Source organism: Triturus cristatus, chromosome 2_2 (assembly GCF_964204655.1).
Source record: "Triturus cristatus chromosome 2_2, aTriCri1.1, whole genome shotgun sequence".
In the NCBI taxonomy this organism is placed as follows: domain Eukaryota; kingdom Metazoa; phylum Chordata; class Amphibia; order Caudata; family Salamandridae; genus Triturus; species Triturus cristatus.
Window position 1 is genome coordinate 781,546,058 of NC_140582.1, and position 576,716 is coordinate 782,122,773.

The window sequence follows — 576,716 nt, forward strand, 5'->3', positions numbered from 1 at the left end:
CGCGGTGCGGGATGCTTCTTTGTTTGGGTCGCTGCTCTGCCTAACATGACCCAGTGCTGGGGGTCGCTGACGCCATTGGGCTGCGCTTCAAAAGCGCAGGACTTATCCTGCAGCGCGGACGCTTCTTTGTTTGGCCCGCTACTGCTGCCACTGATCTGCCTAACATGACCCATGGCTTGGGGTCACCAACACTGACGCCATTGGACAGCGCTTGAAAAGCTCAGGACTTTTCCCGCAGCATGGGAGGCCGCAGGCCGTGCCTGGGCAAAGCCTGGGCCAAGGGCGGGCTCGTCCTTGCCCGTCACTGACCGGAGAAGGCCGGGCACCCCTTTGACATTTGAGGCCCAAAACTTATTAGAAACTACTGTTTTTACTTACATTGGCTTTAAGGACAACCTAGAGCTTTAAATGAGTTACTGGTTGAGTTGTTTCCTTCGTATTGGAACACCAAGTGATACATGCACTGATTCTGTTACAATCTTTTGGACTTTACTGCTAATTTGCGACACCAATGGGTTGCTGCCGCTTTATAATCTACCGTGTCGACCAGTGATAAATCTGATAAAGTGCCCTATTTTTCTTGTGTTATTTTATTTATTTATGTTTATTTAAGTAGATATATAAGTTGTCATGGGTAAGTGTAAGGCTTCAAATGTGCTGCCAGTATCTGATAATGCCCAGACAACGATTGACTCCTTTTTAGTACAGGCAGTGTTAGAAATGGGGGTCTCTAGTTGGCAGAGGTAGGTACCTTCTAGTCAGGGTAAGAGGGATACTAACCCCTGCTCACCCCCTTGGTAGCTTAGCACTTGCAGACAGGCTTATCTCAGAGGCAGTGTGCTAAGCATTTGTGAACAGATACAGTAATACAGTGAAAACACTACAAATGGACACACACCAGTTTAGAAAAATAAGTAATTTTTATCTAAACCAAACAAAACCAAAACAACAAAAATCCACAATACAATAATAAAAATATGACTTTCGAATGATAGAAATAGTTCAGTTCAAAGCAAATTGTAGATGCAACACCTTTTACACAAAGTACCTTGGATGCGTCGCGCACACAAACAAAAAGGGCCGCAGGGAAGGTGATGCGTCAGTTCCTTACAATCAGGGAAGGTGATGCGTCGGTTCCTTCCTCCGGGGAGGTGATGCGTCGGTTCCTTACTGCTGCACAGGGGAGTTGGTTGCGTCAGTTTCTTACTGCGGCCCTCAACAATGCGACAGAGCTGATGCCTCGATGCGATGCGACGGTCCTGGACGATGCGTGGGTTCTTGCAGCCGCTTGCGTCAGAATCAGTGCGGTGATCTCAGACTTCGGAGATCAGTGCACTCGAAGCGGCATGCAGCAATTTCTCGAGCCGTGGGCAGACGCTGTGACAATTTCTTCTGCGATGCATTGGAAACAGGTGCCGATGCGTCAGGCTTTTTGAAGTTGCGTTACTTTTCCAGCTCCCAGTGGCAAACAGCCTCCAGAGGTTCAAAACAACAGCAGGAACCTCTTAACAGGTTAGAACTCCCAGCAAGGAAGTTCAGGGGAGCTGGTGGTGAAGTCTTTGTGTTCCTGAGACTTCAGAACAAGAGGAAAGCTCAGTTCAAAGCCCTTGGGGATCTTCCTCAAGCAGGGGACACAGCAAACAGCAAAGTCCTTTTCCCTTTACTTAGCAGAAAGTAGCCACTGCAGGCCAACCCCAGACAGCAAACAATACAGGGCCAGTATTTCTCCTCAGTTTCTCCAGCTCTTCTCCTTGGCAAAGGTTCCTCTTGATTCCCAGAAGTGACCGAAAGTTCTGGGGTCTGGGCCCCAATATTTATACAGCAAAATCCTTTGTTCTCTGGTGGCTGGTGTGCTCAGTCAAAACCAGTACTGTCCTCTCTGGTGCAGCTTTCTGGCAAGAGGTGGAGACAGTATTGTGGAAGGCAGACCAGGCCCATTCCGGTGAAAGGAAATCTCTTCCCCTAAATGCAGTCCAGGTCTATTCAGCCCAGCCATGACTCATTCAGACTCTCACTCTCTGGAGCTGCCACTGCACATCCCCAGCCCCTGTCACTCCAAAGTCAGACAGTCAATACACATCCTAGAAGAGGCACCCTGGATGGCTAAGCAAGAAAATACCTACTTTCTAAAAGTGGTATTTTCAAACACAGAATTTAAAAATCACACTCACTAAAAGATGCATTTTAACATTCTGAGTTCAGGCATACTAAGCTCTGTTTTCCTACCTTGTTCCCAGGGGTAGTTATGCTTATAAGATGTTATAAGCAAACTCCCCATTCTATCCTATGGGAACAGGTAGCCTTGCAATAGTGAAAAACTAACATTTGGCAGGATTTCACTATCAGGACATTCCACACACCAGGGCATGTCCTACCTGTCACAGACACTGCACCCTGCCCACAGGGGTACCTTGGGCCTACCTTAGGGGTGACCTACATGTAAGCAAAGGGAAGGTTAGGGCCTTGCAAGTGGGTGCATTTGCCAGGTCGAAATGGCAGTACCGGACTGCACACAGGCTCTGCAATGGCAGGCCTGAGTTACATTTACAAGCTGCTTATGCGGGTGGCACAATCAGTGCTGCAGTCCACTAGCAGCATTTGATTTACAGTCCCTGGGCACACACAGTGCTCTGTACTAGGGACTGACTAGTAAATAAAATATGCCAATCATGGAATCACCAATCCATAGCAATATTTACAAAGGGAACACTTGAACTTTGGCACTGAACAACAGTGGCAAAGTGCCCAATGCATCTAGACCAGCAAAACTAAGTCCATAACACAGCAAAAACACAGAAATACAGGGGAAACCCATGTCAATGATGCCAGGTCTCACAGGTGGTTTATGTGATCTCCCAAGAAATAGATATAGTAGAACAATGTCTCTCAACAGGGGGTGGGATTGGGGGTGGGATTACTGGGCTCCATGTAGATGGATTAACTACACCATCAGTAACAGAGTTCCAGCCAAGGGAAACCCACGGCCCTAGTGTTGCTGACAATTTGACCATCCAATTAAACAACATGTTAATATTAACCCCTAGCTCGGATAATTGCACAACTGCCGATCACCCCCATCCTATGTGGAAAAGGAAATGTAAGAAGGTCCCCGTTATAACTGGCAGAACACATATCCCCCTGACTATAATTTCACCATGTTCAGAGGCAGTGACACGATCAAGTACCCTGAGGCACCTACAGCTGGCTTCATTATTTGCAGGTGTTACCTCTATAGTGGATGTCCTGCTAGCCCCAATTTGGGAGAAACTCGAGTCTTTGATTGCTGAAGGGAAACAGATTAGAACACATAATTTTATTCCATCTATGGGGCAATCGATGGCTGCGCCTGTTAAGTTATTAGTGCCAGCTATAACACCCGATTTACCGAGGGTTAATATAGTGGCATTTAAAGCTAACACCGAGAAGCCACAGCTTGCTGGTTTTACGACCCAGTCAAACTCTAGGGATTGCGAGTGACTACTTGCTTCTACATCCCAAGCACAGCAACAATTAGAGCAATCTCATGTAAATAATGTGCATCCCACTTATAGTGATACTCCACATCCAGAGTTACATTCACGAGATAATAAACTAGCAAAGGAAAGTAATGCCAATGGAACGGATGCTCAGGTCACCATTAACTTACCTCCAGAATGATGCCCTTCTGTGGCAGTCATAGTCAATACAGCCCCCTTGCGCCCAGGCCAAATAGAATCCCATGATTCATTAAAGAAGAGAGTGGTACATTGGCTTAACAGGAATACCCAGTAGGGAATGCCCACCAATTCTTGTTCACAAGGAGAGTGAGTTGGATTGGCCCTCTAAGAAAGCATTGTATCATAATCAATTTTAGGGAACTAAGGTGAGCAAAGGGAGTTTTAACGGTGGTGGCACATCATCAACAATCAGAACAGAATATATATAATTGCAGTGCTTGGGTTTTTTCTATAGGCATTTCTAGTTTCCTGTGCCCCAGATGAGTAGAATAGGATCAACATTCAACAACCATGTCCCAGACCATCCTTTATTCCAACCCCTGGAGGTTTCTAATAAATACTGAGTGACCGCCAGGATATTGACTGACATGAGATAGGGCACTGCACGATAAACGAGTTCTTACCTCATCAACGGCGGAAAGAGGATACAAACCCTGTTACAAAGGGCAACCAGAGTATTGCTGATATTCTACCTGTTGCCCCATTGCCACTTTGTAATAACATTTCGGATTCCATACCCCAAACAGTTGTTTCATCTAATTCATTACCTCCTAGTAGTATTGGCTCAAGGGTGGACAGCGGTTACAAAATTGTGACCTGGAATGTAGGAGGGCTAGCGAAAAAACAGGGTACATTAGGGTGGTTTAAGTTTACAAGTGACCTGGATATAATATGCATCCAGGAAACTTAGTGTATTGTATCTATTTATTTAGAGGGTTATTCAACACACTAGCTGGAGGGCGAGCCATCAACTGCAGGGAGGACAAAAGGGGGGCTTATGGCCTTTATATCGAATAGACTCCTGGTAAGCATTAAGAAAAAAACAATTATAGGCCCTCATTAATTAATTTTATGGCTAACATTTAGGGGAGGCAAGGAGATGGTTTTGGTTGATTTTTATAATAATGTTTTCAACAACCCCCAGGGTAAGGTGGTCTCACCTCTTGAAGGGGGACTGGAGACTTTACTCCAGTCCATTACTAATAGTTTCATATTAATTTGGGCCAGAGATTTTAATATTCACCCATGCTCACTTTCTGCTACACGGGTATGTGGGGTCTCTGATGAAGCTGGTACTGGTTATTTACACTTCCCTCACAATGATTATGGAGATTTATTGAACTCTCTGATTGCCAAGCTTCACCTACATTTATTAAAATGTGCTTGCGACAGCAAAGGAGACACCATATCAACTTTTATTGAACTCTCTGATTACCAAGCTTGAGCTACATTTGTTAAAATGTGCTTACGATAGCAAAGGAGACCCCATGCCAACTTTTATAGCTAGGAATTCTACATTTTGTTATTGATCACATCCTAATATCAGCTAATGCGTGCAAGTGGTGTCCTATACCTAAGGTTGCCAGTCTGGGCCAATAGGACCAATAGGGGTCCGCCTAAAATGGGATGGAGGGGACCCAACCCAAATTTTGCATGATATTTGCTTTAAGGGCTAGAACGACATTATTCATTGCCTGGAAGATGAAGTTACCCCAATCAGTTACTCCATAGTTTTACTGGTATTACTAACATAGGAGATGAACTTATGACCTGCCCGAATAAAATAGGTCATGTTAAACGTAGAGGATGGTTTGACCACACATGTATTATAGCCTCCAGGGATTTGAAATGGACCCTTTGTAGACCTCAAGATAATCTTTTTATTAAATCTCTAAGATTTTGTTTTAAAGAGGTGCTTCTAGCCAGTAAAAAAGAACTTCGAAATGGAGCCTGGTCTAAATTGTCACGGGCAGTGGTTACATTAGACAGTAAATTATTTTGGAATACTGTTAACTCCCCCTTTGTAAAGGATGACTCTTTCCCCAAATTGTAGTCACATGTCGCCTGTGATGCCTGGGTTGTTCATTTTATGGAAATCTTTATCCATCTGACTACACAAATGGTGACTCCTATTAATATGGAACAGCTGACCTGGTTCCCCTCACCCCTGGACATTACGATAGAGGAAGTATTATGGGCACTGAAGAAAAGTAAAGGGGTAAAGCCCCAGGCCCAGATGAGGTCCCAGTAGATGTGTTTAAGGTCGTTGTCGATTTATGGGGCCCCATTTTAACCAGAGATTTCCATATGGCAGCGACGACAATGATTCCGTCTTCATGGGGAATGTCTATTATAGTCTTAATTTTTAAGAAGGGTAATAAATCAGATCCTAAGAATTACCAGCCAATTTCATTGTAAGACTCATTGGCGAAAGTGATGAGAAAAGTCCAATCTAAGAGATTAGAAGAATGGGCCTGTGAATGCTCAATACTTTCACTGGCACAGTTTGGTTTTAGGAAAGGCGTGGAGGCTCTAGGGGGCATATGTATCAAAGGATTTTGTATTCGCAAACGCTGCGAATCGCAAAAAAACAGCGTTTGCGAATACAAAATCGCAAAAGGAGATGTATGAGGCATTTCAGCCTCACAATCTTAAGGAATCGCAAAATTTGCGATTTTTAAGTTTGCGTAAGCATTTAAGAAATCGCAAATTGCGATTTCTTAAATGCAATGTAACACGCACCCAAGTTGTGCGATTTCTCCTTAAGAAATCGCAAATTACCACCAACTTCAAGTTGGTGGTAAGTTGCGATTTCTTTGAAATATGCACTTTTTTGCATATTTCAAAGTGCCAAGTGGTGCACATACATGCCCTTAGGGCATGTATGTGCCTTATGTGCACACATGCTGATTTCAGGGGTGCATCAGGGTGTCATCATGACACCCTTGTACCTTAGAAAATATTCTCAATTTGCGATTAGCAAATAGCGATTCGCAAATTGAGAAGGACTTCCCATTCATTGCCATGGGCCTCCTGGCCCATAGGAATGAATGGGAAGGTATTCCTTAATTGGGATTTCGCAATTTTCTAATCGCAATTAAGGAATTTTAAGAAATCGCAAACTTTGTGCGATTTTTTAAATACATCCCGTTTTGCAATTCTCAAATAGCGATTCTCAAAAAATCGCTATTTGAGAATCGCAAATGGAGATGATGATTCATGTGCCCCTAGAACAATGCATGACTCTGGACCTACTAATAGGCAAATATATACGTCCCAAAGGCGGCAGACAATATCTCTGCTTTGCTGATCTGAGCAGCGCTTTCGATCTAGTAGACCACACCATCCTCTGGACAACACTGCTCGCTATGGGGGTACCTAGGTCTATTATTTGCTTTTTGACAAGGTTATATGAGAAACTTGCATGTAAGGTACACTATGGCCCACAGGTTGAATGTACCAATAACTTTGCAGTCAAACACAGTATTCGGCAAGGCTGTGTACTTGCCTGTAACATTCTGTTAGGTCTTTCTTCTCTGTCAATGTATTCCTTCCCTCTGTTTTCTAGAATCTTAGTCACTGTTCATTTCTCTACCTGTTATGCTGTTGAGCTTGCCGCTTCCTGCGGGTTCGCTTATTGGAGACTAATTGAATAAAGAAACATAAAAGACTATGCGCTTCAACTGTTATTTCCTGTGCGCTACATCTTGGTACCAGGAGTGGGGTTGAAAGAGAGATTTCTCGCCTTCGCATCTTTCACTCGGAAGCTTCGTTACTCCATAAAGAGCCTCATCGCATGGAAACTTTACCAGTGTTACTTTGTTTCCTTTATGGACCCGCAGGAGGACATGCTCCTTCAGGTCGGATTGCTTTATTTTATGCGCTGACTTTGTTTTGCTTGGAAATATTGTAGCGTGAGGCTAACGGTTACAGTAGCGCGAGGCACGATCGATCGCATGCTAATCTACATGCGCTGTGTACAGATGCGCTTCCTAGCAACCAACGCGAGCGGCCTTGCTCTAAATGCGCTTTGTTTACGCGCTTCTTGCACACTGCCTAGCAACAAAGCTGTTTCCTGCATTCCGGCGAATAGATTGATAATTACTTCACACGCTTTGGAACTCCTTGGTGAATACGCGTGCTGACTGCAAAAATGTTCTAAAAGACTGAATTCTTTGGAATTTTGCAACAGAAGTGTTCCACGAGTTGCTCTTTTGTATTGAATATTGAAGTGTTTGTTCCAACGTTCCAACCAGCATTCTTGATAACAGAGGCCTATATTCTAACCAGCATTATTGTTAACAAAGGCTTATTGGCAACAGAAGTATACCACATATTGTTTCCCTTGGAACTTTACTTGTGAACATTCTTTTGAGCCTTTGTTCCACTTTCTGTCTCTGGAATATATCTGAAAGTTTTAATACAAAGGTTTTGTTTTTCTCTACTTCATCATTTCTAGAGTTATATATATTTATTATAAAAAATATATATATAAAATATATATATATATATATATATATATGTAAAAGGAGATTTATTTAAAAGCAGCAGCATAAATATAGTCAACAATATTTTATTTGTATTTTCTATTAACAAGGATTCACAATATTACAGTCTTATTTTACTGAGAATCGCCATGTCTGCTTCAGATAGCGCGTTACATCTTCCTCCGTTTTTACAAAGACCTGGCAAACCGGAAATTGAATGGAAACAATGGATTCATATTTTTGAAAATTATCTGTTGGCTATTGATGGAAAGGAATTTTCTCCAGAAAGAAAACACACTCTTCTTTACAACCATTTGGGTGTTGCTGCTCAGAAGATTTTTGACAATTTACCTCCTTTTCCTAGACCCTCCGGTGATGGCACCTGGAATATGTACATTGAAGCTATAAGCAAGCTCAAGAAACAGTTTTCAGATGAACCAAATGTTCTTTTGGAGAGACATAGCTTTTTTAAAAGGAAACAAGCCAGCGACGAATCTGTTGAAGAATATGTAGCTGCTCTTCGGGTTCTTGCCTCTACTTGTGAATTTGACAATTATACTGACATCTCCATTAGAGATCAATTTGTTTTTTTTTTTAAATGCAAGAACGTCTCTTAACTTGTCGTAATCCTTCCTTATCGGAAGTTATTTATATAGGGAAAAGTATTGAGCGTTCTATTGTCTCTTCACAAGGATTGTCAGGCCAAGAGGGTCATTCTCCTATTTCCTATGTTTCTGAAAATTCTGAGTTTTCTAATGTTTCTGCCATCAAAATGAACAAAGAATTAAAAAAAACTTTTTGCTTTCGCTGTGGTAACAAAAATCACATTGCAAATTTTCCTTCATGTCCTGCCTTGAGTAGAAAATGTGGCAAATGTAAGAAAACTGGTCATTTTCAAGAGTTTTGTAAATCTCGCCGTTCTTTTCCAGTAGTCAAAATTCACAATGTTGAATTACAAAACTCATCTCTTTCACCTTCCGTATCTTATGTCTCTGATTGTACCAATACGTTTTCAAATCTCCTTTTATCTATTGATGAATCTCTTGATTCTATTGAGTGTGAACATCCCCTTTGCCAAGCCGTTATTAATGATAAACCTTTACAAGTCATGGCTGATTCAGGAGCCCCTATCACTGTGTTAGCTGATTCCACTTTTTATAACACCTGGGGTTATTCCATCACACTTCAAGCTCCGGACGTCTCTCCAAAGGCTTTTGGTGAAAAGGACATTGATTTACTGGGTTACTTCATTGGTTCCTTACAAATCCTTGGGAGATCTATTGACACTAAAGTATATGTTGCAGTCAGAGGCAGAAACCTAGTAGGTTGGAAGGACTTAGCCAAATTAGGTATTATTCTTAAAACTGGTCATAAAAATCCTATCGTTTTAGGAGATCTTCCAATACTGGCAATCGATACTAATGTTGGAGATTTGTGTACTATTGATACCCTAAAAAAAAAGTTTCCTTCTGTCTTTACTGACAAAATTGGTAACATAAAGGGATTTGAGCATGTCATTAGACTCAAGAATAATGCTACACCTGTTACCCACAAAGTTAGACCTGTTCCTATCATTGTCAGAAATGATCTTAAAAAACAGTTGCAGAATCTTTCCGCACAGGGCATTATCGCAACTACTGATTCCTCTGAATGGGTTTCTCCCATTGTTCTCGCAAAGAAAAAAAATGGAAATCTTGATCTTTGCCTGGACTTAAGATCATTGAACTACAACATTATAGTTGACTGTCATCCTCTACCTCACATCCAACAAATGCTTTCAAACATTGGTCATGCAAAGTACTTCTCTACAATCGAATTACATTCAGCATATCACCAAATACAATTACATTGAAGAACTAAGACTTTAGGGGCCTGGCAGCGCAGGGTACGCCTTAATCGCCTGAGTTCACCTGCTTTGTCGAACAGAGACACGAGACGCTCCGTTAGGAGTAGAAGATAAGGTTTATTAGCTGCAGCTAAGTACAGTTGTCCCAGAAGTACACTCGGTATGTTCTCAGGAGACTGCCACTTTACTTCGTGGCGCACAATCTTTTATAACATACAGATTCACAAAGAACACTCCCAATGCATACACGGTCAACCAATGAGCAGAATGTGAAAACAAGATATTAAGTAACTCAAATAAGCCCCTCTCCCAACTGTGTTTGTCACCCTTCCCCACAAGTTAATCAGTGGTAGTGTTTATAAGTCGACTTGCAGGTGGCAGGACACATTTGTATGGCCTAGAGGACAGAATAGCGAAGGCCAGAGGATAAGATAAAGTCAGGAAAGAATGGTGCGAACCAACAGATAGTTGAAACAGGGATCAGTCAGACCAGACGAGGATTAGTGGAGTCGGCCGGACCCTGACACCAGCTATAAACAGAGGCAGGAGGTTATTTGACACGTTGCAGTAGGATGAGGAAAACAACTCTTCGTTCACCATGCCGCCTGAGTGAGGGCAACACAAAATGGCAGAAAGACACAAAATGGTGGCTAAATACGAACGATATCGGAAACTGAATTACCTCAGACCCTCCTTTTGCCATTACTCAGGCAAGACACACAGACTCATTTTAATCTGAGTCGACGTCAATGGCCATGAGGTCATCAAGCTGTTACTGCAGCATCATTTTAATGCTCTCCGTCTTCCGTGGCACAGGCCTTGGGACACACATAGTGGCACAAAGACTACAGATGGCGGGCCCACACTGCATACTGAGACAACAGGAAAAAATTATGGCCAAAATCACTCCAAGGAATGTTAACACCTTCCATCCCCATTTGGACAGTAATCCCCAAAACCATTCCAACAAAGACCAATCTCCTTCGTCCTGATGAATCGACTCAGAGATCACATGTAATTTGGAGATGGCTTGGTATACCGTAGGGGCGTCGTCAGGTATATAAATGCAACAGCTAGATCCAATCAATTTACAAACTCCACCATGATCTGCAAGAATCACATCCAACGCAATCCGGTTCTGCAATGTCATGAGACGATCCGCCTGAAGTTCAGCTGTGAGATTGCTCAAGGCTTCCACAGTGACATCTATGGTAGTCTCAACAACACGAACCAATTGTCTCATGTTTCTACTGTTGGCCATTGGGCCCCAAAAAGGAAGAAATCCTTTAAGGAAATCACCTCCCTCTTGTCCTGCCGTGTCTTTAGAATCAATAATCCCTCTGCCATATCTGTTTCTGTGATGTCCCGAAGGAGCAGTATATGTAGGGGGGAGAAGAAAGGCTATATAGCATGTTCCTGAAAAATCCGTCGGTAGCCACGTGTAGGCTCTATCGCGGCAGACAAAATACGTGCCCTGGGATGGCACTAACGGTGGTGAATTCTGAGATGTGTGAATGTATGTATGGGAACAAACACTCTTTCCTTGTCCAGTGTCAGTAGTCTGGCCATTTATTTGTAAACAAAAGTTACCTCGATGAGGCACAGTCCAAATTGGTGGGAATTTTCCCTGTCTACTCCTATCTGTAAGGCTTGTGGCGTAACGAGTCACGTTCCAAGCGTCGTATGCCCGTTTGTCATCAACTGGAATCTTACCATTCTCCACAATTCTAGCCATAGCCACTATTCCTTTTATCAGAGAACTATGACTAAAATCTTGTCCATTACCATATGAACCAGCTGGACGCCTAAATCGGTTCTGATATGCATTTGAGAACATTACAAAATAGGCCCAAGCGGAACCTTCATAGGAAAATGGAAGGGCTAAATATGGCATCCCTTTTTCGGTGGTATGAGGCATAAGTCCACACACCCAACAGTCAGCTGTGTTGACTACCAATTGGTGTTGGTGCAATAACTGGACAAATGAATTGTTAAAATATTCTGTTCTCCTGATTAGTTCATGTTGGGGAAGCGTATATAATTGGTGTGGAGAGATAGTAGAATGAAAAGGCAAAGAGATAGAAGTAGGAACAGATTTGTGCTGCGTAATATGAACAATCCAACCTATACAAGCCAATAAGATACTGGAAAACATAAGAACACAGAATGTTATGCCACATTGACTGTACACTAATTTACAATATTTCTTTTTCATCTCTTCCTTCTTGTTATTCTTCTGCAATTTGACATCCATCCTCTAAAATTGTTGCTCACGGCAATCTTCCTTACTCATTTGTCTGTGATCGTTAGCCGTCCTATGACACTGCAAGTCCTGGGGGCCTAGCCACTATACAGGTCACAAACCAAGAGTCCTACCGTGACCCTGCAACCTGGGCAGATGATACGTGTCACGAAAGAGATGAAAATTTCAGGTGTCCTTGACTAGTCTAGGTCTTAAATTATATTGAGTTCTGTTCAGCACAGTTTGGTCCTGAAATAGTGTCTGTGGATCTGTAGTGTTCAATCGAAGATGTGGCGGTACTGCTTCTTGTAAAACGTCGTCATCTTCTTTTTCAGACCGAGCTCCATCTAGGTGTGCACTACTGAAAGGTACAAACCGAGGGACCCTTTCACCTTCAAAATCACCTACACCCTTACGGACCCACTGGTCAAAAGACAAGGGCAAGGGCACCTTTTTGCAGTGCACGCCATGGATCCAGTTCTTTTTCCCTTCGACCTTCACTGCTGTACGCGTGACCAAAAGAACCTGCCGAGGCGCCCTCCAACGAGGCTCCAAATTCCTTGTCCTTTGAAAGATTTTCACACAGACCCAGTCTCCCGGTTGGATAGAATGACCTGGGTCTGTGGAGGCCTCTGGTAAAGCGTCTCGAACCTCTTGGTGGAGAACACATAATTTAGTGGTGAGGTCATGCAAATAATCAATCAGCATTGGATACTGTATGTCAGAATACTTTTTAGGCCGAGGGACTCTCCAAACATTAGCCGGGCGCCCAAAAACAACCTCGTATGGGCTGAGTCCCAAACGAGAATGTACAGCTGTTCTAGTGGATAGGAGAGCCAAAGGTAAGTCATCGGGCCAGGCAAGTCCCGTGCTAGCCTGTACCTTTGCAAGCTTAAGTTTGAGAGTGCCATTATAGCACTCTACCAAACCTGCTGATTGGGGATGGTTCGCCGCATGGAATTTCTGGACGATCCCAAGACCGCCACACACCTTTCTCATAATTTGACCCACAAATTCACTTCCATTGTCACTCCAGACAATGCGCGGCAAACCAAACCTAGGGAAGAACTCTTTCAGAAGAACTTTGGCAGTGGACAAAGCAGTGTTGTCTTTCAGGGGGTAGGCCTCTATCCATCTGGAGAAGACACACACCACCACCAAAACATATTTGAGATTGTTGCATCGTTCCATGTGAATATAATCAATTTGTAACACCTCAAAAGGATATGTTGGGGGAGCAAAATGACCTGCTGGAGTTGGGGTTCCCTTTCCTGGATTATGCATCAAGCAAACGATACAATGCTTCACTAAATTATCTGCACATTTTGGAATCCCTTCGTTCAGCCACACTGGAGCCAGAAGCTTACATATTCCTTTCGCACTGATGTGGGCTGGACCATGTGCCATAGCAACTACAGGCAGTACATAGGCATCTGGTAACAGCCAACGCTGATGTTCTGACAATTCTATCCAACATCCCATCGCGTCTAACATTCCTGTACTCTCTTTCCACTTAGTCAACACTTTCTCTGTAGCCTCTCCTTGAATCGATCTCACACTTTCTATTGTATCCTCACACATTCCTTTTTCCTTGACCCAATTAGCAGGGCCCGCAACATACATGCGACTCATAGCATCTCTGGCTGTTTCTTTCGCTACCTCATCCGCAAAAGCATTCCCACGACCAACATCATCAGTAATCCTCTTATGTGCACTACACTTTATGATTGCTATCTGGGTAGGCAAAGCAAGTGACTCAAGAAGATCAGTTACCAACTGGCCATGCTGTATTTTGGCACCGTGGGAGGTAAAGAATCCTCTTTCCTTCCACAAACGGCCAAAGCTATGTGCCACACCAAACGCATACTGGCTGTCGGTATATACATTCACTCTGTTCCCCTTAGATAACACACATGCTCTGGTCAAAGCTATCAGTTCAGCCGCCTGAGCTGAATTATGTCTGATGCGTGCTGTCTCCACGATTGTATGCAAGGTGGTAACAGCATAAGCTGAAGTTGTTTCACCATTAGGGAGTTTAAAACAAGAACCATCCACCCTTAGGATCCCATCCGGGTCCATTAGTGGAGTATCTTTCAAATCAATCCTACCTTTCGTCTCCTCCTCAGTACGGAGAAAACAATCATGTTGTTCCTCAATACCTTTCTCTTCTGGAAGAGGTAACAATGTGGCTGGATTTAAAGTGTTACATCGTTTGATGTGCACATGACTAGCCAAGAGCGTCAGCTCATACCCAGACAAGCGAGCACTCGTAAGATGCTGCGTTTTTGTCCTATTTAGCAAGGTATCCACTGCATGTGGTACCATGACAATAAGAGTGTTATCAAGCACCACTCCAGCAGATTGACGAATAGAAATTGCTGCTGCTGCTGTATCTTTAAGACAACTAGGTAATGCCTTGGCTACTGGATCTAATGTAGCCGAAAAGTAGGCGCATGGCCGCTGCTTGTCTCCAAATCGCTGTGTTAAGACTGACAACGCACAACCCTCTCTTTCATGGACATAGAGCGTGAAGGGCTTACTGTATTCCGGAGTACCCAACACAGGGGCAGAGCACAGGGCAGCACGTAAATCCGAAAAACTCTTCTGACATTCATCAGTCCAAGGGAGGGGTTGGGGTGTGTCTTTTAAAGTGAGTGCCAACAAAGGTTTAGCCAACAAAGAAACATTTGGAATCCATTGTCTACAATAAGAGGTAATGCCCAGAAAGGCACGCACTTCTCTTTGTGTGGATGGCACAGACATTTGTGCAATTGCTTGAATACGTTCTGGGGTCAGTCGCCTTCCCTCCTTCGACAAGAGATGACCTAAATAGGTAACCTCTTGACGGGCATATTGTAATTTAGAAGGTGAAACCTTATGGTGAAGGTCAGACAAGTGACGCAATAGTGCAACAGTCACGTTTTTGCAAATATCCTCTGAATCAGCAGCAATCAATAAATCATCCACATACTGAATAAGGGTAGCACCTGGCGGCAAAGGAAAAGCATCAAGCTCGCACTTCAGAGCTTGGCTATAGATGGAGGGACTTTCACAATAGCCTTGGGGTGCGCGCTTGAACCGGAAACTTCGGCCTCCTAAAGAGAAGCCAAAAATATCCCTACTCTCTTTAGCAATGGGGATGCTGAAGAAAGCATTTTTCAGATCGATAACAGAAAACCAAGCTGCCGAGGCAGGTATCATAGTTAACAGGGCAGTGATATCTGGAACAACAGGAAACTGCGGTACAACAATTTTATTAACCTCCGGGAGATCAATAACAAAGCGATAAACAGGAGGCTGAGAAGGATCAGTTTGTTTAAAAAACGGAAGAACAGGACTATTGCATACATTTCCCCATGTCTCCTCGACCACACCTTTCTGAACCAAATCATAAATAATAGCAAAAAGTGCTCTTTCACCTTCATTGGGAATTTTGTATTGAGGGACGCGTGGCAATTTAGCATTGGGCTTGAGGGTAACAACATAGGGTGGGATCTCAAGACAACCAACATCATTTGGACCCGTAGCCCAAAGTGTTGCAGGGAGAGAGAGCAATTCAGGTGGAAATTGATCTTTAGACAAATACATTGGGGAAGTCAGTTTCTGCCCCAAAACGAGATGTACACCAGAAGGAGAACAATATATCGTTGCATGCAATCTTTTCAATAAATCCAAACCCAACAGATTTTCGCCGCAACCATTCATTAGAAGAAGCGGAGCTTCCAAATCATAAGAACCAAATGAAATGGGCAGAGGACAAGAGACCGGGCTATGAACTGGGGCGCCAGAAAATCCTACTGATATGTTTGTTAAGCCAGACAAAGGTGCCCCTGGGAGTTTAGAGTGAATAATAGAACTTTACTAATAGCACCAGTATCTAAAAGAAATGGCTCTGAAACACCCATTGTAGTGACATTAACATAAGGCCCATTCTGATCTACTGGAATCGATACAACTCCCTTACTTTGTCCATGGCTGTCCTAGTTAGCGTGAAGACCGTCATTCGCACCTTCAACATAGTAATCATCATTGTAATACTGTGTAGACTTCGTATTTTGCTGATCAAAGTAGTTCATAGAATGTGGAGGTGGAAGGGAACGCTGTGTCTGGGGCGACATACCTCGACTTCTACCCCTGGGCGCTAACTGGGAACCACCACGACCTCGTGGAGTAGATAGTCCTCCATTACGCTGCAATAAAACCGGGCAGCTATTCTTAAAATGACCTTCCTCCCTACAATAGGCGCATTGGTTGGGACCTAACAAAGGCCGCGGAATATAGGGCTCAGGTTTTTGAAACACCCTCTGAAACTGGGGAGGCTGTTGAAACTGGCGCTGAGCAGAGCGAGGAGGATAAGCTTGTTGTAGAAGAACCTTCGTTTTTTATTCTTTAGTCTTTTTCTCTTGCTTGTCTTTTTCCTCTTTGTCCCTGTTTTTGTAATATTGAGCAGTAGCCAATATCTGAGCAGAAGAAGAAACAGCCCATGAACTTTCAGAGTCTTTTAATTTATGTGACAACTCGGGGAGCAAATTGAATACGAATTTATCTACAAATAATCGCTGTCCACCCTCCGTAGTCATATCCTGACCACTGTGATCAATAAACGTTTCCTCTAAACGAGTGAAGAAATCGGAGACACTCTCATCTTTCTTCTGTTTACAAGCGGCTAATTTATCCCAATTAACTCGTAAGGCGGGCATCATTGTTTTCATTAAAGCAATAATCTTACCAGGGAGTTCTGTGATCAAAACATCAGGCTTAGCACCACCCACTTGTGCTCTATCCGAGGCAGTTATAGCATTCCATGTACCACCCAATTCTTGAGCGTGATCCTCTCTACGAATCCGAGCCCATAATGCTTGTGGGACTACATTTCCCATCAGCATGTCAATATCCGCTAAGTTCATAATGCAGGCATCAACAGTTTGAGACAATTCTTTATAGTACCCAGCAGGGTTTATACGGGGATCCGGTAAAGATTGTTTGAGGGCCAAAACATCAGATCTCTTCCAGGGCACATGTACCCATATACGCTGGAAGTGAGCGGGGACAGCTGGATTATTACCTGCTTGCGCAACTTCTTCCCTCCATATCGGAGGAACCTCTCTCATCGGGTAATGTTTCAATGTCTGCCGAACAGCAGGGTCAGAATCAAGAAAAGTTTGTGTATAAAATAAGGACCTAAAAGTAACAAGTGTCCTTACGGCGTCCTCAACCTTAGAACCCACAATGAGTCCTTTATCGAAATTAGCCTGAACATCCAACAAACCCTGGGGAAGTAAACCCAAATCCATATCCTCCCATTCTTTAGCGAGAGTGTCACACATAACATTAAATGCATATCTCTGGGTGGGCGCCTCCCACTGATGAAAGGTGGCCATGATATCTTTCACACTATACTGGGGACCCTTCTCAATCCATTTGCGAGCGAGGGAGTCCAGTACCACCCGTTCGTCGGAACCTGGAAGTTGACTACGAGACTGTCTTCGAGAGAAAGCCGGAGACATGTTCAGAGTCTCAAAGAAAGGGGACAAGAAACCAGATATTCGTTTGCGCACAGTAGGAGAATTAGACATAAGGACAGGGACAAGGTATTAGGCGATACAGGAGAGGAACTGGCAGTTATAAGGGGAGCCGAAGGCAAAGAAGATTGAGGTTCAGGAGATGGAGACAAAGGAATCGGTTGCACGAGAGCTGGGGGTGGCAATACCGGAAGAGGCAGATGTGGAAAAACCGGAACAGGTGGGGGAATAACAGGTAGCTGAACAGGTTGTAACAACGGAGGTGCATTAGCACCTTGTACATAGGGCAGAGGCAATCTCAATAGGTGAGACATCAAAGGGTCTTCCTCCAGATCCTTACCTTTATCAGAAGGGGAATTAGGCAACACCGGATAGCATCTATCTATTGCCATACGATGCTGTCTCTCTGAGATTTCCGTTGCATTATCAATCTCGTTATCTTTAAACTGCTGGGCAGCCTGTATAATCGTCATATTTTGTGCTTTCTTATCTCGTTTTGCCTGCTTAATTTCTTTCTGTTTGACTTCCTTACACCAGAGGCGGAAAGAGTCAAACATTGCCGGCCGGGCTTGTCTTTTGAACAATATCGCTTCCAAATTGTCTAATATGTCAGGCTCAAAACTACCATTTAGTGGCCACTGTAGAACGCCATCATTCTTCGTGTATCGGATCCATGCCTTATTAAAGGCAATGGGGCCGACACCATGTTTTGAATAAAGCTCATAGGTGGGAGTTCCAACTGGAGGAATTGGACAAGAGTCCTCCAGCCGGGAATCCCTATTACAACCAAGGCAACAGAACTTCCTAAACTTATTCAGACCAGGCATCGTTATTTCACTGGACTGTTCACAAACATCAAGGGGTTAGATCAAATAATACAGCACAAACGTACTCACCCCTCGGCTTCGGCTTTTGCAATAGCCGAATCAAAGACCCAAATCAAAACAAAAATAGTGGGAGCTACCCACCAATACTTAACTAAGTGTCTTCTTACGCCAACAGTGGCCCGTCTAATGTCTCGCGATACCAAACATCATCAAAGGGACCAAAGCAGGGCGGCAGTCAGGGCAGCAGTCATCAGCAGCCATCAGAAAGGAGAAACCGCGTTGCAAAAGACCTTCGGACCACTTCGACATACAGGGGTCGCTTGACGTGGTTCGCGATTCCTCCAGAATTTTCCTGCAGGGCTCCTCACGATCCTCAGGCAAGAACTGCTACCTCTGAAGCCGGCCCACGTTCGGGCGCCAATTGAAGAACCAAGGCTTTAGGGGCCTGGGGGCGCAGGGTACGCCTTAATCTCCTGAGTTCACCTGCTTTGTCGAAAAGAGACACGGGACACTCTGTTAGGCGTAGAAGATAAGGTTTATTAGCTGCAGCTAAGTACAGTTGTCCCAGAAGTACACTCGGTATGTTCTCAGGAGACTGCCACTTTACTTTGTGGCTCACAATCTTTTATAACATATAGATTCACAAAGAACACTCCCAATGCATACAGGGTCAACCAATGAGCAGAATGTGAAAGCAAGATATTAAGTAACTCAAATAAGCCCCTCTCCCAACTGTGTTTGTCACTCTTCCCCACAAGTTAGTGTTTATAAGTCGACTTGCAGGTGGCAGGACACATTTGTATGGCCTAGAGGACAGTTGTGAAATGAGAGAATACGAGTAAAGAATAGCGAAGGCCAGAGGATAAGATATAATTATAAAGGAACAGTGGTCCCATTCAATTCGAGTAGATTAAAGTGCCACAATTAGTACAATGAAAAATTGGGTTTTATGTTTGAAAACAATGCAGAAATAACTAGAAAATTACAGTAAATAGTGAGAAAAGTAAAACAGTGAGTGAGTTGGTGGCAGGGTAATAGGAAATCAGCCGATTTCCGGTACCCAGGCAAGTGATTTAAGAGGTGACTTTTTGGTGCTCAAAGGTAATTTGTTAACAAAAAGTCAGTAAAACATTTCATACTCCGACATTTCAATTTGCAATACACTGGAGTTTAGAAATGGTTGTCGACGACGTTTCGATCCCTTAACGAGTAGTGGGATCTCTTCAGGACAAAAGAATGACAATTAATTGCCTGGGAGGTAGCCTAGTGGGGACGGGGAGAAAAATAACAATATGCAAAGTTAGGAAGAGAGCATAGGAAGAGTAAAAGAAGGCGAAGGGAGAGTAGATTAAGAAAGTAATATGCGAGAAGAGAGAAGTGTCAAAAGGGTGGTGCAGAGAATAAATTCATCAAGGTGGAGGAGACTTACAGTGCCCGGAACGGGAAGAAGATGAAACAATAAGGCTAGTGTGTGATGCGCAGCCGCGTCAAAACCAACACTAGGTATTGTTAGTGTTGAAGTCCGGAATGCGTGGAAAGAGGTGTAGGCGGGAATTAGAGCCTGTGGGGGAGAGGGAGAGTCAAGGCGAGGGAGGAGTGCGGGAGCGCAGGGTGCAAGTGGAAGAGAGTCGGGCTAAGGCTTACCAGAATTAGGCGAGACACTGAATGGAAAAATCGGCCCGTCAGAAATTGTCTCAGACCGGGGCTCGAAGGATGTTGCAATTCCGTGTGGGCGGAAATTGAGCCTGCAGGGGAAAAGGAGGGTTAGGAGAGGGTGAGGAAGTACCTGAATGTATAGATAGGGGGAGACCGGCGGACTAGGTCTTACCAGGGTAAAGGTGAATCAAGGGGAGAGGTCAAAAGTGGTCCGTTAGTTGCGACCAGGTCTGTGATGAAAACCGAAGGGAGTTCCGAGGCAGCCCGACCGGGCTTTCCGATGCGTTCGGAAAAATACAGCCTGTGAGGAGAAGGGAGGGATAGTGAGCAAGGAGGGGGTGAGGGGATGAGTGATGGTAACGGGACACGAGGAAATAAATTCACCGTGGGGCGGTAGCCCGGGAAATGAGGATAAGATATAGTCAGGAAAGAATGGTGCGAATCAACGGATAGTTGAAACAGGGATCAGTCAGACCAGACGAGGATTAGTGGAGTCGGCCGGACCCTGACACCAGCTATAAACAGAGGCAGGAGGTTATTTGACACGTTGCAGTAGGATGAGGAAAACAACTCTTCGTTCACCGTGCCGCCTGAGTGAGGGCAACACAAAATGGCAGAAAGACACAAAATGGTGGCTAAATACGAATGAGATCGGAAACTGAATTACCTCAACATGTTGATTCTCAAGAGCTCACCACCTTTGTTACTCCTTTCGGTGCGTATAAATACTTGAGACTACCTTTCGGCTTAGCCTCAGCTGCCTCAGTAATCCAAAAAGTTATGGACGTCTTATTTAAAGATGTTGAAAATGTACAGGCCTTTCAGGATGATATTCCTGTTTTCACTGAGTCTAAAGAATCACACTTAGATACTTTAAACAAAGTTTTTTCCATTTTGTCTGCAAGAGGTATTACTGTTCAGCCTGATAAATGCAAAATTTTAGCTGAACAAATTGATTACTTAGGTCATAGCATCACACCCGAAGGCATCAATCCGAAATTTAGCAATGTGGAAGCCATCATTAAAGCTCCACCTCCATCTGACAAAGATGCGCTGAGATTGTATCTAGGTCTCTGCGAATATTACGCTTGTTTTGTATCAGATTATTCCTCATGTATACAACCACTGAGATATCTTCTAAAAAAGGTTCTGCATTTGTTTGGTCCGATGATGTCACTACAGCTTTTATCAACATCAAAAAGTTAGCCGTCAATGCTCCTGCTCTTAGTCCTTATATTCATGTTTTTGGTCAACAAAGTTTTGGTAAAGATCATACAGTTGCTTTTGCATCTAGATCTTTGTCTACTGCTGAATCGAGGTACAGTACAATTGAGAGGGAGGCATTAGCCTGTGTTTGGGCTGTTTCCAAATTTAAGACCTATCTCTGGGGTTGTCCTTTTTCTATTTTTACTGACCACAAACCTCTTGTCTACCTTTTACAAGGTGATGGACTTGGCAAAGCCTCTGCTCGTCTTGTACGTATTCTTTCTAAGTTGCAAGAATAGAATTTCACCATTAAATATATACAAGGCAGAAAAAATTTCAGAGCTGATTGCCTATCTCGCCTTCCTTTACCACAAGTTGATGATAATATTGATGAGTTTGATTGTGTAGTGGCATCAATTGATGCTTCTTCCATATCTAATGGTACTATTTCTGAAAAAGATTGGGTTGAAGCCTCTTCCACTGATCAAATTCTCAAAAAAATTGGTAATTCCATTGTCAAAGGGTGGCCTCCCATTCGCAATGTTCCCAATGATTTAAAATCCTATGCTCAGGTTGCTTCAGAATTATCATTGGAAAATGACATTTATACTAGAAATGGGTGTTTTATCCCTCCTTCATCTCTTAGGAATAGAATCATTTCTATCGCACATGCAGGTCACGTTGGGGTCACTGCCACTTGAAAAAAAATCAGAGAAAATTATTGGTGGCCTTCTCTAAATACTCAAGTATCCTCTTTTATAGATGTTTGTCCTCAATGTGTAATCTCGGACAAACATTGGAGAACTACTCAGAATCCCCTGCGTCCAGTTCCTCTCCCAGACAGTCCCTGGTCAAAAATTGCTTTAGATTTTGCTGGTCCATTCTACCTCTTACCGAGTTCTTCAAAGTTTTTATTGGTTTTGATTGACTATTTTTCTAAATGGATCTATTTTTCTTTCGTGGAGTCAGCTTCAACTCACTCTGTTTTTCAATTTCTCAAGTCTGTCATTTCATTTGAAGGTCCGCCCAAGGAATTAGTCACAGACAATGGAACCCATTTTGTTTCAAATGCCATGAGCTCCATGGATATCAAACATATTCAAGTAGCTTTTGCAGTCTGGATTTCGAGCGAACCACAGCACCGAGACCGCCCTCATCGCAGCCACCGACGACATCAGGACCCTGCTGGACAACGGCAAAACAGCCGCCCTCATCCTCCTCGACCTGTCGGCCGCATTCGACACCGTCTGCCACCGCACCCTGTCAACCCGACTCCACCGCGCCGGGATCCAAGGAAAGGCCCTGGAATGGCTCACCTCCTTCCTCTCCGACAGAACTCAGAGAGTCCGCCTCCCACCCTTCCGCGCAACGCCCACCAAGATCATCTGCGGCGTACCCCAAGGATCCTCGCTCAGCCCTACCCTCTTCAATGTCTACATGAGCCCCCTCGCAGCCATTGCACGCAAACTCAACTTCAACATCATCTCCTACACCGACGACACCCAACTGATCCTTTCCCTCACCAATGACCCCGCCACCGCCAGAGCCAGCTTCCAGGAAGGAATGAAAGACGTCGCAGAATGGATGAAGCTCAGCCGTCTGAAGCTGAACTCAGGCAAGACGGAAGTCCTCATCTTTGGACCATCCCCCTCCGCCTGGGATGACTCCTGGTGGCCCCCTGCTCTGGGCACCCCCCCCAAGCCCACGGACCACACACGCAACCTGGGGTTCATCCTTGACTCCTCCCTCACGATGACCAAGCAAGTCAACGCCGTTACTTCTTCCTGCTTCAACACCCTCTGCCCTCCGCATGCTCCGAAAGATCTTCCGATGGATCCCCACTGGAACCAAGCCCTCGTCACCAGCTGACTGGACTACGGGAACACCCTCTACGCCGGGAACCCCTGCCAAACTACAGAAAAAACTCTGCATACAGAACACATCTGCACGACTCATCCTGGACATTCCCAAACACAGCCACATCTCTGCACACCTGAGAGACCTGCACTGGCTCCCCGTCAGCAAGAGGATCACCTTCAGACTCCTCACCCATGCACACAAGGCTCTTCACGACATGGGCCCCGAATACCTCAAAACCCGCCTCACGTTCTACACACCTACCCGCCAGCTCCGCTCCGCCAGCCTCGCCCTCGCCACCGTCCCACGGATTCGCAGAACCACCACCGGAGGAAGATCTTTCTCCTACCTGGCGGCCAAGACGTGGAACTCCCTCCCCACCCACCTACGTCTGACCCAGGACCATCTCTCCTTCAGGAGGCACCTCAAGACCTGGCTCTTCGAGCAGTAGTGGCACCCCCCCTCAGCGCCTTGAGACCCTCGCGAGTGAGTAGCGCGCTCTATAAATGTTCCTGATTGTATAGTCCGGCAGCAAATGGTCTTGTTGAAAGAGCTAATCGCTTTCTTAAAGAAGGAATTCAAACTGCTCTTTCTTCTGGTTTAGACGTTAAACTTTTTCTTAAGGAAAAAGTCAATTCTTATCATGTTTCACCTCACTCGACAACTGGTTTCACTCCCTTTGAGTTATTGAGAGGGAGAAAATGTCATACTTTACTCTTACCTTCATGGTTGGAAAGATATTCTTCATTTTCTGACGGACTCAATGATTCAAGAAAAAATAATTTAAAACGTAAAACTTTACGTTACTTTAGCACAAAACAAGCAGAAGTCTCATTTTGACGTTCGCAAACATTCTCAAATCAAAGAGTTTATTCCTGAATCATGGGTTTTGATTAAAAAACCTTTTAGTATCAAAAAAGGAGAATCTTCCTTTACATCTCCTTACAAATTCGGAAGGTTGGTTTGAGTTCTTGTCTTCTTGAGGCTGGAAGATGGTGGAACAAGAGCAGACTTGTTCCCATTTCAGAAGAACAAGCCATGATTCATACTAAAACTGTTGTTACTTCTGATTCTGATGATTACATTTTGTTTGAATCCCCAGTTTTCCCTTCTCAACATGAAACTAATAACACGTCCTCTGCTCCTTCTCAACATGAAACTAATAACACGTCTACTTCTCTTTCTCAGAATGGTACTAGCAACCCCTGTTCTTCATATAGTTCTCCTTGTTTTAAACCTGCGTTAGCTTCTAGGAGAATTTGTAAGCTACCTGCTCACTTTAAGGATTTTGTCATGTCTTGATTTTAAAAAAAAAATGATGATACTGTGTTCATATGTTTAATATCTTAGGTATTGAAGATTCTTTTTGTTGATTTGTTTAAAAAAAAATAATAATAATTTGTTCTTTCTATAAGGGAAAGATGTGTAAAATTCTGTTAGGTCTCTCTTCTCTGTCAATGTATTCCTTCCCTCTGTATTCTAGAATCTTAGTCACTTCATTTCTCTACCTGTTATGCTGTTGAGCTTGCTGCTTCCTGCGGGTTCGCTTATTGGAGACTAATTGAATAAAGAAACATAAAAGACTACGCGTTTCAACTGTTGTTTCCTGTGCGCTACATTGCCCCTTTACTATTTTCTTTGTTTATTAATGGGGTGGACCAGACCTTACAGGCAGTGCAAGCTGACGCTCCCCAAGTTGCTGGGTGCCCTACACCAGGGCTTTTGTATGCAGATGATGCTTTCTTGTTGGCCAGGACTCCGGTGGGGCTACAGTGTTTAGTGAACACCTTTGGGGATTTTATTGCTGCCAGAAATTTGATTGTTAATAAAAACAAAACCTACACAATGATTTGTGGGTCAAGGGATAAGCAATGTAGAACATTCTTTATGGATAAGATGCCGGTGGTTACTGTTGATACCTTTTGCTATCTGGGTATCACTTTTTCAGGTAACGGCTCATGGTCCAGTGAAGTCACTAATGTTAGGGGCAAAACGACCAGATGTACTCCTGAAATTTTTAGATTGTCAGCCAAGTTGGGCTCCAGGCCAATCAAGAAGATGATAGCAATCTATAGGGCAAGGGTTTCATCGATTGCAAAATATGGGGCTGGTGTGTGGGGTCACCATAATAGTAAGGTGCTTCAGACAGAGGAAAATAGTATCCTCAAATGCCTACCCAGTCTGCCTACCTCAGCCTCTTCCAAGATTATTCATAGAGAAGTAGAGCTACAGTACCTCACAGATCTAGTTACACTCCGCCCCTTGTTGCTCTGGCGTTCCATATGGTCCAAAGATGATACTAGTTTTACCAAGTTAATTATTTTAAATTGTATGTCCCTGGACAATGTACTGGCGATTCCCTGGATAATTTATATGAATTCTTTGTACAGCAAATTAGTTAAGATTCCTGTTCAGACTAACCCTCTATCGGTAACATCACTTACAAAACTGTCTATCAGAGAAACTTTCCTGATTTACAAAAGGGAAGCCCGGTTGGATTGTGAGAGAAGGAAATCAACTGTCAAGTTTTATTTCTCACTTACATTAAAGGAGGGCTGTCAAGATTATTTAATTTACACTTTTAATCTAATGCACTGTTTTGTAATAGTCAGACTTAGATTGGGAATTGTTCACCACCTAGTTACCCTAATATGAAAACTTGCCACTCAGATTCAACCCCTTGCCGATGTGATGGCCAGAGCAAGCAAAGCACTATGTACTTTATACTGTTTTGTGTTTTTTTTTCAAGTTTTAGAAGTTATTACCTAAAGCCAGTTTTGCTTGCACAAGGTAATAGATCGCATATCGCTGCCTTAACCTCTTCTGTGCCCATGACGAGATAGTCTCGTCATGGAGCACGGTCGCGCTGTGCCCATGACGAGACTATCTTGTCATGAATCCCACCCACTAATGCAACGCCCGGCACAGGAGGGGGAAAGGGCGTGGCACTGAAGGGGTTAAAATACATGTCTGAGCTAAATGATGTCAAGGTCTGTTTTAATATAGCTCTTTTTATTATAAACGCAATCAATATACATAAAACTATCGTTGTACCAACATAGTGATGACCTTGCAGGAACCTAGATGGAAATTGTATATTTTTAAACATTTTTAAGCACCTTAGGCATAATTAATTATTGCATCATGTTTTATACTGGGTGTCGTCTTCTTTTATCTCTAAGAATCTTTCATATTATTTATGTGTAATGCGATTAGTTTTCTATTTTTTTATTATCTTCTCTTGAACGCTTTTATTGATGTTTTATACACACCGAATTCAGTTTTGAAGCTGAACTGTAAGGAGCTGAAGTCAATATAAAGCGTTATCAGTTTTCATTTCTTTTATTTCACCCCATAAAGAGAGTTAGTGTGAATTAAAAGGATTATATTTCATATCTTTCAGTTATTAATTCTTTTATTAAGGTTTTTTTTTCATGTCTCATCATCTAAAGTTATTATAATCAATCAATCCGTATTTCTTAAAAAAGTATATCAGTATATTAATCAATAAGCATCAATAAAATAATAATGTAACAAGCGTATTTCCTAGAGAAACTCCCCTGTTCTAAATAAATCACAATCAAATGTGAGAAGTCATAAAAAGGTGTCAGTTCAGATACCCAATTACAGTTCAGGTCTTCATGAGAGAATCAGGCATAAGCATGAAGCTGAGAAGTATTCTAAGCTCAAATAACAGCAGACCAAAAAAATAAGCTAAGACAGCTCCTAAAGAAATGTCCAAGCAAATTCAGTAAAGTGTCTCCTCTCTTTCTAGGGTAAGGAACTCATACTTACTGCTCTAACTAGTTTAATATAAATGCACATTTTCTATGTTGCAACACTAATAGTCTTTGTTCTTGAAGTTGGCCAATAATATTTCAGCATGCTCCAGGGAACTGGTTTACTCCCTATCTTCTCACCAAAGTACAATTGTCTTTTAACCAGATGTCTTTGAATGTTTCATTACATCCTTTTTTGTTTTTCCGTGAATCATCCTTCCTGTTGTCTGCATCTTTTGCAGTGAGAACGTTACAATCAGTCGTCTAATCCATACACGTATCTTTTCACTAGCTGATAAAAAGTAGCTTCCAAAATTGCAACGGCTGCTACAAAGTAAAGAAAAACATCTTGCACAACAGTTGTTTAATGTGAAAAAGGAGCCTTTCGGTATTACTATGTCTTCATATTCAGGCATGAAAACCTCTATTATGTCAAGTTAAGAATACATGCTTCATTTCTATGTTACAGGGCTTTGGTGTTTAGGTATGGTTCCCTGCTGCAATGTTTGCATCTAACACACTTCATTTTAAAGCGTAAGCTTTGCACATTATATTTCTAATAAAGCATTTTGCAAATAACTATATTCGCAGCAGCAGTTTTCCCCATCTGATGGTTGAAAAAAGACACAAATTACAATACAACTTCACAAATGAACCGTTAAAGCACACTCTCACTCACTTAAAAGAATCCTCTCTGTTTTCACTATGAGAAACGTGATCTCTCCTTTCCTCTAATGCCAAAATATATGTCTTTTCCAACGGTCTCATTAAACAAGTCACCTTCTTAACCCTGGGCGTAGTTCGCGAAGTAGCACTATGCGAAGCTACGCAAAGTACACTTTGCACTACACGAGCTACGCGTAGCACTTCGCGAACTGCGTAGTACCCTGTTCGCACTGTGCAAGATGTCGTTTTTTTCAATGATTGCACAGTGCGGACAAGCAACCGGCACTGTGCAATCATTGAAAACAGCATCTTGTAAAGTGTGAGCTGTAGTTTTCTGCCGCTCGAGTAGATTTTTACTCGAGCGGCAGCTTTCTCAACCCGGACTGGTAGTTTCTCATCGTGAGCGGTCGAGAGCATACGCGACCACTCGCAATGAGAAACCTGACCTCCTTGCGTTGAGAATCTCGCCGGGAGGTTTATTTTCCATGCTCGCGATCGCCAACTTGATGTTGCTGATCGCGAACGAGGAAAAAGTCTCGCCGGGATGTAATTTTGCTTGCTCGCGGTCGCTAACTTGACATTGAGGACCGCGAGCAAGCAAAAAATGACCGCTGCACTACGCAACACTACGCTACGCGTGTTCGCACTGTACTACGTGCAATTCGCGTAGTGCGAAGTAGCGCAAACTTCGCAAACTACGTGAGCGTAGCGCAGTGCTTTGCCCAGGCTTACTTTTCATATGACTTGATGGTGTCCATAACTGTGGGTGATTTAAAGAAATAACATGCAGTGTCTTGATCTTTTGCCTGTGGGTGAAGATTCATACTTTTCTAAAGAGGAACTTGTGAAATAATCATGTCGTAATTGGAAAAATTATATTCAAAGCTTTCCTGTCAATAAAATAAGATAAGCAGAATGCTACATGTAATTGCATATGATAGTGGGAGGTGGTTATAGGTCACCTCATCTGTAGCTGAAGAAGGCAAATAAGTGAAACATAACAATCCTTGGCATCGAAAACATGTGTTTATTCCTGAACTACTCTTGAATAAATGTTATTTGAAAACTCTTTTGTTCAAATTGTGTACAAATGGAGCTTTCAATTTTGTTTAATTTATTGTGTGTGTAGGTGATGTAGTTGCTGGTGTAGATACAGGCATTTCTATCTCTGGTGTAAAATTGAGTCCAGCTAAAAGTGTTATGATTACTATTATTAAAAACTATTAAAGTGGCATCTACAATGGTCCAACATCTAGCTTTAGCAAGGAAATATATGTTTGTCTCCAGTCAGACCTTCACTAGAATATAGCAGTAAGCAGATTCAGTTTTCTGCCTTAACGTCTACTTGTTCAAAAGTGCAAAACCTTTTTTAAAATTGATTTGCAGTTATTTCATTTAGGTTATATACACTAATCTTTGTTAGTCATCCCAGGCCCTACTTTTCTATTGCAGTCTTGGCCCTGGCAATTCTTCTTAATTCATTTTTTTATTCTTTTATTACTTTAATCTCTTTTACTTCTTGACCTTAACAGAGTTAATCACTTGTCAAGGACGTGCTTTCAGTCTCAAGTTCAAATAATAAAATTCACCCAGTTCTCAAATGTAATATTTGTTTTAAATATTTTGTTTTAATCAATACTAATTGTCGGTGTGGCATGTCATGGAGGTTCAAACAACTCACAGTTCAATTCATCTGGGCTTTTATTTTAACCATTTGGCACATTTTTTACAATGCAAGTCCATTCGGGTGCTGAATGACTTCGACAAGGTATTCTTGCTCTCTTAGGTCTCCTTAGTGTCTGCTAATCCTCTTCTGTTTCACATATACCACTGGAATTTGTTTTTTCTATGATTGTTGGCGATATATGTTTGATTGACAGACTTGATCTTCATTGCCTCCTATCACTTGGCCATTCAAATCTTCATATTGATCTTCCTCTTCTTACACTTGTTCCTTAATCTGGGTCATTCAATTGTTCTTGTGATTCAGTGGGTATTTCCACACCACTTTGGTATATTTCAGGAACTTGTACTGATGTGAGATCTTGCTGTTTTTCACCCTTCTCTTGTTCTTCTGGATGTTCTATCACAGGTTTATCTGATTTGGCTCAAAGAACACCTGGGCATATTAGCAAGACCGGCGATAAAATTATCGCCGTTTTAGCGGCAGGAAACTGACGCTAAAATGGCGATAATGGGCTTGCTAATATGCGTTATAGAATTCCAGTTTAAGCCCATGTTAGATGTCCTGCACATCTAACCTGGGCTTCTATTGGAATTCTATAACGCATATTAGCAAGCCCATTATTGCCGTTTTAGTGGCAGTTTCTTGCCGCTAAAACGGCGATAAGTTTATCGCCGGTCTTGCTAATATGCCCCACTGTTTCTTCATGCAGACACCTTACTCAATGAGTTTGTGACACATGCACTCAGTAGATATTCTAGCACATTTGACAAGAGTGTTTGTGATTAAGATGACGTGGTAGAGGCCTTTCCATCTTGGCTCCAAACAGGACTTCCACACATGTTTCTTCACCAATACAAAGTTACTGAGACTAAGGTCATGGCACTGCTCCTGATGTGGATTGGCAGTGACCCATCCATGCTGATGAGAAACAGAATGCACCACATCAGCCAGTCCTTTGCAGTAATTGAGTATCAAGTCAAATGTGATGTTCACAAGTGTATTTGTATGTGCGGTAGGCAGTCTCATAGCATGACCCATGCGGATTTCATGAGGTGATAATCCTGTTCTTCTGTCAGGAGTACTTCGAGGAATCATCAGAACCAATGTTAAAGCATCTGGCCATTTCAGAGAATTGGTAGCACAAACTTTGGCCAATGGTGACTTTAAGGTTCCATTTACTTTCTCCACTATCCACGAAGCCTCAGAACAGTAGGTACAATGCAATCTCTGTTCCACTTGAAGGGTCACACACAGCATTCCAAGAACCTCATTAATAAAATAAGTCCCTCAGTCTGACTCCAGAGAAACTGAAAATTCGTACCTTTTTATGAGTTTACTCAACAGCAGTTTAGTTACAGTAAGACTATAATTTCTCTGTGATGGATAAACTTTCATCCATTGAGGGAAAATGCACGCTATAACCGGGATGTATCTCAGCCCGTTACATACAGACATCCTGATAAAATCGAACTGCATCCTATTAAATGGCTCATCTAATCTTCCTGCGTGACTCATGGTTACTGGTGTTTTCCGTCCTACATTCATCTGTTGACATGTTACACATCTGTGTCACAATTCTTCTGTTACAACTCTGAATCAGGGATTAAACCATTGTTACCTAAACAACATAAGCATTGCGTCCCTTATGATTTGTGCAGGACCATGGAAATGAGATGCCATAGGAAAAAACAAACTGTCTGGCAATACTGGTCTTCCATCAGATAAAATCCAAATGTCATTTTCATCCTTAACACAAACTGCTCTGACCCAACTTTGTTATTCTGTTTCTGAAGCATCTTCTTGCAACTGACTGAAACATAGAAAAAGCAGTGCCCTCATCAGATTCATTTGCATACTCCCCATTGAATGTGTAAGCCACAAGTACACAATATTGCACAATTTCATCTGCATATATATTTTCAATTGAGACATAATCATTGCCTGTGACATAATCGCTGCACACTTGAACACTGCAATTTCCAAGGGTAACTGCAAAGCATTCAACAATTATTTCACATATTACCCATTTCTAATGGGTGATCCTGATGATGTAATGAACCCCCTTTGTGACCATAACTGTCCAAAGTCATAGACCACACCAAAGCCATGCTAACTATCTTTAAATATAGTCACTCTCATTTGTGCTGAAAGACAACATGATCTCGTAAGGGCAATCAATTGTGACACGTGTGCAAAGATAACACCTAAAAGCCATGAAGCTTCTCCCACTTCTTCAATTGCTCAGATTGCATAAGCTGCTCTCAAAGTTCTCTCCTAGTTTCTTAAACATGAGCCATCCACAAAGATTATATAATTGTGCTCATCGAGAGGTTCATCTCTTATGTCTGGTCTTGGCTTGGTGTGTAAGACTGTAACATCTAGACAGTCATGTTCAACCTCATCCCCATCAATTTAATTTTCAGGTAATGGCAGCAAGGTAGATGGATTTAGCATGCAATATCTCCTAAAAACCACATTTTCATCAGGAAGTATCCATTGTTGTTCAAACTTTATAAGTCTCCTGTTCGTTAAATATTGTGTTTTCGTTGGAGTAAGCAAAATTTCACCAGAGTAAGAAACCATCACTGTAAAGGATGTTGCATCATTATGCTCGCACAAATCTCAATATTGACACCAACTGTCACAACCGCTTTAAGGAAATCCTGTGGCAACAGGGTCAAGAGAAGTCAAAACAAATAAGCCATAGGTCTTAACGGCTAATAGTCTTCAAAAACCCCTTGATCGCTTTTACTGATTTTATGACGGATTTGGATCTTAAGGTCAATTTTAATAAGTCTTTTATTATGGTCTGTGGTCCTAAAAATACAAAAACAAGAACATTTGTGGTAAATGGTAGAACAATTGAAAAGGTCCTTTCTTTTACATATTTAGGGAATGTTTTTAACAATAAATTGAACTGGGACAACACGATTACGACTAGGGCCCAAAAGACCAGTAGAAGGGCCTGTTTCGCTTTGCGTGCAAATTAGGACATAAGCCAGTGGCAGAAATACTTATCTTATATAAATCAAAATGCCGGTCAGTTACAACTTATTGGAAAGGAGTATGGAGAAGTCAAAAAACAGCAAATTACAAATTTTTTAAAACAAATTTATAAAAAGATTGCTGATGGTTCCCATTAGCTCTCCCACCAAATTTTGTCATTCTGAGCTGGGATTGGACTTTGTTGAAGATAGAATTAAAATCGCGCCCCTGATCCTATGGGGGAAAGTGTGGTCATCGGAAGAATTATCATTTACCAGAGCAATCATAAGGGACTGTTTAAGCTTAGAAAACGCCTCATCTATTCCTTGGCTTTGTTATGTAAAAAATGCTTTAACTAAGATTGGCCTAGGAAATTATTTTGAAAATCCTGATGGCATACCATCCAACATAAAAACAATGATGCCTACTATAATGAGTTAGTCTCATCTTACCTGAATGATGAGACCACATCCCATGGGTCACTAAATCTTCAACAATTGTATTTATCTTTTAGTACTCATACACATTCTCGCTTCCTTCTGACAAGGTTTTGTCTCTGCACATTGCACTTTCTTGTGGCTTTTCACAATCAGGCGAGTTGGTGTGAGAGGCTGACTCCCTGTCCTTGTAATAGCTTAGCCGATCAAAGCACAATGCACCTTATGCTGTTTTGCACTATATATAAAGATATAAGGGCTCATTTTATTAGGCCCATCCTGAGGGAAATTGCCCATTGTTCATATCAGGATGGTTTTAATTATTTATGTTCTTTGTCCAATGCCGTCACATGTTGTGCTGTGCTAAATTTTATTAGAACTGTTTTGTGAATCAGGAAAAGATATGAAATGTGAGAGGGAAAATGGGAAATAGGGCCTCAAGCAATTTTTACTTATTTCTTTATTCTCACACCCTTGGATTGATATAAAGAAAATGGTAGTTTATAGAAAACCCTGTGATGAAATCTTATATGCTGTTCGGTTATATTTAGTATGTGTAAAATGTAATATGGATTAATTTTAAGCACAGTTTTATTATTGTAACCATGTACTTTTATGATTCACAAGAATCGAATTAAGTTTTTCAAACTAAACGAAGCCATAGGTCTTCTTGAATCTCCATGCATGTGAGTAATCACTGAGAGAGCACAGCCATCCCTCTCACTGCAAAACAAGGTGAACATTTTACTGTAATCAGGCATATGCTGGGGCACAACATATACTTTCTCTTAGGTCTGGGAACGCTTTCAAACAATTGTTGACCTATTGAAGCAGATCAGGCACATCTTTGTGCATCGGCCTCTGTAAAGGCTTGGCCATCAGGGAAAAGTTTGGTATCCACTGTCAACAGTAGCCAACCATCCCAGAAGCATCCCAGTTTCTCTCTGAGTTCTTGGTGGGCTCATTGTTAAAGACAGTTTAAACTCTTTCCTGTGACACCTTTCTCGTTCCCTTCTCAATTACGTGTCCCAAATATGAAATTTCTATTTGACAATATTGCAGTTTGCTTACAGACAATGTATGCCCATTCTCAGCAAAATGATTCAGCAGAGCAATTGTTTCCAAGCCTCTCACGTATATGATGCCACAAGTAGGTCATTAATGTACTGCACAAGAACTGATTTGCAAGGCATCTGCAGAGTCTCCAGATTTTTATTCAAAACCTGATTAAATATTGTTGAACTCTCAACATACCCTTGTGGAACTCTGCACCATGCAAAACTCTATCCCTAAACACAAATGAGAACAAGAATTGACTGTCCTCATGCAATGGAATAAAGAAGGAAGGCAGAGATCCACAGCTGTAAACAATTCTGCAGCACAAGGTATCTGTAAAAGTATTGTTACTGGATTTGGTGCCATGGGGCAACATGGACCAACTATGTTGTTTATTTTTTGAAGATCCTGTACAATTCGGTATTTCCCATTACGTTTCTGTAAATCCATATTAGGAGAATAGCATGGACTTCCAACAATCTCTTTTAAAATTACTTCTTTTAGCATGTTCTTGGTCACTGGTGTTATTTCTGCTACTCTCTCTGGTGTTTTATTATAAGATGGATTTCAAGGGAAAAGTTCATTCAGATTTACTGTAATTGGGACCGGTTCTACATATTTGATTAGTCCGTAGTCTTTTCCTGGTAAGTCCCATACCTTTGGGTTTACTGTATCCTCAAAATTTGGTGGGAAATCATTTACTGTCCTTATTGGGTACAACCTTACAGCTGTATACGGTCGTGCCATTTTAAATGTATCATCTCCTTGATGCATTTGGAATTCAACACTATCCTGTGTGCAAAAATAGTGCAATTTAACATGCACAAAAGATCCCTTCATAAAGATTTACAGGACTTGAATAACATACTACAAATTGATGATTCTCATCAAATGAACGTATTTTTACAGCCACTTTCTCTGAAACAGGTTAGTTATTTGTTTATTCATTGCATCTACAGCTTGGATCTTCTTCTTGGATTTACCTTGGCGTAGGTCTGGGACTCCGGCTGTTCTAACAGTGGATCAGGTAGCCCCAGTGTCAATAAGAAATGACACTTGGTGGCAATTAACTTCTCCTTCAACAAATGGTCCACTTTGGTCTACCTCTAAAACTGCACCAAATATGCAATATTCCTCCCCCTCAGACACCTTCATTGTGAATTGTCAGAGTCAAAACTCTAATTTCCAGCATGGGGAACTGTTGGAATGAGTTCTGGTTTTTAAATGGGTTTGGATCTGCCCTCTTTAATCCATAGAAATTGTTTAAACTTAGTACCGATTATATTTATTCAAATATAAAATACACTGAAAAGATCATTTAAAAGCAAACTTTCCAATAAGAGCTAAACATTTTGCCAATCTGTATACAAATAGGAGCGTATCATGCATTACAGTTTAAAAGACATAGGTATGCAAATAGCAATTATTATATTAATGTATAATAGGACGTCCCACTCAATAATTTCAGGTCATATAGAATCATATTGTTTACATATCCTAAAATGTTGTTAAGTTGTAAATGTGCAAACAGCAAATTCTACGTCAGTGCAAGTTACTTTCCAAATTTAAAAACTCATATCATGTACTCATTCTAAATTAGTGCAAAATAAATATACAGACAACATTTGAAAGCCTAGTCTTTAGCTATGTCTCTAATCTCTTTCATAGGCCATGCTATCAAACATTGCTAGTGACTTTCCTTTAAATGATAGCATACCTTGTGATAAATAATATCTGTCTCAAGATTACATAAAAAGTTAAAAGCTTCCTTATAATCTCTATGGTACGTAAAAAACACTTTTTGATGTCACCGTAACATTTGCAAAATAGAGTAAAGTGCATTGTGGATTGTACAGCTTTCCCATCACACAGGCATTTTGGAAATTTCTGAGTCAATGCCTCTCTTTTCGGGATTGCAACGGGATGGTGTAGAATACCCAACCATAATCTTGTAAGATAGAATCACTTCTATACATCTGTTACCATTACCAAGTAACCTTGAAAACCTTGTTGCACAGGCCCTTCCAGATACCTGAGTAAAGTTAGTTTTTTCATTTCTTTATTTTCTCTCTCTAGGTCTCATTTATTGGCAAAGATCAGCTTGAGTTATTTTTTGCTATACTGCAAGACAATAGCAGCCCATTCAATAACAAATGTTTTATCACTCTCCTTGAGTGGCTTACCCACATGTGCCAACCAAGGTATCTTATCATAGTATCTATGAGCAAGGCAGTCATTAATTACTTCCCTATTGAATTTTGTTCCTGCTTTACTGCAGATATTATACCAGTGTAACCAAATATTCCTGTTGATGAGTGCAAACAGGGACTAATATTAAAATCTCCTGCCCGGATGTATACGCATTCTGCTTGAAAGCCCTTTGTGAATATTTCCAATACTTTATCAATTTTCTCCACAACCTCATGTCGTTTACCATTGATGATGTTGAAGGGCCTCTTGTAGTTCCTTGTTTCCCTGTAGCTTGAACAGGATCTCAGCCTTGTGACCCCTGGAGTCCACTGCTCGTCCTGGATATAAGAGGGAGAGCTGGTACACTCCTTCAGAGCTCTTCTCAGGTTTCAGACAACAGGTTCAACCCTCTTCTGATCTTACACAGGTCCAGGACTGTTCAAAAGTGGATGCTATTGAGACAGTTGTTAAATACTAGAAAAGCATTTGCATTATTGAGCATTATTGCGCATTAATACAAATTTTACACGTATTGTAGCGCTGTATTTCTGTATATTGCATGTTTAGCCAGAATACCCCAGTAAGCATAGCTTTGTTTTGAAGTTGGCATAGACAAGCAAGTGTCAGCTTTCCATCATTCCTCACTGTATCTGTATTGCAGAGTCTACTCGCATTCTTTGCATGAGAATGGCTAGGTATGTGATCTTTAGCAGCATCTAGAGTTAGGTATTACATCACATATTCTTTCCTCCACTTGTTAGGTTATAGAAATTGTACAAAAGAAAGTTGAATTTAAAGTGACAGTAGCATTGTATTCTACAACGGCACAGATGGTGAAGCACTGGTCCATTGTATTGCAAAGGCACACTTGGAATATATTTGCTGCTTGCTTGAATATTCCATTGAACATTTATTAGGCTTCAGTGTCTTCTCAGAGCGTTGTGTTTTATTTCTACAGAGAGAAGAGACATAACTAGATTTTCTCTAACTCACCATATTTTTCGGCGTCAAACTGTAATATCGATCAAATGTGCATGATAAAAATGATGATGAGGGAATATTTGACTTGCAAACCCCCAAAAAACAGAGAAAAAGGAAGAGTGTGTTAGCAAAAAAAAAAGAATTTACAAACAAGTCATTCATTTATGAAGGACAACTTTTCAGTGGATAAATGGAAAAATCTAGTCCCAGCAATTTTGATTTCTCTCTTCAAATGTACCATGCTCACATCGTTATAGCACTCTGGAGGAGGCATGTCAAAAGTGCTAAAAACTGTTGGCTTTGCATCTGAAATGAAAACAGTCATAAGGCGCTATCCCATCAGTGATAATACGAAGTCTTACTGTCATTTGTGTTTTTAGAAAAGCATGAGTGAGAATCAAGAAACCTGGGGTTCGTAGGGTGCCCCGGACGGCGAATAAACCTGGACCCAAAGATGGAAGGCAGCCACCATTAAGAGCTATAGGTAATAAATAAGCTAGCCAGCTTGTAATCTTTTAATACTAGGGGGCTGATTTGGATCTTGGTGGTCCCTCCATGGCCGACACAATCTATTTAAACAGCAAATGAGTGGTGCCCTCGGTTCACAAAGGGTGTGGCTCCTTGCACTGCATGAGTAGAAATACCAAAGATGTTTTGCAGTAACTGCACAGAGTTCTATGGACCTGATCTCTCAGCCAGTGAGACCAGAACTGAAGTACTTCTGTTTGGAAATAGGTCAATAAGACGTGCAATAAACCAGAAGTGACGAAATGCATTACACATACGTCTGCCAAAATATATCATTTTTTTAAGCAGTTGACTTCAGCTGGGAACATACGTGTGACTCCTGTGAAATTTATAAATGTGCCGATGTTATGGTAGAAATTTTCTATTGCTATGGAGAATTTGTACGCCATGCAGCCATATGGTCAGTGGCTAATTTGGTTATAAATAAATAACTTCACTTCACAAATCCCAGGGAATCATCTTTTGGGAAGATAGCTATTCTTCTATGAAGGTTCATTAAATTTGGCAGCTTTTGTGAGTTTAAAAGTGACTTGAAGATGCAACGTGAACAGAGCACAAGCATGAAATGTCACAACAAGCAGCTCGTGTATGCGGTCCTAAACTTTATAATGATGGGCACCAAGGCGTAATGACTGCATTGGCAAAGCCACTAGGTCTCAGTCTTTTAGTCACCTCAAATGTGTGTTAGTCCGCAGCGGACATTTTGAATTCTTTTTAAAAAAAAATAATACACAATTCATTCAAATATGGCCAGTGCAGATATGAGTGTATCCGCAGAAGCCATTTTTGAAAGGATTTTATTTTATTTTCACAAATGCCATTCAAAGATGAGCAACATATTTGTGTGCACATAAAGTGGTATTTTAAAATATATTAAAAGTCATTCGAAAATAACCGACTCATAAGTGTGAGCCATGGTGGAATGGTTAAAAGAAAATATAAGATTGATCCAGCCAATAGTGCAGCAGGCAGCAAAAACTGAGAAAGAAGGGTGGGGAGTAAGAGGACTCTGAGTAGTAGGTGGGCGGGGGTGGAAGAGGGGGAAGGGGAAGGGCAGCAGGGAGAGAAGGAGGTAGAGAAAGCAGTCCCTCCCATGCAATGTAGAGCATGGTCTCCCATCAGATGTGATACCAAAATGTTCCTGGATGGGACAAACACAAAAATAGGGACAAAAGTAATGGACAAGGGGCCAGGCACATGTCCCAGGCACCTGAGACAGGTGCAAGCCGGATCGGACCGGTCGAGGGCAGTGGCCAATGGTGGCCACGCTTTCAAATTTCACAGTACCGCACAAGGAGCAACCATTGGTCACAAGGGCCTGGGAGTCGTCAACCATGACTCCTTTGGAGTATGTGCTAGTAAATTTCATGTATTAGTTATGGAGTATTGGCTAGGAAATTGAATGTATTAGTTAAGTCCATGTCATAATCACAAGCTGTTTTGTGCATATTGCAACTTTATATGGAAACAAAAATATTTGACGTATTTATGAGAAATAATAAATACGGCCAGAGAATAGTATATTCTCTAACGCAAGAATGGTGGCTTGCATTGGGTTCTTTCTAAGAATTAGATATGAGGGTATCGGTGTGTAATGTCGGTCTTGTTTGATATATGACTGGTCTTGCTGCGGTCCCTCTCCTGTTGATTTAGGTGGATGGAAGTGAGTTATGCATCAAAGCCATCCAGTCATGAGCAAGAGGCTGACCCAAATCCCACTGTAGGTATGTATATTGTATTGGCAGCTATGCGCCTCCAATAGAAAAGCAGTCCCTAGCTAAGGCACAAAAATGAGTTGAAGTAGCAAAATTAATTTTAAATGGAAAGTAAAAACCTACTATCAAATTATATAGAATATTTCACATGAGCTGCACAACCACGAAAAACTACTGTATAGCAGGCAAGACACCTCTGCAAATTATTAATGAAAGGATATTTTTGGCCAATCAGAAGAACATTTTTCTTTTGAGTCATAGTTTATAATATTTCATCTCATACTAAAAGACAAAGCATTTCACCAGTCATTATCACCGTCAACATATGTCTTAGCCACACTGCAGTCCAAAAAGTCCATAATATTTGACATTCGATTTGCAGAAATCCTCATTCTGTAACTGCTAAATAAAGATAACAAACATAAACATATTTTGGGTCTCCAGGTGCAGTGTGAAATGTTAATTATCACATGTAGATTACCTCCCCACTCCTTCCTTTCCAGGCAACAGGGCCAAGCACAGTTACCTGGCTTTATTATGTGGGGAGGCCTTTGATAAATTTGGCCTGGTGGAGGAAACAAAGTCCTGCAATCTGATTAGTACTGAGCCTCAGTCATTGTTAATTCTTCAAGTGCCACAAGGAGTACAGCTATCACAAAAGTGTCAGGGGATCTGCACTCAGTGCATCTGTATACCCTAAAATTTACACCTCACTGGTATCTCTAGGCCTGAATATGGCAAAACTGTGTAGTGGCACCGATTTGGCCCAGAGAGTATAATGCAATGAATACACCATCTTTCATATATAAAGCAACAGCACAAAGACGGGTCAAGGCACACAAGTCCTGCACTCGTCAATACTGAGTGATCATAGTCAAAATTTATCTAGGGCGCGGTGCAATAAACGACTCGTACAATGATTCACCGAGAAGATATCATTTTGTTTTCCCTATTTGTGGACTATGGATTACAATCTCTGTCACTTATTTATTTAATTGTTAAGTTGAGTGCTGAACCACGCTGTGTATCTTTCATATGAACACTGCAGATGTTCACAATATCTGCCCATTCACGTTAAAAGGCTTACACTAAGACAGCACTGTTAGACCTGTCAGCCTTAGGGTGGTCTTTCCCCAAACCTTTTGCATTCATACTCCTATTTACATGATTTTCTTTTTGTTGACTCTAAGACTCTGTGCACTTTAGCACTGCTAAGCAGTGCTAAACTGCTTGTGATCTCTCTTTTACACATGGTAAAATTGGTTTACAGCTGACTGCCATATTTAATTTACTTATAAGTCCCATGTAAAGTAGAACACCATGTACGAAGGGCCTCTAAAGCAACTGATATTAGTGGGCCTGCAGCTCTTATTGTGCCATCCACTTAAGTAGCCCCTTAAAAATTGTCCCGGGTCCGCTTGCATGTAGTATAAGTTGCCAATTCGAATTGGCAACATAACCCTTTGGCCAATCTATAAACTCCCCTTTATCACATATATGTCTCTCCTAAGGTAGACTCTAGGTAGCCGATAGGGCAGGGTACATTGTAAATGAAAGGTTGGACATGTACTTTAAAGTTTTATGTGTCATGGTAATGAAAAACTCTTAAGCTAATTTTTCGTTACTGTGAGGCCTACCTCTCCTATAGGATAGCATTGGATTACCTTATTACATTTGATAAGGGCTAACCTTTGATTGGGAACAGATAAGTATTTTATGTTTGGTGTCTGAGAAATTGTAATGAAAAATTAGGGGTGATGAGTGAACTCCCCTCCACCAGCGGAGTTCACAGAGCTTTTGGCACTTCGCGCTACGTTTAGAGTGTGTTGTTCTTCAAAAAAAAACTCAGCTGACTGTTGGCAGAGCGGAGTTTACAGGCGGCACGTGTTCACCCATATGAACTTCATTGTGCATTGCTGCTTGTGAGCTGAATGACCACATGGATATGCCAGTGCGACGTCAAACCTTTGCTGAACTAAATGGTGTCTGTGCATCTCTTCGTCACAAGGTTGCTGTTTTAATTAAACATAAATCCATATGACATCGCTTGCCGGCAGAGTCATAAATCAATGGAGACATAAACTTTCAGGTGTAATCCTTTATTTCTAAACAGCATGCTGCGCAAATGGATAAAATGCCACCTAGAAAAAACAAAAGATCAAGTATCGCAACTTAATTCATAACAGCACTGTCCAAAACACATCCATCCTGCAGAATACACCACCCAAAACATTGGAGGAATTGGTAAAGGTAAAAATGTGTGAAAATCTAATCACTCTTCTTATTTGCACAGCAACATACACTACAGCTCAATCACCACAGCCCCACTTTATGAGCCAAAGCGTACACCAGAGTATTTCTCAGCCCCTGAATCAGACTGTAACTTAGCAGAGAACCCTATCACTGCTGTTCCCAGCACAATTACACAAACACAACCTTCATCCACTTAACACTTTGACCTGTTTGCTAGCAATTACTTCAGAGCCAGATGATCGCTTGCTTGTTTTACCACCAGCAACACAGTCAATACCCACAACTCTTCTTATATACAGGCACCGGTGAAGGCAGCTCCGCTACACTCCTGGAGTGCTCCTGGGCGTGAAATCCTGGGCCGGGCACCGGGTCCCCCCGCTGGAGGCTGCAGGTAAACTGAAACACTTGGGCTGGGAGCTGGTCCTAGCTCACGAAGCCCAATGGCGTGTTGTATGTTGAGTGAAATAATAATCTAGAGCAGAAGATTATAGCCTTTCTGCCCTCCCCTTGCATCTCCCTCCCTTGCAATCCTGAGCTGAGCAACAAACCACAAGCAGCAAAGTCCTGCAGTCGGCTTAGATTTTCTGCTGCATTCAAGCAGTCTTCAACCCTGTCCAGCACTGCTCAGGAGCCTGGCATGGGAAGGTAGTTACGGGTGAAGTGGGAGCCACTGCCACGCAGAGAGGTAGGCACAGGGTAAAAGCTAGACAGTGCACGCAGCACAAGGTATATCCGGGGTAAAGTGGTGGATCAGGACAGTGTGTGGCCCTGCACATCGAGGCAGTCATGGAGTAAGTGACCTGACCAGGACAGGACTGGAGTCCCGACTCCTGAGTACTGTGCTTTCTGGATACCAAAGGTGCTATCCTGGGCCAGAACCTGCACTCCTTTCAGACACCAGCCTCCTCGTGGAAGAAGGCTAGCTGTTTGCAATACAGTCACAGGCAGCACACCTAGCATTTAGAAAAAGGCCTGAAAGTTCCCCCTCATTCATTAAAATGACAGGGATGGTCCTACATGTATGTTTTATAGGGAACTCTGCCCACCTGCAGAACTCTGTGGAGTTCCTCTGAGTTTTTTGATCACTCCGTGGATATCTGTGGAGAGAAACTCCGCAACTTCCACCCACCCCTATTAAAAATCCTCTTTAATGGTAAAGGCAGATTTTACGCAGACCTGGACGGAACTTGTAGAATTTCACTCCCAGGAAACAAACTCGCACTTCAAGCAGCACACAAGAAAATTGAGTAAAAGTATTTTAAACCGAGGCCCCCAGCCCTCCCAAAAATATGCAAATCTTTTCGCTTTGAAAAAAACAAAAAAGGTTAATGCAAAATAGGCTCCTACTGCAATTCCAGACAACCCACAATCAAATAAAAAAAAAGTTACAAAAACTACTGGTGCATGCCCTCCATCAAATAACAAACTTATCCAAATGTTCTTTAATTTACTTGGTTTAAAAAAAAAAACTTAAAATCCAGTGTCTCCAAATCGCAATGAAAAGTGACCAAAGGATGGACAAAGCAGTGGGAGGATCCTTCTGGACAAGAAAAGGAAGTCGGGGTGTCTGTGACACTTCTTTCTTGTTAACAAATAAAGTAAAATAAACAAAATGTGATTTGAGCTAAAAAAAAAGTACCTGAACCATCCATTCAGAGAGAATATCCATTCAAAAAACTATTTTCTGGATGATTTTGGTGCCGCTCAAGTAGAAAATCTACTCAGGAAAGAGCCCTCAGAACACGACCTTTCACATTAATAAAAACCTGCCAGAAGTCCTCTTAGTGACTAGAAATCGCATTAGGGGATACCAAAACTCACACGCCAGCTCGCATTCTGAAGCCCCACATTGTTCTCTTTTTCATTGTGTTGCTCAAATAGGAAAAATATTCCACCACGCGGCAGTTGGCATATTTTGCCAGAAACTCCACATTACATTTGTAATGTGAAGTTTCCAAATTCCTCCGTTTCCGCTTGCAGAAAAAATTCTGCCCTGCACTAATATTAATTTACCATTATTGAAAATGCCACTTTTAAAAAGTTGGCATTTTCGTGCACTAAACTATTTGGTGCCTGCACCCTATCCTAAGTCACATGACTGGGTGTAGTTGGCAGTTGTACTTTGTTTATTACTTCCAGACAGCTTAGAGGAAATAGGTGTGCCTGGATGGACCATCAATTGGCAGAATGGGCAGCAGAGCTGGGCACATCCCCATTTACAACTGAAAAGGCTGTGTGCTGCCTTCACACAAAGGGCTTGTCACCCCTGCATTGTTCAAGCAGCCAGCTTGGAGCCAGGGCAGGCAAGCAGGAAACTTCAAGCACTTCAAAGGGAATTCCCTATAAACTTCTCCTACTTCACAGAAGGCACCATATATAAAAAGGAGATCCTTAGACCCATTCTTTAGTTCACTTTCTGGGCCAGCCGAAGGACTTCGAGAGGACTGCCTGCTGCTGTGGCCTGCTGTGTACTCCAACAAGACTACTTTGCTGCATTTCGAAGGACTGCTTTGCTTCCTGGAGATGGCCTTGAACTTCCAGAGGCCTGCCCTGCTGCTTGAGCCCTGTTTCATCATATGAACCCAGGACTATCAAAGTGACTCTGAGGGCTAGTTTGCTGGCTTCCTGATCAGAGACTCAGAAACAGAAGAGGCCACATCTAGTTTGAAACCACACCTGGATGCAGCCTGAGTCCTAACTCCCAAGTGGTGCCCCTTCAGTTCTTGACCCTTGATGGTAGTACTAAAGGTGCTCCGATAGAGAAAATCTAAAACTTGGGACTTCGAACTTTTTTGGCTAAGAGCTGCTCTGAGAACCGAGAGAAGACTGGGACTAATTCACGCGTGAATCCACCCGAGGTGCATCGCCAGTCGGCCTGATTTCATGTCAATTCCTACTATGCGCTTTGCAGCAGCAAATCCTGGTCAGCGGTCCTTTGCCAAAGGGGTATCTGGCCCCGTGGAACTCGTGTCCACTACAATCTCTTACCATATCCCACAGGAGATTTTCAACTTCCAATAAAGAGATTAAGAGCCTGATTACGATCTTGGCAGACAGGGTATATCATCTATGCCAAATTACAATTCAATTATATCCTATGGAACTTGTAATGCGGTAGACAGGACATTCGTCACATTTATGACAGAGTATCTCATCCACCCAGATTGTACTCAGTCCCTAAGTCAGAATGAAAACATCTTCACTGCAATTTCATCCAGCAGCTCCCCAATGATGAAGCTCCCTCATTGGACATTGCCTCTATCCTTGCCCTGCCGAACTTTCTTCTCAGAACATTTTCTTCAATATTTCTTGTAAGTCCAAAGGTTAAGTTCGGACCATACCCAATTCACTCTTTGTATCCTGCCCGCGTTCTATCACAGTTTGCCATAGTTTTCAACTCTAAACCAGTCTTGTGTGACTAGATGTCCTGGGTTGGCACTTTGATCTTTTAGGTGCTAGTTTTTACCTTGTCATACATTTCTGCCAATTCTGGTTTAATAGATCTATAAATGCTGCATAAAACTCTACAGGCAGCTCCCAACAATGCCTTTTCCATCACTGCTTTCCGTATCCCCCTTCATAATCTCCCCATCCAAAAGCTCTGCATTTTTTCATGACCAGGATTGTAACTTTGCCTCAGCTACATATGTCTGTATTGAATGGAAATCTACATGCTCTGGGACCACAGATCTCATTTTGTAACATTGAACAAAGGGATTATCTCACTTTGGTAATAATCCACCCCCAGTGATCTGGAGTCTCAAATTGAGGAGCCTGTTCTTTCTCAACAAGGCCAAATGTGTACCTGTTTGTCTTTTTCTTAATGGACTCTAGCTAGGTAGTCTCCATATTCAAAGTTTCTGAACCTCTAAATGACACAGGTCATTTTGTTCCTCTCTTCGCCTTAGTATCTTAAAGTTCAGGATGTCCAGTCTCTCCTTTTCTATTTCCCTTAAGTTCTGTTCTTGCTTTTCTACTTTTCCAAGTAATGTGTGCATGATTACCACCCTGTTTGACGTGTTGGCCTAATATTATGACTTAAAAGGCCTCCCATTCTATTAATTTTGATGATGCCACATTTGTATTGTCCGATAGATAGTGTTGTATGTCTTTCCTTATGGTCTGTTAAATACTTGATTAGCTAAGGTTACCTCCCTCCATCTCCAGGCTGGTATTTCTAACTTCGCCGACTTCCATTGTAATGCCTTTATCAGAGAATTATGGTTGAGTGAGTTTTGGTTAAATACTCTGAGTAAGTCACCTCTGCATGTATCTGGGGAGAACAAGTAAATCTGTCAAACCGTATGTGTAGGACATTTATACTCCGTAAAAAGAGTAGTATCTAGTTTCAGGGTGGTGTATCTTTCAGGTATCCACTAAATTCTATTGTGCTTGCCAGTTATTCAGGTCCTTACTTGTTCTGAACACCGCTGATGTTGGCAGTGGAGATGGTGTGACCGATCGAGGGCTATGTTTGTGCTACAATTAAAGTTCCTGCCTACTGTTGATAGGTAGTGGGTTAAATGTGCCAGTGGCCTGGATACTTCATTAAGATACAATGGAACATCAATGTTTGGAGTATATATGTTAATCAAGGCAATATCTTTTCCACGTAATCTGCCGCTGACTATAAAATTGCTCTGCTTTGTATGTTTGATTTCAGGCTTTAATTGGAAAGGTACCCCTGGCATGACCTGGCGTAGACCGATATGTGAGTGCAATAGACTTATCCTTTCCATAATTTTTGTAGTGTGAGGCCACCTGCCTTCATCAGATGTGCCTCTTGCAAGAGCATAATCTGTGCTCCTCTTCTCTTTATACATGCATGAAAGTTGTACCTGAAAGTCATACTTATGAGCCACTCACATGCCATGTTAGAAACTTAATTTTACCTCTGTCCTATGCTATTGGGCCACTGTAAGTGAGTATTCCTCAGTATGGCCCTGATCCATAATGCCACTTAGGAGTGTGCAACCTAATGTCTTCCGCCATGTGTCACCTATCTTTGATCATCTTGATTGTTACCTGTTTTCCCCACTGAGTCCATTGCAACCATAACAGCAGTAACAATTCCCTCAACTCTTTTCTTGCCCGGACTGAAAGGCAACAATACCTTATCAAAATACAACAAATGATGACATTGCACCAAGTAGCTCCGAAACCTATATTTGGGTCGGTAACCTTTTGTGGAAACTCAAAAACGAAAGAAAAAAAGCGGGGTAGTTATAATACCACTAAAGCCTTTACACCCAGCCTCTTCAGCACACATTTTCAGTTGCTTTTCTTAAAATAAAAATGGAATGGAAACACCATGACTGAGGTTCTTAGCTTCCTCTCTGCCTGTTCCTTTGCTTATTTAATATCGCCCACTATGCCTGGATTGATTTTGAGTATAGATGGGCCTTAACCGCAATTGTGTCATTGTTCAGAGATAGACTTCGAGTTCATTTCATCCCCTATGATTGTAGCTGGGTATTAGTGGGTCGGTGATCTCTTTCATGGTGGCTGCTGCAGCCACTGCATGCTGAGTTTGTTGCTGCACCAGAGGGCACAGCTAAGGTTTTGTTTGCTTTTGACTTTTGTGTCATTGCGTGCATTCTTCCATCCGTTCTAGTTTGTGATGGCAGTCCTTGTCTGTTGTTCAGTCCATTCCTAGACTTCATGTGGATCTGTCAAAGAGCAGGTGAAAGAGTGGGTAGATAGACACAACAAAGCATTCTTGATCCTCATCTCTCTAAGTCACCTTTTGGTCTCTACAAATTAAGCCGTCTGATGTTGCACAGCTGCTGTTAAATCATCAAAAAGCATGACCTTGTTGTTTTCAACAGTGAGCTGCCCATTTAGTTGTGCTTATGGAAATATGTGACCTCCATCTCAAAAGTGCCTTCTCTTGGTGAGGCTTCTGATATAGGTGGGCTTGACGGTACCCTGTGGGCCCTTCCTAACGCATTAAGGGCCATATGTAGGTAATTTCTATTTACCGATTCCTAAATACCGAATTTTACCGATTCGGTATTTAAGAATCGGTAAATAGAATGTAGGTAAAAAAATCGGTAAATTTTACCGATTCAGTAATATTCGTGATTACCGATTCGGTATTTACCGAATCGGTAATAAGGCATACCTTCCCATTCATTCCTATGGGCCTAGAGGCCCATAGGAATGAATGGGAAGCTATTCACTATTACCGATTCGGTAAATACCGAATCGGTAATAGGGGGAGCATATTCAAGGGTGGCAGGGTGTCACATTGACACCCTGTTGCACCCCTGAATCGTGCATGTGGGAACATGTGGCGCACATACATGCCCTAAGGGCATGTATGTCTGCCACATGGCACTTTTAAAAAAGCACAAAATTGCTTTTGAAAAGGTATTCGGTATTTACCATCAACTTGCAGTTGGTGGTAAATAACGAATCCTTAAACCAAAAATGCACTCACTTGTGTGCTCTCTACATAGCATTTAAGGATTTGGTAATTTACCGATTCGGTATTTTACCGATTTCTTAAAATACCGATTCGGTAAATTACCGAATCCTTAAAACCTGCCTCCTACATTAGAAAGTGCTAAATACCGGTCGGTAACGGAAAAATTACCGATTTTCGGCCGTATTTAGCTATCTACATATGGCCCTAAATGCGGATATACCCTGCAGAGTCACCGCTTGCTTCAGCCATGATTCCTAATATGTCAAAATGAAGCTCCTTTCAATTGTGTCTAGAAAATGATCACCTTGATGTTGTTAAACTAAGCCCTTCCTTTTTAGTCTTAAGCCCTATATTCGAGGTAACAGACCCTTTCGGCCAGGTTTTGTCCTCTTTTTGAACTCTTCAGTGACTAGTTTCACCTCACTCAAGACTGTTCTGTTTTTTTAATCCTTTCAAGTGTTTTCCTCTGATCATCCTTTAATAGGTACAAGTCTATAGCTATGGCGGTTATGGTATCAATTTTATGGTAAGGCACGGAGGCCAATATTATGAACTATTCTCTTTGTTGCCACACACACAGAAGCAACAACTAGAACTTTCAACTTAAGAATTAGAACACTTTGTAACATTCTAAATAAGTATAAATGTCCCTAACAAGCAGCCGTCTCCCTTCTTTGTTGCTGCTCACGCATCCGATATGTTCTATGTTTAATCAACAAGATTCTTGTGTGAGATTGGCTTGAAATGTAAATTGTAAAGTGAGGAAGTGTATGTGTTGTTTATAAGATGATTAGTGAATTAACATTCGAAATGAAATGATTAATTTCTAATGTAAAGAAAATTATGAAATGTAGTTTAAAATTATACAAATATTTCAATAGTCAGTTTTTCAAGGAATGCGATAGTTTTATTGATAAAAGTAGGTATTTTAAGTTGTTTTACGCAAGTTGTAGCAGGTAACCAATTTGTAGGCCCTTGACAGTGTGCCTCCATGTTAGTTTTTGGTGATATGTTAAGAATAGCTGAATTTAAAGCCCTTGAGTTGAGCGCACGCGATTGAGCATATGGAGAAAGGATAAATTATTTTACTTGTTGGCTCATGGAAATATTTGCAAATAACAAATAGTTATTTCAAATAATAATGAATAATGAGCAATGAGTGGAGCTAATGGTGTCAGCGCATGCGAGCCATGTTGCAGAGTCGCATGAGTGGAACTTAGGCTTTGGGGCTGCGTGAGCGGATGTTGCCATAGCAGCACGTGCTGTTATTAGGAGCCGCATGCTGTGTGTGCGTGAGCAAGCCGGTCATAGCAAAGCCAAATGTAATAGTAAGAACAAGCAGACACTCGTAAAAATAGGAAATAGCTTAAAAAAAGGTTGAAAACATGCCTGCGTCAGTAAGTTCCTCTGTATATACCTGATTGGTAACTAGACATAATATCGAAAAAAAAATATCGAGTAGCCAGAATATCGAGTTTTTAATATCGAATGGACAGAATATCGACTTGCAAAAATATAGTGGTGAAGAATATCGAAAAACAGGTAAGAAATATCGATTGCAATAATATAGAAGTAAGTAATATCGACAGTCATAATATAGTTGTTAAAAATATCGAATTTTTTATAGTGTTTTAAGTGTTAGTATATGTGTTAAAAGTATGTATTAATATTGGAATGTATGTTAGAATATTTTTAAATTAATGAATTTTATGTTTTCTTTATTTTTTTGTAATTTAATTCCGTAGCGGGTTGTGGGTTTATAGGGGAGTAGGGTGGGAAGTAATTTAATTATAGTACATTAAATAATAAGTTATAGGAATTATTAATTATTTTTAATTTAATTTTGAGTTTTACTTCTGTAGCGGGTTGTGGGTTTATAGTGGAATAGGGTGGGAAGTAATTTAATTATAGATTATTAAATAATAATTTATAGGAATTATTAATTATTTTTAATTTAATTTTGCGTTTTACTTCTGTAGCGGGTTGTGGGTTTATAGGGGAATAGGGTGGGAAGTAATTTAATTGTTATTAGTTAATTATTAATTGGTATTGAAAATTAATTGGTTGTTGATGAATTATTAATTGGTAAATAATTAGTATTAATTGGTAATTAATTTGTATTAATTGTTTAATTGATAATTATGTTAATTGTATTCATTTAATATTTGTAGCGGGCAGTGTGTTTATAGGGGAATATGGTGGCAAGTAATATAATTCTAAATAAATAATTATTTAATTTATTTGTGTATATTGTTAATTAATATATCTTTAATTTAATTTTGCGTTTTACTTCTGCAGCGGGTTGTGGGTTTATAGGGGAATAGGGTGGGAAGTAATTAAATTGTTATTAGTTAATTATTAATTGGTATTGCAAATTAATTGGTTGTTGATTAATTATTAATTGGTAAATAATTAGTATTAATTGGTAATTAATTAGTATCAATAGTTTAATTGATAATGATGTTAATTGTATTTAATTAATATTTGTAGCGGGTATTGTGTTTATAGGGGAATATGGTGGGAAGTAATATAATTTGAAAAAAATAATTATTTAAATAATTTGTGTATATCCTTAATTATTATATTATAAATTAATTATTAATTGGTATTATTTGCATTTATTAATGTTTGTTATTGAAAAACAATTGTTTGTTAATTAATTATTAATAGTTAATTAATTAAACAAAAATTTATTGGTATTTATAAATAATCAATTCTTGTGTGATTGGTAATTAATTGTAATACTTGTTTTTGTATTAATAATTAATTAATTAAAAAAAAAAATACATTTATTATTTTCTCTACTATTGCACTTACTTGAGTGGGAATAGTAATTTTTACCCCTACGCTATCCAATACTTTCCCTATTATTGCACTCTCTGGAGTGTGAATATTAATTTTTACCCTCCCGCTATCCAACACTTTCCCTACTGTTGCATTCTCTGGAGTGGGAATATTAATTTTTACCCTACCACTATCCAACGCTTTCTCTAGTGTTGCACTCACTGGAGTGGGAATAGTAAATTTGACCCTCCCGCTATCCAACCCTTTCCCTACTGTTGCACTCTCTGGAGTGGGAATAGTAATTTTTACCCCTACGCTATCCAACGTTTTCCCTACTGTTGCACTCTCTGGAGTGGGAATAGTAATTTTTACCCTACCGCTATCCAACGCTTTCCCTACTGTTGCAGTCACTGGAGTGGGAATAGTAAATTTGACCCTCCCCCTATCCAACGCTTTCCCTACTGTTGCACTCTCTGGAGTGGGAATAGTAATTTTTACCCCTACGCTATGCAATGCTTTCCCTACTGTTGCACTCTCTGGAGTGGGAATAGTAATTCTTACCCTACCGCTATCCAACGCTTTCCCTACTGTTGCAGTCACTGGAGTGGGAATAGTAAATTTGACACTCCCGCTATCCAACGCTTTCCCTACTGTTGCAATCTCTGGAGTGGGAATAGTAATTTTTACCCCTACGCTATCCAACGCTTTCCCTACTGTTGCACTCACTGGAGTGGGAATAGTAAATGTTACCCTCCCGCTATCCAACGCTTTCCCTACTGTTGCACTCTCTGGAGTGGGAATAGTAATTTTTACCCCTATGCTATCCAACGCTTTCCCTACTGTTGCACTCACTGGAGTGGGAATAGTAAATGTTACCCTCCCGCTATCCAACGCTTTCCCTACTGTTGCACTCTCTGGAGTGGGAATAGTAATTTTTACCCTCCCGCTATCCAACGCTTTCTCTACTGTTGCACTCTCTGGAGTGGGAATAGTAATTTTTACCCCTACGCTATCCAACGCTTTCCCTACTGTTGCACTCACTGGAGTGGGAATAGTAAATGTTACCCTCTCGCTATCCAACGCTTTCCCTACTGTTGCACTCTCTGGAGTGGGAATAGTAATTATTACCCCTACGCTATCCAATGTTTTCCCTATTATTGCACTCTCTGGAGTGGGAATAGTAATTTTTACCCTCCCGCTATCCAACGCTTTCCCTACTATTGCACTTACTGGAGTGGTAATAGTAAATTTTATGCGCCCGCTATCCTACACAGAAAATATTGAATATTTTTAATTAATATTACGTTAAGATATATGTATTAATTTATTTTTTTTACTTACTCTAATTATTCATTAAGTTTACTGTTATTTAAGTATTTTTAAGTATGTGTCAGTTAATTATATGTATTATTTCATTAATTTAACATTACTTTTAAAACATTTAAAAAATTCGATATTTTAACTAACTATATTATTTACAACGATATTTTGGATTCGATATTTTTGTAATTTCCTGTTTGGAGATAGGACTTCGATATTTTGGTATTCTATATTTTTGCATCGATATTTTTGTAAGTCTATATTTTTGTAGTCGATATTATGTCAGTGATCCACCTGATTATGGTCTGAAATCATCTACAAAGACATGTGAAGTCTAAATATAACCTTGTGGCTTGCCGTAGTAGCATGTGAGACGCCTGCAGGGTAAACATCCCTTACACCGACTGCGTTACAACGCATGTCATTGCCCCGCATTTTTTACTCCACAGCAACATTTACAATGCCAGACCTTACACCGCAAGCCATTATAATGCATTCCCCATTACAACGCCCCGGTGGAGTTAGAATAGAAAATTGCGTTTTAATGGACAATGCGTTGTAATGACTTGCGGTGTAAAGCCCTGCGTTGTAAAAGTTGCTGCAGAGTTAAAAATGTGGGTTAATGGCACGCATTGTAAACACGTGCAGAGTAAAGGGTCATATTCTCCCTGCGGCCATTTTAGATAGGCATAACTGTATCTAATAAGCAATTTTCTTTGGTGTCCATATTTGAGGCTTAGAAAAACTTTGGTTTTCCAGTCAGAACCACCGTTTGAGAACAGATGTTCATGAGGTAGTGAGAAGAAGAGGTGTATATTGCGAAGTGTGGTTTTTGGGGAGAAAATGGATATTAATACAGTGTATTTTAGTTATTTAAAATAGTAAAATAGAGTTTGGGGCTGCAGAAGGACAGGGTTTAGATGAAAAGGTACAGGTTTGAGTAGATAAAGCTTTTGCCTGTTGTTATCTCAGTTAGGTAAGAGATTTGATTATTGTATGGAAAAGAAGTTACCCAAAATAGGAAAAAAGAAACTTTGTACTGAAAATGATGATTTTTGGTCGGTGGAGGAGGTTGAGGTTAAGGCATCTACCTCAAATAGTGCTCGTAAAGCCGGCACATAAAAGAAAAGATGTTATGGAGAACAAAAATGGAGCTCAAAAAATGGAAGGACAAGAAAGTCCTCAGGCAAAGAGGGAAAAGGGCAATTTATTTGGAGTTGGATGAGAAGGCAACTATAAAGGCAAAAAAAGGGAATCACAAAGTGGTGGCTTGTGATGCATCCTCAACTACTAGGGATGTTGAAATACGTTTCTCCTGTGATTGAGGAGATTGAGATACAGACGATATGGTATTAAAAACGAGTAGAAAGGAGCAGGTAAAAAATTATGAGGGATTATTAGAAATGTTGGGAAAAAAACATGTTTGATTCTCATCTCATACAACATCCCTTGTCTCCTCAATGGACACCAGTACATCACATAGCCATATATGTGCAATATTGATCAAGGTGAGAGATGCTTAAAGAGGTCCGAAACAGAATGTGATCAGTGTCCAAAGCCATCATTAGAGAATAAAATAGCTTACACCCCGGCATTGGATTCTAAGATGTTGGCATTCTTAAATAAATCTGGGATGGACCCAAGGAAAGGCTTGGATAAAGAATGACAGGATAGACTATTGGATGTCCTCGGTTCCTTGACCAAGATATTTAATTTATGTGAAGAGACATATGTGAAGAAAGCTAAGATAAATATTGAGGAGTTATTGCAATGAGTGCAGAGAGCAGTTTGCTTGTCGAGCAATTTTAATTTGGCCTGTTGTATTGAAAAGAGAAAAAGTAGTCTCATGAAGATTGACCCCAAACCTGCTGAATTGGCCACTAAGGATGCAGGGAGTGAGGCCAATGGTTTATTACTTGGTGAAGAATTTGTCAAAGACATGGCTATATATGTGGGTACAACGCCTCTATCTGGTGTGTTTCTTGGTGGAGTGACAATTATTTTTTGTCTTATAAGAACCTGATGATAAAATTAACTATGCTACTTTATTTAGTAATATTCAGAAGAATGTCAGATATACGGGTCTTGGAAGTATCTTCTAGCAGTTATGTGGTTTTACAATAAAAAGAGAACCAAAAGCATGTCCAAAACTATTTTTTATCCAAGGATGGAGGAAAATTAGAAATTGTCAGTAGTAAAATATTTGAAGGAGTATGAAAGAAGGACTGAAAATTTGAGAAGATCAAATGATTCTCAATTGTTGATTTCATTTAGGTATCCTTATAAGTCAGCTTCATGTCCAGCTCTGGCAAGGTGGGTTACATCGGTAGTGAAAAAGGAGAAATTGATAAATCTATATTTGGAGCACACTCAGCAAGAAATGCTATGGCTACAAAGCCATTTATGGTAGGTGGAAGTCTTACAAGCATTCTGAATTCAGCCGATTGATCAACAGACTCTGGGGGATATTCTCAAGAATGTGTGATAACCATTGCAAAATTAGCTTAACGCAACCCTTCACATTGCAGTCTATCACGGAAAAATAATTCTGTGTCAACGTGATATTCTCAAGCTGGCGGCACCATGCGATAGTCCCACAACAACCCGTCAAAAGACCGCGCTAAAATCAATGCGACTCCACAAAAATGCGAAACAATAACGCAAAAAAAGTTGCGATGCCCCAAATCGCAATACAAAAATCAGCGACAACCAGCAACAGGCCTGCAATTCCCACACGTCATGCGGGAAAATGCACCATAAAAGCAACAAACTAAAACACTCCAAATCAAACTGCGTAGCACCATGGATGCACCCGAACCGAACGCAGAGGACAACCCGAAACCCCACAAGCCCCAAGGAGGACCAGCCAGGAACCCCAGGGTCGGGGAAGGGCAAGGAGAAGAGGAAGAAGGGGTTCAGTCCGCAGCAAGACCGGATCATCGTCACGGAGGTGATAGAACACTACCAACAACTGTTCGTCACCTCCACTGTGTCATTGGCACACAAACGGAATTATGGTAGTCCATCGTCACCAACGTGAATGCAGTCAGAGTATCGAGGAGATCAATGGAGGAGGTCAAGAGGTGCTGGCATGAAGTGCACAGCCAAACCAAGGAGAAACTCGCTGCCAACAGGAAGGCAGCAAAGGCGACTGGAGGTGGGAGTCCTGCGCCACAGGAGGAGCTGGATGAACTGGAGGAAATGGTGGCCACAGTTATCAGTGTGGAGACTCTGGCAGGAGTTGGAGGTCTGGACACAGCTCAATATGACCTGACCCAACAGCAACAGGGTAAGTAGCGACCAGGGACTGGGGGGACGGAGGGAGATGGGCACAATGGCACACATGCACAATCATGTGCAGCACACTGCACACCCACAATGAGTGTGGAACATCTCCCTGATACACTTGGCACACTGCAGCACACATAGAAACACCAAGTAGGCCCCCGTCCACAATGTACACAAATGGGCCCCCTCCATATCACCAATGCCACAACCTAACCATGCACATGTGCTGAATCTAGAAAAGCAGCGGCTCTGTGAGCCACATGGACAATGCAAGTGACACTGCATGACAGATAGCTTGGCTGCAGTCACAATACATGCCATGGTGCACAAGATGACTTTGAGGTGGCTGAGTGTGGACCACATCCATAAAGGAGCAGGTCACACTCCGACTCATCCATGTGCACCTACAACCCATGATGTCAAAAAGACATCTGCAGACAAACAATGCACAAGAGTACAAAAACCGTCCAAGAGCACAAATGATCCAAGTCGCAAACATCCCAGCACCCGTAAAGCACACAAGTCAAAGGCACACCGACTCAAAGGGATAAGGGCCTGCCAAATCAAAGCTGCGTGGGAGACTCGCCAACAATGCAGCACACACACATAGCAATCACACAGTACATCAACATTGACGACAATGTTGTACAAAGTGAAACCCTTACACCACAGGACAGAGGACACAATTGGTGTCGCTCGTGCGTAGTAACTGGCCAATCACATCTGGCATTGCATGACACTGTGAGATGATAATGTACGAGTACAACCTCACATTCCGTGATGTAGTCGAAATGTCCACTGTCTCCAATCAAATAGCCAGCTTCACCAAAACAGCCAAAATGTACAGTCATGCAGCCTGAATGTAAACATCTCCAATGCATGAACATACATGGAACAGACTGTTAACCTGCATCTCCCTGTTACATTGCAGAGGGACAATCAACACCTCCTGCAGAGCAGACCACACATCTCTACAGTGATGATGAAGAGGACACCCTGCACATTTGCCCAGACACCCTCCAACGGCTTGTGGACAGCCTCCACACAGCACCCCCAAGAGCAGGGCACCCCACACCCTGCACAGACCACACAGCAGGAAGCACACACCACCGGCTGGCTGGCTCACAGGACTCCCACGACCAACACATGGAATTCCAATGGCGTGTGTTAGGGTGCCAGGAGAAGATGGCTGATCAGCTGCGGGTGGGGTTCAACCTCATGGCAGCCAAACTAGATGCCATACGTGGGGGTCCCATCAGGCACGACTTACAGTCCCTAACGGACACCCACTGTCCGCACCATGCTCACCAACAATCCTTGGCTGACCTCGCTGGGGTCATTACTCGGATACAAGAAATGTCTAGTGAGACAGGCTCCAGTGATGACTGCACAGAGTTGGCACAGATGCGGAGGACAATGGAGACCATGGAGTCGATGCAGGCTGGAAGTAGGGCTGCCGCGACTGAACACCAGCGAGACGTAGCTGGGATCTTCCATGCCTTGCAGATCTTCATCTTGCCATTGCTGCCACAGAGCCTGTCCCAGATAGCTGCTGCTGGAACTTCGACACACACATCTCCACCCCCTGATGTGTCTTGGCACATGGTGATGCAGCCTATCACCTTCGCACCCTGATGTGTCAGTGCCCCACAGTGATGCAGCCCTAACACCACCACACACACCAGATACAGAAGACGTCTCAGAGGAGTAAGATGTGGAGGGTAATGACTGTGTGAGGAAGGAGGCAGTAGCATGCATACCCGCCACATGGCCTGTCCCTGCCTGGTTGAGCCCTATGCATCATGCCCTGGAACAACACCTCCCACTGTCCCCCGGAACACTCAGCAACATTCACCTGGACCCCGACATGGCCTGCCATATCTGCTCTGGTACCAATGAGACAGCATGTGGCTACAGAACATCTCTTCGCATGACCTACTCACACACATCAGTGTGGACAGTGTCTGTTTTAATGGATCACATTGATTCACATGGCAAGAAGTTGGACACCATACTCACATTGCTGAAGACACGTAAGAGCACAGGTCTACCAGCAACTATCCCAAACACAATGTCTGGCTCACAGAGGTGGAGCTGCCAATAGGGATTCACCACCAATGTACATGCGGCAGTCTGTCCCTCCCTGTGTATGGACAATGCTCATTGAGGCACATGATTTGTCATACTAATCAACACTCATCACAGTTGTACACTGGTGAAGTTGCGTAGACTTTATTAGCATGTGCATGTCAGTACGGGCAAGGAATGGGCCACAACAGGCAGACAAATGCTTAAGACACTTACAGGCAGAATGGGAACGTGACGAGGTGCAAGAAATGGGGTGGCAAAAATGAACACACATCCTTACGGATGGCAACGGTCTCAGCCCACCTTGCCTTGCTGGTCGATACATGTGATGTTTGGCGTCTGCTCATTGCCTCGGGGACACGACTCACAGCCCATGGGATCTGCATGGAGCTGTACCACCGGACTGCGCTGACTGTGTGTTATGCTGACAGTGAGCAGGTGAAAGGGACCAACAAGGTCACATGTCGTGCTACATTGCCATTTGTGTAGTCTCCCTCCAGCAGTATGTCAGATTTATGAACGTTGCCTAACGACACTGTGCAGCTCCACCCATGGGGCTGCATCACCTTGCACAGGTGTGTGACAACACGCGTAGGTGCACGCACATGCATTCTGAGTACAGCATACATGTCCACTGTTGTCCTGGGATGTGTGACCATTCCTCCATGATGCAACACAGTGTTGGGACCTATGCTCTGGGTGTCAATCAGTTGTGGCTGCAGGAAGGTAGTTACTCATCCATGAATGCAAGCGCAGCTTCATAGTCAATCAGTTCCAGAAGTACACTGTTCTCGAGTTCAAAGAACACGAGGGACAGCAAACTGGTCCTGACAGATGTGCTCCGTCCATGACATTTCACCAATCCGCAACACAGCCCAATAGTGGAGCGCCTCGATGTGGTCACTGCACACGATGACTTGTGCAATCTCCCATGTACTACTGCCAGCACATACGCCACAGATCAGGTCGTCCCATGTACGGGTATCCCGGTTGCACTCCTGTTCGTGGGCCAACAGGGGGCGAATACACAAGTCATAATCCAGTTCAGCTACCGTTGTGTTGGATAGGCAGACCTCCATGGGCCACTCGAATGTGAATGATCGACAGTGGAACCAGGGCTGGATGCATGTGACGTACGCAAGTCGGAAACTCAGACGGTAACTGATTCTCAAAACTGCCATTGGCAGAGCTCCCAACAGATGCAGCATTCGTGCATGGTACAGTTCCACGTGACAGGGGTTGTGCATGTGCCCGGGATTGCCTGCCATTGCGTTTGTTGGTCTCGTACCACCGGCACTCCTCAGACCGGTGGCAGTTCTGTGAACGATATGCCACAGCTCGGAGCAATGAGTCGAATGAGCCGTTTTTCCGCTGCCTTGCCTTAGGCTTGTTTTCTTTTCCCGCTTGTTACTGCCGCTGCGTCCCTGCGGCCCGCCCCCATTGGCTCCCTCCCAGCTGCTCCTCCCTCCCACCTCCCCTTCTTATGGCAACCCTTGACCCTACCTTCAGGCAGGTCGCTCCCCACGCCGCGCAGCTCCACCAGACTGCGCCTGTGTTCCTGTTCCGCCCGCTGCTACTCGTTCTGTGCGTTCGAGGCCCGCCTCCACCCGCAGGCTTCCACCTGCGCCTCATCCCTGGTGGCCAATGGGCCTTAGGTTTGTTGTTGCCACTGTTTCTTGTGCCCCCAATCTCCTTGTGACCGATTGTATTTGTGCCCCCATTTGTACTGTGACCGTTTGCTTGTGACCTTATTGCCTAGAGCAGTTTTTTCCGCTGCCTTGCCTTAGGCTTGTTTTCTTTTCCCGCTCGTTACCGCCGCCACCTCCCTGCGGCCCCGCCCCCCCCACCCCATTGGCTCCCTCCCAGCTGCTCCTCCCTCCCACCTCCCCTTCTCATGGCGGCCAAAGGCAAGCCCGTCTGCACCCGTCCGCGCCTGGACTGCGCCCAGCGCCAGAACCCCTGGACCCCGAAGCCACCACAACACCAGACTGCACTACGACTCCAGCACCCTCCACGCACTCAACGCTGGACGATATCACGCCTGCTACCATGCCACCCCAAAGCGCACCCAAGGACCCTTCACCTGCCGGAACTGCAGCTACACCAGCATCCGGCCCGCTAAATTTGTAATTTGTAATTTGTAACTGGGTTTTGTATCGCGCCAACTCACCGACAGGTCTCAAAGCGCTACTGACCAAGTACAGCAACAAAGATGAAATAAGAATATAGAGGTGTCTGATCTAGTAACCGACTATTGAGATGGGAATGCGTCTTTAAAGAGTAAGGTTTTCAAGGACTTCCTAAAATGGAGAAGATTGGGTTCTCTGCGAAGTGCCTCCGGCAGCTTATTCCAGAAGGTAGGAGCCTGAACTGAAAAAGATCTGCCTCCTTTTGTTGTTAACTTGAAACGTGGACAGGATAGCAGAAAAGATCCGGACGATCGCAGGGCGCGCTTAGGTTCGTATATTTCGAGCCTTTCTTTTATGTAGGCTGGCGCCTGTCCGTGGATTGCTTTGTGGCAGATACACATACTCTTAAATTCGACTCTCTGCACCATAGGCAGCCAATGTAGCCTATAGAGCAGAGGGGAGGCATGAGTCCTCCTCGGCATTCCAAAAATCAGACGTGCTGCGTCATTTAGGATAATCTGAAGACGGTTGATGGAGTTCTTTGGAAGGCCGAGGTACAACGCATTGCCATAGTCTATTCTAGACACTATTGTGGCTGAGACAATGGTTCGTAGCATATTCCTCGAGAGCAGGGGGGCGAGTTTACGTAGTTGCCTGATCAGATTGGTGCAGGAACCAACTACAGCGGATACTTGGTTGGCCATCGAGAGTTCCTGATCGATTTTCATCCCAAGACTCTTGACACTAGGGCACGGTTTTGGAGTAGGTCCTAGTTCTTGTGGCCAAAACAAATCATTCCAGGGGGAAGTAGAGGTTGAGATTACGAGGACTTCCGTTTTGTCTGGATTGATTTTCAGCAAATTGGACGACATCCAGTTCACTGTAAATCGTAGTATGTCTTGGGCTATGGACTGAGTCGATGGTGTATTATCGATACTCAGCAACAGCTGAGTATCGTCGGCATAGTTAAAAACTTTACAATTCATGTTTGCCAGGGACTCTATCAATGGTTGTAGGTAAAGATTAAATAGGAGCGGAGAGAGCGCTGATCCCTGCGGGACTCCACAGGCTAACATGCCCACGTCTGAGACCTGGTCTGCCAACTGGATCTTCTGCGTCCTTCTTGTTAAGAAGGCTGTTAACCATTTGAGGGCTTGCTCTCCTATCCCAAACCTAGCCAGTCTGTCCAGGAGCAGTGCATGGCTGACAGTATCAAACGCCGCTGAAAGGTCTAATAATATCAGGGCGCTTGGCTTTTTACTGTCAGCCATGCATCTTAGCTCATCCAGTACCGACAGCATTACTAGTTCTGTGCTATGGTGGGCACGAAAACCAGCTTGCCGCTCCTGGAGAAGGTGGTGAGATTCCAGGAGGGATGACAGGGATTTTAGTACGTGCTGTTCTGGTACCTTTGACAGAAATGGCAGCTGGGAGATTGGCCTGTAGTTCTTCAGGCTAGTTGGATCAGCTCCAGGCTTTTTTATCAGGGGTCTGACGCGTGCCTCTTTGAAGGTAGATGGTAATGATCCAGTGGCTAGTGAGGTGTTTAAAAGATCTAAAATCTGGTCTTCTAGAATCGGTATTGCTAGCCGAAGGATGTCGGGCGGGCAGGGATCAGCGGGGGAACCTGATTTGGTGGATACTACAAGTTGTCTCAGAATGGTGGAATCAATTTCGGGGAAGCTGGTAAAGACAGGGATTGAAGAGTTTGAAAGAGGCAGTTGTTCGATGTAGGGGACTGGGTTATCCTTCTTGATATCAGACAAGATGGTCGCTACTTTTTCGAGGAAATATCCTTGAAAGGTATCGCAGTCAATCAAGATATCTGCCTTTTCCTCCTTCTTACTCAGCTCTTTCAGGATTTGGAAGGTCTCTCTCTGAATGTTAGTAGCGTTGTTAATGCATGTCTCATAATAATCCTTCTTGGCTGATATAATAAGCTTTTTGTATAATTGAAACGATGTTCTATATGATTCCCTGTCGGTATCCTTTTTGGATTTCCTCCAGCATCTTTCGAGGTAGCGAAGCTTTCTTTTTTGTTCACGTAGACCTTCGGTGAACCAGGGGGCTCCTTTCTCTGCACCTTTTATTTTTTGTGTCTTTTCAGGAGCTAGCTCATCGATTGATTGCCTGAGGGTGGTTATTATCATATCATACTTTGAGTCTAGGTCAGTACTATCAGAAGGGGTTGTAAAATTCTGTTTGTATTTGGGCAGGGCTTTGGCTAGGGTCTCAGAATTCACTTTTTTCCATTGGCGCACTTTTTTTGTTTTTAACGGTAGTTTGGCCTGGTAGATATTTTGCGGTAAGTCATACGAGATAAGATGGTGATCCGACCAAATACAGGGTGAAATACTTGTGATGACCGCTTTTGGTGTCGAGGACCAAATGAGATCTAAAATATGGCCTTTTATGTGGGTTGGAGCTTCCACAAGTTGTGTCAATCCAAGGGCGGTCATGGTGGTCTGTAATTTCTGGACTGACGGATCTTGATCACTTTTATCCCAGTGGACATTGAAGTCACCAGTTACCAGGATGTTTTTATAACGTGTGCATAGGTCTGATATAATGGGAAAAAAGAGATCATTGAACATGGGGGTACTTTGGGGTGGGCAATATACTGTTAAGATAGTAAGACAGGAGTTGTCCATGGTGATTTTTATCCCCAGTAGGTCAACGGTATTTATGGTCTCTGATAAGATTTTGGTTACCATACATTGCCTTTTAAAGATCGTTGCTACACCCCCACCTCGGGCCCCCTCTGGTCGATTATGCCAGATCATATCATACCCACTGGGAAGGGCGGCGATGATATCCGGGGAAGAGGCATCACTCAGCCAGGTTTCGGTGAGTGTCAGGATATCGATAGACTCGTCCTGTAGAAGGGTGAAGATGTCCAAGTGGTGTTTCTACAGTGACCTGGTGTTGAGGGTAGCTAGCTTTAAGGGGGTTGAACGGCTTACGTTCTTACAGCTAGAGATGTGCAAGATGTGATTTTCCTTGAGAGTGGCACATATAATAGGAGATAGGGTATACCTGTCAGATTTCAGGGCTAGGAGATCCGCTGAGGTATAGCAGGTGCGTGTGCCAGAGTCCCTAAGCCCCTAAACCACCAACCAGAGAACCTAACCACCTCCGATGCATCCTCCTCAACACCCGCTCCGCCCGCAGGCACGCCGTCGAACTCTGGGACCTCCTGGACTCAACCACCCCCGATGTCGCCTTCCTGACGGAGACCTGGCTGGACACCACCTCGGCACCAGACATCGCCACTGCCATCCCAGAGGGCTACAAAATCTCCCGCAGAGACCGCATCAACGGAGTGGGAGGGGGAATCGCCATCATCCACAAGGACACCCTCCGTGTCTCGACCAACACCGACGACACCATCACCACGCCGAGCACATGCACTTCCAGATCCACACCGACCCCAACACCACCCTCAGAGGAACACTCGTCTACAGACCACCCGGACCCCGACCACAGTTCTGCGACACCATCGCTGACCTCATCAGCACCCACACCATCGCCTCCACGGACTACATCCTCCTCGGGGACCTGAACTTCCACCTCGAGAACAACAACGACGCCAACTCCGCCGCCCTGATCGACAACCTCGCGAACCTCGGACTCAAACAGCGCATGACAACACCCACCCACGCCGCTGGTCACACACTGGACCCCATCTTCACCGCAAGCCCCCACGTCTCCTTCGACCACACCACCGAACCCACTGGACAGATCACAGATGCTTCCACTTCACCTTCAGGAAACCCACCACACACCACCGCACCCAACAGATGCCACGCCGCCACTGGGGCAAGGTCACCGAGGACCAACTGACCACCACCCTCGCCCTGGGACCTCCCGCCGATCCCACCGACCCCGACACCACCGCCACCAACCTCAGACAATGGATCATCGGCTGCGCCAACACCCTCGTCCCACTCAAGACCTCCACCACTAACCACTCCAGCAAGAAGGCCGCTTGGTTCACCGAAGACCTCCAGACCTCCAAGCGCAACTGCCGGAAACTGAAGAAGAGCTGGCTCCGCGACCGAACTCCAGACAGCCACACAGCCCACAAGAACGCCATCCACAGACACCACCAACTCATCAGGACCGCCAAGAAGACTGCCTTCAAGGACCGCCTAGACAGTAACGCACACAACAGCAAAGAGCTCTTCAACATCGTGAAAGAACTCTCCAACCCCAGCTCCAACACCAACGACATTCCACCATCACAAGACCTGTGCGACTCCCTGGCCACCTTCTTTCACTGCAAGATCCACTTCAACACCGCCACCCCAGCACCCGTCGTCGAGACCACCACCGTTGAGACCACCACCCGCACCAGCCAGCTGACCGCCTGGTCCAAGGTCAGCGACGAAGACACCATCAAGACTATGAACTACATCCATTCCGGATCCCCATCTGACCCATGCCCTCACCACGTCTTCAACAAAGCCTGCACAGCCATCGCTTCCCACCTCCGGAAAACTATCAACATCTCGCTCAAGACAGCAACCTTCCCAGAGAGCTGGAAGCACGCCAAGATCAACGCCCTACTGAAGAAACCCAAGGCGGACCCCAAGGACCTCAAGAACTTCCGGCCCATCTCCCTGCTCCCCTTCCAGGCGAAAGTTACTGAGAAGATCGTCAACAGACAGCTGACCCGCTACCTCGAAGACAACGACATCCGGGACCCATCCCAGTCCGGCTTCTGCAGCAACCACAGCACCGAGACTGCCCTCATCGCCGCCACCGACGACATCCGGATCCTCATGGACAAAGGAGAAACAGCCGCCCTCATCCTCCTGGACCTATCAGCAGCCTTCGACATGGTCTGCCACCGCACCCTAACAGCACGCCTCCATGACGCCGGAATCCAAGAGAAGGCCCTATCATGGACTATATCTTTCCTCAACGGCAGAACCCAGAGCGTCCGCCTCCCACCCTTCCACTCCAAGACCACCGAGATCATCTGCGGCGTTCCTCAGGGATCTTCCCTCAGCCCGACGCTGTTCAATATCTACATGGCACCACTCGCCCACGTCGCACGACAACACTGCCTCAACATCATCTTCTACGCTGACGACACCCAGCTGATCATATCCCTCACCGAAGACCCCCACACCGCCAAAGCCAACCTACACAGAGGAATGAAGGCCGTCGCAGAATGGATGAAACACAGCAGGCTGAAGCTGAACTCTGACAAAACGAAGGTCCTCATCCTCGGCCGCACCCCCTCAGCCTGGGACGACTCCTGGTGGCCAACATCGCTAGGAACAGCCCCAGAACCCAGCGACCACGCACACAACCTGGGGGTCATCCTCGACTCCGCCCTCTCCATGGCCAAGCAAGTCAACGCCGTCTCCGCGTCCTGCTTCAACACTCTCCGAATGCTCCGCAGGATCTTCAAATGGATCCCCTCCGACACAGAAAAACTTTCACCAGGCCATCGTCACCAGCAGACTGGACTACGGGAACGCCCTCTACGCAGGAAAAACAACCAAGCTCATGAGACGGCTGTAACGCATCCAGAATGCCTCAGCACGACTGATCCTTGACGTCCCCCGACGCAGTCACATCACACCCCACCTGAGAGGCCTGCACTGGCTCCCCATCAATGAGAGGATCACCTTCAAACTCCTCATCCATGCACACAAAGCCTTACACAACGCCGGACCAGCATACCTCAACGACCGACTCAGCTTCTACACCCCCACCCGCAGCCTCCGCTCTGTCAACCTCGCCCTCGCCACGGTCCCACGCATCCGGAAAACCACCGCCGGCGGCAGATCCTTCTCCCACCTCGCCGCCAAGACCTGGAACACTCTCCCCACCGACCTACGACAGACACAGGACCTGCTTGCCTTCAGAAGACTTCTCAAGACCTGGCTCTTCGATCAGTAGCAGTCCCCCCCCCCAGCGCCTTGAGACCTTCATGGGTATGATGCGCGCTTTACAAATGTTATGATTGATTGATTGATCATGTGTGTTCAACGTTTGGACGTATGTTTTACCAATATGTTGGGGGCATGCCATGCAGGTGTACCTCGAGCAGGGACAAGTGTGTGTGGGGTGTGGCTATGTTGGTCTTTCATTAGCGCAGTTCATGGTGTGGAAGTCGTCGGAGTCTGGTATGGTATCTTACTCAGGGAGTGCCGGGGGCATTGAAGACCAAGGTCGGAGGTTCGGATGTCCTTCCACCTTGTGTATTGAGACAAAGGAGCTTTCATGACTAATTTTAGTCTGACTACTGCTTGCATTTCTGAAATGTGATGTGGCCTTCACACTGAAATTGTTGCCAAGCCTTAGATTTAGGGTGCACCAATTGCGAAACACACGCAACAGTTGGCATGTATGAGCCAAGGGCCCGATTGTCCTTGCGCTCTTTGTTCCGTCTCTCTCTCTCTCTTTCTCTCTCTCTCTCTCTTTCTCTCTCTCTCTGTCTGTGGTCTGACACACCTTCTTATCTTGGATATTGTCTTACAGGCTGTCACTTACAGATTGTCCAGGGATGACCCGCCATGACTCTTCCAAATAGTTGTTTGGAGAGAAATTTGTTTGTGATATTTTGTTTGGACTTTTAATGGTGAATGATTCTGCTTTTTCTGCACTCACATGACTGTTAGTTGTTGTGATTCTGCGGCATCAGGCGAATGATTTTGTTCATGATTTCGTGGCGTTGATGTTCAATCTCTTGTTCTGGGGGTGGGTGGCGGTGGGTGTTGTGGGCCTCTTGAGGGTCCGAGCTGCATGATCAGTGGCTCCATGGCATCTGTTGGTCTTCAGGTGTGGCTCTGGGCTGGGCTCCCTTTTCTGGTGCCGGTTGTAGTCCAACTTTGCACCAGGTTAGAGCAGGTGTTAATTTCCTGCTGCTAACACGCCTTATTGCATGTTTTGTGTTCTTATCGCAGATCTGGCTGTTCGTTGAGAATGTTGAGGTGTGGTGTTGTCGCGGCTTTTTGCTTGGGAACGCCTACTCTGCATCTCATTAGCGATAGTTGCCGGGGTCATCCGTGGCGATGTTTTAGAGGATGCTATCACCGGAAAACTGGTGATATCGGCTGTTTGCACCAGCTTGTGAATGGGGCGATAAATATATTGCGACTTTGGCTGTGATAAAGTGCCGATAACTCGGCGATAGATGCTTGAGAATATACCCCTCTGTGTTTAAGGCATTTTATAAGAAAGGGCTTCTTTGAATGTTATAGCGAGGCTTTGAACGTGCACAATATTGGCCTCTGTGCTGTGCCATGAAATTCAGATTTTCCACAGCAGAGGAAGGAAGAAAATCATGATTATATTAAAGACACGGAAGCTAATATTATCCCTCCTAAATATTATACCGGCCCTTAATATGTTTTTAATGATAACAGGAAACGCTTGAAGAAGAATATAAGGATTGAGTTTTTCCAGGAAGTTGTCTGCAAGAAGATAAAGAAAAATATATCCATCCTGCTACATTCTGTCATAGCATTGGCCATTCGTGCTTTATTCTGCCTACATACCGAAGGATGAGTCTAAATCCGGGGTTTGAAGGAAGTTAAAATCACGCCCTAGAATTTCAAATCCAGGAATATTGAACAGTGCCTTATATAACTCTGTCAAATGTGCAGGTTTATCTAATATAAGAGCGTAAATTGTGCTATTGTTAGTCTATTATTGTTGAGAAGCTCGCTAACAAGGGCCCACCTACCTTCTGTGTCAGTTTGGGTGAAGGTAAATTGAAAGGGGAAATGTTTATTAACAAAATCTGCCACCCCCCATGGGAAGCACTTGATCAGGATATGTACTGATAGCCTACCCATTGCTTAAAAATGTTGTATACAGGTTCCTTTTTGTCAATAAAATGTGTTTCTTGGACAAGCACAATATATGGTTGTGCCCTCTCACCCAAGTATCTATTGCCCTTGCCTTTAATATTAAGGCCATTAGCATTCAATTTGTTGTCATTTCAGATTCACATCAACATAGTTAATTTGCAATCTTGTGCCAAAAATGCAACATACCTAAATTCACCTGTCACATAAAGACCAGAATGGCGTCCTGAAACAAAATATGTTGAAAAGATAAAAAGATAAGATTGCTTACCAGCATATCGGAACCTATGTAAGCAGGTAAACAGTGAAAGTACATAATCTAACTGAAATAAATAATGCATCACATACATTAAAAAAAAGATTTCCATAAAATTAAAGTAACTAGACAATGTTTGGTTGACTGTTGCCGGGTCAAGACCTTTCTGTATTTTTAGCCCCCGAATCTCTGTCAGAATCATTTCCAATAGTGGTCGCAGCATCTCCAAAGTAGAGTCTAAATGGAGTTCCACATTATCTGGTTTAGATGCTGTCACCTGCATTATTGTTCCCTACAATATGGATCTTGTTGCTTGTCATGAACCACATTTTTTTTGTTGCTTTGGTATAACCAGAGAGGGGGTGATTACCGGTTTGCTTGGCACACTGTTGTCGCATAACATTGGGACGCATGACCATAAGCACCCCCTGCCTTGCAGGTTAAGTCCACCCCATGATTCCTTGCACGCTGGGCCCACCTACCTCAGTTGACCTGCCCTATGGCCTCCGCAGTATACTGCCGTCCGGTCTACATGAAGCTGCTCTTAGGCCTTTGCCACTGCTTTTCCTTTATCCCCTTAATTCCAGTTGGGTACTGTAGTGCTCCCAAAAGTGCTCCCACAAGTCCTTGTATGTGGCAACGGGACCAAATAAGCTCAGTCCCTAACCCTGTAATGCGGGGGCCATCGTCACCATGTCACAAATCTGCTCCAGGGGACGACCATCCATCTCTCAGCAAACTTTTTAGACATCCGGGGTGGGAAACAACGCAGTGACTTCGCGTCTTCATTCCCGCTGCTACTACCGCTGCGTGAGCCATTCAGCAGCATCGCACAGAAGCACGTGATGTCAGTTGGTGGGAGGGATCGTGTCTCGGAGATCAGCAACAGAGCATGGGGATTCCGCTAAAGATTGTCAAAAATTGAGAATACCCTGGTACAATTGCCTAAGCATCTCTCTGAGGCTGAACAAAGAATGTATATGCTTGAAGATCGCTTTCAAAGAATGGACAAGAACAATATACAAGAATTAAAGAAAATGCAACAGATAGAATCCAAAATGGAGATGTTGGAAAATCACTAGCGATGCAGTAATTTAAGGTTTATTGGTATTCCAGAAGGAAGTGAGTCGCAGGGGGAAATTCAGAATGTTCCCCAGTTGATGAACTCTCTCATCAAGAAATTTATACTGCCAAAGGCCCCGAATGACCTATCTATCATGAGAGCACATAGGATTCCAGCCAAGCATTTTGTAGATGGCAAGTATCCACGGACAGTCTTAGTTAATTTTGTGAACTTCTGCATTAAAGAACAGGTTTTGGCCACTGCAATTCATCAAAAACCATTTTCCATCTCTGAGAGTGTTCATATGAGGGTGTTCTCAGACTTGGCTGCCATAACAGCCAAACGCCATAAGGCATTCCAAGGTTTGATTCAAGAATTTAAACATTTTGGAAGGCAAGCCTCTATGGTACAACAAATCAAACTAAAAGTGTTGGTAAAGGGCCAATTTCATGTTTTTCCCAGTAGAAGATGCAAATGTCTTTCTATCAAATATGTCTCAAGTATAATTACAAATGCAGGAGAGGTTACATAATCTTTGATTGTTGATGCAGGAGTTTTTTGTTTTTTTTGGTGGGAGGGCCGCATTCTTTGAGTATAGGTGCATCACCATGGCACCCATAGGTGGAGGGAGGGTCCAGAGCTGGCAGGTGGGGAGGTCCCAGTGCTGATTTTTGCACATCATATCAGGTGGAATAGGAAAAAAATTGAGAGGGAGCTGCAATACTACAGGAAAAGCCGATACAGGTCTATGTTTTTAGAGATCAAAAGGGATGTCACAGCATATTAAAATAATTTCTTGTAATGCAAATGGGCTCCTGAATCCACGTAAGGGTGGTGCTCTCATTAAATGGTTAGTATCTTTTGCCCCGGAAGTAATATTTTTGCAAGAAACCCATTTTAGCACTAATGCTCCTATGATTAGCCTTCCAAAGAAATACGCGCATGCATACTTCTCAAATTCAATTGATTGGTAGGTTAAGGAAGTAGTACGGGGTAGGAGGGGAAGGTGTTTATGGATCAAGGTTAAAATTGAGGAAGTGGGGCTACATTTGGTGAATTACTATGGCCCCATTGAGGATGATACATCAGCGCTAGAACAAATGTATGATATGGCGCTATAATAAGAAGGTGTCTTGATCATTGGGGGTAATTTTAATTTTATTCAAAGTTTGTCACTTGATAACTCTAACAAACTAAACTTCAATTGAAACCTAAAACAGTGAAGTTAATAAGTATGATAAAAACAGACTTGGCATTAATAGATCCATGGAGCCTGGGGCATCCGGGTTTCTCCCAGTTTACCTGCTATTCTTACAGATACAGAACAGCATCACGATTGGACCTTTTCTTGGTAGATAAATTGCTGGTTTGTGGGAAGACAGAGATATTGGCTAACTCCTTTTCAGATCACTCAGTAGTCTCTTTCACATGGCAGTTTGAGAATTCATTACTGGAGGATGCTACTTGGCTGAGTGAGACAAAGGTTTTTATTAAGAAATTTTTTCAGTTCAACGTAAACACAGCATCAAGTTTCATGGTTTGGGAGGCTTTTAAAGCTGCCTTTAGGGACAAGTTATTTCTTACAAAGCATGGATTACTAATCAGCGTAAGCAAAATGTTGAGGAGGTACAGGCCACAGTAGAGCTAGACAAAAAATAAATTTAACCTCAATAGAGGAACACTCTTTCTAAATACAGCAGCAGCAATTATCTAAAGCGCAGCAGGAGCTAAAAGATTTTTTTGTGCTATAAGAAGTCTCAGGAAGTAAAGCATATCAACAAAAGCTCTACAAAGAGAACCAGCATATCGGAACATTTCTGGCTTGGACAACAAAGAGCCAGAAAAGCAACCAAATCATAAATCACTTAAATAATCCAGTCTCCCACCAATTAGTAGAAGATAATCATACAGATTTTTTTAACACTTTTTTAAAAAAAATTATACAGAAACACAGACAATAACTTAACATGAAATAACGACTGCAAAAAGATCGACTCCAATACCGTAACAGGTAAGTACAAAAATATTGAGGTAAAAAATATAGATGTAAAAAATATTGATTTAAAAAAAGTATATATAATAAAATAATATATAGTAAATATATTAAATATTTATTATATTATTAACAATTCCAACTCCAGTGAGAGCAACAGTGGGGAAAGTGTTGGATAGCGGAGGGGTAAAAATTTCTATTCTCATTCCAGTGATAGCAACAGTAGGGAAAGTGCTGAATAGCGGAGAGGTAAAAATTACTATTCCCACTCCAGTGATTGCAACATTAGGGAAAGTGTTGGATAGCAGAGAAACAAAAATGACTAATAACACTTAAGCAATTGAACAAAAAAGATTACAAAAGTTTAAAAATCATAAAAACTAAATAATCAATATTTTAAAAGTATATCAAATTAAATATACTAAACCTATAAAAAGAACACATTATACTATTAATTACATATAACAAAAACCTACAAATAAGATATAAAATAAATTATTAAATACATTTTCAAACAATAATTATTTTAAAGTAGCAAATAGTTACAAACAAAAAATTGTGAGGGACGTGGCTTGGAGCGTCAAGATGGTGGTCGCACTCTAAGAGTGCTCTGGACCCCTCTGTCATCCGCGCCACAATCCAGCACCATCAGCTCACCAATTACCCTCTCTCCTGCTGCTGTGGCCTCCGCTCGACCCGCACTGCCCGGCGCTGTGCCTGATGTCATCCCGCCTTCCCGTAGAGTCAACTTTCCCGTCTTAGACATGAAGCACCTCTATCACAAAATGCGGGGGCGGTCCTCTGAGGCTTCTCTGTGCCCCGGTGCCTGGCTTTGCGGCCTACCTGCTGGGAATCGTGGGCCTTGGTGATCCGCCCTGGTCCCCCCTGCATATTTCCCACTGCTGTTGTGACAGATTGCCGGCTCCTCCGCTGTGGTCCTCTGGAGCAGACTCCCCCACCCCAACCGGGCATGCAAACACCGCCGGCTCACCTCACGGCGCCGGCGGTGTGATCTTGGGGGCACTGGCGGCTGAGCGGCACACACGGGCCACTAGATCGGGTGGCGGAGTCTGGATGCCTCAGCTCCCCTGGTGAATGGACTGCTGCCTATGCCCTGTAGTTCATCTGGCCACCGCCGGGGGTCCTGGATGCCTCTGACTCCCCTGGGCCACTGTGGCTGACCTCTAAGGCCTACCTGGAGGCCTGTTTTCCCTGTGATTGCTGCCCCGGCTGGCCTTGCTCCTAGCTGCTGTCTGGGCTGCCGCTGCAGCTTTGTCTCTCTCTCCCTCCAGAGGACAATTGGCGGATTTGGCCACCCGTGGTTGCTCGGGTCTGCTGCCAAACCCTGTGGCACCCCCTGGAAGGGTCCGGCTGGTGATTTGGGGCTTGACGGCCTGTTTGCCTGGATTGTGGGGGTGGCCCCCCTCTGCAGAGGCCCGCGGAGAGCCCTGTCACGCCTGCTGGGGCTGCTGCACCTCCGGTGCCCTTCCATCAGTGCCGGAGGTGTGCTGTTGAACTCACCTGAAGGACTCGGTCCAGACGTGAGGCAAGGGTGGCTGACTGCTCTCCTCACGCCTGGCCGCATCGCGGGTCTGCGACTCCACATGGAGGTGGGTGCCTGTTTGCTCCTGTGACTGGTGGCACGGAGGGGCTCTTAGTGCTATCCTTGTATCCACGCCCCCCCGCTCCACACTGTGACCATCGAGGGCTGGGGGTCCGGCCTGCTGCCTCGCTCTCCCCTTAAGCCGGGGGCACCTCCCTTCATCAGCCCTCGCTCCAGCTCTGCGCCCACAGGAGTTGACTGTCAGACGGCTTGAGGTCCCGGTGGTGAGTGACTCTCGGCCTGGTGCCCTGGCCCTGGAGCGCCCCACAGGCTTGTAATTACCACCCGCTATCGGCCACACCCATCAAGCAGCATGGGGTCCTCGGGTGCTGGCCCTTCCCTCCTCTGGCTACTGGCCGCCTTAGTGCCCCATCTGCAGAGCCCGGCCGGTTCTCCCCAGGATACGTTGAGTTTCTTTTAGTCTTTTTACGATGTCCATTGAGTAAGAGGACTTTGCTCTTTTGTCCTTTTGATTATGTTTAGTGCTGCTGTTCCGATCACGTGGGACTTCACATTACGTCAAGTAACTTCTCTATAATTCAGGGAACTCCGTTCAGTGCTTGTGGACCCAACGGAGACTGGTTACCACACGCGCAGAATCAAGTGCAGACAGGTATTGAAGCTGGGCCCCGATTTAGAGGTGGTAATTTGAAGGATGGGGGCATTTTGTCTTTGCTTGATGTTTATCTTTACCCTTACTTGTTTTTACAGCGGGGCACACCGCCATCAGTTTTCCGAGGCATTTTGCTTAATTAAGGAACGTTACTTTAAACATTTGAATACTCTCTAGAAGCAATTGAGGTAAGCGGTCTTTGGAGTTGGGTGTTTCCGCCTTATCACTGAGGTTTGAAGTTGTCTCTCACTTAGGATACAGGTTGACTTGGTTCCTGTTTGTTTCAGTGAGATTACAGGAAGAGTCTGGTCCGGTGTTCATTTGGCCCCGACTGCAGGGCTTTTTGATTTGCCCCTGAAGCAAGAGAATACACTGGCTTTTCAGTGAGCCCGGTATTTTGTATTGGAATCTTCCACTATGACTTTGGTGGTTTATAATGATTGAGCACATTGTCTTTTTTGGTAGTGGCCTTCTGAGTGGGGGCATTGCCCGGTGGTAGTATGCACAGAGTGATGGGACAGTGGTAGTTAAATTATGTTTATTGAGTTTGGGTGGCACTATATGTCATTTTATTTTTGTGTAGGTTTCTTTACCCTTGTCCTGAGGAGGCCAAGAAGGATTACAAGGCCGAAACGCGCATGCGTCAATAGTCTTTTGATTTGTATAATTTACACATTTTTTTGACGAGTGAATGCACATTTCTGAACTACGAACTGTAGAGGGATAATTTCCTTGTGTGCATAGCTGATGACCTCTAAGAGGATCTCCTTTATTTAATAGGCGAACACTGTTTTTCTATCTATAGGGGTAGAAGAAATTTATGAATGTGTCTGTGATGTGTATTTTTTCTGGATTTTATTTGTACTTGTTTGTATTTGTGTACATACGTTTGCTTGTTCTAAAGGTTGATACTCAAAAAGAAAAAAAGAATATCGAAAAATATTAATGACTGAATAATCATTATAATGATAATATAAAAACAAAAACAAAGAAATTAGTGGAATTGTGTCTGTGGGATGTGATTTTTGTTGAAATAAGATAAATAAAACAAAAAAACAGGATTTTGCACTGTTAATGGGGAAATATATACTAAACTATGTTTAAATAGACATACATATCTATTCCTCCTTGCCAACCGTTTTCTCTTTACCTACGTGTGACCCCGCTGACCAGTCGCCTGGTCTCGCCTGCCTTTAACCCGAGGGATCTGTCTCAAAGACCACCTCCGTCTCGCGAGCGACCCGGAGGGCGAAGCGGAACCGGCCGCATTCAACGAGCGGCGGAGAAGCCCCACCTCCCTCTGGACTGTCATTGTCCCCGCCGGGGTTGAGGAGGCGGTGTTTCCCCTGATTCGACCGTCAACTCAGGTGGCTGGAGACGAGGACCCCGGATTGATTAGACTGATCCCTCGGGCTGGGGGGCTGGTGCGTGGGTGGACTCGGTGCCCGGGCCTGAGCATTGACGGCCCGGGTGCTGGATCCCCCTGCCAGACACCATCGGCCTGAGCCTGAGCCTGCGCCCCCGCCCACTGGGATGCTTGGGTCCTGACCTCACAGCGGAGATGTGTTGAGATCGCGCCCCAAAGACACCTGCAAGAGACAGACCCAAACTAAAATGGATCAATACACCACTGTGGACCGGAATCCGGCGGAGGGGGCTACTGGTGGTTCCCCCCTCACCGGAGGAGACCTCTCAACCATCCTCCAGGCTATTAGCACCTCTCAGGCTTCGGTGGAGGGCAGGATCGGTGAGGTACGGGTAGACGTGGCACTTATCCGCCAGGACCTGGGCAATGCCACAGCGAGAATCTCGGTGGCTGAATCGCGCCTCACCACGGCTGAGTTCGAGCTGGGTCTGTTGAAAACCCAAGTGGCCCGCCTACAGACTCAAACCTCAGAGCTACACCGGCGGGCTGAGGATGCCGAAAACCATTCCCGACGGAACAACTTGCACCTCATAGGTTTCCCTGAGGGAGTTGAGCAGGGGCGGGCAGACACCTTTGTGGAGACTTGGGTGAAGTCATGGATACCCAAGGATGCGCTCTCTGCGTGGTTCACAATCAAACGCGCTCACCGCTCCCTGGTGCCTAGGCCTCCTCCCGGGGCGCCATCTCGTCCCCTCATCATCAGGATTCTTAATTTCCAGGACAGGGATGTGATCTTTCAAGAGGCGCAGGTCCACGGCCCCCTGAAGCACCAAAACAATACTATAATGGTTTTCCCAGACTACACAAGAGAAGTACAGGCCCAACGTTGTACCTACTCGGACGTCAAACAAAAGCTCTGCAACTTGGGACTGTGATATGGTCTTCTCTTTCTGGCCCGTCTCTTAGTCATCTTCCAAGGCAAATCAATCTTCTTTGATACCCCGCAGGTGGCTTGGACCTGGCTCACAGAGGAGCGTCCAATACGGACCCGACCCCCTCCCCCCGCCTTATCGACATCTCCACGGTCCCGCTCATCTCCTCCCAAACCGCAGTTGAGGTATAATCGGTCACGTAGGAGGGGAGACCGGAGGGGGGGACCTCACATTCACCGGGCGCTGGGTCCTAACTGCTGGTTTCCTCTGAGGTTCCTCCGGCTCTTGATGACCACAACCGAGCCAATTCTCTGATTGACTTAAGCCGTGGCCCCGACCCGTCTGCGACACTCCGCCCCGTCTTATCGGACTCTGACCTATCTAGAAGTCCTGCACTCCGTGGATCGATTGACGATACTGGAATCTGAAAAGTGGAGGCCCACGTGACTGGATTTGAGGCAGAATTCTTTGGTTATTTTTGCTATTAAGTAGCTGATGACACTATGACAACCCCCTAGATGGAGGGGTCACTCATTGCCACGAACTGCCCTGCTGAACGTTTTAGCTTAGCTCTTTGTTATTGTTGTTAATATTTTTTTACAAGGCGACAGATGCTTCAATTTCAGAAGTATAGGGTGGGGATGTTATTATTATTATTATTTAAACTAATAACGCGCAACAGCTACCCGCAGTGGGTTTCCCGGCGCAAGGGATAGACTCAAGGAGAAAACAAACCTCTCAGACAGCACCGTGAATCAACTAAGGCGGCATGAAGATCATTGGAAAAGTAAAGTTTTCAGTTTTTTTCTAAAAATTAGAAAATTGGTTTCCGTTTTCAGAGTGGTGGGTAACGTGTTCCAATATTTAGGACCTAGATGGGAAAAGGCCCGTCCCCCCATCCTTACAAGCTTGAATCGAGGGACAACAAAGTCGCAATTGGCAGAGGATCTAAGTGTGCGACTAGGCTTGTAGGGTTGGACCAGACTTTGCAAGTATTTTGGGGCCGAGCCCTGCTTGATTTTAAAAAGATAGCATATGGCTTTGAAATTGATGCGGCTGGGGATCCTGAGCCAATGTAGATCGCGCAGAGCCTGTGTGGCCGATGATCTCCTCGGGATATTGCAGAGAAGTCGGGCTGCCGAGTTATTGTTGGGAGGGAGAGGGGGCTGTTGCCCTCTGGACTCTTTTTCGGCTCTGTTTGAATCGTTGTTTTTCGTTCTTAATGACAGCTCACCACATGCGCACGCCATCACTATCGACAGGAGACATATCACGCTGTACAAGCCACATCTTCCCATCCTAGTTGCAATATGCCATCTCGCCTGGGACCCCGGTCCCCCAGTTCCTCTTACCCCCATGCCAGCTGGTCCTCAGATGCCCACTTGTGGTAGATCCCTCCACATCCTGTTGTGGAATGTAAATGGCTTGCTAGACCGTACCAAACGCGCAGCAGTCCTCAAGAGTGCCCAACGCCAAGTGCAGGATGTGCTCCTCCTTCAAGAGACACACCTCCTGGGAACCCACTGCTCCTTTCTTGCCCGATACGGGTTCGACAGGGTCTGGCACTCCGGTTTCACATGAGGCTCTCGGGAGTGGCTATACTGACCCAGAAAGGTCTTCTCTTTGCCCCACTACATGTGACAACTGACACGCACGGCTGCTATGTGGCCCTGTCCGGTAGGCTAGAAGGACAGGTCCTCAACCTGCTATCAACATACATCCCTCCAGCCACACTTCCCTCTACTCTTCACTATTTTACTAAGGTAATCTCCGCCCTGCCCCAGGGTTTGACGATAATTGGGGGCGACTTCAACGCGGTTATGCAGCCGTCCCTTGATACAATGGGTGACCCCTCCTCATCGCGCCGAGCCTGTTCTACAAGGCTGTCGGACTGGTCAATTGCTTTTGGTCTGTGTAACGCCTGGAGGATCTGGAATTCTCATAGGAAACAGTACACTCACACTTCCACAGTCCACCACACCCATTCCCGCATCGATTTGATCCTCCTCCCGGCCACCGACTGCCAACAGGTCTCTGGTGTCTCTATTCTTCCCCGTGGAATATCGGACCACTCTGCCATTTCCTTCCGCTTGGGAGTTCCCACTGATGGGGTGCGTACGGTTTGGCGGTTGAACGCGTGTTTCTTACAAGACACGGAGATCAAAGACGTGCTTGCAGTCGAATTGAGACATTACTTTCTTGCCAACAAGGGCTTGGTTCCTTTTCCAGGCACACTGTGGGAGGCCGGTAAGGCTACCTTACGTGGTGTGGCCAGGGGTCTGGTTCACGCGAAACAGACGGCGCAGACTGCTTGCCTGATCCAGCTTGAAGCTCAGGCCACACGGCTCGAGTTGACCCTTGGGGACATGAATGACGCCCATCCAGCTAGACAGCTTGCGATGATTCAGGACGAGATCCGTCAGATCTCCCTACACTCTGCTAAGATGCTGTGGCGCTCCTCCATGGCCTGTGCCTATGGGTGGGGCGACAAAAATGGAAAGCTGCTTCACAATTTCGTGTCCTACCCCAAGGCCAACAGAATTATCCCTGAAATCTGTGACGATGCGGGTAACCACCACTGTACTTCACGTGCTCTTGCCCAAGCCTTCGCAGGCTACTATACCCAGCTCTACTCAGTTCGGCCCCCTGGGGCCTCTTTGGTTGACTTGCTGGAGCGAGCGGAGGCCCAGCTCCCCTGCCTTGCTCAGGCCGAATCGGCAGACCTCGACCTTCCCTTTACCCCCAGGGCCAGACGGCTTCCCGAAGGGGTACTATGTAAACTACCGAGACTTACGGTCCCCCACCTGGTTGACCTCTTCCAACGTGAGATCGAGACGGGCTCCTTCTCCTCGGAGACTGATGTGGCCACTATCGTGGTCATTCCAAAGATCCAGCCACCTTCTCTCTCGTGTGGACTACTGCCCGATTTCTCTCATTAACACCAAAATGAAGATCTACGCCACTGTCCTGGCTCAACGTCTTCGTTCCTTGTTACATCAACTGATCCACCCGGATCAATCTGGCTTCAAGCCTGCCCGCGGCACTCGGCACTGCATACGGCGCCTCCACCTTGTCTTGGCCCATCGCCATCTACTCACCCCGTACCTGGCCCTGCTGCTCATCAATTTTGAGAAGGCCTTCGATACAGTTGACTGGAGTTACTTGGAGGACGTTCTTCCCACGATGACGTTCGGCCCCCATTTTAGACGCCTCCTCTATGTCCTGTACTCCAACCTCAAAGCAAAAGTCCTGACTAACGGTGCCTTCTCTGAGGCGTTTTCCACCTGAAGTGGCACCCGTCAGGTGTGCCATCTCTCACCGCTCTTATTCACGCTGGCGATGGGTAGCCCTTCTTCAAGAACTGTAGTGGGCTCTCAACCTGACACCCCTGGTCACGAAAGCCAAAGCCGACCTTAAGTGCTGGCAATCCCTCCCACTTAACCCCCTTGGAAGAGAGGCACTTTTTAAAATGATGATCCTTCCCCGTTTTTTATACATCCTTCAAAATATCTCCTTTTGTAGCTGGTTCTGTGAGTTTGATGGGGTACTTACCAGGTTCTTATGGGTGGCGGAAGACCGCGCATGGATACCTCCCTTTGACGGCATGGGTGTGACCAACCTCCACCTCTACTACTTGGCCACTAGACTCATTGTCGTCCAAGACTGGTTAGCTGGAGGCTGGTCCAACACAGCTTATCGAACTGAGCTAAGAACCATGAAATTCCCGCAAATCCAAGCCTACTTGTATGGTGCCCCCAAACTATTCCACTTATCACTAGGGCGGTCCTAACGGCTTGGCGCTCTGCCCTGCGCTATATGAGCTGGGATAAGAGGCTTACCCAACATACGCCTCTGTGGTACGGCACATGGCTGCATGAAGCATCGGCCCTTCAGCGTTTTTCGGCAATGGGATCGGATCGGGATTTCACTCCTTGGGGACATTTGGGTGGGAGATCACATCAGGGCCTTCTCCGACCTGCAGCAATGCCACTCCCTTCATGCTACCCAATTTTACAAGTACCTGCAGCTCCGTCACGCCCTCACTACGCATATCTCACCAGGCACTTCACTCAATGAGTTTAGTCCGCTAGAAGCCCAAGTCATGATTGGTAACCTGGGCAGAGGGGGAGTGTCGCAGATTTACCACTCCCTCGTGAACAATGGCCCTGCTACCTTAGACTCACTGCAAACCCACTGGGAGGGATGGCTGGGCCCTCTAGAGGAAGCACACTGGAAAGACGCCCCTATGGATCCCAAAACCCTGACGACCTCCTCTAAGCTGCGTCTCATCCAACTTTATTACCTTCACATGGCATACCTCACCCCCACGTGCTTACACAGGGCAGGACTACGCCCCTCCCCAGATTGTACATGATGTTGGCATGTCCCGGCCGATTTTTACCACATGGTCTGGCTGTGCCCTGGTCTCGCTCCATTCTGGTCGGGTGTGGAATCAGAGCTCACGCAGACGCTGGGGTGGCAAGTCCCTCATGATCCTTTACGCCTTCTCCTGGGAGTATTTGATGGCCTGGACAGCACTAGAGCCAATAAATGCGTCTTGGGCACTGCGGTGGCGGTGGCCAAGCCAGATATCGCAGCAGCTTGGACGCAAGCCAAACTCCCTACTGTGCGTAAGTGGCGGCAGGGAGTGGACTGGTGCGCGGCTCAGGAGGAACCCCTCTTCGAGGCACGAGGATGTCCTGGAAAATTTGAAAAGGTTTGGGGCAAGTGCCTCAACTTATTGTTTTGAGTTCATGTGCACTTTCATGCTGTCTGTGTACGTTTGTTATCTCAAAATGCGAATAAATTTGATTATAAAAAACCCCAAAAACCCCAAAAAAATGTATTAAAACCTAAATGTATTTATTTTATTTCCTACACTATAACACCACACCAATAACAAAACACTTCAACATTTTTAATTTATTTTCATAATTAACATAATTAATAATCAATTAAATAAATCTTATTATAAAAAAATGTATTGAGTACACATGCTTTAACACCATAATATCAAAAACACAAACCTAAATTAAACTATAAAAGAATAAAACACAATTCAATATTATTTTTCAAAGAATAACTATTACTATTAACAACTAATAATTAGATATTTAAAAATGTATTAAATACCCACCCTTTACCCCTTTAACCTCTTCTATGCCCATGACAAGATAGTCTCGTCATGGAGCACGGTTGCGCTGTGCCCATGACGAGACTATCTCGTCATGGATCCCGCCCGCTAATGTAACGCCCGGCACAGGAGGGGGAAAGGGCGGGGCACTGAAGGGGTTAAAAGTAAAAACAACACAGACAAAAATAAACAATTACACAAAATAAATTTCAAGTAATTAACCTCTTCAATGCCCGTGACGAGCTGGTCTCGTCATGGGCCGCGGTCGCGCTGTGCCCATGACGAGACCAGCTCGTCATAAACCCCGCCCGCTAATACAACGGCCGGCACAGGGCGGGGAAAGGGGCGGGCACTGAAGGGGTTAAAATCAATTAACATTAATTAACAACAATATAATATTTAATTAAACACAAAATGCGTATCACCCTTTACTCCTATAAACACCACAACACACACCTAAAATTAATTACACAATTACCATCATTAATTACTAATTAATTGATTAACAACTCATTTTTAATTCATCTATTAAAAATAAATTACTTCTCACCCTTTACATCTATAAACACCACAACACACACCAAAAATTAATAACGCTATTACCATAACAATTTACCAATTAACTAATTATAATTAATTAACAACCAATTATTAATTTATTAATAATAAATTACTCTACCCATTCAACACTATAACATCTCAATTAAACAAATAATAATCAATATAAAATATTCAATACATTTAACATAATTAAAGGACTTCCCACTTATTCCCCTATAAACGCACAACCCTCTACTGAACTAAAAATGTGAAATTCAAATAAAAAATATTAATAACTCAATTAATTTTATATAATTAAATTACTTTCCCCCCTTTTCCCCTATAAACCCACAACCCACTACGGAACTAAAAACACAAAAATTAAACAAAATTAATAACTACTGAAAATTTAACACATATATTAAAAATACAAACAAATCTTATACAAAAAAATACATAGAAAATATATACTAAAATAGATAACATAAAAAATTCGATATTTTAACAACTATATTTTTGCAAACTATATTTTACACTTCGATATCTTTAACATCGATATCACTTACCTAAATTCGATATTCGTGACCGCGAGAATTTGTCTGTCGATATTTTTAACTCAATATTTGTGTAAATCAATATTTTTTATTCGATATTCTGTCCCTGCACCTTATCACCTTATCAGGCCTCTTTGGTTAATCTGATGACACAAATAGGTGAGCCAAACTCAGTCTATGATAATTTTCTTTTGAATCATATGACAAAGTAGAGTGCAATTAAATTACCAACTTTTTTCTGAGTGGCAAAACTCCCCAAGAAACCCAGATATAAGGTTTTATTGGTATTATTTGAAGAATTCAGTTGTTTTTTAAAATCTCAAGATATTCCTGCTCACCATGCCTATACCCCTATTCAAGATTGTGCAGTAGGTTTAATGTTATCTAAAGGGTTTTTAGAGCTATGGCAAGAATTGGGTTTTGTCCGACTTGGGAATTTTTATAATTTGAATAGATTAATCACATGGGAAACCGTACAGATGCATTCTGGTAATCAAAGTATAGTGTTGTCAGTCAGTCAGAAAGCTTTATTTCGATAAAAAATGGTATCATAAAAGCATAAACATACAGACATAAAAGATACAATTCATCAGAAGAGCGACATTTATAACAAATAGCAATGATTGTAAAAGCGCTCTCAATCTAATAACTTAGTGACTTATCTAAAAAGGTTATAATATCAAAAAGTTAAAAATTTAAGATATAGTTAAAAGATCGTTTCACATGTGAGAAAAGACAGGAGAAAAACGTTGTACAGAATCATGTGATGGAACAAGGGAGTTTACTTCTAATAATCCATGACCACCCCAGAAATTTGGCCACGGCACAGACTAGCACTAGGCTGGTGTCTGATCGTAGTATGCGTAGTGCCACACGGTAGTTTGATATGCCCAGGAGACGGCAAGCAGGGCCTAGCCATCTTCTTCTAGGGTTTTTATACGCTGGGCATTCGAACATGATGTGGGCCGTGCTTTCAACCTTCCCCACGCAATTCAAACAAGTGTCCGGGGTCTGGTGGGGAGGCTTCCATTTGCTAGTAAACTCTCGAGTTGGGAGTGTCTCGAGTCTGAACTGTAGGTACAATGATCTATCCCTTGGTTTCTGCACAAATTCAAGATAGGGCTCAAAGCTAACAATCTGTTTATGAATGTAAAAGACTTCGGTTAGCCTGCCCATGTTAGGATTACTGAGATCCTGATGGTCAATCCACGCCCAGTAAGCTCTTTTGAGGTCTGCCTTGCTCACGGGGCTCCATGCTCCCAGGCTTCATTAAGACCGAGCTGGTTAAGAGACTTTTTGATGTTGCGGAGCCAGCTTACTTTGTGAGAGCCCAGGGAATTCATAATTTCTTTTAGGCCCTCGGTGTATTTAGCTAGCTCCGGAGTGCGCCAGAGGCGAGCCCAGAATAATAAAGGGCGTAGCCTTGCCATATCCTTGATCGAGCGCCTGCCCAGATCACTAAAGAGTGGTTTCAATGGAGTACCCCTTGGCAGAGAGACCAAATCTCTCAAAAATGTATTCTCGGACAAGGTAATTTCATCGAGATTATCGTATCCCCATAGTTCGGCTCCATACAGCGCCGAACCGACTACTTTAGCCTGATAGATCACTAATGCGGGAGTGATTGGCTTGCTCTTCGAGGAGCGATGTTCTTTAGCAATGGCCCCCCGTGGCTTGTTTGTGATTAAGCAGCATCTTGTTAATATGGGGTCTCCAGCTTAAGCTGTCAGAAATTCTAATTCCGAGATAGTCGAATAGTTTGACATATTCTAAAGGGGCTCCATCGAACATGATGGCGACGCTGGGTGATCTGTACAATTTAAAAGAAAGAAGCTTGGTCTTTAGTGTATTAATGGTCTGACCTCTCAATGTGCAGAACAAATGGAATCTATCCAGAAGCTTCTGTAGCCCTGCTGGTGTCTTGGAGATCAGGAGGGTATCATCCGCAAAGAGGAGGGTGGGGACTCTTTCGCCCGCCAGGGCAGGGGCATCAGCTGGTATATCTTGCAGAAACTTTACCACTCCGTTCACAAGTAGGGAAAAGAGGGTGGGTGCCAATACACAGCCCTGGCGGACTCCTCTATTAACTGAGATCTTTTCAGTTTTCTGGGCCTGGGATCCCCACCTCACCTGTGCAAAATTACCCTCATGAAGTCGGACCAAAAGGTCGAGGACGGGGGGTGGCACTCCCATGTCCTGCAGAACGGACCAAAGGCGATCACGAGGGACCAGGTCGAAGGCAGTCTTGAGGTCTATAAAGGCCAGATGGAGACTACCCCTACCGATCAAGACAACCTTCCAGTATAGCAATAACAACCTGAAGACCTGGTCGATCGTGCCCGTGTTTGATCTGAACCCAGCCTGATAGTGCGACAAAATATTGTTCTCATTGGCCCACAATAAGATACGCTCCAACAGGACTCTGCCAACCACCTTCTGGCTAACGTCAATAAGACTTATTGGTCGGTAGTTGGCGGGGTCCTCTCTGGAACCCTTTTTGAATATTGGTATTACCTCTGCTCCTTTCCATGACTCAGGGATGGGTGATCCCTTAAGAAATGCATTGAGCAAGATGGTAAAGTACGCTGCCCAGTGTTTGGAGTCGGAACGAAACAGATCGCCAGGAAGGCCATCAGGGCCTGGGGCTATAGCTGGGACTAGTTTGTTGATAGCAGTCATGGCTTCCACCTCCGTAAAAGGATCATAGCTCTCATAAATAGGGTCTGTCGTGATGATATGAGAAGAGGCCCTAGAGCTTTGGGTGTCCTCGCCAGAATAAAGATTTGAAAAATTAACCAACCATTCCTGGTTTGTAATATGATTCAAAATTGTGTCAGGGTAAGAATCTCCTGAATATCTGCAAAGATTCCAGAATACAGTCCCATCTCTGGCTAAACTAGCGGTTTTCAGGGCCAACCAGTGGGATTCCTCCCAGGCACACTTAGCTTTAATCACGGCCTTTCTATAATCCGATCTTGCAGATTGGATTAGGCAGCAATTCCTGGTTTTGACAGCGGTTACAAGCTTTTTCTTGCTTATCCTGCATTCAGAATTATACCAAGAACCAGGCGATTTGCGCTTGTTAGGTTTACCGATAGAAGATGATGCCATAAAGAGTGACCCCATCGACTCGGCTGTAGCTGTGTGGATGGTCCCGGCCCTTAAACTCCCATCGGGTTCATCGCAAGCTCTCTTGAGTTCTGCGGGTTTTGATAGCAATATCTCTTTTATGGATATAAGTTTTTGCTCATCTAATGCGATTTTGGGCCATTTAATGTATCTTTTACAGTTCGATGGAGTAACTTCTTTAGTAGACATGACAGGGCTGGGGTCAGAAGTTGGTCGATCGAGGGGCCAAAGTCTCTTCAGTATCAAGCACAGGGGATTGTGGTCGCTATCGATGGTGGGGGTTATGGCCAAATCCACTGCGTATCGCCATAATCTGCGATCAATCAAAATATAATCGATTCGAGATGGACTGGAAATTCTGTTTAAAGTAAATGCTCCATGAAGATCAGAGGGGAGCCGACCATTGGCAGCTCTCAGCCCAAATTCCAAAGTTAAAGCGTTCAATTGAATTGCCACCTGCGTCCACCTCTTGACTGGAGGGACCGTCAGAGGGGGTATACCCCATCTGGCATCTTCCTCTTCAACCTCTAGTATGTCTTCAGAGGCGAGAGGCTCATAGGTGCAATTCAAATCTCCGGCCACCAGAATAAATGAATTTGGAGGACAAGAAAGAAGCTCCTCTTCCAAGGTAGTAACAATGGATGACTTGGTTCCTCCTTTGGTGCCTCTAATATATACATTGAAAATCTCAATAGTGGGCCCCCCTTTTGGCCCTCTCAGAGTTACGTGCATCACATCTGGAGAGGGACATTGTAGATGACAGACTCTACAGGCAAGGGCAATATTTACCCATATCATGAGGCCTCCCGAGGGACGTCCACGGCCGGTAGATACTGCAGGGACACAATAGCAAGTAAAGCCAGATTTATATAAGGGTGTTAGACTCCAAGTCTCTTGGAATATACAGATATCATGAGTTGCGATGAAGTTGTTCCAATCCGGCAATGTAAGCTTAGCTTTCAGGCCGGCAATATTCCTTGAGATAATTTTAACATCAGTTTTTAAAACAGGAGGTACTAGAATATCAGGGTCCATAACAAGTGAGTTGGAAACTACGGGTTGAATCCCACCTTCCCCCTTTTCCTCACTAGGAATAACGATGATGGGTTGTGTTTCAGCTTCCATCAGGTAACAAGTTGAAAAAAAATAACTATGGCAACTTGAGTAAAACAGCATGTCAGATCGCTAGGCAGATGGCAATTAGGAGAATGGGTGCGGGTATATGGTATTGCCTGCTGCACCAGAGCATAAGAGGGGAAAAAGCTATTAAAGGTAGACTTTAGAAAATTAATTCCATTACAGGCTGTAAATTTAATATAAAAGATTGGGTGCAGCTTAGCAAGATGAGTCAAAAAAAGGGCTTCGGGGGGCCAATTTTAAGAGGATTCATTTTTTTTGCCCGGGCCGGCGGTAGCGATCCGCCCGCCATCCTAATGACCCCCTTAGTACTTAGATCACTGCTATATATTTTTGCACTTTAATGGTTCTTTTCTATATTTTATGTGTATGTATGGGTCAATATGTTGTAATATATATACATGCGCTTGTTGTGTTCCAAAAAAAAATTAATTAATAAAGTGTAAAAAAATGTAAGTAACTAAGTGCGTTTCATTGTTTCACACTGGAGAAACCATCTCCCCCCGAATTAACAAAAGTGCATTGTGCTTCTTGCTCCGTACGTATAGTTCTATTCCAAATAAAAAGCATTATCCTGATAATCTCACATTGAATAGTTACTAAACCATTGCGATGAAAAATAATAAGTGCCCCTTGCTTCGAATCCCTAATATGTGCAAAATCTATGAATACCTGTCTAAAAAAAGATTTTAGGATGTTTAAATACATATAGCCTACAGATGATTACTGACCTCTTTTCAACCCATCCTTTTGCCATGATTATAACATTTCAAATTTTAGTAGTAAATGACCAACTTCTAAATACTGTTTGTGAACTCCCCCCTTTTTTACCTGCTAAAGCCTGGTGCCCACCCCACAACCCTTGACCCTTGCCCAGTGAACACCCCAAAGTGAGATTTGTGCACATATCTTCCCTCTTACCCAAGAACACCCTGGGTGCCATAGCACTCATGGTTCCAGAAAAACTGAAGGGCCCCTGACCCCTGAGCCCCGGAATGTCAACCCATTCCCCTCTGACTGAGCCACAAACTACCCAGAAATACTTTGTAGAATTACAGAGTGAATCCAAGGTTTTTAAATTCACTCATTCAAATTACCCATTTTACACATATGTTATATTCTAAGCTTAGCTAGGCAAACTTTGAAGAAGCACCTGGACCTCTCCTACATCGGTTAAGAGATAAAATTCTCCCTTCGCTAAGACTTTAAGCTTGAACTGCTGTACAATGGACACTTGTGCACCCCTGGCTTTAAATAAGTCAATCATCCTGACAAAGTCTCTTTGCTTCCATGCCGTAACAGCGGAGATGTTGGTAAAGGCACCCGCTAGCTCTGGAATTGACTTCTTCATCAGGGTATTCACCCAGTCACGTACTTGTGAGCCTTTGCTTCCTTCTGGAACCCCTACTACTATTCAAAGATTGGAGTACCTATTCTAGTTTTCCAGATTTTGTAGTTTACTCTCCAAAAACCTTAATTTTTTCCAGTTGATTAACTGCCTGCTGCATGGTCAGGACTTTATCCTTTAGATTTGAAATGTGAAATTCGGCCTTTCTGGGATCTTGTCCATGGCTTCCTCAATCTTTGTGGAGCTTTCATGAAGTGCTGCTATTTTCTGGGTCTGTGTTGTTCTTAGTTCTCTGATCTCAGCAGAAATGATCTAGAAAATGCCTTTAATGAACTTGCCAGGTCCTCCCCCTGGTCTCCCCAGCTTTTGTTTGCAGTCCCTGGCAGCATGCAATATTCTCACTTTCTAACACCACTAGTGCCATCAGTAGCCTTCGACATTTAAGCCACAGCTGTCCCCAGAGACGCCCCAAAAGATATTTGCTGTCTAATATTCTCTATTGCTTGGGGTATTGCCTGGGCCTCCATCCGTACCTCTGTCTGTACCAAAGATTTAGTTTGTTTTGAAAACAAGGAATACTGCTTGTGACCTTTGGGACTCACGGCAGACTCCATGGTGCTTGCCATACAATTTCTCCTCAGTGCGGCATTACTATTACCACACCCTCCAAGCCTGGAAGAGAGTTGGATAAATGAAGGTCAGAGATCTCTCCTCCACTTTCAGTCGCTGACCCTTTCTCGCACTCAGTTTGATTACTGGAGCCCTAATTTTTTTCCGCCCCCAACAACTGCTGCACTTTTAAATCCATTTGTTGTTGTACGCTGCGCTGTGAGCGGGCAGTAGTGGATGGTTTTACTTGGCTTCCTTTTTGCCTCAGTTTGTGCTGGAGTGGATTGACTGACGTGGCAGCACTGGCATTTGCTGTCTTACTCCACAGTGTTCGCATACTTGACAGTCTATTTCCTTACTCCGGTTCCAAATAAAAGAAAAATTACTAAAATATCGCTTGGCTATAAATAGTGAATAGTGAATATAATGTCTATGTAGGTGACCCCTGTGACAAAGTCTACAGTTTCTATCCAATCAATACTTCCTTCAATTGAGGGCATTTAAGGCAGCTTTTTAAAAAAAGCATGTTAAATGTGCACAGGAACCACAGATTTTCCACAGATGAGCCGGGCCCCCTTGGTGAGATCCAATCCGCCCTGACTCCTTGTGGTTGCTCTCTCGCACCTAAACCTTTTGGGGAGGCATCTCTCTGTCTCTCCTGTCCAGCCTGCACCAACACACATAATGGGGCTGCGTACTTGACCGGCACGTAGCACACCTCATCACCAGAAAATGCCGAAGAGAAAGGCGGCCTCCTTCCGAATGCTGCTGTGACAACCACGGCCTTAACCTCAGGGCTGCATCATGAGCCGTGGTGCTCTTCTGCCACCATCAACCACCATCCTAGTCCATAACCCTCGCCAGGCGAGCGCTCTACCAGCAGCTCGCCTGGAAAGCATCTGCCGTCATTTCCCTCAGGGTACTCTAATTCGAAAACTAAAGTTCTAGTTGTTGCTGCTGTGTGCATGGCAATACAGAGGATAATGTATAATATTAGTCCCTGTGTCTTTAATAAATCATGATTTTCTTCCCACCCCTGCTGTGGAAAATCTGAATTTTGCTCTCTAATGAGTCTCTCATGGATGCAATAGCTACCACGATAGCATCTAGCTAATCCATTCCAATTACACCTACTTTGTATCCATGCCCAGCCTAAGGAGGAGGTCCAGTGTTTTGTATAGTCCTGGCTCTTCATTTTAGGTATGGCCTCCCATGACTGTTTCCACCCGTCTCCACCACAGTCTGCCCAAACACACGAAAAATTAACTAATAAGGTGATCACAGAGTCCCCTTTACAAGGTTAGTCGATGTAGGGTCTGTAGCCTCTACATCAATGAGAGAAGGTTCTTATTTGATAGTTTACCCCCTCACATTACCCCCTCACATCCTAAGACAAGGTTGTGTGTTTTGCTGCCAGTAAGAATGCCCATAGGTAGTGCTCAATAGTTATTTTTATGTGGCTGTGGTTGGAGATGAGTGGTCAGTCTGTATCCCAGTTCATGTTCAGCTCGCACCAATAAAGAGGCATGATCCATTATGCAAGTCACACTGAGCACTTCTACAGGAAAACTACATTTTGTTACTGACATTCTCTTTTCGGAGCCAATGATTAAGATGTACTTGTGAATGCACAAAGGCGAAGCTCCCATCTTACTTTCATTAAAGCACTCCCTCCTCATAACTGCTGTGCAAGATGTTTGCATTATTAGTGAATTTAGCCTTTCAAGGCAGCTGGACCAATACTTTCAATCCGTGACAATTTTGTTTTTTTTCTCGTTTGGATTGTGATCGATCTTTAATCAAAGTTGTTTTTTTAAGCAGGTGTTTAAATTAACAATTTCAATGGCTTTATCTTGGCAATATCCTGGGTCACTTCCAGCACAATATGTGATATGCAAATATGAGGCAGGTAACCCTTCTCCTTATTTTCTTGAAACTCCTGGAGAAACCATCATATTTTGTAAAGAATTATTCAGGACTTAGGAGCCAAAGATGGTTTAAGATACCATGCCAAAGAAAAATGATGCATTATTGAACATTGTCTTTGTCTGCAGAGTGAAAGAATTGTTGAGCACTTAACTGTGTGCACTCCAAAAGGGGTCAATAAATAGCTCTGTTTCAGGAAGCAATGTTTGAGGCCAAACAAGTATAGGAGTCAGGAAATGTAGTTTTTGTCTGGGGAACAACGTGCTAATAAAAGTATTAAAACGTGTGTCACTGCATTAAGCATATCAGAGGCATCCTGTGAACTTAAAACATTTTAGGGATCTGTTGATTTTTGACCAACTGGTTGTTTCAATAAGAAAATGAAAGAAAACTGATGTTCTATAATAACCTAATGGTCAGAGGATATTTACACGTCAAGCAGTTTTGACATGAACATTCTGCAGAAGACACATGAAGACTATCTGTGTCATATTAAGATATATAAATCCAACACCAAGAACAATTTTGAACACAAAAAAGACACTTTTCGAATACCACCACAAGGAGGGGCTGGTGTTAGCTATTTTTTTTTTAGTTTAAACATAGATTTTATTTGTGAGAAAAAGCAACCAAGTACAAACAATCAAATAGCTATCAAGTGATAAAAAAAACGTTAAGTGAATTGAGATTTACGTAATATGAAAACAGGAAATAATGAATTGAAAATAGTTGCATATAGAACTTTTTGTTATAAAACATTTGAAAGAAAAGAGAAGAAAGTAGGGGGGATGGGAGGGAGGAAAGGAGAAGCAAGGGTAAAGGAAACCCTAATACTGTAATTAAATAAATACATATGAAGGTAAAAAACAGTTTAATAGATCTTTAAAAGGTATCAAGGAATATAAGGAAGATATTGCTGTAAAACAGAGTATGATAGGAATTTAAAGCGAACGAAAGAAGAGAAAATATATCATTACAAATTATAAAACAACATTATATCATTATTAACAAGTCATGGTGGTTTGGGGACCTCTTCCGACGTAGGATGATGACGAGTAGATTTCTGTGCAGATGCATCTAAGAAACTAGTCACAGGAGACCATATGCGTTTTCTTTTCAGGAGTAAAGACATGGGAGAAACATAGGCACGATCTAATCGATGGTTATAACACACACTGTACCACCAGGATTGAAATGAAAGTTGTGTGGAATGTTTCAAATTTTTTGTTATTTGCTGGAAAGCAATAGCAATCAATAAATCCACAATGTCTATGTTGTGAGAGAGGGTTTGCCAATGATCAGATAATGTGCCTAGAAATACAGCTTCAGGGGAGAAAGGGAAACGGGTATGGCAAATGGTGTTAATTTGAGACCATACTTTCAACCAAAATTGATGTGTAGAGGGACAGGAAAAGTGCATACGAAATAAATCTGCGTGAGAAGCTTTACAAGACCAGCAATCTGAAGAAAGTGTGGCTTGAAATGTATGTAAGGATAATGGTGTAAACAGAAGTCGATTGTATATAAAGAAAAGTGTTTGAGTTGTGCTGGCTGATCTTGAGGTCTTGCGGAGTTTCAACCATAATTTATCCCAAAATATAACAGGCCATAAAGAGTGAAAATCAGATTCCCCTTGGAGCTCCGTGTGGGTCTTAGATCTGTGTACAGTGGGTGTACTAAGGAATTTGTAGATGGATGAGGCAGTAGTTTGGGAACTTAAAATGGAAAGAATGTTGTGTTGAGATAAAGAGGAATGTGGTATAGAGGATAGAAGTAGAGAATCTGTTAAATGTTTGCTCAATAAATTAAATTTGACAGAAGAAGATTTTGGTAATTGATAAAGTGATTGTGCATCGGAGAAAGTAAGAAAAGAATCATTTGAGTATAATTGATGAATCCAAAGTAGACCTCTGTTTCACCAAATCTTTCAATAAATGGGCTTATTGTTAAATTTAAGAAATGTATTATGCCAAATAGATGAATTAGGAAACTGATCTTTAGCTGAGAGGTGTGATAATATAAAGGACTGAAATAGTTTGTGAGTAGTGTTTTCTATAGGTGAAGATAGAAAACGAGATTTATGAGTGAAAGTGAGGGATTCATCAAGGGAAAAAGGGGATAAAAAGGAATGTTCTAAATCCTCCCACAATGGAGAGAGATTATGAGTAAAGTCCTTTAATGATTTAGAGAGTTGCTTAAGAAGGAAGGTATTATAATAAAGTTGAAAATCTGGAAAATTAACCCCACCTTGAGATTTGGGGCTCTTTAGTTTAATTAAAGACATGTGTGGTTTTTTCTTGCTCCATAAAAATATAGAAAGAATAGAGTTAATTTTTTTGAAAAAGTGCAGGAAAAATGAGAGGGATAGCTGAGATCATGTAAAAAATGATGGGAGAAAGCATCATTTTATTGGTACCATGTCTCCCCCACCAGAACAAGTATAAAGGATAAAGGATGCCATTTATCAGTAGAAGTAGAGAGAGTAGAGATGAGACGGGTCATATTTAGGGAAAGCGTTTTCTTAATAGAGGGAGCAAACAAGAGACCTAAGTATTTAATTTGTTGGGGATTCCATGAAAAATTAGTAGAAAGGAAATCTTGCTTAAAACAAAAGACATTCAAGATTTCACATTTATCGTGGTTTAGTTTGTAACCACAGAATAAAGAGAAAGCATTGACTTCTGGAATGGAAAGTTGCGGTTTAGATAGAAATAAGAGAATGTCATCTGCATAGACACTCATTTTAATATGAAGTTTATCATGCTGGAAACCATGTATTTCAGAGTTTTGCTTGATCTTAGCTAGAAATGGTTCTAAAGCTAGAATGAAAAGGAGAGGGGAAAGGGGACAGTCTTGGCGAACACCTCTCTGTAAAATAAAGGAGTCCGAAAAAGAACCATTAGTAAAAATGGTGGCTTTGGGTGAAGTGTATAATAAAGAAATTTAAGAAATTAATTTGGGACCAAAACCAAACCAGGATATGGTGTTAGCTATTGATGTGGATGCAATCAGCATATAACATGTTTTAGGTTTTGACTGGCTGTTAAGAGGATATTTTGGGACTCTTGGACATTTTGCCAGAGTATGCGGAAGCACAAACAAGATTGGATCAGAAAACACACATCTGGTATAGGATTCTGTCAAGTGGTTTTATTCCCTAACTTCTCAGAATTTGTGTGCCTTTGTCCTTCCTCATGGTGTCTTCATTACTTTACAAAAGGTTTGGTTTAGCAGTGGCAGTCTGTCAATACATTATGTTGCAGTTATTTTAGGGTTTTGAAGGCGTAGTGGCCTTCCAGGATGATAGTTTTGATTTTAGTAGTAATTTCGTAATTTAGAACACCACAATATAAGGCCAAATTTAAAATGTGCTTTTTATCGGTGGACCCAAATTGAATATTTAGGGCAATTCGCTTCTGACTGTGGATCAGACTAAGGCTGAGGTTAGTTAAGGCTGTAGAAGAGGGCATCCCTCCAAAAAAATGAGAACAAACCTCATCTTTTTTCCGACTTTTTGAATTTTGCTCTAAGTTTATTTCCAATTTCACTTCTACATACTAGTTCATTTTGCATTTACATAAGAAAATAGTCATTTTTAAATGAGAAAAAGACCAGGTCTGTGTTTTTTGTAGGATTACGGAGGAATTATTGCAGAGGAGATGTTACGAAATATAAGAAGGTCTGGGAGCTCTGGTGGGAGTCTGTCCAATTGATCCAGCCGGTTCTATGATGAGGAAGCTTAACTATTGAAATAATGTGTAAATCTTGTTGATTACAAGTGACATATGATAATTAACTTTGTAACCAATTGTATTATACCCTAAGTGCCTATAATTATAATGTTAGTAATATTTTGAATACAATATGAAGATTTATAAAGGAAAGGAGGAATGATTACATGCTCCTCTGCCTAAAACGTATTTGTTATCAGGTTACCTGTGTACCCCGATGCATGAGTAAGGATTGTGTGCTGTTTTAAGTGAAATGAGTGCTTCAAACAGTGTCATTTGCATTCAGGATATTGGCAGAAGCTGAGAAGCAATATTCAGTTATACAGAAAGAAATGCACACCATTAGGTGGCCTCACACAGATTCTGGCTAAACTTCCAAGTGGGCTGACATATGTAGGGGATGCCATTGTAGACCAAGCCGCTGATTTCATGGGTGCGATGTCAGAGCATAGCCGCAGCGGTGCCCGGCATATATCGGGTTGACTCAGAGCGACGCGCCTCTGTGATACATGGTGGCTGCTGAACCCATGGGAATGGCAATACACATGCTTCGGCTGCTCACAACACAAAACCGAATTGACATGATCCTTATGCCAGCTGCTGACGCTCGGTACAGCTCACAGGTGCAAATCTTACAAGTGGGATTTCATATCATGCCCCGGCAAATCTGTTGATAAAAACCAAGGCTGCTGGCCTGCGTCTGGTGTGGCGCCTTAACACGTGGTATCCACAGGATGAGGAGTACGCACAAGAAGTGGGAGCAGAGATTAAATCATATTTTCAGATTAATGAAGGGTTAGTGAAGTCTGCGGTCACCCTTTGGGCTACGTGCAAAGCCACAGGCAGCGGTCATGCCAAAACATTGGTGAGATGAAGGGAACAAGCCGCACACCGTGTCACCTGGCTTGAGGTCGAAGCCCTCTGACTGGAGACGAGGCCTCCCCCTAAACCCAGTAGAGACAATAAGAGCCATTTAGACTTGACCTGAGAAGAGATACTTAATGTGTCCCTCGAGGCAGCAAAATAGATCTGGCGAGAAACGACGGCCTGAGTTTATGGCTGGTGCAACAAAGACGGCACATTCCTGTACTGGCTTGCATCCCAACCACTGACGAGTAGGGTCATCCCCGAAATCATAGATAGCCATGGTAAAACACACCACAATTCCCAAGCTATAGCCCAGATATTTGCCACCTACTATACGCAATTGTACACAGGAGGTCCACGACCCCTAGATGAGGCGGCCTCCCCACTACTAAAGAAAATACCCCTTCCACAACTTATGCCAGCGGAACAAGGAGAACTAGATGAGCCCGTCACACTTGTAGAAATATCAAGTGCCATTGCAAAGATGGCATCTGGTAAAACTCCCATTCCGAACGGCTACCCCATAGAATTTTATGTTAAAAACAAGGATCCGTACTTATTAAAATTGTATGCAGAGGCATTGGAAAGTGGCTCCTTCTCAGAGGAAATCGATAAAGCCACTATAGTAGTGATCCCTAAAACCCAACCCCCATTGGTCTCCTGCGCAGAGTACTGTCCCATTTTGCTTCTCAAGGCAAGATCCTAGCTACCCTTTTGGCTATGCGATTGAAACGCGTCCTGCAGACCCTTATCTATGTGGACCAATTTCACACCACAGAAGAGCACTCAACACTGCCTGTGGAGGCTACATGTGGCCCTGGCACGCCAACACTTACTGTTCCCCCAGTAGCATTGCTTCTCATAGATTTTTAAGAAAGTTCTCAATACTTTGGACTGGGGATACCTCTCCCAGGTTCTGAGAAGATCAGGGATTGGATCCCGGTAATATAAACTAATCTAAATACTCTACTGTAACCCAACAGCGCGGGTCCAGGTAAATGGGGTAATGTCTGATGTTTTTTGCATAAGGAGGGGGACCAGGCAGGGTTGACCACTGTCCCCGCTTCTTTTTGCGCAGGTGATCAAGCGGTTAGCTCGCTTCATCGGATGCAGTGCTCAGATTCACGGTTGGACATGGGACATGGACCATGATGATCACAAAGCGCTCTATGCAGATGATGTCCTCCTATATCTTTCTGACCCTGTGCAGAGCGGCTCCCGCTGCCTTCGGATTCTACAGCTTTTTGCTGAGGCCTCGGGCTTGAATGTTAACCCTACCAAGTCCATCTTTGTGCAATTATTGCCCATATGGGACATTGGGAGAAGGCAAGCCGCCATCCCTATACGGAGGCTTAGTTTCCGATATTGAGGTATACTAGTGGCAATCGCTTCAGCACTCACATGGACCCTCAACATAACACAAATGACCAGGAAAGTCAAAACTAATCAACAAAAATGCCAGCCCCTCCCCCTGAATGTCATGGGCGGGATAGCCCCATATAAAATGATGGTCCTTCTGCGATTTTTATATCTTTTTCAAAATTTTCCATGTGTGATACCTCAACACTGGTTCCGGGAGATGGATTCCCTTGCCACACAGTTTTTATGACAAAACAAAAGACCCAGATTGGCCTACAACCAAATGTCAGCGTGATGCATACGATGGGGGTCTTGGCATGATGAAATTATGTTTGTATCATTTAGCAACCCAACTAATTGTCATAAAGGACTGGTTCACAGGCGGATGGTCAGACCTGGCATGTAGGCTGGAACTTGCTGCTATGAGCTTTCCAACCTTGATGGCTATGTGATAAGGAGCTACTATCCCCATCATCATGCTGGAAGTGACACGTACAGAACCTGAACAACATCGGCCTCACCAAACTGGTCACCAAACCCACACACAACGCCGGACACACATTCGAGCCCATTTTTATCTTCAGTGACAAAATTGAATTTAGCCACACCACAGAACTCACCTGGACTGACCACACCATCGTATACTTCACCATCACCCTCGCCCAGCACATCATCACCAGGCATCAGATCTCCTCCCCACGCAGTTGGAGCAAGGTCACTGAAACTCAGTGGGCACAAGCCCTCATCCCCTCCCAGCCCAAGGCCTCAACAGGCCTCGACAAGTCTGTCCAGAACTTCACCGCCTGGATCACTGACAGATCCGACAGAGCCGCCCTACTGAAACCTACACAATCCAACACAACTTTCAAACATGCCAGCTGGTACACCCCAGAACCCAGGACCACTAAGCGCAACTGCCACCAATGGGAGAAACGATGGCACGCCACCAAAATCCACACTGACGGCACTGAGACCTTGCTGATCACCGCCACAGACAACATCAGAAAACTCCTCGACCACGGAGAATCTGCGCCATGATCCTCCTCGACCTCTCTGCATTATTCAACACTGTATCTTACAATACCCTCATCATCAGACTCTACAACACAGGCATACAGCAAGACACCCTCAGGTGGATCACCTCATTCCTTCAAGGACACACACAGAGCATTCAACTGCCTACCTTCACTTGCGCACCCAAAGACATCATACGCTGCTTACCATAAGGATCATCTATCAGCCCCACCCTGTTCAACATCTACATGACCCCCCTTCAGAAGTTATCAGATCTCATGGACTCAACATAATCTCGTACGCAGACGACACTCAACTGATCCTCTAGCTCACGGAGGACCCCTCCAACGCCAAATCCAACTTCCGCGACGCCATGACCAACGTAGCCAAATGAATGAGAGACAACTGCCTCCAACACAATTTCAACAAAACCAAAGTACTGATCTTCGGGAACAACACCTCTGTTTGGGACCACAGCTGCTGGCCTGCAGAACTCAGACCTACACCCACACTGGCAGACCATGCATGCAACCTCAGCATCATCCTCGACAGCCAACTGACCATGAAACAACAAGTCAATTCAGTTGCCTCCTCCTGCATCCACACACTTCGCATGCATCGCAGAACCTTCAGATGGATCCTAACCAACACCAGAAATACTGTCACTCAATTCCTTGTCACCAGCTGCCTCGACTACGGCAACACACTCTATGCCAGCATCTCCATCCAGGCCCTCAGAAGACTCCAGACCATACAGAATGGTGCAGCCAGGTTTATCCTGGACCTCTCCAAATAAACCCACATCACACCCCACCTGAGAGACCTCCACTGGCTCCCCATGCAGAAGAGATTCCAGTTCAAGTTCCTCATGCATGCCTACAAAGCCCTCCATGCCCTAGGACCTGCCTACATTAACCATCGACTGAACTTCCACCAACACTCTAGACACCATTGATCCTCTTCACTCGCACTCGCACACCCCCCCACATCCGTCGCAGAGGTGGCTGCTCCTTCTCCTACGTCGATGCCAAGACCTGGAACAACCTTCCCCTCCCGCTCCTTACAGCTCCCTCGCTGGCAGACTTCAGAAAGAGACTCAAGACCTGGCTCTTCGACGCAGACAGAGCGCGTAGATACTCGTAAGGGTGTTAGTGTTGCGCTTTTCAAATGCTGTTTGATTGATTGATTGAAAAAAGGGTGTAAAAGTTGGCCACCCTTGGAACTATTTTGAAGAAATGTGACTGCAAGTTTGAGGTGAAACCTCAGACTGGTACAGAGTGGTTTGTGCAATGTTGAAGGGAAACAAGCCCGTCTGTATAAAAAGGAAGACAACATGGTTAAGAAACAATGTTTCATTTTTACCATTCTGTCCATGTATGTGCCTGTGTCTGTTCTTGAAACAGTTTTGCTCTTAGTTGTTCTATATAACGTAGATCATTTGTGCATATTTGTGCTGTGGCTCACACCTGTCTATGGAGTTATCATTGTTAAGTGTTTGGAAAAAAGGGGGGAAGTATTGCGTCTTAGTAAATTGAGTGTTTGTACCTCGTGCAAGCCAATCATCTCGTCATATGTCTCGAGCCCTGGGTTGTGTCGAATGTTTACAGAAGAATTCAGTGAGGTTTGAATAGATAGATGGGTCTGTAGGGACAGCTGGAGGGCCGTAGGGGGAATGCCGCAGATGGTCTTTGTCGGACGCAATGAAATAAGTTGACTTAAAGCATTGTATCTAGTGTCCTCCTTTCATCAGATGGCTAAACACTTGTCACACGGACACCTCTTGAGGCTTTGACTATGCAAGAAAAGCTAAGGTGAGCTCCGTCACCTGCACATCAACCGCACGGAGAATTTTAGCACCTCCTTTCCGAATTATAGTTTCTAACGTGAGCCGGCTACACTTACGGAGACTTTTGAACTGCTATGACTTACACTTCTGACAAGAAAGTGCCTCCAGCAACAGGAGCATCGTGCTGTAAAGCAGAATGCCCGAAATGGAGCTCTTCCCTTCATGAAGCAGAATTCTGGCTGCCTTACCCTGATACTAAAAATAGTCGAGAGTACACAGCGCAGCTTTGATGTGTTTATGGCGGTTTTCTGTCATTTGTGTCGTTATCTCAAACAGAGCAGCCCTCATCTGGAGACAACTCGGTGACCTACTTCCTCTGATGCGTTCTGTCTCTACTTTACCCTTGACGTTTCCCACTCACTCAGGAAGGTTTCCCAGTGCATCAATTTGATTCTAAAAATACAAGCAGTCTTTGCCTTGGCGAACAGACATTTGCACCCTGGCAGCCCCGGGGAAGGAACAGACGAGCAGCTGCATCGATGCGATTTCGAGTGCTCCAGTGAAACCTATTAATAATACCTTCTAATGGCTTACGTTCATTCTGTGGATGCTGTCGTTAGCTATTTGCAGTCTCCTGCGTTGCTTGAAAGGGCCTCTGAAAGGACAGACATTAGCAACTCTCTCACCTCCTTGTTTGTACCCAAGATGTTAATGATGTGACTGTCACCCACTGATGGCACCAGGGCACTGCCTGGCGACGAGCACCAGGGCTTTGGCAGCAGGCACGTGCAAGCCTTAATGAGAGAACGAGGGTGGTGGCAATTGATTTTTATAAACCAAACAGCAAAATACATTAGACATCTGTAGAAGCGTCTTTTACAAGTCCTGCCGTGTTATTATACAAAAACATTAAATTAAATGAATGAACAGAAACAGCATTCATTAGTGGCACGTCTTTCCAGCAGCAGGCACAATTGAGAAACACGCGGTCCATCTCTGCACCGGATATTTCGATCTGGCGTGGTCCGTGAGTAAATTCAGTCTGAATAGATTAAAATATGCAGCAGCTGCGGAAAGCGTGGTAATACTGTGCTGGCAGTCAGTAATCGGCCTCATTGTGTGCTCATCTTGCTTCAGTTATGCGAGAATAGCCGCAGACGAGAGCATTCAAGCTTAAATGTGTTGCAATTTATTTGAATGTTTTGGGGTTTTACTAAGACAGCTATGAACATACAACACATACAGAATTACACTTTGAATTTGCATAACATTTGTAGTATACGTTTATGATTATAACTTTCATAGTAATTTCCTCTATCCATTTTTTCAGTCGTTCTCCTCTTATTGTCCTTTGATTTATCTGTGTCCTTGTCCTCGCTTGAGAAGCTTTTGTCTCAAACCTGACCTCTCTAATTTTTCAATTTGTATAGGTTATCCATTTTGACAATGTAACCATGTTGAATATTGTTCATATCGAAAGATGTTTCTTCATATCCATTTAGTCTAAACAAGGGAAACCAATGGACCCTCTTCTTTTTTTCCAGTCTCCATTTATACAGATGTAAAATGGCCAACTGAGCTGGTAATACCAGAGTTTGGGGAATTAAATTTCCATTCTGTACTTGCCTACCCAAACCGTGTCATCCACACTGCAAAATATTCCTCTAATCAAGCAAAGATAGTGTCTATGTTTATATGGTCCTCCATTGATCTCCTGACCAAATTATAGGGTTTTTGCATTTCTGTTTATTCACCATGACAAGCCTGGAAACAAATCAGAGAGAACCACTAAAAGAATTTTGCACCTGCTTGATGTGCTCCAAATGTCCTTTTGAAATAAATTACACCAAATAATTCTCAGTCTGCAGATCAAATATAGTCTAATGCACTTATAATAAGGCAGACGTGATAGCCATCATGTTTGTGACAGAGTAGCCATCTGCCAATTCTAAATCAAGCTCTTAATCTTTAGTCATGGCATCTTTTACTGGTTATCTTGAAGAGATTGTTTTTTATGTCATTGCAGCATCTACATTTTCAGTCACACTGGAAACTCTGGTTTGAAAATATAACTCTCAGATAGACTGGTCTCAAGGAACTATCTACTCTGCCTCACAGCAGTGTCAAGAAACATGCCTCCCTACCGAATCCTGTGCTGTGATTAATACAAAGGAAGCAGAGTCATAAGTTTTACAAGGTGTTTGTGGCTCACGTCTGTAAAAAGGTGCTGATCAATTCCCTCCGCACAGACCATATGACTGTACAATTGACTTAGTGCCCAGGGCTATCGTCCCTCATGGTCAGATACACACACTTACACAAAAAAAGAAAATTAATTTAAGACGTTCATTGATGATAACCTAACTAAGGGTTTTATACTTATCATTCTAATTCTCTAGCAGGAGTCACAATATTCTTTGTATCACAACCCCATGGTGAGCTGAGACCATGCATTGACTATAGCAAACTTAATGCCATCATGGTAAGAAACCAACATCTTTTGCCACTCATCTCTGTCCGTCTAGGCGAGCTTCATAATGCGCAAGTGTAAATTAGACCTCTGTGAGGAGTACAATCTGGCTAGCATTCACCAACAGCATAAGCGAAAGACAGTATTTAATACAAAATATGAGCACTATGAATAATTGGTGATGCCATTTGGCCTTTGCAATGCCTTTTTCATGAAGATTGTCTGTCAGGCTGCTTTTTGCTGAGACTGAACAAAGTCAGCCAGACAGACACTATTTATGTTGAGGCTAAGCAGCCAGGCGCTATACACGTGCTAAATGCGCAGGTGCCTGGCTGCCTCAGCTTTGTCGGACTGAAGATGTTGCAGCCATGTGGGCGTGACCTTCCCACCCCAACAAAGAGCTTGGAGGACTTCCCCCTCATTGCCAGGGGGAGCATTACTGATAGTCTTGGATCTGGGTCGCTTCAGTTTTAAGCCCTGAGGTGCCCATGGCTGAGTGGCAATCAGTGGCGTCTCGTCACAGAGTAGGGTGGAATCGGCAACTCTCACTGACCCCATCCCACTCTGTGCCGAATAAGGGACTGCTGCCTCTTCTCATTGGCTGACCTAAGGCCAGTGAGCGATGGCAACAGTCGCAATCATCCAGAAACCTTGGAGGCTGAGATTACTGCTGTAGCAGCAAGTTTTAGTTTTTTTTTAATGTTTGATTTGTGTGTGCATGTGTGCACATTAAAATGGGTGTGTTTTGTAAGTGCATCCTGTGAATGGGTGTGTGTGAGTGTGTGTGCATGTGAATGGTAGGTGTATATGTGCAGACTTGTGAATGCAAGGGTGTACAAGTAAGTGTGCATGTAGATGGGTAAGTGTATGTGTGGCCTGCCTGTTCCCCACTTGAATTACCGCTGCCACTGAATACCCCAGCTGCTTTATAAAACTTGAGCAGTTATGCTTAGAGTGACTTATTCAGATATATAAGAAGTAGTCTACTTGGATGATATTTTGATCTTCTTCAACAACTTACCAGACCAGAGAGAGCAGACAACAAAGACGCCATCCTCCACCACCATCACCTCATCAGATCCGCCAAGAGGACCTCCTTCAAAGACCGCCTCGACAGCAATGCACACAACAGCAAGTAGCTCTTCACCATCGTGAAGGAACTCTCCAACCCCAGCTCCAACGTCAACGGCATCCCGCCGTCGCAAGCCCTGTGCGATTCCCTCACCACCTTCTTTCACCGCAAGATCACCGACATCCACGACAGCTTCGACTCCCGGACGTCCCCAACAGACCCCGACACACCAGACCCGCCGCACCCTATAAACCACGACCTCTTGACAGCTTGGGCCAACGTGAACATCGAGGACACCATCAAGACCATGAGCACAATCCACTCCGGCTCCCCATCAGATCCTTTTCCACACCACATCTTCAACAAAGACGGCAGCTCCATCGCACCCCACCTGCGCAACATCATCAACCTCTCCTTCGAGACCACGACCTTCCCAGAGAGCTGGAAACATGCCGAGATCAACGCCCTCCTCAAAAACCCAAGGCAGACCCGAAAGACCTCAAGAACTTCCAGCCCATCTCCCTGCTTCCATTCCTAGCAAAGGTCATCGAGAAGATCGTCAACAGACAACTCACCCGATTCCTCGAAGAAAATAGCATCCTGGACCCCTCCCAGTCAGGGTTCTGTAGCAACCACAGCACCGAGACCGCCCTCATCGCCGCCACCGACGACATCAGGATACTGCTGGACAACGGTGAGACGGCGGCCCACATCCTCCTAGACCTCTCCGCTGCCTTTGACACTGTCTGCCACCACACACTACGCACACGCCTCCACGTCGCAGGGATCCGAGACAAGGCCCTGGAATGGACCACCTCCTTCCACTCCGGCAGAACTCAGAGCGTCCGCATCCCCCATTACGATCCGAAGCCGCCGAGATCATCTGCGGCGTACCCCAGGGATCATCCCTCAGCCCAACACTGTTCAACATATACATGGCCCCACTCGTACGCATCACCCGACAGCATGACCTCAACATAATCTCCTATGCCGACGACACGCAACTGATCCTCTCCCTCACCAAGGACACCCTCACCGCCAAATCCAACCTCCACGAAGGAATGAAGGCCATCGCCGACTGGATGAAATGCAGCCGGCTAAAGCTGAACACGGACAAGACGGAGATCCTCATCCTCGGCTCCAACCCATCAGCCTGGGACGACTCCTGGTGGCCCTCGACCCATGGGGCACCCCCGACACCTACCGACCACGCACGCAACGTGGGAATCATCCTCGACTCAACGCTCTCCATGACCAAGCAAGTCAATGCAGTCTCCTCCTCCTGCTTCAACACCCTCCGAATGCTCCGCAAGATCTACAGGTGGATCCCCACGGACATGCGAAGAACAGTCACCCAGGCCCTGGTTAGCAGCAGACTCGACTACGGAAACGCCCTCTACGCTGGAGCCCTGGCCAAGCTCATCAAACGACTACAAAGAATCCAAAACGCCTCTGCACGCCTGATCCTCAACATTCCACGCCACAGCCACATCACCCCCCACCTGAGAGACCTGCACTGGCTCCCCGTCGACAAGAGAATCTCCTTCAGACTCCTCATCCACGCACACAAGGCACTCCACAAAACCGGCCCAGCCTACCTCAACAGTCGACTCTCCTTCTACGTTCCCAACCGCCAGCACAGCTCCAACGACCTCTCCTTGGCCACCGTCCTGCGCATTCGAAGAACCACCACCAGATCCTTCTCCCACCACGCCGTCAAGACCTGGAACACCCTTCCTCTGAACCTACGACAGACCCAAGACCTGCTGACCTTCTGGAGGTGACTCAAGACCTGGCTGTTCAACAAGTAGCGGCAACCCCCCCCACTCTTCCTCCTCAGCGCCTTGAGACCCTCGCGGGTGAGTGGTGCGCTTTATAAATTCTGTGATTGATTGATGTTAGAGAAGTTCTACTCTGTTTCCAACAGAACAGACTGTCTGCCAGGGTATCCAAATGTAGATTCCATGTTCCATCAGTCACCTCTCTAGGTTGCACTATTTCTGCTCAGAAAATCAGTATGGACCATGAAAAAGTGCAAGCAGTTCTTCAGTGGCTACAAAATACATCTGTTTAAGGAATCCAGAGCTTTGTAGGTATTGCCAACTTCTATAGCCAGTTCATTCCTTCCTTTTCTTCTTTAATTTCACTTGTTACTCAACTCACAGAGACAGGGGATGCCTTTTATTAGGGGCACTGAACATGAACAAATATTCTAAGCACTTAAAACTGCCTTCTGCAACGCATTTATTCTGAAACAACCTAATGTTGACTACCTTTCATAGTTGAAACGGATGCATCAGCTATAGCTATAGGGCTTTCTTTTCCCAGAGAGATAATATTACTACAGTGTTACATCTAGTGGTATTTTACTAAAGATTTTAATCAGAAACTGGAAGACGTTACAGAGGGTGTTATCACTCATTAAAGACTCATCTATCCATTGCAATCATCACTTGGAAGGAGCCAAAGACAAGGTATTAGTATAGACAGATCATTCAAATCTGAGGTGCTTGAAGTTTATGAGATGTGAACATCATTGTCATGTCTGCCTGATGTTATTCTTCACCCGTTTCAAATTTCAAATCTATTGCCATCCTGGGAGCCAGCATGGTAAGGTGGATGCATTATCGAGGAATAGTACCCACCATAAAAGACACGCAACCTCCTCTTTGACTTTCAGGTATTCAGCAAAGGGCTCCATCTCCTGACATCACCGTTCTGGATGACTTACAGATACCAGTAGATTTGATTGAAAAAAACACAATGGATACAAGAGCAACCTACAGAGAGAGAGATATAGAATGTGCTGTTAGTTCATCAAGACAAATTATACGTTCCTACAATAAAGCTACAGAATGTGTTATTTCAATGGCATCATGTCGCTCCAATAATCAGTTATTTGGGAATCCGACGCATAGAACAGTTATTAACCCGAATTTGGTAGCCTCATCTCCATGAAGCAGTCTATCAATATTTATCTACTTGAAACATTTTTCTACACGCCAAGAGCAGTCATAAAAAGCCTATAGCACTGTATGGCTTCTGCTGGTTCATATGGTGTACATAATGTGGTGCTCTGGTGGCAGTAGTCAACTCAACAATTTTTGCAGGCAGTGTAGGAAACAGTTCACTTATTCCCTATAACATGGATTTATTGGTACCCACATAGACTTATTTTATGTGCTACTGGGATGCCTAAAGATACATTTTTCTACAGTGAGCTGGGCCATCTTTTTGCTGAGGCCAAGCCCACAGTTCACCATGTCACCCATGGAAGAACATGGGTTTCCAACCCAACCCTCCTTGACAAAAGTTGCAAAATGGCCAAAAAGTAGCTTGATACTGCCGACCCCACCTTTCTGTGACACCTGCCATTCCATGTGGATGCACACAGGGGGCGCAACATGTGTCCCCATGTGTGCATGCACACCAGTTCCTGCACGGCATGGACATGCTGTGTAGGAACTGTTTTTGGCGTTTCCATTGCAGTGTCCATTTTTAGAGGTACCACCATGGGAATGCCAAAAGAAAGCCCGCCAGACAGTAGAAATCTCCTAATCTGGTGGATGGTCTGACCACGGATTTGGTGGTGTGGTGGCGGGACGGACCTGGTGCTGCACCGCCAAACTCATAATCAGGCCCCAAATGTCTACTGGTCTAGCATAGATGTGAACATGAGGAAATTCTATCACATCTGTCCAACCTGTCAAAAGTCTGGGAAGTCAAGAAGGTGAACCGGTGCTCCATTGTTCCCCTAATCAGAGTGCTTTTGAGAGGATAGGCATTGGCATTGGCATTCCATTAAATTTTCCTCGTACCTCAGGCAGCAAGTATATGCTGCTGCTTTATTAGAGTCCCTTTCACAGGCCATCTCTTGCAACTTAGGGTGGCCCTTTAGTGTAGACACTGAGTTTATAGCAGCTGCTTCAGAGCTTGCAGCGGTAGAGATAAGACTTCGGGGGCCTCTGTTGATGGCTCCACAGTTACAGGATGCAACTGAGGTGTAGCCTGTCTTTGTGGAAACGTAGGACCAAGCCTAGACCCATTAAACATGCCATGCGGTCTGAAATGCTATGAGCAACTCAGCAACCTAATAGTAATTAGGTAGTTGCCAAAGAGACAAGACATAGAGAGATCATGTATCACCTCAACTTGTGCAGTTTCCCTACTAACTTGTAAGGTTATAACAGCTAATGGGAGCATGATGAGCATATGCTTCTTATTTTAGTGCAGCAGTACCCAGTATCTTGCGGGAGTTTTCTGTAGGACCAACCACATATGGCCATCCCCGTTTTGCATGATCTTTGAATGATTAAGTGTGGTCTGACCCCTTTTATTAATATTTTTCCAAACATTTTTATATATGTTTTTAGAGGTATTTGCAAACCCCACTGTGACTTGTGGGCCTTTGTTGGAGCTACCACAGGGTGCAACAACCCAGTTGTGGGTATGAAAATCCATCAGGACCTCAAGAAGAGTTTGCAAGCCCTAACCCTTGGGATTTGTGACCCTTAAGGATGGGCTTATGAACTTCAGAACCTTTCTACAGACCATTAAACTAGTCTGAGGGTCTGAAAACCCTGCAGTAAAATGTATTTCTTTTATTTTGATTTCCAAAGGTTCTCTTTATGCCGCCTGGGGACATTTATACTCCGATAGCACCACATTATGGAACTGGAAACGCAACAAATTATAGATGAGACAAAAAAGGACAAGAAAAAGCATTCCACAACCTAATATTAAACTTATTACAAAATGTGAAAGGATAAGTTTATTCAATCAAAAGATGTAAAAACAAAACGAATTTCAGAAAGTCTTTTTTGATCTATGATAATGCAGAGCTAATGAAAGGAATCCTGGATGTGTGGATTTATCTGTGATATTTATATATGGTCACCCTGTATTTCCCTACAACAATATAGGAACAGTACGAGTATTCCAATATTTCTGGGGAGAACTGATCCATTTTACACTTAGGTTTCAATGTGACATTGCTGTAAAGAAATACACTAACTCTGATAAAGTCCTCTTGGGGGATGGAATGTGTTGGACGAGCTGTTTCTTTGATGTATTGAAGAATAATAAAGAGAATTGCTATTAGACTTGATACCACGGCTCTCATTTTATTTTGATATTGGAGAAGAGTACATTGGTATTGATACCATTGAACTAAGAGTACTTCATGAAAGGGGAAGAAAAGAAACAAACAGAACATATTCTACAGTACAATTGTTGGACTCTTGAGGCACTCTCCATCAAGTTTGTCACTGTGCAATTTCTGTGGACAAAGAGTTATTTTATGGATTTGACTCTTGTATCACCACAAGGTAATTAGCAAGCATTATTCTTCTGCAATTCCTATCACTGCAGCTCTGCTGGACAACAATAGAACTCTAATACCTTGTTTATTATCATATATTCATAGTATCAGCACAACATCAGCACAACATAGGGGCTGATTACAATGACTGTGAACTCGCCACCGACAGGCTGTCGGTGGCGGTTTACCACCATCGTGAGGCTATTTCCCACCCATTATAATGGTGCTGCCGAGGCCCTCACAATCCCATACATGGCGGCGGTGCCTACCAGGCACCTCGTTGGGATTATGATGGTCCATCCCCACCAGCCTTTCCATGGCGGTTCACCAGCCATGGAAAGGCTGGCAGGGATGGACTTTGCGGCCTCATTGCGGACACCCCTTTATCACAGGCACTTTTGTTTGGGGGTTAGGGGGCACCTATGCTGCCCCCTACATTTCACTGCACCAAGTGGCAGGCACCACATGGTGCCTGCCCCGTAGTGCAGGGAAATGTAAACAGTGCCTTTTTTGCATTGCAGTGGGTGCTGCAGCCAGCAGCACCTGCCGCAATGCAAAGTATGTTGAGTGCGACCGTCACGGTGGCAGTCGCATCCTAATAACCCCTATAGGACCGCCGCCTTGTAGGCAGGCGGCCCCACTCCCTGAGACGATGGCGGACGGACCACCATCGTAATGAGTCCCATAGTCCTGATTTAAGAATCCTTCCGGTTTTGTCACAGAATAAACCTTAAGTATAATGTAACAATCCTACAGCCTTTTAGAAAAGTTTATGATAAAAGTTCAAATATTGCAAAGGTTGTTTCCATCACACAGTTGTCCTTCAAAAATACATCACTGTATTTCCAGCATCCTTAAAACAACACCAAAGGAAGCAACTGCTCTATGCGAAGGAAAGGAAATCATAGATACATGTAGCAAGGTCCTCACTGCTGCAAAATAGTTCCAAGATTGCCTAACAAAGATGCTGTGGGTGCAGATGGAAGTTATACCAATAGAGCCAAAATGGCTGCCATTACTTTAAACTACCTGAGAGTTAATTGCATGAAATGTAGTTTTTCATCGGACACTGCTGTGTAGTTTGCTCTTCATGCACACAGAGCCATTCTCCAGCAATTGCCAACACTCTGCAAGGGCCACCAACCTTCCTTCCCTGAAATGGATATGAGCGCAGGTTTTCGATACGTGCAGTAATTGGAGTTTGTAGGAAGCTGGCTCTGTATATACTAAACCAAAGTATGGTATAGTGTGCACAGAGTCCAGGGAGTCCCCAGAGGTATAGCAGAGGCTAAATTAGGTAAGTACTAACAGCTCTCATTGTGGTAGTGTGGGAGAGCACTTAGGCATATCCAGAGGGCGTGTTAAGCATTTATTGTATTCACTCAATCAAGACTGATGGCACACACTCAGAGACTGAATCCAGACCAATTAGGTAAGTATAAAAAAGGTATACTTATGATTTATTTTTAGAACTAAGCAGGACTTGACACAGGTAAGTAACATATACTCTCAAATACAAGACCTTACATGGAAATGCAGCTGTGTTTGAATTTGCAATTGTTACAGGTTGGTATTGGTTCAAAAAGCAGTTCAAGTTACACAGTAATTACTTTTAGAATACTTTTGGATTGTTTTTAGATTACATCGACTACTCTGGGTGGTATGCTTAGATACCACACCGGTGATCTCACAATACAAGGTAAGTAAGACTTTTGAAGGTTTGCAGTGTAGTTACTTTTTCTCCATGCAAAACATCAGTTCAAAACTTTTGGAACAAAAACTAGTAACATAAGTTCCTATGAAAGAAAAATGTTTATAGGTTTTACATAAGTAATCGACTTACGAGTGGGAGTTTTGGGGATTAGGACCAAGGTTACCCAAGGTCTAGGTTGACACTCAAATTGCACCACCTGTGGCACTAGGCCCGCCGGGTGCAGAGTGCAGGGGCCCTTCGGTCAAGGGCTGCTTATGAGCAGGCCACTTGGCTGTGGGAACAAAGCTCCTGCGGTTAAGATCAGCACTGCAGGAGCCAACAATCAGGACAGGAGCTGCACCACCAGCTGCAGCGGTGCGGCTGAGTGCAGAGTGCCAAGGCGACGTCGAGGACCCTGTGGATGTCAATGGAGATCTTTGGTTTGGTAAAGATACTGCAGACTCAGCCAGGGTGGTTTCCTGGAGGCGACCACTGGGTGGAGAGGTAAGTTGGGACCTTGGAGGATGCCGGGATACCGTCGATTGGGCCACCCAAGGCCGTGGGGTGTCGGGCCAGGGTGTCTTTTGGAGTCTGCTTCTTCTTACTAGCTCCGTTCGCGGTCGGGGGGACCCTTCAGGTTGAGGCTGCTGGCGTCGTCTTGAAGTTTGAGGGAGGTTGGGGATTGATCACCAGATGGTCATCTCCAAGATGCCCTCTGTGTGCATTTTACATTAAATCCCACACTGGCATCAGCGTGGATTAAATATGCTGAGAAGTTTGCTACCAAACTTCCTAGGTTTTATTAAAGCCATTATGGAGCTGTGGAGTGCGTAATGACCGACTCCCAACCTATATACTCTTTACTACGCTTACAATGTCTAAGAATGGACTTAGACACTGTAGGGGTTCAAGGCACTGTACCCTCAACTGGGGGCGACAATATCACCATTGATTTTCATTTACTTCCATTGAAACAAAATTAACCGTCATTCAATATGTGTCAATGAAGATAAACGTTACTTCATGAAAATCCAATGCATTACACATATTACACATTTATGACATTATAGATTGTTAGAACATAAACAGTAGCGGCAGGTGTCCTTCGGCCGGATGCATTTCGGGACCTCGTGTACCTTCCTCAGGGGCGTCTGTAAATGAAAAAAGCACACAAATATACATATTCAAATGGAGCCTATACAGGAGTTTAAACATAGAATTCTCTGCGGAACAGACATAAGGTCTGTTCCCCAAAATACAGACTGGCCCAAATGTTTGGGCAATCCACACATTCCCTTCTCCGCTATCAAAAGCCTTGGGATGTGGCTGGACAAGTTCTTTTCCATGTATACACAGACCAAAAAACTTGTTTTGACTTGTTTTGGCACCCTCAGAACACTCCTTAAAACCCTAGAGATTATTCTGAGCGTTTTCAGAAGAATTGTAGTCCAATCCCTTGTTCTCTCTCAGTTGGACTACGGGAACTCTCTGTACATAGGCTTCCTCAAATATGTCATCAAAAGGCTCCGGTTGTTCAAAATGCAGCAACAAGGATCATATACAAGGTCCCAAAATTTGCTTCAGCAAGCTGTGCTCTAGCTTCTCTGTCCATTGAGGCAAGGATAAAATGTAAACACTCTTTCTGGCACAAAGAGGGCTTAACCCAAAGGTTCTATTATGATAAGGGCAGTCGTGACCCCCCTAGTCCCACAGTAGGACTTTTAAGATCCTCTACAGAACGATTCTTAAAGGTTGCTAGAATTCACAAGGCCAGATGGGGTGTTAGGTCCTTTTCATATCTCATCCCTAAACTTTGGAGCACACTACCCATCTAATTAAGGTGCCTAAACAACGAATTACAGTTCAGAAAAAGGCTAAAAGCATGGCTATATCCACATAAGTGCCCCCGTGTTTCTGCACTTGTCCCGCAGCAACGCTATGCCTTAGCCAGCGCTAGGAAGCCTATGGGCAGCCATGTGCTTTAGAAATGCACATAGCATAGCATAGCATAGATGACTGTATTGCTAGCTGAGGAGGCCTGCTATGTTCATGTTCCCCAGTAATATCTCAATAAGCATTCTTATATGCTTTCAACATTAAATTCTTTCCCTGCTGGGTCTGTATTTTCGTCTAACCATCTCATTGGTCACTATAATAGGACCACCTAGTAGTAATCATAATTGGGAGCGCCAAGTTTACCTTTATATAGTGGTTTATAGGTTTTATTTAAGGCCACCCTTTTAATTTCCATTTCCCTAAATCAAGTCAGAGAGCGCCTTACTGATTTCCTTAAAGAATAAAGCAGTACGGGTGTGGACGTTTAAACACTGTGGGCCCGATTCACAGAACTAACTTAAGACAAAATCCTAAACTTACTACCATTTTGGTATTCACAGAAGGCACTTACTCATTTTGGTATTCACAGAAGGCACTTACTCATTTCGGTATTCACAGAAGTTAGGACTCCTAACTTTAGGACTCCTAAATGCCTTCTGTGAATACCGAAAGTCTTAAAATTAGGATTTTTCTCAGTTTAGTAGTAGTATAGTTAGGACTCCTAACTTTAGGACTCCTAAATGCCTTCTGTGAATACCGAAAGTCTTAAAATTAGGATTTCTCTCAATTTAGTAGTCCTAAGTCTAAATTTAGGACTACTAAATTGAGAAAAATCCTAATTTTAAGACTTTCGGTATTCACAGAAGGCATTTAGGAGTCCTAAAGTTAGGAGTCCTAACTATACTACTACTAAACTGAGAAAAATCCTAATTTTAAGGCTTTCGGTATTCACAGAAGGCATTTAGGAGTCCTAAACTTAGGAGTCCTAAACTTAGGACTACTAAATTGAGAAAAATCCTAATTTTAAGACTTTCGGTATTCACAGAAGGCATTTAGGAGTCCTAAAGTTAGGAGTCCTAACTATACTACTACTAAACTGAGAAAAATCCTAATTTTAAGGCTTTCGGTATTCACAGAAGGCATTTAGGAGTCCTAAAGTTAGGAGTCCTAACTTCTGTGAATACCGAAATGAGTAAGTGCCTTCTGTGAATACCAAAATGAGTAAGTGCCTTCTGTGAATACCAAAATGGTAGTAAGTTTAGGATTTTGTCTTAAGTTAGTTCTGTGAATCGGGCCCTTTGGCACTAGCCACAATATCTAATGGTGACAGCGGTAGCCTACCCCAGAATTGAACTGCATGCCTAAATACATTAAAAGCTTTGTCCAGATTTCCTTACATTAAATTATCCTCTTCTCAATATACTTGTACCCCAAGATATTGAAATACATCTTTCTCCCACACCACTAGGGTATTTAATTGCATTTGTAGTTCAGTAGTTTCCGACTGACTACATGGAAAGAGGCAGGATGTGCCCAGTTCACTTCTAATCCAGAAGCATAGCGATATTCAGTGACGCTGTTCATTTTGCCTGCAAGGCTATGTTTGGCTTTACACAAATTTAATAGGGTATCATCTGCATATAGTGATATAGGGTGCCTTTTCATTACTCTACTGCATTCTTAACTTCTACTTCGAAATAAGCAGGTCAATGGTTCCATGGTAATGGCAAACAGAGTTGGAGACAGAGGGCATCCCTGTATTGTGCCTCTGCCTGTGGGCCATTCCGCTGATATCACACACCCCGCTCAGACCCCTGTCAATGGCTCAGTATACACATGTTTAATCCATTTTATGGAACCCTTTCCTAAGCCAACTTTCCTGAGGACATCAAAATTCAAAGCCACAGCAATGTGCCAAACACCTTCCCTATATCTAGAGAGGCAACCACCAGGATTGGCCCTTCTTTGGAGGCCCTATCTAATATATGAAAGAGCCGTCTCAGAATAATGTGTGTGTTCCTGGCAAGTATGAAATCACATTGATCATGGAGTACAATTCCATATATCAATAGAAGTTGTCCATTTGCTATGGTTTTGCAAAATATTCAGCATGACAAAGGCTGATGTGATTTTACATTTTAAGGGTCCTTCTCATGCATCAGCAAAACTACGATACCAGCCTCTCTGGTGGGTTGTGGCAGAATGTAGCAATTGTAGGATTGCTTGTAAAGTATTATTAATTTGGGGACAAACTCTTTATTTGTGGAGTTAACCTCCTGTGGCAAATCACCCATATCTGATGTTTTCTCTTGCTTGTCCTTTGACTGAAACCGACTTCTGCTGTCTGTTACTTTTTGTATTGCGTTTCTTGTTTTTGGACTTCCATTACCTCTGTCTGCTGAGATTCCTTTACTTTCAAGTCAGCTAGAGACCTAATTTGGGTTTGAGAAAAAATGCACCTCAAGGTCGCTACCACCCTGATTTGCAGGGTAGCTCAGTCCATATTTTACATCTAGGGCCTTATTCACATTTGTGTGAGTTTACAAGTTTTTTGGGTATTCACAAACTGCAAGTTTAATTTTACTAATAGCAATTTTACGACTGTGGAAACTCCTCAATCAGGGAGCAGAGCTCTGCACATTAAAAGATAGGACAGCCCTATACATAAAACTATAGCAATAACAATACCCATTTCAAACAATCAGTTATGATGAAAAAAATCCCTACTATCTAAAAACCTACTGCAAAGTTTTATATCTTCCTTAACACTAATCACAAACATAAACTTTTAATTCTAATATACGTAATTCCAAAATAAAGATGATAAAATCTGGCAACAACTAACAGGTGTAAACACAGTACAAAAATATTCCAATTCTTAATAGCACATAATCCCTTCAACCAAGATGAAAATATAAACATTATTTAACCAGCAAATTGATGCGATACAATATAAATGGCAATCAGAAAAACTTCAACAAGATGATTTAGAAGAAATGTATAATCTTTACACAATACCCATTACATTAAAATATGTTATTAGAGATGATATATATGTATATGAAATTAAGCAATTTCAAGAAAACCAATTACCGTTTGGGGAACAAGTATGGAAGCATGCTTTCAAAAGATCTCGGTGGTATAGGTAATAGGGTCTAGGCGCCACAAGTAATTCCACTCCAAGTATAAAAGATTAGTTACTAATTCTAGACGGTGCTATAGGGTAAGGGAGAACCACCAGCCTCCCCAAAAGATTGTGGCAAAAGCAACAAGATACACAGGTTAGGCACCCTAGCACACGTAATATTCAAACTGTGGTTATTTTCCCATGTTATTCACAACACAAAAATTAATCAATTCAGTCGAATTAGGTTCTATGTGTATAATTTCCTGTGTTTCTTACCCCTCACCCAGGAGAAAGAATCAAATTATATATAAATGTCTACAAAACCAATTTCAAAACACACTGTGACCAAAAGCCTGAGTGAAAAGCAACACCACTATAATCCGACTCTAGAAACATGCAGTCGAAGTCTAAAAAAGAAAATCCAGTGAACCAACCTGAACAATAATAATGAGAGTAATCTGAGGAGAGACACAAAGAAAACGCATATGCTATTGTCAGTATACGTCATAAATAAGGTGTGTAGAGTAACATTTAATCCGTAACTCTACAAGAGAAAGAGCGTGATACGTACTCCTATTGTGGTGATAATTCCAAGCCACAATAATCCTGTGGCGTGGGGTACGGGATATTTTCAAAATGAGGCAATATATATATGCTCCATATGGGCTGTCAGTCAACACCCCTCCTTTGTCAATAGGCTTCACGTCTAAGTTGAAACAGAAAAGAAAACAAGACAATTCTTGTTTACTAACTAACTCAATCATTGAGAAAAATATCCATAAATCTAGAGAAAAACGGTACATTCCGCCTTCAAAACGCATCCTATTCAGTTCCCATGTCAGTACTTACTTAGACTTGTAATCTGGTTCCTTCGTATCAAGAGTCTCCCCACGCCGGTCTCCTCGTGTGCGAGTGCCGGTATTTCCAAGCAAAGTGTCTTAATACGAGCGTCTTCGTGATCATGTGATCACGTAAACAGCGTGATCGCGTAGGTGTTTAAAATTCGCGCCATGTTTGTATGGGCTAATTATAAAGCAGTATGTGATTTAAAAGCAAAACCCGACCAAGGTCTAAATTACTGATTAGTTGTCCCTGGATTTACTATTAAAAGCTACCATTAAAGCGACAAGACCAGTGTATTGTAATAATCAATATCCTAACAGTTTTCAGATATCGTCACCCGCAGATGCCCATTCGTGGAGCTTAAAAGGAAGGCAGCTGAAATCGGCATGCCGAAAAGCACCATAGGCACCGGTAAGCATAGATGCAGACAGACTATAAATACGCATCTGTCTGCGTCAATGCCCACCGTAAACTGTCAAAAGCTTCTTACAACGTTCCCAGCGGTATAAGTTAAATAGAGAGTGGAGAGACTTAATCCCTGCACAACATAAGCAAATATTTATCTAAAAAGAAAAAACAGAAACCGGACTTTGAACATAAGAATCTGGGTGTCAATTTACATGGTATAAGCCGATCTGCTGTGATCGGTTGAGCGTCCGACCGGCCTGTATTTCAGTGTATAACGGGTATATTACTACCAATCCTACACGGATGAAATCCAACTACTTCAATTTTCCAAATATGTGTTTGTATTTACTCTAAAGTTGCTAAATCAATTTCAGTGACTATTTCGTGTGGGTGACATCGGTATATATATAGTTAAATACTTAAACACCATTCTACCTTTGTCACATGACAATACAAATTCTCTTTATGTCATAAATCATGGTTGCTTTGTTATAACAACAATTTCGTAGATTGACAGGCTCAAATCAGTAAACATGTCGTGTGTGTTTGTGCAGCAATAGAAAACCATGGTGGTTCAGCAAAAGCATATCTTTCAACTCTTAGATGTTAGTAGATGTGCATAGTTCTCACTTAACATTTTATTTTGGCTTGGAATTATCGCCACAATAGGAGTACGTATCACGCTCTTTCTCTTGTAGAGTTACGGGTTAAATGTTACTCTACACACCTTATTTATGACGTATACTGACAATAGCATATGCGTTTTCTTTGTGTCTCCCCTCAGATTACTCTCATTATTATTGTTCAGGTTGGTTCACTGGATTTTCTTTTTTAGACTTCGACTGCATGTTTCTAGAGTCGGATTATAGTGGTGTTGCTTTTCACTCAGGCTTTTGGTCACAGTGTGTTTTGGAATTGGTTTTGTAGACATTTATATATAATTTGATTCTTTCTCCTGGGTGAAAGGTAAGAAACACAGGAAATTATACACATACAGGCACATGCATCAATGTAAAAACCGGTCGCAAACGGGCAGATTCTCAGAATCTGCCCCTTTGCGACCGGTATTTTTGCATTTGGGATGCATCATCCCAAATGCAGAAAGCGCAATTTAAGGAATCTCTAAATTGTGATTCCTTAAATTGCGATTGCATTTAAGGATTCCCAAATTGAGATTCCTTAAATGCAATGCATCAAAGTGAAAAAAATAGCGATTTCGCTAATAGGGGGAGCAAATTACCATGAAGTTGAACTTCATGGTAATTTGAAAAAACTTTGAAAAATGTACTTTTGTGCATTTTTCAAAGTTTCATGTTGCGCACACACATGCCCTTAGAGCATGTGTGTGTGCAACATATGTGCACAGATCAATTTCAGGGGTGCAATAGGGTGTCATTTTGACACCCTTGCACCCTTGAAATTGCATGAGCAATTTGCGAGCACCTACTGGTACTCGCAAATTGCTCATGCAATCTCCAATTCATTCCTATGGGCCTGGAGGCCCATAGGAATGAATGGGACGGCATTCCTTAATTGCGAGTCGCAATTTGCGGGTCGCAATTAAGGAATTTGTAGGAATCGCTATTTTTATAGCGATTCCTACATGCATAGGCTTTTGCAATTCCTTATTTGCGATTCCTTAAAAATCGCAATTAAGGAATCGCAAAAGTCTTTGTTGATGCATGTGCCAGATAGAACCTAATTTAGTCACATACAATCTTCACTACTCATGTGTATTCTTTCCAATTATTTTTGAGTAAAGAGTAAAGGATATGAAATGTTAAAAATAACCTTCTTAATCTGGGTCCTAAATCAAGATTGTTATAATCACTGTGTCATGCGCATGCACAGACACCATCACATTTGTTTTGTTCTGATAAAATGAATATAAACACTGCCCCTAAAGTATGTAACCTAAGCCACCGTACTGTTTTTTTATTCAGTCGTGAACAAGTCGTGTGTATTAAATTACAGAAGCGACGAAACACGTGTTGGCAAATGAACATCCTACTGGATTAAAGGACATAAAGAAAAAAAAGAGGAAAAGACTTCGACTGAATTGATTAATTTTTGTTTTGTGAATAACATGGGAAAATAACCACAGTTTGAATATTACGTGTGCTAGGGTGCCTAACCTAAGTATGGAAGCATGTTGCTTCCCAATGTTTTTTCTAATGAATGAGAAGAAAAACTATATGACAGGCCCTTACAAATACATGTGTTAGAATACTGCACTTCTCAAGTACATTGTGAAGACCCTAGATTCTGTCAAAATACAATCGATTTTATATGCTTTATGAATAAGAAATTTGTTATGCTGTGGAACATACTTTAACATTTAGCAAACATACAAAAACATGACTGTCCGAAAGGTCATGGAAACATTAATGAATAAAGATCATGAACGGGAGGAAGACATCACTAGTATTTTAGTTAATTTGAGAATAAAAGAATACTGTTATCGAAAATTAGTAGAGTTTTATTGTATGCTCCAAAATGTAGGTGTTCCAACTTGGCTTGTCTCCTCATGTTAAGCAGAAAATGCCTAGGATAAGCTTCATTTTTTTAATGAGACGTCAATGTACACTTCTCACACAGTGAAACTATGACACCTGGTCAGTTATGTTCTACATACCTATTTAATGTTAGATAGTATAATAATAAAATGCCACTGATTAGTTGCCTTTGAAAATGCTCATGGATTTAACTGGTAATTAATCATCAGTTTTCTAACATAGTCTCTGCCCTAATAACATATAAAAATACTGCAAAGTGCTTATGTGTTCTTAGATCACAGGCATTTAAAGAGATAAACTATACAGTGCAATCAAAATGTAAGTTGCACAGAATGCCGTGAACTAAAAAAGTGACCTAAAAGAACATTTTTCCCAAGCTAATAATATATTAATTTTACTGTGATATACTGCAATAGCACAGCAGTAAATATTCCAATGACGGTTTTAAAATGTTGGCTACTTTCAATGGGTAAAACAAATTATACAATCAAAGGAATCATATATAATATCTGACAGGAAACTGCTTGTGGGCATTATATTGCATATATAACCAGATAACCTGTTGGCATAAAGTAAATGACAGTATCATAAATTACAAAAAAGATAATAATGGGATATGGAAATGTGTACCTAATGCTAGTGAAAAACTAAATATTCAGTGCAAGTTCAAAGTAAAAAAATAGAATATGTTTCAAATAAAAAAGCAAATTAACTACAAAATGCAATGAGATTTACTGTCCACTACGCACATCTTTATATTAGAGTTAAAACAATCCAAAATAAATTATTCTTTTCGAAAGTTAACTGCTAATATTTAAAGTGATCAAAATAACATAAAAAGAAATAATAAGCACATGTAATCGAAAACCACTTTCTAATTCAGCATTTTAATAAAAAAAAATACTTTCCAATAGCCACACATGGACATAAAGTACAAAGTTGGAAAACAAACAATTATCACTTAAAAAGTAACCAACAAGTAGCCCCTCTAGGAACAAAAAAATAGTCTCTTGGATATTATCTTACGTTTTTCCAATGGACTAAATACATTTATATTACTTTTTTCTGGTTGTAGAAAAACATATCACTTCATTATGATTTTTGAAAATGTTTTACTTTGACGTTTTACTTTTCCTAAATATGACCACATGATTACACCAACCTTAAAGTATCATATAATACATTTAGCTATTAGATATATTGATGAACAGAACACAAAAACGTAAAATATGTTAAAGTTTATGTTAAAAATATAATTTACTGTAAGTGCAGTGCTGCCATTAAGAGTAGATGGTGCTGGGAGTTTGTCATTACGAACTCCACAACACCATAATGGCTACACTGAAAACTGGGAAGTTTGATATCAAACTTCTCAGCACATTAAACCCACACTGATGTCAGTGTGGGATTTAATGTAAAATGCACAACAGAGGGCATCTTAGAGATGCCCCCTGAAACTCGACCAACTCCTAGTGACCTGACTGAGTGGCTGCTTAGGCTGCCACCAACAGACATGTTTCTGGACCCCTGGGCCGAGAGCTTGCTGCTCTCGGGGGCCTGAAACAATGCACATCCTGGGACGAGGTGTCAAACCTCCTACCCCAGGATGGGCATGGTTCACGAAGGGGAAGCTTCAAAGGCATGCCGCCTTTGTGAGCCTCCCCAGACCATTTGCTGATTTCAGCAACTGGTCCCCACTGGTTCTACCCTCCACCTTGGGCAAGAGAGCTGGTGGGAATAACAAGGGAGGGAAAGAGGTGTGCCCACCTCTGCCAACTCCACCCCTCAGGTGGGGGAAGCGAGGTGAAGCACAACTCTGAGTCCCCGCCATCTTGAGGATGGGGGAACCTAGCCAACCAGGAACAGTCTCCTGCCCCCCTCCCACTGTAGGGTGGCACGATAGTGGGTGTACCCACCCCAGGGAAGGGATGCATTGGTCCCTGCCCTTACCTACCTGTAACACCCTTAAATCTAGTATTTAGGGGGCACCCTGAACCTTGCTTCCTCAAATTCAGCCTGACAACAAGAGGAAAAGAAGAAGAAGGACCGAACCGCCGTGCAGCCAGTTAACTAGAGGAAGACACCCACTGACTTGGCCCCAGCCCTACCGGCATGTCTCCCCTCGAAACTGCTCCTGCGAAATCCCAGTGTGTCCTGCAGCCAGCAACCTCAAAAACCCCGGAGGACCTGCCTGCCTTCACTTCCGAAGACTGCTTCTCCCATGAACACCGGATGTGTTCATCTGCAACCTCTGACAGCAGCCAGGGACCGCGAATCCAGCCCACTCTGCACCCACCGAACCTGGCCCAGGCTCGAGTGGAAAAACACCACTCGGAGGTCACCGGGGTGATACTGACCCGAGATCCGGTGACCCCTGACCTGCCTCAAGCCTCTAGCCGACACCTGCAGCCTAAATCCAGAAGGTCCCCCAAACCGCGACCAGGAGCTGGTAAGAAGATCCGACTCCAAAAGGCACCTCTGCACCCGACGCCCCACGGCCTTGTGTGCCCAAACCAACGGTGCCTAACCAACCCTTAACTTCCCAACATACCTCTCCAAGTGGTGGTCGCACCCAGAAGTCCTTCGTCTCCCTGCCTGCAGTGCTTTTGCAAACCTGAGGTTCTCCATTGAAAACAACACGGCACCCAACCTCGAAACTGCACTCTGCACCCAGCCGCCCCAGTGCCGCTGAGGGTGCACCTTTTGTGCTACTTTGTTTCCCCCTTTGCCCTGACCTTAACCCTAGGAGCTTTGCTCTCACAACCCAGTGGCCAGCTTGCCAGCAGCCACCAACCGGAGGCACCCTATCCCCCATTGGATAACATTGGGCCTCAACACTCTGCACCCGGCCACCCTAGTTCCTCTGAGGGTGCAACAACAGTGCATCACTGACCCTGGGGGACCCCTGAGTCTAACCCCAGAACCTTAACTCCTACAGTCGATTACTTATCTGAGAACCGAAAACCTATTTTTCCTCCATAGGATCACATTGACAATTTTCTTCCAAAACGTTTGTGTGGAGTTTTGAAATCTAAAAATATTCTTTAAAAATCGCACAAATAACCAAAACATATTTGCTTACCTGTTTACAGGAAATGTCCCAGTGCTGAATCCAGGTATCCAGCACTGAGTAAGAATAGTAACGTACAAAGTAACTTACCTGTAATTTACTGAAAAAGCCTATTCATTTCAATGTATTATTTGCTAAGTGTTGCAACCTACTGCATCCCCGGTAAATCAAACAAAGTACAATTTGTATTGCATTTTCAAACTGTTCTATATCCAGTAAATTATTACTGAAAAGTATTCAATGCTTACCTGTGCCAGGCTTTGTATTGAGGATATGGACAAACCTGCGGGCATTGCTAAGTTAGCTTAAGTTAGATATGCTTAGCTGCCATTTTGCCACTTTTGCTCACGTTACTACACATTTTTAGTAAACACTTTGCCTGCTCGCTTTCACATGAGAACTGTCTGTATTTCACATATCTAGTTGAACACTCTTCTCTTCGTCTGTACAGCCTGTTCAAGGTCGAAAAACAATGAGCGTTGTTGATTTGCTTTGGTCAGTCTCACGTCCCTAGCCATAACATACAGCACAGCTGCAAACCTGGAAATATGGTGCTTTTAATATTGCATTGCATGCATGTTAACACACTTGGAGAAACGCTTTCCAGGATAGAAGAGCTGTGCTTGTCCGGAGATGTAAATTCCTGCATCTGAACTCGGAGGTATGGGGTCCCCCTGACAAAGCCTGGAGGTCTTCTACAATTATAATAAACTAGCTTCTAGCACGGGAAGGGTGGCGAGGCACTATAGTCCTGTTCCCACCATCATTATAATATGATTCCCCCTTTTCTTCTATATGGAATTGTAACAATGCTGCTTTGTTTGATCTTATGCATATTGTTGCTAGTATTGGCGCGTGTACTGCATTATAGAGCACATTAGTTAAAATAAACATTTTAAACTATTCCTTGGCTCTATTTACTCATGTTGTGGACAAGTATGAGAGTTTGAACGAAAGAGTGTTCTTGTTCCCACGTATCCTGAGAGGGACAGAGTAGCATGTTCTAGGATGTCTTATCATTGGTAGCTTCGCTGTAGTACGGAGAACGAATGAGACACTATAGCTAGTCGGATTGGAACACTGGGCACTGAGGTGGGTATTTTGGTACACCACTACACACTGAGGTCCTGGTTTCCTGTGCATAGTTCTGTATATGTGCAGAATCCCTGTAACATGGCGCACCTAACATTTGGTCTGGTTCTTATAAGCGAGACACTTTAGTAGTACTTGTGCTTGTCCATGATACCCTCGCTTCTGTTTACTGGTAAACAGCTGTGATGGCCTATACTGATGTTTTTATAGGTTAAATTTCAAGCTTGATACATTAAATGGTTTAATAGTTCTTTATGAATTACTACCCTATTGCGCTGCTATGCCATAAGTTCTTCTTCTTTTCTACTCGATATGGCTGAGGTAGATATTGCGGCACATAGTCGTGGGGTGCTCCATCATCATTTGGCTACTTTTGGAGTGCCCGACGCGGGTATCTCACTCATTTTTGTGGCAGGGGCTAATCCAGCTCACCACTTTGAAGTGTTTTATTCTTGGGTAATCTTTCCGGCAGTGAACGGAGATGATAATGTGTTCCATACACACACTCCCACTGCAATACCTATAGCGTATCGGCCATATACGATTCTCGAAGTTCCGATTTCAGCATGGCAACATCGTATTTGGTTTAATGGCGCCCTACCCCACACTGTGACCCCAGTCCGGTTAGGCCCTTTATCAATTCCAGGGGCCACATGGCCAGTTTTGGCCAGGTACTCACCACATCTAGCAGTCACTATAGACGAGTTGCGCATCTTACACACCTCCTTGATCGAGGTGCACAGGGCTCTAGTACAATACGTCTCACGCAATCTACCGGTGGGAGCACCTGGGGTTGCTGCGCAACCAGCTGGACCTGTGGAACTAACTATTAGTCCGGTAATGGTTAATTCGGTTATGTGCAAGCGTCCCCAGAATAAGGAAGATTTACCTTACTGGCTTGCAGATAAATTTGACCAGCTGAAAGCAGTATTTCCGAATACAACTCCTGTGGAGAAACACAGGATTCTTACTATTAGTTTGCAGAAAGACTTAATACCCGAAGTAACTGATTGTGAAAATTGGGGTAAAGTGTTCGCGGCAGTGTATGTGAAATGTTTTGGCTCACCATCTATGACTGTGCTCCGTAATTAAGTGTGTTCAGGATGAGCACGGACCGGAGGCGGCTGTGGAGTTGGGGATGAGGTGGGTTGGAGTGTTTGACGTAGTTGCTGATCTAATCCTTGCTAATGTCAAGGGAGATGCAGTTAACTTTCAAGTGTCTAATGCTTTGCGCCTTGTCCGAGAAGAGGAGAAACCCCGCAAATTACCAAAAATTATTGCAGAAGCTTATCGGACAATAGGGCGCAATAGTTTAGGTGTTAAGCCTTTTGCTAGAATACCAGCGCAACAGCAAACACAGACGGCGCAGTCTGCTAAAGACGAGCGTCCGAATTTTCCTAAAAAGAATTGGAAAAATAAGAAACAGGGGAAGCAACAACAAACACAAGGGTCGCGTGCAGTGTCACCAGTTCCCGAAACCTCTGAGCGCACTTATGATCTGCACGACCGCTTGAGAATTAGGTCTCCTGACAGGTTTCAGGCTCCTGATCAGCGTTCTCCTCGCTCTTCACAGGCAACATCAGGCTCACAAGCCGGTGGAGGGGAACGCCAGGATCGCGGAAGAGGTCGTTGTGCCCCGCAAAGTCGTGAGCCTCGTCAGACTGAAAGCAAAGGGAAACAGGACGATTTTTCTCATCCATGACCGCCTTTTCAGAAAAAGAAAGTAGCAGCTTTAACAGCGAGATATGCCTCAGACGGTGAGAACACGGCTACGGAACCTACCATTGGCAGTAACGCTGCTAGACAGTGCAGCGGAGGTTACAAAAGTGCGGCAAGCACTGCGTCCATTTCTGGAGGCGACAGCAACTGAAACATTCATCACAGTTGAAACGGCTGACACACGAGTGGCTCCCCCTGACACACTATATAATATAGTTCTTCTAATTGAAGGTGACATACAGTGTGTAATAAAAGGGATTTTTGGGGAAAATCTGACTTCTTTGTATGACATACTGTTGGCATAGAAAGATTGGCCGCTGCCTTTTGTTCTAGCCACTCCCAGGGGTGAGGAGGTTATACTCCCCAGTGTTTCACATAACGTGTCCAAGGAGCAAGCAAAGGCTTTTGCAGAAGAGTGGACTTTGGTGCTTGCACCGGCTCTGTATCGTACTCAGGTGGGCTGGGATAAAGACTCTCCCTCGCATGAGATACCATTACGGTCTATGCCACAGCCACAGCCCCAATATCCTCTCCGGCTGGAGGGAAATATTCTGGATCAACTAGAGTATCAAGGAGTAATTGAGTCATGTGTGTCAAAGTTGAATAGTCCTCTATTTACAGTAACAAAACCCGATGGGTGGTACCGCTTAGTTTTGGATTACCGACATTTGAACTCACATTGTCGGACTTGTGCAGAGCAGAATACCCATAGTTCTGCATTAGTCGACAGTCTTGTTCGTAAAAAATATAAAACTAAACTGGACATTTCGAATGGCTTTTTCACACACAATCTATCACCTGAAAGCAGTCAATGGACCGCCTTCACAGCGGGCGTAAAACAAAAAATATTTAATTTGCATGGACTCTACAGACTCTTAAGATGGGGAAAGGTCGTTGGGATTACTTGAACGCCTCATTGTTATTTTTGCCCTTTAACTTGACAACAAAACAGCAGTTTATGTCCATGAAAGATGCTTCTTATTCTCTTTTGCATATTGAAAAGTTAGATCCATTACCATTCTATGTGGCGGAAACAGACTCAGATGTCTGGCTTATCCATGGGGTAATAACTCTCCCATTTTCCTTGTTTAAATTTACCTTGTGTATGAAACACTATTCACTAGGCTGCTCCGAACCCTTAGGCAGTGCATTTCTACACGAAGTTTGGTCATTCCCATTTGCATACACATGCATACGGGATGACAAAGAAGTATACCTAACTGGCGAATCATGTGATATCACAATAGGTCACTCCATGGTCTGTAAGAATATCCAGTTGCATGGAGCCTGTAACTTAACAGCCCCAAATCTTGCATGTGTTTTAAACGGTATACCCGTGCCAGCTATTAACCCCACTTTCACTCTGCTTGCAAACGGTAGTTATTTGCTTTTAAATAATGAAGAATGCTGTGGCATGCTAGCCGGCATCCCTTACATTGTAATGGTTTCACAGAATGTGATTTGCTGTGAAAATGTGCTTTACCCACCCCCACACGGGAGGCTCGATAACTCAATTTGGCCTTCCATTCCGACCTTGAAGGCAGACTTCAACAAGTTGAGCAAAATAAGAGCATTGTTATCCCAAAAATAAGTTTCACTCACATCTGCCCGTGAGACATTCGTCCTTCACCCGTACAGAAGTACAAGCGCTTCTTAATACTGACCTCCCTTTACATTTCGGTGCGTTGATTCACACTATCTTCAATGCTTCTAACACTACAGGCATTGCCCATTTTTTTAAAGCTCTTTTCAGACTATATTTGGTGTGATACCAACATTTATCCATTCTTTTTTTTTTCAGCGTCTTCGGTGGCTTGCCACTATTACTTGCCCTAGCCGCTGGGATTTAGCTGTTAATTTGCGTGCTCCGAAATGGATGCTCTTCCTGTGGCCCTGCACAGCCAAGACCAGCTGTAGATGCTTCATAGCCACATGCTTGAATGCTACGGTACTCTGCCCCTGGCCATACTCAGCGTGGCTTATGGATTATCTTTTCGATTTACCTATTTCACTTGCGTGCAACCTGTCTTCAACTGCTTGGATTGCTCCTTTCAATGGGCATTGGACCTTTGCCTCTCCAATACGGCATTTCCTCCACCTGATTTTGAACTGCTAATGAGTCCCTTAGTGGGCCATGAGCAAGAATGTTCCGGTGTTGGAATTATGGCCTGGGCAGCAGCGTTTGGAGTTCAGGCTGAATGGGATATCTGTGCAGCGGCACACGATTTCCTACAATGGAGTTATATGGAGTATCACGCAAGTTGCCCATTGATGGAGCTGGAAGCGCCCCTTGTTGAGGAACATATATGTTCATTCCCTCTGCTTGATTGGGTGGCAACACTTTTTTCAGAAGAGACCAATGACTTCCTCTTGGAAGCTATTGCAAAATACTGTTCTTACACCTTGCTGGATTAACTCAGCCAGCATATCTTTCTGGATTTATTTTTTTGTGTGACTCTTTGGACATGATTTTTTTTTCTTTCTCTTCTCATATTCCCCGCAAATCCGAGGTACTATTGATACATATGCTCTTGATTCTTGCTCAGACTTGTTTGAAAGCTCTGTTCTCTGTGCGACCACTGTCCGTTCGACTGACCAAGGGGTGGGTGTAGTGAGGATATACATGATCAGTGAGGATATGGACACACCTTCGGACATTGCTAAGTTAGCATAAGCTAGATATGCTTGGCCGCCATTTTGCCGCTTTTGCTCACGTTACTACATGCTACATTTCTAGTAAACACTTTGCCTGCTCGCTTTCACATGAGGACTGTCTGCATTTCATTTTACATATCTAGTTGAACACTCTGCTCTTCGTCTGTACAGCGTGTTCAAGGTAAAAAAACAATGAGCTCTGTTGATTTGCTTTGGTCAGTCTCACGTCCCTAGCCATAACATACAGCACAGCTGCAAACCTGGAAATATGGTGCTTTTAATATTGCATTGCATGCATGTTAACACACTTGGAGAAACGCTTTCCAGGATAAAAGAGCTGTGCTTGTCCGGAGATGTAAATTCCTACATCTGAACTCAGAGGTATGGGGCCCCCCTGACAAAGCATGGAGGTCTTCTATAATTATAATAAACTAGCTTCTAGCACGGGGAGGGTGGCAAGGTGCTATAGTCCTGTTCCCACCATCATTATAATATGATTTCCCCTTTTGTTCTATATGGAATTGTAACAATGCTGATTGCTTTGATCTTATGCATATTGTTGCTAGTATTGGCGTGTGTACTGCATTATAGAGCACGTTATTTAAAATAAACATTTTAAACTATTCCTTGGCTCTATTTACTCATGTTGTGGACAAGTACGAGAGTTTGAACGAAAGAGTGTTCTTGTTCACACGTATCCTGAGAGGGACGGAGTAGCATGTTCTAGGATGTCTAATCATTGGTATCTTCGCTGTAGTACGGAGAACGAATGAGACACTATAGCTAGTCGGATTGGGACACTGGGCACTGAGGTGGGTATTTTGGTACACCACTACACACTGAGGTCCTGGTTTCCTGTGCATAGTTCTGTATATGTGCAGAATCCCTACAACAGCTTGCTTGGTTCTCAAAAAAATAAAACAAGAGTATATATTTTTATACAAACACAATTGGCCTAGAGTTCAGTTATTGAGTGTGTGAATTAATTTCCTGACTGAGTGTGTACATCAAATGCTTAAGTCTGTCTTCTGATTCTGCCTTACTGCTTGACCACTCTACCACAAATAGAGAGTACGGTTCTATCTAACTTTAACGTTTGCCTACCTCTGGGGTCACTTGGTCTCTATGCACACTATACCTCATTTTGGTGTAGTATATATAGAGCCAGTTTCCTACAAAGTGGTTTGTAGTCAACGGGCTGAAATGCCTCTTAGAACTCTCTTGAACTAGCCACAAACAGGTTGTGAGCCAGTCACAGTGACCACTCAGGTCAAGGGGTACAGTTAGTCCCCTTGGCAGTCTTAGAGCCCTCAGTGCACTTATCAACTTTTACACAGTCAAGCCAAGTTCTAGTCCTGACGCTGGCGACGTGGAATGCGAAGGATGATGAGATACTGAAGATGCTGAAGAGAAATGTGAATTTTCCTGGGGCCACCCTGGGGTACACAAAATTCAGGGGTCATCTCCAGTTTCGGGACTCAATGCCCCACAGTGCAGCAAGGGAGCCTTTTACAGGTCCAGTCACTACATGGCATATGGTCTCTTGGTTACAGTAGGTTCAGCTGTTGCTTACAGGTAAGCAAATAGTTTTCTTTGGGGGACCAGAGTCCACTTCAACATCGGCCACAGGTTCCAGGGGCTTGTGGACTCCGCAAGCAGGTCAGGACTCGGTCTCCCAGCAGGCACTTTGGCATTCAGCTGCGAGCCGAGCAGACGTTTCAGGACAGATGGGCCCTCAAGAGTGCAGGATTCCTTCAGCTTTTGTGTCTCGGGTGCTGAACAGAGAACAAGCCAACTAGCCCTTGGAGCCACTTTTCCTATCCTGGCACCAGTGGAGCTTTTTTCTACAGCTGGGCATGGGAGGCACAGTCTACTTTGTGGGTCCCTCGGGGGCAGCTGGTGAAGTCCAGTCTTTGATGCAGCCTGTCTTTGCTGAGTCCAGGGAGCAAAGAGCAGTCCTTCATCTGTATTTTTCCCAGTCCAGGAGTGATCTGAGGACTGTGGGGCTGGGGTGCCACTTTTATGCCATCTTCCCTATTGTGGGAGGTAGGACTTACTAGCCAATAAGGCAATAGTACCCACAAGACAACCCTTCCCATTTTGCATCCTGGTGGTAACAAAACAATCCCAGGATACCCCTCTCTACCCTAAAACAACATGGTGCAAGCCTTTTCCCCCTATGAGGAGCAATTGCACATCCCTGGGGTGTACCCAGCATAATGAACCACTCCTCCTGGAAAGCCGTTTTGGCACCAGGTTTTCACACTCTTGAAGAGATGCAGGCAGACAGGAGTCTGTCTGCCTGCACAAAGGAGCAGGCCGGCGAAGGTGTGATCACCATTTACTTTACTGAGGCGGTAGCCTCTGTAATACTGGACCATCTGGGGCTACCACCAAGTGATCATCCTGCTAGAGGAGGTCACACCTACAACCTTCAGCAATTCTCTGGATTCCCTGTTCCTGGGAGCACTTCACACTTCCTAGCAGGGAGGCAACATGTTGTCTTGGGTAATAACTGCTACAGACAGGAAAGGATACGAAATGTTTGGGCAACAACATGGTGTTTTTTTAAACTCATCTTTCTATTAAAAGTTACCTTAAATCCGATCTCAGCAATAAATTGGGTTTAATGTAACAATTAATTTGGTACTTGGAGAATTTCACACACATAGGTATTGGCAAAACCTATATTTTGTAGTACTTTTGTAGTATGTTGCACACTGGACAAGCTCTGCACCGAAACACAAGGATATGATGGTGGGCACAGGGCATGGTAGAAGGGCAGATCTTGCATTTAACCCCAGTTACACACTGCCAAAGGCTGTGTTCAGTGAGTTATGTCCAGATGATAAGGATGGCTTGGAACAGGATACGTTGTTGGGGGAAGAGCTGTCCAAAGTCAGGACCCTGCACTCAATGCCACAAAGTTGAGCGATGAGCCTGGCCAAAGGATAATTTTCCCTTTCTCTCTCTGATCTTTCATGGCACCCAGAGAGAGATTCAATTAAAAAAAGGTCTTTACTATCAACCACATCAGCATGCTCAGGACCAGGGATGGTTAAAACAAATAATCCTTGACATGTTGGCTTGGCTGGGTGTAAATGGGATCAAGGAGTTACAATAGGTTTTTTGATATTGTTGCTTACTACACCACTATGGTTGGTACAGGGGGCAGGTAGTTCTGAGTAAAACCACCTATAATAATTTGATGCTTTGAAGTAATATGGTGGATTGTAATGGAAGTTAGCACTTTGGGCTTGATTACGAGTTTGGCGGGGCAAGAGCTGGAGCACCATTAAACTCGACCACTGCCCGCCCGCCAGATTACTAGTTTTCTTATTGTCTAGCAGTTGGTTCTTTGGCGTTCCGATAGCGGTGCCTTTGAAAAAGGCACCGCAATGGGAAGGCCAAAGCAAGTTCCTGCACTGCATCGACTGTTAAGTCCATCCCGTGCAGGAACTGGGCGTGCATGCAGACAGGGGGGCACAACAAATGCCCCCTGCATGCATACCCTAGGTCTGAGGCACCAGGGGGCCCTGTAGGGTCCCCTTAGTTTCCTCACCACCAGCAGTTTCACAGCATGAACACCGCCATGGGATCGCTGGCAGTAAGGACATTCCTAATATGATTGGCGGGGCTGCCTCACATTACTGCTCCACCGATAGGGACTGCGGATCCCTGGCTGTGGCGGCCGTCTAATGGCAGTCTGACTGCCAAAATTGTAATTCAACGGTCGGACATCCGCACCAGTGTGGGTTTGGTGGTCTTATGGATCGACAAACTCGTAATCTAGCCCTTAGCACAGTTGCTGGAGAAATTCTGTTTCAGCCAATGGGACCACTGGACTTGCTACAGTGAAAATGGGGATTCGGGATTTCACTATCAGGGCATTGTTAAACATCAAAGAAACTTCCCCTTCTTTTTAAAACTAAGCATGCTGCCTGGTGGGCTACGAAGGCCTTCAATAGGGGTGGCTTATTATTGTTAAAAAGGCAGGTAATGACCTGGCAGATGAGTTTATTTTGCCATTTTGAGTTGGCAGGTTTAAAGCAGCCTGACTAGGCTGCAGTGGCATGCCTATAGTCACGTTTTCACCTTTTCACTGTATTGGTGGCAAAATCAAGTGTTGTATTCCACTAGTGTCATTTAACTTACTAGCCCTAGGTACCTCGTCTACCATATACTATGGACTTATAAGTAAGTTACATGATCCAATCCGGTGTCAGACAATCGTACACATACTTTGGGGATCAGAGCACATGCACTGGGGCCTGGACAGCAGGGCCCAGTGAACTACAGAGTTGAAAACCCAGTAGCATAAACTTGGGGGCGAGGGGCTGATCATACCAAAAAAAGTCATTTCCTACAGTGGCCTTCCCATAAAATCTGAAAAGTATGAATTCCACAAGATAAGGTGCTGCCTTTGTCTTGTTTCCCAACCCTGATGATTTTACAGATAGCATTTGAGATGACACCATTGCTGAATCACTGATTACACACCAAACGAGATTGTTGATGACATCAGTGCTGAGAAAAATGTGTGCTACAGAAGTACAGATTAACAAAGGAATCATGCAAAGCAGTGCAACAGGTTACGCTGCTGTGCAGCATTGTGTGAACGGGAAGAGCAGACCAACGCCATGTTTTCTAAGATATGGCACTGTTCATTTCTCTCCTTGCACTGACGCAGTTTAAGCTGCCATCCACCAGCACAGACACCTTTGTGTCACAGTGAAATGGTGTCTGTGTTGTGGTAATCATAGTTTTTATGAAGGAAGGGGTCTCTCCCTGTACAAAAACTATGCTTATAGGCACTTCCCTCTTTGTATGCGTCCTGTAGAATACTGCACGCATGCAAAGAGGGAAAAACAAGGAGTAATGAAAACATTTCTCATCATTACACCTGCAGGGAGGTGACAGATTTTGGCCCAAATCCCTGTCTACAAATGTTTGTAGATAGGTATTTGAGTCAAAACCCATCAGTAGTTGCACTGGAAGGCCAATGCACTACCCCTGGAATGCCCCCTTGATGCAAAGTAGAGCAAGGCAGCACATTTACTTTTGCTTACAACTCAACGCAAAACAAGATTTTCATTGCATTGTAAATGTTTTGTGTTACAGAAGTAATTGAAACACAACACAAAGTCTTTGTAAATATGGGCCAGAATGTGTACATGAGAAGAGAGCACAACAAAAATTACACAAACACAATGTGTACCCCCAATGTTCATTCAGAGGTGAGTTGCATCACTGAAGGACTGTGTTATGCAACTAAAGGAATTACACTAGAACCATACTTACAAACATGTCCAGTGTGTAATGGCAGTGCCCTTGTAAGTTTATTTCACAGTGAACCACACACTAAAGGCCTGATTCACAAAGATAAGTTACACTTTTGAGTATATTTCCAGTTTGTAGTAAGTTTACAATGAGTAATTGGCTTATTGATTGAAGGGGGTACAAACCCTACTCAAGTAACAACCAGAATTGTTGTCAGGGTGAAACACGAGCAAACCCCAAATTAACCTGTGCTTAACCGTCTGGTAGCTTGATACAAAGCAGTCAGGCTTAATTTGGAGGCAATGTGTAGTGTTAATGCAGCACTTCAAACAGTATTAAAATGAAAATACAACACAAGAAAAATGCCACACCAATCTAGAAAAATAGAATAAACTTTTCTAAATCATTTAAAACCTAAATGACCAAAACCCGAATGGTAGAAACAGATTTATGCAATTTAAAGGATTTGACGAAAAGTAGCACCAAATGTGGTTATCTAGTCAAGGTGGACCTGGTCCAAGTTCCAAGTCAGGCTGACCGCGATGGAGCGTGGGCCGGATACAGGACTGGGTACGCAGGCCGTATACAGGACTGAGTACCTTGTGTCCTGGGTATCGAGATGTGAAGTCCTTGTGTTGGCCTGTGCCGGTGCTGAAGAGCCATCGAAAGGAGCTGGTGGTTCGAAGCCTTCCATAGAGGCGAATTGCGCTGTGTCGAGGCCAATGAAGACGCTGGTGCATAGAGGAGTTGTGTCAAGATGCTTTGCTCTAAGTCGAGATGTGTCGACCTGTGATGGCTGTTGGCATCAAGATGCATTGTGCTGGGTTACTGCTTGTAAACCTGCCGAACCGAAGCTGCAATGCGCGGACCTGCGCAGAGACATGGCTAGTTGCATCATCACCAAGGAGCCTGGTTTTTTTAAATGTTTTTTTTTATTTGTTTTTATTATAGTTTATAAGCTTTTTCATAACATCTGGTAGATCTGCAATACAGCATAACTAACATAGTAAGATTATACAAATCAATGAAGTGCAACATGTTACATCTCAACCAATTACAGTAAGTTTTAAGTCCAGTGTGCAGTCGGCTGGCGTAATGCCTTAGCGTTCAGAACTTAACTATAACCAACATAACAGTAACGTTATATAAAATAACATTTACCCCATCTCTTCGGATCATCTGCATTATGTTTGGGCATCTCTATATTGCTATATATCTTCGAATTGTCCCAGCCGCTCAACTTTGCTCATATAGTATGTATGTGTAAACTCATATGTCTTTCAATGCCTGGGTTTGTTGACAATGTGTCCTCTAGGGTCTAATTGTGTGCAGGTTGGTCTACTGCCTGCTCCACATCACTCTCAGGTGTGTCCGCTAGTGTCTCCAGGTGCCTCTGCCAGGCCGTGCAGAAATCTGTTAAGATTGCATCTCATGCCGATGCCATCGTCTGCTTCCGTAGCCCCAACGCATCTTCACGGCGGAGTGCTATACTTTCCACTTGCGTACAGCACAGTAGGGACTGATACCAGGCCTTTTCTGCCGGGGTCAGGGGACTTCCAGCGGCGCGTGAGTAAATGCTTAGCCACTATTAGGCCCAAATCTATATATCTAGACGTCACCTTATATTTTTTGGGCCTTTGGTACAGTCCTAGTATGCGGAGTCTGTGTTGCTGTGTCTTCAAGGTGACGTGCACTGAGCCAACATGCCACCCACTGAAGCTGCACCACCAAATAATATTGCTCCATGTTGGGCAATGAAAGGCCTCCCTGCGCAGTTGGCGGGTACATTTTAGTCATCGCTACTCTACTTTTCGACCCGTGCCAGATGAGTTGTCGCATATCTGACTCTAAGTCTCTGAACAGTGGTGGCCTGAGGTGGAGTGGTAAGTTCGTGAAATGGTAAATTAATCTCACCAAGGAGCCTGTTGTGTTCCTGTTGCTAGAATAGCAGTGGCGGCTGGTGGGTTTTGGGAGTGGTGAGTTGTAAAAGTTGGGGTTGATTGTTAGGTTGCAAGCAAAGCAAGTGAGCCCCATGGGCGAAAGGTGGGGTTGAGAGAGTTCTACCCGCAAGAAATCTTTGAAAAGAGTGGCAAATGGTACATTTGAAAGCAAATATGACAAGGAAAGAAAGATTATAAAGCAATTGTAAACATGTGGGGCCATATGTAGGTAAAACGTGTTTTGCGATTCTCAAATTGCGATTTTTACGGAATCGCAATTAGAGAATCGCAAAATGCAATGTAGGTAGGATAAGCAAAATATTTTGCGAGACCCACCTATTCCTTATTTGCGAATCGCAAATTGAGATTCGCAAATAAGGAATACCTTGCCATTCATTCCTATGGGCTAGAAGGCCCATAGGAATGAATAGGAAGACATTCTCAATTTGCGATTCTCAATTAGAGAATCGCAAATTGAGAATGCAATTTCAAGGTTGCAAGGGTGTCAATAGGACACCCTTTTGCACCCCTGAAATAAACATGTGTGCACATGTGGCGCACATACATGCGCTAAGGGCATGTATGTGCGCCACATGGCACTTTGAAAAATGCAAAAAAGTGCATTTTTCAAAGAAATCGCAAATTACCACCAACCTGAAGTTGGTGGTATTTTGCGATTCCTTAAGCCAAAATCGCACAACTTGGGTGCTTCCTACATTGCATTTAAGGAATCGCAATTTGGGATTCCTTATTTTGCATGTGGGTTTTTGTGTGCTACATAGCACACTGCCCAAAATGCGATCGCAAACACTGAAATTCTGCGAATTTCAGCATTTGCGATCGCAATTTGGCTTCCTACATATGGCCCGTGGTGTTGAAATATTTAAAACATATTAAAACAAGCATTGGCATAGCCAATAGGTCTCGCCTTTGGGACCTTATAAGTGTTTAGCTATGCAACAGTTGCATAACTAAATACTTATAAGGTCCCAAAAGCGAGACCTATTGGCTATGCAAAGCGGCCGTGAAAGTGAAAGTGATCGCGATCGCGATCAAACATCAAAGCGGCCGCGAAAGTGAAAGTAATTGCGGTAAAGCGAGGCGCGCGCGCCCGTGCACATGCACTGTGGATCTAGGCTGGCCTGGTAGCACTTTTTGGAGCCCTCTCAATAAGTCTCGCCAGACCAGCGCATGCGCTGGGTCAGGCGAGACCTAAACAACCCCTTTTGTTCTTGCACTAAATATACTCCATGTCTCAGTCTGTCAATGGGTGGCAAATGATTCAGTTAGTCCCAGGAAATCTTACCATGTGATGGACTTGGTGGTAGACAGGTAGATAGGAACCGATCTGTTTGCAAGACATTTGAAGATGTTGGCTTGAGGGAGAACATTGTTTCCTCCTTTGGGACTTCACTGCTAATACCACCATCAAAGCTCCCTTGGAATTACCCATAGTCAAGTAGAATGTGAATATGTGGGTTTTGTTTTAATAACATAATTAGAATTTCCCTCTGGCTGTGTTTCGCAGCACAGTTCTGACCCAGGTGAAAGGGTATTTCAGAAGGGACAAGCTACAACAGCACCACCTTGACAAATGCACCCTTTATTCTACCCACTGTGCCAATCTACCAACAACAAGGAAACTGGCTGAATTAGGACAAAAGTGTTTTCATTTACAATTCCTGTCCCTCTCTGAAGCACTTGTCAGCCCATGACACAGGCAAATAAAGGCAGATTTGGTTAGCAAGTCTGCAGCTGTAAAATTTAAATTACATGTTTTCTTGAAGAGTGTCAAATTGCGAGACATATAAACACAGCTTTAAAAAGGAGATACGGTGCTTCCATTCATCAGCAACTTATGTCAAACGGTTTACATCGCTGCAGCAAATTGTTAGGGACGTTTAAGGAAAACAAAATTGATTCCGTGAGTTAAACTGCTTTTTTGACATTTGTGTGTCATTCACGGTCACTCTGACATGATCAAATCGGAAATTAGATTTCAGGCGACAAAAAATCGGGTAAAACATTGTAATGAAAGCATGAACAATAAACAAATCAGAGCAGGAGTAGGAAAGTAGATTAAGGGAAAACTGGAAAGGGTTAAGTTAAATAATGAAAAATAAAGAGGAACTTGTGGTGAAAATGTTAAGAAAAGCAGGCCTGGCTCTTTCACAATTACAGCTTAGAAACAACACAGTTCCCTGAAGCACTGTAGAGGCTTGATTACATTTTTAGTGTCCAGATTATGTGTATTATGGACTCTGCTGCAGTTAATGATTCTCTTTTTTAAAGAAAACGTTTAGACAAGCAGGTGTTTGTGAAGTCATAAATGTGCATGAAGGGGCAATTCATATTTTTGCATGGGATAATATGCCTGAACTGCAGAACTAGAGACGCCGAAACACAAAAAGCAGCTATGTGCACAATCACAAAAAGTGCACTTTTGTATAGAAAACAGCATATCTCTGCCCTTCAATGCACAGAAAACTAACGCTTTCATGTTATCTGCGTCAAATATAATATTTGGCTTCGGAGTAGATATCAATTCAGCCCCAGTCACACTCACTCTTCAATCTACTCTGGAATTTACAAAAAAGTGTGTGCAGTCATAACACTTCTGAAATAGTCGCCCCATTGCTTGTATTCAAGGTGCAATAACAACAACAAGCATTTACAATGCAATGGTCTCGGCATTGGTAAAGTTAGAGCTATTGGCATTGCTCATGACATTATTTTTGTTTATGTTTTTGTTTTTAAAACATTTAAAGAAACGGCATTGTCATGAGCAATGCCAATAGCTCTAACTTTGACAATGCCGAGACTGTTGCATTGTAAGTCGCTTCATGCAACGGCTGTGGCTTCCGATAGCTGGGCATTGGGGGCGTGGCTTAAACGGAAAAGGGGTTGGGCCTCATATTCAATGAACAATTTTAATTTCAAGTGGTAAGGAAGTCAGGAGTGTGTACGGATGACCCTGAGAAACCAAACTTCTTACAGTACACCAGGGATGTTAGTAAGAGTTTGGTTTAGTCCGAGGCCTTATTGTAGTGTCCACTGTCTTGTCTTCTACAGTCTCCTTCATGGGGGCGGGGCTTGTCGGTGCGCGCGACATTTCGGTGGGCGTGGCAGGCGGCAGGGCTCGCGCTCCGGCTGACAGCAGCTACCGGCTGAGAGTCGGCGGAGAGGTGGTGGAGCTCCCGGGGGTGGCAGCAGGGACCCAAGGGTACAAACGGCGAGAGGAAAGGGCCGCCCCCGGATGATGCCCCGTTGCACATAGCCACATGGCTCTGGTCACCGTGCAGAGGTCGCCTACCCCCAGCACCACCTCCAGCCCCTGCGTGTCGGTGAGTCTGATGGTAGTACGCATGCGTGGAGCTGTCACATACTGATCCATAGAGACCTCTGCTATATAATGATACTTCGGTTTGGGTTGGAGGTTATATGGAAAGCCAGGCTCCCAAATATTGATCCGTTCAAATACTCTGGGTCTCAGTAATCTAGACGCCAAGTCATTTCAATGTGTATAACCCACGCTGTCAGTTTTCAGCCATCCATAGATTTAGGCTTCACTATGTATAGTGATCATCCGGACGCATGTAGAACCCCTTATTCCTACAAGTTGGCACACCAACCTCTGCTCCCAAATATTGAATCATTAAACTGCTTGGATGACGAAGCGCGCGAGCAGCTGGAAGCAGACCTGTCACTCCTGGCAGGTAAGTGCACACCTCCTGCCTAAGCGTCGTTTTCGGATTCGGGGGCGTGTTTTGCTGTTGTCTCCTCCCTGAGACTTCTCGCAAAAAACACGCCCCCCGATCCGAAAAGGACGGGGCCTAATGGGAGTGACTGACCTCTTCTCCAGTGGCTGGCCAGCATTTACGAGGCCAGCCAATGGAGAACAGGGGAGAAGAGGGGCGGGTTCAAGCCCCTCTTCTCCAAGTCATTAAATCTCCGGACTTCCGGTCTGCCGACCGGATGGTCCCGAGACCTAAAAATGGCACCATAAGTATGTGATTTAAAAAGAGATAACTGTGAGAAGTTGGTCTAATATATGCTGTCCACTAGTTCTAGTGGGCATCTTGTATCAGTCCAAACAACTCCTTATGGTGATTGGTTAAAGACAACCTTTATTGAAAGCTATCCTTGTGGTAGCTATGGAGAGCAGCCTTCAGGATAAGTCTTGAAGGAATGTAAAGCAGCTTCTTTTACCAGTCTATAATCTCTTGAATTATCAAATGAAAGGACAACCACACCAGGTATATATTTAAAATATATGTATTTAAGATAAAATACACCCCTGTAGTCTCTTTACGAGACTGGAGTTCGAAGTACTTAATTTACAAGTTAGCAATCAACAGTAATAGCACAAATACACGTTTGGGCCCCAGGGGCGTACCAAACCATATGCCAAAAAAGTGGTATAAGAACCACTACTGAACTAGACACAAGGCCTAGAGCCTGTAGAATCGCTGGGACCCCACAGAACCACCCAAGGTAGTGACACAGGGGACCCACAGGGACTGTATGCAGTGTGTAAACACAACCGTGGGTTCCCGTTAGCTTCTATGGGCAATGTCGCGGTTGGAAATTTAAAGATTAGGGACACTTAGAATCGAGTCAGGACCAAACCCTTTTCGACTTAAGAAGTTCTAGGGCTAGCACCCACGGGAACACTGGAGTACCCGAGTTACCTCACCCAGGGAAGCCGGGTGCATAGGTGTCTTTTGGTGTCGGGCCGCGTCGTCGATTACAATGAAACCTGGCGAAGAACTGCTGCTACAGTGAAGAGGAGAAGTGTCCGAAGAGATCCAAGCCTTGATTTAGGATGGAAGGAATCTGAAAGCAGAGGGGACAGAGTCTGGGTCACTTGCCAGTGACCGAGGGCAGGATGGACCAATGCCCACAGATGTCGGGTTCTTCAGGTGAGTTGACGGGTGTCTTGACTCTTCAGCCATGAGGTCCAGGAGGCGTCGACGAAGTCCACAAGCCGGTTTCTAACTGTCATACAAAGTCTGTCGAGTGCTGTGGTGTCGGCAACCAGATTGGACCCAACAAGCCTTGGCAACGGCAAGTCTCGTGGAAAGAGAAGAAGGATGTCTGTGCAGACCAGCAAGGTCTGAGGGACCCACCCAACAAGGGTAAGTCAGGGCACATCTGGAGCAACCAGGGAAGCTCAAGTAGAAGAGGAGTTGCCTTCGTGGGGTCCCACTAGCCAACAGGCTAGCGATCGCAAAGGAGCCTCGAGCAGTCGAACTGGAACCCGGCCCACGGGTCACTCGTGGAGTGGAGGCCAGAGATCTTCAGTGCAGCCAGTGCTCAAGGCTGGGGATACTCGGAGCCCAAAGCAGAACTTCAAGGATGAACAGGAAGTCGATGTACCAGCAATAGTACGCGGTGTCCAGGGGTCGTGGTTCCTCGTCACCCACGATAGCCACGGGCCTCAGCTTTGCTGTGGACTCAGGGTAGCCTCGGGGAAGTCATGAAATCCACCTCTGGTGATGCAGAGACTTCAGCGTCCAGCGGGAGCTTCTGAATTGCAGACCGGACAGTTGCTTCTTTGGTGCCTGCCAAGCAGGGGAGTCACTCCTTGACTCCAAGGGAGATTTCTTCCGTCTTCTAGTCGAAATAGAAAGTCGAAGGTCCAGGATATATGTTACAGAGTTTCGTCCAGGGTAATCTAAAGTCTCAAGGACTGGGTTCCCATACTTATACTAAGTTTGGGTGTTGGACATACTCTAGGGTCCCACCTATGGGAGGGTTTGGAAAGAGGGGTGGTTACAACCATTTCCTTGGTCCAGTTTCGTGCCAGAGCAGGGGCAGGTAGCCCCTGCAACCGGTTTGAACTGGACTATGCACAGGGACACCAAGCGTGCCCACAGTGCAGGACTTCAAATCACCAGTGAGTGCTCCCGCCCAGCCCCAATATACATCTGCCTGTCTGGGGAGGTGGTTACACCTCCCTGCGACAGGGAACCTATTGTCCAGGCCTCCCCTGCCGGAGTTTCGGTCAGCAGCAGGAGGCCAGACCCGTGTCTGTGGCAGAGGCATCCATTTTGTGATGCCAGTGCTTTAGAAAATCCTACGGGTTAGACTAGTGTGAACATGTCTCTCCCTCTAGAAGGGTGGAATGCTACCCCCGCTGCCAGAACTGGCGGTGGGTTAGTATTCCAAAGCGTATGACACCAAACACAACATGTTTCCGTGCAGCCATCCCAAAGTTAGCATTTACCGCGAGGTTATAATGCACTTAAGAGTATATGGTCAGGCTGCACCACAAACAGCATCAGAGTAGATATTCCGAACGCTGCAGAGGGGCTCTGCTCATGCAGGGGCACCCTCTCACATAAAAACCAAGCACTCTGCCTTCAGGATTGTTAAGGCCTGCCATAGGAGTGACTTATAGGTTTTATATGTGTGTGCAATGGTAGTGATATAGGTAGCCTATACCACTGTAAGGGGTGCAAGTACCTCCCTTACCCAGGCTGCAGTAGCAGACCTGTGATGCCATTTTGGAGTGCTTCCCAGGGGTTGCATAATACATGCTTCAGCCCCTGGTAGGCCTCTGAGGTACATGGTATACCATATACTAGGGGCTTATAAGGCACTCCAGAATCCAATTAGATATGTACCTAATGTACATGGAAACCATTTTAGAGAGGAAGCAGCTAGGCTGTTGTCCTGATTAGCAGGGCCACAGCCAGACTAAGATCGAAAAACAGTGAAACACCAGCAAAAAGTGGGGGTACCCATGTGAAGCAGATCCTACTCTCCTACAATAACCTCAATGCAAAGACTGGTATTATTATCCACCACTGAATAACATATTTTATTTACTCGAAAGCTCTGTACTCATCATTTAATTTGACCTCTTCTTATTTATTTTCCACAACAACGAGTGCAGAAAGTGCTGACAGGGCGGTGCAGCAACGGCCAGCCAGATAATTCACTGCTGGAGATGGAAGACAACGGCTATGTGGAGTGCGAGGTCAGGAGGTAATATCTCATTTTGCTACTTTGTGCACAATGCCGTCAACGGCGCGGGGAAGGAAGAGAGAAGAGGGCACGGGACAGAAAATACCCAATCACTGCAGAGCTTTGTAATAAAGCCGAACAGTGACTGGTCATATTCTGTGAACTTAACCTGTGCCTCCCACCCACGATGCTTTGTGTTCAGTGCAGGACTAGAGGCCTGCCCACTACCCCTGGGCCAATTCAGCAGCTGCTGAGCATACCCAGAATTGGCTAGGTCAGGCATTAACAAAACTCCATAGGAGACCAAATGAGCAGCAGTTGTCATTCACCCGCCCTGGCTCACTAATTGCAGGGAGGAAGAGTCAGCCTTACAAGTGCTCATTTCGGTTTGGACGGTGAAAGGCACCCATCCAAACCAATATCCTTCCACAATGCTTTATTCTCTGACTTAAGTACATTGCTTCTCCGTCTGCAAGATGGCCTTTTGTTGATGTGAGGTGACTTTAACATCTCTCTCAGTGATGAGCTGGAACGTTTCCCCCCTAGATTGATGCCCACTACTCGTCATCCCCTGGGCCGACTAGCTTGCAGCATTTGGCCTCATGGGTTTGTGGTGTTCCCACAACCCTGCTGGGCAGCAAACTGGCCGACTTCCTTGCAGCATTTGGCCTCATGGATTTGTGGTGCTCCCAAACCCTACTGCGCACATTCTACTCCCAAAGGGCCTCATGTAGGTAGCCAAATACCGGTCGGTAAGGGCTGATTTTCGGTAATTATACCGTTACCGACCGGTATTTAGGCTTTTGGTATGTAGGGGGACAATTTCTGTATTCGGAATTTACCGATTCGTAAAATTACCGAATCGGTAAAATTACCGATTCGGTAATTTTACCGATTCGTTAAATTCCGAATACAGAAATGAGATGTAGGGAGAGTGTGTGGGTGATGTTTTGAGTCGGTATTTACCACCAACTAATAGTTGGTGGTAAATAATGTATGGATGTGTAAACGCATGTGATAGCGCTTAGAAGTGTGCAATGTGGCAGACATACATGCCCTTAGGGCATGTATGTGTGCCACATGTGCACACATGGCCGATTCAGGGGTGCAACAGGGTGTCAATGTGACACCCTGCCACCCGTGCATGTGTTCCCCCCATTACCGAATCGGTATTTACCGATTCGGTAATGAGGCATACCTTCCCATCAATGGGAAGGTATGCCTCATTACCGAATCGGTAAATACCGATTCGGTAATTACCGACTCACTCCGATTCGGTAACATTTACCGAATTTTTACCTACATACACTTTACCGATTCTAAAATACCGAATCGGTATGATTCGGTATTTTAGAATCGGTAAAGTGTATGCCACCTACATGAGGCCCAAAATGATTAAGTCTGAATATGGGAGCACTATATGGGAGCACTACACCCTCCATTTCCATGAAATCCGACACTTAGCAAGAGGCATCACTGACCACTGGCCAATATGAGCAGTGTATGGCATGCCTCCCCAACAACCCTCAACCACTGGTGTTTTAAGGTACCCCGCATTTGGGAGAATCTCCAAGAAACTACTGACAATTATTTTGCTGAAAATGAGTCCTCTGTGGACTCAGCGCAAAACCTCTGCAAGGCCTATAAAACAGTCATAAGAGGACAAGGCCTCTCACTCATCGCAGGGCACAGGAAAGACAAAAGGGCACAGTTGAGACAATAGAATGTGAAGTCACTGAATTGGAGGCCAAACTGGTCACCCAGCTATATCCTGACAGAGAACGCATGCTACATCTAAAGCAAAGGGACTACTGCAGCATGGCATATAATGCTGCCAGCAATAGTCACTGGGTGACTCTATAAATTCTCTATGAGATCGGAGATAAAGCCGGGAAGCTAATCACATGGCTTGATGGTGGTATGAAGGCTAACTGCTGGGTCATGGAAATATGGACCAGCAGCAATGTGTGGGTGAGAAGCAAATAGGAGGTAGCAAGAGCTTTCTCAGAGTAATATGCCTACATATGCTCTCAGGTGGCTACCGCCCCGGCGAAAGCTTCTTGTGAATTGCTGACTGATACTCGCCTCCCAAGCCTGTCATCTGCTGATAGGAACCTCTTAGAAGATGTAATAATTATAGATGAGATAGTACAAGCAATCCACGACATACTATCAGGTAAGACGCCAGGCCCTAACAGGATTCCCATAGAACTCTAAAAGTAACGGCAATAAAAGTAGCCCACTACCCGCTTTGAATGTTCAAAGAAAGTCGCCATACGGGTATACTTTGCCATGACAAAAGGCTGCCCAACATAGTTGTCAACCACAAAAACCGCAGACCCACTGAAGACTGTTCTTCCCACAGGTCGATTTCACTATTGAATGCCGAAGTCAAAATCCTGGCCAAAGTTTTGGCCTCTCGCCTAGTTAATGTTATTGCAACACTTGTGTACCCTGATCAATCTGTATTCATGTCATGTCTAAATACTGATTATAATCTGCACCATGACGTGTTGGGCTGCATTGCGGATCTGTGGGAAAGTGCTCTAGTGCTGTCAGTTGATGCGAGGATGGCCTTTGACAGGGTTGAGTGGCCATATATATTTGAGGTTCTACATAGAATGGGCTTCGGCCCTCAGTATCTGGGTTGGCTAAGACTTCTTTACTCTGACCCATTGGCCCAGGTGACGATTAATGACGGTGTGTCTCCTCCCTTCCGACTCCGTCGTGCACCTGAAAGGGATGTCCACTTTCGCCCTTAATATTTATGATCATTTGGGAGCCACTGGAGGCCTGGATCAGGCAGGATCCCATGGTTAGAGGGCTCCCGTGGACAGATGATTGGGAGGACATAATCTCCTTTTACGTCGATGACATCCTTCTTTATATCTCTGACCCAACATCCACATTTAGTAGGATCATGCACATACTTACCCTATTTGGTAACTACTCCAAATACGCTATTAACTGGAGTAAGTCCCTAATGAACGTCCTTACGGGAGGGATGCCGTGGTTGCCCCGGGATTGTGAGGTCAAGGTGGTCCAGGATGGATTGCAATATCTTGGAATATATGTGACGGACGATCCCAAACTATTTCACGCTAATAACCTTTTCCCGACTCTCACGCATCTTGGACGTGATATCCAGCACTGGAGGGTGCTGCCCCTATCCCTGGTTGACCGGGCAGCCCTCTTCAAATTGATGGCACTGCCCCACTTCCTTTACATACTACACAACATCCCTTATGCGGTCCGCCCACGTGCTTCAAGGATATTGAATACGAGGTGCTTGCATTGCTTTGGGATGGAGCTCCACCTTGGATAGCCCTCCAGAAGCTGACTAGATTTTGGTATGATGGTCGTGGCTCCCTTCCAGACAGCCAAATTATTGGGAGAGACAATTAACGGCGGTTGATCATTGGATACATCTCCCTACGTCTGAACCAGCATATTGTATGGACAGATATATAATGCAGCCGGGAGGCTGTCTTAGAGCTCTATATGGGAGAGCATGCCATAAGACGTATACAGGCCCAACTGCAGCTACATTGCATACCTAGCACACAACCCTGCAAGCCCTCAGATGGAGAAATAAAATAGCACAGGTGTGAGAAGTTGGCCTGGCATATGCTGGTCACTAGTTATAGTGGCCACCTTGCACCAGTCCAATTCGACTCTTATGGTAGATAGGTTTAAGACAACCTTTTAAAGAAAGCTATCCTAGTGGTAGCTGTGCAGAGCAGCCTCCAGGCTAAGTCTCTGAGGAATGTAAAGCAGCTTGTTTTACCTTATAATCTCTTGAATTACCAAATGAAAGGACACCACACAGGCATATATATCAAATATATATGTATTTATTTCTAGACACACTCTACTAATCTCTTAATGAGATTAGAAGCCAGGAACACATTCAAATATCAACGTTTCACAATAAGTTAAGCACAAATATGACTGTGGCCCTAGGGCCGTACCAGACCATATACTAAAAAAGAGGTTTAGGAAAGTCGGCTTGCAGAATGACAAGGCCTAGGGCCTGTAGAATCGCTGGGGCTTCACTACTGCAGTGAAAGCAGGTAAGTAACAGACCCACGGGAGACGCATGCAGTGTGTGAACACAGCCGCGGGTTCCCTATTGATTACAAAGTCGCGGTTTGGTTTTTAAAGTTTTAGGGTGCTTCGAGGAAGTCTACAAGCAAGCCACTTACAAGGTAAGTAATTCGAGGGCCAACACACACTAGGGCACCAGAGTGCACGAGTTACCTCACCCAGGGAAGCCGGGTGCATATATGTCTTTTGGTGTCGGGTCGCATCGCTGTTTTTTATGGAGACCAAAGAAGATTTGCTGCTTGCGAAGACTGAAGAAGTGTCCGGTGGAATCCAAGGGTGGATTCGAGATGCAGATGACCTGAAAATTGAAGGGACAGTGTTCACAGTCACTTGCCAGTGACCGGGGGCCAGGAAGCTGGTTGCCCACGGAAGTCGGGTGATTTCAGGTGATCAAGGGTGTTTTGACTCTTCGCTCACGAGGACCAAGAAACATCGACGATGACCAGCAGCTGGATTCGGAGTGTCCCACAACGTCTGCAGCTTACTGAGGTGGCAGCAACCGGATTGGAGCCAACAAGCCTTGGCAACAGCAAGTCTTGTAGACATTGAAGAAAGTCAGCGTTGCAGACCAGCAAAGTCTGAGGGACTCACCCAGCAAAGGTAAGTGAGGGCAGGCCTGGAGCAACCAGGGGAGCCCTTTGGTTTGTTCAGAAAGTCTTCGGGGGACCCATAAGCCAATGGGCAAGGGATCGCAAAGACGCCTCGTGAGGAAATGCTTTACAGGAGCCCACGGTCACTCTGGATGGGATAGGCCTCTGATTTTCGATGCACAACCTGCTGGAGGCTTGCGCCACAAATGTCCCAAAGCACAAGTTTGTAGAACGTTGTGAAGGGGTTGCACTCGACAATAGTGCACGGTTCCCAGGTATTGCAGTTCCTCGTCACTCGTGGGGTCCACTCGCCTCAGCTTTGCTGGGGACTCACAATGGCCATCAAAAAGTCAGGAAATCTACTTCCAAGGCTGCAGAGACTTCGAACTCTGGCGGGAGCGGGAAAGTTTGTGACTGTTGATTAGAGTTTCTGGTGCCTGCCAAGCAGGGGAGTCACACCTTGACTCCAAGGGAGATTCTTCTGTCTTCCAAAGGTAGTGGAACATCAAAGGGCCAGGATTCTTCTTTGTAGAGCGTCATCCAGGGTTATCTACTTTGCAATGGCAAGGTTTCCTATCTTATACTGAAGATAGGGGAGGGACTAGCTCTAGGACCACTCCTCTGGGAGGGTCAGGGCAGGGGGTGGTTACACCCACTTCCCTTTGTCCAGTTTCGTGCCAGAGCAGGGACAGGTAGCCCCTGAACCGGTTTGAGCTGGCATATGCACAGAGGAGCCTACTGCTCTCCCAGTGCAGGACTTCAAAGCACTCTAGGAGTGCACCCACCCAGCCCCAATACACTAAATCCTGCCTGGAAGGTGGTGACACCTCCCTGTGACAGGATGCCTATTGTTGGGCCTCCTCCACTGCGAGTTTCAGTCAGCAGCAGGAGGGCAGCCCAGTGTCTGTGCTGGTGGCATCCATTTTGTGATGCCGGGCTCTTTCAGATTTCTACTGTGTTTCCACAGTAGGCACATGTCGTCCCCTGTAGAAGGGTGGGATCACACTCCCACATCATGGACTGATGTGGGGGTATGATTCCAAGTTGTTTGACACCAAACACGACATGTTGTGATGCAGTCATTCCAAAGTTAGCATTATAATGCACTTAAGAGTATATGGTTTAACCGCATCCACAAACAGCCACAGAGAATAGACTCTGCCAGCGGCAGAGGGGCCCTGCTCATGCAGAGGCACCCCCTCACATTGTAAACCAAGCACCCTGCCCTTAGGATTGATAGGGCCTGCCATAGGGGTGGCTGATAGAGGTATATGTGTGTGTATGGTGAGATATAGGAACCTATACCTCAGGGAGGAGTGCTAACACTACCTCACCCAGGCTGCAGTAGCAGGTCTGTGGTGTCAGATTTAGTCTTCTTCCTAGGGGTGGCATAATACATGCTTCAGCCCCTGGTAGGCCTGTGAAGTGCCTATGTCCTAGGTAACTAAGGTACCATATACTAGGGGCTCATAAGGTAGCACAGTGTCCAATCACTAGTGCATCTAATATGCACACCAAGTTGTTTAGAGAGAACAGAGAGACTGGGGCCCTGATTAGCAGGGACCCAGCCAGACTATAGCCAGAAACCACTGTTAACATCAGAAAAAAAGTGGGGGCAACATAAGTGCAGATCCTACTCTCCTACAACAGGCCACCACCCCCCCCCCGTAGAACTCGGCTAGTCTAGGCACCTTGGGGACACAGCCTGGCTACGTCAAATGGGACCTTATCGGCTTGTCCAGGGTGGGAATCTCTGGGTACGGGGAAGCGTTGTTCCCTTTGCAGACCTACAAGCCAAGTATAAGCTAGCACCCGTTGAAACCTACCATTATATACAAATATGACATGCCCTGCAGAAGGACATCTCAGCAGGTGAGACACTCACATAGGTCTCTCCACTAGAGGACAGATTACTCGACACCGATATGTCCTGTAAAGCTATCTCACTCACTTATCAAAAACTCTAACAACTCACAAGATACCCTGCTACATCTAAGGGCCCAAAGGGAGAAAGGTCTTCAAAGTCTTGAGGACGATAAATGACCTGAGGCCTTGGCATCCCCCAGGTAAATAACTATTAACAAAAAAAATTACATAGATCCTGCACAACGCTAATAAAAAAAGATCACAGATCCACACTGTCGTAGAAATTTTGGGCAGATAGGCACATTTTGTCTTATGTTATGGGGGTTCCCGCAGTGCAATCCTACTGGGCAAATGTAGTTGTATGTATAAATGTTAGTGGGGTAATTTGGGGCCAAGTTGTGTCTTCTCAATAGCTGGGACACCTCAGATTTAACCTGAATGGAACGAATCAGGTTTACATTGGGGCTGACAGTGGCAAAGCATTGCATTACTTGTTCGTGGGTAGTGGAACAACTGCCACAATTAAGAGACTGGAAAAGCGATATGTACTGGTTTATGGTCTATGAGAAAGTAGTTTATGATGGGAGTTGCTGCCCTCAAAACTGGGCGAAAATGTGGGGAAGATAAAATTAATATAGAGGCAACCCTTGTACAACTATTACAATACCAAATGTCGATTCACTATTTGTTAATCAGCCTGTTGCACATGTAAACGTTGATTGGGTGGGAGAGGTAGTGGGAAGGGGCCCTTAGGAGGGAATGCTACGAAGATCTATTGTCCTTCCTGGACTGAACCATGGTATAGCAGTTTATTGTTTACTGTACTTCCTGTATGCTTTTTTTTATTTGATGTCTTTAACAATAAACAGTTTTGTAAAAGAAACATATCCATCTGTACGTTCTACATCTTCATGGGAAAGGATAGGTGATGCTTAATATCACATATTTATCTATGCACCCACATTCCTGTTATACTCAATTATTGACTGAGGATGTGAGGGAATCCGGTAGCGATATCTGAAATTCCCCTGTTGATCGCTAGATCAAGTTTGGCTGATCTGGTAAACTATTTTGGTCTCCCCTTCCTTCCACTCTGTGGCATTCTCTTGTGAAGCTTTGCGCTCAGGTGAGAGGATTACTGTCACAGTACTGTAGTGCTGCTTATTGACTGAGTTATCCTTTGTCATGGAACTAACCCTATGCCGTGCCATTGAAATGTCAGCACAATAATGATAACTTTATCCAAGCTGATAACCTCCAGGAGAGGAATCTGAATTGATGATGTACAGTATACCAAACACATATTACTGTCCCTTCATACAAATACCTCAAATTACAACAGGGGACATTCTAGCAGCAACAATTTGGCCCTCTAATATACACCAGTAAGGTATATGGTGACCATCTCACATCCACTAATGCATGTCTTAATTTATACTTTATCAGCATCATTTCACATTTTTTTAATAATGTATGCTCTTTACCCCTTAGACTCTTGTGAATGGAATATGGAACACATCTCATGCAACTCTGTTAGAACTGGGATTCCTGGTTGATTGAGGTATGCACCCAGGCCAGACAGGAACCACCAATTTTGGTGGGGAAAGCTAAGTACACACTGCACTGAAAGATAGCCTGTGCTCACCCTCTGGTAGCTTGGCACAGAGCAGTCAGGCGTATTCAAAGAGGCAATGTGTAAAGGATTTGTGCAGCACACACACACAGTAACAAAAGGAATACACCACAAAAAGACTCCACACAGGTCAGGTTCAGAAAAATAGATCATTATATTCTGAACAAAAAAAGACCAAAATAACAATAATCCAATATATAGCAGTTGAGATATAGAACTTAAAAAGAATACGTGAAAAATAGCACTTTGAAGCAAGTAGCGCTTTATGGGTTATTTGAGGTTGCGCTAGACCGGGGCAAAGCCAGAGTTCAGGCCAACCACTATGTAGCGCCAGACAGCTACGAGAACCACGCAGGACTCTGTGAACAAAGTACCTATTCCGGTCGCAACTGAAAGATGCATAGGGAGATGCAGCGATGTTGATCCCGCAGGTCAAAGATGCGTCGATTCTTCTCCACGCAGTGATGGCGAAGCATCGGGTCTGAAAGCAAAACCCCAGGCTGGGATGTGTTGGTTCTGGTGAGTGATCTGGTGGGTTTCTCCACACAGTCAAGGGATGCAACGATCCCTCCGAGCTGCTGGACGGCGATGCACAGTTCCAATGTGTCAGGCACCCAAGGCGCTGCATTGGTTCTGAGAGCGAAGTGCGAATTTCACTCTGGCAACCAGGCCAATGCGCCAGTTCTGATGCATGCTAACAGGAGATGGGTTGAAGTCCATGTTGCATATATCTGGGCCACTCTCACTGAACCACGCACAGGAGCAGGGATAGAGACTGATATCCCTGAGTCTCAAGCAACAGGAGGCAAGCCAATAAGAGCTCAGAGCACACTTGGAGAAAAGGCAGAGTCCAGCTCTCCATCAGCAAAGTCAATGAGCTGCAGGCAGCAAGGCAACAAACAGAAAAGTAGGCTTTCCATATCAGCAGTCCAGTTGAGTCCTTCACGCAGCACAGCAGTTCTTCTGGCAGAGTTTCAGTTACAAGTGCTGTAGTGCCCAATTTAAGGGGATCAGAGACCCAGTACTTATGCCAAAAAGTGACTTTGGGGTGGAAGTGACTTCAAAGAGTGGTCTTTGAAGTGCACAAGTATCCTTTCAATCCAGCCTAGTCTACCAGGCTCTCTATTTGGTTTGAAGGAGCCCTTTGTGTGGGGACAGAACATTCCTTATTCAGTGAAGTGTTATCCCCCTTCCTTACATGCTACCAAGGCAGGGCCATCAGAATGCAGATGTACGTAGATGGGTATTAATACACACCTAGCCTTCCTGTGTTTGTGGCTTTCTAGAGGAAATGCACACAGTGTAGCTGTCACCCACTCCAGGCGTGTCTTGGAGACAGGCTGCAAGGCACACAGAGCAGTAAACGCAGAGAATGTCCACAAGTAAAAGGAACAAATGATGGATGAAATGCTGAACAATGCAAATGTTCCCTTTCAGTCACAAAGATCTGGGTTTAATCCATCGTTCTTTTGCCTACCATGCCACCCCAGTTTGGGCCCAACTATTTGCAAATCAGTCTTGACCCTGCTACTCATAGGAACAGTCCAGCTCGAACTGCCAAGCCAGGTCCTCCATGGACCAGAAAAAAAGAATCCTGGGACCGGTTTTGGGGCATCACCCCTAATCAGCCAGGCTAGCTTGAATCCAGTGGTGCAGTGAGCACGGGACCCATGTATGGGCATACCCTTCCCAGTTAGGGCAACAAAAGCAAAAGGAAAAAAGATGGACGGAATGCTGAACAATGCAAACATTGATCCCCAATCCCAAAGATCTGGATTTAATCCATCGTTCTTTTGTTCACCACACCACCCCAGTTTGGACCCAGCTATATGCAAATCAGTCTTGACCATGCTCCTCATGGGAACAGTCTTGCCCGAATTGCCAAGCCAGGTACTCCCTGCAGGGCCGGCTTTAGAGCAGTGCGACCGGTGCAGCTGCACAGGTTGCTGACCTGTGGAGGGGGTGCTGATCTCAGGGGTGGGCGCTGTGTTTAGCAATAACATATGATTGGCCACCAGTGCTAAAGCCGGCCTTGACTATCTGGACCAGAAACAAGCATCCTTGGACCAGTTTTGGGATATCATCCCTTGTCAGCCAGACTAGCTTGAATCCAGTGGTGCAGTGAGCATGGGACCAACATCCGGACATACCCTTCCCACTAAGGGTGACAAAACCAAAAGGAACAAATGATGGACGGAATGCTGAACAATGCAAACATTCAGCCCCAGTCACAAAGATCTGGATTTAATCCATTATTCTTTTGCTCACCATGCCACCCCAGTTTGGACCCAGCAATATGCAAATCAGTCTTGACCCTGCTCCTCATGGGAACAGTCCAGCCCAAACTGCCTAGCCAGGTCCTCCCTGGACCAGAAACAAGCATCCTGGGACAGGTTTTCTGGGCAAAAAACCAATGGATTTAGGTCAGATCTTTGTATTGGGGTGAATGTTTGACATTGTTCAACATTCTGCCCATCAATTTCTTTTTTTATATTTGTCACCCCAAGTGGGACGGATGTGCCCAGACGTGGGTCCTGTGCTTTCCATGCCACTGGAGTCAGTCAAGCTAGCCTGGGTGATGAGGGGTGAAACCCTGAAACATGTCCCAGGATGCTTGTTTCCAATCCAGGGAGGACCTGGCCTGGCAGTTCAGGCTGGAAGGTTACCATGGGGAGCAGGGTCAAGACTGATTTGCTTGTGTCTGGTTTTACTGGAATGGCTTGAGAAGCAAAAAAACGATGGATTTATGCCCAGGTATCTGTACTGGGGAATGTTTGAAATTGTTCAACATTCTGTCCATCAAATGTTCTTTTGCACTTTCTAAAAGTGTCATTTCTGAAAAACGCAATGTTGAATCCAACTTTACCAGTAATGAGGATATATCATTACCGTTACAAAGATATAAAACATGATACAGCCACTCCTCTCTGATCAGGAATTAAGGCTTAAAAGTGTATTCAGGAATTCTCAATGTTAACCTGCGATATCCGTCCCTTTTATGGACGATAACTCTGGCGCTCACCCATTCTGACCCTTCCGCCTTCTTAATAATGCCATCAAGGACCATTTGATCAAGTAATCTTTTCAATTCAGATCTTACACTTAACAGTACTGGCAAAACTTTGTGTGGAACCGGTATAGCATTCTTTTTTAGTTTGATGGCATGTACATAATTTTTAGGCACCCAATTGATTTGTTGAATATTTCTGAAAAATCTTAACAAATGGGTATCTACCGACAATTCACTTTAAGCTTGCAAATGAGATATAGAAACATTGGAAATCCTCAAAGGAGGATTTGTGCCTGGGACTAGCATGATCTGTAACTTGGCAAATTCCTGTCAACCAACTATGTGCCTACCCTTCACCGTCACATATATTTGGTAAACACTTTCCTACCTAAACAGCTTACAAAATGTTCAAATCATATCAATATCTTGATCCCCATATCCTTTTGGGTGAACATCAGTTTCCTTCAGTTGCACAGTGCCTTTTCAGCGAGTGTCAAAAAGGGTATCAGAAATTATAGTTATTGGTGCACCTGAATCATACATCATATCAATAAGAAGTGATTCACAAAAATTACTTCGCATACAGGATCCTTGACTATGACTTCAGAAATGGTATCAACTTCTAAATTTAGGGCCAAGATAATTAAATTAAAAGACCCCACCTTATCTGGTACCTCAACACTATGCACCTTAGACACATTCTTGCCCATTCTGCATACACTGAAAAAATTACCTTGTTTCTTACCCTTAGTACAATGTTTACCTAGTGCTGGACACTGTAAAGAGTTACCTAAATGTGATTTTGAACCGCACCTGAAACAAAATGTGTTTGATTTATTACCAAATGTAACAGTTTTGCCCTTTAGCTTGCCCAAATCAATATGTTCTCAGTCAGTCCCCTCTTCCATCTTAGCATCTGTTGCTAGGAGCATGCCCACTTCGGACTTCTCCAAATGGGGCTTTAGGTGGTTCACGTCCAGGACCCGCAAAGGATTCCTTGGAGACTGCAAGTACACCAAGAAGGTGACATTACTCTTGTGCTCTACCACCTCAAATAGCTCAGTCCACTTATCCTGGAGCGCACAAGGCTCCACTGGGGCCATGACCCAAACCTCTTGTCCAGAATGAAACTCGATCAGAGTGGCATTCTGATCATACCAACGTTTCATGTCCTCCTTGCTGGCTTCCAGATTCGCCTGAGCGAGTTGACTGAAGTGCTAAGTGTGGTTCCTGAAGGCCAGCATGTAGCTTTATACATCCTGGGGAGGTTTACTGGGAGATATCTCCCGGCCTTCTTTCACCAGACTTAGAGGTCCTCTTACAGGATGCCCATACAGGTGCTCAAAGAGACCGAACCCTAATGAGTTCTGCGCTACCCATCTGTAAGCAAACAAAAGGCATGGCAAGAGGACGTTCCACTTACGCCTCATGGGTTCACCAAGACCCATAATCATGCCCTTCAGGGTCCGGTTGACTCTCTCAACCAGCCCATTACCATGGGGGTGGTGAGGAGTGGTGAACTTGTAGGTAACACCATACTCCTGCCACAGGGACTTCATATATTTAGATACGAAGTCGGACAGCATCTCACTGGGGAACCCCACATGGGACAAAATCCCCATCAATGCATGACCCACCACGGGGGCCATCACAGTCTGGAGAGGGATGGCTTCCGGGCACCGGGTGGCATGGTCCAGCAAGACCAGGATGAACCTGTTGCCCATGGCTGTCTTGGGATCCAGAAGGTCCACAATGTCAATGCCCATTCTGCCTACACTGTAAAAATGACCTTGTTTCTTACCCCTGTTACAATGTTTACCTAGTGCTAGACACTGCAAAGAGTTACCTAAATGTGATTTTGAACCGCACCTGAAACAAAATGTGTTTGATTTATTACCAAATGTAAAATTTTTGCCCTTTAGCTTGACCAAATCAATATGTTCTGAGTCATTAATAAAATTGACAGTTATGGGAGTGGACTTTGCATATTCCTACCACATTGCTTGTGTGGATTCTATTGAGTGTTCAATGGCCTTGGCCATATCCAGTATATCAGATAAAGAGGGATCCCAGCAGCTCAACAACTTATCTTGAATTTTGTTAGAAATGGGGGTCTCTAGTTGTCAGAGGTAGGTACCTTTGTCCAAATAGGGACCCTTGCTTCTAGTCAGGGTAAGGGGCATACACTCCTAAAATAAGCCTTGCTCGCCCCCTTTCTAACTTGGCACAAGCAGACAGGCTTATCTTAGCGGCAGTGTATAAAGCATGTGTAAACACATACAGTAATACAGTGAAAACACTACAAATGGACACCATGCCAGTTTAGAAAAATAGTACATTTTTATCTAAACCAACAAGACCAAATACGATAAAAATCCAACATACAATACTCTTGAAAAAAGGTACTTGTGCAAAATAACCTTTAAATTGCAGGAAGATCAATAAATCACAGTTCCTCCGATTCTGTAGCTCCTCCTGGGGCTCCCGCGATATTGAATACAACAGATTCTAACAATTGACCACGTCAATACGGGCCAGCTAAAGCGTCAACAGACTCGGACATAGTACTTTTCTCATTGCAACCAACATGTCAGTACGAGTCGGTCGGTGCAAAGATCACGGTCACGTTGTGAAACGGAGCATTGCTGCGGACGACGTCCTCACAACTCGTTTCAGGCAGCGGCTCATTGACGGAGTAGGTAAGACCAGGCCATGGGTTGAAGGGTAAGACGATGCTTGCTGCGGTGCTGGTAGGTCATGGTATGGCAACGGAGCTGGTCGATGTTCAGGTCGGGTAGCAACGGAGTCAGTGACATCCTAACAGCAGGTAGCGAAGCAGTGTGGAGTGAGGTGCCCACAGGACGCGGTGCAAGCAGCGGCTCGGTGAGACCAGGGTTGCGTTGCGAAGCAAGGCGTTGCTCTCGGCGGTGCTTTCAGGATATGGAATCTTGTTATGTACTCGATGACAGAGTCGGTTACCCTTTTCCTTCTGCGGAGATGATCAGAGCCGGTGCCCCCAGACACGGTGAGGTCTTTGCAGTTCCTGAGACCTCTACAACAGGGGCAAGCTCAGCTCAAGCCCTTGGAGATCTTTTCCTCAAGCATGGACAAAGCAAGCAGTGAAGTCCTTTTCTCCTTTCCTTGTCAGCAAGTAGCCACTGCAGGCCAACCCCAGACAGCAAACAGCACAGGGTCAGTATTCCTCCTCAGCTTCTCCGGCTCTTCTCCTTGGCAAAGGTCCCTCTTGATTTTCCAGGAGTGATCTAAAAGTCTGGGGTCCTGGCCCCTCTTTTAATACACAAAAATCTATTGTACCCAGTCAGAACCAGTTCTGTCCTCACTGGTGCAGCTTCCTGGCAGGAGGTGGGGACAGCATTGTTGAAGGTAGACCAGTAGCTGCTCCTCGAGGGAGTGTGGTGGGGCAGTGGGGGAGGGGCAGGGTGGGGGGATAGTAAACTCCGGAATTGGGCCGAACGGAGTTGAGTAAAGAAATAAATAAATAAAACAAATTACATTGGGAGCTGCATCGCCGATTTGGCGTTGCAGCGTGCGCAATGTAATTCATTTTATTTATTTCTTTACTCAACTCCGTTCAGGCCAATTCCGGAGTTTACTATCCCACACGTCATGCCCCTCCACCGCCCTGCCCCACCGCCCCGCAGCACTCCCTCGAGGAGCCACTACTGAGGTAGACCAGACCCATTCAGGTGAAAGGACATCTCCTCTCCTTACTCTAAATGCAGCCCAGGTCCATTCAGCCCGGCCCTGACTCGTCAGGCTCTCTGGAGCCACTGCCCCTCTCAAGCCCCTTTCATCCAAAAGCCAGACATGCAATGCACATACCTAGCAGAGGCACACTAAATGGTTAAGCAAGAAAATACCTACTTTCTAAAAGTGGTATTTTCAAACACAGAATATAAAATTCACCCTCACTAAAAGATGCAACTTGACATTCAAAGTTCAGGCATTCTAAACTTTATCTTCCTGCCTTGTTCCCAGGGTAGTTATGTTTATAAGATGTTATAAACAAATTCCTCATTCTGTCCAATGGGAATAGGTAGCCTTGCAATTGTGAAAAACGAAATTGACAGTAATTCACTATCAGGTCATGTCACACACACCAGGGCATGTCCTACCTTTTACATACACTTCATCCTGCCCACACGGGTACCTTGGGCCTACCTTAGGGGTGACTAATATGTAGAAAACTGAAGGTTTAGGGACTGGCAAGTGTGTGCACTTGCCAAGTCGACATTTCAGTACCAGACTGCACATAGGCTCTGCAATGGCAGGCCAGAGTTACATTTTACAGGCTGCAACGGTGGGTGGCACAATCAGTGCTATAGCCCACTAGCAGCATTTGATTTACAGGCCCTGGGCACACACAGTGCACTGTACTAGGGTCTGACTAGTAAATCAAATACGCCAATCATGGAATCACTGATCCATAGCAACAATTTACAAAGGAAGCACTTGCACTTTGGCACTGAACAGCAGTGGTAAAGTGCCCAAAGCATCTAGGCCAGCAAGATGGAGTCCAACACACAGCAATAACACAGGAGGCAAAAGCAAAAAATGCAGGGGAGACCCTCGCCAATGGTGCCAGATCCAACACATTTGTTTAGTGAAACATCCATAAACAAATTGATCCTGTAAAAAAATGTCTAATGATGCCCCACAATTACACCTAGTTGCCAGGTGCCTCACAGCAGATAACTATTCCTCCACAGACTCATCAGCAGGTTGCTTACATTTCAAAAAAATTAAACCTTTCCAATAATACACTAGGCTCCGTGCTGAACTTCCTTTGAAGTCAAGTTATTGCTTCATAAAAGGCATCCCAATCACCTGCTTCACCTATTGGAGCCATAACCTTAGACAAAGTGTCAAACACCTGTTGACCTTCTTGGCCCAAATGACTGAATATAATGGCAGTTTTGCACTTAGGTTCAAAGGCATTGCACGCACAGCAACCAAATAATTCTCAAATGACCTCAACCGAATAGGCCATTCAACTGGAGGTTTACCAGGATGCTCCAAGAAAGGTTTAACATGCACCAAACTTGATGTTGTTGATGCTGCCATAATATAAACAACTTCCCAAAAACTGTCCCTTAATACAAATGCAAGGTGAAAGCTGCAAAAATAGAACTAAACAATAAATATCAATATGTATGTACCTTACACTTCAGAAACCAGGTGTGTCTGTGACCAATGTGCAGCCATGACAATTTAGCTAAAAATAAACAAAAAAACACAAATCCTTAATGTATTAGCCGACTCCTTATGAGTAGATTCCAAGAAGTAAAATGTGGCAGATTTGCTGACATGACAGCAAACCATAATGCACAGAAAATGCTGGTGTGTGCATCACTGTGACTAATGCGCTAAAATTAGAGCACCGAGAAGAAAATTACTGCTACTTTGCAAGTGGTGTGTGCATCACCATGACACAAGTTGATTTTGTTGCAGTGAGTGCTCCTGAAATAGTTACATGAACAACAAATTGCTCCCAAAACGTACTTTATTGCAGAACACTCGGGGTGACATCACACCCTTACCAGCTAGAGCAACAACGAGCTATGGGGGTGACCCATCCAACACAAGGTGGAAATGAGACCTCCACCCATGAGCACACATCCAACAAAGCAAATCCAGCAATATGAGGCTCCCAGTCCTGCCCTCACCGCAGCGTACCCCAATGAACTGAACTGGACACAGCCTCTCCTCCAATGAAGTGACTTTATATGACTTCCTATGAAACTTTGCCTTTGAAGCCGGTGGGTACAAATACAGAACCAAATCCAAGTAAATACGCTAATAAAGTGATGCTGAGAAGCTACCACCAGCTGTGAACTCCTTTACTTTACTCTGTCGAAAAGAAAATCCTTAAATATGAAGTTGCAACTCGTCACCAAATGTAACGGAAGTAGGTTTTCAACCAATATTTAAGCCAACAGCATGCCCTACCTGAGTCTCTGGCAGAGGGTAAAACTGATTTAACCAAAATGCAAGCAACACCCGACTAGACTAGCATATTCAAAATTTAACAAGGTAAGTTCACGAGAAGAACAACTTTAAAGTTAAACAATTCTATGCAGGAATGTTTTACATCAAACTGCTCTCGAGTGCCACACAGCAGCACGTGCGTAGACTCGAGAACAATGCTTCAACAATAGCTTACATTCATAGTACAACACCTGCATTGCATCACACTGGCTTTATGCAGCCACTTTGAGGTACACGTATTGGCCCTCTGTTGCTTAAATAATTTCACTTTAATTATTGCAATGCACATGAAGCAAGTTTCATGGTGCAATTTCAAACTAGAACATGTAAAAGTATGACTCTTTAATGTTTAGGTTTTGAATGACTGATATAGCAACATTACTACATGCAGCTGCTACATACATACATACCTATGGGGCCTCCGATCTCCAGGTTCACATGATCAGCCTCATGTGCTACCATGCCAGCCCACCAATGTTTTAGCTCGGAGACGGTGCCATCCCCTCCAAAGATTTGGCACACACACCCAACAATCCTTCATGTCCTTGGGAGTTGCCCTGGCGGACCATAGCTCCAGCAGCCACCATGTGGGGCAGGTAGTGAATTGTTAGCCATAGGAGGCCCCTGACCTCTCCCTCATCAAAATTCTTACCACTCCCCTTTCCTGACAAAATACTATCCCTCCCTGACCTACCACACCCCAAACAAACACCCCTTATAAACTAATGCCCACCATTAATATTTAATACCCTTAAATAGACCAACACCTAAAAATACAATGACAAATACTAATACAACATACTATAAAAAGACACAAAAGGTACACAATTGACAAAAGACAGGGGTCGACTAGATACTTACTAGACCAAAATTCTCTCAAAACCCCAAGACACTCTCAATACACCTCTAACACCCAGCACAAACTAACAGACTGTAAGAGAAAGTGAAACTATCTTTCAAACTACCTAGTATGCAGCCTGCCACAACCATGTTGTCATTTCCTGGATGTGTCCTGCACATTTCTGACATTTGCTTCAAGTGTTATGGAGCATCGCTACACAAATCTACATTGAGTGATGGATGCACTGTGCAGTAGCACTTCCACAGTGCAGTCAGTTCCATGCAATGGCGTTGGTGCACAAGGTTGCGACCAGCGCAACTGATGTGCAACAGGGCCAATGCGGTGGATCCACAGTAGAAGCCGAAATTCTGCTGGATCAAACACCTTAGGCCCACTTCCATTGGTCCAGGAATGGGGTGGCACCACTTGCAGGTCAGAGTGACAGATGGCAGTGTCCAGATGCTGAAGCAGGGTGGCTGGAAGTTTTTGTATGTCCCTGTTACTTTATGACAGGAGGCCAGGCAGATTGCCCTTGGAGACAGTTTTAGTTCAAGGAAAGCATGTCCAGTCCTTATCACCCAGACAGGGTAACATCAGTCAGCATGGCAGCACAGAAAGGCAGGAACCAAGAGCGGAATGATCGCACATCAGTTTTCACATGTATTACCAGGGTACACACCTGGATGTCCTCCACAGTTATATGTGCACATAAAGTTAGATCCTGGGGCCTATGCCCCACTCTATTGGATTCCCTAATCAGCCCAATACCTCTCTGTTAGACCTGGCACCTTGGTGTGGGTCTCACTTCCATGTTTTGCTGTTGCCTCATGTGTTTTTGCTGGTGTTAGATGTTTTGGGCACTGTGCCACTACTATCCAGTGCCACAGTGCAAGTGCTCCCTATGGTAAATTGATGTATGGATTAGTGATTCCATGACTGTCTAATTTGGTTTACTGGTCAGACCCTAGTACAGTGCACAAGGAGTGCCCAGGACTGGTAATCCAAATGCTGCTAGTGGGCTTGCAGCACTGGTTGTGCCACCCACAGAAGCAGCCTGTAAAAGTGTGTCTAAGGCTTGCCATTGCAGAGCCTGTCTGCAGTCTGGTACTGCCAGGCTGACTGGGCAAGTGCACCTACTTGCCACTCCCTAAACCTTCCCTTTTCTTCATATCAGACACCCCTATGGTAGGCCCAAGGGCAGGGTGCATTGTAAGTATAAGGTGGGACGTGCCCTGGTGGGTGATGCATGTCCTAAAAGTGAATTACAGCCATTTTCGTTTTTCACTATTGCAAGGCTACCTGTTCCCCATAGGCCAGAATTATTACATCCTATAATCCTAACTGACTCAGGGAACATGGTAGAAATTCGAGTTTAGTATGCCTGAACTCAGAATGATAAAATACATCTTTTAGGGAAGTTGGTTTTAACATTCTGTGTTTGAAAATACCACTTTTAGAAAGTAGGTATTTTCTTGCCTAACCATCTAAGCCTGCCTCTGCTAGGTTGTGTATTCCTTGTCTGGAGTTTGACTGACAGGGCCTGGGGATTCCAGTAGACAGGGTGAGTCAGCACAGGACTGAATAGAGAGATCTGCATGCAGATGGGTGGGAGGAGTTGCACCTTGGACCTGAATAGGGCTGTGCCTTCCCTCCACAATGCTGGCTCCACCTCCTGTGGTGCGTCTGATGTCTCTGCCTGCTCTCTGAAAGGAAAGGAGTCTTGTCAACAAAGTGCTCCAGGACTGACCAGAACTGGTTTGGACTGGCAAAGGCCTCTCTGCCTTCAGAGAACAAAGAGAAACTTAGTATAAATATTGGGACCCAAACCCAAGAACTTTAGATCACTGTGGGAAACAAGAAGAAACCTTTGTTGGCGAGCGGAACCAGAGAGACTGAGGAGAGACTATCCCTAAGCTTGAAGGATTGGCCTGCAGTGGTTGCCTGACTTCCAAAGAGAGGAGAAAGGAATTTTGTGTACTTTATTCAACTTGTGAAGGATCTCCAAGGGCTTGAGAAAAGAGCTTGCCTCCTGCTGAAGTCTCAGGGACAACAGACGTCACCCACCAGCTCCCCAAGAGTTCTTTAGAAGTGCCTGCTGTTTTGCAAGGCTTTCTGAGGGACTGCGTGTCGCAAGGAGGTGAAAGCGCGACTCACGAGCAAGAAGCGTGTCGCCGTACTGCCGCTGTCGCTTCACAGCGAGAAAGCGTCTCGCATCACCGGAGAAGAGGATCGATGTCGCAGCAGACGCCGCCACATCACCGGGAAGCGTGTCGCAGGGCCTGTCGCGCCCAGAAGAACCGTTGAGTCATCGCAGCGTCCTGAAGCGCCTCGCATCGCCGGAGAAGAGGATCGACGTCGCATGAGACACCGCCGCATCACTGGGAAGCGTGTCGCAGGGCCTGTCGCGGCTCGCATCGTTGCCAAAGTGTCTCGCATCGCCAGAGAAGAGGATCGACGTCGCATCAGATGCCGCCGCATCACCGGGAAGCGTGTCACAGGGCCTGTCGTGGCTCGCATCGTTGCCAAAGCGTCTCGCATCGCCGGAGAAGAGGATCGACATCGCATCAGATGCCGACGCATAACCGGGAAGCATGTCGCAGGGCCTGTCATGGTCCGCATCGTGTCGCATCAAGAAAAGATGCCATCTTTGTTTCATTTCATCCAGATCTTCATTGCTTTGCGGTGTTGTGTACCGCATCGCCACGGGAGCACAGTAAGAAACCGATGCATCACCTCTCCTCGCAGAGAAGAACCAATGCATCCCCTACGCAGCAGTAGGGACTCAACGCATCACCATTCTTGTGTGTAAGGAACCGACGCATCACTTTCTGTATTGCGTTACGCATCTTAAGGTACATTGAACTCAAAGTGTCATCACAGCGTCCCGAAGCGCCGCGCATCGCCGGAGACGAGGATCAACGTCGCATCAGACGCCGCCGCATCACCGGGAAGCGTGTCGCTGGGCCTGTCGCGGCTCGCATCATTCCCAAAGCACCTCGCATCGCCGGAGAAGAGGATCGACTTCGCATCAGACACCGCCGCATCACCGGGAAGCGGGTCGCAGGGCCTGTCGTGGCTCGCATCGTTGCCAAAGCATCTCGCATCGCCGGAGAAGAGGATCGACATCGCATCAGATGCCGCTGCATCACCGGGAAGCATGTCGCAGGGCCTGTCATGGTCTGCATCGTGTCACATCAAGAAAAGATGCCATCTTTGTTTCATTGCACCAGATCTTCATCGCATTGCGGTATTGCATGCCGCATCGCCACGGGAGCGCAGTAAGAAACCGATGCATCACCTCCCCTCGCAGAGAAGAACCAATGCATCCCCAATGCAGCAGTAGGGACTCAACGCATCACGTTCTTGTGTGTAAGGAACCGACGCATCACCTTCCCTGCAACACTTTTGTTGTATTACGTTACGCATCTTAAGGTACATTGAACTCAAAGTGTCGCTTTTTACATCTAAAGAGAACTAAGCTAATTCTACCATTTTAGGTACAGTATTGTGGATTTTTGTCGTTTGTGGTCTTGTGATAAGTCTATATAAAGAATACTTATTTTTTATATAAATCTTGTGTGGTGTCCATCTGTAGTGTTGTTACTTGGTTACTATATGTGTTCACAAATGCTTTACACACTGCCTCTGAGATAAGCCTGCCTGCTTGTGCCAAGCTACCAAGGGGGTGAGCAGGGGGTATTTTAGGAGTGTACCCCCTTACCCTGACTAGACGCAAGGGTCCCTATTTGTCAAAGGTACCTACCTCTGCCAACTAGAGACCCCCAAATCCAACACTCTCTTCCTGCAATGGGTCAAGATCCCTTTCTTATGATGTGCTACGGATCTAATAGACACTTAGTGAAACACAGAGACAGTATGACTCCCCCCTACTACACTGTATTTCTCACCCATTTAGCAGCTTTGCTGAACTGTTAAACTCTATCTGGTGTAATTCCAATAATCCTCATGTTTAGAACAGGCAGCCATGTTTTACGCACAAAGGTAGCCAAGGTCCTCCATGTAATCCAGCGGCGCAGCCACTTCTGCACTCAAACGTATATGTATGACCCCAGTTGTGTGGCGCTTGTACCATGCAACATGGTACATGCGCAATGATATTTGTGAAGCCACCCAAGGCCACCTTGCATAGCCCTGATTGGCATCATGAATTTAGAGTGAAGCAATGGATTACAAATTGCTGCATTGCCTTACACTGCACCAGTGAGATGTTCTATGGCCATTGCATGGGTGTACCCATGCAACTCCCATGGTTTTAGACATATTTCCAGACTTACCAAACCTGGTAAACCTGGAAATGTGCCAGATAGATATACCTTCCCAGGAAAGCATAACAAGGAGCAATACATTTAATTATCCTTGTTACTTCCTCTCTCAGTGTGTGCTACATTCTGAAACACACATAGATGAAGGAATATTCCTCTTCTGATTTGTTTTTTGCAGGAAGGTGCCCCTTCCTGCACAAAAACATTCATGCATGCAAAACAAACACCCTTGCAATATGTTGAAAGGGTGTCTGGGTTTGCTCTAGGTAGGCAAAACGGCACCAGCACATGGAAAATGCAGGAATGCATTGTATTCTATTAGATACAGCTCATTCCTGCCCTTCTGCTTTCATGCTTAGCAGTGCAGTAAGGTGACTTGCTGTGCTGCACTGTGTGACCATGCTCAAATTACGCCCGTCAGTGTACAGTCACAGGTCATTCGGTGACCAATTCTGTGATCCTCATATATCATGCTACCACCAGCATATTGACATGCAGGACACACACTCAGTCACTACACTCTGTTTGGTGCTGCACTTCCTTAGAACTGAACTAAAGTATGTCTCGTTTAACACACAATACCTGCACACACACATGAACCATGTGCACACTGTTCCACATTTCAATCTGCGTGTTGCGTTTGTCTTGCACAAGCACATGCATTCTGCACATGGTTTTATCATGCACACATTTCCTGATCATCCCGTTGTTGGGCAGGGGTTAGTGCAACACAAAACAACAGACCTTTTGAAGACATGTGCGAGCCAGTAGGCCTCACTGCAGTAAACCAGGGCCGAATGGTCATGTTCACTACTACTGTTCAATACATAGCATGCTTCCATTCTCACTTTAGCTCTGTCTTACACCTGACAAAGGCAGGAGCATACTATGAGTGCAAGTCTTTGTGTGGCCCTCCTATTCCAATTAGACTGCAATCCATGATACATGACCATGTCATGGCACAGACGCATATTCCATGTTCCTCTTTGGGATTATACAAGAATTAGTAAGCCACACAACAATGCAGTTGGGCACTCAAGGCAGCAGTAGACTACTTGTAGGAGGGATGGGCGGATATATGCATTCAGAGGCTGATTTAATTTACTAATTTATTTTATTGGTGTCACACAACAGAAGAGTATATGTCTGAATGGGTGTTGCTCATCCAGGCTGGTAGTTTTGTTTTCACCCCCACTCCACAGGTCATCCAAGGAAGTTGTCGCTGCCAGTACCCTCAGGAAAGGAGGCAGTCAGTATTGTATCCCTACTGCGCAGTTGTTTTTCCTTCAAGATAACACCCATGACACCATGATGTGGCACATATTTTCAGACACACATACCCGGGAGAAGGGGGTGTATAATCACCCACTTCCAGGGGTCTCTGGAATGTTCAGTGACTGGGAGCAATAGATATGCCCACTTTCCTTATTTATTGTAGTGCCATGTGTGTCCTTGTGATATATTTAGTATATAACACCTCTCCGCCAGCTGTGGGGCAAAACCCCCACTCTATGAGGTAACTACTGTAAGCAGTAAGGCAGGCTGTGGAAGACACAAAAGAAAAAGTAGAATAGGTCTTTGAGCCTCATATTGAAGAACAGCATACAACAGCACCATGAAAATAATACTCAGTAAAACAATAAGTAAGGCAACACCGAGCTCCCCACCACCTGTCAAAACAACACAGTGAACACACTTCCCACTGGTGTTTACAGGCTCCCCCTTAACAGGACAATGACCACGCTGCCACAACTCTCCTGATTTATGGCCAGCTTGTAGACATATGCTGGCGGTGTCCACCACTCCTTGGTCCATGTCTCCTGGGGATCCTCGAGGGGGTCAGCTTTGATCACCCTTGTTTCCAGCTCTCCTGCCATGCAATCCACAGACTTCCGTCTCACAGTTTCCTCTCCTTCTCCGGCGCTCTCTTAGCATGCCCCTTCAGCGTACTTCTTCTCTGGGAAGTGCCTCTACAAACACAGCTGCAAACCCTCATACTGATACATCTTCCATTTGAATGTCATTGCCCTGCCCCACGTGCACTAGGAGAGGGAAGTTGTTTCGTAGTATCAGTGGCGTGTCTGTCCTTCCCAGTCCATCCTCTATTCCTTTCGTTGTTTTTGTTCCTCCCAGGTCCAACAGCAGTTCCTGCTCCTGGATGATCAAGAAGCGATGGATTCCAAAGTTAAGTGCGGTGGTGGGGTTTGTGACACTAGGTTTACCATGCAAGGGAAAATTTCGACCAAACACCTTCATTGCACCATGTTTAATGAAATTGTGTATGCACACATACATTTGTGTATGGTTTTTGACATGGACGCTTCATACATTAACCATCTCTGTCTTCCTAATGTGATGTGATGGTTGGCAAACATTTTCATGGTCTTACTTCTCTGATTTATTCCATTCATCGCTAACTTATCAGTTTATTATGTTTTGTTACAGGCCTTTGAAACTACACTTACAGTGCATGACATCAATGTAATTTACAACTACTTCTTCCATTATTGCTCCTGATACTTAGGTCAACATGCAAGTTTACTAGCATGTGTGACACATTTACTTAGGAACACATCATTTGACCAACACCTATTATTTTAGAGTAACTTTCACAAATTACCGAGCCTAGATACACCACTACACAAACACACATCTCAAACTTAGCTAATATGTTCCCTTTCTACTCATATTGACTTCACTTGTAAACCACATGATTATTTTGCTGCTTTGGTGATTAGGGCAGAAAACATTATTCTGCCACTCACACAGTGTGAGTATGACACAATACCTCTCATAATTGATTGATTTTTCTGTCCTTCCAGTGCAGTATTAGTGAGGGAACGACACACTGGGACCTCACTGGCTACTTGTTGGAGTCAGATATTCTTAGTATGTGCATATGACATAAGATCCAAACACTAACACAGAGATGGAAATTATATCATATCTTGTTAGAAAGTCACTCACCTGAAATCAAGGCCGTTCCTTTGGGGAGACGACTGGGCCCCACACCCCCAAGACTCTGCCCCAGCAACAATGACATAACTGTACAATGTTCCTGAGAAGAATCCACGGGGAAGGGGGTTTGGAAGAGAGAGAGAAGATAAGACAATATACAGTTCATTGCACAACTGGTAGCAACTGGTTGTTCTTGGCGCAGTGTTCTCTTTAGCAGTCAAAACTACGTGTCTTACTTTTCTGGAAGGCACAAGAACTGATATCAGGAAAACCACTATACTTTTAGTAAAACACAAACTATTGTGTAACAGTATCTTGATAAATGTTTACTTAGCTTTCATTAGTACCTCTCAAACGTCAGGCATAGGTTCCGATATCTACATTGGAAAAATCCTAAGTATGACTGGAATTCGATTCTGCATTCCTTGATCAAATTGGATACACTGTTCAATATTCTTTAGTTATAACAGAAAAATACAAAATTGAAAGAAACAAATAAAAGCCTCTTTTCTATGGTACATATTAAGTATGTTCTTGAATAACAGATTTAATTAACTAACAGTGCTTACTTGTTTTTTGTGCAGTAGCCCTTTTGCGTGCTATTATCCATCGTTTAGAACAAACACTCTCACACACTTTTATACAGTCTTCAATTATCTATCTGTAGCAAAAGAAGTGCTAATTACTCTTTTTCAGTAGTCCTCTTTGTAAAATTCTCAGGTCACTGAATTTTTCAGTTCTTGATATTATGTGCTTTTATGTTTGCAATTTTTCAATGTTCGAGGCAGAAAGAAAAACAAATAGTTAAATAAAAAATAATTTTAAAAAACTGATACACTCCTAATCTAGCACTCGCAAGGCGCGTATGCCAAGAAATATCTCAAGAGTTGCCCTTTTTCTTTTTTTTAGGATCCGTAATCTGAGGGGGCTGTAAGAATAGGAGGACGCTTGAAAGAAAAGGAAAAACGAGGCCAAGCATCGCTGTTGGTTTTCTGTCTCCTTATATTGTGCTTGCTCAGTGTTACCTACGAGTGTTCCAACGACACCCGGTGGGAGTGCTGCCTTGGTGGTTGCTCAGTGTTCCAATGACACATGGTGAGTGTGCCTCCTTGCTGAGTACGAGGTTCCCATCCACCTCTCTCAGCAACTCGTGGAATAACTGTTATTCTACAAAATGTGCTACCAACTGTAAATCGAAAGTGCATTTACTGGTGTACCAATTGTTATTGTTTCAATGATGTTTAGAACACAATGACAACCATGAATCCTGAACAACATATACAGAGTAAACTCATGGATCTCTATGTCACTAGGAATGTACCAATATTGAATCAGAGGGAAAACATATAGGAACCATCCATATGGTGTCTGCAACATTCACAATGATATTCCTAACACATACATAACAACTTCTTAGTTGGCATTAAGCATATTTGTGGTTTCCCTTTCAATGAGCACGTCATTTCCATTCATTCTGAAGCCATTGATTGATGATACTGTGGCGGATGATGAAGGCATCATGTGCGCTCCCAAGATATTTAGCCCGCACATTGATGAAAATTCCCAGATGGTCCACTATGACCTGGATATTAATGGAGTATGTGTGCTTATTGTTGAAATGTTTTTTTCGAACAACACAGACACGTTAACCGCACTTCCCTGCTGTGTTCCCTTAGTATTTATCATCTCAACAGTATGTCCCAGCGAGTGTGCACATGCAATCCAGCACCTGCCGTCGTTGGGTGCCAGCTGCTAGGCAGAGGAAGAACAGAACCAAACTTGGAGTGGTGCACTACTCAGAAGCAATGGTTGTATATCAATAAGTCAATTGGTCTCGTCGTATTGCATCAGTAAATCCTTTATTTTCATAAACATCCAAAGTAAGAAATACCAGCCAACGCGTTTCGTTCATATGAAATAGTAGTGCACCACTCCAAGTTTGGGTCGGAGTATGTGTGATTGCAGTGGCATCAATTGCACGTGTGCAATCAATTGCACAAAAAACATGAGGAAATCAAACTATGGCGTTGAATCCTTGCTTGGTAGACAGTTGTTGTTGTGGAGTTTTGGGGAAGAGAAGGTACTGGAGTGTGAGTCTAATTATGGCATCCAAAACAGAGGGGAGAAATGCAGAAAATGCTCCCTGTGAGATTCCTGCCAATCTGGCTGTTGTGATTTGGAAGGAACCTGATGCCAGCATGTGGAGCGCAGCCATAGGTTTTACATATGGTGGGATGTTAGTGAGCCTTTCAGTCGGTGACTAGAAACTTGGCCCAATCTTTTCCAGTAATTCCATGATGGACTCCCTCTTGAGTCGGTAAAACTATATGACCTCCTTCTCCCTGAGGTCAATGAGAGATATACGCTGAAAGAAAACACGCTCCCTTCTCCTACACTGCCTACATGGTGGTGGTAGTGGTGGTGGTCTCCTAGCTACTCCGAGTTGCACTATGACAATCATCATAGCGTAGTTTAGCTTGCCAAAGTGGTTTGTGTTGTTCAGGTTTTTATACCACAGCCTCTGCATCATTTCCTATACTTGGTTTGACAAAGCACAGCAATTCTGGCCCATTTAATGCTTTGTGTTGCACTTCCACTTGATGCGTGACGCAGTGCTACAGCCATAAATATCCCTGCATTACAGTTGTTGCGTATTTTGCAGGGAACACCTACATTGCATATATTAACCCCTTCAGTGCCCATGACGAGCTGGACTCGTCATGGGCCGCGGTTGCGCTGTGCCCATGACGAGTCCAGCTCGTCATAGACTCCGCCCGCTAATGCAACGGCCGGCACAGGGTGGGGAAAGGGGCGGGCACTGAAGGGGTTAAGGGGCCGAATCCGATCCGTTAAAAATATTCCCCGTACGAATCGTATCCGGATTTTTTTCCGTACGAATCGTACAAGTCCCGTACAAACTGGCAAGTACGATTCATATGTTAAAAAATCCATACGAATCGCACTGGGAAAAGTCCCCGACACGTCCTCAGGTTGGAAACAGTGTCCGACACGTCCCCGGACAGTTTTACGTACGAATCGGTAAACTGAAGTCCGAGCGCGCAAGTACGATCCGTCCCGTCCGTCCGAATGCACGACCGTATGGAAAAAACACCGTACGGAGCGAACTCCCATGGCAACCATGGAGACGTCCAAACATGTGCCCGCATACGCACCAAACACCCCCCAGCCCACCCCCCCATGTATGCGCCATACCCCCAGCCCACCCCCCCACGTACGCACCGTACCCCCACCCCCTATGGGGGTGGAGGTATGCTCCGTACCTACGGGGGTGGGGGTACGCACCGTACCTACGGGGGGATGGTACGTTCCGTACCTATGGGGGTGGGGGTACAGCATGTACGTGGGGGGGTGGGGTTGGGGCTACGGCGCGTATGTGGGGGGGTGGGGCTGGGGGTACGGCACGTACGTGGGGGGCTGGGGGTACTGCGCATACTTGGGGGAGGGCTGGGGGTACGGCACGTACGTGGGGGGTGGGCTGGGGGTACGGCGCATACTTGGGGGTGGGGCTGGGGGTACGGCGTGGACATGGGGGGGTGCTGGGGTATGGCGCGGACGTGTAGGGATGGGGGTACGGTGCGTACCGGGCCCCCTTTTCGCCATGCATCGTGGCGTACTTAGCTTTTCCGGCACTTTTTGGGTCCCGTAAAAATATTGCCGTGCGAAGTGCTGTGGGTACGAATCGTACTTGCTGGTCCGTAAAACGCTGCCTGACTCCATGCGAATGTCGCGTACGCGGTGTCCCGGACCGGAATTGTGGGTATGTTTTAGCCGGTCGGTGTTTTTTATGATTCGTACGGAAATGGTGTTTCTGTACGAATCGTACTTGCGGGTTTGTAAGGTGTTTTTCCCGGGTACGAGTCGGACGGAGAAAACGCTCCGTCCGACGGTTCGTACCCGGGTTTTACAGGATCGGAATCGGCACCTAAATGTTGCATGATACAGCTACTTTCAGTGCAGCTTTTGCTCCATGCAACACTTGAAAAACAATGCTTTTTTGCAAACGCGTCATTTTTAAATATGACTTACTGCTTGCACCGCCATTGCTTCACAATTCGTGGCGCCTCACCAGGGCAAGTCTCTCACAAATATGCCCCTTAGTAGCCCAAAAAGTATCCAAAAAATGTGATCCTTTGCCTGTGCCTGTAAATCCTCTCTATCCTCCTCAAATAACTGTTCCTCAAAATGAAGGGTAAGCAAACAAAAATATTCTCCAATATGGTGAAAATCCTTTTTTGCTGTGCTGCTTTCTTACTTCGGCAGACTGTGTATGATTTGTTGATGTTGGAATGAACTTCAACTATTGATGGGTGTGATTTAGTCCTGAATGTTTGATTCCTCTGCTCTTGCGAATGCATATACATTGAATGTGAATGTTGCCTTGTTGGCAGTTTCTGGCTTATTTTATTTAAAAGCAGAGATTACAATTTATATTGTTTATTAAAATGTGGATGTTATTTCATAAGTCTACATACATCTCAGCATTTAAATTCTTTTGACAATGAAAAATTGTAATCTATTACCCAAGTTTTTTTCTATGATTGGTTGTAGTTAGTTTCTCCTCTTGATGGATGTGGCAGAATGCTGACTGTTTACTCCCTCCCCCCTTTGCAGTAGTAGGTGTATTGCATGTGATTGAACTGTTGCTGCAATGTGTGTTTCATATTAATTCTGGCTAAACCTAAATTTACCATATTACAATTTTAATAATATAAAAGATATATACATAAAAAATATTTTAGTTTTCTATATTTCATTATGTGACATTAGTGTCATTCCTTGGTTACATTGATTTCTATGAGAGTGAGTTGTAGTACCAGTGATTGGCCATGTATGGTGCTCGACTTACTTCAAGGCTAGGCTGGAGTAGATTTGGTCCTGTTTTGTCAGCAGTGCTACTGAAGTAGATGTAGATGTGTTTTTTGAGATTAGCAATTCTTATATATTTGCAGGTTTTTGTGTTTGCATGCTCCTCCCTATGCCCCTCCATAAATGTATCTAAACTTCCAACCACTTCTCTTACACCTCTCACATTTACTACAACACTGCAAACCCTCCTCTGCAGAGATATCCACATTTGTGGCAGAGATCTCTGCACACAATATATAGGAGAGGAGGAGGAGGAGATCCCTAGTGGAGATTTGTCAATGGTATTGATGAGTAGATAAAATAGTCATAGCAGATAAAATGACTCTGATAAACTTCATAAGTATTAGGGGAGTGTTTTTCTCTGTATAATTTTTGTAGCTTGCATTATGTGAGACAATAGGCACTCCACCAGTAAGCAATGAATGTATGCTGTGTTGATCAGTATGCTACATATCACACACACACTTAAATGGAACTAAAAATTGTTATAATTTCCATGATGGTTAAGAAGTCTAATAGATTGTGGGGCCCAGCATCCACTGGCAGTGTGAATTGCACTGAAGATGTCTGATAACAGCAGCCACACATATCTGCCTGTGAATCTCAACAGGACATGTTGACGTCCATCACTATCTCTAGACTTGAAAGATAGTGTTGGACCTGGCCCTCTCTGAATGGTCACCCCAAACCTTCTGCCCTTTACCTTCTACCTTTTCGTTGAAGTTGTTTTTGTTGGCCTTAGGACCCTGTGCACTTTATCACTGCTGATCAGTGCTAAAGAACTGTGCTCACTCCCCAAAACCTGGTTTAATTGTCTTTCACCTGATTGGCATATTTAATGTACTTACAAACCCCTTTTAAAGTGTTATATCATATACCCAGGGCCTATAAATTACATGCTACTAGTGGGACTGCAACACTTATTGTGCCACCCAGTTAAGTAGTACCTTAAATTATGTTCCAGGCCTGCCACTGTAGACTGAATGCAGTTTTAAGCAGCTAATTCCATTAAGCAATATAACACCTTTGCCAAGCCTTACACTCCACTTTTTTGCATACATGTCACCACTGAGATAGACCATAGATAGCTCATAGAGCAGAGTGCATTGTAATTAAATGGTTTGACATGTACTTTTAAGTTTTACATGTTCTAGGAGGGAAAAACTCCTAAACTCGGGGAAACAGCGTTTACAACACTGTCATCACATTGCGTAACTATTACAACACGGTTGTTAGAACGACCGTGTTGTTAGATCGCAATGCCTTTACACCGCAAGTCATTAGATCGACTTGCTGTAGAGGGCGCTCTAACCTAAGGAATAGTATAATTTACTATTCCAACACCTTCCCTACTGTTACGCAGGCTGGAGCTGGAATAGTAAATTATACTATTCCTTAGTCCAGCGCCCCCCCTACAGCAAATCGATCTAATGACTTGCGATGTAAAGGTATCGCGTTCTAACAACGCGGTCGCTGTAACGACCGTATTGTAAATGAACGCGATGTTATAGCATGCAAAGTAACATGCTATATTCCTAAACTCGTTTTTTACTACTTTATGGCCTACCTTTCCAACGGATGACATTAGGTTTCCTTATTGCATTTAAAAAGTGCTAACCTTTGATTGGGACCAGAGAGCCAGTTCATGTTTGGTATTTATAAAATTGTAATGAAAAATCAATTTTAATGGTAAAGTTGGACTTTTTATTACAATTTTGAAAATGCGGCTTTTAGAAAGTTGCCATTTTCCTGTCCTTAGCCCTTTCTGCCTGCACCTTGCCTTGGGTGACATGACTCGGTGTAACTGACAGTCTTTGTGAATTCCTGCCAATCAGTCACACAATAGAGGGATTGGGTGTGCCTGGATGGGACATCTGCTGGCAGGATGGGAGGGGCGGAGTAGCCTGTGTTCTGCCTTCACACAAAGGCTTAGCACCTTCACATTGTCTCTACAGCCATCTTGGAGCCAGGGCAGGGGAAGCAGGAAACTCCATGCCCTTCAAAGAAACTTTCTAGAAGCTTCTCCCACCTTCCAGATGAAGGGGCACCAGGGTATTAAAATAGGACCTTCAGGCCCACTCTTCAGTTCACTCCTGGACCTGTGGAAGGACTCTCACAGGACTGCCTTCTGCTCTGGCCTGCTGTGCACTCTTCAAGACTGCTTTGCACTACCTGGAAGTACTGCTTTATTGCCGGGAGCCTGCCTTAAACCCTCAGAGGAAAGCTTGGCTGTTTGAGCCCTGCATCTTTACCTGAACCCAGGACTACAAGTGACTCCAAGGGCTAGTTTGCTGGCCTCCTGTTCAGAGCCACAAGGACATGGTAGGCTCCCACCATCTTGAGCCCACACCTTGACCCAGCTTGCGGATGGTCTGTGTAGTATTGGCCACAGGGTCAGTTTGTTTTATGCTGTTATTTTACACGAGCTACTACTTCTATCTTTATTTTGCGCCTATCTTTAATTTTAAATTGTGCCGTTCGAGCTGATTGTCTCACCTCCACACACCTGCCCTTAAGTAGTCAGCCATAGTCCCCGGTCCGCTTGTGCCGATTGAGCGGAGGGACGACAGGCTTCACCCTACTTCCGGTAGCATACCCGGAAGCGCAGTCAGTGCTCCAGCCCCTGCACCACTTTCTCCTGGGCTACATAAGGCAGTGCAGGGAACGGAGGAATGCAGCGGTGCGCCAAAGGCAAGCCCGTCTGCGCCTGTCCGTGCCTGACCGCCGCTTGGAACCCCTCTCACTCCGCATTCACTACATGCTCCAGTGAGTTGTCCAGAAATGGCAAAAATACAATATTCTAGCCAAGAACTTAAACACCTTAACAAACTTTTTTGAGAACAACTAGCTTTCCAGGGCGATACAGTCGGAAGTAACACGAAAGAAAAACCATGGCATACCGAACCAACATCCCCTAGCACACCCCAAGCTCCATGTAATCTGACTCACACAAGAACCTCCAAATCACTAAAATTGCTAAAAGGGATGTACTTTAATGCTCACTCCATCCCAAAGCATACTATGGAGATATGGAGCCTTATGGACATGGAGATAACAGACATCTGCTTCATAACAGAATCCTGGTTACTTGAACACTCCTCCACAGATGTGGTAGCCGCCTTCCCACTACAATATAAAATAACCAGGGTGGACAGGAAGGGTAAAAGAGGAGGAGGCCTACGAATCGCCACAACTCCCTGTATGACCATCAGCACCTTAGAATTTACTAGTACAGATCAACTAGAAATATGTATTTTTAGAATCGATAGTCTTTCTCAGGTAACCTGGAGAGGAGCCCTGGTATACAGACCACCTAAAGTGAAAAATTATTTTACTTATAAGCTGTTGGAGAATATTGCTCCACATGTACTAGCCTCTGATTTTTTTTCTCCTAATAGGAGACTTTAATCTTCATGCAGAGATCTTATCTGACCCAGATACCAATCAGCTCATCACTAATATGAGCTCCCTCGGGCTTGTACAATTGGTGGATAGCCCCACCCACTCTGCAGGTCATACACTCGACCTAATATTTACAAACTCCCCGGGTATTATGGTGGAACCTCCACTCCCACTATTATGGTCAGACCACGATCTAATGAAATTTACTATCCCAGCCCATAAAAGTAAAAGTGAGTTAAAGAACGAAACTAAGTGGCGAAGGTCATGGCGGAAAGTCACTCCCATCTCCTTTTCAACCCACTTTAACCTTCCACCTAAATGCCAAGCAGACAATATCGATTCGATAGCAATTTCCCTTGAGGGAGCCATAACATCTGCACTTAATAAAATTGACCCCTCACTAAAGTTAAATTCAAACCCAGAACCGCAGCTTGGTTCACAGAACAACTGAAGGAAATAAAGCTCTCCTGTAGGACAGCGGAACGGAAATGGAGAAACAACAGTATTCACCGTAGTTATTTGGAGAACAGCAAACAAGCAAAAAAATTGTTTCTATTAAACCATATAGAAAAAGCAGCAAATTCCAACAAGGAGCTTTATAACATCTTAAAAGAGTTTATGTCGCCTCCAGCACAGTCATCTATTCCCGCCTCACAGAACTGGGTGGATTCCCTTTCTAAATATTTTGATGACAAAATTAACATAATTCATAGCTCCTTTCCACCTCAAGAAAACATTAATATCTCACAAAGTTATCTTTCCGTTTCCACTGGTTCCCCTCCCATTTTGGAAGAATTATCTCAATGTAATTTGGAAGATGTGATTAGAGCTATGGAAAAAATTTAATCTGTATCACCTGTATATCCCATACCACCGGGTTTTCTCCCAACCATTGCACCTGTATTTTTGGACTATCTCACCGACCTATTTAATAGCTCACTGTCACAAGCAGTTGTCCCTAAGATATGGAAGGCCGCCAGAGTTAGGCCCATCGTAAAAAAATCCACCGCTGACCCTAATCTCCCAAAAAACTATCGCCCTATTTCACTTCTCCCATATTTTGGGAAGATGCTTGAGTTATTGGTCAATAGACAGCTTGTCACTCATCTGGAAAGCCATGGTCTACTGGACTCGTCTCAGTCCGGTTTTAGGGCCGCACACAGTACTGAAACAGCACTGGTTGAAGTTACAGACAACATCAGGCTAGCATTGGACAGAGGACAATCTATTCTCGTCCTGCTAGACCTATCTGCAGCCTTTGACACCATCTCCCACAGCATTTTAGATCTAAGTGTCCGAGGGAAAGCCCTTAAAAGGCTGAGGAGCTACCTAACAGATCGAGTCACAGCTGTCCAGATCGATGACATCGTCTCCAGCAATAGGCCAGTAAGGATGGGAGTGCCACAAGGCTCTATTTTGAGCTCGACGCTTTTTAATCTTTATGTAACTCCGCTGGTCAAGGTGATCAGATCCTACGGCTTTGATGTAGTGTCATATGCCGATGATACTCAGGTTCTGATCACCCTTAGCCCAGATCCAACTGACACAAAATCACGTTTTCAAAACTGCATGACCCATATCGACAGGTGGATGAATCTAAATCATCTACAATTAAACGGAGGAAAAACTGAAATAGTCCTCTTTGGCAAAGCCCATGAACACTGGTCAAATGACTGGTGGCCTCAAACCCTTGGACCTTGCCGAGGGCCAAAACAATCAGTTCGGAACCTAGGCATCCAAATAGACAATCAACTGTCTATGAAAGATCAGGTCAACCACCTAATTGGCTCCTGTTTCGGCATTATGCCAAACCTACACAAAGTTTTTAAATGGCTCCCAATGGAAGCCAGGAAGCCACTAGTCCAGGGCTTGATCATCAACCGTATGGATTACGGTAATGCTCCACTGTCTTCAATAAATGAAGATCTTCTCACCAGGCTCCAAGTCCTGCAGAATACTGCTGCCAGATTGGTGCTGAATCTCTCTGAGAGCCCCGTCGGCTCCTAACTTGAGACTTCTTCACTGGCTTCCCGTCAGGCAACGGACCCGTTTCAAGATTCTCTGCCTAACCCACAAGAACTTACATGGCCATGGTCCCGGATACTGGAAAAAGAACCTCATTTGGTATCATCCATGCAGGACTTTAAGATCCAGCAACAAATTCCTTCTAACACCCATCAAAATCTGATCTTTTTCCTTCCTCGCACCTGCCCTCTGGAATAAATTACCTTCACATCTACGCATTATCTCAGATCATAATTGTTTCCACAGGGAACTAAAAAGCTGGTTGTTCGATTCCTAACTGGCTTCTGTCTAAACCAAACTCCTGAGTCTCCGCAAAGCGCCATGAGACTTTTGCGTGATATGTTCGCTAAATGAATATCCCTGATTTGATTTGATTTGTGTGAGTCTTGAACTCCCAAGTGGTGTCCCACCAGTCCTGGACCCTTGTTTGTGTTGCTAAAGGTGTCCAGATGGCCAAACCCCAAAACTGAGGACTGTGATATTTCCGGCTAAAAACTGTTCTGAGAACCAGGAGGAGACCAGCACCAACCTGCTCGCCTTTTCACCCGAGGTCTATTGCCAGTTGGATTGACTTTGCTGCATCTTACACTACGTTCTTTTCCTCAGCAGCAAATTCTGTTCAACAGTCCTTTGCCAAAGGGGAATTCAAGCCCCAGGAACTGTTCTTGGCTACAGCCATCTGCCTTGTCCTGCTGGAGATTTTCGACTAAGTCCAAATATGAAAATCTTCACCCCGGTTCCAACACAAGGTTCCCTGCATGCAACACTCCCCCCTCGGACACTGCCTACAGCCTTGCCCCACTGAACTTGACCTACTCAAACATTTTTCTCAAAATGTTTTCTAAGTCCAAAGGTAAGTGCTGACCAGGCCCAACCCAATTCTTGTATCCGAACCGAACTCCATCACAGTCAACCATATTTTTTTACGTTGATCCAGTCTTACGCAACTGGATGTCTGCAGTTGGCGCTTTGATCTTTTAGGCGCTAGTTTCTACTAAAAACTTTAAAATTCATGACTTTGGTTTCATTGATTGGATTTTGGTAATTTTGGTGTAAAATAATTTAACAAAAATACTTTGACTCCATTTTTCTAAATTGGTGTGGGATTTTTTTTTTTTCCTTTAAAAAAAAAATATATATATACCTGGGACAATCAATAATCAATACATTTTATACTTCCATCAATACAAAATACCAACTATAACCTAACTTTCTTTACAAAGATTAGGGGATATTTCATTGATATACAGAATATTATTGCATATCTGTCAAAGAAAAAATAAATAAAATGAAAAACAACTAAAAAAAATAAGGGGGCAAGAAATAAACACAACATAAATTTTGAATCTCCCGACAACCCCAGAACCTCTTAAATTCATTACAATCCAAAATATACAACCTTAGGTGAATTTATAAACGAGAATCTCTCCAGATCTTAAGGGGGGCCCAGATACTAATCCCCAGCTTACTCATCTTCCTTCCCTTCCGAGTATATAGGGAGGATTCGATATTGTGAATCCCCAGGAGTCTGGCCAGCCACATCTGGAAGGAAGGTACTACAATATCCTTCCAGCCTGCCGCTAATAATATCCGGAGAACAGCCACAGATATGAAAACAAAGGCTTCATCCTCCTTGCTGAGACCCAATTTGCTATCGATTCCTAATATCATAAGGGTTGGGGATAGATTAATCTTAATACCTAGCAGCCCCTCCCAAAACTTCTCTATCTCCCCCCGAATTCCACTTAATTTATCACATTGATAAAACATATGCAAAAGATTAGCAGGCCCTTCCACACACCTTGGGCATGTATCGTCGACTCTTTTATCCCAATCAGATAATTTGGCTGGTGTAAAATACAAATTAAAGAGGGTTTTATAGTGTTGGGCTCTCAAATTCGTGGAGCGGAACAGTTTCCCAGCTAATTGCAATGCTTTATCTAGATCAACCTCAGGGTTTTGTAATTTCGACATCCAGGAGGACTCAAATGTATCCAGATCCTCTGGTATTCTAGATAATAGAGTTCTGTATGTCATTTTGATTTTAGTTCCACCTCCTAATAGGAACTCAATTATATTAATTTTCCCCCCTGGAAATAGCCGAGATCTGATACCCTTCAAAGTTAGATATATCTGTACAAATTTAAAATCTTGATTGTCCGGGATTTCGAATCTCCGTTGGATATTATCAAAACTCAACAAATTGTTCCCTACAAATAAATCACCCATTCTTCTGACTCCTTGCTGTTCCCAAATTCTTCCCATCCTATCATTACTAAAATGCGGAAAAATACTGGAATTCCAAAGAGGTGTATAATAATGAATTCTAGGAATTGCCATTATTTTTTGGACTGATTTCCAGACTTCCCACACACATCTAAAATCTTATAACGCGTTTTATTGTAATAGCGTCTGTCAGTCTTACGCAGCAGGAGCCCAAGAGCTTCACTACCCAGAAGTAATTCAAAAATAGACGGCGGGTTTAAATTGCCAAAGGGGGTATCAGCCAGATTTGTGGCTGAATCAAATAATATTGCCATCTGGCTAATTAGACAAGCCCATTGATAGAATCTAATATTAGGGTCCTGAGGCAAGATGGCGGCCGCTTAGGAGGGCTGGCAGCGGCGCTAGCAGGCTATTGCGGGTTGAGTCCATAAATCGACACCCATGTAAAGACTGAAAGAAGGAAAGACGGAAAAACAACCCGATCTGATTACAGGAATCCCCCCTCCCTATCCCCCCATGCGATACCCTCGTAAAATAATTTGGTTATGTTGCTCAAGAATCGTGCTTCGTGCAGTCGGGTGAATTATTGAGGAGTACCTCACCTTGCTATTGCCTCAGAAACCGAGAAGCAGTCGTGTGATGGCTCCCAAGATAGCGGCAAGTTCCGCTACCATTAAAGCCGCGGCGGACGCTCGAAAAATTCGGGGCGAAACTCCGGCGGATTTAGTGGCTTCGGTTCATTCTCCCAGCCGCCCACAGCAGATCTTTTCTCCTGACCCACCGGCACCGAGGCGAGGAAGAGGTGGAGCCAACAACAAGAACCGCCCGGCTGGTCCGTCCGTGGTGGAGCTCTTCCTACGCACGAAGGAAGCGCAGGCTGGAGCAGCAGCTGGAGCGGCGGCTGTAAACAATGACGGCGTCTGGGGGCAGAATAAGGAGGTGAGTCGGGAGGACGCTCGGGAGGAGATTCAGGACACCCCCGAGGCAGATGGTATTATCTCTACATATGCACCGGAAGGGGAGGTCGAGAAAGAGATTCCCCTCCCTCCTCAGCTAATATCGGAGATGGGGAGAATGCCAGAGCAATATTACGAGAGGAGAACTTTGCTGTTGGAGCAGAAAATTCGCCTCTAGCTTCCCCTGAAGGGTTGGCGGTGTCAGAGGCTGTAGAGGTAGCATGCAAAATCAAAACAGGCAAAGGGGGGTACATGGACGCCAACGATGGCAACGATGGCAACGATGGCAGAGAGATTAAGATTAAGGTTAACAAAAAAGGTAAAGCAGGAATGGCACGGGAGCATGAGAGTCAAAAAAGAGGGCAACCGGTGACCTCTATTCTTGAACTGAATGAAGTGACTATGTCAACAGAATCATTAGATGAATCTAGAGGTGAACAAGATAAGAAACCCAGTGATTGTTTCTTTTCGGTCTCAGAGGGGGCGGAATGGTCGGATGATGCCCTAAGTACATCACCTGGGGCTAGTAGCCTAGAATCAGATTCTGTAGACAGTGATGTCGACTGCCCCTTGACAGCTAAAAAAAAATCTTCCATAAAAAATACTACACAAAGTCGGGGGAAGAAAGACTTGAAATGGGATTATTCAGCGGCTGCCCCTCTATCAGGCCCACTCCTGGGCACATCACCAGTAGAGTCTAATGGGATTAATGATACATCCCTCACATTGGATATAATTTACCAAGCTATCCTTGCGCACAGGGAGGAAACACGCCAAGATAGCTGGAAAACTCAGGCAACTATGAGGAAAATGCAGGGGGTTGTCAGAAAGCTCTCTAAAACCTGGTTCAATATAGGAGAAAGAGTCACGAATCTTGAAGACAGAATTGTGGCAACGGAATCGTAAACAGCAAGTGCTGCAGCCCTGGTGAAGGCCCAAGGATCACAAATTCAAGATATCCAGTGGAAGCTGGAAGAATTTGAAAATAGACAAAGAAGGAATAACCTTAGGGTGCTGGGGGTACAGGAGGGTATGGAGGAGTCCGACGCCAGTGCATATATAATTGACCTCTTTAAGGCTGCCTTCCCCAAATTGTCTGAGTGGAACTGGACAGTAGAAGTACAGAGAGCGCATCGCACTCCTTTTAAACCATGCGTGCCTGCAAAGGAGGGGGATAGACCCCGGGCCATATTAGTATTCTTTAGCAATTTCCTCCTCTGGCAAACAATCTCAGATAAAGCCAGACCAGATGCTAAAAGATCAAGCGGGGGGATTTCATTTTTCGTGCGGCCAGACTTCTGTCACTCAACGGTAGAAAGGTGCTGGAGGCTGAGACAGCTGATAAAACCTTTCCAGGAAAACAATATCCAGTCCTATCTCGTCAATCCTGCACAACTTAAGGTCATTAACCAGGGGCTCATGCGGTATTTCTCATCAGAAATAGAAGCTAAAGAATATTTGGACTCCCTGGACAAATAAAGTGGGCCTGGAATATCTAATAATGGGGGTGGCCGAGGGAAGAAGAAAAAAAATAGGGAAAGGAAAGGTATTGTAGGATATAAAAGGTAATTTAAAAAAAATGTGTAGGGGGAAGGAGCGGGCATGGGAGCTGTTATGTTGAATTCTTATAGTACTGCATAATAGGTGGTCTTGGTTTTATGATACCTAAAATATGTATGGGTGTAATGTTTAAAACAAATTGTTGCTGGGCTTTATAGGACCCTGGCCTCTAGCACGGCGCGCATCATATGCACAGACTAAGGTCTGAGCGCCTCAATTGGGTGGTGGGACGATTTCAGGTTAGGGAGGGAGGGATGGAGGGAGGGGCCCTTAGGGGGTGTCTGGTTGGGGGGAAACATGGTGAGGAAAAGAGGGAAAAAATTAAAAAGGAAAATACCTGGTGTTATGTTTTCTTATGGTTTAACCCCTTCGCTGCTGCGGACATTCCGCTGCAGCGCTGGGGGGGGCAGGGGGGCAGCGCGGTGGGCCTGTGCTCATGACGGAGCCGCTCTGTCATGAGCCACAGTTGAGCTGTGCTCATGACGGAACGGTTCCGTCATGACTCCGCCCATTTGCGTTGTCCCCTCGCACAGGCGGGGAAACAGCGCCGCGCAGGCGGAGCGGCCGCCAACAGGATTGTCATGACGGAACCGTTCCGTCATGAGCACACAGCAACCGTGGCTCATGACGGAACGGTTCCGTCATGAGCGGGGAAGGGGTTAAGTTTCTTAGTGTAAAATATTTGATTGGGCTAAGAAAAAGGAGACTGGTTAACTCAGCTAATATTAATGGGGAAGCTTAAGATCTGCTCAGTTAATATTGGGGGCCTGAATGATTGGAACAAGAGACAAAGACTCAGGCAATTCGTCAGATCAAACCAGATAGATTTAATTTGTTTACAAGAGACTCATCTACCTTGGGCTAGGAAGCATCTGCTAAGTATAAGAGATTTGATTTGTTGGCTTGTTCCGCACAGACATCTACCATTAGAGGTGTGGCAATATTGGCTAAATCAATGATGGGAGGGGCTAGACGGCAATGGGCAGATGTTTTAGGTAGGTGGGCATTGGTGGAACTCGAGCCGGGATTTACAGTATGTACAATTTATGGCTCTAACCAGGATGAGCCCGAGCTATTTGATCAATTGGAGATAGAACTGGCGAATTGGCCAGGCCCCTTGGTGGTGTGCGGAGACTTTAATATCTCTGTAGACTTTACAGATGTTGTCAATAATGCCGGCTATACAGGTCGTAAGCCTAAGGAATTTCGAGCACTGAGCTCTCTAATTACATCACATGGGTTGTCGGATGTTTGGGGGGATAAAGTACCGAATAACTCAGGATTTACATATTTTTCATGTCCTTTCAAGAGGTATACTAAATTGGATTCTTTTTTTATCTCATCAACGGAACTGAAGAGAGTCGGTATAAAAAAATTACCAAAATTGATTTCCGATCATAGTCCTCTAATTATGGAGTATGATATAGATATTTTAAATAAGGGTCATTCAAGATGGACGTTTGAGAGGAGATTATTAGCAGATCCTAAATTTGTAGAGCATATAAGGATTTGGTCTCAAAATTATTATGATATGAACCGGTATAGCAGATCTAGAAATATGGTCTGGGATTCCTTCAAAACTGCTCTGAGAGGGGAAACTATTAGTTATTCAGCTAGGTTAAGGAAAGAGGCTAGGGAAGAGAATGAGAGATTAGTGGGCAGATTGACAGAAGCAGAAGAATTACATATGATGGATATTGTTCATGGGAGGGAGGCCGTCGAAAGTCAGCAGAAGATTCTCATCATTAAAGCAGAATTACATAAGTGGATAGCTTTGAAAACTGCTGAGGAATATCAGATTTACAGGGGCAAGATGTATGAGACAGGAGAGCAGGCAGGCAAACTTCTAGCACTTAGGATCAGGCAGGGACGGAGTAGGAACGTGATAACTAAGATTCAAGAAGGGGACCAGGATTACACCGAGCCAGAGGATATTCTTAAGGTTTTTAAGAACTTTTATCAAAAATTATATAGCGAGGAGAGTAGAGCAGATATTTCTAGTTTACAGTTCGAGGACATAGGCCCACAGCTAGCTAATGAGGATATAGTAATGTTGGAGAATGATTTGGCAATAGGGGAAGTGGTGGAAGCATTGCAGGATTTATCAACAGGGAAAGCTGCGGGGCCAGATAGTATCCTGTTGGAGTTATATAAATGTTTACAGGATGTTATAGCACCTCTGCTGTTGGATTTATTTAATGGCATAATCTGTTCTCGGGAAATCCCAGAATCTTGGAAAGAAACCAATATTGTGGTGTTCCATACAAAAGGTAAGCCTAAAGAAAATACTGGGTCGTATCGACCAATATCCCTCATAAATGCGGAAACTAAGATCTACGCTAAGGTCCTGGCTAAAAGGCTGAGGAGGGTTATTGGCGGTCTGGCTTCCCCGTGGCAACATGGGTTTATCCCAGGCCGAGGAACAACAGATCATATCAGGTGGGCCATTACTTTGTTTGATGTGCAGGCTGTCACGGGGGGACGGATGGCCATGATCCTCCTGGACGCAGAAAAGGCCTTCGATCGCGTTACATGGAAGTATTTGTGGGGGGTATTGGAGCGAAGGGGCTTCTATCAAGCTTCTGTGCAAGCTATCAAAGCCATGTATTCAGACCCCAAGGCCAGAATTAAGATGATGGGAGGAAGCTCAGAAAAAGTTTGTATCTCACGGGGGACTCGGCAGGGATGCCCCTGCTCACCAATCCTTTTTGCCCTGTATATTGACCCACTTGTACGTAGAATACTACGATGTGAGGATGTGAAGCCAATAATCTGTAAGGGATATGAAACTAAACTGTGGGCTTATGCTGACGATATAGCTATAATTACCCCAGAACCAGAGGCGTCCCTGATTGCTATCACAGGGATAGCCCTGGAATTTGGACGATGTTCGGGGTACCTGCTTAATGAAAATAAGACCCAGATAATATGTACTAATAATATCAGAAGGCATGATCAAAGATATTCGGATTCTGTGGTTTATCTTGGGGTTAGGATAAGTTTCGCAATCGATACAATTATTAAAGATAATTTCGCTCCGCTAATTACATCAATTGCGGCAGATTTAAAAAGAATAGATGTTATACATTTGTCTTTAATAGGGAGAGCTAATGTGCTTAAAATGACTATGCTACCCAAATTATTGTATCTCTTTTGCTCTATCCCGTATATGATTGGGAGGATATGTTAAAATCTCTAGAAGGATTATTTATGAATTTTATGTGGCAATACGGCAAAACTAGGTGGTCTCTCAGATATTTGTCTCTCCCATATGGTGTGGGATATTTCTTGTGGTGTGTTTTTGCTTTATTACTGTTTGTGTACTGCATAAATACTTTACACGTTGCCTCTAAGTTAAGCCTGAGTTCTTTTTGTGCCAAGCTAGCCAGAATTAAGCACAAGTTAAGTTAGGGATTTTTCTGGTTCATCCTGCAAGGGATTGTGACTGCTGCTTCACCAGTGTTGATTTGTACATCAGACAGACCCTATTGTATACACACCCTCCCACAGAAAGCTGTGATTCCACACAACCCTTCATAACTCCAAAACTATGGCAAACACCATATTGGTAGCTAGTTACTGAATGCTCTAAGGTCTAAAGTAGAGTTTCTAATAGCGCTGTGAGAGTGCCCATTTTAAGAACGTTTCCGAAGACTCAATCTTAGGCATCAGGGGCTTTTGAAATATTACTGCAAACACAATGGGCTTTATAACATAAAGTGGGCGTTGAAAGTGCTGATCAAGGAGGAGCCTAGCGCGCATCCAAGATGGTCGCGTGAGCACAGGGCTCCCCGGACCCTTTCTGCTCCTCGGAATATATCCTGAGACTATCCTGATTTGGTTTATGGAATCTGGGAGATGAAGACCAGCTGATCTTATATCTCTTTTTAAAACTCTAATCGGACCTGGGAATCCTGAGTTGTCGTCGTCGGAACTTTTGGGACCCACCCGACGGAGGTGGCCGGGGTGAAGGTGACCCGTGGGGCCGGGCTGCAATTGAACAACAGCGGCCTCAGCGCGGTGCCAGTTGCCGATTCAGCACTTTCGGTTTCGGTTTTGGCCTTCAGGAGATCAGCTGGCGTGCGTGCTCAAGGTGGCGAGGTGCCTCCTGGGCCTCTGCCCGAGGCTTGCTTCCCTCTGCTATTGGTGGGCCTAACGCCTCCGACCCCTACACCGACAGTTAGTGGTCCTTTTGCTGGCGCCCGCACACCTCTTGATCGGAGGTCCCATTGAGAGACTGCGCTCACATGGCGGGCAAAGGGGGTCCGGAGGGGCGCAAGACCAAGGCTTCTCTGCGCGGGGGGCCGGTCCAGAGCAACAACATGGACCGCTACACCCAGGGCAGGGGGTCCCCTGGCGCTGCTGGCCTCTCCCCGGATGCTGCAGGGGGAGGCACGCCCGTCTCTGCGGAACCTTCCCTGCAGGACATTATGGGCGCCATCGAGGGCATCAGGGAAACCATCGCGACGCAATATGAGGCCCTGGCCCGTAAGATCGACACTGTCGCGATCGATGTCACCCTGATTCGGGCCGACCTCTCCAAAACTAACGAGAGGGTCCAGGCCCTTGATACACGGACCTCCACCCTGGGTGCGGAGGTGTCGGATCTGCGGGCCGCGCTTGGGGACATTAGAGTGGTCAACGACCATATGGCCCGGCGGCTTGAGGACTTCGAGGGACGGGCCCGACGCAACAACATCCGCATCATTGGTGTACCGGAGTCCTCCGACAGCCGCCCGGTGGACCTCGTGGTCGAGGAACTTATCATGCAACAGCTGTCCCCGGCTGGCCTAAGCAAATTCTTCGCCGTGGAGCGGGCCCATCGAGTGCCGGGCGGCCGGCCGCGGCCGGGGGCCCCCCGAGGCCTATCGTGGCTAAACTGTTCCACTACAGGGACCGCGACGCTATTCTGCAGGCTTCACGGACCCGTGGCCCGGTCCGCTACGAGAACTCGACCATCAATTTTTATCCGGACTTCACGCAACTGGTCCAGAAACAGCGGATGGGATTCCAAGGGGTGAAGCGCCGTCTCCGCGAGCTAGGCCTGAAGTATTCGATGATCTACCCGGCGAAACTACGAGTGGAGCATGGAGAGCGGACAGCCTTTTTTGACTCTCCTGTGGCCGCAAGTGACTGGCTGGACTCGCTGCCGGACGGGGGTGGCCGGCCCGGGCCCTCTGGGGGCACCGCAGGTGACGGGTCCCCTTAGACTGACATTTGGTCCTTGCTTTTGCGGTTTTGCACTGTACAGTTGGGTCTTACTCTTTTGCATACTGTGTCTTACCAGGACCCGTGAGGGGTGCGGGCGGGTTCGGGTCCCTTTCCTCCTCCGGGGTCTTTTTGTAGAATGGGGTTAGTGGGGCGACGGGCACACTGCAAGTTGGGGGGGGTCTTTGGCCCGCAGGGGTGCAGGGTGGGGGGAGTTGGACTTGGGGTGGGGTTGGGGGGGAAGAGGGGTTGTTTTGTTGTGTGTTTTTTGTTTACAGGGCGAGGTATTGATTTTTGTCCATATTTGGGAACTGTGCGGCGGGCTGGGGGCCTCTTGATCTATTGGAGGGGATGGGGGGAGACGGGTTGAGGCTTATGTCATGGAACGTCAATGGGTTGGGGGACCGTATTAAGCGGGGTGTTGTACTGCAATATTTGCGTCGTTTGACTCCTGATGTTGTGTTTCTCCAGGAGACGCATTTGGTCGGCAATGTCTGCCATGCGATGAACAGGGGGGGATACCGCCTCGTAGCCCATTCTGGTTTCACAACTGGCTCCAGGGGGGTGGGCATTCTCCTGCGAACCTCCCTTCCGGTGGAGATCACGAGGATAGTCTCGGATGACAGAGGGCGCTATGTGTGTTTGATTGGGAGGTGGGAGGGGCAGCCCCTTACCCTGGTTTCAGTCTACGTCCCCCCGGGCCTCCAGAACTCCACCTTTATTGACTTGGGTCGAATGCTGCTTGACCTTCCGGACGGCCTCCTGCTCATGGGCGGGGACTTTAATTCTGTGGTTTCGGGTGAACTGGATCGTCACCCACCAAGGACCCTCCCCGCTGCCCAGTCATGGCTGGGTGGGATGTTGGAGACCTTCGGCTTGGTGGATAGTTGGAGACTAATGCATCCGACCCAGTGTCAGTTCACCTTTCATTCGGGGGCGCATGGGAGTCTCTCCAGGTTAGACTACTTCCTTATGCCCGCGGCGCAGACTGGTAGGATTCGAGAGGTCAGACACCTGGCGCGTGGTATCTCCGACCATTCTCCGCTGTGGCTTCTCTTTGACACCGGGTCGCGGTCCGCAGGGCGGATAGCGCCCATTAACCCCTGGTACTTGCGGGACCCTGTGACTCGTGACAGCCTGGTTAAGGCCATGGACCAATACTTCAGTGAAAACGAGGGGTCGGTGTCGTCTGCGTTGTCCCTTTGGGAAGCCTTTAAAACTGTGATACGCGGACACGCCCTCGCCCAAATAGTGGTGGCCAAGAAGGTTAGGAGCGAGGCGGTGGTGAAGCTGGAGACTGACATCTCGGGGCTGGAGTCGGCCTTGGAGGCGAATGTTACTCCGGACGGGCTACATGCCCTTAGCCTGAAACAGTTCGAATATAGGTCCCTGGTCACTGACGCGGCCAAAACTATGTATAGGGAGCAGCAGGGCCGATTGTATGACGCGGGGGACAAGGCGGGAAAGTTGATTGCGTGGCTGGACAAAAAGGAGAGAGTGAATCGTGTGGTCCCCGAGTTGCGTGCTGCGGATGGTGTGTGTGTGACTGAGCCGGATGAGATTGTGGAATGTTTCGCTGACCACCTCCGGGCGGTGTACTCCCCGGTGACTGACAGGGATGAGGATGACTCTCGCCTCCTACTGAGAGATATTGCTCTGCCCGGCCTGTCCGTTGAGGACCGAGAGCGGCTGGACGCCCCCTTGTCGTCGGATGAAATAGCGACCGCGATTCGTTCCCTTCGCTCGGGCAAGGCTATGGGTCCTAACGGTCTGCCCATTGAACTATACAAATTGCGTCCTGATAAGCTTGCGCCCTTCCTCAGCCGCATGTTTCGCGACTCTCTTGCGGCGGGTTCCCTTCCGGCCGACCAGCGCTTGGCCACTATAGTCGTTATCCCCAAGGAGGGCAAGCCGCGAGACCGCTGTACTTCTTACCGGCCTATTTCACTGCTCAATGCGGAGCCTAAAATCCTGGCGAAAGTCCTGGCCAATCGATTGTTGAGTGTCGTGTGCGACCTTATACATCCGGACCAATGCGGCTTTATCCCGCACCGCAACACCGCTCTTAACTTGCGGCGTCTTCACGGTGCCCTTGCCAGGGCGGAGTTCCTCCCTGAACCGGCCGTGCTGGTTTCTTTGGATGCCACGATGGCCTTTGACACTATTGAGTGGCCATTCCTCTGGGCCGTCTTGGATAAATTCGGCTTTGGAGAGGGATTTATTGGCTGGGTGAGGCTCCTTTACACGGGACCCATGGCTCAAGTGGTGGTGAATGGGCGGGTCTCTCGGCCCTTTGCCCTTGGCAGGGGCACGAGGCAGGGGTGCCCGTTGTCCCCGTTGCTTTTTGCTCTCGCCCTGGAGCCACTCGCTGCCTGGCTCCGTTGGGAGCCCTCGCTTAGAGGGATCCGGTGGGGCCCGGGCTTTGAAGATCGGGTCTCGCTGTATGCGGACGACATTCTCCTGTATCTCACCTCACCACGGCAGTCGCTCAACGTCCTCTTTGACGTTCTGACCTCCTTTGGGAACAATTCGGGTCTCACGATCAATTGGTCTAAATCCTGCGTTTATCCCATCTCTGGTGGTCCTCCTCTCCTGCCGCCTCGGCTCCCGATTCAAATATCTCTGAGCGGCTTTAAGTACCTGGGGATATACGTTTCGCTGGACCCGGCGGCTCGCTATGAGCAGAATCTCCTGCGTCCACTTCGGCGACTGCGGGAGGACACGGCCCGGTGGTGCAGGCTGCCCCTGTCCCCGCTGGGTCGGGCCGCGCTGTTCAAAATGATGTCCCTTCCCAGGTTCCTCTATGCACTCCAGAACTCCTTCGACGTTATCCCAGTGGCCTACTTTCGGGAGGTGGAGAGCCTGCAGAGGAGACTGGTGTGGGACGGGCGGGCGCGTATTGCTCTTGCCAAGCTCACTCTCCCCTGGTACGACGGGGGCATCGCGCTTCCTGACATTCGCAGGTACTATTGGGCCTCGCAGCTATCTGCCATTAACCACGCCACGTATGCGCCCGGCTTGAATCCGGCGTATGAGATGGACAAGTTCCTGCTTCCCGGCGGGAACTACAACAGGGCACTTTATTCCCGCCTGGCTGGCCGGACCCTTACGGGTCCTACTAAGATTGCTGTGCGGACCTGGAGGGCTGCCACTGCGGCCATGGGCTGGAGTGAGCGATTAACATGTGCTACTCCCTTGTTTGCCTCCGACCGCCTGGGCAGCTTGTGGACCACGAAGGGGTTTGACCAGTGGGACACGATTGGTATCAGCAAAGTGGGAGACCTGTGGCACAAGGGTGCGGTCAAGACTTTCGCGGTGCTCCAGGCAGAATACGAGCTGACCGACAGGGAGTTCTTCCGCTACGCCCAGGTTCGACACGCCCTGCTCTCGGTCTTCGGGGAGGGGACCAAGATCCCTGTTTCCTCGCCCCTCGAGGACCGCATACTTGACGGACATGTCCCTGATAGTACTATTTCTTTAATTTATAAAAAATTAATTAATCACCGGGCGGACCTTTTTGTGCGCCTTCGGGAGGCTTGGACTGGGGATGGGGTGGAATTGGACGACGAAGATTGGCAGTCTGCACTTTCGTCCCCCAAGGAGGTTGCCATTCCGGCTCGTCTCCGGTTGGTACAGCTCAAGATTCTCCACCGGGTGTATGTGACGGGTCCGCGCTTGGTCTCGATGGGATTTTCCGACGACGGGCTCTGTAAGCGAGGCTGTGGGCTCAGCGCCACCTTTCTTCATATCCTTTGGGAGTGCCGCGAGGTGGCGGACTACTGGCGCCGGGTCCACACGGTAATGGGACAGGTTACTGGGGTTGTGCTGCTGCCGGAGGTGCGTCGCTGTGTCCTGAATGTGTGGGAGCCCAATGACTACAGCGCGGCTCAGACTCGGTGGGCGGCCCTAGGGAACATGATTGCCAAGAGGGACATAGCGCAACTTTGGGGCGCTCAACGGCCGCCCACCGTGTCAGTATGGAAGGAGAATATGGACTGGTGTATGTTTAGGGAGAAGACAGTGTATGTGGCCCGTGGCAAGCCGGGGGCATGGGGTAGCATTTGGGGGCAATGGAACGCGTATCGCGGAGGCATCTGTACGCCCCCCCTGGTAGACACTGATATCGCCATGTCCCCCTGACCCTTGATGGCTCCTGGCGCCTTTTGGAACAACTACATATGGACGTTCATCTCCCTTGACCCCCTCCCCCCCCCCCCTCCGACCCCGGCCTCCCGGTACTCCTCTCTTTAGCGGATTGCTCAATTGTCCTGACGGGAGTTTCCCGGGGGGAGCCTGATCCGCACTGGTTTCCCTCATAACTCGCCTTTTGTTTTTTATTGTTTTTCCTTTTGTTTTTGTGATTGTTGGACTTACGCTTCCTGTTCCTCGAGAACTATCTGGAGCCACTGCGGGGCAGCGCCCTGGGAACTGATTGTAGCCTTGATATGTGTAGATTTCCTTCTGTACCTAGCGGCCGGCCCGGGTGGTTGTAGGCCCGTACTTGTAACCGAATTATTGTTCAATAAAAACTTTTTCAAAAAAAAAAAAAAAAGAAAGTGCTGATCAAAAATAGTCCTATGAGCTGACTGGTATCTTAAATATTTGAAGCGTTTATAAAGTGGTATTTTGTCACCTTAGACTGTGGGAAATGGTTGTTTGTTCCAGGAACGTTAAAGAAATGTGATACTTTGTACTGGAACTGCAGCAGCATGTGCTGACATCTGTAAACTAACATTGTACAAATGACATAACACAAAGCAAAATGATACAACAATAGTGCAAAAGGGCACAATACAACAAAACAGTCCAATCCGAATAGAACATGCACAGTTCAAAACAACAGCAATACGATGCACGAAATCAGTACAAAAACGCAACAGCACAACACATCACCGCCGCAATAAAGTGCAACACAACAAATATGCACCAGCCTTCTGATCACACTTCACCATCTGGCAGATAAACTACCGAAAAAGGGTAGTGAAATGTTTGCATCAATAACTGCCTTATGTACCCCCAAGTACTTGTATTGTCGCCAGTCAACATTGTTTTGTGATCTGGCCCCAAATAATTGAAAGGACACCACTGCAAGTGCAATAAGCCAATGACCATCAAGGTGCTGTTTAAAAACAAACAGTCATTTCAGTATTATGAAATGCAGCTGATTAATACACATTTTGCAGAGCTGTCAATAAAAAAATGGTGAGAAGCTCAAAAACAGAGCTAGCTGAACAGGCTTATTTTCAGTAGCTCAGGTACCCCATGTTTTCGAAAATAACACCTTGAAAATCAAAGAGAAAACTGTGTTGCTAAGAGAATTTTCCATTTTCTCAGACACGGGATTATTCGGCTTGCTCGAAGATTGTTTCAAGGCCCACCTGTGCTTTTGCCTGAGAAAGTAAATCCTGCCGCCAGAGCGTTCTTCTTAAAAGCACATTAGTCCCAGGGGGCTGCTCGCGAGAAGGCTGTGCCGAGTGGCAGAGCACATACCGGTGCGTCACTGGGGAATGGCATCCCTGGGCGCTGAAGAGCGTCGCCGACAGCTTCCACCAGAGGACAGAAACACGCTGCTTATCGTCTCTCCAGGCAGGAGACCAGTTTGCCACTATAGCAACAGAAAAAAACATCGCGCGGCTGAGAAATATTGATGTGATTAGGTTAGGAACATTTGTGGTGCAAAAAGACTGACTATTTTCTCAGGCACGAATGATTTCCGTGAAGTATGCTGTTTTGTTTACACCTCTTGGACCTTAGTGGCATACAAATGAGTGAGGTAAGACACCCACACGCTTATAAGGTTAACCAGGCCTCATTAGTTTAATTGACAGAACCAATTCAAACGCATGAATGGTGATGGTGACTTCCCTGTATTTAAATTACCTCCAAACCACGTGTTTACAAGCTGTACAGTAGCCAATCTTGCAATTTGTAATTCATCCTCAGTGTAGTTTGACAGGATAAAAACAATAAAATCAGTAAAATGAGGTTATGAGACTGCTGCAATATCCTTAGCTGAGAAAATGTTGAAACATCAAATTGAAATTACTCCCACGGCTGAAGATAATGTATGTTATTGTCAGAAGTTTAGCTGGTTAACAGATGGGTTTGCGCAGAGTACACTGTGCCTCAATTAGGCTAACCACAGTAGGCTCTGCACATAATAATAACACCAAAAGAGAGAGCAAGATGAATTATAACAGTTTACTTTGCTCACTCCCAAACACTATGGGCTCGATTACGAGTCGGAAAACCAGGCTCGGGGGCTTCTGACCACCCTATTACAATTAGGGCTGTTGGACCGCCATTGCCCCACTGCAGCCGCCAGGGAATCGCAGCTCCTGCAGCGGCCTTGAGGCCGCAATCGTTTGGCGGGACCACCGTGGTCCCACCAAGCATATTACAAGTTTATCTCTGCCACAGTTTTCATGGCTGTACCTACTCCATGAAAACCGTGGCGGAGAGCAGACAAAGTGGGCCTTACAGGTTCCCCTTATGCCTCAGGGCAATGGGGTGCATTCTTGGGGTACAACATGTGGCCCCATGTGCATGCACCCCAGTTCCTGCGCGGCATGGACTTTACAGTCCATGACATGCAGGAACTGTTTATGGCGTTCCTATTGTGGTACCCATTTTCTGAGTCACCGCTGTGGGAATTTAACAAAAAGCCTGCCAGACTCAAGAAACACTTGTAATCTGGCGGGTGGCCTGACCACGGGTTTGGAAGTGCGGCGGCAGGAAGGACCCAGCGCCGCCGAACTTGTAATCAGGCCCGTAATATAGAATCAAAAGGTATTGTGATCCAGTAAAGGGTCTCTTATTGAGGCTGCAGGACCCTCAAACACGAAAGGCGGCATGCTTTACCATAGTGTCTGCCCCTCATTCACAGCAGGTGGCAGGCCTTTCTGGAAGGGCTCCTGGCAGAATTACCTCATACAGAGATCTTTTTAGGTCGAGCCTAGCGGCAGTGCACATGCGCTGCTCGCTCTGCGAGACTGCTGTAGTAGAGTATGGGAGAGAAGCTGTGGCCACTCTTCGGATTTGTTAATAGGCTTGTAAGTCCCTCCTTAGTATGGCCTTCTCTTCATTTGTAACCTTCCATGGCTATTGACCCCTTTACTTCGGTTGTTACACAGGACCTGTTATTTAGTCTGTAAGCACTATTTACTTTTGTGAGTTTCTCTTCCTGCAGGCCATACATGCGCTGCTTCAACTGAAACCGTTTGTGTTTTATTAAGCAGTTTGGTGCTGCCGTAACACGGGTGCCTGCTTTCAATCACTTTAAACTGCCATTATCTCGTGTCTCTTTCAACACCCCCAAGTAAAAGGTATTTAGAAATGATTAGCGAATCAAGGCATGTGAATTCCAGATAACACATAATCCTGTGCTAATGGGATGAAGCTGACAACAGCACATTTGTATTACATGTCATCTGTACTAAAGCCACCTGACGGGTTGATTTCTAAAGCCTGTTTTATTAACAACAACACCACCACCAATACCACCACCACCAATACCACTACCATCAATACCACCACCTCCACCAATACCACCACCAATACCACCAATACCTCCACAATCAATACCACCACCTCCACCAATACCACCACCACCAAAACCACCAATATCACCACCAGCGCCAATACCACCACCACCAACACCACCACCACCAATACAACCAACACCACCACCAATACCACCATCACCAATACCACCACTAATACCACCACCACCAATACCGCCACAAAATACCAACACCACCAATACCATCACCATTACTAACACCACCAATACCACCACCAATGCCAATACCACCACCACTAACACCACCAATACCACTAATACCACCACCAATACCACTAATACCACCACCAATACCATCACAATCACTACCACCACCTCCACCAATGCTACCACAACCAAGACCACCAATAGCACCACAACCAATACCACCACCACCACCAATACCACCACCAGAGCCAATAACACCACCCCCGCCACCACCAGCAATGCCACCACCAATACCACTACAACCATCATTAACACCACTACCAACAATTTCACCAATATCTCAACCACCAATACTACCACCAATACCAGTAGCTAAACCACCACCAATGCCACCACCACCACTATTACCACCAGCACCACCACCAATACCACCATCAATACCACCACCACCACCACCACAAATACCACCACCAATACCACCACCACCAACAATACAACCACCACCAATACCACCACAAAATACCAACATCGCCAATACCAACACCACCAATACCACCACCAATGCCACCATCAATGCCAATACCACCACCAATAACACCAATACCACCACCTCCAATACCACCACCACCAATACACCCAATACTACCACCACCACTAATACACCACCACCAATACTACCACCAATGCCACTAACACCAATGCCACCAAAACCAATACCACCACCCCCAATACCACCACCAATACCACAATCACCACCTATACCACCACCAAAACCCCCACCAACACCAACACCACCACCAATACCACCACTAATACCACCTCCACAATACCATTACCACCACCAATACCACCACACCACCACCATGAATAACAGCACCACCAATACCACCACCACCAATACCACAACCACCAATGCCAGCACCAACAATACCACTACAACCACCACCACAACCACTGACACCACAACCACCCATACCAATACCACGACCCCCACCAATACCACCACCACCATCAATACCACCACCTTCACCACCACCAATACCAACACCAATATTACCACCACCACCAATACCACCAATACCATTACCAATACCACCACCACCCCCAATACCACCACCCATACCAACACCACAAATAGCACCACAAATACCACCACCATCAATACCACCACCACCAATACCACCACCATCGACCCAATACCACCACCACCAATACCACCACCAACAATCCAATGCCACCACCACCAATGCCACCACCACCAACACCACCACCGATACCACCACTGCCAATACCACCACTACCACCACCAATACCACCACCACCAATACCAATATCACCACCACCAACACCACCACCAATACCACCTCCATCAATACCAGTACTGTTAGAATTGGGAATCTCTAGTTGGCACAGGTATGCACTTGCGACAAGCAGGGACTCTCAATTCTAAGTCAGAGTAAGGGGATCACCCTTTCAAATAACCCCTGCTCACCCTTTAGGTAGTGTGGCGCAAGCAGGCAAGACTATTCTCAGGGCGTCATAGGTTCAGCATTTGTGAACACATACAGTAATACAATGACACACCACAAATGGACACCAGTCAAGGTTGTATCAAAAATAGTTTTCTTTATATAAGGCTTAGCACAAGACCAGAATAACGAATAAAATGACCACAGTATTATTTTAAAGTTCAATGTTCTTGTAAAAAGGCTTAAAATGCTTCTTTTCAGGCTTTGTATGGTTCGTACCTGGATGTGCGACTCGTTGGGATTAAAGACAAGGAAAGTACGAGTCAAACCATCGGTGCGGACTCCGGGGTCCGTGACATGCACGCTGCGGTGCGAACAGAACAAAGTGCTTTGGTGTTGTAGGGTCCGCGACGGACAGTGCGGGACAAGTTGATGGGTCCGGGTCGTAGTTCGGCAGCGTATTCGGATGCTGGTCGGGTCGCGGCGTCGGGACGCAGCGTTGGTACGGGACCTTCAGGGATACGTGCGGATGGCCCGGATCAGCTTGCAGAGTCCGTGGCGTTCGGCGTTCGAGCCGTACCTTCGGTGCGGATAGGCGGCGACACTTCTCGGCGCCGTACAGCGAACGGGAAGGATCAGTGCGATGCAGCATCTCGGCTCCGAGCACGGCACGGTGCAGTACGTTAGCAGCGTACGGACCGTACCTGCGGGACAGCGAAGCTTGAGTCCGGCGTACAGGGTTCGGCAGCCGGGGTTGTACGTCTCGAATCGGCGGGGAAGGTTAGGTGCAATGCGGGAGGGATACGGTGCGTACTACCGCTTTTGGATCAGCGAAGACACACGGTGCCGGGCGGCAAAGACACGGCTTCGCGGCGGATGGGGTACGAGTCGTACTGGGGCCAAATCCAGCGGGAAACAAGCAAGAATTGTCCAGGCAACTCAGTTTTGGAAGGCAGATGAGTCCAATGGTCCTGGGACTCAGTTCAGGGGGCAAGCTCTCTTCCAAGCCCTTGGAGATTGTTGAAAAACAAAGTGCAAAGTCTCTCTTAGTCTTTTCCTCTCCTTTCTCAGCAAGGCACCAACTGCAGGCCAATCCCCCAGGTCAGGGAAAGTTACTCCTCCTTCAGCTTCTTCCAGGTCCTTCTGGTCAGGCAGAGTTTCTTTGTGGTTCAATCAGGATCTGATTTCTTGGGAGTAGGGCTCCTACATTTATACCAAGTTTCTTTTGTCTTTACAGGCCAGGGGGGCCTTTGCATAAGCCCAGTCCATTTCTTTTCAGTGAGGAGCACTTTGTTGTTGGCACTCTGGCTTCTTCTTTCAGCAGGCAGGGCAGAGACATCAGATGCTCCCCAGGGGGTGGAGCCAGCATTGTGGTGGCAGAGAACTGCCCTATTCAGAGTCAAGGTGCACTCCTCCCACCCATCCTGGTGTAATCTCTCTATTCACCACCTGGTAGCCCCAGCCTGTCTCCTGGAACTTCCCAGCCCTGTCCCTCAAGCTACACACAAAGAAGATAGCCCTCCCCTCCAGAGGCGGACTGAAATGGTTAGGCACGCAAAGGCTAACTTTCTAAAAGTGGTACAAAAGGGGGTGGTGATGGACAGAGCATCAGAACCAATCAAACACTCACACCCAGTCAACAGATCTGGGTTTAATCCATCACCGTTCTTTAGCCCACTCTGTCACCCCAGTTCAGACATGGCCATATGCAAATCAGTCTGACCCTGTGCCTCATGGGAACAGTCCAGCCCGAACTGCCAAGCCATGCATTCCCTGGACCGGAAACAAGCTTCCTAGGACCGGTTTCTGGCATTTCAGCCGTCTTCAGCCAGGCTTGCTTGAATCCAGTGGCAAAGTGAGCAAGGGACTCACGTCTGAGCATACCCTGCCAACTTATGGCGAACAAAGCGGTACAAAAGGGGGTGGTGATGGACGGAGCATCAGAACCAATCAAACACTCACACCCAGTCAACAGATCTGGGTTTAATCCATCACCGTTCTTTAGCCCACTCTGCCACCCCAGTTCAGACATGGCCATATGCAAATCAGTCTGACCCTGTGCCTCATGGGAACAGTCCAGCCCGAACTGCCAAGCCATGCCTTCCCTGGACCGGAAACAAGCTTACTAGGACCGGTTTCTGGCATTTCAGCCGTCTTCAGCCAGGCTTGCTTGAATCCAGTGGCAAAGTGAGCAAGGGACTCACGTCTGAGCATACCCTGCCAACTTATGGCGAACAAAGCGGTACAAAAGGGGGTGGTGATGGACGGAGCATCAGAACCAATCAAACACTCACACCCAGTCAACAGATCTGGGTTTAATCCATCATCGTTCTTTAGCCCACTCTGCCACCCCAGTTCAGACATGGCCATATGCAAATCAGTCTGACCCTGTGCCTCATGGGAACAGTCCAGCCCGAACTGCCAAGCCACGCCTTCCCTGGACCGGAAACAAGCTTCCTAGGACCGGTTTCTGGCATTTCAGCCGTCTTCAGCCAGGCTTGCTTGAATCCAGTGGCAAAGTGAGCAAGGGACTTACGTCTGAGCATACCCTGCCAACTTATGGCGAACAAAGCGGTACAAAAGGGGGTGGTGATGGACGGAGCATCAGAACCAATCAAACACTCACACCCAGTCAACAGATCTGGGTTTAATCCATCACCGTTCTTTAGCCCACTCTGCCACCCCAGTTCAGACATGGCCATATGCAAATCAGTCTGACCCTGTGCCTCATGGGAACAGTCCAGCCCGAACTGCCAAGCCATGCCTTCCCTGGACCGGAAACAAGCTTCCTAGGACTGGTTTCAGGCATTTCAGCCGTCTTCAGCCAGGCTTGCTTGAATCCAGTGGCAAAGTGAGCAAGGGACTCACGTCTGAGCATACCCTGCCAACTTATGGCGAACAAAGCGGTACAAAAGGGGGTGGTGATGGACGGAGCATGATGGCTGAAGACGGCTGAAATGCCAGAAACCGGTCATAGGAAGCTTGTTTCCGTTCCAGGGAAGGCATGGCTTGGCAGTTCGGCCTGGACTGTTCCCATGAGGCACAGGGTCAGACTGATTTGCATATGGCCATGTCTGAACTGGGGTGGCAGAGTGGGCTAAAGAACGGTGATGGATCAAACCCAGATCTGTTGACTGGGTGTGAGTGTTTGATTGGTTTTGATGCTCCGTCCATCACCACCCCCTTTTGTACCGCTTTGTTCGCCATAAGTTGGCAGGGTATGCTCAGACATGAGTCCCTTGCTCACTTTGCCACTGGATTCAAGCAAGCCTGGCTGAAGATGGCTGAAATGCCAGAAACCGGTCCTAGGAAGCTTGTTTCCGTTCCAGGAAAGGCATGGCTTGGCAGTTCGGGCTGGACTGTTCCCATGAGGCACAGGGTCAGACTGATTTGCATATGGCCATGTCTGAACTGGGGTGGCAGAGTGGGCTAAAGAACGGTGATGGATCAAACCCAGATCTGTTGACTGGGTGTGAGTGTTTGATTGGTTCTGATGCTCCGTCCATCACCACCCCCTTTTGTACCGCTTTGTTCGCCATAAGTTGGCAGGGTATGCTCAGACGTGAGTCCCTTGCTCACTTTGCACTGGATTCAAGCAAGCCTGGCTGAAGACGGCTGAAATGCCAGAAACCGGTCCTAGGAAGCTTGTTTCCGTTCCAGGGAAGGCATGCCTTGGCAGTTCGGGCTGGACTGTTCCCATGAGGCACAGGGTCAGACTGATTTGCATATGGCCATGTCTGAACTGGGGTGGCAGAGTGGGCTAAAGAACGGTGATGGATCAAATCCAGATCTGTTGACTGGGTGTGAGTGTTTGATTGGTTCTGATGCTCCGTCCATCACCACCCCCTTTTGTACCAACTTTCTAAAAGTAGCATTTGCAAACCCAGGATATTAAAATAACCTTTGCTAAAAGATGTATTTTATTATTCTGAGTTCAGACATACTAAACATGAATTTCTACCATGCTTCCGGAGCCTGCTAGGATTATAGAGTGTTATAATCTAGCAGCCCATTCTGGCCTATGGAGAGCAGGTAGCCTTACAATAGTGAAACACGAAAATGGCTGTAATTCACTATTAGGACATGCCACACACTTCAGGGCATGTCCTACCTTATCCTTACAATGCACCCTGCCCTAGGGCCTACCTTAGGGGTGACTAACATGAAGGTAAGGGAAGGTTTTAGGGACTGGCAAGTGGGGACACTTGCCCAGTCAGCATGACAGTACCAGACTGCATGCAGGTTCTGCAATGGCAGACCTTAGACACATTTTACCACGCTGCTTCTGTGGGTGGCACAACCAGTGCTGCAAGCCCACTAGCAGCATTTTGATATACAAGCCCTTGGCACCCCTGGTGCACTCTACTAGGGACTGATAGTAAACCAAATAAGCCAAACATGGACACCAATCAATGTATACATTTTACCATAGGGAGAGCATATGCACCTTAGCACTGGTCAGCAGTGGTAAGGGGCCCAGAGTCATAAAACAGCCAACACCAGCTCAGAAAAAAATACAGGAGGAAGGCAAAAAGTTTAGGGATGACCCTGCAAAAAGGGCCAGGTCCAACACAACCCCCTTCCAGCCAAAACGCAGGGTAGACCAATAACCACTGTGATGGTCTTCCCTGCTTGGGGCGATAGAACAAGGACCTGGCCCGCAACTGCAGGGGCAGACTCCCGTTCTACGCCAATCTGAACCTATTGGACTCCCTCTGTCCATACTCTCAGGGCCCACCAAGCCAATCCATGGGGAACCCTTCTCCTCACCTGTGGACACCACCTGTGCAACACCTAACCTTAACTGGCCCACAGGTGTGTCCCAACAGATAGGCAGCAAAATGTTACAGTGGCCACTGACAGTAGTCCGGGATGAGACCCAGGCCGTATGCCTCTCATGGCTCTCAAACCTATGTGGCGCCAGGGAGCGGGGGGCCGTAGCCCCAGGTGCTTGGCACCCTTTGTCCATTCTCCCTCCTGTCAGGTCAGGTATGACATCCTGGCACTGACCCACCAGCCCCAGGCCTGTTCCTGGCAGCTGGACCAAAGACTGGGGTGGCCTCTCCCACACTCGGTCCTCCCCCTTGGGGCTCTGTACCCTCCCACCTGGAGTGGTACCCCCTTCCAGAGTTGCCAGGGCACCTGGGGCAGGTGTCCTGCGCAATTGCCTACCAGTTCAGTGGTTCTATCCTGCAACTGGGCGTCCAGGTCAGGGGGGACACCCTGAACCTGGCCCTCCAACCTAGGGTCTACACCCTTCAGTTGAGCCGGGGTCAGAGGCGAGGACTCCCTCCCTCTGCACCCCCTTCCAGAGTACTGCCCACTCCCAACTGGTGTGGCACCCCTAGAAGTAACATGGGTCAGGACACTGATTACAGTTGTCCCACCCTCCAGGTCAGACAACACCTCAACCTGGCTTCCCAACCCTGGGACCAACCCATGCGGTTGAACGCTTGCCTGGCGCACCAGGACTTCCCGGGGAGCACGCATGCCCGCCCTGAGGGTGACACATACTTCATGTGTCGTGCGACAGTCTGCCTGGCGCAGATCTTCCGACCCCTGTCCATCTGACAGTGCATGAAGATCCCCCAGGACAGAAGTGGTGTCACCATGGTCATTCACTGGTGACGCAGCCCTTCTGGCTGGCCCCTGACCCACTGGTTTTTCCACTGGGGACTCTTTCCCCCTCTCACCCCTCAATCTGGACCTCTGCACCCTCCCAACTGGAGCGGTACTGCCAGACACTAGAACTGAGGGAGGCCTGTTTACAGACACTCCCTGTTCACCAGACACTAGGGGATCCCACACAATGGGCAGCCCCTCAGGACAGACTAGGCTCCCCACCTGGTGTTCCCTCAAAGAACCATCCAAGCTCTGAGACTGAGGTGGGGCACTACCGGGACATAACCCATTCTCACTCCTTCCCCTTAAAGACAGGACATGAGGCCCTACACCCCTCTCACTACTACAGGACCTAGCTGGGCTACTCTGAGCCACTCCCACCACACTGGGTTTGAAGATTCCTGAACCACTCCTCTCGGGATCACTCCCCAATGCCTTTCCAGACCCTCTGGACTCCCCCAAAAGGTCTGCCTCCAATGTGAGCCCTCTGCGGTCAGAGAACTCACCCTCACACAGGTGTTGGCATAGCTCTGGAAAACAGGGACTTACAATATGCTCTCCCACAATTGGATCACACAGCCCCCTAGCAGGGTTAACCAAACTATCCTTCACCTTACCATCCCGTGCCTCGCACAAGTACTCCACACCACTCTCCTGAGACTGGCAAGACAGTATCTGACTTTCTCTGTCACACAACCCACACTCTTCTGGGCGGTCTTCACACTCACCCACCAGGACTTCAATTTTGGGGGAACCCCTCTCCCTGTACCTCTCAGCTAGAGTCAGTAGAGTGTCCCTCCCTCCACTGGGACTATGAACCCCTGCGCCAGTTACCCTATTCCCTTCAGGGATACTGCGCACTACTGGAGCTACCTCATGCCCTTTAACCTCCTGGTGTATGTTAGCCCCCTCCTTCAAGTCAGGCGCCACATCTCTGGGTGTGCGTACTACTCTCTCAGCACTATAAAATTCAATATTGCTGCCACCAGAGGGAGAGCGGTCTAAACTCTTGGCCTTGAGATCCAACTCCCTCATTTTTACCTCATGCTCCATGGCCAGCCTTTGTCTTTCCATTTCCATTTGAAGTTTTGCCATCTCCACTTCATGTGCTCTTGCAGCCATCCTGTCGGCCATCTCCTCTGGCGACAGGCCTCTGCCAGGCTCAGAAGCACCTTCTGGGGGTATCACCTCCAGCGCATTCTCTGGGAACTTGGATTCGTACCAGGCTCTCAGCGCCTTTGTGTACTGCTCCTTGTTTTTCAATCTAGTTTGGTTAATTCTGTACTTGGAGAGGTATCCTTTCAAGACTTCACTTGTGCACTTCAGCAGTGCCCTCTCCTCCCAATCTATGTCATCAACTCCAGAGAATATAGAGGACGCCCTGCCTCTATTGACTGAGCTAGGCATGGTTTCTTAAAGTGGAGATTCTTCAGCAAAACAAAAATCAATACTGTGTGGCTACGTTGTCGGTCTGAACTCACTACGTGGCGTTCACTCAATCACTGTACATGAATCACAAATGCAAATTCAAATCCTCACCGCTGACTACCAATGTCAGAATTGGGAATCTCTAGTTGGCACAGGTATGCACTTGCGACAAGCAGGGACTCTCAATTCTAAGTCAGAGTAAGGGGATCACCCTTTCAAATAACCCCTGCTCACCCTTTAGGTAGTGTGGCGCAAGCAGTCAAGACTATTCTCAGGACGTCATAGGTTAAGCATTTGTGAGCACATACAGTAATACAATGACACACCACAAATGGACACCAGTCAAGGTTGGATCAAAAACAGTTTTCTTTATATAAGGCTTAGCACAAGACCAGAATAACGAATAAAATGACCACAGTATTATTTTAAAGTTCAATGTTCTTGTAAAAAGGCTTAAAATGCAAAAATAGGCTTCTTTTAGTTAAAATATGCTTCTTTTCAGGCTTTGTACAGTTTGTACCTGGATGTGCGACTCGTTGGCATTAAAAACAAGGAAAGTACGAGTCAAACCATCGGTGCGGACTCCGGGGTCCATGACATGCACGCTGCGGTGCGAACAGAACAAAGTACCTTGGTGTAGTAGGGTCCGCGACGGACAGTGCGGGACAAGTTGATGGGTCCGGGTCGTAGTTCGGCAGCGTATTCGGATGCTGGTCGGGTCGCGGCGTCGGGACGCGGCATTGGTACAGGACCTTCAGGGATACGTGCGGATGGCCCGGATCAGCTTGCAGAGTCCGTGGCGTTCGGCGTTCGAGCCGTACCTTCGGGGCGGATAGGCGGCGACACTTCTCGGTGCCGTACAGCGTACGGGGAGGATCGGTGCGATGCGGCGTCTCGGCTCTGAGCACGGCACGGTGCAGTACGTTAGCAGCGTACGGACCGTACCTGCAGGACAGCAAAGCTTGAGTCCGGCGTCCAGGGTTCAGCAGCCGGGGTTGTACGTCTCGAATCGGTGGGGAAGGTTAGCTGCGATGCGGCCGGGAGGGATACGGTGCGTACTACCGCTTTTGGATCAGCGTAGACACACGGTGCCGGGCGGCAAAGACACGGCTTCGCGGCGGATGGGGTACGAGTCGTACTGGGGCCAAATCCAGTTTCTCTTCCTGCAGGCCATACATGCGCTGCTTCAACTGAAACCGTTTGTGTTTTATTAAGCAGTTTGGTGCTGCCGTAACACGGGTGCCTGCTTTCAATCACTTTAAACTGCCATTATCTCGTGTCTCTTTCAACACCCCCAAGTAAAAGGTATTTAGAAATGATTAGCGAATCAAGGCATGTGAATTCCAGATAACACATAATCCTGTGCTAATGGGATGAAGCTGACAACAGCACATTTGTATTGCATGTCATCTGTACTAAAGCCACCTGACGGGTTGTTTTCAAAAGCCTGTTTTATTGACAACAACACCACCACCAATACCACCACCACCAATACCACTATCATCAATACCACCACCTCCACCAATACCACCACCAATACCACCAATACCACCACAATCAATACCACCACCTCCACCAATACCACCACCACCAAAACCACCAATACCACCACCAGCGCCAATACCACCACCACCAACACCACCACCACCAATACAACCAACACCACCACCAATACCACCATCACCAATACCACCACTAATACCACCAATACCGCCACAAAATACCAACACCACCAATACCATCACCATTACTAACACCACCAATACCACCACCAATGCCAATACCACCACCACTAACACCACCAATACCACTAATACCACCACCAATACCACTAATACCACCACCAATACCATCACAATCACTACCACCACCACCATCAATGCTACCACAACCAAACCCACCAATAGCACCACAACCAATACCACCACCACCACCAATACCACCACCAGAGCCAATAACACCACCCCCACCAGCACCAGCAATGCCACCACCAATACCACTACAACCATCAATAACACCACTACCAACAATTTCACCAATATCTCAACCACCAATACCACCACCAATACCAGTAGCTAAACCACCACCAATGCCACCACCACCACTATTACCACCAGCACCATCACCAATACCACCATCAATACCACCACCACAAATACCACCACCAATACCACCACCACCAACAATACAACCACCACCACAAAATACCAACATTGCCAATACCAACACCACCAATACCACCACCAATGCCACCATCAATGCCAATACCACCACCAATAACACCAATACCACCACCTCCAATACCACCACCACCAATACCACCACCACCACTAATACACCACCACCAATACTAACACCAATGCCACTAACACCAATACCACCAAAACCAATACCACCACCCCCAATACCACCACCAATACCACAACCACCACCTATACCACCACCAATACCACCACCAATACCAACACCACCACCAATACCACCGCTAATACCACCTCCACCAATCCCATTACCACCACCAATACCACCACACCACCACCATGAATAACAGCACCACCAATACCACCACCACCAATACCACAACCACCAATACCAGCATCAACAATACCACTACAACCACCACCACAACCACCGACACCACCACCACCCATACCAATACCACCACCCCCACCAATACCACCACCACCATCAATACCACCACCTTCACCACCACCAATACCAACACCAATATTACCACCACCACCAATACCACCAATACCATCACCAATACCACCACCATCCCCAATACCACTACCCATACCAACACCACCAATACCACCACAAATACCACCACCACCACCAATACCACCACCATCGACCCAATACCACCACCACCAATACCACCACCACCAATACCACCACCAACAATCCAATGCCACCACCATCAATGCCACCACCACCAATACCACCACCAATACCACCACTGCCAATACCACCACCACCACCACCAATAACACCATCACCACCAATACCAATATCACCACCACCAACACTACCACCAATACCACCTCCATCAATACCAGTACTGTTAGAATTGGGAATCTCTAGTTGGCACAGGTATGCACTTGCGACAAGCAGGGACTCTCAATTCTAAGTCAGAGTAAGGGTATCACCCTTTCAAATAACCCCTGCTCACCCTTTAGGTAGTGTGGCGCAAGCAGGCAAGACTATTCTCAGGGCGTCATAGGTTCAGCATTTGTGAACACATACAGTAATACAATGACACACCACAAATGGACACCAGTCAAGGTTGTATCAAAAATAGTTTTCTTTATATAAGGCTTAGCACAAGACCAGACTAACGAATAAAATGACCACAGTATTATTTTAAAGTTCAATGTTCTTGTAAAAAGGCTTAAAATGCAAAAATAGGCTTCTTTTAGTTACAATATGCTTCTTTTCAGGCTTTATACGGTTCGTACCTGGATGTGCGACTCGTTGGCATTAAAAACAAGGAAAGTACGAGTCAAACCATCGGTGCGGACTCCGGGGTCCGTGACATGCACGCTGCGGTGCGAACATAACAAAGTACCTTGGTGTTGTAGGGTCCGCGACGGACAGTGCAGGACAAGTTGATGGGCCCGGGTCGTAGTTCGGCAGCGTATTCGGATGCTGGTCGGGTCGCGGCGTCGGGACGCGGCGTTGGTACGGGACCTTCAGGGATACGTGCGGATGGCCCGGATCAGCTTGCAGAGTCCGTGGCGTTCGAGCCGTACCTTCGGTGCGGATAGGCGGCGACACTTCTCGGCGCCGTACAGTGTACGGGAAGGATCGTGCGATGCGGCGTCTCGGCTCTGAGCACGGCACGGTGCAGTACGTTAGCAGCGTACGGACCGTACCTGCGGGACAGCGCAGCTTGAGTCCGGCGTACAGGGTTCGGCAGCCGGGGTTGTATGTCTCAAATCGGCGGGGAAGGTTAGGTGCGATGCGGCCGGGAGGGATACGGTGCGTACTACCGCTTTTGGATCAGCGAAGACACACGGTGCCAGGCGGCAAAGACACGGCTTCGCGGCGGATGGGGTACGAGTCATACTGGGGCCAAATCCAGCGGGAAATAAGCAAGAATTGTCCAGGCAACTCAGTTTTGGAAGGCAGATGAGTCCAATGGTCCAGGGACTCAGTTCAGGGGGCAAGCTCTTCTTCCAAGCCCTTGGAGATTGTTGAAAAACAAAGTGCAAAGTCTCTCTTAGTCTTTTCCTCTCCTTTCTCAGCAAGGCACCAACTGCAGGCCAATTCCCCAGGTCAGGGAAAGTTACTCCTCCTTCAGCTTCTTCTAGGTCCTTCTGGTCAGGCAGAGTTTCTTCGTGGTTCAATCAGGATCTGATTTCTTAGGAGCAGGGCTCCTACATTTATACCAAGTTTCTTTTGTCTTTACAGGCCAGGGGGGCCTTTGCATAATCCCAGTCCAGTTCTTTTCAGTGAGGAGCACTTTGTTGTTGGGACTCTGGCTTCTTCTTTCAGCAGGCAGGGCAGAGACATCAGACGTTCCCCAGGGGGTGGAGCCAGCATTGTGGTGGCAGAGCACTGCCCTATTCAGAGTCAAGGTGCACTCCTCCCACCCATCCTGGTGTAATCTCTCTATTCACCACCTGGTAGCCCCAGCCTGTCTCCTGGAACTTCCTAGCCCTGTCACTCAAGCTACACACAAAGAAGATAGCCCTCCCCTCCAGAGGCGGACTGAAATGGTTAGGCACGCAAATGCTAACTTTCTAAAAGTAGCATTTGCAAACCCAGGATATTAAAATAACCTTTGCTAAAAGATGTATTTTATTATTCTGAGTTCAGGCATACTAAACATGAATATCTACCATGCTTCCGGAGCCTGCTAGGATTATAGTGTTATAATCTAGCAGCCCATTCTGGCCTATGGAGAGCAGGTAGCCTTACAATAGTGAAAAACGAAAATGGCTGTTATTCACTATTAGGACATGCCACACGCTTCAGGGCATATCCTACCTTATCCTTACAATGCACCCTGCCCTAGGGCCTACCTTAGGGGTTACTAACATGAAGGTAAGGGAAGGTTTTAGGGACTGGCAAGTGGGGACACTTGCCCAGTCAGCATGACAGTACCAGACTGCATGCAGGTTCTGCAACGGCAGACCTTAGACACATTTTACCACGCTGCTTCTGTGGGTGGCACAACCAGTGCTGCAAGCCCACTAGCAGCATTTGGATATACAAGCCCTTGGCACCCCTGGTGCACTCTACTAGGGACTGATAGTAAACCAAATAAGCCAAACATGGACACCAATCAGTGTATGCATTTTACCATAGGGAGAGCATATGCACCTTAGCACTGGTCAGCAGTGGTAAGGGGCCCAGAGTCATAAAACAGCCAACACCAGGTCAGAGAAAAATACAGGAGGAAGGCAAAAAGTTTAGGGATGACCCTGCAAAAAGGGCCAGGTCCAACAAGTACCACCACCAATACCAGTACCACTACTACCAATACCTCCAGCACCACCAATACCACCACCACCAATACACCACCCATTCCCCCACCAATATAACCACCAATACCACCATCACCACCAATACCACCAACACAAATACCACAACCACCACCAAACCAATATCATGACCACCAATACCAGCAATATCACCACCACCACAAATACCACCACCTCAACCAATACCACCACCAATACCATAACCACCAATACCACCACCACCAATACCACCCCAATGCAAATACCACCACCAATAACACCAACACTACCACCACCAATACTACCACCACGACCACCAATACCAATACCATCACCACCAATAGCAACAATACCACCCCCAATACCACCACCACCACTAATACCACCACCACCAATACCATCACCAATACCACCACCAATACCACCAACACCAATACCACCACCACTACCACCATTACCACCCCCAATACCACCACCAATACCACCAACACCAATACCAACACCAACACCGATATCACCACTAATACCACCCCCACCAATACTGCCACCACCACCAATAACACCAACACCAATACCACCACCCCCACCAATACAATCACCAATACCACCACCACTAGCACCACCAATACCACCACTAATACCACCACCACCATCAATACCACCACCAATACCAGTACCACCACCATTACCACCACCACCACCAATACCACCACCCATACCACCACCATCCATACCACCACCTCCACCACCACCAATATCAACAACAATACTACCACCACCACCAATACCACCACCACCACCAATACCACCACCCATCCCACCACCATCAATACCACCACCTCCACCACCACCAATATCAACACCAATACTACCACCACCACCAATATCACCACAACCTCCAATACAATCACCAATGCCACCACTACCACCAATACCACCACCAAAACCAACACCACTAATACCACCACCAATACCACTACCACCAATACCACCACCACCACCACCAACACCACCACCACAAATACCACCACCATCAATACCAATACTACCACTGCCAATACCACCACCACCAATACCACCACTGTCAATACCACCACCACCAATACCACCACCACCAATACCACCTCCACCAATACCAGTACCACCACCACCAATATCAATACCACCACCAACAATACCACCACCACCAATACCATAACAACCAATACCACCACCCCACCAATACCACCACTAATACCGCCATTACCACCAATACCACCACTAAAACCACCACCACCAACAATAGTACCACTAATACCACCACCAATAGCACCACCACCAATACCACCAATACCACCACCAATACCACTACCATCACTAATACCAACACCACCAATACACTAATATCAACACCACCAATACCACCACCAACACCTCCAACACCAATAACACCACCACCACAAATACCACAACCATCAATAACAATACTACCACTGCCAATGCCACCACCACCAATACCACCACCACCACCAAAATCAACTCCACTAATACCACCACCAATACCACTACCACCTATACCACCAAAACCAACAATACCACCACCAATACCACCACCAAAACCCAAACCAACACCACTAATACCACAACCAAGACCAATACACCACCCATTCCCCCACCAATATCACCACCAATACCACCATCACCACCAATACCACCAATACCACCAACACAAATACCACAACCACCACCAATACCACCAATATCATGACCACCAATACCAGCAATATCACCACCACCACAAATACGTCCACCTCAACCAATACCACCACCAATACCATAACCACCAATACCACCACCACCACCAATACCACCACCAATGCAATACCACCACCAATAACACCAACACCACCACCACCAATACTACCATCACGACCACCAATACCACCACCACCAATAGCAACAATACCACCCCCAATACCACCACTAATACCACCACCACCAATACCACCACCAATACCACCACCACCAATAACACCAATACCACCACCACTACCATTACCACCCCCAATACCACCAACACCAACACCAATAATACCACTAATCACCACTAATACCACCTCCATCAATACTGCCACCACCACCAATAACACCACCACCAATACCACCACCCCCACCAATACAATCACCAATACCACCACCACTAGCACCACCAATACCACCTTTAATACCACCACCACCATCAATACCACCACCAATACCACTACCACCAATACCACCACCACCACCAATACCACCACCACCAATACCACCTCCACCAATACCAGTACCACCACCACCAATATCAATACCACCACCAACAAGATGATCGCCTTGCCCCGATTGTTATATTACTTCAGGACACTCCCGGTTTGGGTGCCTGGAACGATTTTTAAGCAACTCAAGTCGCTGATAATATCCTTCCTGTGGGGCTCGGGCAGACGCAGAATAGCGTTACCGACGCTGACCCGTCCAAAAGACGAAGGGGGCCTGGCGGTCCCGAATTTCGAGCTCTATTATCTAGCAGCACAACTGCAGTCCTTCACGCAGGAGGTAGCGAGGGTATACCGCGGTCCGGAGCGGGAGAGAGACATTGGCACTCCCCGTCATGTGTTGGCTTACATCACCCTCCAACAGAGATTGGCACTCGGGGATCTGACCCAGGAGGAGCGCACGTTCCGCCTGTGCTGGAACAGTTCGCAGAGGCGAGCAGGAGTCAGACATCCATATGCGCCTGAAATCCCACTGGGCATGGTGACAGCGCTCCCTTATGGGGGTGATTGGTTGAGGCTGCAGCTGTGGGAGGAGGCGGGACTGCAGATGGTGGGGGACCTGTACGATGACGGCGTGCTTTCCCCGTTCCAGACTTTGCAAGATCGCTACGACCTCCCAAGAGGGGATTACCTATTGCACACGGCGGTAGTGAGAGCCATTCAGGCACATTGGGGGGAGGGATTAGTTGAGCCCGCGACGACGCTGGCGTGCCAATATGTAATGATGTCAGCTGGCACCTTCAGGGCAGTGACGTGTCTCTACTCACGGATGTTAAATGAAACCCTTCAGCCCCTGGCTGCGTTAAAAAACAAGTGGGAACTGGACCTGCAGGTGGAAATATCGGACACCACGTGAACGCAACTAGCGCGTAGAGCCAGAAAAAGCACAAGAAATGCACGATTTCAACTGATTCATTTTTATGTGCTCCACAGAGCATACCTTACCCCAGACAAAATAAGGAAATACTTTGGGGCTGAGGAGGCTGCTTGCCCTAGATGTAACAAGATAGGAGCAGACCTGATCCACATGTTGAGGGCTTGCCCACACCTGCAGGAGTACTGGGGGGAGATTGGCAGCACGTTGAATGAAGTAGCAGACAGGGACTTACAGTACGACGCGGCCGTTAGTATACTCCACTGGTTCCCGCACACACCCAAGAACAAAATATCCAGCAAATTTATAGACATGGGCCTAATACTGGCGAAGAGGGAGGTGACTAAGGGGTGGAAGTCGAAGGCAGGTCCAACACACCGGAGATGGCTGAACGAATTCCTAAAATGGGCGGCTAGCGAGAGCACACTTAGGTACCAGCTGGCTCACCGCAAACCGGATGAGCGGGCTCAGGCAGCGGCAATGGAATGGAAAATGTTAGTGCAGGCCCTGCGAGACAGCCTAACCAGGGGGGAGGAAGACGAGGACTCTGATGATGCAGCCGATGTAGTTGTGATACCGGCTCCCCTGCCAGTCACACACGCTTAGTGCTTAATGGATCTTTCCTGCTAACCACCACACATACTAACTCTCCCTGGCTAGGCGCTATGGGGGGGCACTGGGGGGGGAAGGCAGAGGGAGGGATTACAGGATCAAACTTAATGGAAGTAGAATGTGAGATTCATGGGAATTTGGGGGAGAGGGGGGCTAACATTAAAAGCGGGCAGCGGATCTCCCCACTAGCCGACCGTACTTGTACGTACTGTAACGATGTAACATATGGTTAAGTGGTGCCGCCCGGCCTCCGGGATGTGAGCAGAACGGCTGTGTATGCTGCACGGATAAATGGTTGCGGGGGGCGGGAAACCTGCATTAATGACAATTGTCCTGAGTGTAATACGGTATATATTTGGTCCTGCAATAAAAATGGTTTCAAATACAATAAAGAAATCCGAGGTCTATAACTAAGCAACTCTTGATGCAATTCAAGATGGTTGTCATTTAGCAATTGCTCCAACAAATAAAATAAGAGGTAAGCATGTAAGATATCAGATGCAAAAGGTGAAGAACAAAACAGGTGAGAGAAAAGAACTTGATAAGGATAATCAGCATCCCATCATTACACTCTCAAAGTGCCCAGTGTCATCATCTGGGGTACCAAACAACTCTTCTCAGCAACCTCTTATAACATAGAGGAGATATGAACGAGTTGAGTCCTCTTACCAAGTATAGATCAAAGAAAAGAGGAAAAGACTATTGGAGTGCAGTGCAAATTTTCTGGGAAAGAATTTTTGTGTTTTTAAAATAGAATAAGCAAAAGACAAACAACAAGTATATATTTCTTGCTTGTGTCTAATCAATCGCATTCCTGTCTAAAAGCTGTGTATGAAAGAAAATAAACAAGAAGGAACAGTTGAAAACGATTACTGCTCCTGTTTGCTGGTCGACATGTTTCAGCCTTCGGGAAGACTATCCCTGGCTTTCTTCAGGACATCATAACCAAAGCTTCTAGTAGTAGGCTTCGCAAGAAATAATGGGTTATTACTATACCCTCATAGCTGTTTCCAATTCCTCACTGTAAATATTGATGTATTATGACATCTAAAAGCAACAGAGAGACGTGTATTAAAATTTAAGTTGTGCAAATAATCACATGGCATTTTGTGCTTACACCTTTTGTCCCCATTAATCAAAGTATCTAAAAAGGATAATGATAATAATGCTTACCAATACATATTGAGGAAAAGACCTCACCTCGCTTGGCACCAGCTCAAGTCAAGAAAGAGGCCCCGCTCTGAAAATAAACGTGAGCCAATAAGGAGAAAAGAAAAAGAAAGATGCAGTCTCTTAACTCAAAAAACAGAATGCAAAACAAAACAAAACAAAAACGCTTGACCAGGTCCCTTACTATTTCAGTATTCGAATGTGAAGCCTGTCAGCGAAGCAACAAATGATATTTAAGGACCAAAGTCCGCGGTATGGCACGGAAGACAATGCAACAATTTTTCATAGTCAAAAGACACCCAAGGTAAAAAAGGTCATCTGGCTTATGATGTAAAGACAGTCCTAGCAAACTGGCAAAACACTGCTCAGGTCAGAGCTACATCTCTTAATCTTAGCAAAATACTGACATAGTTGACAATAATGTAATTTAGAGCAGTGATAGAAAAGTAACTAGGACAAAAAAAAATCAATACTACCACCAACAATACCACCCCCACCAATACAATAACAACCAATACCACCACCCCACCAATACCACCACTAATACCTCCATTACCACCTATACCACCACTAATACCACCACCACAAACCATAGTACCACTAATACCACCACCAATAGCACCACCACCAGTACCACTACCACCACTAATACCAACACCACAAATACACTAATATCAACACCACCAATACCACCACCAAAACCACCATCAATACAACCACCACCAATACCACCCCCACCCCCACCAATACCACCACCAACACCAATAACCCCACCACCACCTATATCACCACCACAATACCAACACCAACACCAATACCACCACTAATTCCAACTCCACCAATACCGCCATCACCAACACCACCACCACTACCAGTACCACCACCATCACCAATACCACCACCATCATCAATACCACAACCAATACCACCACCAAAACCAACACCACAAATACCACCACCAATACCACTACCACCAATACCACCACCACCAATCCAATACCACCACCAATACCAATAACACCACCACCACAAATACCACCACCATCAATACCAATTCCACCACTGCCAATACCACCACCACCAATATCACCACCACCAAAACCAACACAACTAATACGACCACCAATACTGCTACCACCAATACCACCACAACCACCAATACCACCACCAATACCACCACTACCACCAATACCACCACCAATACCACCACCAACACCACTAATAATACCACCAATACTACTACCACCAATACCACCACCACCACCACCAATCCAATACCACCACAATACCAATAACACCACCACCACAAATACCACCACCATCAATACCAATACCACCACTGCCAATACCACCACCACCAATACCACCACCACCACCACCAATACCACAACAACCAATACCACAACCAATACCACCACCAATACAACCACCAATACCACCACCACAAATACCACCTCCACCAGTACCAATACCAGCACCACCAATATCAATACCACCACCACCAATCCCATAACAACCAATACCCCCACCCCAACAATACCGCCGCCAATACCACCATTACCACCAATACCACCACTAATACCAAAACCACCAATAGTACCACTAATACCACCACTAATATCACCACCATCAATGCCCCCACCACCACCAATACCACTACCACCACTAATACCAACACCACCAATACACTAATATCAATACCACCAATACCACCACCAATACAACCACCAATACAACCACCAATGCCACGACGACAAATACCACCTCCACCATCACCAATACCACCACCACCACCCCCGCCCATACCACCACCAACACCACGACCACCAATAACACCACGACCACCAATATCTCCACCACCAATACCAACACCACCACCAATATCACCACTAATACCAACTCCATCAATACCTCCACTACCACCAATGCTACCACCACCACCAATACCATCAATACCACCATCGCCAATACCACCACCTCCACCACTACCAATACCACCACCACCTCCAATGCCACCACCAATACCACCACCACCATCAATACCACCACCACCAATACCACCACCAATACCACCACCAAAACCACCACCACTAATACCTCCACCAATACCACTACCACCAATACCACCACCACCACCAATACCACCACCACCAATCCACTACCACCGCCAATACCAATAACACCACCACCACAAATACCACCACCATCAATACCAATACCACCACTGCCAATGCCACCACCACCAATACCACCACCACCACCAAAATCAACTCCACTAATACCACCACCAATACCACTACCACCTATACCACCAAAACCAACAATACCACCACCAATACCACCACCAAAACCCAAACCAACACCACTAATACCACAACCAAGACCAATACACCACCCATTCCCCCACCAATATCACCACCAATACCACCATCACCACCAATACCACCAATACCACCAACACAAATACCACAACCACCACCAATACCACCAATATCATGACCACCAATACCAGCAATATCACCACCACCACAAATACGTCCACCTCAACCAATACCACCACCAATACCATAACCACCAATACCACCACCACCACCAATACCACCACCAATGCAATACCACCACCAATAACACCAACACCACCACCACCAATACTACCATCACGACCACCAATACCACCACCACCAATAGCAACAATACCACCCCCAATACCACCACTAATACCACCACCACCAATACCACCACCAATACCACCACCACCAATAACACCAATACCACCACCACTACCATTACCACCCCCAATACCACCAACACCAACACCAATAATACCACTAATCACCACTAATACCACCTCCATCAATACTGCCACCACCACCAATAACACCACCACCAATACCACCACCCCCACCAATACAATCACCAATACCACCACCACTAGCACCACCAATACCACCTTTAATACCACCACCACCATCAATACCACCACCAATACCACTACCACCACCATCACCAATACCACCACCAATACCACCACCCATACCACCACCATCCATACCACCACCATCCATACCACCACCTCCACCACCACCACTATCAACACCAATACTACCACCACCACCACCAATACCACCACCACCAATACCACCACCCATACCACCACCATCAATACCACCACCCATACCACCATCATCAATACCATCACCGCCACTAATACACCTTCACCAATACCACTATAACCAATTCCACCAATACCAATACCACCACCACCAATACCACCAATAAATACCCCCACTTATACCACCACCAATACCACCATCACCACCAATACCACCACCACCAATACCACCAATACTACCACCACCACCAATGCTCCCACTAATACCACCACCAATACCACCATCACCACCAATACCACCACCAACACAAATACCACCACCTATAACACCACCACCAGTCCACCAATACCACCAATACCCTCACCACTACTAATACTACAACCACCAATACCACCAATACCACCACCACCAATACCACCACCACCAATACCAACACCAACACCAATATCACCACTAATACCACCGTCTCCAATACCTCCATCACCTCAAATACCAACCAATACCAACACCACCACCAATACCACCACCCCCACCAACACCACCAGTACCACCACCACCAATACCACCACCACCACCAATACCAGCAATACCACCAACAATCCCACCACCATCAATACCACCACCTCCACCATCACCAATACCAACACCAATACCAAACCCACCAATACCAACACAACCACCAACACCACCACTACCAATACCACCACCAATACCACTACCACCAATACCACCACCACCAATCCAATCCCACCACCACCAATACCACCACCAAGACTAATACCACCACCACCAATACCACCACTGCCAATACCACCACCACCAATATCACCACCACTACCAATACCACCACCACCAATACCACCACCACCACTAATACCACCACCAATACCATCACCACCAATACCACCACAACCAACACCACCACCACCAATACCACTAACACCACCAATACCTCCACCAATACTACACCACCACCTATAAAACCACTAATACCACCACCACCAACAATAGTACATCTAATACCACCACCAATACCAACACTTATACCACCACCACCAATACCACCACCACCACTATTACCACCACCACCAATACCACCACTGCCAATGCCACCAATACCACCACCACTATCAATACCACCACTACCAATACAACCACCAATACCACGACCAATACCACCACCACCACCAATACCACCACTAATACCAATACCACCAATACACCAATACCAACATGACCAATACCACCACCACCACCACTAATACCAATACCACCAATACACCAATACCAACACTACCAATACCACCACCAATACCACCATCTATACCACCACCACCAATACCACCATCACCAATACCACCACCACCAATAACACCACCACCCCCACCAATACCATCATCACCAATACCACCACCACTACCATTACCACCACCACAATACCACCATCACCATTACCACCAATACCACCACCACCAATCCAATACCATCACCACCAATACCACTGCCACCAATGCCACCACCAATACCATCACCAACAATAACACCACCACCACAAATATCACCACCATCAATACCAATACCACCACTGCCAATACCACCACCACCAATACCACCACCACCAATACCGCAACCACCAATTTCACCTCTACCAATACCACATCCAATACCACCACTACCACCAATAACACCACCACCACCAATACCACTACCACAATACCAAACACCACCCCCAATATCACCACTAATATCAACTCTACCAATACCTCCACTACCACCAATGCTACCACCACCACCACCAATACCACAAATACCACCAATACTACCACCAACAATACCACCACCATCACCAATATCACCACCACCATCAATACCACCACCACCAATACCACCACCACCAATCCAAGACCACCACCACCAATACCAATACCACCGCCTCCACCACCACCCCCACTAATACCACCAATACCACCACCAATACCACCACTGCCAATACCACCACCACCAATACCAACACCACCATCAATACCAACACTACCAATACCACCACCAATACCACCACCACCACCAATCCATCACCACCAATAACAATAACACCACCACCAATAGCACCACCAATACCCCCAACAAACCACCACCAATACCACCATCACCACCAATATCACCACCAATACTACCACCACCAATACCAATACCACCACCACCAATATCATCAATACTACCACCACCACCAATACCACCATCACCACCAATACCACCACCATTACCACAACCACCAATACCACCACCAATACCACCACCAATACCACCACCAATAACACCACCAACACCACCAATACCACCACCACCACCCCACCAAGAACACAACCACCACTAATACCACCACCACCAATATGAACACCACCACCACCAACGTCAATGGCACCACCGCCAATACCACCACCAACACCTCCACCAATACCACCACTAACACCAACACCACCACCAAAATCACCACTAATACCACCTCCACCAATACCTCCACCAATACCACCACCACTACCACCACCCCCACCAATACCACCAGTACCACCATCACCAATTGCACCACCACCAATACCACCATCACCAATATCACTACCAATATAACCACCATCAATACCACCACCACCACCAATACCACTACCACCAATACTACAACCACCAATCTAATACCACCACCACCAATACTAATACCACGCCACCAATACCACCACCACCACTAATACCACCACCACCAATACCACCACTGCCAATACCACCAATACCACCACCACCATCAATACCACCACCACCAATCCACTACCACCGCTAATACCAATAACACCACCACCACAAATACCACCACCATCAATACCAATACCACCACTGCCAATGCCACCACCACCAATACCACCACCACCACCAAAATCAACTCCACTAATACCACCACCAATACCACTACCACCTATACCACCAAAACCAACAATACCACCACCAATACCACCACCAAAACCCAAACCAACACCACTAATACCACAACCAAGACCAATACACCACCCATTCCCCCACCAATATCACCACCAATACCACCATCACCACCAATACCACCAATACCACCAACACAAATACCACAACCACCACCAATACCACCAATATCATGACCACCAATACCAGCAATATCACCACCACCACAAATACGTCCACCTCAACCAATACCACCACCAATACCATAACCACCAATACCACCACCACCACCAATACCACCACCAATGCAATACCACCACCAATAACACCAACACCACCACCACCATACTACCATCACGACCACCAATACCACCACCACCAATAGCAACAATACCACCCCCAATACCACCACTAATACCACCACCACCAATACCACCACCAATACCACCACCACCAATAACACCAATACCACCACCACTACCATTACCACCCCCAATACCACCAACACCAACACCAATAATACCACTAATCACCACTAATACCACCTCCATCAATACTGCCACCACCACCAATAACACCACCACCAATACCACCACCCCCACCAATACAATCACCAATACCACCACCACTAGCACCACCAATACCACCTTTAATACCACCACCACCATCAATACCACCACCAATACCACTACCACCACCATCACCAATACCACCACCAATACCACCACCCATACCACCACCATCCATACCACCACCATCCATACCACCACCTCCACCACCACCACTATCAACACCAATACTACCACCACCACCACCAATACCACCACCACCAATACCACCACCCATACCACCACCATCAATACCACCACCCATACCACCATCATCAATACCATCACCGCCACTAATACACCTTCACCAATACCACTATAACCAATTCCACCAATACCAATACCACCACCACCAATACCACCAATAAATACCCCCACTTATACCACCACCAATACCACCATCACCACCAATACCACCACCACCAATACCACCAATACTACCACCACCACCAATGCTCCCACTAATACCACCACCAATACCACCATCACCACCAATACCACCACCAACACAAATACCACCACCTATAACACCACCACCAGTCCACCAATACCACCAATACCCTCACCACTACTAATACTACAACCACCAATACCACCAATACCACCACCACCAATACCACCACCACCAATACCAACACCAACACCAATATCACCACTAATACCACCGTCTCCAATACCTCCATCACCTCAAATACCAACCAATACCAACACCACCACCAATACCACCACCCCCACCAACACCACCAGTACCACCACCACCAATACCACCACCACCACCAATACCAGCAATACCACCAACAATCCCACCACCATCAATACCACCACCTCCACCATCACCAATACCAACACCAATACCAAACCCACCAATACCAACACAACCACCAACACCACCACTACCAATACCACCACCAATACCACTACCACCAATACCACCACCACCAATCCAATCCCACCACCACCAATACCACCACCAAGACTAATACCACCACCACCAATACCACCACTGCCAATACCACCACCACCAATATCACCACCACTACCAATACCACCACCACCAATACCACCACCACCACTAATACCACCACCAATACCATCACCACCAATACCACCACAACCAACACCACCACCACCAATACCACTAACACCACCAATACCTCCACCAATACTACACCACCACCTATAAAACCACTAATACCACCACCACCAACAATAGTACATCTAATACCACCACCAATACCAACACTTATACCACCACCACCAATACCACCACCACCACTATTACCACCACCACCAATACCACCACTGCCAATGCCACCAATACCACCACCACTATCAATACCACCACTACCAATACAACCACCAATACCACGACCAATACCACCACCACCACCAATACCACCACTAATACCAATACCACCAATACACCAATACCAACATGACCAATACCACCACCACCACCACTAATACCAATACCACCAATACACCAATACCAACACTACCAATACCACCACCAATACCACCATCTATACCACCACCACCAATAACACCACCACCCCCACCAATACCATCATCACCAATACCACCACCACTACCATTACCACCACCACAATACCACCATCACCATTACCACCAATACCACCACCACCAATCCAATACCATCACCACCAATACCACTGCCACCAATGCCACCACCAATACCATCACCAACAATAACACCACCACCACAAATATCACCACCATCAATACCAATACCACCACTGCCAATACCACCACCACCAATACCACCACCACCAATACCGCAACCACCAATTTCACCTCTACCAATACCACATCCAATACCACCACTACCACCAATAACACCACCACCACCAATACCACTACCACAATACCAAACACCACCCCCAATATCACCACTAATATCAACTCTACCAATACCTCCACTACCACCAATGCTACCACCACCACCACCAATACCACAAATACCACCAATACTACCACCAACAATACCACCACCATCACCAATATCACCACCACCATCAATACCACCACCACCAATACCACCACCACCAATCCAAGACCACCACCACCAATACCAATACCACCGCCTCCACCACCACCCCCACTAATACCACCAATACCACCACCAATACCACCACTGCCAATACCACCACCACCAATACCAACACCACCATCAATACCAACACTACCAATACCACCACCAATACCACCACCACCACCAATCCATCACCACCAATAACAATAACACCACCACCAATAGCACCACCAATACCCCCAACAAACCACCACCAATACCACCATCACCACCAATATCACCACCAATACTACCACCACCAATACCAATACCACCACCACCAATATCATCAATACTACCACCACCACCAATACCACCATCACCACCAATACCACCACCATTACCACAACCACCAATACCACCACCAATACCACCACCAATACCACCACCAATAACACCACCAACACCACCAATACCACCACCACCCCACCAAGAACACAACCACCACTAATACCACCACCACCAATATGAACACCACCACCACCAACGTCAATGGCACCACCGCCAATACCACCACCAACACCTCCACCAATACCACCACTAACACCAACACCACCACCAAAATCACCACTAATACCACCTCCACCAATACCTCCACCAATACCACCACCACTACCACCACCCCCACCAATACCACCAGTACCACCATCACCAATTGCACCACCACCAATACCACCATCACCAATATCACTACCAATATAACCACCATCAATACCACCACCACCACCAATACCACTACCACCAATACTACAACCACCAATCTAATACCACCACCACCAATACTAATACCACGCCACCAATACCACCACCACCACTAATACCACCACCACCAATACCACCACTGCCAATACCACCAATACCACCACCACCATCAATACCACCACTACCAATACAACCACCAATACCAGCACCACCAATACCAATATCACCACCACCGATACCACCACCAATACCACCTCCACCAATATCAGTACCGCCACCACCAATACCACCATCATCAATACCATCACCGCCACTAATACACCTTCAGCAATACCACTACCACCAATTCCACCACAACTAATACCAATACCACCACCACCAATACCACCAATAAATACCCCCACTTATACCACCACCAATACCACCATCACCACCAATACAACCACCACCAATACCACCAATACTACCACCACCACCAATGCTCCCACTAATACCACCACCAATACCACCATCACCACCAATACCACCACCAATATAAATACCACCACCTATAACACCACCACCAGACCACCAATACCACCAATACCCGTACCACTACTAATACTACCACCACCAATACCACCACTACCACCCGTACCACCACCAACGATGTCAATAGCACCACCACCAATACCACCACCACCAATACCACCACCACCAATACCAACACCACCACCAATATCACCACTAATACCACCGTCACCAATACCTCCACCACCAATACCACCACCCCCACCAACACCACCAGTACCACCACCAAAAATACCACCACCACCACCAATACCACCACCTCCACCACCACCAATACCAACACCAAACCGAACAATACCACCACAACCACCAACACCACCACTACCAATACCACCACCAATACCACTACCACCAATACCACCACCACCAATCCAATACCACCACCACCAATACCACCACCAAGACTAATACCACCACCACCAATACCACCACTGCCAATACCACCACCACCAATATCACCACCACTACCAATACCACCACCACCAATACTACCACCACCACTAATACCACCACCAATACCATCACCACCAATACCAGCACAACCAATACCACCACCACCAATACCACTAACACCACCAATACCACCACCAATACTACACCACCACCAATAAAACCACTAATACCACCACCACCAACAATAGCACATCTAATACCACCACCAATACCACCACCTATACCACCACCACCAATACCACCACCACCACTATTACCACCACCACCAATATCACCACTGCCAATGCCACCAATACCACCACCACTATCAATACCACCACTACCAATACAACCACCAATACCACGACCAATACCACCACCAACACCACCACCACCACTAATACCAATACCACCAATACCAACATGACCAATACCACCACCACCACCACTTATACCAATACCACCAATACACCAATACCAACACTACCAATACCACCACCAATACCACCATCTATACCACCACCACCAATAACACCACCACCCCCACCAATACCATCATCACCAATACCACCACCACTACCATTACCACCACCACAATTACACCATCACCATTACCACCAATACCACCACCACCAATTAAATACCATCATCACCAATACCACTGCCACCAATACCAATCCCAATACCACCACCAACAATACCACCACCAATACCACCACCAATACCAACACCACCACCAATATCACCACTAATACCACCTCCACCAATACCGCCACCACCAATACCACCACCAATGTCACCACCCCCACCAATACCACCAGTACCACCACCACCAATACCACCAACAATACCACCTCCATCAATACCACCACCACGATCAATACCACCACCTCCACCACCACCAATACCAACACCAATACCACCCCCACCAATAGCACCACAACCACCAACACCACCTAACAATACCACCACCAATACCACTACCACCAATACCACTACCACCAATACCACCACCACCAATCCAATACCACCACCATCAATACCACCACGAAGACGAATACCACCACCACCAACACCACCACTGCCAATACCACCACCACCAATATCACCACCACCACCAATATCACCACCACCACCAATACCAATACCACCTCCACCAATACCAGTACCACCAATACCACCACCACCAATACCACCACCACCACTAATACCACCACCACCACCACCAATACCATCACCACCAATACCACCACAACTGATTCCACCACCACCAATATCACTATTACCACCAATACCACCACCAATACTACACCACCACCAATAAAACCACTTATACACCCCCACCAACAATAGTACCTCTAATACCACCACCAATATCACCACCACCAATACCATCACCACCAATACCACCACCACCACCACTATCATGACCAATAGTACCACCACCACTAATACCAATTTCTACAATACACCAATACCACCACCAATACCACAATCTATACCACCACCACCAATACCACAACCACCCCCACCAACACCACCATCACCAATACCACCACCACTACCATTACCAACACTACCAATACCACCAATACCACCCTCACCAATACCATCACCACTAATACCACCACCACCAATACCACCACCAAGACCACCACTGCCAATAACACCACCACCATCAATACCACCACTACCAATACCATCACCACCAATACCAATATCACCACGACCAATACCACCAGCAATACCACCTCCACCAATGCCAGTACCACCACCACCAATACCACCAATTCCACCAATACCATCACCGCCACTAATACCACCTCCACCAATACCACTGCCACCAATTTCACCAATACCACCACCACCAATAACACCAACACCAATGCCACCACCCCCACCAATACCACCAGTACCACCATCACCAATTCCACCACTACCACGGTCACCAATACCACCACCACCAGTGTCACCAGTACCAACACCAATACCAACACCATCAATACCATCACCTCCATCAATCCACCTCCTCCACTACTACCAATGCCAACACCAATACCACCACCACCACCAATTCCACCAAAACAACCAACACCACTACTGCGAATACCACCACCAATACCACCATCACCAATATCAGTACCACCGATACCACCATCACCAATACCATCACCACCACTAATACACCTTCACTAATACCACTACCACCAATTCCACCACCACCAATACCAAGACCACCAATACTACCAATAAATATCCCCCACTAATACCACCACCAATACCACCATCACCACCAAAACCAATACCACCAATATAACCACCACCACAAATACCTCCACTAATACCACCAACAATACCACCATTACCAACATTACCACCAATACTACCACCATTACCACAACCAGCAATACCACCACCAATGCAAATACCACCACCAATAACACAACCACCACACCACCAATACCACCACTACCAAAACCACCAATACCCTCACGAATACCACCACCACTACTAATACCACCACCACCAATACCACTACTACCACCACCACCAACGTCAATAGCACCACCACCAAAACCACCACCACCAATACCACTACCACCAATGCCACCATCAATACCACCACCACCAATACCAAAACCAACACCAATATCACCACTAATACCACCTCCACCAATACCACCAGTACCACCACCACCAATACCAAAACCAACACCAATATCACCACTAATACCACAACCACCAACACCACCACTACCAATACCAACAAGAATGCCACTACCAATCCAATACCACCACCACCAATACCATTAACACCACCAAGACTAATACCACCACCACCAATACCACCACTGCCAATACTACCACCATCAAGATCACCACCACCACCAATACCAATACCACCACCACCAATACCACCTCCACCAATACCAGTACCACCACCACCAATACCACCACCACCACTAATACCACCACCAATAACATCACCACCAATACCACCACAACCAAAACCACCACCACCAATACCACTATTACCACCAATACCACCACCAATACTACACCACTACCAATAAAACCACTAATACCACCACCAACAATAGTACCTCTAATACCACCACCAATATCACCATGGGGCGTGGCCAAGCCGGCTATCATGGCGGCTGCATCTTGCTAGGGCTCCGCGATCGGGCCGGACAGGTGGCCACTTCCTGACGTTGCACCCCCTCGGAAAACGTACCGCTGGGCATCGGAGGGTCCCAGGCATCCACTGCTCCGTTGCGGTGCACCGCTGAGAGGGAGAAGCAGAGTGGCGGCATGAAACAGCTCCGGACCGGGACCCGGGAGCGCAAGATGGCGGCGAGCGGACCCTGAAGTCCGCGATCGAGGGACCGGAGGACCACTGGACAGCGGGTACAGTCGGCACACCTACCCTGTGACCCCCGTTGAGCCTCAACTGGTACCTGCATACCACGGTGGGATGGTGAAGCCCCGGAGACAGGCTGCAAGTATGGGCGTCCCCTTCCCTGCCCGGGCGCGAAGAGAGAGAGCGGCCATGACACCAGCGGAACGAGTCCCACGCAGCAATCGGCCCCGCAGCTAAGGGGACGAGGCACACCGGATGAGAACCGGCGCTTTCCCTGGAGGCGCCTGGAGACTACGACGCCGGCGGTGAGTGCGGTGCTGCGGGGGGGAGCCCTGGTGGATCTGGAGACAGGATCGGGACGCCTGACCCTAAGATGGCGCCCGACGAGACATCACCCCATTAAGGCCTGGAGCCCATCACTGAGAGCGGAGGGCGCCGGTACTGTGGGAGAGCGGCCTACATTCCTCCCGGACCCTACCCGGGATACCCCGCCCTGCGGGGCGGCATAAACCCGGACGGCACCCAGACCTTGAACATCGCCGATAGGGGTGGCCAGCCTGGGAACCTACCGAAGAGCGCCGAGCGGTGGAGTGCCTTGCGGGGGCCCGCTTTGAGGGAAGACACGAGTTGGGATGGCGCCTCTCATATGCTGTGAATAACGATCCCTGAGAACGCCGGACGGCGACCTCCTCATAGCGCACAGACAGGAGCAGAATAGCGGAGGATCTCGTGGAGCTGCGGATGCCTGTGGCGGAGCACGGAGAGCCCTGGTGGGGGCACTAATCCTCGGCGAGAGCGAGATCGGAGCAGAGGCGCGCCCCCCCCTGCCTCTTCGGGAGGAGAGGGAGCCCGCGTCCCCCAGCAGACGGGTGCGGAGGATCACGCGAAGCTGCGGAGGCCGGTGGCGGAGTGTGGGGGGCCCCGGTGGGGACATAAACCATTGGACTGAGCGAAACCAGCGACGAGACGACCCCCCTGCCTCCTTGGGGGGAGAGGGAACCCGTGTCCCCCAGCAGACGCACCTCGCCCGCAACCATGGGGAAGCCCCGGGGGACCCAACAGACGGCGGTCCCCGAGACGGCCCCGGAGAAGATGCCCAGAGCCCGGACATGGGTGGGCGCGACGGAGTCGCTGCCCGACTCCTCAGTATCTGTCAAGTTGGACCAGGTTCTGGCCGCCATAGAACACTCCAGGGTCTCCATGGAGGAGCGGCTCGGGACACTAGCGACGGACATTAGCCTTATCCGGGACGACCATCGGAAACTGGTGGATAGAGTGAAGGACGGAGAGAAGAAGATGGAAGAAGTACAGCCAATGCTCGATAAACACCAGCAGACGCTCCAAGAGGTGCTGCATCGCCTAACCATCATGGAGGAGCGGGCGGACGATTTAGAAGGGCGCTCACGACGCTGCAACATTCGCGTAATAGGGCTACCTGAAGGAATCGAAGGCACAGACCCCCTGCAATACCTAGAGACCTGGGTGAAATCCTTCACCCCGGATAAGGATCGCTCTGCATTCTTCTCTCTGGAACGAGCCCACAGGGTCCCGGCCCGCCGACCGCCCCCAGGGGCACCCCCGAGGCCGCTGCTAGCGAAATTCCTCCACTTCCGCGACAGGGATGCGGTGCTACGCGCGGCACGAGTGGCGGGCACCCTGCGAGTCGACAACCAACGTGTTATGGTGTTCCCCGACTATGCACGAGCAGTTCAACAACAACGTGCCTCCTTTCTGAATGTAAAGAGACGTCTGCGCGAGAACAATATCCACTACTCCTTGCTTTTTCCGGCCCGTCTCAGGGTGGTCTATGCTGACTCTACTGTGTTCTTCACGAACGCCACGGAAGCTCAAGATTGGGCAGACCAGCACTGTGCACGACAATCCAGGGCGGAGATCACAAGAGACCCACATCCTAAGCCTCCACGATCCGGAAGGCGGTCGCAACGATGCCCACGCAAGGGCGCGAGTGGCAGAGCACATGCCCGCACCCAAGACTCTCCTGACCTCGAGCAAATCGTGAAAGAACGGAGGGAGGCCTTGCAAGCGGTGATCGACCTGCAGGCGTCTCCTCTACCGGATGACATTGATCGGCCACCGCATATCTTTACCTCGGAGGAGGAGAATGACAGTGATGGAACAGGGACGGGGGAGAACTCCGTGACACCCCCCATGGTCACTCCGCAGACGGCGGACCTCATTCTAGATGGACAATCTGGCTCCCATGCGAAATGAAAAGGGGACTCTTGTACCTACCATTGCGCCAAATGTACTTTCTTCCCCACCTATTGAACTTTGGCCCTTCTATCGTAGCCTGCTGTAGCAGGTGCAACGTCCTTTTCTCCTACTACTGGCCCGAGTCGTTTCTGGCCCAGCACGCATGCACCGCCGCCCCCTTCATATATTGTTGTATTTCCCCTTAAGTGGGTGAACAGGTTTGGACGCACCGTCCTTGATGATGGGTCCCAGGTATTGGGGATGTTCCCCGACCCCTTTGGTACAGTTGTATACCCCAGTTGCACACCTTTCCCACCCCTCATATGGAATGAAACAGATCCAACCATCTCCCACATATGCTTATGCGGCGTCGGGGGCGCAGACACCCTTAGCCACCTGGAGCGACCGAGGTATACGCACCTCAATAGGCGTAGTCCCTGCGCTTGGCGAACAGACACAGACCATGGCGCATCACGCACCACACACTGATGTCACCATCCTTACCCTGAATGTTAGGGGGCTTCACACTCCGCGCAAACGATATGCGGTGTATTCCTACGCAAAGCGTCACAACACCCCGATAGTCTTTTTGCAAGAGACGCACCTCATTGCAAAAGAGGTCGGGAAACTGCAGTCGAAATGGCGGGGTCTCCTGTGTGCCACAACCTACTCTGCGTATGCGCGCGGGGCGCTGGTCTGGGTGCGACCGGGGACTCCCTTCTGGGAGCTTCGGAGAGTAGTCGACAAAGAAGGTAGATATGCACTACTGGAGGGTCTTTTAGACGGACAAGTAGTACTTCTCGGTAGCATTTACGCCCCTAATGTTGACCAAGACAAGTTTTGGGACCATCTCACCGGGGTCCTTGCCCCATTTGCTTCTATACCCTGGGTTCTGGGAGGAGACTATAATTGCTCACTTGACCTGCACCTTGACCGGTCGCACCCACCTCCACTGCACTCCCCGGCACATAAGCAAACCACTAGATTCCGGGCATGGATTTCACACTGGTCGCTAACTGATGCCTGGCGGCTGCGCCACCCCCAGGTCCGCTTGTATTCCTTTCATTCCATCCCACACAACTTGCGCGTCCGCCTTGACCGCTTCTTATGTACGGCGACTATCCTACCCAGGATCACCCACACAGACTACCTGGGCAGGATTATATCCGATCACGATGCTCACATTCTCCAGTTACGCTGGCGGCCCCCACACCCACCGGTCCCCACGTGGCGTTTGCCACGGGACTGCCTATCGGACCAGATCTTTCGTCACGATCAGGAGGGTAGCATCCAAGACTATTTCACGCGCAACTCGGGGACGGCGTCCTCTAGGTTGGTGGAATGGGATGCGTTTAAGGTGGTGGCCCGGGGAGAGTGCCTGCGGCAAATAACGGGTGTTAGACGCGTGTTGGAACAGGCCCTCACCACCACGGAACACCGCCTGGCGACCCTCACCAAGCGGGATGCTACGTCCGAAGAGGAGACGCGGCGTATAGCAGAAGCCAAAACAGCCTATCACTCGGCCTCCGCGGATCTGCGAAGGTGCAACTTCCGATCATATGCTACCCGGATGCATAACGAGAGGGACAAGACGGGCACTCTACTGGCGTGGTTAGCCAGGCAAGACACGGAAGTCAAACCCATTACCGAGATACTGGACCCTAGGGGGGTGTTAGTGCACTCCCAGGCGGAGATTCTGGGGGCCTTCCGCGACTACTATGCCGAGACGTATAGCGACCCCACCTCTACCCTGCAGGATGTAGTGGATCGCTTTCTCGATCCTTTACCTCTCCCAACAATCACGAGAACAGAGCAAGAGGCCCTAGATACCATACTAGTCTCGGCGGATGTGACGCGGGCCCTGCGTGCCCTGGCCCGCAATAAAGCTCCGGGGCTGGATGGGTTCCCCCTAGAATATTACACAACATTTTCAGTGCACCTAGTCCCTCGGTTAGTGGAGGTGTTTGCGGCGGCGCTGAAGAAAGGAGAACTGCCGAAATCCATGCGAGAATCCGTAATCGTGACATTCCTGAAACCACATAGGGACCCACAACGAATGGCCTCCTACCGTCCGATATCGCTATTGTCTGCCGATTGTAAACTCTTCAGGAAGACCTTGGCGGATAGATATGTCCAAATTATACGCTCTCTGGTTCACCCGGACCAGTGCGGATTTATACCAGGCAGATGTACGTCCCAGAACATACGTCGAGTCTTCCACATTCAGGATCAGGTACAGGGGATATACCCTCGAGCGGCCTGTCTCATCTTAGACCTCGAGAAGGCCTTCGATTCCCTCACATGGCAGTTTCTGTTCTCGGTGCTGCAGCGAGTAGGCATAGGGCCCACCCTCCTCGCCTATACGCGCTTATTGTACACCGGACTGACCTCGCGGGTGCGCCTAGGCCGATGCATATCGACGGAGTTTGCGGTTCAGAGAGGCACACGACAGGGCTGCCCGCTATCCCCTCTACTTTTTGCCCTGGCGGTGGAACCTCTGGCTGTGCGGCTCCGGCGGGAGGGAGAGGGCTGGGGCATCCCGATAGCAGGCACGGTGCATAGTGTTTCCTTATACGCAGATGACCTACTGATCTATGTGCGGGACATTGCGGATGATCTGACACCCCTCTGGGAAACCTTGCAGGAATTTACCATGGCCTCAGGACTACGAGTAAATTGGGATAAATCCACAATTTATCCGCTGCATCCGGGACTACCTCCACAGGTGGTTCACATAGGAACCCAGCGAGTACCCTGGAGCGCGGAGGCCCCCCGGTACCTTGGTATTCGTCTCTACCACTCCACAGCAGATATGTTCGAGGGTAATCATTGCAGGGCTCTAGCGAGCATTAGGGCTTCGGTCGGATTTTGGAAGAGCCTCCCATTGGCTCCCATTGGGAGAGTGGCATTGGCCAAAATGATCATGGTTCCGAGATTGCTGTACTTTTTTACCAACCTACCCGTAATCCCGCCCAGGACCTTTTTCCGGGACCTAGACTCCCTTCTTAGTGCGCTCATCTGGGGGTCCAACAGACACAGAATAGCCCTGACAAAACTACAACTGCCCACCACGCAGGGTGGCTTGGGAGCCCCATCATTCGAAGCCTACTTCTTAGCAGCACAACTGCAATGGCTGTCTCATTGGACAGCAGACAGGTACACTGTGGAAACTCATACCATCGCGGGACGGGTATCGGTTCCGGAGATCCGTCGCTTGCTCCTCCCTGGCACACGCCCAAAGCCCACGTACCCCTTACAGGTGTTGGTCGCACGTAAGTGCATGCTGCGGATACACCGCATGTCCCCGGGGACCCCGTTGTACTCCCCTTTACTCACTCTAGTAGGATGGCCCAATCGGGAACACTACTACACGAATAGCGCGCTTCGCACATGGACGGGATGTGACTTAACAGAGGCAGCGTCCCTTTTCGAGGACGGGCAACTAAGACGTTCCTTAGTTTGGTGGAGGAATACGGGCTTCCCCCAGGGCAGTTTCTGCTCCACCGCCAACTCCTAGACAGCTACCGGCCACATCAGGACCTAAGTAGCGGGGAACCACACCCACACCCAGTGCTACACACGATCCTACATATGGGAGCAGGACGCCATTTAACTACGTGGCTTTACAAAGCCATACGGGAATTGGCTAATAAACCATTGGCGACCCTCCGGGCCACCTGGGAGGCAGAAATCGGGCGGGTGCTTCATGACGGGGAGTGGGAGAAGGCTTTGAGATACCCTAAGAAAGTCTCCAGAAACGCACGATTTAAAAACATCCAATATTATATCCTACACAGGGCCTATCTCACACCTGCACGCCTCCAACGATTCTACCCTGACACTCAGTTCCTATGCCCCAGATGTCAAGAACAAAACGCAGACTTTCGACATATGTTCTGGAGCTGCTCCGTCATTCAAATCTTCTGGCATCACATTCACACCGCTTTGGGTACCCTTACTGGGTTAACCTGCATGAACACTTGGGAGGCCAGCGCCATAGGCATCTTTCGCATCAGTAAGCAACACAGGGTGCAGACTCGCTTCCTCTCCTTAGCGGTGCTCTTGGCCAAACGCAGCATAGCCATGCATTGGCGTTCCCCCATCGGCCCTCCGGTGGCAGCGTGGGTGGGAGCTACACTCAAATGGGCGGTGGCGGAGGAGGAGACATTACGGGAGGAGGAGGTGAAAGGGACCCGCAAGCACCCTATATCAATGGAATGGGCCATGTTACTATACCAGTTTAGGCAGCTCTCCCCGGGGGCGGACCCGCCAGATGACGCATCTACACAACTAATCCGGAATACACAATCACAGGCTCTGCCCACCTGAACCCGTAGGCTCCCAGCCGTGCGAGACCTTGACGGACCCTAGCTCCAGGCGCACTATTACGATTTTCGGTCGCAACGACCAGGATAGGCACACATGGTATTAGAGGTACCTCACCATCACGACGCTGCATTCCCCCCCTAGTGCAATTGGATATATTCTCCCATATTCCTCCCCTAGTTTACACCTCTGTTGAACCCCAGTTCCTTTGCCATATATGGAACCCGAGATTGTAGGCTGTGAACGTCACGATGATTGTATACACTGTTTAGGCCTCTTGGTAACGAATCATCAATCAATACAATTGTTGAGTAACCTTACAGGATGTATGATCGGATACGACCACTTGAAGAATATGTATGATGTACAATATATGAAATGTGAAAATGGCAATAAAAATAAGTTTTTAAAAACCAATATCACCATCACCTATACCAACACCACCAATACCACCACCACCACCATCAATACCATCACCACCAATACCACCACCACCACCACTACCAAGACCAATACCACCACCACCACCAATATTACCACCACCACCAATACCACTACCACCACTAATACCAATACCACCAATTCACCAATACCTCCACCACCAATACCACCACCAATACCATCATCTATACCACCACCAATAACACCACCCTCCCACCAATACCACCATCACCAATACCACCACCACTACTATTACCACCACCACCAATCCAACAACATCACCACCAATACCAATACCACTGCCACCAATACCACCACCACAACTAATACCATCAATACCACCAACACCACCACCATCAATACAACCACTACCAATACCACCACCACCAATACCAATATGACCACGACCGATACCACCACCAATACCACCTCCACCAATACCAGCACCACTACCACCAATACCATCACCACCACTAATACCACCAATACCACTACTACCAATTCCACCACCAATACCAACAGCACCAATACCACCACCAACTCCACCACCACCAATATCACCACCACCAATACCAACACCAATTCCCTCACCAATACCACCACCAATACCACCATCACCACCAATACCACAACCACCAAAACCACCACCACAGCCAATACCACCACCAATGCAAATACCACCACCAATAACACCACCACCAACAACACCACCACCACCAATACCACCACCACCACCAATACCACCAATACCCCCAACAATACCACCACCACCACTAATACCACCACCACCACCACCAATACCACCACCAATGCAAATACCACCACCAACAACACCATCACCACCACCAATACCACCACCAACATCAACAGCACCACCACCAATATCACCAATACCACCACCACCAATACCACCACCACCAATTCTACTACCAATACCACCACCACCAATACCAACACCACCACCAAGTTCACTACCAATACCACCTCCACCAATACCTCCACCACCACCAATACCACCACCAATACCACCCCACCCCATACCACCCCACCACCAATAACTCCAACACCAATACCACCACCCCCACCAATACCACCAGTACCACCATCACCAATTCCACCGTTACTACCACCACCAATACCACCACCACCAGTACCACCAATACCAACACCAATACCACCACCATCAATACCACCACCTCCATCAATACCTCCACTACTACCAATGCCAACACAAATACCACTACCACCACCAATACCACCACAACCACCAACACCACCACTACCAATACCACCACCAATACCACTACCACCAATACCACCACCATTACCACTACCGCCAATACCACCACCACCACCAATCCAATACAACCACCATCAAATACCAATACCACCACCAAGACTAATACCACCACCACCAATACCACCACTGCCAATTCCACCACCACAATACCACCACCACCAGCAATACCACAACCACCAGTACCAATACCACCACCACCAATACCACCTCCACCAATACCACTACCACCAACACCAATAGCAATACCAACACCACCACCAATACCACCACCACTACTAATACCACCACCAATAATACCATCACCACTAATACCACCACCAGCAAAACCACCACCACCAATACCACCACCACCAATACCAGTACCACCACCACCAATACCACCACTAATACCACCAATACCACCACCACCAATACCAATACCACCACCACCAATACCACCACCACCAATACCACCTCCACAATACCAGTACCACCACCACCAATGCCACCACCACCAATACCACCACTACCAACAATAGCACCACCACCACCAATACCACCACCACCAATCCAATACCAATACCACCACTACCACTAATACCAGCACCACCAATACTGCCACTGCCAATACCACCACCACCAATACCACCATTACCACCAATATGACAACCACCAATACCACCACCACCAATTCCACCACCACCAATAACACCAGCACCACCACAACCACCAACACCACCACTACCAATACCACCACCAATACCACTACCACCAATACCACCACCACCACTAATACCACCATCTCATTCCAATATGACCACCACCAAGACCAATACCACCACCAAGACTAATACCACCACCACCAATACCACCACTGTCAATACCACCACCACCACCAATACCACAACCACCAATACCAATACCACCACCACCAATACCACCTCCACCTATACCAGTACCACCACCACCAATACATACCACCACCACCAGTACCACCACCACTACTAATACCACCCCCCTTAATACCACCACCACTAATACCACCACCACCACCAATACCAGCACCACCACCAATACCACAACCATCACCAATACCACCATTAATACCACCACCACCAACAATATTACCTCTTGGGGAAACATGGCGGCCGCGGGTTAGCGCAGGTCACGCGTCTCCGAGCAGTACCTTCTTTCGTACCTCTCTTTCGAATGCTTTTCTGATTCCTCCTGACTCGTTTCCCCATCTACGCGGCGGACCCGGTGAGACACGACTGGCAGGGAGTCTCTCTGCTGAAAGTTTGATCCTCTCCGGTTTGCTTTCGGCGTTCGGCGGATGTGTGTCGGGGAGAAGCCACTCCTTTCCCCCTGTTTGCTAAGGTGGTGTCGGGCTGCCGTGGAACTAAGACGCGGCCGCGCGGTGGTGGCTCGTGGACTTTTAAGACGGAGCTTCGGCGGCCCCGCAGGAGGACTAAACCCTGTTAATCGTCGAAAGCGCTGCATGGATGTGGCCGGGGGGGGCAGCAATCAGGTCGAGGAGTTGGTGACATCAGCCCCAGTCAGCAAAGAAGTAAGTCAGCACGCCGATAGGGCTCCAGAAGCTACAGAAGGTAAGGCTCCGATATTTACGGAGGGTGCGGAGGAGGCTCACAATACCCACGATAACCCTGTTAAATGTAAACAAATAGATAAAGGGAAGAAAATACTTAAAGGGGACAGAAGCATACTGCGTAAGCAGGCCCTTAGCAAAAAAGAGAAAGTAGCAGTTTTGGTAAGGGCGGCTGAGAGGGATTGTGAACAACTTGAAGTGGGAAAGGCCAGAAGGTGCACTCCAATAGGCGAGGGGGAGTTAAAGAATAGAAGGGCAAGTCGGAGTCAGGAGGGAGAGGATAAGGAAGTACAGAAGCGCGTTAGAGGGAGAAACTCCTTACCGAAAGTGGAAAAGAAACAACAGAGTAACACAGTTCGAACAACCCCCTCTCTGCGCTCCTTCTTCAAGGTCCTACCTCAGGTTTTGGAGATCTGTGCTAGTAAGGACACCTTGCCACTTTTTGCTGACCCTTCTCCTGATCCTATGTCTGATATCTCCGACATAAGGCCTTTAGCCTGTGAACAAGTATCCACCCCCCAAGAAGTTAGGACCGGAGTGGTGATGGGGGAGGCTAGCAGTGGGGATGTGACATTAAAGGTTATGGAGACAGCCGGTGATCGGAGCACATTGGGGGAACTCGCACAAACACTAGCAGATATGAGGGAAGAGATTAGATCTGATTTCTCAACCTCTAAGCTCAATCAGGCGGAAATAAGAGCCACGTGTGAATCCCTTGAAAAGAAAGTTGATGATCTTGGAGGGCGGATTGAGAATTTGGAGACCTCTGTGGAGGTTTTGAAATTGGGCATGGAGAAAGCCGAGGATAAAATCCACTCCTTACAGAGAGAGGGGGCTGTTCTGAAAGAAAGGGTTGAGTCTCTTGAGAATTTTTCGCGTCGGAACAATCTCCGTCTTCTTAAAATTCCGGAGGGAAAGGAAGGAGCGGATATTAAGTCCTTTGTGATCAACTTGCTAAAAACCTCTTTGGTTTTCGACGAGGATGTGGAGACTTTAGAGAAAGATATACAGCGGATTCATCGAGACCCATTCCGGTTAAAACCCGGAAGAGACAAACCAAGGAAAATCTTGATTAATTTTCAGACTTATGCCCTGAAGGAGAAGCTATTAAACCTGGCGTTAAAAGAGAAGTCGGTTAAGGGTCCTGAGTTCTCCTTTGAGGTGCGATCAGACCTCTCCAAAACCACTCTGGACCGTCAGTGGGAGCTTGGCCAAAGAATGGAAAAATTCCGATCATTGGGTGCTACGGTACAGATGAGATTTCCTGCCTTTTTGCGGGTGATGTACAATAATAAAATGCTTAATTTTAGATCTCCCCAGGAGGCAGATGCATGGCTGAACGATACACTAAGGAGTTCTCAAGGGCGAAGCTAGGTGCTTGAATTTTTGAAGCTATCATCATTCTGAATTAAGGCCATAGTTCCTAGGTGGGATAATTGGGAATAATTATGTAGGGAAAGGTAAAAGGGGTAAAAAAAAATAAAAAAAAATTTTTTAAAAAAAATCTCAAGAAATTAACAGTATTTCTATTATGGTATCAGATACTTGGGTTAGGAAAATAAAATAAAATAAAAAATAAAAAAAGGGGGCTTTTGTGTAAGGGAGTGATGGGAAAAAAAAAAAAAAAAAATGTTGGAGGATATTATAAGTTTTTCTCATTCTACGCTCTTCCCCTGTGATGGTATGTTTCATGGGGAATCAGAAGGGTAGTTTTTTTTTTTTTTTGGGATCTTGTAGTTGTGTACGAGGGTACTGCTCAATGACGCAAATCTGACAGCCCAACAGGTCAGAGAAAGTAAGGGAGGGTTTTCCAGGGGGGGGGGGTGGTGGGAAGGGGGGGTTGGTGATGGGAGCAAATTAAAAATCCTCATTCGTCATTTCTTTTTAAGACTAAGATGTCCCCAAAATTGGCTGAAATCTCAAATAATCCTCAATCGTGCACACTAAGTTATATGGAATGGGATGGTTAGAGTGCTTGGGTGGTTGTGGGTAGTTACTAGGGATTATGACTGTTCTACAGTATTTATCCTGGAATGTTAATGGTCTGCGCGTGAGGAGCAGAAGAGATCGTATTTTCCAGTATTTGAGAGATTCCCCCGCGCAGATTATTGTCATTCAGGAATCACATCTTCTTAGGACTGAAGCCTCAGAAATTTTGGGAAAACAGAGATGGATCGATAAATTTATATCCACGGATCATAATGCAAACATACGAGGGATTATTATCATCTTTAAAAAATCAGTGAAAGTGCAAATTTTGGGTCATAAAGAAGATCAAAGTGGTAGGTGGATTATAGCTCGAATCTTGGTACATGGGCGGGTTTACATACTAGTAGGATATTATGGGCCCAATCAAGATGATCCCTATTATCTAGATTGTATAAGAAATCATCTGGTTACATATCAGGACCCCATAATATGGATGGGAGATTTCAATTTCGTCATTAACATCAAACTAGATAAATCAAGCAGTTCCAGAGCTCAAGTTTTGTCCAACTCTAGACAAACATTGATCTCAATTATGACACAGTTGGGGCTAGCTGATATTTGGAGAGAGCGATCGGGGAACAAACTGGGGGTCTCCTTTCGGAACTTTAAATATAAGCATAAATCCAGGATAGACTACGCATTATTTAGTTTTTCTCTTAATGATTCGTTGATTTCAATTGATTATCTCCCGTCTCACCTGTCTGATCATTCCGCTGTTTCATTTTCTTTAAGAGGCGATCAGCAGCCTAGATATGCTACGTGGTCCTTCGACCGTACGATATTATTAGATGATGATGAAATCAAGCATTTAGCAGATGAAAGTAAAAATTTTTGGGAGATAAATCTGGATTCTGCTGTAATAACTACGGTGTGGGAGGCACTGAAAGCATTTCTTAGAGGTGTCATTACTAACAGAGCCTCTTATAGGCGTAAGATATATAGGGAGAAGCTTACAGCCTTAGAATTTGAGATGAAGGTAATAGAACAAAATCTCGGCCTCTCTATGGGCTCAGTTGCTGAGCAAGATATGCTTATGGATCTTAAGAGTCAGATGGAATCTATCCTTCAAGAGAGAGTTACAAGGAGGTGGGAGGTGAGCAAACTTGCCCAGTTTGAGTTAGGGGAAGTTGCAGGAAAGTTGCTGGCCTGGAAAGTGAAAGCAGATCAGGCTAAAAACTATATTAGAGAGATAAAAGTGGTATTTATAAAGAGGACATCGTTGAGGACCAAGTTGCAAGAGATCTTTGCCTGGGGAAAATACCTCTGCCAAATTTCACCGAGATTCAAAGTAAATACTTGGAGAAGGAAATCTCAGAGGCTGAAGTCATCACAGCAATAAATTTACTTAAAAAGGGGAAGGCAGCAGGTCCCGATGGCTTACCTGGTGAGATTTTCCGGGTGCTTTCACCAACCTTGGTTTCAACGCTTACGGTCCTCTTTAATGAGATCTTGATCAAGGGCAAGATGCCTCCTAAATCATGGAACGAGGCAATCATTGTGCTGATACTTAAGCCAGGTAAAAATCCGTGTGAGTGTGGTTCATATCGGCCAATCTCACTCCTCAATAGTGATTACAAAATCTTTGCAACCATCTTGTCAGCAAGATTAGGGAGTGTAATTGGATCTGTTATACACCAAGATCAGAAGGGATTCATTAGGGGGCGACAATTGGCTGAGTTGACAAGGGAGCTGGTTGGCGCAATTGATATCGCTACCACTTTCTCCATCCCCTTGGCAACTCTTACGTTGGATGCTACTAAAGCGTTTGACAGGGTTAATTGGAGCTACCTGAATGCGGTCCTGAAGAAATTTAATTTTGGTGAACATTTTTGCCGTACTATCTCTCTGTTGTACGGAGCACCATCAGCTAGATTATTAATTCTGACAGAGCCTTTTACTATCATGAGAGGAACTAGGCAGGGTTGCCCTCTCTCTCCCTTACTCTTCGATCTGTATATAGAACCTTTTACGCAGGTGCTGAGAACTGACGAGAATATTCCATCATTTAGATTCGAGGGGTGGGAGAGGAGGGTTGCTTTGTACACAGATGATATTCTTATTTTAACATCTGACCCGGGTCTAGCATTTCCAACGGTTATTAAAAGGGCGGAGGAATTTGGCCGTTTTTCCGGGTATGAAATCAATCCTGGAAAAACAGAAATTATGGCATGGAACATCGCTAGTGAACATCTGAAGACGACTTCCTCTATGAGATACCTTGGTATTTGGATAACACAAGATATCGAAAATATTGCACAAAGCAACATAGACCGGGTATTTAAGGATTGTCGGAAGCTCTTAAAGTCATGGGCCCATCTCCAACTTTCTATCATTGGGAGGGTAAACCTCGTGAAAATGTCTATTCTGCCCAAATACATATTCCTCTTTAATACTATCCCTTTGGTTTTTGACTCTAAAATTTTGAACAGATGTCAGAAAGAGATAAATTCTTTTATTTGGAACTATAGAATCACTAGGCTTGCATGGAAAAAGTTGAGGAGAAGAAGAGAGAAGGGGGGGTTGGCACTCCCTGACCTAGAATATTACGCATGGGCCTTCATGTTTTCATATTCAAGGATGCTTTTAAAGTCTCCATCTAATACTTCATTGGGGTTAATGTACAACGCAATGCTAGTTGGTGCGGACCTACCATTAGATGGATTTTTGTTCAAATATGGAGACCAAAAATTCTTCAAAAAGGTGAAATTAAAAATCTTAAAATCTTTGGCCAAGGCCTGGGCATCAGTCAGGAAGAACCTGGGGCTCTCTTATTATTCCAACTACGCACCAATTTGGGACTCCCCAGGTCTACCGGCCTGGCTGAAAGACCAATTGGCCACACCTTTGAGGGAAGCAGGAATTGTAAGGTGGGCGGAACTTCTGTTAGAAGGTGACATTATATCTTGGGACGATTTGCAGGGTAAGGTCGGATCAGGATTGGCAAGATTCAAGTATATACAACTTGTAAGCTGGGCCAGGGCTCTTGGCGAAAAAGGGGCTCCTTTGGGGATTGTTAGTAACTTGGAACAACTACTGGTAGAGCGGCAAAGGGGGGGTAAAGAAGTTGCTTTGTGGTACTGGAGTTTGCTCGACGACATCGATGGCGAATTCACCCTCCCTGGAGAACTTTGGGGAGAAGATCTGGACTATAACTGCAAAGAGGACTGGATTAAATCTTTTTCTATACTATATAAAATTGTGAAACCTGCATGGTTTAGACGGAATCATCTTTTCACAGTACATCGGGCCTACCTCTCCCCGTTAAGGTTGTCAAAGTACCAGCAAAATAAAAAGTGCAATAAATGCAATCTTCCCAATGCATCGGATATTCATATGTTCAAGGATTGCCCCTCTATCGCCCGGTTCTGGGATGAAGTAATAACATCACTGAATTCCATTCTAGAGGCCAACCTGATTCTTACATTGCCATTAATAGTTTTTGGCTTAGACTCCAATATTACGGGCCAGGCCAGACTCTTTTTCTTCTATGCAATACTTCTGGTCAGAAGACAGATTTGTAAAGTGTGGGTCGACTCATCTGTGCCTCAGCATGCTGGCTGGCTGACGTCCTTGATTGAGACATCAAGGATGGACTTAGCCAGGCCAGGTAACAAAGGCAATCGAGCATTTTGGGACTTTTTGATTCATCGTTTCTCCATTTAGATCCTACAGCTGGTATTTAAATCCAGTCGGGATGTGTCTCTTTTTCTGGCTGATCATCATCCACCATTATGTCATCGTGCGTAGGCTCGGTTGAGGAATTAATCATGTCTTCTACCGGAGGGCACGCTAGGTGGTCGGTGTACGCAGAGAATGTGGGATATGGCAAATGAGGACAAAAAAAAGGAAGAAAAAAAAATATTACCTCTAATACCACCACCAATATCAACACCACTACCAAGTTCACTACTTATACCACCTCCACCAATACCTCTACCACCAGCACTACCACCACCAATACCAATACCACCACCACCACTAATACCACCACCTCCAATACCACCACTGCCAAAAGCACCATTACCACCAATATGACAACCACCAATACCACCACCACCAATACCACCACCACCAATACCACCTCCACCAACACCAGTACCACTACCACCAATACCAATACCACCACCGATACCACCAATACCAACACCACCACCACCACCACCACCACCAAAACCACCACCACCAAAACCACCACCACCAATACCACCACCACCAACACCAATACTACCACCAATACCACCATCACCACCACCACTAATACCACAACCACGAAACCATCACCAATACCACCACCACCAATACAGCCACCACCCCACCAATACCACCACCACCAATACTACCGTCAATACCACCACCGCAACCAATACCACCAATACCACTGATACCACTGCCACCAATACCATCACCAATACCACCACCACCACCACCAATACCACCACCACCACCAATGTCCCACCACCACCACCAATACCACCACCAATACCCCACCACCACCAATACCCCCACCACCAGTACCAGTACCACCACCACCAATCCCACTACCAATACCACCAATACCCATACTGCTGTCACAAATACCACCACCACCAAAACCAGTACCACCACCAATACCAGTACCACCACATCCAATACAAATACCACCACTACCACTACCAATACCAATACGACCTCCACCAATACCAATAGTGTCACCACCAATACTACCTCCTCCACAAATACGACCACCACCAATACTACCAATGCTGCTACCACCACCAATACCACCACCACCACCAATACCAGCGCCTCTTGCTCAGTAGTAATAGCAGGGGCACTGTATGAGACCGGAGCTGCAACCGAGAACATCCCTCCCTCCCTCCACTCCTGTCATAAAGCACAGCCTGCCCTGCACCAGAAGGTGAAGCCAGGGCCCTACTACAGCTGAAGTGTTTTTTATTAGGCCAACGATAGCAATGACATTACGCAATGTCACACTGCACACTCAAATCACGGAGAGTGCAGGAAATAGCTCCCCCTGCTCCTCCTCCTGACCCACAACAGTGTAATCACAGAGCAAAAGGTGTTGTAGCGCTTTGTTAGTGTTTATAGCTCAGATCATCTGTAACTCTCACTTCACACTTTTTGTCTATGTCATTTACAACACTTACATATCTTCTAAACTGCACTATTTATCACTAATTTAAAGACGTTGCAGGCCCGTCTCTTCCTCTGATATTTACAATTTAACAAGCAGTCGAAAAGGCCCTTTATTGCAATGCAATAGGTCTCGCATTTGCGAGAGTTTAAGCTATTAGTATTGTACATGACAATGCCTTTTATTTATATTTTAAAACCCAAAACATAAATAATAGGCATTGTATTTACAATGCCATTAGCTCAAACTCGCGTGAATGCAAGACCTATTGCATCGCAAATGCTTGTTAAAAACTGTAATTTGTTTATGGACCAATGGATCCAAATTAGGGTGCACAAACAGAATATCGAGTTTTAAATATCGACATACACAAATATCGAGTTGAAAATATTGTGATACAGAAATATCGACAGCAAGAATATCGTGGTCAAGAATATCAACTTTAAGGCTTTGGAAAATATCAAAGTTAGTAATATCATTTGCAAAAAAATATATAGTTGTTTAAAATATCGATTTTTAAATTAGTGTAATGTATTTTAGTATGTATTTAAAAAGTATGTAATGTATTGTTTTGTATAAGTATTGCTTTTGTTTTTTAATATATGGGTTAAATATTTAGTTGTTATTAATGTTATGTTAATAAAATTTTGTGTTTTTTAGTTATATAGCAGTTTGTGGGTTTATAGGGGAATAGGGTGGGAAGTGATTTAATTATAATAAATACATTAATTATTTTTTTAATAATATTTATCTAATTTATATTTTATAATGTTAATTGTGGCTATCAATTTATTATTAATTATTCATTCATTGGTTGTTATTTATTAATAATTAATTGGTAATTAATTATGTTAATTGTGTCTTTTTTAGAAATGGGTGGTGGGGTGTATAGAGGAATAGGGTGGGAAGTAATTTATTTATAATTAATTAATAATTAATTGTTAATTAATTAATTAATTAAAAATGTAATATGGCAATTGTGTAATTAATTTAAGATGTTAGTTGTGGGGTTTATAGTGGTAAAGGGTGGGAAATAAATTCTTTAAAATGAATTAAAAAGTTGATTTTAATTTAATAATGTAAAATTAGTTACAGAAATTGTGTAATGATTTTTATGTATGTGTTATGTTCTTTGGGGTAGAGGGTGGAAAGTATTTTAGGTTTCATTAATTAATAATTAATTAATAATTGGTGGCTCAATAATATTCATCATTAATTGATAAATATTTATGGTAATTGTTTATTTTTATTTTGTGTGTGGATTTTGATTTATAGGGGTAAATTTTGGTGGGTAAATCAATTTTTATCTGTTTTAATTTGTTTTTTAATTAATAATATTTGTTTATTTGGTAATTAATTATGTTAATTATGGAGGTACACCTTTTAAAAAAGGTAGATGTGTGTTGTGAATTGTGTGGTGTTATAGGGTAGGAAATAATGTAACAATTAATGTTTTTGATTATAATTAATTTCTATTAAATATAGTTATTTGTAAATTATTTCTAACATTTTCATTAAATAATCTTTGTGGGTAATTTTTAGATTCTTTTAACATTAGAATATGTTTCTATCTTTTGTCATTTTTAATATTTGTATATATGTTTTCTTTTTGTGTTTTTTAACATCTTTTTTTATTGTAGTTGATATTTCGTTTGTTTGTAATTTTGAATTGACTTGAGTGGGGATATTAATTTTTACCCCTCCGCTATCCAACACTTTCCCTACTGTTGCACTCACTGGAGTGGGAATAGTAATTTTTACCCCTCCGCTATCCAACACTTTCCATACTGTTGCACTCACTGGAGTGGAAATTGTAATTTTTACCCCTACGCCATCCTGCATTTCCCCTACTGTTGCGCTCACTGGAGTGGGAATCGCAATTTTTTCCCTCCGCTATCCAGCGCTTTCCCTACTGTTGCACTTACTGGAGTGGTAATAGCAATTTTTACCCCTCTGCAATTCAACACTGTCCCTACTGTTGCGCTCACTGGAGTGAGAATAGTAATTTTTACCCCTACACTATCCAATATTTTACCTACCGTTGAACTCACTGGTGTGGGAATAGTAATTTTTACCCCTCCACTTTCCAACACTTTCCCTACTGTTGCACTCACTGGAGTGGGAATAGTAATTTTTACCCCACCGCCTTCCAACACTTTCCCTACTGTAGCACTCACTGGAGTGGAAATAGTAATTTTTACCCCTCCGCTATCCAACACTTTCCCTACTGTTGCACTCACTAGAGTGGGAATAGTAGTTTTTACACCTCCGCTATCAAGCACTTTCCCTATGTTTGCGCTTACTAGAGTGGGAATAGTAATTTTTTCCCTACACTATCCAGCACTTTCCCTACTGTTGCACTCATTGGAGTGGGAATAGTAATTTTTACCCCTCCGCTATCCAACACTTTCCCTACTGTTGCACACATTGGAATGGGGAAAGTAATTTTTACCTATCCGCTATCCAACACTTTCCCTACTGTTGCATTCACTGGAGTGGAAAAATAATTCCCCCCCCCCCGCTATCCAACACTTTCCCTACTGTTGCACTAACTGGAGTGGGAATAGTAATTGTTACCCCTACGCTATCCAACACTTTCCTTATTGTTGCACTCAACATGTAAGTTTAAGAATTATTAAATATTGTAATGTTTTAATTTGTAATATAATGTTTTTTATTAGATTTTATGTTATAGGTGTATATATATATATATACATATATATTATCTACTGGCGGTCGCCAGTAGATAGTTATAGTTAGGATCGTGTTTCCATAGGAAATCTCAAAATTCAAAAACTTTGGCACCGGTTGACGAATCCTCGCAAAATTTTCAAAACTAATGGGGCGCTCCGTTCAGCTCCTACCCTGAAATTCTCGGGGTGATTCGTCAAGCGGGGGCTGAGAAAAAGGGGGGGTCCCAAAACGCGTTTTCCCCATGTATTTTTCCATAGGACCTTTAGACACAGCTACAGCCCGGCTGAACAGAATTACTTGAAATTTGGCAGAGAGGTAGCCATAAGGTCAAGGAAGTGCCTTTTGCAGGTGTAAATCTGTTCAGTATTTCCTGAGAAAATAGCATTTAAAAGCATATCAATATCTATACGCGCGCAGGGTGCGCGCACTGTGCAAGCCTTGTGCGCGCACCCTGCCGTGCGCGAGCGTAATTCTGATTGGTTGTTAGATGTCAGTAAACATTCGAATCGGTCGAAATCAGGAAGTGTCGGCCGCCATTTTGTCTGTCGCACTGAAAAGGAAAGGTGGAGAACGTGAATAGGGGGCAGAGTAGGGAGTTCTTGACCCCCTAGCCATTGTCAGGGGGTCACAGTAGGACCACAAAGGGCCAAAAAAGAGATTTTAATTTTTTTTAAAAACATCGCGACGTGTGCGCACCCAGCGCGCACCCGAAAAAAAACATAAAAAAAAATAGAATTAAAAATCACGTTTAAGTTTTAGATATTAGGTGGCTCTAAAAAGAGCCCTTGTGTTCATTGAGTGTTATTTGGTACCTACAAGTAAGTACCGATGCAGAGTCTAAAGTTCAAGAGGAAGACTCTGTTCCCTTCATCATTGAAATGTACACCGTCTCCTCTATAAATGTCTTGCATGTTGTAACGCAAGTTGTTGTGGTATATAGAACCCATACTATAGTCTCTGAGGAAAGCAGAAACAGACTTATTGACGTGCTTTCTTGCTTTGTCAATTTGCGGACAAAATTGGTTGGACCAGTTCCACTTTTGCCTTTGGCATATATTAGAATATACAAAGGCAGTTTGTGGAAAAAGTGACATCAATTGCAGAAAGGTGTCCTTAATAAGCATTTCCAGACCTACCCCAGTTAAAGTGCCTAGGTCATTTCTACCAACAGTGCACAATAATAAGGTTAGGCTGTGGGAGATGTAGAAAGGTTTTCACCAAAGGCATTAATTGGTGCCACTTTAACCCTCTCTGACCAATCCATTTAATGTCTACATTTGGCAAAGCAAGGTCTTTGAAAATACCTCTTTTTTCTGCATACTTTTCACTCCAGAAGACATAGCTATGACCTACTATCCACACTGTGAACATCTTCCAAGGAGAACAGGATACACTCAGGAGGTGTCTTTCAGTAGAATGGCAATATGAAAAGAAAGACAGTTGAAAAATGGAGGCATACATACTTTTTTTTAATAAAAAGAACTCATTGGCTGATTCAAACCATTTTGCAGTTAAAACTAGACTGTATGTTTACATTTTTAAAAGCATGTTTTGGATTGGTACAGAAAAATGTGTTTCCAATGAACATTACTTTGGATTTGCTGTTAGGTTTGAAAAGTCAAGCACTCTTGCTCTTTGGGTTTGAAACATTGTGTGCTGAACTTCTGACCTCTCTGCTCACACCTGTGTTCCATGAGCTGTTGCTATGGTAGCAGGCAGAAGTCATGTTGGGGGAAGGGATGATTTGGAAAGGGGTTGAAAGTTGCAACCAATAGAAATGTGTGATTCCATTTGAAAAAAATGTGGGAAGCACTGTGATTTTACATTAACATGTATATGTGGGAAAAAAGAGAGGGAAAAATTGCCATTTACTGGTTGTGGAGAGAGGAGAGAGGTGTACTCTGAGATTCTGGCTCTGATAATCTGATGTTTGAGTGCCACATTTCTTTCTCAACTAATTAATTTTAAAGGTGAGTTATGAGTTTGAGAGGGGAAGTATGTGGTGTATTTTGATATAAATAATAGAATTGTCATTCTTGTTTTAAAGTTGTGTTTTACATTTTGTGAATTAGGAGAAATTTAACTGTCTTGAACTAGTAAGATATTATGGAGTATGTCTTCAATGTAAGTTAAGGTGTACTGGTATCACTGAGGAATACTGTTTTGTGCCTAGAATCACATCATGAGTCTGTCTGCACACAGGATTTGTTGTCAGAGATTTAATTTGTGTTGCTGTTGTTCTGTTAGCCTTGCACTCGCAGAAAAGCGGCCGTTTGTTTGCTTAAAGTGTGATAGTTAGCATTCAGCAGAAATTAGTTACACACAAAAAAGAGGCAAATGCAAACACATTTGAAAATTGCATGGTACATTTTCCTACCACTTTAAAAGTGGTGTTTTACATTTTATGTTAAGGAAGATATTTAAGTGCCTTGAACATGTTAGATATTATGGAGTATGTATACACTATAAGTTAAGGTGTACTGGTATCACCCAGGAATACTGTTTTCTGCCTAGAATCACACCATGAGACAGTGTGCACACAGGAATTGTTATCAGAGATTTAATTTGTGTTGCTCTTGCTCTGTTACCCTTGCACTCGCAGGAAAGGGGCAGCTTTTTTTTGTAACACATGGTCATGGTCTAAAGGAGCTGTTAGGACATGTGCTCTTTTCTGCTTGTGTAAAATATAAGAAAAAAGTGTCAGGCTGTCACAGTAATTTTCACTTACTCTACCATAGTACTAAATGTGCTTTCAATTTGCAAAGAAAATTTCGTTTTCTGTCTAGAATCACACCATGAGTCTGTGTGGACAGAGGAATTGTTGTCAGAGATTTAATTTGTGTTGCTGTTCTTCTGTAAAACTTGCACTTTCAAGAAAGGGCCAGCTTGTTTTGTTCAAATGTGATGGTTAGCACTCAGCACAAATCACTATCTCTCAAATGAGAGGCAAATGTTAACACATTTCAAATCAACAGGGTAGATTGTCCATCCACTCCTGCAATGGGTGAGGTAGTTCCTACATGTACAAAACTCTAATTAACCTTTACCAAAAATGTACTCTTACACACATATCTGCAGTCTTCATGCACTTGTAAAAGTCTCCATGCAGATCTCTCTTGCACCTGACAATACACAGTCTCCAGAAACACACTGTTTGCACACATGCAGCAGCTTCTCCTACACTCCCATGCATAATACTCAGCTCTGTGTTGTATTTCAGATAGCAGTGTGTAACGCAAACACATTCAACGTCACCAAGGCTCATTTCCTTTGCTCTACTCTAATCACTTACCCTGTAACACATGCTGATGGTCTCAAGTAGCTGTTAGGAGATGTGCTCTTTTTTGCCTCTCTAAAATGTAAAGTTAATGTGTCAGGCTGTCTCAGTAACTATCACTTGCTCCATCCACTTTACTAAATGTGCTTTAAAATTGCCAAAGGAAATATCGTTTTCTGCCTAGAATCACAGCATGAGTCTGTGTGGACAGAGGAATTGTTGTCAGAGATTTTATTTGTGTTGCTGTTATTCTGCAAAACATGCACTTTCAGGGAAGGGCCAGCTTGTTTTGTTCAAATGTGTTGGTTAGTACTCAGCTATCGCTTTCTGCCTAGAATCACAGCATGAGTCTTTGTGGACAAAGGAATTGTTGTCAGAGATTTTATTTGTGTTGCTGTTGGTCTGTGAAACTTGCACTTTCAGGAAAGGGCCAGCTTGTTTTGTTCAAATGTGTTGGTTAGTACTCAGCTATCGTTTTCTGCCTAGAATCACAGCATGAGTCTGTGTGGACAGAGGAATTGTTGTCAGAGATTATATTTGTGTTGCTGTTGTTCTGTAAAACTTGCACTTTCAAGAAAGGGCCAGCTGGTTTTGTTCAAATGTGTTGGTTAGTACTCAGCAGAAATCACTATCAGAAGAATGAGAGGCAAATGGTAACACATTTCTAATCAACAGGGTAGATTGTCCATCCACTCCTACAATGGGTGAGGTAGTTCCTACATGTACAAAACTCTAATTAACCTTTACCAAAGATGTACTCTTACACACATATCTGCAGTCTTCATGCACTTGTAAAAGTCTCCATGCAGATCTCTCTTGCACCTGATAATACACAGTCTCCAGAAACACACTGTTTGCACACATGCAGCAGCTTCTCCTACACTGCCATGCATAATACTCAGCTGTGTGTTGTATTTCAGATAGCAGTGTGTAACGCAAACACATTCAACGTCACCAAGGCTCATTTCCTTTGCTCTACTCTAATCACTTACCCTGTAACACATGCTGATGGTCTCAAGTAGCTGTTAGGAGATGTGCTCTTTTTTGCCTCTCTAAAATGTAAGGGAAATGTGTCAGGCTGTCTCAGTAACTATCACTTGCTCCATCCACTGTACTAAATGTGCTTTAAAATTGCCAAAGGAAATATCGTTTTCTGCGTAGAATCACAGCATGAATCTGTGTGGACAGAGGAATTGTTGTCAGAGATTTTATTTGTGTTGCTGTTGTTCTGCAAAACTTGCACTTTCAGGAAAGGGCCAGCCTGTTTTGTTCAAATGTGTTGGTTAGTACTCAGCAGAAATCACTATCAGAAAAATGAGAGGCAAATGGTAACACATTTCAAATCAACAGGGTAGATTGTCCATCCACTCCTGCAATGGGTGAGGTAGTTCCTACATGTACAAAATTCTAATTAACCTTTACCAAAGATGTACTCTTACACACATATCTGCAGTCTTCATGCACTTGTAAAAGTCTCCATGCAGATCTCTTTTGCACCTGATAATACACAGTCTCCAGAAACACACTGTTTGCACACATGCAGCAGCTTCTCCTACACTGCCATGCATAATACTCAGCTGTGTGTTGTATTTCAGATAGCAGTGTGTAACGCAAACACATTCAACGTCACCAAGGCTCATTTCCTTTGCTCTACTCTAATCACTTACCCTGTAACACATGCTGATGGTCTCAAGTAGCTGTTAGGAGATGTGCTCTTTTTTGCCTCTCTAAAATGTAAGGGAAATGTGTCAGGCTGTCTCAGTAACTATCACTTGCTCCATCCACTGTACTAAATGTGCTTTAAAATTGCCAAAGGAAATATCGTTTTCTGCGTAGAATCACAGAATGAGTCTGTGTGGACAGAGGAATTGTTGTCAGAGATTTTATTTGTGTTGCTGTTGTTCTGCAAAACTTGCACTTTCAGGAAAGGGCCAGCTTGTTTTGTTCAAATGTGTTGGTTAGTACTCAGCTATCGTTTTCTGCCTAGAATCACAGCACGAGTCTGTGTGGACAGAGGAATTGTTGTCAGAGATTTTATTTGTGTTGCTGTTGTTCTGTAAAACTTGCACTTTCAGGAAAGGGCCAGCTGGTTTTGTTCAAATGTGTTGGTTAGTACTCAGCAGAAATCACTATCAGAAAAATGAGAGACAAATGGTAACACATTTCTAATCGACAGGGTAGATTGTCCATCCACTCCTGCAATGGGTGAGGTAGTTCCTACATGTACAAAACTCTAATTAACCTTTACCAAAGATGTACTCTTACACACATATCTGCAGTCTTCATGCACTTGTAAAAGTCTCCATGCAGATCTCTCTTGCAACTGACAATACACATTCCCTAGAAACACACTGTTTGCACACATGCAGCAGCTTCTCCTACAGTCCCATGCATAATACTCAGGTCTGTGTTGTATTTCAGATAACAGTGTGTAACGCAAACACATTCAATGTCACCAAGGCTCATTTCCTTTGCTCTACTCTAATCACTTACCCTGTAACACATGCTGATGGTCTCAAGTAGCTGTTAGGAGATGTGCTCTTTTTTGCCTCTCTAAAATGTAAGGGAAATGTGTGAGGCTGTCTTAGTAATTATTAAGCCTGGGCGAAGCACTACGCTACGCTCGCGTAGTTTGCGAAGTTCGCACTACGCGAACTGCACGTAGCACAGTGCGAACACGCGTAGCGTAGTGTTGCGTAGTGCTGCGGTCATTTTTTGCTTGCTCGCGGTCCTCAACGTCAAGTTGGCGACCGCGAGCAAGCAAAATGACATCCCGGCGAGACATTTTCCTTGTTCGCGATCAGCAACTTCAAGTTGGCGATCGCGAGCATGGAAAATAAAACTCCCGGCGAGATTCCCAACGCGAGGAGGTCAGGTTTCTCATTGCGAGTGGTCGCGTATGCTCGCGACCGCTCGTGATGAGAAACTACCAGTTCGCGTTGAGAAAGCTGAAGCTCGAGTAAAAATCTACTCGAGCAGCAGAAAACTACAGCTCGCACTGTGCAAGATGCCATTGTCAATGACTGCACAGTGCCGGTTGCTTGTCCGCACTGTGCAATCATTGAAAACGACATCTGGCACAGTGCGAACAAGGTACTACGCAGTTCGCGAAGTGCTACGCGTAGCTTGCGTAGTGCGAACTTCACTTTGCGTAGCTTCGCGAAGTGCTATTTCGCGAACTACGCCCAGGCCTAGTAATTATCACTTGCTCCTCAACAGAAGTAAATGTGCTTTCAAATTGCCAAACAAATATCGTTTTCTGCCTAGAATCACACCATGAGTCTGTGTGCACACAGGAATTGTTGTCAGAGATTTAATTCATGTTTCTCTTGTTTTGTAAGACTTGGACTCGTAGGAAAGGATCAGCTCATGTGATAGGATTTGTAAAGTTGAAAAAAAAAATTGCAATGAATTAAAATTACATAAAGGTATTTTTTTTTAGTTTTTTGCAGGTATTGCTGAACAACACTGAAAAAATATAAAGATGCCTATAAAGTCAAGAAAGAGAAAAGAAAAGAAACAACAACTATATTTGAAGACGACTGGTAAAAAAAAAATAGGAGGCGAAGCGTGTGTTCGAAAACAGAAAAAGTCTTCTGGTAAGCAAACTAAAGAATTTTTAAAAAATATCTTCCAAAAAAAAAAAATGATCGAAAGATAAATTCAAACAGTGTTTCAAGTACAAAACAACAACAGAGTCGACAGCAAAAACAAAATGCTAATGTAGACTCAGAAGTAAGAAATAGTGACCTAACACGGAAAATAGATTTTAAAAACATTCGTCGAAAAATGTTTCAGAGAAGAGTGATGTTAAATTTGCTAAAGGATGTGAAAAAATATAAGCAAAAAAACAAATTTTATAAGAAAAAGAAATTAATTGAAAATATTGTTACCAAAGCATTAGAAATAAAGGAAAACTATTCATTTTAATTCTGAACAGGATGCGTAGATTAGATAAATTAGTCAATGCAATGAAGTCACAAAGCAAAAGGAAAAGAGAAGTAAAAAAAATAACTTTTGTAAAGTGTTCTTAGGAGAATGGAAGCATAGTTCAAGTACTGAACCATTTTTTAATGAAGAGAGTTATCTTCAAAGTAATAGTTTGTTGCATGCAGTTGACACCAATGGAAGAGCATATGAAGTTAAGGATGGTTGTGTAATGGAAAAGGAAAAAATGGTTCCAAGAAATGAGGAAGAAGTGATGGCTGATGAGGTTATGGGGAGACGTCCTAAAGCCCCAGTGTACACTTGGAATTGTAGTAGTATTTGTACTGTGCGTCAGGAATCTATTGATAAATTACGTGACTTTCTAAGAGAATATAGTAAAAAGAGTGTTAAACAGAAAATTAAGGTGCTTCAAAGACTAGATCCATGCAGAGTGAGAGAGAATACTGGTTTACAAGGACATTCTCTGGCTTGTCTATCTAGGAAAGTGTGTCAAAGTGTTTTTCACCATTTTAGGATGCTTGCTGTTCATCATACTGAAATGAGAAAGTTTGTGAGAACATTGTATTTTGCTAAAAGTCCAGCACTAAAGTTGAATGAGTTGAATACTGCTCTGTTCCATGGATCTGTATCAGATGTAGTGAAGGTTACTGATGAGATTCAGTTTTGTTACTTTGGTCCAGAACAAGAAAGTGCAGAAAATGACACAGTTATTGATGAAAATGTAGAAGAGAATGTAGAACTTACTGTTAGTAAAAATGTTGAAGATGAAATGACAAAATTTGCTATCATCTCTAATGAAAGACCAAATATTACTTGTATTTGTTGCCGGAGAAGCCATTACAAAATTCAAACAAGGAATGTTGATCTGCATAAAAAAAGTCAAAATGAAGATAATTATAAGTGGAAAGATTTTGCAACACATTTATTTCTGGAAAATTGTTTTGAATTGGGTGAAGATCAGCGTATTTGTAAATACTGTTATAACAAGTTAGAAGAAAATAGAATGCCAGCAAGAGCTGTACATAATAAATTAGAATTGGTTGAAATTCCTCCAGAGCTTTCGGATTTAAATACGTATGAGTCTATACTTATTCAATGTGTCCATCCGTTTCAGACCATAGTGCGTATGGAGCCAAAAACTGGTAAATTACCACCTTCGGATTTACAAAGAGGTTTAAAAGGAAGAGTTGTCTATTTGCCATTGGATTTGAAAAAAAATATGGAAACAATTGATGCAGATACTTTGGAAACTGAACCATTAGTTATTCTGGTTAATGGTGTACCTACGAAGAATAAGAAAATTTGGCAGGAGCTGGTGGATGTACGAAAAGTACAAAGAGCAAATTTGTATTTGAAAAAAAATAATAAATGGTATGAAGCCATTTATTTGGATGAAGATGTAGAAGAAATACTAGAAGACACAGGAATACCAACTGGGCAAATTGAAAAGGTGGATAAGTCAAAAGAAGAAGAAATTTATGAAAATTTCAGCATACATCCTCTTCATTCTAAAGAAGTTATGGGAAATGCTATTGATCTGTTTCAGATGAAAAAAGCAAAAGTAACTCCCATGAGTGTATGGGAGGAGAGCTTGGAAGCTCATTGTTTTCCCCAACGGTTTCCTACAGGAGAAGGTGGACGATATGATGAACGTCCAGTACAAATTCCTGCTTCTGAGTATTGGACTACAAGATTATATGCAGAAGATCCCAGATTTCGTCAAAGTATTCCTTATTTGTTCCATCTTTTATTTGAAAGTGACTTGTCTGCACTATCTTATGCAGTAAATCACATTTTAAAAACTGGAGTACATCTACATAATGTGTCAGCAAAGGACTTTCTCAACAAAGTGCAACAGCGAGATGATCATTTGGAATCTCAATTGATCAATTTGATGGCTTGTCAGCGTGGAACTAATGAATATTGGTACCGACGCCATGGAGAATTGAAGTGTATGTTACGAAATTTAGGAACTCCTACATGGTTCCTTACCCTGAGCTGTGCTGAGTATGCTTGGGATGATTTACTGGATTTTCTGCGAGAGGCAAATTCAAACATTGAAAACATCCAATACAAGACAGCAGGAGAATTGTGCTCATTAGACCCGGTTAATGTTTGCAGATATTTCAATCATAGATTTGAGGCTATGATGTCCTTCATCTGCAATAAAAAAAATCCACCTCTTGGAGAAGTTGTGGATTTCTTTTGGAGAAAAGAGTACCAAGCAAGAGGTGCTCCTCATATTCATATGCTGTTGTGGATCAAGGATGCCCCAAAATTTGGAACAGATGCTGATGAAGCAGTTTTATCTTTCATCGAAGGATATGCAACATGTGCTATACCTAAAAGCACAGAAGAGAAAAACTTAAAAGAGAAAGTTTTACGTTTCCAAAGTCATCGGTGTGGAAAATACTGTCGACAAAAGTACAAGAGTAAAGATAAATTATACACAAAATGTCGATTTGGATTTCCACGACCTGTTCTTTCAAAAGGAAGAGTAAACAGTTTTATGTCAGCTGCGCGACATACTATTACAAGAAAATCGCCTAAGAATACCTACAACCTAAGAAGAAAAGAAGAATCAAAATATATAAATGACTACAACCCAGTCATTTTATCCATGTGGAATGCTAACATGGATATACAGTATGTGGCTGACAATTCTATTGCTGTTGCTCGGTATGTCACATCTTACATCACTAAATCTGAGAAAACAGAATTGAAGGAAATGTGGGAAGAGATTTCTCACGAGAAGACTGTCAGTAAGAAGCTATACAGTTTCAGTTTAAAGATGTTATCGCATCGAGAAATTGGATCCTACGAATGCTCAGATAGGTTATCATCTGCAAGCCTGTACTCGAAATCCAGAAGAATAATTTGGGTAAGTTTAGGCCTTGCAGGAATGCGAAATCGGGTACTGAAATCTATTCGAGAAATTGAGTATTTAGCAGAGTTTGAACCAGAAAGTACAGACATTTTAAGAACAAATATGTTGGACACATATTACCCACAAAGAAGTCATCACCTTGAGAACATGTGTCTCTATGAAGTGCTGCAGAACTTCATTTTTAAACGGAATGCCACAGAAGATATCAACAATGGAAAATATAAAGTCAGTGGTGAGGAAGGATGTTTGGTGAAGCAAACAAAAGGAAGTTTGATTAATCACCGGAAGCTGAGTTGCGACACTCCTGACAAAAAGGAATTTTACTACTTAGCACTTTTGCAGCTGTTTAAACCATGGCGTTCAGAGGACGAACTACTTGGAGAATTCCAGAGTTATGAAGATTCCTTCAATGCTAGCAAAGACAGCATAGAATGCAGTACTTTCTCAACTTATGTTCAAATGTTAAATGAAGAAATTGAACAAGAAGCAACAATTGCAGCTGAAGTATCTAGAGACAGTTCTCAAGACAGTCAAAGTTCTGGGACATTTAGTCAAGATCTTCTAGGACAACCTATCGTAGAAAATGAAGCAGCAATAGCCATGAATGAAGTAGAAACAGCTATGAATCAAGCTCAGGAAAATTTAGTAGACTTAACATATTTGGAGCAGCAACTGAATGAAGAACAAAAACAAATTTATGAAGAAGTCAGGAAAAAAATTGATCACGGATTACTACATGAAAAGAAAGAGTGCTCATGCACATCTTTCGAACCAATGAATAATGTATGTAAGTGGACAAGCAGGAACTGGAAAAAGTTTCTTAATTAATGTAATTAGAAGCTACCTACAGAAGAAAATGGATTCCATTTTGTCTTGTGTTGTTACTGCTCCAACTGGGTTAGCAGCGTATAATATAAAAGGAGTTACCTTACATCGTTTGCTAATGTTACCAGTAGAGCATGAGAATAAAATACAGTACCACAAACTAGCAGGAGAAGCATGCTTGGAAGTTTCAAGAGTATTGAAGAAATTGAAAGTACTCATTATTGATGAGGTAAGCATGGTATCAAACTTAATGCTTGCCTTTGTGCATTTAAGAATGCAGCAAATTCTGAAGACAGAGTATGACGAGTTATTTGGAGGAAAACACGTCATAGTTTTTGGGGATCTTTTGCAACTTACTCCAGTTAAAGGACAACCGGTATTCCATACTCTTACACATGAAGACACGAAAAAGTCGTTAGGAAGTATAGGCAATGTAAATATTTGGACATATTTTGAGTATAAGGAACTCATTACCAATATGAGGCAAGCCAATGATGAGGACTATGCAAGTATTCTGAAAGATATAAGGATTGGACTACTCACAGAACATGGCAGAAAAGCATTACAGAGTCGATTGCTGAGTAATTTGTTTACAACAGAAGAAATAGTTCCAGAGAAAATATACAAGAAAATTGCTGAAAAAAATACTGTAATCTGCTTAATGCCAACACTACATGAATGCTCTGTATTCAATCAAGAACTTTTGAAATTGGAAAATGAAGAGATCATAAAACTGGAAGCTGTGGATAAAATTCAACATGAATGAATAACTATTATATTGACAGGCAAATTGGCTACTAAATTGGATTCTCTGGAGAAAAACATTTCAAAAACAGCTGGTTTGGAAAAGAATCTTTATGTGTGTATGAACTGTAGAGTAATTTTAAGACACAATTTGATTGTAGAAAAAGGTTTAGTGAATGGAGCTATGGGTAAAGTTGTGGGTTTTGTAAAGTACCAGAAAAAAGATGGAATTGAATTCTTAAAAATAAAATTTGATCAGATTGAAGAGGTTAAAGTGATTAGTCGTTGTTCAGTTCGTTTTTTGCTAGTGAAAGACTTATATGTACGTAGGAAGCAGTTTCCGATTTCTCTAGCATATGCTGTAACTATTCACAAGTCTCAAGGATTAACTGTTGATAGTGCTTTTGTAAACATTGGGTCTACTGTGTTCAAAGAAGGTATGGCATATGTTGCTTTGTCACGCGTGAAAAAATTATCTGGTTTATTCATGATAGACTTTGATGACTCAAAAGTAAGTGCTGATGCAAACTGTGTAAAGGAGTATAATAGATTAAGAAGAAGCTATGCTCCTCATTTAGGTCAGTATCCTGTGTTTGAAAAACGTGTTGTTTGTCGGAAAAGGTGATTTGAGGATATCTGTAATGAGGATGTACAGAAGAGAAAAAAAAAAGATAGTGATGGGACTGCAAGCAAAAAGAAAAAGGACAGTGTGGAAGAGGTTGTTGGTTGTCATTTTGAAAATAGCTCTGGTGTCAACTGCTACACAAATGTAGTGCTGAATGTTGTATTTTATCTTGAAACTTTGCAAGAGCAGATAATACTAAATCATGAAAAAAGATTCTGTTCTTTGCTGAGTCTCCTTTATGAGAAGCTGAGTAATGATAAAAATAAAATAGAAAGTGCTTCTGATGTTAGAAATCTTTTAGATGTATGTTCTGGATGTACACAGTTTACACAAAATGTCCAGCAAGATGCACAGGAATTCTTGATGTATATCCTGATGGTACTGGAAGATGAAGGAGTAGAAGTAGAAAATTTGTTTGGTGTCTCTTATACATGGGAACATTGTTGTGATAACTGTATGAACACAAGCAGTAGTAATGTAGATTCTGAAAGGTTCATATATTTACCATTACCAGAAAGTAAAACAGTGACTTTTAGTAAATTAGTTAAAGATGCTAATCACAACATGGAATGTTCTAAATGTAAATCTGAAATGTTATCAACGTTATTTTTAAAGAAATATGGACAGTATGTAATTTTAATGGTACAACGTTGTAGAGCTGATGGAACAATATTGGAAACTTTACTAAAGAAGTTTGTTGGCAACCAATTATCTATATCTGGAAAAACGTTTGTAGCAGTTGCAATCATTTTTCATGATGGTCCTTCTATAACTTCTGGTCATTACACAGTTTATCTTAAATGTGAAAAAGGATGGACACTGTGTAATGATTCTCAATTGATTTTCAAGCAACGTTTGCCTTATGATTTACCCAATTGTTACTTAATTTTTCTGAAACCCAAATTTTAAATACTAACATCATCATCGGAAGAAAGCATTATTACAATTTAAAAGGATTAAAATTGGATATTTCACTCAAAAGGGATGTTAAACTTACCATTTGGCCTCAAGGAAAGGTAAAACAAACAATTGTGGACTTCTTTGACAGATATTATTTTGGAAAATGTTTTTTTGCAACAAGGTTTACAGACGTTATTTCTTGAAAATTGTTATTGTTCTTAAAAGGTATTTTTGACATTTCTATTAAGGTATGTTTTAGTGAGGATACATTTGGGGCTTTTTTAAACAATCTTTCAGATTGTTTTTTTTTGCCCGCTGTTAAATGATGAATACAATTGATTTCACTATTTTCAGTGAAAATCAAAACATTCTGAAAACAGCAAAAAAAGGGCAAAAATTTGCTTTGCTAAATATGAAAAAAACATGTACTGTTTAATAAAGTGTATTGTTGAATATGAATACTTTTTTCTTTTTTCAGAACTAGAAAGAAAATTTAGAAGATGTTATTCAGTTTTCTTTGCAATTAAATAAAAACATTTATTTGTAAATAATTTACTTTGATGGTCAGGTAAGTTTAACATATCTGTATGTGTCACTGCTTTCGTTTCATGCTTCCTTTTCTTCACCTCTCCTTACTCTGCTTTTCTCATTTCTCTTCTCACTCTCTCTTCCTGCTTTACTACTCTTTTGTAACTCCCTCACTCCTTCTCTACTACACCCCTACCTTTACTACCTCCATCACTAATTTTTCAACCATGTTTCTTTCTCTGTATCCATATGTCTTAGTCTTTTTAACTGCCTTACTCCTTCCCAGTTGTTTGCTGTCTGTCTCTGTATCTGTCACTCTCGGTTTGTCTGTTTTACCCTTAATTTCCTTAACATCTCTAGGGCACATATACAAGCCACCTGCACCACCACTACGTCACTTTTCTTGACGTACTAGTGGCACAGGGTGCTTTTCCATATTTACAAGGAGAGGATAAGCCACTCTGTGTGTCTTTTCCTCTCCTTGTAAATACAGCCAATTCAAACGCAGCACTAAAATGAGCTATTATCTTTTTTGGGTACCTATACGTAAGTACTGATGCAGAGTTTAAAGTTTAATAGGAAGACTCTCTTCCCTTCATCTGTGAAATGTACACCATCTCTTTTTTAATTACTTTGCCACTCCCCTCTGTTTGTCAGGGAGTCCCTGAAGGTTTACTAAAGGTAAAAAAAATGATTATTTCTTTTTTTTTAAAAACCCATTATGTGCGCGCAGGGTGCGCGCACCCCAAAAAAAAGAAATGACAAATAGATTCAAAAAACAAGTTTTTGTGTTTGGATTTTAGGTGGCTCTAAAAAGAGCCCTTGAGTTAATGTAGGGACAGAGGAAGAGAAAAAAGAAAAAAAAAGAAGAAAACTATGACCTAGTGCAAGGGTGCTCCTCAAATTTCCTCTGAATGAGATCAATACTGCTCTCACCCATATTAATAAGAGTACTACAATCCATGCACCGTGTAATCATCCTCCCAAAACAAGGATGAATATCCAGAGGTGTGTTAGAAGGTGAAGGCACCATTGCAGAAGAAGTGCTCGCCTGAGCTGCCGAAGATGTGCTCGGCTGAGCTGCTGCAGATGTCGTCAGCTGAGCAGGTGGAGGGTTTGCTCCAGAAGCTTGACGAAAAGTCACAGGATGCATTGCCTCAACGTGCCTCATCATAGTGTGAATACTAAAAGAGTACTTCTTATTAGCATTCCCACGTGACAAGGTGCGCTGACACAGTATGCAGGTGACCTTTGGTGCATTCACCTTCTTTTGTCCCTCAGGAAAAGTGAAAAACTGCCATATAAAGGAGTCTTTCTGCTTCCTCTGCCTCTGTCTCTCAAGAGTGTCCTGCTCACTCTCAGAAGGTGGCTGGTGCTCTGCCATTGTCTCACAAAAACAGAGTAGCTCCTTCTCCAAGGGAATCAGAACTAATAATGAGGGTGTGGTTTTGGAAGAATCTGGAACTGAAAGTACTTTGAACCAATGAAAAGTGATGTTTCTTGATCACATGACTTGCCATAAGGGGATTGGGTGTGGTGTTGAAACAATATGAAACTGAAAGTAATGAAAACCAATTAAAAGTGTTCTTTTATTAATCACATAACCCGAGGTGCGCGCACGGAGCAAGCTCCGAGCGCGCACGGTGCAATTACGCATGCACGAACGCGTACGCGCACATGCGCATAAGTATTATGCGCGTACATAACGCGTATACGCAGCACGCGCGCATGCACGAACGTCAGCGCGCGTACTCTACGCGTATGTGCGAGTGTAGCGCGCGGAGCACGTACGACGCACGCAAGCGTACGTACGCATGCGTACTGGGTGCGCGCTAAGAGCGCGCACTAAAACGTATGTATGCGTATGTAGATAACGTACGACTGCATACATGAAAAACGTACGCAAACGTACTAGGTGCGCGCTCTGAGCGCGCACCCTAAGAATTTATAGAAAAAAAAAAATAAAGTGGACAAAACTTAATAGAATATATTAACTATGCTGTTCAACTTTATCCAAAATCAAAGTAAAAAATAAATTACCCACACAAAATTAAAGGAAACAGATAATTTATTAATGTATACATGGGGAAATTTTTGAAAAAAAAATATATCAAAAATATAATAAAAAAAATAAAAATTAGCATTTAAAAAACCTTTGAAGTTCACTGAAAAAACCATAGGTTTCACACACGTTATAGTTAGGAATTAGCATTTAAAAAACCTTGCAAATTCACTGAAAAAACCATAGGTTTCACACATGTTATAGTTAGGAATTAGCATTTAAAAAACCTTTCAAATTCACTGAAAAAAACCATAGGTTTCACACATGTTATAGTTAGCTGGACATTTCACTCGTAAAAAAACAATTATCTCATTAGAGATGTCATCAGTGATGTCATGAGGGATGTCACTGACCATGTCATGAGTGATGTAATATGTGACGTCATCAGCAGTGGATTGCGGGTGCACGAGTTATAGTTAGCTGAACTAACTATAACGGGGGAATTTCATTGGTTTTTTACGAGTGAAATGTCCAGCTAACTATAACATGTGTGAAACCTATGTTTTTTTTCAGTGAATATATACATATATATGTATATATATATATATATATATATATATATATATATGTATATATATATCAAAAACACAGGGCACTCCTTCTGGGAACCTGGAGACCCGAGGGAGGTGGCGCGCGAGCCAGCGGAGTCACCGGCATATGTAAGACAAAATAAAGTTCAAATGTAGCGTGTTCTCAGTAACACCAAAACTTCAAAGGAAAAACAGATTATTTATTTCCTCATAAATCACAACGCGTTTCGTCCAGCAGGCAGACTTGGTCACGTTAGTGAAAACAAATGACTGGAATACATTTATGCACTATCATCAACAGTGAAAAAGGACTGCACAACATATACCTTGATGAACTGAGTAATGTGTCGGCCATATTGGAATGGAAAAGTAAACGTTACATCGTGCAAGTGCAAATGCAGAGTGCCTACGTAATTCGAAGACACCATGTCCTAATGTATGAACATGTAATCGGCAATGTAATAAATATAAACATCTATCATTAAGAATTCAATATTGCAAGTTTTACAAAATTTCATCATACATGCATTTTGGACATAGCGTATTTAGAAGTAACTGCATTCCCCAAGTGGGCAAGTCCATATCAAATGTTCTGATTAAAGACCCCAATACAGTGTATATAGCGGATATTCCGTTTGCCATGGTACAATGAAGGATGATGTTGTTCATAAAGAATACTTAAGTGTACTATGAGTTGATTGTATGCCCCTAGTGGGTAACTGTAATTCTGTAATTATAGACAAAGAGGTCCATTAGGATGGCGGGCGGAAAAACACCCCGACCGCCATGGAAGCGGAAAACAACCGCCCGCCGGCACTGTGGGAAAACCGGTGGCCAAATTAGGATTCATTGCCAAATAAATCTGACCGCGGCGGAACGAGGCCAAGAAAAACCACCCGTAGTGGGCGGAGTTGACCAAAATCTGTCCGCGGCAGTTGGAATCGCGGCAGAAAAACAACAACCCGCTGCAAGTATAGCAGAAACACCGCCCCGGAAATTAGGATATCCCCGACGGTCCCGCGGTAAGTACTGCTGTCTCCGACAGCCGCGGTCGCACAATGGGATGAATGGAAGAGCCAGCGGAAGAGCTGAAGCACAGCCACCGCTGCGGACGAACCGTCAAAAATACGGCGGACGAAGCTAGAACACCACAAGAAGGCCAAAAAGTGCACACAGATAACTAGCCATGTCCCCCAAATACACAAAACACACCCCAATGACTCAAGCACATGGCAAAACGAAAAATAAAAATCCCAGGACAACACACCTGTCAGCAACACCCCAATTGGACACACCCACATAGCTGTGTATAAAACCAGCCCCTTCCCTGACCACAATCCCTTGCAAAACCCCAGGAGAGAAGGGACACATACCCCAGCTGACGGGAGAGGCAAAGGACACAACATTACTAGCCACACCACACACAGCACCACCACCACCTCCACACCAGCACAACTAACCCCCTGCACAACACACACCATACACTGCACAACCACAACCACCACTCACACTCCTGAACCCACAATCACTTTGCACACCACACACCATGGCCACACAGAAAATGCCCAAATTCTCTCAGAGTGAGTTGAAGGTCATGGTAGATGAGATAGTCAGAGTGGAACCACGGCTTTTTGGTACCCTGGTCCAGCAGACACCATTAGCCGCAAGGACACAAATGTGGGCAAAGATAGTCCAAAGGGTCAATGCTGTAGGGACCACCCCAAGATCAAAAATGAGATCATGAAGCGTTGGCATGATCTGAAGAGGGTGGTCAAGGAGAGGAGGAGCAAGAACCGTGAGCTGGCTCAGAGGACTGGCGGCGGCCCTCCCATTCCACAAAAACCTTTCACACAATGGGAGGAGAAGGTGCTTGCCATACTGCATCCAGAGAGTCTCACAGGAGTAGCCGGGGGAGTGGAGGTTGGTAAATACAAACAAATGACTACCACCACTCTGCAATGTTCTGCCTTGCACAGCTACAAAGCTACACCACCTAGGACACATACCATCTATCTGTACCACACACTCACAAAAACATGGCTCACAGATCCAACATTCACCCACTCCCATGCACCACAAACATAGCAACCAATATAACCATGGGGGCATGTGTACAGGCAGACAGCACTACAACTCCCACCAGGCCCCCTGGCACACAGCATCAGCAAGATGGATCCCTCACCCCACCCCACCCAGAAGCATGTGTCAGCCATTATACAACCCACATCAAACTCACAGGTAGGTAGCCATCTTCCCTGGGAGGTTGTCTGGGGGTGGGAGGCCTATACCACTACTCCCACCATGTCCCCTCTCCCACACCTGAGCAGGATGGAGCCCTCCCCCACCCCACCCAGGAGCAGGTGGAAGCCATTGCAGTACACCAAACAAACTCACAGGTAGGTAGCCATCTTCACAATGAGGGTGTTTGGGGGTGGGAGGCCTGTACCACTATTCCCACCATGCCCCCCTCCCACACCTGAGCAGGAGGGAGCCCTCCCCCACCCCACCCAGGAGCAGGTGGAAGCCATTGCAGTACACCAAACAAACTTACAGGTAGGTAGCCATCTTCACAATGAGGGTGTTTGGGAGTGGGAGGCCTGTACCACTACTCCCACCATGCCCCCTCTCCCACACCGGAGCAGGATGGAGCCCTCCCTCACCACACCCAGGAGCTGTTGGAAGCAATTGCAGTACACCAAACAAACTTACAGGTAGGTAGCCAGTACGTGCACGCATCCATTTTAAAATAATCCAATGGTGCCATATGACACCAGCCCTCTCATTGCACAAAGAGGCATACCTACCCCATTGCCGAACACAGTGTGCACACAGGTCAGCTAAGGAAACTGTCACAGCTACCAAAGTGTGACACACCAATGCACAACTAGAGGAAAGTCAGGGCACAATCATGCACAGCACCTATTGACAAGTGAATCACCATGGGGCCAGAGCAACAAGGATCATTCGAAAAATAAGACTGCATGTGTGGTGGTAGAAATCAAGACATGCACATGACAGGACAAAGGGATGCAGGAGCTGACAACGGCCAGTCCATGGCCAGATGTGACGTCTGCCAGGTCAGACAAATAAACAATGAGTTCTCAATTAAACACTTGTTGGGCCAGTCCCTAGATGGCAACAAGTCCCTGTAAACCTCAATTGTGCACGGGTCGCATGGTATGCCTCGACGCCTCACACCATGGATAAGTAATGCCTGTACCACTGCATCATGTCAGGAAGCACAGTACTGCACATAGTCAACAATGTGATGATATGTCAATTGTGCAGTGTACAAAAAGTGAATGACACACAGCTAACACAAAGTTTGCCGGGTGCACTGCAATGACCATTTCACATCTGACCCACAGGTGACCAAGAACTCATTGCAGAGGACAACACCAGTAACCTGCAGAGCCAGTCTCCACCCCCAGGACAAGGACTCTCGGATGTTGACTCCCAGGATTCTATGGATGATGAGCTCGAGGCCGGCCCATCTGGTGTGCCAGGGAGCAACAGGTCCCAGGACCCCTTCGTCCCTCCACCACATCTGCGCCAACAACAACTCCACAGCAGACCCCTGCTGTCACGGCCTGTGCAGCCACCGCCAATGCCACCACCACCACCACCAGTGCTGCCTGCTACACCCTCCCTGTCCCAGAGGAGGACCAGCACACACCACCAATGGAGGAGGGCAAGGAGAGGATGCAGGTGCCCACAGTGGTGAGGCAACAGGTCCGTGGCAGCAGGACAGGTGGGAGGGACAGGGACACCAGGAGGCTGGGACCCACTCCCTGGAACATATCACCAGAGTCCTGGGTGCATACGAACTGGCCCAGGGACATACGGGCCGGTCGGACCAACTGTTGCACAAGCTCATCCTGCTGATGAGGTCCATCGATACCCGGATGGGACAAATCGTGGACCTCTTGGGCCAGCAAGTGGCAGTACTGAGGGACAGGCATGCACCACAGACAACACCTCCACCTCCCTCTGGTGGTCCGCACAATGACAGTTCACCATCCTCCCCTGCGCCCACATAGAGGGGTGAGTCCTCAGACCTCACTGGCCCTGCAGCAGGGCCCCCCCTGCCAAACGACAAAGGGGCCATCCTAAGAAGACCCTGGGAGTATCTGGAGGCCAAGCACCTGCCAGACGCCAGTCACAGAGCCAGCTATGATGGCAACCCTTTCCACCACTGCATTGACTTTTTGGACTGTCTTGTGAATGGCATCTGTTTGTTGGACTGGGTCACACAGCAATGTGGTGACTACTCGACTATCTCATCTACCACAACTGTCAACTCACTGCTCCAACCCACCCCCCAATAGAAATGTACAACCCCCATTGCATCTCACCATTGTAAATAAAATATCCTCACACACATGTTGGCGTGTCCGCTCCGTCTTTATTGCAGGATGTACAGTCTTCAACATGACCACAATGTACCAGGAGCATGGGCTGTATGTAGGCTAGTATAAGTTGAAGGCACCTAGGGAAACACAACAGAATAACTGTCACTGGTCTGGGTGTGGCATCACAGACATCACACAACACCTATCATCAGGATAACCCAACATGCACATGTCAATTTGGCCAACAATTGTCAACATACACGTCCTGTAGATGTCCCCTTCATGACATGTCCCAGAAACATTTCCAGCCACCACTGAGTCTACAACTGGCTGATGCTACAATTCTCACATGCCCCTTCATGACAACAGCAATATAATCGGACAATGGGTGTGTTGCACATTGACACCCACCGTCAAGTGAAGAAGCGGGTGATGAGCTGTTCACTCCTGTCAACACCTTCCTCCTCTCCACTGTCCCCATCACTGGACACGGCTTGGTTTGGAGGCTGGGGCCTGGGGTCCTCACCATCATCCAGGATCAGGGAAATCTCCTTGCGAATGGCTAGGTTGTGGAGCATGCAGCATGCCACAACAATCTGACACACCTTCCCGAGCGAGTATGCCAGTGCACCTCCGGTCTTGTCCAGGCAGCGGAAATGTGACTTGAGCAGACCAAAAGTACGCCCCACCACACAACGTGTCCAACCATGGGCCTCATTGTAGCGGACTTCAGCCGGGGACCTGGGATTCCGCAGTGGGCTCAGCAACCAGGGAAGGTTGGGATATGCAGAGTCACCTAGGTATGACAAACACAAATAGACATTGCAACCTTGCTGCTGCTGAGGGCAGTAGATCACACACACAGCACACCCAACACGACTAGACATACTCACTGTTAGACCTGGCACCTTGGCGTGAGTCTCCCTTCCAATTTTTGTCGCTGTGCCTCATGTGTTTTGCTGGTGTTAGCTGCTCAGAGCACTGTGTCACTGCCAACCAGTGCCACAGTGCAAGTACTCCCAATTTAAAATGTATATGTTGGTTGGATTCCATGATTGGCTTATTTGGTTTACTGTCAGACCCCAGTAAAGTGCACCAGGAGTGCCCAGGGCTTGTAAATACAAATCCTGCTGGTGGGCTTGCAGCACTGGTTGTGCCACCCACAGAAGCGGCCTAGTAAAATGTGTCTAAGGTCTGCCATTGCAGAACCTGCATGCAGTCTGGTACTGTCATGCTGACTGGGCAAGTGCACCCACTTGCCAGTCCCTAAACCTTCCCTTAACTTCATATTAGTCACCCCTATGGTAGGCCCAAGGGCAGGGTGCATTGTAAGCATAAGGTAGGACAAGCCCTGATGTGTGTGGCATGTCCTAATAGTGAATTACAGCCATTTTCGTTTTTCACTTTTGTAAGGCTACCTGTTCTCCATAGGCCAGCATGGGCTGTTAGAATTGTTACATTCTATGATCCTAACAGACCCAGGGAACATGGTAGAAATTCGAGTTTGGTATGCCTGAACTCAGAATAATAAAATACATCTCTTAGTAAAGTTTATTTTAATATTCTGTGTTTGCAAATGCCACTTTTAGAAAGTGGGTATTTGCTTGCCTAACCATTTCAGCTCGCCTCTGCTATGATGTGTATCTGCCTGTCTGGTTTGTGTGACAGGGCTGGGGAAACCCAGAGGGGCAGGGCTAGGTAGCCTGGTGGTGAATAGAGAGACTGACATCCAGATGGGTGGGAGGAGTGCACCTGGACTCTGAATAGGGCTGTGCTCTGCCACCACAATGCCGGCTCCACCTCCTGTGAAGCGGCTGATGTCTCTGCCCTGCACCCTGAATAGAAAGTCAGAGTCATGTCAACAAAGTGCTCAGGAACTGGTTTGGACTGGGCAAAGGCCCCTCTACCCCAGAGGAACAAAGGATTTAGGGGTATAATTATTGGGACCCTGCTCCCAAGAAATTAGATCCTGCTTGACAAGAAGAACCTCTGCCTGAGGAGAAGGAACTGGGAAAGCTGTAAGGAGGAGTGCTGTCCCTGACCTGGGGGATTGGCCTGCAGGGGTTGCCTTGCTGCTGGAGGAGAGGAGAAAGACTGCAAAGACTTCATTTCAACTTGTGCTTTAAAAGATCTCCAAGAGCCTGAGTAGAGCTGGCCTCCTGTTAAGAAGTCCCAGGAACAAAAGGACTTCACCCCCAGCTTCCCCCTGAACTCTGCCGTGTGAGTTTTGCCCCTCCTAGAGTGCTGGAACCAGTTTTGGGGCCTCTGGGAGCTGTGCCTGCTGTTGGGAAGCTGGCCAAGAAGAAAGAAATCAAAGATCTCCAATTTTTCACGCACAGCCGGCTGAGCGAGAAAATTTCCGTCGCACCGCTCGTTAGCGTGCAAAATTTTATCGCTGAGGACATCGTCGCAGAGCCTGCTGCTGCTGAGCCCGATCAGCGCTGGGAAAATCGTCGCCCCGCCTGTTAGCGGGCAGAATTTGATCGCTACCAGCCCAAGATCCACGCTTCGCCTGTTAGCGGGAAGAATTCTATTGCTGCGAACTTCGTCGCAGAGCCTGCTGCTGCTGTGTGAAATCGTCGCAGAACAAGCCAAGATCATCGCACCGCTCGTTAGCGTGAGTAATTTTATCGCTGCGAAAATCGTCGCAGACTCAACCAAGATAACCGCTGGTGAAATTGTCGCCCCGCTCATTAGCGGGCCGAATTTTGTCGCATTGTGCCTAAGCCAGTACATTTCTACCGGATAAGCTACACCTTGATTTTCAACGCTGAAGTGCCGCTAGGAACTTTTTATCGCATCATAAGGTACTGTGGGTTAAAACGGACGCTAAGGTGAATGATTTTGTTGCTAACCTAAGAACTCTTTCTAAAATCATATTCTTGAACTTGGTATGTCATTGTTGTCGTTATTTGGTCTTGTGCTAAGCCTTTATATAAAAGATCACTATTTTTGATATAAATCTAGTGTGGTGTCCATTTGTGGTGTTGTCACTGGGTTACTGTATGTGGTCACAAATACTTAACCTATAAAGCGCTGAGATAAGCCTTGTCTGCTCGCGCCAAGCTACCTGGAGGGTGAGCAGGGGTTATTTTAGGAGTGTAACCCCTTACCCTGACTAGAGGAGAGTGTCCCTGCTTGTCACAAGTACCTACCTGTGCCAACCAGAGATCCCCAATTCTAACACTCACCCACAATCCATGCACGCTTGGGAAGAAGATTAGCCATCATCTGGGGCACTATGGTGTTCCGCAGGATGTAGGAGTCATGGGCCGAGCCTGAGAATTTGGCACACACCTGCAAGATGGTCATATCTGCCAGGCACACCACCTGCCCATTGATGGAGTGGTAATGCTTGTGATTGCAGTATATCTGCTCACTTGCCTGTGGTGGCACAAGACCGACATGGGTGCAATCAATGGCCCAAACAACACTGGGGATGTGTCCAAGGGGATAGAAGTCTCCCTTCACAGCTGGCAATTCAGCACCCCTGGGGAAATGGATGTATCTGTCCTTGTATAGCATCATGGCGGACAGTACGTCACGCAGCACCATGCTGAACATCGGTTGTGACATCCCACCAGTGCTTGCCACAGTCTCCTGGAACAATCCAGTGGCAAAAAAATGCAGGGCTGCCATCACCTTATAAGTAGGGGTGAAAGCTGTTGGATATGCCCTGCGGGGCTGCAGGTGGGGCTCCAACAGATCACAAAGGGTTTTCATGGTGGCTCTGTCCAGTCGGCATTTCCGTATGATCACAACATCCTCCATGTCCTCCAGCAGCATCAAGTGATGAGTCAAATTTGGCCTCCGCCTATTTGAGATGATAGTGGACACATGTCAATGCAATACTTCATGAGATGTGCACAGCATATCACGTTCTGGATGACACAAACACAACAATGACTGACATCTACAGTGACTAACAGACCAGCTGACATGGAGTGACACCTTCAGCTACACAAAGGGCACACGTGTCAACTTACACAAGACAAGTACCTCAAACACCACCTTGGTCAATGTGAATGCAAATAGGGATATGGCCACAGTTCATATGGGCACGCCTGGAGTATAGCATCCAGCATATGTGTAACTAATCGAAACCACTGTTTCATACCTAGCTGTTGTACCTGTCACACCTTGATGCGTCATTGCAACCTGGAACACATCCACCACACAATGACCACAGTCGGCGTTGGAATGACGAATGTGTTCATGAGCAGACATGAGAGGCAATGCTAAATAGATCACCATTCATTGAGACGAGCATTGCTGTGATTGTCACTGGACCTCAACACATTGACGTGTACATATTGTACAGTCCAGAACCACACTGTCCTGCCTACACCAACATCAAATACATAAGTGACATGTGTGTGGGTACAGGCAAATCTACGTTACACACACACAAACATGGCATGTGTAGCCATCAGTGGACTGAATTGAGCATTGGCATTGTGTGCACAATGATGTGCGATTGAACATGTTGGCACTGTGCAATGTTGATGTTAGACAGATGGCCATCGCCATTGTATGGCACCTAAATTGCGGTAGCTACCACCTGGCCTCGGCGGTGTGTCACCAACACCCCCATTCACACAAGTGCGGTAGTCATATGCATGGAGACATGTGGAAATGGCTGTATTTACCTGTACTTACAAAGGTGATTTGGATGCTGTGCCTTCACATTACATTCTGAGTTGTGCTCTTCTGGTTTGTTCTGCATTGGTGTAGTCTTGGGAATCCCATGGGAGGGAACAGCAGTGTGCCCAGTCTGACTGTGCGTACATCAATGCGTCCATTGCATGCACCCATATTGGGGAGGCCTACACATCTTACAGCAATGTGCAGCATTATATTGTTCCCAAGTTACGACATGGTGGGTGGCATTGGCTAATGTCCATTGTGGACTGTCATGTTGTAGTCTGGATCTGTGTTGTCCCCTCCTGTTCCATCTAGTTCTGTCATTGGCAACAAGTAGTGTGCCCCCATCATGTCCCTAGGTATGCTCAGAACTAGTTATGTGTCTGTTTGAACAGAGCCACAAGCAGGGTGTAGTGCTGTGTGGTCATCACATGACTCACTCATGCCTGAGTATCCTGTTTCCACGCACTGCTTGAGTCTATGTAGTGAGTTGGCACGATGTGATTGCACAGGGTGGTGTGCAACATGTCGATTTGGTCAACGTTTGTCATGCATTGCTTGCATATGTTTGTTCTGTTGCTGCCACTGACCTGACCCTACATCACCTCTCCCATGCAGCATCACCTGTGGTTACGGAGGATCAGGAGACTGACACCAGTGGGGGTGACCACAGCTGCCCAGGAGCCCAATGACACAGATGTCACTAGCGCCTCAGAGGGGGACAGGAGTCTGCTGGAGGAGTCCCAGCCTGAGACGCAAAGCACCCCATCATCCAATGCCAGCGGGGATGCATCCATGTTGGAGGCCACAGGGAACGGGGACTCTGCATTGACTTCCACCACACAGCGGCCATTGCCCACCCTCCCAGCCACTTCCTCTGGTGCTGCCCGTGTCTGCCTCAGTAGGAGGGGATTAGTGCCCTTCACCCCTGGCACCGCTGCCTCTGCCCCTGTCCCCCCTGCTGCCATCAGTGCTGAGCCTGTGGAGGTTTTGCGCCAGCTGTGTGTAGGCCAGACAGTACAGTGTCTGTGCCCACCAAGGAGGTGGTGCATGCCAAGGGTACACCTAGGAAGGGCTCCAAGGCAGTATCACCAACCACCTCGACTCCCATTCCAAGCCCAGTGAAGCAGGGGCCGGAGGGCACGGTAGGGGTAACACCTAGTACACAGGGGAAGGGGGGGGCAGAGGCGAAGCAAGGCAAAGCATTCCGCTGGGTCCAGCACATCACCAGAGGGGCTGCCAGTGCCTGCATCTGCTGCAGCAGTGGTGGTGAGTGTGCCTGTTGTGCCCACACCACTTCCCATTGATCCACAGTCAGTCAAGCCATTTAGGATCCTCAAGAAGTGGAAGGGCACCCCTCCACAATCTCCCAGCCACACCGTGACTCCCGTCTGCATGACTCCACCTCCACGTGCCACTACACCACCTGGTCCAAGCAGCCCTCCAGCTTGCCAAGCCACTGATAGCTCTACCTCAGCTGTTCCGCTCTCTCCCCCGTCAAGTGTCCCGACAGTTCCTGAGACACAGCCAGCTCCCAGGCTGCCTGACAGCCAAGTCTGAGTAGTAGTCACCCTCACACACCTGTGTCTCACACAGGTGGGCCTGTACTGCACATTGTTGCCCCCTGAATGTGTTGCTGACCATGGAAAGGTACAGTCGCACACATTCCCTGTGCAGCTTCTCATGGACTCAGTCTACACTTTGTCCTGCCCACTGGCCTTGTCATTCACTGCTGTGTGCCCCCTGCCTTGCAGCTTCTCATGGACTCACTCTGAAGTTTGTCCTGCCCACTTGCCTTGTCATTCACTGCTGTGTGCCCCCTGCCTGTACAGCTTCTCCAGGACTCACTCTGCACCTTGGACTGGCCACTGACCTTGTTGCTCTTTGCTGTGTTGGACCCTTCCCTGCGCACCTTCTCATGGACTCAGTCTGCAGTTTTTCATGCCCACTGGCCTTGTCGTTCACTGCTGTGTGCCCCCTGCCTGTGCAGCTTCTCATGGACTCAGTCTGCACTTTGTCATGTCCACTGGCCTTGTTGTTCACTGCTGTGTGCCCCCTGCCTGTGCAGCTTCTCATAGACTCACTCTGCACCTTGGACTCGCCACTGGCCTTGTTGCTCTTTGCTGTGTTGGACCCTTCCCTGTGCAGCTTCTCATGGACTCAGTCTGCAGTTTGTCATGCCCACTGGCCTTGTTGTTTACTGCTGTTTGCCCCCTGCCTGTGCAGCTTCTCATGGACTCACTCTGCAGTTTGTCCTGCCCACTGGCGTTGTTGTTCACTGCTGTTTTGCCCTTGCCTGTGCAGCTTCTCATGGACATACTCTGCACTCTGCCCTGGCCACTGGCCTTGTTGTTCACTGCTCTTTTGCCCTTGCCTGTGCAGCTTCTCATGAACATACTCTGCACTCTGCCCTGGCCTCTGGCCTTACTGTTTTGCCCTTGCGTGTGCAGCTTCTCATGGACATGCTCTGCACTCTGCCCTGGCCACTGGCCTTGTAGTTCACTGCTGTTTTGCCCTTGCCTGTGCAGCTTCTCATGGACATACTCTGCACTCTGCCCTGGCCACTGGCCTTGTTGTTCACTGCTCTTTTGCCCTTGCCTGTGCAGCTTCTCATGAACATACTCTGCACTCTGCCCTGGCCTCTGGCCTTACTGTTTTGCCCTTGCGTGTGCAGCTTCTCATGGACATACTCTGCACTCTGCCCTGGCCACTGGCCTTGTTGTTCACTGCTCTTTTGCCCTTGCCTGTGCAACTTCTCATGGACATGCTCTGCATTCCGCCCTGGCCACTGGCCTTGTTGTTCACTGCTTTTTTGCCCTTGCCTGTGCAGCTTCTCATGGACATACTCTGCACTCTGCCCTGGCCACTGGCCTTGCTGTTTTGCCCTTGCCTGTGCAGCTTCTCATGGACATACTCTGCACTCTGCCCTGGCCTCTGGCCTTGTTCACTGCTGTTTTGCCCTTGCCTGTGCAGCTTCTCATGGACATGCTCTGCATTTTGTGCCTTACTCTTCTCTTCTCATGGTGCCTATCTGTGCAATATGTGAATAAAGACAGTTGCTCCAGTTGTCTATGTTGTCAGTGTCCTTCTTGAATAAAGTTCATTTGATGTGTGGAAATAGTTTACTGTGCCACATGGTCTGTGTGGCACTTCAACATAGTCAATATTTGGACTCAGTTACTCTTTTTTTTCAGGGGTGACAGGGTCTTCAGCTCTTCTTGACGCAGATACTTGTTGTGGCAATGGTGTCAACTTTGAATGGTTAGCAGTAGTCATTTACTAGATTAGTTCATGTTAGCTATATTGTACGCACGTCAGGCTGGGGGTCACTGCCAGCACAGAGTGGGTTTCTGCACACAGTATTGCAGGCAGGCTGTCCATGGTCATCATGTCTGTGTTCTTCCTATATGTGTGCCCAGTGGTGTATGTGTGTGGTCATCTTGTGATGGCCAGTCATCCTAGTCCCATGACTTACTTTCCATTTGTGCTCTTGGATGGCTAGGTAGTGTGCAGTGTGAAGGGGGTGAGTTTGTGGGGAGTGTTGATGTGTGCATGCCTCTGCAATGTCAACTACACACATGTGTCACCCAGGAGTTGTGTGCCTGTTGTTTTGATTGTTCATCTCTGTGGATGTGGTTGTATGCCCATGTGTGAGTTGTATGTTGTGCATTGTGCAGTGTGTTGGTGTGTCCTTGCAGTTCTGTCTGACTCCTACTTGTTGTTTTTGTCACTTGTGAGTATGCAGAGGGTGTTACTGGCAAGTCAGTGTTGTGTTTTGTTGCACATCCATGTGTCTGGTGGCTGTTTGTGGGGTCTGTGCAGACCTGCTGCTCCACACTGCCATTGTGGTTGTGTTTTCTCATGCCTTGCTGTCAGATGGTGCCTTCTTGCTTCCAGTGTGGCATGTTGTGTGTGTTGTCATGCCATCCCCTATCTGTGCTTCAGCTGCCTACCCATTTTGGGTCTGCACTCCCTCTCTTTGTGTATGGTACACTCCTGCCATGCCCCCTACTGACATGCAGTACATTTCACTTTGGTGTGAGCTGCCCCCTTGGTTTGTAGGTGTGTGTGCCTCCCCATGACTTCATTTGTGCCACTGTGCTTTGTGGTGCAGTTCTTTGTCCAGGGTCAATGTGTCACTCAGGGCATTTCCCAATGGGTCATGTGTCATGTTCTGGTGCTGTTTGTCAGTCATGGTTGTTCCTATGCAGTTCAACTGTGTTTGCTGCCCAGTCGTGTGGTCAAGTTGTTTCCACCTTTGTGTCCCAGACTTGTGCATCTATTGGGTGTTGTGTTGTATATATGCGTGTTGTTTGTGTTATTGCTTCACTTCCTGGGTGTGCTGTTGTCTTTGTGCTGTGCTGTATGGTGTTGTGTGGGTTGCTGTTCTGCCACTGATGTCTGTGTGTGTCTGGTATGCTTGGTGTGCACACACAGCTTGTTGGGCATGCAGTGGTGTGTGTGTGTATGTTGCCTTGTGATTGCCTGGTGTGCATCCCCTGATGTACTGCTGTGTTTGCTATGTGGCTGTTCTGCCTGTGCATCTGTTGTTTGTTTGCTGTGGCTGTGTTATTCTGTGATGGTGCACTTCTTGTGTGTGCTGTGGTATGTTGTCTGTGCATTGTTCCTGAGTGATGAGGTTGTGCACTCCTGTTGTGTCTGTGCTCCCATTGCCTTGCCCCAGTTTACCTGCACAGGGCATGTCTGTTGTTGTTGTTGTGGCTCTGTGTGTGTTTCTGTTGGGTTATGTGTTTGTCTGTTGTATTTGTTTCCACATTTGTGGTGGCATCCCTGTGTCTGTGTGTGGGTGATGTTTGTGGCTGAGCCCAGGGTGTGTTGTTGTTTGTGTGTGTATTGCCTGTCAAGTATTGCCAGCCTTCAGTGTGTTTGGCACTGGTGTTGTGTGCTGCTGGTGTGAGGGGGGTATGTGTGTAGATTCTTACTGGTGTTTGTCAGTCCTGAGGTGTGTAGATGGGCCTTGTGTGTAGTGCTGCTGGTGAAGTAGTTGTATGGATGTGTGGCTGTTCCCAGTTTGACTTCAGGGCCTTCCTTTCATCCTTCCATCCTTGTGCCTATACGTGGTTTGCCTTGCTGTCTCCCTGTGTTGTTGCACTGAGCTGTCTGTGGTTTGAGTTCACTGACTGTGCCAGCCATGTGTGCTTTGATGGTGTGAGGGTGTTTTGTTCTGTTCCTTGTGTTGATGTGATTTACACATGCTTGGTGTGTGTCTCCATGGCCTTCCATTTGTGTGCAGCCCACTATTGATTCCCTACTTGCTGTGCTCCATTGCTGTTGGCATGTGGGGTGTGTATGTGTGTGTGTGTGTGTGTGTGTCAGTCTGTGATATGTATGTGTGACTGTGCAGGCTGTGTGTCCATTTGAATGTTGATTCCTTGTGTGTGTTCATTTGTTGCTTGTCCTCATTGATATTTCCCTGAGTGTGGTGTTGTGTGTGTTTCCCTGGCCCTGTGCTACTGTGCTGTGTGTTGTGTGTTCCTGTGCAGCCACTCCTGCATTGTGTGTCTCTATGATTGTTTGTTGTGTGGTGCAGGGTGTGTATTGCCCTAGTTGTTGTTGTGCATGGGGTACACACGAGGGGCACATGGCATGTGCCTTCATGGGGTGTGCTAGTGTGTGGTGGGAGTGGGTGTGGTCCTGTGGTCTTTGTGCCCTGCCCATGCCTGGCACTGGCCCTGCCTTCTGCATTGTGCGCATGTATTTGCTTATGTTCGCCGCTGCGGTGATGTGACCGGTACATTGCTGCATGGTGGCGGTAGCTGTGTGTCCAGGATCCAGCGGGGTGACTTTGTGGCAGGTGGGTGATGTGATGTGTGGGTGCCCTTGTTGATGTGTCCCTGTCCCCCCTAGGGTGTCTGATGTGGATTTGGGCCCTGTGTCAGGCCGCTGTCGAGCTTCGCCGTCTCTGGTTCGGTGGTGTCTCCGCTGCGGTGCGTCTGCTTGCTTGAGTCATCCTAATTTGTGGAGCAGGGCGGACGTCATTCCGCAAGGCGGAGGGTCTCTATTGGCTCCCACCGCCGCGGTGGCAGGCACACTCTGATGGCGGTGCGGTCGGGAATTGGCCTATGTTTGACCATACTAATATGGCCGGCGTGGTGTCTGCTGCTGGCGGGCGGAAAAAGGCATTTTTCCGCACTGCCAGCGCCGCGGTGGTCCCACCGCCCTACATCCTAATTGACCCCAAAGTGTCTATGTGGGGACAAATACTATCTTGGTCCAGAACATCTTTTTCAATAAATATATCCAGGAAAGTTTATATGAAGAAAACAAAACGGACGTGCTCAAAATATAAAAAAAAATTCTGAATTATAAAGAAAATCTATGTATGAACCCTTCTTATCTGAGGTAGATGAGATCAAATCCAAGAGGTGCTCCAAAATTGAAGAAAAGGGTAGGGAAGCCAAACAAAGAAAAACGACTCAGATGGTCCCTTCCTTTCCTCCTTTAAGAAGAATAGGGAGAGATGTAAAACATAGTTCTAACCATAAGCTGATATCTGTGAATACAGAATAAATCTAAGATTGCATAGTGTCAAATAACAGACATAGCATAGAGACATGTTGTGAAATAGTGTGTAAACTGTAATTAAACTGTAAATCGTACTTGAACTATGTCTAAAAAAACTATGTCTAAAAAACTCCCATCAGAGGAATACAGATGTATTGCCATTTCCTCATCCATCTTGTGTCCCCCGGGTATAGAGTGCCAAGATCAATTATGTATTTCGACTCTCTTTTTCTTAATGTCAGTTCTATATTCCCTCCAAGGAGATTTGTTGGAACCTGTTCTACAATTAAGTATTTAAGTTGTGAACTGTCTGAGTAGTGGAGGGCTTCAAAATGTCTTGTGACAGGGTACAGGGTACTGTTGATCAACAAAAATGGCAGAATCTTTCACCAAGTTTATTAGAATCCTCACTATTTTTCCAACCTAAACTATTGATGTAACGGACAGCAGATATACATTCTGTTTTGCTTTGTGTTTTGTCCAAAGCCATGAACAATCTCACTAGCAGTTATAAACAATTAAGATGTTACTGACATTCCTATTTGTACTATATCCCTTCCCCAGTAGATGTCGAACCACATCTGGCACCCCTGCTTTTTGCTGGCAGCCACTCAATGATCACCGGTCTCAAGGAACAAAATATGTTCTGCCATTCTTCCATGTCTCTATGTGTTGGGGCCACTACTAAAACCACTGCTAGAGATCCTATTTGTTCTAATAAAATAGGTCTATGATATCTTTGTCAGATAGACCTTTCTGGAAGTGCAACATTTTTAGTTTCTGGAGGAAGTGATAAATGAGAAGGCCAAGAAAAATCACCTGATTGGATGATGTCTTTAGGCCTTCATACCTCACCAGTTATCTCAGAGAGGTCCTGCTGTCACTGACTGATTAGCATATCTCCCTTTTTATAATCTGCAACTTCTTGTTAGTTAGAGTTTCAGCTTATTTAGCTTAAACAAATTGCAGGAATCTGCTGTGTGGCTAAAATATTGAGTACTGTGATAGGCTTTCTTGTGGGCCACCCAGATCTTCCAATCCTAGTCCACAATGTGCTTTAGGAGGCGAATTCCTTCGAATTTGATATGGCAATACAAGATACAGGAGTTCAGGTCCCTCAGGTTGATTACTTGTCTGAAAACGTTGTCCTTCTCTTTGACAAGGAATGTATTGCTTACAAACCTGTTTGACTGTGGCTACGTTTTTCTGATCACTCCTTTTCAGAGTAGTTGAGTAACTTTCTTGCCTATAAGGGTTCTTTCCTTTTGTGAATAGATATTGTTTAGCCATGACTCTTGCTTAAGGTTACAGGAGCCCTGAGAGGTTTGCAGTACACATGTGTCGGGTGTTAAGTGCCTCCTATTGGTCATGAACTGTTGTGTCCCACTACCAAAGTGCACTTGTCTGGTCAAAGGATACACAGCTGCAACTCCTGTTTGAAAGGAACTTGCTCCCCTTCCATTCTCACGGTGTCAGCTATGAGTCGACCTCTGGAGGAAAAGAGGGTGGCATGCATACACTGGCCTCAGCATCCATAATACTTGTCTATGGAAGATTTCTGGGAGCATTGTTGTTCATCACAGCTGGAGGTACAGTCCCTGAAACACCTGGCCCTGGAAAAATTGTGAAGGCAAAAAACCTTGAATGAATGAAGAATAATTTATTGAGCACACTTTTACTCGCAACAGAGCATCTGAGCGCTAAAACAGACAACACAACATCATCTCAAGACACTACAGGCCCTGAAAATGTAACAAAAAGAGAAACCACAAGCCCATCCTATTACATTAGAACATCAAAATAAATTCCTATTCGGACAACTGAAATAGCCAGGATTTTTAAAGGATCCTGTGGAAGGGAGCTAATTCCAGGCTTTAGAGCACAGCACCATAAATTGTTGACCTCCTCTTGTTTTAAGTCTGAAAATCGGAATACGCAGGAGATTAGCATTAGACAATCTTACAGGTCTCTGAGTGCTGTAGTTTTAGACCAGTAGAGCTCTGTTGACCGGGGTCAGGGCCTTAAAGAAGACCTGCTTAGGGATTGGCAGCCAGAGCAGGTTCCTAAGCCCCTGTGATACCCCTGTTTTGTGGGGAAGCTTAAGCACCAATCCGCCTGCCTCATTCTGGACAGTTTGCAGCTTAGGCAATAGGTACTTTACAATACCTAAGTAAAGGTTTTTGCAATAGTCTAGTCTTGCTGTAATAAGTGAATGAGCGACAGTTTTCCTTGCAGTTAACGGCAGGAGATCAAAAAGCTTTGTCAAGGATGTAATCAATGCAAAACACATGCCAGACACTCCAATGTTCTTAGCTACCTCCACTAGAGATGGGGTAGTGGACAGAGGTTTGTTGCAGGTCAAACATGTTGTTTCGAAGAAAATGATTTCTGTCTTTTCTGTATGGCATTTGAGGTGGCTATTTTCCATCCAGCGGATGATCTAAGCAAAACAGTTTTTAAAGTTAAGCTCGGAACCAGAGGAATTCTTATTAAGCAAGAGATTTAATTTAGTGTCATTTGCATAGGATGTGGTTGAAATGCTGAAGGATTCTATTAGACCCATCAGAGGGGATAAATAGATATTAAATAAAGTGGGACTAAGAAAGAATCCCTCCGGTACACCACATTTTAGCACCTTTTACCCTGAGATGAAAGGTCCTGAAGAGACCACCTGTTTCCTACGTGTGAGAAAAGAGTGGAAATATGCGAGTGCTTGGCCACTGATGCCTATATCAGGAGGACATTAAATCTTTCTAAAGCTTCCATTAATTGTTCATTAACATGTTTTCTAAATATTTTAGAAAGAGCTGGAAGCAAGGAGATAGATCGAAAATTAGAGAGAATGGAGGATCTGCCAATTGCTTTTTCATTAATGGTTTGACTACTGCCAGTTTCAATGACTCAGGAACTGACACTGAAGACAAAGATGAGTTGAGTAAATGATTAACAACATGATTGACAGAACTGACAATCGCAATGCTTCTTAAATAATTTACAGTAGACAAGGATCTAAAGGAGAACCAGATTTCAATGCCAAAATGGCACTTTCTGATTGCAGTAGGGAGTTGGGTAAAAGATCTGTCAATGTAACCTGTGGAGGGGGATATCCATGTTCCACTATCTCAACTGGATCTGAATCAGTTGGCCTGTTGGTGAAACCCTATTAGATAATGGCTATTTTTTCTTCATAGAAATTCTGGGGCCCGATTCACAGAATTCACTTAAGACAAAATCCTAAACTTACTACTTTTGGTATTCACAGAAGTTAGGATTTTGTCTTAAGTTTGTCTTAAGACAAACTTAAGACAGACTTAAGACAGACTTAAGACAGACTTAAGACAGACTTAAGTTAGGATTTTGTCTTAAGTTTGTCTTAAGCCTGTCTTAAGTTTGTCTTAAGTCTGTCTTAAGTCTGTCTTAAGTTTGTCTTAAGACAAACTTAAGACAAAATCCTAACTTCTGTGAATACCAAAAGTAGTAAGTTTAGGATTTTGTCTTAAGTTAGTTCTGTGAATCGGCCCCGTAGAGTTTATTGCACAACAATTGGGATGGGATGATATCGGGCTTTAAGTTTGAGAAAAGCCTAGGCTATTTGGAAATTGTCTTTGAGTTGTTATTGTCTCCCTCGATTTGAGCAGTAAAGTAAGAGTTATATGCTTCCCTAATCAATTTAGGATATTTCTGTAGGGTTCAGTTGGAGAAAGATGCATACAGGAGCACTGTGCAAGACAGTTTAAAGCCACCTTAAACCCCTGTCCTACATTTCTTCACACCATGATGCAATTGAAATGCATATTTAGTATAAAGGCCTCAAGACCGTACAAATAACCACAAACCACCTGGAGCAAAGTGTGCTCACTGATAAAGATGGGTGAAGTATAAGGCCTCCATATATATTTCTTTGGTCCTGACGAAGGCCATAGACCCATAGGGGCTGTTCCAGGATGAAAAATGTCGACCCTACCACTATGTGGTGTGGACCAGTGACTCATCCACTAAACACTGGTTTTGTTTTTAGACATCCTTTCCTACTCTTTTCCCCAAATAAAGGTTCACCTAAAGGATAGAAGACAATTGTAATCCACTCACCACTGTCAACTTCCAGGCAGTCTCCCTCCTGGTGGAGGTTTTGATGTCACTTGTAGAACGGGACTCTCAAGTGACAAGACCCGATGATGACGCTATCCACGGATCCACACTAAATGGACATTACATACACCTCAGTCTATGAACGTGTGATTGAGGATCTCCGAGACAAAAAGTTCTGAGACTCTGGTATACAGACTAATGTGGTTCATTTCCCCCTTTCTGATAGATAATATATAATACCCTGTCCTTGCTCAAGGTAGGGGAGAACCATGATGCAGATGGGCAAGTGCGTTTACAACTGGGTCGAGCGAGTGGAGTTGGATCATTTATGGCCTCTATAATCGATTATTAAAGTGGGCCAGAGAAGTTGTTAGGTCTCCAGCCGCAGCTAAAGTTGGAATATTGCAACAAGGGTGTGGCGAGCACATCACCCATTGACATCAATAAGTTAATGCCATGACCTGGGGGGGTGACTGAATAAGGTACCTGCAAAACAGCATATCTGATTTAATGTTAAATAAAACTCTGCGCCTTTTAAGTTTTTTACCTCAAATGTGGTGCACTGAAATATGTCCCAAACGTTAATGGCCAGTTTACCCTCTCTGCCCTATCTTGATGAAGGATAGAGTATCCAGGAAAGATAGCTGGTATTAAAACAGAGTTAGACCAGATTTTTAACCATGTTTCAGTGATAAACACAAGATCTAAATGATATTCTGTGAGGAGCTTACATTTAATAAACCACCATGCAGGGTAGTATGCTTCAGAAAAAAGGCGATGGCATATAGACTGGGCATGCTTGGAAAACTGAGGTCAGGCTTACCCCATACAGGGCCGCTTAATTTTAAGTTAAGAAGAGTATTACACTTTATGAATGAGACCGGACCTAATGCTTTAGAAATGTCCAGGTCAGTTATACAGTTATCTTACTTAACTCAGAGCGAAGAAATCTGTCCCCAGACCAGCAGAGTGGCTGGCGCTGTACGGCAAATTGTCACGGACAGGTGGACACTGGCTGTGCAGGTCTGTGCCACTAGTCTCTTATTAAGTCCTGTCTTCCCTTCAATTCTCGACTCCTTCATACCAACAAGACTGCCAACCTCAGTCATTAGTGTCTAAAAAATGGCAAAAAATGTCTGCCCAAAAATGGCAACTTCACCAAAAACCAATCGGAAATAGATTAAAACTAATTTAAAAGATGTTAAACCAGCACACAATGAGGAAAGCAAAAATGAAATTCATAAATTCATGAGTGAAAAGAAACCTAAAGTGTAATGTGCGCAGTTGTTGCATCTGACCGAACTGCAATTGGGCCTTATCTAGGGTTGTGAACATCATAACAAAGCATCCTCATTCTTTAACAAAGAGATCTCCAAAGTGAAGGCCCGAGCAACATGGCCAACACCCAAAAGTGCCAGGTCACCATGCTTACAGTGTATCCTAATTGGTATGGATCAAAGTCTCACAGTTGACAAGGTGCTACCCAGCAAGCAAATAGCCCACTGGTCTTATTCCGTCATGGTGAGAGATTGATGACATGTTGTCAATGGCAGTGTACGTACACAGATAAGTTATTTTTTTCACACACATTGGACCATTGTAGAAGATATGCATCACCAGATAATTGAACATTATGGTTGTTTAATTTTGGCTAACAGTATTGACTAGGGGTGTTAGAGGTAGCATCATTTTAGTTGTAATTATTTGTTGCCAGTATCCATGTTACTGTGCTACCCTAGGTGATCTATGTGCTTCTTGTGAGGCCTGTCGATATTTTATCATTCTCAATTTTAATTGCTATTTCACTTTCTTGCCACTGTTATGCTGGTGGTATAGAGGCATGTCTATGGCCCTAGCCACTTTTGGGGTACATATTTGTGAAATCCTTGCCATGCTAATCTGTGTGCGTTTGTCACTATTGGGGAGACGGTGGGGTTCAAGATTAGGCTCTCATTGTCTCTTTATGTTCCCTTCTGTCTTGAAAAGCCATGTGCTCCTCACAATTTTGTGAAACTAGTGTGCCTGTTTGGTAGCCATTTGCATTTTGTTTACCCATCTTCTCCCTCCTTGCCAAGCCCGGTGCTTATCCATGATTTTGTGAAATGTGAGTGTGTGGGGAGGTGCATGTGTGTGTGGGTGTCCGTGTGTGGGTGTGCATGTGTGTGTTGCTGTGTGTGTATGTGTGTAGTGTGTGTGTGTCAAACTCTTGCTGCTGTTGTGTTGGTGGTGTAAGGCCTCACCACATTTTGGGTATATATTGTGCGAACCTTAAGCTGCAAAGCTGTAGGTATATGTGTACGTATTTATAGTATGTCTACGACACAAACCTAGCCAAAAGGCAGCAGAGCTCTGTACATAGTCAAAGACAACCATGAAGTCAACAAGTAATAGGAAAGGAAGCTGGGTTGTGGATGTTTGCTTCACTGTGATGTATGTGTATGTTACTGGTTGCGGAGGGTGGGACTCGGGGTAGGCACAAATGTTCTCTTTGTTCTTCTTGGCTCTTCCTTCCTTGCCAAGCCATACACTCCTCTGCCATTTTGTGAAACCATTGTTTGGTATGTAGCCATGTTTTTTTTGTTCTACCTGCCTTCTTCTTCCTTGTCAAGCCATGGCCTTATCCACTATTTTCTGACAAGTGTGTGTGTGTGTGGGGGGGGGGGGAGGTGAGGAGGGTGAGGAGGGTGACAATGTCTGGCAAAGACATAAGGAAGTTAAAGATTTTTTGAACAGGGATGGCCAGTCCCGACCTCATTCCTCCATGTAACCAGCCATGAGCACTTTTCGTTTCTTGCAAGAAAGCGCCAAAGAAGTCACAATATGGACCAGAAGAGATATTGCCCAGAGTTGCCAGATGACGCCAGGGCAATCTGGTGGCACATTCTGACAAGTACAACAATATTCTTCATGAGTAGGAGTTGCAGGTTCAAGTTTGTTAGTTGTTTTTGTAACAGATAGGGCCAAAACTTCAAATAAAGGTCTCTAGCTGCTGCTACTATTTTAGATAGATTCTGTTAAGCACTTGTTCCTAAGGTTTTGATTTTTGCATACATCTGCACATAGCATACATTTTGTTCAATTATAATAGCCCATTGTTCGTGCACCTAGATTTGACGAGTGCAGGAGTACCTGACCAAATTTTACTAGTCGGAAAATCTACCCAATAAAATTGCATTGAGAATATGCTGTAGAGGAGCCAAGCCATGTTCCAAGCCCGATCTGCACCCAACCCAGTTCTACAGCACAGGGGAAACATGTAATGGTCTCCTGTGCCAGACCACATTCTCCCCTTCCCTTGCCCACCTTCACACTAGCCCCCAGTGCACAAATATATCACCTGCTCAGAGCAGGTAGTAAATTATGAATATTAATCCTCATGGAATTTCGAGTTCTGTGCAGAATACCGTCCAGTAAATCCAAGTACTACAGTAATTCAACATTCCATGTTAATTTAACGCATAAGAGGCAGCATCTCAATGCTATCACCTTCATACAAGGTAAGCAGCCTTTCCCAGATACTGGATCCCTTGGTGGGTCTGGGCTGCTGGGCTGCTATCTTTGCTGCTGTTCTGAGCATCTGGCTTTTGGTGGGACACATTCTTGCAGCAGAATTGGAAGTTATTACAAGATGAATTGTACTGAACTGAAACTTCTGCTCTTCCTATACCGGTAACTAAAATTGTTGATGTTGGAAAAGTACAGACAATTTACTCTGCTCCTTCCTGGATTTGCACACACATGCCTGTTGATGTTGGGATAGCGTTCCTTTCATCGGAGTACCCATTAATTAGAAGGACACTTGCCTTCACCTTTTCTACTAATTGCACTGACTGCCAGAGTTCTGTTTGTCCCCAAGTTAGATGATATACTATGTTAGAGTGTGTCATCTCCTCGACTTCCTACCCAGGCCATAAACATTTAGTTATTTATTCATTTTCAAATTTTTATATAGCGCTAGCTGGACCCTGAGCGCTTTACAGAATCAATTGCAAGCCAATAATCAGAGGTTTAAGACTACATTGAATTATAAAACAAGGGAAGTAAAATCCTACAGAGGAGCACACGTTAATGTATACATAGAAACAATTGTAGCGCCTTACAGAATTAAGAGCAAGGCAATAATCATAGGTTCAAGATTACATAAAATTATAAAACAAGGGATGTAAAAGTCCACAGATGAGCACACATTAATATATACATAGAAACAACTGTAAGGCCGTGAAGGATGGAAAAATTACGGAAATTAGGTCCAATCAAATACAGCTGGTTTTTACAATCAAAAAAAAGTTTTACAATCCTATAAACCAGAACATGATAGATGTCGTTCATCTTGCAATGACTGAGCAAGGATTTATTTGTGAGCATTAAAAAGTAAACTTCTGCAGTGTTTCTGTTGTGCATACTAAAAGCTGTGTAACAGTACAGAAGGTTCCTTTTGCATTATCCCCTTTTGAGTATCATCTTCCTCATTGAGGGTTGTTTCATAAACACCATCAGCAAGGAGGGCATGCCTATTTCATTTGCATGTCACTAGCCTACCTTTGGCTGCCCTTAGATTGGACTAGGATTTGTTATCCAGGATATAATTTTCCTGCTATGAGACACTATGATGATCATCCTGCAGAACGAATGAGGGGTAGGGGGTCAGTTTCAACAACTACTAGATTTTATTCTGCTTTAATTCTCATGTATGGGATGGATGACTGTTGCTCTAGATGAAATAGGAAGAAATGCCAAGAATTGCTAATCCTACAATAATACCTTTAGACCAGCAAAACTAAATGCCTATGCAACATGCTAATTCAAAATAGAACGACATTAGACTACCTCTTAGCGGTCAAAGTTGTGGTTTGTGCTATGGTAGATATAGAATAGTAGACTTGACTTCCCATCACTTCCTGTAGCATACATTAGAGAATGGGAGGAAATTGCACAATACAGAGTGGGCCATATCTAAGTCCCAGCGGCACCTGCGGAGGGGGGTGGGGGGTTGGGGCTTCACGGGGAGGAGTCATTGGATCCTGGAGAATGAAAAAATTGGAATTATTGCAATCCTTTTAATTGTGGTTGTTTTACACAATAAAATTAATCATGTGCGTTGCTTTGGAAAAATAAAGGCACTGCTAATACTTATACTCTTACTGTTGATGATGATGAAGAGAAAATTATAATTAAGCTATAAAGAAGGAAGTGATAAGGCTCTTTCCTATTGAACTGTTGTAGAAAATGTTTCCTCCCAGAAAAAATGGGAGCTGTGAAAACATAATCACAGTTTATGTGTTTCAGCGCTGTTATTTTTCACATATTATGCATATCACTCTGTGCACCAATTATTTTTAAAATCGAATATAGATGTTGCTTCTATTAATCGGAAGTGTACGTTAGCCTCAGTGTTGCCAATAGGATTTTACAACAAGAATGACCTCAGTATTGTATCCATGAATGATATCTTCTTCTCAAGAAACTCTCATGCTTCTTTCACCACAGACTGAAATTTGGCTGTCCATTTGGTGCAAGGAGTCCTTTTAAAAAAAAAAAAAAAAATTGGGTGGGAGAGGGAGGAAGTGCCACAGAGTCTCCAACTTCCTATTCCTGCCCAGCAGGCTCCTCCCAGTGCTTTGTCCATCTCCTGTTCATTCTGCTTTTGGATTTTGAGCTGGAAGGATCACTCTTTGTGTCTGCTGCATCATTATCATTGGATTTGAGGACTTTTGAATTTGATATTTTACAAGTAATTTGGTGTTGTTTGTTTGTTTTATTGGGGCATTGCAGTTGCTGCAACTACAATTTTGGATACTTATCATTATTTTATTTGTTTAACTGTTGTGGGTAGCCAGTAGGCCCAGAGATAGTCATGGCTGGGTGCATGATGAAGCAACTGTTCCTTTGATGTGTGCTGAATTTATTTCAAACATAATTTAGGGCATGGATTGAATTGCAAAATGTGTATTTTTGGGTTTATTTCTGTTTTTCGTTGTGTGTTAAATAAATGCCTTTATTGTGTGTGGTGTGTTGTTGTGTACCTTACAGACCTAGTTTAGCCCTGTGGATTTTCGTTTTTGCATTTTATTGCATTAAAAGGCAAAGCAGTGTGGTTTAGCATGCATCCGTTGCCTGGCTATTATAGGGCTTTTCTCAGTACGTTGTTTTCCAGGCCTCCTGCTTGTTGCTTGTGATTTTTTGTGAGTGGCCATGTGGCTGGTGGCCATTTCTGGTGGGATTTATTAGTGTGCTGCTTTAGCCATATAGGCCTGCATGTTATTCCTTTGTGGCCTAGGCTTCTTGTTGTTGTGGGCCTGGCCATGTGACTGGTGGCCATTTTGAAGGCCGGTAGTGTGCTTTTGTCATAGGCCTGCAATCTTGTGGCCTAGTCTGCCAACAGGCCTTTCATCCAGTAGGCTCAGAGGTAGTCACGGGTGCATGAATCAACTGTTTCTGTGTGTTCTGTTGAATTTAGACACCATTTAGGGCATGGATGGCATTGGATTGAATTGCAAAATGTGTATTTTTGGGGGTATTTCTGTTCTTTTTGGGTGTGTGTTAAATAAATGCCTTTGTGGTGTGTTGTGTACCTCGCAGACCTTGTTTAGCCCTGTGGATTTTCGTTTTTGCATTTTATTGCATTAAAAGGCAAAGCAGTGTGGTTTAGCATGTATCATTTGCCTGGCTATTATAGGCCTTTTCTCAGTACATTGTTTTCCAGGCCTCCTGCTTTTTGCCTGTGATTTTTTGTGAGTGTCCATGTGGCTGGTGGCCATTTCTGGTGGGAGTTATAAAAGTGTGCTGCTTTTGCCATATAGGCCTGCATGGTTTTCCTCTTGGCTTACTGCTTCCATCCATCCCCTTTGCCAGCAGCAGGTCCCTGAATGATGTGATGACCAAATAATTTAATGCCAAACAGGGTCCCCTTCCATTACATTTGTATTTTTGTTGTTGTTCTTCTTCTTTCCTATCCTTCCTGAGAGTGTACACAGAATCAGTTTAAGAGGGGTGAGCAGTTCCTAGTGAAAACAAGGGAGGGGGCAGGCAGGTCTGTCTTCGTAATTCACTCTCACACCCTGAGGGATGTCATGCATCATCATTTGGGCATTTGCCCCTCGTCAGGATGGTGCTGCAATGCCTGACGGTCTCCCGAAACTGGGGCTCTTTATCTGGGATCTTTTGAAAAAGCCGTAGGGTGCGTGTGGGGCTAGGTAGTGCACGAGTGAAGTGGTTAAAAAGGTTCTGAGCCATCCTACTTAGTGAAGTTTATTTATATGTTAGCTCTTGTCTGGTTAAAATAGTGGAAGAACCCTTGTGTTGGAGCAATGTTCCTAAAGGGTTGATGTGGTGTCAAAGGTCAACATGTTTCGTGCCCAGGCTGTCGAAAGGGTCAATTGGCACTTCGTCAGGACCATTAAACTAAAGTAGTGTGTGCACTACCGTCTAGCAGGTGAGGTTGAGAGTGCCAGAAGCGGTAGGGACTATACTGGTAAGCTAGTGCTAGGGTATACTTGTAGACCTGTGGAAAAGGGGAGGGAGAAATAAACAACCATACCCCTAACGATCAACAATGGACAGTCCTTGAAGCCTTCCCTCCAATCACAAAGGAAGCCTTTTTCAGAAAAGAACAACGCTGGGTCTTTAAACTGGGAGCTCACATAAGGGGACTCAACGATGATATCCCATGGGCAGAATTGCACAATTAATACCTCCTATCGCTACACAGCCCTAGTGTGCTATCCCCCGCTGACCAGCTACTACTAACAAACACCATTATCATTAAAGTGGCATGCGGACATACACTTGTTCTGTAATCACCTAAATACAACAAAACTCCATTTAAACTCAGGGTTCATATCGCCAGCGTACCTCCCGCTGATCCACGAGGTACCCATTCAGCCCTGACCTTTTTGTTTTTGTTGTTGTACAATGACGTATACTACAGTGAGACCAGCCACTTGTAGGCACTATTAATCATGATTAGCGTACATCAATAACATTTGATACATAAATTGTGCTTTCTTGCCATAGAGAGCGAACCACAATAGACCCTACATTCCCAACACTCGTAGTGGGTAGTCAGGTATTATCCATCCCTCGTGTTTAACTGCACAACCACTCTCTCTCAATAAGGTTTGCTTCAAACACATATCCCTTTCCAACATGGCCGCCACGCTCCATAGAGAGCGAACCACAATAGACAAACTCTCCTCATGGGGCTACCATCTTGTTGCCCTGACATTCTCAACACTCGTAGTGGGTAGTCAGGTATTATCCATCCCTCATGTTTAACTGCACAAACGCTCTCTCTCAATAAAGTTTACTTCAAACACATATCGCTTTCCAAGATGGCCGCCACGCTCCCCACGCTAAGATACTCCTGTACTTAAGCCGCTGGACGGAAGCCTTCCACACGGGGCCCTGAGCAAGGGTAGGACGATCGCTAGTTGCCCGCATAATCCTGTGAGTATCCGCCTGCTTTTTCCGACACCACCGGTAAGCACCGTCCATTTGATGCAAATTGTTGTCATACCATAGTTTCTGAGTATCCTCCTCGTTGCGTTTGTGTTTCACAGCAACCGGAGCAAAGACGTCCTCTGGTTTATCCCCGTCAGCCTTTACTAGTAAACTAGGGGTGAGTGTGTCATTATTGATTTAATAACCTTCGTGCTGCGTGTGTCGCACCCTAACTCCGTTGCGCTCATCATTGGCACCCCACCCTAGTTAACTTGCACCCCGCCATCATCCCTCTATTCGACACCCGACCTAGTTACGCCTCCACTCACTGAGGTGTTGCCCATCTCCCACCTTTACTAAGGGAAAAACCATCCCTCACTACGAAATCTCCTCTCGGAGCTACTGCCCCGATGCAGGTTCACGGGCTACATTCTTCGCGCCTAGTTTCCTCTCTTACTTCGGTTATTTCTCTCTGAAATACTGCCCTGCCATTCACCTCTATGATTCTTCTACGGATCGCACTCTATCTTTGTTAAGAGGTTGGCTTGTCTCTGAGCACTCAGCTCTATTTTATTCCACCGTCACCATGGAAACTCACCCGATGCTGTTTTATGGGTCACAAGACCATACACAACTGCCCCCTGAGTTTGCCGGCCCCGATTTGGTATTACAACCATTCACCTCGTCCCTTCACGTTTCTAGATATCCCCGTACTTGTCCTATAACGGATACTCAAACAGGCCAAAAAACTTTCGCAAGTACTAGATAAACGTTACCATCCTTATGGCACTCGACCTGCCAGGTACTTACACCATTAGTTACTTGTCGCTGAGAAAATCTCCTTATTAGTGTCTCACCTAGCGCTCTCATACTGCTAATAAGCGACTTGCTCCTTATCACCTATCAATCTGAGCATGCCACAAAATACTATTGTGTCACATTACATTTAGAGTATACCAACACAAATTGAAGTATCTGTTATCGATGTATGACTCAGGATCATGTTACAATTGAGGAGCGAGTTTCCAATTTTTATTTGTTTTAATCTCCTGGTTGTCTGTCGCCATTTTATTTCTCCCTCCCCTTTTCCACAGGTCTACAAGTATACCCTAGCACTAGCTTACCAGTATACTCCCTACCGCTTCTGGCACTCTCGACCTCACCTGTCAGACAGTTGTCCACACACTACTTTAGTTTAATGATCCTGACGAAGTGCGAATTGACCCTTTCGGGCAGCCTGGGCACGAAACATGTTGACCTTTGACACCACATCAACCCTTTAGGAACATTGCTCCAACACAAGGGTTCTTCCACTATTTTAACCAGGCAAGAGCTACCTTATAAATAAACTTCACTAAGTAGGATTGCTCAGAACCTTTTTAACCACTTCACTCGTGCACTACCTAGCCCCCACACCGCACGCACCCCACGGCTTCTTCAAAAGATCCCCGATAAAGAGCCCCAGTCTCGGGAGCCCGTCAGGCATTGCAGTGCCAGCCTGACGAGTGGCAAATGCCCAAATGATGAAGCATGACATCCCTCGGGGTGTGTGAGGGCATTGCGAAGACAGACCTGCCTGCCCCCTCCCTTGTTTTCACTAGGAACTGCTCACCCCTCTTAAACTGATCTCCTTTGGGAGCCTGTGAGCAGGACCTCATAAACCTCGGCTCCTGTCCCTCCTTTGTTTATAAAGTGTACACAGTATACCATGAAAGCCCTTGTTGATAAAGTCGCCCAAATGGCTACACTAAGTTATATCTTTTATTTTTTGTTTGTACTAGTAGTATTTGAACCACAACAACAAATGCAACATTTCACTGATGTTTTTCTCATGGCTTCTTTGCTTTTAGGTGCACAAAAAGACAGAGGAGGAGGTGTCATCATCACCCGTTGTATTGCCAGACAGAATCCTGCTGTGCACCACGTCACGTCCACAGACATCTCTGCAACTTGTGCACCTGCGTCCTGCTAACATCTGAAGATGGGCCCAAAGAAAGGTAACAGGTCCTCCAGTACCAAGAAAGTTGTCAGTGAGAAGAAGGAACAGAAAGAGGAAGTGGCACTTACCAAGACTGGTGTGCTGCCCCAGATGTTTTTTGAGAATCAAAAAATTACGCATGCAGCAGCTTTATCCGGGGACCAAGCTGGGAGCAGCACCTCTGCATCAGCGGGCCAGCCCCACCAACCTAGGCCCAAGCCCATAAGTGTCGCAGAGGTTGCCAGTCTACTAATGAGCAGCGATGTTGCAATGTCATTATCGCAAAGTAGTACACAATCAATGCAGGTGGAAACTCAGCAGATAAGTGGGCAGCAGCAGGCACCACAGCAGGCGCAGCAGCAGCCTCAAGAACAGCAGCAGCCACAAGAACAGCAGCAGCCGCCAGAACACCAGCATCTGCAAGAACAGCAGCAGCCGCAAGAACAGCAGCAGCCACAACCCACAATAGTAGTTGTTCCTCCTGAAACAGGGGCATTTCAGGAAATCGAGGTTTCTGCACACAGAGAGAAGCAAGCCACTGTTCCAGAAGATCCATTGACTTCCAGACCCCGAGAAAGAAAAAGGAGAGTTAGTCCATCATCTTCTTTTTCAAGCCCCGCTTCTGATGATCATGATCCCACTTGGAAGCCACCAGCTCAGTCTGCAAGTGATGCACCCCACAAGACAAGGCTAGTGAAAAGGAAGGTTCCAGAAAGCCTTACAGTTATGGAGGTAGATGTACAAGAGGGGGATGATGATGACGAGCCAGTCATCACGAACATCACTCCCAGCCACTAAGAGATGGAGACCAACATTATTACCCTATCCAAAATTGCTGCGAGGGATGTAGCACGGATACCTCCAACACTGGTAACAACAACACGACCTCCAGCTTCCATATTTGCAAAGGCCCGGCAGGGACATACATCCAGCTCAACCACCACCTCAGTAGGTAGTGGTAGTGTAACTGCACTGAGTCAAATTTCAGGCACACCCCCAGTTAATCTGGTATTGAAAGTGGCACACATCCAGCAGCACCAGAAAGTTCTCCTTCCCAGTTTGGGACTTCTTTTCGGTTAGCAGTAAGGAGGAGAACATTGCTATATGCTCAATTTGTCGTCAGGCTGTTAAGCGGGGTATGCTTGGTACAAACTATGTTACCGGAGGCCAAACAAGTCATCTCAGAATACACCACAGTGTCCAGTGGGAGGCTCACCTACTTCGCTTAAAAAAATGTAAAACTGAACCCATTGCTGTTGTTGGGGATGAAGAATTAGGGGAAGATGTGATGGCGGTGGAAGTTGAACAAGAGGGAGACATTTCTAGCCCTGTCCCCAGCAGTGTAGTGGCACCGCCCACATCCTCAGCAACATCTCAGTGGCACAGCAATAAGAGTCATACTCAGAGTCAGCCTGAGACACCAAGGCAACCGAGTACTGCAATGAAAAAAGTGCATTGTTGAACCTAACTGGGTTCAAGAAAACAGCTGCACCACAAAGGAAAAAAATTCCAGCCTACCATTCTCAGCATGTTTAGGTTGGAGGGGCAGTACGAATGCAACCACCCAACGGCACTGTTGTACAATGTGAAGCTGGCTAAAATGTTAGCGCTGGACCTTCTCCCTTTTTCATTTGTGTAAGGGGTGGGTTTCCTTGAATTTGTGTCACCTATCTGCCCTAAATGGAAGGTTCCCAGCTGGTCCTATTTCGCCAGAGTTGCTGTTCCAGCACTACCTCACGATGTGCTGGAATTGGTTGGACAAACTTTGCAGCAGATCGCTGTTCACAATATCCACCTGACAACAGACATATAGACCAGTTGCCAAGCCACTGATTGCATGTGCATCACTGCACACTGGGTCTCTTTTGTGGGGGTTAGAGATAAGCTATCTCAAGTAGGTGCTGTTGAGATTTTTAATGCTACTTGGAAATATGCAACTGTAGCCATGTTCGCCATGGAGAAATCTCATACTGCTGTAAACATTTTGGAAGAGTTTCAAAGCAAGGTCTTTGAATGGCTGCGCCCAAGATGGCTTAAGATTGGTTTGGTTTCCACAGGTAATGGCAGTAATGTACTTAAGGCCATGCAGCTTGGTTCCTATTTCAGGGTCCCGTGTTTGGCGCACTGCATTAACATTATAGTTCAAGACTTTCTGAAAAAGAAACCATAGTCAGCAACTTACTGACCACCTGCCGAAGAATATGCACTCATTTCAGCCATTCTTTTAAAGCTCGGAAGCAGCGGAGGATCATTCAACGTGACTATAGAATGCCAGTCAAAGCACTCATCTAGGAGGTGGCAACACATTGGAACTCAACTTATTACATGCTTGACCGTTTGTTTGAGCAGTACAGACCAATCAATGAATATGTCATGCGACGAGGGGATGCTACTGTGAAAAGCATGACCCCTCAGATGAACCAATGGTGCCTAGTTAAATGCCTGACTGAGATGCTTCTTCCTTTCGAGGTCTTCACACGTGAAGTCAGCAAGGAGGACTGTACTATGGGCCAAGCTATCCCATTGTTGCACATGCTACAGCAACAGCTGAAGGAGGTGTCTGAAGTGTACAAAGGTGTAGAGGACAACAATGTAGCATATAAGTTGGTTGAGAGCTTATCCCGTCACTTAGCTGACAATACAAGGGTGCAAAATAAGATTTTGTCACAAGAACATTACATTTGTGCCACAATTCTGGATCCAAGGTCCAAATCAGCACTGAAAAGTAAGACATTAATTCCTTTTTCTGAAGTGGATGTTGCCCGGTACAAAACTTGGATAGCTGAGGCAGGCAGTATGTTGGAAAATGAAGGGCTGGTAATTAAAAGCCCCCTCCATACACCCACAGCCACAACAAGTACTGCAGCAGTGCATCCAGCGTCAAGTTCAACTTCGGAGCCTGAGGGCAGTGCTTTGGCTCAGAACACTCACCAACACTATCGACAACAGCAAGAACCGGATCATCAGCCCCAGTCATTAAAGGATTGCTCTTTACAGCAAGGACTTGGAAGGTCCAGTGCTGAAACACAGACAAAAGAGGCCGAACAAAGTGTAGCACCCCTGAACATTGAGCGGATGGTCCAGGCCTATCTGGATGACCCGACAGAGGTGTACATTGATCAAAACCAATTGCAGTATTGGTATGGGAAAAGGGGCCAATGGCCACTGCTCAGCAGGCTGGCGATAAAGTATCTGGCTTGCCCTGTTGCAAGTGTCTCTTCTGAACGTGTTTTCAGTGCTGCTGGTTCCATTGTAACAGTGAGAAGGACCAGTCTCTCGCTCAAAAACGTGGAGAGGTTAACCATGATCAAAATGAATCAGCACTTTATACCACCGAATTACACAATACATGAATCAACGCAGGAAGATGAGGACATCGGCTCAGGTGACAAAAGTAGCATGTTAGATGATGACTACCTACTTCTGGTTGAACCCCCAGAGTTTGAAGACGAGCTATACTTTCCTGACAACTAGACTTCCACTTCTTACTGTCTTCCTCCCTTATTTACTCTTATTTGTGTGTCTGTCTTTCTGGTTGGAAACTTCGAATCACAACAAATCTATCACCACCGTCTTCTAATCTTTTATTGCCATATATGAGTTTCAGCTTTCTGCATTTCAGTCCACTCCTCTGAGTCCTGCTCTTCCATCCTCCTGAATCGCCCTAAATCTATTGCCCTCAAGCCAGATGATTAGCATAATAGAAGAAAATCTTGCCTCGTTGAATCCCTCCAAAAGTAGTGGAACATGATGATGACTACTGTAACTATCCTCCTTTCCGAGCCGAGAGAGACTGCCTATTAACTGAAAATGAGAAGGAACAGGTAATGAATGATGACATGCATTGGACGCTGACTGAGTGATTTGTGTTGTTGCTGTTTGTAGTGCATGAAGTCATTCATTGTGTACTATTATCCAATCTACACACTAAAAGTAACTCAAGGCAATGTTTGTTTCCCTTCTCGTTTTTTAATAACAAATTTGTACTTCTACTGCGGGCCGATCCATTGCATTTTGAATATGGAAAGGGGACTCAATCTGTACAATGCACTCTGAGTTGGACAACACCATGATGATGACCACAGTGACATAATATCTTCGCAGTCACTCAGAATTTACTAAAATTAATTATGGCAAAACAAGAAAAGTCAATAACTGCGCCTGCGTATGCCAATTTGTTCATGGAGAAATTCGAGGAAGAAAACATAATTTCCAAAACTCCATGGAACATGTACAGCAAAATGTTCATACGCTACATAGATGACATCTTTATTCTATGGAATGGATCAAAAGATACCCTAATACAAGCTTTAAATTATCTTAACAACATCAACGAACGCATACAATTCTCATATGGAATACAAGACAAAAGCATCTCATATCTGGATGTAACCATCACTAAGGTTGACAATACACTACAAACAGATCTCCATCGAAAACCCACTGATCGAAACAATATCTTACATTACAGTAGTTTTCATCAGGAATCATTCAAAAATCATTTGCCTTACTCGCAAATATTAAGAGTAAAAAGAATTGTTTCTCAACCACAATTAGCAAACCAAAGGATACAAGAAATGGTTCTCCGTTTCAAACAAAGAGGATACCCCAACAGAATTTTAGATCAAGCTATTCAACGTAGTCAACAAAAAACACTCAATGATCTTCTAACAAAGTCCATACCTAAGACCAACAAATGAAATGTTTTGGTATCCAAATACTCAACAGCTAGCAACACCTTCAAAAACATCATTAAAAGACATTGGCCTATCTTGACTCAAGAACAGGATTTTAACAACTTGTTCAACGAACTTCCAATTTTCGCATACACGGGAAGTAAAAACTTGGGCGAGCTTTTGAAAAACAAAAATGAAACTACCAATAAAACTTTTAAAGGAACACTACCATGTCATAATTGCAATAACTGTCATAACATTATTCAAGGACCGATCATCACACACCCACGAAAAGGATACAGAATCAAGTTGCAGGTCACAGCAACTTGTGATACAGCCAATGTGATATATCTATTAAAATGCCCATGTGGTCAAGTTTACATTGGAAAAACAGAACGTAAAATTAAAATTAGAATTAATTAACACAAATCCAATATCCGTACGTGCAACATCAAGTCCACCATCGCTATTCATTTTCATGTATATCACCATAACATCAGCCAACTAAAATTTCTGATTTTGGAAATGGTAACAAGAAAAGAAGGCAGAGATAACAACAAATACCTTCTACAACGAGAAAACCATTGGATAAAAAGAATGGACTCCTTGAAACCACATGGTCTCAATGAACGCATGGAATATCAATGCTACTTATAGTATTAGCCATAAAATCTGTACCTGTTGTTATCTGTTATTTGTGACTTACAGAAATTTCTAGACTGCTTTGTTTATCTATACTGATCCATAGAAAGTGCACTAACCAGGTTCTTCCCCAAAAACTTTTTGACGATTTTTTAATGTTGATTGTTCATCATGACTATTCAGATCATGCTTTAACCTCTTTCAATCCATAAGCCACCGCACATTTATTTTAATCACCGATTTTCTGTTACCAAACATGACTTTTTAAGACCAGCGTATTTGTTAAAGCTTTATTTTCTCATTCAAGCACGTTTACCACTTTTTATCCGCCTTTTTAAACTTAAAGATTGAAGATGCATTAACACACTTTATCGATGCTGCCACCCAACATGGCCGCCAAACGACCCATCACTACGTATCGGGCAGCGTTTCACTTTTCATTCAAGTAAGCTAACAAACGCATTCGTCTGTCATTTAATGCGCATGTTACTAACGCTGCAAACCTGATCGACACACCGGGAAGCTGATATTCGCAAGTACACACCGCGCATGAAGCACTAGTAAGTGATCTATTCATCACTTTCGTTCAGCCACAACGAATATCTGAAATAAGCGATCACATCGGGATGTTAAAATATATGTATTTTCTTACAGACTCCAAATCATTGGTCAACTACTTGAATCTATCAATCCCAACAAATGTTTTATGTAAGTCACCGCGTTTAGCCAATGATTCTGACTAACCACACTCGTTAGCAGAATGCTGTTATGAATCCGGCATGCTAAAACTAATAGCGCTAGCATCGTGGTCTTCACGAGTTTATCGTGTTAACATATAAGCACCTTACATTCACCTGGCTATGCGCACAACATATAACACACCAAATGCTTTGTACCGCTCACCTCTGATATTAGTACAATTCACCACGCACCAATAGAACTGCACTGAGAACCTCATAACCTCTCCCAACAAACACATGACCAATAGCCCAACCCTCACTCTAGCAATGTCACCGAACGTCGTTTTTACTTTCGGAAAATATGCTTATGATTATTTTTTCATTATTTTTTCAGGATTCCCTTGATTAACTTTCATAAAGATACCCATTGCTGTTGTTTCCTCTTACTTAAAAGTGATCGTGAGAGTGAGGGCTTCAATGCAACCTTAGATGATATAAGATCCAACGCTTGTTGTGTATTTCTCACTTAATTGACTGCATGATGGCTGTTAAATCATTGTAATTATGCCTACTGTACTCTTTCGAATATGTTTTTAACGTTTTTATGTGCCTCCGCGGCATCTTATTATTCTATTTTATTTCTTTTAATATATGTGTACTTTTGTGTTATTGTTTTTACATATCGAATAAAACTTGAAGCCTGAAGTGAAACGAATTAAACTTCATGACCATAAGCTATATCTTCTTGACTAATCTTTTTCCAAGAACTTGTTAAACCTGATTTAAAGATCTCCATCCGGAGAATATTTCAGCGCCCCGGGGGCACATCCACTAAGGATTGTGCTGCTTCTCTCATATTAGGAAAGAAAACCATTCTCACCATATAGCCATCGCTGTGCCTAAGTTAAACATCAAGCACAGGTAAGAGAAGAAGTTTGGGGGAGGCATAATTAATAATGGACTTTTTTTCATTAATTCAATTTCACACACCACTTTGATGAGTCCAGTTGCATAATGCATAGCTGACAGTACTAGTAGGACAAGTCACTCAGTGAGGGGTACCGCATCTGTATGTTTGTGTCTTACAAAGTCAGCCAATTATTTAAATTAAACACTGGCTGTGGCCCTGCACCAGCAAGGAAACAGTGTGATGTAAAACAGTAACCCCACCCACAAAACATTAACAACATTGTATGTAAAGTATAAATATATAATTTAATCCCCTAACAAAAATAAACTATGTAAAAAGTCCTACAACACCAGACCCACCCCTCTCCCTAATCCCAACCAATGTCCGGAACGAAAAAGTCCAACCTATTTGAAAAGTCCAATTGTCCAAAGAAAGTTAACCCCCACGCCCGATTCCCACCCATCAAAAGAAGAAATAAACAAGGGGCAATTAACAGGATCTTATCGGCGGGCTTGCATCACCAGGAGGACACGAATTTGCTCCTCTAGCCAGGCCACAAGGCGCTTCAACGCACAGCAATTGTATCCACGTGGGGGGCAGCAGTGATATTAAGAAATGGGCGGCGGCAGGCGGCTGCCAGACGGTGGCACTGTAATGCTGAAGGATGTGGCTGGGGCCCGGGGCATTGAAGGAGGCTGCAGCTGCTGCCGCCTCCTCCTCCGCCAAAACCACCAGCCGCCAGTATTCCCTTTGTATGGCCTCCAGCTTCTGGGGCCGGGCCTTGGCTGCCAACTCATTCCTGTCCGGTTTCCCTTTGGAAGGAGTAGCTATATCAAGAAGAGAAAACAAGACTATTGTTAAGTATACTCTTAGCAAAGCAGTAAGACAAATTAATTCTACACATAGTGGCACGGTAGCACTAGCAAGCACAGTACATAAAATGTGTGGTCTGTATCTATCCTCCCACTTCCTCGGCCTCCAACATTTGTGGGAGTTTCAGGCATTCAACCACCCATGCATCTGATTCCTATGCATGCATGCATCCCACGTATCCTTCTCTGCCAGTCATAAATATTAAATCTCGCCAGTCCTTCTTCCTTCCACCCTTCTTTCCCTTTTCGTTCAACCCATCCAACAAGGTCATCTGATCTGACTTTTAGTCTTCTCCATAAAACTTTCACACCTGAGTTGAAGTCAGATAGAAGAGGCCATTGGTTACTCAACACTCCCACCAATAATGCTTTTACTAATGCTAAGTAAAGGGTGTCTTCAACCGTTCACAACAACTTCTTACGTAATAAGTCTCAACAATACAGTATACAGTACACCCTTGCAGTGAGTGTAATGTCAATAAGTAAGGATTAGGAATATAACTTACCACCACACGCCACTGCTGCTGGCTCACCCCCTGCAGCTCCTCCTGCAACTGCCACCTCTTCTCCGCCCTCAGCAGCCATGTCACCTTCACCGCTGGCCCCAGCACTGGTGGTCGGTAGTGCGCCTCGAAAAAAGCATTACACATCCCCCTATTTTTCACTAGCAAGATTGAAAAAAAAGTTAATACATACATATACAACATACATCACTAGTACAAATCAGGTAGTAGAGTAGACACTAGTAGTGTTATATGGTCCCTAGGGTCATTCTTGTCTTTGCTTAGTTAGCCCGAGCCATGCAACCATTTTACCTTTGTGTCTTTTCTTTTTGCGCACATTACCACGCAGCTTGTTGTGTAAGATGCCTTTGAGCCCACATGAGCTCATACTGCTACTGTCTGAGTACTGCGTACAAGGTCAAAAAACAAGCCACTTTGTTATGGAGTTCTGGTGTTAGTCCATATTGCTTATCCATACAAATACTACACTTTTTGGCACGACTGAGAAATGTTTGCAATATAGTACTAACGTGCACATTTTTCTCATAACAGACGGAAGATTCCCATCTACGAACCAGAGCTTTTCAAAGCTTATGATGTAACCAGTACTAGGTTCTTATAAGGTGTGGGGTCCCCAGAATTCACTCAGAGATCTTCATTTATAATTTTATATAAGCTATATTCCTACCAAGGGGAGGGTGGTGCTTCCACTACTGTTCAGTTATCATGATTTCGCCTTTTGTGTAACAATGTTTATTGTTTTAATCTTATGCATTTTTCTGTTGATGCTGCATTCTAGAACAATGTACAGAGCTTGTCAGTTGAAAATAAACCTTTGAACTTACATAGATTTGGTGGTATTTGGTGTGGACTTACACGAGTGAGTGAGCGAAAGGGTGTGCATGTGCATTGCTTCTGTGACTGAGAGGTCGGGAGTATTATAATCTGGGTTGTCTACTCATTAGGTATCTTGGGCAGGGTCCGGAGAGCTAATAGTAATGAGACACTATAACTAGTCGGTCAGGGGATTGTGGTGGGTTCTGATTGAGGTGTGAGGAAGGTCCAACCTCCCATCACCAACGTCCTATTTTCTTGTGCAAAGTTCTGTATGTGCAGAATCCCTACAACAGTAGTAGTATTTCCTATCCTATAAAAAATAGAAAAATCTGGTTCGGCATTTTGTTGGTGGGAATTGTCAAAAAGCCTCAAGATGAAGAAACCCTCAAGATTAAGACTAGAAGTAGTAGAAGAGGAGAACCCAAAGGACTAGACTCAATGGCTAGAGCTATTGGTGAATCTGCCACTGGAATCAAGCTATCCTGGCCGAAGAGGGGTGAAATCCCAAAACCGGTCCTAGGATGCTTGTTTACAGTCCAGGGAGGACCTGGCCTGGCAGTTCGGGCTGGACTGTTCCCATTGGCCACAGGGTTAAGACTGATTTGCATATGGCTGGGTCCTAACTGGAATGGCATGGTGAACAAAAAAACGATGGATTTAGGCCCAGATCTCTGTACTGGGGTGAATGTATGACATTGTTCTGCATTCTGTCCATCAACAGTTCTTTTTGCATAAGTTAAACATCAAGCACAGGTAAGAGAACAAGTTTTGGGGAGGCATAATTAATAATGGAAATGTTTTCATTAATTCGATTTCACACACCCATTTGATGAGTCCAGTTGCAGAATGCATAGACTAGGAGGTGAGACTGACAGTACGAGTAGGGCAAGTCACTCAGTGAGTGGTACCGCATCTATCTGTATGTGTCTTACAAAGTCAGCCAATTATTTAAATCAAACACTGGCTGTGGCCCTGCACCAGAAAGGAAACAGTGTGACGTAAAACAGTAACCCCACCCACAAAACATTAACAACATTGTATGTAAAGTATAAATGTATAATGTAATCCCCTAACAAAAATAAACTATGTAAAAAATCCCACAATACCTTACCCACCCCTCTCCCTAACCCCAACCAATGTCCGGTATTCCCTTTGTATGGCCTCCAGCTTCCGGCGCCGGGCCTTGGCTGCCAACTCCTTCCTGTCCGGTTTCCCTTTGGAAGGAGTAGCTATATCAAGAAGGAAAAACAAGACTATTGTAAAATATACTCTTAGCAAAGCAGTAAGACAAATTAATTCTACACATAGTGGCACGGTAGCACTAGCAAGCACAACACATAACATTTGTGGTATGTATCTATCCTCCCACTTCCTTGGCCTCTAACATTTGTGGGAGTTTCAGGCATTCAACCACCCTTGCATCTGATTCCTATGCATGCATGCATCCCACATATCCTTCTCTGCCAGTCATAAATATTAAATCTAGCCCGTCCTTCTTCCTTCCACCCTTATTTCCCTTTTCGTTCAACCCATCCATCAAGGTCACCTGATCTGACTCTTAGTCTTCTCCATAAAACTTTCACAGCTGAGTTGAAGTCAGATAGAAGAGGCCATTGATTACTCAACACTCCCACTGATAATGCTTTTACTAATGCTAAGTAAAGGGTGTCTTCAACCTTTCACAACAACTTCTTACTTAACCCCTTCAGTGCCCATGACGAGATGGTCTCGTCATGGGCCGCGGTTGCGCTGTGCCCATGACGAGACCATCTCGTCATGAAGTCCGCCCGCTAATAGAAAGCCCGGCACAGGGCGGGGAAAGGGCGGGGCACGCAAGAGGTTAATAAGTCTCAACAGTACAGTATACAGTACAACCTTGCAGTGATTGTAATGTCAATAAGTAAGGATTAGGAATATAACTTACCACCGCCTGCCACTGCTGCTGGTTCACCCCCTGCAGTTCCTCCTGCAACTGCTGCATCTTCTCCACACTCAGCATCCGCGTTGCCTTCGCCCCTGGCCCCAGCACTGGTGGTCGGTAGTATGCCTGGAAAAAACATTACACATTTTTTAGATGCCATATACACCTCCCCCTATTTTTCACTAGCAAGATTGAAAAAAAGTTAATACATACATATACACCATACATCACTAGTACAAATCAGGTAGTAGAGTAGACATTAGTAGTGTTATATGGTCCCTAGGGTCTTTCTAGTCTTTGCTTAGTTAGCCCGAGCCATGCAACCATTTTACCTTTGTGTCTTTTCTTTTTGCGCACGTTACCACGCAGCTTGTTGTGTAAAATGCCTTTGAGCCCACATGAGCTCATACTGCTACTGTCTGAGTACTGCGTACAAGGTCAAAAAACAAGCCACTTTGCTATGGAGTTCTGGTGTTAGTCCATATTGTTTATCCATACAAATACTACACTTTTTGGCACGACTGAGAAATGCTTGCAATATAGTACTAACGTGCACATTTTTCTCATAACAGACGGAAGATTCCCTTCTATGAACCAGAGATTTTCAAACCTTATGATGTAACCAGTGCTAGGTTCTTCTAAGGTGAGGGGTCCTCAGAATTCGCTCAGAGATCTTCATTTATAATTTTATATAAACTATATTCCTACCAAGGGGAGGGTGGTGCTTCCACTACTGTTCAGTTATCATGATTTCGCCTTTTGTGTAACAATGTTTATTGTTTTAATCTTATGCATTTTGCTGTTGATGCTGCATTCTAGAACAACGTACAGAGCTTGTCAGTTGAAAATAAACTTTTGAACTTACATAGATTTGGTGGTATTTGGTGTGGACTTACACGAGTGAGTGAGCGAAAGGGTGTGCACGTGCATTGCTTCCGTGACTGAGAGATCGGGAGTGTTATAATCTGGGTTGTCTACTCACTGGGTATCTTGGGCAGGGTCCGGAGAGCTAATAGTAATGAGACACTATAACTAGTCGGTCAGGGGATTGTGGTGGGTTCTGATTGAGATGTGAGGAAGGTCCAACCTCCCATCACCAATGTCCTATTTTCTTGTGCAAAGTTCTGTATGTGCAGAATCCCTACAACAGTAGTAGTATTTCCTATCCTATAAAAAATAGTAAAATCTGGTACGACATTTTGTTGGTGGGAATTGTCAAAAAGCCTCAAGATTAAGAAAGCCTCAAGATTAAGAAGACTAGAAGTAGTAGAAGAGGACAACCCAAAGGACTAGACTCAATGGCTAGAGCTATTGGTGAATTTGCCACTGGAATCAAGCTATCCTGGCTGAAGAGGGGTGAAACCCTGAAACCGGTCCTAGGATGCTTGTTTCCATTCCAGGGAGGACCTGGCCTGGCAGTTCGGGCTGGACTGTACCCATTGGCCACAGGGTCAAGACTGATTTGCATATGGCTGGGTCCAAACTGGAATGGCATGGTGAGCAAAAAAACAATGGATTTAGGCCCAGATCTCTGTACTGGGGTGAATGTATGACATTGTTCTGCATTCTGTCCATCAACAGTTCTTTTTGCATTTGTCACCCCGAGTGGGACGGGTATGCTCAGATGTGAGTCCCGTGCTCTCCATGCCACTGGAATCGAGCTGTCCTGGCTGAAGAGGGGTGAAATCCCGAAACCAGTCCTATGATGCTTGTTTCCAGTCCAGGGAGGACCTGTCCTGGCAGTTCGGGCTGGACTGTTCCCATTGGGCACAGGGTCAAGACTGATTTGCATATGGCTGGGTCCAAACTGGAATGGCATGGTGAGCAAAAAAGCAATGGATTTAGGCCCAGATCTCTGTACTGGGGTGAATGTATGACATTGTTCTGCCTTCTGTCCATCAACTGTTCTTTTTGCATTTGTCACCCCGAGTGGGACAGGTATGCTCAGACGTGAGTCCCGTGCTCTCCATGCCACTGGAATCAAGATATCCTGGCTGGAAGTTGAAAAAAAACTCAAAATATAGAATCAGGAAAATAGAGAGATAGAGAATAAATAAAAAAAGTTCAAAAAAAGTTTCCAGAAACTAAGGATTGAAAAGATTGAGGGAGGATTGAAAAGCAGGCCCAGAACCATAGCAATAGAGTGAAAAACAAGATGGCCGCGCACATTGCGACCATGTGGGCAAGTTTGCACGATATTTCCCCCATAGCATGCAAAAAGCGTCGCAAACACGTAATACGCGCTCCCGAACAGGAAATACTTAACGCGAACGGGCGGGAACATGCAGTACGCGACCCGGAACAGGAAATAGGCATCGCAAGCATGCAATACGTGACCCGGAACAGGTAATAACCATTGCGAGCAGGCGGGACAAGTGAAAAACAAGATGGCCGCGCCCATTAGCGACCGCATGGGCAAGTTAGCAATATATTTTCCCGCGACCACGCAAAAACACATCGCGAATGGGCGGGACAAGCATTTCCGTGTCTTCGCGGAGATTCCGCATTCTTGCGGAGATTTGTGGCAATTTCGCAGAGATTTGCATAACACGACTACGCAAATAACGCCCACCACAATGACAGTCATGTTATCAGTCACTTAACCTAGTCTTCAGTGGGCATGGCCAAAGCCATAGAGCAGGATTGAAGATCACGCCTTCTGTCCAGAACCCACAATGGCCTTAGTGCATATGCTCTGTTGCCTCTGGTGGCAGGGGGACTGGGCTCAGTGCAGTATAGTACAATACAATACAAGAGAATGGAGAGAAGCTGCAAAAACAGCACAACAGACTTCGTATGATATAAAATCAGGAAAAATGTGAATATTTGTCAAATTCAGCACATAAAAATCTTGGTGAGCACAGGAGTGAGTAATTGATCTGATGGTAATATTACCAAACCAATTCCCATACAATGTAACATAATCTCATAAAGGGCTGTTGCTGATCATCAAGAGTATTCCACTACAGCAGAGACATTTAAAGGGATGGGCTAAGTGGGCTCTGGCCCAGGTCCCCAGCCTTTCAGGGGTCCCCCAGATACAACCAGATCTGTTCTGCTAAGAGTCTTGCTCCGATGACCTTGAATTATCCCTAAACAGATTGTGCTAAGTACCAGTTTTTTTTAACATTTATATTTGATGTGGGTGATGTGTGAGTGTCTATCACAGACATTCTGCAGAGAAATGTTGTGTTTACATTTCATGCAACATCCATTAAAAAAAGTTTCTTTTAGATCAAAACAGGACCTCACATATGAGAAATGGGAGTGTGTCACAGAGATTTTTTGTCGTAATATTAGTGAGCTGCTGCTGTGTTACAATATTAAAAACTCTTCACTATCCCTGAATATTCGATGTTAGCACATTTAGAATTCGTACAAGTATGCCTGTGCACTGTTACTGGCCTGGACAAAGAGGGTATGAAAGAGCTCGAACTGGATCATAAACTCAAAGCAGTCCCGAACAGGAGCTTCAAAAAAAAGTTTAGACAAGACTCCCAAAATCCTTAAGATGTCCCTGCACGACAGACATTCTACAGTGGTGGCTCCTCCGCTAAGGCGGAGGAGCATCACCACTGCCATGAAGCAGCGAAAGGAAAAAATAAAATGATAATAACGTAATAATATTATCATTTTACTTCGTCCTCCTGCTGCGGCAGCATGCATGAGGGGGCGGGGCTGCAAAGCAGGAGAGGAGTGGTAGAACAATCCTACGTGCTCAATGACTGTTTGGCCAACCCACTTGGGCCGCCCAAAACAGTCATGCGCACTTTCCCTGTTCTCCATGAAGGCTGCATTACAGCCAGAGTGGAGAACATGCCCACCCCTCCAGCCCCTGGCTGAGCGCCATGTCACGGCATTGCAGCATTGTGATTGACTGCGGGGAGCGTGGGAGCACTGGTGCTTCCTGCAGGGAGGCGGAGGCGGATTGCCAATCGGCCTGCTGGGAGGTCAGTGGTGTTTTTTTACTGATTCCCCCCCCCCCCGGTCTTTTCTACCCTACCCGCCCCACTGCTGCTTCTAGGTAGCAGCCGCAGCTAAATTTCTACTGTGCTTACACTGTCTCACTCTTGCACAGACCACAATATGACAGTATGATTTCTGAATAATAAATGTTTGTTCCCTCAGCCTATTAAACATATAGCTGTATATTTTTCAAAGCCATCATAACCAGCATCCACACTTTTCTTGCAGACAAGTTTATCATCTCATGTTTTTACCGGAACACCCGCAGGCAGGACAACATGAAGTGTAATAAAGACAGCATGCCTTTTCATTCAATGGCTGAAAGTTCTGGAACAGCTTCACTGTATCCATCAGGCCTAATCTAATGCTGCTCCAATTTAGGAAAGTGTTGAAGACTAAGCTCTTTAAAGAACACTAAATCACAATGTGTTAGCCTTTAACAACCCAATTTCTTCCCCTATTACTTATTGACGTTATGCTTATTGACGTTATGCTTGTCTTTAACCATGTACAGTTCTCCCATGCATTTTGGCTTGGTTCATGCTACAGAAATACCATATACATGCATACATAGGCACCCAATGCCCATAGCCCCCCGTCCTGTGTGTCAGCCCGGGCTGAGACAGCTTCCCGGGCACACACACAACCCCACCTGAGTACTTCACTGGTCTTTAAAAGACCATTTACTTGTTAATGAGGCTTTGATGTGTTTTTCACCCCTTCTTAGAGCCCCTGAATCTCCACTCTGCCTATTGCTGGAAGAATCATCCCCCCCCCAGAAAACAAATTCTTAGCCCCCCCATAATTTGGCCCTAGTTGCGCCTCTGTGCATACATATACGTATCTAGCAAGGTTTTATAACCTACTCACAGACAATAGACATCTGGCCAGTAGAACAAACAAAACCCAAACACGGAACCCTCCAATTTAAGTTGGTGCATAATCAATCCATACCACGAGATGATAGGAGAGGAGAGCAGAGGGGAGGAGAGAAGAGAAGAGAAGAGAAGAGAAGAGAAGAGAGAAGAGAAGAGAAGAGAAGAGAAGAGAAGAGAAGAGAAGAGAAGAGAAGAGAAGAGAAGAGAAGAGAAGAGAAGAGAAGAGAAGAGAAGAGAAGAGAAGAGAAGAGAAGAGAAGAGAAGAGAAGAGAAGAGAAGAGAAGAGAATCTTATTATCAAATCGCAGTGGTGCATACTAGCACCTGTGATCCCAACAATGCTAAACTATTTGGGAAAGAACAGTGGCATGATTTACTGAGCATTGTAAAATCTTCTCCTCATCTAGTTGTTTTTTATAATGAAGTCAGAGAATGATGCATGAGTGTGTGCTAGTCGCGGGGCTACTGCTGCTCACAAGCATTGGCAAAGCCAATAGTTCTTGCCTATGCAAGAGCTTTTGGCTTTGCCAATGTGTTTTAGCCATGTTGTACACCAGGGTAGTTGCTGTTCAGCATGGCTAGATGTTAGTGGCATAAAGTGTGCAGTGGGGCAGAGTGTCATAGAGTGAAGTGGTGTAGACTGAAAATGTCGTAGAGTGGAGTGGTGTAGAGTGTTGTGGAGTGGCATATAGTATTGTGGAGTGGGGTAGAGTGGAGTGGGGGTTGTGGCATTGAATAGAGTGGAGAGGAGTGTTGTAGCCTGGAGGAGTGTCCTGAAGGAGAGTGGAGTATCATGGAGTAGAGTGGTGTGTCGTGGAGTAGATTGGTGTGGAGTAGTGTATAGTGGAGTGGTGTAGAGTAGAGTACAGTAGAGTACAGTAGAGTGGAGTAGAGTAGAGTGGAGTGGTGTAGAAGAGAGCAGAGTGCTGTAAATAGAATGGAGTGGTATGGAATGGAGTGGTGAAGAGTTGCATAGAGTGGACGGGCATAAAGTGGAAGGGCATAAAGTGGACAAGAGTGTTGTAGAGTGGAGTGGCATAGAGAGTCATTGACTGGGATGGTATAGAGAGGCGTAGAGTTTAGTGGTGTAGAGGGGAATAGTGGAGTAGTGTGCAATTGAGCAGAGTGGAGTGGTGTAGAGTGAAGTAAAGTGGCGCAAAGTGGTAAAGAGGGAGTTGCGTAGAGTGGAGTAGAGTGGCATAAAGTGGAGTAGAATGTCGTAGGTTGGAGGGGCATAGAGTCAGGGGGCGTAGAGTGAATTAGAGTGTTGGACAGAGAGTGGAGTGGCATAGAATGGAGTATAATGTTGCAGAGTGGCATAGAGGGAAGTAGAGTGTTTTAGAGTGGAGTGCTGTGGTGTAGAGTGGGATGTCATGGAGAAGAATGGAGTGTTGTAGAATTGCGTGCTATAGAGTGGAATGTAATAGAGTGGGGTGGAGGGTGGTAGAGTGCCAGGAAGGGGTGTAGAATGGAGTAGAGTAGGGTGGCTTACAGCAGCATAGAGTAGAGTGGTATACAGTAGAGTGTCTTATAGTGGAGTGTTGTAAACAGGAGGGGCATAGAGTGTCATAGTGTAGGGTGGAGTAGAGTGTCATAGAGTGGAGTGGCAAAGAGTAAAGTGCCATAGAGTGGAATGTCATAGGCTCGAGTGCAGTGACATAGTGTGAAGTGACATGAAGTGGGATAGAGTGGAGTGGAGTGGAGTGTGGTAGAATGTAGTGTCATGGTGTAAAGTGGAACAGAGCGGTGAAGAGTGGAGGGGATAGAATGGAGTAGATTTGCATAGAGTGGTGTTGAGTTTCAATGAGTGCCACAGAGTGTAGAGTAGCATAGCATAAAGTGTAGTAGTGTATAGCAGAGTGGCGTAGACTGTTGTGGAGTGTTGTAGGCTGGTGTGGAGTGTTGTAGAGTGGTGTAGAGTGGAAGAGTGCGGAGCAGAGGGACAAAGAGTGGAATGGTGTAGAGTGGAGGGGTGTATTGTGGAGTGGCATAAACTGTCATAGAGTGTTGTAGAATGGAATAGAGAGTTGCAGAGTGGAGTGTTGTAGAGTGATTGGGCATAGAGTGGAGGGGTGTAGAGTAAAAGAGCTTAGAACGGAGGGGCATAGACCAGATGGACATAGAGCGAAAGGGTGTATAGTGGAGTAAGTGGAGTAAAGTGCCGTAGAGTAGTGGTGTGGCATACAGTGGAGTAAAGTCTCATAGAGTGGAGTAGAGTGTTTAGAATAAAATAGCATGGAGTGGAGTAGAGAGTCGCAGAGTGGGAAAGACTGGAGTACAGTGTAATTGAGTAGAGTAAAATAAAGTGATGGGGCCTAGTGTAGAGGGGCATTGAGTGGTATACAACAGAGTGGAGAAAAGTGTTGTAGAGTGGAGTAGCCTACAATAGAGCGGAGGACAGTGGAGCAATGTGTCAGAGTGGAGTGGATTAGCGTGGAGTTCGCAGAGTGGACTAAAGTTCCTAGGCGTATAATACACTAGAGCAGCCGAGAGTGGCATAAGGTATTGTAGAGTGGCATAGAGTGTTGTGGAGTGGAGTGGAGTAGAGTGGAGTCATAGAATGGCGCAGAGTGGAGTGTAGTTGAGTAGTGGGGCATAGAATGGAATAGAGTGGTGTGGCATAGCGCAGAATAGAGTAAAGTGTTGTAGAGTGGAGTAGAGTGGAGTCATAGAATGGCGCAGAGTGGAGTGTCGTTGAGTAGTGTGGCATAGAGTGGAGTAGAGTGGTGTGGCATAGCGCAGAATAGAGTAAAGTGTTGTAGAGTGGACTAAAGTGTTAGAAAGTGGAAAAGAGTGTAGTGGCACAGAGTGGATTGACATAGAGTGGCGTAGAGTGGAGTAGAGAGGCATACAGTGGTGTGGAGTGTTGCAGAGTGGAGTAGAGTAGCGTAAAGTGCTGTAGAGTGCCATAGAGTGGTGTAAAGTAGAGTGGAGTACAGTGTCATTGAGTGGAGTAATGTAGCGTGGAGAGGCGCAGTGTGGAGGGGCATAGAGTGGCATAGTTCAGAGTGGAGTAAATTGTTGTAAAGTGGAGTGGTGTACAGTGGCGTGGGGGAGAATGGAGTACATTTTCAGAGTGGAGTTCATAGAGTGGATTAAAGTGTTGTGGAGTGTAATAGAGTGGAGTGGAAGAGAGTGGCATTGAGTGTCATAGAGTGGCAGAGAGTGTCGTGGAGTGTAACAGAGTTGAGTGTCATAGAGGAGAGTGGATTACAGTGATGTGGCATAGGACAGAATGGAGTAATGTGCTGTAGAGTGGAGTAAATGATGTCGTAAAGTGGAATAGAGTAGAGGGGTGTAGAGTGAAATAGAGTGGCACAGAGTGGAGTGACATAGAGTGGTGTAGAGCGGAGTAGAGAGGCATGCAGTGGTGTGGAGTGTTGTAGAGTGGAGTAGAGTAGTGTAAAGTTCTGTAGAGTGCCATAGAGTGGTGTAAAGTAGAGTGGTATAGAGTGTTGTAAAGTGGCTTGCGGTGGAGTGGCAAAGAGTGTTGTGGAGTGTTGCACACTGGTGTGGAGTGTCGTGGACTGGCATAGAGTGGAAGAGCGTAGAGTGGAGGAGCACAGAGTGGAGGGTCGTAGAGTGGAGGAGTGTAGAGTGGAGGGGACACTACACATAAACAAAGGAAAAAAGGTTCCACTTTTCACACCTCCAGATTGTCATATAAAGCCTGTCACTTTGAAGCCAGAGAAAGGAGATTAAACACCAAATTCGCTGGAAGACAGAGCCTGGCATTTGACCTCTGTCTTTGAATGCACAGCAAATGTTACAAGATAAGAACAACATGTAAAGGCCTGTTTACAGAAAGCGAGCTTTGTAAGAATATAAGGAGTGATGATAAACAGGTTATTCTCCACGGGAGGGACAAAGACATGGTGGACACCTAAAACAAAGCCAGCAAACTGAAAGCAAGCAAATGTGAGTTACAAACCACAAAACCAGATCAGCTTTCCGAATGTCCCCAACATTTGCAAACCAACATCTTTAGCAAACCAGACATTGCGGCTTCGACCTAAAAACACCAATGAATCTGAAGTGAACAGCACACTCCATGACGCATTTTATAGCCCCCTGCGCGGTAGAACGATCGAGTCAAAAATAGAGCATGTAATTAAAATGTTAGCAATTTGTGCCGATTTGCATTGCAGTGGCGTGCATGCGATGTTATCGGTACACAGAGCATAAAGGAGGCTGAGATAATGGATGGCGGGGAAAAAAGAGAAGGCAGAGCTTCTATCATGAAAAGGCTTGCTGTGGTGTGAACACCCTCCAGGCAGCCAGTAGATCTAAAAATAAAGTCAGCATGACTCTGAAATCTAAGCACGGAGGGGCTTTTTACCCATGGGTTTCAGCAGATAACGTGCAGTTGTAATAGAAATACATGATGGCTGCCCTACCTCTCTCTGATAAGACTGTGCAACGCTGTTCAGATACATAATGTCAGCTGAATGCTACAGTCTGTTCAAGGGTCTGGGGTCACTGTAACTTGCAGAGATGTCTGCTTTACAATCAGGGCATTTGTAGCATACCGCAATTCTAGGTAGCTGCTTAGGGCACCACAAGCAAGGTGGGAGGAGGGGGCAGTTTGCTCAAACAAGCTGTAAATGTGACCTCACTGCTAGATGAGAGGCATACAATTGAGTTTCACCTAGGGGGAAACAAATCTGTGGCTTTTAACAACAGTGTGCATGTGTGTCAGGGTAGATGAAATGCAGTTTCAATCCATTTTAAAATTGATCTTTTTAAAGTAGAGAGCCCTTTGACTTACAAGTGTTTACAACTCTGTTCTGAAAAAGATGACACCTTCTACATGTGTTACAAGTGATTCTGCATCCATGATTCTTATATAGAGCTAATCGACGAGTGTACTAACTCCTCATGAAGGGAACACTTAATTTGCAAGTGCATTACCGCTTGGCTGCTTCTTTTCAAAGAAAATTACCTCCAATGAGGTTTTCATCGTGAAATTAAGTAGCCTTGGATAAATGTAACCACGTTGCGGATTATGTCCTGCACTCTCTGACAGAGAGCACTATTAATTGTACTTAAATATCTACATGTGCTAATCCCAATGCTTGTCTATTATTGTTTTATCCTCTGACATATCTCTCTATTACAGTTTTGTGCAGTGTATCTATTGCCAAGGACGTAGTGCAGGAGAACACCTCTATTTCCTTTGAGTTAACCACATCAGTTGCAGGTCTTGTCCCATACTTTGAAGCAGGAAGCCCCATGAGCTCCCGTCCGAAGATTAGTTTGCCATTTTAACTCAGACCCATACATGTATTTAACCCCTTCGTAACACAGCAAGTCATATATTGGAAGGGCTGGCCTGACTTTGGCATTCTTCATGCATTCCCCACAATGTTATGTGTGGTGTTGGTGTGGGTGGGGTGGATAAGTGGCAGGGGAATGTGGAGGGATCTTTTATAGTATTGTTTTTTTTACCTTAAGATCTTGGTTAGATGGGATATCCATGTGAGCGGGAGAGGTAACATTGCATAAAAACTGGTGCATGATTCTTCAGAACAGTCGTTAGTGACGCTAATGTCCGGTCGGTGAGTTTACCGAGTGGCGCGCAGCTGGTGGGAGCGTCACTTAGGTGAGCCACTTACCTGAGAGTTAAGGTCTGCCAGTCATTTCAAGACAAATATTGTCCCACAGACAGGTGGCGGCTTCTTTCTAACACATCTGTCAGCCTCAGTATTGTCAACTTCAGTAGTGCAGTTTGTCCATATATGTTAAATATTGTGCTAACTGGTGGCTCCTTTGTTTGTGACAGGCCAGTGGATTGTAACATGTTTAAGGTAGAATCTTGGTCAACATCCTATAAGAAAGGTTTAACACTGATGGGGACTGGTACATGGGACTGTAAACCATATTTTAGTAGACTACTTACCATACTCTCACTATTTAATACCGGGGTATCACATGGTATACGAACCCGCATCTATTGGGAGGGAGACATCTGAGGTCCATCTGTTTGTGGCCGTTGACTAGATATGAAATTGAAGGAGTATAAGCTACTCTGGAAACTTGCAGAGCTATCCAGTCGGCTGACCTAAAAAATAATCACAATTAGATTCCAAATATCCAAGCCAATCTAAAACTACTGGAAAAATGATATTTCAAAGGACTATAACTTTTGGAAGAAAAAACTGCATATTCATTGTGCACTGAAAAGCGGCAACATTTTAAATGCTACCCACGATTTACCAATGAGGCTTTCCACCACCTGGATGACCAATAATCTCAGCAACAGACGCAATTTGTTTGTGACTAGGTAAATACATAGGGGATATTCTCAAGAACTTGTGTTAAATATCGCAAAAATTGCCTAACGCAACTTTGTACACCACAGTCTATCACGGAAAAATAACACTGTGTTAACGTTGTATTCTTAACCCGGCGGCACCATGCGATAGTCTCACGATAATGCACCAAATAACGGCGTTAAAACGAACGCGAGGCCACAAAAACGCAAAACGCGAACGCGAAAAAAGTTGCGATGTGGCCAATTATGTTTACAAAAATCAGCGATAACCAGCGACAGGCCTGCAATTCCCACACGTCATGCGGGAAAATGCACTATAAAATCACCGAAAAACACACACAAAAAAATACAAACTGCATAGCACCATGGAGGAAGCCAGAGCAATTACAGAGGACGACCAGAACCTCACAAGCCCCCAGGATGACCCACTTGGGACCTCGGGATCACAGAAGGTCAAGGTGAAGAAGACGAGGAAGACGAAGTTCAGTCCGCAGGATCATCATCACGTAGGTGATAGAACACCACCAACAACTGTTCGTCACCCCCTAAGTGCCACTGGCAAATAAAAATGCAACATGGCAGGACATCCTGGACAAGGTGAATGTAGTCGGAGTGAGGAAGAGGACAATTGGAGAGGTCAAGAGGTGCTGGAATGATGCACAGCGCAAAACGAAGAAGAAACTCGCTGACAACCATCAGGCAGCAATGCAGACTGGAGGTGGCAGTCCAGCGGAACACCAGGAGCTGGATGAGATGGAGGAAATGGTGTCCACAGTCATCAGTGGGGAGACGGTGGCAGGAGTTGGGAGGCCGAACACTGCTCGACATGACCTAACACAACAGCACCAGGGTGAGTACCGAACAGGGACTGAGGGGAGGGGGGAGATGGGCACAATGGTACACATGCACAATTAAGTAGAGCACACTGCACACCCACAATGACTTCAGAGCATGTCCCTGATCCCCTTAGCACACATACAAACAGCAAGTAGGCCCACGTCCACTATGGGCATAAAGGTGTCCCCCCACAAACACCACCAATGCCACAACCAACCCATGTACACGTGTGAAAACCAGCAAATCTGCATGTCTGTGAGCCACACTGACAATGCAAGTGACACTGCATGATAAATAGCATGGCTGCAGTCCAATTATCATGACATGCTGCACGCCACAACACTGAGGTGGCTGAGTGGGGAACACATCCGGAAAGGAGCAGGTCACACCCTGACACATCCGCATGCACACACAACCCCTGACGGCAACAACACATCTGCGGATAAACCATGCCCAAGAGCCCAAATCAGCCAAGTCTGCAACATCTCAGCACTGTAGGAGCACAGAGGTCAAAGGCACACCGCCCCAAAGGAATAAGGGGCAGCAAAATCAGAGCTGCAGGGGCGACTCACCCACAATGCAGATCACACACATAGCAATAACAGCACATCAACATTGACGACAATGTGGTACGAAGTGCAACACTTTCACTGCAGAACAGAGGACACAACTGGCTCCGCTTGTGCGTAGAAACTGGTCAATCACATCTGGCAGAGCAGGAAACTGAGAGATGATAATGTACGTGTACAACCTCACATCCCTGATGTAGTTAAAATGTCCACTGTCCAGCATGAAATAGTCAGCTACTCCCAAACAGACGCAATTCACATTGTCATGCAGTCTGTATGTAAACATGTACAATGCGTCAACATACATGGAACACACTGTCAACCAGCATCTCCCATTTACATTGCAGAGGGACAATCAACACCTCCTGCAGAGCAGAGCAGACATCTCTTCAGTGATGCTCTAGAGGACCCCCTGGACATTTGCCCGACACTCTCCAACAGCTCGTGGAAAGCCTCCGCACCCCACCCCCAGGAGCAGTGCAGGCCAGCTGCATCGAGGTGACCCCACCCCCTGCACAGACCACACAGCAGGAAGCACCCTCCACCACGGCTGGCTCCCAGCACCAAACCCAAGAACACATGGCATTCCAAGGCCAGGTGTTAGACTGCCAGAAGGAGGTGGCTGAACATGTGCGAGTGGGGTTCGCCAACATGGTAACCAACCTGGATGACATACGTGGGTGTCTGAGTCACATCAGGGACCACTTACACTCACTAACAGACACCCACAGTTCGCACCATGATGTCCAACAATCCATGCCCGACACCGCTGGAGTCATGCCTCTGATAGGAGAACAACTGCCTACTCAGAGTGGCCTCAGCAATGTCAGCCGATAGTTGGCACAGATGAGGAGGATAATGGAGAACATGGAGCATATGCATGCGGAAAGAATGGCTGCCATGCCCTGCAGATCCTCATCTTGGCATTGCTGCCACTAAGGTAGTCGCAGATGAATGCTGCTGGTACTTTCACACACACATCTCCAGCACATGATGTGTCATTGGCACACAGTGCTGCAGACAAAACATCGGCACCCACATGTCAGACAGATGACATAGAGGACGAAGATGAGGCTGATTCCACCTGTGTAGTAGTAAGAAGGCGACAGTAGCAATCCTCTCCACCATTTGCCCTGTTTCATCTTGCTGCAGCCCTCTGCATCATGCCCTGTAACAACACCTCCCACTTTCCCCGAAACACTCCGTAACACTCACCTTGGACCTCGACATGGACTGCCATATTATGTTTGCTGAACAATGAAACAGCAATCACACTGTGGACTATCCTCTACCTCTTCTGATGTACTTGTCAATCCCTAAATGACTCTGGCTGGCCAAACCCTGGTCTACAATGTAATGTGGTGTTTGCATGACCATGGACTGCACCAGCTCCGACAACCCCAACGAATGTGAATAAAACATTCAAAATGACACAGATGTGTCATGTCCATAATCGATCAAGTTTGAAAGTATGGATGAATGTAAGGACATTGATTGAACAAAAAGGTACACCCTGGGAAATTAAAGCAATGCGCATGTGTTACGTGACACACTTAGGCAGTGAGATGACTGGGAATGTGTGCACTAGCTGTGGCCTCAATGCACAGGAACAACACTCACAGACTTTCACAACTTGGCCCCACGCAATGTTAGGAATAGGGCTGTGTATGTAATGTCTAAGTCATTGGCAGGCCCAAAGCAGTGTCCCCATCACATTTGACAACAGAACATCTCTTCGCATACCTACTCACACTTAAATGGGTGGACACAGCCTGTAGTGATGGATCACATTGATACACATGGCAAGAAGTTGGACACCATGCTCACATTGCTGAAGACACGTAAGAGCACAGGTCTATCAGCAACTATCCCAACCACAATGTCTGGCTCACAGAGGTGGAGCTGGCAATAGGGACTCACCCCCCAGTAAAATGCGTCAGTCAGTGCCCCACTGTGTACGCACAATGCTCATTGAGGCACACGATTTGTCATTCTAATCAACACTCATCACAATTGAACACTATTGAAGTTGCGTAGACTCATTTTGCATGTGGGTGTCAGTACGGGCAGGACAAGGGCTACAACATGCAGACCAATGCATCAGACAGTAACAGGCAGCCTTCGGTCACGGTACAGTTCCACGTGACAGCGGTTGTGCATGTGCCCGGGATGTCCTGCCATTGCGTTGGTGGCTCTCGTAGTACCGGCACTCTTCTGACATGTGGCAGTTATGTGGATGACGTGCCACAGCTCGGAGCAATGAGTCGTATGTATGTGCAATGTTTGGACGCATGGGTAGTTGTGTACCTAAGGGTCAAGGGCATTCCAGGCAAGAGTACCTGGAGCCAGGACTTCTGTGTCTGTGGTGTGTATACATTGTTTTTTCATTTGCGCTGTGCATAGTCGACATCATCTGCTATGTTATCTCTCTCAGGGGGCGCCGGCAGCATGCAAGACCAAGGTCGGAGGTGCAGATGTCCTTCCGCCTTATGTATTGAGACAAAGGTGCTTTCATCCCTAATGTTAGTCCGACAACTGCTTGCATTCTGGAAATGTCATGTTGCTTTCGCGCTGGAAATGAGGCTAGGCCTTAGGCTTATGGTGCACCACTGGTGAAACACACACAACAGTTGGCATGTATGATCCAGAAGCCCGAGCGGTCTTGCCCTCCTTGCGCAATCCCTTCGTGCACGGCTGATCTCCGGGTGCATGCAAAATTGCTACATTGTTGATTGCGGGCCGTGTGGCGCCGACACGGCAACAGAGACACACGCATCAGTTTGTTTCCTGTCCAGCCCAGAAATGAAGCACGCCCAGAGCCCAGGGATAATTATTCACACCCCTACGCTGGCCTGGCGTACGCCGACCCAGCCCACTCGCCTTACGTTTAAAGGGGGGGACATCGCTACGTGTCCCAGTTCTTCCCCACTGCTGGAGCTGACATGGCTGCGTCCACCTGGCATATCACGGGACTCAATCATAGAGGGTCCATGACTTGCGTTCCACTGAGTTGGTGGCACCAGATGCACTACGGCTGGCACGGGCCTACCGCCACAGGACAGTGACTTTCGGTGCACTGAGGTAGGAGCATCGTAAGTGCTGAGTGGGTGTGCAGCCTGCGATGATGACACGTCCGGGTGGTCCAGACTGGTAGGAATTTGTGTGAGCCCTGTTGGACCGCAGTGTAGGCCTGAGCCAGGGAACAGCGCGGGCCTACCGCCATGTGGCGTTGCCTCGCAGTTCACAGAGTTAGTGGCACCTAAAGATCTGGGCGAGTGTGCAGCCTGCGATGATGCCCTTTGCACTGATGTGATCTCTGCCATTGTTTAATCAAGACCCAGAATCAGGTGTGTCACCTTGTGGCACGTGATGTGGGGATGCATGATGTGGAGGCTGACAAGGTCACGGGACCCGGGCTTGGAGCTTGCACAGGCACTCGGTGGGCCCTCTTGGAGACATGCTGGTGGCGGAAGGTGAGCAGTGAAGCCTGATTGCGCAGGGGCAGCCAATCACCGCTGGGCGGCAGGAGGGGCTGGTGTGCAGCAAACTGTGCGCAGCTGCGGGCAAGCGCTGATGGTGTGTGCAATGATGTAGACTCCGCGATTCATGATTCCGTAATCTGTTTCAGATAAGGGACCTGGTGGACTGCAGTGTGTACCGGCAGGTAGTCACACCAGTGGCAGCAGGAGAGCAGTGAGGCCTGGGTCCGCAGTGTCGGCACACTCTAACCCTCTCCCCCTTTCGCTGTCTCACTCTTTCTCGCTCTTTCCCTCTCTCTTTCTCTCTCTCTTTCTCTCTCTCTTTCTCTTTCTCTTTCTCTCTCTTTCGCACTCTCTTTCTCTCGCTCCTTCTTTCTCTTTCTCTCTCTTTCTCGCTCTTTCTCGTTCTCTTTCTCACTTTCTCTTTCTCTCTCTTTCTCTTTCTCTCTTTCTCTCTCTCTCTCTCCCTCTTTTCCTTTCGCTCTCTCTCGCTCCCTTTCATGCTCTCTTTCTTTCTCTCTCTCTCTGTCCTTGGATGAGCGCATGACACACCTTCTTATCTTAACATTTTATCTTGCAGGCTGTGACTTACAGATTGTCCAGAGAAGACACACCATGACTCATCCACATAGTTGTATTTGGTTTAATTTGAATAAATTGTTTTGTTTTGAAATTCAAAGATGAATGACTGATTCACCTTTTTCTGACCACATATGATAATTGATTGTTGTGATGGTGCGACATCAGGCGAATTGTTTTGTTCCGGATCTCGTACAGTTGATGTGATAACTCTTGGTCTGGGGGGGGGATTCCCGGGGTGAGGGTCTTGGGGGGGGGTCTTGGGGGTGGTGGCGGTGTGTGTTGTGGCCCTCTTGGGGCTCCGAGCTGCATGATCAGTGGCGCCATGGCATCTGTCGTTCTGCAGGTGTGGCTTTGGGCTGGGCTCCCCTTCATGGTGCAGGTTGTCGTCCGACTTTACACCAGGTAAGAGCAGTTGTTAAATCCCTGCTGCTAACGCACCTTATCGCATATTTTGTGAACTTATCGCCGATCTGGCTGGTCGTTGAGAATGTTGCGGAGTGGTGTTGTCACTGCTTTTTGCATGGGAACGCCTACTCTGCATCCCATTAGCGTTAGTTGCTGGTGTCATCTGTGGCAATGTTTTTTGCGGCTGCTATCGCCGGAAAACTGGTGATTTTGGCTGTTAGCACCAGCTTGTGAATAGTGTTATGAATTTATCACAACTTTGGCGGCGATAAAGTGCCGCTAACTCTGCAATAGGTCCTTGAGAATATGCCCCATAGACTTCCAGTTACAACCATTCAAGTTGGATTTACCATCATATATTAAAGGCATTAAAGGGACTAAAGAAATAGGCATCTTTACCACCGTACAAATCATCATATGGCAGGAATAATATGCTATGGCAACCATTGACCTAACATGCTTATACATTTCAATTAATAATCAAAATGGACTGGAGGATGTAAAAAGATCACTCACAACTAGATCAGCACACTTTGGACAGGAAATCAAATAATATTGGAGAGGCATACATTTCTCATTTACTCATAACAAGAGCGCTGAGTAATCTGCAGGGGGTTCCTAAATTCGATTTTAGGACGTGATAAATCCATATTTTTTAAGGCAAACTTCAGATGAGTAGGCAATCTCTAAGTACGGGCTGTTAGAGACCGCTATAATAGCTGTTCCCTAACCTGCGATGCTTAGGTAACAATTTGTTTAACTTGCCACTTTAATGACGCGTAGTTTTGCACACCTGCACTTTTACAGGGGGAAAAACCATGGTCCATCTAGCACCGTACATATACCCTCTTCAGTTCTCCATATAATCACTTCAATTATCTATAGCGATTTACTTATGTGAACTCCAGCCGCCCGCATGGCAATTTTGCACTTTACACATTAGGGACAAGATCAGCTCCTGACCAGCCATTTTGATCCATTTAATATCTGCATTTGGCATCTTCACTTATATATTTAGGAAAGAAAGTTAAAAAAAAGTGAAGGACAAGCGACAAGATGTCCAATGGCTGATGTGTGTGACAATTATTTTTGTCTTTCTTGTATGCATTTTTAAACCTTCTGAATTGTATGTGGTTTTATTTATTGACTAATAAACTATTATTATTACTAATAACAAAGATATCTACATAAAAAAACTCAGCACTGAGATGGGCGCCAAATTTGTCCCACCAATATTTTGCCTCTTTATAGGACGAGCAGTACAATAGGGTGAATAATAATAATAATAATGTAATTTTCAGAGCGCATAGCTATCTCATTTGAGCACTAGGTAATGGTGTCTGCTCGCCTCCAGGCAGTTATCAAACCCCATCCTCCACTTAATCCTTCAGTGAATTTACCCACCACTCCCCCATATCATTTACTAGAGAAGATATATAGGCAACATTTAATTCAGATACCTTAGAAACATCAGCGGTACATAGATAAAATCAAGCAGAATGAATTCAACATCTAAGTACCTTTACACATTTTCAGGACACAATTAAATTTTTTTACCTAATAATCTATATTAACATTTTATAAACCAAATCACACAGAAATTCCAAAGCCTCAAACAGAATCCTCCTGGGCAGTAGCTGTAACTCCAAGTAAATCATCAAAAACATTCCAAAAGAGGAACCGCTATGAATATGAAGGAACTGCAGTGGAGAAAACATTTTCAAAAGCAGACCTTAAAATCTACCTGTTAAATTGAGGTTATGGCAAAAGAAATATGGATTAAATCATCAAAGAAATCACAGACCAGGCATGTCCTGTAGAGTAACATGGCGGTCTTTGTTGCTGATTCTCCTGCCTCGCCCAACGCAGTGCTCTACAATCTTGCCTGCATCTCAGCAATATTTTTCCCTGTTGATCTCCCGGGTGCCAGAGGGATCCAGTACTCCAGTATTGCAGAGACTGGGGTGCGTATGGCACTGCTGTAGCCTGCTTGCCACTCCCCAAGTGCATGGCCTAATGGGCCTTTGACTGGAGATGGGCTTGGATTGTGGCTCATGGAGGGAAAGTGGTGCTGCAGGACTACTGAGCAAACTAGAGGCATCTATCTATGGACAACAGGCTTGTGGAGCTGGGCAATGGAGGTTGGGAGTAAGGTATGTCCAGCCATGGAGGACTGCGCAAGGCAGTGGCTCTGTAGGTTGTTGCTAAAGAGAGCCCAGAATGGGCATCTGTGGTGAGCTGGACCCCTAGCAGGGTGTACAGCCAAACAACGAATGCACTGGTGGGCTCCATGGAGGGCCCCTGAGGTTGAAGACTCAAGAAATGTGAGGGCAGAGGTGAGGTTTTTGGGCACAGGAACACATTAGCAGATGGCTGTGTTTGCCAGAACAGTGGCCTCTTAGAGGTGAAAGCTTACTCACTGTTGCATTTTAGAGGTGCAACACTGGAGCCACCCATCCACCTTCCCTTCGGAGGTTCCAAGAAGCAATAAGAAGTTTATAGATTGAAACACATTTCCAATCACAGTGGACAGACATGGCAGTGGTGTTGAACCTAACCACATGATGGCCTGTGTGGTGCGCCCATTGTCTCTGCTCCATTTAGAGTGGAGACTAATGATGTGTTAGCCTGAAGGCTTTTTAGATACTAGGTCTACCCTCCATGGAAGGAATCTGCTGGCTGCTAGGAGACCATGGACAGTGGGCGTTGCCCTACATTTGGCCTGTTGTGGGTTGTGTGCTGAGACCACACATCTCTTGGCTATGTGGAACCTCTAGTTTCTGGTTGTGGTGGCTTTGTGGTCTCTTTGTAGGTGCCTCTGCAGCAAGGGCTGGGCTCCATTAGGCACTTGGAGGCCTGTCAGGCCGCACTGATCCTCCTCAAGTGGTACATCAATAGGGAGCACTGCACCACCTGTGCTGAAGTGAGACATGTAGACGAGCAGCTGGTCTCTGATGCTGTGTTCTGTAGTAATAGCAGTTATGCCCATGTGGATGTGTTTCTGCCCCCCTCTCACCTCCCCCAAAGTCCCTTGCAGACTCTTGGTTGTGCTCATTACAATAGCGAAGTAATTAATTAAATCACTCATGCTTGCCCAGAACATTTCTCGCTTCTTTTCAATAAAGAGAGATCACCATATACTGGGCATGAACCCACCCCCAGGTGCTCCCCTTACCCCTTTAAAGCTCAGCTGATGCACTATAAAAACAGAGTTCAGACTCCCCAGGTAGCATGCTTAGCTGAGCACATTGAAATCAAGAATCAACAAGTTCTTCTCTTCCTGGACTACAGACTTGCCATTCAGCACCAGCACACTTCCTTCCTGTGGATAAAGAGAAAACTGAGAGACATGGGCATCAAATACTCACATCTGCTTCCCGCAAAGCTCAAGATCACTACAAACCACAATACTCTCTTCTTTACCGAACCAGGTGCTTCCAGGGACTAGGCCAAGGGGTGCAATACTGCTTTCCAACCACCTGGCCCTCATCGGAGAGCCGGTGCCAGGCCAGGATGCTGGCGGTAGTTCCAGAAGCCTGAAAAAGCAACAACAGCTACCCCCACTTTTGCCTTCTCTTGAGCAAGCCTGAGACAACAGAAGCACTGGCTGACTGCGGTGGCCTCCCTTCGTAGCCTGACATCAGCCCTCTCACTTAAACATTCATCTCAGGATAACAGTGACTATGCCTTCTCTTGTCTTTTCTGCTTCTCCAGCAAGGGTGCCCCCACTAGTGACCCCTTGGGCAGCTGACAACCTGCTTTACATATCCCTGGAAGCCCTGCTTCTGAACTTTGTCCTGTCAAGATTACTTTCCCATTTGGCCTTTCTAAGCTGATTGAACTATTGAAATTACAGGGAGAGCGGGAGTGGATTTCTCATACAATCCTGTTAGTTGGGAGAGAAATTGACCCCTCTCTCAGTCACACTACAAGTTCTTCCTACTCACCCACCCTAGTCAGCTGTCTGGCCCAAACCCAAACCCTCCTCAAAATCACTGGGTGGGCGTTATAGACTTTCTACCCTAGTATATGAACTGTGGTTCACCTCCTTTGAAGAATAAGTTGCAACAGTTCTTATGTACATTCGAGGCGCCAGTTATTTGCTTGCTACTGGGTTCTGTTCCACACCTTATCCAATGGACGCTTCCCTCTTGGGCACTTTACTAATCTTCAGAGGCCCTTCTCAAGACTAGCAACTACCACAGGCAATGGGCAGCTGCGAGTCTGCTTCACTCAACTGCACAGAATACTCACTGCTGAACACACACGATACTTACTCCAAAATGTACCTCTTACACCCTAATATGTTGGATTATCCAAGGGATGCATACGGCCAGTAGGTGGTACAAGAGCAACCTCTTTACTTAAATGCAGGGGGGCACAACTGCCATTCCTTCAGGAAACGCACATTACAGCGCTCAAAAGGACCCGACGACAGAAAAGGTGGCAAAATCAACTCTACTCCACACGTTACTCTGATACTGGTGCTGAGCAGCATTTAGGCCTCAAATTCAGATCTTACCTACTTCCTCACAGCATGGGGCCACCTCCCCAGGGTGTAGGCTGGAGAGTTTAGTGCAGTATTGGATACCTCCCTTGACAGGTCTCAACCACCACTGCCCCAAGCATCCACAACAGGCAATGCCAAATCTTCCCCAAAGTGGCTACATTATTGGTTGCTAGAAGATGTTTGGAGAGACCACAGTCTCAGGCTTTGACTATACTCTTACTATACCTCTCACACAACCTATATGTGTGCCTCGATCTTATCCTCTGCCCCATAAAACTGTGTCCAAATTTCCCCTTGTCAGACTGCTTGGCAGATCCATATCAGACCATAGCCCTACAACTACCTCCCTCCACTTACAAGTCACCGCACTGGAAGATTCCTCTTTCCAGGATTCCTTGGCATCCTCTATCCAGACCTACTTTGAGGCTAACGAGAATTCCACTGGATCTCGTTTCACTGAATGAGCAGGGGCGGTGGGTGAGATTTTAAAGTGGTGTGGCGCAAACGAATTAGCATAGAGCAACGTAGCGAGCGAGCGCAGCGCGCATGCCCGAACCCCCAAAGGGGGGTTTGGGGGTGTTACCTCCCCCAAGAAAATTTTGACAAAAAAGAAGAAAAATCGTGCATTTTCAAGCAAATTTGAGAAAGCAGGAAGGTTAATAAAGCAATTGTGAAAGTGCAGTTATTACATTAATAGATGGCATAACATAGGTAGCTGCTTATTCAGTATTACCACAGAGCTTCATACATTCTGTCCTATTATGCTCAGGTGCTGAATTCAGACTATAAGACTCATGGAAATCTCAGCTCTAAGAGTAGAAGAAGTTGCACAGCAGTGTAATGGTTGCCAGGCTCATTCCGCAGGAGCGTCAGGAACTTGAAGAAAAGTCCACAGTCTTCCCCTACGGCCTTCCGACTCTATTAGACTCTAGAGTAACGAATGGCATGCAAGGGGAAAACAGGGAAACAAAACAAGGAAAGGCGGGGGAAGAAAAACAGTCTTACAACATACTGAATATTAGACTCTAGAGTAACGAATGGCAAGCAAGAAGAAAACAGGGAAACAAAACAAGGAAAGGCGGGGGAAGAAAAACAGTCTTACAATATACTGAATATAAAAGAGGCAGCGCAATGCGCTGTTACCGTGATTCTGGTTGAGCTGAGCTTTGTACACACACTTCACATAGGTCCACGCAAGTACCCCAAATATAAATGGTATAAAGGTTTTCGCAATTTGCCAAGGGGAAAGGTTTGATAGGCAACACAAGCAACGAATCGTTCATCCTGCGGGAGACAGGTCCGGCCAGTGAACAAAGGTGAGCAAATCTGTGTAGTCTCCAAATAGAACAAACACTACAAAACTTTTAAAAACAGAGATAACAATGCATTTCTTACCTCATTCAGAATTTTTTGTATTCAACAAACAAGTAGCAGCATTCACTTTTTGTAAATGAAATCCGCACGTCTGTCTTTCAGTGTAGCAAACTTGTCAATTACTTTCATGTTGAAGTCCGGTATCTTTTGGACTAGCTTGCTCTCTACAGATAGCATCGCCAAAGCATTTAGTCTTTCCTCTAGCATGGTGTTCCTGAGGAATGTCTTTATGCGCTTTAAGGCTGAAAAACATCGTTCAGCTTCTACTGTTGTCATTGGAGTCGTAATCACAATTTTTAGTAAAGTCACTGTCTCTGTAAGTGAGTTTTCCATATGCAGTTTATGAATTAAACTCAACAAAGTCAAGGCGCTTGTGGCCTTCCGGTACACAGGCATTCCGTAGAGTACAGTTAACTCAGTTCTCAGCTGCTCTTTTTTGAGCATAGGATATACTTCCACAGCCTGATTCAGAGCACGCTCAGGGAAGGATTCATCATATTGTGCAAACTCTTTACTTTGCAATAAAGTTGCACTCACCAAATGTTTTGTGAATGAAAAACGTTCTTTTGCCTGCACAATTACAATGTCACATATCTCCTTTCCAATTCGAACCAGAGAGATGATGTTTTGTCTGCGGTTTGCAAAAATAGAATGCTCCGGCAGTTTGCACTCTAAATCTTCAACCCCATCTCTCACTTTCATAATCTGTTGTACAAATGCAGATGTATTGGCTTTCACAGAGACAGTATCTAGGTCTTTTCTTTGCAACTGATCGTATAACACATCAACAGGAATCATTATGTCATGAAATAAAAACAGTAAGAACTGAAACTCTTTGTCTTGTAGTGTTCTAATAAAGCCATGGGCTTCACTCTGACTTGTGTGATCAAAGTCTGCTCTGGATGCTATGGCGACAAAACATTTCTCAAGGCCCTCCCTCTGTTCAAAGATTAAGTTGACTGTACGAATGTGAAAGTTCCAACGAGTTGAGGATCCCCTTGGTACGCTTTTGTCCACAATCTCATGAAGGGCTTCTATTCTTTTGGGGGAACGTGTGAAGAATGCTGCTATGCCTCCGATATCCTGAAAGAAAACTCGTTTCTCTCTGATCTTTGATACCGCCTGTTGCATGATAAGATTGAGTTGGTGGGCGTAACAGTGCACAAAATGAGCATTAGGGTACACATCTCAAATTCGTTTCTGTACTCCACTAAGGCTTCCACTCGTTACGGACGCACCATCATAGCTTTGTGCGATAAGTTTTTGTTTTTGAGGCAGGTCTGGGAAAATTAAGTCCAGTTGACACAGTATTGCTTCAGTGATGGTTGCTGCACTAGAGTCACTTAAATGCGTGAAGCCATAAAATCTTTCCACAACGTTTATGTCACTGTCAAGGTACCGAAACACTAACACGGACTGTGTTTGAGTGGACACATCAGTGGTGTCATCAGCCTGAATAGCCACAAAGTCTGTGTTTCGCAACTCTTGCACAATATGGCTTCTTATAATTTCGAGCATACAGTCAAGGAGTTCATTTTGTATTGTATTAGGGGTACCCTTAAAGACTGTAGCATGTGCTAAATGTCTTTCCAAATCCTGGTCTATGGTTGACATTAAATCCACTAGGCCTCGGAAGATCCCAGGTTTTGAGGAGTTTCTGATTCGTCATGGCCTCGCAATGCCAGTTCGAAAGCACCACAGAAACGAATGCAACCAATGATCTTGGATAGATTTTGTCTGTTCTTATCAACAGCTTCATTGTGTTTTTGAATGGATTTGCGATATGCATCATTTATCTGCTGCTCAATTGGTGCGTCTTCCCCCAACATTCCCAGTCTTGTCAGGTTTTCCAGGTGATTTCTTGTGAGCACATGCTTCTTTATTTTTTCAGCGATGTGCTTCAGGTCAACCATTCCTTGCCGTGTCCAAGAAAAGTCACCGCCAAACAGCAAGCAGGGGAAGCAGAACAGAGAATTTCTTATAGGGCACCCTGTAAGCTAATCAGCTTTTGTGTACCAGGCATTTGAGAATGTACGTTTTGACATTTTTCCTCTGTCCTGGGTAGTTTGCTGTAGGTTTATTTCAGGCTGATGAGGCCCAATTGTTTTATCTGTAGTTTTTGTTCAAGTGGCCGTGACTGGAATGACTTTGTAATCAGCTCTTGTACTGTATTCATGATGGTGTGTTGCTGGCCTTACCAATATATATATATTAAAGAAACCTGTCAATAATCAAAGTACAACGAATAAGGTGCAGTGCAATAATATCAAATTTCAGTATAAATACATTATACATATATCTTGTGCATTATCCTAATACATCTCAAATGACTGCTAAAAATAGAGCCGTACTGCCTCCTGCCTCTCTGTGCCATAGTGGTTGCTGGAGGCACTGAAAGACACTGCTTGAGGGCCTTGAGAGTGACCACATACATACATAGCCCTAACTCCCATGTAAAAAAATATATAGCATCAGTTTCCTTACCTTTAACACTGGTGTTTGCTGGGTTGTAGCCGGGGTCGGGTGAGAGAGCAGCAAAGGAGGTTGGGGTCCTCTTGTTTGCTGGAAAATTGCCCCAAAATGCGGTAATGTTTCAGGTTGTCAGGTGCTGAAAATGAAAAGATAACAATATATTTTTGAAACAGTAGGGTAATGAAACAAAGACTGTGGGGAAAAAACATAACGCTCCAATTTTTTCCTTGCAGTTTGCATCCAGCTCTTAGATGACAGTTAATAGCTCTCTGTTGTATGTTAGGATTTTAACTTAGAAACTGCAAGTAACAAAAGGATCTCTCTGACAAAAGCAGTGCCTTGAGCACCAGTTGTATTACAAACGGACATATTCATTTTTAGGCACTGGGATATTGAGTGATTTTCCCAGAATCACAGGATGTTTGAGACTCCCGCCAGACTTGAACTCTGCAGAGAAGGCTCGGCGTTCCTGGCTGTTCGGGACGGGCGTGGCGGGCAGAGAAGGACTAGCCCAGAGAAGGCAAGGGCAGTGTCCACTTCTGCTCTGCCCCCTCTCTTTTTTCAGCTTATTCCCTCTCTTTAGGACTAGCTCCTCCTCACTTACTGAAAACTGTGACTTCAAGGATTAGTTCTCAGCCTCTCTTTCCTCCTTTCGTTTATTTTTTGTTCCCCTGTGAAATGGATCCAAAATATAAAAACACTTTTGTAGTCTTTTTCTGGCATTTTTCTTTTCCACAGTGACAGTGCAGCCTCGGTACTGCTTAGCTGTCTCCATCTCAATTGTTTGATCCTGCAGTCTCAATCAAACGAGCACCTCACAAACATTAATTTGTGCAAATGTATATCCAGGGCTTTAAGTGGACCGGGTCCTGCCAGTGCTCAGCACCGGAAGTTTACAAAAAAAAAAAAAGTTGGTGCCGGGACAGGTCACTATCCAGCTCTCCATGTTTGCCCTCACCGTCAAAATCTTAATTCTGCCGCACTAACACCCTTCACTGCCACTGCTGTAACTTCAAAAATACTAGTTATCTTGCCTTCAGTCTAACCATATCACAACTTGCAGTATTCTCAATTTGATGTACAACGAAGCCAGAGTTGCTTATGTATCTTAAAAAACCGGGCCAATGGAGGCCATGTATTTAAATTAGAAAATAGTGTTGGGACCTCGGAACAGTCCGCGAAAAAAAGGTTTTAGAATGCTGTGTTGTTCAACTTCTCCAGTACTGAGCATGCGCACCTCTTTTTAACACCTGCGTGCATGCTCAACCTAGACAGTACCCGAAAACCTGGACATTTATTCAATAAGGAGAAAAGTGTCGGGACACTTCTCCATAAACCGGGACGTATGGACGCAGACTTTAGCTTGCGTGTTTTTAAGCAACGCCCTTAATTACATCGGCCAGGCCTCAGAGACCTACACAGTTTTTTTCATTCCCTTAAATCCCTGTGTAAATCCAATGAATGCACCCACTCCAGCACTACATAAAACTCTATAAATAAAATAAATACAACATATTGCTGAAAACAATGCACTTTGCACAGTTTAGACATGAAAATGGTCACCGACCATACTCAATGAGAACTGTGCTTGAAGCTTCTTCACAATTGGCCTGGCCAAAGGCCATGTGCCATGTGCAGATCATACATGGCATGGACAAAGGCCAAGCCTTACGTGAACTGTTCTCAATACATATGGCACACCAGCAATGGTCAACAGCCATGCCTTGTATCTGCTGAGCGACTGCCCTGTGCAAGGCTGCCCCGTGCAAGGCTGGAGACCACGGGTGGAGCAGCATCCTGCCCCGTGCAAGGCTGGAGACCACGGGCAGGGGCAGCATCCTGCCCAGTGCAAGGCTGGAGACCACAGGCGGGGGCAGCATTCTGCCCCGTGCAAGGCTGGAAGAGCATGGGCGGGGGCGCTCCGTGCAAGCAGGGCAGAGCATGGGCGGGGGTGCCCCGTGCAAGGGTGGGTGGTGACCACGGGTGGGGCAGCATCTCGCCCCGTGCAAGGGTGGAGACTACGGGTGGGGGGCAGCATCCTACCCCGTGCAAGGGTAGAGACCACGGGTGGGGGGGGCAGTATCCCACCCGTGTAAGGCTGGAAGCACATGGCTGTACTGTCCTACCCTCACTGGAGGACATGGGTAGAGTCAAACAAGCACTGGCAGAAACAGGAGGCGGTGCCACGTCTCGTCACATCAGTGCCCACTGCGCGGTTTCCATGGCAACGTGCACACGAGTGGACTCTCCAAGTGAAACCCCGGGCTTGAAAGCATCATTTCAGGAGGGCTTGGGCCTGCCTTCTGCCGCAGATGGGGGCGGGGTGAGGCTTGGTCCTGGGGAGAGAGTACAGGGTGGTTGGTAGTGGGCTGGGGGTGAAGAGCGGTGGGGTGGGAGGTGGTGAGGAGGGCGTGAGGGTTCTAGATAGGAGTGGATGATGAAGTGGGGGTTGTGTTGGTGCACAAGGGGTGCAGGGAAATAAGATGAGGTGGAATAAGGGCGAGGAGAGGGCGGTAGAGACTGGGGGTGGCTGCTGGTGATGACTTGTGTAGAAGTTGTTGGGGTGAGGGCCGTCTGGAGGGGTGCAGTGTGGTGGGTGGAAGCAGCAGAGCCACATGTGAGAGGTTCTCACTGGTGGGTGCCAGGTCGAAGGTCAGGGACATGAATCCCACTGCCCCCCTCGGGGCACGACAGAAAGCTCTGTCACCATGACTGACGGTCTGGATTCTTTTAGGGGTCGAAGGCCACTGATAGATCCGAATGGACCACGTCCCGGCACCTCTGTTGTCCAATAATCTGTGCAGGTCGTCTAAGGCACTACTTCTAAAGTGCTTATCCAGAGGTTTAACTGTTGCATGCTTCCAGGCGCTAGAAATATCGCCGTGAGTCGACAAGTGAAAAGAGCCATAATTTATTCGCAAAGGGGCTTGATCAAGAGAAACATTATCAAGGGCACTTGATGGTCTGCTCACCCCACTTTATGGTCAGCGGTTGTTGTTTCTGGAGCCTTCTGGCTTCCTCACGCTTGAGGGCCGAGCTTTCAGATTCCGACAGAGGCGGACGCATCGCCAGTGAACACCTACCATAGCCAAAGAGGCCCTGGGCCCAAAGAAAGGACACATGCCCAGTCCGCCTATTGTTCCTCTAGAGGCCCCACTGCAGCTTTTCTTGTCTGAATGTGTGTTTGTTTGTGAAGTGGCCCAGCCTTCCAGGATTGTCAGGGTGAGAAACTACCAGCAAAGTATTTATAAATACCCCAAATTGTCCTGCTTGTGGATCTTCGCCAATTTTTGCAGGTAACCCTGCCCCAACCCACCTCTGCCAGAACTTGTATTCATACAAAAACATATTTTGAAAATTAATAACATAAATATGCTGTTTGTGCACCACAGCACACCAATCGCTTGGAGAGAGTGGTCCAATCACCATTTCTCCCCACACTTGTAATTCCCCGACAGCCTTGTTCATTAGGTCTGGGCTTCACTCTCTACACACATTCCAGTAAGTAATCATAGAGCCAAGCAGGTGTATATGGGTCGTTTATAGGGATGCGCACTGAGAAGTGCCTGAGTACAAGGGCACAGATAAAGGTGCGCCACTGGATAGCCCCTTTTGGTTTTCTGACCAATGGCTGGCCTTGCTTTGAGCATCACAGATGCAAGCAGAATGCGCCTCATAGTGCTTTTCTCGACTAAAAGCGGTTTGTTTTACCAAGAGAGTAATGATTAGCAACACCTGCTGCAGGCACTCGCTAGAAATGAACATATTCTAGAAGACCATGGAAATAAGTTTTATCGGGTCCCCTTACTCCTCCCCTGGGGAGAGGAGGAGGCTGTGGTATGGTTGCAGAGAGGGCTGCTTGGCTCGGGTTCGAGGCAGCCCTTGGGGCCCTGCAGGATGAAAGCAAGTGCAGGAATGGGGAGTATGAGCGCGCTGATGCTGGCGGGAGCGATGCCATAGGGTGCGTTTTACAAATTAAAAAATATTTATTTCCATCGCCCTCTAATGTTTTCATTGCGCGGAGACGAGTTTTCTGTTCTTTATGCACTGTTATGTATGTATGTAAGCATTTAACAGACAAAATCCGATGATGTGTAGCTGTCAATGGTTATTTGTGTTCACAATTATTCTCAGGAAGCATGATGTTTATTAAATTATGAAACGCGCGGTTTCAGCCCCACAGATGTCCCTCTTGCGTGTCCCAGTTTTTTTAGATTTTTATATTTACCTTTTTATACTCCTGCTTGCAACTAATGACGATTTATGGCATGCTGTAGACAACGAGGTAAAATGAGCCGGTGTGAAGGCTGCAGTATGGCACCGACTCCGGAAGCGCCTATTTAGAGACAGGTGGTCGGTGCTCTTTGGGACTAGTCTCTGAATGCTGGCCAGGTTTTGCAATGTACATTATTTTGTGCAGGGTGAACACTGTGACTGGAGTACCGCTTTTTTATAGCTGAGGAGCAGCTCACAAATCATTTCCTTTATGGTCATTTAAAATTACCGGTTCATGTTGATTAGGAAAAAATAAACGTAGAGCACCACAATTTGGAATCACGGCATGACTCATGGGTGGGGGGGGGGGTCGACTGGCAGGGGTATTAATTTAAAATAAAAAATAAAAACATACCGTTGGTGGTCCGGTCCCGCCTCGTCACGTAGCAGGAAGAAGCAGCCGCTGGCAGCCCATACACACACAGTACTACACCGCCACGAGGTGTGTGTGGAGCGGTGACGACGGACTGCCGACTGCAGACAATGCGCACCTCACTAATGACGATGGCCAATCACTGTTCGCATAAGCCACAGTGATTGGCCATACCTTGCGTGGCATCCAATGCTTTGTTTGGCGGTGTCTCAGCCAATCCAGTGACGCTGCATTAGCAGCGCCTGGATTGGCTAGAGCACAAATAGGGCTCGCCCATAGGAGAGACCGGGGGCTGCTGCATGAAGCAACCCTCAGCCTCTTGGGTCCCCGTCCCTCGCTCTCCTACTAGTAGTGGCTGGCTGGCTGACAGTGCGCATGTTCGGGCTGGTCATAAAAATGACCAACCCAAACTCGAGCATGCGCATACGCGCCGCTGGCCTGTCAGTGTGTGTCACTCAAATGGAGTGCTTGCCCCCGGCCCCATCCCCTTCATCGGCCGATTGCCTCGGGCATGTCCCGGGCCGCTACTCAAGTCAACCTGACAGCGTGCGTCAGCGTAAATGAGCAGAGATTAGAATTATTATCTCAATTGCTTCATTGGTTGCTTGCGTCTCAAACTTAGTCAGCAGGGCTGGTGGGGCTACGCCCCTATGCCCCAATGGACGCACCGCGGCTGTCCCATAATGGTGGGCATGAAAAGAAATGAAGACATCAGGGTGCATTTCGATATGAGGGCCCGAACTACATCTGTGCTACGGGACACATTTTCTCTACCTAACATCACGGATACGATGGTGACTCTTCAAGGGTTAGGGTTCTTCCACCTGTATATCATTAGGTCAGACTGCATGAATCATCTAAAGATTGCATGACATTGATTACACTGATGGGTGTGTAGCAGTGCAAAAGGATGCCATTTGTCTTAGTGTCTGCAGCATCCATATGACAACCATGTTGGGAAATATTCTAGAGGTGAATTATTTGCAGGGCGATGTGTTGATCTATGGAGTGGGCTGACAAGAAGATAAAGAGCATGTGAGAAAGGTTCTAGGAAAGTTCAGGGAACTCAACTGTACTAAGAAATGGGGAAAGAGTTGTTTTGGAAAGCAATAATATGTTATTTGAGACATCATATTTCAGCATCTGGTGTTAAGCTTAAAAAGGAATTGGTAGAAATGAATCACAGATTAAAGGCATGTGTTAACAAGGAGAAACTTCTGTCTCTTTCAGGGATAGTGGACTTGTTGGAAAATTAATTGAGAGTTTATTAGAGAAAACTACTGACATGACGAAGGTGTTGAAGAAAAGCGTAGAATTCAGTCAGACCGAAGAGTGTCAATGTATGTGAAACAGTGAAACATGATTTTGAGAAGGCTCAGACTTGCAGGCTTTTGTTCTGGGAAAAGAGCACTGGTGTAATAGACACCAGTGCGAAGGGAATGGATGCAGTGTTACTGCAACATTTTCAGGAAGGTGAAAGGGCAATAGCTTTTGGTTGGAGGTCACTGGGGAGCCAAATGTAACTATTCAGTTATAGAGAAATAGGCGTTGGTGGTTCATTGGGTAGAGAACAAGTTTAGGCAATTTTGTGGAGTGAAACATTCACAATAAGAACGGACGTAAAACTGCTGAACTAAATTTGTTAAATAAAAAGGTAGTCTAAAATTGTATGTGCTTGCAAAAGTACACATTTTGGATACAGTTTAATCTGGGCATTTCGAACAAAACAGTGGACTGTTTGTCAAGGGTGATTACGAATGGTCATGATTTACCGATGGAGAAAAAGAAACAGATGAGAGGCTAGATATCAAGGGATGTGTTTTAACTTGCAGTGTCATGTCAGAGTGAGTATGAAAAGAGGAAATGGGGAAGATCTAGGTTTGAAGGAGGTACAGAAGTAGCTGGGCACAGGATGGCAGAATGGTAATCCTGCAGAGGAGGAATTAAAATTATTGACGGGTGTGAAAGATGAGTTGACTGAGAAAGATGGGTTACTTTTCAGAGGGACAAGACTAGTTCATACACTGGCTTCAAAGAAGAGTTTAGTAGGAATAATACGTTAAAGGAATTTAGGCATGTTGAAGCTGAAAGGAAGAGTTTGCTCAGACTTTTACAGCCCAAGTTTAGATTTGTAAGTGGAGAAGACCATCGAAAATTGTGTAGAATGCAGTGAGTGATACCATTATATGTACTCTCAACTCACTGATGCACTGCTGTTCCTTGACAAAGATGGCATGGGAGAAGTTAGCTGGAGATTTATGTAGTACTTCATCTGGTGAACAGTTTATCCTGTACATTCTGGTGATGACTGTTGTGTACCTAAGTGGCCAGAAGTACAACTGTTGCAGAAGATTCTAGTAGTGTTATCAGGTTCATGAATAGTGTGTTTTCCAGAGAAGGGTTTACCAAACCTGTTTTGGTGGACAATGGTGTTCAGTTTTCCTCCAAGTGGAATCTTACCTGGAGTAGAATGAAATTATGCAAATGAAACGTGCATCATATCATCCCAAGACTAACAGGATTGTTGAAAGATTTAATTAAACTATTAATCAAGTCATGCAACTGGCAAGAATTGAGGGATTGAACTAGAAGGATGAGGTGAGGAAACGGTTATTTCGTACAGATTGTCTCTTTATCAGATTATGAAAGGACTCATTTTGAATTGTTTAGGGGTAGAAAACTGGACACCAAGGCATTCAGTTTTCTACCTTGGTGGATGAGATAGCAGAAGGGGTGGGTGGAAGTGTCTGTGAATGGAGATTGAAGTGAAAAAGAGTTGAAGCTTCAAAAGAAATATTGTTTTTGACAAGAGAAAAGAGGTAAATGAACTAAGTGTGGCTGTTGGAGATTGGCTGAAGATAATGGTTCCAGTATACTTTGAATTAGTAAAAGTATACCAAATGAAAGAGAGTGGTTAAACGTTTTTTTTATATGCCATGAAGACAGGTGATAGGAGAATCTGGAATTTGTGTCAGGTTACTGTGTATCCTTATGGTGGTGGAAGTCAGGAGAGGAAATCAGAGGAAGGGAAAAATCTAACACATCGATATCCTTCAGGACAGATCAAGTGTGGCAAGGGTTTTTTTTCGGTAGTAGAAGAAATGTTAGAAGCAATACTGGTCAGAGAGTTTTAAGAGCACCCGCCTCCCTAAAGTTGTACGAAAGCTTTTTGCATTTCTTAACGGGCAGAATCACAATTTTGGCCTGCTAAGAAAAGCAAAAAAGCTTTTTCATATGTACATAGGCCAAAAACTGGGTGCAAGTTGCGATTTCTACCTACGAAATCGCTATTTAGGAAATGCAAAATAAGAATTTTGTACTTCTGGCCTTGTGTTACTATATTATTTGTACATAATTACGTGCTGAAGGTCATGACCTTGTGTCAATGACCCTTTCTTTCATCTTGATCTGTACAATTGCTTTCCTTTTTGGTGACCATCAATTTTGTTTAATTACGTAATGTCATTGGTTCCATTATTTCTCTGTTTTGTATTGTTCTTCTGTTGAAAAAAGATTTTTGTCATCTGGCTAATAGGAGTTGTGATTCTACTATGGAATGTGTCAACTCCATAAGGTGGTAGTTACTGTACAGATGGGCTGAGGCTGAGTTGCGATATTTAAAACAAGACTTGACCCCTACCTTAATTTGCTAGCGGTATCCTTACATTTTGTAATTTCTGTTAACCCTCTAATTCCCTCTTTATGGAAATGACAGTCTTCCTGGTACAATTGTGGAACCAAAGACACTGTTGAGCTCAACAGAATAGCTGCAGGTTCAGAAGCTGACAGAGGCCACTTATATTTAGGAAGTTGATGACTGACTGATGTGGTTAGATGTCATAGGAGATGCAAGGGAGCTTGGTGTCCATGGCTCCTGCCACGTAATCTCTGGCAACTTTTACTCTCCTCTGCTTTTGAGTGACGCATGTGGAACAGGTGTGCCAGTGGTAGAGTTACCATGGCACCACTCCTTCATGCGTACCTGAAGTCACTAGAGGCCCTCAACCTTCATATTAGTCTTGTCTGTGTCGCTGACTTGAAAGTTGGACCTGAAAGGCAACTATTTTACAGATAATACCTTAGAGTTCAGGGTGTCTGTTGGTAGAGAATAGCAGGAGTGGTGAACAAGAGAGCAATAGTAGAAGGGCAATAGCAGGATAGGGTTCCGCTCCTCATCGCTCCAATTTCCTTATATCTTTTTTTTTTTAGACTGCTACGTATACTCATTAAAGTCCCTGAAAGCACCAAAGAAGTTGGGGGAAAGAAAGAGAGCCACAAAAGAATCAGTTAAATATAAAGGGAAAGGAAGAAGATGTAAAAGAACTGATGAAAGCCTCAAAACAAGATATTTAATTTTGAATTCCACACAACTGAAGGTATGTATTAATCTGAAGTGAGCCAGGATCCAGAAAATTGTTGAACTCAAAAGAACTCAAAGTGGTGCAAGAGTGGTGTGAGGCAGTTGCTAAAGGGAGTGTTAGAAGTAGCCCTGGCTAAAGATAGTTAAAAAGCACAAGGAAGGTGATTAAACTCGCTTCACAAATCCATACATTTAATACAACCAATATATCAAATACACTGAAGTAAATGCAAATGGAAGTAGGCACAAAAGGAAAATGCCCAGATGAGTATAGATTGATAGTAAGGCTGAAGCCAACCATGGAAAATGAAATTCTGGCTTCTCCAAATTCACCAGTCTGAACAATGTATCTAACAGCTTTTAGACAAAGGAAATCCCCACAATGTCTGAATTCCAACTTTAACCCACCAAAATGCCGAACAAGAGATTAACACCACAAGTTCATCTAACCACAATGTGCCAAGTACCAGCACTCCCAGAGCATAGTGGTGTAAAGAACACTTCAGATCATAGCTATCTATATATGGTGAGAACAACTCCCCAAGTAATGAGCCAAAAATGTTGGCCTCCCCACCCTGCACGCTAAAGGGAACTCAAAGGAAAGCATGAATATTTTTCCATACTGAAAGTATAACGAGTGGATAACTTAGACAAGGCAACAATAGCAAGGTTTGCTCACAATAAAGATCATTAAAAGTGAGACAGAGTCAAATGTTGAACATTATCAACACCAAAATGAGATCATTCAATGCGAATAAAGACATTGCAAGACAGCAATGTAGCAACTTGCTTGATAAAGTAAGGGAGGATAATTTGAAATTTAGCCACAAATCCATACCTGAGCCTCTGTAGGATCAGATTGTGAAGAGAAAGGAAAGACTGTGGTCAGCAATTCTCCTGCTACTAGAGACAAAGCAAGTGTAAAGTAAAAAGTGGCAATAACTAAGCTGATAACCATTTGGTGAACCATACCTTAAAAACTGGCTGAATGTAACCAGATGTGCCTCAATGAAGACAACTTTAAACTTGCATTTGCAAAAACATTTCTAAGCGGGAGGCGATACAGCTAAATTCTTTGTTCCCTCAAGCCCCATGGGTGTAGGGCTAAATACCAAAGCAGGACTCACAAAGAGAGACGTTTGTAATGATAAGGGATCAATTATCTTTAATTTAGCTGCAAGTTCAAGAAAATTTCATGAATCACCCTTCTTGATGGTCTGTTGAGAAAAGCCTTCAAAAAATGATTTACTTATCCTAAATCAAGAGTCTCCAACCGTTGAGATAGTGACAGCTACTTTTGGTCATTGAGAACGGTTATGAGATACTGCGGGGCAGATTTACAAGCCCCTTGCAACACTTTTGTGTAATTTTTAACATGGGAAAAGTGACGCAAAAGTGGCGTACGGGGCTTGTAAATCTGCCCGTGCATAATTTAGAGATTTGAGAAATGTACACACATATCAAAAAACTTAAACACTACCCCTAGAGTTTCCATATTCCTGCTACAGGGAGCAGACAACCATTAATGACACACGTGCTGTATAGCAAAAGGTTTACATTTGGGGTCTCTGGGGGGTGGTTTTATCATTTTGCTCTTGAAACAGCAAAAGGGAAAAAAGAGGGAGAAAAAGAGAGAGCAAAATAGAAAGAGAATGAGAGACAAACAAAGGAAAAGAGGAGAGAAACAGACAGAAAGGAAAGAATGGCAGAATGATGGAAAAGGCCAGAAAGAAAACCAAAAATACATATGCGGATAGAGATACAGGAGGGAAGAGAACAAAATAAAAGAGAGAACAAGTGAGGACAAATTAAAAAGTAAAAACACAAAGAAAGAAACGGTGAAAGGAATAAATGTAAAGAGAGGAAGAAAGAATGACAAATGAGGAAGCAGAAAAAGAAAAAAGGAGCAGCCTGACAGAGAAAATGAACAGAAAGAAGTTGAGAGAAAGAAAAAGACAACAAGAAAAGGATGGTGTAGGAAGCTGTCTCTCTATATATTTCACTAAAATTATGTACACTGTGCAGAGTCTCCAGTGAGACCCAGATTGGCATACAGAGGCAAAGCATTTGCGTACTCACAGAGGCAATGATTGATAAACACACTCAAGAATAAATCCGAGATCAATAAAAAAAAATAACATTGATTTTTATATAATTTTCAGACCAAAAACTTAGTTCTACAGTAAGTACTTTTCAGGATATGAATTCACCAAGTTCGCAAAATAAATCACTTTTGTGCGCAACTACGCACCAATGAAGTCAATGGGAGATTTCTAGTTCACATTCGGAGATTGGATAAGTAGCAAGGCCAGGCCCAATGTTCCACCAACGGATTTTTGGAAGCGTCCCGGAATCGGCCGAGAGCAGGGTGCTGAGGTCGTTGGTAGCTGGTGTACTACAAAAAAAGGGTGCACCAGAAAACACATTGCACAAGGGGACTTAAAGGTAAATCCGAGGGGTCACACTCGAGGTAGCAAGTTGCAAGGGCCTCAGGACCACATGAATACAGCTGGTTTGTCGGTACCCAGGCCAGACGGGCTGGGTGCAGAGCAGATACGTCAGCCTGGTGACATGTGTCAAGATGTCCGTGTGGTCAGGGGCAGGCACATTGTAGAGGCAATACCGGGACAGCTTGGCCACTCGCAAAGTGGCTCTCAGGGGTCTCGGCATCTCTTGAAGGGTGCTTTCTTCCTGGGCAGTTGGAGTCTCGGGTGTAAATTGCAGTGGGTCCAGTACCCCAGATATTGGTGCAGCATGGCTTTGGTAAGTCCTGGTATCTCCAAACTAGGTGGGGAGATGGATCTGACCCTCTGAAGCTGATGCACCACATCAGAGCCGCCGGGGAGCAACAGTTGGTAAACCAGACTTTGCAGGCTCGGTGTCTGCGGTCTGCAGGGGAGTAACTCCTCTACCCCCAGGGAGTTCTCTGGTGATTGGCAAAGGGCTGAGGGTGCTCCGGAATTCTTGGAGTCCCCACAGCAGCAGAATGAGACAGCACACCACGATTATCAAGTCCTGGTAGCAGAAGGAAGGATTTTGCACCAAAATATTGCAGCAGGTCTGTTTTCGGGTCAGCAGCTCTTCTTTGTCCGTATCTTCTTTGTGTGCATCGAATTTAAGTTGCAAGGTCCAGGGGTGCCACGAAATACTAAATTCAGGAGTTTTAAAGGGAGAGACAGGTAGTAGCCAATAGGCTACCTAACTTTAGGGTGTCTACACCCTCTAAGTGGCCACTTCCTGTGGGAAGGGGCACTGCCCTAGCCTTGATAGCTTAAATCTTGTCATCCCAAGATGGAGGAATTAGAAAGTTGTGTCCCTATCAACTGCCCCACCTTAGGGTGGTGCTGGCTAAATGTGGACACACCTCCTAACTTAACCACCTGTCCTCCTGCCAAATGTGGAGCAGGGAAAGGGGGTTGGCATCCTCCACCATCTCGAGATGTCTGGGTTGCATTTCAAAGGCAGCTTTGTCTTTGAAGCTCCCCACCTTGAGAGGCCATCCTGGCCTGGGGGAGGTGTGAAGCACCTCCTCCTAGAGCAGGCTTTGTTCATGGCCTCTGAGAGCACTGGCTCTCACCCAATGAGGTCAGAAACCTGTCTGGTGATGGCAGGCCAGCTAAGACTAGTCAGAGACCACACCAGTGCTTAGAAGGTCTTCAGTGGGCCCTCTAAGGTGTCTCCTGTGTCCATGCTTTAATAAATCCTACATTGGCATCAGTAAGGATTTATTAATATGAGATGTTTGGTACCAACCTTCTTATGATACAGTAAAGCCATCATTGATCTAGGAAACTCAGGATGACAAGTATCCAGCCCATGTACTCTCTCTGGCTTCCCTGTGCACTTACAATATCCAAGAATGAACTTTTATAGTGTCATAACTGTTCATGCAGATATGTCCACACATGGGTTATAGTGCACCCTGCCTTAGGGTTTTAAGCACTGCAGCAGGGGTGACTTACCTATACCTCATGCATTGAATGGGGGCATGGCACACAGGGCTGTGTGCCATATCGACTCTTCAGTTTTCTCTGCACCAAGACAAGTAGCTGGCCATGGCAGTGTAATTGATCTTGGTGAGGGGTCCCTAGGGTGGTACAAGTTGTGCAGCAGCCCATGTGGAACCTCTTCAGTCCCAATGCCCTAGGTACCAGGGGAAATATTTACTGGAGACTTATATAGGTGGCTGACGTTGTACCAATTGTTTTACAGTTTTAAGGAAAGAACATTGGTACTGGGAACCTATTTAGCATGGACCCAGTACACCTCAGTCAAAGTTGCATCAAGAACCAGACAAGAAGTGTGGGGGGTACTGCAACAAGAACCCAGTTTCTCACAGATGGAAAGTAGAAAAAGGAAAACTAGGAGAAAGAAAGGTACAGGGAGTAGAAGAATAAGAAAATAAGAAAGACAGGAAGAAGGAGAGACACAAACAAAAGGACAGTAGTGGGGGAAGAAAGGAGAAAAAGAAAGAAAAAAGCAAACTAGGTAAGTACAACAGGAAACAGAGAAAGAATAACAGAGGAGGAAAGATGAAGAAAGAGCAATAAGATAAGACTGAGAGGAAGGAAAAAAGAGAAAAAATCAAAGAAAGAAAGAAATAGAGAAAGAAAAAACAACGAACGATATCGGACAAAAAAAGAAGCATAGAATTCAAGAATGAAAAAGGTGAGGCAAAAAAGAAAGAATGAAAACAAAGTTAAGAATTATTGAGAGAAAGTATGAGAGAAAGGTGAAGAAGAAGATTTAGAGAAAAAAACAAAGAAGCAGAGAAAAAGAGAAAAAGAGGAAAGATAAAGAGAATGAAAGAGAAGAAGAAAGAAAAAGTAAGAATTAAACAAAGAAGAAGAAATAGAGGAAATGAGAAAAAAGTAGGGAAATAGCATTAATACAATGGAGACCTAGAAGAAAAAGGAAAGAAAGAAAGAAAATGAAAAAGAACGCACAACAAAGAAGGAGGGAAAGTAAAAAAGAAGTAGGAAAAGAAAGAAGAAGTGTAAAAAGATACGGGGAGAGGGAAAGCAAAAAACAGGGAACACAAGAAATGGAAAAAGGAAAGACATGAAAGCAAGGAAAAAAGAAAGTGAAGGAAGAATAAGCATGAGGGAAAGGAATAAATGAGTAAAGAAAGGATTTTTCACAAGAGGGTACTCTGCATCATCCTGCAGTTTCAGCTTTCGAGTGCTCACAGAAACGGGCACTGTGTTTTAAATAGCTGTCTTATCAGGTGGGCAGCTGAATATTCACAAGCCTGCTGACAGGCAATTATGATGTGCAAGCTACTCAGTGCCATCCCGTGAGCTACTGGTGCCTCACTATCGACATGTTTTAGAACCCTGTCCTAAGTTATGGTTGTTTTTGATATAACACTTTAACATATGTTGAAAAAAAACCTTAGATGTTCACCTAAAAAAAAACATACTTAAGGTACAGTTATGGTTAAGAATTACACATAAATAAACACTGAAATTTGAAAGTTATAGTTAGGACTACAATCTATAACTCACACAATAGCCATTCAAATTATAACTTGAAAACTAAGTGCAATGCTCATGGCCTCTGGTGAGGCCTGCACCCAACCCTGAATGGACGACCAACCTCCACTGCACACAGCCCAACGTTGTGCACAGTGAGGTTTCACCTCAGAGACCGGCTGCTGACCCAGCACCAAATCCTCTGGTGGAATGCAACCCTCTCTGAGTACAGTGGTTGGCCTACAGTCCGACCCTTATTTCTTTTTTTAACTTTTTTTTGATCGGAGATTCCAAAATAGGAACCATGGACCCAGGGCAAGCTTCACAGACTGAGGCCGCAGTCTTATATAAAATAACGCCAGACGCTTTTGAAGCCTTCCCTTCTTGTTCACGGGTCATTTGCGTTTACTTCTTCAAACCATATAAACATGTGACCTCCCACCACCATTGAAGAAGGACTACATAGATTCCTGTTTTCTTTACCAATACATGACGGCCATTTTATACCATTCTTTTTTGTTACACATCTTGCACAGTTCGTTATTAAATCTAGTTTTATAACAGTTATCGGGCAATCTCATCTTATCTTCAAAACAGGGGCTGAGAAAAAAGGAGGCCTGAAAATGCGAAATCCCATGTATTTTCTAGAGACTTCTTTAAGACGGTGTACAACAAAAACTGCTGAAAGGAAATACACCAAAATTAGCAGGAAGCTAGATCTTGGTTTGCAAATTTACAACGCATGCGATGTAATGGCTATCCACATAGTTGTGAGGAAACTGAGGCTCTTCTGTTTCCTCACAACTATGTGAACTGCCCCTCAGACAACGCTGGAACCAGGAGAGAGGAACCATGAGGAGAGAGAGGTAAGGGGGATTGGGGGCAGGGGGAGGGTCGCGCTGGGGGTAGTGTTTCAGTGGAGGCTCCTGTCTGGGGGGAGGGTCATGCTAGGGGTAGTGTTTTAGGGTTTATGGTAGTGTTGTGGTGTATATGTAGTGTAGGGTAGTGTTTTAGGGTTTATGGTAGTGTTGGGGGGTTGTGCAGGGTAGTGTTAGGGTAGTGTTGGGGGGTTGTGCAGGGTAGTGTTTCAGTGTAGGGACCGGACTGGGGGCGGGGGAGGGTCATGCTGGGGGAAGTGTTTTAGGGTTTAGGGTAGTGTTGTGGTGTTTGTGTAGTGTAGGGTAGTGTTTTAGGGTTTAGGGTAGTTTCTGGGGTCGCGCAGCGAAGCATTTGAGTGTAGGGACTGGACTGGGGGTCGGGGGAGGGACGTGCTTGGGGTAGTGTTTTAGGTTATAGGGTAGTGTTGTGGTGTTTGTGTAGTGTAGGGTAGTGTTTCAGGGTTTAGGGTAGTGTCGGGGGGTCATGCAGGGTAGTGTTTCAGTGTAGGGACCGGACTGGGGGGCGGGGGAGGGTCGTGCTGGGGGTAGTGTTTTAGGGTTTAGGGTAGTGTTGTGATGTTTGTGTAGTGTAGGGTAGTGTTTTAGGGTTTAGGGTAGTGTCAGGGGTCGTGCAGGGTAGTGTTTCAGTGTAGAGACCGGACTGTTGGTCGGAGGAGGGACGTGTTGGGGGTAGTGTTTTAGGGTTTAGGGTAGTGTTGGGGGGTTGTGCAGGGTATTGTTTCAGTGTAGGGACCTGACTGGGGGGCGGAGGAGGGTCGTGCTGGGGTAGTGTTTTAGGGTTTAGGGTAGTGCGGTGGTGTTTGTGTAGTGTAGGGTAGGGTAGTGTTTTAGGGTTTAGGGTAGTGTCGGGGTCGTGCAGCGTAGTATTTGAGTGTAGGGACTGGACTGGGGGTCGGGGGAGGGACGTGCTGGGGGTAGTGTTTTAGGGTTTAGGGTAGTGTTGTGGTGTTTGTGTAGTGTAGGGTAGTGTTTTAGGGTTTAGGGTAGTGTCGGGGGGTCATGCAGGGTAGTGTTTCAGTGTAGGGACCGGACTTGGGGGCAGGGGAGGGTCGTGCTGTGGGTAGTGATTTAGGGTTTACGGTGGTGTTGTGGTGTTTGTGTAGTGTAGGGTAGTGTTTTAGGGTTTAGGGTAGTGTGTGGGGGGCGTGCAGGGTAGTGTTTCAGTGTAGGGACCGGACTGGGGTTCGGGGAGGGATGTGCTGGGGGTAGTGTTTTAGGGTTTAGGGTAGTGTTGTGCTATTTGTGTAGTGTAGGGTAGCGTAGTGTTTTAGGGTTTAGGGTAGTGTCGGGGGTCGTGCAGGGTAGTGTAAATGTAGGGAGAGGACTGGGGGTCGGGGAGGGTCATGTAGGGGTACTAAATTAGGGTTTAGGGTAGGGCAGGGTAGAGTCACTTACCGTTGAAACTTTTACCATGAGTATACCTCTACCAAGCATGCCTTTGCGTTGTAATGGCATGTGTGGTGAAGGTATAGTCATGGTAAAACTTTGCGATGTAATGGTATGTCGTTGTCATTGACATTGCGTAGTAATACCCGCGTTGTAATGGCAGGCGTGATATTGGTGTGTGATGTACTGAGTCATATTCGTGTCTGGACCCTCAGTTTTGAGAACAGTGTAGTAATGGCCTGCTTTTAGAGTCTGGGGCTCTCCATATTCATGTTAATTAGTTGCTAGCCTGTTGCTAGCTAATGGAAGTAGGCGTCCTGATTTTCTGCCTGCTGGTGCCAATGACATTAGTGTTATGGTCAGTGAGAGCTTTCGGTTTTTATGATAGTATGTTTCTGGCCTGCTACCTATGTTAGGGTCCCTTAGTTTAAGTTACAATTGGATTCATTGCGGTCATTACTCAGAGGGGTATCTATTTAAGTGGCAGCAGGGTTCTTGTCTGTTTCCAGTTTGTTGAGTTCTGAAGAGAACTGCTAAGTTGGACCTCTATAAGGAGGTTGAGCCCTCAACCTCAGCTTCACTGTAGACACTAAAAGAGTGTGTTACACCACTGACACAGGAAATTAACAGATGAGAGAGCAAGAAGCCAAAATGCACACACGTTGTTGCCATAAACTGAAAGAAACATTGAAACATGGTTGTTTTTGTCAAAAATTTACCTTGACCACATGTGTTACACAAATCAATTTCTCGAAAACGGCATAGTGAAAAAGAAGTTATGCGGGTCATTCAAGTTTTTATATTGCAATATGCACTTAATAATAAAAGTTCATATCTTAGGTGTATGTGGGATTTGAATGTGATGGAGAAAAGTTGGGATGTTGAGGGCAGAGAGGGGTAAGTGGAGCACTGGGAGGGTGATAGCGAGAACAGCAGAGGAGGCACACCACGTTATGGCAACAAACCCCTGTAACAACCCTGATCCTTCTGCCAAACTCTTAAGGAGGGGATGAGGTATGTGTACCCTATCACACAGAAATTTCAAAATTGGTGTCAATGTGAGGGTGAATCGAAGCATCTTGTGCCTAATTCATTCTGTTGAAAAAGATACAAGGATGCAATGCTTATCTGTTCCCTGACAGAGTGCATATAAGCCTACGAAATCCCCGAGTCATTCCACAAATGAAACATTATCAGCCCAATTCACAAAGGTAAATTTAAGGGCAGAGATCTCACACATAGATTTACCCCTATATGTGGGCATAGAAATCTGCATGGATGCAATTCCGAAAATCCTGGTGGAGATTTACACGTAGAAATAGGATAAAGTGTCCCCATTCCCTTACAACACGAGGGAATCAGGAAAAATAAGTCTCAAAATGAGACCCTGATAGAAACTTTACTGGTTTATTTTAGACATAAATCCTCCACATGTAGTTCTACATGGCATTGTTTAATTCAAATATAATTAAATTGTGTTTAATTAATTGTATACATCACTTGTAATAATTATCACTGCATTTTTTTATTTTAGGTGGGCCCTTATGTTTTTAATTTAAACTTGAGAAAAATAATTTTAATTTAATTTAATGAGGTGGAGATCTCCCTGTGGTAAAGTATAGAGAACCTTCCCTATACTTTACCATATGGTGATATCCACCCCAACTGAGGAGTCTCTCAATGGTAAAGTATAGGGAAAAGTAACAATGATCGTTAAACGCTGAAAAAGCTTGAAAAACATTTTTATGCTAAATATTAATGTAAAGTAACTGTATATCTATTTTTAATTGTGCTCAAGTTTAAATACAACAAATTAATTCCCACCTAACGTACAAAATATGTATTTTTTATCATGCATTATTATAATTATATTTAGCACATTTTATTGCTGCATTAATTTTTAAATACAAAACAATTATTAAAATATTTTATAATTACATAAAATATGTTTTGCTTTTTAAATATATTTGTAACATAAATTATATTTATAATTTTTGCTATAATTAAATTTCATTTTACATTATGCCCCATAAGGTTTTATTTTAAGTCCCTACCTCCATTATTTTCTATAGGAGAGAGTGTTGCAGTACCAGGGTTTGGCCATGTGTGGCTTATTGTAGGTCTAAGCTGAAGTAATGTACTGCTATTTTGGGTCCCATTTATTCTGTAGTAGCTTTAGAAGAGCAGTTTGTGAATTGCAATGTGCGTACCTTTTTTTGGGTGGGTACACGCCCCTCCCTAAACCCCTCCTTAGCCCCTCCTCACTCCTCCCTATTCCCCTCCCCTTTGGGATAAAGTATTCCCCATTTTCCAGCCAATCTTCCATCACTCTCACATTTACTACTAAAATGTATACTTACGTGTGTGGAGACTCCACATTTGATATGCAGATCTCCACAAAGAAAAAGAGAGGCGAGGCAAAGGCGTAAACTCTGCACACACGTTTGTGAACAGCATTTTGTAGTTCTACAGTAGTACTACAAAATGTACTGCAAAATTCCTGTTTGTGAATTGGCCCTTAAGGCTCTGAATCCAAGCTCTTTAGGAAAGGTTGGGGAATTGACACACCTGGTAAATACCATTATCCATGGGTAAGGTGTTTACTGGGAACATTAAATACTTGCACATCAGGGTTTCAAGATAGAAATGAGGCAAAACATGCAGGAGAAAATTGTGAAGGTGTGATAATTATCACAACACTCATAATTTGGGGCGGTGTACAGAGCTGAAATGTAGCCCAAACTTGTAATGAGAGCCTTAGAGAACAAGTCACAAAACATTATTAAATCTGCATCCAGAAACGACAGCTGTTTACAGGTGTAGATTTACTACTATTTGCAGTCCATCGATGTTCCCAGTAGCAGGTCTGGGAACCAGGACCAGGTGAAGGTTTCCACAGGTGTCACTTGGAACGTTATGTCATACCCCTTGGGATCCTATTCGCCCTATGCATAATTCAAAATAGGAAAGGTTTATGCCCAGGAAGTATAGAGCCTGCGGTGCCAATCCACCTGGTAAGAAAGTGGATTATTAGTTGGGGTAGGTAGTTGCTCACCTCAAGGAATACTGGCACTAGCTTGTCAGAGTAAACCCCAAAGTCACTAAGTTAACTTAAGCTCAGTCCACTGGTAGCATTGGCACAGAGCAGACAGGCTAATTTTAGGACAATGTGTGAATTATTTATGAAGCACAAAATCAGGAATAGATTCAAAACACCAAACAATAAAAATCACCAACTGAATTAGGAAAATAATGATGCAAACACAACAAAAATTATTTGGAACCGAAAACATGAAGTTTTAAGTAAAAATTATGGCAAAATGCACTACATGCCAATGATAATCGATGTAAGTGGTAGACCGGGACCTCGGCGCAATTTCAGGCTGACAACTATGGAGCCCGGGTCAAATACTCCAAATGGGTTTGTCTCTGTTAAATATTTTACTTTCTGACTTTGTCTTATTTTTTAGCTCACCCTCCAGTGGGGTATGCCGGAAGCTGTACAAAAGGAAGATGCATCGAAATCAGATTTCTGTAACAAGGCCCCTCTGATGGCACTGGATGTCTTGTAAGCCCAAAAATATCCTAAGTCCCAACCATTCAGAGCTTCTCTAACAGTTCATCTGGGCCACTTGCAAGGCTCTTATGGACACAAATTAAGCCAGGACTCCCTTCAGCAGAGGTTAGCGGCACGATCTAATCCAGGTCCAGTTGGTACTAGTCACCTGGTCACTTCAGAAAATTGCCATTTACAGCTTGTTGTGTCCTTGTAGCCACACTGGAAGTCAGCCATCTAACCCTTGAAGTCCATTTATTGTCCTGGGTACAAGAGGCAGTCAGGTCCAGTCCTTTAGGGCTTCTCTCAGGTCATGTGGTCGCAGGTCCAGTCTTCTTCTGATCTTGTGTAGGTCCAGAAAATGTTCTGAGGAGCATTCTTTGGGGTGCCATATTTATGGCTGGCACTAGCCAGTGGGTGGGGGTGAATCCCGATACTCCCTAACCAATAGGAAAACGTTCCTGTAGCAGCCATACCCATTTTATGCACTTTCCCTGTTTGCCCCACTGCAAATAATCCAACAGTGCTCCTCACTACTAAAATCCAAGAATGGGGAGTCTTTCGTCCCTTGTGTAGACCAAGTGGAGCTTGGAGAGTTTGGTCCTTGGGAACAAAGGCGTTCCCTTTTTCAGGTCTCTTTTTACACTGAAATGTGAATGGGCAGGCCTCACCTCTGTCCCTTAAAGATAATAACAAATGTGCCACACCCAGTCCATTTTGTCACCAGGATTAAGCCATTGTTCGGTCCTGGGAGCAGTTTTTACACTTCATTAAGTCAAGCACTTGCTGGGCAGCTGCTGGTGAGCTAATTCAAATTAACAGCAGGAGCTTCAAGCAGGGAAAAGGTAACTTCTTAAAGTTACTTTACCTAAACTTTTTTTTCTAATTCAACTTCACCAAAGAATTGGTCGTTTGATAAAATGAAAAGTCCTTAAACAACTATTTTAGTCATTTAATTTACAGATTAAAGTTTATAATCTAAACGTTAACATTTTCTAGGATCCAGCCACTACCCTGCCAGTGAAACTAGCTTTTAGGGGCTAGTCATTGTAAGAACATGCCAACTTTAATTTCGCACTTGTCCCAGCTTTTATATATAAGATATCCTTCCTTGTGGGGGACAAGGTGTACTTAGAAGTGACATTAATATTTGAAAGCAGAGATTTCCGACCAAGTCATGAGTGGGTATTTTGACAGGTTTGACAGCAGTTTTTTAGGCTGCTGCGGTCGGGCTACACTGGGTAGGCCTGGCAGCATCACTCTGTGGATGGCACAATAGGTGCTGCAGTCCACAGGTGGCATCTAACTTCCAAACCCTGGATGTATTTCCTACACCATGAACTAGGGAAATATAGGCAATTAAAATATGTCAATAAATGATTGGCCAATTTAACCAGATTTAAAGGGGAGCACAGGCACGTTACTCCTGTTTACAAGGGGTAAAGAGCTCTTAGTTAAAAAAATATATACGGTGCAGAAAAGGCAAAGATTCTGGGTTGGCCATGCAGATTTGCAACACACACTTTCTTTTCGTTTCTGTTCACCAGCCCTTAGTTGGAATACATCTCTGAACAGTTCCAGGGTGGGAATGAATTGGACCAGAGTTTGGTAAAGTCAACAAACTGTGTGTGTTACCAACCTTCCAAGCCTAGCTTATCCTTGTAATGTCCACTTCCCTCCCCTTGCTTCAGCATTATTACTGCGGATTGCTCTGCATTCGTGGCAGGGAAATACAAAGTAATAAACCCATTTACACACACCAGGAATCCTTTTGTGAATTCCTTACAGCCATGAATTAAGCTATTGTAGGCCTTAAACACGTTTCTGCAAGTAAATACCTTTATGAATTGGCCTCAAATTCTAATTTATCCAGGCCACCACCTTTTATAAGTGATTTAAATGCTTCATGAGTTAACCAGCACTGACATCTAGAGGCCAACATAGAAATCACAGTCTCGTGGAAGAATGGTCCAGAGTTAAATAATTTCATTATCATGCATGCCATTTTACTGTATGTTGTAGCTCGTGGTGAGTTTTATTGAGTAAACAAAATTAACACATATATGGTATGGTAAACGATCTTTTGTCACATGTAGTCTCTTCTAACATGCTAACATTTGGAACTGAGAACGCATACCTACCGAAGCCTGTTATTTCATCAGTCACTTCGGTTAGAACAGTAACATGGGTTGGTCTAACTGCTAAAGCATCATGGGCAACTGCTAACTGCAGAGTGCAGATGGGACAAGACCAGGGGACCCGTTAAGAAGGGGGGGCTGCGTCGGGCTGTTGAGATGCATTTTGCACTCCAGTCTGCGCACAATACGCAAAATTAATTCAGCAAAAAAATATTATATCTTCGGCCATATATTGCCTCCCGGTGATAGACTGCTTTCTCTTCATTCGATTCCAAAGGGCCTGCCTGTTCTATAAATGCCTAAACCATTTAGCGTTGTTTATGCAAATGCAAGAATACAGCTACACCTTTGAAATCACAGCATACTTAGTAAACAGTAGCGTAGTGTGTCATGGACCCTGGTGCAAGGAAGGAAATGGGCCCTCCGTTTGTTGTTTGAAATGTGAAATACAGCAATAATCAGGGTTCAGAAGCCTCTCAGGCCTCTGGGCCTCGGTGCCCCTGCACCTGCTGCACCAATGGAAGCTAGATCCCTGGGACTAAACATAACAATCTCTTATGTATTCCTACGTTTTTACTGGATGCTGGTTTATGGGGCAGGCACTGCTAGTTTACAGGTCATTACGAGGATTTTTTTACTGAGGGGTTCCGAGTGACATCAAATAAATAATGAGAGAAAAGCTTGAGTTGTGTATTCACTCACAACCTCGAGGTAAAAAAAACATCCCTGTAATTTACTTTTTTCCCATCTATGTTTTTATGTCTTGTGTGGCCCCAAAATGTATCTGCCCCTGCTTTCAGCTGCTCCGCAGTGGCAGAGGAGTAATGGGTGAACCGTATCCAAAAGGTAAAAGAAATAAAAGCGTACCTGTCATCCTTGACCAACGCCCACAACCTTCCCTGCCTCCCCTCCCGCTGCTGCAGCTGTGCTTTTTGCTTTAATTCAAAGCAGGTACGCACAGCTGCACTGACAGGCAGGGCCAGACTGCGACACAAAACAGCCTAGGCAATTTTCTCAGTCCAGCCCCTGGGGAAGCACAACCTGGCCCCAGAGGCGGGAAACGCGTGCTTGCTGCTTTGTTACTGGGGGCCTATATTGCAGCACGGCTGCGAAACAAACCCCCAGAAACAAAACCGGCCCCCACCCTTCCAGCCTCCTGGGGAAATACCTGATACCCGGTAGGACCAGTCCGGCCCAGCCGGTCCAGTCTGGCTGACAGGCTCTCAAAGAGCCCTGTCACCTGGCCTGGAAGGCCTTTATGACGTAACAACAATTCGTAACAAGTTTTGTTATCAACTATTGCTGTCATAGGAGTAAGTTATGACACATGGAAACTGAAATAAACTACAGCGACTCTCGATGAGGGCCATACATAACAGAGGCAGTATTATGCATCACCACTGTAATGTCGTATAAATAACAGGCAGGCACAGCAGGGCTCCCTGACAAGAGACTTATTGGACTTTTTCCTGCACAGCTTGTTCTCTGTACCTTATCTCTCCACCCCAATACAGTAACTGCTTCCTTCAGAACCACACATCATAAATCTAAATTCCACAGCAATGTCATTCTAGTCTAGCCAGACATTGCATCATTGCAACCACCTGTTTCATTGAAATGGTAACGTGTTTTTTTGCACTGTTCTAGGGAACCGATCGTATTTTGCACAGACATCTTTACATAAAGTTGAAGGGGCTTCAGTACGTTGGTGGGTGGTGCATAGCACCCAGCAGGAGATATTGAATGCCCATTTTAAATGTATTGTAAGTGATAATTGGAGGTAGCACCCATCATGGCCAGCATGTTGCCAGGTAGGGTGGGTTGGATTTACATGGCGGGGGTGTCTCGCTCAAATCCACGACTCCCTTTAACTGCCAGCTTGTCATGCAGGCATGACAAATTTAGCTGAAAAAGGGCACGCTCTGTCCACCTTCAGCAGGTCAGGCACTTCCATAAGATGTGAGAAGGCAACAGTCTAAATGTGGACAAATGTGATGGAGCCAAAGTACTGTAAAGGGTCAGATATACTGTCGTGTTTGCTGAATGAGAGCCCTGCTGGAAGCAAAGTTGTTTTTCATTAAGCACTGAACATCCTTCCACTGCTCCTGGCCATTAGACCAGCATTTTACCTGGCCTTATGCTCAGCGAAGTTTGTGTGGGACTGAGGACACTGGACACTTATGAGATGGTCGATTCTGCTCCTTTGGCCCCCTCCACCAATTGAACCCCAAATACTGCAGTAGTGTGTTTAGCTCTTGTTTCTGATGATTAACAGGTGGGAGAGCAAGGAAGACGGAATCTAACCCACCAGCACCAATAGACTGTCAGCAGCCAGACCCTTCCGGTGGATGGCACTTCCGCCTCAGTCACAGCCCTCTCTGACTGGGAATTACTGGCCTGTTGATTGGAATGCTGACTGCCTCGGTGGGCATTATTTTTTGTCTAAGGAGAACCAACAAGTGGAAACAAATGCTGTGGGACTAGTTGTAGGACACCACAGAAGCAAAGCAAAACAGTTCAATGGAGGCACAAAGAGCAACCCATACTAACGTTTTAGAGGGCGCAAAATGATCCCTCATCTTGTTGTGTGATCCGTGTGCCGCCATTACCTCTACGTCCCTCGTCCTCGACCTAGTCATAACTAATGAGGTATTCCACATGACAGGAAACAAAACAGGAAACGCTTTTAGGCAAAACCCACCCTCCCGTCAGGGGCTATAAGTACACAGCCAACCAAAAGCACATCCTGTTTTGTTTCCTGTCAGTGGACCTGACGGGGACGCTGGGGTAGATGCTGGGCACTTGCCTGCTTCGTGTTGTCCTGTGGTTTCCTCCTCTGCTGGGCTTTGGGGGTGCTCATGGACCTTCGTGGGGGATGTATGACGTTACAACGTGTGCTGTTACAACGCATGCTGTTACAACGAAACTGTTACAATGCAAGTGGATTTACAACGCATGCCATTACAACGCAAGTTTTTACATCGACTTGCGCTAGATGGCGTGCTAACATTAGAAAAGTGTAATTTACTATTCCAACTCCAGTCCACTTAACAGTAGGGAAGGTGTTGGGATAGTAAACTACACTATTTGTAATGTTAGCACGCCATCTAGCGCAAGTCGATGTAAAGACTTGCGTTGTAATGGCATGCGTTGTAAATCCACTTGCGTTGTAACAGTTTTGTTGTAATGGTAGTGCGTTGTAAAAGTTGCGTTGTAAAGGTTGTTCCCCTTCGTGGGACTTCCTCGAATCGAGCTGCTGGTCTTCCTGGACTCTTCAGGCTCCTGGATGCTGGTTCTTCTGGGCTGCGCTGGCTTCCTGGGTCCCTGTTGCTGCTGCTCCTGCTGTACCGTGAGTCCTTCCCTGTGAGCCTGTGTCCTGCTCCTGTGTTTTCTCCTTTGCATTTATCTCCCCGCTGGTGTAGCGCCCGAGCTGGGGTCTGGGCACTCCATTGGCGGGCTGCCTGTGTGGTGGGGGCGCCCGGTTTGGGAGTCCGGGCGCCCCCTGCTGTTTGTCTCTTCGGAGCACTCGGATTGCACCGGGTGCTCTGCTTCTGTTTTTCCGGCGGCAGGGGGCGGGGCGCCCAGTTTGGGGCCCGGGCGCCCGGTGTGCTGGTTACTTGGAGCACTCGGTTCCCCGAGTGCTCCGTGTCTCTGAAGTGGAGCGCCCGGTTTGGGGTCCGGGCGCTCCAGGTGCATTTCCTGGGAGCACTCGGTTTCACCGAGTGCTCCGTGTTTCTGCGGCTCTGGCATCGGGGCCATCATTGTGGAGCGCCCGGTTTGGGGTCCGGGCGCTCCATTGTTGTGTTCTTGAAGCGCTTGGGTTTCCCGAGTGCTTTGCATTTGCGCTCCGGGCCGGTCCTGGGTTGTGGAGCACGGGGTGGGATCCGGGCGCTCCGTTATCCTTGCTGCCGTCATTCATGCGCCCAGGTGGGCTCCGGTTGCGCTTTTCCTTCGGAGTGCCAGTTCCTGCCTTCGGCAGCCCGCACTGTGTTTCTTTATCTTGCAATTATGGCCACGCCCCCCTCTAGCCTCGTTTTTGTTTACTCTCAGCTGTGCTGCTTGGAGGCGGTTCCCAGTTTCTGTTCTGTTTTATAAGGAGGGGGGGTGTCGTTTTCACTTTAGTTCTGCTTGTGTTTGGCTTGCTGGCTCCTGCCTTTGGTGTTCCTTCGTTTACTGGTGCAGATTCTTGATGGGGAAACATCACAGAAAGCGGAGTCATGTGTCTCCTGTTTCCTCTTCCTCCTCCCTTGCAGACAGTGAGGATCCTGCCCCTGCGGGGAAGCGCCCGAAGTTGGATGACGACCGGTTGAAGCGCCTGATTTTGGAGACTTTGTCTGACCTCAAGTCCTCCAAGAAAACTCCTGGGAGTCGTTCTGGTGAAGGCGTTGCTCTCTATTCGGACATTTCATCTTCCGATTCTACTGATGGCGCTTCCTTGGGGGCAGTGGATCTGAAGGGCAAATATGTTTCTAAAGAATTGTTGCCTGACTTGCTTTCTCATGTGCGTGAGAACATGGGGTTTCCTGATGATGCTGTGGCCAGTACTTCCTCGGATGCTGTCTTGCCGCAATTTCGGAAGCCTGTTGCTTCTTCGCTTCCTATTCATCCCTTTGTGATGGATGTCCTCTTGAATGAGTGGAAGGACCCGGATCACATTATTTTGCCGCGCTTCATGTCAAAGCTTTATCCATTGCAGGACATGGAGGGGTCCTTTCCTGAGTCTGTGCGTGTGGATTCCATTGTCGCCAGTTTGGTTGGTCGTCCTTCCATGGCGGATGATAACATTCTTCGTGATGGGGTGGATAAGAAGGTTGACTCTGCTTTGCGCAAGTCTTATGCTGGTTCTCACCTTGCCATCCGTTCTGGTGTCTATGGGGCTTATGTCGCTCAATCTCTGTTGACTGACTTTAAGACTTTGTTTTCAACGATGCAGGAGGGTGGCTGTTGCCCGGATTTGCTGGAGTCTATGGAGCGTCAGGCTGAATTCCTCACGCATATTGCCTTCGATTCTGTGCACGCTTCTGCCTTGTCCTGTGGTTCCTCTAATGCTGCTCGTCGGAATCTTTTGTTGAAAGGTTGGAATACGGATGCCGCCCAGAGGTCTATGGCTTTGCGTTTACTCTTTACTGGCCCTCGTCTCTTTGGGGACGCTCTTGAGGATCGGCTGCATAAGGTGTTCAAGGAGCGTAAGCATTCCTTTTCCTTCCGTCGGCAGCCTTCTCGTAAGGATTTTTCCTTTTCTCAGGCCAAGACTTTTCGTCAGCCTTCCAGGTTTCAGCAGTCGTCCTTTAAGGGACCAAGGGGTGCTGGTAGAAGTTTCCCTCGGAAGTTCCAGAAGAAGCCTCTCTGTTATGCTGGACCTGGGCCGCAGCGTTCCTGACTATGCCACCCCGGTCGTGGGTCCCGCTGGTGTGGCACCCGAGGTTGGTGGGAGGTTGTGATTGTTCCTCCCCACTTGGCGTCTGACGACCTCCGATCAGTTGGTCCTGGAGATCCTGGAGCGGGGGAATCGGATCGAGTTTCTATCCCTTCCTCCTCCCTCGGGCGTGGTGCAGACTCCGACTCCTTTGTGCCGGTCCCGTCATCAGTCCTTGGTGGCAGGTGTTCACGCTCTGTTCTTGAAGAAGGCGATTGTTCCCGTTCCACGGTTGGAGTGGGGCCTGGGGACCTATTCGATTGTTTTCCTGGTTCCGAAAGTCACAGGGGGGTTTCGGATTGTCCTCAATCTTCGGAGTCTGAACTTGTTTGTGCGGAAGATCTCATTCAAGATGGAGACTTTGCAGCGGGTGGTTCCTTTGATTCAGGCCGGCTGGGTGTTTGCTACTCTGGATCTCCAGGACGCTTATCTTCATGTGCCAATAGCTCTGGAGGATCAGCTGTTCCTGCGGTTCTGCCTGGGGGATCGTCATTGGCAGTTCTGTGTCCTTCCCTTTGGTCTCCGGTCTGCTCCCCGAGTGTTCACCAAGGTGGTTGCTCCCTTGGTGGCCCATCTTTACCTCTGGGGAGTGTCGGTGTTCCCCTACCTAGACGATTGGCTGCTCCAGGCTCCTTCCCCGGTGGTCCTGTCTCAGCACCTGTCCTTGACCATCCTTACGCTAGAGCAGCATGGTTTTCTTGTGAACTTTCCGAAATGTCAGCTCCTTCCTGCTACTCGGCGGACTTTCATAGGGGCCGTCTTCGATTCAGTCCTTGGCAAAGTGTTCCTGCCAGATTCGAGGATTCAGCGTATTCAGTGCCTGTTGCGGAGGTTATTGTCCTGGGCTGCGGCTCCCCTCCTTCAGTGGCTTGAGGTTCAGGGTCATATGGCTGCTACTGTCTTCACGGTGTCCTGGGCCAGGGTTCATCTTCGGCCTCTGCTGTGGCATCTTCAGCGTTGGGTGCCGTTCCCGGTTCTGGACTATGCTCTCTCTGTGCCGGTGTCTCTGGAGGTGGTGGCCGCTCTCCAGTGGTGGCTGGATGCCTCGAATCTCTCCAGGGGGATGTGGATTCATCTTCCGCCTCCTTTGGTGTTGACAACGGATGCCAGTGCTTACGGCTGGGGGGCTACTCTGGATCAGTGGTCTGTTCAGGCTCGTTGGCTCCGGGTGGAGTCCCGCCGCTCGTCCAATTGGAGGGAACTGTCTGCTGTGGACCGTGCTCTCCGTGACTGTGGCTTACATCAACTACCAGGGCAGTGCTCACAGTCCTTCATTGAATTTGGTGGCCTGTGCAATTGCGGGTTGGGCGGAGTGTCATCTTCTGGCCCTCTCTACTCAGCATATCAGGGGTGTGGACAATGTGGTGGCGGAGGTTTCCCTCATCTCTGACCCTGTGTCTCTCCCCCCTGACTTTCCGGTTGATCTGTCGGAGGTTTGGGACTCCCCTGCTGGACTTTTTTGCCTCCCGGTCCGATGCCCAGCTTCCCCTCTTTTGTTCTCGGACTCCGGAGTTGGGTGTTTGGGGGGTGGAGGCGTTTTCTCTTCAGTGGCCCCCTTGGTTGCTGTACGCCTTCCCCCTGATTCCTGCCTTCTTGCTGAAGGTCCAGCGGGTGGGTGCCCAGGTGGTGGTGGTCTTGCCTCACTGGCCATGGAGGTCCTGGTTCCCGTTGTTATTGAGGCTGGCGGAGGGTCCTCCTTGGATTCTTCCCCGCTACCCATCTCCCCTGAGATCTCCCTCTCCCTCCCTCCTGGTCCCTCTCACCCTGGCGGTCTGGAGGTTGAACGGATGTCTCTTGGTGTCCGGGGTTTGCCTGATCACCTCATCACTGTGATGCAGGGGTCCCATAGGGATTCCACTTTGTCCTCCTACTCTAAGCATTGGGCTTCTTTCTCCTCCTGGTGTTCGGAGCTTGGTCTCTCTCCTGTCTCTTGTCCTATCGCTTCTATCCTGCAGTTTTTCTTGGATGGATTTCAGAAGAAGTATGCCTTGTCTACTCTGAGGGGGCAGTGGGCTGCTCTTCGGGCTTTCCGGGATCCGGCATCTCTTCCGTCTTCGGATGGATTATTGGTTTCCCGGTTGTTCCGGAGTTTCTCTCTGTCCTCTCCTTCTACTCGCTCTCTGGTTCCTCCTTGGGATCTTTCTTTGGTCCTGGGTGCTCTGCAGTCCTCTCCTTTTGAGCCCTTGGAGTCTGTGGACTTTAAATTCCTCTCTTTTAAGGTGGCTTTTTTGGTTGCTGTAACTTCTGCTCGGCGGTTGGGTGAGCTCACTGCCTTGCGTTGTTCTCCTCCCTTTTTGTGTTTCTTGGATGACGCGGTGGTCCTTTCTTTGGATCCTGAGTTTGTTCCGAAGATTGGTTCTCATTTTCATTGCTCTCAGGAGTTGGTTCTTCCTTCTTTCTGTCCTTCTCCTTCCTCGCCTGCAGAGCTGTTGCTTTACTCCCTGGATGTGAGGCGTGCTTTGTCCGTTTATGTTGCCCGCTCTGCGGGGTTTCGCTCTTCGGACTCCCTCTTTGTGACCTTTGGTTTGGCTGGTCGGGGTAAGGCTGCCTCTTGTCTTACTCTGGGTCGCTGGTTCAAGGCTGTCATTTCTCTTGCTTATCAGGGCTCTGGTTTGCCTTGCCCTTCTGGCGTTCAGGCCCGTTCCACTAGGGGTGTTTCTGCTTCCTAGGCTGCCTTTTATGGGGTTTCCCTTGATGAGATCTGTCGGGCTGGGACGTGGGCGTCTGATTCTACTTTTGTACGGCACTATCGTCTGAATTGGGCTTTGTCTGACCGGACCAATTTTGGTTGTGGTGTGCTGCGTGCTGTGGGGGCTGTTCCCCCTCCCTGATTCTGTTTGTTTATTAAACTTTTCACTTGCTGCACTCCTTTTTTTGTGTTCGGTCTCTGTTCTCTGTGTGGTTCGCCAAAGGCCTGCTGGTGGGGTTGCTTTGGTATGCCTCATTAGTTATGACTGGGTCGAGGACGAGGGACGTAGAGGTAATGCTATGATTACTTACCGGTAAACCCTATTACTCTTAGTCCTACTCGTCCTCGACCCAATCATACTTCTGACCCGCCCTCCCTGTTCAGGCCTTTGTTGCTTGGTATGTCAGGATGTGCTTTTGGTTGGCTGTGTACTTATAGCCTCTGACGGGAGGGTGGGTGGAGCTTAAAAGCATTTCCTATTTTGTTTCCTGTCATGTGGAATACATCATTAGTTATGACTGGGTCGAGGACGAGTAGGACTAAGAGTAATGGGGATTACCGGTAAGTAATCATAGCATTCCCAGGAGCCTGAAATAAACACGACAGTTTGATGAGTGACAACACAACAGTATGAAAGGTGAGAAGGAACAAGACGCTAGGGACAAATACACCACTAAAGCTGCAGATGCAGGTAAGGGAGGCGACCCTGCACCAGGAAGTGCTAGGTGCTGCTGGAGCATGGATGCACAAGTCTTGGGCATCAGAAGGCTTGCCATCACAGCAGGTGCTGAGGTGGGATTCTTTACCCGTTCCAAATCCAAACTAAACATAGGGTTGAACTCTACTGGGTATCAAATAGGTAAAATGGCTACCAGTAGAGAGAGGTTTGTTTACCTCCTGAGGTACCTTTCCCCAATGTGACGGAGATAACAACAGCGGAGGAGGTGCTTGCCCACACCGTGGCGACAGTGCTGATGTTTAACATTGCAACTAGTGACTGGGCAAGGCTAATAACATGCATACATGTAGAAGCAGTCGGACTAAGTCAGCACAGCCAAGGATGAACGTAATAGGTCCTTAAACATGTAATCTTGGCAACACAGTCACGCCGCCATGTTGTAGAACTACCATGCGGAGGACAAAACATTTCCCTACTGTCTAGTGTGAAAATCCCTTTGTGGTGGGAGCATCAAACTATCCACTGAATTATATTTCAAGAAGCAAACAAAACTGGCAAACATTGGTTAGGGGGCTTGCCTACTGTCACAGTGCCAACCCAAAAAAAGCATGTCTTTGTAGTGTCACCTTCCTTAGGTATGAGAAGTGCGTTTTTGAGGATCGCAGCAGATGTCAAGACCAAGGCTGAATATTACAAAATGTCTCCTCTAGGAACAAAGGCTAGTGAAAGATCTTTTGAGGCAATAGCTGTTGTATGTCTGGGGTTGTGTTGTGATCTGAGTGGACAACCATGCATGTGTGGATGTGTCATGGAAGAAGAACATTTGAGAATTTTAGAATCAGACCACTGTCTCGGAGGACAGCAGAGCACAGAAGAACTAGACTTGCAAGGCCCGAAGTTCCTTTGCGGGCAGTAAAAAGCTGACATATAATCAGAAATTACTACTGGTTAACAACCCCCTGGGCGAGTCACTGGGAAGTGGGCGAGGCTCTACTTCCAGATGGGGGTTTCCATATGCTGCCATTACTGAAACATTTGTTTTCCCACCTAAGTCTCATTGGGATAAGCCAGGCAGTTAGGTGGCCCCAAGAGTGACACAGGGAAAAGGTTTGTATACCTGTTCACAAGATTCGTTGTTTGTCACTGGTTGCCATTCATACAAAGAAGGAGCAGGACAATACAAGGACAGAACTCCACTCAGGAAAAGTGAAATAGCCCTCCCCAACATAGCATGAAGGGAGGGATTACCCCCCCTCCAACACTGCTGTGTCCAATGAATACACCACACCAATGTACTTTTGAGGTTTTATTCTTGAAACTCAAACCCCTGGCATCAGCTCTTCCCACAACTCCAACCATCTCCGCAGACCAACACCCAAGCACTCCTCCACTCTGAGCTCATTACATTCTAGACTTCACTCACACTCTCACATTCCACGCCAGACCAACATTCTCTCATAGCTGTCATGCAAGAAAACACAACATAACATGATGTGTGTCACTGGTTGCCGTTCATACCCACAGTAGGAGCAGGGCGATTCAGGTACAAAATTCCACTCAGGAAGGGTTGAAATAGCCCTCCCCAATATAGCGCAGAGGGAGGAATTACACCCCCACCTCCACCACCACCAGTGAGAATGAGCCACAAGGACATGTCAGAGCAAGGACAAGTTTGATAGATTATACGTTCTCTGAGTGTGAGTATGTACCCAGATTTGTAAAAGCTGTGGTTGTGTTTCTTATTATTTCACCCTTCTATGACAGGATACTCTAAATACATTTCAAAGTGTTCAAAGTGTGAGTGTGTTTTTGAGACACCTCCACCAGAATGCAGACAATTGAATCTTCACTGATATATTCTATGTCAATGAAGTAGGTACAGGGCATGAAGTAGAAGGTGAGCCTTCTTCTGTACAGGTAGCTCCATAAAGTGAGTATGCTCCCTCAAGAGTAGTGTCACACAAAAAGGAAATTCACAGTGCACCTGATGGAGAAGAATGGGCTACTTAATGGTGGGAGTCAAAGCAAAGAGTCAAAAGTATCATTATGTGAACACAAACGTGACAAAATGATGAACCCAGATTCTTATTGCTTGCAAAATCCCTTTCACATTCACCAGTTCATGATTTGGGTGTAAATCATGAATTGGTAACTTTGAGAGGGAGGTTATAAACATTAAGAATTTAAACATTACAAGAACACTTTGACTGCTAGCCTTCGACTACAGCCTTCGACTCCACAACATTGGCATCCAAGAGGACGCTCTCAGATGGATCACCTCCTTCCTCACTGGAAGAATCCAGAGGATCCACCTCCCACCTTTCACCTCTGATCCCAAGGAGATCACTTGCGGTGTCCCCCAGGGCTCATCACTCAGCCCCATTCTCTTCAACACATATATAACCCAGCTGCCCAACATCGTCAGATGCCATGGTCTCAACATAATTTCCTAAGCTGACAACACCCAACTCATCCTCTCACTCACCGATGACCCCACCACCACCAGAACCATGTTCCACAGATGCATGACAAAAGTTGCAGACTGGATGAAGAACAACTGCCTGCAGCTGAACACAGACAAGATGGAGGTACTGATCTTTGGCAACAGCAGCAACACATGGAACGACTCCTGGTGGTCATCAGACCTAGGACTCACACCCACTCCCTCCAACCATGCCAGACAACTCGGAATCATCATTGACATCAAACTCACCATCAAATCACCAATCAACTCCATTTCCTCCACCTGCTTCCTCACTCTGCACATGCTACATAAGGTCTTCAAGTGGATTCCGATACATCCAAGATGCACCGTGACACAAGCACTCATCACCAGCCAACTGGACTAAGGCAATGCCCTCTATGTAGGAATTGCCAAACACCTTCTACAGAGACTTCAGCCATCTGCCCATCCCAAGACCTCTGTGGCAGCCTTGTCACATTCTTCCACCACGAGATCAAGGACATCTAAGACAGTTTTGCAACCCAAGACCCACCCACCCCACCCATAACCACCGCACTCAATGAATCCAGCCCCCAGCAGACCATGACCAATTGGACTACCCTCACCTCTGACGACACCCTCAGTATCATGAAGAGCATCCACTCCGGAGCCCCCTCAGATCCCTGCCCTCACCACATCGTCAACAGAGCCGGCACCTTCATCGCTCCTGAACTCTGCCGCACCATCAACTTTCCCAGAAGACTGGAAGCATGCAGAGATCAACCCCCTGCTGAAAAACCTTCTGTCAACCGAAGGACCTCAAGAACTACAGACCCATCTCTCTGCTCCCCTTCCCAGCCAAAATCATCTAAAAAGCCATCAATGCCTAACTCTCCGAGTTCGCCAAAATGAACAACATCCTGGACCTCTGCCAATCCTGTTTCAGAGCCAACCACAGCAGAGACCACACTCCTCACCGCTACAGATAACATCCACACCCTTTTCGACTGAGGCAAGACTGCCATCCTCATCCTCCTGGACCTTTCGGCCGCCTTCGACACTTTCTCCCACCACACCCTCTGTGCAAAACTCCACAACGCTGGCATCCGCAACAAAGCCCTCGAGTGGATGCGCTCCTTCCTCACCAGCCAAACTCAGAGTCAGACTTCCATCATTCAAGTCAGAACCCACAGAGATTAGCTGCGGAGTGCCTCGGGAATCCTCCCTGAGCTCCACCCTCTTCAACATCTACATGGTCCCGCATGCAGCCATCGTCAGGAGGCATGGACACAACATCGCCTCCTACGACGACGACACCCAACTGATTATCTCCCTCACAGATGAACCCACAGCCGCCAAGAGCAACTTCCACGATGGGATTAAGGCAATGGCCAACTGGATGAAGGACTGCTGCCTCAAACTTAACTCAGACAAGACCGAAGTCCTCATCCTGGGCTCCTCCTCCTCTGCCTGGGATGACTCTTGGTGGTCTGCAGTGCTTGTAATCCCCACCAAACCCACACACCGTGCAAAAAACCTCAGCATCATCCTGGACTACTCGCTCTCAATGAACTGCCAAATCAATGGCGTCATGTCTGCCTGCTTCCACACACTCCGCCCCCTTCATAAGATATTCAAGTGGATCCCCACCGAGTCCAGGAAAACGTTCACCCTTGCGCTCGTCAGCAGCAGACTCGACTATGGCAACGCACTCTACGCCGAATATAACACCAGTTTGAGATCTAACTTCAGTCTAAAAAAAGCCCTTTTCTCCCTCCCCAACTCTAAGTGTATACAAAATCTCCAACATAATATGTGATCAACATGCCCAGTGAACAACAATCGAAATAAACAAGTGGGCAATAAAACTTCGGGAAAAAAGATGGGCCAAAAATACATTGATCTTTAGTCCAAACAAAAATAGTTGTATAAGTCACTTGTACATTGTCGATGTTTCAGCCCAGCAGAGCAAATCAATGGGCCATCATCAGGATAAATGTTTACTTGGGGCATCCGTACTGTGAGCTGAAAATAATCCAAAAATCTTAATTAATCTGAATTAAGCCCTAATGAGATTAGAGGAAGCTCATATATTCCATGTACTTATTTATTCCTCATTAGTGGTGCTGGAGCAAGTTTCAGAGTGGACGCCTCTGTGCTGGCCAGTGACCTAAACTTTCAAAAACCATGTTGGTTTTGAGAAATCCTTGTGTGACAGAACAAGCTAGTGTATAATATGAGAAAACCTCCAATCCTGACAGCTTGATGGTCTCCCAAATGGATTTTTGGAAAAAAAATGGGCTCGTGTGGGGTGCAGTTGGGATAACATTATCCTGAATAAAATGTTTAAATACGTCAAGAGTGTGTTTTAGTAATATTTAGTGAACAGTGCCTCCACCAAGATAGGGTTTTGGATGCTAATGAACCACAAAACCAACTAATGGGATGCCTCCTCAGAATCTTGCATAAGCAACATGGCTTCATTGTTTTTTTTTAATTTATGATGCTCTGACAGGGACCTAGTGAACTGATCTAATGCTTCACGGTTATCAACAGTGCCCAGATGTAATAACCCGTTGAAGCTCAAAAGACATTTATACAGCATCACGTGCATTTTGCACTGTGTTGGGGCCATGAATGAACTGCATATGTATGCTTGAAAAGGAGACTGAATCTGTCATAAGCCACAGCTGAAGTAATCTTCATCACAAATACAATTTCAGAAAAGATAACATCAACTGAGTTTTTCGCAAATAGCATGACACATTAACATGCAAAGCCTTTGAAGGAATACCCCATGGAGAGTCCTCAACGATCACAGGCTTCAACAGGCTTCCCCTTAGCTTAGCTTGGGTGAACACAAGGGTTGGACAATGGACAAGAGACAGGCCCATAGCTTCAAGAGTTTGGTATCATTTTGCATGACACACCTATCTCTGAGCTTGTGCTGTCTATTATTTATGTACTTTTAATGAACGACAGTTTATTCTGTTTGTTCTGTTAACAACCTTCTTCCTAAGGACTATTTTGTTCTAAACGGATGTCTCAAATTTTCCTAACCACATTTTAAATTAGGTAAAATTGTGGTCTATTTTTGTAACTCTTAACATTGTGTTGACTTTGTTAAGAACAATATTTCTGACATTTTTCAATATCAATTGAGGCATTCAACAGAACATGAATACACCTTTTTTATAAAGTGTGCTATACAAAACTATTAAGCCTGCCAATTAAGATGAGAGGGTCAGGAGCAAACTCCAAGGCAGCAGTTGAATGCTGGGTAAGAGCCCACTTTAGTAAGCACTATTGGCCCCACTCAACCTCTCATTCCAAACCTGATTCAATAAGTCCAGAGAAACACTCCATTCAGAGTTATGGCTTTATTAACTTTATTGGTGTGTGCCTGTGTTGCCTAGCCCTAAGAATGCAGATTCTGCATTGTTGAACATTTGCAGATGAAACTTTGTGAAGTGCACAAATCATTTTTGTTTTTTTCTCACTTTTCCATATGAAAGTTCCGACATGAAAGATGGATACATTTTGTGCACTTTCACACACTTTGATACATTTTTAACTTAGTCTGAATGGCTCAAGCTTAAGTGATATAGCAAGTGTCAGAGAGTGCTCTACCATTGCCCATGTTCAAAGATGCACTATCAATTCCTCCTCCCTGTTCAATACTGAAGGTAAATTTACAGCACTTTATCCCCTCCATGTGGGTTTGTTAAGGTGACAAAGTTCTAAGAAATCCACATGGAGGGGATAGAGTGTTACAGTTGAAGGGCTTGGAATATCAATATAACTTGGATCTAAAAACAAGGTTTCAATCGGGATTGAACAGTGAGGAACTGGTAGTGCATTACTGCATTGAATGTTTTTACTTAATTGCACTTTTTTGCTTACCTTTACAGAGAACCTATTATCAAATGTAATACAAGGATAATAGTTTCCCACTTGGGTGTAACTCAATCATGGAGTTGTGCTAATTAACTATAGCAAATAGCACTGCTGTTCCATAATTTGTGTTGATGTACAATATTATCAACTTAAGCTTCATTGATAAATGAGGAGACGAAATGCGATTATACTTGTACCCATAAATTAATTTGTTTATCGATTTTCTGCAAAGCATGTTGTTGTGCAATATCACTGTATAATTAAGCACAACACGTCAGGAAGCCCACAACTCTAACATGTGTTTATGAAAAAATAGCTAATATGCAAATACAAAAAATAATAAGTGATAATTGTCATTTCCAAGGACAAGAGCATCCACCCCTGTACTTTAAAATCCACTCAAATCTATATAATGCTAAAATCGATATATTTCCAACACATTGTATTTTTACATTTTTCTAAAAATACTAATCAATAAAAACATGAGGATGTGATATACACTTGTTACTTCAACAAAAGTATCTAATGATCACAAGTCGGGATTTTCTCATGAGGAGAAATGCAAGAAGACCTTGAAGTGAGACAGAATTACATCAACAAATTTTGTGTCCACTACTTTTCTGAAATTCATGCTTGTAGCTGCCAAACCTCTTGATGAGGCTGCGCTTGCTACACAGCTCAGGAAAAAGTGAATTGTATGACACTGAATAAAATGGCTTGTAGGACTACGAAATACATGAAGCTTTCCTGATATATCAAAGATAATGATCATGTCATGGTAATATGAAAACAATATTGAATTTCAATTATTTAAGATGTTAATACATTTTAAGGTGTACAATTGCAATAATGTGTTCATAATAAATCAGCTGGCATTAAGGCACGACATCACATGTGTGTTTCTGTTTTCTCAAACACCCCTTTTTTGCCGGGAGTCAAAACCCTCACAGTAATTTAGCCATGTATAATTGGGTGACTTCAGCTTTTATATCTTCGTTATTGCTAGCTTTATCATCCTCGTTAGTCTCAAGTGGATATTTGTAGACAGAGCATTTATAAGCGGATGTGCGTAGGATGATGCCCATTATTATCTTTACTAATAAGTACTCACAAACAAAATGACAGCAATGATTATTTTAAATATTTTCATTCCCCAATATCCAAAGATGCTGCCCAGCCAAGAGCAGATGCCACTTAGGTTGAAATCTAATGTATTCTAAAGCTTCTTAATGCTATCTTTCATGTGATGTCTCTGATCATGTGTGCTGAGTGAGGTGTTGGGGAGTTAAGTACAGCATTCAGTCCCTATTATCACGCAAACATCCCCATTTGATGCAAGAAGGTGATCTAAAGGTATTCTATTCTGTAACAGCATTGTTTTATGAGCATCTTACTGGCTAATAATCATCTGAGTGTGATAGTGGTTGTGTTTGCTACCTCCTTTAGTAGTTCAGCTAGCGTCTAGTCTCTCAAATAGTCTGGCCCACCTCCTATATGGGGAAGAATATAGAACATAATCTATTCATTTTAGAGATCTCAGGGAGGGCATCTCTCCCTAGAGAGGTTGAACAGCATAATAGCTAATGGCAGGTGCAACGTAACCAAATTAAAGTCTGCAGTTCATACCTTAGGCTCCCAGGGATAGACTATAATCCCCTGTATTAAAGGAGCATAGTCTTCTTAAGCCCCAGTAAAATGGTATCCTCAGTACCCACGACACGAGGACAGAGGGAGGACACCTCACCCGATCCGCCAGTGTCGCTATCGTGGTCTGCGTGTCCAGATGCAGGACAAACCAAAGAGTCAACATGGCACACTGCCCTGAGTGCCCTGCGACACCCGCACTGCATAAGGTAAAGGTAAGAAATTCCTACTGCAGGCCTTTTGCCCTAAATCAGGATGCACTATATCCTATGTGTTGTCACAACTTCCCCCCTGGAGGCTGTGCCTCAGCAGAAGAGGGAATTTCAAAGGAAATGCTGCCTTTGAGCCCTGCCCCATTCCCTCTGCTGTTAGAAACAGATGGTGACCCCCCAGTCTCGCTAGCCTTTTGGCAGGAGGACCGGTGGTAAAATTAGTTAAAGTAGGAGGTGGGCCTACCTTCACCCTGTATCACCATTCAGGTGGGGCAGATGAGGTAGATCCCACTTTTCACTATCCGCCATCTTGAGGATGGGGATAGTAGTCAATTAAGAGTCAGGGTATGTCCACTCCCCATGTGTGGTGAGCATAAGGAAGGTGTAGACATCCTACAGGTAGATAGCCCATTGGCTACTACCTGGCCTCCCCTACAAATGCCCCAAATTTCAGTATTTATGTGGCTTCCCGAGAACCTGACTTCAGATTCGACGGACCTAAAGAAGATGATGGAAGAAGACCGCTGGCAGACCAGGAACTGAGCCCTGCTGTAGAAGAAACTGGCGCAAACCCTGCCAACTGCAACCAGACTCGATAACTGGGACCTGCTGTCCTTCCTGAAACTTGCAAGGCCTCCAAGAAACCCCGGAACCCCTGCAGACTTCATAAATTGCCAAGAACCTTCCTTTGGGCTGGAGGCTCTAGTCCCCAACATCCGCTTGTAAAGAAACCACCATAGTTGAGGACCGGTACACTCCGTGTCGATGCAACTCACCACTGAAAAGAAACATTGCAGCTTCCCAGGCCTGTTGTTTCAGCAGCCCGGTGGAATTGACTCCTGCATGTCTCCATCACCTTGAGGGATCCTCTCCGCATAACGACTGATGCTGGAAACAGCCCCGTTCCTGACAGCCCATACCCTCTTTCGAGCGACTTCAACATCATACTGCAGCCACATTTGCATGACCACCTGCTCCATGACTGTCTGCTCTGTATCACACCTGTGGCCTGGCAGCTGCCAGTGAACTTTAAAATTCCTTGGCAGAGTCCTCCTTCCAGTGACCACGAGGGTATCTGAGTCGGCGGTCCTCTGCTATCCAAATCTACACCAGCCATCCAGCAACTGCAACCGCTGGATTGGCAGTGTTTTGCATCCATTGATCTACAGTGACCTGCTGCCAGCAACCACGACGGTAACCGTGTTAGCAGTCTACTGAACTCCATTCAAGCCATACTCTTCCATTGCTTTCACCAGCAAACGCAATGGTAAATGTCTGACGGTATCATCTGCCGAGTGTTTAGATACTGAAAGTACTGCATAGTTGGAACAGCACTGCAGTTCCCTTTGTGATTAAAATTTCGACATATTTATTCAAGTATCGCACTATATGAAGTATATTTCCGATTTTGAAGTCTTTCTTCTCAAAATATATATAAAGGTAAACGTTATTTTTATACAAATTGGTCTAGGATTTGTTCTTCAGTGTGTGTCTTATTTATTGCCTCTGTGAATCCAACAAATGCTTTACACTGTACTTTGATAAGCCTAACTGCTCACCCACACTACCACAAAAAGAGAATTAGTATTATCTACTTGCTGCCTCCATCTTCCTTTGGAGATATATTGTACTCTCTACAGAGCGTACTTCATTTTACTACACTGTACAGAGAGGCGGTATCTTACACAGTGGCAAGATGGTTTCCATAGAGGAGTGATTCAAAGCTAATAGACTCTACCACAGTAGAGCACTTGCTTTGACCCACAAAGACACTTCAGTTGCTGGGTCTGCAAAACTCACAAACCATTCCTTGCTTAGACATAATAAGATGGGCGACATCAGGTCCATAACAACCATGGTGGGTGTTGTACATTTCAAGTCCTCAATAAGACTGGACAAAAATTTCAAGACATTCTGTCAGTCCGTGCCCTTGGTAGAACAAGTTGAGACAAGTGTCATTCTTTTCAAAGGGCACTCCTATCAAAGGCACATTTCTCCATACATACAAAGGCATGTGAGTGCAGATCCAGCAAGAGGAGAATTTAACAGTTTCAAGCAACAGCATGTAGAAGCTGCTCACATAGACAGAACATCTGCTTCGTCCGAGGATGGTTTCAATACAGCTAGGCTTTTTGAGTTCCTTCCCATTCCACAGCGATGATGTATTCCATCGATAGCCAGATCTTCAGGGGAATGGCAAATTAGCAGACAAAGCCCACAAAATTATCTTTTATTCAAGAGAAGGCTGTTTACCTCACATGGAGGTGGTAACGAAGAGGGGTGGCAGGCGCATCACTGCATGACTGTGGGAGGGCAGGCGAAGTACGAGGGCCTAGATGACTCAGCCGACTGAAGGGAGGCAAAGCAACAATGGGAACAAATCTTGAAGGAGGCCTGAGGATAGACCAAATCTGGAAGCAGAGAGAGGTGTGTTATCGTCTCTAGGGGGAGAAGCATGCTTTCACTGGAAGGAGTGGATCCACATCGCCAGACCACTGCATTTAACAGTCCTGTTGGTGATGAGCAGAATCTGATATGGTCCACACAAGCGAGGTTGCAGAGCTGTCTTCCTCTGACGCTCTTGGATATACAACCAGTCTCCGGCTGGAGGGAGTGGCAGTACTCTATTGGACACCTCGGTAATGTAGCTTGGAGGTGAGAACAGAAAGTGTAGAGACAACGTATAAGCTTTCTGCAATATTGTAAGACTGCAACATCATTCAGTTGTAAGTCTAACTTTGCACCTGAAACTGGAAGATTTGAAGGCAACATCATGGGTCACCTCATCATAATTTCATTGGTGTTAGTTTAGTTGTCTGGATAGGTGCTGCTCTAAGGGACCACAGCACTATTGGCAGGGCATTGGGCCACCTCATCTGTGTCTATAAATATATCTTTACTATTTTATTCTTGAGGTTACCATTACTCCTTTGTATCATTCCTGCTGATTCTGGGTGGTAAGCACAGTGGAAATGTTGATCTATCCCTAGAGCTTGGCAAACTTCCTGTACTACTGTTGAAATGAAGTGCGTTCCTCAGTCACTTAAAATTCGATTCAGTATCCCAGACCCCGGAATCAAATTGCTAAGTAGATGTTTGCCCTTGATAATGGCATCTGCTCTCGCACAGGAGAAAGCTTGCCCCAACCCAAAAAAACATACAATAACCAATACATAAGAATAAGAAGCACACTGCATCATCTGGATAAAATCCATCTATAGATGCACAACGGGGTCTCAAGGGGGAGGGGAGCAGCATGGGTGGTCTCAATTTCCTTTCTTGCATTATGGGACAGACAGTTGACACAGTAGTGGCAATTATTTGGGTGTATAGAAGAAAAGAAAAGTGCATAGCAATGGGTTTCTGTGGCACAAGTCATGCCATCCCTCAAGATATGGGCTGCTCCATCGTACAACCGTGGAAGGTTGAGGAGAAAAAGGTTCTATGCAACCGGTCACCCAATGCTGTCTCTCCACAACCCCTCAGGGTCTCTTTCACAATTCTGTTTGATACAATATTGCTTCTCACTTTCAGAGGCTTGATTCTGCAAATATTTCAGAGACAGTATGGAATACAAATCAGTCTGAAGACATACAAGGCACATTTAACCACCGCCACCTTCTTTGGTAACTGCAGTGCATTGAGCGATTTTGTGCATACTGCCTATTCTTATTTGGGGTTTCAGCTGTTCTTCCGAAATCCCTTTGTTTCCAAAGGAGGACAAAGTATTGTGTCACTCCAAATGCATACTTTGAATCTTTGTACACAGTTGTAATCTTTTATTTGGCTAGAATGCAGGCTCTGGTAAAAGTGACAAGCTCAGTTACTTGGACAAACCTTACATTCGACAGGTGGCAACTCTCCACAATATGATGTACAGTGCACACAGCATACCCTGCAACCAGGGCACATCATTCTTTCTGATTCAAGATTCATCTAAAAAGTACATGAATGCACAGTTGGAAATAGGTATACCAATCAAATCAACCCAGGGCATAGTAACATGAGCAGCGACAAGGAAACAGTCATGGGCTCTCCGTCTTTCGAGTAGGTATTAGTGAAGAAGGATTCAGAGTTTGGGCAACAGGTAAGGATGATGTGAGAAGCTGACACCAATAAAGTCTTATACCAGGTCAACCGGACTGTAGAGAGGTATTGAGTCTTTGTAGTGAGAAGGAGAACAACAACAGAGTGTGGCACTGCAACAGCTATAGGGGAATTCCATACAGTATTTTCAGAAGCTTCAACAAAATTTGCAGTGGCAGCCACAGAGTGTAAACATAGTGGACGTCCAGTTGCAATGGGGTCCAAGGTTGAGGAAGACTAAGCAATAGACTTTTCTGTGGCTCTGATCTAACATCTCATGTTCAAAATCATTATGCTCATGAAAGTCCAATAGTAAAGGGTTTGATATAGTCAGGAAGCCGAAGGCTAGTGCAGAAGTCAATGCCTGCTTGATTTTGATAAACGGATTTTTGGCCTCCCAAGACCACTGCAAAGGTTCAGAGGTATCCTTTCTGACATGGAGTAGAGTATTTTAAGGATGGCTTCAACTCGATCAGAGGATAGGTGGTGCTTGTCAGTGGAAATTTTATGACTACGGTACCGTACTCTGAGGAGACAAAAATGCAATTTTTCCATGGATGTCTATGAGAAAGTGCCTCTTTTTATGTGGGCAATCACCTTCTTTTGTTTAGACAATGCTGCTGTTTATTTTTAACTGTGCACTAGGTTACTGCCGTCTAGCCTCCAGTAACTGTGTTCTAACCCCTAAAACATTGTAAGACTGACTAATTCCCAATTTCCATATTTACCATTCTAGAAAGGCCACAATATAAAGTGTAAGAAATGACACCAAGAAATTGATATATCATCTATGAACTGCCGCACCTTTTGCACCATTCACTAGGCTGGCAAAGAAAATATGGCTTCCGGCCTAGATCTGTAGCCTCACTCCTGCAATTTTTAAACATGCAGGAAGACCTCTCAAAATAAACCTTTTCGCAGGAGGAAACCCCTATTTTAATTAAGTAGTTCCCTCTAAATAGTTCTTGTAGGCCACAAGGTAGGCTGTGTGGTATTTAAAAGTGGAACATATAAGAATTTGTTGTTTGCTGGTTCTTACATTAACTAGCACCTAAAGGCTATTTCCACTGTTTGGTGTTGTTGGTTCTAAATGTTAAAGTACAGTTAATTTGTTTTTGGGCTTTAATGAGAATGATGGAACAGTTGACAGTTCACAGTGAGGCAAACAGGTTGAGCTGCAAAAGTGGGAAGGTTTGCCCTTGGGAACTTTTTGCTCATCGGTCAGGGAGTGTACAAGAGACACCCCACCCACTATCTAGTGAAATGGATAAAAGAAGCACCTCACCCCAGCACCTCAGAACACTTACCTAACCTGTGTGAGACCAGAAGAGGACTGGGCCTGCTTTCTGTAATCTGTGGGAAGACCTCAGAGGTGTGGAATTCCTACAACCCAACCCCAGGATATATTGTTTGGGTCCAAGGAAATCAAGTTTTCATGTATTTTGTTGTTGTGTGGACAAGTAGGACCAACCCCCCGTACAGCACACACCTCTTGGCTGCCAGTTCACAGTACCACATTATGAATCTCTGAAAGAGCTTTGTCTGCAGTTGAGGTAAGAATTCGATCTATATGTTCATGCTGTTATAACGGGTATTAATAGGTTGAGCGCTGTAAGGAAAGGCTATGAGCTTATCTTGCGTTCCTGCAGGGGTTTCAATATAAAAATGCATATACACTTTTCCTAAGTTTAGACATTTTAGGCTACCTATAATGCTCACTGGATGGCTTCTGATTAAATGCAAATACTTGCAGAAACCTGAAATCAAGCTTGTTGATCTTTCCTTTCAAAATAAAAGGTACACAAGAAAACAGCAGCTTAAAGAAAAATGTTTTGCTACATGTACAATTTTGGGGGGAAGGGGTCAAGATGGCGGCCAAGTGAGATGCCCTGCCCCGCTCATCCGCCTGCTCACTGCCTAAATCGGCCTCTAGTGCCAAAATTAAGGACTGCAGAAGCTGGGCAAGAAGTGGCAGTGGTGGGGCAGGGAAAACGACCCTCTGCATCCAGAACAAGAGCTCCAGCTACTGTGGTACCTGATCCGCTCAGCCAAAATGGTGCAGAGTGTGCAAGATGGCTGGGCCCCTCCCGTCCGGACTTCTTGTAATGTATAAGTAACTTGGTCCTCTGTGTTGTTTTATCTAAACCGATGTCTGTTTAATAAAAAGATTTGCACAAAAAAAAGATGGCTGGGCCCTGTTCATAGTGCACCTGAAAGGGCTTCCACTCAAAAACACCAGCCATATGTCTTGGAGAGCTGAGGCTGCGCTGCACCCAATGGCCATGGGTGAGAGCTACAGCAGACACCCCGAGACTGAGCCCTGAGGTAAAGGCAGCCTGCTAGTGGAAGACGTGTGCTGTCTCATATATAGCTGCGGAGTAGATGTTGGTACTACCTCTCAAGGGGGGGGCTGCTCCTCGGTGCCACATAGGAGCCCCGGCCACATAGCAGGCAGGATCCCATGTGTTGGGAGCCAATGTAGCACAATAATCAGCACCCTGTAGTAACCATGGCCTAGAGGCCACGCAGAGGCCTTGCTGTAGGGAGCGCCCTGGAACAGAGACCAGTTGCAGCAACAACCCGCTTGTGGAGACTGCAGGCAGCCCCATTCACAGTAACAGAGGGGATGCTGACACTGCCAGAGTGGGTGTGCCCTCAATCACAATAAATAAGCATAAGGCCAGAACAGTGAGTGGGGTTCCCTGATGAGGGGGGTCGGCACAGATCTGTGGACAACGCTTGGTGGTGACTGTGGCCTGGGTGTTGTACTAGGGCCCTGCTGCACGTGACATTCTAGACCAAACTTTGCTGCAATGGTAGCCCATTAGTAGAGAAAGCAGACTGGCCTTTCTTACACCCGTGGCAGGGAGCACTAGTGGGTGCCGCAGGTGAGACTTTGCATGCCGCTTCCTCGGGGTGAGCGCACTCTGCATTGCTGGTACTGAGACTGCGCTATATGGCATGGGTGCAAGGGGAGGAAGTACTGCACCCCTGCAGTCCAGATCAACAACATTGACCAGGATCCACATCAGTGAAGCCATAACAGCCCCTGACACGTGGCCTATTTGGTCAACATTGAGCTGACCACACATGGTGAATGCAGCACTGGCGGGAACAGGAGTGGTTGCTGTGCCCCATGCAGGAGAGATTCATGTCGACAATACCCATCTTTAAGCAACCCCCAATGCGGCTTTGGTTGGCAGGTCCCAGGCGGTACGAAGTAACGATGCAGCATGGCAGTGGCACAAGGGAAGAAGGATCGCACCCTAGAAGAAATGCTCACACATTCCCCAAGTGTCCTGGCTGAGGGTAGTCTGCAACCCCAGCAGTCCCGGGCAACTGCAGAGGGCGGTGGCGAGGAGGTCCTATGGAGGAGCACATTCATGGAGGCTCTCTTCACCTCCTCACACAAAGACATCCAATCAGTCAAACAAGAGCTTTCACAGGTTCTGGGAGAAGTCAAGCACAACTTGGTGGAGATAGGTCATAGAGCATCCATGCTTGAAGACAGCATTACTGCAAAACGTAATAAGGCAAAGAGCTTGAGCACCTACAGCAAGAAGTCTTATGCCTACAAGAGCAGCAGGCAACCATACATGCTCATGCAGAAGACCTGTTGAACCGCTTCCATAGAAACAATATCCACGTCCACGGTGTGCATACTAGGGCTGAGGGCCCGGACATAACGAACAATCTACTGGTCCTCTTTCATCAGATCTTAGACCCAATAACAGAAACAAGTATACAAGTAGATAGGGTTCACAGGGTAAGTGGCCTGGGTACCGGGTAGGGGCACTCACCTGGTGTCCTTACATGTGTCCACAACTTTCACCTCATGGAAACTATTTTGCGTAAAGGGAGGGGTGCCCACCCTGTTCAATTCTGTGGTCAAGCACTGGGCCTGTTCCAAGACCTTTCCACCCTCACACTCCAGAAGTGCAGGACTGTCTGTCCCATCATGGAATTCCTCAGGTCTGAAGAGATTTCTTATAGCTGGCGTCACTTGTTTTGTCTCATCTTTCATTGGGATGATACCCTACATCAAGTTAAAAATTTGGCACGTCAAACCATGAACATCGCGAAGACTTTGAAGAGAGTTCATACGAAGGGCCTGCACTGCCACAAGGGTCAACCACGCCGCTGGCAATGAGCCACAAATTTGCCTAAAGGCCTCCGCTCAGACCCTAAAACCATTGCCATGGAGAGAAAAGCAGTACTCAATAGCCTAACAGGGTTTCCATGGCATCAAACTAAAAGCCTCGCCTCGACCAAGACTGACACTGATTATGGGGACCTGCGATATCACTGATCCTCACTTCCTGCACTACAAGCGGGGGGTAGCTGGGGAGCCGGAGAGTCGGCACTACTGGGTTGGATGTGGACTTCCCTACTCCTAACCTGTGAGGTAGCTACAGGTGCATCTGAGTTATGGACAGAATTCACTGAACAGCTTTGTTATTCATATGTTTATGTTTTTGTTGGGAGTTCATGAGGTAACAGTACTCACTCGATCATAAGTAGATACACTGGGGCTTGTAGCGCACAAAACCACTTTCAGCTCTGACTACAACTCCCAAACCCATGCTGGGAGGTAGGGAGTAGCAAACACTCACTCCCATCCCTGCTCATGCTGATCCTAAGATACTTTGCCTCAATGTATGAGGCCTCAACAACCCCGATGAGCAAAGGGCAAAGCCAGGGGGATATATGCCTCCTCCAGGAGATACAATGAGATTAATTTGATGTCCCTAGATTGGCATAGGCTGATATCCCGCTATTATCCACAGCAATATTTTTCCTCAAACCCAACTAAAACTGGGGGAGTAGCCATTATTTTTGTGCACTTCTTTAGGGGGACAATTGAGAACAAAGTACCTGAAATAAGGGGGTGGCTGCTAGCACACCACATAGGGGGACTTACATTTATCATTGCATCCAAATATGCCCCTAACGAGAACCAGGAGCTCTTTCTGAAACAGGCAATGCAGGTAACCCTGGAATCCTCCCACTAACCTATTCTGATGGGGGGGGATCTTAACCTTGTGACAACAATCTCAATAGATCAAGAGAGTGCTATGGACAGGTCAGGACCATCCCTGGGGGCAGAGTGGCTATAAAAGGTGGGAATAGGAGATGTGTGGAAGATAGCCCACCCTTAAACTAGGGACAACACCTACTACTCCTCAGCCCATAAAAACTATGCCTGAATCGACTACTTTCTAGGCACACCAACCTTACAGACTAAGATCAAGAAGATTGATATTGAGCCAAGGGCCCTGTCCGACCTCTTGGCTCTCACGCTGCGGGTTGACCTCCCAGACTTGGTAAATGACCCATGGAGACTACAAGACAGTCTACTGCACCATCCAGACGCAGTCGACAAGGTCACACATTCAATCTCTGACTTCTTGATGGCCAATGACCCCATTGATACTTGCATTGCTACCCTTTGAGAGAAGTTAAAATCAGTGGTGAGAGGGAAGTTCATTGCCATCTCCGCAGCTGAAAACAAGCTGTGTAAAGACAAAGAAGCGAAGTTAGTGGTACAGGTGCATGAATTGTAGACTATCCACAAATGAACAAGAGCCCTAAGAATCTAGCAGCAACAAGAGTCCCTGTGGACTCAGCTATGTGGCCTAGACATGGATAGGGCAGAATATGCTCTGTTCCACTTACAACACACCTTCTACATAGGGAGCGGATACATTTGACAGACTCCTCGCCCACTAGCTCTGAGCCAAGCACCAAGCCAAGAGGTTTGATGCTCTTGTAACTCCCAACGGCATTGAAGTCTCAGATGACACTCATATAGCGACAACCTTCAGGGACTTATACAAGTCTCCTTACTAGGCACAAGACTTACAAGTTGCAGACTTCCTTACATATCTCCAAGTAGCCCACACGACCCACCTGACCTCATCTCGGCAATTGCATGACTGAAGGTGCTTACGTCCCCTGGCCCAGATGGTTTCTCCATCCTATTTTATAAAACCTTTTGCAAAACACTTGCCCCAATCCTCACCAGACTATTTAACTTGTTTGCAGATACATGTACCTTTCTCCGCTCTATGCTGGAGGCTTCGATCACAGTCACCCCCAAACTCAGGAAAGGCACAGACCACTGTGGCTCTTATCAGCCCATCTCACTCATAAACATGGCTGCCAAACTTTCTGCTGGCATCTTGGCAGCCCGACTCAGCCCCTTTATGCCTGGACTGGTTGACCCCAACCAGTCTGGGTTTATCCCCCATAGACAGTGCAGAGACAACACTAAACATATCCTACACCTTGTTGGTCAAGCAGTCACAGTGGGAGGTGATGCTCTTAGCCATCAACGCTGTAAGAGTGTTTGACAGAGTGCACTGGCCCTATCTGGATGCAACCTAGGGCTACTTTGTCTTTGGGAACAGATCTTGCAGCTGGATACTAAGCAGTCACAGAGACCCTACGGCAGTGGTGCGACTCAACAGAAAACTTTCCACCCACTGCTCAATACGTAGGGGGAGGCTGTCCCCCCTATTGTTTGCCCTATATATAGAACCTATGGCACAAAGAGCCGAGACAACGAGAGAGTTGCAGAAGTGCTACTTGTGGGGAGGGGCTTTCACACTGTAAGCCTATATGCGAATGATGACCCCCTGTGTTCCTTACCACCCTTACTGGAAGAGCTGGAGAGATTTGGGAAGGCATTTTGCTTTCACATCAATCTTTAAAGGTCACAGGTCCTTATCCTATCAGCCATGTACCAAACACTGGAGCAGCTGGCCGCCCATCACTCTCTGACGTGGGCCGACTCTTCTATCAATTTATCTCAGGATGCATGTTGCTCCTATAATCAACCTCACAGATGAACCTCACCCAGAGGAGACATTACAGCCTCTCCTGGCTTGGGAGGATAGCGGCTCTAAAAATGACCACACACCCCAGGACCCTATTTCTGTTCTAGGCCCTACCATTAACCCCACCCACAGGCATGCTCGAATTGCTTCAGGCAGAACTCAAAAGCTTTGCCTGGGAGGGAAAAGGCCCACACATGCACTGCAACCAGATCTATCAACCTGCAGCTAATGGGGTTTTGGGTGTTCCTAGCCTCCCTCACTAATATCAGGCTGCTTTACTTTGCTTCTTGATGAAATTGAGTCACCCGGAAACTGAACAGCATTGGTGCTTTATGGATCTCACAATAGCGGGGGACCACTCTAGAAAGTGCCCTGGCTACATCCAAAACAATGGCCATGGGGCCTAGATTCTTCTCCGCTCACCTGGGCTACACTGGAAGTTTGGGATAGCCTGCCCACCCCGAAGGGTCTGACGTTTATCCCCTCACCCCTTCACCTATACTGGATAATCCAGACTTCACCCCGGGCCTCCAGCCCATAGCCTGTTAAGCCGGGTAGCATCTTGGCTTTAGGTCCATAAGGCACTTCTTTGACACTGACTGGCCCATTTTCTTTAAACAACTGACAAGTGACTATGGCCTCCCTGAAACAGAACCCCCTCACTACCTTCAAATTTGGCATTTGGTAACAAACATTCAACACGGTGCACAGAGGTTGCTCACTCCATGGTCACAAAAAATGCCTTCTGACTAAGGACAGCAATAGGTGTATCACAACCAACGTATACGCCCTCCTGAGGCAACCACACGCAGAGGAGAAAGCACCAGAGCAGAGATGATTGGAACGAGGAGCTTGGGAAGAGACTCTCTCGCATAATGAATGGGAAGACATATACAATAGGGCACGCCACACAGCAAGCAACACAGCAAGTGTAGAAAAAGCCACTATGATACGACGTATTGGTACCTGACTCCGCGCTAGACCATACAGGGGAAATCCTGCCCGCAATGAGCACTGTTGGCGAGGATGTGGAGTGACAGGTACACTCTTGCACCGAGAGATTAACCAGGTACAGGGACACAGTCTTGACAGACATAGATACCTATCTAGATACACTGCTCCCACTCTTTCTGGACTATATTTTCCTGTGGCTCCCTAATCCTCTTCCTTTGAGGTCCAGACAGGGTTAGCAATTTAGTTTAGCACTAGGTGCAGCACTGCTGATGATACTCTCCCACCAGGACGTGGATAAAATCCTCACTCACACAACTTGGTTACAAATAAATTGACAGGCCCTGGGCATGGAGAAACTGACCCTGCCGATGACCGTAACTATGAGTCCAATCGTGATTTATGGTCCCCACACATCACATCACACTCCACAGAGTTTAACAAACTGACATGCCCTAGATATCTGTGACTGCTGCACCTGACAGCCACAGGAGAGGACACTCCCTTGGGAAATCTATAGCCCCAACCTAAAGATGATCTTTAGGTTGGGGGCTATAGATTTCCCGAGGGTTGTAACTGCCCAGAGCACAGTAGCGAAGAGTGAGTTTTAGGGGGGGGGGGAGAGGGCAGATTGTATTGAATTACATTGATACCGTGGTGTTCCCCTGGATGACTTTGCATGGCTGGCCCCTTTCGGGATGAAGTCTTTCATGACAATTGTTCACTTTGTACTGACCTTTATCCTGTGAAACAATAAAACAGATTTAAACCATGAACATAAACTGTGCCCTTTTAGGTACCATTTCTTTTTGGGCATTCTTTAGTAAAATGTGTTTGGTACATGCAGGTTGTTCCTAAAAATATTAATAATGAAAAATTTGTGTAAAACCAGTTTCAGCAAGATGGAAAACATGAAAATAAACAAGCATAAAGGCAATAGGTCTGTCAGTGGTTGCCAGCCTTTTGGTTTTTTCAATGTACGCTATCTTTTGATTTTTGGTCTCAAAAAGCACACATTGTGTCCCCTAAAGAAGCGGCCATCACCCTCCGCTTTCGAATGATACAATTTAGAATTCTCCATAGATCTTATTTAACAGGAGTGACATTGGCAAAAATAGGGGCCAGAACTGATGCGCTTTGTCTTAGGGGCTGCGGCCAAATAGCCACCTCTTACCATACAATATGGGAGTGCCCAGGGCTCTTACAACTATGGGAGGGGGCCACGACACATATCCAAAATGCCCTGGGAAAGAAATGATTCTCACACCTAGATTAGGCCTGCTTAATGTATGGGCGACAACAGACCTCACAGAAGTGGAACAACAAATGGCCTCACTCGGCTATACCCTTGTAAAGAGGGAAATAGCAAAGGGATGGGGGGCGGCAAATATACCATCTATCCAACTATGGGTAAAAGAACTTGATAAATGTATGATTGCAGAAAAATAAGTATTTATGAATCGTGGGTGTCCAAAGAAGTGGGATAAGAAATGGAGCAAATAGAACGAATATCGTAGTAATATATGTATCTCCCCGATGGTGGAACTTGAAATGCGACGAAGTGGAGATCGAGAAGAAAATATTGTGTAAATGTGACTTTCTTCCCCATGCCATTGTACTATTGTAATAAGTGATTGTTAGACCGATTGCCAATGTATGCGTAACTATGAATGAAACCAATAAAAAGTGTTATATAAAACTCTGCAATAAATAAATAAATATATAGGTATTGTTAGAACCAAATTTCCATAAGAAATGCATTTTTTGGGTTTGATTATAAATGTTGTGCTATTTGGCGAACCTTCATTAAACTTTCGAAACAAAAGTCTCATCCACCTCAGCTTCTTCCATGAAAGTTTCGGGTGATCTGCCAAGTGGGGGCCAAGAAAAAGAGGGGTTCCCAAAATGCGTTTCCCCATGCAATTTGCCATAGAAAAATTGAACAGCGATACTGCAAAAAAAGGCTGAATGAAATTACACCAAATTTGGCAGAAAGCTAGAACTTGGCCCAGAAAGCGTGCTTATTGTGATCTATTGCATATCTTTTCAGTAGTTTTTGAGAAACTAAAGGTTCAAAATAATTGCATATTTCATGCTGTGGATCCTTCGAGGTGGATCTGTTTAGACAAACCTTGCATTGTGATTGGCTGGTCCACACCCTGAACAACCAGTTGTGGCTGCTATCTTAGGACTCGGTGACTTGGTCCCCTGTGTCCTGCTAAAATACATTAACAATAGTATAATGGGCAGGGTAAAGGTATCCTTAACCCTTCCGGGGTTCATGACTGAATGGTTCCATCATGAGCACCAGTTCGCCTATACTCATGACAGAACCATTCCGTCATGAGTACAGGGGCACTAAATCGATTTCTTTTTTTTTGTTGGCCTCAGGAGGTGGGGAAGAGCTTTCCCAACCTCCAGATGCCGTTTTTGTATTTCCAATGCAATGACGATCGCGCACATGGCGCGCTGAGGTCATTGCATTGAAAATGAAACTGAAACTTAGTTTCAGTTTCATTGTTTCAGTGCTCAAGGGGCTATCTCAGCCCCCTGAGCACCGAAGCACTTGGGAGAGGTATTGTTGGAAAGGGGACAATCTCCCCTTTTCCAATGGTGTCCTTCCCTAGTGGAACCCTGCTTGGGGATCACCCCAGGAGGGCGATCCCCATGCAGGGATCCACCCACTACCAACCAGAGAGGGGGGCCCTCATTAACTTTTGACAGTCATTCTGCCTCCCCTGGGGGGCAGAAAGCCCCTCAGGCGCCAGGGATTCTTTTTTCATATTCCAGGGGCGCGGGCTGCCCAGAATGGGTAAGCCAATGCCACCACCCTATCGCCCCCAAAGAAGACAAAAGACTTTCTGCCCCCACCAGGAGGCATATGGGGGCAATAGCCCCTGATCGGGGCAGAAAGCCAACTAGGCACCAGGGATTTTTTTTTTATATATGTAAGGGTGGGGGCTGCCTAGAACAGGTATGCCAATGCGCACACCCCTAAATAATTGCCACAGTCTATCTGCCCCTGTGGAGGCAGATGGGGGCAGCATCCCCTTATATGCCCCCTCAGGGGGGCAGAAAGCCCACTAGGCACCAGGGATAAATTTTATTCAAAATTCAGGGGTGGGGGCTGCTCACAAAAAAGATGCCACAGTCTTTCTGCCCCCCCCCAGGAGGCAGACTTTACAGCAGACCCTGATCTGGCCCCTGGGGGGCAGAGAGCCCACTAAGCACCAGCAATTCTGCTGGGTTTTTTATATGTAGGGGTGGAGACTGCCCAGAATGGGTATCCCAATGCCCCCACCTTCCCTCCCCAGGCGGCCTAAAGCCCACGAGGCCCTGACCTTTTTTTCAGAATGTGCCTACCTGTGGATTTTGGGTCCTAACGCAGCCGGCACATAGGGAAACATAGCAAACCTGTTTTTTTTTTAAAACTAGACACCAAGGGGAATCCAGGATGGTGACTTGTGTGCCTCTCATCAGGTTCTGTTACCCAGAATCCCTTGCAAATCTCAAACTTGGTTAAAAAAAAAACATTTTCCTCACATTTCTGTGGTGGAAAGTTCTGGAAACTAAGCGGAGCAACAAACTTCCACCAACCAAGCATTCCCCCAAGACTAACGTTAAAAATTGTACCACACTTGTGTGGGTAGGCCTAGTGTCAGTAATAGGAAACAGACCGAAATGCAACGTGGACACATCACATCTTTCCAGTGAAAACAGACCCTTTTTTGGCAATGTGCCTAGCTGTGGATTTTAAACCCTAACTCAGATGGCACCTAAGAAGACCTAGCTAACCCTATACATTTTTTTTAACTAGACACCCAGGGGAATCCAGGATGTGGTGACTTGAGTGGCTCACACTAGGTTCTGTACCCAGAATTCCTTGCAAACCTCAAACTTTGTAATAAAAAAACACATTTTCCTCACATTTCTGTGATGTAAAGTTCTGGAATCTGCACAGGTCCACAAACGCCCACCCACACAGCATTCCCCAAAGTCTCCTGATAAAAATGGTACCTCACTTGTTTGGACAGGCCTACTACCCACAACAGGAAACGGCCCAAAATGCAATGTGGACACACCACATTTTTACAGTGAAAACTGATCATTTTTTTGCAAGGTGCCAAGCTGTAGATTTTGAACCCTAGTATTGCCGGCACCTAGGGAAACCTAGCATACCTATACATTTTTGAAAACTAGACACCCAGGGGAATCCAGGATGGAGTGACTTGTGCAGCTTTCACCAGGTTCTGTTACCCAGAATCCCTTGCAAACCTCAAATTTTGTAAAAAAACAAAAACACATTTCCCCCACATTTCTGTGATGGAAAGTTCTGGAATCTGCATGGGTCCACAAAAATGGTCCCTCACTCATGTGGGGGATCAAGTACTCGCGACAGGCAAGTGCCCTAAATGTATTGTGGAGGCTTCCAAATTACCGGTCATAAAACAACCTGGTTTTGCAGGGGGCGGCACTTGGGTTTGTGGCCCCGGGCTCAGCGGTCATCTTGGGAATCCTACCAAACCACACATTTCTGAAAACTAGACACCCTGAGGAGTCCAGTGAGGTATGGCTTGTGTGGATCCTCCAACATTTTCCTACCCAGAATCCCCTGCAAACCTCAAATTTTATTGAAAAAATAAAAATGTTCACAAATTTTTGTGTGGGAAAGTTGTAGGATTACCGGCCTGACACAAAATAGCTACTGTTTCTGAACTCTATATTTTGTTCTCATTTCAGAAATACACAGGTGTCTTTCATACCGATTTTTCACGTTTTATATTTTCCCAAATGAATTGCTATCTACCAAGTACACAATAAAAAAACATTGCAATACACTGCTCAGTTATTGGCTCTGGGTTCGTCGGGTTCTTGGTGAACATACAAGTTCTATATATATCCACAACCAGAAGGGTCCAGCGGATGTCACGGTATATTGCTTTAAAAAATCTCTCATACGTAGAAGAAGTTACAGGTGATGACGTTGGCAAAAATGGCTGTTTTTTTCACCTAATGTTCAATTTTTCCAATTTTCAGCTGTTAGTTTCTATTAAAAACCTTGAAGGATCTACACAAATGACCCCTTGCTGAATTGAGAATGTTGTCTACTTTTCTGAAATGTATAGCTTTCCAGGACCTATTATTGCTTTCATACCCATTTCTACCATTAACTGGAAAGAGGTTGAAAGCACAAAAATTAGCAAAAATAGGCTCTGTCCCAGTAAAATGCCAAATCTTTGTAAATACATTTTTGGGGTTTTCTGACAAAAGTCTTTCAGTCCCTGAAAGCTGGTAAGATGGTGATTTCAGCACCACACACCCTTTGTTGATACCATTTGCAGGGAAAAAAACAGACGCTTTCATCTGCAGCACTTTTTTCCCATTTTTCAAAAAGAAATTTATGTATTGTGGCTCACTTCTGGGTCCCCTCCAGGGGAATCAACAAACCCTGGGTACCTTTAAAATTCCCATGATGTTGGAAGAAAAGGACACAAATTTGGCTTGGATAACTTATGTGGTCAAAAGGGTACAGGGGCCTAAGCGCGAACTACCCCAATTAGCCAAAAAAGGCTTAGCACGGGGGGAGGCCTAGCAGTGAAAGGGTAAACCCCAGGATGTGATGGGGGATTGTAGTGAAAGACCCCTGAGGTGGAAATGGCAAAAAATCATTTTTGAACGTTATGCAGATCCATTGCAGTGCTCAGTGTGGCCCCTTGAGTCTTTGCGATGGATCTGCAGATCTGCAACAAAGTTTGTCAAAAAGTAGATACACACACACAAGTACACTCAGATGCACACTGTAGGAAGTGCCCTTTTTGCATGGTTACCCCATAACGTTTTGCTAGATACCTGATACCAACTTGACTGAGTGTGCCCTTGGCCCCTGCCAATCAGGCTCCCAGGGCCGGTGTTCTTTCCCAAAACTGTACCTTTGTTTCAAGAATTGGCACACCTCTGGGTTAGATGTGAGTCCCTTGTTAAAGGTTCCCTTGGTTCCTTGTGACCAGAGAGGGCCTCTGAAGGCTGCAGCATGTATTACGTCACTCTCAGAGACCCCTCACCTTAATGCGCACACACAGCCATTAAAGGCCGCGTTTTTTTGGTGCAGACTAAACTCAAAAGTCAACATGGCACCCTTCCCTGGGTGCTATGCCCACTAACACTGCCTGTGGCATGGACAAGTCACCCCTCTAGCAGGCCTTACAGCCCTAAGGGCAGGGTGCACCACCATACCACTGGTGAGGGCATAGATGCATGAGCAATATGCCCCTACAGTGTCTGTGCCATTCACAGGCATTGTAAGTGCAGTGAAGCCATTGTGATTACAGGGGCTGGAAGTTTGTCATTACAAACTCCACAGCTCCAGGATAGCTCCACTGACAAATTGGGAAGTTTGGTATCAAACTTCACAGCACATTAACTCCAGACTGATGCCAATGGGGGATTTTATGTAAAATGCACTCAGAGGGCCACCACTAGACTGGTTTCAGGGCCCCTGGGTAGAGAGCCCTCCGCTCACTGGGTCCTGAAGCAAGGCACATCCTGCGCAGAGGTGCCATGTCTACTCCCCCAGGATGGGCAGGATCGATGAAGAGGAAGCTTTAAAGGCTTGCCGCCTTTGTTAGTTACCCCAGCCTCTGCTGCTATTAGCAGCTGGCTCCCACCGGTTCTGACCCCAACTTTGACGAGAGAATTGTCGGGAAAACCTAGTGAGAAAGGAAGGTGTGTCCACCTTTGCGAACCCCACCCCTCAGGTGGGGGAAGTAAAGTGAAGCACACATCTCAGTCCCCTCCATCTTGAAGATGAGGGGACAACCTCAATCAGGATGAGGCATATGCTCCCTCCTACTGGAGGGTAGCATAAGAGGGGGTGTAGACACCCCAGGGAAGGGACCAATTGGTCCCAACCTGCACACCCCTGGAACACCCCTAAATCCAGTATTTAGGGGCACCCCTAACCTTGCTCCCTAGATTCGATGACCTAAGAAGAAGGATCAAAGAGCCATGCAGCAGTGGCGAAGAAGGCTATGACTGACCTGGCCCCAGCCCTACAGGCCTGTCTCCTCCTCCGGCTACCCTGCTTCAAAAATCAGCATGGCCCGCAGCCAGCAACCTCAAGAACCCTGGAGGATCTCTGCTGTCTTCGATAAAGACTTCTGTCTCCCAGGGACACTGGATTTGTTCAGCAAAGAAACCAACACCAGTCTCCGGATTCAGGCGGATCCGTGACACTGCACCACTCTGCACCTGATGCCCACGGCCCAAGTGTGAGTGACTCACCTATCCTGTGAAGCCTCCCCGGTGATGATCCAGCCATCATCTGCATTGGTGGCTGACCTCTCTAGGACCCTCCCTCGACACCTGCAACCTCCGTCCGAAGAGTCCCCCCGACCGATACCAGAACCAGCTTAGGAAACACAACACTAAAAGGCGCCCCTTCACCTTCTGCCCCTGACCTTGAGGAGCCCAGCTGATGGTGCCCAGGTGTCCAGCTTATTCGCCCTGCCATTGGTAGCCTTCATCCAGCCTCTTGATCCAAGTCTGCAGCCTATTTCCGAAACTGGCAACCTCTATTGAAAAGCATCGGCTGTCAGAGGCTAATTTGCAACCTGCACCCTCCCGCCCCTGTGCCCCTGGTGGTGTGGCTTTGGTTCTGCCTTGTGCCCCCCTCCAGTCCCCTCAACCCCTGGGGCCCTTGCCCTAAGACCGAGGGTACCTACCTGCAAACCGTGCCTCCTCAAGGTACCCCAGGCTCCATTAGATAACATTGGTCCCAGTGACCTCTGCAACTGGACCCCCCAGTGCCGCTGGTGGTGCAGTACCTACCTGGTCTCGAACCTTGCCCTTTGTTGTCCTAAAACCCCGAAGCCTGGGGAAGAAAGTCAAGTACTTATCTGAAAACTGTTTAACATTGTTTTCCTCCATAGGATTGCATTGTCGTTCTATCCATTTCATTGCACTGTCTAATCCTACCACTGCAAAAGCATACAACCATACGTTTTTGTAATAGGTATATATTTTTTTAACTGTAGAGGGCAACTTTCACTGAGAATCTAAAGTAGACCCGCAGAGCTGAAAAAGCTTAATGAACTTTTGGCCTGTAGCTTGTTTGTAAGGATTTTCAAATCAGTTGCTGTTAGAACTGGGGGTCTCTAGTTGGCAAAGGTAGGTACCTTTGACCAAATAGGGACCCTTGCTTCTAAGTCAGGGAAAGGGGATTACACTACTGGATAACCCCTGCTCACCCCCTTGATAGCTTGGCACGAGCAGACAGACTTATCTCAGAGGCAGTGTGTTAAGCATTTGTGAACACATACAGTAATACAGTGAAAACACTACAGCTGGACACCACATAGGTTTTATAAAAGTAAGTATTCTTTATATAGACTTAACACAAGACCACAAACGACAAAAATCCACAATACTGAACTCAAAATTGACTTAAAGATGGTAGAATTAACTTAGTTCAAGTTGATGGTAAATGCGACACAGTTCTCACAAATGTACCTGGATGCGTAACGCAAAATAAACAAAAGGCTTGCAGCGTTGGAGATGCATCGGTTCCTTGCTTCGGGGGAGACGATGCGTCGCGCTTCAATGCTTGCGCAGAGTAGGGGATGCGTCTTGATCCTTACCGGAGAGGAGGTGATGCGTAGATTCTCATGCTGCAGCCCGGTTGCGATGCGACAAGATGGCGCCTCGATGCGATGCGACAATCCGGTGTGATGCTATAAGATGGCGGAGATGCGGCGTCACGCTTCCCCGGCAATGCGACGACTACAGCTGCGGCGGTGACATGCTTCTTCTTGTTGCATCGCTCTCCCAGCTCCCAGCGACACGCAGGCTTCTGCAGATAGAATTCCCAGCAAGGAAATTCAGTGGGGAGCTGATGGTGAAGTCTTTTGTCCCTGAGACTTCAGCAGGTGGCAAGCACATGTTCAAGCCCTTGAAGTAATATTCTGCAAGATGATGAAAGTTCCTTCTCCTCTCCTTGGCACTGAAGACACCACTGTAGGCCAACCCAGCAACACAGCACACTGGCAGGGGGGCAGTACAACTCCTACAGCTTCCTTTGGTTATTCTCCTTGGCAGAGGTTTGTCGTGTTGTTCCAGAAGTGATCTAAAGTCTTGGGGTCTGGGTCCCCATATTTATACTACTTTTCTCTTTGTTCTCTGAAGGCAGAGAGGCCTTTGCCTAGTCCAAACCAGTTCTGGTCAGTCCTGGAGCACTTTGTTGACAAGACTCCTTCTTTCCTTTCACAGTGCAGGCCAGGGACATCAGACGCACCACAGGAGGTGGAGCCGGCATTGTGGAGGAAAGGCACAGCCCTATTCAGGTCCCAGATGCAGCTCCTTCCACCCATCTACATGCAGATCTCTCTATTCAGTCCTGTGCTGACTCACCCTCTCTCCTGGAATCCTCCAGCCCCTATCACTCAAACTCCAGACACACAATAACCAACCTAGCAGAGGCAGGCTTGGACAGTTAAGCAAGAAAATACCTACTTTCTAAAAGTGGTATTTTCAAACACAGAATGCTAAAACCAACTTCACTAAAAGATGTATTTTATCATTCTGAGTTCAGGCATACTAAACTCGAATTTCTACCTAGTTCCCTGAGTCAGTTAGGATTATAAGATGTAATAATCAAACTGCCCATTCCGGCCTATGGGGAACAGGTAGCCTTGCAATAATGAAAAACGAAAATGGCTGTAATTCACTATTAGGACATGCCACACACACCAGGGCATGTCCTAACTTATACTTACAATGCACCCTGCCCTTGGGCCTACCATAGGGGTGTCTGATATGAAGATAAGCGAAGGTTTAGGGACTGGCAAGTGGGTGCACTTGGCCAGTCAACATGGCAGTCAGAGATTGCACACAGGCTCTGCAGTGGCAGACCTGAGACACACTTTACAAGCTGTTTTTGTGGGTGGCACAACCAGTGCTGCAAGCCCACCAGCAGCATTTGACTTACAAGCCCTGGGAACACATGGTGCACTGTACTAGGGTCTGACAAGTAAATCAAATAGTCCAATCATGGAGTCACCCATCAATACATGAATTTACAATAGAGAGCATGCGCACTTTAGCACTGATCAGCAGTGGTAAAGTGCCCAGAGTCATAAAACAGCCAACAACGGGTCAGAAAAAATACAGAAGGAAGGCAAAAAGTTCAGGGATGACCCTGCAAAAAGGGCCAAGTCCAACAGTTGCCATGGAAACTGAGGTTGCTTGAAGGTCTATGGGAGAAGGATGTAATGGAGAATGCACAGTAACTTTGCAAATGAAGCTTATAAATGTCTCCTCAGGTGTTGCAACAGGTGAACTCTTCTTTGCTTCTGGATTCTAGAAATGTGCTGACTTGAATGTGGTTCAAATTTCTTCATTCATCTAAATTAAACCAACAGCTTTATTTTTCAGGTATTTGTACTGACTAGATATTCTTAAGACTTTGAAAATGTGTGTTTTAATTTAGTACAGTGTAAAATATGTGAAGTATGGTTTAAACTATTCTACGACCTTGATAAATGGGGTATGATATATTAGATGAGTATATAAATGTGTTTTTAGTTTTTCTATAAGCGGTTACATATTGGGAAACATCTGTGGCAGTTTAGATAAACAGGTATGTGCTCAAATTGATTTGTTTTTGTTGTCTTTCATGGAATTCATTAGGACTTGATTTGATGAACAGAACTGATAGAAAATGTATGTGTATTATTTTTTGAGTATTGGATATAAATATGAAGTTCAAGTCAATTTATATGTCATATATTACATACAAATGTGTGTTAACTTGCAAAGTTATGCGTTAGGAAACAGTGTTTATGGCAGATAATAGTGTTGACACAAGTGAAATGTGGGGCATCATAAACGTTTACACTCGAGGGGCGTGGCTTGGACGCCGCGGAAAATGGCCGCTGCTCGTCGGAGCTCCGTGAGGGAGTAGCGCGTTGGGATTTCCCCAGGGCATCATTTCCTCATTTCGGGACTTTCTGACAGCAACATCATGTTTGGGACACTCGCCTGCTTCGTCTGGGGCATTGCCGACTTCTGGTGCTGACGGACTCGGCAGGTTTTTGCCTTTTGCCTCCTCTCGCGGCTCTCTGAATGCCGCGGCCGCCATTTTGAATGCTCCGGTTTCCCGCGATGGAGTTTTTCCTCATACTCGGCTCCTCATGTGACCAGCGGTGAGCTGTTTTGGCCTCAATTTCTTCAAGTTGTTTGTTTCCTGCATCCTCTTGATGCCGTTATATATCTTCTCGCTCACAATTTTATTTTGAGTCGTTAATTCTTTTAATTACACCGTTTTAGTTTCATTGGACTATTTTGCCTGCTCAATTCAGTTTTATTTATTTTTGTGGCTTTTTGTATTTCTTGGAATATATGGCAATGCCTCGCACTAACCGTGGTAGCGTCCAGCAGGTTAAAAATGCGTCAATGGCAGATTCTAACCCTTTCAGTGTGCTACAAGATACTATGGAGGACCCTAATTCTGACTCTGTAAGTTCTAAGCTTTTGTCTTCTGCTCCTCCTTGTACCAGTGCTAAGGCAGTCTCGAAAATTCCTTCTGCCTCGCCTTCAACATCTGGTAAGAGAACAAAGGTAACTCCTCCTTCTCCTCCTACTACTTCACCTACAATCTCAATGGAACTTTTGTTGGAAGAGATACACTCTCTTAAACCCTATATGACAGAGACTAATGTTCGTCTCCAACATCTTGAAGATAACTGGTCGAACACGGAGAAGAGGGTGGATGATCTTGAGATTCATGTCGGATCTATTCAAGCTATCACAGATCATATTCCTGATATGCGAAGGGAAATCTCGCATCTAACGCAACAGGTGGAGAATTTGGAGAACCGAAATAGGCGTAATAACCTACGCATTTATGGCCTTTTGGAGGGCCTTGAGAATCCTGACCCCTTGTTATTTTTTCGCTCTTTCCTACCAAAGCTTCTCGGTTTTCCTGAGTCACCCCCTCTCAACATCCAGCGAGCTCACCGCCTGGGTCATAGTCCAGGTCCTTCTACTGCTTCCTCTCATGTGAAGCCTAGGGGTGTCATTTTATATTTTTGGGAATATACCGACTTGCTCAGGGTCCTTCAGGCTGCCAAACAGAAAGGAAAGATTCTTTGGAATGGCTCTACTTTGTTTTTTGCTCAAGACTACTCCAAAGCCACAGCGGATCGCCGGAAGAAATTTTTGGATATGAGGCCTGCACTTCGTGCGTTAAATGCTCGTTATGGTTTATTTCATCCGTGCCTGTTCAAGGTGACCTATCAAAACAAAACTACTAACTATGACGATCCTGCACTTCTCCAACATTTTTTGAATACTTGTAGAGATGAATCCATGGACATGTCCAGATCGTGATTTTCCTATTTGTATTAGCATTGTTGTGATTTTTTGCCTCAAGTCCACCTTTTTTGCATTTCCTCTTTGTTTAGTCTGTGACTTTGTTGGTTAACATGTTTTCTTTTCCATTTTCTTGTAGATGCATTATTCAATCCCTTCCTCCTTCCTCCGTCGTTCTCCCTGGAGGTCGTTATCCCTCGTGCTCTCGTCAGTCCTGGAGTTGTCCGTCTTGGTATGCTGCCTTTTCCTATGTGGCTTCACCCCCCCCATCCTCAATGTTTATTTGTGGTATGTCTTTATGACTTAATATATTGGTTTGTATTATCATGTCTTTTTATTCTTTGGTTTTCCCTTCAAATATTAGCGTTCTTTTGTACTGTTTCTCCCCCTACTCACTCTTTCCTATTCTTTTCTATTTCTCTTTCTTTTTTCTTCTCCTCTTACTGTTATATTACACATACTGCTGCAGTTGTTTTTCTGTTTTCTGTTCTAAACCTCTCTGTTACTTCTTTTTCTCATCCTATGTTGCTAGTTCTCTTCTCTTTTCACTTTCAGGTTTGTCTCTGGTATTCTTTTTCTTCTCTTATTTTTAACTCTCGCATTTTTCACTTTATTTCTTCCTGCTTACAATTTCTCTTTTTCCATTTTACTCTCCTACTTTCATACTTCTTTGCCATAACTTATCAATGCTCCTCCTGTGATAATGTTGTTATTTTTCTTCAATTTTTCCATGATGATCTTTTGGATATCCATTTATTTAATTGTCTCTTGCATAAAGTTTTTTGTTATGAGTTATATTTTTAGATGTCGCTAAAAGTATTTACTTGGAATGTTAGAGGTTTGGGTTCTCCCATTAAGCGGCAACGAGTTTTGTCTCACTTAGTAGGCTTGAAGGGAGATATTGTGTTATTACAAGAAATTCATATAAAAGAAGTTGAAATTACCAAATTACGCCGTAATTGGGTAGGTCATGTATTTGCATCTCCTGGTTCGGGGAAACGTAATGGTGTTGCAATACTCTGTCATAAGCGGTTAAATATCAAAGTTATAAATCAAGCCACTGATTCTGAGGGTAGGTGGGTCATGGTATCTTTATTGATTGATAAAACCCCTTTCACTGTTTTTAATTTGTATGCTCCTTCTACACAGGATAAATTATTTTGGCCCCAGATATTAGCCTTGTTGATGCAACCCTCTGATGACTATCTCATTCTAGGAGGAGATTGCAATATGGTTCTGGATCCTCTTTTAGATCGACAGTCCCATTCATGTTTCTCTCCCTCTTCCATGCACACTCAATTCACTTCTACCATATCCCAACGCTCTCTTGTTGATTCCTGGAGACTCTGCAATCCTACACTTCGAGAATACACATATTATTCACCAGCTCATTCTTCACAGTCCCGGATTGACTACATTTTTGTTTCTAAACCCCTGGTCCCACACATTAACCATTCTGACATAGGCTCTATTTTAATTTCTGATCATGCTCCAGTTTCCTTGTGCCTCACCTTACTCCCCCCCGTAAAAGGTACTAGGAGATGGCGGTTTAATAATTCTCTCCTATTAGATCCCAAATTTACCCCAGCCTTCCTCGAATTCTCATCCCTATTTTTTACTGAAAATGAGTCTCCTCTGATATCCCCTCAGGTATTATGGGACACTTTTAAAGCTGCTTCTAGAGATTTCATTATTTCATTTGTTTCCCATAAAAGGCGTATTGCATCCCACTCCCTACACTTAATTAATACGCAAATTAAGCAATTGGAACATTGTTATTATTTAACTAAATCTCAGTCTATCTTAGATAAGCTTCTCATGGCCAAACTCTCTTTTAATAAGCTCTCCACGGAATCTGCAAATCTAATCCTACTTAAATCCAGTGCCAAATATTATAGTGCGCAAAACAAGGCAGGCAATCTTCTTGCTAAGTACCTTAAAGTTAAGAAAGAACGCACAAAAATTGACTCTATTGTCTCCTCATCTAATCTCATTCTTCATAAGGATGCGGATATTCTGGCAGAGTTCTCTAATTTTTATCAAACTCTCTATACTCCGGAGTCTCCTCCTTTGTTAACGGATATTGATCATTATTTATCCTCCATTCCTTCTCCTTCCTTTCCAGACGTTGATTTCACGTCATTAGAAGCAGATATAGACCCTAAGGATATCCTAGAGTCCATTCGGATACTTAAGAAAGGCAAGGCTCCTGGGCCAGATGGCTTCACGATAGAATTCTATTTACATTTTGCTCATTTGCTTGTTCCCAAACTCCATCACCTATTTTTATTTTTTATATCATCCAAAAAATCTGAAGGGTCCTTTCAAGAGGCCTTAATTTGCCTCCTCCCTAAGGATAATAAAGATCATACTTTCTGTAAAAATTATAGGCCCATCTCTCTAATCAATCTGGATTATAAGATTTTTGCAAAAATTCTTGCGCTTCGTCTTGACAAAATTTTACCTGCCATAATTGGTAAAGAACAATGTGGTTTCATTAAAGGTCGTCATCTTTCTGACAACACCCGTCTCTTTTTTAATGTACTGAGTAAGTCCCATTCCTATCAACATTCTTTAGCTGCTGTTGCGTTAGATGCTGAAAAAGCATTTGATAGGGTTAATTGGCAATTTATGTTCGCAGTCCTTGTTTGGTTTGGTTTTGGCCAGAAATTTCTTGCTTACATTTCTTTACTGTATTCCTTTCCTAGATCTTTTATTTTAGCTAATGGTCTTGTTTCCTCTTCATTTCCTCTCTTCAGAGGTGTTCGACAAGGATGTCCTCTCTCTCCTCTTCTTTTTATTTTGGCTTTAGAGCCTTTCTTGATAAAAATTCGAATGAATAAGAATATCACTGGTTTTCCGTATGGGGACAAGTACCTAAAACTTTCTGCCTATGCAGACGATATCCTTTTATTCATTTCTAACCCACAATCCTCTATTCATTCCTTTTTATCGGAAGTATCTGATTTTGCGAAGGTCTCAGGTTACAAACTTAACGTTGATAAATGTGAAATTCTCCCTCTGAATAAATTTTGTTTTCACGCGGACTTTTTGGCCTCTTCTTTTCATTGGAGTCCGGTCAAGATTAAATACTTGGGTTTGTGGTTCACTGCCTCTATTAAAGATACTGTAGCGCTTAATATTAAAAATTTACAAACAACGATCCAAGATTCTACAACTCGTTGGCATCCCTTGTTTTTATCCTGGTGGGGTAGGCTGGATGCTATTAAAATGATGTTGGTTCCCATTATTTTGTTTTATCTTTCTAATCTCCCAGTTAATATCCCTGAATCTTGTTATACGAATATTTACTCTACGTTGTCTAAATTCTTATGGCAACATAAGAAGGCTAGGATGTCTTTTGCAAAACTTAAATGCCCTAAGCAGTTGGGTGGAGTTAATTTTCCGGACTTTGCTTCTTATCATTCCTCTTTTTTCCTTAAACACTCTGTTCCCTTGCTATCTGAACAGATATCTGATACCATCTCAAAACCTTTGTGGGTTGAGATTGAATCATCTTATTTTCACCCTTTCACTTTTGAAGAATTTGTGTCCTTGTCCCATATTCCTAATAAGTTTTCTCTCCCTATTCTTAAAAATTCTCGGAAAACTTTTTCTCCTTTTTTCCTGAGAGGTTTAGATGACCGCTCGCGTTTCTTACAATCCCCCTTGTGGTATAATCCTCTTATTAAACTTCGTAATAGGATGCTTTTTTGGAAGGATTGGAATATACTTGGTATTAATTGGACACATCAATTGTTTGATGAAGGCACTTGTATTTCTTTTTCTACCCTTCAATCTCCCTTTTCTTTGCATATGTCATTTGAATCCCAATATAATTTATTGAGCGCAGTTTTACAAAACAGTTATGATGCTCTTTCTGTTTCAGTCACTCGCACCAACTCTGCTCCTCTGTCTCTTCCTTGTTTACTTGCTTCCTCCTCCGCTTCTCAGATATATACAAAATTAAGAGATACCTCTAGTACTCGAGATAAATCTAAAACAGAAACAGATTGGGAGTCAGATGTAGAAGACACATTTTCTGTCTTATTGTGGCAGAAAATCTGGACCAAGATAAGGAAATCCTCTAGAGCAGCAAATACAACTCAAACGTTATTCTTTATATATAATAGACTTTTGATTACTCCTGCCAAATTTCATACAATTGACCCTTCCATTCCCTCTTCTTGCTGGTCTTGTTCAGCATCACGGGCAGATCTTAAACATATGCTATTTACTTGTCCAAGGATTAATAAATTTTGGACCGATGTGTGGACTCAGATCAATAAGATTTTTTCCACTTCTTTCCCTCTTACATTTTCACATATCTTCTTAGGTAGTCTCTCAGACATATGGTCCTCTTCCTCCACTAATACATCTATTATTGATTTACTCATTGCTGTAGCGTTTCAGCAAATCACTAAATCTTGGAAGGATACCTCAAATGTTTCCTTTCAGGCTTGGTGGTATGGAGTTTGTTATCACCACAGACTAGACAGAGCCTATGTTTATCCCATTACACTTGCCATTAAGCGTGATTTATTATGGCTTCCCGTTACAGATTTCTTAAACACATCTGCTAGATCCTTACCATTACATACTCCGTGTACAGAAGAAGTTCCCAAACCTCCCTGACAGCATTCCTGATGGTTCCATGTACATATTTTTATTGCTTGTCTTATGGCTATTTTGTATACTCTTTTTATTAGAGGAGTTTTAGTACTTTTAATCCATTTTCTTTGCTTCATTTTATATGCTTTTCTATGACAATGATTGCATTTTTTATTACAACTGTTTTGCTTTATTTAATGATGTTTTCTTCCCCTCTCCCTTCTACCTCTTTCCCCTATCCTTTCTTCCTTTCTTTCTCTCTCTTAGTTATGAAGTCTTATTTTCTATTTGTAATGAGTTCAACGCTATGCTCTATTGTTACTATGTTGTAAATGAACTTCAATAAAATTTTTCTTTAAAACTTAAAAAAAATAAACGTTTACACTCATATAAATTGACTGTCTGTATGATGAGAACAAGGAATATTTTTTTAAAGAAGGTCCTACATAGTTGCAACATAATAGGTACTGAGGACAACAGGGTACATGCTCTGTGAAGAGGTTCGGCCAGCCCAAAAAGTTTATTGAGCAGAGATTAGGTCAATAATTAGGTGATGTCTTTTAAGGGGGAGTGGTATCTCTATTAATAGCTTTGTTCAACGTGAAAGCTTTTAGTAGAAGATCCTCTGCCTGCTAATATGTGATAGGTGTGATGGGTAGTACCCTGCCCATTATGAGTTCTGTTCAGAGTGACTACTATATGAATATGAAGCTTGGATAACTAATAAGTGTTGTGTCTGTTGAGAGATTGGCATCTCTCTAAATAGGCTTGTTCAGAGTGAAAGCTGCATATAGAAGAGGCTCGGTTAATGAATAGGTGGTGTTTGTGGTGACTGTCAGTACTGTCTGTGAAGAGCTCAGTCTAGGGCTAAAGCTGTATGTGTAAGAGTCATGGCAATGTAACCCTTTTGCTACTAGGCCTTTCCAAACCCCAGTGCTAAGCCTTTTTTGGACTATTTGGGATAGTTTGCGCTTAGGCCTTCATAACCTTTTGTCAACATAAGCTATCCACGCCCAATTTGCATCCTTTTTCCAACATCCTGGGGAGTCTAAAACTACCCAGGGTTCTCCTGGAGGGAACCGAGAAACTAGCCAAAATATAGCTACATTTTAGACTTTTTGGAAAATATGGGAAAACGTTCTGCAGAAGAAAGTGTGTGTGCTTTTTCCTGCAAATGGCATCAACAACAAGTTTTCTGTGCTAAAATTGCTGTCTTCCCAGCTTTCAGGAACATGCAGACTTGAATCACAAAAACAAAATTTTCAACACAGTTTTGGCATTTTACTGGAAGATAACACATTTTTCCTACTTTTGTTCTTTCAACCTCCTTCCAGTTAGTGGTGGAAACGGGTGTAAAACCCTTGGTTGATCTCGAAAAGCTATACATTTCTAAAAACTAGACAACATTCTGAATTCAGCAAGGGGTCATTTGTTGTAGATCCTTAATGGCTTTTCTATAAAAAGTAACAGTTGAAATAAAGAAATATTGAAATCAAGTTGAAAACAACAGCCATTTGAGTCTAGGTTTTATCTGTAACTTCTTCTTATTATGGCAGTTTTTCAAAAGCAATATACCATTAGGTCCCTTGGACTCTTCTAGTTATGGGTATGTATAGGGCTTGTAGGTTCTCTAAGAACCTGAGGTACCCAGAGCCAACAACATGAGCTACACCGTACATTGGTTTTTCATTGTGTACCAACTAACCAGCAATTCACATGGTAAATTATAAAGAATTGGGGAAAGGGTATGAAGGAAACCACTGTATTTCTGAAATATACACCAGATATCGAGTTTAGGAGCAGTAGTTGTTTGTACCGCTCTGAATTTATGGGTACCCATACTGACATGTGTTTCAGAGTGCATTTTGTAAAATGTCTTCTGTGTTACACACTTGCTTACATTTGAAAGACACAAACATAGAGGTATTCAATTAGTAATAACAAATGTTGTACTATTCTGTTTTTCCAAATGTCACCCGATAAAAATGGTACCCTATTTGTGTGGCTGGGCCTTGCGCCTGCGACACAAAACTCACCAGAACCTGACTTAGGACACATCATATTTCAACCAGCAGAATGCATGTTTTTTTACAAGGTGGCTAGCTGTTCATTTTGGACCCAGGCTCAGCCGGCACCTAGGGAAACCTATCAAAACAGCACATCAATGGAACTAAACATCCAAGTGAGCCCAGGGTGGGTTGATTTGCATGGCTCTCACCAGGTTTTTTTACCCAGAATCCCACGCAAAGCTCACACTTTCCCTAAAAAACACATGTTCCTTGCATTTCTGTGAGGAAAAGTCCTATATCGAGAGGCAGCCACAAATTTCCTACCACCCAGCGTTTCACTAATTCTCCTGAGAAAAACTGTGCCTCACTTGTGCCAAATGCAACATAGACTCATCACATTTTCCACTGAAAACCTATGTGTTTTTTTCAATGTATATAGCTGTGAAATTTGGGCCCCAGCTTAGCCGGCACCTAGGGAAACCTACCAAAACCGGCACATTTTTTAAAACTAGACACCCGGGGAGTCCAGGGTGGGATGACTTGCGTGGCCCTCACCCGATGTTTTACCCTGAATTCCCTGCAAAGCTCAAACTTTACTGAAGAACACATTTTCATTGCATTTATGTGTGGAAAAGTCCTAGAATCTGTGTGAATAGGATAAGTGCTTACGACACGAAAGGGCACCAAACGCACAGAAATATGAGGAAAATATGACTTCCTAGCTACATTTGAGGTTTGCAGGTGATTCTAGGTAAGAAAACGCTGGGGGAGCCACGCAAGCCAATCCACTCTGGACTCACCTGGGTGTCTATAATTCAGAAATGTCTGGCTTTGGTAGGATTCCTTAGATGACCGCCAAGCCCGGGACCAAAAACACGGGTGCCCCCCTTGCAAAAACAGGTCATTTTCTGTTAGAATACGCCTTGGGTGCTTTTCTGCAGCAGGCACTTAGCCTACCCACACAAGTGAGTTAGCATTTTTACCAGGAGACCTGGGAAATGATGGGTGGTAGGACATTTGTGCCGGCCCAGTCATCCCACAACTGTCCCACACAGAAATATGAGTAAGTAAATAAGTAAATCTTGGTGGAACCACTGAAAACTTGAAACATATTATTTCCTTAGTGACCAGTTTTCAAAAACATGTGAGGGCAGAAGATGTTCACTACAGAGTATGCAGTAATGGTAAAAAACAGAAGAAACACCAAACATTATAGCACACCCATCCACTAGTGATAGGTTTGCCAAAGTCGATCCTGGAGGGTTGGATCCATGCCAGATTTTTAAGATAACTACATTTATCTAAATGGGGATATGCTAAAAATCTGGCATCCCACATGGCAGGAATGGAGGCGGTTGAATGGGCCATTCTACAAAGAGATGACATCACAGCTGACAAAGTGTTTTTACTTCAGCTCTTACACTTTTGTCTACACCACAGCTGCTTTCAATGGGATGAAATGTACTACGCTCAGCTCTCGGGAACCTCTATGGGTTTTTCAGGGGCACCATCGTACGCCAATATTTTTATGGCGTTGTTTGAACAGGAATACATCATGAACATTCCTCAATGGTGGTCCAATATCTATACATATTGTCGCTACATTGACGATATATTCCTTATCTGGACAAACTCCAAACAACTATTTGAGAATATGATTGCAACATTGAATTCTCATGATCCTAGGATCCAATTTACCTACAAAATCCATGCACAAACCATTGAATACTTGGACGTCATAATCAACAAACCCCCTAAGGCCACAGCCTCATAACATCAGTTTACATTAAACCTACGGACCGGAACAATGCATTAGATCATTCAAGCTTCCACCCCATCAGCCTTATCAACAATCTTCCTTACTCACAATTCATAAGGATTAAACAAATCTGCTCTGACACTCAGGATTGTCAAGCAAAGATTGCAGAGTACAAAGAGAAATACCAGCACAGAGGTTATCCTGAAAAAATTCTACATGAGTGTGAAAAAAAAGCCATGCAAAAACAACGAAGAGAACTACTCACAACCACTAAGTCATCTGAAAAAAACAATGTGGTGTTCATATCCAAATTTTCAACGAGCTCAATAGCTATCAAGAAAATTATCAATAAAAGATGGGAACTTTTATCTAATGAACCTGACTTTAATAACATCTTTAGAGAACTACCACTGCATGCTTACACAAGAGGTCAAAACCTCCGTGAACTTATAGCACCAACCAAAATGTACAAAAAAACAACACCCCAAAAGGGAACCTTGAAATGCCAAAATTGTTCAAATTGCAACAATACAATCGTGGGCAATGTCTTAACACATCCCACCACAGGCAAAGACATAATTCTTCGACATACCAGCGATTGCAACACCACCAACGTAGTATATGCTATTAAGTGCCCTTGTGGCAAAATGTATGTGGGTAAGACGGAACGCAAAATCAAAGTACGCCTTACAAAACACAAAAGCCGCATCAGAACCAAGAACGTAAACTCCCCATTGGCCACACATTGGAATGAAGCTAATCACTCCATATCTCAACTTAGGTTTCAGATTATTGAACACATTCCACCGCAACAAGGAGTAAATAATCACCTTAAACTATTACAGCGGGAGGTTTACTGGATAAAATACCTAGATACAATGCTCCCAAAAGGTCTGAATGATAGGCTAGACATGTCGTGTTTCATTTAACACATAGGCTACTACACTTTATTCACATTTTCTGACATTCTACATATTGCATCCTCTGGGATCTCGCCTACCCCTCATACTCACCAATATTATCATTGCACTCTACACCCCATACATACATGTTTTTTCTGATAATATTCGATTACTATATCTTGTTTCATATTAATACTATCCATTGTGTTGTTTACCTTTACCGTGGAGACCCCTCTTATTACTTTAGCTGCTGTCATCGGTCCATGTTCCCTCTTTCTCTATATTTTCCTATATAGTCCTCCCTACACTTATTCTTCATTCCATTTTAATTGTGCTTATTCTTTCTTTTTCATTTATTCTACACATTTGTCCTCCTGCTTACCACCTCTGCATTTGCGACTCTTTTATCTCATCCATCTGTTTATCAGTCTGGTATTGTCCATTATCTATTCATCGTTTCACTTTTTGTTTCTTTATTTTGATCTATTCTTTCGGTTTCTATCACTATATACTGTTCGGTTCGTTTTTCCATTTTTCGCAGTATTCTATATACAGACATTACGTTTTCTTCACAGACTCATGTATTGCGCTATCGCTTCTCTACCTGTTCCATAATGGCGGCCTTTTGCACACTACGTTGCTACTTCAGCACTAGTCCGTCTACTCTGTTTGCTGTCCGGATTCATTTCCGGGTTTCCGCTTACGTTTTATTGCGAACATCTTCCCGCATTACACACGCTTTCCCTCAGCGGTGCACTGCGGTTCTACCTGCGATTTTCTCATCCTAAGGTAAGGCTTGGATGGCGCTTGTCATTCCATAGTCCGACTTCCACTTTTTTTTAACCTTGATCTCCTTTGCTCATTTTTTCAGTTTTTTTCCTACAGAACTTTATCTCCCTCTCTACATTGAGGTAAGACACAGTAGCTCTTATTTCTTTTAGCACACCATTCGGCATATTTTATGCATACCTCGCATGGTTAGAAACAGTCGTCTAGAGTCCTATATTCTTTTTTTCCTTTTCTCTTTCCAGAAACTAGCGTTTCTCATTCCTTCAGGTAAGCGTGGGATTTTTTTCCCTTGTCACACCGAATCTTCTTGTAAACCACACGATCCATGCCCATTCACGTTTCATCTCTTGTTTCCCTCAGAGTGCACCTTACAGAACTATCACACAGGTAACATATTTCTTATTGGCCTTTTCACCATCAAAATCATGAGATTGAGCCCCTTACCTCGCACTCCTCCGTATTTGTTCATTTCCGTTTCAGATTGGCCCCTGATGAAGGAACCGGCTGGTTCCGAAATGCATTGGGCATTTGCATACATGTTGTCATAAATCTGTTAATGTGATACACCATTGTTTATGTGTTCATGAAAGTACAATGAACAACAATCACTGTAAATTTTCAATATATTAATCTTTTTTTGACATGCATTATTGTAATAATGTTATACTGTATATATTGACTTGCTCATGCAAAAAAAGACAGTTGTAACTTTGACTAATAAAAGTACAACTTACCTAAAGGATAGACAGTGTTGGTTTAGACACTTTGTGAACAGTGCGCAGTTATATACAGGCTCTCATCCTGTCACTAACTTTGCTTCTAATTGGTAGAAGGGGACAAACTTCTACATAACTGCTGCACCACGCAGTATATTCTCAGTTCAAATAAGAAAACCGGATTATCAAGGAGCGCTCCCCTGTTTTCATAACTTCCAAAAATCTGGCATGGACATGGCTCTCCTGGACCACCTTGGGTAACCCTGCACTAGTCATTCACAGGTATACTGGTTGGATTTGGAACGAGGGTTATTCACCAATGACTTTACAAAATAAAATATGCAAAAGTAATTGTTAATAATTTAATCAGATCAGAGAACCACTGACTTACTGCTTCTGAGATGTAAAGCCACATCAAGGTAAGAACCGCTTTACAATCCATTCACACACCTTTCACGCGTTACACACAGAAAACCATTCACACAGCCAGCTGCGGATTCAACACACTACAACACTTACATTTACAAACAGCACCGTTCAAGGGCCCATCACTCTCATACGCCAGCAGAACTAACACACCAATCACACCACCAAGCACCCAAACATCAGACAACTGACAAACATACTTCAAGCAAGTCAATACACATACTGGCTACCAGCTACCAACACGCCACCAGTCCACACACACCACCAGCCAAGCGCTAGTCTATACACACCACCAGCTAGGCGTTAGTCTACACACAATGCCAGCCACACACACCATCAGCCAAACGACAGTCTACGCACACCGCCAGCCAAGCACCAGTCCACACACAATGGCGGCCAAGCGTCAGTCTACACACACCGTCAGCCAAGCGCCAGTCTACAAACACTAGCAACACATTTTCTTTCAAATAAGCAAGGAGATGAAAAACAACTATGACTACAAACACAAGAGGTCTAACTAAATACATCAAAGAACCTCCAAACGTCAAACTGAATAAAAGATATATAATGATACAGACCAGTCAGTTCACTTTTACTCTCAAGGTTGCTCCCAGTGCATGACTTGCATGTGGTACGATTTAAAACATGTGGGCACACATAGCCCAGGATTACAAGAAAACTTGGGGCAGTACATATGACTCTCCTTTCATACGCCTCTTCAGACACAAACTCTACCTGGCACATGTATCAAGCCAAAAGCAGCTCGCAAAAATAGCGAATAGCTAATTGCGAGTGAATCCCCATGCATCAAGGAAAAACATGAAAATCTCAAAATTACCGACTCGCAAATACCGGGATCCCAGATATAGCGAATCGGAATCAGCGGCACCCAGAATAGCGGGAGCAAATAAGGAATCGCAGAATCTACCCGCAAATGGATGCATCAAAAATCGCTAATAGCGATTTTCTCAAAAATCGCTATTTAGCAGAATAAGGAGAGTCATAAGCAGGTGGTAAATAATTTTTTCTAAAAATAAGTGGAATACAATACATGGAGCTGGTGAGGGTCATTGCAACTAACCAATTAGTCCATAGAGGACGCTCACAAAGGCGTCACTCTACTTGTGTGATAGGAGGATGAGGACCCATGCAGCAGGCCAGGGCAGGAGGAGAGTCCAGGAGATGGCCTTCTGCCTGCGCATCAGTCAGATGTGACACACCCAAGAGGACATATATGAGTAGTACTTGAGCAACGCTGCAATACAACTCAACCACATAGCCTAATTGGAAACAACAATGCTGCGCCAAACACAGAGGACCCATGAACACCGTCCCCGTGTCCAGGTGTAATGTTGCTTGCACCTACTTGCATCCAAAGGTGTCCAGGGGGTAGTGGCAGTAGTGGGAGGGGTATCACTAGGCTCCCACTCACGGGTTCAGATGACCTTCTTGGCTGCCATGATGACTCAGACCCACGACCACAGCAGCCTCCCCAAAACCCAAATGGATTGGAATCTACCCAGACTCCATTCATATAGGATTGCACAGTTCCCTATTGTGATATGAATGGCTAGATAGCACACACGACCCATATGTCCACCATCAGGCAATGAGTAGAGCTTCCGTAACCGGACTTGTCATCACTCCATCAACGTCCAACCAATGTGCAATGTGGATGACATCATGTCGGACATCGCAGCGCAATCTCCTTGGAGCATCAATGATCCACACAGCTTCCGATACATTGGCATTCACACACGCCTGCTCAGGGGGGGACATGGCGAGGGACACCTGCTAGGTTCAGACAATATACTCATGCACACTAAAGCATACTGTAAAGGCAATGCTAACCTGACACATACACATTCCACACTACCCTGTAGGTGACAATGCCTGCGCGGTGAGGTACTATTTCATGACTCCATTGTTGAACCCAGGCGCCCAACTGTAGCTGCGGTACAACGCACCACCCACCAGGACAGGTAATGTGATTGAAAGGACATTTGGATAGGTCAAGAGTAGCCTCCACATCCTGCACAAACCTGGTGATGCGATGCTGGACCAGCCGGTGACCTGCTGTCGGATAGTGGCAGCATGTGCACTGTAGCCCATCGTAGCTCACAGGATACGCATACCCATAGATTACCATGGCACTGCGGACAATCAGCCCCCTCTACACCCACCACACCCGCATCCTGCAAGCTATGCGGAGGAGCAGTTGATACGTGCCCACATCACCCAACATATCCTCAAATGTACGTAATCATGAGACAGAAACGATCATCAATCTCATGGCAAGTTTTATTGACACTTGCACATGGACTCTTGTGAGTCTAAACATACATTTAGCCGAAGGATACATTAACGTCATGTACCGGGGCACTATGCAGATTGAGGTATTGTACTCCATTGGCAGTCCCTCTGTATGTCCTGACCATGGTTACGCCACCATGGGCAATTGTCCGGAGGGATGTGACTGCTCAGCGCTTCCTCCCACGCACACCGAGGCACCTATCTCCTGCAGCGCCATCCTCACCCATTGGTGGAATCGGAAGTGTTGAACGGCATGTACTACACCTTCTGCCGGTGCTGACTGGCGCAGACATGCTGCTCACGCTGGATGCCCCCTCACTCCCTCTTCTCCAGTGGCATTGCTGAGCCCACCTACACCAGCCTGGATCTGCTCTACAGCAGTTGTGACTTGGCCATGGGCCCTGGCCACGTCCCCACAACAATGCCCCATGTCGATCTGCATTGCCATCGACCGACGTGACAGCAGTGCAGTGGCGTTGCTCAGCTTGTGGTTGGAGCGTGTCAATCCAGCCAGGCGCCCCATGAATTGGCGATGCCTCCTCCGGTCGGTGTTCTGCCCCTCCTGCATCACACGCACAAGCTCGTGCAATGTGGCATTGGTGTCCCTGTTGCCCTCCACAACTGCTTGAGTGAGGTCACTCATGCGCTCTGCCATGGTTGCAAGGTTTTTGTTCAATTTGCCCATTTGCATACTGATGGATCCCATGTGGCGTGCCTGCAGGCGCTGCACCCTTGTCATCTGCAGCTCCACGGGTCCCCAGACATTTGGCGTGGATGGCTCCTGCGCAGTTGTGTGGCCCCTTGCCCTGCGTCTTCGCATAGTCGGGACGGGTGTCTGCAGGGTGGTGGTGGTGGACCTCACTCGAGGCGGCCCTTCTGCAGTTGCCCTTTCAGGTTCAGGTGTGCTCTCCATTGGCTGCATGGGAGGGACTGTAGCCCTGCGTCGTGTGGGTGCATGGGATGTGCTGGGAAGTGTGACTGGTCTTGCTACGGCAGGCTCTGCGGTGGACTGGGCGCTCTCCCTGCATTTGCTCCCTTCACTGTCTCCTTCCTCTGCACCTGTGGTGTGAAACAGTGCAGGATTAACATTTCATTCGATAATGTTTATCTACATGGTGCTTATGTCTGCTCTTACGTTCTCACTCTCTGTATTCCCTGTCCGTAATGCATATTGGGCACAATGGTCACACTAACTGATATGTGACTCACTAATTGGTTCATGGGACTACAACTCCCAGGATGCATCAGTAACTGTATATGGACTGTGGACTGGGGTTGGTTACAGCTTCCTGCCTTCTTATTACTGTATGGGTGCTATTATAATGTACATTGATGGGTATATCATAGTGCATCTTACCTTCAGTACTGCAGGCTGCGCCGGATGTATCCATCTGTGTGACCCCCACAGCAGCTTCCGGAAGGATTGTGCCCTCCACCAGGTCCTCCAGGGCTGTGTTGTCCGGGACTGTCGATGGACCTCCTCCGGTGCTCTTAGCCTCCCTCAGCTTCTGGGCAATTCGCTCCTTGGCACGGCTGCGCAAATCGTACCAGCGTTTCTTTAAATCGTCTATACTGCGGTGTGTCACTCCCACAGCATTGACCCTTGACTTGATCTTGTTCCAGAGGCGTCTTTTCTCTGCCTCTGGGACTTTAAGGGAGAGCTTCCCGAAGAGCTTGTCATGGCTCTTCACCACATCTTCAATAAGGTACTCCAGTTCCCTCTCACTGAACTTCAGTTTTCGTTTTCTGGCACCTGCACCCTCCTCAGCTGCTGTATTTGCCATTTCCCTGGTTTGCAGTGGTCTGGATGCTCAATAGTCCTCTTCACAGCTCTTTCCAGGCACTCAGCTTCCTGCTCTGGCTTCCTCTGGACACAGAATGCACCATGGGAAGAGTTACTTCCTGGTTCTGATGTCATCAGACTATTCCCAATGCGACTCTCGCTATTAGCGATCTCACAATTTGCGATCTCGCTAATAGCGATCTCGCTATTAGCGAGATCGCTAATTGAGTGTTTTCAGCTAATAGCGAGTTTTGGGTGCATTTTCGCTAACGAGGTTAGCGATATTTACCGAATCAGTAATTTTCCGCTATCTGCATCATGCACAGGGAATAGCGAATCTTTATTTGCGATTCCTTATTTTTCGCAAATACCGACTCGCTATTTCTTTGCTTGATGCATGTGTACCCTAATCCCCTACGGATAAAAGTATTTTTGGGGTGTGGAAAGAATGTAATCAGGAAAGTGCCGATCTTTCAGTCCAGCCACATTCTCTACCACTCCGACTCTAGCAACACTTGCCTGCTCCATCACAACAAGGCTGCCTATCACAGGCTGCTGAAACTGAACAAAAGACACACAATTGATGGACGGAATGCAGAACAAATCAAAACATTCACCCCCAGTCAAGAGATCTGGGTTAAATCCATCATTCTTTTGCTCACCATGCCACCCCAGTTTAGACCTGGCGATATGCAAATCAGTCTTGACCCTGTGCCTCATGGGAACAGTCCAGCCTGAACTGCTAAGCCAGGTCCTCCCTGGACCGGAAACAAGCATTGTAGGACAGATAGCCAATTGTATGAGGTGAAACAAGGTACAGCAACACCAAAGGAAAACGTAGTACCTAGAAATACTGATGAAATGATTAAGGGTGAAATTTTATAGCGAGTGGCAGGTCATTAGTAACTGTAACATAAGGCAAGAGTCAATTGAGAAGCTTGAACAGTACAACTTTAAAACAGAAAATCCGAATTTTGCAAACATTGGGGATCCCTGTAGATTAATTAAATTATCTAAACTACAAGGACATTAATTGGATTGCTAAATAAATGTGACCGTACTTTTCACCATTTTCTTAAGCTGTCTGTAAATCACACAAATATGTGCAATCTAGTTTGAAGGTTGTATTTTCTGAAAATTCCTGCTCTGCATTTGAAGCTTTGAATAAAGTTCCTTTTGCATGGCACTCTGTCTGAAGTTACAAATATTTCAAAAACTATTTAAATAATCAACTTTGGACCTGAAAGTCAACGTGAAGTACATGAAGTAGTAGTAGAACCTATTAGTGAGAGGAAGAGAGAGTACAGGTGTTCTGTTAGACATCTTCAGCAAAGAAATAAGGAAATTTAGTGCAACTTCTGCTGAAGTTCCAAACAAGCTGTGTATGTTGTCGTCATACACATTACAAAAATCAAACTAGAAAAACTGGCATCTGCACAAAAACTGAAAAGGAAGACCTTTTTCTGTGGTTTAGACTTGCCCTCGATTCAATTACAAAGAACCACTCTGATTAATTTATCATTCAAGCAGTGAGCATTAAGCTAGAGGCATTTACATTAAGTTAGAAATGTTTCCAATACTGCCTGAACTACAAGAGCTGAATGTGTATGAGAGTATTCTGATCCAAACAGTACACCCTTTTCAAGCAATTATGAGAATGCAGACAACCTCATTACCCCCAAGTTAATTAGTAAAGGGCCTTAAAGGTAAAGTTGTCCAACTTCCAATAGATTTTATACAGAATATTGAAATGTTTGGTGTACATCGATGAGTAGAGGAACCACTAGTGGTTCTAGTAAAAGGTGTGCCAACAAGAATAAAAAGATTTGGCAGGAATTGGTTAGTATAGAGAAAGTAAAAAAAAAACATAGAATACATAAAAAACAAGGTTCTTCAATGATGAAGATGTAGATCAGCATGTACCTTCTTCAAAGAACTGATAGTAGACAGTTTGAAAGAGTAGATTCTGCAAAAGAAGAAGAGATATATGAACAATACAATATTCACCCTCTGTATTCTAGGGATATGATGGGTGATGCATTATAATGATATCAGATTAAACAAGCCAAAGGCGAACCTATTACTGTGTGGCATCAGAGTACAGATCACCTAGGCTGCTGTAACCTTTTTTAAAAAAAAAATGTTATTGATTGTATTATTTTATGTAATTCTTAAAAATCTCCCAGTATGGTATAGTAGAAATCGCTATCCTTTGATGTTTACATGTATTGATTTTAAGTAATCAAACTGAATACATTACTTACTATATGTCTGTAAAAGTACAGACTTTGTTGTGTTTGCACAACACCGACTGGACTAGCTGCACAAATTTTATAAAATGTATTAGTGGAGCATGACAACAAAAGGTAAGTACTATAACTTATCCGGTTAAGCTTGACATAAAGCATGTAGGGCTCTTAAAACATTGAAGGTCCGAATTATAGATGAGGTTAGCTTGGTTTATAACTTAATACTTGCCTTTGTTTATCTGAGAATGCAAGAAGTTCTCAGAACAAACTACGCTATTCAGTTTGAAGGAAAACATATTATAGTGTTTGGGGAACTTCTTCAGCTGATCCATGTCAAAGGTCAGCCAGTTTTCAATAAACCGCTGCACAGGCAAACTGCAAACTTTCTAGGAAGTATTGGAAATGTTAACATTTGGTTACATATCCAATACAAATAACTAATTAGAAATATGGAGTATGGAAATATATTTAAGAATATTAGAATAGGAATAGTCTAAAATAAAAAGCTATGACGGCTCTTGAAAGTTGTACCTTAACTATTATTTACCCATACCACAAGTCTACTGGAGCTGTAATGGAGGTGCTCCTTAAATCAAACAAACTGTGTGCCTCATTCAAATATTGGATGAGTGTGCTCCATTCAATACTGAAATGCTCATGTTAGAGAAAGGAGAAATTATTAGCCTTCCATGTAACTACAAGATGGAGCATCAAAGACTACATTTGCCACTGTGTCAATCAGTGATAAATAAGCATGAAGGACTTGAGAAGTCAGTGTCCCAAACAGCTGGTTTAGAGAAAAATGTATGCCACTGTAAAAATTGTAAAATCATTCTGCGATGGAATTTGAATGTCAATGAGGGTTTTGTGAATGGTGCTATGTTGTAGACTTTATATATATATATATATATATATATATATAGATATATCTATATATATATATATAGATATATAGATAATCGTTGATCATTTCCTCTCTCCCAGAAATAATCCAGCGCTCCAAGGGGGGTTGTTCACTCAACTTTTATTTAGTGAGTTAGATGGCATCCATGCGTTCCAGCTGTCACATGCAGCCTTGTTCTATATATATTTTTTAATGTTTGTAATTTTTATTTTTTATTTGTATATATATTTATTTATATATTACCTACTGGCGATAACCAGTAGGCAGTTATAGTCAGGACCAAATTTTCCGTAGGAAAAGCGTTTTTGTATTGCCAATAACTTTGGCGCACTTGACAAATCTCCATGAAATTTTCACAAAACTTTCCCTTTTTGGTTCAGCTGGTGTGTTGAAAAAGTTCGAAGTGATCCGTCAAGCGGGGGCAGAGAAAAAGGGGGCTCCGAAAATGCATTTTCCCCATGTTATATCTAAGAGGATTTTTCATTTATTGAACACGACTACAGCTCGAATTGTTGAACAGAATTACACCAAATTTGACAGAAAGCTGGATGTTGGTCAAGAAAGCATGCTTTTTGGTATTTGGTGTAAATCTATTTAGTAGTTTCAAGGAAATTAAAGTTTAAAACATATAGACATCTGGGGACGCGAGTCGTTGCAGTGGTCTCGCTGACCCTACTAAAATTTGATTGGCTGCCAACACTTTAACCAGTAAGTGTTGGCAGCTATCTTGGGACTCAGCTTGAAGCTGAGTCCCCGAAAAAAAATAAAAAATAAAGAAAAGGAGGCAGGGTAGGAATACCCTGACCACCCTGATATGGTGGGGGGTCCCACAGGGACCCTGCTGGGGTTTAAAAGACTTTGTTTTTTAAATTTTGCTGCAGACTCATGGGTGGGTCCACAAATCGATGGCAAAAATTAAAAGAAAGACACGCAGACTCCCACGCATCTTTTTTCTAAAGCCCCAGTGTGGGCCAAAGCATGGGAGCATGGTAAAAATAAAGGAGGGGGCGCATGGGCCCCCCTCTTATGGGTAAATGAAACCACCTAGCTGCGTTTTTTTAATCATTTATGCGGGGATGCAAACACAGCATCCCGGCGTCCCGGGGACAACCACCTCCCGGGGATATGTTTCCTTTATTAATGGAGGGGGCCTCTTGGACCCCCCTCTTACCCCAGGGACTGCCACCTCCCCAGGGCTTTACAGATAATTTGGGGCCTGCCTAGACCCACCCACAGCCCCGGGGGCCGCCACCTTCCTGGAGCTTTAACCTTTATCAATTGGGGGTATTGTCAAGGGGGTGCACCTTCTCATCCGAACTTGCACAGGAACAGAAGTTGCTCTTTCTCCAACTCCCTCTCAGGAATACCCCGGAGACCGACACTAAATCAGGAATTCTGGCTTCCAGTTCCTTCCTCTAGTTCTGGTCTGTTCCAGTTGCGTAGTATAGAGGGATCCCGAGGAAACTAAGCAATTATTACAACCCTATTCTATCTCTACTCTATTCTACTTTTCTTTCAACTCTAAAAGCTTTTTACCTACCCAATTTCCTCAATACTGAGCTTCTCTTCTACTTCTTGCAGATTTATTCTTTCACAGTTATGATACACTGTCTGTTCTGTGTTACGTTCTGACTGGTACTCTGTAAAAACTAAACACATTGCATTTTTCTATTATTACTAATCTCTTCTTTAGAACTATATTTTCTAAAACTTTTCTTAATGAAAGAAACCTACCCCAGTTTCAGAACGTTTACTTCTTCTTATTTCTTCTTTTTTGAATCACAACCTACTACTTATATAAATTGGTTTTATTCTTAACTAACTCTTTTAGCCGCCTTTTATTCTGTAGTCCACGTAGTAATTGTCTTTTCTTTCTCTTTTAGGAAATTTCGGAATTAATCTCACAAGGTATGTCTTTACCTATTTACATATAGACTTTTAGTAATAAACGTCTTGTATTTGCATTTATAAATTTCTTTTAGATCATTAGACTAATTACTTTCTTTTTTAGAACTCTGAAAACTTAGCTGAATGAAGTTCTTCTTTTCTTGTCCCACTGCTTAACCCAGTGATTCTTTCACTTTCCAATGACTAGAACAACGGAGGATTAACAGGGGAGGAGTCTGACTGACTGACTGACGACTCCCACAAGAATTTTCTGACTGAGGCGTGAAGTCAGGACACACGAGAAGGAAAACCTAGACCCGACGGTCACTAGGACGAATTGGGAAACCGTACGCCACTAACCGCCGTTGAAAATTGAGTTTCACACGATTATTCATGGAACACTTCAGGTAGGTACTGAACCGGGGAAAAGCCTCAGTGAAGTGTGCAATCTTCAGGCAGCGCGTGCTCCACCAAGGTTCCAAGAGATTGGGGAGACAACAACTAGACCGCAGAAAAGGTTGGAAGATCGGCGGCCATCTTGGAATTATTATCGTGTCAAAGCTGCTGCCAAGACCGACTCACAACTCGACCATTTTTTCTCTTACAAGATTTTCTGTCTAGCAAGGTGCAAACAGATGTTACTCAATGGTCTGAGGGTCTCACATTTATCGCGCAGACCCCCCCCCCCAGCTCCAAGAACCACCACCTCCCTCTGGCTTTTTAAAAAAGTGCAGGGGGCCTTGCCGAGCCCCCTCAGCCCCAGGGACCACCATCCATGGGGCAAAATGAAATATGGGAGGGGGGCCACGCAGCCCCCCTCCAAGAGCCCTAGCTGGCCCTGGAGACTGCCACCCCCCAGGGCCAGCACCTGCAATGTTCTGGGGTGCCTACCAAGTCATAGTAAACACTCTGCTTTCAGCAAGTGAGAGCAAAAATGCTCTCACTTGCTGAAAGCAGAGCATGGCTGTTTGCTGCCCACTATCAAGCGAGCAGGGAAACAGACATTGCTTTGAGATCCAGGGAGCTGCATGTAAACAATACCGCTCCCACAGGAGGTGGGGAGCCGGCAGGGACTGTGGAGGCCTTGAGGATCTCCCCGCAGTCCCCAATGTACCAAAAGTGGGTGCTCTGGGTGGGACAGGACACCCACAATTCAGGGTGGGCCCCAGTGGATGGGGACTCCAGGTCCAAAATTGGTCTTGCTAAAGAAAATAAAGAAAGAAGGGGCAGGCCCCGGGGATGGGGTCCCTGGGTCCCCCTTCCTTTATTTAAAAAACGACCAACAAAAAAAGAAAGGCAGGGCCCTGGGAGATGGGGTCCGCAGGGCCAAATTTGGCCCGGGGAGGGAGGCCACGCATCTCCCTACCCATTCTTAACATGCCTCGGGGGATGTGGTCCCTTCCCTTTGGAAAAAAAAAACAAATAAAAACCCTGCATCTCACAGGAGGCCTGCCTCTTTTCTCCATCACTATGCAAACACGCCTCCTGGTGAGCTGATAGTTGGGGGATGAAGTCCCCTTGACTGCTGAGGGTTCTTAGGGGCCAAATGCAAAACAAAAATTGATGGACAGAATGCAGAACAATGTCATACATTCACCACAGTACAGAGATCTGGACCTAAATCCAAATTATTTTTGCTCACCATGCTATTCCAGTTTGAACCCAGCCATATGCAAATCTGTCTTGACCCTGTTCCCAATGGGAACAGACCAGCCCGAACTGCCAGGCCAGGTCCTCCCTGGAATGCAAACAAGCATCCTAGGACTGGTTTCGGGGTTTCACCCCTCATCAGTCAGGATAGCTTGACCACAGTGGCATGGAGAGCACGGGACCCACGTCTGGGCATACCCGTACCACTTAGGGGCCAACAAGGCCGCCTGTTACCTCCAGTAAGCCCCACACAGTGGGATTGCTAAGAGGTGATCAGAGGCCTCACCCCCTTTCTCCACCACTCTGCAAACATGCCTCTTGGTGAACTGCTGGTGGGTGAGGTTCCCTTGCCTCCTGCAGGCCTCAGGACTAAAGGACTAAAGTGGACTTCTTCCCCCATAAAGCAGTGCGCCAGGAGGCGTGTTTGCAGAGTGGTGGAGAAAGGGGGCAAGGCCTCTGACAACCTCTCCGCAATCAAGAAGTGTGGGTCTTACTGGAGGTAACAGGGGGGCTAGTTGACCCCCAAGGACCCTCAAGAGCAAAGAGGACTTCATCCCCCAACTAGTAATGCGCCAGAAACCGACAGTGATGGGTATCTGTATCCTCAGTGGGCACTACCAAGAATTACTCTCTAAACAGATAATAAAATAACAGTTGGAAAGTGGACTCTAGCGTCCCTTGAGTTTCTGCATTGTAAGCAAAGAGAACATACAAATTCAGCATTCCTTCCTCCCATGGCCGATGAAGGAAGTACCAACATCTTGCTCAATAACAGCCCTTATCATTGATCAAGAAGGAGGCTATCATATTTGTGGTATTCGCTATACACTTGAGAAACATTTTCAATATCTGACTACAGGCCAACAAGGATATTTTTGACAGGATGGCGTATCTGAAAGGCCAGCAGTCAGTCCCATACAAGACTATGCCACATAGTGATACCATCCTGAGCCTGGGAGGCGCTTTCCCCCCCCCCCCTCCCGGACTTCGCTGTTGCCTCCCTAACTTCCAGCTGGCTTCCCCGGACATTCGTCTGCGGATTGTCTACACCGATACCCCCGTGGTCCAGAGCCTGGGCATGCATCTTTCAGCCTTTCCGGTCACTTTGGGTTTTGTGGCTGCGTCCCCCCTCCGAATGTTCTCGATGTAATCATGCTCTCTGGGTTTTTTACTTCTGGATTTATGATTTCTGTGACTTTTGTGCATCCCGCCATTTTTAGAGATGGTCTCCGTCGATTCCCATGATCCGGACCCGCCATCTTGTCTGACCTTTGCCCGTTCCTTCTTCCCTCCTGGCTCCCACTGATGACCCTCGAATGCTTTTCTCTTTTTTTGCTGGACTGCCATCACTCCGTCCCCCCTCAGGTTCCCTTCTCTGCTCTCACCTATTCTCTGACTTCTATTCTTGTCACCCTTTTTCCTTCTTTGCCTCTTATGATTTTCCATTGACTTTGTAATTTCTGTGCAGCAAATGTTTTATTTATTATACCTTGTAACTCGCTATGTTGCTATGTTGTTCCTTATGTAAAGCGCTCTGATACCTCCGGGTCTAGCCAGCGCTATATAAGACTCAAGATAAATAAATAAATAGTGTGTCTGACCTGTAGCTGATGTATCCCAACAATAACTACTGGCTCTACAAAAGGCACTACCCTATCACAAGGTACAATGGAGTATCTGCGCCGCATAAAGCATGGTCATAGGCATCTCTCTGAGCGTTCTCACTGTCACTGAAGAACCCCATTCCCTGTGGACTTCTGAATTCTCTGACCCCAGGCTGAACAGCATGTTTTTACAGTCTGACTCCTCTCGGCGAACCATGGTAGGTGGATGTAAAATAGGCGAGAGTAAGAGATACCCATATTATGGCTGAACTGCACAATGTGGATCCAGAGCCTAATCCCAACTTCAAGGTTTCACCAAATAATGTCATTCTACGCAAATATTTTATTTAATCAAGCTTTCTTTTTCTGCATTATCACCTATGAAAGCACCTTCAAATACATGAGTTCAGTATGTGGGCTGCACAAAATCCTCTTGTGTGTTGATATAATAGACTCCATGTATAATAAGAATCTAGGCTACATACTGGGTGTACAAGAAAACTGACTTGTCTCTTGATTTGTTGTCAGAGCAAGAGGCCTGAATGTGTCTAAGTTCATATAAAAAACTAGCATGTTTAATAAATGTCTCTCAGTGCAGAGATGTAATCTATTGTACTAAGGTAAATTGTTAAAGAAATGATCTTTTCTGAATTTTGAAAAGGCTTTATCATATTTCTATGTGGTGTGTTATCTACAGCTAACATTTTCAAGACTCGATGCCTGCACAGGTTTTTAGAGCAAAGTGAGACCATTGGCTTGTCTTGATTCTACCTCTTACTTTATTAGCTCATGCACCTTTAATTGTGACCCAAACAGTGAGAGCCGCCTTTTATTCCGGTCAGAAGCCTCCCCGCCCCCTGAATATTCCTCACCTCCAAGCTTAATCACACAGCTTGCTCACATCACAGGGCAGGCCCTGTTTGACTGCATTCCCAGCCGGGTTCCTTTATCTTCCTTGGTGTGCTGTCCATCAAGAGACACAATGCCTTGTACACGCAAGACATGCATCTAACAATGAAATGCTCTTTAATGGTTTCTGGACCATCCAGTCCACATTTCGAGGAAGTATGGTGTACATGCGAGCACATGCACACCCTGGAGGGAACTAAGCTCCTGTCCCCCTTATTAGATGTTTGTCAGTTCATATTGGTGCAATTCTTCTTATTACATATTTCTTAATTTTTATAAATGAACTGTGCATTTTTATTGAGGTTTGTTTTTACTTTTTAAGTGATTTAGTTTGCACATTTTAAGGTAAGCTTGTCTACTCTGTGCCATAGCTAACAGAGTTTGAACCCAGGTTAAAATTATTGAAACTGTAGGTCAGATTCACAAAGGTAATCTACGTTTTGGTATTCACAAAGGAGCTTACGAGTAGTATCTTTACACCTGTGGAGTCTCTGCACTCAGGGCAGAATCTTTACACTTTGGTGAGTGCACACCACAATTAAGTAATAGGAGAGATGGAGATGCAAGCCTCTGCACACAGGCCCTGAATCAGACAACATATCATATAGTAAATGTTCTAGTACTACAAAATGTAAAACTTCACAAAATTGCAGTCTCAACCCTCCGCCTGCCCCATATGTATATTTGTGCAGATCATGTAGGAAACAGCAGAGTGTGGCAACATATACTTAAACATTAGAGTACACAATAAGTGAGGGGAATGCGTAACTCCAAGGACGAAAGCCAGCAACTGTGGATAAAATGTAAAGGGACTAGGGAGGACCAATGACACATATTAGTATGGTCTTCGAAGGATTATTGAAACAAGCAACACCCAACACCAAAACAGTGTGGAAACATTAAGTAAAACACATTCACAGTACTTTAATCATAGAATCCTACAAATGGCACCATACAATGTAATTTAATAATATTACATTGAAACATTCAGTGTAAATATAAAAATGACTTATCTGCCCATTAATTTCCTCACACTCTGTTCAAGTGTGATTGTTAGAGACCTATCTTTTGTGGATGGATTAGAACTCTCCAACATAAATTGTATCTTTCATGATTTCATCTGAATATGATACATTATCTAGGAGCATTCCGACCACAGGTTCTTAGTTTGCCTCCTTGCCACCTTGTCATTGTGAGGGGACTTCCCCCCAAATTATCAAGAACTTTATATTATTCTGCCCACTCTTTACAGTCTACAGATCCCGATTCTTATGGCCAATCCGTAAAGAGAGGTCTTTTGACTTGCATCTTGAGGTTCGGACTTTCTGTCAGCGTTTAGAGTCCCCTTTGATTTGTTTCACTGTTTTAAATGTTATCATTCAGGCCTGAGAAAAAGGAATCCATCATGAAGCAGCTAAATTGGTGATGTGAGGTTACAGGATTTGTTCTGACTAGACATTTAGTTGTACTTTTTCTGCCCTTTTTACATACCGCTGAGCCTGAGAAATATGTATAAATTATTCATTTAAACAGGCGATGTTAGGTTCTATGAATGTATCTGATATTTAATAGTACTTTTATGTTTTTATACTCTGTTGTATATATATTATTCTTCATTTATGAGCTTTTTTGGTTGTACACCCAACCGAATAAAGTATTATGAATGATAGTAACAAGCCAAAACTTCAATTCAAAACTCACATTACCAACAGTGTTTCAAACACTTCACACACCTGTGAATGTGTTAACCATACCCCACCCATCTTCACCAGAATGTTGTTTCTCCAGCTGCCAATCACAGCCAGGTAGAATACATAATAAAAAATAACAAGCAGAAACAAACTCTTACAGACCTCTCTATATGTCAATTAAAGGGGTTTGTGGGTCTGGCCCTTGTCATAAGAATGAATGATCTGAGGAGGAGGATGAGGAGAAGAGTTGAGAGGATTTTCAGGCAAAGAATTAACATAATTGGGATGTTTGACCAAGATCTGCATTCTATATTTCACTTCCGAACTTGTAGTAATCTTGTACATGGTTTCTGAGGGGGGAGCATGATCTCCGTTCTGCTACATGCTGCTCCCAGGCTATCCCAGCCTATGTGAAGATATTAGCAACTCTGCATTTCCTTGACACGGGATCCTTTCAGATGGTGTCCATTAACATTGTTACCATTTCACAGGCAAGCCAGTCCCGATACTTGCATCAGGTTCTGAGATGCATATAGTAGAGTGCATCTCTAAATAGCCATGCCATGTACACTGGCAGTAAGGCAAAAGGTTGCTAGGGATTCTTATTTAATTTCCTACTTCCCATATGTGCTAGGTGCAATTGATTGCACTCATGTGGCACTTCAGCCACCTCTCCACACTGCACACATCTTCTGCAAGAGACATCTATTTATCTATTTATTTATTTAAAGGTTTTATATAGCGCTGGCTGGACCCAAGAGTATCAGAGCGCTTTACAGGTTTTGGTAATACAGAATTACAATATAACTTTAGTACATTGAGGTAATGAGACAATAGTGGAATTGGAAGAAAGTAGAGTTGGTTAGTGTGTGAGGAGGGGAAGGGCGAGAAAGTGAAGGACAACAGTGGAGGGTGAGGGGTAGGGGGAAAGCAGGTGGGAGAAGGTGGGCATTATCCAAAAAATAAAGAGGGGGGGTGGAGGTGGTCGAAATGAAAGAATAGAATGGGGAGGGGTGGGGTGACACAATAAGTAGAGGGTACCTATGCTGCATAAGGAAGGGGTAGAAATTATTAGCCAGTGATAATATATTAAGTACCCCAGTATTTATTGAGAAGGAGCAGCTTGAGGTCTTTTTTGAAGCTGGGGTAGGAGGGGTTGCAATGTAAGTCTTTAGGGAGGGCATTCCAGACGGAGGGCGCATTTCCAGAGAATGAGCGGGACTGTGTTGATTTCTTTCTTAATAAAGGAGGGACAAGGACAAGAGCGTTAGTGCTCCTCATAGTTCTAGTACAGCCAGCTTTGCGGAGTTTGTCAGAGAGGCAAGATGGGATATTTTGGTGGAGGGCTTTGTGCGTGATGCAAGCAGTTTTGTAGGAGGATCTACCTTCAATCAGAAGCCATTTAAGGTCTTTGAGAACGGATGAGATGTGATCAAAATGCTTACAGTCAGTAATAAGCCTGACAGCAAGTTTCAGAACGGATTTGATAGGTGCTAGGTGGACTTTAGGAGTTCCAGCAAGAGTGGCATGATCGTAATCAATTTTAGACAGAATCAGTGATTGCACAACTGATTTAAAGTCATCTGCAGGAATAAAGGGTTTCATTTTTTTAAGATGGTGAAGTGTGAAGAGAGCGCCTTTGGACAAATTTTTTATGTGGGGAGTAAGACTGAGGCTCTGGTCGACGCTGATGCTGAGGGATTTGACTGAGTTAGAGATGGAGAGAGAGCAGTTGAGATCTTCGATGTCAGAGATCCAGTGTTGAATAGGGAGCGAGTTGTTTTTAGGAGAGAATAGAATGATTTCTGTTTTTTAGGGTTTAGTGTGAGGTGGTTATTATGAAACCACAATTGAATCTTAGTCAAGGCATCATTGAGATGTAGGACATCCGCATGGGATTTGATCCTATAGTAAAGTTGGGTGTCATCAGCATAGAGGTGGTAACTGATTTTCGCTTGTTTAAGAATAAGGGTGAGGGGTTCCATGAAGAGGTTGAAAAGAGTGGGAGAGAGAATAGAGCCCTGGGGTACGCCCAAGGTGACTGGCAAAGGTTTCGAAAGGCAATCGCTGACTTTAATTTGTTGGGTTCTATGTTGGAAAAAGGAGGTGAACCACTTGAGAACAGCACCATCAAAGCCAAAACGGTCTTTGAGAATATTGAGTAAGGAGGTATGGTTAACAGTATCAAACGCAGCAGAGAGGTCAAGAAGAATGAGAAGGGAGGATTCACCCTTGTCTAGGGAGTGATGGATGTCATCATTAATATTGAGCATGGCTGTTTCAGTGCTACAGCCCTTACGAAAACCTGATTGTAAAGCGTCCAAGAAGTTGAATGAGTTCTTTAAGGTCATTGGCACTATGGGAGAGAGGAGTAAGCTGTAGATGAGCTTTAATTTTAGTCTCCAGTTCGTCCGGAGGAATAAGGTGAAGATTTCTGGTCAGCTTCTTTTGAATGATGGTATTTGTGGAAGGGGGGTACAGAGCTGTTGAGCGTGAAGAGGATGGTGGTGGTCAGACCAGTCAATGGGGATAATGTGGGCAAGGGAAGCCAGGTCCTTGCTAGTAATAATAGCGTCAAGGGTGGCACCTTTGCAGTGTGTAGGAGAGTTGCAGAGTTGTTTCAAGTCGCTGATATCAAGTAAGTCATTGATGAGTTTAACCAAGGGGTCGTCATTTTTGTTCCAGTGGAGGTTAAAGTCCCAGAGGAAGAGGTTTCTAGACTTCGAAATCAATGATTGGATAAGAAGATCAGACAATTCTTCAACAAAGGAAAGAGGGTGACCAGGGGGATGATAGAAATTATGTAGGCAAAGAGGGGGAGCCCTGAACTGTAAGTTCAGCACTAAGGTATTCAAAAGTAGTTCGGTCAGGGTGCTGGACAGGTGAGAGTTGAAGTTCTTCTTTATAAATTGTAGCGATGCCCCCTCCTGAGGATGGAGTACCCGGGGGGAGAGAACAGGTCAAGGATTGATGAGGAGTGGGCATCGAGCCAGGTTTCCGTCAGAAAGGCGATGTCTATGTTTTCACTGAGGAAGGTTTCAGTGATTTCTGTAGCATGACAAGTTGCCGATCGGCAGTTGACCAGCATGCAGTTGAGGGGTTTAGGGTTGTTTATTTTTGTGGAAGAACAGGCGTGGATAGTGGTGAGTTGTTATGGGGGTCTGGGCGAGACTGGAAAGGATGGGATCCTACTTGTTCCCAGGATCATAGGGATAGATGAATGAGGTGGAGGAGAGTTTGTGGTCGAGGTGGTGAGGGGGTAGGCTTTATTGATGTCAGGAAGGTCAGGGGAAGGAAGATGGCTCGGGGAGAGGAGTGCGCTGAGATAACAATTACTGCAAGGCGGTCTAGGTGTTAAATTGTCGTTAGGGGAAATATTCACTTGGTTATGGAGTGCGGGTACGTTTGTATGAAGTCCAAGTGATAGGTGTGAGTGGAAAGGTTCCTTGTGGAGAGGGAGTTAACGTCATTTCTGAGAGAAGAGAGTTCTAACACGAGGGCTGAGAGGTGGAGTTCTATATTGAGGAGTGACTGGGTAAAAAGTGAGATAGGGAAGGGGGCTAGGAGATCAGGTGGGAGGGGGGAATGGGCCGTGTTGGTCGGGGGTGACAGTCTAGGGTGTGGATAAGGTAGGAAACCAGGAGAAGGGAGGAGAGGTTGCAGGGGAGAGGCGGAATTGAAGGGTGTGAGAGGGCATTCCCAGGAGTCAACTGGGTGTCATGAGAGGAAAAGGGGGCATGGAAGGGGTGTTGGGGGTTGTTAGTTAGATAATGGGGGGATGGTTAAAAGGAGAAGAGATAGGAGCTATTTGTGGAGCCGTTGAGGGATCAGGGGGAGGTGTTACAAGAGATGGGGGGAGGATTTGGGTGTCTGAGGGCGTAGTAGAAAGGTTACTAAGAGAGTGGGAGATAGGAGTTATTCGTGGCGCCGACAGGGGATCGGGGTGGGTGTACAAGAGGAGGTGGGGTTTGGGAGGCAGAGGGAGTTGTAAGAAAGTCGGGAGGAGGGGGGATGCTGATGAGGTTGAATACATCTGAGAATCGGGGGTTACATTGATGATTGGTGGGTCAGGGAACAGATGAGTTGGGGACAGGGAGTGCGGGGACTAAAAGGCATCTTGCGTTTGGGAGGCTGGGAGGTTAGGGGTAAGTGTAGGAAATAGGTATTGGGAGAAGGAGCTGAAGTGGTGTTCAAAAATGGTGAGGTGGTTTTCGGAGACTTGGATAAGGATATTTCCTGATTTGAAAATAGAGATGTCAATTTCGCCAGGAAGTGTGGGTGAGGGAGTGGTGGAAAGTTTTAGACCATAGGGGATTTTGCAGGAATTTGTGATAGGAAGGTGGTGGAGAAAGATACTTTTCCATTTAGAGGGGCGTTTGGTGTAGAAGATGTACTTAGTTTTTATGATGGAGGTTAGGCTAAGGTAGTTGTCAACAAATAAGGTTTCTTGGTGGTGAATTAGAAGTTTGTGTTTAAAGTTTTTCTTGCCATTTTTGGAAAGGTTTGAGGGGTAAAGGATGGACCAGGAGTTAGGGACATGTCTATTGATGGGTGAGTCCAGTGTCATGAGAGAATGATTGAGGGGAGGCATGATGGATACACAATAGTGGTCGGGGTGAGGGGAAGAAAAGCAGGAGGGAGAGTGGGGTGGAATACAATAGGGATGTAGAATAGGAGAGGGGGGCGGTGGAACGTCAGGGAAAGGTAATATTTCCAAGTGATAGTGGGGGCTATGTAATGTAGTGGCACGGGTGGGAGGCGTTAAGGGGGAAGGAAAGGTGGGAGAAGGGAAAGATTCCAGGAGTAGAGGCAGTAGATACGGTCAATATTATGAGAACGGGGAGAATGGACGGTAGAACCAGCAGGGAGATAAAATAGTAGGGTGAAGTAGAGAAAAGGAAGGGGGGGAGAACGAGGCAAAGGGGAGAATAATGATAAAGAAATCTGTGAGACAATAGCAATAAACAAATCAGTGAAGAACAAGGAGATGAGAGTATGAGAGCAGCTGCACGTCTTTTTCAATGATATACAATGTGACATATAGAAAAATTAAAATTTAAAATTTAAAAATACATCCAAAAAAGTTATGGTGAGGTAAACCATTTTGAGTGCACTTAGAGCAAAGATAGATAACACAAATTAGTACCAAATAAAAAGAGAAGATGAGGTAGACCATTATGAATGCACATAGAGCAGAAATAAATAACAATTAGCACCATTCCCGATAAATTACGAACAGCATAAACAATCCAAATATAAATAAGTCAATAAGGATGGGCATACTGTTATAAATAGCAGAAAATAAGTTTGGGTGTAGATAGCATAAAGGATTAATAGTATCCGGCAAATTTTACAGGTTAAACAATTATAGGATAGTCGTTCAGCCAAGGAAAAGGACTATTTCTAAATAAGTAGGATACTGATTAAGTTAGTAGGGTGGGGTAAGAATACCATGGAGATCAAAGGTTTATGCAACCAGTGGGGAAGTGGGCTGGTTATGACAGCTCCACAAGTATAGTTAGGGGTATATCTAAATAATACTGACTCAAAGAAGGGGGAACAGGTAATTAACATGTAAGCGGGAGGGGTGAAAATCTATTGAGGGACAGGAATAAAAAGACTTAGACTAAAAATAATGAGGAGCGTAGTCAATTAGTTAAATCTCAAGGTTGACTCCCTTTCAAGACTAACTCCCTTTCAAGATGGCCACCGTAGAAGTGGAGTAGGGAGAGTCCTTTTTCTATTTCTCCATTTGGTTAAGCACCAGCATCAGGCAGGGAGGGAGGGAGGACAAAATGGCGACTGATTCTCAACCGACCAGTCCAAATGGCGTCCAAACTTCATGGCCACTGACCAGTTCTGTGTCCCCAAAAACAAATCCAGGCCATCAGACAGCCACTAAGAGGGGCAGTTTCGATTCACATAGCCTAGGCTCTGTGACATACAAGCGGAAGGGGCTGTGAGGCAGGGAGGCTTTCCTCCACGTAGATTCAGCCGAATGAAGTGAGTCGGCATGTGGAGCAGCAGTCAAAGGGTCCAAAGACAAAAGCGTTCCAATGCCACCTATCTCACGCAATGAGTGAGGTAATGACTGTGAGGCGCACCCGCAAAAACACAGACTCATCGAGCCTTAGATGTAATGGGTTAGCCTGCGGTTATGAGCGTGCCCATCTTCATGCCCCATGCAGGCCCATCAAGAACTAGAACATCAGCGGCAGGCGGCGAGACCCAAAAGAGAGGGACAGGCATGCGGGCCTGCTCGCTGGACTCAGCCATGCCTCAGGCAGGCCTGCTCAGGATAAGAGCATCAGCGCAGGCGTCCAGAGACGGGGGATCAACCACGGGCACGAGCGTCAACCATCGCCTGGTTTCGGGCTGGCCCAACCGGAATGGGAGCGTCGGCCTGTCTCCAATCTTGCGAGCTCCCCCGGCAAGCCTCACCGAACAGCGGCCCCAGACCCTGGGATCCCCAGCGCCCAGAGATCGCACATGGCAAGGGGCAAGTTGAGGAGACGGATGCACCAGCGCCCAGAGATCGCGCACAGCAAGGAGACAGCAGAGGAGACGGGGGCACCAGCACCATCGACCAGAGCTCACCGTGGAAATGAACAAGAGCCTCCAGTAGCAGCTCCGTCCCGCTGAAGGTGATCCTCGGAGCCCCGCCAGACTCTAAGCGGTGCTGGTGTTGAGCAGAGTCTGGCCCCAGGCAAGCCAGTCCGGGAAGGGAGCGTCAGCCAGTCACTGATCCCACCAGCTCCCAGAGTGTGCCACGCCAGACGTCAGCCAAGGACTATGGGATCCCCGCGCCCCGAAATCATGGCCAGTCGGAAGCAAGCACAGGACACGGGGGACGGCACCGTCAGTAAGGGCACACTGTGGAAGCGATCAATCCCTCCGGCTGCCGTACCGCCCCGTTGATGGAAAGCCTCGGGCGGTCCTCGTTGGACTTCAAGTGGCGTTGGTGTTGAGCAGAGCAGCAGTCAAGAAAAATCCGGGTAAGTAGGCTTCCACAATCCTTTTTGGAGCGTATGTCAATGAGGTTGTGTAGTCCAGTACAAATGCAGGCGGGTGGGGGCTGGATAGGTGTTTTTTGCAGGGATATCAAGCTAAAAGGTTATCCCAAAACCTGGAGCTCCTCAGGAAGCTCCTACTTGGCAGCGGCCATCTTAATGGATCGCTGGCACTCCATCAAAGTGCAAGCTGTGTGTTATGTCAGTGGCTGCTTCCCTGATGGGTATGCTGTGTTTCCGGGCAGTACACATGACAGCTTCATTTTCGGTGGATTATCTATTCCACACCGCTTGCTAGCGGGGGAATTTGGTAAGATGTGGCTTCTGGTTAAGTACTTACTCACCAAACAGGCCCAATATGCATAAATGTTGGTTATGTATCCACAACCATACCAAATGACCAATACTCAAACCACATAAATAACCTTTCTTGACACTGCATGTAGCTTGTCATACATAATGTGCTATGCACATAACAGAGGGTCATTTACAGTGTTTCACTATTTCCCCTTTAGGTGATGGATCATATGCATCCTCATCTCCTCATAGAGGTGGAGGAGTGTGGCTCAATGGTTAGAGCGGCAGATCCTGAAGCAGAGTTCTGGCCAGGGTCCAGGGTTCGATTCCCGCCTCGGTGGGGCTCGGGCTCAATTTCCTCGGACCTGTCTATTCTCGCCTCGGTGCCTTTTCTAATCACAGGCCCCACGCTGCAACTCTGGGCAATAGCTTGCTTAGCCTCCACACCGGCCCCAACAGCGCTAAGGATGCCTGGCTTCACCCTGGGGGTGCCCAGGAGTGGACACTTCACAGGGAAAGCCAGGAGGGGTTCCACAGCGGTATGAGTATCAGTGCCAGGAAACCGCAAAGGCGACACCGCAAGGTGGCCGTCTGGTGACAGTGCGCTCTATAAGTACCTTTACATTTACATTCATACTGTACAAACCTACGACCAATGTATCTCTTCGGAGGTACAATAGGGCACACATTTGTAAATCAGCCTTCATAGAGCACACTTTTGATCATCTAAATTTGTGATTCTGATGTCTTGACCATACGGGGGACTGCTGCTGTACTCCCCTGAAGTTGTGTGCAAGATAATAGTGGCCTGGTGTGTCTTGCATAACATTACATCAAGGCTTACACATACCTCTGAACCTTCACCAATGTCTACCTCCAGGGAACCTGGATGTTGTCCCAAACAGAGTGTAGGGTATGCAGGTGCATGATCAGCTAGTTGACACTTTTTACACTTGAAGGACTAGTTGTGTTATGACCTTTATATGGTTTCACAGTGTGTTGTCAATGATGATTGGTAGACATTTAACTCTCTGTCCATACAGTCTATCCTGAGACTACTCTGTAAGACTTTCATAATGTATGTAATCAAAAGCTGTTCTCAAGAGTTAAAAGATAATCCATTCAAAATATTTGTTGGACATGTTTGTAGCCCTTCGGGGATACAGATTTAAGGACTCCATTGGCCTTGTGGAGCACACCTTTCTACAGTTTTGAGATCAATCAATCAATCAATCAGTCATTTGTAAAGCGCACTACATACCCACGAGGGTCTCAAGGCGCTGGGGGGGGCGCTACTGATCGAACAGCCAGGTCTTGAGCATCCTCCTGAAGGTCAGCAGCTCTTGGGTCTGTCGTAGGCTAAGTGGGAGGGTGTTCCATGTCTTGGTGGCGAGGTGGGAGAAGGATCTCCCGCCGGTGGTTGTTCTTCGGATGCGCGGGACGGTGGCGAGTGAGAGGTTGGCGGAGCGTAGCTGGCGGTTGAGGATGTAGAAGGAGAGCTCTCTGTTGAGGTAGGCTGGGCCGGTCTTGTGGAGTGCCTTGTGTGTGTGGATGAGGAGCTTGATGGATATCCTCTTGCTGACGGGGAGCCAATGCAGGTCCCTCAGGTGGGGGGGTGATGTGGCCTTGGCGTGGTAAGTCGAGGATCAGTCGTGCCGAGGCGTTTTGGATGCGTTGTAGTCGTTTGATGAGCTTGGTCGGGGCTCCTGCGTAGAGAGCGTTTTCGTAGTCGAGTCTGCTGCTGACGAGGGCCTGGGTGACTGTCTTTCTTGTATCTGTCGGGATCCATCTGTAGATCTTGCAGAGCATGCGGAGGGTGTTGAAGCAGGAGGAGGAGACGGCATTGACCTGCTTGGTCATTGAGAGCACTGAGTAGAGGATGATTCCCAGGTTGCGTGTGTGGTCGGTGGGTGTCGGGGCTGCTCCCAGTGCCATCAGCCACCAGGAGTCGTCCCAGGTTGAAGGGTTGGAGCCGAGGATGAGGACCTCCGTCTTGACTGAGTTCAGCTTCAGATGGCTGGTCTTCATTCAGTCGGCGACGGCCTTCATTCCTTCGTGGAGGTTGGCTTTGGCAGTGATGGGGTCCTTGGTGAGGGAGAGGATCAGTTGAGTGTCGTCGGCGTAGGAGATTATGTTGAGGTCATGCTGTCGGGCGACGTGTGCAAGCGGGGCCATGTAAATGTTGAACAGTGTCGGGCTGAGGGAGGATCCCTGGGGTACGCCACAGATGATCTCGGAGACTTTGGACCGGAATGGGGGGAGGTGGACGCTCTGGGTTCTGCCGGAGAGGAAGGAGGTGGTCCATTCCAGAGCCTTGTCTCGGATCCCTGCGGCATGGAGGCGTGCGCGTATTGTGCGGTGGCAGACGGTGTTGAAGGCGGCGGAGAGGTCTAGGAGGATGAGTGCTGCGGTCTTGCCGTTGTCCAGCAGGGTCCTGATGTCGTCGGTGGCAGCGATGAGGGCAGTCTCGGTGCTGTGGTTGCTGCAGAACCCTGACTGGGAAGGGTCCAGGATTCTGTTTTCCTCGAGGTATTGGGTTAGCTGTCTGTTGACGATTTTCTCGATGACCTTGACCGGGAAGGGGAGCAGAGAGATGGGCCGGACGTTCTTGAGGTCTCATGGGTCTGCCTTGGGTTTTTTCAGTAGGGCGTTGACCTTGGCATGTTTCCAGCTCTCTGGGAAGGTCGCGGTCTCAAGGGAGAGATTGATGATGTTGCGCAGGTGGGGTGCGATGGAGCTGCTTGCTTTGTTGAAGACGTGGTGCGGGAAGGGATCTGATGGACAGCCGGAGTGGATTGTGCTCATGGTCTTGATGGTGTCATCGATGCTCATGCTGGCCCAGGCTAGCAGGGGGTCGTGGTCGATGGTGTGCGGAGGGTCTGTTGTGTTGCTGTCTGTTGGGTCTGTCTGGGTGTTGAAGCTGTTGTGGATGTCTGCTATCTTGCGGTGGAAGAAGGTGGCGAGGGAGTTGCACAGGGCTTGCGACGGCGGGATTTCGTTGGTGTTGGAGTTGAGGTTGGAGAGTTCTTTCACGATGTTGAAGAGCTCCTTGTTATTCTGTGCGTTGTTGTCGAGGTGGTCTTTGAACGAGGTTCTCTTGGCAGCCCTGATGAGGTGGTGGTGGTTGCGGATGGCGTCCTTGTGTGCTGCAGGGTTGTCCGGAGTTTGTTCGCTGTGCCATTTCTTCTCTAGTTTCCGGCAGGCTTGCTTGGAGACTAGGAGTTCTGGGGTGAGCCAGCTGGCTCTCTTGCTGGTGTCTCTGTGGGGGGGTTTCTTCAGCGGGGCGAGGGTGTTGGCGCAGTCCTCGATCCAGCGTCTGAGGCTGTGGGCAGCGTCGTCAGTGTTGGAGGGTTCAGTGGGTGAACTGAGAGCGAGGTTTGCATGTAGTTGGTCTTCGGTGATTTTGCTCCAGCAGCGGCGGGGGATCTGTTGGGTGTGGGTGTGTGTGGTGGTTTCTTGAAGGTGAAGTGGATACAGCGGTGGTCGGTCCAGAGGAGTTCGGTAGTGTGGCTGACGGAGACATGCGGACTTGAGGAGAAGACGGGGTCGAGAGTGTGGCCGGCGGAGTGGATAGGCATTGTGACGAGTTGCTTTAGTCCGAGGTTGGCGAGGTTATCGATCAGGGTTGTGGAGTTGTTGTAGTTGTTGTTCTCAAGGTGAAAGTTCAGGTCTCCGAGGAGGATGTAGGCATGCGTGCTGATGAATTCGGCGATGGAGTCGCTGAACTGGGGGAAGGGTCCAGGGGGTCGGTAGATGAGGGTGCCTCTGAGGGTGGAGTTGAGGTCTGTGTGGATCTGGAAGTGCATGTGTTCGGCGGTGCTGAGCGCGTCGTCGGTGCTAGTCGAGACCCTGATGCTGTTCTTGTGGACGATGGCGATTCCTCCTCCGACTCCGTTGGTGCGGTCTCTGCGGGTGATCTTGTAGCCGTCTGGGATGGCTATAGTGATGTCGGGTGCCGAGGAGTCATTCAACCAGGTCTCTGTCAGGAAGGCAACGTCCGGGGATGTTGTGTCGAGCGAGTCCCAGAGCTCGACGGCGTGTTTGCACGTGGAGTGGGTGTTCAGTAGTATGCATCGCAGGTGGGTGCAGTCTTACTTGGCGGGTGGTTCGTCGGTTCTGAGGCTGGTGTAGCTGCAGCTCCGGCAGGTGAAGGGACCGTGTGTGCGTTTCGGGGCGGCCTTGAAGCAGGTGTGGGTCCATCCAGGGTTGAGGGCGTGGAGTGTGCTGGCATCGTAGCAGCGGCGGTCATCGTGGCAGGAGCGTGGGCCAGGGGTTCTGGCACTGGGTGCGGTCCAGGCGCAGACGGGCGCAGACGGGCTTGCCTTAGGTGCGGCCGCGCAGCGGCCGGCATATATGGGGAGGTGGGAGGGAGGGGCAGCTGGGAGGCGGGAGGCGGGGCAGCGAATGGGCAGTCAGGGGGGCGTGGCCGCAGGGGACACAGTGGCGGGGGCAGAGGGGGACGGTGAAGGGAACAGAAGGCAAAAGGGCACAAAATCGAGGGGAACGAGTGGCACAGAAGGCAAAAGGGCACAAAAACGGGGGTAACGAGTGGCACAGAAGGCAAAATGGGTGCAAAATCAGGGGGGAAACGAGTGGCACAGAAGGCAACAAGGGCAAAAAAATGGGGGTAAACGAGTGGCAGAGAAGCCAACAAGGGCACAAAATCGAGGGGAACGAGTGGCACAGAAGGCAAAAAGGGCACAAAAACAGGGGTAAACGAGTGGCACAGAAGGCAACAAGGGCACAAAATCAAGGGGGAAACGAGTGGCACAGAAGGCAGAAAGGGCACAGAAATACAGGGGCGGTTAAGAACAGAAGGCAAAAACGGGCAGAGAGACACGGGGGCAGCGAGGGGAACAGAAGGAAGAACCGGGCAGAGAGACAGGGGACAGCGAGGGGAACAGAGGGAGAAAAATGGGCAGAGACCACGTACAGGCAGCGGGGGGAGACAGACAACAGATGGACATCTCTAGCATTCTTTGTAATAGCTGTTATGATGAGGCATGTCTAGCATTAAGTGAATGGGGGATGGTTTTGTGAACAAGATGGAGACTTAGCGGTTTGTATTTTGTCACTCTAATTAGAAGTTTCATTTTGGAATTGTAGGGTAACAAAACAATAAACAATCATGCCACGCCCTGTGGGTTGCAGGTGCCAGGCTGTGTGGCTCATGTTCTCATTTTCACTGGCCCTTACTTGCAAATGTTACATGAGGGTAACAGACAGTGAAGACTTCACATTGATCCACTCACTCCACATTGTAGGGCCAACAAATGCCAAAAACCCACACAGGACTTACTGGTGAAATCCATTGGAGCTTTATGTCAGCGGTGGACACAGAGTAGTCTGTGACACTGACCTGGTGAAGTCATGGATGACTAAACATAAGGAGGCATGAGCCTCTCTTTTTTGGACAAGGTAGTAAGGCGGGTAGTATGATGCAATTGTTACAAACTATCCTCTCTGTCAAACTCTAAATGGCATATGTAATATACCCTGAAAGAACTGAATGCAGCTAGGTAACGTGCTGAGTTGTGTGAAAGGAATAGAACCCAAAGATACATATTTGTACAGGATATGTAACATGCATGCTATCTCCGCGTGGTGTGGCTCTTATGGCAGTGTAATTATAACTGTGTGATTCCCGTGCACTCAGAGGTATATGGACGGTTTAACTGTGTAGTTTCGGCGCACCTTGTGAAACACGAAGTCCCGGCGTGTCTTTATCAATGCAAATGTGTTGTAAGAAAGAACATCTTCTCACTGACAAGGGCGCACTTAATATACGATGAAACACGCTGGTTTCTTCATCAGTTTTCTTTTTTATTCAAGATTTTTTAAAACTCCAAATGATAAGTTTCAAAGCTTTGTCAGTTCATATTAACAATCATATTCATCGTTCATTTCCAATGAGGTGAAAATAAATTTTCATGACAACCTTAGATGTCCACCCAATGCATTTCGGGTCAAGTAGAAGTCTGACCCTTCTTCAGGGGTTCAGGACAAAGAAAGGTCTCTGCAGCTGTTGGAGTTACACACTCGGCGTGTAGCGTTCATGCCGAGATAAGTGGCAGTGTAGCCACAATCCTGGCACCCTTGCACCATGAAGCAAGTGTTCCTGTGTCACAATAAGGATTGTGTTTTCTGTACCCAACAATAAAGTAGAAGGAATGCAGGATTTGTGTGTGATGCTGAATACATCACACATACAAATAATAAGTAATCTTCATAAATACATATGTCACGTCATCCTGCCTAGTTTGGGGCTGATTAACAACATGCTGACAAGGCTGATGGACATATATATGTTAATCTGGGATTTTTCCAAAATCCATGGGTGGGGGTATGGGTACACCACTGGTCTACCAATAGAAGGGCTGCATGATGTAAGGCAAGGCAATGCAGAGCTACGTGCTATCTTTGTCAAATAATGTTTTCTCACATTGGCATACAAGGTGATGCAAAGAGCCTCCTGTGTGGCATTGTATTTAGCAGTTAAGGCTTGATGTTGCCTTACATTTCCAGGGCAGGAACAACAGCATCCTACCTAAGGTAAATATACATGCAATGTACAAGTTAATTGTATTATTTAAGAACATGTAAGCATAATTGTGCATGTACAACATTTACCTCCCACATGCAGAGCACAATGTCTTGCATGTGTTTCAGGGCCCTCATAAAGCTGAGGGTACTTAGCACACACTCCCTCAATAATGATGTTTAATTCACTCTCGTGAAGGGGGTGCCTTTTCATCTAGACCCTTGGCCATGCCAGGGGCAGAATAGATGCACTGAGCAGCCAGACGAAAGGAGAGGATGGCACAGAATTATATGAAAATGCTTCCTCTTCGTGAATGTAATTTCCTATATTTCATATGCTGTATGTCATATCATGTATGTCCTTCCCTGTATATTTGTGGTGATCTCCACCATGACTGGGTAGTCTCCACCCAGTTTATGGAGTCTTGGCTCAGCATACAAAGTCTCCACACCATACACAGACTATTTTGTTTGACTCCCTGTATATAAACTGGTTCCCATGACACTTCCTTATGTGTTTTTATCAAGTTGCTCAACCACATCCTAGTTTCCCTGCCTGAAGAATTTATATGTGTTCTTTTCTACCTTTCCATCTGACAGTTTATTTTTAACTTAAGTCGATATTCCCTTTATTTTTTGTTTTTTTCCTATACATATATAAATATTATTTTCACAAAACCGCTCTTTCATTTATTTGGCATAATGTGTGTTGCATAAGATGTGGTTAAGTGTAAATCTGTGGGTGTTTAGTATATGCTTTCAACATGATTACTTGTAACACAGATGGTCCTATATGTCAAGATGTAGGATTCACAAACAGTTATATAGAAATATATTCCCTGCAACCAGAGTAATCATTTAAAAAATACATCAAGTTATTTCAGGGTAGAAGTTGTGATTGGTGTACATTTTGTTTATTTCTATACATATTCTGAGTTAAAAACATATTAACACTAGTTACCAGGATATCGCTTATGACTTTGCAATTGCGGGGGTGAGGATCTTTGTGAGTGCGCATTCTTGGAGGGTGCCGATGTCTGTGTGCTGGCGAGGCAGCTGCCTGTGCAGGTGGTTCAGTTGGCTCTGTTAATGGAGCCGGTGGCTGTACTGATTGGGGCATGGTGGCTGTACAGGTTGGGGTTGTGGTGGCTGCACAGGTTTGGATGGGGGTGACTATACAGGGGGGTGGTTGTGCAGGTTGGGGTGCTGGAGGCTTGGCAGGATAGGGTGCAGGTTAATGTGCAGATGGGGGTTTTGATGGCAGTGCAGGTGGGTGTGTAGGTTTTTCTCCATGTGTTGACCCAGAATATAAACTTTGGCACATTTTCAATATTCCCTCCAGCATCGCCATGGCCATGGTATAGTGTCTTGCACTCTCTTCCTTATACAATTTGATCTTGGTGCATCCTCAACATGTCTTGGCAACATTTCACAACATTGTCCAAGGAACGGGTCCAACTGTCAAACATCTGAGGTAGTCTTTATAGTGAGTCTGAAATGTTAGACAGAGTAGCCCCTGGTGCACGAATATCCTACTGCACATCAAACATTTTTCCACCCACTGGCCAACATGAGCATCTGTCAACCCCCTCCGTATGTGATTCCCTCTGATATGACCATGAGGTCCACCAGCACAGCGAGTGGTGACACGTGGGAGGCTGTGAGGAGGAAATTCAGCATAAGGGATACCTGTTCCTCACAAGGGGTGTTCTCAACTTCAGATGTTTGAGAGTGGGCCTGAGAAGCACCTTTATGGGAGGAGTGTGTTTCTACACATAAAACTAGGGCATGAGGTGGTAGTTGTTTTGGGGTCGGTAGACTGTGTGGCTGGTTGTCTGACTTCTGGGGATTAGCAAACCTTAGTAGGGAAGTAGGAGGTACAATGCTGACCGCACATGAAGTAGCCTTCCGTCTTTCAGAGAGCGGCCCAACAATGTTCTTCCCTTCATCCATGGCCTCCTCCTCTACCAGCTCCTGCTCATCTTTTTCCTCCTTATCCTCTTCTTGTGTAGCAGCACTTTCCGCAGGCACTCATGCTTGGAGGAGGATCAGAATCTCTCCTTGGAGTGCCCACTGCCCTCCGCTGGTAGATGGTTCCACTTCATTGAGCGACTCATTGTCCCCAGTACCTGAAAGACCAACATATGATAGCTCAGAGTTTAGCAGTGATGTCATAAATAAACATGTAGTATATCAAAAGGGGGGAGGGAAAAAGAAGCAGAGGTCCATTCGGCTTCCAGAGGTTAGTACAAAAATATCAGGGTGGGGAAATGGACCACTTGTCCTGTGTACCAGGGTCTTTCAGTTTATGTGGTTGGACATCCTTAAAAAACCCTCATATACGTACACTGGCGAAAGGCGGTATATCTTGATTCTCCACCGTAGTGTATCGTTATAGCATGATCATTGGGCTTTTTATTGTCCAAATGCTAACCTCCCCATGGAGGAAGACCAACTGGTTGTGCAGTAGTGGTCAGAAATAACGGAACGAGGGCGTGCTCGTGCTCTGTGAACTGTGATGTTAAAATTCCTGAAGTCAAATCCCGTGTCCTTTATTCTTGGGGTACTTGACAAAGGGAAATTAAAAATGGTGTTCGTGCATGTGAATAAACTTAATTATTAGTTTAATGCACTGGTATGAATCTAGTGTTATCTGGTCAACATGTTTCAGCCCCATGCAGGGTCTAGAGGCTTTCGTCAGGACCAAAGGGTGAAATGGGGGGCTTTAGTAGGCTCTCCACAAGTATTCCGGAGGTGGAGATTAGTACTCACCACCTTCGATTTAAGGAGGTCAGACCGATTGTATCTGCTCCTGTAAAGACAATCATGAATTATATGACAGCCTAACGTGATACTATACAATGCTAAAACGATATTCAAGTGCTCTTTAACCTGTTGACATCAATATCATTAATCGATGGTCTGCGATGCTGTCGCGCTTTTATTCACTCACTACAGGGTGCACGCTTAATTAAAAAAGGGGTGGCTAACTACAGAAGGGTTTTGTGAACGTTATCTCGGTTCTCTTAATGGTGTGGTTCTTAGTTGTGTTGAAAAAGGCCGCTGAAGTAGTGCGGTAAGTCTATCGTTATTGTTCTCATAACAACTCGTTGTCCTATGATAAAGTGAGCCGTGGTTGTTAACTAAGCAGTCTAGCGTATTGTGTCTCAATATAAGCTTGTCGGATGATAATAACAAACTGACGGTTCAATGCAATGAAAGCGTAAAACTATGTGGACTTACGGCGTTGCCGTTTGCTGATACAGCGTTAAGAAACCAGAACTAAGAAACAAAGTGTCATGGTCATTTACCTTGTTTCGCAAGTTGGACATCTTCATTCAGGGTGTCAGTCAGTTAGGTGAGTGCCATTTGCTGCATGGAAGGGGAAAATATTAGGTTACTTTACTCACAGGTTACCGCGATGTGGAGAGCTCGCCTCGCCGTCGCTTACCGGCTACTCAGGCAGAATTGCCTGTTCTGACTCTGACGTTCCCCTGGGTTGACGTGCTCCCGGTTGGGCTCATTTTTCATAGACCGGTTCTATTGAAATTAAAGTAGGACTAGTCGGTCTTGGTTGGCCTTCGTGAGGGCACTTACGGTTGGCATAATAGTCTATGGGGGATAAATATATGAGCGGTATGCGTATGTGAAGAATGGGAGGATTACATTCACTTTATTTTGTTCGCATCTTAAGTGGCGCCAATAGGACAGTGATAATGGTGGTAAAGTGTTGTTGGCGGTTCCGTATGTTGATGCTCCCTTTTCACGGAATATATTGAGCAGTGTGCGTAGTTGACAAGATGGGCATTTTTTACATCTTGATTACCATCGTTACTCAAGGTGCAATGCACATGCAAAAGAGCAACAACACAAATGAGTAAACACTATATTGAAGCCAAACATACCGCAGAAGACCTGCATTGGGTCGTCTTAGAAACCCAACTGTTCAAAGGCCACAATGTTGAGCGCGTCCTCTTTGAAAAGGAACAGCGCTGGGTCCATCGCCTTAAGACAGACAAAGAAGGTCTGAACGATACCATACCTTGGCACACCCTAAAGAAGTGACCTACCCATCAAAAATACTCTGATGTGATCTTCATATACAGAAGACCCAATGAAAAGACTCCTGACAACCCCGAGACACCACCATCACCCTGAGTAACGATGGTAATCAAGATGTAAAAATGCCCATTTTGTCAACTATACTCTGATGTGATCTCCGTATACAGAAGACCCAATGAAAAGACTCTCGACAACCCCGAGGCACCATCACCTTGAGTAACGATGGTAATCAAGATGTAAAAAATGCCTATCTTGTCAACTACGCACACTGCTCAATATATTCCGTGAAAAGGGAGCATCAACATACGGAACCGCCAACAACACTTTACCACCATTATCACTGTCCTATTGGCGCCACTTAAGATGCGAACAAAATAAAGTGAATGTAATCCTCCCATTCTTCACATACGCATACCGCTCATATATTTATCCCCCATAGACTATTATGCCAACCGTAAGTGCCCACACGAAGGCCAACCAAGACCGACTAGTCCTACTTTAATTTCAATAGAACCGGTCTATGAAAAATGAGCCCAACCGGGAGCACGTCAACCCAGGGGAACGTCAGAGTCAGAACAGGCAATTCTGCCTGAGTAGCCGGTAAGCGACGGCGAGGCGAGCTCTCCACATCGCGGTAACCTGTGAGTAAAGTAACCTAATATTTTCCCCTTCCATGCAGCAAATGGCACTCACCTAACTGACTGACACCCTGAATGAAGATGTCCAACTTGCGAAACAAGGTAAATGACCATGACACTTTGTTTCTTAGTTCTGGTTTCTTAACGCTGTATCAGCAAACGGCAACGCCGTAAGTCCACATAGTTTTACGCTTTCATTGCATTGAACCTTCACTTTGTTATTATCATCCGACAAGCTTATATTGAGACACAATACGCTAGACTGCTTAGTTAACAACCACGGCTCGCTTTATCATAGGACAACGAGTTGTTATGAGAACAATAACGATAGACTTACCGCACTACTTCAGCGGCCTTTTTCAACACAACTAAGAACCACACCATTAAGAGAACCGAGATAACGTTCACAAAACCCTTCTGTAGTTAGCCACCCCTTTTTTAATTAAGCGTGCACCCTGTAGTGAGTGAATAAAAGCGCTACAGCATCGCAGACCATCGATTAATGATATTGATGTCAACAGGTTAAAGAGCACTTGAATATCGTTTTAGCATTGTATAGTATCACGTTAGGCTGTCATATAATTCATGATTGTCTTTACAGGAGCAGATACAATCGGTCTGACCTCCTTAAATCGAAGGTGGTGAGTACTAATCTCCACCTCCGGAATACTTGTGGAGAGCCTACTAAAGCCCCCCATTTCACCCTTTGGTCCTGACGAAAGCCTCTAGACCCTGCATGGGGCTGAAACATGTTGACCAGATAACACTAGATTCATACCAGTGCATTAAACTAATAATTAAGTTTATTCACATGCACGAACACCATTTTTAATTTCCCTTTGTCAAGTACCCCAAGAATAAAGGACACGGGATTTGACTTCAGGAATTTTAACATCACAGTTCACAGAGCACGAGCACGCCCTCGTTCCGTTATTTCTGACCACTACTGCACAACCAGTTGGTCTTCCTCCATGGGGAGGTTAGCATTTGGACAATAAAAAGCCCAATGATCATGCTATAACGATACACTACGGCGGAGAATCAAGATATACCGCCTTTCGCCAGTGTACGTATATGAGGGTTTTTTAAGGATGCCCAACCACATAAACTGAAAGACCCTGGTACACAGGACAAGTGGTCCATAAATAAACATGTGCAATGCAAACTCTAACTCATCAGCTCCAGCCACAGATCTGTGTGGTATGGCTATCCCAGTGAGGTCAGCTCCTGAACCTGGCTCCTTGAGTCTTGGATGAATGATGAGTTCCTCGATACAGCAGCTTCAAAATGTTTCACCTTCATTAATGTTCAACATTATAAATACATGATCATTTTTTTTTTTTGAAGTTTTACATAGCGCTGGCCTGACCCAAGGGTATCGGAGCGCTTTACAGAGGATACATTGCAGAGATTACAACAAACGCGACAAGAGAACGACACAATAATAATGCAGGGCGTTATTGAGGGGTCTGCTTGGTAGTTAAGGGAACATCTGTTTCGTAGTCTTGCAGACATGATGTTGGAGCAGTGCGGGGTGTCTGTTACCCCATTCCGAGTGCTCCTATCGACTCCCTAGGGCACGATTGAGGAATAGGATTTTTAGAACATAATAGCAAGGATATCCCTGTAAATATTGGTAAAATCACATACCAGCATTACATGCTTAGAACAAATTGCATCATCTGTCAAGCTAATTTCTCCAAGAGTTTTTTATTGTGCATACTATGCAAAATAATAGATAACTACAAACTATGGCACATGAGGGACGGATGGCAGTGGGGCTAATTTCTGCTGCCAGTATGTCCCGGATATCCGAGATTTGGTCATATTAGTGCTCCTGTTGACCGATGTGGTCTTGACAGCAGCTACAATGAAGCCGACACATAATTATGATTGTTTGGAGCAGCTAGGTTGTTGAGTGATATTGGAAGAAACAGAGGCTTGGATGTTAGCTGCTTTTATGTGGTTTGAATTTAAAGAGTTTCAGGTGTAATTAATTGATTTCAGGTGTATGTACTTACTAGTTATTCAGATGTGTAGTTCTTACTTTCTCTGCCCCAGGTGTGGAGATTCTGCCCTGAGTGCGGAAACCTTGCAGATGTAAAGATACTACTCGTAAGTGCCTTTGTGAATAAAGAAAAGTAGTAAACTTGGGTTTAAGCCTAAGATCACCTTTGTGAATCGGGCCCTGTGTCTTCGAACCTTAAAGGATTTTGGGACTTAGTACCTTGTTAAGACTCTCCTCCTCCAAAACTAATAAAGCATGTTTCTACCAAGCTATATGTCCTTTATTAACCAATTTGTTGAGGTGGTATATGGAGTCCACCTACCACTGACCTAGAGTACCACATGCCGAAAAAAAATGTTCAACATACTGAACTAAAGTTGAACCGGGGGTGGGGTGGGGGGGGAGGGGGGGTGACGAACATGACTAGAACTTTCTTTAAGATGTGAGAAAAGATTGGCTGAGGCTTTGTAAATCCATAAGGGAGTTGTCACTATGAAAAATGAGACCATCATATTGTGAACACGAAAATCTACTGACTCTCTTCGTGAATGAGGAAAGAAAAGATGGCAGAACAAAGGTCCACTACAGTGACCCACTGGGTACTTATAGGGATGCAGGAAAGAATGGTGGCAGTGTTAGGAACCAGGGGTAAACTTGGGATAAGCACATAAATAATTATGTGTAGATCTTGGATAAATCAGTACAAAATGGCTTTTGCCACTGTTCATGTAAGTAGAATCAGGGTATTACATCAGCTTTCAAGTGGTGTTAAAAACCCCACTTGATCACATCTGTTATTACAGAATCGATCCTTTCCTTCATCTTGGTTTTCAGTGGTAATGAGGTATCCTGGGAAGCTTTTACTCAGGGCCGTCCTCATGGATTCCATCAATTATATGAATCCCACATCATTGATCCCTGTGGAACACAGTATGGGTGGTACCTGTAAAAGCGAAATGGTAAACTCTGAAGACGCAACAGTCATATTCTCACTAGGCTGGCAATTAGTAATTCACAAGCACGAGCTAGGACATTGTTCTCAAGCTGTTGGGGTATGTGTAGGTAGACACCATCTGGAGTACAAAACACAGGAGAACTGTCCTTGCACAAGATTTCTTTGTCTAACATTTTTGCAGGACAGGTTGGCCTGAGCATAGAGGAATGTTTATCAGTAAAATGTCATTGAAAGAAATGGACACAATATCAGAAACACTGTGAGGGACTCATTGGTTACAAATGCCAATTACATCTATGGACATGCACGAAGGTGGTAATAAGGGAAATTCAGACTTTTTTAAGGCAAAACACTTCAATAACACAGGTAGTGTGTTTACCATTAGTACGGCAGTCTCCATAAGGGCCTTTCTGGACAACTGGGATCAAGGTATTCATGGCACAGTCTGTGTAATCTGGTCAAACTTGGCGTGCCCATTAACACCAGGCACCCTAAACACTGTGTGAGGCCAATCTAGCTTTGAATGCCCGAGCTGCCCAAAGGCAATACAAGACCACCCAGTTCTTGGGGCCTCTCCTCTGCTCCTTCCTCTTTCTCTCCCTACTTTTCCAGCACCCTGTCTTCCCTTTCCTTCTTATCTCTGTTCCTCCTATTCAGGAACTTGCCTGCCCCTCCGTTTAACTGTTTGCTGCATGTTCTGAAATTTTTATAACATCAGTTTCGATTATCTTTCTTTCTTTCTTTCTTACAAAGACACAAAGTGTTCTACAGCCATTATTAATTCAGCTAACTTCTTCTCTGCCATTCAATTCCTATGGTCATTAATTTGCTTCGTTCAGTAGCATTTCCTGCATAAAAGCCTCACCTAGAACCTCCTGAGCCATCTCTGCCAAACAGGCTTTTTAAACTCATACTTGAGTCTATCTAAGTAATACGCTGGGTGCTTCACCTTATTCTGATTGCAGTTTTAGATCGTAGTCCAATCAGTTTTTACGAGACACATGTACAACTGCTGCATTAAACAACAAATGTTTTGCAGGGTTCAACTCTCCATTTCTTTACCACTGCTAACCGGTGTGTCAGGACAGGCGCGTAGCTAGGGGGGGGCGGTGGGGGCGGACCGCCCCAGGCGGCACTATATTTAGGGCGGCTGCGGCGGCCTTTATAATTTATTTAGGGACACAGTGTCTCTAAATAAATTATAAAGTCCGCCGCGGCCGCAACGGCGCGCGCGACCAGGCGGCCAGCTTTGAGTGCAAGCAGCGCGCTGCGCGCACTGACCTTCTTGGTTGTAGTGCGCCAGTGCGTCAGCGCCTGCTGCTGCAAAATTGCCACCATGATGATTGTTTGATGGCCGTTAATCTGCCCGCGCGGCGCCTCCCGCGTATACTGGTCCCATCCATTCCCAGCCTGCTCCAGGGCCGTCAATCTTAGAGAGCGCGCGCCAGCGCTACCAATGACGGCCCTGGGCTACATTTTTGCCCGGCCCTCGCGATGAGAACGTAGCGGTGACGCGTCACGCGCTTCACCACTACGCATTCTCGTGAGGACCTTGTGGCCTGGGGCAGTCTGCTCTGCTGCGTCCATGGATAATTCAGTGCAGTAGTAGGTAAGATAATGTGTTTTTTTCTTTTAAAAAAAATGCGCAGGTCCAGCAGGACACGTACTTCGTGTGCGCTTCATTTAAATAGTTTTTATCATTATCCTGGCTGATGCAGGACAACAATAAGACAATAAAAGATGCTCCAACGCTGGTGATGAACGCTTTGTGTGCACGGTAGATACTTAGACTTTGAACACTTTGTGCACGCTTTGTGCGATCTATGTGTATGCTTCGTACGCTTTGTGTGCACTGTAGATACTCTTTGAACACTTTGTGTATGCTTTATGCGCTCTTCACATTTCTGCCTCTTCGTCATCTTTCACCCGTGACCTTTTCCTTGTCAGCGTCCAGCGCCGCTGACAACCCTCATTGCTGATTTATTTAAAGTTATTAAAGTAACAGAACTATAGCTATATAATACACAGAGGTGCAATATGCCATGTATTGCCATTGCTGGATAGGGGGGTGGGGGGGCTCTGGTTCAAGTGTGGGTCACGAGGCCCCGCCCTCCCTTCAGCAGTTGCCATATTTATTGCGCTCCGTGGGTCCGCATCTTATGTCTGTTTAATGCCAAGAGTTTTTCCACGAGCAGTATTTTCACAGAGGAAGGAAGGTGTGTAACGGAAGACCAGGGGTTAAGTCTGCGCAGTGACGTGCATTCCACTGCTCGGGTCTTGTGAGCAGGGCAGGCTGTAGCGCCGATGATGCTGGGGTGACAGTCTGTATTGACGCCCTCCCCGTGGGCACCCTCTCCACGAATTCCGCACTGCCACCCTCCAGCAGTGCCCTCATACCTCCACACAGCCTCTCTAAAATACATTTCATTTTTTAAAGCGCTTGTCATAGCTCACTCACACTCAGTTCTGTGCTCTGCAGCAGGCACATAACCTTCTGCGCTACTTTATGATACATCAAAACTGCCACTAGACAATATTCCGATCTCTCAGCAGCAGAAACATTAATCACCAGACTTAACTTCACATTTTTATTTTTGCCTGAAATTGCTGTACGTCCAAAGAAGTTCACTGCTTTTAAACCCATAAGTTATTTTTAAACACAGCGCCCCCATCATCAAAGTCAGGGTCAGGTGCAGCTGCACCTGTCGCACCGCTCTGGTTGTGAGTGTGATCGCAGGTGCTCTCCTCTGGAGATTCAAGAATAAGACTTGAGGGGTACCCAGCTCGCTGTCTCCAGCGATGTTAAAAAGGCAGAGTTAAAAATCTTGGGGGTGGGTGGTAAAGAATGGGCTGGGGTTACATTCTAGAGAAAAGGGTAAAATGACTATTTACTATCCAAAGGGGGCACTGAAAATGGGACACCATCATTTGAGGGGCAATAATGGACAAGAACTCATAGGTTTACTTGACATAGAGAGTTCTCCTGCATTAAAAGATGCTTTAAAACTCGAAGGTTGGATCTGTGGCAATGCTGAAAGGCCCCCTGGCGGCTGCGAGAGTTGTGTCCCATGAGAGGGGTGTGAAGGGGACGTAACGCACCCACGACGCAGGATTAACCACTCTATTTAATTTTGTTATTTCATTTGCTTTATACAGCGTTGACAGTTGACACTACCAGAATGTCAGCTTCAGGGTGCACACGCTGCAGCGGGAGGTGGAAGTGTGTGGAGTCCAGGGGCGCAACTAGACCCGAACTTCGGGGGTGGGGGGCTAAGACTCCCAGCCAGGGCTGGCCCTAGCACTGGCCGCGCACGGTGCAATAGTCATTTTTGGCGCTCCTCCCCCATTTCCTCCTTCTCCATGAATTCCCTCACTATCACTCACCAACAATGCACCTCATCTCTCTATAGCACCTTTGTGACAAACATTGAATTTTTTTAGAGCGATCCTCATAGTTCACTCACACTCAGTCAGGCGCGTAGCTAGGGGGGGGCGGTGGGGGCGGACTGCCCCATGCGGCACTATATTTAGGGCGGCTGCGGCGGCCTTTATAATTTATTTAGGGACACAGTGTCACTAAATAAATTATAAAGTCCGCCGCGGCCGCAACGGCGCGCACGGCCGGGCGTCCCACTTTGAGTACAAGCTGCGCGCACTGACCTACTTGGTTGTAGTGCGCCAGTGCGTCAGCGCCTGCTGCTGCAAAATTGCCACCATGATGATTGTTGATGACCGTTAATCTGCCCGCGCAGCGCCGCCCGCGTATACTGGTCCCATCCATTCCCAGCCTGCTCCAGGGCCGTCAATCTCGGAGAGCGCGCGCCAGCGCTACCAATGATGGCCCTGGGCTACATTTTTGCGCGGCCCTCGCGATGAGAACGTAGCGGTGACGCGTCACGCGCTTCACCACTACGCACTCTCGTGAGGACCTTGTGGGCTGGGGCAGTCTGCTCTGCTGCGTCCGTGGATAATTCAGTGCAGTAGTAGGTAAGAGAATTTGTTTCTTTTCTTTTAAAAAAAATGCGCAGGTCCAGCAGGACACGTACTTTGTGTGCGCTTCATTTAAATAGTTTTTATCATTATCATGGCCGATGCAGGACAACAATAAGACAATAAAAGATGCCCCAATAACGCTGGTGATTAATGATTCGCTGGAGAGCAATTATTTGTCTGTTAGTAGTTTTTAAATGCAGATGAACTGTATTTTGTGTGGAAGCTCAGTGGGTTGCTGCCTTTGCCACAGAGATCCTTGTGTTACTTGCAGTTCAGAAGTTACAACCCTAACATAGGGCAGTGACCAATGAACTGTCACCAAAGAGCTGCATACAAACATGAATGGTATAGATTTGTTTTGTGATATAGTTAGAACTTCCTCAGTCTTTCATCATTCTAATGTTGCTAAAATGAGTATGTTTGGGCAGAGATACATTTTTATCAGTAAAGTTGACCCAATGGAATACTCTTTTAAATCCTAAGGTTGTGTTTCCCCAGACCAAACCCTCTTAAAATATACTGCCCACCAGTATGGATGACATGTGATTCCTACACCTTGTAATCCTCATTGGCTTATGTGACATTCCCTGTAGACTGATTTACATACTTGTATGATTCATTGTCTCTGTATAATGTGTTTGTGGTGTAAAGTGCTGACACACTACACTGATATGAGTAGCGCTAAACAACAAATGCATATGAGAGAGGGGCTACGGAGCGATGAGGGGCACTGGTGGAGGGTGGCAGTGAGGGAATCTGAGGAGGAGGTAGTTGGAGGGGCTGTGGAGCGATGAGGGGCACTGGTGGAGGGTGACTGCAGGGTTCGAGTCGGGCTACCAGGCGGGTGGATGGCGTCCCCTCACTTATTTTAACGGGAGCTCGATTACTGGAGCAAATGGAGCCACACATTTACTCTTTGGCCTCTCTGGGGCGAGATCGGAGCTCATTCAGAACGCTGCTCATGCGCTGGCTTCTCTGATGCAATGGCATCTAAGGGGTGAGCGAGGGGAGGCAATGAGTCTGATGGTGCAAGCCACCTTTCATGACATCACTTGCTGTTGTGACGTCAGCGTCCCCCCACTTCTTTTTTTAGGACTTGTGCCCTGGGTGACAGTGAGGGAATCCGAGGAAGAGGTCATGGTGTGGAGGGGGAGCTAGGGTGAGATGAGGAGCACTGGTGGAGGGTGGTAGTGAGGGAGTCTGAGGAGGAGGTCATGAGGGGGAGAGGCTACAGAGAGATAAGGGGCACTGGTGGATGGTGGCAGTGAGGGAGTCCAAGGAGGAGGTCATGAGGGGGAGGGGCTATGGGGAGATGAGGGGCACTTGTGGCGTGAGGCAATCTGAGGAGGAGGTCACTAGGGGGGCCATGGAGGGATGAGGGGCACTGTTGGAAGGTGGTAGTAAAGGTATTTACGGAGAAAGAGGTTATTAGTGTGGCGCTAAAAAAGACTTTAGCATCAGCGCTAAAGCCGGCCCTGTCATGGCCTTTCTGTTTTTGTTTATTTAATTAGCAGTCGGGTCATAAGGGCTACTGTGGAACATACTTTAAAGTGCATGCTAATTATATTTACTGCTATATTCAATGTTTTAAGTTTGAAGGTAATTTTACTAATGTTTTTACCGGGAAAAAGCAAAGTGGAGCCCGATGGTGCCTGATATGGGGCTGGGGCCCAAGGTCAGCTGTGAGATAAGGTGCACTGGAGAGAGGAGTAGTGGATAATCAAGCCTGTAAGGGAGAGCGTTGCCGAGTCCGGGGTCAGGTGGAGGTAGTAATGAAGAGGGATTCTCCCTGAAGGCTCGCACAGAGGGAGCCTGTAAGGGAGTGCGTTGCAGAGTCCGGAGTCGGGTGGAGGTAGTAATGAAGAGGGATTCTCCCTGAAGGCTCGCACAGAGGGAGCCTGTAAGGGAGTGCGTTGCAGAGTCCGGGGTCAGGTGGAGGTAGTAATGAAGAGGGATTCTCCCTGAAGGCTCGCACAGAGGGAGCCTGTAAGGGAGTGTGTTGCAGAGTCCGGGGTCAGGTGGATGTAGTAATGAAGAGGGATTCTCCATGAAGGCTCGAACAGATGGAGCCTGAGTAGTATCACTTGCCTGATACTCCCACCTCAGAAACCTCCTCTTCCCATCAAAGGAATATTACATGGAAAGTGATAATATTTAGAAAGAGATTTGGAAAAGAGTGAGTTTTACTGGTCCTTCTAAGACTAAGAAGAGATGTATGGTCATTTAATGTCATCTGTAGATGAAGGTTACATGAACAGTGTCATGTATGTGCATGTTTGCATTTTGTTGAGGGGATTACCAGGTAATTGTTCACGCAGCTCTCTGATGGATGTCACATGCGGTTTTTCTGAGCCCCCAGATAGATCATGCAGTCTGTGTGTTCTCTTTCGTACTGCCAGTCAGTCACCGCTGTATTCAACTGTCTAGCCTTGGACCGTGTCATGTATGTGCATGTAAGTTGCGTGATCAACGTAACTATTAGCGGCGATACAACGTGTCTCTCGGACCTCTTTGAAGTGCATGCCCTCCCCCCCCCCCGGGGGGGGCGGCAATCTGAGGGATAGCCCCGGGCGCCATATGCTCTAGCTACGCCACTGTGTCAGGACCCCACAAGTCTTACCTTCTGCTTGTAGAGTAGTCTCGCAGGGAAGACATGAACAACCTCCACCGTCTCGCACCTCTCCCCTGGCCAGGGTGGTGGTGGTGGCCGGGGGAAGGAATCCTATAAGGTGGTGTTTTTTATAATCAGAATGCAGGCCTGGTTGGATATGCCCAATGGAGATGTAGGAACCCCTCTTGGAATTCTGCCTGTAAGTACAAACCAACAGGTAATCAATACCGCCCTCACCAGTACACATACATACGCGCTTAGGGAAAAGCAGTCAGGGGGAAACAACTATAGTCACCTGAGATGTGGCACTCAGATAGGTTGAGGTGGATGGCCTTCCACACCAAAGGGACACGGAACATAAGGTAGGCGCACCTGCGCTGGTGAAGGAAGTACAAGAATGAGGATTCAGATTAAATGAAAATGAAGTACCAAGCGTTCCTGCGCAGAAAGAAATAAAAAGAGGAGAGACGACACATCCTTGTGCGTGGCCCTCTTTAAACATACATGAGCTCTCCTGTGCTGTGAACAAACAAGGATGGAAAGGCAACGCGTTCCTGCGCTTGCCACCAATTATCGAATGCTGGAAAGGCAACACGTCTTTAAATATACATGAGCAGTACTGCGCTACTTCTGAGCTTAGGCGACTGGGTTTGTGGCCAAGCGCACAATGAAAAACAATGAAACAATGAAACAATGAAAAACAAGCATTAAAAATGCAATAGGTCTCGCCTTTGATTAAGTTAAAGCCATTTGCTTTGCTATACAATACCATTAGCAAAGCAAATGGCTTTAACTTCATCGAAGGCGAGACCTATTGCATTTTCAATGCTTGTTGCTTTTGCAGACCTGGAAAGTGGCCAGAATAGATGAAAAGGGAACCACCCCAAACCGGTTCCAAGGAGCAGCCCTGGAATATACATCCTCTGTCTAAAGGTGAAGGCCTTAATTCCCAAGGTTGTGGACCAGTATTTCAGGTCTGCCGAGTGGCATCATGAAAAGGATGGGACATCAACTTTCTAGGAAATCAAAGACATGGCTACGATGAACAAGGAGGGATAGACATGCCTTCGGTGCAATCATTGCACTGCCTTTGGCATATTTCGTGACACCAAACGACGCGCACGAATGAAAGCTGAAGGCGGAGCTGGGACACGGCTTCGGGAATCGTATCAATTTCAAGAAGCCTTCGTATGACGAGAGCAGCGCAAGCGCTGCTTACATCAGGCCGAGACCTAACAACACTAGTGCTCCTGTGCTGGTGTGGACGATTGGATTCCAGAGCCTTTTGTGAAGGCTGACGTAATGATCGGTAACGTGCTCCTGCGCTTACCGTTGTACAAAATGCCTGATGGTGCAAAAACAAAACAAAAAGGAAAAGGCAACGCGCTCCTGTGCGTGCCTTAAACAACAAGGTCTGAAAGTGCTTTGCAAGGTTCCCTGCTTTCTTAAAGGGAAAGGCAACGCGCTCCTGTATGTGCCTTAAACAACATGGTCTAAAAGCGCTTCGCAAAGTTCTCTGCTTTCGTAAAGGAAAAGGCAACGCGTTCCTGTGCGTGCCTTAAACAACAATGTCTGAAAGCGCTTCTGCGCTAGATTCTCTGCTTTCGTAAACATGCGCTTTTGCGCGAGTTATAAAAGGAAATCTGCACTGGCACTCCTGTGCCGGTATGTGTACTGTGATACCTGTGTCTTCCAACAGGATAGAGGAGGGCGAGATTGCTCCATCGGCTCCGACTCCACCTCGGTCAAATCCAGGATCAGAAGCACCTAGGGCTGAGCACCGTAGGTCCTTATGTGGTCTCACCCGGAAGTGCCCTGGTGGTGACCTTTGGTTTTGCTTCCTGATTATGGAAGCTAGACTGCTACCCCAACAAGGAAATGGACCACGCAGGTGCGCAGACTGGATCCATGATACAGTGGTAAAGCACCTGTGGTCTCTCCCTAAACATGATAAAATTGGCCTAAAGCTGATTGGCACATTACATTCACATATAAGCCCCTAATATGTTTGATTACATGTACCCAGGGCCTGTAAATTAAATGCAACTTTTAGGCCTGAGGCACCCATTGTGCCACCTACTAAAGCAGCACTTTAAAACATGCCTCAGCCTACCAATGCAGCCTGTCGTGCAGTTGTAAACTTCAAATTAGACCTGGCACAATAAACATTATGCTGGAGACATCCATTACAACGCGGTATTTACATCGCGATTCGTTTACAACGTGGTCATTACAATGCAAGTCGTTACAACGACTTGCTGAGGATGGCGCTCTACACTAAGGAATAGTATGATTTACTATTCCAACACTTACTGTTGCATACACTGGAGTTGGAATAGTATATCATACTATTCCTAAGTCCAGCGCCTCTAGCGCAAGTTGTTGTAACGACTTGCGTTGTAATGACCGCGTTGTAAACGTATCGCGGTGTCAAGATCGTGTTGTAACGTCATACATTCACATTATGCAGGCTTAAACCTTCCTTTTTAATACATACAAGTCACCCCTAAGGTAGGTCCTAAAGGACATCCTTGGGGGCCATCTACCCCTCCTGTTACCTCCAGTAAGTCCCACACAGTGGGATTGCTAAGAAGTCTGCAGTGGCCATGGCCCCTTTCTCCACCACTCGTTAAACTCCCCTCCAAGTTCACTACTGGTTGGAGGATGAAGACCACTTTACTCCTGAGGGACCTTGCGGGCCAAGAAGCCCTCCTGGCACCTTCTGTAGGTCCTGCACTGCAGGATTCCTGAGAGCCCGTCAGAGACCCAGCCTCTCCACCACTCTGCAAACAAGACTACTACTTAAAAAGCCATGGAAATTCACTGAAAAAGAGGTTACAGGGGAGCTATAGTTAGGAGTTAACATTAAAAAACCTTAGAAATTCACTGAAAAAACAAAGGTTACAGGGACATTATAGTTAGGAAAGGGCATTTTAAAAAACGTAGAAATTCTCTAAACAAACCAAAGGTTACCGATACGGTATAGTTAGGCTCAGGTTTGACTCATACAAAACCAGAGAAACTAGCAAACTATAACTCACGCCGCCGCAATGCACTGCTAATTACCTCACATAATGCATCACTCATGACATGGTCAGTGACATCACTGATGACATAATTGAGAAAATGACAAACGCACCCACTCACAACCCCATAGACCCTTTCATACACCCATTCCCACAAACCCATTCCCAGACCCATCTCAGAACTTGCACACCCACTCACAGATTCATAAATCTACACACACATCCACTCACTTACCTATACAGTCACTCATACACCCACTCACTCACTAATACAGCCACTAACATATCCACTCATGCACCAACTCACACAGTGAGTCAGTCAGACATAGAGCTATTCACACACTTACTCACTCATCCATAGTCAATCACAATTTCACTTACCTACCCATACAGTTACACACACACCCACTTACTTACTCATACAGATACTAACACATACTAACTCACAGTTACTGACACAATCACACACTCACCCATACAGCCACTCTCACATTCAGCCACTCACCCATACACTTGTATACCCCATCACTCACCTGTACTGCCTTTTACATACCCAATTACTCAAATACCCATCACTCACCTGTGCTGCCTTTCACATACCCAGTTACTCGCCCATATAACACTGACACATCCACTCACTCACCCATACAGTCATACACATACTCAATAACCCATACAGCCCCTCACACATGCAATCACTAACCCATACAGCCATTGACTCACTCATCCATACAGGCAGTCACCCACACCCTCACCCACCCTCACAGACACTCAGACACCCATACAGGTACTCGGGCAACTGATCACTCACCCACCCACCCACTCTCACATCCATACAGCCACTTCAACACAAATTAACTGACTGATACAGACATTCACACAACCAGACACTCATCCATATATTCACTGAGGCACCTAATCACGCACTTATACAGCCAGTAACACAGTCACTGAATCATCCATACAGGCACTCATACACCCACAGGTTCACCAATACACCTTGGTGTATATATAATTAACACTCATAAAATATTTAAAAAACACTCACAGTCACTGAATTATGTCATCAGTGTTGTCATTTGAGATGTCATCAGTGATATCATCAGTGATGTCACTGAACTGGTCATGAGTGATGTAATATGTGAGGTCATAAGCACTGCATTGCAGGACACAAGTTATAGTTAGCTCAGCTAACTATAACTGCTGAATTTCACTGGTTTTGTACAAGTGAAACCAGAGCCTAACTATAACTTCTCTGCAACCTTTGTTTTTTTCAGTGAATTTCTAGGTTCTTTTTATTCCTAACTATAATGTCCCTGTAACTTTTGTTTTTTTCAGTGAATACATATATCTATAATGATATACATTAATGTTTTGAACTAAATAAAACACAGAAATTCATCACTTGTTGTGAGAAAAGCTAACTATATCTTGCGCCCCTGCCATGCACTGCTTATCATCTCACATATTACATCACTCCTGACTTTCTATTATATGTCAAAACATTAATGTTGTCACTTACATATTCACCTTATTATAATGTCACTTTAACCTCTGTTGTTTTCAGTGTGTATGTATATATATTATACTATTGACTACGTGGGGAGCTACTTGGGCTGGAATTAACAATCCTGGAGGGTATATCTGAGTTATTTAACTGTAGGAAGTAAAGGGAAACTTGGGGGGCACAGAAAGTTTCGGTGAGGGGGCCATACTGCTCAACAGTCTTGCCAATTGTCACATCTAAAGGCTATACTCCGTCCAGCTGGTAAATCTTCCTATACAAAAATTTGGCTCAAATAATGAGAAAAAACACCTGAATCAGGATTAATCGTCTAAAACATTACATGTCTTTGATTCTCCTCCCATCTAGTGGTCAGTTTCGGTAGTACGTGTTTTTCTGTACAATTTAAAGCTCTTGGGGCTAGATGTAGGTAACTTCAATTTAGCGAGTCCTTAATAGCGATTTTTACCGAATCGCTATTAGGACTCGCTAAATGGAATGTAGGTAGGAATCGCTAAAATATTAGCGATTCAACATTCCTTAATAACGAATCGGTAATTGAGATTCGTTATTGAGGAATACGTACCCATTCATTCCTATGGGCTAGGAGGCCCATAGGAATGAATGGGAAGATATTCACTATTGCGATTCGGTATTACCGAATCGCTAATAACGGGAGCTATTTCAAGGGTACCAGGCTGTTCAAAGGACACCCTGTTGCACCCCTGAAATGTGCATGTGTGCACATGTGGCGCACATTCATGCCCTAAGGGCATGGATGTGTGCCACATGGCACATTTAAAAAAGCAAAAAAGTGCTTTTGCAAAGGAAATCGCTACTTCCCACCAACTTGAAGTTGGTGGTAATTAGCGATTCCTTAAGGCTGAAGTGCACTATTTTCAGTGCTACGTACATTGCATTTAAGGAATCGGTATTTCCGATTCCTTAAATGCAAATCGCTATTTTGAGATTACTTATTTTGCAAGTAGGTTTCAACTCACCTACATTGCACTCAGCCAAATACTGGTTGGTAACGCAGAAATTCTGCGAATTCCTGCGCTACCGCTCAATATTTGGCCACCTACATCCGGCCCTTGGTTGCGTCTAACAAGCAACTTCATAATTGTTTTGTATTGTGTTGTAGTATTTGTATAGAACTTCACAATTACTGCTTTGGGCGTTCTAAAGCGCATTTTTGAACCAGTGGCACTCTAGACAGTACGGGAGTGTGTGGCTGACAGAGTATTGTATTTGTTGTGATCCTATGAAGGAACATGTTTTAGTGTCATAGTGAGTGACCAGAGAGGTACTCTGTGTCTTGTCTTATGGCAGACGGCTAGCATGTGATGGAGGACGGGGTTAAGGGGTTCGAAATATATTTGCAATAAGCTAGCAGATTCTGATTTACTCTGTAGGTCCTATGTTAGGTTTCATGGTTTCTTTTATGGAATAAACAGGAAAATAAGATGATGATCTGTGATATAGGCAGTCCAGTTGGCGGGGATAGAAGAACTTGAGGGCTTGGTGACTGAAACATATAAGCATTTACTCAGCACCAACCTAGTCAGAGGGGAAGCAGGATGCTATGTGTGTGTACATCATAGCAAGGGATAATCAGAGCAGGCCCATTAATCCCTATAGCAACATGCACAAGGCAGCGGTGCACGAAATGTCTAAAATTATGTGTGAGTTGGAGACATGAGCAGCAGCAATGCATCTTTTTGAAGGCATACATACTGCCTACTGCTTTACAAAGAAGAGGAACAGCAACTTATGTTGACAACGTAAGTGGAAACTGTACAATTTTTGCAACACTCCAATTCCACTTACTCTTGCTAGGCCAATGGAGGACAAAATATTGAGCAATGGTGTGCAGCCTGAGCCTCTCTTATGCTCCTGAAGGCACACAATAATTTAGTCCTGAAAACAAGAATTTGACATTGAATTTAAATCCTTTGGCAAAGAAAATAAAACTATATTTGGCAGAACTAGTCACAACAAAGCATAGCATAATGTATTTTTAAAACGGATTCCTCCATCGGTATCTTGGCACTGAAAATTGCTAATTATTGTTACTAACGGGTACTCATTTTATTAAGCTCAGTAGGATAAAAGAGTAGACCCACCATAATTCAAAGCCATGTCCTGTCAGTTTATGCATTAGCCCACTAATGCTTTAGGCACAGCTTTTGCCTATGACATAATTTATGACATCAGTGATGACATTGCTGAAACTCTTTGCTTTTTCAGTGAATTTGTACTTTTTTAACATAAAGTAATATTTTATTACCACATGCAAAGCATCTGGCCATGTGCAGTGGGGTTTGGCCACAGGGCTAGCCTGCTGCCAGGCCCTATGGCTGAACCCCTACAGGCTGCCAAACCAGGGGATTGGCTACAGGGCTTGGCGTGCTGCCAGGCCCTGAATCTAAAACCTCGACAGGATGCCAACCCAATGCCACACACAGCCTTTGGTGTGAGATAAGTAGGGTTCGTCTTCGGGCCTCAGGAACCCCATCCCTGTGGCTAAAACATATATATTAAGGGGAGGGGCAAGCAGCGCTCTTCCCAAGCCTTAAGTGGCCCCGGTACTCCATCCCTGGGGCCAGATTCAATAAAAAGGGGACCCCATCCCCAGGGAAAAATCCAATTAAACAGGGCTGTGGCTGACAAGGAGAAGTAACCGAACCCTTTCCAGTCAATAGGGGCGTTAGGCAGGGCTGTGTTCTCACTCAACACTTTTTACACTGTTTGTTAATGACTTGATTGCCCGCCTGAATTCCTGTGACAATCAAGCCCCTAGATTAGCCAATATGAAGGTCCTGGCACTAATGTTTGCAGGTGACACATTACTTCTATCTAAATCGCCCATCGGCATCCAGAGAATCCTGGATGAATTCAGTAGTTTCTGTATACAGAGAGGGTTGGAAATACATGTTAGTAAGACAAAGTACATGGTTTTCAACCCATGTCGTATCACATGCACCAAACCTACCTTGAATGGATACCCACTAGAGCAGGCCCATCTGTTAAGTATCTAGGCATGACTCAGAACGAGAAGATAGACTGGGCGCCACATATTTCAAAACGAAGGCTCAAACTGGAGCAATATGTTGGCAGGTTGCTGAAGGTCCACCAGGGCTCCTTTTTCAAACCAGTTACTCTGGTAGCCCTAACATACACCTACCAAGCACTGGTCGTGGCTCTTCACATCACCGAGGTCTGGTTCACAAGGACATAAAAACCCTAGAAATAGTCCCAAAAAAAGTTCCTGAGGCAATGGCTGAGCCTTCCGGTTAGCACTCCGCTAGTCCCGTTTAGGCTAGATTTGGGGCACAGGCCAAACTAAAAAAGAATTGCAGTTAGATCAATAATGTATTGGAGAAATCTACGGGCCACTCCCAAACTTCTCCCCTAATGCCAGGGTCTAGAAGAGATACTTAGTCTCCCAGGGGTTGGCAATATCCCCTGGATCAAATATGTCAGAGACACACTGTCAAGCATGGGGTTAGTCAAACTCCTGGAAGATTCCGGGGAATTGGTATACTAACTAGCAAATTAGAGCTTAAGAGGCATTTTAGGAACTTTAAATCAGGTATGCTCATGTCAAGCCTGGCCCTGGGTACTTTGACAGACTCCTTTTTAAGGCTAAAGGTCTTTTTTTTAAATGAGGAGTTCCTGGATGAAGTTGAACCAAAACTGCCCAGTAAGCTGTATGCTCAGTTGAGGCACAGGTCACTACCAATTCGATCAAACACGTCCAAACGGGTAAGTTCAGATAGATTGGCTGAGACGGACTGCCCATCTTGTGGTCAGGTGAAGAAACAGTGGCACACGCCCTGTTTTTTTGCCCTGAGTATAGTAAGGGACAGGGCCAAATGGATCATTCGTATTTGCAGGAACCTGGGAACCACACACTGTGTGGAGGCCTGACGAATTTTATAATCTGGAACTAGCAGCCATATTGTATTTGCAGTCTCCAGGTTCTTATTTGCTATGTCGTGAATGAGGGGGAAAAACATTTTACCACCAGCCGTTTGAATGGACAGTAGCGCTGTAAGGCCATTAGGAGGACCTCACATAGGGAAATGGTGTCTTGGCTGACGTTCCAATTAATCTTTTAACTCTAACCTGCTGGCTTGTTGAGAGCATTGGTGCTTTGTATAAAGTTGATGGATTTAGTTGTAGCCCTTTGAAAATCAAATGTTTCTTTTTTAACATGCAGCGTCACCTTTGTGTACATATATAATGTGAGCTAATGTTTTACCAATTTTACTTTTAATGTAATTAAATGATGGATGTAAGCCATTTGTATTACTTTGTATATTGTACATAGCCACACTGATTTTGTACCTGTAATGTTTTTATTTGCCGATCCACTTTAAGGCAATTGGCCGAAATAATTGTCTGACTGACAAAAACAAATGAAATAGGGTAAGGGGCGTGCAGCCCACCTCTCAGAGCCTCCTTGGACCCTATAGTCCCTATCCCCGTGGCCAAAATCTAAGTGGTGCAGCCCCCCTCCCGGAGCCAAGCAGGCCCTTGGGACCCTATCTCTCAGGACCAAATACAATAAGAAAGGGGAGAGGGCCAGGTGGCCCCCCCTTCCTGAGCCATAATAGGGACAGAGACCCCATTGCCTGGGGCCAAATATGATTTTTTTTTTTATAGGGGTGGGACCGCATGGCCCTCCAGCCTCATTAGGCCCTGTGGACCCCATCTCTCAGGGCCATCTGTTTTTTAAATAGGGATCCATGTTGCCCCCCCTCTACAAGCCTTATTAGGCCCTGGGGATGTCAACTCCCCCTGTGGACCCCATCTCTCAGGGCCATCTGTTTTTTAAAAGGGGGGATCATGTGACCCCCCTCCACAATCCTTATTAGGCCCCAGAGACCCGCATCTCAAAGGGTCGCATGACATTGTATTTTATTAAAAAGCGGAGGAGGCCAAGCAGCTCCCCCCTCCCAGAGCCTGTTGAGGAAATATGAATTTTGTGATCAGTTATGTTCCCTATCGTAGACCCCAACGGCTCCATGTGCATGTTACAAGTACATGTATGTTCCCTCCAGTTCCAGTTATGAAGACGCAAATACATGTGCGTCCACCGTCAACATGTCCTCTTTCAGATCCGCCATGAATGGGTCAGATATTCCATTCCTAAGTATGAAAGGCCACCGACTTTATGTGGTTCACTTTCCACATTTTACAGATTCAGGTGAGTAGGCCCTGAATTCTGCCATCAAGCCTTTTCCTGCCTTCTGCCTCTGAAAGCTCCAGTCCGAACCTGCATCTGTATCCATGAACTTTGTCCTACTCCCTGCGCGGCTAACGGTGCCTGATCCAGCCTGTTGCCTGCCAAAAACTGTATTTCACCTTCAAGATTATCTGCTCTGCTCCTCATCCGATGCATTCCTGTCTAGTAGTTTAGGTAAACATTCTTCCAGCTACCGTGCAAAGGGCCAGGCCTCACTGTCCTCATGCAAGTAATTCATAGCCCCTGTTACCATGGAAGATTCCTGCCCCCTCGCATCTCATGTAGACATTTAGACGCTTGTACACACACTAACAGTCAGTATAGAATAGATTCCGTCCGAGAGACCTTTCCTTTTGAATAATACAGTTCTTTAAACATAAGATATTAGATATGATTTGGGATTAGGTTGACATGACCCTTCAGACTTCTGTCTCCACATGTAGAGCTAAATGTCAAGTCTCCTTCACCCTCTAGTTGCACGTCAATCACACGTCATGCGGCTGCGCGTGCATCTCTGCCAAGTATTTCTGCTGACATTGCAGGATTCTCTTATGGATCCACCCACTTGTGACATCATGTTTAATGACGTATTTAGTTACGCCTATGTTTACGCCTTTTTTCATTACGTATGTGTATCATTATCTGTATTATCAGCTGTTACGCCTCTTGCATCTGTCTTAATGTAATACTTTTCATATAAATATCATTACTTGTCAATAATGTATTGCCTTCCCTTCCTGAACCTTCGTGGTGATGGAATTTGAAGCCTACAGTTCGAACTGTAATTCCTTTATAGAGGAATAAAGCCTTTTAGAACCTCTAATACCACGGATTCTGCCTCTTATATTTACTGAGTTATTCTTACTAGACTTTACCGCATAAAAAATAGTACCGGTAATGAAATATTTACCACATAAATTGGCGCCCGAACAGGGACACTTTCTCATCTCACGCGCCGGAGGTGCGTTGCAGGCCCGGTCTCCTGCCACAGCTGAACGGACAAAAACGCGTACCTGCAGGATTTCCTGTATCTCCCTCCGGCCAAGCGGGGGCGACTGAGGTTGCGATCAACACCCAGACGAGGCGGTGAGAAGTGCGAAGTATCCCGACCAGAGCCTAGCTGAGAGAGCAAGATCCGAGGTATACAGAGGCCCACCAGGTTCCGAAGTTCCGAGTCCAGTCGAGTCGAGTCCAGTCCGGTCCAGTTTCAGTTCAGTTCCGAGGCCTTCCGTTCCGCGCTACCCGGTGAGTACCATTGCCGGGGAGGCATTTAAACGTGCACATAGGTTGTGCCGGTCAAGACGGGTTTGGGTACACAAATCCGGTCTGCACTGTTTTAGCAGTGTATCTGTACTGTTTAGCAGTATATCTAGTATGTCTTGCATATAATTCAGTATTATTTAGTGTCAGTATTATGTCAGTAACTAGTTTTCTATTAATTATCATCGTTCATTAAATGTTAAATGTTTTAATACGTTCTACATATTGTGGTGTGAATGATTGTTCATTATTGTATTTATTGTATTAAGTGTGTTCAAATAATAAGGTCTAAAAATGCCGCTCTTTTCAAAACTAAGACAGATCAAAACCAGAAAAGGGGTACTCGAAGAAGCTGTTCCCATTCCACCTAGGGACACTCCAGGATACTTTATGTATCATAAGCATGGCCTAGATGCCGTGTTATTTCTTGATTTATGGGTGGACTACACCAAAGAGTTGCCAGAAAGTCAGAGGTGGCCCGCAGCGGGGACCTGGGATGCAGATTGCATCATGAGAGTAGAAGAAGAATTATGGAAAAAGAAAGCCAGACAGTCACAGAAAGATGCCATTGAATTATGGCGTAAAGAATCATATAGACGTACAGAAAAAGCGCTCAGACAAGAAGAGAAAGGTAGGGAGAATTCGAATAAAACCCGAGAAAATTTATTAATTGAGGAAGGTACCCGAGTAAAAGCAGAACAAGTAGACAGACAACGAAACACTCTTATGAATGGTATGTATCCTCTTTTGGCCGAAGGGTTACCTCAGGCCACCCCGGAAATACCGAAAAAACTTGACACCCCCATTGCTCCCGATAAAAGCACATCCCAAAACAGCAAAAGATATTTTCCTTTCTTCCTATTTAGATGATGTAGCTCCTGAATATGCTAATGCTCCGCCACACGCACAGCCCACCGATGGTGCTCAACGCCAAGATCATCCGTCTGTATCCCCGCAACAACAAACTCCTACGCCCATTCCCACAGGTCCGTCCGTTTCTACCGTTTTTCCCGCATCTACAATTTCTATCTTACATCCAACAAATCCTTTCTTGCCCAGCACCTCAGATGGTGCTACAAGAGGTACGACAGACATGTTTGCCACCCCGCCGCGAAATAAACAGACCCTTAGAGATTTAGCACTCCAACGTACACCCCAACTAGCGACATCCGACATGTTTAAAGAACACCTTGTGGATTGTAGATACGATCCAGTGCCAGGTAAACAGGACAGATTGCTACTATCATCACTACGTATACGACGAGCTACATTGTATTTAATGACGATACCAGGAATGGTTGAACACCTAGACAATATATATCACTTTGTCCAAACAGGGCGAGGCCCAGAAAGTATTAACGAAGCTATGGAATACCAGAAAGTGGATGTACAAAGACAACTACTACGTTTTTTCATAAACTGCGTGATCAGGAACCAAGACAGGCCTGAGGCAGATCATGATACCATGCAAAAACTTGCCAAATGGGGTCAGAACATATCAGACGAGAAACATGATAGACAGGCGTGTATAATCGCCATGTATCGAAAGATCCGCAAGGAAGTAGAACGAATACATAAAGAAAGACGAGAAGCAGACAGAATTGAATCAGAGGGAGAGGAGGAGCAAGAATCAGAACAATTAGATACGATAGCTTACGTAGGTAGAGGAAGACCCCATAATAATACTAGAGGCTTTAATGATCCGATACGTCCGATACGTCCAGAATGTAACAGACATTTTCAAGCCCCTATGTTAAATACAAGGTCCCCTGAACACCTATTCCAAGCCGCTGATAAATTACTCCGAGATCGAAGGGGGTACCATATGCTCGATTCCATGGATGAACAAGAATTAGCCAGGTCAGCAGTACAATGGGCTGACAGTCCCAGCAAATACAGTGATGATGCACTAGCACACACGTTTCTGAATCTTGCCCCAGACGAACAGCGTTTAGCTAGTATATACATGATTCAACACCTCCTTATATTATATAAAAGCCAACACTCCGATCCTGGACCCTTACCTGACATATTGACAGAACTACTCACGGATAAATGGAGAGGGTCAGGTACTGATTTGATTAAAGAAATTCTAGAATTTCGAAACCAGTATATAGTTTCCGCATATCCAGAACACGTTCCAAATCCCACTATGGGAAGAAAAATGTATCACATAGATAGACAGAATCCGTTACGCGAAGTACACCCAATCAGAGGTGAAGATAATAACTTTACACGCGTGTTTGTGTACACGCCTATAACTAAAATTGAATTATTAGAAATGAAGAAAGTAGTACCCAGCCATGACAAGGATCCAGCAGGTTTCCACCGTGAGATAAAAGACATGTTGCTCATGGGAGAGTATACCTACCCCGACATTATGAAAATATTGAAAGTGTTAATGCCTGCCGGTGTTTACGAGAAACTCAAAGAAAAGGAATGGGAGGTGGGAGACCAAAAGATAGATTGGACAGCATTAGAAAACGAAGAAAAGGCCCGAGCTGCAGGATCAGGGCTTGGGGAAAAGACTACAGCACTACCAGGATTACTAGTACAGGTACTGCCACGTTTATTAACTACGAAAAAGGAGGACTGGGGTGCAATCTCAGCCTGTAAACAAAAGCAAGATGAAGACACTAGTGATTTCTATTCCCGATTTGAAAAATGTTTTGGTATCAATAGTGGCATAAAAGCAAGTAGCGAGTCAAATCCACATCTGTTTGTGACAAAATTAGTTGAAAATTCCCTGCCGCAAGTTAAGAATAGAGTATTGAAATTTGAGAGTACCTGGCAAGGTAACACCCCGTCACAGATGTTACAGATGTTACAATATCACCACAATAGAATTAGAGAAGAACAAGAACATGAACAAAGACGTATGAAAGATACGAAAATGAAAATGCTTGTTGCCCAGTCAGTTCCAGCTGATGGTCATAAAAAAGGTGATTCCGCAGGTCCGACGAAAGGGACATGCAACTATTGTAAGCAACAAGGTCATTATATACACAATTGTCCAGTTCTGAAACATAATATCGCCACGGGTAGAACACAGGAAAGACCACGTCCACCTAGACAGGATCAGAATCAACAACAAATCCCTCAGCATGCACAACCTAGGTCAGCTCCGCAACAACTAGCTCCGCAACAGGCAGCTCTACAACAGACCGTAGCACCACCACAAGCGCAGCCTATTGCTGCCACACAAGCAACAACGCAACAGATGTACCAGTATGCACAAAATGACTATCCCGATTATCAGCGATACACATGAAATAGCCTAGAGAGGGAAGTTGGCTTACCCCTTATCGAGGTTCCTGTAGATCAAGAGGGACCTTATGTACATAGTGAACTATTAGGGGAAGACAGAAAGTTTTTACTTGATACAGGGGCAAGCAGAACAACTATACGACGCAGTGAAGTTCCAGGCGCACCCCTCTCAGGCTCACAGAATATTTCCCTTGGATTCTCAGGAAAGCCTATCATTAATGAAGTAACGCAACCCCTTCCACTTACGGTTGGTCCATTGACACGAACCACAGATTTATTGCTTACTAAATCATGTCCAGAAAACTTGTTAGGTATAAAAACATTGAAAGCTCTAGGAGCTATAATATGTTGTTCTCCGGAAGGAGTACGATTATTTTTACGTGATTTCAAAGGTCACTACGTGTCCAGAGACATGGATCACCGGCTGCAGAATTTACCTACACATCTATGGGCACAAGGCCCAACTGATGTTGGTTGCATGAACATTACACCATATCGAGTCACACTAAAAACAGGAGTAGTACTACCACGAATGCGACAATACAAGTTACCACCCGATGCTGTTGTGGCTTTACTGCAAATCATTGACGAGCTCATTGCACAAGGAGTGGTTGTGGAAACCGACTCCAATGTATGTAATTCACCGATAATTCCGATTCTTAAAAGAACGGATCCAAAAGCACCACCAGTATATCGATTAGTTATTGATCTGCGCGAATTAAATAAATGTATTGTACCACAATACCCTGTGGTCCCAGATATCTCTTCATTACTAACAGCTATTGACTCAGAAGCAACGTTCTTCACTGTAATTGATCTCAAGAATGCCTTCTTTAGCGTCCCAATAGATCCGGAAAGTCAATATTTGTTCGGATTCAGTTTGAATGGACGAAGTTTTAAATTCACACGCGCACCTCAAGGATTTACAGAAAGCCCCAGCATCTATAGCCAAGCACTGAAACGAGAACTTGACAGTATCCACATGCCAGTTAATACTGCCTTGCTTCAATATGTCGATGATCTGCTGATCACCGCCCGAAGCGAACCTGAATGTGAAAAAGCGTCACTGACGGTTTTAAGATTTCTGGCCGACAAGGGGCACAAGGTGTCCCCTTCTAAGCTGCAATTCTGTGTCCAGCAAGTTGTTTACCTTGGGCACTTGCTGTCCAAGGAGGGAAGACAGCTTACACCCGACCGCATCCAGTTAATTGCTAACATGCCACCACCCAAGACACAAAAGGAGGTGCGGGCTTTTATAGGTCTCACTTCATACTGTAGGCAGTGGATCCCTCAATATGCATTTCTAGCAAAACCACTCATCCAGTTGACAACACAGGAGGCAGCCACATCGACTGTCCTCCCTTGGACTCAAGAACATACACATGCCTTTGAAAGCTTAAAGAAAGCTTTATGCCAAGCACCCGTTTTAGCAACACCATGTTACAGTAAGCCTTTTACACTCTTTGTTACAGAACGCAAAGGTACTGCCTTGTCAGTACTCACTCAGGAACAAACAGGATCACACAAACCATGTGCTTATTTCTCTAGTACATTAGATCCAGTAGCTCAGGCTCTTCCTGCGTGCCTGAAATCAGTGGCAGCAACAGCTTTAGCAATCAGACAAAGCGATGCCATAGTGTTAGGACATCAATTGACAGTACAAGTACCACACGCAGTAGAGGTTCTCTTGAACCGCACACAAACACAACACTTGACTATAGCAAGACTCACCGGTTATGAATTAACATTGTTTCAGCCACATATAGAAATCAGACGTTGTAATACGTTAAATCCTGCCACACTTTTGCCCGTAAATGGAACAGATCCATTAGCACATGATTGTATTGAAGTCATTACTATCACGAAACCCAGACAAGACTTGACAGACATCCCTTTATCAGATCCAGACCTGACATTGTATGTAGATGGTTCATGTATGAGAACAAGTACAGGAGAGTTAGTGGCCGCTTACGCAGTCACAACAGACACTGAAGTCATTGAAACAAATTGTATTAACACTTTGTCAGCTCAAGCAGCAGAGCTCATCGCTCTGACACAAGCCTGTATTCAAGCCAAAAATAAGAAAGTCAACATATACACAGATTCACGTTATGCATTCGGAGTCGTCCATGACTTCGGCGTACTGTGGCGAGAGAGAGGTTATTTAACTTCTCACGGTGCCCACATCCAACACGGACCCCTCATTCAAGCTCTATTAGACGCAATTCATCTACCTACTGCAATATCGATTATGAAATGCAAAGCTCATACAAAAGTTACCGATATCATTTCTCAGGGTAATGACCTAGCTGACAGAACAGCTAAACAGACTGCTCAGAATCAGACCCATACAACTGACACGACAAAGACAATAGTTCCGACACCAACACATTGCATGACAGTTAAGGATCCCGCCCTTGATGTAATTGACATACAGACACATGCTACACCAGAAGAAATAAAGAAATGGACTGAATTAGGAGGGATCCAAACGGATCAAGGATGGATGACGAAGGAAAAATCTATATGGTTTCTTCCCGACTCCATGGTTCAAGTCATCATTAACACAATACATAGTCCAGCGCACCTAGGAGAAAAAGCTATGCTAGACAGTATTCAACACATTTGGTTCAACAAACACTTGCGAGCAGCAGCCAAACAGAAAGTACGTACCTGTATGATATGTTGTCAGTTTAATCCAGGTAAAAGCATCCCCGTAGAGCAGGGTGGATTTCAACCTCCCGATCATGCTTTTGAAGTCCTCCAGATGGATTATATCCAGATGGAACGATGTCGAGGATTCAAATATGTTCTCGTAGTTGTCTGTGCTCTTTCCCGTTGGACAGAAGCCTACCCGGTTTCAGATTACACTGCCCCGACTACTGCCAAACAGCTAGTTCGAGAATTCTTCCCACGATTCGGTTTACCACGTGTCGTGTACTCAGATAACGGCCAGCCATTCTCATCTGAACTAATGAAACACGTTTCACTTCTATTAGGTTACCAATGGAAATTCCACTGTGTTCGACATCCCGAGGCAGCAGGTCTTGTGGAACGTCATAATCAAACTCTGAAAATTAGATTGTCCAAAATATGTAGAGAAAAAGGTGTCGATTGGATAGTAGCCTTACCAGTTGCGCTCTTTTATATGAGAATGGTAGCACATTCTCGAACAGGGCTATCCCCGTACGAGGTGATCTTCGGTAGACCACCAAATATGTGGGGGACGCCTATACCTCGCAAAATCACTGATGTTGACTGTAATATGCTGACAGATTACCTGGCTTCCTTGATGTCTGCACTACAATCTTGTCGTTCACAGGTAGCTGCAGCTTTTCCCGATAACACTGAGGTGAAGCCCCATGACGTGGTTCCAGGTGATCTGGTTCTTGTGAGGAACTTCGACCGGAAGACCGAGTTGGAGCCCAGGTGGAAATCGCCCAAACTCGTCTTGCTGACAACAAGGACAGCCGTGAAGGTTGAGGGACGTAAAGGGTGGTTACACTCGAGTCATATCAAGAAATTTTATGGACTACCGTCCGATGTGAACACTCAGCCCTGCATTCCCTCACAGACAGACTCAAAGCTCCCCTTGGTTGAACAGACAAAAAATGAACTCTATAAACTGAAACTAAGGTCTAGCAAGTCAGACAATTTGATTGTTTAAGTCCTCTCCAAGGTGAATCGGTTGAATTTGTCTCTGACATGTATCCTCTAGACCGAAATAGAGAGAGAAATAGACAGATAAAGCTTAAAAAACATGCGTACTGTAAATCGCTTCGTAGTCACTGCACAGTTACATTATTAATTTTGTTTTTTCTAAGTCTTTTGATCATCATTTCTAGTGTATTGTTACATATGTATTACCCTATTTCTAAGCATGCTTACAATGTTACCGCAGAACATTCTTTTAGCAAATTACCTCCGCATGAGTTGTCTTATAGATTTGCGCTGCGCAACAATACTTTCATTAGTATGTTACATCATTCCCATCAGACCAGCAATGCTACAAATTGTTGGATATGTGGCCGACTCCCTCCCTATCAGAACTATAAGGGAGTTTTGCCCCTCTTTCCGTATCCGTTCACACACAATGGCTCCTGTGGAGCATGGTTTAGTTTGATTAATTCCCTAGATTCAAATCCCGTAGTTTATCAAGACAACTGGGTATGGGGAAACTTGAACCTAGTTTTGCTTAAAGTCTGCTACCCTAACAAGGAGGGACTTCCCAAAAGAACAGGAACTGATCTAGAAAATGAAGTATATGGATTAGGTAATTTTACACTTAACCTCCTGATTCTGAATGTTGAATCCGAAGCTACGCCAATCTTATCCGTTATGTCAGTATTCCCAGTTAAAGGGGAATTATGTGTAAGAAAGAATGGTTCCATACACATGGGCCATAGTAAATGCACCACTGTAATAAAATTCAGTGATCAAGGCAAGTCTACATTTAGAGCTTCCCGTCATTCCTACTTCATATGTGGCCAGACCGCATATATACGTCTACCTCTAGATTGGGATGGTACCTGTTACATAGCATTCCTTCTGCCACCTGTTTTCCTAGCCCCTCCTGATTATCACAGAAATACCCATTTAGTACACAATAGACAGCAGAGAGATCTCCCGATTGTCGATTACACTGAAACGGCATGGGAACAATACACAGATTTCAATAAAGGTTTCTTTCCCTATATAGGTACAGTCACTAATAGTAAGCTGATACGTAGATTAACTAGAACCCTTGAAGCAGTAGTGAACGAGACTACTTCCGCCTTAGGAAATTTAACAGAAGAGCAGTCTGCGATGCGGATTGTTGTGCTTCAAAATCGTCTTGTCCTTGACGTCATCCTGGCCGATAGGGGCGGAGCTTGTAGGGTCATCGGATCAAGTTGCTGTGTTTTCATACCAGAAAACTCGCCGTCAGTATATAAAGCCATAACTCGCCTTCATAAGATTATAAGCCAGATACACCAGAGTCCAGGCACCTGGACTTGGTCCGGTTGGTTCTGGAGCGTGTTGTCAGCCTGGGGATGGAGGATCCTATCCTTCCTAGGTATTGGCTTTCTCATACTATTCAGTTGCTGCTTATGTCTACAATGTGGGCCAGCGATTTGTGGTCTGTGTGCCACATCGTGTATCCCGCATCCAAGTTTTCGTTCAAGATCCCGGAAGAAGAAAGAAGAACAAATGATGCTATATGACCAGATCGATGGATTGATGAAGATCGATATATCTCCTGAGGGTCCGTAGGGGACAAGGAGGGAATGAGGAAATATGAATTTTGTGATCAGTTATGTCCCCTATCGTAGACCCCAACGGCTCCATGTGCATGTTACAAGTACATGTATGTTCCCTCCAGTTCCAGTTATGAAGACGCAAATACATGTGCGTCCACCGTCAACATGTCCTCTTTCAGATCCGCCATGAATGGGTCAGATATTCCATTCCTAAGTATGAAAGGCCACCGACTTTATGTGGTTCACTTTCCACATTTTACAGATTCAGGTGAGTAGGCCCTGAATTCTGCCATCAAGCCTTTTCCTGCCTTCTGCCTCTGAAAGCTCCAGTCCGACCCTGCATCTGTATCCATGAACTTTGTCCTACTCCCTGCGCGGCTAACGGTGCCTGATCCAGCCTGTTGCCTGCCAAAAACTGTATTTCACCTTCAAGATTATCTGCTCCGCTCCTCATCCGATGCATTCCTGTCTAGTAGTTTAGGTAAACATTCTTCCAGCTACCGTGCAAAGGGCCAGGCCTCACTGTCCTCATGCAAGTAATTCATAGCCCATGTTACCATGGAAGATTCCTGCCCCCTCGCATCTCATGTAGACATTTAGACGCTTGTACACACACTAACAGTCAGTATAGAATAGATTCCGTCCGAGAGACCTTTCCTTTTGGATAATACAGTTCTTTAAACATAAGATATTAGATATGATTTGGGATTAGGTTGATATGACCCCTCAGACTTCTGTCTCCACATGTAGAGCTAAATGTCAAGTCTCCTTCACCCTCTAGTTGCACGTCAATCACACGTCATGCGGCTGCGCGTGCATCTCTGCCAAGTATTTCTGCTGACATTGCAGGATTCTCTTATGGATCCACCCACTTGTGACATCATGTTTAATGACGTATTTAGTTACGCCTATGTTTACGCCTTTTTTCATTACGTATGTGTATCATTATCTGTATTATCAGCTGTTACGCCTCTTGCATCTGTCTTAATGTAATACTTTTCATATAAATATCATTACTTGTCAATAATGTATTGCCTTCCCTTCCTGAACCTTCGTGGTGATGGAATTTGAAGCCTACAGTTCGAACTGTAATTCCTTTATAGAGGAATAAAGCCTTTTAGAACCTCTAATACCACAGATTCTGCCTCTTATATTTACTGAGTTATTCTTACTAGACTTTACCGCATAAAAAATAGTACCGGTAATGAAATATTTACCACACTGTTATGGCCGCAGAGACACCATCCACGGGGGCATCCATTAATAATAGGTGGGTGCCCCAGTGACCACTCAGGGCACCCACCAACCACCAGATATGGGGACACAGGGAGCCCCAGATCCCCCCGGACCAAGCCAGCTCCCCGCATGGTGCAGGAGCCTGGCATTGCTCTCTCACAGACGGAGCAGCTATTTATGCTGCTCCCACCTGGCAGGAGCAAGATGGGTTCTGTTTCCCTGCCCACATCAGTGCGGGCAGGGAGACAGAATACAAGTCTGCTCCCAGTCTGTGGGGGCATTTTTAAATTGCACGCCGGCTGGGAGCAGACTTAGTATTTGCTCCTGAAGGGCGCAAGATTTTAAAATGCTCACGCCAAAAGCGAGCAAACACATCAAGTGAGTTACAAAAAGAGACTGAGGCAAAACTATATCGCACCTATCGCTACAGAGGGTTATAGTGATAATCAAAATACAGTGGTGCACGAATCTGGAAGAACAGTCATCTTAATTTTTGTCTTAGAAGAGACTCCATGAATATTTACCAAACAGACTCAACACACACTAATTGTAATCGTTTCTGATAAAGTGCAAATCAATTTAGTAAAATTATAGGATTAATCACAACCAAGTCACATAATACACAGACTCAATAGTAGTTTTTCTTTCAAAGTTTCTTTATTCATGTTCTTCTCTTTTTGTAAAAAAATATCTTTTATTTGCCATAGTCAACTCATTTCATCCAATACATTTTTTGCATGTAAAAGCACAATTCTCAGGAATATTGCCAGAAAGTTGCAAGTTTTCCAGACATTTCATTGAAGTTTTCTGGATACAATTAAGTGCTGGTTTATAAATACATTCTACTTACTACCCAAATCAATGCAACCAAGATTGAGGAATGGTAGGGATGCTACTGTTTAGAATTGAGGTGCATTTATGGCAATATGTGACGTTTAGTGGTGTAACAATAACAGGGGTGGTTCTGCAATTCAGGATTTAAGTGTATCAGAAGGGTTATTTAGGGTTACGGGCTGAAATAGCAGAATCTCAAGTCACAAACTGGATGAACTGACAGAGCTGTCTTTGTACACTAGAAATGTAACAGCAGGTGGTGCTGCATATGAAGATGCTTTGAATTGCGACTTAGGAAGCGCTCATGTGAAGATTTCTCAGCAATACTGTGGAGAGTATAATCTACAAGGATGACTCCGTTTCCAGGAGTCCTATGTCCTGACGAGGCTTTCCTGAGTTGGTCATGCACTTTTGAAATCATGTGTCACACTTTTACTTAGTTATGGCTTTTTAGCAAACAGTATACTGCGGATTCCACTTTAAACAATACTGCACAAGCTCGTAAATGAAATTGTTTTTAGCTGAAAAGCCCAAACCAGGTATGTCACACATGCCTGATACAGCTACCCTCAAACAGCATGGGTTGTCCTGTAAACTCACTAAGTATGAGTTCAACATTACTCAAGTTGACTTTTTGGGCTTCATCCTTTCACCACAAGGAATCAACATAGCTGGGAAAAAATGCAAGCCATCAAAGACTGGCCAATGCCACATAAGGTCAATAACATTCAGCGGTTGTTAGGTTTTACCAACTTTTACCATAGGTTTATAGAAAATTTTTCATCTAAAGCTGCTACCTTAACCAGATTGATGCGAAAAGGAGTAACATTTCAATGGACTCCAGAAACCAATAATTCTTGCTTTTGAAAGAGGCCTTCATCCCCGCTCAGATGTTACGACACCCAGACAAAACACAACCTTTCATCATGGAAGCAGATGCTTCCAACTGTGCCAGAGGCTCAATGTAGTCTCAAAGAGATGTGAATACTAGCCATATACTGTGGCATACTTTTCCAACACATTGATCCCAGTGAAACTGAATTATACCATAGCGGAAAAAGTTCTGCTTGCAATCCGCTTGGCCTTTAAGGAGTGGCACCACTCTCTAATAGGAGCCAAGTATCTGGTTACAGTAGTTACTGATCACCGCAACTTGAAATTCTTGCGGTGTGCTCGCATCCTAACACCAAGGCAGCCTCGCTGGACTGTTTTTTGCAGAGTTCGACTTCGTTATCACCATTCCCCCAGGGAGCTCAAACAATAAAGTGGACACCCTGTCTAGACAAGACACAACAGTACAAAAAACAGAGAAACAATCAGTATTGATGGTTCCCCAAGGCAGATCATTGGTGTAACCCTCACAAATACCATTTTTGGCAGAATCAGACAAGCCATGCAACTGCCAAGGATGATTCAATGGCAACAACGAGAACAAACAAGAAGCATAAAAGAAGGCTTACAGTTTCTAGGAAATTTGCTCGATATACCCACAAAACGGCTACAGCAACAAATCTTGCAATGGTGCCATGACTATGCACTAGCCGGACATCGGGGCCAAACTAGAACATTGGAACTGGTTAATAGAAACTTCTGGTGACCAAGTTGGAGAAGATAAACCATGCAATATGTGCTGACTTGCGGTGTTTGTAATAGGGCAAGAACTGATAGGTCCAAGAAACAAGGCATATTTCATCCATTCCCCACTCCACGGCGAGTCTGGGAGGATATCTCGATTGATTTAATTATAGCTCTTTCTAAGGACCAGTACAAAGACTGTATATCAGTGGTGGTCGATCGACTTTCGAAAATGGCACACTTAGTGGCGTGTTCAGGGACCCCAACAGCTATGGAAATAGTCAACCTACTCCTAAATCATGGTGTACGTGTCCACTTCCTACCAGAAACCATCACCTCAGACCACGCACTCAGCTAATTTCCCGGTTTTGGAAGGCCTGGTGTTCCACCTTACGAATTCAAAGTTGTCTCTCAATCAGCTTTCACCCCAGAGCCGATGGGCAGACCAACAGGGTTAATCTGGACCTAAAACAATACCTTCAATGCTATTTGTCAAATTCCCGGGTACTGCGTTTGTGGGAAGCTGAGTTCGCATACAATAACCTGCATCACTCTTCAACACAAATGTTGCCATTCTTTACTAACTATGGGCACCATCCCCATTACATACCTTTTTTGTCAACACAAATGCAAACAAATCTGCCCACACTATCCCAACATTTAAGAAAGATACCAACGTTGGCATCCAAGTTGCATACCAATGTACGTACAGCTACAGTAAGAGTCATAAGATTTGCTGACCGAAAACTACAGCCAGTTCCAATCTTTCACAAGGGAGATCGAGTGTGGTTGTTCACCAAACACCTCCGCCTCAAACAGCCCCACAAGTTTCAACCTCGAGTCACTGGACCTTTTCCAGTGACTGAGGTAATCAACCCAGTAGCTGTACAAGTTGTTCCCCCAAGGTCCATGTCAATGCAACCAGTACTTCACTCCTTGCTGCTCAAACCAGCATCTTCCTCTGCACCCTATTGTCCTCCACCTCTTATGGTGAGTGATCACGTGGAGTATGAGGTGCAGGCTATCAAAGGAGTGCAACATCATAAAGGCAAGCTATGGTATCTAATCTCCTGGAAAGGATATGGGCCAGAAGAAGACTCTTGGGAGCCATTGGACTCCATTCGCGCTCTGCTGTATCCTCGCCCCTTCCATGACGCGCATCCTGTGCCTTCTTCCAGTCCTTGACATGGGCCTTGAGGGGGGTGATGTCATGAGTGATCAGCCCATCTCTCGGGCTCTCTCTGGCACTACATACAGGCATGGGCAGACGTGTAGTTGTGTACTCGAACAATGGACCTGGTGGCAGAATGAGTGCACCACTAATAGCACACAAACTATTTCTTATACACTGTTGCACTGAGTGTGATGTGCTTAGAACATGAACATGGTACCAAGACTCTCTTCCAAAATTGTGATGTGCTTAAAGCAATACATATGGTGCTAAAGACCCTCTGCAAAGAGTGCATTGTGCTATAGCATTGATATGGTGTTAAAAACTCTCCATGTTTTCCTCATTATGTGGTTTCTAGCTGCGCACTGAACGTTCATCATTAGTGTTTGTGCTGACTCTTCCTTTTGTTTAAGATGCAGCCAAATGCCGGTTCCACTGGAACGAGATCCCGCAAGAACAGCAGATCTCGGCTGCCATGTTGGGTGAGGCAGCCTATAAATATGGGCAATACCCATCAACAAACGTTCCTGATTAGCGCTATCCCACGCAGCAGCTTCGAACCACCAGAATATCAGCGCTGCGTGCAAAGGCACAGTTCCTCTGCACACATCTAAAATTGAGCATTCAGTGCGCCTTGACTGATTATACTTGGGGCATTTGTGTGGTGTGCTATAGCCGTGTTGAATTGCGCGTGAGGAGCTCACAAAATCCTGAAGACGCATTACTCTAAAGCAGGCTTGTGCATTTGACTTTTGAGTAACACTCATTATTGCTATAGACAAAAGCACACATAGCATACAGGAACAAACTAGAGGCACAGCAATATGAGAATTGCCCATGAAGTCACAAACTGTGCTGGAAGTGACAGTGGTTATACAAGTGTCAAATGAATCTTAACAGTGCCACATAACTGTTGCACCGATTTTAGCACTGAACTGTAATCCCTGAATCCTTATGTTGAAGGAAGCATTTTAGTGATATGGACAGTTAGGAATGCTCAATATAATATTGTGAGACTTTGAATGAGTGTTGAACTACCGATTGAAAGTACACCGCATATTTAAATCCCTCACAAGTAAGGTTGGTCAGTACTATCATATATGTATGTTTGTCGAAAACCTGCAGTTAAGGACACAACCCAGCATTAATCATTGTGCATTGCTATTCCGCGTCTCTCTCCCTGCAGTACCCTCCCCAAAACCCTTCCCCTCATCCAGCTACTCCAATACTCTGGTGTATTATAATCACAGAGTTGGTGTTGCCAGAAGGTGGGCATTAGAGGGTACTGCTCATGAGGAACTTGGTGCTGACAGTAAGTTAAATTTCACTAGTGGGCAGCAGCACCTCTTGAGCTATCGACTACAGTGACAGCGTAAAAACATGGTTTAAGGCCTACCGTTGAAGTCTGACTGTGGTAGTTTAAACACTGCAACTCCACCTGTCAAAATAAACCCTTTTGACGGGTCAAGACCTCACTTTTAAATATTAGTAAGTCACCCCTATGTAGGCCTTGCGACCCCCCCCCCCCCCATTGAAAAGCAGAACATGTAAAAATTTAAGGTTAACATGTCCTTTCCGTGACTAGCACACAAATTTATTTTTCACATGCCTAGCTGTTCTTTGTAGAAAACCAGAGTTCACATTCAAATCCTAATACTGTATCTCAAGAATGGGACTAGCCAGAAAATAGTTAAACAAGTATTTGCAATAGTTTTGAGAGAAATGTGGTTGGTGGTTGAGGGGCATGCTTCTCAAGCAACAGCCACAATCCTTGTCAGGGTGAACCACAAAAGTCACTAAAATAACCTGTGCTTAACCCTCTGGTAGCTTGGCACAAAAGCAATCACAGTTAACTTAGAGGTAATATGTAAAGTATTTGTGCATCACACAAACAGTAATAAAGTGAAAATGCTGGAGCGGGTAGTCCAAAATTTTGTATACCCCCCCATTCTGCATGTTTCTATTAAAATGAATAATCAATTAATTGTAATATTATTAATTTGTTTGAGCAGATCCCCAATAACCCTCTGATATGCATATTAGGCGCCAGGAAAATAAAACATGCCAGACGCAGGACATTTTTGGCGGTGGCGCTACTGCTTGCAAAAAGGCGGATTGCAATGAAGTGGGGAAGTAAAAGAACCCCAAGATTTAAAGACTGGATCACAGACATGACGTATTGTAGGGCGACTCTGGGGAAATATGCGGAAGACCTCCCGCAGACATCACGGCCCAGAGATTTCTGGGAGCCACTGATACAATACTTGCAGGCAGAACCGGAAAAGGAAACATGATCAGTCCATAGACACAACTGGCTAAGGGATTGATCTACCTGGGCAGTATGTAGGAAGCAGACGACAGAAAACGCGGATGGTGTCGGAGGTTTGGGACAGGCAGAGACACAAGTAGGATGGGGAACTAACCTCTGATGCGAAAAAGGGAATGCAATAATTGATAGATATGAGTTGTGGTCTGTGTCGCCGCGTGTAAAATACTATTGCAACATGTTGTTTGATGAACATTGTAAGACCTGTGTAGATTTGGATGGTTAATAAAAAAAATTTAAAAAAATAAATAGTATTATTAATTTGTTTGAAGTGATAACTCACCAACTATATTAACAAATGAATTACACGTGGGAATTGCACCTTGCATGGCTATATTAATTGTAAACTAACTTGAGTACGCATATTAATAGTAGAAAACTAGAATATTGCATGTTATATGTTGCTTTGGTGATGTATTTGTGATTTGTGCTTTATTTCGTAAGTATAAACCGCTCTGAGTGTTGCTTCTGCTAGATAAATACACACACATATGGGTATTAGCAAGGGGATAACATTTTATTAGCCATTTCTATGTTTTGATTACGTTTTTGTGTTTCTTTTGCTTAAGTTGACCATTTCGGCCTATACAAGATGGCTGAACGAGACATCAAACGTGACTGCCCTGACAACACGAGGTTCTGGGTGAAGTGCGCAGGCGTCACCGCCAGCAGCAGTGACCTGGACCTGACCCCGGGAGAACATGTACCCTCCAAGGACGCTCCGGGAACCCATCCAAGACAAAGGACAATGCTTGATTTAAAAACCGGAACCAGCAAGTGTGATGACCTCATTTTGCGGACCATGTGAGAACTTCACCTCACAACCTCAAATTGACCAATCCGGACTCTCTAAACCCCGATCTTGATACATTTTGACATTATTTTCATTATAAAAGTAGGTAGGAAATTAGGACCGAGCTCTTCTTTGACGAACTCGATTTCCTGACGTTATGCTGACGGAGAGGACGGTGACACTGCTGGACAGCTGTTATCCTGAATCTTTGAAAGACTGAATTGCGGCCTAACTTTGCTGAATAAAATTCTTCTTTGACTGATTGACTTAGAGGACGACTTTAGCCACAATAGGTAAATATGATGCTCTGAAATGCTGATGATGATTTCTAACGTTTCTTGCAATATTTCTTAGATAAAGAATATTTGATTAATTGACAAATGTGTTGTGTCGATTATTTAAGAAGAGAGTTTAATGAGATTTAAAGACTAGATACATGACTGTGAATCTAAACCTTCAAACAACTAAATGATCCATCTCCTTATGAGAGGGATATCTTAGGTCCGTGGTCAATGTGTTTTAGAGTAAGGTAAAGGTATTCCTCTCATGTCAACGTTTGGATGCATCTTTCCCTCAGAAAACAGATCAACGGAGTGTAAGTATATTGGTGTTATGGGCCCCACCAATGAATGTATATGAGTGAATTTGATGCTGAGGTAGTTGGTCTGTGCCGAAGGGGGAATTTGATGTTCCGAGCTGCAACAGTTTTCTGGTAGCAAGACAATGGTTTTTATTGTTTTGGTTTGGTGATTATTGCTTGTAAATAGCTTATTGATTATTGGTTATTGATATTGGTTTATGTACTAACACTCTATGGTGAGTTGTGTTGAGTTTTATGTTGTTTGCACGGCTTCTGGGATGTAGGAAGTCGGAAGTTTGTAACGGTTCCGTAGTAGAGCAGAGGTAAGCGCTGTTCTCGGGAAAGACGGAATTGTTGTTATCCTGTAGTTACACAGGAGAAAACGTGTGACGATTGAAGTTGCACGACGCATTGTCTGGGTTCGATTCGGTGACATCGCCGTGTGTTGCCATTAGAGACATTTTCTGTGTGAGAGAAGTGTGTATGATAGCGAAGGTTACCTGTGAAATTCTGGTCTTAGGTACCAGGGATCCAACTGGCATTCCGATAACGCTTCTCACTGGAAAGGTAATAGGTACTCTCTGAGCTTGATAGAAGGACAAAGGAGAGGTAAGCGCTGCTTTGTTAACCTGTGTTATAATTCTGTAGTAGAACAGATTGTTCGCTGTTCTCGGGAAAGACAGGATTCTGTGTAAATGTACTACATTTTCTTGTGTGAAAGTGCGTGAATGAAATAGCATTCAGGTTAATTGTGAAACTCTGGGTTTATTTCTCAGGAGCATTGGGTCACCAACTATGTGTCTTAAATACTAGAGAAACGGTTAGCAGATGCTTGATAGAAGGGTGATGTAGAGGGATGTGCTACTTTATCAACGGAAGTAACGATTCTGTAGTAGGGCAGAGGTAAGCGCTGCTCTCGGGAAAGACAGAATTCTCGTGAGAAAGGTCTATTGCTATTCTTTGGTTAGCGAAGCGGACAATGGAGACGTTTTTATGTTGTTACTAACAGAATTGTAGAAATTGAAACAAAAACTTACTGAGCGGATTTTGTGAAGGAGGGGTAGACAGGAGCAGGAGCTGCCGCAGTGGCTGCTGATGTCAGAACAACCGCGCTGGGATTGGACAGTCGGTTGGAGACGAAAAACGCTCCGGATTGGTGCGTTAGTGTGCGCCGCGCTAGGAGTGGAAAAATACAGGGTGACGTAAACGCTCCCTATTGGTGCGTTAGTGTGAGTCGCACTGGGATTTGAGAATTGTGACAATAACGTAGACGCTCCGATTGGTGCGTTAGAGTGAGTCGCGCTGCGATTGGACAGAGTAGCGGTACAGTCATAGGGAGAAACTAGTGAGACACGAAAGAAACGAAAATGTATTACGATCCACCAGAAAAGGAGAAAAGTCACGGTTTGGTAAAATTAAGAAGTGGTTTAAGAAGGACAAACCGATCATAACTAGGGAAGGACAGTTACTACCTCCACCAAAAACCCCTGCATCCTTAATGATTGTGAAATATGGTCATACCTGTATTTGGTTAGACAACTCGGTTAAGTATACAGAGAAGGATGGAGTGTTAGCTTTTCCAGAACATGGTTCATTTAATTTGGCTGTTTTGAGAAATTTAAGAGAGAAAATGATGAATTTAGAACCGAGACCTAAACCGACTCAATTCTAGGCTTTGACGGAATGGGAAGACGAAATGACCGAGAAAGGCAGAGAAATGGTACAGGATATAGGTACCTGTTTGGCAGATCCTATGGACATGAGACGCATGATGACCGAATGAGAAGGTGGCGGAATGCGAGTATGACTGAGGGTTTGTTTCCCGTAAGAGCTGCAGGAGAGAATGAAGGACGAAAGTGTTTAGAAAAGAGGCATAATGTGGAATCGAGAGGGTATGGAGTGAATGAGTCCAAGGATGATGTTCTTGATGATATGTTCTATAAGAAGTATAAGAAGTGCCCCAATGAAAGAAACAGTACGAATTATAAAATCGGAACCAGAATTCCAAGATTTAGGAAGAAACAATCCCATTAGAGAGGTAGAAAAGAAGTCTGGAGGAAAATTGGATGGATAAAATTCAGCAGAATTAGCAAAAACAACCCTAGAATTAACGGAAAAATAGGAGAATTGACTAAAAATCTGGAAGCGGTAACTGTACCAGTAACGATAGGTCCAGTAATGCCTATTTTTGACAAGCAGAAAGACAGCGAACATTGTTTGACAGTCCCTTATAAAAGTAATAAACCGGTGGAACAACCAAGAATGAGTCAGAGTGAGAATCCATGGAGACAGACTATGAGTATGATTGAACCGAGTTTTTCAAATAATCCATTTGTAGGTCAAAACTGTGCAGAGAAACGTATGACAATGATAGAGACAATGTCAGAAACTCAAAAAGATTTTGGACAAGGAAATGTAGAGAAGCCAGTAGGACCATCTACAGAGGAGTTGAGTGAATGGTTGAGAAGCTTGCAAAAGAAAGACAAGGAATCCCAGTCAATAGATGTAGCTAAATTACGAATGGTACTGGAAGAATTAATAGTAGGAACTATCCCGACAGAGAAGTTAAAAACCTACCAAGATGAGGAATTGTTATTTCTGTGCAAAAGCTTAACATGGAGAGCAAAAAGTCTTCATGAAAGATTAGAAGAAGTGACAAATGAGATGGGTATTGATATTGAAAAGGTAAAAGCCTTACAGAAACCCTATCAAGTAGATTTCACCGAAAAAGACATTGAAAACATGAATACCACAGGACGAATAGGTCAGATTAAGGATATAATTATTTTGTTGAGAAAATGAGGAGATGTGGACAAATGGAAAAGCAGATGATATCGTAAGCGAGACGAAGTTTCAGACAAAACGTTTTCAGCCTATCCTATGAGAGAGAAAGAGAAGGTTGTGACAGAATGCCCTATGAGAGAGATTCCAGGAGGAGGATATGTGCATGTCCCACGGACTATACAGGATATATTGTCATTTACGAATGACTTCCCTCGACTGCGTGAAAAACCCGTTGAGTGGTATAGACAGGTGGACAGATTTGTGAAATTATCCAAAGTATTGTGGATTGATCTGGATAGCCTGTTTGACATAATCGTACCAACAGGTTGGAGCGGATGCCACCACTCTTGAAAAGAAGCCAGCTTATGATCTAAGCCCAGGGGACTGGGAAAGGATAAAAGTACACCGAAGAAGAAACTGTTTGATTCCCAGGTGGGGAAAACCAAGGCAAGTCATGCGATGTGAAGTGTGCTGGATTGAAGAACTGGATCCATGCAAGTCATACTTTGAGAATTCCAAATCCAGTTGATTGTAAAGAAAAGGAGTATTTTGATGAGTCAGAATCCAGTACTGAGTCAGATGACGGGGAGCCAAAAGATAAAGAAGGAGAACACTCTGAAAGGGGGGAGACAGAGCCAAGGTTAACTTTGGTCCCCAGAAGTAACTCCCTGAGGAAAAGGTTACAGATTTCTGAATCCAGTTCAGACTCAGAGACAGAAACAAGAGCCCATTCATCCAAGAAAGAACAAAAGAAGATCAAAGAAAAGGACAGTGGAGAGACAATAAAAGAAATCCGTGAGAATGAAGTGCCAGATGAAGGATTGAGAGAAATTCCACCTGAGACAACACTTTTAGATGGACAGGTGCCAGATACAGAGAGAGAGGGAAAGATTCTTGCGGAAGATCCCCGAGGAGGTGAAGGGAATTCCAACATCCAGTTAGAAGCAGGGACAAGTAGTCAGCAGGAAGATTGCGTGATGGAGATTCGAGGAGGGACAGAAATAGGGAAAACAAAAGAGGTGGAAAAAGAACCCGTTGAAGGAAAAAAGCAAGTTGAAACAGAGTCTGAAGAAAGCGTAGATGAAATACCAGAAGGCCGAGTTCTGAGAAAGAGAGCTTGGAGAACTGAAAAGAATGATAAAGGGAGTAAATTGAAAAGAGCGGCCAAAGACGAGGCGTGGCCAAACAAAATAAAGAGACTGAGATATCGACTGACCCGTGTAAATTCGCCAAGAGCTGAACAGGTGAATGAAGTAACAAGTCAGGAAAAATTGAAGGAAGAAGAACAGACAGTAGTCAAAGAAAACAAACAAACAAGAAAACCTAACCAGAAGTATAAATCACCGGAATGGACATATGTGGCCCTGCCTGAAGTGAAGGAAGAGGCGGATAGCCAAGGAAATCCAGAGGTGGTTGTACCGGAAGTGGTTGAGGAAGACGAAGAATCGGAAATCCTGAGAGTTATCTTGTCCGATATTGGAGAAGAAGCAGATATTCAGGACAACCTGGATGTTGAAAACAGAGGGAAAGTGAAAGATGATGAGATGCCAAACTGAATGAGACAAGAAAAGTACTGATGGGAAAATAATAAAATACTGAAAAAGACAAAAACTGGTAGAACCACGTAGGTGCTTAGAAGCCCTGGGTTAGAAACTAGTTGTGAAGTAGAAGAGGCTAAGTCAAAAGACACGGCTCATTTTAGAAAGATGGCAAACATAGAAAGTAGCAAAGGTAGATGTACCTTACTTAGAAGATGGTGCAAAATGTGTTGTTGTTGTACAGGATTATTAATGCTTCTTTGGAGTGTTCTCGCTCTACTAATTTCATTTAAAGTTACTGTTGATACATTAGAAGGACATAGTAATAACATAAGTAATATAGGGAAAGTTCAAAAGGTAGTTCCAACTAGAATAGATAAAAACTATTTACATAAAGACAGGTCAATAACAGATTTTTCTAACAATGTGTTTTCAAAATTGTTGTACTAATATGTAATATAATGGACGTAAGGGATTGCTACGTATGTAGGCAATTACCTGCATCTGTATCTGAAGGAGTGACTTATCATCACCTTCCTGTAACATATGGAATAACATGTAGTGCAATAGCTAGTTTATTTTATCAAACAGGTAAATTAGAGTATTATTTTTCAGATGTAGATACTATATTTTCACAAGTACTAGCAATTAACAAACTAAACAAGGTAAAACCTGCAAAGGTATTAGGTGAATTTTTCTTAGAAACAAATGAACTAACATTAGAATATATATTTAGAAATAACCTGACTTGTAGTTTAAAGAAAGAGGAGAAAACATTTTTGGATATGGTTGAAGAAAGGAGATTGAAAATGCAAAGGAAGGTTTCAGAAGGGAAAGTGGAGAAAACAGTTTGGGATGTAGAAACGGAGAAACATTTAAGAGGGGAAATGAGACCAACTATGGCTTTAGATTGGCCTGAAAAAGAGAAATTGTGTATAAGAAGGAATCAGACGGCATATGACAATTATTTTCTAGGAAATAGTGAGTGCCATGATACATACCGAATCATGGGAGGATGGGGATTTAAAGGTGGAAGAGATCCAGTCTTTCCAGGACTGTATTTCATTTGAGGGAACAGGGCATATTATCGTTTGCCAGACCATTGGTATGGCACATGCTATGTTGGCCTGGTTTTTCCAATGACTTTTCACATGGATAGAGGAGAAGATGGTGTACATAGTTTAGGTAGTTATTTAGCATGTAGTAAGAGAGAATCTTGGACTGAAATCGTGGGTGACGTTTTTGGAGCACTGATACCCGCAGTGGATATATCTCTGAATGCAAACAAAATTAGAAAACTTTCAACAATAGTGGATCGCTTGTCAACAAGCACCGCTGGATGATTCGTATTGGTAAATACTGAAATGGTTGCCATGCGCGCTATGGTAATGCAAAATCGACTTGCCCTTGATATTTTATTGGCAAAAGAGGGTGGAGTCTGTGGAATGTTGAAAGTTCAACATTGTTGTACTTACAATTCTGACGAAAGTAGAGATTTGAAAATTTATATTAAGAATCTTACAGAATTGCATGACGAAATTGTACCATTGGAGGTTGAAGGTGTTTGGGAGAAGATTGGTAAGAAAATATCAGCTATTAAGGACTTTATAGTAAAACTTGGTAGTACATTTATAGGTAAGATATTATTTCCATTAACATGTGTGATTATTTAAGTATTAATAATTAGACTAGGTTGTATTTGTTGTAGAAAGAATAAAAACAAGAAAATAATAAAAAGAGAAAACTTAAGGAGAAGGGATAAGAAACAAGAAAGAGAATTTGAAGAAATAGAACTAGAAGAATTAAAGGATAGCATGTATAAAACAGCAAAAAGAGAAGAAACAGGGGAAACTAAAATATGAATGAAACAAGAAATCAATTCGAAATTTCCATAAAAGGGTTACAAAATCTTAATTAGTGTGGTGATATGGGGGCGCTAGAGGGCGCACAGCGGAATGGCTGCCTCCTGAGACAGCTCCGCCGGACGGGGAACGCAAATGGCGCAAAAAGCATGACAGAGGGAGCGCCGCGGCCAGAAACACATCGCAGCAATGATCGGAAGCTGCCCTTCACAGAAGGGGATTGAGAGGGTCGAACGAGAGCCCCGCTTTCCCTGAAAAAACGAACTCTGAAGCATCCGGGCGTACGAGGCTGACGGCTCCCAAGATGGCGGCGCCCACCGACACGAAGACGCGCTCTGTGTGACATCGGCATTGCCGATAGGGAAGGACGCCGGTGAGGGGCGCGATCGCCGCCCGGACACTACAAGCTCACTCCTGAAACATTGCGGGAGCCCCGGGGGCACAGGCACGGACTGCGGTGCGCGGAGGGGGCCCCGTGAGAGCCTCCATGCTGGCCGCCTGCCCGATTGACCGCTGAGGAGGCGAGAGCTCGGCTACGGTGTGACCGCATCGGCGGAGATACATAACGCTGTGCTACGGCGGGGGCTGCGAGAGCGGAGAGGTGAGGAGACTGCTGAGGCCCCCCGTTGCGGGACCGAGGAGCGCCTCGCCGGCCCATAGGGAGGACATCTGCTGCAGGCTGGCCTCGTGAGCATGGTGGACCCGGGCGGTGGAGAGACCCACGTGCACTGCGCCCAAGACCGGCACATATAGAGCCCAGCGGATGGCGGTGAGCGTGTGAGACTGCTGGCTGAACGGAGATAGCTGGGCCACGTACTGACCGCAACTGCGCTGCAAAGTGCCGCTGGGGCCCATGCGGAACGAATGGCTGGAATGAGGAGCTAAACAACGGAACCATTGCAGAGTGCTGTGAGCCTGCCGTTTTGCTGTGACACCCTCGGACTCCGTCTGCGGAGTGCTCGATAGGTGATTTTGGTCGGCGGGGACCGGGGGGCCCAGCGGCGCACTTGGACACTATGGGAAAGCCGGAGAAGACACAAACGAAGCTCCCCTTTGAAACCAAGCGCCAGACCAAAGGCGCCACTCTACCACCAGACGAAGCAACGGGGGCTGACGACGCAACGCCACAGGGCATGGCGGAGGCGCTGAGGGCCATCCAGCAGAGCTTACAGGACGTACATGGTAAACTTGATACCATCACACTGCGTGTCGACAACATGGCGGCGAAGCTGGATGCGCACGGAGAGCGGCTAACGGAGGCAGAGACCCGAATCGGGGCATTGGAGGACGCATCCCAAACCACCACTCAAAAATACACCGAGGCTGAGAAGCTGCTGGAGGCGATGAGGCAAAAGACGGAGGATTTAGAAGCGCGCTCAAGACGCAATAATGTGAGAATAACGGGGGTTCCGGAATCTACCAACACGGGCCGGATGGAAACGTATGTTGAGGAGCTGATTAAGGACGTTGTGGGCGCGGAGCACCTATCCCCAATGTTCCTCATTGAGCGAGCGCACAGGTCACTGGCTCCAAGACCAAAGCCTGGGGCACCCCCGCGGCCCATAGTCGCCAGAGTCCTCAACTACAGGGACCGTGATGTTGTCCTTCGAATAGCGCGCGAGAAGCAGCAGATCACGCACCAAGGAAACAAACTGGCATTCTACCCGGACTTCACCCTCGCAGTCCAACAAGCGCGGAAAGAGTTCAATCCGGTAAAGAAAAAGCTTCGTGACATGGGGGTTGACTACGCCATGCTCTACCCTGCCCGGTTGCGGATAACGCACGACGGACGTGCGGTACTGTGCCACTCGCCCCGAGAGGCGTCTGAACTTATCAAAAAAATCGGAGCTAAGCGCAAAGAGAGACGGAGAGTTGAGGAAGCCACGGACGCTGACTAAATCATTGTGCACAAGGACCACTGAGGACCGGCGCAGCTGCTCTACACCACGTGCTGAACACGCGGCCTCGGCGGGGTGAATAACGGAGGGCGACAGGGCAGACGAGGAGACTTCCACCATGGCACAGACTGCGAGTGCATTTGCTGTGAATGACCACGCCTGGGCCTCTGAAGGGCTGGATGCCGGTAAAACTGCTACTATACAAGTCGGGGTTGTGCTGCAGGAGCGCCTGATCACGGAAGTTCGGGGGTGGGATTCCCCTATCGGACAGAGACCGCACACAGTTGGAAACAGCCGCTCCCTGAGGGGAAGGCGTTCGTTATGTCTGGGATGGCAGACGAACCACCCAGATGAACAGCGTGAGAAACGAGCCCTGACTGCCAGGACTATACCATAGGTATGTAGGTCAAGTGCGGGTGGAGGGAGGAGCGGGCGGCTGGGAAAAAGACTCTCTGCTAGCAGGACAGTAATGCTACAAGTGGGACGCTGTGAACATTGCTGAGACTGCGACGGACCCTGGAGAGGGTCGATGTGATGCTTACATAGATGTGGGACCCTTGGGGTCCTGAACAGGGATTTGTCCCCGTCCACATCCATTAAGTTGGATGGAGAGGTGTGTTCTAGGCGGTCCCCCAGGGAGGGAGATCCCCGAATCCAGTTACCTTAATGTTTGACATTAGTTATGGGGTATGTCTTTGGCATAGTTGGGGTGCTGAAGTGGGTGGGGGGAAGCGGGATACAGTTGGGAAGTTGCAATGTTGGTCACTGTGCATGAGACGCATCGCTGAATTCCGAGTAAATTTGCTCAGGCAACAGAGGGTCCATACCCACTGCGACAGTTATAGGGACGCGCCCGCTAGGTGTAAGGATGATTGTTGTATGCCTGCTACTGCTAGGAGATGGCTGATAGCGGAGTAGGTGCGAGATTGCTTCGATTAATCACATGGAATGTCCGAGGGCTTGGTAACCCCAAGAAAATCAGGCAAACACTGGCATACCTGGACAGACAGCGCGTAGATATTGCACTCATACAGGAGACACACTGCGCGCCGTCACGTCGAGTTAATGTGGGCCGTAGGTGGGCCGAGTCCGTACACTATTCCTCTTACTCCTCCTATGCACGGGGGGTGATGGTATTGATAAAAAAAGGACTGAAATATACCATTGAGTCGGTCGAGAAGGATGACATGGGATGGTTTGTTATTCTGACTGGTCTCCTGCGGAGACAGAGACTGGCTGTGGTGAATGTCTACGGGCCTAACGTGGACGATCCGCAGTTCTACCAATCGCTGTGGAGCAAACTGCGCGACCTCCAGGCTCCCCATGTGGTGTGGGGTGGAGACTTTAATATAGCACTCTGCGAGGACTTTGACCGCTCTGGGGCGACAACAGAGCCACATAGGCATGCCCTCCATGTCCTAAAGGACATAATGGTTGATAAGGCGCTTACTGATATCTGGAGGCATAGACATCCGGATGACCTAGAAGCCACTCATGTGACTACGTCGCGCGGTAGTTGGTCCCGTATAGACTACTGGCTGGTCTCGGGCGACGTTGCACGATGGACAAGGGAGGTTCGTCACCTGCCTAGAACGCTATCCGATCATAGCCCGGTGATCCTCGCCTTGGAGCTACCGGACTACACGCCACCTCCGTTCAGTTGGAGATTCAATGCTAAAGCACTCATAGACCCCCTGTACACTGACACCATCGGGCAGGCGATACAGGAATACTTTGACAATAACGCGCCTACAGCGACCGACCCGGGAGTGCTCTGGGAGGCCTGCAAGGCTACTATACGAGGCGTCTGCATAAGCACCAATGCAGGCATACTTAAAGACATCCGACGGCAAATCGGAGTCAAAGAGGATAAACTCCGAGTCCTAGAACGTGACTACGAACGCACACAAAAGGCTCGGCTACTGGGGGACATTCGGACTACACTGTCCGAATTTCAGAGCCTCGCGGATGACGAAATTAAATATACCATGAAACGACAGATAGCAAGGGCCTATGGGGAGGGCGGCAGACCAGGAGGGCGACTGGCGGCTAAAATATGTGAGGGACGTGCGCCGCAGAACATACAGGTAATCCGTGGACGGTGGGGGGAACGACATTATGGCGAGCAAGAAATACTGGGGGAATTTATGGATGCATACGGAGAGCTGTATGCCTCCAGGCCTACGGCCGCTGAGGCTGAAATCGGGGAATACCTCGAAGACGTGGCGATAGCGTGGCTATCGGACACACATCGCGAATATCTATCCCAACCTATCACAGTGGAGGAGGTCACAGAAATAATTAAGTCACTGCCGAATGGTAAGGCTCCGGGCCCCGATGGCTTTACATGCGAATTTTATAAGGCGTTTGTCGACCAGCTGGCCCCCCGTCTAGTGGAAATGTATGGAAACGCACATGAGCAACAACGACTGCCGCCCACACTGCGGGAAGCAATATTACTGGCCCTCCTCAAGCCACAGAAAGATCCGGAGCTCTGTGACTCCTATAGACCACTGTCCCTCATAAACGTAGATAACAAGATCTTAGCTAAATTGCTTGCTGCACGTCTAAACCCGCTGATGCCCAGACTGATCCTGCCTGACCAGTCTGGATTCATACCAGAACGCTCCACTGCTCACAATACGCGGACATTATTTGCGCTTGCGCATTACTTAACACCTGAGACGAAGGCGGCGGCGGTCTTCCTAGACGCAGCCAAGGCCTTTGATTCTCTAGAATGGAAATATATGACTAAGGTGTTGCGGAGGATGGGATTCCCACTTGCGTTCCTTCAATGGATCCACTTGCTATATGATGCACCTGTGGCGAGGATTAGGGTGAATAACTATATTTCAGACGCCATTGCTATACGGAGAGGGACGAGACAGGGATGCCCGCTGTCCCCTCTTTTGTTTGCTATCGCACTGGAGCCGCTCGCTTGCAAGATAAGACAGGGACATCATTATTCGGCCCTGCAGTTTCCGCAACGACCACTGCACATCTCCCTGTATGCAGATGATATGCTACTCTACGTAAGGGACCCACAGACCAATCTGAACCCACTTTTGAGGGAATACATAAAATTTGCACGTAAATCTGGGGTCACCATAAATTGGGCCAAATCCCTGATTATTCCCTTGACTGATACCACACACCCGCACCCCATAGATTATCCATTGGAGTGGAAAACGGACCCAATAAAATATTTGGGGGTATGGTTCCACAGGGACCCGGAAATTGTTATCAGGTCTAACTACGGGACGGCGATTGACACACTGGAGGAGAGGGTGGGAAGATGGATTCAGCTGCCCTTATCGCTGGCTGACCGTATTGCTATCGTCAAGATGGTACTCCTGCCGAAGTTACTTTACCTGTTCACTAACATCCCTATACACCCCCCAATGGAGGTGTTCCGCAGGATTACCTCGTTGGTCCTCCGGCTTGTTTGGGCGGGAAAGACGGCCAGGGTGGAGATGCGGACACTCACGTTACCGTACAGTCAAGGAGGGTTCGGGGTCCCAGACTTCTATCATTATTACCTCTGTGCGCAGGCGCAGTACGCACACTACTGGTACCACAGGATCCCATTTCTCACCCACACTGCGATAGAAGAGGGGGATGCGCTGCCTGTCCCACTCGAGGCGATTATCACCCATCGTAGGCCGCCACTGCATACGCAAGACATAAACACCATTGACACAACGAACAAAGCATGGCATACCATGGGCAGACTGGCCAATAAACTGCCGCTGTATGCCCCGGCGCTCAGGCTCCAATGGCATCCGGCTATATCGGTAACGCAAGAAAGAGTGGGATTGGATCTGCTGCGGCAGGTAGGCATTGACACAGTAGGAGATTTGTACGATAACGGGACTTTTAAAACACTTGAACATCTCACATTCATTAGTAACATGTCTACGCTATTCCGCTTCAATTATTACCGGCTGCAAAGAGCCGTGAAGGAATTGTATCCAGATTACCCGTTGGAACCGAAAGAGCTGACTGCGTTGCAATGGCTGATCACCACACCAGCTAAACGACACCTGGTGTCTACACTCTATACAAAACTACAGGGGGACATAGCGGGGAACACGCACACCTCAATGGAGAAATGGAAGAGCTGTCTAGATGCACAGCTAACAGAGGAAGAGTGGGCGGTTGCCTGCACCCTGACGGGAATGCTGACACCCAATGGTAATCTCCGCATACTACATTTCAAATACCTGCACCAAACATACTACACACCGGCTCGGCTACACCGTTACGGGCTGCGTGGGGATGCTAGATGCGAGCGATGTGGGGCTGATGGTGCAGATTTTATACACCTGGCGTGGTCGTGTGAGGCGGTGGGGAGATACTGGGTGCAGGTGACGAGACTGCTGGGGGCCATGGTGGGAAGTGAGGTGCGCTGCGATGCTAAGACCTGTTTGCTAGGGTTGCTGCCCGAGATACGGGCCCTAAAGCGCAGATTTTGCATGATTGCATTACTAATGGCCAAAAGAAGGGTATCGCTCTGTTGGTATGGAAAGAAGGTCCCAAAACTGAAAGACTGGCTCACGGACCTAACGTACTGTAGGGATACCCTGAGGACCTACGAAGAGGAGCTCCCTGCTGGATCAACACCCAGAGACTACTGGGTATACTTAACTCAATATCTGCAAAGTGTTTCCGTAGAATCACCAAGCGATTAACATGTGAGGGGAAGGGTGGTGGGGGTGGAGGACCTCTGGTTAAGACACAAGCCAATGATTCGGATGAAGGATGCTGTTGTGCTGTGACCGAAATGTTTTGGTTATTGTTCGATTGTAAACAATTACAAATGCCAATAAAAAAAAAAAAAAAAAAAAAAATTAGTGTGGTGATATAATCACCAAAGGGGGGATTGCTGGAGCGGGTAGTACAACATTTTGTATACCCCCCATTCTGCATGTTTACATTAAAATGAATAATCAATTAATTGTAATATTATTAATTTGTTTGAAGTGATAACTCACCAACTATATTAACAAATGAATTACACGTGGGAATTGCACCTTGCATGGCTATATTAATTGTAAACTAACTTGAGTACGCATATTACTAGTAGAAAACTAGAATATTGCATGTTATATGTTGCTTTGGTGATGTATTGGTGGTTTGTGCTTTATTTCGTAAGTATAAACCGCTCTGAGTGTTGCTTCTGCTAGATAAATACACACACATATGGGTATTAGCAAGGGGATAACATTTTATTAGCCATTTCTATGTTTTAATTACGTTTTTGTGTTTCTTTTGCTTAAGTTGACCATTTCGGCCTATACAAGATGGCTGAACGAGACATTAAACGTGACTGCCCTGACAACACGAGGTTCTGGGTAAAGTGTGCAGGCGTCACCGCCAGCAGCAGTGGCCTGGACCTGACCCCGGGAGAACATGTACCCTCCAAGGACACTCCATGAACCCATCCAAGACAAAGGACAATGCTTGATTTAAAAACCAGAACCAGCAAGTGCGATGACCTAATTTTGCGGACTATGTGAGAACTTCACCTCACAACCTCAAATTGACCAATCCGGACTCTCTAAACCCCGATCTTGATACATTTTGACATTATTTTCATTATGAAAGTAGGTAGGAAATTAGGACCGAGCGCGCTCTTCTTTGACAAACTCGATTTCCTGACGTTATGATGACGGAGAGGACGGTGACACTGCTGGACAGCTGTTATCCTGAATCTTTGAAAGACTGAATTGCGGCCTAACTTTGCTGAATAAAATTCTTCTTTGACTGATTGACTTAGAGGACGACTTTAGCCAGAATAGGTCAATATGATGCTCTGAAATGCTGATGATGATTTCTTTTTATTTTTATTTTTTTTATTTTTATTAATGTTCCACAAAAGAGTCAAGTAACATACAAATGAAATAAGAGCATAACATACAAATACCCTTTTAACATCAAGTATATAATAAGTAGGGCTCCCGGTTTTCCGTATTTACGGATTTATACATATAAATACAGACGGAAATCGATATTTCCTTTGTCTGTATTTATATTTATAAATGGTAAAATACGAGTAAATGTTGCAGCGCTAGTCACCCGCCTCCCGATTCCTGCAAGCAAAAACCCGATGCCTCTGGGTTTCAGCTGACAGGGCAGTATTGTGTAACGTGCTAATTCTTCCAGCAATAGTCGAGGTGGCGATGCAGGGGCTCTAGAAGGGGTGAACAACCAACACCAACAAAGCCCCATTAACAAGCGAATGATCTTTTAAAGACCTGTGAAGTGCTCGGGGGGGGGGGGCGGCTGTGTGTGTGCCCTTTAATTTGACAGAGGCCCCTTGTTTTACGGTGGGGGGGCACGGGTCTCGCGGGGGCATGAGAAGACAAACATTGTTTTTCAAACTTCCTGTTTATAAGAATCAAATGCAATCACCTGGGGTCTGAAAGCGTCATCTAGAGCGTTTCGCAGTTCTGTTTTATTTGCTGGCACTATAAACCGGGCTCAATGGTGGGTGGAAGTTTCAGATTTTTTTTGTAGCGCCTCGAGCTTCTCACCAGTAGCGCAGCGCTCGGATTTCCATTATTCCGACCGTAGTGAAGTTTTGCGGGCCATTAGCACGCGAAAGCGCTACCTAATGGCCCTGCACTTGACCTGCCTGGAGTCAGAGGCCACCCGCCCTCTGCCTTTTGTTATGCTGCAGGAAGGCTCAGCCGTTCTGGGAAGGGCAGAGAACGGAGAAAAAATAAAACGCTGTCTCTTTTCCTTCATGGCAAGGACCGTGTCCACTACTCCTGATCTGCCTCTGGCGGCTGCCCTCCTCTCTTTATGCCTCCATCTCTTTCTGTCTCTGTCTCGCTCCTGCTTACTTGCTGATTTCAAGAGGCAGCTCTTAAGGTACTCTCTCTTGCCTCTCCTTTTCTTTATTTGTTCCCCTGTGAAATTGATCCAAAAAAGGCTGAACACTTTGGCTGTAAATGTCCTTATTTTCTGACCGTTTTCTATTGAAAAGAAAAACCTCGGAATGGAGAGAAAAAATAGTTAAATACCTAAATAAAGCAATACAGAGTGGACAGCAGACAGGCCAGACTGTTATTTACACCCACACACATTAGCGCCACTTTACAGAGTTTGCCAGTGAAAGCGCTACTTTCTTTTTATCTTCTTTCTTTGAACAACAATGTTTTCCCAGGGTGGGTAAGTGCGCCATTCCTAAAGGGACTGCAATACCTGGTTGATGGGTAGAGTGGAAACGTTTAATATGATCGTTTTCAACTTTTTAATTATTTTAGCTTATAAAATGCGGCTCTGTGTTTGGGGATGTGGTCTTTTTTAAACCAAACTGCATACATTTTGAAAGGATATAAGCAATGGACATTGAAAGGAGTCCCTTCCTGGTCCTGTAGCCATGTCTTGAACTTTTCAGGCAAAATCACTTACTGATTTCTGAATAATGAGTTTAAAACCGTTAAGGTAACCATGTTTTTTTCTGATTACAGTTCACATGCTTTGCTTATTCTTGCATTCCCTATGAGTGTTTGCTTTTTCCAGGGTGTTATTCATTTTTTTTCAGACAGCATTTTACTGTTGTCTAGTGCATAATTTGAATTTAGTCGCAGCACAATTGAGTTGTGCTGAAGGCAGTGCGAGTTTCTCTCAGTGGGGCAGTATGGTGTAAATAAATGTGGAAAAATACTAGCTGTAGCGTCGCCTTTTGCTTGTGGCAAAAATAAATATGGATAAATACAGAAAAAAAGCCCAAAAAATAAATATGGATAAATACAGACGGAAATGGCAAAAAAATAAATACCATAAAACCGGGAGCCCTAATAATAAGTACATAACAATTAATAAATACTAATAATAAAAACCAATATAGAAAAGAAATCTATATAAAAAAAATACTCATTACAACAAGCAAAACAACAAAGAGTTAATTAATCAGTGAAATAATCCTTGAGCGGACGCCAGATAACAAGACCAAATTTCCTTTTACGCGTTTTTTTTAAGCGAATACATACTAATTTCCAAATCATACAAATTAAATAATTTGGCTCGCCACCAATCAAAGCTCGGAGCCTGGGGTTGCAGCCAGGCTGTAGCTATTGTTAATCGTGTTACTGTAGCTATAATGAAAAGAAAATAACGAAATTCAAAAAGAGGTTGCCCTTGAGTAAGATCCCCACCTATCCCTAGTAAGATCATACTCGCGGAGAGTGAGATGGGTTTACCAAGAACATAACCTAAAAAGCTTCTAATTTGATTAAAAAGAGGTAGCAAAGAGGGACAGGAAAAAAAAATATGAACTATATCGGCATTACATGCTTTACAACGAAAACATTCCCCAGAATTAGAAAATTGAGAAGAGCTGCCCCATTTCATCATCACTGCAGGAGTGCGGTATAAATTAAACAGGGTTTTATAATGCTGAGCCTTTAATGAAGCAGAATGGAAAACCATATGGGCAATCTTAATAGAATCTTTGATACTAATAGATGAAGATGAAAGCCGACATCTCCACTTCTCATTTATTTTATCGAGATCGTCTGGTCTAAATTCTAACAGCACAAAATAAATTAATCCTATTCGTAATTGATATCTGACAACATCAATGATGCGAAGAGTAGTATGCTTATAAAGGAAATCACGAATCTGAAGAAATTGATTATTCGATAAAACAAATTTCTGTCTAAGTGCATCAAAAGAAAGACAGACACCCTCCTCTGAAACAAAATCCCCTAGACATGTGATCCCTTTAGAATACCAGTATCGCATGACTGAATCTCCAAAAATAGGGGGTAAAAGGTGTGATGCAGTAAGAGGAATATATACTGTATATTTAGGAATATGGCAAATTTTTTTAACAGTTTTCCAAACAGTAAAAGCAGAAACAATAATTTTAAATCAAGTACGTTTATAATAACTACCATCGACCTCGGATATCAGGCAATTTTTAGCAGCCGAGCCAAGCGCAATTTGATAGATCGATGGAGCTTCCGCCAGATTACCAACTTCCTCACCCGTAAGAAGAATACGCATATTGAGAAGTAAGCACGAGATCTGATATAATGCAAAGTCCGGGATTCCCCACCCTCCTCGGGCAGATGGTAACGTCATCAAACGTGAAGCTCTACGAATCTTCCCTGGGGCCCAAAGATATTTTTCACATATTGACTGAAGTTGGCGAATCTGAAGTTTAGGAACCAAAAGAGGAACAGCTCGAAAAATAAAGTACTCTAGGTAAAATCATCATTTTTAACAAATTAGATCTACCAACAAGTGTAAGATGAAGGCTCTGCCAAGAATCCAAGGCAGATTTGGTTTTATCCAAAATATCCTTCCAATTAACCGTAATCACATCATCCAAATTGGATCTGATCTTGATGCCTAAATAAACCACTTCCTCCACTATCCTAGGATCCGACACTATAGCTCGGTCCGTACATAAGCATTGTGTCTTGGCAGTATTGAGCCTATACCCAGAATATCTACCAAAACACTCCGCTAAATGTTCTATGACGGGAAGAGCGATGTTTAAATCTGACGTAACCACAGCTACATCGTCCGCGTAGGCAAGAACACTATACTGCGTTTCCTGAACTATAAAAGGGGGAATTTGTGAGTTGAGTTCTAACATTTTAATAAATGGATTAATATAAAAAGTAAAGAGAAGTGGGGAGCAGGGACAACCTTGACGGGTCCCCCTGCTAATCTGAACCCCCTACGATTTAATGCCCATTGCACATATCTTAGCCGTAGGGGCCTGATAGAAAACCTGAAGGGCGCAAATAAATCCGGAGCCAAACCCCGACCGTGCCATTATCTCCCATAAAAAACGCCATGAAACCCGGTCAAATGCCTTCTCGGCGTTGAGCAGGACGAGACCCAGAAACCTGGACTCGACCTGCGCGACGTCGAGAAGAGCAATGACCCTGGTAATATGGTCAACTGTGCCCCGGCCTGGTACAAAGCCATGCTGTTGCGGCGATACCAGTCCAGCAACGAGCGGGGCCATTCGATTTGCCAAGAGTTTGGCATACAGTTTGCTATCGCAATTAACCAAGGAGATCGGACGATAAGATCCTGGTTGATCGGGAGGTTTCCCCTTCTTGGGAAATATAACTACATGTGCTTCATCCCATGAACGTGGGGAGAATCCCATCCTAGCCGCCTGGAAAGTATTCAACATATCCTCACGCAATTCCAAAAAAAAGACCTTATAAATCTCCGTTGGGAGAGAATCTGGTCCAGCCGCCTTGCCAGAAGGAAATTTAAGAAGTGCCTGTTCAATTTCATCACAAGAAAAAGGCATATCTAATCTCTCCGCATCTACCGGATCAAGCTTTTCCCATTCTAATACAGGTAGCACAAGATCAAAAGGAAGATCTCCAATATCCGGCTGGCTATATAAATCAGAATAAAAGTGCTGAAATACTTTCATAATAGCCTGGGGCTCATAGATTAGTATATTTTGATCGTTATAGATAGAATTAATTTTTAATGCTTCATTTTTCGCGCGAATTCTTTGGGCTAAATATCTCCCGGATGATTCCCCGAACTCATAGAGTTGCCTCCTATAAAGATGGTGTTTAAGCGCGATCTCCTGGGCCCATACACGATTAATATTTGCCTTACAATAAGCCAATTTATCAAGACTGTCCTTAGGATCAGCCATTGCCTGGAGTTGGAATGAAAGATCTAATTCAGCATTCCTCAGTTGGGTAGACAGTTGTAGCATATTCTGTTTGCGTAGTTTTTGTGCATGAAAACCATAACTGAAAACCTCACCCCTAAAACATGCCTTAAAAGAATCCCACACTACCGCAGGGTCGGCTGTACCTCGGTTAATTTGAAAAAAGTTTGGGATCCATTTTTTCATGTGGCTCAAAAAAAGAGTATCAAACAAAAGCTTCCTATCAAAAGAAAAAGCCTTAATATATCTGGGAATCACAACATTCAAAAGAGAGACAACTAAAGGAGCATGATCCGATAATAGTCTGGGGAAAATTTGGATTTGACTACAGGAGGCCCAGGCTACAGGAATAAGAAAATAGTCCAATCGAAATAATTTGTTGTGAGGAGAAGAAAAAAACGTATATCCAGGATCTTGTGGATATACGGAATTCCACACATCTGCCAACCCATGATCACACATCAACTTCCTTAATGCCTGGAAAACCTTAGGCTTACGACCCCTATATACCTGAGAAGAGGAGCTTGTCCAGTCACCATCCAAATGAATATTAAGATCTCCACAAAATATTAACGGTGAGGGCCATAGAGCGAGTTCCCCATTCAGGTAATCAAACACGTTTGCCTCATCCAAGTTAGACCCATACACGGTACACAAGGTAAACCGTATCTCTCCCACTAAGCATTCGAGAATTGCCCAGCGACCGTGTATGTCTACCAGAGAGCGCACTGTCTTAACTAAAGAGGGTCGTGCTAATATAGCAACCCCTCGCGTCGTATCCAATTGTTTAGAGGCAGCCAGTGTAACATATCCTAAATCAGCTAGCTTTTGCCTGTGGGACCAAGAAACATGCGTTTCCTGAATGCACATAATATCCGAATTAATAGTTTTTAATTCAGCCTGCATCTTCTTCCGTTTATCATAGTTATTAAGACCACAGACATTATACGTACCAATTTTTATCCTCAAATTAGCCATTACCTTAATATGTTGAAATACCAGCATAAGAAAAAGAAAACTCAGTCACAAGTATGACAGATATTAAGCAAGAAAAAAACACACACAAAAATAATAGAAAATATAAATCTAGAGTCATTATGTGGAACATAATTTCTTTTAATACCCCCCCGGGTCCCACCCCTTCCTCTTCCCACATCCTCACCCTGCCCATCCTCCCTTCGCCCTCCCACCCCCCACACCCTCCCTTAATTGAGGCAATGGGACCTAGGTCCCTAGTGATGGGAAGCTGGTGACACTCTCCCGCGGTGCCCCCCCCCCTTAGAAAAAACAGAAAAAATCATTCAATTAATCAACATATGCCACTCCACCTTCAGGGACCAGGTCCCATTATATGTAAATATTCTTTAGCCTGGATTTCAGAAACAAAAAACTTATTCTGGCCCTGGTATACAACCTTTAACTTTGCGGGATTAAGTAAAAACGCCTGCCCCCCTTGCGTTGAAAGAGAGGTATCAACTGGCGAAACTGCCATCTTCGCACAACTGTCTCATGACAAAAGTCGGGCCTAACGAAAAAATGGACCCCTTTAGCAAATCTCTTCTGATTCGGTCTTGCCAAATCATAAACAGCTTCTCGTGCAAGAAAGAAATCAAGATGGCACGAGAATGAGCCAGTTCATGCCCGGGGCCGGCAGGTTGCTGCTTGCTATGAAAAGGAAATCGATGAGCTCTCTGTAGTTCAATCTCCCAGTCCCATTGAGAGAGTTCCGGGAAGGCCTCTACAAATAACTGGATGATAAATTGCCTCGTATCAGCCCCCTCTGCCCCCTCTGGAATGCCCAAGACTCGTAAGTTGTTATGCCTCATTCGGTTTTCAAGTTCAGACAGTTTCCAGGTGACATCATCTTTCTGCATCTTTAATTCATCAACCACTCCTTTCTGTGTCGTTAAATCATCTTCCAAAATGGATATACGAGTTTCTGTCTCGCTCACTCGGGTGCCAATCTCAGCGCTTGTCTTATTTATACGTCTAATAGCATTTTGTAATTTGCGACAAGCCCCCTGTGTTCTAGCATTCTCAAGTCTGGTCTCGGCCTGTGTGATAAGATCGTATCATAAATCATCTCCAACGTGATTGGTTTCGGAGGATCAGAAGAGCTGGCTGTGGCAGAGACCCCTTGTTCCCCATCATTACCGGAGACAGATGGCTGAACAGTGGAAAATGAATAATTCTCCGCCTGAGAGTCAGAGTTGTTATCGGGCAGAATGGAACCCAAAGAAATCGCCTGTCTGCTCAGAATCTTACTTTTCCGAACTGTACCACCCGGGGGAGCCAAGTTCATATATCCACCCGATATACAGTCATCAATCTCTCCCTGACTGGCTGACCCGGCCCCATGCTCAGCCCAGTCCCGGCTAGTTGTATCATCATCATCTGAAGTCGTGGATGCATCTGACAGGGAAAAGAAATTGTCTAGTGGGTTATTATCCAGATTGGACCCAGCTCTACCACAAGCAGCGCCCCCCTGGAGAAGCCCACTCTCCAGAGTATCGCCCAAGGCCTCTACCGATCTGATAGAAAGAACTTCAGATTCCAGAATGCACCCCGAGGGACCAGCCAGGTCCGCTTGAGAACCAACAGCCAAATCGGTAACTACCAACTGACTCATAGTATTTTCACCCCCATGATCTTGGCCGTAAGGGATCTTTACAGATAGATCAACCAGCTTATGCCCTTCCAATGGGGAGTTCAAAAGAGAATCCGAAGGTTGCAACATACCAGTATTAGCAGGTTTAGAATTAGATACAGTCTGTGGCAAATTTTTAACTGAGCGTTTCAAAAATAACGGTGCCGGTGCCGTGTGCCTTATCGCGGTCGTAGCTGCAGAAACAGAAGGGGTCTTACCCGCAAAAATCTTCATGTTAGATGCAGAGTCCGCGGCAGTATCAGGCCCGGTATCCTTGGGCGTTGTCTTCACCAATCCCCCAGGTGTAGACTCTGTGCCTGTTGTGAGCTGACCGCTACGGAGCTTGGAGCTCTGTAGCATCCTTAAATGAAGTTCCACTCATAAAAGATGATGTTTGCTGAGTTCTTTATTACAGCCCCCCGCACACAGGAATAACACCTCCAACGCTGACAGTCTCCATAGCAGAACTGTCCTAAAATAGAATTTGCATACACAACACATTCTACAATCTAGAACTATATGACCCATTGATTCATCTTAAAGCTACATACTACACAATCCCCCTTCTTTAAAGAAAAGAAAAAAAAACAATCTAATTTAAAATCTAAATATCATTAACTACAATCAAAAATTTCTAGCGATTTTGGTTTTTTAACAATTCTACCACTTGAAGTTTTAACAATATTTTCATCGCAAGATAGTTGTGGTATAATAGGATCTTGAACATCATGAGACTTGTCACCCAAAGAAGAATTTTCATCAAATGGGACCACAGGTACAGGGACACTATCTGCAGAAACAATACAATCTTGTGAAACTTCCAAATCAACATCAGAAGATATTCTTCGATTTACACTTTCATCATTTGAATTTGAATCATCAATATGTTGTGAAAATTTACACGTATCTAACCACCAAAAATTCTTGCATTTGTCACGCTCTTCTGACTCAGAGTTATATGAAACTGGTGCCAGGCGACTACAATGCCAAACCTCACCATTTTGAAGTAAAGCAGTGTTATTCATAACCTTGACAACCAGTTTGGGTTCACTAAACCTGCTTTTAGTCTTTGAAACTTTCCTAGCGTTTTTAATTCTAACCCATTGACCACTATGTAAATTAACTTGTTTAGTGCCATGTTTTAAATCATAATAGGACTTGTTTTTAATCTGAGATTCTTTAATATTCTCTCTCACAATAGGTATATCACACAAAACCATTCCACTTTTATTTAACCAACCTGGATTAATTTTTGAATGGGGAATCCTACCTCTCATTAAGGAAAAAGGACTTTTACTAGTAGTACCATGAATAGTACTTCTATAAGCCCAAAGGAGTTTTTTCAATTCTTCTTCCCAGGATAAGTCACCTTTGTTAGCAAGTTGTATGACTCCCTTAATTCTGCGGTTAGCTCTCTCAACAATACCATTGCCACTAGGATGATATAATGCTGTGAATCTCTGTTGAATCCCAGAAGCACTTAGATAATTTTTCATCTCACAGGATTTGAACTGTACTCCATTATCAGATAGGATGAATTTAGGGAAACCTTCTCTTAAGAAGATATCATCTAAAAATGTTATCACTGTTTTGGTATTGATGGTATCCACAACACACATTTCTAACCATCTTGAAAAAGTATCGATGAGTACCAAAATGTATTTCTGCGAATTATCTTGCCAACAAATTGGTCCCATACAGTCAATGGCTACAACTTCCCAGGGAAAATTGGGGCAAATAGGAGAAGCTAAAGGTGGATTGAATGTTTTAAGTGTTTTATCCGAAATCTCGCACTTCACACATGATCTCACACATCTTTCAACATCTAAATCAATATAATTCTTTTAGACGCAATTTGGTGCGTGTAATTCCTGAATGTCCTTCATGACTTAAATTAACTATTTTATTCCTTAAGTTTTTTGGTGGTACGATTTTATCACCCCGTAAAACAAACGTATCTGAAAGACTTAGTTCATTCCGAACTTCCCAAAAACCTCATAAGTCATCATTCACAAATTTTTTATCAATTCCGTTCCACCCCTTCATGATTAATTGTTTAAGAACAAGCAAAATTTGATCAGAATTCTCTGCTTCAAGCCATTCTTCTTTGCTAAAACTGCATTGGGTCTTATTTGATGAAATGTGAGCTACTGAGAAATCATTCCAAGGATTCATGTCGAGCCCAACCAAAGGTAAAGACATACGGCTCAGAAAATCTGCGGTAACATTTTTAACACCAGGCATATATTGCACTTCATACATGAAATCCTGTAGTCTCATCGATAACCTAGCTATCCTGGCTGTGGCACTGGTCAATCCCTCAGTGGTCAGTAATTTAGTTAAAGGTTTATGGTCGCACCGTAAAATAAACTTCCTTCCCCAAAAAAATTTCCTAAAATGTTCTAGGGCCCACACACAAGCCAGGGTCTCCCTTTCAACAACTGAATAACGTTCCTCAGTAGGGGTGAGAGAACGTGATGCAAAGGCAATAATAACTTCTGTGTTGTTCTCATCCAATTGTGTAAGTACACTACCTAACCCTTTGCTACTAGCATCAGTGGTGACAATGGTTTGTGCGCGAGGGTCAAAGCCTTGAAGACTAGGTGCTTGCGCTATGGCCTTTTTTATTTCTTCAAAAGATTTTTGACAAGAATTACACCAAACAAATTGTGTCTTATTTTTGAGTAGGGATCTCATTACACAAGTTTTCTCAGAGAACTCGTCCACAAATTTGGAGTAAAACTCTGCAAGTCCCAAAAAGGATCTAAGATCTTCTTTAGATTTGGGTGGAGGAGCATCTTTAATGGCACTTACTAAGCTGGTTTTGGGCCTAATACCTGAGGCACTGACTTCATGGCCCAGATAAGTTACACTATTTTCTGCAAATTTACATTTTGAAAGCTCAGCTGTAACCCCTTTGTTTTGCAAGATATTCATAACTTTTCTTAAACGCTCATCATGAACTTTCTTATTAGGACCCATTATAAGAATATCGTCCTGAAAGAAAATTATACCTTGCATATCACCAAAAAGTTCATACATAAGCCTTTGAAATACCGCAGCCGCGGATGCTAACCCAAATGGCATGCAACGAAATTGGTAACAACCAAAAGGAGTACAAAAGGCTGTAATGTGTTTACTCAATGGATGTAACGAAATTTGGTGATATGCGCACGATAAGTCAATCGTTGAAAACCATTTAGCACCTTTTGTTAATGAAAGCATTTCATCGATTCTCGGGAGAGGAAACTGATCAATAATTATATTCTCATTCAAATTCCTTAAGTCTATGCACATGCAAATTTTCCCATTAGAACGTCTGGCAATAACAATGGGAGAAATCCATTCAGATGCTTCAATTGGTTCGATAATATTTGCATCTAACAATTTTTTTAATTCAGCTTTTACCTCATCTCGAACAATTAGTGGAATGTGTCGTACTTTATGAATTTTAGGAACTGCATTAGGTTTGGTCAAAATTTTATGCGTAAAACCCTCAAGGTTTCCAATGTTGCCACTAAACACTCTTGGAAATTCTTCCAAAACCCATTTCTTAGTATTTTCCGCTTCACACATGACAAGCACTTGTTCAGGACTATTGGGATTCAAAATAATATCCAGAGAACGTTGGTCTTTCCAACCTAAAACTGAAGGTCCATCTTGGGCTACATACAATTTACACAGTGCTCTTCTACCCTTGAACTCGAATATTAGAGATCTAAAACCCAGCATCTAAATTTTTTGCCCAGTGAAGCTTTCTGGATTCACATCAGTGGGTTGCAATTGTGGGCCAATGGTATTAACAAATTTGTTATCCCATACTGATTTAGCAATGATAGTGAATGGAGACCCAGAGTCCACTGCAACCTGTGAAACTATACCACCAAAGGAAATCATACATAAAGGTTTGTTGCTATCATTGCTTGTAATATTGACCACAACATGCTTTGTTATGCCACTGGAAATACTCGAGTTCTCTGGAGAGTCTTCATCTTCATTGTTGTCTGATAAATCAGAATTGCTGTTAGTGATACAGCTTACATGTGATTTTTTATAACGCTTCCTTCTACAAACTTTTGAAAAATGTCCAACAATTCCGCATACTGAACATTTCGTAGATTTGGCAGGACATCTTTCAAATATTGCCGTATGCGAAGTACTTCCACATCTGTAACATACAAAGCCGGACTGAGAAGGATTTTCTTCTTTTTTAGTGGTAGGGGTTTGATGTGGTTGCTTTGATAAGATCTAGGTTGTTTGTACGTAACACTTTTGTCTTTCCTGGTGTCTGTAATCTTATTGACAGTGACTGCCTCACTCGAATGAGAAACAGCTTTAGCACACCTTTCTGATAATTCTGCCTTTTTTACCAATGTAATATTATCTTTAAGGCTAGCATCACCTTCAATCCAAAGTTTGTCTTGAATGCTTTTATTTTTTGTACCCATGACTATTTGGTCTCTTATCATGTCGTCATGCAAAGAGCCAAATTTGCACTTTATGGCAAGATTTTTAAATGCAGAGACATAATCTTCAATTGATTCGTTAGCCTCTTGTTTACGTTTATAAAATGTGCGCCTAGATACTGCCGCACACACAACAGGTGAGTAATGATCATCAAGATCGGCAATGGCACATTTGAAAACATCAACATCTGCGCTTCTTTCATTTTTTTGCATTTGATTATACACTCTGAGACCTTCAGGTCCTAAACAATGCATTAAAATTCTTTTTTTCCTTTCAGGAGACATAACACTACCATTATCCTCCAAGGTAGCAATATAATTAATGAAATACTCTTTCCATTCTTGCCATTTTATAATAGGTTCTCCAGGATTAATCAAGAATTCTTTTGGATTACTCAGAGTTATGCTGACATTTGTGCTCTGTGTGTTCTTGCTTGCAGTGGAGACTGTGCTAGATTCACCATCCATGTTCACTTATTTATAAATGCCTGTTTAATATATAATAGACAAATAATAATATAATATTGGAATGAATTTCTGTGAAAACGGTAAACCTCTTGTTCTTAATCTTTAAAAACTGTCTAAAACGCTGTTCCGATTGAAATGCTTCACTCGTACTGCATTTCTAATGCAAATCAGATAACCAAGATGGCCGCCAGGGTCACGCTGCGTGACCTCGTAGCTCACGTAGACTGACGCGTTACGCGTTGCACTGTCACGAAACAAGAAGCCGAAGCGTCTTTCAAAGGAGGCTTACGCGCTGAGGAATGGAAGCCGTCATCCGCGCGAGGTAAGCAGCGCTAATGCCTGTAGGCAACTGTCACAGATTCAAATGTACACAGCACTAGCGTTGGCAGGGTTAAATAGGTTGTAAAGTAATATTTCACGGATTACAAGAAAACGCAACTGAACTCACGCAGATGTCGAGTTGTCCGTTGTGATTCTTTTCCTCGAATAAGTCATACTTTTCCCAGATCGAGATGAATACTGTAATAATGCACTCGGTTCGACCGTTGGCAGGGGGCTGAGCATCCTTGTCGCCAATTCAATGTAGCATCCTTAAATGAAGTTCCACTCATAAAAGATGATGTTTGCTGAGTTCTTTATTACAGCCCCCCGCACACAGGAATAACACCTCCAACGCTGACAGTCTCCATAGCAGAACTGTCCTAAGATTGAATTTGCATACACAACACATTCTACAATCTAGAACTATATGACCCATTGATTCATCTTAAAGCTACATACTACAAGCTCCTTGCTGAGCTCTTGACGGCTAGCTTGGGTGGCATTCTACCGGCAGGCAGAAGGGATTTGCCGAGAGTCAACGTGGAGGAAAAAAAGATCGGATTCCACAACAGAAGGCTCCGAGACGCCAGGTGCCTCTGCGCGTCAAAGTCAGGTAGGACGCTGCAGTGAGTAGTATCATCGCCTGGAGCTTTTCCGTCAACAAACTCCGCTTTCAGTGCAGTTGTTTAAAGATTTTTCTTGAATACCGCAACCTCAGAGCTCAATCAAAATCGTGGCATACGAGAAGGGGAGATCGTCCGCAGGGAGCGTTCAGACCCAGCTCACTCGGCCATAGAGTCGGCCGCCATCTTGCCTCCCGCTGATGATGATTTCTAACGTTTTTTGCAATATTTCTTAGATAAAGAACATTTGATTAATTGACAAATGTGTTGTGTCGATTATTTAAGAAGAGAGTTTAATGAGATTTAAAGACTAGATACATGACTGTGAATCTAAACCTGTAAACAACTAAATGATCCATCTCATTATGAGAGGGATATCTTAGGTCCGTGGTCAATGTGTTTTAGAGTAAGGTAAAGGTATTCCTCTCATGTCAGCGTTTGGAAGCATCTTTCCTTCAGAAAACAGATCAACGGAGTTTAAGTATATTGGTGTTATGGGCCCCACCAATGAATGTATATGAGTGAATTCGATGCTGAGGTAGTTGGTCTGTGCCGAAGGGGGAATTTGATGTTCCGCGCTGCAACAAAAACACAACACAAGGAAAATCCCACATTAATTTAGAAAATACAGTGCATTTTTAATTAACTATGTGTCACCAGAACAACAAACATCTAATCAGTAGAACAGAAGAGATGCAATTTCAAAGTTTCGAGGTTAAGTATAAAAGCACAGAAGCCACTCATGTGAGACTGGGTCAAAGTCACAAGTTCAGGCTGAGCACAAAGGAGCGTGGGCCTGATACACAGACCAGGTTAGTCAGTTGAAAAAAAGGCACCTTCTAAACTCCAGCATGAACAGTAGGCCAGGCATTGTGGACGGTTGTTGTTGTATTGCGAAGATCCTGTTAGGCGTCACAGATGTTCGTCACCGGAGATTCACATTGGTGGTCACCTCAGGCTGTCGATGCTGTAGTGTGAAGTGCAGAGCTTGCATTACTGGTCCCCCCTAGTGGTGGCAGTAGAAGTGGATTCACCCAAGCTTTGAATTGGCAGGTGGCAAGATCTTGGTGAAATTGAGCTCAAAACTTCAGGATTTCTACTTTTCTTCAAGGAGTACTTCAACTGATGCCCCACCAAGGGTCCAGGACCTGTGAGGCACCTTGTGGGGATCAGGAACTCACTCCAGCAGAGGCCAGCAGGTCTCAGGCAAGCCCAGGTGCTGGTCCAATTTCAGCAGGTCAGCTGGGCAGTTGCAGGGGTTGTCTGGAACTTATTGTGTCCCTGTAGCCCTTCGAGTCACTTCAGAATGGGATAAAGAGTGCAGTTTCAGTCTTCCTTCTCAGACAGCAGGGTAGACCTTAAGGAGCAGGGTAGTCATATGGCAGCAGGGCAGTCCTTCTGGTGTAGCCGCAGGTCCAGGAGTGTACTTAAGAGTGGGTACGAGGGGCCCATTTTTATACCTGATGACCCCTTTTAAGGGGCAGAAGCTTCTGGAGTTTTACCCCTACAGAAGTGTGTGGAATTTCCTGCCTCCATGCCTTTGTCCCAGTCTGTCTGCAGCCACAATAGGCTAGTGTGAAGTTATTTGTGTGTGATCTGAGCAGTGTCTTTTGAAGTGCAAGTGTGACAGGTGGCATCTCCGCCACCTTCATTTAGTCAGGATGGCTCATCCTGCCAACACCTAGACCAGTGGATCCCAAACTTTTTTTAACCCACAGCTCTCTTGACCCATTGGCCATTGGCTGCAACTCCTCATCATTTTACCCTTTTTTGACAGGTGGGGGGATGTAAGCCAGGCCTCTGGAGTACTTCCATTTTTCTCCCTGAAAATAATTGGGATGAAGCCAATGGCAGTATTATAAACATAGATGTAATCCTATCCTATCCACTGCCGAACCCCATGCAGTGCCAACGACTGAATGGAGGGACAAGGGGTTCTGGGAAAAGTGAACTCTTACTGCATCGTGGTGTAGTGCTCTTTAAAGAGGTGTCTCTTTAGCTCACTCCTGAGCAGGGTTTGGGAGGCTCTGATAGATACAGAAATGTTGTTTGATATCTTGGGTGCATTGATAGAAAAGGTGGTGTAGTGTAAGAAAGCGTGGATTTCAGCAAGCACTGTGTGCGCAGGGCCCTTGGTCAATTCGCACCACTTCAGGGTTTTTAACACGCACACATGTGCTTCCCGTGTGCTGTGTCTTCCATCCTGAGAGCCTTCTGGTGCCGAACACTCAGTGCTCAAACTCGGAAGCTGAGCTGAGCGGCGTGGCCAGGAAGCATCAAGACATGCCTAGGGAGCTCTGACCTCTGGGAAACTGCGCTGAGGATACTCCGACCACCATGCCTTTGTGACCCCCGTTTTGCCATGGCTCAGAGAGGTGTCCCAGTCCTCAGCATCCCGCGGAGCTCCTCATTAATCTCCCACCCACCTGCCTGCGGCTGTGGTAGCAAGTGCAGGAGCCGTAGTCGGCTCCTGCTGATAGAGAGCCTGGGCAAACTGCGGAGGAGGCCCGGCTAGGCCCGGGTGGGGCTTGTGGCTCATCCGGTCTGCCCATTCGCCGCCAATCGCAGCCCTCTTTGGAAAACAGACAGAGGAGACAAACACCAGAGCAAGGAGAGAGCAAGGAGAGAGGAGCAAGGTGGCTGAGTCTAGTGCAGGCAGAAGGCGACTGGTAGCTGCCAGTGGGCTAGACCCCTCTTTGCCTCTGTGTACTGCATCTGGTAAGATTCGCACCCTCTTGCACTCCCTCACCCAGCGTAATAGCCTTCCCCGCGCTCCTCATTGCATTTTATTGTTAAGACCTGCCAGGCACATCACACGGTGCACCTCAAGCACAGGCCTTGCTTCCTGCACAATGACCATAGCCCACTGGAGCGATCGTCAGCTACTCTCATCCTCTCCTGGACTTTTCCAGAGGGGCCAATGTCATCCAGCGCCAGCTACTATCAGGGGACATGTCGGGGCACACAGACAACATGGAGATTGACGAGGCGGGCAAGGCAACACAGAAGGATTGCAAATGCCGCTTTGCACCAGGATGGCGGATGGGGTCCACCATACTTTGTCTGTATTGCCTCTGCTAAATCTGACTTGTGCCCCTTCTGGTTTTAGACAGTTTAAGTTTCTCACAAGCTGGCTTACTTACTACATTCTATTATAAGTGGGAAATATAGAATACAGGTGTGGTTCCACTAGCGCCTCCTCAGCACAAGTCTCAATACTAACCACTTAAAAGTACCTCCTCGAAACAAAATGCATCTAAAAGAAAATATAAAGAGGGAGGAGGCTAGAAGGCTCACCCAGGGAGCCCTCAGCAGATGCCATCAATTGCACCTAGTCCCATTTTGAGCACCGGCGTGTGCAGAGGCCCAGAAACAGTGCCCAAACCCTGTTTATATCAGGGTGAAAATTGTCTCTCAGGCTATTCTACCTGTGTCGTGCTAAAGGTTTGTCAAATAGAAAATGGACCCGTCTCCACAAGTATAATCTCTCAAGTGCTAACGCGTCAAAATCGCCTTTAATGCTACTGCATTCTGCTCAACTACATCCAGCAGATTCAAAGTCAAGCGTAGCTGGTGTGGCCTCAGCCCCCACAAACAACACAAGTACACCAAGTGAAAATGGCAACTGGACTTGCAGGCTGCCAGGAGATATTCTGGCCAAGTCCCCTGGGGGGGCATAGGCAATTTCCACAGTTGGTACACACTCTAACCAGATCAGCAAACCCACAATTGGTAAGAACACAACAACTGACGACTCTTTTAGTAAAAGAACTTTATTAACCCCTCAGTGCAATGCACATCTACATACCCCGGGGGCTACAGTTACTGTAATAACTAACCATGAAGAACAAAACATATCTTCCGAATCTTCCTACGAAAGTAATATTATGACATCTAAACCAAAGGATCAAAATGCAGCAATTTCTATTATAGAAATTTCTTCTGCAAACCCATTAGACAGCATCTTTGCCGAATTTAACTCCACAAAACGCTATATTTAAGCTGCTAGCCCTGAAGCTCCACAGGCTAAAGTTCTACAGCCCAAGAGCCACAAGCCCTCTTAGGATGTCTGAAGCTGCCATGCCTAGTCACCGCACAAATTCATAAGGAAATGTTACAGTAAACAAACACCCATAGACCAGAGGAGGATGTATGTGGGGCCTTAGCCAGTCCAACAGAGACAATAGGCTCAGAGCATAACATAAGAACTTTCCATGAACTTAAGCATGCGGCACCAGCCATGGAGGTTTATATGCAGATCACAACCCCTGCCTTTGAGCTGCAGCAACGTGAAATTCAGCTACCCCAGCCTCATGATCATAGTTTATTATGGGATAAGAGCAGCTACAGTAGATCAGTCAAGTGAATGCCTTAGTCACCCAATGAGCAACATGAGCTATTGGCAACAATTAACATGTCTTTGGTCGCTACAATAAATGCACTTACTTGGCAGTCAGAGAAACTCGAACTACAACTAGAGCTGATTCAAGCTCTGGCCACGTCTATAGCCAACATGGAGGCTACAATTCACAAGTATGGAGCAAAATGACCAGCTTACGAACAAAATTGGAAAAGGTAAAATGTTATGTGACTGCCATAATATAGGAGATAAACTATGGACTTTACCTGAGGTACTAACATCAATGATCTCAGACTGGAAACAGGCATTTCACCACCATACCCAACAGGGCTCAATACCACTAGGTCCACCAATGGCCTCAGTACACCCTTCAATGACACAAAATACAGAGCCGGCATCAAGCACCGGAGTGCTCCCGGCAAACCAGTTTTCTGAGAACACAACCATCACTGCCACTACAATAGGGCCATCTGGGGGGGGGGGTGGCCGCGCCGAGCTGCAAGATGGCCGCCGTGTAACGGGGCTCTGCCGGCCGACCATCTAATCCGTCAGCCCATCCGATTGCTGCCTTACTTAGTGTGCAGGGAAGATACGGCGGGAGGTGCCTGGACATAGCGGATCCGTGTGCTGCGGTTGCGGCAGAATTCTGTGGCGGAGATCCGGCGCTACGGACCATCGCTGAGCCGGCTGCCTGTCAGACCCGCGCTGGACGGCGTCTGCCACTACGCGAGTCCCCGGTCGCGTGCCGGGACCTGGCCTGTGCGGTGGAGGCGTCGCTAACACCGGTGGAGCCGGAACTGCCCCGCATTCGTCACCTGCATAGCTGTGGTGAGGCCCCGGGAGAGCGGTGTACTTGGTTCCTGGCGGGGATTGGGGACGCCGGGAGCCGGGCTGCTTGGCGAGGTGCTGCAGCCTCGCCGACGAGGTCTAGATCTGTGCTGCTGCCTACGCTGCCGCTCCCGGGGGCGAGAGTCGATGACTGCGGTGCCCGGTGTGGGCAGACCGCCCTCTTCCTGCCTGTAGGTGACACCTGACGGTCCGATCTCGGTGCCTTGCAGCATCGGTGCGGAGGGGTCTGCCAGCTGTGGAGCTGTCGAGGTGATGACGGACGCTGCTCGAGGGGCCGCCTGGGGTGCCTGCCGAGTGGCTGCCCGGCCGCGGTGAGCCTACCGGCGGCGCAAAAATCGACGCCGGCCCATGGTCGGGGGGCGCTGACGACCTGCTGGGCCTTGCCGTATGCGTGAAGCTCAACTCCGAGCAGGAGCAGCACTGTGACAGTGTATCGAGGGCCTGCACGGCCTGAGTGCCTGGCCGGGGCCTGGACTTGCGGTGCTCCCTCTGGGCATTCCGTCCACTCAATTGGTGCCCGTGTGAGGTGGCTCCTTGGCGGCGCCATGGGTAAATCAGAGGCCAAACAGCGGAAGCTCCATTTCGAGAGGCAGGTCACCCGACACATCGAGACGGAACCGGCGTCGCAGACGGTGGTCCCTGAAACTCAGATGGACCTGGCGCCGGACGAAGATGTCAAAAGCATGTTTCGCGACCTTTAGGGCTGCCTGAAGGAGATTGATGGCAAACTCGACTCCATGGCCCAGCGACTCGACTGCATATCCCATAAAGTCGACCAGCATGAGGATAGAATTGCGGCGGCGGAAGCGCGGATTGCCGACTGTGAAGAGAGCCACGGCGCTACCCAGGAGAAATTACTACGCATGGACAGGGTCCTGGAGGTGATAAGGGGGCGCAACGAGGATTTGGAAGCCCGCTCCCACAGAAACAACGTAAGAATTATTGGTATCGCGGAATCTACGAACATTGGCAATATGGAACAATTTGTTGAGGGCATGTTCCGCGACCTGTTCGGTGATGCACTGTTGGCCATGTTCTTGGTTGAGCGGGCGCACCGCACGCTGGGGCCGCGCCCTGTGCCGGGGGCTCCGCCGCGACCGATCCTTGCCCGAGTCCTAAACTATCGAGACAGAGACACGATCCTGCGGCTGGCATGTGAAAAAGGAGGGCTCACTTTCCAAAATATGGCTGTCTCCCTGTTCCCGGATTTCACACAGGCGGTACAGGCGGCGAGGCGGGAATTCCTACCGGCTAAAAAAATCTTCCAGAAGGTGGGGACTAAGTATGCCATGCTGTACCCGGCCAAGTTGCGGATCCACCATAAAGGGAAACCAATGGTCTTCACAGAGGCGACGGAAGCGCTCAAGTATGCGAGGCAGGCGGAGCGGTCGCAAAGGGATCGGCGAGATGAGCAAGAGACTTCCTCGACGGCCCTACTAAGTGACATAGAGTAACATAGCACAATATTGTGGGTACTTCTCATCCCTGTGCCATGATGGACTGCTGGACGCCGTGCCTGATGAGTATACGACCTGTGCCGCCTTGGGGTGACCTCTGGCCTGTGGAGGGCTGGGGTTGCAGTAGTGAGCTGCACTACACAGTTGGGCTCGGCACGAAGAACATTTCTGGTACTTGGCGTGAACTGTACGGGGAGGGGTGCAGGGCATCTGCAGCTGTGGGTATACGGACTACGTGAGTAGAAGGCAGAACTGTTCGGCCACCCTGTCGCTTTCTGACAGGGGAGTTAGCGGGTGACCCCACGCCCTCATAGGGATGATTCCCGAGATACCTTTGCAGGACAGTTATTGTGGGGTGGGATTGCGGGGGGGAATTGTGTCTCAACCTGATTGGGGGGTTGGAGTGGGTGGGGGGGGTACGGTTGTCGTTGGTTGGTTTTATCACACTGCACTGTTTTACAACACTACTGTATGGCGATGCGGCCCTGCCACGGGCGACCTATCTGTTGTTATTGACTGGGGGGTGTGGTGCGCGGGTGGTCTCTCTGTGGGTCCTGGGTGGGGGGCCGCCGGTGGCCGCGCCGCTGCATGGGAGACACACATCTTTACATCCCTGACCGCGCTGCGTTGCCTTACTTGGAATATTCGTGGTCTTAATGATCACCGCAAGATACGCCTGACACAAGCACATTTGACACGGCACCAGATTGACATATGTTTACTACAGGAAACGCATCTGCCGCAGAGCGCCGGGGAAAGGCTTCGACATGCCCGCTGGGGAGAAATACACTCCTCCGGCTGCTCCAGTTATTCCCGTGAAGTGGCTATTTTAATCCGCAAGGGCCTGCCCTGGACAACATTTAAAGTCCATGCCGACCCTGAGGGGTGCTACATAATACTGTCGGGGAGGTTGTTCCACATGCCGATCACACTAGTCAACACTTATGGCCCCAACTCGGATGACCCTGGTTTTTTCCGGCATGTCTGGCACCTGGCACAGTCCCTGGGCGGGGGGGCATGCATGTGGGGGGGAGATTTTAATGCGGTGCTTTCGCTGGAGCTTGACAGGGAGGGGGCTGCTCGCACGCACCACCCGCAAGCGGCAGGTCTTCTCCGTGGCCTAATGGTGGATTACAATTTGATGGACTCGTGGCGTATATTGCATCCCGCGGTACGAGAAGGCACCTGTTTTACCCCACACAGAGGAGCCTCTTCCCGTTTGGACTTCTGGCTCTTAACCTCACAGGTACATGCTTGGGTTTCTGGCGTCACCCACAGAGCGCGCACCCTCTCAGACCACTCCCCGGTGGAGCTGGCTCTGCACGTCCCAAAACCGTACATTACGCCCTTCACTTGGAGACTGCCGGCGCAGGCCCTGTCGGACCAGGTGTTCCGGGAAGACATACGCCAACACATAATCGACTATTTTGAGCTCAATACAGGTTCTGTTGCATCGCTGAGCACCCTGTGGGACGCGTTCAAGGTGGTGATCAGGGGTCACTGCTTTGCGGGACAGGCCAAAGTACTGAAGTCCATCAGGGGTACGCTCAGTAAGTTAGAGGACCGCCTGCATTCCCTGGAGGTGAGATACTGTTCGGACCCCTCGACGACGGCGTTGGCGGAGACACGCACCACACTCACTGAATATCAGACGGAGGCGGATAGGGAGCTAAAATTTTTGACCAAACACGCGGTTGCCCGCAGATACGGGGAGGGGGACCGCCCGGGCAGGGCGCTCGCCCTCCTGCTGAGATCACAAAGACCATCCCCCTTCATCTCCTCTGTGGCAACACCGGGAGGTGGTAGCGTACACTCTCCTCCGGAAATCCTGGATACGTTTCGGACTTTTTACAGGGACCTATATAGTACCCGGGTAGTCCCCTCGCAGGCGGAGTTGTCTGATTATCTGGACACAATACAACTCATATGGTTCAATGCGCACCAAAAGGGATACTTTGATCGCCCCTTCGAGGTAGAGGATGTTAGGGAGGCAATAGGGTCCCTGGCGGCCGGTAAAGCTCTGGGGCCGGATGGCATCCCGGTACAGTTTTACAAGGAATACACGGATCTCCTGGCCCCCCGGCTGTTGGCAGTGTATGCGGAAGCAGTTGAGGCTGGTATACTTCCGGAATCGATGAGAGAGGCAGTCATTATTACCCTTTTAAAACCTGACAAAGATGCCCAGCACTGCGACTCCTATCGGCCATTATCTTTAATCAATACTGACGCGAAGATCTTCGCAAAGATGCTCGCAACGCGATTGCAGCCGGTGTTGCCGCTTATGATACGCCCGGATCAGTCGGGCTTTGTGCCGGGCCGCTCAACGTCCCACAACCTTTGCACCCTCTTCGGGGTACTGCACTACTTGGCCCCACACGTTAAGGCCGCGGCGGTGCTGCTGGACGCCACAAAGGCGTTCGACTCCCTGGAGTGGGGGTTCTTATTTCCCTTGCTGCAGCGAATGGGGGTGAGTGAGGCCTTTATCCGATACATCAGGCTGCTTTATACTAACATCACTGCCAGGGTGAGAGTGAACGGGCTCATCTCTGCGCCCTTTGCCATTGGAAGAGGTACGAGGCAGGGCTGCCCCCTATCGCCCCTACTATTCGCAATCGCTACTGAACCTCTGGCCGCCCGCATTAGACAGCATCATGCAGCCAGAGGCATCGGTTTCTCGTCGAGGGCGCTGACCGTATCTCTGTATGCGGATGATATTACATTATATGTGTTGGATCCGCAGGTAAATCTTTCCCCTCTGACGAGTGAACTGTTGGAATATGGTCGGCTATCGGGAGTGATCATAAACTGGGAAAAGTCGGTTATTCTGCCCCTGACATCCGGGACGCCCCGCTTTACTCCGGACTGCCCGCTGAAGTGGGCAACAGGTCCTGTGCGCTACCTGGGGATCTGGATCAGCACAGACATGCAGCAGATATGGGCTGAAAATTACGGCAAGGTGCTGGGTTGGGTAGAGGAGAGGGTCAGCCGCTGGAAACATTTACCCCTTTCGCTGGCGGGCAAAATCGCTGTGGCCAAAATGGTGATCCTGCCCAAACTCCTATATCTATTTGTAAATATCCCGCTGCCCCTGCCTGCCCGCTTTTTGCGGCAGGTGTGCTCGCAGATGGTAGAACTGGCCTGGGGGGGAAAACAGCCGAGGGTGGCGTGGGAGACCCTCACTCTCCCACAGCGACAGGGAGGCTTGGCGGCGCCGGATTTCTCCCTATATGCCTACTGTACGCAGGCACAGTTCCTGCACTATTGGGCGCACCCCACACCATTTCAGCCGCATGTGGCGATAGAGACGGACAGAGTGGCCCCGCTGCCGCTCTCTGTGGCACTGTACACGCCACACAAGCGGAGATGCAAGGACATCGACCCGGTACATGCGCTCAGGTGGGCCTCGGATGGACTGCGACGGAGGGCCGGGCTGGGCCTTCTCTACACTAGGTCGGTGCCTCTACGCGGTAACCCGATGTGGCCACCGTTGCAACATATGCAGACTGGGGAGCGGGCGGCGGCGCTGGGTCTTCACATTGGGGGAGATTTGTTCCCCGGAGACAACTTCCTCACGCCGGAGCAGATGTGTGGTGCGGAGGCTCCGACGATGCTTGACACGCTTCTTTACTGCCAGCTCCGCAATACTTGCCAGAAGCTGTTTCCCACATTTCCGGCGCCGCAGCCAGATCTACTCGCCCTAGAGAATGTGCTAGCGGTGGAGTCGGGCGCAAACTCGTATCCCGATTGTATGGGCGAATGCAAACTAGCCACCCCGTGGTGCGTCCGGCGGCGCGTGGCAACTGGGCCGCGGAACTGGGTGCCGACATATCCGATGCGCACTGGGACCTGTGCTGTAAGCTCCTTGAGAACTTATCCCCCAATTACAGGCTCCGCCTGATCCATTTCAAGTACATACATATGATTTATCGCACCCCTAGCCGGCTGCACCGCATGGGCCTGAGAGAAACAGATAATTGTTGGCGCTGCCAAGCGCGCGGCGCTACTTTCTTGCATATGGCGTGGGACTGCCCCGTATTGGAGATATTCTGGGCCAGGGCGCTGGAGATAATATGTGCAATCACTGGCCTACTGATTCCATGCACGCCTCAGGCTGCGCTATTGGGAATTTTACACATGATTGAGCCTAAACGCCGTAAGCTGCCGGCGATGCTACTATTGCTGGCCAAACGACAAGTTGCAATGCATTGGGGTGTGACTCAGCCGCCAAGCCTTAGAGAATGGGTTAAAAGCGCTGTTTATTGCCAGACACAGCTCGCCTTATACTGGGAGCTCTTGCCGGTGCGATCACGACCGAAAGACATATGGGAGCCCTTCACGCACTGGTTGGCGCAAACCACGCTTCAGGCGCTGTAATTCGAGGCTCATCACTAGGGCTGGCTGGGGACGGATATACTTGAGGCTGACTTTGGGGCACGCTGGCAGGGAACGGCGAGGTGGATCATGTGCGGGAGGGCGAGGAGTGTGGGTGGATAAGACATATGCGGGTTGCCCCGCAATACTGAGATGGTCTCTATCACTCCTGTCATAGTCGTGGTGCGGGTGGGGGGTTGTGTCGTCATAATTTGTCATATGTACACAGCAGTGTGTAGTTTTGGTGTTAAGTTTGTTGCAAAAAATGTCAATAAAAAGAATTTTAAAAAAACAATAGGGCCATCTGGAACACCTGTGTAATGTCAATAAGGCCTCTGAGGCCAATGTGAATCAAGAGAAAGCTAATTGGTCAAGGGCTCTCTCCAAAAAGTAAAAATAAAACATCTAAAAAAGGCCAAAAATAAAGCAACTAAAGAACAAATGCATAATGAGCAGTTGATTTAACAAGGCCCCAAAATTAGTGAGGCCAATACAGTGTATCCGCTTTTCAAAATTAGAGGCACAGGAATGAACACAGAAGACTTCAAAGAAACAACTCAATCGCCTGATACTCAGAGCCTTAGACTTTCCCCAATCATGCCCCGAGCAGGATCCCCAGATGAACCAACTATAGTACAGCAACATCTTCACAGCCCGCTCCATCCCCACCCATGCAACAAGTCATCCCCGGACGTGCTAACTTTAGGAATTGTCTTGATCAACAAAAAGACAGGAACACTTGGGTGGGGATAAATCTGTAACTAGCAACCCCCACGATGGCCGCGGGGAGTTCAAACGTCCATAGAGTTAAAAAGGTCAGTAACAGCCAACTACATCAGGCTTCCATTCTCAGTCCACCACCAAATGAAGCAGCAACGGCTCTCTATACACGCAGCAACATTCACTATAATGGCACAAGTAGCAATTCCAGCTTCTCTAAACTGATTCTAACGCCGCAATATATATCTCAGATGGCAATCACGACAGCCTTATCATGCCAATTTACCACGCCTTTATAAAATCATCCCAAATTTAACTAACATAACAACAGAGGACATTCTGAGCATCGAATTCAAAATGCCATTAGAGGGTACTAACTGCAGAGAGTCCACAATAATCACACTGAAATCACCTGTACTTGTGGAACTATTTATGTGTAACAAAATGACCTTCAAAGACTACCGGGACTTAGTGCTGTCAATACCCAAGGGACCCAAATACCCACTCCCCCTAAAGTCTCAGAGTCTCAAAGCTCTTGTACACCTACTTATAGTGCTCTAAGGGGAGCCGGGCATCCACAGTTCACCTTGACACAGTGTACTATGAGCATATAATGCCATTTTACAAGTACAGGGGGCCTTTTTAGAAAAGTCACCATGGGGCGCATAGCGGAGAAGAATATGGATAGCCCCATCTTTGGCCAGTAATGAATGGTATCATTCCTAGCATTAGTAAACATATAATTAACCGCAATACAGAATTAAAGATCCTCTCATGGAACAGAGCAGGACTATCCAGAATTCTCAACCTTCCCATTGTAAGATTATATGTTTATGATGGCCACTATCATGGAGCAGCGACCACCTTCCGCTCTGCATAGAGCTACAATCAAAAACTACGAGGCACGACCACTTGAAGACAATTGGGTAGTCTAGAGGAGACGAAGCAAACCAGCTGTTTTGTCAAATAAAATGGGGTCTGAGCCCCCAGGAAAAATTTAAATCATGAAACGCCATTTGTGCTCCAACTCTCCAGACCCTAAATAGACAAAGCCTCTTAAAACACTGGGATACCATCATCAATGGCATTCACATTGTAATAAGCCCAAAAATGTTCCCTTGTAGTCCCAAATCATGATTTTCTCAGCACAAGACCCCAAAATCAACTAGCAAGCAAAAGATCTCCAGGCTTCAGAAACTACTGAGAGAGAGACACACAATCAATATTCCAAAATCAACCTGCACCATAAACTGAAGGAACAACTACAAGTACACAAACGGTTGGCCTGGACGATTAAACAAGAACAAATGAATAATGAATGGCTACATGTATATTCTCTTCTAGGCAAACATAGCCACGCCGAGCTGTGGAGCTACATTAAAAGTAAAACACCGTCCTCCCAAACATATCGCAAATTGATCAACAGCCAGACTGACCCCACCCAGGATCTCAGGGAGAAATGGCAAGCCGAGATAGGTGACATGGATGAACAGGACTGGCAGGAAGCCCTCGGTTCCCCGCGGGAGGTAGCAATCCCATCCTGGGTGAAGCTGGTGCAACTTAAAATATTGCACAGAACATATTATACCAGGACCACACTATACAAGATAGGAAGGGTAGAATCACCGCTTTGCCTTAGAGTATGTGGAGCTGAGGGTTCTTTTTACCACACGTTGTGGGACTGTCCCCACATTGCTGCTTATTGGAGGGCGATCATGGACACACTCACCAGGGCAAGTGGTCATGAGATCTCCCCTGAGCCGAGGAGATGCCTACTCAATGTGTGGGAACTGGGCAACCATGGGAATGGCATTAGCCAAATGGAATATTGCTCTGCTCTGGGGTGCACAGGCGGTCCCCTCCCATCAACAGTGGTGTTATGATCAGGACAGCGCCATGGTAGCGGAGAAATGGAAGAGGGTGTGGGGCAGATGGAATGAATTTCGTGGGAGTATATGCGCTCCTACGCCAGAGGAATCAGACCCAGATCTGAGCGACTGAAACTGCAATGGAAGGGCACTGGGGGACGACTTATAGTACCTCATTGTTTAGTGGCTGAGTAGTATGGCAGAGCTCATTTGTCTATATGTAACGGTCTACATGGCAAAAGGACAGATAACAATTGAACTTTTTGATAATATAACACACTTGATTGTAATCGGCTGTGACCTGATGTTAACTTTAATAAAAATATATTTTAAAAAACTTAAAAAAATTAAAACACCGTATGATAGCCCACGCCCAAACGTAATCGACAAGGCACAGTGGATACAGCATATTATAAAACTGTACTTAGCCAACACTTCTAGCCTCCTGCCAAACCTTCACTCTGGCACAGATTTTTCGGTGTCCAACAATGGACAGAACTTTTCTGCAAAACTTATCTCAAATACCTTATCGAGAATTCGATCTACGTGAGCACTAGGACCAAATGGCATCCCAGCTCTACTTTTTAAAAACAACATAGAACTTCTGACTGCAATACTTTCTCCACTATATCATTGGTACACATTGTCCGGGCACATACCAGAAAGCTGGAAAGGCTCAATACTTCACACAATTTTCAAGAAGGGTGACAATCTGGTCCCAGCCAATTATCGCTTAATTTTGCTGTTGGACATCAAAGTCAAGGGCTACGTTTCACTCCAGCTGAAAGACATAGAGGCGTGGGCGGAAGAAACTGAGCTGATCTCAATCTGTCAAACCTGCTTCAGGGCTAATGCGTCAATGACATACAATATTGTGGCCATATCTTTTTAAATCCAACAAACACTTAATCTTAATCGTAAATCTCAGGGGATACATGCATGTTTTATAAATTACTCCGTCGCCTTTTATTCAGTGGATTGGAACATTCTGTGGCAGACATTTCAGGACTGGGGCACTCCAAATCATCTGCTATGGGCAATAATGACTTTATATATGTCTACTTGGGTCAAGATCAAGCTGCCTGTCACACAGACAACATAGAAGATAATGACAAACACCAGATTAGAGCAGGGGTGTGTCCTGGCCCCCCTTTTATTCAACTTGTATACAGCTGATTTGTTTTTAGCCCTAAAACACGCTAACCTGATTCCTCCCAAAATTAGGTCTTCAAAGATAACATTATTACAATATGCAGACGATATTGTGCTAATGGACCACTCGCAAACTGGGATTCAAAAACCCCTGCATGCTCTCCACAAATATAATGACATAAAGAAACTGACAGTTAACGAGTCAAAGACAAAAATGGCTGCAATCGGACGAAGAAATAAGAAAGGAAGTGCCACCTGGAGCCTGGGCCCCCTGACCATCCATAGGTCAAATGTCTAAAATTATCTGGGTGTGTGGCTCTTTGCAAAGGGTGGACCTAAAATCCATCAAGGTCACCTGAAAAAGAAGTCAGCACTGATCATTACAAGATTAAGCCAGCTTAACGCAACCTTAGAGAGCCCTTCTACCATACCCATCCGACGGATCCTTCAGGCTTCTCTTATGTCAGCACTTACTTATGGCCAGGAGGCCTTCCCGGAAGCCTTCACGAAATTACTTAACAAATTTCAACTTCAAGCCTACAAGAGAAATTTAGACTTCCGACTTATACAAGATGCTACTTAATAAGATTAGAAGTTAGCCTTGAGGCACAAATGAGGTCTAACATGGGAGCATTCTTAAAATACTATTACAAGATCATTAAGGCTTCACCGAGCACCCTGAAATTCATTCTTCAACATGTTTTTACCATAAAGCCAAATATATGGTTGAACTACTTAACCAAAGCAGTGGATACACTTCAAATAAGTGCAGACTATGTGGATATCTAATGGAAGCTTTTAACCACTTGCTGTGCTGCTGTCCAGTCCTTTCGAATGCTGGTTGTGCCTTGCTAAAACCTTTGTTCCTTAAAAATGGGATACAAACTTGCAATGAGCCACAAACTTGGTTTTCAATATAGTTGAGCCATGCAACCTCGCAAAATTTGGCATATATATTTTCCTGTTGCAAGCTGCTTTTAACACCCAAACCATCACCGCGAAGAACCACAGGCTCTAACTTCATCATGTAAAAATGAGATATAACATGTCAGATTTACATGCCTGTAAGTAGATTTTTATATTTAGTCCACATGGCTCTGAGTAATATTTCACTCCTAGATATCATCTATTTAATTTTAACCCTATTTACCCCATATTGAAGATATCATGTACCTTTATAGTCCTAACACTTTTTGGATATTAATGATATGGTTTTAGTATCGATCTTGCTTATGAATTGGCAATTTTCTGGGGCCTACAATTAAATTGATCAGAAGTTTAATATCTTGTATATAACTTATTTGATCTATATTTATGTTGCTGTACACTAATTGCAAATGATTTTAATTAATTAAGCAATAAATGATTTTTGACTGACTGACTGACATTGATAGAGGTCTGTTTCTGCTGTCAAGTTTTTTCTTTTTGGTACATTATTGCCTCCAGACTGATAGCAGCAGGATGTCCTTGTTTCCTTGGCAGTTTGGTCTTTCAGACTGAGGTTGATGCCCAAAGTGAATCCAAGAAGCTTGGTGTTGTATGAATGTTGGGGTCTGAATTGGCCCTGGCTAATGCTGCTGACTCAGATTTGGACTAGTTGTTGCTTGTTTTTTATGGCAATTAGCAGCCCCTTGTGAGGCTGAGCTTCAGATTGGTGCTGAACATCCAGTTCTGAATTAAGGACAGGGATTGCTTGTGGTGTAGAATGTCTGGAGCAGAGGACACTTTAAAGTAATATGGCCTTTCCCCAGCAGTGCACTATGAGTGCAATGCTGTAGCAGTGTCCTCTCCCTGCAGTGTACCCCATGGGTATGTTAGCTTCCTCAAGCAGTAACTCTTTGATATAGGACTCAGCAGTGTGCACTTTCTGCAAGCAGTGCCTTATCAATACTGTCATCATTCCACTGTGAGTCCCCTGCCCCCAGTGCTGTAGGACCCCAGCAACATTATCTTCTTTGCATAAGTGATATGGCAGTGCTGTAGGAAACTAGCAGTGTGAGCTTCCTCCGAACTAGAGATGGGCAGGCCAGACAAGACAGAAAGTCGGCACCAGTTGAATATCTACCCTAGCCCCGCCATTGGAATGCATAGCAGCCCTGGCTAGTTTTGACAACACAGGGGTGCAATGATGCACAGATTGGGAACCACTGATCTAGACACTCTATCGGGATACTGTCTGGGAGGAATGCACAAAGGCCACCTGCAGCTAGCCATTTGACCCAGGATACAAGCTGCAGGCACCAAATGGTTAGGGCACTTTCAGAATTGTGCCTTAAAATCCAACTTTACCATTAGAGAGGGTTTTAAATTACAATTCCTCAGACAGCAAACATGATCTTTTTACTTGCTCCCAAACAAAATGTATTGCTTAGTGAACGTAATAAGGTAACCCAATATCATCCTTAGGGAGAGATACACCTCACAGTAATGAAAAACAAATGTAGGAGTTTCTTCACTGCCAGGATACATAAAATGTAAAAGTACATGTCAAACATTTTAAATACACTGCACCCTGTCCTATGGGCTGTGTACAGCCAACCCTGGGGTGACCTATATGTATTAAAATGGGAGGTTTAGGCTGGGAAAAATATTTATTTGGCCAGGTTGAAATGGTCATTTAAAACTGCACACACATGCTGCAATGGCAGGCTGAGACATGTTTAAAGGGGCTAGTAAGTGGATGGCACAGTAAGTCTTGCAGGCCCACTAGTAACATTTCATTTACAGGTCCTGGGTACCTGTCGTACTATTTTACGAAGGGCTTATAAATTTATTAAATGTGTACAATTGAGTGTAAGACAGTTTTACCATGATTAAAGGAGAAAGCACAAGCACATTAGGACTGGTTAGCAGCAACCTTTGAGGTCTACCATTTATTAAAAATCAAATTCAACATTAAGGAAAAGTACTTTTAGAAAGTTACCTTTTCCCTTTCTGAAGTTCCTGATGGCGAATTTGCCGCTGCTCTCCCTTTTCCCAGCCACTGATATACATTTGAATGTTTGTTAAAAAGGCGTGAAATGCATCACAGGAGCAAACAAGAGGTGACCTGAATGGTAGGCATGACTCCTCAAACCTCACAAAATATGTAGAACAGGTGTTGCAAGCATCCTTTTTGACATTATTGTTAAAATCTGCTACAATGTCAAAGTCAGCTTGACAGGTTTGCTGAGTTGCTATAACACTTTAAAGGTGCAATTGAAAGGAAGAGAACGGGATATAAAGATCATTCTTGTGTATCCATTGGCCGATTGTTGAAGGACCTGCTTTGTCTCACCAGACTTCTGACTCTGTTGTTTTCCACATAACATTGAGGGCCCCCTGAAAAGGAAAGGAAACAGGATGCCTAAACAATTCTTGTGCATCTACTATCTGGTTGATGGAAACCCTCTACTTTTACTCTACCAGACTTCTGTCTTGGCGTTTACTGTGGATACAGGGGTTACCCCAAACTGGATTTTTGTAGTAGATGTGGGAGGACACTAGGATTACCTTAGTATACTCCCCTCACACACAGCCCTCAGAGCCCAAGTTTAGTGTGGCCAGAAGATTACTGCCATCTCGAAAATGCCCAAAGTGGGTAGGGCTGGCCCGATAACTTCTACCCCGTTTCTTAGAACATGCACAGGAGTCATTCCCACCCACTAGCTCATGCCAGACATAAATGTGTCATCTACTTCAGAACACTTTCTGCACCTGTGGAACACCAGAAGGGGACTGGACCTGCTGTCTGTGAATTGAGAAGAGCCTGAAGGACTGACCCTGCTCCCTCTTGTGCCCAGGACAAACAAGTGTCCTTGAAGCGTCATAGGTCTGACATCCAGTTGAAGCTACCGGGATACAACAAGCTGCAAGATGTAATTCCTGCAACTGTCCAGCATCTGGACCTAGACTAGACCCTGCTTTTGGCCTCTGCCTGGCACCCAGTGAAATCTTTAAGTGCCTCCCCAGAGGTCCTGGGGAGCTTTAGAAGTGTACTCCCACTGGTTGGTGTATCCAACTCGTGCTTCAATGCGGTCAGCATCAGATTGCGCCTAGGTCCTGGTCTAAAGCAACCACTTACTATCATTGAGACTTTATGCTTCTTGATGCCATTCCTGCTTAAAACTTTTAAAAAACATATCTTGTTTCCCTAATTGAATTTTTTTTATTTTGGGGTAGTTGTTTACTCTATTTTTTTTATTAAGTTTAGGAGTTTTATTATTTTGCATTTTAACTTTATTACTGTTTTCGGTACTTCATAAATAATTTACAGAATGGCTCTAAGTTAAGCCTGATTTCCCTGTACCAATACCAGAGGGTGGATCTCAGGTTTATTTAGTGACTCTAGTGGTTCACCCTGACAATGGTTGTGAATATTACTTGAGGGGGGGTAGTCACCTACCCTATTTAATAATCCAATTGCTTATAGTTTGCTTCTGAACCGGTTCATATAGTATGTTGCTTGGCCGTTCCAGCAGGACCGTTCTTAATGGAGCAGGACCAAGGATGATTTGCATATGGCTAGATCTAATCTCAGTGGGCAAAAACAATGATTGGTTGGAATCCTACCCCGAGCGTGGTTACATTATTTGCAAGCATTATTTGCAAGCATTCCTTCAATCACTTTTTGTGTGTTTGACGACAATCCTACTCATCAATGAAAAAGCTGCAAGAGGGATTTAAATGTTGATGAATGCATTACCATCCTATTGAGAAATAGCTGTTGGGGTTAGGGCAGCAGCAAGTCATGAAACAAAGTGATGGGTGATGCCATCAGTGTGATAATTTAGGCTAGTCCACATGTGGCTTGAATATATGGCAGTGGAGAAAGCCCGAGCGTGATGGTGACAGGCCCTTGGAATTACCTGTGCAGAAACTTCTCAGAGGCAGCATTGAGGACTTTTTTTCTGTCTTTTTCCCTTGCGGACCTGAGGTGGCCGGGGCCCATGGGAGGCAATAGTGACAGAGTACTGCAACAACGGTCTGGTTCGACCTTCAGGTGGCAGGCACACACGATAATATTCCAGTAGTAAAGGGGGTCACTGTAATATCCACAGCTGATGCTCCCTGGGAAGTGGTGAGAGAACTGAGACTGACCCCTCACGGGTATCATGTGGCGCAATGCAATGCACGTTTTTTTATGTAGTTCTTGGTGTTTGCTTCTCCAATACTGTGCGGTTCATGGATAGTACAAGCAAAAGGAGCAGATTCCTTACCTTGAACCTTGATGCTGGTCAGGCTTCAGCTAAAAATGCACAGTAGTCTCATCCATCGCATTCATGGTAGGTATGCTGAAGTATCATGTCAGATTTAGGAAACAGCGACTGGTTCAACCAGCACCTGTCCGTCCTTCGCATGGCAAAATGGCGGGAACGAAATACAGACAGTTGTTGTGCCAGGTCATGGGAGCCTCCGCAATATCAGCACCCATCATAGGCTAACTACTGAGCAACATTTGTTGTAGCTGCCTCAGTGTCGGGGTGAAATTCCTGACAATTACGACCGTGAAGTTGGTGTCACTAAAAAGAGAAAAAATATTTTTCCCCTCACAGACCCTCTCCCAATTTCAAAGTAGGGAAATGGAAATGCAGATACTTCTAAATCAGCGAAGGATTTAGATGTTGACAAATAACCCAGAGATTCATGAGTGTGCTGAAGGTAATAGCAATAGCCTCAGAACATGGCCAGGAGTTGGAGCTGGCCATTCATCAGTTCCTTCGGGAATACTGAAGCCTCTCTTACAAACTTGGGTTTGGCCCTGCCACTAGCCCTAATGGCCTACCACATCATGGACACCACCTCTGTATTGCCATTGTGCCCCCCAGATATAGCCTGTAGGAATGGGGAAGGCCAAAAGTCCAATGACCACATGGCCAACAAAACATCAATAGCACAACAACAGTAATCATAGTGTCACTATGTGGGGAGGGGCAAAAATACAAACTGTCATTCAAAACAAAACTCCTATAGGTAACAGAGGTGAAGGGGCACTACGGCGACAGCCAGGTAGGGTAACCACGGTGTCAGTCAAAATGTCTTGGAGTTCAAGAGATATCTTGGAAGCAGATCATAAGAGGAAACAATGAGGACACCGTGCAAGTTCAGCTGCAACAGACCCAGATGGAAAGGACTTTGCAAGGGAAGGCTTCCCTGCACATGTAGTCCACCTCCATGCCCCCATGTGCAGTAATCAGTGCTCAGAGAGGTCAAAAATGTTGGCTCAGCTGTGGATTCCTAGGCCAAAAGCACATTTTCCCATGCATCCACCCATCTGAGATTTATTATGGCCAGGGATCAGGGCCCATGATATCCACTGAGGGGCTGTGTGGAGCTTTCACAAGTGCTGTCTTCCTCTGGCTCATGTGATCCCATACTCCTGTCTCCCAATGGGTCCTTGCTACATCTCCCATTTGCTGCAATAAGGGAGCACGGGTGCTATATATGCGATATGACCGTGCAGTAGGACCTGTTTCACAGGCATGCACAAGGTCGGAGCTGCAGTCCGGCACCAGGGGAATGTGGCAGTTTGTCTTGTCTACAGAATGCAACACTGTCACCATCAGAAGTGCAAGACACACTGTCCCTCTCTTCTGAGCCCCCCTGTGTTGTTTTAATCCTCTCTTGATGTGGCATTCAGACAGCAGGAGAGCATGAGCAGATCAAGGCATGCAATCATGGAGCCAATGGTGTAATATAGGTCCCCACAGCCCCGAGCTCCAGGGTGCCCCCTCAGCACAGTACCCTGGCCTGAGAGCTCCTGGTTGAGTCCGGGGGCGGGGGGGTTCCATGTACCTTGCAGAGGGGCCCCCTCAAGGTTTGTTACGCCACTACATGGAGCAGGGGAAGGGATAGGGAGCATATATTATCATTAGCTGGTAGCAGTCAGGCTGCTAAACTGGTTTCAGCATGCTGTGACAAAGATTCACTGGTGGCACATAGACTTTGGTGGCTGCAGGTGCGGGACAAGAAGCGGTCTGTGCAAGGAAAGAGCGGTGGGGGCGTTCCGACAGACAACCAAAAGGGGAAAGTAATTATTTATTTAATTTTCCCTCATGGTCGTCTGTCGAATACCCCTCAATCCGGCCCCACCACTCTTACCTGCATGGGCCGAAAATGCACGCAGCAGGAGAGCTTCATTGGTCAGCCATGAAGACACTAACAGGCAGTCAACACTGGGAGGGCACTGCAACAATTGAGGAGAGAGAAGGATGTGCTGCAGTTGATGTCAGTTCCAGGCAGGGGAAAGTGGGAAGCAAGGAAGGAGAAGGTCAGAGTGGACTACTTTATTTGCAATTGTAAAAATACAACCATCTATAAAATTCTGAAGGAAAACCCAGCCAGTCGATATCTAATGGACTCTGGCATGAAGTCTTGTAAAACAGCTACAGCTGTAAGCAGCAAGACATAATAACAAGCATTTGCAATGCAATAGGTCTCGCTTTTGCGAGAGTTTAAGCTATTGGCATCGTAAATGACAATGCATTTTATTTATATTTTTTGATAATTAACACATAAATAAAAGGCATTGCCATGTACGATGCCAATAGTTCAAATTCTTGTAAATGCAAGACTTATGCAAAGAAGTGGCCGCCATTGTCCCGGGCTGCTTGTAAAGTGAAAGCGTGCATGGCGTGCTGAATGTTGTAGGAATGCATGTCGTGCCTGCAGTTGGAGAAACTACTTAAAGAAAATAATGCTTACAGACTAAAAAAGACTCAAGGTGTAACAACCGAAGTAAAAGGGCCAGTCCTTATGGGAGGTTAGGAATGAAGACAAGACGGTACTAAGGAGGGACTAACAAGCCTTTTAACGAATCTGAAGCCAGCATTTACAAAGGACAATGACACAAGTCAAATATGGGCGGAGAGTGGGCGGGGATTCTCTTCCATACTTCAATACAGTGCAGCTCACCAAGCAGGGCATGCGCTTCCTAGGCTTAACCTAAAAACTACTATGCCAATGTAAGCATTACTCAGGAGTGGGCACCATAATGCTTTGGATGCTCATCATAGGTCAAGAATTACCACCATAATGGCATGGCTGGCATTTGCTCTTAGTGCACACAATGTCATTAGTGTCCACATTATATAAACAACTATCACCATTATGCCAGGGCGTGTATTAGGCAACGTGTGCCCCCCATCATGCCACTGAAGCTCATATTATGCAACCAATAGATAATGAATACCCCTATTACTTGTAGCATGCAACTACACATTCATGCAAAAAATTATGTGGAAACCATAAAAATCAAACACAGAGTACAAATCGACATAACATTATTTTTTTAGTAGACACAGGCATACACATTGCGAATGCTTCTCTGTCCCAAACACCGAAAAAGGTTACACACTCATGGCACTTTCTCCCAAAACCGAGAGTGCCTGATTTCTTATATATTTTTAAAATGCTTGTGGCGCCCCCAACACTGTGCATTAACGCAGCAACATACTTGTTTTGTGTGAAGTGTTGCTGTGATGTACTTGTTTTGTGGTTTTGTTTTGATCATTATGTTTTTATGGTTGTTGTGTTACTGATGTTATGTTAATATGATGTGTTGGTGTTGTAATGTGGTGTTGTGTTTTGTTGTTGCACTGCCTAAACAGTAGTGAGTATGATACACAGTGTGGGATTGCAGTGTTTTGTTGGGGTGGGGTGTTAGATTGGTTTTATGGTTTATATAGGACTAATAGGTCTGTTTTGGTAATATACGTTTCTAATGCTGTGGTAAACGATGGTGGGTGGTAGTATAAATTTAGGAGGGGATAGCAAAATAATTAAGGGGTTCGCTTTGTGTTCTGTTATGTGGTCATACAGTGACGGGGTGACAGTTGCAGTGTGGATGTATGGTATTGATGGGTGAACTCGAGATGTTCTGAGGTAAGTTTCTGGTAGGGTTGGTAGTGTGGTGCTATGGGTTCATTGTATGGTGGTGTGTGTGTGGGTGGGGGAAGGAGAGAGAGGCCCCGGGATATGATTTTGTTGGGGTGTTGTGTAGCGATAGGAGTAGCACTAACGTCATGTCTATGGTAGTATGGTTGTTTGCAGTAGTAGTTCAGAGTTGGGGTAGAGTTGAAGTTATAGTGTTTTTGCTGGGGTATGGTAGTGTGGTACTTTCTGGTGATATTGGAAGCATGGAAGGGCAGTACAGTATTGGTATGTGGCAGAGTCTGAATGCTGAGTGGTATTGTACTGCTAGGAGGTATGGCTGTATTGATAAAATACAGCAGGTCGGTGTCTTGGTTCTGTGGTGCTCTTTTGGAGCTAGAACAGCCTGGGGAGGGTTATAGTGCAGTAATACTGACATGGTAGTAGGGTAATGATTGACTGGTAGTGTGGTAATATAGTCTTGCAGTGAGGTGGCAATAAGTAGTATTGCAGTTCTATGCTGGTAATGCCATTGTGTTTTGTTAATTCAGTTATCTCAGCGATAGTTCAGTGAATCGATAGTGATAAAAAGTGTTATGACCCATAATACTTTTCATATGTAAAATTATCTTTTTTTGTCCCTCGTGCATTGCAATAGAAATATTCCAGATGGAATATTACGCCTAACAACCAAAAGCATGTGGTGAGAGAGAAAGACACTTCTGCGTTCCTTGTTTTAGAAAAGTAACAGAGAGTGGCTGGAACGCTGATTTAAAGCTGGTTATAGCTAGACCTAAACTCAAAGTGGGCTTCAGAGCAGTAAACATCTGTCACCTCATGCTATTATTAGCTGTTTGGTGTAGCCTTCCACAGCTTAGGTGGCGTTTCCATTGTAATGCATGAGAGCCTGTTTTGCATCAGAAAGTACAACTTGGTCACGTTCAGCACTTTATCACACACATGCGTTGAAAACACAAAGTAGACCATTTTTTCTTTTTTTCACTACAGTATTTGGCTTGCAATCTGAATTCACTAATGTGGCATAATTGTTTTTTATTAATTTTAGTAGTTAATGAGAACATGCTGCAACCGCTTCCGTTGTGCTGTCTAGTTTCACCAATGAGCAGAACATGTGTGCCCTGTGAGACAAGTAATCACTGGAGCAGCAGGAAGATTGGTAAACTACAAGATATAAGTAAACTATGCAGGGCATAACACATCCCCCTCCTTTTAAAATGAAAAACGAAAATAGAAAATACAGATAAAGATTAAGAGAGAAACTATACACAAGAAAAATTACAAATGCAATAAACAGTTCAAAACCCAAGGATGTGCAATAATGTAAACATCACGAGAGGGTCAGAGCCATTAGATACAGAAAGAATGGCTAGCTTACAAACAATAAATTGAGTAAAATAACCCATCCTCTCCCAATAATTATAATGAGAAAACTTTGAGGCGAATTGCAAAGGGCAAAAACACACCCCGCAACTTCGATCCCTACTGCAAAGGAACAAAAGAATAAACAAGATTCCTCACATAAGGAAACTTACATACATTGTGAGAATGGAGCTAAAAAACCCATCTTTCGCCCCTCATATGAGGTACAAACACTTGGGTTTGCGACCCATGAAGTCCACCCTCCTGTAAGGGTCTAAGACTTAAACCATGTACATGAGACCATAAACCATGAAAACACACCCTGTGTAGGGGAACCGTACCCTTGAACCAAAACCAACCCAGTGTAAGTGTTAAACGTAAAGTTAATCGGTGAAGACCCAATAAACATACCTCGTGTAAGGGTTACCAACTAGAACAAATCAAACAACTGTAAATGGGAACCAATACCCATAAACCCACCCCTGTGTATGGGCCGCATGTAACGCTTATTGAGATAGGAACTCATATTAACCCACCCCTGTGTAGGGGCCGCGTGTAACGCTTTATGAGAAAGGGGCTCGTACCCAAACCCATGCCCATCCCTAATGTAAGGGAGAATGTAATACAGCTACCCACTAATGAAAACTAGACAGGAACATCCTTTGGCAAAGAAAACCTAAACTGTGGAAGCTGACACATGTAAACTGTAAGCTTAAATCCCTCAAGCATGGATACTAAACAATACAAACACATTGTACTAGCAAAGCAAAACCAATTCTGTAGGAAAAAGTAAAATGAGAAACTACACTGGTGAGCGATCTCTTACCAGGATCATGCTAGATTTTATTTAAGTGTAAGCAGCAGACGTGGACTGATGTTTAATTTGTACAACATAAACGTCACATTCCAACTTGGCACTAGATGGCAGCATAACACTGGGCAGAGAATATTGAAAAAATCAAACACCACAGTTTTGAACATTTTCACACCGCACTTGAGCAAAAACACAAAAGAAGAGTGCCACCTCCAAGAAAAATACGAGTCACTGTTCTTGTTTTAAAGTCAGCGCTGCTGCTATAAGCCTCTCAATTGTGATTTGCTAATATCGAATATGGTAATTTCTTCATATTACTCTTTCTTAATGTCCAGGTGTGGAACAGGAACAAGACAAATAGATCCTGTCACCAGATGGTAGACAATAGGAAAAAAAAAAACTTCCACTCACTACCGGTGTCCAAAACAGCATCCACTGTCCTCTGCAAGATGATCAACCCGAACACGGGGATCATGGGATGACCCTGCAGGAAAACAGAGGAAAACCGATCGTAGCAACGATGTGAAGACTCAAGGAAACCAACGCCGCACCACGAAGAAGATATAATGTTAATTGAGACATGGTTGGCGTTTTGAATGCAAATCAATAGCAATTACACACGAGGCAGGTCCAACCCCAAGATGGCTGCACGCTCATGAGACGAACGCCGAGTGGCTCACAGCACGCTCTAGGTGCAAAGCGTCCAATGTCAGGCAGCGAAGACTCTGGAGGACGTCACAGAAGACTCTACAGCTCTGCATGGCACCACAGACACGGTAAGGTGTGCGCACTGTAATTTGAACTAGAAAGTGGCAGTTGAAGAGATCAGGTCTCAACGTAGACCAACAATCAAAGTAAAATGGCATGTCTCACCTGACTCTGCTCCTTGTGATAACGCATCTGTGTGGCGCCAAACATGTACCACGTGGCACCACGCTACCAACCACTGTCAGGGAGAATCTCGTAATTGCCTAAAGCTCGTCAGTGAGGCTCTATGTTAAGTCCACAGCTCTCCCTCGTGTTAAGTCCCAACACTGAGAATGTCCAAGACAGCCAGTACACCACCACAAATCCAAATCTTCTTGTGAGATCAACTGTAGAGATCTCCATACACATTGTAGACACATGTAGCACAAAAAACATTTTCTTGCACCTCCAAAGTAGTGCCGACATCCGGCAGTTGACAGACTTCGTGCCGGACAGATGCCCATGAAAACCTTGACATGTGCTGCATACAAGCACAGTTTGTACATGTTGAAAGTCATTACCTAGGAACAATCTTCCCTTGATTGCGCAGGTCTTGTGGCAAATATCACAGTACAGCATGCTTTCGTTGAGGCTGTCCGATGTACAGGACACTGGTGGGGTTGCAGTGTATGCTGTACCGGATTCTTTTGTTGCGATGATTCCTCTTGTGTTGTTTGTCATGCTGCCTCTTGTATGCTTGATGTATCAACATTTCGTAGTTGTCTGCGCTAGTAAGACTTGTGGCTCCTTCTCACCCTGTGGACAGGTTAAAGATGTCGTCTTCTGCTTCCTTGATAAATTGTGGAGATCAGTAGGCAAGAGGGAAAGTCTCCAACTCTCGCTTGTTGCCAAAATATGTTGTGCCCTGTGACACAAGTAATCAGTGGTAGCCAAGTACAGTTCGTAAGTACCTTTATTCAGTAGCTGGTCCAAGTACATCCAGATGGTATACAAGTACATCAGATAGGTAGTCCAGGTAAACAGGTGATGGTGATGTAGGTTAGCCTGTAGTCGAGACTTAGTTCCATCTAACAGCAACCCCACCAGGAGCAGCCTGCCTGCTGCTCAGCCCATCTCTAACCGTCATTCCTCACTCACACAGACACCAACATTCCGTGCATCACTGAATTCCCAACATTCTACAGTAAACTCACACTCTGGCTGAGCAGCCAGGGAGACTGGTAAACTACAAGATATAAGTAAACTATGCAGGGCATAACAATGTGGTCTGCTAATTTATGCATTTATGTGTTGTATTTAGTTGTAGATTGTTTTTCCTTTTGCTGCTCGTATTGCTGCTCCTTTATTATTAGCATTTGATAGGAACATGTGATGATACAAGGGAGTTGAGAGTTTGTACAGCATATCAGCTTCTCTGCTTATTTACATGTTGTACTTTGGCTTTTACACTTTGTGTAAACCTCTTCTAGCAGACATCCATATGGTCAGTCATAGTACTTATTCTTAACAGTTAACCCGTAGGAATGGGCAATATACAGCCACACATAGTATATTCTGTGAGGGCTCAACATGAAGCAACGGAGGGCCAGCCATAGTACATGGGTGAGGATTTCACTCATGTGTGCCTGGGGACAGCTTATAAGAATGGGCATCATATGGTCAGTCATAGTACTTATTCTTATGAGTTCACCCATGACCAACAAGGCGCCACTGATAGGCATGGGCACGGTACATTTAGCCATCTGATATTACCTGGTAGGTCTGCCATGCAAAGCACATATATAGAAATTGAGAATGCACTCCTTCCCTTATATGAATTCATTTATCAACTTATCATCATGTAGTGCGTGTGATCAGATGCTGTGATCCGTCCCAGTCCACAGTTCATACTACATGTATAGGTTGAGGCACTCATCTCGCGCCCCATCTGTCGCACTGCGTAGTGGGGAACTTTTCTCCGCCCTTAAACCATGTATTCACTTTAAACCATTTTTACCATTGGAAACCAATTTTAGTCCACATCTTCTTGGGCTTAATAAATCACCTCTGAGACAGCGTCATGTCACTCCTTGAATTTTATTTTCAAATCTTCTAATGACTACTGCGTGCCCATCCAGGCATTGCACAGCAACACGTAATCCAAACAGTGAAAAGTACAACAGAGTAGGCTCATCACTTCTTGCCCAATACATTTCGAGTCTAATACAACTCTTCGTCAGGGGTCACTGCAATAAACATGAAGAACAAAAATGAGGCAGCCATTATGTTATCATATGGAAAAGATGTGTGTTCCGCAGGAAGCGTCCTGGGAGCGGTACAGGCACAGCCACTTTACAAGCAGACACAGTAAACAGTCTTAGGAGTTCAAAAAGCAGGAGGTGCTATACATCTAGCCATGCTGCATGGAGTATTTAAACAGTTGATCAGTCTAACTAGCTTTGGCTTACAGATTCTTTCTTTCTTTTCTTAATGGCATACAATTGCAAGCGCTCTTCACATTTTTTTTAATGTACTCTTAATAAATCATTTTACAAGGTCATAACAAGATTGCAATACAATTGTAATTTAAGATTTTTTCTCCAATTACATATAATGGCACACCAAACCCAGTCCTATTGGATTTGCCAACACTTTTGTGTAATATTCATCAGGTTGAACAGGGAAAGCCAGTAAAGGCGATGCGGAAGTCAGACGTATGTGCCATATCCTAGCAACTGAATAACCGATGCGCTCCCAGTGGGCTGATGCTTGTATAAACCGATTTCAGTGCTACGCACTGTGCACTTTGAGCTTCTGCCGTGCACAGGACAGTCTGGACCAGTGGGGCGCTCTACACCATAGTGGCGACCAGAGTGTTGTTTCTGTGAAAGACATTGGTCGCTCATGGGTGATACACTTTGAGTGACTTTTAATGTACTGGGCACGTGGGTAGCGGTGGCCAGCAATCACTTGTGCAATATGGCGGAGGCACCCGGACCTAGATGTGATCGTCTCACTGCCCACATGTCTAGCTGTTTATCACTACCAAACGGGTAAGGGAAGAGAACCCATTTTCCTTGCATGCACAAGGACCCATTGCGCTACTGCTGGGGTTGTGTGTATGTGGAGGGAGAGGGTACATTTTAAAAGTCACAAGACACCATAGGTATACTCGCTGGGAACACTGCACGTCAACCGCTCCAGGCCAAAGTACACCGTGAGCACACCGTACAGCTTGGTTATCTTTTCTTGCACGCAGCCATCACCACTGCGCCTGAAAGAAAAGTACTACCTTTCAAGGCATTTTGCAGAAAGCGAGCATGATGTTGCCACATCTATATCATGTGACCACTTGCGGAGTGCACCACAAGATCATCTGCTGCCCTCATTTGTCATTTACGGGTGGTGGGTTTGGGGGGAAAAAAGTAAATAAAACAAGCAATGACGAGTGGCAGCGACAAGTAAAGATTTTTTTTTTAAACACAGAATAAAACAAGCAAGTGACGAGTGGCAGTGATGGCGCAAAGTAAACATTTTAAAAAAACAGAAAAAAACAACACTGACGAGCGGTGGTGATGACGCAAAGTAAACATTTAAAAAAAGAGTTCTTTCACACAAAAGTTGAAGAACCAAAGGGCAGGGAAACTGTAATTTACCGATGCACCACCGCCTTGAAGCAAAGTGATGTATCGGCAAAGCCAACCAGTTAGGAGGCAGCAAAGGAGGACAGTGGACTGAACCAATGGTAAGTATGTGGTAAGAAGCTGGTGGGAAAAAAGTTGGATTATTGATCACAGCAGGTCTTGCAAACAGCGCATGTGCTGTAGCTCGACCTAAAAAGGAGCATCCAATATCTCTTGTTAGAAATGGGATTTCTGGTTGGCTAAGGTTTGCACCCAAGCCAGGCAGAAACCACCTCTCTAGTCAGAACAAGGGAGTTACACTCCTAAAATAACCCCTGCTCACCCCTTTGGTAGCTTGGCACGAGCAGTCAGGCTTATCTTACAGGCAGTGTGTAAAGCGTTTGCACAAAACCAACAGTAATACAATGTAAGCACTACAAACGGACACCACACCAGTTTTATAAAAATATCCAATATTTTTATATAAACAAAACCAAATACGATAAATATCCACCATACAGTACTTCAGAAATAGTTACTTCTCAAAATGTCTTTAAGTTGCAAAATACGTTGAAAAACACAGTTTGTACGGGTCGGTAGCTCCGTCCGAGCCTACCACGATGCTGAAAATAACAGAGTCTCGCAGTTTCCCGCTGACCGCATCGGTACGGGACAGCAACAGCGGGACAGATTAGTTCACAGTACCTCTCTTAGTGTGGCTCACACAGGTGTGCAAGTCGGTCTTGGCATCCGTCGCGGTTGCGATGAAAAATGGAAGCGGTGCAGGGTGCGGTGTCCCTCGATGCGATTCTAACAGCAGGATGATGAAAGTACAGTCCAGTCCTTTCCCTATCCAAAACAGAAGCAACCACTGCAGGCCAACCCCACAACACACAGCATAGGGGCAGTACTCCTCCTCCAGCTTTCCCAGTCCTTCTTCCTGGCAGGTTCCTAAGTTCAGAAGTAATCTAAAGTTCTGGGGTCTGGGCCCCAATATTTATACCACCAAATCCTTTGTTCGCTGAAGGCAGAGAGGCCTTTGCCTAGTCCAAACCAGTCCTGGTCAGTCCTGGAGCACTTTGTTTACATGACTCCTTCTTTCCTTTCAGAGTTCAGGGCAGAGACATCAGAGGAGGTGGAGCCACATTGAGGAGGGAAAGCACAGCCCTATTCAGGTCCCAGGTACAACTCCTCCCACCCATCTACATGGAGATCTCTCTATTCAGCCCTGTGCTGATTCACCCTGTCTCCGGGAATTCCCCAGCCCCCTGGAATTCCTCAGCCCCTGTCACTCAAACTCCAGACAAGGAATACACAACCTAGCAGAGGCAGGCTTTGGATGGTTAGACTAGAAAATACCTATTTTCTAAAAGTGTTATTTTCAAACACAGAATGCCAAAACCAACTTCACTAAAAGATGTATTTTATCATTCTGAGTTCAGGCATACTAAACTCGAATTTCTACCATGTTCCCTGAGCCAGTTAGGATTATAAGATGTAATAATCAAACTGCCCATTCTGGCCTATGAAGAACAGGTAGCCTTGCAATAGTGAAAAACAAAAATGGCTGTAATTCACTATTAGGACATGCCAAACACACCAGGGCATGTCCTACCTTTCACATACAATGCACCCTGCACACAGGGGTACCTTGGGCCTACCTTAGGGGTGACTAACATGCAGGAAAGGGAAGGTTTAGGGACTTGCAAGTGTGTGCACTTGCCAAGTTGACATGGCAGCCCCAGGCTGCGCACAGACTCTGCAATGGCAGGCCTTAGACACACTTTACAGGCTGTTTGCATGGGTGTCACAATCCAGTGCTGCAGCCCACCAACAGCATTTGATTTATATGCCCTGGCACTCGCAGTGCACTTTACTAGGGACTGACACATAAATCAAATAGCCAATCATGGAAACACCAATCAAAACACCGTTTACACAGAGAGTATATGCACTTTAGCACTGATCAGCAGTGAAGTGCCCTGAGTCCTAAAACCAACACACACAGGTCAGGGAAAAAGCAAAAGTTTTGGGATAACCCTGCAAAAAGGGCCATTTCCAACATCTCTCAACTCACATTCACTTGGACGATCTCACCCTCCTTGAGTACATTAGCGCTCTCTAAAAATGTGAAACACCTCTTAGAAAATTCAATAGGATCGACGAAGAGGTGTGGTGCCGCGGCCAGGCCGACTGACTCCAGAATCTGGGGATCACGGTTCAATCCCCGGTACCGGTGGCAGATTAGCCCAGCACCATGTGACTCTGGGCAATAGCTTGCTTAATCTTCCCAACGGCCTCCAGCGCCTAGAGACCCTTACGGGTAATTGTTCGAGCTTTACAAATGTGGATATTATTATTATTGCATGCCCCTCCTTCCTAAAAACAAATAAACCTATTTTAAAATTTAAATAAGCTCACCCTCCAAAACCACTGGATTTTACCCTCCCTGGAGAATCAAAAGGTTGAGAGACATTTTTATACACACTTATAGAAGGGCGAGCCACTGAAGGCTCGAGCCAAATGCCTGGGTCTGGCTCAACTCGATCCTTTTGGATCCTCAATCCCAAAACGAGCAGAGCTTTCATGGGAGGCAATATGGCTACAGTTGCCAACCATGTGAACCACATTCAAAATCTTGAGGAAATCACATAGTAGTGTGGTAGTATACATAATGGTATAATGGTTCATGGCGCTTCGTAGGTATGGGTGTGCTGTACCGCATTAAGACAAGAAAGTCTGATGGAATCATAGCGGCGTGCACGTTGGCTCAAGCCAGCACCCGTTATGGGTGTGGGGGCGAGGTAGGTGTCCGATGGCTCAGCGGAGGTAGATGTCTTGATGGCAGAGAATCTGCTGACATCTGCCCGGTTCCGGCTAGTGTGCTCCGTCGGCAGCTATCGATACAGGGGCGGATGATTGAGAAAGAGGTCTTTGAGCTGCATTTTAAATTTTGGAAAGGATGGGGTAGTTCCGATGTGGACTGGGATGGAATTCCAGATTTTGGGCGCACTTCCAGAAAAGGAGCGGGCTGCGATTTTAAATTTACAGGTTTTCGGCGGGATGAGAAGCGTATTGGAGCTCCTGAGGGTCCTCGTTTGGCCGGCCTTCTTAAGTTTGGAGGCCAGGTAGGCGGGTTTCCCGGTGTGCAGGGCTTTGTGCATGAGGCAGGCAGTTCTGAAGTTGGCGTGCATTTCGACTGGTCTGTGCCTGTTGTGAAGACCTCTTCTGTTCTTGGGTAAGGTTCGAACTATGTACCAGTGCTAAAAAAAAAAGTTTAAAAAAAAAAAAAATTAAAAAGTGGATCTAGCCTCGTAGTCAACAATTAAATACAATGCATTAGTCTTTGGTGTCAGAAAGAGATACTCATCTAGTGTTGGAACAGTGTGAAACTGAAAAACAGGAAATCAACCGCAGGTTGACTAAATTGTGTGATCCTAGGCAAATCCTTAATTTCAGCGAGCCTCCTTTTTGTTCATTATTAAAAATGAGAGAAACTTCAAATACGAGAAATCAGAGACCGCTTTTCCAAAAGCTCGTTTGATTTAAGAGAATACAATGTTGTTCCACCTATTGAGGAATCTAGGTCACATTGAGGATGCACATGACCTGTTTTCTTCTTCGATCACTAATAGCATTGTCATGAGGGGCCGGGTCATGAATGTTTCTCAGTTCATGTTTAAAAACTCAATTTAAATTAATACTTTTCAAATAACCTGAGGCACTAGGGTAAACTCTTCAAAATATTAATAGAATACATCACTGAAAGCCTCGCTGTTCGCCATTAAAATGCTGCTGCTGCCTGTTCCATCATAAAAATGCATAACATAAAAATAAATAAAAATTAAGGAAACGGCAGCACCACCCGTGTCGCCGCTGAACGCGGTGCTCCCTTAGTTGACAGCGCCCTTGCTCCGCACTGAACGTGCTACGGTAATGCTCCCCGCTGAGAGCTCAGCAATGCATTTAGGGGCTTATATACAAGTCCCTTGCGCCACTTTTGCGTAATTTTTCCTTTGTTAAAAATGACGCAAAATCGGCGCAAGGGGCTTGTAAATCAGCCCCTTAGTATTTAAAAAAACATTAAAAAAAAGAATAAGCCTCATGGTCCTTTTCGGTCTGTGGCGTGAGAGGGGAGTCGCTTCTCCTGCCCCAAGAAAGGTCTTGCGACGCCCTCTTCTTTCCCACCCCGCCTACTCCTTCTCCGTACGCTGTCCTTAATTAACCGCGCAGCCTGCTTTTCCCAGTGGCACTGCGCTTTTCTATACGTTGCCCTTGAATAACCCCGCGGAGTCTGTTTTTCTCCAAAGTCTTTTCTGAGTCCTGACTTAAATGTCAGCAGGTTTCGACCGATCTAATAGAAATGCCTTAAACTTCCAAGCCACAGAAACAGGACGATGGCGTATCACACACGGAAGAAAACGTACACTTCTGACAAGGTCGCCTGGCTTTTAAAATTACAACAAGATGATACGCATCTAGAGAAAAACACTCTTTTTTTTTTGGTCACGCGGGGACTGTTGTAGCACATGCCTGCTTCTTGTCGTTACTTTGTTTACCAGACAACTAACGATTCGTGGGTAAACCTAAAACGTATATTCTGTCTTTCCAAAATAAATACAATTATTTTAAATAGTTAGACATGTTAGACATTTTATTTTAATCACGGATTTTGTTGTAAAATAAATCGTACACCGTAGGATGCTAAAGTAATTTTTTTGTTGTCAACTTAAAAACTATTTCACATTTCTCAATGGTTGATTACAAATGTTTTGGGTTGTAAATGGTAAGCCTAGTCGACAATGTTTTGTTGTTCGGCATTAGCACCACTAAAAGATGGCAGTCCTGCGTGCGTAGGCTAAGTCGTCTTTCTTCTTGGTCTAGAGAAGTGGGAGGAGTTTTGCTGTGCCTCTCAAAGTTCTCGCTCTAGTCTAGTGTGTGCACACGTGTGTGGGAGTATAGCAGCAGCATGGAGTTTGAGGAGCTGGGCATCAGGGAGGAATGCGGAGTGTTCGGTTGCATCGCCGCCGGAGAGTGGCCAACCCAGCTAGATGTGCCTCATGTCATCACCCTGGGGTTGGTGGGACTTCAGCACAGGTAAAGAGGCATTGCGAGCACACTGCCGGTGGCAGTGGCTTTTTGGAAGACACACGAGGGCGCGTTCTCTATTCTGCATGGAAACAAAGCTTGACATACTACTGGGGCAGTTTGGAGAGAGGCAGAAAGAGCAATCTTTTTTATTTTTCTGTTGATTTGTGTTAAAATAGTTTTTTTGCAACTACAACGCAACTTGGGAAATATAAAAAAAAGTGCTGCTACAAATCTTCCTCAAAACTTTAGGGAGGGGTTCATGTCATTTTGTAAATGCTTCCATGGTCTTAAATAGAAGCAATGATGCTTCCTCACTCTCATCAGCAAATGCAGTAGCTTCTGCGTGTGCAGTGTAGCACCGTGGTTGTGTTTTGCACGTGTAGGGTTATTTGCTGTTGTGAAACTCAATTTTCGCCCCTACATTGCTTTTGAAAATGCAGTAGCCACAGTAAACTTTGTGCAAGGCAAGAAAGACACCTTATGCAGTTTGAAAAAGGCTACTTTAATGAAGCCGGTGTGTATTTCACTGTATACAACCCTGGCACTCGCTTTATTTTTGCCCTACTAAACATTAGTGAAAACCTGCCCATTGGTCCCCTGCCCATAATCGCACCTAATTGCGCCCACCCAACAACTTCTGTTTTACTTGCGTCCTTGCTGCAAGCCACCGGTGCAACACCTTTTAGCCAAAATGATGTCCAACCTATCCATAGCTATTTCACATCTGCCCCAGACTCGCATCCCCCGCTCACCCCCTAGCTGATCACCTGACCAGTAACGTTACAAGACCATCTATGAATGCATCCTCAAACTTCCCATCTGCCTCCCACAGCGCACCTGTTCATCAGTGAAACTCCAGAAATCTCCACTTGTACGCACCTGTCTCATCAAATACAAACCCAATGAATATTAACTAACCCGAACAGGTGACGCACGCCAAGAAACCAATATTTCCCCATAGTTTCCTCAAACATAGGGTGTACGGGTACATCAACGTGGCAACACCTACTCTATGTACGGCTCCGGACACTTGCGTAAAAGGAGGGGGTCCTTTACAGTTCTGCCTTGCCTCTAAATGTCACCTACCGTGGCCCTACCTCCGCCCTTTACCAATGTCACCTACCGTGGCCCTACCTCCGCGCTTTACCAATCCCTGACTTGCCCTAATGGGCCCTTACCACTCGCCCAAATAGCTGGGGGTGTGGAGGGGCACCTAACATCACCCGGCCCCAACTCCATTCTCCACTCTGTACTGACAGATGTATTTTAGATGCAGGAAACACCATATTTGTTATTGCTAATATTTCAGTGTGACATTTTTAAACACCATGGTGGTGCGTTTTTTTTTTTAGGCAGTATCGCCACAGTCTGTTGTATCGCGGGCACATGTTCAATGTACGTGAGTAGTCTATGCTTTCCATGGGTCTTCTTTAAACGTTTGCAGTTTAGGTGCTTTGTGGTGTCGATTTGCCCATTTCATCTTGGCTATCGGTTAGATACACTGATTTGAAGTTTTTATCACTTAACCTAAATCAGGGAGACACCTTCGGACCTTCCCTTTTTTGCAATTTCTTAGCCTTAGTCATTTCCCATATCGCACTTCGACCCCCGATCTGACTTTGCTGGTGTAGCCTATTTTGTTTTAATGCCCATATATGTGCATATTGGCCTAAAGACCTTGTGTTAAGGGTCTGTTGACTTCCATATGACACCACTACAGCCCAAACTTTCTTTTAATATCCTTTGGGCCTGCTCTGTAAGTTTTATGAAGTACCCTGAAATGGGTCTGTATTCATGATGGTTAGACTCTTGGACCCCAAATATGGATTGGTTTATTGGAGCGTTCATCTGTCTTTAAGACCATTCATAATGAAAACCATCCAGATGTTCATGAAAATAGACCCCAAGAAAGTCCATATATTCCGCCTGACTGCTGTCCTCAATATTAACCTTGCAATCACTTGCGAGGATCGCTGCCATTTCTAACCTGTCTTTAAGATTTGGAAGTGTGTGCAAACAGAATGCGAGTATAAGTGACCACGAGGACATAGTGATGAGGATTGCATAACGCCCGTTCCTTGGTTATAGACATGTAAAGTTGTTACTGGCATGCTTGCACATAGCGCATGATAGGATTTTAGTAGGGAACGCTCAGCTCTGTGCAGCATTATATGACAAGGGAAGCCATTACAAAGTCTTGTCTGACATGTGAAACAAGGGAGCATGTGATAAGGTCCAATCATGAGAAACTAGGCGTATCTCCAGAGTACATTCCGCTTGTCTTTAAAGCAGGAAGTTCAACTAGCTGTAAAAAAACCTTGTTACCCATCAGTGCCCTTTTATGTTATTCTTCACAGGATATTTCGGCAGCCCGTGTGGCAGTTTGTATTACTGTGTCTGTATTTCTTTTCTATAGACATAACCGCAAACTCTTGCTGGCAGATAACTTCAGCTAAAATAAACGGTCATCTGATTATCAGGGCGTCAGCGTTGTTGCTCGAAGTTTTCTCTTGTACAGCGTATATTTGCCTGGGAGGCATTATTGCACTCAGCAGAGAGCTTACTATAAAGATGGAATGCCATACTAGAGAAGAAAAGTAAAGCACAATGTTGACCTTTATCTGACAGGCAAACGTCTACCAGCCTAGCATAACGAGGCACTTTATTTTCCACACAAAGAGCACTGTGCAAAAGTTTTCTCCTACATACCCCAGTTGACTTTTATTGTTTCTCTTTCACAGTTTGAGCTAAACGCCTTGATTTACATAAAATGGGAATGCTAGTTTGCTGAGGTTCTAGTAATCAGCTAACCAGATGAATTAGTTACCTTCTGTTAGGCCTTTCCTCCAAGTTCATTGTTAGTTAGTGATTATGTAACAGGATCTTTGTTTGTACTGTTAGAATCTGATACGTTTTAGTCATACTAAATTATGGCACAATAATGGTAATTGGCCAGGGAGTGATCTGCTTTAAAAGCAATGTGACTTTATTAGCATTCAAAAACATATATGCAGTTTGAATGAAGATGAGCACAAAAATCCTGGCACCTTAGGAATCGGGGGGGGGGGTGATAACTGCCCTTCCCCCTAGATTTAAGAAACCTATTCTTTTGATAGAATGATATGCAAGTGTTTTTGGGATTGAGCATATCCACTGCACTCTTATTGGAGCCTTGAAGGTGTGGCTATGTCTTTGACAAACCCTATTATTTTGGTTCCCAGACTCCATTCAGTGTATGTCCTAATGTTATCGCTCTTCTAAGCCATCATATGCCTGCATCTCAGCTCTTACCAGTCACAGTCCAGATTTCTGGTGTTTGAATTACCCAAGAAACCAGGGGCATCAGCTAAGATGTCAGGAAGATATCTGGGCCTTTAACTAGCAATATAAATTGAGAGCAGTAGGTTTTAGGTGAATTATTATTGACCTCTGAAACTTAGCTTCGTCAGGGCTATCCAATGAAAGACTCGCACGAGGCCATGCTCCTAAGGGGACAGGACCTACCGTTCCAGTCTGTCTGATAACAGTTATGTTTTTTTCAGTATACACCATTTGTGTTGGTAGAGATGTGTCACAAGCGGGTCTTCATCAGGACTGTGGAGGAGGAGGCCCTAGGATTTCAAGGACGGTCAAGGCAAATTGATTGGAGGGGTATGGTTATTCTAACAGGATGTCAACTGTGAAATGAATTGCACAGAAGATCAAAGAATGATTCTTTTCTTGGGCTGGTAACACGGAGTCCAGGAAGCAGTGTTTTGTGAGGACTCCGTGTTACCAGCCCAAGAAAACAATCGTTCTTTGATCTTCTGTGCAATTCATTTCACAGTTGACATCCTGTTAGAATAACCATACCCCTCCAATCAATTTGCCTTGACCGCCCTTGAAATCCTAGGGCCTCCTCCTCCACAGTCCTGATGAAGACCCGCTTGTGACACTCCACCAAGCGCCCATAGGGTTGAAACGCAGACGATCTATTGTGGCACAGATTCCAGGACATAGTTGTTACCAACTATTTAATTTGTTTAACTTACTTGTTACTGCATTTTGAATCTGGCCTTTCAAAAAAAAACACATCCCCCCCCCCCTCACCTCACTGCACTATGTATTTATATCACCACTGGGCACCACTATCTCACTATTGTGTATCACTGTATGAATTTGGAGGTATAACATTCTGCAATGTGTTTCTGTTTATCGAATGTTATCAATTCTGATACATAAATCAATGAAAATCCTTGCTCTGTGTTCTTGTTCCTCTTCCCCTTTTGTTCAAGAAATGTTTTTGCTTTCAGAAATGTATTATATGTTATGCTGAAGTAACTACGGCTAAGTACAATACGCATTGTTTCTACCCAAGGGAACCATTGTTCTTTATACGTTAAATACCCAGGTTCCTAGGGACACAGGGTCACCCCATTGTGTTAATATATAATGATGGAAAACAGCACTGAGTCTTTCCTACTCGCATCCAGATGAGCCTCACCACAACGTTCTGAATTGTCTGCAGTCTGTTGGGCAAATATTTGGGAAGTCCTATGTAGAGCGAATTCCCAAAGTCCAGTTGAGATGTTCTTTCTGCCTGTACAATGGCATTCTGGTACTTAACTGGAAGGAGAGCCAAAACCTTGACTGAATTATTAGGACAGTGAATCATCAGGCAGTGGCTTTAGTTATGTTGGCTCAATATCTGGCCAATCCTGGTATTCTCATGACGGGACGGGAACCCATTCTGGGCATGATCCTCCGATTCCATCTCTTTTCGACCCAAGATCTGTTCAGGCTTTGATCTCCACCAGATGGTGATTCTGCCCACCCTGAAACCCTACTTCACTGTGAGTTCCACCTTCTTGATTTTAGTAGTGCTGTCTTGATCGAATTGTCTCACACATCTTCTTCTGGAACTGCGGTCTCTGTATGTCACCTGTGGAGCTTTATAGAAATTAGAGAAGATGCTTTTCTTTGCACAACAGTTGCAGCAGAGCCATATGGGCTTCTCCTGATACTTTAATTGCTCACAAGAAATGGACTATGGGCCTTCCTGATGTCATATTACTCAAGGCCAATACATTCCTCGAACTGTTTACTAACCTTTAGTATGTTTGTATTCTATTGTATATTTTATTTTCCAGTCAATATTTGAGTGATAGAAGGGCTTGATAAAAGTGGTATCAGTTGCCTGGAATGTCTGTCATATTTTTTCCCTCAGCTATGTGACAATTGGTCTGGGGTCACTTACCTTGACTGGCATCATGCACAAAATGGTGGTCCACAAATTGATGTCACTCCATGACGGGGATTAATGACCGTGCTTTGTTTGAGTTGTTTTTCAGCTCAATGAACCTCACTTGTAGTAAAATGGGGATTTCCAGTGATCTATTATCTTTTATGTAGCAGACTCCAGCAGGTTTCCTCATGTACTGAAAGCAATGCAGGTGGATCAGTGCCGTGGAGCACTCCGTAACACGTCCAGCCCCGCAACTCACGTGCTTCATTGGCAATATTTCTTATATTAACTTACCTGTTTAATGGTGAAAGTCCAGAGCTAAATCAGCAGCTATGTGATCCTTGTCATTTATCCTTTGATCATGTTTATTCTCTGAGAGTTTTGACTTTTGGAAGTGTTTGGGGGGCCCTAATCTGTAGGGACCCTTCAAACCGCAGATCTGTTGCTTTTCAAAGATGCCTTTGGAGTGCCCTTAGAATGGAGAAATTGCCAAATTTGTTTTTATCTCCCCTGTAGACTCCAGGAGGTAGCTGCCATTGAAACAATAATTTTAAATGCTGGCGGATGGCAGCCGATTTATAGTTGCACCCTTTGAAGATGTCTTGTTTCATATGACTTTTGTCTGGGGGCGGAGATTGGTGAGGGACACTTACATACTGATTTTTGTAGTCTACACAAACATTACCTGCAGTGCGACAGTAACCGGCACAACTGTGAGAGCAACTGAATTACATTAAAGTGCTTTACAAAAATGACTGGTGCACCCGAGTTTAGGGTTACATAAAAATATTTGCAAACATTTAGTATAAAAGTTTATTCTTCGATTCTTCGATTGAGAGTTTTTGAAGAAGATTCCTTCTGTTTAGGTTGAGTCCTAAAAGTATATACTCTATCAATCTGATATTAGACGCTGTTCAGCAACGGGATTGGATGGTGAATTGCAGGTCTGCTCCTGATTATTTTCATACTATATCAGCTTAGTGTTGGAGTAGGAATGAATCTCATAGACCTTAGGGCAGAGGGTTGTGCTTCAGGTTGTTTAACTCTAATCTTCACCTATCCTAAAAATTTGATTAAATCGCTCTACCCATCTCCATCAGTGTGGTGGTCACAATAAAATTGCTGTTGTATCTAAAGAACTTTGCACAGTAGTGCATACTGGTGACTCAAAATTAGTTCTTGTTACTTTCGACCTTGAGCAGCATTCCACACCTGGGGAAAAGGCTTGGACCAGTATTTTGGCCACAGTGATGTCATCGGCCTGAGCACCTGGATAGACCGCAAGTTGTCCTGAGAACATACACACCAAAAAGAAAAGAAAAAGGCATGAGGGCAACATTGCAGCATTTGAAGGAAATCTTTTTACCTATGTGTATGAAAGGATATCAAGTAGTGAGATGGGTAGCATGAGTTGTCTTGATGTTCTTCCCAACATTCTAGGCTTGACCTACAGCACAAATGACACTGTTACTGAGCAGAAAATGAGGACATATGATTCAAATAAGTGAGTTCCTGCGTCAGCAATCATACAGTCTCTCCTTACATGTCAATTCCATGATGCAAATGTGCTAAATTGGGTATGCGTATCCTGGGATTATCATATCTTGTCACAACCTATTTTAATTTTCGAACTGTGTCAATTTGTTTTTGAATTCTGTGGAGCTTCCTCCACTACAGTAAAAAATCTATTAGGCTGGGCAGCGCTTTGTATAATTAAAAACACCAACATCGTGAGAAATATATGCATATGCACATTTCTGTTGTTTTTCTATATTGCTTCATTTGTGCTACATAACATTTTGAAACAAGCATTTGCTATGCAATAGGTCTCGAATTAGTAAAAGTTTGAGTTTTTGGCGTAGCCAATATTAATGCAACAATACTAGCTCGAATTTTGTTAATGTAGACCTATAGAGTGTAGTGTGGTCAGTGAAGTGGTGTAGTATAGAGTAGAGGAAATTATTATAGAGTGTAGTGGAGTTGAGTAATTTAGCGTGGAGTGGTGTTGAGTAAAGTGGAGGAAAGTTTATAGAGTGGGATTGTGTGTGCTTGAATTATGATAAAATAGAGTATTATTAATTAGGAATGAACGTATGAGAAATATAGGTTGGTGGTACTTCATTTGCTGTACCAATTTATAATGTTTTGTTGTGCAAGGGGACTACTTGTAACTGCTTGTTTAGTTGCCTGTTTAGGCTTTAAGCAGTGCATATATAAAAATAGTATAGTAAGGAATTTTCTGTAAGCAGAAATAGGGAAACATTTTGTACAGCATGCAAAAAACTGGTAATTTAGTTGGAAAGATAGCTGTTTATAACATTTGAAGTGTATAAAGGCACATAAAAGGAAAAAGTTGGTAAGCAATGTTGCGCAAGCAGAAACTGTAGTGTAATGTGTACAGTATAAGGTTATTGCCAGCCCCCTGGTAAAACAGAGTGTTTGTAGGGTGATAGGGGGCCTTGGGGCAGCCTATTTAAGATATAGTAGAGCTAAAAAATACATGGGGAACAATAATAAAAAAAGGTGTAAAAAGTTGTGTATGGGCATATAAGATGGTAAGGCGCTATTGTATGCTAAAAAGATAAAAATAAGCATATGGAAGAGGGGAAAAAATTAAAGGGCATTTGTGTGGGTATTTAATAATGGAGATGGGCTGGCATTTAATACAAAAAAATAGAAGGGGCTTGTTGGAGAGAGGGAGCACCAAGGAAAAAGCAAATAGTAGTGGCATGTAGGTAAAGCAGAAGGGGCCTTAGAGAAAGAAGGGTATGTAGTTAAATCAGTATGGGTTTAGAAATAAGGAGGTAGACTGACTGACTGACTGAGGGAGGGAGAGAGAGAACGAGCAAGTAGCAGTTGGGTAATAGTAAGGTAGTATTGTGGGCGAATTGGATGTTGTATTATTAAAAAAAAAAAAAACAGGAGGGGCCTGATGGAGAAAGTATAGGTTAGGAGCGTGAAAAATGCAAAGGAAATAGTAGTGGCATGTAGTTCAAGCAGAAGGGACTTAAGAAATAGGGCGGGATGAAGCAGGAGGTGTGGCATGGCAAAGTGGTAGTTTGTGGTAATGTGGGCAAAAGTATATGAGGAACAATAAAAAGGAGTGCAAAAGGGGATGTGTATGGGTATATAAGATAGTAAAGCAGTATTGTATGCTAAAAATGGAAAAAAATAAGCGTATGGATGAGGGGAATCATGGAAAGGGAAGTTGTGTGGGTATTTAATAATGCAAATGATTTTGCATTTAATTAAAAAGTGTTTTTTTGTGTTGTGCCACAGTCATTATCATCTTCTGAGCTGCCCAGTCTGCCCTGGTACAGCTGTTAACTGTACATCACACAGCAGTGTGTTTTCTTACTGACAGTAAGCTGTGTTAGTAGTTGCTTGCACTAACTTATTTTTGGTCAGGTGACTGGGAGCCATTGTGGAGCTTGCTAACACAACTTTTCAGTGCGCCAAGCCTGTTGTGTAGCTTTGTGTGACCGGCTGCGAGGTAGGTTGATGGCACTTTGCAAGTAGTGGGCAGCATGCAGGACCAGGGCGCACTACAAAGTAATACAGGTTGTGGCTTATGATGTGACTCGTATTGGAGTTCCTTGTTGTTTAATTTCTGATATTTATGTTTCCCCAATTTTCACTGCTTGAGTTTGCTTACGAGAAAGTGTCACTGATAGTCCTTGAAATATCCCCGATAATTACACTTAAATTAAGAAGATGTCACACATAGCAATCCGATACCTTGGTAGCTATGTAGCTGAACCATAACATATAAATTAGGGATGGCACAGAGCTAGGGAGCGAGCGAGCAGGAAGTGTGATGATGCCGTGCGCAGGACACGTGTGTGTGTGTGTGTGTGTGTGTGTGTGTGTGTGTGTATATATATCTAAAAGGTATCCCAGGAGGGGTGCATATTTTTGCGTGTTTTTAGTGTTTAACCCTGCTGTACGTGTGTGAGGAAGAAGGAGGGGGTGTGTTAATGTGCCACGTGCCGTACGCGTGCACATGTCCTGTCCTCTGAGTTTTGCTAACGGAGTTGTGTGCACAGCTACTGTTTGTACGTGTGCATATATTTGGGGCGGGTGGCGAGAAGCTGAACAGCTTTGGAGTAGCAGTTTAAACGGTAAGTCCTTGGTAAAGCATTATGAGTAAGTTTGTGACACGTGGCGTGCAGAGGTTTGGGGCTTGCGTTAATGCGCAGTGGAGTTTTTAGTTTTGGCGGCTGGATAAGCGGTGTTGCTGAGTGTTTATAGGGAAGTGGCGTCAGTTAGGGCGGCGGCTTGGAGTGTGTAAGTGAGGTTGCAGTTTTTACTTGTGAACGTCGCTACTTTGAACATAGTCGCTTGCTTTGGCAGTAGATCGCAAATGTGAGCTAAAAATTAGAAGGAACGGTGAGTTTGCTTTATTGTTTTAACACTTGCGGCATGGGACAGCTTGATAATGGCTGTGCCAGGGACTGAGAGCAAGGAGAAGGTAGGGATTGAAAGTAGAATGGGCTCTAGAGAGAAGGAGGGAGGGAGGGAGGGAGGAAGCAAGCAGAAGGTGCGTTATAGTAAGGTGGTATTTTGTGGTAATGCCGATAAAATGATGCGGGCAACAATAAAACAAGTGTAAAAAGGCATGTGTATGGAGATATAAGAATGCAGAAGGGGCGGCAATATTATAAAAACAGTAGGCGATGTGCGATTACAGGGTATGAGCAAATAATGATGAAAAGTGCAATATATAATAAAAGCAAACGAGGCCTGAAACACAGAAAACCTGTATTGCGCAAGACAGAGTAAATAACAGCGGCATGCGATAAAAGCAAAAGGGAGGTATAGAGACATGGAGGGAGGACACGAGCAAGTATCAGTTTGGTGATAGTAAGGCGTTATTGTGTAGAAATGGGACGGTGTATAATTAAAAAAACTGCGTAGGGGCTTGATGGTATGAGTAAAGGAAGGAGTGCACAATGTAGTTAAAGCAGAACGTGCCTTAAAAGGAGGGAGGGAGGGAGGGAGCGAGTAAAAGGAGCAGCAGGGAGATAGCGAGCGAGCATGACGTAGTGCATGACGTAGTACAAGACGCGCGCACATCTTCTGTCCACTGACTTATGCTAACGCCGCTGTACGCTTGGATGCAAGTAGCAGTTTGGTACTAGTAGGCATTGTGTGGAAATGGGACGGTGTATAATTATAAAAACTACGTAGTGGCCTGATGGTATGAGGAAAGGAAGGAGCGCGTAATGTAATTAAAGCAGAATGTGCCTTAAAAGGAGGGAGCGAGTAAAAGGAGCGGCACTGAGATAGCGAGCGAGCAGAACGTATTAGAAGAGGTATTACAACACGCATATACTTCTGCTGTCCTGTAAGTTATGCTAACGCCGCTGTACGCGTGGGAGCAAGCAAGAAGGAGGCATGCTAACGTGCCGCGAGCCGTACGCGTGCACATCTCCTGTCCTCCAAGTTCTGCTGATGGCGCCATATGCGTGCACGGCTGCTGTGCTTTCTACGCGTGCACATGTCCTGTCCCCCTTCCAACCCAAGTCAACAATAGATCTTGCCGATAGCGAGCAGCGCAAACGCTACGTCGCTAGGCGAGACCTAAAAAGTATAATGTCAGTGCAAAGATTTAGCTGTAAATATAAAAGGCTTTCAGTGATCAGACAAACAAAGCAGGAGCTGAAGACTGCATTTTTCAGAGAAGCAAGGCCTGTTCTGCTTCCGTGGAACAGGTCAAAGGTTCAAGTATAAACCTTTTTAACATGATCCATAGGAGGTTTCACATTGTTAACATAACTAAAATCCACTGAAGCAGGTAAAGGAGTATGCATTTGAGCTGCAGAAATTGGCCATGGGCGTTTACGAATAGCCTTCTGGCTGGTACTAAACCCCCAAGGTCCTGCTGAACCCCTGCTATCTAGCTCTTCTGATCCTTGTAGAAGTGGGAGCCCTCTAACACCTGAAAGAGCCCCAAAACGCAGACAAGAGCTGTGAAGCCTGCTTTGCCTCTCACCAGGAGTCTTGAGGATGGCAGCTGAAGTGACCATGACTACTTGCGTTCAAGATCACCATCTGAACCCCATAAAGTCCTCCACAGAGACTGAGATGGGCTCCTCATAGCTAGATAGCTATTATTATGTTTCAGTGAATAGGATGAGTACTGTGGGAAGAAGGCCTGGTATCATACCTACCACACCAGTTACAGGTGTGCGGGTATGATTCCACAATGTTTGACACCAAACATGATGGGGTTCCTTTCATCCGTTTTAGAGTTGGTCATCACGCAGTCGCATAATGCCACTCTGTCATAAATGGCTTCAGCACTAACAACCCGGGAGAATGGATGCTGCAGGGGTGTCCTGCTCATGCAGTGGCACCCTCTCACTTAGAACCAAGCACCCTGCCTTCAGGATTGCCAAGGCCTGCTATAGGAGTGACTTATAGGTTTTAAGTGTAGTGACCCTTAGATATAGTAAATCTATATCTTAGGTAAGTGGTGCATGGACCAACGTACAGAGGCTGCAATGGCAGGCCTGTAGATCCATTTTGCATGGACACTCATGGGTGGCATAATACATGCTTCAGCCCATGGGAGGCCTTTGTGGTACCATATACTAGGGCCTGACAAGGGTACCTCAGTATCCAATCTGGAGTATACCTAAGTACATGACGTAACATTGTAGGGAGAAAGCAGATAGACTGTGGTCCTGATTAGCAGGATCCCAGGCAGACTAGTCAAACAGTATAACACGAAGCAACAAGCATTGGCATAGCCAATAGGTCTCGCTTTTGGGACCTTTTTATAAGTATTTAGTTATGCAGCACAATATCCTTGGTGCAGCAACATCAACTGTTGCATGGCTAAGCACTTATAAGGTCCCAAAGGCGACACCTATTGGCTATACCAATGTTTTCTTTTTAATGAAGTGGCCTCTGTGCTAACTCTTGTGACTGGTGCTTTTTTATATGCAGTCTCGTCCGTTCCACTCTAAAGGCTCCCAAACTGGGCTCGCAAACTGCTGGGTCAGCAGAAAAAAATAATGCAGGTAAAGAAAAAAGAAGAGCTAAGTGGCACAGGTTTACAAAGGAAGTCAGAGTACAACTACCCCAAAAAAGGATTTTTACGTGAGATACAGCTACACTTTTGAAAATATTCGCATGTAACGCAATAATTAAAAACTCCCCCTCTTTTACTAAGCATATGATTTTGCAGTGTGTTTCAGAGATCTTTCGGTAGCAAACTCGGCTGTCTCTTCAAGCACATAAACAAAACTTAAGTGCAAGACCCAGCACATCACCCAGATACAGGCTATGGCGGTCTACCAAGGTTACTGAAGGAATGGGGATCTAATCTGGGCATGTCTTAAGAAAAAGGGTGTTGCAACCGATGCCAAACAGGAAAACATGTAGCTTGACAATCGGGCAGGAGCTAGAAGAATGGGCGGAACATTGGTATAAATGTTGTGTGCACCTGCAGTCGAGCGCCTAGGTTGCAGAATGAACACAGTCAGCTGCCGGGATCCTCCCTCCCAGGGAAGTTGGTACATCCCACTGTAACTTTGGGACGATAAATAGTGAGGGCGGCTGGGGCTGTGCGGAATTGTTGCTCGAAGGGTGTGAGCCTCGGTCATTGCGCTTAGGAATCTGCCACTGCTCAAAAGACGTGCATGATGGACCAGACAGAAGTGATAAAGCCGCAAACTCTGCAAGATCTGATTCAGATTCTGCACAAGATATTTTCCAGTGACAAAATCAACGTTGAAGAGGTGCAGACAATAATAGAATCTTACGAGAGCAACCCACTGGACTGGAGGTAGTTTGCAAAGTTTGACCAATACAGGTAACTGGCTCGAATTCTCTTGCAGAACACATCGTAGCGCAGCGCGTTATTCGCACGTCCTCACGTGCATACACCAAAGTCTGATTCGGAGACAACCGTATGCGTTGTATTTAATGGCACAGGAAGCACAGTCTGCGATGGATTAGTAAACCACTAAATTCCCCGGGAAAAATATATCCAGAGAAAAATGACTGAAGCCAAAAAATACGTAAAAAGGAATATACCTGCGTGTGCGTCATAACTATAGCTCTGCATGTCGCTCCTTTAATTTAAATAGGGGAGTGGTTTAGCTAGTTTCACTTTTGGACTAGAAATTAAGGGTGTTCAAGTGGACTCGTACACTTTGTTTTAAAACTTCTTAACTGAGGTGCTGCCTGTATCTACGGCAGCTGTTTGCTCGCTGCTTTCATGGGTTACTGAAAGATTGAGAGAAATTGTGGGTGGTGGCGGGAACAAAAGTGCCTGGTGGGGGAGGGAAGCTTCGGTAGTAACTGAGCTTGCCTATTACAGAGAAGGGCACAAACCCCACCATTACAAAAGGGGAGTCCTACTTTGCATATTCTTATTCACGTGATCTATAACATGCTTTTCATAGCCTCAAGAAAAACATCGACTTGTATGCACAAGCATCTAATGAAATGCAAACTACCTAGAAAAAAACTGCCTGTTTCAAAGTTACAGCTCAACGCATTGCAAGCTATCCTGTTCTGCTGATCATCGTTCAGTCTAACACTCTATGCAGAGCCAGTGAAATACACGAACGAAAGCACTGAGAAAAAGAAATAAAGCTACATTCCAATATATACGCCTGACCCTGTCGTCTCGGGATTGACTCCCTCAGTATTTGTAGGCCGCCCACCCACAGCCCCTAAATAGAATCATGCCGCGTTTCTTTCGGCCCACCGCTGTAGAGGGCATATTCTTTTCAAAAAGATAATACATTCTTAAAACAATTAAATTTTACGAATTTTCAGTGGACAGAGGCCCCCCCTTGGGGGGAATGCAGCATGTGCGTAATCACATCTGTTTAAAAACAAAAATAGAAATGGTTTCTAAGAAAACAGAGCGCTTCTCTGGCAAACATTTCTAGCAGTGCGCGGCGCTGTGAGTTTGACATTCGCTGCAAGCAGCAGTGGGAAAGAAAAAGGCGCTGCGCCATGAGCGTGAATACTTACTAAATGGGTATCATCGAGGTGTGTTGTAAAGAAATATATGCACGTGTAGATTCGGAAGCCTGCAGCCGTAGAGCCCACCTTCACCAAGGAACTGGCCTCTCTAGAGACCTCCATTTAAAGCCCTCCAGGGACGCGAACAGCACTCACGGTATTAATTAGAAGTACCCGATGGCGACACGTACAACTAGCAGATCTTGCCTCCGCTAAGTGTCGATGTTTTAAGAACGTTTACATGTATCTATAAATATGTAAATGTGTTCGCGCGCAAAAAGGAAATAAAAAAAAGAGCACAAAGCACGCGAGTGGTGCGCGCGCAGCCGCGGTGAAAGTGATCGCGCTCCAGATGGCGCCTCGGGTGCTGAAAGATGGCGGCTGCGCGCGTGCACGTAACCGCAAGCGCTAGGCCAGCAAAAGCGTGTGGTAGCCCTTTTAAAAGCCCACTAACTAAATGTCTCGCAGAGCAGCGCATGTGTTGGCTCAGGCGAGACCTAAAAAGTAGGGGTAACCATAAGAAGCAGATCCTACTTTCCTACAATTATCCTGCCTAGTAATTACATCCCTGATTGCACTAGTGTTTCCTTTCATCTTGCCATGTGAGGTGATCTAGCTGGCTATCCATTTAGCAGGATCCAGTGCCTCTCATTGTCTTCATGAGCTTTGCGTGTCTTTTGGTCCCAAACGTCTTGTACTCGCATAAAAATTTCAGCATTGAATGCATGTGTGTATGTACCTTTTTTTAATTTTTGTATCTCTAACGGTTTGCAGTTGCCCTCATAATCATTAGATCATTTACAATATATCCAAAAGATCGTAGTTTGTGTTTTATTTGATTTACAGAAATTTTACCCCGTTTCGTACAACCGTAAACCAATCCATTGGCTTCCTATTAGGAAAAGATTATATTTAAACCATTTGCCTCATGCTGTTTGCCTGTTACACCCCCAAGTCTAACCATTGGTTTTCTAGGCCTCTCTTTCTAATCTTCAGATACCAGGCAAAACATGTGTTTTGTGTCTTCTTGATCCCCAAGTTTGTATTGGCCAGATGGAACTGGAGAGCTTTCAGCGTTCAAGCAAGAACCGTGTACTGCTCCCTACCACTGCAGTTTAAATTTTGAATCTGACCATTTGCAGTTTAGAAAAACATATCCTGACTCTTTAAGATGAGCTTGCCAGCACTTTTTTCATCCTTCCCTCCTAACGCTACACTTACAGTGAGTGACAAGAATCTTATTGGTTTTATTTTGCAGTTTAACAAATAACCTAAAACTTATTATAACCCACAGCACTAGCTGGGAAGACAGCCCTAGTCTTCTACACATATCCATTGATTGCATGTATCAAGATCCGAGTACAATGGAATTTACCAGCAGGCACCTTGGTCAAAGTTCCTGTATAATCACAGGTCTAACAGTAAAAAAAATGTTTTCTTCTTGAATCCCTGCGCATATCTTTACCCTCCACATCATGTAGATTATGGCTTCCCTCCGCCTGGTAGACCTGTTGTATGTGCATTCTTTGTCTTAAAGTTTTTTATCATACTTGAAAACTTGCTTTTATATTACTGAAATACACAGATAAAGTGAACTTCTTGTTCGAAAGCTAAGCCAAAGAACACAGAAATTTGCCCGCAAGTGAATGCTATACAAACCGTAAATTGTGCACTGCCAGCCACTCCTTTATGAAATTACCGACAACATAATTAAAGTAAATGTGATGTATTTGATGGTATCCCTGTTGCCAATGCATTATTAAAAAGTTTCAGGATGATAAAGATATATACATACCAAACATTTTGGCACAGTTTGAGAGCCTTGATTATTTCCAACAAACCACTACAGCTGTCATATGTGAAAATTATGTTGGAAGTGCTTTGTTTTGACTTTCACCCCAGCCACCCTTCTGTTTTTTTTCTCTCCAATTCTTTATTGAGTTTTCAGATATAAAAGAAAGGTAACTGCAATAAACAAAACAATATATATGCATTACAAGAACAAAGAGAGTGAAGCACTTGTATAGTAATAATCATAAATGGATACAAGAAATAAGAGAATCTACATGCACAATTTTTCGTGATGATTCATACAGACCTCTTCAATTATGATACAAATAATGTAACACTCCAAAACATAAATATGCTTCACGTTCCCAGAAAATGGCCCCATATACAGTAAAAATTGGGCAAATTATCATTCCGTTTATATATCATATTCTCCAAATATGCTACTTCAAACCTAACCAGGCCTCTCAAAATCATAAAAATGTTACTAAACCTGTAGGTCTAGTGACTTAAATAATGTACTTGACCTATTTGTAACGCTCTTGACCCATAAACTGTTATCGCATGATGTGACTGTGGGCAAATAAATTAATTGAGCCGCGATTTTCTTCATTATCATATGAGAGGACCTTCAAATGTGCAAGTTCAGCATGACTGCTGTAAAAAAAAAAAAAAAAAACACTTTCTTTTCATATATAATAAAAATGTAGCCACTTCTAGGACACACATGACCCCTGTCTTGCCTCTTAGTTCATTAACGGCATTTACATCCGGGTGGGGCCAGGAGTTTTTGTCAAATTATGTTTAAAAACTATCACTTTTATTTAATATATAACTAAAGCATAAAGTGGTAACACACTGTCATTTGTAATCGGCTATTTTACATTGAAATGGCCATACACTTTCCCACTGACATGCGGGTTTAGTGATAAAACTACATGGTGTACAAACAATGTTTGTAAATAGTTTCTGCAAATATGTGCAAGTTGCACATCACCCAGTAAAGTGTTCAGTTTTTTTTTGCTCCTGCTTAACTCTGTTTGCATCACACTTATTAATTACAAAAAAATTTGCTTTTGTAATTCCTGATATATTTTGAAATATTTCTAATATTTATTTACAGGCAATTTATTTAAATGTTAGAGGTTTTTGTTAAGGGAGCTGTCTGAAGATGTCCCTTATTTTCCTCCTACTCTACTTTGAGAGAGAAAAATAAACCTCATTTTCGAAACGGCAATTAGTTAAAACACAAACTGACATTTGACCTCTTTCCTTAAACAGACAGCAAATGTGTCCAGATAAAAAACAGATTTAATGGCATCTTTATTGCTCATTCACTTTCTGAATGAACAGAGCACCTGTTCCATTCCAGCCTGAGTTTATATGCCAGATGGGGTTAGCAGGTGCTAAAAATAGCTTGACCTAATAAAATGTTACTGGTTATTGCGAGTGGATTTTTCTGTCAGAAGGGCATCTGATTTCCAAAAATGATGTATATTGATTTTAACTAAACTTAGAAAGTATGTGTAGAAATATTGTAATTATGCATCAGACCTGTTATATCATGTAGTAATGATAATCGAGGATTAAGAGAAGTGAAAAGGTGAGTATGATCTTTAAATAACTTTCAATTTGTGACCAGAAAGAATAGTTTCTAGAACATTCCCATAATACATGAACTACATCACAATCTTGACATCCCCAGCATATAGAATTGGGACTAAGTTAAACCTTGTAAGTTTAGCGGGAGACAAGTGCCATTGATGTAATAATTAAAAATAGTTAAATTTCAGACATGAATTACGAAGACCTTTGTTATCATTTTCCAGTAATGGAATCCATTCCTCGTCATGTTCAATCGGGAAAACCCACCAGCATCTCAAATTATCAGATGTTTCAGTGGAAAAGAAATTTCCTATTATAGAATGTATACCTGAAACTGTACCCTTGAAATTCTTCTTAGTATGAATATATTGTGCAATTGGGAAATGAAGGCTCATGTCCTGGGACGTGACCGAGGCAGAACTTAATTGAGGAAAATTATTGACCTGTGACCATGGAAGATTGAGCTCCTCCTGCAATACTGCAAAATGATTTTAGCAAATTTTGTTACGTAAACATATTGGAGATCGTATTTTATGTTTCCGCCATATATGCCAATTGAGTTCTTTCGCCATAGACTTAATATCAGCATTATTCCACAACAGGGCCTGAGATTATAATCCAGTATGAGATTTTATAGCTTTATGTACTTTTTGCAATGTAATCTGGGAAGAGTGTATAATGGGGTTGGGGGATTTAATAAAACTGGGACTTTTAGTGTAATAAAAAGCAAGAGGAGTATTGTTTTCAAATAAAGACTGTCCAAGTTTAATCCAAAATGGAATATTCTGGTATGTTGAAAGCATATAAACAGAACAGAGGTGAGGCAACTGTTGAACTATAGAGTGATTTTTCTAGATGAGGAAGGTGTAAACAACCTTTCAATGAAGACGAAAGTAACTTAGAACCACTTAACCAATGTCCATTACCCCACCCCACAACCCCCTCCCCCAACAAAACCTGATACCGTGGAAGACACTGTCTTTAAAAAAAAAAAAAATTTTAATTAATGAAATCGTGCAGGATATTTATTTAAATGTTGGACTTGTGTTAATTTTTATAATTTGTTACCCCGTAGTGATAGGTTTGAGAGAGACTAGCCTTGAAAATCTCTTTTCACCTTATCGATATTCGGATTTAAATTGTCCGTCATATTTGTTAGACCAGGATTGAGAGGTATCCTGAGATATTTAAGTTGAGAGCATTTCTATTTATAAGGAAGGATACCATTAGAGGCCATAATATTGGCATTAGTCTTTGGTAAAACTTCACATTTGGACCTATTAATTTTGAAAAGGAAGAGAAAGTATTTAAAAGAGAACTAAAGATGTGTTCTCATTGGCTGTTGTACTTTTGAAGGCAAATAAGCAAGGCTGCCCCAGAGTCCCAATAACTGTTCCTTTTTGGCCATTTTTAAGCACCTTGGTCGGTTCGTGGTCATGCTTGAGCACGAGGGAAAGGCAGTGAGGTGAGTGCTCTTGCTGCCAACTAAGCGAGACTGAGGCTACTCCAGAGACTCCATAACATTTACTATTTTGGGATTGCGTCCCACATACAGTTAGTTGCCTTGCATCCCAACTATCTACTGAGATTCACTCTTTGTTTGAAGTGAATGTTTTCGGTAAAGAAAGAGGAATATCTTTCTTGCTTTCAAGCGCAGTGGACCCCTATGACGTTAGGCATGCACTTCCATGAGGCAAAAGTCCATAAATACAGCTTGAGGTATTTAGTGTATTTAAGTAGTTTTAGGCACAATGGGGGAAAAACTACTAAGAAAAAAAACTGGGAATTGCCTAGTAACGGGGCAGCGACTAGTGGTTGTGGAAGAAGCAGGAGCAAAAGAAGATAGGCAGGATTGCCCTGCAGTTACGCTAGACATTATGCATGCTATAGCTTCTTCGTGAGAAGTATTAGAGAGGAGGTTTGATGCTCTGGTGACAGATATGGGGCTGTTAAGAGAAGACTATTGTCGTCTGGTGGAGAGGGCCACAAGTACAGAAAGCTCTCTAAGCGAAATCACCCAGGAAATAGGTGAAAAGCAAAAGCAACAAATTTTACTAGAAAAGAAAGTAAAGATACTGGATGCACGGGTGGAGGATGCATAAAATGGGGCCAAAAGAAATAATAATCACATTACACGGATGCTAGATGAGGGGGGGGGGGGGTCAGTGGCGGCTGTAGGGGTATGACTTCTTTTATGGAAACCTAGTTGAGGGAGGTTGTGGCTCTGGCAGGGCTCTCAAAGAATTATGCACTGAAAAGAACAAACCGGGTGCCGGGACGTCTGCAACAACCCGGAGAGCAGGCAAGTCAGTGATTGTCAAATTGCTATATTCTAAAGACCTGGAACATATCTTAGCACAGGCACGTACAAAGGGTGATATCTTTGAACAGGATCAGAGAGCAATGATATTCTATGATTTTTCGAGGGAAGTACAAAAACAAAGGGCCTCTTTCACAGAGACAAGAAGCAACTTTGTGATAGGGGATTACATATGCAATGTTATTTCCTGCTAAAATACGTGTCGCATATGGCCTTGAGACACTGTTTTCACTTCGCCCTAGTTGATTTCAGAGTGGATAGACAGACCAGCTCCCCCAGAGGAAGGGTGCACCGCTCAAGAACAATAAGCAAACAGATAAACGGCCTGATGGTGAGGGAAGGAGGGGTGGAGGTGCAGACCTCTCTAGGCTCGTCAGGAGTAAAAATTACTTGTTAGAGAGGTGATGAGTCGTAGAGGAACTTCAAAACAATTCCTTACACAAAATACTGGTAAGGGAACGGAAACAGATTGATCTAGCACATTTAGTTGAGTCTGGAATGAATCTGCCACATGTCACACCAGGCACTTCTGATGATATGATAAAACAAGCATTTTCAATGCAATAGGTCTCGCATTAATGAGTTTGAGCTATTGGCATTGTAAAATTACAATGCCTTTTATTTAGGTTTTGGTTTTAAAACAAATAAAAGGCATTGTCATTTACAATGTCAGTAGCATAAACTTGCATAAAAGCATTGTGCGTCATGCAGCAGTGTGCGGCGTGCAGCAGTGTTTCGTGTAGCAGCGTTGATGAATACAGGCCCCAGCTAGGCCCGCAGGACACAAGGGTTCGCTCTCCTGTAAAGGAATCTATAAGGAAGTTGGCACGGAAACTGCAAAGTACAAAGACACAGTTTATTAACCCTTAAGGGTGGTCCTACAATCCATACAATACCCTTCAGTATTGCATAGAGTAGCACAAAGAACTTGCATACACTGTCCCCTTTTATACACAACAGAGGGGCTCATAAGTGGGAGGATACGACATGAGACGAAGAATGTTACCTTTTATGGACATTTGCAATACAAGATCGATATGTGGGCGGAGCTGGCATACTCCTTAAGCCCGCGAAAACATGGTCAAGCAAGGACTAACTGATAACAGATGTGGTCAAGTCTGGGCATGCGCCAGACGGACAAAGGAACTATTTATAGACTGTTACTAGGCAGATTACAAGAGCAACTAACACAAAGATAAGACTCTTCTCGTGCTGAGCACGTGGAGACATGACAATACAAAATGGAGTCCAGACTTCAGTCAACATAACAAAAGGGGCATGTGTAAAGCAGAAGAATTCATGTCTTTAGTAAATGCTTAATCACATCGAAGTTGCAATTTACAACAGACGACCCTTTCAGCATTTACTGAAGACATCCGGCTTGTTAGAATAATCATCATATATATCGATTATCATCATCTCTTCTACTTCCTTAGCTAAATGTTTCTGATAGGTAACGTTGGCAATAGCTTTCTTATCGGGGATACAAAATGATACACATAAGGAACAGAGCAAGGGACCACATTGAACACAGATGCAACAAGAAAACAGAACTGCTATAATTATACAGAGACCAGTTAAAACCTTCCAACCCCAAGCAGTAATCAATGCCCAGAACCATCCAGAAAAGGACCAAGTGCCGTTTTCTGTATGGATTTCAGCTGCAATTTTATGCAGCCTGTTAATTGCATTATAGACTGAAGGTGTGTGGTCAGGAATAAACACGCAGCAACTGCTTCCGATAATTTTACAAGCTCCACCTCGATCAGCTAACATAACATCTAACACCATACGATTCTGCAATGCAACAATTCGGGTAATCTGTAATTCTTCCGTAAGATTCCCAAGAGCAGCAGCGGTTTGGTTTGTCACAGCCTCTACCACTCGTGTTAATCTTCGAACTTTCCTACTATTTAGGGCAGCTCCAACGAAGAAAAACAATCCTAAATTGAAGTCGATATACTGCTGCAAACTGGTGTCAGTCTGGTCCACGTCATCAATTGATAGAGTACGTTTATACCTATTTACAGTCACATTATTTAACAACTTTAAATCCTTATGATAGGATGCAGGTGCCAGAAATACAGGAGGTAACAAAAATGATACATAGCATACTCCGGACCAACCGGCTGGCAAACGGTAATAACCTTTATTTCCGCATACAAAGTACGTATTCTGGGATGCTAAGAAAGTACTGTTATTCAATCCATCGATGTTTAATATGGTAATACAATCGCTAACACCGACAGGAATATAACCCACACTTTGGACACACAGGTCCGCCTGAGCTTGTGCCACTTGAATCACAAATTTGTCTTTTCCCGCAGTGTCTCTAGTGTTCGTGAAAACATATGGAATCGATTCATTGTCTGGTCGATACTCTTCCCATTCCCAAATTGTCCCATTCGCTTGCGGATATCCATCTTTATCCTGATGACATTCTTTATTAAGTCTGAAGAGTAATCGTCCCACTGTGGGTTTCCGAGTGGCAAAAAGCAAAGTGTACCATGCTCTACAAGAGCCATTATGAGAGAAAGGAAGAGGTATGAATGGCGTTCCTCCTTTCTTCTGATGAGCTGGCATCATACCACATATCCAACAGTTCGTAGCATTGGTGGCAACATGGGTATGATGTAACATCTGGATAAAAGTGTTATTCAAATAGGACTGACGATGCTTCAATTCTTGATACGGAAGGGTATAGAAATAGTGCTCCGCAGGCACTGGAGTGGTCAACACAAGCAACTCCCGGGCAGGAGTCACATCCTCCACAAACCATGTGGTTATCCCAACAATAGCTACTGTGAGCATAAAACCTGTTGCACAAAGGATCTTCTTTTTCTCCATGTCAAAATAGAGAATCAATATCTTCCTGAAACTAAAAGTTTGTCAGAACTCTTCCCCTTGGGCAGCGGTCGCTTTCTTCACCAACGGGCCAAGACGGGTGTCGCTACACTAATGCAGGGCTGATCCCCCCCCCCCCCTTGCCTCACTGGCTCTCCGTTTCACTAACCCAAGGGCCGTTCTGACAACATGTCCCGATACTGAAGGATTCACTTTCTTGGCCTCAGATGATATCGCCTTCCTCCAGGAGTCGCGTGGCCCGGAAAGAGCTCCTCAGCGTCGTTCGATTCCACAGCACGGCCTTTCTCTGTGGTCAGAATCTCTCGTTGATCGGTCAATACAGCGGGCTCCACCAATCCGGGCGGTAGTTTGCGGCAGTGCAGGGAGTGGATCCAATTCTTTCTGTTGGAAACTCGCACGGCCGTCCTCGTTGCCAGTAAGACTTGCTCAGGGCCAACCCATCTCGGCTCCAGGCTGTTCGTCCTGTCAAAGATTTTCAGCATGACATAGTCTCCAGGCCGGAGACTATGTCCTTCGCCGGTGGACCGATCAGGGAGCGCCTCCCGGACCTGTTGATGAATGGAAACCAAGTTATCCGTTAACTGTGCCAGATAATCATTCATCATTACACAAGGTACATCATACACAGTCTTAGGTTTTGGTGGACCCCAAATATTCATTGGACGTCCAAAGACAATCTCATACGGTGTAAGACCGATTCGAGAGTGCGGTACCGACCTAATTGACAACAATGCCAGCGGTAAAGCATCTGGCCAAGTCAAAGACGTTGAAGCTTGAATTTTAGCGATCTTGAGCTTCAGTGTACCATTATACTTCTCGACTAGTCCTGCAGATTGAGGGTGGAATACTGCGTGGAACTTCTGGGTGATGCCTAGACCCTTCAGAACATACTTTATAACATCCGCTATAAAGTGGGGCCCGTTATCACTCCACAGAAGTCTACAAACGCCATATCGAGGGAAGAACTCCTTCAACAGCATCTTAGCGGTAGTCATTGCAGTATTGTCCTTCGTGGGGTATGCCTCAACCCATTTGCTAAAGGCACACACCACTACTAGAACATACTTCAAATTGTTACAACGCTCGAGCTGGATGTAATCCATCTGTAAAACCTCAAAGGGTGCAGTAGGTGTTACGAACCCTCCTGCTGGGGTCCGAGTCCCCTTCCCTGGGTTGTACCTCAGGCAGATCATACAGGTCTGCACCACCCTCTTTGCCGTGCTAGCAATCTCTGGATGCTCCCAAACTTGGGTAAGCAATTTTACAATTGCGGAAGCTCCAACATGTGCTAGCCCATGTGCCATCTGAACCATAGGTTGTACAAAAGCTGTGGGTAATTTCCATCGATCCATCTGCTTATTTCTCCAGCAACCCTCATCATCCAATTCTCCCTCACCGGACCATTGCTCCCGTTCTTTATCCGAAGCGGTCCTCTGTATTTCTCGCACTTCTTCCTTCGCATCATGCCATCTTTCTACTTGCGACTTCACTACATACATGGCAGTAGCACCGGGCTGCATCGCAGTCTCCCGTGCCACCCGATCTGCTAACGCATTCCCTTTTCCAACTTTATCGACTACTTTCCTATGGGCGCTACATTTAACGATGGCAATTTTCTTCGGATATGTCAATGCAGTTAAAAGATTATGCACTAACTCCCCATGCATTATTTGTACTCCATGTGACGTTAAGAACCCTCTTTCCTTCCAGAGCAGGCCGAAATCGTGCGCTACTCCGAAGGCATAGCGGCTATCTGTATAAACATTCACACACAATCCTGTACTGAGCTCACATGCTCGTGTCAATGCTATCAGTTCCGCTGCTTGAGCTGATTTCTGCGGTATGCGTGCTGTCTCCACTATTGTTTGCAATGTGGTAATCGCATACGCTGCTGAAGTCGTACCATCTGATAGCTTCAGGCATGACCCATCCACCCACAGTTCTCCATCTACATCTGAAAAGGGCGTATCCTGGAGATCAATACGACCCTTTGTTTGTTCCTCGGTCACAAGGATACAATCATGTGCTTCTCGTGCCTCAGACCGAGTCTCGGGGTATGGCAACAATGTGGCAGGATTTAACGTCACGCACCTCTTCAACGTAATATGAGGAGCCAAAAGCGTCAGCTCATATCCCGTTAAACGGGCACTGGTCAAATGCTGCGTCTTTGTCTGATTAAGCAGGGCATCAACAGCATGGGGGACTAATACCAACAGCTTATGAGATAACACAATTCCCTCGCTCTGGCGTATTGACACAGCTGTTGCCGCGACCGAGCGAAAACAACCAGGCAATGCTCGGGCAACAGGATCAAGTACAGCCGAAAAATATGCACAAGGGCGCTGCTTGTCGCCGTGCATCTGCACTAAAACCGATAATGCACATCCATCTTTCTCATGCACATACAGCGAAAAAGGCTTGGTATAATCGGGAGTCCCTAACACTGGTGCCGAACAGAGGGCCTGTCGCAGTTTCTGAAAGGCAGTGTCACACTCATTCGTCCAAGGAAGCGGGATAGGTGTATCTTTTGTCAAAAGGGCTAACAATGGCTTAGCTATGTGTGAAAACCCTAATATCCACTGCCTACAAAAAGAAACAAGACCCAAAAATGCGCGCACGTCCTTCTGCGTGGACGGCGTCGGTGTATCCAAAATCACTTGGACACGATCTGGTGTGAGTGCACGTCCCTCCTTAGACAAAAGGTGACCTAGATAAGTCACCTTTGGTCTACAGAATTGCAACTTTTTCCGAGAGACTTTGTGATTGTGGGATGCCAAAAAGGAAAGCAAAGACAACGTACTCGTTTCACACAACTCCGGAGTGTCAGCCGCCAGCAAGATGTCATCGACATATTGAATGAGGGCGACACCCTCGGGCAGAACAAAAGAGTCCAATTGTCTTTTCAAGGCTTGACTGTAGATACTAGGGCTTTCCGTGTAGCCCTGAGGGATTCTACAAAATCGGTAAGACCTATTATTTATAGTGAAACCAAAAAGGTATCGACTATCGGGATGAATGGGAATCGAAAAGAAGGCATTTTTCAAATCAATAACTGAAAACATGGTCGCCGTAGGCGGGACCAAAGTAAGCAACGTCGTGATATCCGAAACCACTGGGTACTGAGGTATCACGATCTTGTTCACTTCTCTCAAATCAATGATAAACCGATAGACTTTGGCATCCGTATCCTTTTTCAGAATGGGTAGAATCGGGCTATTACAAACATTATAGGGAACTTCTTCCACCACTCCCACCTTAATCAAATCCTGCACAATCTGTATAAGAGCCTCTTCCCCCCCTCCTGCGATAAACGATACTGGGGAAGGTGTGGTAACACCGCCCCCTCCTGGACACTAATGTGAACAGGCGGAATCACCATCTGTCCCACATCAGTATCCGAGGTGGCCCACAGAGCACGAGGGAGGGCAGCTAACACAGCATCTTCTGTAACCACACACATCCGTTCAGACAGGGGGTAATTGTCATTCAATATCACCCGCACTCCAGCAGGGGAACACCGGATCGTAGCTCTGAAGTGCTTCAGCATATCAAGGCCCATAATATTATCCGGCGTGTTCGGGGCTAACAAAAACGGACAGGGTGCAGAAAAGGAATTAACCTGAAATGTGAGGGGCTGCGAAAGAGGACTTCGGGAGAGTGTTCCATCAAACCCTACCGATGTAACCATTAAGCCAGATGGGGGAGCCCTCGGAACCAATTGTTTAGACAGCGCACTACGAGTCGCTCCTGTGTCCACTAGAAACTGATCAGTGGAGCCCAAAACCTCAGCTGACACGTAAGGACCCTTCTGATCAACTGGTACCTCAACTGATTCTAACCCCAATCCAACGCATTCCTATGCATGCTGAGAATCATGGTACCCAGAACGGTCAATCCCCGACACTTGATACTGATTTTGTCGATCAAAAACATTAGACCTATCTCGTTGCTGCCCGGCAAGGTCAAAACGAGCGTGATCATTAGAATTCCCTCTAAAATTCGAGAAACCCCCTCTACCTCTCGGGCCACCCTGATTGTGTCCCTGACTGTGTCCCTGCCGCGAAGCATGCAACGCTGGGCAATCTCTGGCCCAGTGCCCCGATTGTTTACAATACGCACATTGATTCCTATTCAGGTCAGATCGGCCCGAGGGAGGACCATAAAATCCTCCCCTACCTCTATTTACACCCCGTCGGGGCGGACCATATACTTGTGCTAACATCACCTTCGTTTTTAAATCCTTCGATTTCTTTTCCTCCTGCCCCTTCGCTTCCAGCTCCTGGCGCTCATAATACTGAGCTATAGTCAGGAGGGCTGTCGGGGTCGTAGTGGACCAAGAACTTTCACTCGCTTTGAGGCGAGCTGCAATTGCCGGTAATAAATTCGCCACATATTTGTCAGCAAAAAGGTGCCGACCCGTATCATCCGTAAGAGACTGACCACTAAAATCATGGAACGTCTCCTCAAAGCGCGTAAAGAAATCTGCAACTGATTCATCGGCTTTCTGCTTACACGAGGCTAGCATATTCCAGTCAATCTTTTTAGGAGGAATAATGGTCTTCAACTTAGTCAAAATAGCAGCGGGTAGATCTAAGATAATCTGAGGTGGTTTCTGCGCGGGCTTTCTCTCCCTATCCTCATCCTCAAGTTCAGACCATCGAGCCTTAAAAGTGGCAACATCATCCACCTTCCGCACGGATCGCCACATATCTGGTGGTAGAATAAGCCCAAAGAACAAATCTATATCTGCTAAGGTCATAATACAAGAATTCAAGGCCCCCTCGACTTCTTCGTAAAAGGCCGCTGGATTCTTGCAGGGATCAGGCAACGCATTCTTTAATGCCATGACGTCAGCCCTGTGCCAGGGAGTATAAACCCAATTATACACAAAATATCCCTTAGCATCGGCGGAGGTAATATCCGAGCTAGTCCCCGCTCCTTTAGGAGGAACATACAAAGGCGCCGCCTCGCGCATTGGTTTAGCATGCACTGGATCGCTCTTATCTGATTGAGAGATGGATGAATGGCCGCCTCCGGTACGCGAATCCGACCGCTTTTCCTCCTCAAGGTGTTGGCGCGCTTTCTCTTTAAGATCTGCTGCCGCATCCCGCAACGCAAACAGTCGCCGAACCGCCTCAGGCGCCTTAGAGGGAGAGAAAACACCATTACGCAATGCTTTAGAGTCTAATACCACATCGTCAGGTTCAAAGACACTGGAATATTTCCGAAAGGCAGCAGTCACTTCATCAGAAAAGTGTCCCAAGAAATACAACCTTTCTCTATCCTGCCACGACTCCCAAGAAGCCAACAGTTCATCAAGGGATAACTTGCCCTTACATGCACGATAGGAAAACTGTCGAAGCTCACCCATTCGCTCAGCCGATCACATGGACCGCGTGTCTACCTTACTCGAACCTGATCCAGAATCTTGTGGCCTCGGGGCAGACGCGCCAACATAAGGAGGCGGAGAACGATCTAATAAATAAAAATCATCGTCATGATTATTAAGGACAGGATAGAGTGGCTGACGAACAGCATATTGACCCGAGACTTGTAACCTATGTTCTTTCTCTTGTTTCTCCGTCTGTTCTCTTTCCTCCCGACGCTTTGCTTCCTGCGCTCTCACATGATCATTCTTTTGTTGCTCTTTATCAAACAGCGCTTTCTCGCGTTTCTCTCGCTCACGCACTTCCTTCACCCATAGTCGCACACATTCAAACATGTCTTGACGCGCACGCCGTTTACACATACACTGTTCCACATACTCAATCTTGCGTATATCAAACGACCCATACAACGGCCACCGTAACTCAGGATCCTTTTTGGTATATTTCCTCCATACTGTGCTGTACATTATGGAGGAAAGACCATGCTTTACATACATATCCCTATTAGGAGTCCCCTCTGGGGGAGCTGGAGCAGATTCCTCGAGGTTTAACCGGTTTCCAAAGCAGCAGCACCACTTACGGAGTGCGCTAAAAGCAGGCATGCTCGAAAATAATGCAGAATATCCAGTATTATCAAAAAAATGGCACTTAAACGTTGTGCTGTTCAAAGTTACACAGTTCCGGAGAAATATCTCCACATTACCTGCCTATATGTGTTGCAACGCATATATTCTCACAATAATCAATACAAGATATGACCGGTCATCCCAAATCAAACTCAAATAGCCAACCCAGGCTTCAATAACTCGGAGCAAGTACCGTACAACGGTTCTTACCAATCAAGAGTCCAGATTCCAACTGCCAAGCTCCGAAATTCGCCCAAACGGCTGTCACGGCAGGACCGACAGAAGAGGTCTCAGTCGAGGACCGGCGCCACCCAGATGGTCAGCTCGGAAGGGAAGGAAGAAAACCTCGGGATGCCAGGACTAAAGTGCCTCTGGCAGTGATCACATCCCCGGCCAAATTCCTCACCTTCGTCGCGACCAATCCTTCGAGCATCCGAGTCGCCGATGAGCCCCACGTGACGGGCGCAATTGATGAATACAGGCCCCAGCTAGGCCCGCAGGACACAAGGGTTCGCTCTCCTGTAAAGGAATCTATAAGGAAGTTGGCACGGAAACTGCAAAGTACAAAGACACAGTTTATTAACCCTTAAGGGTGGTCCTACAATCCATACAATACCCTTCAGTATTGCATAGAGTAGCACAAAGAACTTGCATACACGGTCCCCTTTTATACACAACAGAGGGGCTCATAAGTGGGAGGATACGACATGAGACGAAGAATGTTACCTTTTATGGACATTTGCAATACAAGATCGATATGTGGGCGGAGCTGGCATACTCCTTAAGCCCGCGAAAACATGGTCAAGCAAGGACTAACTGATAACAGATGTGGTCAAGTCTGGGCATGCGCCAGACGGACAAAGGAACTATTTATAGACTGTTACTAGGCAGATTACAAGAGCAACTAACACAAAGATAAGACTCTTCTCGTGCTGAGCACTTGGAGACATGACAATACAAAATGGAGTCCAGACTTCAGTCAACATAACAAAAGGGGCATGTGTAAAGCAGAAGAATTCATGTCTTTAGTAAATGCTTAATCACATCGAAGTTGCAATTTACAACAGCGTGAGGCATGCTGCGGCGTACAGCAGTGTGCAGCAGTGTTTCGTGTAGCAGTGTGTGGCGTGCAGCAGTGTGTGGCGTGCAGCAGTGTTTCGTGTAGCATTGTGCGGCGTGCAGCAGTGTGCGGCGTGCAGCAGTGTGCGGCGTGGTTTGTAAACCACAAGAAAAGCGGACATCAAAGGAAGGGTGGGAGGGAACGAGCATATGGGGTGTGAGTTATAACGAAAGTTATGGCGAAAGCAGTCTGCTGCTTTCAAGTCAGATGCCAGCTTCGCGCTTCAATGCCTCACATGCACTGGCCATTCCTAAGGTCTTGTGCCCCTTACTAAATCTCTCTGAATGCGTGAGGCGGCGCACGCGCAGGAAGTAGCTGGTGGCAAATGGAATGCGCGTGGTTGTGCGCGTCTATACTCCTAACTCAGATTAGGATGGGTTTCTTCACGGATCGTGGAGAATATTGGCACCATGCACGGCACAGAATATCCTCCTAGAATTAGATTTTAATTATTTTTAATTATATTGCTGACCAAGATAGAACACAACCTACCCTGATGGATTAATCAGTGAATAGGCTGGCTAGACAATTTAGCAATTGGCACCCAAGATGGAGGTTATAGGAATCCTTTAGGTGTATGCACCGAGAAAATGGAGATTACTCGCACTCTTCAGGACTGCATGATCTGCATGTGCAGTTGGATACATTTGTTTCATCCTCCAGTGCATAGTGAAGTTAGAAATGTAGAGTATTCCTGCAGAACAACCTCTGACCATAATCCTGTTTTACTATCAGTCGGGTGGAATTGAGAACCAACATGAATACCAGACTGGCATTTGCGCTCGGAGGTTGTAAGATCCAGTGTTTTGTGGTGTCATTGGAAAATCAGTGGTGAATTATTTTAAGGAAAATTAGGTTACTACTGTATCCACTCTGACCGTGAGATGCGTTTATGGTTGTTATTCGTGGGCGCTGTAGAGCGGAGATAGTGGGGGTTAGACGTACCCTTGTGAAAGAGATTGATAAACATGAGAGGGAGCTGAGGGAGCTAGAGTTGGCAAAAGCAGGTAAACCGGAGTTGAAATATCCGCTTTTGGATGCCAGGGAGCAGGTAGCAGTAGATATGAAATTGCGTAGTTTTGATAATAGAGAGTGCATGAAAAGTATGCATGAGGAATATGATATGGCCTTATAATAAAGGATTTATATTGCAAATGACAGCCAACGCGTTTCTGTCAACACTATGAACTTCTTCAGGGCAAGACGAGAGCGTTTCATCAATTGTAATATGTGGATACAACACCACACTGTGTGTTTAACTGTTCGGATGAGCGTTGGCCTGCTGAGCTGTAGCTACATATATTTTATATGAAGGACTGGCCTATGGACACATATTACAATTAATGACACTCTCTCGTCTTGCCCTGAAGCATTCCAGTGTGTTGGACGAAATGCGTTGGCTGTCATTTGCAATATAAATCCCTTTTTATAAGAATATTGGATCAACGCAAGAATAAAAACTGAACCGGCATTGGACTTTTTTTTGTTGGACTTTTTACTTTAAATTGTCATTTGGTGCACTATTACTGTAGACTTGAACTTGTATAGTCCCTTTTTGGACTGCACCTTGGTATCTACATACATTTTATATGACGGATGGGCCCATAGAGACCTATTACAATTGATCAAACTCAGAAGCCCTATGCCCCAGGCGTCCGATGGGGAAGCTTGTGGGGCTTGGTGAAGTGGGCAAACCATGTGGTGCATACATTAGGAGAGTTGTGTAGCGCCAGGGTGATAATTATAATTTGAGGAATTTTCAGCCACTTATAAGATCCAGAGAGGGCAATTTTTGTTGCATTGAGCAGTGATCGCTAGATTGTGCAATCATTGGGGTATGGGTTTAATAGATCCGCAAGTACATGGTGCTTGTCAAATATTGTGTACCACTGTGGTTCATATGAAGGCAGTGACGTGCCTTTATCAGGCAATAAGAAGTGATATTATAGCGTCACTTGTTGGTCTAAGAGAAAAGTATTTGACATATCCAGTACTAGGATTGGAATGGTCTAAAATTCTTGGAAATTCATAAATTGTATCTAGAAATGAGCGATTTTAGAATTATTTGTTTCTACTTGCGCAGAGCGTATATACTCTGGGAAAAATAGCTCCAATTTGTTAGACAAATGTGCCATGGCTTAGATGAGGTGAACATGGTGCAGGAATGTTGCACGTTATGATCATGCTCATTATTAGTGGAATGCTGGAGGCAAGTATTATTCTGTATGAATGAGGCAACAAAAAGATCAATTGAGTGTACTCCAATGGTCTGTCTGCTGGGGGGTTTCCTAGACCTACAAAGTGTAAAAATACTACTTGATTTATCCTTGGTTCTTGCAAAATGTGAAATAACTATGAACTGGAAGGCGCCCAGGGCCCCTAGGGTAGCACAATAGAAAGTGGAGTTGATTTGTTGGGCGGGTTATGAGAGTGCCATATTGTATAGTGATATGAGGAAAGGAAAAGATCTATTGGAAAAAGTTCATGCATGGGATCATTTTTTAGATTCCTTTAAAGATTTAGGAAAAAAATGATGATTCTGGGGAAGAAATAGGGTAAACATTTAATTTGCATAATAAATGTGTTTCATGAGGACTGGACTTGAGGGAGGGTGGTGGTAGTAAGTTATTTATTAATGTTATGCAGGTGTTAATTATAAATGCTAATAAAAATGTGTTTCAAAAAAACAGTAATGCGAGCATGTAGAAAATCAGAAGATAAGTGCCCGAGTGCAGTGCTTCATTAAAAACAGATCCCAGGTTTGGAACCGTTTGTGATTTTGTAGAATTCTTTGTGGAAACCATCTGCACCAGGAGCTTAACCAGTAGCAGAATTGTCAATAGCCTTAAATATTTCACCCATTGTAATTTCACCCTCTTCCACTTGTTGATGTGTTAATGTTGGAAGATCTTCCTTAATAGCTGAACAATTTACAGAAGTATAAAGTGATTCATCATAATTTTGGAATTGCGATACTTCAGAGGAGTAAATAAATAGATTTCCTCTAATTTTTATTAGCAGGGATTACCCTGAAAGATTCTTGTCGAGAGAGACTGATAGGCCAAGAGTCTCCCAGCCTTTCCCCTCTTTCATAATGTCACTGATGAATAAGAAATTAACATTTTCAGCATGTGATGTATGCAAATTGAGTTTGAATTTTGCGAAAATTAATTTTCTCAGTATCTCCAGAGATTCTGTTCGAGAGTAATTCTTTTTAAGAGTAGAGATGTCCCCCTCGATAGTTAATCTAGCTTCATTTTACTTTTTTTAAGAAGAGCCGAATCCTTCATAATCAAGCCTCTTATGACCGCAAGTTATCCAAGTCAAAAAGGTGTTACGAATGCAAATCTTTGCAAAAATGTATCTTCCTTCTGAATCTTCCCAAGTTTGTATGATCTTAAAAGGTAGATTTTTTTGTTTTTTTTTTAATGCCACATTTTCGTGTAGGAGTACAATCTGTAGTTGAGGTGATAAATGCATGAGGAATATGTCCAACCCAATCGCTTTTCAATGTATCCCTTTCTATGGCAGTAAGGTGAGTTTCTTGTAACAATGCTATCTCAGTCTTTTTTTTTTTTTTTTTGCCAAGAAATTTTTTCCTCTTAATAAAATGTGTAAGACCATGAACTATAAAGATAGTTTTCCTTCGAGAAATGGCTGTTCCTTAAAGAGGACGATAAGCTCATTTCCGAAATCTATCGCCACTTGATGAAAACATCCCTTAACCACAAGACCCCAGGCCAGATCCGATGGGAAGCAGAAATTGGACGAACCCTTACGGACAAAGAATGGGGAGTTATGTTTTACAGGGCACACCATACGGCACACAACGCAGGGCACACTGAAACAGCATACAAAATTAGCTCATATTGGTACTACACCTCTGCACGCATTTAAAAATGGAATGCACTGTGTGACTGCCAGTGCTGGAAAGGCTGTGGTAACCCAGGAACGCTGCTGCACCTATTGTGGCATTGCCCCAAGCTCTCGAGATTCTAGGAGATGGTCCTGGAGGACATTGATAGCGCCTTTAATACTGAGATCCCTCAGTTCCCTCTGTTAGCCATCCTGGGGCTCCCCAATGCACTCCCATACCCACTCCTGTCCACTAGAGGTTGACAGGTTGCTCTGGCCCTAAACGCTGCACACAGACTACTCACGGCGAACTGGGGCTTAGGGAAAGTGCCGGACCACAGGCAATGGCTTCACCAGCTTTGCTCCTTGCTGGGCATGGAGAGGCTGTCAATGGAAACTGGTACTGACCCTACTGCATGCACAGAAATCTGCTCCCCATCTGCTCCCCATTCCTATACAAAGAGTTCAGGGAGTTGACTTGTCCTGTGTATTCTCAGACTATTGCCCCACAAGCAAGAGGAGCCAGTGGCTGTGTGACTTCATTGATTCTTAGCAAACTCTGGTCAAGTCGGACACTTTACACTCTTAGGAAGGTCTGGTCAGAAGGGGAAAGGGTGAGGGGTGGGCGGTAGAGCCTGTTTAATTTTTGTTAGCTTTCTTTTCCTGTTTTCACTGTTATTCTTTGGCATGCAAAGCACTTTACTACACCCTGCGACACCACGCGGAGGCCGCGTTGAGACAAAGAAGAACACGAAGGGCATTGCACTTCTGAACAAGCTTAGACTGGCCCCCAATCCCTTGTCCCCTAATGTGCGGCTGGCCCAAACTGGGTTGTACGCGACATGCTGTGTATTACTGCGGCTACATTGCGACTGCACAGATTGATGTGTTTGGCTCTGTTCGCCTGTAAGCAACTACACTTCGCGGCCGGCCTGGTGTGGGTTGTAGGCAGCTTCTGTGTATGTGATCTCGCTTCTGGTATGCCAATAAAAAGATTTGATCCTACAGATAAAGTTTTCAATGGGTTTGTGAGATGAGATTGCATAATACAGATAACGTAAAAACAAGGAAAATGAAGAGGGAAGAAGAGGGGAAGAAAAGAGAAAAATTAAAGGATTATTATAGCTGGTAAGGTAGAAGTAAGTAGAGAGAAAGAAAGTATTAAAAGAAATTGAGATCTAAGAATAAGTGATAAGAAGACCATGGTCCTAATTACGAGTTTGCTGGCGGTTCGGTACGTATCGGGGACCACCGTGCGAGGAGGACAGTACCTAGAAAATAATATTTATTTTAGGTCCCCCATACCTTACTGAAGAGAATAATTTAAAAGAAAAAAACATTTAGAAATGTATATAGAGTGGACAGTTTTTCTTTTAAATTAAACATAACAAAAAATAGAAAAATATGCATTCAACATATCACACTCAGCTGGTTCAAACAGTAAAGCCTATTCCTAGACCATCAGAATCCAATAGGGTGAAGCCTTCAAAGGTGATCCAGACTTCTCTCTAGATTGTGAATTCCTCTGAGCTTTTAATTTACCACCAGTAGACCAAGTACGGTGAATAAATTCCCACCTTCCATGATCATCTGAATCAGAGGTAAAATCAGTAGGCAAGTCTCGTGCAGGTGGAGGAGAGGTTAATTTATGTTCCATTTCTGACTTTTTTTTTTTTCTTCATCCAAATAGTTCAAAAAAGATTCTAAGTCGTGAGGGTCTAATTATTCTTTGGTTTTCCCTTGGAAAGTTACAAACCTAATCGCTGGTTCCCAAAGACCATATTTAATGTCTTTTCTTTTACATCCTAAGACCTATGGCTTTCATGCATAGAATATTAATTGAACAAAGGACAGTGGTAAAATTCTGTAGGCTGGTTTGGGGGTGACATTATGGTGAGGCCATAATTCATAAGAGGGGGAAGCCTCGAAGGTCATGGTATTAAACCGCGTATTACACTCAGTGGATCTGCATCTATCTTTTATGTCATGGTGTGGTTTTTAAGTGCATTAATTATAAATAAAGGTATATAAACATAACTAGAGCACCAGGGGTTATATCTGTGAAGTGTATTCCTATATCGGCATACTAAGTCAAGCCTTTGTTTTGTAATCTGTATGAAAAGGAAGAGTGGTTTGTAGTTTGCGATCTAGTCTGGTATGTAATTGAGACGTGAACTTGTGGCATGCCTTAGTGGAATGGCTTGAGATGGTGGGCGGGATCTTGCTGACGCAGGAGGATATTGAGTTATTGATTGATGTTGTGCAAACGGCACATGCCAACAGATGTTAGACCAAATGTACGACAGGAGTAGCATTAACGGTAAGATAACGTTTAGTAAGTCGCCATGGCAGGAGCAAATTTAATGATCAAACTCCCTGCTTCAGAGAACACAAGGCTTGCATGGGGTCCAAAATAGGCTTCAATGTGACTTAATAACCCTCCTGAGTGATTATCGGGTCAGTTACATCCTCTCATGCAGGAAGTGGAAGGAGAGCAACTGAGTGTGTCCCTTAGTGCAAAACTTGTAAGTTGCATTCAAATATCAATTTCCCTGAGCTCGGTGCTGCACGTGCATGCGAGAGAATTTGCACCTGTAAAAGTCCTGCTGCATTTTCCTTTTTAGGGATAATTATAAGTCATTGGAGCTTCTTTGCTCTAAAACAACTTTAACCAGAAGTATATGGCTATGTGTCGAAAGTTGAAGAGTTTCCCAAACGTAAGTGTGTTCTCTGCTAGGATGATCGTGGGAAAGGAGTATCTATAGCATGTCCGGAGGCCTTTGGGGAAGTAACTCATTTAGCACACCTCATGGTGAACCCCCTTGTAGTGTCGTGGCCGGGGCCTCGTGGTCCAGGCAAAGAGACTGAGACGACACTTGTATGGTGGTGGTTAGAACGTAACTAAACCACGCCCGGAGCCTTGGGCTATTTATTAACTACACACACACTGGCCTGGCGTATGCCGGGCCAGCCCATTATTCTACGTCTGAAGGGGGTTACGCCTGGGTCGCCCTCCTTCAGCAACTATCATGGAACCTCCCTATAAGTCACAACATTACATTTCTCCTCTACCAGGAGAATAACAGACAACACCAACCAAATGCATAGAAAAGGGGGAAAACTGGAAAACAGGCAAATTAACCATCTAAGTCCAGGGCAGAGGGGTGCTTATGGAACAGTCTTTCTCGGTCGGCAGGCACAGCATCTCCCTCTGGCAGATGGTTGGCAGCATGCTCCGAAGTCCCGGTACCTCTGGGATGATTTCGGACAGGGCCGCAGACAGTATCGACTCATGGCTGCTCCTCGCAGAGGGGTTAGGCAACAGTTTAGGTACACTGCCACAGCCCATGAAGGGCTGTCCGCTACCAAGTTCATTGTCCTGGGCACTCTCCCGAGCTGGTGTGTCTTGTCCGTGGCGGCGGATGCAGGTGTGCCAGCACCCTCCTGGGAGTCGTGAGGACTTTCTGGGACGGGCCGTCTCTGGATCATCGAGTGGCAGAAATTCTTTGACGTCCTCATCTGGGACTCTCTTAAAGAATGACACATTGCGGGTTACGCTTTTGTTGCCCCTTGAAGCGGTCACCATCGTACCTTTGACTTCTGTTACAGTCCATGGGTCTAGTTTAAAAGGCAACCTGAACTTTCCTCCGGGGTGGCGGTCTCGCACGAGCACACGGCCACCAACCGTGATCGGGCTCTCCTTTGCATGTCTCCTCTGGGACGCCTCGTGGTTGGTCTTCGTCTGCCTTGTGAGAGACTGGTTTGGGGGATTCTGGGTTTCGGCCCACACTGGGTGATGCGGGATGGTGTCTGTCACCGTCTGACCAAAACACAGTCTTCCTCGGGGAGACACCTGTAGTGCAGTGAGGGGTAAGTCGGTACTCGCGGAGGAATTGGTATAGAGCTTGTTCCAGGTTGCGACCATCTGCCAAGGCTTTTTGGGTCATTTTATTCAGAGTCCCCATAAGACGCTCAACTTCCCCCGTTCGCTTGGGGCCACTTTGGCATTATTCAGCGATGCTTGACTCGATGGGAGGCCAGATACTCTGTGATTTCTGTGCTGGTGATCGGTGAACTGTTGTCTGTACGGAGTTCTTCCAACAGCCCGTGGGTGGCCATGAGTTTCTCTAGTTTGGGAATTACTGCTCCTGTGGCTGTGGAGGAGACTATTTCGACTTGCGGATATCGCGAGAAGTCGTCTACAACTACCAATATATATTTCCCTCCTGGTAAGCTGCCGAAATCAGCGCTCGCTCGTTCCCATGGAGCGTTGGGACCCTCTTCTGTGATTACTGGCGCAGGCCTGCTGGGTAGGCTGGTTTCGAGTCAAACCGGGCAGCGTTGGACGATTGACTCAATTAGCTGATCGAGGCCAGGGAATCAGACCGCTCTTGAGGCAATTCTTTGACCATCCCCTGGTGTGCTCCATGTCCCAGGAGGGCTGCTTGCTGGGTTAAGCTCTCTGGTAGAACGAAGCATGGGCCTCTCAGGAGACAGCCGTCGGCTGATACAGACAGTTCTTGGCGCACTTGGTGTAGAGCCTTCAGGGTGGCTTGGGCTGTTGCGGTGCGGAACTGTGTTGGGTTTTGTAGCTGTTTCCAGTCTCCAGAGGCGACCGCCCGCATGACGATCTGGAGGCAGTCATCATCCTTGGTGGCCTGCACCACTTCCTCAATCGATATCGGTAGAAGTCTGGACCGTTCGGCGAACATCCGCACATAGTCTTCCGTGGCTGCCGCTTCTGGCGGGGTGACTGGCTGAGCATGTCTTGACGGGAAGTCTGCCGGGTTCCGGGTGCCTGGTTTGTACTCTACCGTGAACTGGAACTCTTGCAGCTGCAGGACCCACTTTTCGATGCGTGGGGGAGGGTAGGAGGATGACCCTTGAAACAGCGGGATGAGAGGCTTGTGGTCACTAATGACTGTAAAAGGGTGTTCATACAAGTAGATGTGGAAGTGGCCGCAACCCCACAAGATCACGATGGCCTCTCGTTCAATTTGGGAGTATTGTTGTTCTGTGGGCCTGAGTGTCCTGCTGGCGTAGGCAACAGGGGCCCAGTCTCCACAGCTCTGCCGTTTGGCTAAGACGGTGCCTAGGCTGGTGGGACTGGCGTCCACTACCAGTTGGGACTCGTGTCTGGGGTCGAAGTACACAGGGTTGTGTCGGCCGAGAGGGACGCTTTCGTGTGGCAAAATGCTTCTTCCTGTTCTGCTTCCCACACCCAGTGGCTGGTGGTTTTGGTGAGTTCTCGGAGGGGCCCTGTCAGGTCAGAGAGGTTCTTGATGAAACTCCCACAGTATGTGACCATGCCCAAAAAACTGCATACTCCAGACACTACGTCGGGGCGGAGGCTTCCTGTATATCCTTTATTTTGTCAGGGTCCGGGCCAATGCCCTTGTCTGAGAACCAATATCCCAAAAAACGAATGTCTCTTCTCAGGAATTTGCACTTCTCACGGTGTAGGGTTAGCCCACTGTCCTGAAGGCCGGAGAATATGGCTTGGAGACGCAGGAGGGGTTCTTTCAGCCTGGGAGCGTGCACCAGAATGTCGTCTCTCACGTTGAGCACACCTTCCAGCCCTTGGAGGACATTCTTGACAATGTTATGGAGTACCTCGGCTGCAATC

At 45.1% G+C, this 576,716-nt stretch overlaps 1 protein-coding gene across 1 annotated transcript in view; it reads left to right on the forward strand.

Moving 5' to 3' along the window:
• The first annotated feature begins 537,139 nt into the window (after positions 1 to 537,139).
• PPAT (phosphoribosyl pyrophosphate amidotransferase) overlaps positions 537,140 to 576,716 on the forward strand; it is a 374,190-nt gene continuing 334,613 nt past the window's right edge. The window contains exon 1 of the mRNA XM_085642045.1: positions 537,140 to 537,318. Within this exon, the coding sequence (XP_085498171.1) occupies positions 537,191 to 537,318 (128 nt within the window). The 5' untranslated portion in view covers positions 537,140 to 537,190. The remainder of the gene's footprint in view (positions 537,319 to 576,716) is intronic.